Source organism: Geotrypetes seraphini, chromosome 3, assembly GCF_902459505.1.
Source record: "Geotrypetes seraphini chromosome 3, aGeoSer1.1, whole genome shotgun sequence".
Lineage (NCBI taxonomy): Eukaryota > Metazoa > Chordata > Amphibia > Gymnophiona > Dermophiidae > Geotrypetes > Geotrypetes seraphini.
Window position 1 is genome coordinate 21,907,212 of NC_047086.1, and position 492,624 is coordinate 22,399,835.

The 492,624-nt window shown below is 44.1% G+C and overlaps 3 protein-coding genes across 22 annotated transcripts; 2 read left to right on the top strand and 1 right to left on the bottom strand.

Annotated features, from left to right (window-relative positions):
* Positions 1 to 14,083: 14,083 nt before the first annotated feature.
* Positions 14,084 to 277,004, bottom strand: SNAP91 (synaptosome associated protein 91). Of its 16 annotated transcripts, none has more exons than XM_033937977.1 (29): positions 276,544 to 277,004; positions 275,533 to 275,670; positions 227,899 to 228,041; positions 211,218 to 211,293; positions 173,314 to 173,416; positions 158,188 to 158,281; positions 144,717 to 144,828; positions 142,835 to 142,941; positions 134,002 to 134,043; positions 128,265 to 128,335; positions 114,552 to 114,579; positions 109,308 to 109,417; positions 101,594 to 101,694; positions 98,568 to 98,582; positions 97,634 to 97,807; positions 81,868 to 81,948; positions 81,098 to 81,346; positions 80,786 to 80,863; positions 80,600 to 80,671; positions 78,326 to 78,409; positions 70,465 to 70,548; positions 53,746 to 53,877; positions 39,016 to 39,165; positions 37,551 to 37,581; positions 33,909 to 34,020; positions 26,914 to 26,994; positions 26,733 to 26,837; positions 20,479 to 20,574; positions 14,084 to 14,550 (listed from the first exon to the last, which is right to left on the bottom strand). In XM_033937977.1, the coding sequence occupies exons 2-28, from the start codon at positions 275,660 to 275,662 to the stop codon at positions 20,482 to 20,484; spliced, it is 2,658 nt and encodes an 885-aa protein (XP_033793868.1). In that variant the 5' UTR covers positions 275,663 to 275,670; positions 276,544 to 277,004; the 3' UTR covers positions 14,084 to 14,550; positions 20,479 to 20,481. The 16 variants fall into 16 exon arrangements, with proteins under 16 accessions (XP_033793868.1, XP_033793870.1, XP_033793866.1 ...); XM_033937979.1 differs by having other exon boundaries at positions 20,473 to 20,574; positions 39,016 to 39,150; positions 276,544 to 277,003; XM_033937975.1 differs by having other exon boundaries at positions 20,473 to 20,574; positions 276,544 to 277,003.
* A 131-nt stretch (positions 277,005 to 277,135) lies between these two features.
* Positions 277,136 to 348,854, top strand: RIPPLY2 (ripply transcriptional repressor 2). Of its 4 annotated transcripts, none has more exons than XM_033937996.1 (5): positions 277,136 to 277,225; positions 327,656 to 327,895; positions 341,145 to 341,220; positions 341,615 to 341,679; positions 348,078 to 348,854. In XM_033937996.1, the coding sequence occupies exons 2-5, from the start codon at positions 327,846 to 327,848 to the stop codon at positions 348,238 to 348,240; spliced, it is 354 nt and encodes a 117-aa protein (XP_033793887.1). In that variant the 5' UTR covers positions 277,136 to 277,225; positions 327,656 to 327,845; the 3' UTR covers positions 348,241 to 348,854. The 4 variants fall into 4 exon arrangements, with proteins under 4 accessions (XP_033793887.1, XP_033793886.1, XP_033793884.1 ...); XM_033937995.1 differs by lacking the exon at positions 277,136 to 277,225 and adding an exon at positions 277,322 to 277,440; XM_033937993.1 differs by lacking the exons at positions 277,136 to 277,225; positions 327,656 to 327,895 and adding exons at positions 322,542 to 322,605; positions 340,253 to 340,481.
* A 10,590-nt stretch (positions 348,855 to 359,444) lies between these two features.
* Positions 359,445 to 456,178, top strand: LOC117356395 (cytochrome b5 reductase 4). Of its 2 annotated transcripts, XM_033935546.1 has the most exons (16): positions 359,445 to 359,700; positions 362,038 to 362,191; positions 365,145 to 365,245; positions 370,009 to 370,096; positions 376,258 to 376,299; positions 387,692 to 387,743; positions 393,680 to 393,737; positions 402,321 to 402,414; positions 404,741 to 404,773; positions 409,198 to 409,320; positions 423,743 to 423,883; positions 428,793 to 428,945; positions 437,530 to 437,668; positions 444,590 to 444,676; positions 454,168 to 454,332; positions 455,263 to 456,178. In XM_033935546.1, exons 1-16 carry the CDS (start codon positions 359,626 to 359,628, stop codon positions 455,315 to 455,317), a joined length of 1,560 nt encoding a protein of 519 aa, XP_033791437.1. In that variant the 5' UTR covers positions 359,445 to 359,625; the 3' UTR covers positions 455,318 to 456,178. The 2 variants fall into 2 exon arrangements, with proteins under 2 accessions (XP_033791437.1, XP_033791438.1); XM_033935547.1 differs by lacking the exon at positions 376,258 to 376,299.
* Positions 456,179 to 492,624: the final 36,446 nt, after the last annotated feature.

Consider the following 492,624-nt stretch of genomic DNA (forward strand, 5'->3'; position numbering starts at 1 on the left):
ATTCTATTAGTATTATGAATTTACTTTCTTTTCTATAGGCTCTAAAATTATATTGAGATATAAGTTGATCTAATGAAAATTTTTGGGTTCTACTAAGTATTACCAGGTCTAAAATAATTTAACATATACAAGTAGTAGTATATTAGGAGAGAAAGGGGGGAGGGAAAATTAAAAAATTTGAATTTCATGTAGTATTTTATTGTATTGCTAAAGGGCTAATTGGTTTGCACTGTATATTGTTTAAGTATAATAGGATACATAAAGGGGAAAAATGCATGAATGGTTTGGTTTTTGGTATGAATGGGGAAAACAAGTATATTTCAACAATAAGTATTCTATTAGTATTAATGAATTTCTTATTCTTTTGACTATGCATTGATGTGGCAGGGGCAGAGGTATACTAATAAGTTGATAAATGATTTTAATTCCAAATTTAATTATATGATTGCATGGATCTGTCTGTATATTAATTTGTACTATGATTCAATTCTATTTATTTAATGTTTACATATTAAATGATATGATAATAGGTTAATATCAAGGTAGGAAATTGTTTCATGTATTAATAACTTTATTACAAAAGGGGTTACACATTTCTATAGTAAATTGTTTATTTGATTACCCATTGTTTAATAAGGTCATCAGAATACTTTAATAGTTAAACAAGGAAAATCATACTTAGGGGAATTCAATTTTGGGGACATTATAGAGTCTTTGGGAGAGAGGGGTAGTCACTAGCCATTATATGCGCACCCAAGTTTAAGAGATACTTTATGGTAGGGGTTTGGGTTGGGAGGGAGAAGGAGTTTACATGGGGACCCTGGATGTGGGGAAAACATTTACCTTATTCTATGTGTGAAGGGAAATCAGTAGAATATTTAGTAGCATTGTATAATCATTTACAATGGTTTTAAAAATATTTTATTTAAATGTCAATGGTCTCAACCATCCTATTAAAAGGAGAAAAATCCTTAACTTTTTAAAACAGCAGGAAGTGGACATAGATTTTATTCAAGAAATGCATTTATCTGCTAGCAAATCAACCAAGTTGGAAGGGAGGTGGGTCAAGCACAGTTTTTTTTCGCTCCTGCAGTGGGAAAGAAGGCTGGGTTTGCTATCCTAGTAAATAAAAAATGCTCAGCTGCATTTAGAGTAATATCAGCAGATCCCATGGGAAGATGGATTCGGGTGCACATGAGCTCAGGGAAATATATTCTGATGCTTTTTAATAGTTACGCCCCTAATTCAAATCAGGCTGAATTTTTTAAAACTCTTCAACAGTTGATTTTGTCACTGGTTTCTTCTAATTTAATAGTAGCTGGGGATTTTAATGCTGTTATGGATCCATTGTTGTACAAATAACCCAGTAAGCTGATAAAATCAATGGGTTTAGATAATTTAGTACAGTCCTGTGGCATGAAAGATATATGGCAAATCCTTCATTTTAATGCTCGGGAATTTTCTTTCTGCTCCCATGTACATAAATCATTCTCATGAATAATTATATTTTTGTTTCAGATCAATTAACTCAGCAAGTTACAAATGCCAGTATAGACCCAATTATTTTTATCAGATTACGCTGGAGTTTGGATTGAACAAGATGGTAGTAGACCTGTTTTGAGATTCAATAATACATTGCTTGCAGATTCAAACTTTCTTGAGGAATTTCAATTAAAAATGAATGAATATTTTCAACTTAATACCTCAGAGGAAATCTCTTTAGAAACATTGTGGGATGCTTTCAAAGCTACTATGAGAGGGCAAATCATTTCGTATTTGGCACACATTAGGAAACAACTTAAAATTGAATTTTCTACATTGTAACAAAATATTAAGGATTTGGAGTCACAATTGGCCTCGAAATGCGAACAAACTACTCTGCAGGGGGAAGGGATATATATTTATTATATCATTTGATGGAATTAAGTGCTGTTTATTTTTTACATTGTTTGATAATATGTTGCACTTGATGTTGATTTTTAAAAATGAATAAAGATATGGAAAAAGAAGAAAAGCCAGTGTGTATTTTCATCCTGTTTTGAATCCTATAACTGTACCCTATCTGTTTCCCACTTCAAGAGACTCTTCCCATACCCTTCTTGCTGCCCAGTGGGAGTGAAGTGCAGTGAAGAAAGAATGAAGATACCATCGGCGGATAAGAAATGAGTGCAATGGCTGCTGCAAAAGATACGGCCTCATGACTTAAACCCAACCACTTTTCTAATCCAGAGGTGAAAGTTTCTGGATTGGATAGTGCAATGCAGAACACAAGTGCCAGACTTCAACCTGTGAGCATGATCTGAAATATCTGGAGCAGCCAAGTCTGCACTCATCACAGCTCCCATAGTAGGGCATAGAAACAGTCTAGCTTGAACTGAAGAGTTTTAACTTATTTCTTTAGGTGAAGTAAACTCATGACAGGATGAAGCCATAAAGTATATTTAAATGTACAAAAGTATAAGAACAATGTTTATGTTAAAAATGAGAGGGTGGAATTGGGAGGGAGGGTGGGTGGGTGGGTGGGAGGAAAGGGATTTAATGTTTCATTTGTAGAATTGAAGTGCTTATATGGATTTTATTGTATTACATTTTATGCATTTTCTGTATCACATTATAAAACTAATATAAACAGTTGAAAGAGAAAAACCTTGGACTGCAAGAAACTTGGTGTGTAAGTGTTTAGCAAGGCAAGCAAAGCATTTCAATAAATTTTAACTTGATATACAAGCAATGTCTTGCAATACATTGTATAAACACATCACAACTGAGCCGATGGTTCTTCTCTCTCTGACGCTGCAAGAGTGCAGTGGCTGTTCTAAACAAGCAAAGTCTTGCAATACGAGTACATACAGTATGCACGCGTCCCACCATCACAACTGAGCTGATGGATTTTCTCTCTTCGACACTGTAGAAGTGTAGTGACTGTTCTAAATGAGCGAGATCTTGCAATACGAGTGCGTATAGTATTTTGTATTAAAGTTTTTGGGTTGTAGAACGAATCGTCTGAGTTTACATTATTTCTTATGGGGAAATTCACTTTGATATACGAGTACTTTGGATTACAAGCATGGTTCTGGAACAAATTATGCTCGCAAACCAAGGATTTGATATACTGCCAAGTACCTAGGGGGTTTACATAAAATGGAAACATTTGTACAAATGCTTCAAAGGTAATCATACAGGACATAGTAAAGTGTAAAAAAGACATAGTAAAGTGTAAAAATGGATATATAAGGGAGAATGGTAAAAGAGTACATCATTTAAATTTTGTTAGGGGGAAGGACAAACCTAAAGGGTAGATAGGGAAAAAGTCCGGGTAGAGGGTGCAGCAAGAGGCCTGCTGGCAGAGTTAATCATGGGCTGAAAACATACTTTAAATATTGAAAGCATCTTGAAACAGAAATGTTTTTAGGTCTGATCTGAATTTGGACAGTGTTCTTGTCTCAGATTTATAGGAAGGGAGTTCCACAGTAAGGGAGCAACTACAGAGAAAATGGTTTTACATGTAGTACCGTACACGATTTGGCGCATGGATAGGATTGCAAGGAGAGATTGCCAAGATGAATGGAGTGTCCTCAAGGCGGTATGAGTCAGAAATCTGACGATGAAAGCGGGCGAGTGAACGGATTGAACTTTAACTGCCAGGAATGATGTTTTAAAGGTGATCCTATGAGCCTCCAGAAGCCAGTGAGCATCTTTCAAAAGGGGTGTTACATGATCGTATTGCTTTGCTGATAAGACCTTTCTCAGAGTACATGGGAGCCACTGGCGAATCGTAGATCACCAAAACCTTTTTTCCTTATAGCAGAGTTGCGGGTGAGTGTCCACCTGCTCAGCCAAGCGTCCCTGACACAGTCTGCATTGTGTCTAAATCGGAAGGGGGTGTGTTGGGAGGCATGGTTTGGATGTTTTTCTGCAATAATCTAATATTTTAGAAAACATCCAGGTCACAATTTGTAAGTTTGGGGCTAGACCTGATTTAACAACGAATAAGTGCCAAAAAGGTGACCAATCTAACCAGATGACCACTGGAGGGATGAAGGCATGACCTTCCCAACTCCTCTGCTGGTCAATGACCCCCTTTACACCCCCAAAGATGTGAATGAAACAGTACATACCTGTTTGTATTATAGATTTAAGATGTTATAGCAAGCAGGTTCCTGGGGTAGCCTAGTGGGGGGTGTAGTCAACCATAGAGATGGGGACTCCAGCCCAAATCCCACTCTACCTACTACACTTATGGTGGGAATGTGAATCTTCCAAACCCCAAACAAATCTCACTGAAGGCTATCTGTCTCCCATCAAATCACCTATAAAATACTACTGCTCACCTTTAAAACAAGACAAACTGATTACACCTTATTCTTCTTCAAGAGCTCTACGATCTAACGGTCGGAACCTTTTAGTAATCCCCCTATTCGTAAAATTTTCTATGACTCTACATGCAGATCAGTGATCTCCATCATGACCCCAACATTATGGAACACTATGCCCCATGAACTTAGGCAAGAATCATCACTACCTCTATTCAAATCCAAACTAAAAACATTCTTAGTTCAGAATGCTTTTAAACACTCAAATAATGTAACCATTTATTTTTTTTCCTCAAAACATGACATCTACTAATTTTCAGTCCCACCCGCAATCCCGCCCTGGCCCGGCCTAGCCCCACCCCCAATTTCTTCCATTCATTTTTTAATGTACACACAATATCTTATTCATTCATAATGGTAACCATAAAATAAAAACACAAATCACACTGTATGCAGAGAAAATGTTAATCATCATTTATATTCGGGCTTTTTTTCAAAGTGGTCAAGACAGATGACTTTAAAATATGCAATGTCACCTCAGTAACAACTAAAGAAAAATAGACAAATATAGTGCAAAATATAGACAGCAGATATAAATTCTCAAAACTGATACATTTTGATCACTAAATTGAAAGTAAAATCATTTTTCTTACCTTTGTTGTCTGGTGAGTCTCTGGTTGCCCTTCCTTCTGACTGTGTATCCTTTCTTTCTCTCTCCATGCCACCCCTTATCTTTGGTTTTTTTTCTCTCCCTGTCCCCACAAGCCACAGCCACAGGCCAGGTGCGTGCAAACACTGTACAAGCCTTCCCCCCATCAATTCTGATGTCGGAGAGGAAGTTCCTGGCCAGCCAGGCAGCAATTGGCTGGCTCAGAAATTACTCTCTGATGTCAGAAATGACGTCGGGGTGGGGGGAAAGGTTGTGCAGTCGCTGTACGCACCTGACCTGGTCCTGCGTCGGCGTTGTTCCCGGATGATCGACTTGCGTTGCCTTTGTTTTGGGCACCCCTGCACTAGGGAAAATACTGCAGTGGCTTGCTTAAAAACGGGACATTTCAGTATCCCAAAGCTGTGCTTGGGGACAACAGGACAGGCTGCCTAAAAACAGGATGGTCCCATTCAAAACGGGACATATGGTCACGTTACCTATAAAGCAAAGCAAAGCAAAGACACCCTTAACCCTGTTGTACTCAACCTCGCCCATACCCTTTCTTGATTGTACATAGTGTAACTTTGCCTCCCGTCTCCCTCTTTCCTATTGGTTCATGTCTGTCAATTCCCCCTTTATGTAATAGAATATTTTTTAAAATTTTTACTATCACTTTATTAATTACTCTGTAAACTGTCTAGATTCTTGAGACAGACGGTATATCAAGAAATTAATAAACTTGGCATAAGGGCTACTGGTACTGTATATGGTTGGGTCCAGTAGGTTTTGGAGGGCTTACCATACACTATGAGGGGGTGTTGGAAAATTCTCAGCCCGACCAAGAAGAGCATGATGTGGATATGGTTCAATCGATGATCTAAAACAATGTCAAAACATGGAATTTCATTTCTGCAAATTGGCACTTAATGAAATAATTTAGAAGTTGGTTGGTTGAGCTAACTTTTCAGCACTCCATATAAGGGGGTTATGGCGAGATGTATACCTGGGCTTTCTTATGTGAAGTTTACTTCAGTTCCTCCTAAGGTGCCTCACTGGGATGTCCATGTGGTCACTCTCACCCAAGTTGAAACAAATCAGTCAATGGCTTAAAGACAACATGTTCGCATTAAACATATCAAAATCTTCAGCAATGTTTTTTCCATGGAAAGATAATCTAACATTTGCATCTCAAATACTCTTAGATAAAACTCCACTACAAATAGTAACAACTATAAAAATACTGGGAGGAATCCTAGATCAGAGACTTTCATATCACAACCAGATCAGCTCAGTGGTAAAGAACTGCTTCTATAAGTTACCACTAATCAGATCCTTAGCTAAAGTGTTAAAAGCAGAAGCCCTTAACATCTTAATTCACTCTTTAATTATCTCTAGGCTAGATTACTGTAACACATTGTATCAGGGCATAACACAGAAAGAATTGGGAAGATTACAAATTATACAAAACACAGCAATAAAAATGATCACCAATTCAAAAAAAATATGATCATGTGACACCACTTCTGAAAAAAGCACATTGACTACCACCCTCTTATAGAATCACTTGCAAAATTGCATTATTAACCTTTAAAATCCGGCTATCAAATGCACCATTATTCCTTGACCGTCTTCTTATACCGAATACTCCATTTAGGACACTCAGATCAACTGAACAGCATCTTTTGACTATCCCCTCCCTAAAAGTCATAGGCATAAGAACATAAAAGTGCCGCTGCTGGGTCAAACCAGTGGTCCATCATGCCCAATAGTCCGCTCACCCTGAGACTAGCCCTACCAGCGTACGTCCTTCTTCAGTAGGAACTTGTCTAACTTTGTCTTGAATCCCTGGAGGGTGTTTTCCCCTATGACTCCGGAAGAGCGTTCCAGTTTTCCACCACTCTCTGGGTGAAGAACTTCCTTACGTTTGTACGGAATCTATCCCCTTTCAACTTTAAAGAGTGTCCTCTCGTTCTCTCTACCTTGGAGAGTGTGAACAGTCTGTCTTTATCTACTAAGTCTATTCCCTTCAGTATTTTGAATGTTTCGATCATGTCCCCTCTCAGTCTCCTCTTTTCAAGGGAGAAGAGGCCCAGTTTCTCTAATCTCTCGCTGTACGGAAACTCCTCAAGCCCCTTAGTCGCTCTTCTCTGGACCCTTTCGAGTAGTACCGTGTCCTTCATGTATGGCGACCAGTGCTGTAAGCAGTACTCCAGGTGAGGGTGCACCATGGCCTGGTACAGCGGCATGATAACCTTCTCCGATCTGTTCATGATCTCCTTCTTTATCATCCTAGCATTCTGTTCGCCCTTTTCGCCACCGCCGCACATTGTGTAAATGGCTTCATCGTCTTGTCGATCATAACTCCCAAGTCTCTTTCCTGAGAGGTCTCTCCAAGTACCGCCCCGGCCATCCTGTACTCGTGCTTGAGATTTTTGTTACCGACATGCATCACTTTACACTTATCCACGTTGAACCTCATCTGCCATGTTGATGCCCATTCCTCGAGCCTGATTATGTCACGTTATAGATCATCGCAATCTCCCTGCGTCTTCACTACTCTAAATAACTTTGTGTCGTCCGCAAACTTAATCACCTCACTTTGCGTACCTATGTCCAGATCATTTATAAAGATGTTGAAGAGTACGGGTCCAAGCACCGAGTCCTGCGGCACCCCACTAGGAGATCTATTTTTTTCAGTTATAGCTCCTCAGCTCTGGAATAACTTACCAAATTTATTTGCATAGGGAAACCTTGTTAGAAAAATTCAAAGGCTTTTTAAAAAGTTTTCTGTATAAGCATGCATTTGAGGTATAGACGGAGGTATAGACAAGACAAACAGTCTACGTTTAAATTCTTATATTTTATATCTTAACATCCAATTTTAATCAGTCCTTATTTATAGGACTTAAATTTTTTTTCTTTTTATCTTTCACTTTTTGCCCCCCCAATGTGTTACCCATAAATGTTCTCTTTCTGATTTAACAATTGTAGTTCATCCCCCTTTCCTTTTGTATCTGTACTGAATTTTGTATGTATGTATTATTTTGTAATAAATTGCCATATAGGTTTTCCCCTATTTTAAATTTGTAATACTTTGAAATATTTGACATTGCGTACACATCAAATTTTAATAAAACATGAAACTTGTCACTCTGTTAAAAATGTTGACCCTCCAACATCACAATGGCTTAAAAACATAAGACTAGCCTTATTGGGTCAGACCAATGGTCCATCAAGCCCAGTAGCCCGTTCTCATGGTGGCCAATCCAGGTCACTAATACCTGGCCAAAACCCAAAAAGTAGCAATATTCCATGCTACCGATCCAGGGCAAGCAGTGGCTTCCCCCATGTCTTTCTCAAAAACAGACTATGGACTTTTCCTCCAGGAACTTGTCCAAACCTTTCTTAAAAACAGATACGCTATCCGTTCTTACCACATCCTCTGGCAATGCGTTCAAGAGCTTTAACTATTCTCTGAGTGAAAAAAATATTTCCTCCTATTGGTTTTAAAAGTATTGCCCTGTAACTTCATCGAGTGTCCCTTAGTTTTTGTAATCTTTGACGGAGTGAAAAATCGATCCACTTGTACCCGTTCTACTCCACTCAGAATTTTGTAGACTTCAATCCTATCTCCCCTCAGCCGTCTCTTTTCCAAGCTGAAGAGCCCTAACCGTTTTAGTCTTTCCTCATACGAGAGGAGTTCCATCCCCTTTACCATCATGGTCGCTCTTCTTTGAATATTTTCTAGTGCCGCAATACCTTTCTTGAGATAAGGAGACTAGAATTGAACGCAATACTCCAGGTGAGGTTACACCATGGAGCAATACAGAGGAATTATAACATTCTTAGTCTTGTTAACCCTCCCTTTTTTAATAATTCCTAGCATCCTGTTTGCTTTTTTGGTCGCTGCTGCACACTGGGTGGAAGGTTTCATCGTATTGTCTACAATGACACCCAGATCCTTTTCTTGGGCGCTAACACAGAAGGTGGACCCTAGCATCCAGTAACTGTGATTCAGGTTATTCTTCCCAATGTGAATCACTTTGCATTTGTCCACCCAGTCTTCCAATTTCCTAAGGTCCGCCTGCAATTTTTCACAATCCGCATGCGTTTTAACAACTTTGAACAGTTTAGTGTCATCTGCAAATTTAATCACCTCATGCGTCGTTCCAATTTCCAGAACATTTATAAATAAGTTAAATAGCACCGTTCCCAGTAGACCCCTGTGGCACTCCACTGTTTACTCTCCTCCATTGTTTTGTGAGTTGTTGTGTTTTTTTTGTTTTGATGTTTTATTTTTTTTATGATTAAAAAAGTTAAGACGCACATCTGAAAAATTGTCATTTCTGAAAAAACAAGGTAGATATTTTGCAGTTTTGAAAATGGGCACGTTTGGTACTGGATTTCTGTGTCTCTTCTGCAAAACATCTAAACTCGGATTTAGACATCATATCAAAAATGCCCCTTAGCTTTAAGGAAACAAGGTTGAGCAACAAGCCCTAGCATGTTAGTTAAAAAAATAAGGCAGGCAAATAAACTTAAAAAGAAGCTTGTTGTAAAGGCAAGAATACTATTAAAAGTTCCAGTACATTCAAAGCAAAGTGTCCATGATGTCAGTTGGACTGATGGACCAAAACAAAAGTAGTTCTCAGGAAAAATAAGGTAATAACTAGAGAATGACACAGGGACCAATTTATCACCAAATGAACTCAATTTCCCTGTCCCGTCCTCCTGAGTTTTGTCACTGTCGCTTTCCTATAAGTTCTGCCTTAACCACACAAGCCTTGAACACTTATGATTTTAAAGTGTTTGAGGCTTGTGCAGATGAGGATGGAGCTTAGGCATTGGTGGAATGAGGCCTGATGACATCACAATCTGAGCTCTAGAATGTTGCTACTTGTGATTTTAAAGTGTTTGAGGCTTGTGCAGATGAGGACGGAGCTTAGGCACTGGTGGAATGAGGCATTATGACATCACAATCTGAGCTCTAGAATGTTGCTACTTAGGATTTTAAAGTGTCCAAGGCTTGTGCAGATGAGATGGAGCTTGTGGGAATGGAGCAGGGACAGGAAAAGAACTTGTGGAGATGGGACGGGAAAATGAGTTCCCGCGGAGACAGGGAAAATTTTTTTCCCGTGTCATTCTCTAAGTAAGAACAAAAAAGTACACAATTACTTTGCCTCTATTTACAGACACGCGTGTTAGTTTCTGGTGTAGTTATGACACCTTCTTTGATGACAGAGATTCAGAACTGAAATACAGCACTATAAAAGTTAGAAGTAGACCAAATTAAGAAACAGACCTACAGAGAAGCTGCCAGGCTGGAGAAGTTCTACCTGAAGTCTGGCAGTTTCTATCCTACCTTGGAAGAGAGGAACCCTGGAAGAGAAACATCTCCTTGTGTGGCAGGAAGGGACCCTATAGCCAGGATCTGCCCTCCAGGGATATATTATCCTCTTGCACTAAGGATTCATCTCCAGGGATTTCTGTCCTAGAGGGAAGAGTTACAGTAGGATGGGCATTTTAGATGGCGAGTCAATCCAGGTGTCCACCACACGCTGAGTAAAGAAAAACTTCCTTGCATTCGTTTTGAATCTGTCCCCTTCCAACTTTTCCGAATGCCCTCTTGTTCTTTTATGTTTTGAAAGTTTGAAGAATCTGTCCCTCTCTACTCCCTTCATGATCTTGTAGGTCTCTATCATGTCTCCGCTTTTCCAGGGTGAAGAGCCCCAGTCTCTCCAATCTTTCAGTGTATGACAGGTTTTCCATGCCCTTAATCATTCGTGCCACTCTCCTCGAATGATTAAGGGCATGAAAAACCTGTCATACACTGAAAGATTGGAGGGACTGGAGCTCTTCACCCTGGAAAAGCGGAGACTCAGAGGAGACATGATAGAGACCTACAAGATCATGAAGGGCATAGAGAAAGTAGAGAGGGACAGATCCTTCAAACTTTCAAAACATAATAGAACAAGAGGGCATTTGGAAAAGTTGGAAGGAGACAGATTCAAAACGAATGCTTGGAAGTTCTTCTTTACCCAACGTGTGGTGGACACCTGGAATGCGCTTCCAGAGGACGTAATAGGACAGAGTATGGTACTGGATTTCAAGAAAGGATTGGACAATTTCCTGCTGGAAAAAGGGATAGAGAGGTATAGATAGAGGATTACTGCACAGGTCCTGGACCTGTTGGGCCGCCGCGTGAGCGGACTGCTGGGCACGATGGACCTCAGGTCTGACCCAGTGGAGGCATTGCTTATGTTCTTAAGTAGATAGCAGGGTGTGTGGTGGGCAGGAGGTTCATTTGGTCATTGCATGCTCAATGTGGAGGTGTGATGCAGTAATTGACCATGCAATTTAAAATCAATTAAAAAGTACAGTCAAATCTCGGTTTGCGAGTAACGCGGATTGCAAGTGTTTTGCAAGATGAGCAAAACACTCTCGCAACTCTTACCTCCCTCTCAGCTCCCAATTTAAGCCGTCCGCCGTCCCAATAACACGCGCATCACGTGTAAGCACACACAACGTTGATTACGCGTGCTTACACATGACGCATATGTTATTGGGACAGTGGCCGGCTTAATTTGGGAGCTGAGAGCCCAGCAGTGGGAGGGCAGCTGTACGGGGACCCTGAGGGAAGGAAGTCACCCTGCTGAAGGGGCTGTGACACTCAGTCATCATCCAGGCAGGTACCCACTCCTGGGCCACCATTGCAAACCTAGGTTGTGGAATGAATCGTCTGAGTTTACATTATGGCCTATGGGGAACTTTGCTTTGGTATACGAGTGCTTTGGATTACGAGTATGCTTCTGGAACGAATTATGCTCGTAAACCAAGGTACCACTGTAATTACACACACACACACATAAAAAAAAAGCGCTTCTACACAGCCTCCAGAACCGACGTCTGGGTCCTTGGAGGCTCGCGGTGCATAGTGACGCTGAAGCCTGAAGTGGGTGTGGTTAGGGGGTGGTGCCAGACTTTAGCGTCAATATGTGCCGCTCACCGTGATTCTGGCGGGACCCTAAATGACAAATGTAGGCCTGCGAAACCCTGGCCTACATTTCTGGCACCTAGGGTCCTGTCGAACCGCGATTCTAGACGCGGCGCGGTGTCTGTCGTTGATCGACATGCAGCAGGCACAGATTACAGAATCAGCCCCACTGTGTCTAAATAAGACAAACCGAGCAGTAGACCGGCAGTGACTGGAAAGCATATTTGTACAGTGTCATTTCTGTACAAGGATTTAACACCAAAGCAGACACCAACTGATTTTTTTTTTTTTTAAAGGAGGATTAATTTTAAACCCAAGTATACATAGGTTTCCAAACTACCGTATTTTCACGCATATAACCGTGTGCGTTATACGTGTGAGTGCGTTTTACAACTTTTTTTTTTTTCAATCCGATCGGCATCCCCCCTGCAAACCGGCATCTTCCCCCCCGCTCACGTCACCCCCCCTCCCTCGTGATCCTACATCCCCCCCAGCACCGCAAAACATCTCTTACCCGATTGGGCACCGGCACCAGCACCAATGCACAGGACGTGCCAGTGCCCGAAGATCCTCCCTCGTTGGTTTGGGCTGGGCTGTGCGGTAGAGATCCTCCTTCTTCCTGCGCCGGGCTGGACTAGGCTTTGAGCATTTGCGCATGCTCAAAGCCTTCTGGTCTCGCTCTCTCCGAGATAATCTCGGAGAGAGCGAGACCAGAAGGCTTTGAGCATTTGCGAGGATCTTCGGGCACTGGCACATCCTGTGCATTGGTGCTGGTGCCGGTGCCCAATCGGGTAAGAGATGTTTTGCGGTGCTGGGGGGGATGTAGGATCGCTGGGAGGGATGACGTGAGTGGGGGGGGGGAGGATGGCGGTTCGCAGGGGGGATGCCGGATCGGATTGAAAAAAAAAAGTTGTAAAACGCGGGTAAGCGAGCGGGGGGGAGGATGCCGGTTCGGAGTAGGCGGGAGGAGGTTTTAGCATGCGCGGTATACGCGTGTGCGCGCTATATTGAATTTTTTTTACATAAATTTGTGTTCCCCACGCGCTATACCCGTATGCGCGTTTTACATGGGTGCGCGGTATATGGGTTGAAAATACGGTAATTGAATAACTTCAGCACATGTTTTGATTACAATAATCAGCTCGATTCAGAAGAAAATTATATCGTGACTTTCCTAGATTAAGGAAAAAAAAAAGAAAGAGAGAGAGAGGTGGTTTATATTGATACTTATTTTGTTCAAGGTGTTTATTGCATCTCAAAGGGCACACATGCACTGGGATTATTTAACCGAAATAGAAAGGACAGTCATTTTTTTGTAATCAACTTTATATCATTTTGTTTCCCCACTTCAGTGTATGATGTCCCCACAGTAAATTCATATACAACCACTTTTATTGGTACCAGACATCCAGTAAATAGTTAATTTGAAAGACTTCATAGGTGAACATTTTTCCAACGCAATGTGCGCTTGCAAACAGCTGCCCGCTCCCCTGTAACACAGACCGACCATGACCTTCCTTTTTAATCATCAGTACCTTAAGCCATCACCACAAACAGTAGAAGGTAAACGGAAAAAAAATTCAAGTGCAGGAAGGGATGTTTGTTGGTTTCTATATGCAGACTGGTTACAAACAGTATAAAAGAATTCTGTTCACAGCTCATTGTGAGAAATGATAAACAGTGATCAACATGAAAAAGAAAACCTTAAATTCACCAAGATGAACCTAAAAACTAAAATAAAAAAAAACAACCCCCAAACAAAAAAAAAAAACACATGTAAAACGTTTTGAATATAAATACACCAAAGTGCTTTCAGAACAGTTTGAAATGCTTTACAATGATTGCACAATTATTTTCCTCAATTATACGAACAGAGACTAACATTCAGTGCATTTTAAGAGGAATGGAAAAATCTGCTAGTTCGGATGCAAAAACTGGAAAAAATACATTCTTATAAATATTACAGTGAGAAATATGGTATTCGTTCAGCTGTGATATCATTCTAGGTAAAGTTGCCTCCTTAGTACATTATAGAAGTTTGTTTTATATTACTTTAAATAATAAATATTTCTGAACATATAAAGTACCACAAAAATAAGACATTTTACACAATTGAAATCCTTGTGAATGGGATAGTCCACACACAAAAAGTTTTGCATGTTTTAGGTGTCCCCTTTACCACTGTCTCTGATATTTTTTTTTTATAACAGAAGGAACATATATTTGGGATTTTGTCAAAAAGTTATATATATTGAAACCTTCAATACACAGACACGTCGTTCCAATGGCTCACCAAACAACAGCTGCATAATCTGTCCTCTTGAGAGAGGCTCAGAAAAGCATCAGAAGGCATCAAAAACATACATCCAATGTTTAAACTGGAAAACACAGAAGTAACCCAAATACACACGAGTTTAGCTAGAATAGGGAAAACAGCTAAGGTGGTACACATTCCTAATGGTTCTTTTCACAGCTGTGCTACACATTTTCAGAAAGAGAAAGCACTGGGTTTGGTACTGGAGGCTCACTCTGAAACCGAGCGTCAGTCTGTTCTTTGTAGGCTCTTAATTCTCATACGTCTGTCCAAACGGCACCTGCAAAACAAAATCCCAGAACAATTAAGGCGGCGGCAAATACAACTCGGTTACCAATGACGCTAGGGGCCAGATTCAGGAAATGGTGTCCAAAGTCAAAACTACCAATCTATACAAGGGGTGGCCTAGTGGTTAGGACTAGAGAATAACATGGTGACAAAATTCATCACCGTTCCCGTCCCCGCGGAAAACCGTGGGAAATAATCCCATGTCATTTTCTAGTGTCTATTTCAACCTCGGTCCTTCTACACCAGCATTCTTCAAAGCAAAGCTGGTCCCATTCATACTCTGATTCTTATGTGAGCCAAGGATAATGAAGCCATTGTGACATCACTGATGTGATTGGCTCTTAGGCACTGGTGGAATGAGGCATTATGACATCACAATATCTGCTCTGGATACCAGAGACTGTCATTCTGTAGTGTCTGTTTCAACCTCAGTCCTTCTACACCAGCATTCTTCAGAGCAAAGCTTGCGGGTCAGTGGTTGTGGCCATTCATACTCTGATTCTTCCCTCTCTCCTTAAAGAATGACATGAAGATGGTTTCCCGCGGTTATCCGCGGGGACGGGAACGGTGATGAATTTTGTCACCGTGTCATTCTCTAGTTAGGACTGCTCTTTGTGACCCTGGGCAAGTCGCTTGACACTCCAGTGCCCCAAGCAAGTTAGTCAGATTGTGAACCCACTAAGACAGATAGGGAGAAATACTTGAGTACATGAATGTAAACAGCTTAGGTCAGTGGTTCTCAAACCTGTCCTGGGGGACCACCAGCCACTCTACAGACCCCCAACTCAATTGCAGAAAATTGATAAAGATATCCAAACGATGGGAAAGAAAAAGGGGTGGGGAGGTGTTACTGCTAGGTGATTTCAACCTGCCGGATGAGGATTGGAAAGTTCCATCTGTGGAATCGGAAAGATTGTGGATGCCTTTCAAGGGGCTCTGCTCAGACAAATGGTGACAGAACCAACAAGGGAAAAAGCAATACTGGATCTGGTGCTTACAAATGGGGAAAGTGTCTCTAATGTCCGAGAGGGTGTTCACTTGGGAAGAAGTGATCAAACAGTTTGGTTTGATTTAACAGTTAAAAGGGTGGGTGGCCACAAAAAACTCAAGGTCCTGGATTTCAAACATGGCAGACTTTAGTAGCATGGGGGAGTATCTGAAGAAAGAGCTGATAGGATGGGAGGACATAAGAGAAGTGGAAAAATAGTGGTCCAAGCCAAAAGGAGCAATAAAAATGGGTACTGACCTTTATGTGAGGAAAATAAATAAAAACAAGAGAAAAAGGAAACTGATATGGCTCTCCAAACTAGTGGTGGAGAAAATAAAGGCAAAAGTGTTGGCGTTCGTGAAATATAAAAAGACTCAGGAAGTGGAGTACAGAAAGGAATACTGGATGAAACTGAAAGAAGCTGAGCGAGAGATTCACCTGGCAAAAGTGCAAGCAGAAGAGAAAATGGCTAGACATATAAAAAAATTCAGGTATATTAGTGAAAGGAGAAAGACAAAAAATGGAACTGCGAGACTGAAAAAAAGCCATGAACCGCTATGTGGAGAGTAATGAGGTGAAAACACATGTGCTAAACAAATACTTCTGTTCTGTGTCAACGGAAGAAAATCCTGGAGAAGGACCACGATTGGCTGGCAAAGTTGCATGTGACAGCCAATGGGAAAAAGTGTTTATGAACAATTTGAAAAATTGAAGGTGGACAAAGCCTTGGGACCGGATAGGTTCCATCCCAGGATATTGAGGGAGCTCAGAGAGGTTCTGGCGGGTTCTCTTAAAGATTTATTCAATGAGGCTCTTGAATAAACGTGACGGGCTGATGTTAGGGGCCCAAAGTGGTGAGCTGGAATAGAAACTGGTTGACGGACAGCTGCCAGAGGGTGATGATTAATGGAATTCGATTGGAGGAGGGAAAGGTAAATATTGGAGTGCCTCAAGGATTGGTGCTAGGGTCGATTCTGTTCAATATGTTTGTAAGTTACACTGCCGAAGGTTTGCCTTTTTGTGGATGGACCGACAATTCACCAACCTGCTGACTTCAACCACAGACTACAAAACCTTCAAAAAAGAAACAAAAACCCTACTCTTCAAAAAATACATAAAACCAATATAACACAACCAATAATGTTCTGAATCCCGCCTACATTACCAACTACCCCTTAGCAAATTAGATAATGTTCAATCTATTCCTAAGTACTTCTTCATATCTCTTCAATATGTACTTCTTAAGATCATAGCAATTCTTATGTAATCCACCTTGAACCGCAAGGTAAAGGTGGAATAGAAATCATTAATGTAATGTAGGAGTGGAAAACATGAAAAAGGATCTGCAAAAGTTAGAAGAATGGTCTAATGTCTGGCAACAAAAATTCAATGCAAAGAAGTGCTTTGTTGATGCATTTGGGGAGTAAAAATCCAAAGGGGCAATATGTCCTGGGAGGTAAGAGGCTAATATATACAGAAGGGGAGAGGGACTTTGGGGTTATAGTGTCTGAGGACGTGAAGGTGACAAAACAGTGTGATACGGAGGCAGCTGTAGTCAGAAGGATGCCTAGCTGTGTAGAAAGAGTAACTAGCAGAAAAAGGGAGGTGTTGATATCCCTGTACAGGTTGTTGGTGAGGCCACACTTGGAGTATTGTTCAGTTTTGGAGGCCTTACCTGGCAAAGGATATAAGACGACTTGAAGCGATCCAGAGGAAGGTGATGAAAATGGTAAGAGGGGGGTCTCTGCCCAAAAAAAAAAACTACGAGAGTGGAAGGCCTGAATATATATACTCTGGAGGAAAGGAGGGACAGCGGAGATATGATACAGACGTTTAAATACATGAAAGGTATTATTATAGAACCAAATTTTTTCCAGAGACATTTCAAGTTTATTATAAATTTGATTAATCGCTTATTCAAAATTCTAAGCGATGTACAAATCAATAAAATTACAAATTTTTAGGGGGGAAACAAAACAAACGCTTAGAACTAACCTAACAAAACATAATGAAACAAAAGGAAAGGATGGGAAGAGAAATACAAGTTGTTGATAGTAAATAAGACACGTATGGGAAAAAAACAATAGGAAGGGAGAGAGCAATGTGAAGAAAAAATGGTAAAACTAGAGGGCATAACTTGAGGTTACAGGGAGGAAGACTTGGGAGCAATGTTAGGAAATGCTTCTTCACAGAGAGGGTGGTAGACGCCTGGAATGCCCGCCACTTCATTATTGGTGGGGATTTACACATCCTATTGTCATTGGCTCAACTTATAAATCTTATAATCAAAAATGTTTTATAGCTTCTATTCCAAAAGTTTTATTACTTATCTTTTCATGACCACTAGATATACTTTACAGGAACCTGAGCATCTACAGTATAGCTATTTCTTCAAAGAAAATGTCTGGTCACTTTCAACAGTTCCACTTGAGAAAACATCTCTTACCACTGCTAAAATTTAATGACCTACAATTTAGGTGTGGATTTAAAAAAACCCAAACAAACCTCTTTTCCTTTCTATATTGTGTATTATGAAACACAACAATTTAAAAGAAAACTATGTATGAATCAAGTGTCATTGTTCACATCTCTTTGACTACATTTAATAATGTCGGAAGTCCAAGAATGTTATTTCTGACAATGTTAAGTTGATCTCCTAATACCACCTAGAAATTATCTGATTTTTCTATAGGCTGAAAAGCTACGAGATACAGAACATGGACGGAAAGCATGTTTATTGTTTTGGAGTATGTCTCAAGATTTGTCTTGAGTCTACAAAATCTTTTCCAGAGAAAGGAAAATGGTAATGCCAGAAGCAATAATTTGAGGTTGAGGGATGGTAGACTCAAGAGTAATGTCAGGAAATTCTTCTTTATGGAGAGGGTGGTGGATGTCTTGAATGTGCTCCCGAGGGAGGTGGTGAGAGAGGAAAATGGTGGTAAGAGTTCAAAAAAAGCATTGGATGAACACAGAGGATCTCTAATCAGAAAATAATGGTATATATTGAAGAACCGAGGCCAGTACTGGGCAGACTTGCATGGTCTGTGTCCCGTATATGGCCATTCAGTTGAGGATGGGCTGGGGAGGGCTTTGACGTCTGGGATGGTTAAGATGGGCTGAAGTGAGCTCTGACGAGACTCCAGTAGATGGAACCTAAGCATTCTACTAGGCAGGGCTCTGGGTTTCTGACCTAGAAATATCTAAGAAAAAGGACAATTAAACTAAACTAAACTAAACCTTAAGTTTATATACCACATCATCTCCACGGAAGTAGAGCTCGGCACGGTTTACAAGAACTTAAAAATGAGAAAGGGTAGGAAAAGGTTTACATAAGTTTATAAATCGAGTGGAAAAGTAAGGGAAAAGAATTACATGTTAGAGAAGAGCCAGGTTTTTAGTTGCTTGCGGAATAAATGGAGGGAGCTCAGGTTCCGCAGCGGGATAGTAAGGTCATTCCAGAGACCTGTGATTTTGAAAAGAAGTGATTTTCCCAGTTTACCTGTGTGGAGAATACCATGTAGGGAGGGGAAGGATAGTTTTAATTTATGGGCGGTCCTGGTGGAGTCAGGGCCCGAGGAGTTGAAAGAAAGTGGGATTAGGGAAGGAAGGATGCCGTGAATAATCTTAAAAGCCAGGCAAGAGCATTTGAATTGGACAATTGATATTAAATAATTAGAGAGTGTACAGTTGGGCAGACTGGATGGACCATTCAGGGCTTTATCTGCTGTCATTTACAACCTCGCTCCTTTACAAAGCCACACTAGCATTTTTAGCACTGGCTGCAGCGGTAACAGCTCAGATGCTCATTCTTTGAGTGTTGGAGCTGTTACTGTGGCGGCTGACACTAAAAATGTTAGTGCGGAGGGGGAGAATATTTCACCAATGCTTATACAAAACTGGTGGTAGTTTATCTACACTTGAAGTACTTACATGTGTGTTTTTGAAGTTTTACATTAAGGCCACCAACTGGATCCAGATTCAGAGGACAGGGTTGTTTCAGTCCTGGTTTAATTCAGTGCATGCTGGGACTTGTAGGGTTTTTTTCTTGCAATGGGGAAATCAGAACTACAAGTTTCTGCATGCAGGATCAGGCCAACCCTGAAAACCAAGTAGGCAAATGATCTGCAAGATCCAGAACGCTGAAAGAAGGGAGCAGACCAGCGTGATAAAAGCTATAGAGAATGTATTCACCACAGGCAGATTAAAAATGTAACACTCTAAAAGTTTGCTGTGTGAACTGTATCCGGGATTGTAAAGGAAATTTGCTTCTACTACAGAATAGGTGAAAACTTGGGCATCGTACCTGCCGGGTTTCACACAGCCACAGACACGGCAAAACATGGCCGTAGTGGGCTTTTAGAGAGTGCTTTATTGCATTAGTATTTGTTGATCGCTAATATTGCCCAGGAGGAGTTCAATACGATTTACAATTTCGAAGAGGCTAGCCATGTTCAGGGTTCATGACACAGCTTGATTTGTCTTCATGTAGGCGTACGATTATGGAAGATGGTTTGGAGACTGGCTATATCTGGTGCTGTAGTCTTGATATTACAGGTTCTGGTATGGTGAATAAATTTTATATAGCTTTATCACGCTGGTCTGCTCCATTCTTCTGCTGTTTTGGGTCAACTTTGTCCTCTGAATCTAGATCCAGTGGGCAGAATTATAGTACATTATAAGCAGGTACACTTCAGGATGGATTATATCTGTGAACAAACATTCTCCATTGCACAGAAGATGTGCGTTTTGCTAGATATTTGCACTTTCCAGGTTAAAAAGGAAACAAAGCTACTAGTCAAATCCATGGCTGCAAATTCAACCAAGAACACAATCCGTTTTTATAGATTGCAAATTGTAGTTAAAGGTGGTATAGTAAGCCCTCAACAAATAAGTCAATCAGGCAAAAGTCACATAGATGACTGGTACCTTAACTGTTTACAAGAAATCCTTGATGTTAAGATCTGCTAATGGGTCCTTTGATGGTGGTTTCTTGGGACTCTGAGACACAGGAGAAGGGCTTGGAGAGAGCTAACAGAAGCAGCAGAAAAAGAAAGGAAAGTGATATACGAAGATTAGGTTGAGCTAAGTACATATGAACAGCATACAGTCAATGTGCAAAATACAAGAAGTATCATTTTTAACTGGGAAAATTTAAGGAACTACGTCCCAAGTGGGACCAAAACCACAGATCTAGAAGCTAAAGAACTTTACATCTGCCATTAAAAGAAGTTATCAACGTGGAAACCAGCAATAGTCATTTGAAAGTATGACTAAAATAAACAGATCCAAATGTATATAAATTGTATATAGTAAAACCAACCTAACAAATCATGTTCAGTAAACAAAGTAACAATTTAAAAGTAGAGATTCATATCCTAAGTGGTTTGTTCATTGTTACAAATTCAGGATACTTAACACCTGCAAGTGAAAACAGAAAACAACCTGTTGGCACACTTATTTTAATTATGGAATTATTACGGGAGTTGTTCGTTTAGTGGTTGTTGATTTGGGAAAGTACATTATAAAGCAAATATCTAGTGACTGATGGGAAAATTAACAAATTGTACCGGTCTCTCTCCGTATATGAGATTATATTTCAAGTGCCAGTTATTCCAGTTTTAATTTACAGTACCGTATATACTCGAATATAAGCTGGGATTTTGGGGCCAAAAAATTGGCACTGGGTGCAGTACTTGGCAGGGAGGGGGCTGGGTGAAGAACCTGCGGGGAGGGAGGGAAGGGGGCTGGGTGAAGTGCCTGGCAGGGGAGGGAGGGAGGGAAGGAAGGGGGCAGGGTGCAGAGCTTGACAGGTGAGGGAGGGGACGCTGGGTATAGATCCTGGCAGGGCACTTGAATATTAAGTCGCCAGACTTATATTCGAGTCAACCATTTTTCCTCCTTTTTTTTGGGGGGGGAATAGGGGTCTCGACTTATATTCAAGTATATACGGTATATCCTATACATCAAGTAAAACGCAATATTCAGTATAAACACAGTTGGTCAGCAAATTCAAAACTGGTATAAAGGTAGATATGATTAAGTTTGTTATTGTAAGTCCTGGTCTCGTGAGATCAAGAGAAACAAAAAGCTGAGTTGACAATGCAAGAACTCTCCTGCAATCCAGTAAGTGATGTGCAACATCATCCTTCTCTGCATGAGGACATGGGAAGAGCTCCTGGCTGTATAAATCTAACACCATCTTAAGTGGGAAGAGGATGGGTGCAAAGCGCTGCATTGTTTTGATGAAATAAGGTAAGAAGTCACTAATGCCTGGAGCTTAACCATCTCTGCTACAGTGAAGGCCCAATATTTGTAATTGCCTACCAGTCTGCTTGCAAGAGATCAGGAAGGCAGTACAAATGCCTCTATTCTCACTGTCTAGGACTTAAGCGCGATACTGTCTGACTCATGACTTAAGCTCTATACTGTGATTCATGATGCTCCTGATTTTGAATCCTTAATAATCTTATGTAAGCCACAACGATTCCAAGTAGACAATTGCGGAGCATAAGAAACAATATGGTATGGTATGATAGTCACAAAAATCCAATATTTCAGGCCATGTACTTAAGTTCACAGGTCTTTCTTCAACCGTAGGTAGCTTAAGGGTGAGCGTCAACTGAAAGGAGGAAGGAGTAGTATAGTGGTCAGAGCTGCAGCCTCGGAACCCTGAGGCTGTGGATTTAAATCCTGCACTGCTCCTTGTGACCATGGGCAAGTCACTCAATTCTCCATTGTCCCAGGTATGTCAGATAGATTGTGAACCTACCGGGACAGATAGGGAAAATGCTTGAGTACCTGATTACAAACCACTTGGATAACTTTGACAGGCAGTATATAACTACCTCAAATGCATAAATAGTCCTAGAGGGGCGCCACTGAGCTGAGAACCAAGATGGATGCATAAAGTTTTCTCTCCTCTCTACAGCTCCAGAAAATCGAGTTGAGCACCTTTTTCTGCTTAATCTTTTCTTGACAAAATTACAACATCTGCCTCTGAACATGTCAGGGAGCAAATCTACCAAAGCAGAACTCCCTGTTGCTGCTTCATCAGGCTCAAAACGCCAGAAGCATGATCCTCCTTCTCCTGAAGAATCAGTGGCTGGCAAGCACATGGCATCCTCATCAGATTTAATGCTGGAGGAACTTCGATCCCTTAAAGATCTCATCACAAAACATTATGAAGTAACCTGTGATCTCAAACAGGATTTACTTTCTCCAACAGCTTCTCTTCAAACCTGCCAGACCAGAATTGATGTGCTGGAAACCAGAGCTGATACAGCTGCACTTTCTGTGGCTCAATTCGAAGATCAAACCCAGCTAAAACTGAAACAGCTTGAGCAAGAAATTGAAGATCTCTCCAATAGAAGCCTAAGAAATAAATAGTCCTAGAAACCTAATCAAAAGGCTGCAGAGAAATCATATTCCTTTTTAGAAAACATTAAGTACCAACTGCACTGAAGTGAACCCTGAGCTGGCTTTGAGAACAGACTCATTTGCAGAAAGGATTTATGGAACATACTCTATTGGAAACCACACTGCTCTTGGAGCCTAAAAGTAGGAAGGACTTGAGATTTTCAGAAAATGCAAGTCCATTGTTACTTTGAACAGTTTTATTTGAAAACCAGGATTAAATATGTAGATACAGCAGCAAGGGAATTTAAATAGGTTTAAGCGATTGTTAAAAACGCCACCTTTTTTGCCAGATGAAGTACGGATGTTGAAGCTATGCCTTAAAGAGGAAGATGTGATGATGTCTGGTACGTAGTATTTATTGGAGAGGAATTTCCTTTTTATTAAGGTTTTCATGTAATTATTTGGTCTTAGAAGAATGAATCCTATGAATATTTGTGCATTTTATCTGTGTATGTTTTTTTTATTTTTTTGGGGGGGGTTGTAATCCGCTTTGTATAAGGCAGATTAAAAAACTATGAACTATAAATATGCCAAATTGAACATGTCATTCATATTGTCATGGACTGGGGGACAAGCAAATTCCAATTACAAAGACACCTCAGTATTAACAGTATAGTTTTTCCACTTAGGCCGTCTTTTACTAAGCCACAGTAGAGCTTTCCACCGCGGCCTGGAGCTCTGAATGTGCAGACGCTGCTCGACGCTCATAGGAATTCTATAAGCATTGAACATAAGAATAACCTTACTGGGTCAGACTAATTGATCGTTCTCATGGTGGCCAATCCAGGTCCCTAATACCTGGCCAAAACCTAAAGAGTAGCAACATTCCAGGCTACCGATCCAGGGCTTCCCCCGTGTCTTAATAACAGACTATGGACTTTCCCTCCAGGAATTTGTCCAAACCTTTCTTAAAACCAGCATTTACTATAACCTCTGGAACATTTAGGCCTCTGGGCTGTAGTAGAAACCTCTACTGTGGCTTAGTAAAAAGGGTGGGGGGAAGTTAAACTTTTATATGCAGTTTTGGGATGATCATTGACTACCTTTCTTCTTGCTTTCCTTTCATCGACTCAATTCTACCTTTTCTGTCCCTTCTAGAAAATGGAGGTCATTTCTGGCTTTAAAATTAAGTCTGTAAACCACTTTATGGTGGCAACATTGATAGGTAGTAGAGCAGGGGTAGGGAATTCCGGTCATCGAGAGCCGTATTCCAGTCGGGTTTTCAGGATTTCCCCAATGAATATGCATGAGATCTATTTGCATGCACTGTTTCAATGCATATTCATTGGGGAAATCCTGAAAACCCGACTGGAAAACGGCTCTCGAGGACCGGAGTTCCCTACCCCTGCAGTAGAGTAAATGACAGATTAAGGAAGATATGGAAATGATCTGCCAAACATCGGTGGTAAAAACTATATGAATTACAGTGGCTCTGGCAAGTTTTGTAACTATTTTTCCTTGGATGATCTGCGAAAGATTGAGCAAGCTTTTAAGCTATCTTGCTTGGATTAGTATAATATTCTCTATTTGGGATTACCTTACAAATCTTTCAACACTCTCTAAACATTTCAGAATTTTGCTGATAAATAGGATGGTATTTAAGTTGACAGTCACTCCTTTGTTGAGGCACTCAGATTTACATCCAATAAGAACCAGAGTTGAAGTTAAGGTATTGCTTCTGACCTTTAAAGTCTACAAAATCCTGAGTGGAGTAGAACGGGCACAAGTGGATTGATTTTTCGCTCCGTCAAAAATGACAAAGACTAGGGGACACTCGATGAAGTTACAGGGAAATACTTTTAAAACCAATAGGAGGAAATATTTTTTTCACTCAGAATTGTTAAGCTCTGGAACGCGTTGCCAGAGGATGTGGTAAGAGCGGATAGCGTAGCTGATTTTAAGAAAGGTTTGGACAAGTTCCTGGAGGAAAAGTCCATAGTCTGTTATTGAGAAAGACATGGGAAACCACTGCCTGCCCTGGATCGGTAGCATGGAATGTTGCTACTCCTTGGGTTTTGGCCAGGTACTAGGGACCTGGACTGGCCACCGTGAGAATGGGCTACTGGCTTGATGGACCATTGGTCTGACATAGTAAGGCTATTCTTATGTTCTAATTCTCATACTTAAATTCACGACTTTCTGTTTGATATTTTCATCTAAATAAGATTATGCTTCCACTGTCACCAAATTTAGGATTCACTCCTCTTTACTATGCTTCGATAAGAACAGAATTACAGGACATTTTGTAAGAGAAATTGGATTGTGTACTAGATTAATATAAGGCTGAAATTTTTGTAGAATTCTTCCCAGCCCAGGCAGCCATTGTGTTAAGGGTACTACAAGGAGCAGATCTCTTCCGTGGGCCACTAAGCTTTACTCCAAGGGGAGTGGGTGCCTGACTGAAGAAAACTTTGCAGTTTGGACAAGTTGTTTTTCCCTTTTGAAATGGTAGGCTTGGAACTGACAATTGTTTATGTTTTGAAGGCTGCAATGATATAACAGGTGATCCAAAACCTGAAGAAGCCTGTTTGAAAGTTTGTTTTGATTTTTGATCAATAAAGTATACCAGGAAATTGCACCTCTGTCACTGGACCTGGTTTTTTTTTTTAAATTATTCCAATACCAAGCTACCAATAGAACCTCACGTAACCGCTCGGCTGAGGTTTTGTTTGCACTGGGTAAAGCCATTTGCTGAGCCCGCGTGGACGCGCCCGGTCACACCATGCTCCATCCAAACTCTGTCCGTAGGCACAACTAATGTAAACGTGCAAACTGGCTTGCACCTATTTTTAAGTGTGACTTATGTACATAAAACAAGTGCATTTACATGTGAAAATGGTTTAAAAAATTACCCTCCAGCAATTCTTGGCAATGTGAGATGCAGTAGCAGGCATGAACTTATAACTATACTGGGTCAGACCAATGATGCATCTAGCTCAGTATTATGATTCCAACAATGGCCAATCCAGATCACATGTACCTGGCAGAATCTCATAGTTATGGACTTTTCCTCCAGTGCTCAAGCCTTTTAAAAAAAAAAAATTCAGACATGCTTATCACTTTAACTGTATCCTCCAGTGATGAGTTCCAGGGCTTAACTATTTCTTTGAATGAAAAAATATTTCCTTCTATTGTTTTAAAAGTATTTCCCTGTAACTTTGTTGAGGGTCTCCTAATCTTTGTACTTTTTGAAAAAGTAAACAATTGATTCACTTTTACACATTCTAAATCGCTGAGGATTTTGTAGACCTCAATCATATCTTCCCCCCACTCAGCATTCTGCATAATGATCTAAGAGTGGCATCTTCTATGAGCACTTCCGTCATAGGGTTAATCAAAGAACATGAAAAAATCCTAAAATGTGAATTCATTGCCAATGAATGTGGTGAAAGCAGTTAGCTTAACAGGGTTTAAGAAAGGTTTAAATAATTCCCTAAAACAAAAGTCCATAAGTGATTATTACGATGGCTTGGGGAAATCCACTGCTTATGCACAGAATATGCAGCATAAAATCTGTTTTACACCTTGGGATCTTGCCAGGTACTTGTGACCTGGGTTGGCCATTTTTAGAAACAGGTTGATGGACCTTCGGTCTGTCCCAGTAAGGGAAGCTTCTATGCAGTCTAAGTGATGGCCCAAAATGGCTGAAGATCTACACCATACCATTTCTGTGATAAAAAATGTACTACAAATAGCAGAAAAAGTATACCCTAATTTAAAATATATTGCTTGCAATATTTGTGAAGTTATTGAAGTGCATCAAAACTTACTGGTGCACCAGGTACAGGTGAAGCTCCAAATGGTGGCCTCATCACAGGCTGAGGATACATCATTGACTGAGCTGGCATCATAGACACACCTGTCCCAGTAGGAGGCTGAAGAATTCAAGAAAAACCATAAGAACAGAGTCACAGTAATTCAAGGAGCTCTTCAGTGGAGGATGTCACTCACCATTCCAAATCCTGAAACAGTCTGTGTACCAGGGGGTGTAGCTGCCATAGAGGGGCTACTTGCTGGAGGACCAGCCCCTGGCTATAATTAGAAAGAAAAAAAAGTTGAGAGTCATTTTATTTGAAATAAAATACTAAAAACATTGAGACTGAATTGGATGGCGCCAAGAAGTTAGGACATCACATTAGGTGCTGAAAATCAAGCTACGCAAATTTACAGGGGAACAGTCATTAACAGCAAATGCCCTTTGACCGCTGGTTCCCAAAATTGTGCTGGAGGGAAAGCCGCTTAAGACGCCGACGAGAGCAGAGCAGAGTCTGTGCTTGAGCTCCCATAGCGAGATAAATACAAAGTAATGTTTCACTAAGAAGAATTAGGAATTTTAAAACGACAAGGCAAACAGTTGTATACATTTTATTGATATAAGCTCTAACAGAATTGAGACTTGGGGCTCTCCTTTTACCAAGCTGCGCTAGCGGTTTTAGCGGGCGCTAGATGCTAATGCCTCCATCGAGCTGGCGTTAGTTTTTGGCGCGTAGCGCGCGCTAAAAACGCTAGCGCACCTTAGTAAAAGGAACCCTTGGTGTTTTGGAAAAAGTGGTTTCCTATACCAATAGAAGTTATCAGGTTTGGGTTTTTGCATTAAAAATTAGAAAGAATAATTGAAGACATTTCTATTAAAGCACAATAACATTTGGAGGGTTTTTGTTTTTAAACTTAGGATGATTACATTACATTAGAGATTTCTATTCTGCCATTACCTCGCGGTTCAAGGCGGATTACAAAAGAGTTATAAATGGTGGGTTACAATGGAAGATCATTGGTGAATTCAAGAGAAGTTGAGGAGAAGAACAGGTAGTTTCCGTGGGGCGGAAAGAAGGTGGGAGGAGGGAAGGTATTTGTGATGTTCTTCCCTGGTTTTTTGTTTTTTTTCCTTTTCCCCATTGTAACTTTACCCTCCTTTCCTATCTCTCATGTGAGTCACAATTTGATTTTATTGTAATTAGGTTAAAGTTTCTTTATTATATTATGTACATCGCCTAGAACTCTGAAATAGGCGATTCATCAAATGTGAAATAAAACTTGAAACTTAAGAGTGTTTCAGTGATTTCTTGAAGATGATCGTTTTTATTTCTTTTCTGAAGATCTTGTAGTCGGGGATGGTTATCAGTAGGTTGGAGATTTGGTTATCTAGTTTTGCTGCTTGTGTTGCTAGGAGACCGTCATACAGTTTTTTCCGTTTGACTTCTTTGATTGGAGGGTGTGTGAAAGGGGGGGGTGTTTTTCTATGTCTGGTTGATGTAGTTTGGTTGAGGCGGTGGTTGAGGTAGATTGGGCTGTCTCCGTTTAAAGATTTAAATAGCACGCAGTAGAATTTAAATACTGTATTTTCACGCATATAACGCGCGCGCTATACACGATTTTACAAACCGAGCATAACCATGCGCGTTATATGCGTGAGCGCGTTTTACAATTTGTTTTTTACATTGCTGGTTCCCCCCCCGACGTCCGATTCATCCCCCAGCCCCCCCCCCGCACCGTTTGCGGTGGAGAAGCAGCCTACCGTGGGTTCGCGATGCCAGTGAGCCCAGTGTTGCTTCCTCTGCCGCGGTCCCGCCCCTTCTCTGACATCAGAGAAGGGGCAGGACCGTGGCAGAGGAAGCAGCGCAGGGCTCACTGGCATCGCGAACCCACGGTAGGCTGCTTCTCCACCGCAAATGGTGCGGGGGGGGGGGCTGAATCGGACATCGGGGGTATGTGCGAGCGGTCCTTCGGGGTGGGGTGGCCAGCGGTCCTTTGGGGTGGGGCGGGCCTTCAAAGGGGGGACAAGACTTCGGGGGGGACAGGACTTCAAGGGCAGGGCAGTGAGAGGAGAGTTGGGGCGGCAAGCAGCATGCGCGGTATAAGCGTGTGCGCGCTATATGTAAATTTATTTTCAGAAATGTTGTTTTCCCGTGCGCTTTACCCGTGTGCGCGTTTTATACGGGTGCGCGTTATATGCGTGAAAATACGGTAGTATTCTTTCTTGAATTGGTAGCCAGTGTGAAACAGTTAAGCTTTTAGGCAACGGTTTGGGGCATATTCAGATCGGAGGTCTATTTTTACCATATTAACCCTTTCAGGACCAAGGGACATATTTGTCCCATAACTTTAAAATCCTATACATTTTGATTGGGATAGTCTACAGTTCTAAATTTGATATGTACGGATTCCATATGATACTGCCTTTATGTAAACAAACTGGTTCCGACATTCATTCATTAGCGTCGTTGCTAGATTGACGAGAAGATTCACTTGCCACACTGTCCATAAGCCAGAAGTGTGATTTTTTAAATAAAAATAATGATATTTCACAAAAAAAATCAATTTTTTGGCATCTGCAAGCCCTTTTTACCATAAAAATGTCGTCAAAACCACAAAAATTGGCCTACGATCCTTATGGTCCTGAAAGGGTTAAAAACATTCTATGAAATCAATACACTTGTATTTTGAGGAAGCTATCAAATTTTCTGCAGATCTATTGATGGATTTGATAACATATGTACATTATACCTCTGTTCCACCAAACTACAACCCCAAGAAAATGTGAAATAAATATGCATAAGCATACCGCACAATGTTATAAAAGGCCTTTTGTTAAACTTGTTTTACATGTGGGGGGAAAAAAAACTCCTTCTGTTGACTGTTTCAGGGCAGTGCTCTATTAAAAAAAAAAAAGAAAAGGAAAAAAGGATAGGCTGGAGTGAGCTTGGACGGCAACTTTACAGTCTAAGGCCCAGAAATATCAAAGAGACAAGTTAATCTGATCATGTATTTTTTTTAATGCATATAACTTGTGGGTAGATTGGATGGACCGTTCAGGTCTTTATCTGCCGTCATTTACTATGTTATGAGTGGACCACTGTGTAAAACTCGCACTGACAGATTCAACCGCATTTACCTTTATGAGGGAAGAGACGTCCTTGAGAAACACCTTGACTGAGGCCAAGGTTGCCTACTGAGATTATCCTGGCTAATTTGAATAGATGAATTTTACTCATAGTAGACTCTTTAAAATCCTGTAGTCCGAGGTTACATGGATCCCAACGGTTTCTTTAAAATTTCAACATCCCCTTCTGCTAGAAAACTGATAGGGACACTAGAAATCTGGTTATATTCTTGTGAGAGCACTCAAAACCCCATCTTAAGGTTTGGCTGAGGAACAGGATGGGGCTTCTGCTTCGTCAGCCAAGAGTGTGAACCTTGCTATAGAGAGCTGCACGGGAACGGGGACGACGGGAATCCCGCGGGACCCGCGGGTTCCCCCTTCGGGTCACGGGGATCCCGTGGGGACGCCCCTAGGGTTGTGGGGATCCCGTGGGGACGCCCCCTAGGGTCGCGGGGATCCCGTGGGGACGCCTCCGAGGGTCGCGGGGTTCCTGCGGGGCTGGATGTACTCAGTCGCGCGGCTCTTCTTCTCCCTACCTTCTCTGCTTGCAGCACAGAGCCGAACGGAAGTCTTCCCGACGTCAGCGCTGACGTCGGGAAGACTTCCGTTCGGCTCTGTGCTGCAGGCAGGGCAGGTAAGGAGAAGGAGAGTAGCCTCGCGGTTCGAGTGGCTACCAAGGGAGGGGGGCGGTCCGCCCCGCCCCGGTTGCAGCACAGCCGGCCAGGTCCCCTTACTTTTGTGGCACTTCCCCAACCGACCGATAACAGCCCGGGTCCGACAATCCTCCCTGCCCTGTAGCCGCGAATCTAAATTATCTTCTTACAGCAGCTGTAAGAAGGTAATTTAGATTTGCAGTTAAGGGCAGGGAGGTTTGTCGGACCGGGGCTGTTGTCGGTCGGTTGGGGAAGTGCCACAAAAGGGGACCTGGCCGGCTGTGCTGCACCCGGGGCGGTAGAGAAGGAGGGGGGAGAAGGACGCTGAAAGGCCATGGGGAAGACGGGAGGGGGGGAAGGACTCTGAAAGCACTTGAAGACAGAGGAGGGAGAAGGACGCTGAAAGCACATGGGGAATACAAAGGGGTGGAGAAGGACGCTGAAAGGCCATGGGAAGGGCAGGGGGGAAGGACTCTGAAAGCACTTGTGGAAGACAGAGGGGGGAGAAGGATGCTGAAAGCACATGGGGAAGACAAAGGGGTGGAGAAGGACGCTGAAAGGACATGGGGAAGACGGGGGGGAGGTGGAGAAGAACGCTGAAAGGCCATGGGGAAGACAGAGAGGGAGAAGGACGCTGAAAGGATATGGGGAAGCAGAGGGGGGAGAAGGACACTGAAAGCACATGTGGAAGACAGAGGGGGAGAAGGACGCTGACAGGACATGGGGAAGATGGGGGGAGAAGGACGCTGAAAGGAAATGGGGAAGAGAGAGTAGGGAGAAGACGCTGGCAGGGAAGAAGACAGATGCCAGACTATGGGGGGAGCGGAGAGAAGAAGATGGGTGCCAGACCAATTTGGAAGGGGGAAGAAAGGGAGAGGCACAGTAACAGAGCAAATGGCAGATGCAGAAGGAAGAGATACAGTGGATGGAAGGAATTGAATGAGAACATGAGGAAAGCAGAAACCAGGCAACAAAGGTAGGAAAAGAATTATATTTCTTTTTTTTAATTTTGCTTCAGGATAAAGTAGTATATTAGTTGTGTTGATAAAAATTTATAAACATTAGAGGCTCTGGTAGAAACCCGTTTGCAAAGTATGTATTCTTCCCAATTAATATTTTCAAATTAATAAAGTCTTTTTGCTTATTTGTAAATGGGTTTCTACCAGAGCCTTTAATTCAGTAGCATAATTAAATGAAATAACTATTTCTGAAGTTTATAGGGACGGGCGGGGACGGAGGGGATTCCTCGCGGGGACGGGTGGGGACGGAGGGATTCCTCACGGGGACGGGTGGGATTCCTCACGGGGACGGGTGGGACTTTGGCGGGGACGGGTGGGGACGGGTGGGATTTCTGTCCCCGCGCAACTCTCTACCTTGCTAAGTATGATGGGAGCAAAAAGGAAGGAAAATATTTCTGCTCTTTGGATTGATTATGTCTCCTTCGGCTGCTTCACACAAATCTAATAGAGAACAGTGGGCTAAATCTGGATTTGAAGAGTGACTCGAGTGTTTCATTGAAATCCTTTCTTGGGACAAATTAAGCAGCTTCTCTTATAGATTCTCACCACAGTAGGGTACAATGGCAAGCCTTCTCCCAAACACTGCGACTTGACATTTGAAGCCACAATAGACACGGTAGAGCTCTTGATGCCTTCTCAAAAGTATCTGATAGGCGACCTATTTCATTCCTTTTCCATCCCGTTCTCCCCAACAAGCTCAGAACGGGTTACAGATAACAGCTTACAATTTGCTAGACTTACTATACAATCTTTATTGCCTTCTTGATATTTACAAACTAACATACATTTCTTGTGTTTTAATCATATGGTAATAGACAGGGGATTAGGTGAAGGGGTAGGTTTTTATTGCTTTCCTAAAGTTCATGAGCCCTTCGAGGGATCTCATCTGTGGCGGTAGTTGATTCCAGTAGCTAGGAATATCATCTAGTGTTTTGTAGTTGAAGTGCATGACCTGGGGGTGTTTGGAGGCATCTCTCTTTCTGGGAGCAGAGTGGTCTGTTCGGTACATATGGAGGGAGTTTGGTTGTCATGTAGTCTGGTGCCATGTAGTGCAAGGATTTGTAAGCTAGCATCAAGCCCTTAAAGACACAGCATTTGGTTATGGGCAGCCAGTGGACTGGGCGTCGGGGATGTGGGCGTGAAGGTTCTTTAGGAGTCCAATCGATGCATTTTGTACACATTAGACACACTGTATGTTCTTTGTTGTGAGTCCATTGAATGGTGCATTGCAGTAGTTCATGCAGGAGGATGAAGGCATAGAGAAGTTGGGTGAAGTCAGAATTCGAGTAGTTTTTAAAAATTTTCCAGAGTTGTTGTATGTAGCAGAATGAAGAGAAGCCCACTTGAGAGATATGGTTGGAGAGCGATAGGTCAGAGTCGAGGAGTATCAAGCTGCATGCTTGGTCTTTAGCAGTTATGATGGTTGATTCCCAGATAAGAGAGGGGCAGAGGCAGCTGCAGTGTTCTTTGTGGATCCAAAGGAGTTCCATTTTGGAAGCAATCAGTTGCAGTTTGTTGACGGACGTCCTAGATTTTGAATTCTGAGATGCAGTTTTGTAGCGTCTCGATCTAGAGATCGCAGATTTCTTCCAGCGGTAGACATAGTTGGATATCACGGCAAAGGAGTGGATGTGGGCTATGTCTAGGACAGGTCCGATGTAGAGTCTGAATAGTAGAGGGGATAGTAGAGCCCCTTGGGGGGGGCACCATATTTGATTGGTTTTGATAGGGCTGTGTTGAGTAGTATGCTCTGGGATCTATTGCTCAGGAAGGAAAGTGAACCAACATAATACAGTATTTTGGATGCCAATTTCAGAGAGCCACACAATATAATCCCTTGTCTTGCAACTTCCTGCCTTAGTATGTGTATGTTTCTACAATCTCTGGGCTTCCTCTTCTATTGTAAGAACTTAACATATATTTCACAGGCTTTTTGGTGCAAACTCAGCAGCATTTCCATGGCTGTTTCTGGAGTGCTTCTATTCTGTCAATATTTGAGGATACAATCTCACAGATCGGACACAATACTCCACAGGAGATCTCACCAACGATTTCAAAGAAATCGCCATCTTCTTTCGATTTGTTCTATAACTCCCTATGCACCTAATGAACATATCAACCGTGCTAACATTCAGAAAATAGTATTTAGTTGATATGGTGCTGATGAAACATCTATTATCCAGTAGGTTCAAAAAAAGAAAATAAAGACACATGAATAACACCCCCCCACACACACACACACATCTAAGCAAAACATGAAATACACAGTATAAAACTTTTACAATGCAAATGATGTCCATCAAAGGCAAATAGAAAATGAGTCAGAAGCTTTCAAAACAAAAGAAAAATGTAAAATTAGTCAAAAGATATGAAACAATATCAAATGCTGCATACCATTTGCCCACTCGGTGGAACGCCAGAAGCCCATGTGGCTGGTGCAACCTTTGGCTGCCAGTTAGCACCTCCCGTTAATTTCTTTTCTCCAGCATTCCACTGCAGGTCTCCTCTACAGGAATACGGCAAAAACAAAATCTGGTTAAATATGACAACTAACAATACTTTATTATATTCATCCATAACATGTAGAGCCTCACTCCCTCAGCCATTCAGGTTTTCAGGATATCCACCATGAAATTTATTTATAATATTTATATACCCCTTATAGCCTAAGGACTCAAATATTTTTCCCTACCTGCCCTGGTGGGCTCACATTCTAACTAATGTACCTGGAGCTATGGGAGATTAAATTACTTGTCCAGGATGAAAAGGAGCAGCATGGAATTAGAACTCACAGCCTCAAGGTGCCGAGGCTGTAGCTCTAACCACTGCGCTCCCACACTCTCCACTACGCAAGAGACATCAGTAGAAGCAGCCACATTATCATGATTATGCATGAGATTCTAGCTATCCTGAAAATTGATTGGCTGGAGCTGGGAGTGTCAAAAACTGGACTGAGAACCTTTGCCCTAGTTCTATCAGTTTTTCTAACCAATTTAAGTAATTCAAAGGTTTTCTACTTCCTCAAATGCTATGCCTTTTATTTTATGGGGGAAGCCACTGCTTACACTGTATCAGTAGCATGAAATATTGCTACTCTTTGGGTTTTGGCCAGGTACTAGTGACCTGGATTGTCCACCGTGAAAATGGGCTACTGGGCTTGATGGACCATTGGTCTGACCTAGTACGGCTATTCTTATGTTCTTCCGTGAGCCAAGTATAGGACAATTAATCTATTGTAACATCACTGATGAGGTTGGCTCTTAGGCATTGGTGGAATGATGCATTATGACATCACAATCTCAGCTCTGGAATGTTGCTCTCATTGGAGTTCCGGAATCTTGCTATTCTTTGAGCTGCTGGAATGTTGTTCCTCTTTGGGTTTTGGCCAAATACTAGTGACCTGGATTGGCCATCGTGAGAAGGGCTACTGGGCTTGATGGACCATTGGTTTGACCCAGTAAGGCCATTCTTATGTTCTTATTGCCTTTGTCTAGAAAAGCAGTGCTTCTCTACCCTCTCCTAAAGGCATGCCTAGCCAATCAGCTATTCAGGATTACAATATAGAAACTGAAAACTAATGGTAAACAAAGACCATATGGCCTATCAAGAACAATACTTAGAATTTAAAGATTTACACAGCGATTGCAAAGGAAAGTTTGGTTTTGAAAACTACAAAGGATTCTCTGAAAAATGCTGACAGATGGTTGTTTTCAGATTCATAAATATTCCCACACCATAGTATGTTACCCTTTTGGAGATGAGTAAGAACTATTTCACTGAAGTTCTGCAGTTCTCTTTGGACTTACTGTTACCAGGTACCAAGGCCTACAATCTCGCGCCAAAAATCAGAGAAGTAACGTAACAAGAGAACTTCAGTCTGCTCATCAAGTATGCACACATCAGATGGCAATCTGCTCCCTCACACATATTTTGAGTCATATTTGACCACAACAATTCTCCTGGTCTCTTTGGTACTAGTGTCATCATCTTGGTCCCATTCTTTGTGACCAACTGTTTATTGTATCATCTGATGAAACCAAAGCAAACCAGTCAAGGTATAACAACTGTTGGTCCAGCTGCACATATTCTATATATACTGTACATAATTTTTTCTTCACAGATATCACCAATTTAGGCTTACATTTGGGAACCCTGAAGTTTTACCCCCCCCCTTTTAGTCCAGGAGGGAAGGGTCAAGATGGCTGTTGTAGTGGAAGATTCAATAGTTTTCCTTGTAGACAGCTGGGTGGCTGGTGGATGCGAGGATCGCTTGGTCACTTGTCTGCTTGGTGCAAAGGTGGTGAACCTCATGCATTACCTAGATAAGATTCTAGATAGTGGTTGGGAGGGGGGCTGCTGCCTTGGTATATGTGGGTACCAATGACAAGAAAATGTGGTAGGGAAGCCAAATTTAGGCTCTTAGATAGGAAGCTAAGATCTAGAACCTCCGGGGTAGGATTTTCCATGTACGGGACCCAAGAGACAGGCAGAACTCTGAAGTCACAATGCATGAATGAAGCAGTGGTGCAGGGAGGAGGGTTTTAGATTTGTGAGGAACAGGGCAACATTCTGGAGAATGGAGACCCTATTCCACAAAGAGGGACTCCATCTTAGCCAGGGTGGAACTAGGACGCTGGCATCAACATTTAAAAAGGAGAAGAGTACATGCTGCCCCGCCCCATTCTGCCGCCTCCCACCCCCCAATCCACGTTCATTCCTTCAAGAAAAGTAAGCTAAAGGAGATGCAAAAGAGAACCAGTAATTGAGATAGAAGGAACACGACGACAGTCGACGACCAGTGTGGTAGAAGAAAGTTTACTGAATAATAGTCATCTGACAAGCGCATTTTAGCAGTTGCCTTGCATATATTTGTCACTTGTATGGCTTTTTATTAGTTTTTAAAAAATCATAAATATTTGAGTAAATCACATTTTTATCTATTTTTACTATAACGTGGATTTTTTATATTTACAATTACTTGTATATTTATTTTTCTAAAGAAACTATACCTCTAACACCGGCAACGGCTGAAAATTGGTTGTGTCGGGTTACCACTATTCAACAATCTTCCTTCAAGAAGGATATACTGCATTTCCAGTTTCATAACATTTATGGTAGTTTTCCATCTAGTAGAATTCCAAAAGGATCAATGAAGTATAAGCTAGAGCAGTGGTCTCAAACTCAAACCCTTTGCAGGGCCGCATTCTGGATTTGTAGGTACTTGGAGGGCCGCAGAAAAATGAGTTAGGCCCAAATTCTGTAACCGGCGCCCAATGTTAAGACACCTATTTCGGAGGCGCCCATCTAAATCGATTAACAAGCTCAATTAAGCTTTTCAATCGGCAATAATTGAAATTTAGGCACCTATCAAGAAAGAGCGATTCTGTAACAAGGCGCCTCTAAAAATTTAGGTGGACTTCAAAAAAATTGGCGCTGTACACATTAGGCGTGGGCGTGGCTACATGCGAGGCGCCTTGTTGCAGAATGGCTGCTCTTAAGCGTGCTTGAGCGCTTAGCTAGGCGCCTAACTTTTAGTTGTGCCTAGAGCTGGCCTATTTCTTGGGCGCCTCCAAAATAGGTTCCGCTCAGCGTGATTCATTAAACAGCACCCAATTTTACTCTTTTGGGCACTTCTTATAGAATTTGCCCTTTAATGTCTTACTAAAGAAATAACAATTTTGGTAAAACTCTTCATAGTTTATAAATTTTTCTTTTTGGCTAAGTCTTAATAATAATATTGTCATTTATAGCTAAAGAGACATTTGATGAAGATACTGTTTTATTTTACTTTTGTGATTATGATAAACACACTGGGGCCTCAAAATAGGACCTGGCGGGCCGCATGTGGTCCCCGGGCCACAAGTTTGAGACCACTGAGCTAGAGTATAAAATGAACTCTCTCATTTCAGGAAACCTGGCTACTGAAGATACAATCTCATGTTGCAGTGTGTTTTTAAATGTCAATGTACACAGTAAAATAAATTCAATTGTTTCCTTGTATTTCCATTAAATGTTAAAAATATTTCCCTTGCTTACTTTTTTACTGTAGTACCAGATATTCCAAGACCTGGAGAATGAATAAACCAAGAAATTCAAGAATGAGTATTTCAAGTACTTCTGTTTAAACAAACAAAATTAATTTATTGTTATGTTAAGAATGAATCTTATGATTAAAGAATTATTTAGGACAATCTCTGGTTTTCCTCTGAATGCATTTCACTGCCAATAACTGAACAAATATTGTGTATTAAGACAGTCATGGGGGAAGCCACTGCTTGCCCTGGAACGATAGCATGGAATGATGCTACTACTTGTGACCTGGATTGTCTACCGTGAAGATAGGCTACTAGGCTAGATAGACTATTTTTCTGACCCAGTATTGCTATTCTTATGTTCTTACGTCAGCCAAGTATAGGACAATTAAGCCATTGTATCATCACTGATGAGGTTGGTTCTCTCTGGAATGTTGCTCTCATTGGGGTTCCGGAATCTTGCTATTCTTTGAGATGCTGGAATGTTGCTACTCTTTGGGTTTTGGCCAGATACTAGTGACCTGGATTGGCCACCATGAGAACGGGCTACTGGGCTTGATGGACCATTGGTCTGACCCAGTAAGGCTATTCTTAGGTTCTTACAAGAGGACAATTAAGCCATTGTATCATCACTGATAAGGTTGGCTCTGAGGCAATATGACATCATAATCTCAGCTCTAGATTCTTGCTATTCTTTGAGATGCTAGAATGTTGCTACTCTTTGGGTTTTGGCCAGGTACTGGTGACCTGGATTGGCCACTGGGAGAATGGGCTACTAGGTTAGATGGACCATTGGTCTGACCCAGTATGGCTATTCTTATATTTAACCAAACATCATGTCCTGCAAACTGTAGAGGACAGGCAAGTCTGAAGTAGACAACTAACATACCTTTAGGCCTCCCAGCATGCGCAGATGTGACGCAATGATGTTGCATGCATGCACGTGAGGTCTTCATATCACATCTGTGCATGCTCTAAGGCCCTCCAGATGCGGCCCTGAGCTCGAGGCTTTCCAAAACCTGGACAAATTGTCAGGTTTTGGAAATCTTTCCGGGCATCTGGACTGTCCTCTAAAAAAGAGGCAATGTCCAGGTTTCCTCACCCTAGTTCAAAAAGTCGCTATTGGGTGTCCTACTTTTGGGCTTTCTCTACTCTCACCCAAAATGCCCCTTTGCTATTTGGACAAAGTGTGAAACATCCAAATTGGGACTTTTGAAAATCAGAATTTGGACTTCAGCAGATGGATACTCTTCTAGGTATTTTAAGGCGTCCATCTGCTTTGAAAATGAGTGCCATAGTGTCCATCAAATAAGAAATTGGCAACTGTGGAAAGATCATTAGGAAAAAGAAGAAATGATTAAACCACCAAAGAATGATTAAATGGTTCCAAAATCTCCTCCTTAAAGGGTGATAAATAACTCCTGACATTACTTTTATTAGAATTAACAGCTCTTATAATCATTACTTACTGCCTACTAAATTTGCAAGAGAAGAATCAAGATCACTTCCAAGTCCTTTGCTTGCTGAAGGAGCAGCTGAGGATATTAGGGCCGAAGTAGGCCCGGACTGAGATGAGGGCATCATAGTTGGCATGAGAAGATCACCTAAACCATCAAACACTGAAAAAGTCCACATGGTTTAGAATTCTCTTTTGAAAATACTGTACTACCTAGACACAGTTTAAACCCAAATTCATTCAGCTTAATATAGACCTCAGTAGTGGTAAAGAAAGGAACAGGTTTTGGTCTTCTTACAAATATTAACCCTGTTTGCAATGCATCTGAACCTATATAAGTTATGAGTCATTACCATCAAACTTTGTTCATCAGAAGTTACATCAGTCCTTTGTAACCTAATCTGAATAGCAGACACAAATGCCTAATTATAAACTACTGCTCTCTAGGGTCAGATTGTTGATAATTTTGCTGGATGCTTCAGCTTAAAGACGCAAGCAATCCACATATCCTTTGACACTACTTCCTGTCCTTTGCCTTCTACACATCTGTAGAAGGGCTAGATTCACTAAGCCCATCGATCACTTTCCGACCACCTAGCAACCACTTTGCGACCTGATTTCCCTCCGACCCGATTCACTAACCTCTGTCCCGATCATCCTTCGATCCGTGCATGCAAATGTAGGCAGGCAGCGATTCACTAAAAAAAAAAAATAATGAGGGACACCGACTGGGCTGACTAATCCAAAAATAAGCTACTGCTGAGGACCAGTTGCACAGGTCCTTTCCGAATGCCCTGCCTTCTGCCGCCCTGCTCTCTGCCTGCCCCGATCTCCTGCTTGTGGTTTTACCCCGTGGGGTAAAACCACGGCTTGCGAAGTAAAAAAAAAAAAGTTTCAAGTGCGGTGAGCATGCGCAGACCTTCTACAGGCAAAGTAGATAGTCTGCGCATGCGTTGGGATCGCTGGAGAGCGATCCGGGCGGTTGGTTGGGGGCATGAGGGCGCTTCGTGAATCAGCCCCCCCAAGGCCATGGATCGGATCGGATCACTCACGGATCGGATCCATGGCCTTAGTGAATCTAGCCCTAAGTATTCCTTCATCTGTTATATCATTTCTCCCCCAGATTGCAACTTACTGCCCCAGTTTGAATCCTTCCTGCAGAGACAGAGATGCTGAACCTAATGTTTGCTAACGCAAAATCAAACTAAAGGCTAGAAGAGCCGAAGCCTGGTGGCCATTTTGGCAACCTACCAGAAACATTGACAGATAAACATAATGGCTACTAGTAACCTCGTGATTTTTGTTACGGTGCTGCTAACACCACGTTCAGCATAGCCAACAGGAAGCTAGTGGACTGGGGAGCTAGGGCTGACTGACGGCCAAGTGTTAAGGCACCTGGATGTACTTCCAGAAGACTCTACACCAATAGATTGAAGAAAAGAGTGGAAGGATGAATCCAAAGAAGGCCATCCAATGGTGCAGATTTTTATTGGCTTTGAAGCTGTCACTTTTTCAACATATTGTTAACAAATTATATATGTTTTGTTTTTGATCTCATTGCAAGTGTCTCTTAGTTTTTTTTTAATCTACCTCGTATATTTGTTTAATTAATATTTCTTAGGATTCCTTTTACGAAGCCGCGGTAGTGGCTTTAACGCCCGCGACGTTTCATCATGCGCTAGCCGAAAAACTACCACCTGCTCAAGAGGAGGCGGTAGCAGCTAGTGTTAAACCTCTACCGCGCCTTCGTAAAAGGAGCCATTAGTCTACCTCAGATTTTATGTATGTATATATGCGTATGTACAGTATATATATATATATATAATTTTAAACTTGTATTTTTTATATTTTTCTATGTTTATATAATTTGTTTATGATTATTTATTTTGGGCTCCTTTTACAAAGCCGCGTTAGGCTTTTTTTTTGTAATGAAAACACTCATAGAATTCCTATGAGCGTCGGAGCTAATACCACCACAGTCAGCAATAAAAAAGCCTAACATTTTATTTATTTATTTATTTATTTGGATTTTTATCCCGTCCTCCCAGTAGCTCAGAACGGTTTACAAATGAACATACACAGTGGGGAGTAACTAGACATATAAGTAGTACAACAGGTTTAGTGATTGGATTTATAGATTTTGGAGAGAATTAAATACAGGGAGAGTATAGCAGAAAGAGAGAAGGGGGAAATACAGTAGTTTAGTTTAAGGAAAGTTATATGCGTTTAGGTACAATTTGTTAGTGGAGAGAGTAAGAGAGGGTTATACTGGAGTTCGGGAAGGTGATAGGAGAGTGGAGGGGTGGGGCGTAAGGGGGGGAGAAGACAGAGGAGATCTTTAGTTGAAGAGGAGGGTCTTTACCGATTTACGGAATGTTAATAATGAGTTCTGTTGTCTAAGTTGAGGGGGGAGTTGGTTCCAGAAGTGTGGAATGAAGTGGCTGTAGGATCGTTTGTGGGCAGTTTCTGTGAGCAGGGATCTTCCGGGGGGGGGGGGGGGTGCATAGGCGTATCTCTGACTTTGAGCGGAGGGTGCAAGTGGGGTTGTAGATGGGAAGCTTGGATTTTATGTAGGAGGGGGTGGTGGAGTAGATTCTCTTGTGAGCAATTGCCAGGGCTTTGAAAGTACAGCGTTGGCTAATTGGGAGCCAGTGTTCAGCATGGAGTGCCGGGGAGATGGAATCATGACTTCATAAAAGGTGGGGGGAGGGGTTATTAATTAATTTGTAATTATTTATAGTGTTATTAGGACTCCTGACGCACTAAGTCTGATAAGTGCTGGCATTGTCATCTTGAAGCGGGGACTTTAGATCATTTGTTGTTCTATTGTCCTTATATATTAGAATTTTGGAAATCAATCTGGAATCAAATTAATTCCTTGTTAGAAAATCATGTGGCATTATCTTATGACAGTTTTATTTGGTGTTGAAATGAGAGCAAAGAAACAAATATCATCTAATAATAATAAATTATTGTTAATTTTAACTGGGATTGCCATTCAACAGATCACGTACAATTGGAGTGGTCTTAATGATTGTTTCTGGTGGAATTCTGTTTGTCATATATATAAAATGGAAAGGGCGTTGGCTGTCCAAAAAGGGAATTACAACAAATTTAAGGATGTGTGAAGGCCATTGATGGATTTTTGTGAAGATTAAAAATTATTCTTCCCTGAATTAAAAAGTTTAAGAAAATAAGGGGGGTGGGTGGGTATTTTTTGATTATAATAAAAGAATATATTTTTCATAATTATATAAGGAAGGGGGATATTATTATATTTTATAAGGGTTATTTATAAGATGTCAAGTGTATTTGAAAGTGAAATTGATGTTTGTATTTATTGTACTTGATTTAAGATATGAAATGAATAAAGTATTAAAAAAAAAACCAAAAATCCTCCTGACGCAGGCATATGTTTTTGCTGAAACATGGCTTTTTGCATCATGAACTTTTATCGACAAGACATTTCCGATTGCGCCATTGGAGATCTTCTTTGGATTCATCCCTCCACACACTTGCCCGATTTTTCAAATTACTAAAAACACTATTTTATTTAATATGTTTTATTATTTTGTCAATAGAACACCAAACCAAACCAAATGCAAGGGAGAAAAAGCAAGAACTACAAGGAGAAGATCTCCCCAACCCCCTGATAAAATTTTGATTTCTTTTTTTTTTTTTTTGGGGGGGGGGGTATATCATTCACTGGAACACATACAGTGTGCATAATACTGTCAGTAACAGAGATACTGGGGGAGACAGGCAGCTAGTAGAGTAAAAGAATACTTCCATGGTGTGTTCAAAAGTGTTCCTACTTTCCATTTTCTTATAGAGTGCTACTCAGAGGGGGCACAATATTCCTTCTAAGCTGTGCCAAACATCCTGTAGCTAAGCAAAATAAGAGTAGCTATAAACGACAAGCAAACTGGGCATCTAGCTAGGTACTTGGGACCTGGGTTGGCCACTGTTGGAAACAGGATACTGGGCTTGATGGACTTTCGGTCTGTCCCAGTACAGCAATTCTTATGCTCTTATTTGAGCCAAGTATAGGACAGTCAAACCACTGTGACATCACTGATGAGTTTGGCTCTTAGGCATTGGTGGAATGAGGCTTTATGACATCACAATCTCAGCTCTGGAATGTTGCTACTCTTTGGGTTTCTGCCAGGAACATGGGACCTGGGTTGGCCACTGTTGTAAACAGGATACTGGGCTTGATGGACCAATATGGCAATTCTTATGTTCTTGTGCAAGTCAAGTATAGGAAAATCAAGCCATTGTGACATCACTGATGAGGTTGACTCATAGGCATTGGTGGAATGAGGCTTTATGACATCACAATCTCAGCTCTGCAATGTTGCTACTCTTTGGATTTCTGTCAGGTATTTGGGACCTGGGTTGGCCACTGTTGGAAACAGGATTCTGGGCTTGATGGACCAATATGGCAATTCTTATGCTCTTAAGCAGAGATGTATGAAATTCTTTTCAATATCCTTGCAACTGTTTAATGGTGTGTGTGTATCTGTAAGATGTGCTCACAAGGTCATTTAACTGAAAATGTTTGCTCATGTCAACTCAGTCCTTAGAGGGATGGAAAGTAAACGTGTGTATGCCAGAACAAAAATCCAACGTGAAAGCCCACGTTAGCGCCGCTTCTTCTGCCTAAAGATGAGCTTCACAAAAATTGCGTGGGTAATACATTTTTGCAAAGCTCATTTGTAGGCGCACAAGAACAAGTGCCAATAGGTGCGGCCACTTTTTGGATTTTATTTGGACCGTACTCGCAAGCCATCGCGCTCACCACAAAACCTTGTGCGCATGCATTCGGCATAATCCTCCCAACATTTGCTGAAGGTTTCCACGCATAAAATTTGCATGCAATTAGCTTCTTGCATGCCGTCGTATTACGCTCGCGGTAGAAGCTGCGTGCCCAGACAGTCGGGCGTGGCTTCACCGTGAGCTTCTCCGGGTCAGGCCCTGATTTTATAAAGTCCGCCTAAAGTTAGGTGCTGAGAATCATATTCTACAAAACTTGGGCGCCCATTATAGAATCACACTCAGTGTCACCTACACGGGCCTATTTTCTGCTCAGCATCCTATCATTTAGGTGTCCCCAATTTACGCCAGGGTTCTCTAAGCTTATAGGCACCGATATCAGAGCCTGACGGCACATAATTCACAAAGAGGTGCCTAAGAAAAACACGTCCATGATCCGCCCCCTTAAACACACCCACTTTTACTGTAGCTAAGCTCTGAAACGCGTTGCTAGAGGATGTGGCAATGGCAGTTAATGCTGCTGGTTTAAAAAAAAAAAAAAAAATTTGGACAAGTTCCTGGAGGAAAAGTCCATACCCTGCTATTGAAACAGACATGGGGGAAGCCACAGATTGCCCTGGATCTGTGGCATGGAACGTTGCTACTATCTGGGTTTTTGCCAGGTACTTTCGACTTGGATTGGCCTCCATGAAGACGGGATCCTGGGCTAGATGGACCATTGGTCTGATCTTATGCTCTTACTTTTTATAGAATCAAGATTTTCGAGTTAGACACCTTTCAGTTTAGTCCTAAGACGGCCGATTGTGAGGTGTTGCGTGCCAATATTAGCACCGATTAAGCCTACTGCTTAATTAAAATAAGCACTTATATTGGTGTCTAACCTTAGGCGAACTTTATAGAATCAGGACCTCAGTGCTGAATTTATTTTGAATTCTATTTGGTTTCAAATGTTAATTGGTAGCTTCACATTCCTCAGCATGGTTTTGAAGCAAATCTTAATCTGGAAGTGGTTTACATTCAGGTACTCAAAGCATTTTTCCCTATCTGTCCTGGTGGGTTCATGCTCTAATGTACCTGGGGCAATAAGTGTCACAAGGGGCAGTGTGGAATTTGAACTCGCAACCCCAGGGTGCTGAGGATGTAGCTCTAAAAATCAAAATGTAGTAAAAGTGAGCCAAGTAAAGAACAATTGATCCATGGTGACATCACTGATGAGGTTGGCTCTTAGGCACTGGTGGAATGAGTCATTATGACATCACAATATCAGCTCTGGTTATCAGAAGCTGAAACTTTTCACACTATTTATTTATTCAATTTTCTATACTGTTCTCCCTGGGAAGCACAAAATGGTTTACCTGAGTTTATTTAGGTACTCAAGCATTTTTCCTAGTCTGTCCTGGTGGGCTCACACTCTATCTAATGTACCTGGGGCAAAGGGGGATTAAGTGACTTGCCCAGGGTCACAAGGAGCAGCATGGGATTTGAACCCACAACTTCAGGGTGCTGAAGTTATAGCTCTAACCACTATGCCACACACTTTACTAGATGGATTCTAAGTTTACAGATGCAGCCCTGGTAGAAAGCACAGTTACTTACCGTAACGGGTGTTATCCAGGGACAGCGGGCAGATATTCTCACATGTGGGTGATGTCATTTATGGAACCCGGTATGAACAGTATTAAAAGTGTACCGTCACTTTAAGTTTTAATAAACTTTGTGACTGCCTGCACCACGCATGCACGAGTGCCTTCCTGCCCAACATAGGCTCGTGGTATCTCAGTTCAGTAAGCAAGCTAAGAATCCAACCAGGGGAGGTGGGTAGGTTGTGAGAATATCTGCCTGCTGTCCCTGGATAACACCTGTTACGGTAAGTAACTGTGCTTTATCCCAGGACAAGCAGGCAGCATATTCTCACATGTGGGACTCCCTAGCTTACAACAATGGAATGGAGGGAGTTTTGGCCATTAACAGAATAAAATTGGAATACTGCTTGGCCAAAGTGACCATCTCGGCTGGAAAGGATTCCAGACAGTAGTAAGACGTTAACGTGTGAACTGAAGACCAAGTAGCTGTTTTACAGGTTTCATTGATGGGAATGGAATGCAAGAAACAACTAAAGCTGCCAGAGCTGGGTCCTTGTGCTGTTAAACGACTCCCGAGCTGCAGTCTAGCCTAAGCACAGTAGAAGGCAATACAGGGTGCCCACCATGTGGAACAAGTTCTCTTGGTTACAGACCAACCAAAAATGTAGGTATCAAAGAAGAGGAACCTTTGAGATGTTGGATGTGGCTTAGCCCATTGAAAGAGAAAAGCCCCGGCTCGTTTACAGGATAAAGTATGAAGAGCTGTTTTTCCAGGGAGAGAATGAGGTTTGGACACTCGACTTGACGAGTGATGAGGATTAAAATAATCACCAAAGTGAGATAGGCAAGATGCGTAGAAAACATTGGCTGGAGAGGAGGGTTTCATCAGTCTGATGAAAACAAAATGGTTTTTTAGGTGGTGAGATATGGAAAATCCAACCATACAAAGAGAAACCCACTCTTTAACACATAGATTGTGATATAAGGAGGAAAAGGATCTCAGCAACCAGTTTGGTGTTTGGTAAATAAACCTAAGCCAAGACTTATATGGTTCCACATCTCAATCATTGATCCTTGTAACCTCCTCCTTCCTATTCTTTGAGGGGCCCTCTCCATAGAATCACCAACTCTTCCCTTAAACATGGGATTTTGGCTAATGAATTTTGGAGATTGATGTCTATATCAGAGACTCTCTCTCATAGCTTCCGACATAGGAGATGCTCTAGATCAGTGTTTTTCAACCTTTTTACACCTATGGACCGGCAGAAATAAAATAATTATTCTGTGGACCGGCATTGGTCCGTGGATTGGCGGTTGAACACTGGGTTAAGTCATGGGCCAGACCCCGCCCATCTCTACCCAATCTCCACCCCAGACTCCGCCCCCATAATAGTACTAATTGCACCTTGCACCTCCCGTGCCTCATCTGGAAGCCTTCCCTCTGACTTTGCAACATCGGAGAGAAGGCTTCCGGTTCAGGCGCAGGATGCCTGTAGGAGCCATTGAATGCCACTTTGTGCACTGAATCAGTTAGGAAGAGGGAGCTGGCTCAAAGATAACGCCGCATCGATTGCACCGTGGACCAATGGTAGAAGAACACTTTTTTGGTCCTGATGCACGTGCTGGTCCTGTGGACCGGCAGGAAATTTCTATGGACCGGCACTGGTCCATGGACCGGTGGTTGAAGAACACTGCTCTAGATGACAACTGAAAAGCCTCCTCGTCTGCTCTTGGTACATACTCTCTGGTCTGTATAAGAGCTTGAATCATTTGCTGATATTCTGCAAGATACTCAGACAGAACATATTGCTCAAGCCGGCAAATTGGCCACTAGTTGTGTGAAATACAAAGATAAGTAAAAACTCAGTAAGAATCATGCTCGCCAGCATAGAGTCCAAAATGATTCGTAGTATGGCCCACAGCCCTTTAAGCAGTAAGGCAGAAAAACTTACACTGAAATATGTGTTAAGGCTGACTTCACTTAGCAATGATTGATAGTAAAGCTGTGATCTTATGAAATCCTGGAGAAGAACAGATTCCATAAATGGAATCCAGTTGTCTTGGAGCCACCATGATAAACGTCTTTTACAAGAAGTGTCTCTTTAACTTGAGGAGCTGTTTGGGAGGCTCAATATAGTCCAAAGCGTCCAAGAACTGAACACTAGGACAAGTGTTCACTTCCAACTAGATAAATAGGCCTTTGCTGAACTGTCTAACACATCTGGGAAATACAGATCCGTCTGGAGAAGATCTTCTTCTGGAAGGCTGAAGGTATGCCGGAAGACTCAGGCAGATAAAGCCAGTGCTGTAGATTGTGTAGGAGAGCAGAGACTTTGGGAAGTTTACGTCTCCGGTACCGAACCAATGAAGCTAATGACGAGGATCAATGCGCATCCCTTATAAGCTTGGAAATATGCCATCGATGCGATGATGTCATAGCAAAAAAGGAATGTAGATGCTTCGAGATAGTGGATCGATTACTGGATGGAATACTTCGATGTGATGATCTAAAAACCTCAATGTCTCAATGGGATAGACGATGCCTCTCAGAAGATCCATGAGAAGTAGTCTGATGCTTCGATGGAGAGTTGGCATCGGTACCTTGAGGCCTTGTGCTGCTAAGCTTAGGTTGGGAGTAGATGTAAGCACCCATATGCTGTGCCAATCCCCCTCCAGAAATTATGCAACTATACCGATGGCTCAATGAGGATGTACGTCGAAGTACACCAGTACTGTTGGCTCAACTGCCGGTACCATCAGTGCAGCAGGTTGTCTCAAAGCGGGTGACATTCAATAAGGATGCACACCGTGAAAGAGAGTCAACCTGCGAAGCTAGAGAACGGTGTTTGGTCTGCAATGCATCAAGAGATTCAATGCTGTAGAGACCCGAAACGCTTGCTGAGAAGGCACCAGCACCGATGGCTCAACTGCCTAGGTGCAGCAGGATACCTCGAAGTGGGTGGCCCTGATGAGGATGCACACCAAGAAGAGACAACCTTTGAAGCTGGAAAACGTTGGCATCGATGTTTAGTCTGCATTAAGAGACTCGATGCTGTTGAGACCTGTGATTCTTGCTGGGAAGTGAAGGACTTTGAGCTGGCTTCCCCAATGTTATTCATTCTTCCGATGTCAATGCAATTTGATGTTGACGGCTTCGAAGATTTGGCGATCCATGTTGAGCCAAAGAACTTGTACTGTTGAATGCGACGGGCCATGAGGGAGTGCTGTTGTAAGGTGGAACATCGAGCCAAAGACTCAGCTCGGTATTCAGGACCTAAACACAGAAGACACCGAGAATCGGTGAGAGAAAAAAGCCGCTGCACCTAAAGCAGTTCTCAAAAACAGTCAACGGTTTCAACAAAAAGGGAAAGAATTTGGTCAGCGAGAGAGATCCATTGAGGAAAAAATCCTAGGCCAAAGCCTGAATGAAGAAAAAGAGGAGAAAATATATTTGTTAAAAATTAATTTTCCATTTCATTTTTTTTAAAAGAAAGAATAAGAATGAAATAGAAAAAAAGACGTGAGAGCAGGAAGGCAATGCAGACTGAACGGAGTTCAGTCAAAAAAGTACTTCTTCACTCCACAGAAAACAAAGAACTGATGTATCGCGAGTCTACGTCGGGCGGGAAGGCACTCATGCATGCGCAGTGCAGGCAGTCGCAGTTTATTAAAACTTAAAGTGGCAGTACACTTTTAATACTGTCTGTACCGCGGCTCCGTGGATGACGTCACCCACAAGTGAACACATGCTGCCTGCTTTTTCCTGGGATAATTATTTATACCTTTAAGGCTCCAAGTTCTCATTCTCTGGACATCCACCGCTGTCGAAATTCTTCATGCACATATTAATTTTAACCCAAAATCATAGCCATAACTCTGAAATTTCTTACTCTCGATTGCAGAACTCACCAATTGTAAATGCGTAGAACGGCCCCAGCGTATAAAGCAGCCAAATGGAAGAGAACACAAACAGAATGAAAGCAATAATGAAAAGTTAAGCTCGGACAAGCAAACAAATAGGATCCTTTTATCATCATGCAGACTTAAGCACGCTTCCAGCATTAGAACATGTAACATCATACAACTTAATAGACTGTAAAATCAATTCTGCCCATTGGAATTGCAGCCAGATGGAACAGCCTGTCGTTTCATTACAAGGAGTACGGTATTCCACTTCTGCTCCTTTTTAAAATGAATGCCATTATTAGCAGTTTATAGTATGCATACTTATCACAGCTCATGCAAGCAGTAAAATCATGGCATGCAATATGGAAGAACTAGTAAACTATAAATTCTTCTAATGTGGATAAGGGATTAGCAGTAGTTATTACATTAAAATTCATTCTGAGACACTTGGCTCATCTGTTACAGTCAATTAATAAGCCAGTTGAGAGATTTCTTTTTCCTAAGGAATACTTGAGTAGCTGCTGTGTCTACTCCAAAGTGCTTCAGGAAAAAGGTCCAGCCAGTTCCTTAGCAAAGGGCGATAACACACTTTCAAATCTTAAACCAGCACTAATTACATTTTGTGATCTGCATCTTGTATAGCCAAGTTTCATATAAAGTGAACATTTTCTTACAGAGAAATAGAACAAAAGGCAATTGATTTTATTTTTACTTAAAAGTTATTGAGGTAGAAGAAACTGTTCTAAATTTGAATTATGCCTGAACCAACTGTGTTAATTTCTTCTACTTAAAAATTTTGCTTGCCATTCTCTTGATGTGGACGAGATTGATATTAATGTGATTGCCTTATTACTATTTTATTTCTATTTTTTTCCTGACCTAGAAAAACTATTGGTTTTAATAAGCAACAATATTTTCCTGTCTATACAGGTGACAAGGATCATGTTTTCATTTTCTCCAGCTCTGTGGCTATTAAAATTTAAACTATTCTTTTTTTGTCATCCCCTAGTAACCTAAGGGATATGGAAGGAGAAGGGAAGGGAATGGGGACTTGTAAACGGCCTTTTAGTGGCTTTGGCATTTCAAAGCTGACATTCAAAGTGGCGGGCACTGGAGGATTAAGTGACTTGCCCAGGGTCACAGGGAGCAGCACTGAGATTTGATCTGGGTGCAGAGGCAGCAGCTCTACCAGTGAACCACACCTTCAATCTGTCCCAGTATGGCAATTCTTATGTTCTTATGTGAGCCAAGTATAAGATAGTGAAACCATTGTGACCTCACGGATGACTTTGGCTCTTAAGCATTGGTGGAATGAGGCTTTATGACATCACAGTCTCAGCTCTGGAATGTTGCTACTCTTTGGGTTTATGCCAGGTATTTGTGACCTGAGTAGGCCACAGGATACTGGGCTTGATGAAAGGGAATGAGGACTTGCATACCACACTTTTGGTGCTTTGGCATTTCAAAGCTGACATTCAAAGTGGCGGGCACTGGAGGATTAAGTGACTTGCCCAGGGTCACAGGGAGCAGCACTGAGATTTGATCTGGGTGCAGAGGCAGCAGCTCTACCAGTGAACCACACCTTCAATCTGGCCCAGTACGGCAATTCTTATGTGAGCCAAGTACAGGACAATCAAACCATTGCGACATCACTGATGAGTTTGGCTCTTAGGCATTGGTGGAATGAGGCATTATGACATCACAATCTCAGCTCTGGAATGCTGCTACTCTTTAGGTTTCTGCCAGGTACTTGTGACCTGGGTTGGCCACTGTTGGAAACAGGACACTTGATGAAAGGGAATGGGGCTTGTATACTGCCTTTTTGTGGCTTTGGCATTCAAAGCTGTGGGCACTGGAAGATTAAGCGACTTGCCCAGGGTCACAAGAAACAGCACTGGGATTTGATCTCACAACCTCTGGGTGCAGAAGCAGCAGCTCTACCTTCCCACGTTATCTACAACAGTGGTTCTCAAACCTGTCCTGAAAGGCCACCAGTCAGTCAGGTCTTCAGGATTTCCCTAATGAATATGCATGATACAGATTTGCATGTGTAAACCCCTGCAGCGCCCCCTAGGATTCATTTTCACCTTGTCTCAGCAGCAACAGCAAATGGATATTGGTCACAGTATAAGTGGGAAGTTGAGCTCCCATGAGACAGAGCTTCTGTTTTCCTAATCTTGTTGCAGGTGTTATTAAAACAAGTTAGAAGGACCCAAATTGTAGTTTTGGATGAGAGATAATTTCAATAACTAGAATCCGTGAACCAGGCAGGAAAAAGCCCTTAGACAATATTTTCAATGAAACAAAAGCAACCATTTATTATACAAAATAAGTTTTAAAAATAAATTATTTCTGTTCCATTTAAAAGACTTTTAGTCAAGTAAAGTGCTTTGCATATTAGATGCGGGACTTTGAGGCTTGTAAGAGATACTTGTACCTATCCTGAGGCTCTAGACTGGGCTTGTCCAACCTTTTTCTAGATGCCTCAACTGGTTTAAAGGCTTCCTAAAAAAAAACGATCCTACCAAGTCATCAGCGAGCAAACCTACTCCCAAGCTTGGACCAACCCCTGTAGTGTCCCCCAAAGCTCCACTTTATCCCCCACCCTTTTCAACCTATACATGTCCTCCCTAGGCCAGGAACTATCCAAACTGAACCTTCAATCATACATCTACACTGATGACATCACAATTATCGTCCCCATCTCTACACTGTCAACTGAAACCATACACTTCCTCTCATCTATCAACCAAGTAGAACAATGGCCAACAAACTTCAAACTAAAGCTAAACTCGGAAAAGACCAAGATATTTATGGCCTCCCCAACAAACAAACAAACCAAATCTACTATCAACCTAAATGGAAGAAGCTTCCTAACTAACCCAACCATCAAAATCCTAGGAGTCACCCTAGATCAGCAACTGACACTAGAAGACCATACCAACATCCTAATTAAAAAATGCTTCCACTTACTATGGAAACAATGCACCCTAAAACCATACTTTGATTTCACATCATTCAGACTGCTGGTCCAGTCCCTGGTCCTAAGCTCATTGGACTACTGCAACATAACCTAACTAGGATCTCACAAAAAAACCATCAAGAAACTGAGACTTATCCAGAACAGTCGTTCTACTAATATTTGGCTTGAAAAAAATCCAACCACATCACCCCATACTACAGGAAACTTCACTGGCTACCTACTGCGGCCAGAATTATCTTCAAATTCGATTGCCTCTGCTTCAAAACTCTCTTTGGCATTGTACCCACCTACCTCCTGAAATATCTCACCCTACAGGTCAAACTCTGCTTTTCATGCAGAACACGACTGTTCACATTTCCTTTCCCCAAAAGATGCAAATTCAAAAGATTCCTCAACAGGACACTCTCCTTTCAAACAGAGATCTGGAACAACACCCTAAGTGACCTCATCCTGAACTCACTAACATACCATTCATTCAGAAAATCACTAAAAACCCACCTGTTCGACAGATTCATCTGACCCTTCAATTCTGCTCAACACCTACCATGCCTTACATCCCTTCCCCCCTTTTCTCCCAGTCACCTCTCTGTCTGTCTATCCCTCCCAAATCTAACTGATATAACTTTGCTGTTTTTACAGCTCCACTTGTGTGTGTATACTGTCTTGAACTGAAAAGGTATGACGGGATATAAATAAAGCTAATATTTATATTTTGTAATATTCAAAGGGTTAAAACACAAATGCATCCTGAAATCTTACCCCAAAAAAACAGGAAGGAGAAAAAAAAACAGATGAGCATAAAAATTCAAGCGTAGCAACTGATAATTGGTTTACTGGAAATAAGCCTGATCTAAAATATTGACTATAACAATCGGTTCTTCACAGGGCATTACTGCACTTAATTTTCAAATGGTAAATTAAACTATGTATGTTTATTTGGTGGTTCATATTACATCTACCACAATGTATCTCATTTCAATGTTTTTCGAAGGAAGTCAAATCTTTGTAGTTTTATTACTGTTTAAAGCAAAAACTACTGTTTAAAGCAGGAAGTTCCAAATCTGGAAGAACTGCAGCCAGTCGGTTTTCAGGATATAAAAAATGATTATGCACGAGACTGATTTGCATACACTGCCTCCTTGATATGCAAATCTATCTCATGCACATATATTTTATAAATATCCTTAAAACCTGTGTCCTGAGAACGTAACGTGTCGATTCCTTTTAGTACTGATTTGTTTTCTAGACCAGTGGTTCCCAACCTTGTCCTGGAGGACCCCCAGGCCAATCGGGTTTTCAGGCTAGCCCTAATGATTATGCATGAGAGAGATTTGCATGGAATGGAAGTGGCAGGCATACAAATATGCTCCATGAATATTTACTAGGGCTATCCTGAAAACCCGATTGGCCTGGTAGTCCTCCAGGACAGGGTTGGGAACCACTGCTCTAGAACACACCCATCTAGCTGCCCCTTATGTAAAAATTGTATCCTCACCTGATGGGTCAAATGAGCTACCACCTGCTGAAGGTGTTGATCCAAAAGCTGCTTCAAAGTTGGGCTGTATAAGGTTGTTCTGAGCTGGAGTAATTGGAGCAGGAGAGGGTGTCATGAAAGATCCTCCGAAGCCTTTAGAATGAGATGGATAAAAGGTGTTTGTATTTTTTTAAAAAAAATTATTTATTTATTCGAATTTCCAATTTTTACAAGCATAAATCTTGAACAGAAAATAAGTTTACAACTAAAATTAGGTATACAAAATACATACATGCAATAAGTAACATTATTTAAACCTCATTAAGAAGGAAATAGTTAAGAGACCTGAGGCAAGACATTGAAACCAACAGGGATCAAAAAGAAAACATCAAAGGAAATTTATAAGTAGCGGAATTATATGTTAAAACTTCATCAGTTTCTACCTGATTCACATTAGAAGGAGTAGAGATTGCCACGGGTACCAGAGGTTTTCTTGATTCCAAAATTTTTTTAAATGCTCAGGGTCGAAGAATGCAAAAGATTTCTCATTTACTTTGACAATGCATTTACATGGAAATTGCAAGAAAAAGGTTCCTTTGAGATTCAATACCAGAGGTTTAAGGGCCAAAAAGGCCTTTCTCGGTTGAGTGGACCTACAATATCAAAATGGAATTGCCCATAAATTTTACATCTTTAAACCTGAAATACATTTGGAGTATCCAATTCCTATCATATTCTAAAGCAAACGTAACAGTAACGGTAAATTTGCTCAAAACTGTTTCTGAGTTCTCCAAGAGATCCGTAACATCGAGACTGGTCTCCTGGTTCTTGATCTGAAATTGTTTTTTTCAGTGGTCTACCCATAGAAATACAGTAAGCTTTTGTTATCGGGGGCATAGATTCAGCAGGAATTTGTAAGACCTCTCTCAAAATATTTTTTAACATCTCAATTGGTTGAAGTAAGGTAGATTGAGGAAAATTCAAAAATCTTAAATTCAATCGCCTTTCATAATTCTCCAGTCTGGTGAATGTTCAGGCAGTGTTTGTATTTTTACTTCATTTTAAAAGCAGAGTGAAACGACCTGTAAAACTTAAAAACATTATCAAATTCACTTGTGCGAAACCAACCCACAGAAGTTTAGCTACAATTGTGACTTTGCTATTGCCATTACATATCAGCATTATATATGTTAAGGCGAGTACATTTTATATGGCATGGCTTTTCACGGCTAAACAAAAGAAACAAAAACGACCTGAACTAAAATGATGAAATATTTTGACGCAAGTTTAATTCAGTTTTGTTTTTAAACTCGACTCTAGGTCTCCGACTTGATGTGGATGTATTTTGGCAACAAAGCCTGTATCAGGAGGGGGGGGGGAGAGACACACACAACACCTTCTACATAGTCTTTATCGTGTTCTGCTGGCAGGAGGAGGAAGAGGACGATGGCAGGGGGGCTGCTGGCTTGTGTGGTAGACTATGGCACTGGAAGACTGTATAGTCCTAATGCAGGCTTTATAGAAGAAACATGGCCGTGTTGAGTCTAAGACCTACAGTCCAAGTTCTTTCAAAAAACTGGATTGATTTTAGTCTCAGATTCTTTGTTTATATTCTATTGTACTCCTTTTTGCTGCTTACTCACCTCTGAGGACTTCCTGCTCCTTTCCTCTTCAGAAAATATTTTTGACATTCACAAAAGAGGTCTTAAATAATCTGGGTTTCCTATCACTAAACTAAACCTTAGGCTTATATACTGCATCTTCTCTATAACAATAGAGCTCGGCACGGTTTACAAATCTTCAACACAGTGAAGGGAAGGGAGGCCAATCGTTCCCCTCACTGTACCGAGACTCCATCCTTGAAAAGCTCTCTTTGGCGGGAAGCCCCGCCCCCTTCTTCTCTTATAAACTATAAAATTATGCTGCTTTGTCACCATCCATCTTTCCTTATGTCTTATTACCCCACCCCCATTTCTAATTTTCCCCATAGGAATGCTTCTAAGTTTCTTAAATATTTTGATATTCATCTTTTGCTCATTTCTGTCTCAGGAAAGCAAAGATGCAAATGAAAGAAAAAGATAGCTGATACGGTAAAACGAGGAGGGACAAGACATTTTTTAGATACATTAGTGATAGGAAGAAGTGCAAAAATGGCTTTGTGAGAAATATGTAGAAACTGATAAAGAAAAGGCTGAATTGCTTAACAAATATTTTTGTTCTGTGTTCATGGCTGAAGCACCAGGAGCTAGACTGCAGAAGACAAATGTGAATAGGGATGGAGAAGTAATAGACCCTGATCGATTTTCAGAAGGTTGTGTTTATGAGGAGCTAGCTAAAATAAAGATAGACTAAGCGATGGGGCTGGATGGTGTACATCCAAGGGTGCTGAAGGAACTTAGGGAAGTTCTGGTAGCTCCGCTGACTGATTTTTTCAATGAGTCTCTAGAGTCGGGAGTGGTACCGGAGGACTGGAGAAGGGCAGATGAGGTCCCTCTCCACAAAAGTGGAAGTAAGGAAGAAGTAGGGACTTCTGTGGTAAGCAAATTAATGGAAATGCTTTTAAAACAGAGAATAGTCAAGTTTCTGGAATCCTGTGCATTACAGGACTGGAGGCAACATGGATTCACTAGAAATCTGATCAATTTCTTTCACTGGGTGACCAGAGAATTGGATAGAGGATGTTCGCTAGATGTGGTGTATTTAGATTTTAGCAAAGCCTTTGACAGTGTTCCACACAGACGTCTAATAAATAAACTGAGTGCCCTCGGGATGAATCCCAAAGTGACAGGCTGGGTCAGGAACCAGTTGAGTGGAAGGCGACAGAGGGTAGTGATCAATGAAGATTGCTCTGAGGAAAGGGATGTTACCAATGGTGTGCCTCAAGGTTCTGTCCTTGAGTTTGTTCTTTTTAAAATTTTTATAAACGATATTTCTGAAGGGTTGTCGGGTAATATTTGCCTCTTTGCGGATGATATCAAAATCTGCAATAGAGTTGCCACGCTGGATGGTATGAATAACATGAAGAAAGACCTGGCAGCTAAAATTTAATGCTAAGAAATGCAAGGTCATGCATTTGGGCTGCAAAAACCCAAGGGAACGGTACAGTTTAGGGGGTGAAGAACTTATGTGCATGACAGAAGAGCTGGACTTAGGTGTGATTGTATGTGATGATCTTAAGGTGGCCAAACAGGTCTTCTCCCGCCAGGTCCTACCCTCTGCCACATCGCCGCGAGATAGACATACCTCCTTCCAAATAGCAGAGTCAGCAGCATTTTAAACAGGCTGCTTCGCAGTTTTCTCCCACTGGGTCCTACCCTCTGACGCATCACTGAAGATGTCATCAGCGAAGAAGCACAGGGAAGGCTCCAGCGGGAGAAGGCTGTGAAGCAGTCTGTTTAGTGCTGCCAATGTTGATGTTTGGAGGGAGGTATGTCGGTCTCGCGATGAGAAGGTCGGCAGGGTTCTGCTGCGTGGGGGGATGGGAGGGAGAGAGAGACAGATAGAAAGATGCTGTGCAAAGGTCCTGCTGCATGGGGGGATGGGAGGGATATAAAGATGCTGCTCATGGGTGGGGGATGGGAGGGAGGGATAGAAAGATGCTGCTCAAGGGTTCTGCTTCACGGGGGGGATGGGAGGGATAGAAAGATACTATGCCGCAGAGGGAAGGAAAGATGCTGCACATGAGGGGGAGAGAAAGAAAAGAGGATTGGGGTGGAGAAGAAGAAGGGAGAGATGATCATTGTACATGAAAAAAATAAGACATCTGCCCCCCAAATAAGTCATAGTTTGTTTTTTAGACACAAAATTAATATAAGACACTGTCTTATTTTCAGGGAAACATGGTAGTTGGATCCTTCTTTCATTTTCTTAAGAAATCTTTTAGCTCTAATAGCTTTCTTCATCTCACTTGTTAACCATGCCGGCTGCTGTTTGGTTTTCCTTCCTCCATTTTTAATACATGGAATATATCTAGTCTGGGCTTCCAGGATGGTATTTTTGAACAACATCCACACCCAATGTAAATTTTTGACCTTTGCAGCTACTCTAAGTTTCTCTTTTACTATTCTCCTCGTGCTCCCCTCTGCCTGGCACGTCCCCTTTCTACCATCATAGCAAATCCCCTAGTCTTTGTACTTATTGAAAGAGCAAACAATCAAAAGCAAAATTTCCAGGTTTATTTCATACTTGATATATCTCCCATCGAGGAATGTCTATGTGGTATAAAAATTGACAACTAGAACAGAGAAAGAGAATATAGATGGGGACTGAACGAGGGGAGCAAAGGGTAAGAATGAAGAAATACAATAAATGATGAGAAAGAGGGGAACAGTTAGGGGAAGAACGGGGAACTGTTTTCCATCTATGCAGGTCTGACCCCCAGGTGTCCCTGGCATTCATGGGGGGTGGGTGGGTGCGGGGGCAGTCAAGATAAAAGGGACTAAGTAAAGGAAGGGAACTGGCTGCACGCAACATTGAACAGGAAGGTTTTTAATTTTGTTCTGAATTTATCCAATGAAGGTTCACATTGTAGGTAGGAGGGAAGTGTTGGAATGATTAGGAATAGAAAATGAAATAAAACAAAGATTACAATACTTCATGGTTCAACCTCATCTCGAATACTGTGTACAATTCTGGTCACCACATTTAAAAAAAAAACCCGATACATTGGAAGTTAGAAAAGGCACACAGAAGGGCAACCAAAATGATTAAGGGAATGGAACTCTTCTCATATAAGGAAAAGTTTAAGAGGTTAGGGCTCTTCAGCTTGACGAAAAGATGGCTGAGGAATGATATACACTTCTCCCTCGGTATTCGCGTGGCTTAGGCGTAGAACCAGACCGTGAAGTGTGAAAAATCGCGAATAACTTTCTGCCGGCTCTGACCCACCCCAGACCTTACCTGGTGGTCTCTGCCTCTGATCAGCTCCCTCCATGCATGTTGCGTGTTTGCAGGGGGCCAGTGCGGATGCTTCGGTCTCCTCTTTCCTCACTTCTGGGTCGGGCCTGGGGAGCGAAGAGGCAGCGGTGGGAGGATGCAGGTAAGAGGCGCTTGCCGGAGGGGGGTTGACAGCCAGGGTCATAGAACGCTGAGAGCGGAGATCATTCCTCTCTGAGGGCATACGACCTGGGCCAGGCAGCCTGTGTCGTGAAAGGCCAGGGAGCGGCTGGAGCCTTCTTGCGTGCATGTGGTTAGGTCTGTGTGGGCCCTGACCGCTCTCTCCAGGGTCCGGCTCCTTGGGGCTCTTCGTTTCTCTCACATCGCCACGAAGATGAACCGGTTTGTTATTGTGATGAGGCCCCCCTCGGCCTCCTATTGCCTCCCTCCTCGCCCCGATCCAAGTCCCAGGGGCGTTTCTTTTTTTTTTTTTTTTCAATTCTCGGAGGGGGGAGGGGGGCTGGGAAAAAAAATCACGAATAAGCAAAACCGCGAATGTTGGAACCGCAAATAGGAAGGGGGAAGTGTAAGTGCCACAGAAATTTGGGACAAATTTTTATCTTCAACTTCTATGAATAACAAAGACTCACCTGGGGGTCATCATAAATGTTGTTACTGTGTGCATTGCCCTTATTTATTAGAAACAACTATGATGAAAATTCTACACACCAATCCACCCTTTCAGCGGAGACCACACAGATTGCAACAGTTTTCAGGTTGTGTACTGTACATAAAGCCCATTGTTGAACAAACTTTCTGCAGGATTAAACGATGCATTGCTGAGCATCTAAGTAGCCTTGGGACATGGGGGCCCAATGGATTTGTAGCTAAGCACGAAGTGGGGGAAGTTCTGTACCTAAACACGCGTGCTGGGGGGCCCCCGTCTCAGTTCTCTTGCCCAGGGCTCACTTAGTCCCAGCTACACCATTGCTGTGGAAGTCAGGGTTTGTTACCTACAACGCATTCCGAAAATCTATCAAAACCACTCTGTTTGCTTTGGGTTGTAGGGGGACAAAGCGTAGGTCTGTTTAGGTGATGAATTTATCAATCTTCAGGCAATTCCTACCTCTCTCACTCCGAGAGAACGAGAGCCAGAAGGCCTTGAGCATGCGCAGATGCTCAAGGCCAAGCCCAGGCAAGAGGCGGGAGCTCGAATTCACACTTACAACAAGCAGAAGGGGTAAGGACCAAGTGCTTGGGAGGAAGGGCGGGCGGATGCCGCTTTCAGCACGGGGGTGCTTTGCGGTTCTCGCAGGGGTGGGCGTTCATGGGGGGGGGGAGGGTTGTGATACCGGTTCGGGGGGGGGTGCGATGCCGGTTAGAGCGGGGGGTTGGGGGGAGGTGCTCGTACACCAGAATATGCTTGGTTTGCGAGGCAAAAGTTTGCTGAGTGTTTTGCTCGTCTTGCAAAACACTCGCAAACCGAGGTTCCACTGTACTTCATTGCATGAACCTAACCCTATTTTCCCATAGGACCCACTTTCTGTGGTTTTGAGGCGCAACATGAACTGCTGAAACCTAACCTCTATTTTCCCATGAGACTCCTCGTTTTGTTATTTGTGATTTCGCGGTTTGCAAACATTTTCATGAACCATAATTCCACAAATAATGAGATTAACTGTACATGCATTTTACGCAATTGAATCACATTATTATGACCACCGCCTACCTCTGAGGTCAGGAACACAGCCAATGAATGAATGCACGTGCCATGAACAGACTTTGTGAGGTATATAAGGTGGGATGTCAGAAAGTTGCCTATATAGCATTCATGGCTGTCACGGGGAAAAAGTATAACTTATCAGACATTGAAAATGGGCAGTAGATTTTAGAAACGGTCGACTTTTCAAACTGTTCACAGGCTGCTGTGGTTAAAGTGTACAGTGAGTGGATGAATGGAACCTTTTTGATGGCTCGTGGTAACTGTGGTTCAGCACGAACTATAGATGCAGGAGGTGAACGTCAACTGGGCAGGTTGGTGCGGGTCAATCAGTACGCTACCGTGGAGCAACTCACCGTCCAAACGAACCAGGGAGCTTCCAGATGTCTGTCCAAAATGTCTGTGCAGGGAACCCCACTGCAAATGGGGTTCTGGAGCTGACAGCTGGTCTCACGAGGGTTCATCGCTAAATAATGTCTGCAATTTACACAAGAGTGCCCGCCATTGGACTGGCAGAGGATTGCCTTCTCCGATGAGTCACATTTTGAGCTCCATCAAATGGATGGATTTGGTGTGTCAGGTGTGAAACCGCCAAGAACACACTCAGAAACCACTGTTGGATGCACACAAGCATTTATGGTCTGGGGAATGTTTTCTTGGTATGGTCTGGATCCCTTAATACCTCTGGAAGGCCCCATTATTCCCATGCTGGCCCACCTATGCTGGCCGAACTTCACTGGTTGCCGGTTGTCTGGAGAATACAATTTAAGCTTCTAACCCTGGTATTCAAGTCTGTCCAAGATTGTTGCCCACGGTGATTGCTTCTCTGCTGCAGACTTATGTGCCTTCTCGTTCTTTGAGATCACAGACAGAGCTTTTTTTGGCTGTTCCCACGTTGCAAATCGATAACATATGGTCCAAGTAGCTGGATCTTCACTATGAAACTCAGTTCCAGATTCTATCTGTCTGACCTCTGATTTTTTGGCATTCTGTAAAAGTTTGAAAGCCTATTTTTTTCGACTTGCCTTTTCAAATTTGGTTATTTTGTAATCTTGGCTTTTTATTTTAAGGCATATGTGTAAGTTGTTTATTGTAAGCTGTTATTTTAATAATCTGCTATGTTTTGTTTTAATTATGTATGTATCGTTGTTATCCGCATAGATGGTTGATAAGCAGGCTACAAGTGTTTTAAATCAATCAACCAATATGGCTCTCTCTCCATCGTTGCCGATCAAGTACACCCGTACATATTGACGGTCTTCCCTAGGGCCGATGGGATCTTTTAACAGGACAATGCGTCATGTCATACCGCCAGAATTGTTTGCGAGTGATTCGCAGAGCACGACCAAGACTTCATAGAAACATAGAAATAGACGGCAGATAAGGGCCACGGCCCATCTAGTCTGCCCACCTCAATGACCCTCCCTACCTATCTCTGCGAATAGATCCCACATGTCTATCCCATTTGGCCTTAAAATCAGGCACGCTGCTGGCCTCAATGACCTGAAGTGGAAGACTATTCCAGCGATCAACCACCCTTAAAGTGAAGAAGAACTTCCTAGTGTCAACGTGCAGTTTCCCGTCCCTGATTTTCCACGGATGCCCCCTTGTTGCCGAGGGACCCTTGAAAAAGAAGATATCTTCTTCCACCTCGATGCGGCCCGTGAGATACTTGAATGTCTCGATCATGTCTCCCCTCTCTCTACGTTCCTTGAGTGAGTAGAGGTGTAACTTCCCTAGCTGCTCCTCATATGGGAGATCCTTGAGTCCTGAGACCATCCGGGTGGCCATTCTCTGGACCGACTCCAGTCTCAGCACATCCTTACTGTAATGCGGCCTCCAGAATAGCTACTTCTCTGGCCTCCGAATTCCCTAGACCTTAACCCAATCGAGAACATTTAGGACCACCTCAACTGACATGTTCAACAACCAGATCCACCACCATGCACCCATGAGTAACTGTCTGCATGGCTCCAGATACCTCTAGCAACCATCCAGCATCTTACTGAGTCACTCCCACGGCGTCTGGCTGCCATCCATTCTTCCAGAGGCGGTTATCCTGGAGATGGTCATAAAGCACAGTTACTTACCGTAACAGGTGTTATCCAGGGACAGCAGGCAGATATTCTTAACGCATGGGTGACGTCACCGACGGAGCCCTGGTACGGACCTTTTTAACTAGAAAGTTCTAGTTGGCCGCACCGCGCATGCGCGAGTGCCTTCCCGCCCGACGGAGGAGGGTGTGGTCCCCAGTTAAGATAAGCCAGCTAAGAAGCCAACCCGGGGAGGAGGGTGGGACGTAAGAATATCTGCCTGCTGTCCCTGGATAACACCTGTTACGGTAAGTAACTGTGCTTTATCCCAGGACAAGCAGGCAGCATATTCTTAACGCATGGGTGACCTCCAAGCTAACAGAGAGGGAGGAGGGATGGTTGGCCATTAGGAAAATAAATTTTGTAACACAGATTGGCCGAAGTGTCCATCCCGTCTGGAGAAGGCATCCAGACAGTAGTGAGTAGTGAACGTGTGAACTGAGGACGAAGTGGCAGCCTTGCAGATTTCCTCGATGGGCATGGAACGGAGGAAAGCCACAGAAGCAGCCATAGCTCTGACCCTGTGGGCCGTGACAGCACCTTCCAGTGAGAGACCGGCCCGAGTATAACAGAATGCAATACAGGCAGCAAGCCAGTTGGAAAGCGTCCGTTTAGAGACAGGACGACCTAGACGGTTAGGATCGAAGGTCAGAAAGAGCTGAGGGGACGAGCGGTGAGCCCTGGTACGGTCAAAGTAGTATGCAAGGGCACGCTTACAATCCAGCGTGTGCAACGCCTGTTCCCCAGGATGAGAATGGGGTTTAGGGAAAAAGACAGGCAACACAATGGACTGGTTGAGGTGAAAAGCCGAGACCACCTTGAGAAGGAATTTAGGATGGGTACGCAGAACCACCTTGTCATGGTGAAAAACAGTGAACGGTGGATCGGCGACCAGTGCATGCATCTCACTAACCCTCCTGGCAGAGGTGATGGCAATGAGGAAAAGCACCTTCCATGTTAGAAGTCTGAGCGAAGTTGTGGCAAGAGGCTCAAAAGGGGGTTTAATGAGGGCTGATAAAACCACATTCAGGTCCCAGATGACAGGAGGAGGCTTCAGAGGTGGTTTGACATTGAAGAGGCCTCTCATGAACCGGGAAACCAGTGGATGAGCCGTGAGAGGTTTTCCGAGGATAGGCTCATGAAACGCAGTGATGGCACTGAGGTGGACTCTGATTGAGGTAGACTTGAGGCCAGCATCGGACAGAGAGAGCAAATAGTCCAGTACAGTTTCCACCGCTAATGAGGTGGGATCGTGATGATGCAGGAGACACCAAGAGGAGAACCTGGTCCACTTCTGATGGTAACATTGGAGGGTGGCCGGTTTCCTGGAGGCATCCAAAATGCGACGGACAGGCTGAGACAGATTCTCTGGAGAGGTCAGCCCGAGAGAAACCAAGCTGTCAGGTGGAGCGAAGACAGATTGGGATGCAGTAGAGACTGACGTTGCTGCGTAAGTAGAGTAGGAAACACAGGAAGAGGAATGGGCTCCCTGGAGCTGAGCTGAAGCAGGAGGGAGAACCAGTGTTGGCGAGGCCACCGAGGAGCGATGAGAATCATGGTGGCCCTGTCCCTGCGGAGTTTGGATAACGTCCGCAACATCAGAGGCAGTGGAGGAAAGGCATAGAGGAACCGATCCGTCCAGTCGAGCAGGAATGCATCTGGGGTCAGACGATGAGGAGAGAAGAGTCTGGAACAGAACTGGGGCAGCTGATGGTTGTGAGGCGCTGCAAAGAGGTCCACCTGCGGAGTGCCCCAGCGAGCAAAGATGGAGTGGAGTGTTGAAGGGTCCAGAGTCCACTCGTGAGGTTGAAGGATGCGGCTGAGATTGTCGGCCAGGGAGTTCTGTTCGCCCTGGATATAGACAGCCTTGAGGAAGAGATTGCGGGCCGTGGCCCAGGTCCAGATGCTGAGAGCCTCCTGACAAAGAAGGCGAGATCCGGTGCCGCCTTGCTTGTTTATGTAGTACATGGCGACTTGATTGTCTGTGCACAGGAGAAGAACCTGAGGGCAGAGAAGGTGCTGGAAGGCCTTGAGAGCATAGAACATGGCTCTGAGTTCCAGGAAATTGATGTGATGTTGACGCTCCTGAGGGGTCCAGAGTCCCTGGGTGCGTAGATCTCCCAGGTGAGCTCCCCACGCATAGGGGGAGGCATCCGTGGTGATGATCATGGAGTGAGGGGGTAGATGAAAGAGTAGACCCCTGGAAAGATTTGAGGAGTTCAACCACCATTGAAGAGATTGCTGAAGAGACGATGTCACAGAGATGGGATGAGAAAGAAGATCCGTGGTCTGTGACCATTGGTTGGCAAGAGTCCATTGAGGTGTCCTGAGGTGGAGTTGCGCCAGAGGAAGCACATGGACCGTCGAGGCCATGTGGCCCAGGAGGACCATCATCTGTCGGGCAGGAATGGAGTGATGAAGGAGCACCTGACGACAGAGGTGAAGCAGGGTCCGTTGACGGTCGGAGGGGAGAAACGCCCTCATTAGTGTGGTGTAGAGAACTGCTCCAATGAACTGAAGTCGCTGTGTGGGAAGCAGATGCGACTTGGGGTAGTTGATCTCGAACCCCAGGAGATGGAGGAAAGAGATGGTGTGATGAGTGGCTTGTAGCACAAGTGGAGACGTAGGTGCTTTCACCAACCAATCATCCAAGTAGGGGAACACCTGGAGGTTGTGAGACCTGAGGAAGGCCGCCACCACAATAAGGCACTTGGTGAACACCCTGGGCGATGAAGCGAGGCCAAAAGGTAGCACTTTGTACTGATAGTGACGGTGCTGTATCTGAAACCGTAGGTAGCGACGTGAAGTCGGATTGATTGGGATGTGAGTGTAGGCCTCTTTGAAGTCCAGGGAACATAGCCAGTTCTGTTGAGAGAGAAGAGGGTAAAGCGTGGCAAGGGAGAGCATTCTGAACTTCTCCTTGACCAGACACTTGTTGAGGTCCCTGAGATCGAGGATGGGACGAAGGTCTCCTGTCTTCTTGGGAACCAGGAAGTAGCGGGAGTAGAATCCCTGACCCCTTTGGTCCGGAGGCACCTCTTCAATGGCATTGAGAAGAAGGAGGGACTGGACCTCCCTCAGGAGGAGGGGGTTTGGGAGGAGTGAGAAGCAGACTCTACGGGAGGATTGTCTGGTGGAAGAGTCTGGAAGTTGAGAGAGTAGTCGTGGCGAATGATGTTGAGGACCCATTGGTCTGATGTGATGACCTCCCAATGGCTGAGGAAGATTTGGAGGCGACCTCCGATAGGCTGAGGAAGAGGCAATGATGATGGGAGACTGGCTATGCCCTGGAGGAAAAAGTCAAAAGGGCTGAGATGGTTTTGACGGAGGGAGAGGCTTGGCAGGTTGGTGAGACTGTGAGCGAGCCTGAGATTGATGCTGTTGACGAGGTCGGCGAGGCTGCTGTTGAGGCGGGTTGAGAGGTCTGGCCGAGAACCTGCGCTGGTAGGAAGACTGCTGTCTGTAGGTGCGAGCAGGTGGAGTCTTCTTTTTAGGTTTAATCAGAGTGTCCCACCTGGTCTCATGTGCTGAGAGTTTCTGGGTTGTTGAGTCCAGGGACTCTCCGAAGAGTTCATCACCCAGACAAGGTGCGTTAGCCAGGCGGTCCTGGTGGTTAATGTCCAGGTCAGAGACTCTCAGCCATGCCAAACGTCGCATGGCCACCGCCATGGCAGATGCACGAGAGGTCAGCTCAAATGAGTCGTAGATGGAGCGAACCATGAATTTCCTGAGTTGGAGGAGGCTGGAAATATGTTGCTGGAAAAGAGGGACCTTACGTTCAGGAAGGTATTTCTGTAAGGAGGAGAGCTGTTGCACCAGATGCTTCATGTAGAAGGAGAAGTGGAAGGTGTAGTTGTTGGCTCTATTGGCTAACATGGTATTTTGGAAAAGGCGCTTACCAAATTTATCCATGGTTTTTCCCTCTCTGCCAGGAGGGGTGGAGGCATATACACTGAAACCCTGAGATTTTTTCAAAGTAGATTCCACCAGGAGGGACTCGTGGGGCAATTGAGGTTTATCAAACCCTGGGATTGGAATAACCCGGTACAAGCTATCCAATTTACGAGGGGCTCCAGGAACCGTGAGGGGAGCTTCCCAGTTTTTATAGAAAGTTTCCCGTAAGATGTCGTGGACGGGCAACTTCAGAAATTCTTTGGGAGGTTGCTCAAAGTCTAGGGCATCGAGGAAAGCCTGAGACTTTTTAGAGTCGGACTCTAAGGGAATGGAAAGAGCTGCTGACATCTCCCTAAGGAATTTGGAGAAAGAGGATTGCTCTGGTTTGGAGACGGTGTCGGTCATGGAGGGTTCTTCGTCGGTTGACGAAGCGTCCTCCTCGGTACCGTGAGGGGAGTCTTCCCACAAATCTGGATCCCTAACGTCGGGGTGCGTACGTTTGGACATCGGTGTGGAGGGCTCGACATGGCGGGTCTTTGAAAGAGATTTGCCTGAGCGCACCGAGGCGGTACCGGGTGAGGAAGACCGATGTCGTTCCTGGGACCAGACAGGGTCGGCAGCAGTGTTCCCGCTAAGCTGCGTTGGCCTGCGCTCACGCACAAAATATTACATCGCAGCGCACAAGTTTCTCTTCACAGCGCACACACGCGTCGCAAATTTCCCCACAATTGCCATGCTTCGGTTCCTCTTCTTCCTTCCTTCCTCCCCCCCCCCGCGGGACCCTGCGGCACCATCAACTCTTACTCCCTCTAATGTCGGCCCTGCAGCTCCAGACTTCCTCGCACCTTCTCCCCTCCCCCTTTGGATCGCTATTATTTTAAATGTTATAGCCGCGGAGCTGTATCCATCAGTGGAGATGTCTAACCTCGGCCTGCCCCGGAACTCTTACTGCAACAGTGACTTCCTGTTCCTGCCTAGACGGGCGGCTGCTGCAGTAAGAGTTCCGGGGCAGGCCGAGGTTAGACATCTCCACTGATGGATACAGCTCCGCGGCTATAACATTTAAAATAATAGCGATCCAAAGGGGGAGGGGAGAAGGTGCGAGGAAGTCTGGAGCTGCAGGGCCGACATTAGAGGGAGTAAGAGTTGATGGTGCCGCAGGGTCCCGCGGGGGGGGGGGGGGAGGAAGGAAGGAAGAAGAGGAACCGAAGCATGGCAATTGTGGGGAAGTGCAGAGCTGCAGGGAAGAGTGTTGCGGTACCCAGCGGGAGGGAGAAGGAAGATGAGGGAGGGAATTAAAGGAGATGCCAGGGCTTGGAGCGTAGGAGGAAGGTATGCCAGTCTAAGGGAAAAGGAAGGGGGAGATGTGAGAGCATGGAGGGGGAGCGAAAGATGGAAGAAAAGGAAAGGAGAGAGATGCCAGAGAATCAGGGAAGGGGAGATACCAGACTATGAGGAGAGGTGTGGGAGAGGGAAGGCGAGGAGAGAGATGCCAGACCAATGGGGTGAAAGGAGAGATGGAAGGGGGAGGCATACAGTTTCTGGAAGGGGCATAGAAGGAGAGAAGATGCCATATAGGGGAAGAGAGACGGCAGACAGTGGATGGAAGGAAGAGAGTTACAAGAAGATGAGGAAAGGAGAAACCACAGAAGACAAAGGTAGAAAAAAATTTCTATTTATTTATTGCTTTAGGAGACATGTGTCACTGTTTCTGTGAAGCATTGTATGCAGAGTCCAGCTTCTTGCTGGTTCAATTTAACCTTTGTCTATGTATTTTTATTTTATCCCCCCTTTTACAAAACTGTGAAGCGTTTTTAGCACCAGCCTTGGTGGTAGCAGCTCTGATGCTCATAATTTTATGAGCATCAGAGCTGTTACCTCCGTAGCTAAAATCCACACTACAGTTTTGTAAAAGAGGGAGGGGTTAGTTTGTGATTACATATTCCTTACTAGGCGAAGGTGTTTTCTGTGTTCTGTGTGTTTTCTGTTAGGATTGACGGTGTAGGATTGATCTGTGCTGGTCTGGCTTGTTTAGTTTTACAATGGGTGTATTGATGTACTGCTCACTGCAATATGTAAGATGCTGCCTTTTCCTAGGTACTCATGTGTGACGTGTGGTTTGTTACTAAAAATCATGTTTTTCTTACAGATGGGGGGGGTGCCAAAAAATGATGGGCCCCGGATGTTACATATGCTAGGTACGCCACTGTATGTAAAGATACCAGAAAGCTGGCGTAGCAAAAACTTCTAAGTTTTGAGTATTTAACCCTCCCACAATCTCACGGGCACTCGTTTCAAGTTTATTGAGATTTTGATTTAAACGCAATATCAAATATTTTCAATGCGTATAACAAAAATAAATTTGGGGAAATAAATAAAACCATTTGAACCAGTGTTCCCGCTAAGCTGCGCTGGCGCACAAAATATTACATCGCAGCGCACACGTTTCTCGTCACAGCGCACAATCGGAAGAGGCGTACGGCAGATGGCAGGGCGGCGAGAGGAGAATCGGGCGAGTTGGCTCATAACTTGCTGGCGCCCGATATTTTTGGCTCACGGTGAAAAAAGTTTGCTCACAACACCCGCCCGCTTAGAGGGAACACTGGTCGGCAGCATCACGGGTATGTACTGTAGGTGTTTCTGCCAAGAGCACCGGCATGTAAGTATTAATTGGTACCGAGGGGGTCGACACCGATGGGACAGTATGAGGCTTGGACCGGTCCCGTACCGGAAGGTGCGGTGCCAGCAACGCCGGCAACAGTTGTTGGAGCTGTTGTTGCAGCTGCTCCTGTAACTGTGTTTGGAGTATGGCCGCGATGCGGTCGTCCAGGGGAGGCACCGGTACCGCTTTTTTCTTCTTCGGTACCATAGGTGCCGCTCTACGCTCCGGCGATGAGGAGGCCAATGATGAGGCACTCACCGAGATTGGAGTGGAGCGTTTGCGGGGCCGGTGCGGTGCCGGGAGGGCCGGTGTCGCAACCATGGCAGGAGGGCGCTCAAGGGAAGTGGGAGGCTTCTTAGCCGGCTTACCTTGGCCCAACGACCCCGAGGAAGGGTCCGGTGGTGTTGATGTCGTCGGTGCCGACTTTTGTGGTGCCGTCGACTTCGCAGCCGGTTCCATGGCAGATCCGGTACCAAACAAAATATTTTGCTGGATCTGCCGATTTTTCAAAGTACGCTTTTTAAGCGTAGCACAGCGGGTGCAGGTGTCAGCCCGATGCTCTGGACCCAAGCACTGGAGGCACCAATTGTGTGGGTCGGTGAGGGAGATCGGGCGTGCACACCGCTGGCACTTCTTAAAACCCGGTTGAGGGGGCATGAATGGAAACACGGCCTCCGCAAAATCGAACCCGGAGGCCTGTATGGTGGCAACAGGCCCCGCCGGGGCCGGCCTGAAAAAATAAGGAAAACTCGACGAGTTTTTTTTTTTTTTGGTGAAAACAAAAATAAAGGGAAACCGATAAGAAAAAAGGAAAAAAAGTGAAAAAATACGCGAGCGGGAAGGCAAAAATTAGTTTTTCAACGGCCGTTGAAAACACATGCGTCTTCTTCGCTCCGCGGAAACGAAGAAACTGGGGACCACGCTCTCCTCCGTCGGGCGGGAAGGCACTCTAGCATGCGCGGTGCGGCCAACTAGAACTTTCTAGTTAAAAAGGTCCGTACCGGGGCTCCGTCGGTGACGTCACCCATGCGTTAAGAATATGCTGCCTGCTTGTCCTGGGATAATAATGTGACTCGACTATACAGGTTCTGATATGAAGATGTTTTCTAAGTTTCAAGAGATGAGCGCTGAAGTCAGAACAAATTAAACAAACAGAAAAACAGCAATGGTAAAGTGTGCATTTTGATTATGTAACAATTTTGTTACGGAAAGGGAACAGAACAGGGGAAACAAAACCACAAACTTAAATACACAACATAAGGAGTGGAATTGTCCTAATAAGACTGGTGAACACAAGCTATTGCCAAAATGTCCTTTAATTCATCCAATAGTTCAAATGGCTTTATTCATTGAGTCACTGGATGAATTAAAGAACATTTTGGCAATAGCTTGTGTTCACCAGTCTTATTAGGACAATTCCACTCCTTATGTTGTGTATTTTGTAGAAATTTGCTACAACATACAGATTTTAATAATGTTTGAAACACATATTTTACCAGCAAGTAGATCTGCAGAAGCTGATGAACTAGAAGCTGCTTGGGTTACAGGCTGTGGTTCTTGAACACAGCTCCCAAAAGCATCTACAGGGTTTTCCATAATGCAGCATTTAAGGTAAAGAAAAGACAATAAACACATGTACTTCAGCTAGATACAACAACCAACTTTAATCGCATGGTATCACAAGTCTGGCATCACAGGAGTTGGGCAAGCACAAACCAGACAACCGAGAGGCAGAAATGCTTTTGTTCATGTACCAGTCAAACCAAAAGTGGGATGGAAGTTTCTGGAACAAAAACATCTACAATTCTGAAACAGTGCAGCCTTTATTCAGGGACTTTACGAGTATTTCTCTAACATCTAAGGGGGGAAAATTCCACAGAAAAAAAACTGCCAGAGAAAATTTCTGCTGATCTTTCCATTTATCTTAATTAAGCTAAACACCTACTTGCCCTTTGTCTGCCTAGTTTTAATACCAAATACAGTATTTCATGCAGTGATATGGTGGAGGGAGCGGGTGGACTGGCCCGGGTGCAGTCTTGGTGGGGGCACCGGCACCTCTCCGCCTCTCATGCCATGCTTGCGCCCTCCCATATCTCTTTAAATCTTCACCAGCGCAACTTCTAAGGCCTGCTGTTCGGGCTGGCCTGGCTCCCCTCTGAAATCACTTCCGGTTCGTGGGGCCAGGAAGTGATGTCAGAGGGAAAGCCAATGCCGGCGCCAGCAGCAGCCGGAGAAGCTTCTTGTGCTGGTGAAGACTTAGAGAGGTACCGGGGGGGGGGAGGAGGGGAGGGGAGGAGGAAGAGAGGGCACAAGTATGGCGTTGGGGGAAGGGAAGGAGCGAGGGGGGATACCACCACCCCAGGAACCTCCAACCCTCACTATGCCACTGATTTCACCCACAATTTTCTGCAATTTCTGTAGAGAGGAACAACTGCTCCAAAATATTAGATTCAAGGCAGTCTTTTTTTAGTTTAATCTTTTGCCTGAACTTTATATCTGGTCCATAGAAAACCAGAATCTTTAAATCCCAATGTGTCACTTTCACAAAACATCTAATTAAATCATTAAACAGAAGAGACAAAGGGCTCCTTTTACTAAGGTGTGCTAGCGTTTTTAGCGCATGCACAAGATTAGCGAGCTAGCTGAAAAATTAACGCCTGCTTATAAGGAGGCGGTTGCGGCTAGCGCGCGCTCACCTTTGTAAAAGGAGCCCAAAGAGCTCGGTTCAATTCCATCTAATTTAAAGCCTGGCACTGACAAAAATGGTGGAAGAACAAGATCGTCTATCCCAAGGTTGATGCGGTTTACCCCACTTGTTCGTCCGTTGTTTAATTTTACGTGGGGGTTTCTGTTCCTTTTTTGGTTCTGCATTTGTTCTCTCACTGACAAAATGGCCCATTTTCAGTTCTGTGGAAGTACAGAAGGATGCCCTTACATTAAGGCCCTGTTAAATTTTGTTATTTTATAAACCAGGTTCACGGACTTAATTGGTTCTTAAAGAAACCCAGCTGGTGTCAGGCACAGTGGCGCAGACTTTGCAGGAGGCAAGTACTGGGTTTGGGCTCCATTCTTTCTCCTTTACTTTTCCATATTTTTCTTGACCCTCTTCTCACTCTAGCTCAGTCCATTGGCTTCACTATCTTTACTTATGCAGAAGACATCCAACTTCTTCACCTTGTTGATCCTTCCAATAATTGCAGAATACAAGAAATGAACACTAAACTTGAGAAAATCAGCGATTGGCTCCACATAAATAAACTTTGCCTCAACATCAATAAACCCTGCGGTATACTCTTCCCAATCAGGAACAATGAAATGATACATGGGCAAATCTCTATTAAATCTTGCACGGTAAAAATGGAATCAAAAATAAAATTACTCGGAGTTATTCTAGACAAAGATTTAACCTTCCATGACCAGATAAGCTCCATCGTAAAAAGCTGATTCCACAAACTTTGGCTCATTCGTTCTTTAACCTCAATTCTTGAAACTGATGCCATCACAACCCTTATTCACTCACTGGTCATTTCTCATTTAGATAACTGCAATTCCCTATATAATGGAATTACTCAAAAAGAATTACGTCATCTACAGCTCATTCAAAATACGGCAATCAAACTTATCTATAAGGTTGGAAAATATGATCATGTCACTCCTCTTCTGCGAGAAGCACATTGGCTACCCATAACCCACTGTATCACTTATAAAACTTTACTGCTAGTTTTCGAAAATCAAACTTTCGCGTCTCCCATCTTTTCTTGATAAACTCATCATCCTCTTTTGCTCTTCCTGACCAGAATTTATTGACTATACCTTCCATCAAAGAATTCTACTATATTAGAAATACTAATTTTTCCATTGTAACTCCAACTTTATGGAACGCCATGCCACCTGAACTCCACTTCGAAAACTCCCTCGACAAATTCAAAACTAAACTAAAACCGTTCTTATTCCAAGACGCATACCACAGCGTCTAAATCTTTCCTTTCCAACAGCATAGCAGTATATTACAAGAACTGCTTTTAAGAAATGATCCCCATTCCTGGTGTTCTGCTCCCCCCCTCTTCTCTTTAATTATTTGTTTTTTTATGATGTAATTACAGTGGTACCTCGGTTTACGAGTGCACCGGTTTGCGAGTGTTTTGCAAGACGAGCAAAACATTTGCAAAATCGGTGCCTCGGAAACCGAGCATGACTCGATTTACGAGCACCCCCCCCTGCGATCCGGCACCCCCTGTGCCTCGAACCGGCACCACCCCCTGCCACGATCCGACCCCCCCCCGCCACGATTGGGCACCCCCCCGAAACCATCTGACATCCCCCCCCGACACAATTGGGCACCCCCCCGCTGCTTCTTACCCTCATCTGGGCTCTTGAAGATCGGCCTACTCGTCTGCTGGGCCTTGAGCATCTGAGCATGCTCAAGGCCTGCGAGTTCACGTTCTGAACGTGAATGTGAACTCGCAGGCCTTGAGCATGCTCAGATGCTCAAGGCCCAGCAGACGAGTAGGCCGATCTTCAAGAGCCCAGATGAGGGTAAGAAGCGGCGGGGGGATGTCGGATCGTGGCGGGGGGGGGGGTGCTGGTTCGAGGCAGGGGGGGGGCCTGATCGCAGGGGGGGCCTTCGAGGGGAGCAATGCCGGTTCACAGGGGGGGGGGGGGAAGCATCAAAGCGAGTTTCCATTATTCCCTATGGGGAAACTCGCTTTGATAAACGAGCATTTTGGATTACGAGCATGCTCCTGGAACGGATTATGCTCGTAATCCAAGGTACCACTGTATTAACTTTCCCCCTTTTCCCCTCAAACTCATGTTTGTATTTATAACTTGCCTAATTAATGTTCACATTTCCTCCTCCTACCCCCTACAAAAAAAATTATTTTAACCTTTTTTAGCTTTGTAAACCGGCCAGGTGCACGTCGATGGTCGATACATTCAAATTTAATTAAACTTGAAACTTAAACTGACAAGTATGTGCACAGATTTATACAATGCCCCCCTTCTTGAAACTTCCTCTGCCGGTCCAAAGGTGGCATGATTTGTACTGCTTTTGTTTGTATTTATAAATGACATAGGCACCTATGTATCTTTAGGAAACACTTATGCAGGCAGCTTCCTGGCCTCAATCCAGGAATTATCCTTCAAATGTCATACGAGATCTACCATATGTTGCCTTGTTACTTTCTGTTATGGCAACAGGAAATGGCGAATTTTAAAACACTCTCTCAAACCAGTGACATCCTATATTCATAAGTAGTAAGTCATGTTTTTCAAAACGGCATTTTTCTCAAACGCATAGTAAACAAGGCCATTTTAATTAATGAATTCTTCTCGTGAGCTCAAAAATCTCCCACTCCCGACTAAATAATGCTTCTTACAAAAAGAACTCTCCCCCCCCCCCAAGAAATAGTATGGAAAGTTTGCACAAATTGCTGCCTAAGAAACATTAGCAAGTCCCATGCATCAGAGATATCTGGAAATGTTACAAGCACCATAAAATGGTAACAGTAGTTGACTATGGAAAGGAGGTGCTGGAATCTGTCCGTGGAAGTTTGTAAAAGCAGACGAGAAACACTGGCCTGGCAGTGGATATGGTCTGTGTCCCTGGCTAGAAGCAGGAAGGATGAACTTGATCAAACCTTCCATCTGCCAGTAGATTTACCGACAGGAAAAACATGAACAAAAACATATTTCTTAAGTACATACATATTTTTCCATGTCACTAAAAATAACAAATGACTCTGGGAAGTGTCTGCTACGCTTGGGATTCTGTTTCTAGTGGCAAAAACTCAAGTACCGCTTTATCACATCTCCATCACTGCGTTCAAGATTCTGATGCTCTGTATAAACCTCCCTGTGCCTCAGTCCTCCTCTGGCATTGCAGATGACTGTCAGCAGAGGCAAGAGGGTAAGGGTCTTGCATCTGATATACCACCTTCTCTGTGGTTCCCACATTTGGCAGGAGGAACATTTGGCAGCCGAGATGGCTTAACACTCATTAATGCGGGGCTTTTACTAAACCGCGGAAGAGCCTCTTACCGCAGGCCGACAAGGTAAATGCTCCACCGCTCATAGAAACTGAATGAGGATCAGAGCATTTACTCACCAGCCCGTTGTACATAAGCAGCTCTTCTGCGGTTTAATAAAAGGAGCCCTAAGTCTTTTTCATATATTACTTCCACGGCTGAGTTTTTAATTGTAGATCAGGCCCAGCTAGAGAGCAGAACCAGGTCAATATATTAAGCATATTTGGGCTGTCTCAGAGTCCACTTTCTTCCTATCGGTTTTGGGGTAGACAACATAAAACTGACCATTTGTAAATCGTCCTTGTAATGAGGAGAAGCAGGCCTGTCTCCCATGCGCCCTCAAGCATCTTTCCAAATGTTTTATAGAGGTTCTTTAGCTACAACCTAGCTCTAAAGATTTGTGATGCAGGCAAGACAGCTTGGGGGTGGACAAACAGGTCAACTGCAACTGAAGCTAAGGGGGGACAAGTCCAGGACAAATACCAGGAAGTTCTGCTTCACGCAACGAGTGGTGGACACCTGGAATGCTCTCCCAGAGGAGGTTATTGCGGAAATCCACCGTTCTAGATGCACATCTCCTTATGAGAGGCATAGAGGGATACGGGTGACTAAAATTACGCCAGGTGTACACCTGGCTGGGCCTCCGCGTGTGCGGATCGCCGGACTTGATGGACCAAAGTCTGATCCGGAGATGGCAGTTCTTATAATCACTTTGATATTCAAAACTATTTAAGTGGCCAAGAATGGCCTCTGGCCAGTTAAATAGCAAACTGGCAACTAATTTCAGCTATTCAGCAAGATACAGCCAGATATCTGCCGCTGAATATTCATGGTGAGCTGTTAACTGGCTACATCCCACAACCTAGCACCTCATAAGTAGCTGGGCCTATCTTTAGCCACTTAGGCCGATTCTATAAAGTCTGCCTAGTTAGACTTGAATCGGTGCCGACACTTGACACTCAATACCTTACAATCAGCTTTCATTGGACTTGGAAGTTAGGCGCCTAACTTGAAGAACCCAATGCTATAAAAAGTAAGTGGGAGTGGTTAAGGGCGGATCAAGGGCGTGGTTTCGAGTTAGGCGCCTCTTTGTCAATTAGGTGCTGTTGTGCTCTAATACTGGCACTTAACTTTAGGCGAAGAAAACCCGGGCATAAGTATGGCGCAACCTACGTGTTACGATGCCAAGCACCGTCTAAGCACGCTGAGGGAGACGCTATGCGTGATTCTATAATGGGCGCCTGAGTTTTATAGAATCAGTGCCAATATTGGCGGTCTTAACTTTAGGCAAACTTTATAGAATCGGGGACTAAGCACTTAACCAGTTAGAGCTGAATACTGGCATAGCTGGTTAAGTTGCTGCAGCCAGGAATAAAACTGGATTTTGTTGCCGCTTCGCACAGCGAGTGGTGAACGCCTGGAACTCTCTCCCGGAAGAGGTGATGGAGGAAACCACCATTCTAGGATTTAAAGGAAAAATCGGACGCAAGTCTTCTTGCAGGACACATTGAGGGATACGAGCGACTAAGGTATTCGCCGGGGTGCGCCTGGCTGAGCCTCCGCGTGTGCGGATCACCGGACTAGATGGACCCCAGGTCTCATCCGGTGCAGGCATTTCTTATATTCTTATGTTGCCGGAAACAGCCCGGCACTGAGTATCCAGGTTGAGCGCCAGTGTCAGGTGGCCAGTGCACTGCCTGGCAACAGCTGAATATGGGCCTCGACAAGTCCAGCTGGGTGTCAGGTCAAAAGCGCGCAGGGACAAAGGCGCGCCCAGACAATTGAGCGCAGCGCAGAGGTGCGCGCCGCTCTAAATTACTGTTTTTAGGGCTCCGACGGGGGAGCGTGGGGGAGGAACCCCCCCACTTTACTTAATAGACATCGCGCCGCGTTGTGGGGGGTTGTAACACCCCACATTTTACTGAAAACTTCACTTTTTCCCTGTTTTTAGGGAAAAAGTTCAGTTTACAGTAAAATGTGGAGGGTTACAACCCCCCAAACCCCCCATAACGCCGGCGCGATGTCTATTAAGTAAACTGGGGGGGTTCCCCAACAAAACCCCCCGTCGGAGCCCCTAAAAACTAATTTAGAGCGGCGCGGCGGCGCTCAATTGTCGGCGCACGCTTTTGTCTTTCGCGCCGTTGTCTATGAACTGTCAAACCCTAGTCTGTACATTTAATAAAAATGTTATTTTTATTTATTTTAAAAAGTTTCTATACCTTCTAATTCAGTGGTTCCCAAACCTGTCCTGGGGGGACCCCCAGCCAGTCAGGTTTTCAAGATATCCCTAATGAATATGCATGAGAGAGATTTGCATACCTGTCACTTCCATTATATGCAAATCTCTCTCATGCATATTCATTAGGGATATCTTGAAAACCTGACTGGCTGGGGGTCTCCCACGACAGGGTTTGGGAACCACTGGTCTAATTCCTAGGTGGTTTACAAAAATATGCACATACATAAAAGCTATAAACAGCACAAGAAAGGAAGAAACCATCTAAAATTTAAATGCACAGTAATTCCTCAAACAGGACAAATCGGACCCTATAAAAAAGCATGGACAAAACAATTGTGCTTTGAGGAACTTCCTAAAAGTTTCTCTAGCAGCGCATTTTCTCAACTGCCCTAATGTCACTCCAGCACGACAGAAGGTCACTGCACAAGTTTCGACATACAGTGGTACCTCGGAAACCGAACGCCCCAGAACTCGAACGACTTGGAATCCGAACGCCCTGCACATTGTATGTGTGCGTTTGGGCCCCAGAGTCTGAATGCTGCTTTGGAATATTTGTTACTATTTTACCTTAAAATCCAGTGTATTTACTGTTTTGTTTTTAATTCTTTATTCATTTTAAAAATCTTTCATCAAGTGTACAATAATCATAATAAACACAATGAATCAAAGCACTTGGATATCTTATCATTATAATCTAAGCATATAAATGTAACCCTCTCCCCACCCTCCCTCAAAGCCCTTCATTCATGTAAAGAAACCTATCTTTGTATCCCTTCCCCCCTCCTATTATTAGATGATGTCTGACTAATAGGAAAGTATATTTACTGTTAAAATTTGAGTTTGTGGGACCCAGGAACGGATTCATCCAGTTTCTATTATTTTCAATGGGAAAAATCGTCTTGGAACTCGAACGGGGTTCTGGAACGGATTAAGTTCGGATTCCAAGGCATCACTGTATTTTGGATTAACATTAGCCTTTAAGAACGTAGCAATCTTTTAGGCTGTGAACGAGTCATTTAAGAATCTGTACAATATGGGAGGAAGAGCATCGTCACGAAGACGGATTAAGCCAAACCTCTTAGAAATACCCACCACCAAACAGATCAAGCATGGCCGAGGGTTCCAATTTTGCTGGAGAAGCTGTGGGTATAGGAGATGGCGCCGTAAAGGCATCCACTGCGGCAGGCATGAAACAAGTAAAGTTAAAGATCAGTAAATCACTACACAAAGTCTTCAAATACCATCTCATTTGCTGTAAATTCTACTAACAGTCTCTCATAAAAAGCAAATACCCTACAAAAGAACTAGGACAAAAACAATACCACATTTTTTTTTTTTTTGCAAACATCAGCAGAAATGCTATTAGTTGGCTAAACACGCTCACAATGAATATATTCTCACAATTTAGGGTTTGTGCTTTCAATTAGAGAGCACACGGGACCTTGCTCCAAACTTCCATTCCTGGAGCTGACATGAAGTAATTCAGGGCTACCATGAACGGGGCAAGAGGTCAATTCAAGTTGTTTAATACATCAAAACGGTGTCAGGTCAAAAGCGCGCCGGGACAAAGGCGCGCCCAGACAATTGAGCGCAGCGCGTGCCACCGCGCCGCTCTAAATTACTGTTTTTAGCGCTCCGACGTGGGGGGGTGGGCGTGGGGGGGAACACCCCCCACTTTACTTAATAGACATCGCGCTGCATTGTGGGGGCGTTGTGGGGGGTTGTAACCCCCCACATTTTACTGAAAACTTCACTTTTTCCCTGTTTTTAGGGAAAAAGTTCAGTTTACAGCAAAATGTGGAGGATTACAACCCCCCAAACCCCCCATAACGCCAGCCTGATGTCTATTAAGTAAACTGGGGGGGGGTTCCCCAACAAAAAACCCCATCGGAGCCCCTAAAAACTGTAATTTAGAGCGGCACGCGTTGCGCTCAATTGTCGGCGTGCGCTTTTGTCTTTCGCGCCGTTGTCTACGAACCCATCAAAACTACCTTTAGCGTTTTTTGAGGTTGCTTAGTAGAGAATGGCACACAACAGAGAGGGATAAAACAGCACAGCATCAGGACGAACGCACAAAAGTTTATTATAAAAACAACTAGATGGCAGAAAATATTTAGTGTGGGATTCTGGCCCTTTGGGCTTATTAGAAAACGGAGCATTCATCAAAACAAGATATAGGTGATATTAACAGACTGATGCTTTGGTAGCAAGTTTTTGACTTGTTACAACCCCTTCATTCAGTCAGAGAAAAACAATGTGTTATATGCATCTTACAGTGGTTGGAGCGAAGCCTCAGCACACTGAAGTTATAAGTTCTAATCCTATGCTGCTCCTTGTGACCCTAGGTAAATCACTTAATCCCGCGTTGCCCCCAGGTACATTAGCTAGAATGTGAGCCCACTGGGACAGATGGGGAAAATGCTTGAGTACCTGAATAAATCCATGTAAACTGTTCTGAGCTCACTTCTGAGAATGGTATAGAAAACTGACAAGCTCCAGCCTCTGATAACCAGAACTGGTATTGTGACATCATAATGCCTCATTCCACCAGTAAGAGCCAACTTCACCAGTGATGTCAGAATAGCTTGATTGTCCTATACTTGGCTCACTTTTACTACATTTTGATTTCTAGAGCGGTGCAATGGTTAAAGCTACAGCCTCGGCACACTGAAGTAGTGGGTTCAAACCCACGCTGCTCCTTGTGAACCCTGGGCAAGTCACTTAATCCCCCCATTGCCCCAGATACATTAGATAGATTGTGAGCCCACCGGGACAGACAGGGAAACATGCTTGAGTACCTGAATAAATTAATGTAAATCTTTCTGAGCTCCCCTGGGAGAATGGTATAGAAAATTAAATAAATAAATAGTGTAGCAGGATTCAGCCTCTGCTAACCAGAGCTGGTATTGTGACATCATCATGCCTCATTCCACCAATAAGAGCCAACCTCATCAGTGATGTCACAATGGCTTCGTTGTCCTATACTTGGCTCACTTTCACTACATCTTGAATTCTAGAGTGGTGCAGTGGTTAAAGCTACAGCCTCAGCACCCTGGAGTTGTGGGTTCAAACCCACGCTGCTCCTTGTGACCCTGAGCAAGTCACTTAATCCCCCCATTGTCCCAGGTACATTAGATAGATTGTGAGCCCACCGGGACAGATAGGTAAAAATACTTGAGTACCTGAATGTAAACTACTTAGGCTATCGTATATAAATACTAACAATAAATAAATAATTGGATGAACATGGCAACTGTATTCTTAATTCAAACGCAATAGTAACATGTTAGAACAATCAGAAAAGAGCACATGATGGCCACCCGGGAGCTACAGAACGCACCATCATTCCCTGAAGCTAGAACTCACCAGACAAGAGATCAGCAGTTAGAGAAGCCTCAGGAACGGGGGAAGCCCCATGGGGTGGGGAGGAAAACGCATCTTCCAAAAGGAAAGGAAAGAAGAAAGCTAATAAGTTTCCAGTACGAGAAAAGTACATAAATAAAGAGACAAGCAAAAGCTCCCATTTAAATGCACACACGTCTGGTTCTTTACCTGTACCAAACAAGTCTATGCTAGGCGCAGCATCAGTCTTAACTGCCGCAGTGGCGTCAGAAACCGTTTCAAATAAATCTATGACCAAGAACACATGCGTCATTGCTCAGGTTATCAAAGGAACGCAGCTCTTTCGAAGCGCGCCATTTAGAAAACGGTCTTTACGCAAAGTTTCCAGTCCTGTGGCGTACGAGAAACTTTGCATGAAAGACGTTTCTAAATCGTGCAAACCACGATTCTCGTGCCTTGCGCCTGCCCATTTTTTTTTTTTTTTAAGGCCACCTAAATTGTAAAGTGAAAGAAAAGAATTACCACCAAAGATATCAAGAGGCGGCACAGCCGTGGCGGCGGTGGTAGCAGAAGCAGGAGTGGTAGCGGCAGCAGCGGCTGTAACAACCGTCGCAGGAGAAGGAGGTGGAGGAGAAGGAGTCGTTTCTAGTGCCGTAGGAGCAGCACTAGCTGGAGGGGTAACTGCCGGAACGCTGGCTTCCGTCGACTTCATGGCAAAAAGATCCAGTTCAGGAGCAGCCTCTGCGCTACCTTCAGATGGGGCAAAGGGGTCTTGTGAAAGGGAAAGTGAATAATAGACAAGATCAGTATGGAAGGAAATAAAGCCCAGCCATGGGTTACAAAGACCACACATCCAGTACAGACAGACTTTGGCTCCTCTTGGCCAACGCCTACCCTACTTGGCACAAAAACTACTGTAACGCTTAAATAAAGCGTTTGTGAACGAGAAATACAACACATTCATAATTATAATTGTGGTCTAATGCAAGGGTTTGGCTTTAGAAGCCTAAATCTTCAAACAAGATGATCTATTTCCTTTCAGCACAGTTTAATATTAGACGCAAGTACAACCCAAACAGAGCAAGCACCTTTGGCAAAAATGCAACATTATAAAGCAGTTATTCTTCTCAAAATGCTTTACCATTTCAACATGTGGCTTTAGAGATTCTTAACACTGCTGTATACAATATTTATATCCATGTAAAGGGTAATCGGAAGAGCACAGCACAATGCACCGTCATCCAAGCACTACAGCGTAACTCACAGACACTAGCTAAGGACATGCCACCCACCAGTTCCTGAACATGCATCAAGAGCGGCTGCTGCCCCCTCGGACGCTGCCGGGGCTTCACCAGGAGAAGCTGCAAAGGCATCTAGAGTACAATTTTTTTTTTTTTTTTAAATGAAAAGGATAAGAGATGAAAGAAATAGAGTAAAAGATCCATGTTAAATTATACAGGAAAAACTTGAGTTATACATCAAGAGTGACTGCATCTTTACGTAAAAATGGCCTTCCCGCTCCAACTGACACCCGAGGCGAGGCAGAAAACAACATACAGTTCACATAAATGACATCAAAACAAGCACATTAGCCACAGATCACAGTATAAGGCAGGAAAGGCCAAACTACCCACCAACGATCACCCAACCACATGTACAAAAAGCCTGTCAGATCAGAGCTAATATCAAGAAAAAAAACAAAACAGATTTCATATTCTTAAGAAAACAAGTAGTTTTGCTCTTGGTCAATCTTATTGGGTAGCTTGCTCCATGAGAACTGATCCACCAGAAAGGTGCTCCTAACGCAGGTCTTTGCTTTCTCATCATCTCATGTGTAGGCCAAGTGGGAAAACTCGCAAACAGCTGATGTTGAGTTATTTTTCAAGTTATCGGAATCCTTTCTGCTAAAATCTCAAAACTACAATCACTAATCATTCCTATAGTGCTGCTAGATGCATGCCGTGCTGTGCATTAAAACATTCAAGAGATGGTTCCTGCTCAGTAGAACTTACAATCTAATCAACAGGACAAGTAGTGTGTGTGTGTGTGTGTGGGGGGGGGGGGGGATGTAGGGAGTTTCTCAGGCATGGGTAATATACAAATGAGTGGGGGTTAGGAGTTAAAAGCAGCCTGAAAAAAAATGGGGATGGAGCTTGACGTACTGACTCGGACACTCTGTTCTGGGCATATGGTGCAGCAAGGGAGAAGGAACACGGTCTGGATTTTGCAGTAGAGGAGAAGGGAACAGATTAGAGACTTGCCCAATGAACGGAGTTCACAGGAGGAGTATAGGGAGAGAAGTGAGGAGAGATAATGAGGAGCAAAAGAGTTTAGATCTTTGGGGGGGGGGGGGGGGAAAGAGAAGGAGTTTAGCTCTTAAACTGTGATTTCTTTCTAAGGAAACACAGCTCAAATAATAGAACCCTTCGGACCTTTTTGCCAATAGTGTCCAAACTATAATCCAAATAGGAATTGGCTAACGCTCTTGTTCTCCTGGGGGAAATGTATGAGCCCTTCAGATTGCACCCGAGGGATTACTGGCTCAGGCAGTAACTCGTTGGTGACCAGCACCAGACCTAAGTCTAAATAAGAACTGCCTCATCCATCATGTTGTCCTATTTTGAGTATAATCAAAAAAGAATGTGTTCTTTAAATCACTAAGCAACAAAACAAAGAGAAAAGGGAGGTCCCAACCTAAACTGCAGTAAAAAACCAAGCGAGAGCAAACAAAACAAAACTGCAGATCTGTACAAGACGTAGGCAAAATTTATTGTGACAAAATAAATATATGTAAACTCTTTTACCAATCAAGGGACCCGACACGGTCCGTGTTTCGGACAAACCTTCGTCAGGGGTCCATGGTAAAAAAGGATAACAAAGAGAGTCACAAAAATTGGTCCCTTGATTGGTAAAAGGGTTTACATATATTTATTTTGTCACAATAAATTTTGCCTACGTCTTGTACAGATCTGCAGTTTTGTTTTGTTTGCTCTTCTTTAAATCACTTACAAACATTCGTTAATAAAACTGAAAAAACACTAAGACAAAAAATGAATTGTCTCGCAAAATGTGATAAAGTGAAAGTGCTAGAAGTCCTTAAAGTGCTGAAAATGCATCTTAAAAAAGCTTAAAGTGCAAAGACTGGATGAGGCAGTTCTTATTTAGACTTAGGTCTGGTGCTGGTCACCAACGAGTTACTGCCTGAGCCAATAATCCCTCGGGTGCAATCTGAAGGGCTCATACATTTCCCCCAGGAGAACAAGAGCGTTAGCCAATTCCTATGTGGATTATTCTTTCTAAGGAAGCCAGTGCATCAAGGCAAAGGGGAGCCAACATCCATTCGGGCATCCCATCTGCCATCTGTTGGATCTCTTGAGGTCAATATATTCAGCCTTATCAAGAAGCCCAACATCAGCACAGTTCAGATGCTCTATAGAGTCAAAAAAAGTTAAAACCGGAACTCACTGGCACAAACACATTTTCTGAACAGAACTTCACCCTCTACACCAGGGGTAGGGAACTCCGGTCCTCGAGAGCCGTAGTCCAGTCGGGGTTTCAGGATTTCCCCAATGAATATGCATTGAAAGCAGCGCATGCAAATAGATCTCATGCATATTCATTGGGGAAATCCTGAAAACCCGACTGGAATACGGTTCTCGAGGACTGGAGTTCCCTGGATTTTTTGGAACTTTTTTAGCATTAAATCTTGGACTTCAAAGTAGACCATTCCTCCTGCTATGCAGACTCAATTGCCCCATCCCGTCCCCGTGAGTTTTGTCACTGTCCCTGCCCTATTCCTGTAAGCTCTGCCGCGACCGCACAAACCTTACATAGAAACATAGAAAGTGACGGCAGAAAAAGGCCGAGGCCCATCGAGTCTGCCCACACCGCTGACCCACCCCCCCCCTATTTAATCACTCTCTGATGACCTTTCCCTCCTAGAGATCCGACATGAGTATCTCATCTGTTCTTAAAATCCGGCACGCTGCTGGCCTCGATCACCTGCACTGGGAGCTTGTTCCAGCTGTCAACCACTCTTTCGGTGAAGAAGTATTTCCTGGTGTCGCCATGAAACTTCCCGCCCTTTATTTTCAGCGGGTGTCCTCTTGTGGCGGAGGGTCCTTTAAGAAGGAAAATATCATCTTCTCCCTCGATACGACCAGTGACATACTTAAACGTCTCAATCATGTCTCCTCTCTCCCTGCGTTCTTCGAGAGAGTATAGCTGCAATTCGTTCAGTCTTTCTTCGTATGATAGATCTTTAAGCCCCGAGACCATCCTGGTGGCCATCCGCTGTACCGACTGTACAAACCTTGAACACTAATGTTTTTAAAGTGTTTGAGGCTTGGGTAGATGAGGATGGAGCTTGCAGGAATGGGGCAGGGACAGGATGGGAAAATGAGTTCCTGTGGAGATATTTTCTACTCCTGATAAAGTGTGCTTCTAGGATGCAGCTCGCAATGTTTAGCATCTTATACAGTATATTCTCAAATATAGGATGAGATTTTTGGGCCAAAAAAACTGGCCCAAAAGAGGGGGTCTCGTCCTATATTCAGGTCAGCACCTGACCCACTCCCCGACTTGATGCAGGCCTCTAACAGGCCGGGACAGGAGAGATCCCTCCTGTCTCGGCTGATACAAATCATTTTTTTTACCCCCCCCCTCCTCTCCGTGTACCTTTTCTGCTAACCCCCCCCCCCCCCGATACCTTTTTAGTTATCCCTGGTGGTCCGGCGGTGTACGGGCAGGACCGCACTCCTGCCCTGTAAACCTCCTTTGACTCGCCGATTGGGGCTCGGGGCGCACAGGCATGCAGGAGCAAGTTTCTTGAATTCCCATGCGGTTCTGTATCGCTAGCAGAATGGCTGCCACCAGTTCACGTGAGACTTGCAGGACCTGGCAGCAGCCATTCTGATAGCGGCACAGAGCCGCACGGGAGCTCAAGAAGCTCGCTCCTGTGTACCTGTGCGCCACGAGCCCCAATCGGCGATTCGAAGGAGGTGTGCAGGGCAGAAGCGCGGTCCTGCCCATACACCGCTGGACCACCAGGGATACCTAAAAAGGTACATGGCATGGCGGGGTAAAAAAATTATTTGCATCAGCCGGGTCAGGACAGGAGACGAGAGGGATCTCTCCTATCCCGGCCTACCACTAGACCAACAGAGGAAGAAGAGAAAGTGGGACAGGGTGGAGTGCAGAGCCTGGCAAGTAGTGTGGGGGTCTGGCTGCATAGCCTGGTATGGCAGGGAGGGAAGGAGGGGGGTGGATGCAGAGCCTGGTAGGGAAGGGGGCTGGGTGCAGAACTTGGCAGGGAGGTGGGCTGAGTGCAGAGCCTGGCAGGGGAGGGCGTGAGGGAGAAGACACTGGGTGCAGGGCATGGCACTTGAATATTAAGCCCTCGTCTTATATTCGAGTCAACTTTTTTTTTTTTTTTTTTTTTTCTTTTTTTTTTTTCCCCCCTCCTTTTGGGGGGAAATGGGGGTCTTTATTCGAGTATCTACAGTATTTACTTGGGATTTTAAAAAAAATCTTTCAAGATTTTAAAAATTATACGATTAGCTCAGAGGTTCAAAGAACAGGCCTCAAAGGCCATAAATCTTGAAGCAGGACTTCTGGGCACTGCGGTATGGGTTCCTATGCACAATGATTCCAGATTTTTGGATGCCCAAACAGTCCTCTCTCTTCTTCTTTTTCTCCCTGCCTTGCACGGACCTCCAAAGTCTGGGGGGAGAGCAGTGTCCGTGCCTGTCCACTGCTGCATGATCCTCAATTCAGAAGGTAAAACTGTCACAGATGGTGCCCATTAAAGACGACGGCTGAAGAACTAGAGCCTTCAGCCTACTGTAATGGGGTTCTTGGCGCAGAAGGGAAAGCTGCTCCAGGCGATGCCTTTCAAGAACCAGAACCTTCAGCCATCCTCCTCGACAAGCACTGCCTAGGACAGCTTGCCCTTTGTGCTGAGGATCTCATGCATAGCTGCCATCGTTTGCAGACACATTTTGGACTCAATTCTGTTATTAGCGCCAACTAAAAAGCACAGTTACTTACCTTAACAGGTGTTATCCAGGGACAGCAGGTAGATATTCTCACATGTGGGTGACGTCATCCACGAAGCCCCGACGTTGACAGCTTTTCAAGCAAACTTGAAAGAAGATTCAAGCTTGCTATGCTGCACCACTCATGTGCATGCCTTCCCGCTCCACTAGAGGGTGCATCCCCACCTCGTGGTCCTCAGTTCACATAGCCAGCAAAGAAGCCAACCTCAGGGAGGCGGGTGGGTTGCGAGAATATCTGCCTGCTGTCCCTGGATAACACCTGTTACGGTAAGTAACTGTGCTTTATCCCAGGACAAGCAGGCAGCATATTTTCACATGTGGGTGACCTCCAAGCCAACTAAAAAAAGGGATGGTGGGAGGATGGCAATTTAGGAAAACAGATTACGCAAAACCAACTGGCCAAACCGGCTGTTGCTCCTGACAAAGTATCCAGACAGTAGTGTGAGGTAAAGGTATGAACCGAAGATCAAGTGGCAGCCTTGCAGACCTCCTCGATAGGCGTAGACCTGAGGAAAGCGACAGAAGCCACCATCGCTTGGACCTTATGTCCCGTGACCCGACCCGACAGCACGAGACCAGCCTGAGCGCTGCAGAAGGAAATACAAGCCGCCAACCAATTGGACAAGGTGCGCTTGGAAACCGGGTGGCCTAACCGATTAGGATCAAAGGACAGAAACAACTGAGGAACCTTCCGATGAGACTGAGTGTGTTGATGATAGAAAGCCAACGCCCTCTTACAGTCAAGAGAATGCAGCGCCACCTCTCCAGGATGAGAATGGGGCTTGGGAAAAAAGACAGGAAGCACAATGGACTGATTGAGATGGAAATCAAACACTACCTTGGGCAAGAACTTGGGATGAGTGCGGAGAACCACCTTGTCATGATGGAATACAGTAAAAGGCAGATCCGCCACCAAAGCCTGCAGCTCACTAATCCTACAAGCAGAGGTGAGCGAAAGCAAAAAAACACCTTCCAAGTAAGAAATTTCAGGTGAGACTTATCTAAAGGCTCAAACGGAGGTTTCATTAGTTGAGCAAGAACCACATTGAGATCCCAAACCACAGGAGGAGGCTTGAGAGGAGGATGGACATTCAAAAGCCCTCTCATAAAGCGAGCAACCAAAGGCTGGTCGTACTAAGATGGACCCGAACAGAATTCGTCTTAAGGCCAGAACGAGACAAATGAAGCAAATACTCTAAAACCGAAGACAAAGAAGCAGACGAAGGTTCTAGAGAATGCGAAGCACACTAAGAAGCGAATCTAGTCCACTTCTGGGAATAACATTGCCGCGTAGAAGCCTTACGAGGCCTCCAACACATCCCGCACCGACTGGGACAACTGAACAGAAGGAATCAGGTGGAAAGGAACCAAGCCGTCAGATGCAGAGACTGCAGATTGGGTTGCAACAGTGAATCCCGACTCTGAGACAGCAGAGAAGGAAAAACAGGCAGAAGAAGAGGCTCCCTGACACTGAGCGTAAGAAGCAGGGAGAACCAGGGCTGCCGAGGCCACCGAGGGGCGATGAGGATCAGATCCGCATGAGTCGACCTGAGATGCACCAGCGTTCTCAAGATTAGAGGAAACGGCGGGAACGCATAAAGGAACTTCCCCTCCCAAGACAGGAGGAAAGCATCCGCCTCGAGACGATCCGGAGAGAATATCCGGGAACAGAAGCGAGGCAACTTGTGATTGAGGGGGGAGGCAAACAGATCTATCTGAGGAGTTCTTTAGCGCTCCAACACCTGACGCAACGTCTGAGAGTGAAGAGACCATTCATGCGCCGCAGTAGGCGACTCAGCTTGTCCGCTTGACAGTTGCGCTCCCCCTGAATGTAGACCGCGCGAAGAAATATATTGTGGCAGACTGCCCAACCCCAAAGACGAAGGGCCTCCTGGCAAAGAGACAGGGACCCCGTACCTACCTGCTTGTTGACGTAATACATCGCCATCTGATTGTCCGTACGTATGAGAACCACTTGGTCCCGGAGCAGATGACAAAAGGCCACCCCCACCAAGTAAATGGCCCGAAGTTCTAGCACATTGATGTGACAGCGGCGATCCTCCGCCGACCAAGGACCCTAGGTCCGAAGACTGTCGAGGTGAGCCCCCCACGCGTACTCCGAGGAGTCCATAGTCAGAACCTTGTGATGTGGAGGAGCGACAAAGAGCAAACCCCTGGAAAGATTTGAAGAGTCGGTCCACCAACGGAGCGAGCTCTTCAAAGAAGGAGTCATCGCAACGTGACAGGAAACCGGGTCCCAATCCTGTTGCCACTGGGATGCCAAGGTCCACTGAGGAACCCGAAGTTGCAACCTGGCAAACGGCGTGACATGGACGGTGGAGGCCATATGACCCAAGAGGACCATCATCTGCTTGGCCGAGACCCAGGACCGCAGGGAAACTTGTTCGCACTGTCGGACAAGAGCCTCCTGCCGAATTGGAGGCAGGAACAAGCGAAGCTGAACCGTGTTCAGCACGGCTCCGATGAATTGCAGGGACTGCGAGGGGCACAGCTGGGACTTGGGAAAGTTCACCTCGAACCCCAGACATTGAAGACAGGTAATAGTCTGTCGGGTCGCTGCAATAACCCCCTCCCTTGACGGCGCCTTGATTAACCAGTCGTCGAGATAAAGGAAGACCTGAAGGCCCCGGGACCGCAGGGCCGCCGCGACAACTACGAGACACTTCGTGAAGACTCGAGGGGACGAAGCCAGCCCAAAGGGGAGGACCCGGTATTGAAGGTGCAACTCCCCCACCTGAAAACACAGGAACCGGCGATAGGCGGGATGCACCGGAACATGGGTGTAAGCTTCCTTGAGGTCCAGGGAGCACAGCCAGTCCCTTTTGTCGAGCAGGAGGTACAGAATCGAGAGGGAGAGCATTCTGAACTTCTCCCAAACCAGATACCGGTTGAGACGACGAAGGTCCAAGATCGGATGAAGGTCCCCGGTCTTCTTGGGGACCAAGAAGTATCTGGAATAGAACCCCCGGCCCCGTTGACAAGGGGGAACAAGTTCCTATGCCCGAAGGCGCAGAAGGGCCCGGGCTTCCGATAACAGCAGGGCCAACTGTGCCCGGTTCGAAAGACACGCGCCTGGTGGAAGTTCAGGGAATAACCGTTGGCCACGACGTTGAGAACCCAATCGTCCGAGGTGATGGACTCCCAACTTGGGTAAAAAGCCCGGAGGCGGCCCCCGAAAGGAAGAGGGGCCTGTGGCAGCGTGGAGGGGGCCCGGCCCCAACTGCTCAGACCGTCAAAAAGACGGCGCAGGCTTAAATGCCGCCGGCGTCTGAAGCTTTTGCTGCGCTCAGGACTGCTAATGCGGACGTCGAGGAGGTGGTCTCGAAAAAGCTGGAGTCGACTTCTGCGGGTAACGCCTGGGCGGGGCCCGATAGGTCTTAGGAGGGGCTGGCTTCGCCTTAGGTCTTACCAGGGAAGCAAAGGACCTCTCGTGCTCAGAGAGGCGCTTCGTAGCCGCCTCGATGAAGTCATCGAAAAGCTCCAAGCCCACACAGGGAAGGTTGGCGAGGCGATCTGAAGGTTAGGATCCATATCCACGATCCTAAGCCACGCCAGCCGGCGCATGGCGACAGCGAAAGCGGAGACCCTAGAGGTGAGCTCAAAGGCGTCGTAGGTCGCATGAAAGAGGTAGAGACGCAGCTGAGAGAGGGACTCGATCAACTATCCAAACTCCCACCGGTGAGAATCCGGCAAAAACCCCTGGAAAGAGGGCAGGGATTTGATCAAACGCTTGAGATAAGATGTATAAGTAAAGGAGTAGTTCAGAACGCGATTGGCTATCATTGAGTTCTGGTACAGCCATCTCCCAAACTTATCAAGAGTTCTGCCCTCGCGTCCCGGGGGAACCGCAGCAGAAACCCGGGAAGGATGAGATTTTTTTAAGCGATGACTCCACCAGCAACGACTGGTGAGACAGCTGGGCCCGCTCAAACCCCGGCAAACACGGCACCATCCAGTACTAGATTCCATCTTAGACGGAACAGCAGTAACTGCAAACGGGGTCTCCAAGTTCCTAAGAAAAGCTTGACGGAGCACCGGGTTCAAGGGAAGCCTGAGGGATTCCCGGGGCGGAGAAGGCAAGTCCATCTCTGCCAGGAACTCCTTTGTATATTTGGAGTCTGACTTGAGGTCCAAATCCAGCGCCCGACCCATATCCAGCACAATCCTCGAGAAGGAAGAAGGGCAAGCACCGGCCCGGTCGACCGTAGGGGTAGGCGAATGTGAACGGCGGGCGGCCAAAAAAAGGGCGACGCCTCGCGAGAATAGCTGGGTTCACGGCCAACACCCTGCTCCGAACCCCAAGAGGCAGCGCTGAAGGAACGCGCCGGCGTCGAGGACCGACGGTGCCCCGAGGAACCCCGCGGGGAAGACCGATGGGTAGGCGGTACCGAAACACGTCGATGCCTCGGAGATGGGCCTCGAGAGCCCCGCAGAGAACCCTTCGACGGCAAGGCGGTCCGAACCCGGGCCTCCGACTGAGGCGACAGAAGCAACTGTGGATTGGAGAGCGACAAATCAGAAACCCGAAGGGCCTCGACGGTACGGGCCGTCGGGGAACGGCCCCACCTCGGGGGGGAATCCCGGGCACGCTTCAACAACCGACGGAGCGGGGACGAAGGACGCTTCGACCTCGGGCGGCCCAAGGGTGATGAACGGCCCGACGCCCCAGGCGAGGAATCGGAAGAAGAGAGCCGCCAGGACCGGCGCACCTTGCCCCAACGCCCTGCTCAGACTGATCCGAAGTCGAGGCAGGCTGCAAGTGGGCCAACGCCGAGGACAGCTCCGAGGAGATTAAGGCTCGGAGTATGTCCTGGAACACCGGAACCGCCATCATGGACGGCACATCCGAGGTCACATTGCATTCCACCTAGGGTGACCTCGACATAGAGTATTCCCTAGGAGTGGACACATGCACAGAAGGTTTAGAGGTCTTGCCCGGGGCCAAGAGCGGCACACCCTGCACCGCAGCGGTCCCCGCGGATGATTTCTTCACTGATGTGGAACCTGAGGAGAGAAGCGGGGACTTACCCGGGGCTGAAGACTTCGAGGTCGATGTCGAGGACTTCGAAGTCGAGGACAACCGAGGCGGGGCCGAGGCCGGGACCGAGGCCGACTCCACCACAAACAGGTCCGCCATGCGAGCCCGACAGCGGCGGAGAGCCCGGGATTGAAAAGTCGCGCACTGGGGGCACGAATCGGTAGGGTGATCAGCCCCCAAGCACAAAATGCACCACCGATGGGGGTCGGTGATCGACAGCCCCCGGATGCCGAAGCAAATCAAAAGAGTCTTCTTCTTTTTTAAAAAAAAAACAAAAGCCAAACAAACGCACGCACAGCAACTCCGAAAAAAATAACAAAGCTGCGGTGCTAGAAGGCACTTCACACGGAGAAACACAAGAACAGGGCTTCTGGCTCCGCGGAAACTTTAGAACTGAGGACCACGAGGTGGGGATGCGCCCTCTAGTGGAGCGGGAAGGCATGCACATGCGTGGTGCAACACAGCAAGCTTGAATCTTCTTTCAAGTTTGCTTGAAAAGCTGTCCGCATCGGGGCTCCATGGATGACGTCACCCACATGTGAGAATATGCTGCCTGCTTGTCCTGGGATAAACGACTATTCTTATGTTCTTCAATAGGTAAACACACATGATGAGAGAAGATGCTTTCTCTCTAAAGAAATAAGGTTTATACTCAAGAATTTAAACAAACAAAAAAATATCACAAAAGTACTGTCCTTTTCAAATATAAAATTAAATTCACAATCCATCCTGTGTTTACAAGCCTTTTGGCTTTACAAGAGAAGACTCCGGGTTCCAAGATGCACAATGGCTTTAGAACATTATATCTTCCTTCAAGTTATGAACAATAGAGCTGCAGTCCACTAAGTAGCTCACTAAGGCCTATGACCCCGACCCGATTCACTAACCTTCTTGGCGATCCTGTTTGCACCCGATCCAATCCGCACATGCAAATGAGGGAAATGGCATGCAAATCTAGCAAGGCAGCGATTCACCAACATTTTTCAGGCACACCGACTGGGCTGGCCTATCCGGAACCCAAGCGACTGGTGAGGACCAGTCGCTCACTCTTTTCCTGCTCTCTCCTGCGCTGAAATGCCAGCCCTGCAGCTCTCTGCTTGCCGCTTGACCATAGGATACGAGAAACTCCACTTGCATTTTTTTTAACAAGAGCAGCAGCAGAAACAACAAGGGAGTTAATAAGACGCGCTTAAAAAAACTCTACTCTCTGCCTTGCCGTTGTTACAAGCTCAGTCATGTACTTGTGAGTGAAACTTTCATTCTCAGCGCGCTTTGGGATAAGCAGCCTGAGAAAGGTATTCTGGGAAAGAGAAAGGATAAGTTGTTCTTCCTGGAAACAAAAATGTACTTCACAAATTAAAATGCATGGATTCAACTGCCTTTGCCTTGCTTTCCTGCCGCCCTGCCTGCCTCCTGTATTCAAGCAGCAAGCCTGCTGAGTCTGAGGGGGAAAATGCCACCCCGACTCTCCTGCTCTCTGCCGCCCTTCCCCGCGATGCAGCCCCGCTTTAAAACCACAGGCTCGCACTGCGGGGAAGGGCGGCAGAGAGCAGGAGAGTCGGGGGCGGGTTTCGTGTTCAGTTGCGTGGTCTGGCAGTCCCCCCCTCCCCCGTCTGCTTCTAGAGGCCTTGCTTGCCTGCCATTACTTCCCCAATCCTTCCCCCTTCTCCTGCTGGTGCAGGAGAGTGGCACATGCGGGATCGCAAGTACAGCATGCATCGGGAACGGTCTTCAGCAATCTGTGGGATTGCTTGTGGGCGTGTTTACGATTAGGTGATTTGCATTTAGTGAATGGGTCGGCCAGCAAGACTCGGAAACGGAGTGGAACAGGATCGGACAGGTAAAAGGGCTTTAGTGAATCTAGCCCTAAGTAGCTCCCATTATGTAGTTCAAGGCAAGAACGTAAGAACACTCCCCTGTTAAAGAAATGCACGCTGGCTACCAATTTCATACCGAATCATATACAAAATAACCATCCTTTCCTTCAAGTCCCGAAACACGAAAGAACCGGCCTTTATTCACAAACTTCTTATTCACAAAGATCTTCCTCTCAACATCTTCTTTATACACCCATCCTTGAAAATCATTAGCACACCTCGGGCCACTTCATTTGCAACTACTGCCCCCACAGTATGGAATTCCTTATCACTTCATATCAGGGTGGAAAAAAATTTAGATCAATTTAAGGGAAATCTAAAGTGTTTCCTTTTCCAAGATGCATATGACTGCTAAATAGACTTGGATACAGCCAGAATAATGTTTACTCCCTAGTTGCCTTATTGTGGTTTACCTTTCATGTATTCTTTACTTTTAATTTGTAATTCCCCCCACCCCACTTTCCTATTTAGTGGGTATTGATTTGTTTATTGTCTTCCCCTTTTTCAATACAAATTGCAAAACACTTAGAAGTCTTGATTTGCGTTTTATAAAAATTTTAATAAACTTGAACCGCCATTCTGGGTCAAGCCAATGGTCATAGTACCTAGCAAAAACCCAAATAGCAGCCGCATTCCATGTTACCAATCCCAGGACAAGCACTGGCTTCCTCCATCTGACTCAATAGCAGACTATGGACTTTTCCTTCAGGAACGTGTCCAACCCTTTTTTAAACCCGGCTACGCTAATCGCTGTTATCAAAGTCTTTGAGCAAAAAAGTATTTCCTTCTATTTGTTTTGAAAGTGTTTCCTTATAATTTCATTGGGTATCTTTTTGAAAGACTGAAAAATCAATTCTTGGGTATCTTAGCAGGCTAACGTCAGCGACAGCCTTCAAAATAGCATTCATAAGGGCCTTAAGTGCACTGAAATTACCAACCACTAGGATTCTCCTCTAAACTCCTCCAAAAAATGAATTTATGAAACAATATCAAAAAGAAAGCAGAAAAATTGAATATTAAGTTAATGGCAAAGATGGATGCAAGGCAGAAAGTGAAGACGGAGAGAAAAACAGTCAAAGGACAAGAAGGCCCTGGAAACATAGTTAAAAGCACAGAAAAATAAAGTCACCAGCTAACAAAGGTAGGGAAAATGATTTTATTTTCAATATAGTGATTGAAATGTGTCAGTTTTGAGAAAGGAATGTGAGGGCTGCAGAAAAAATAGTTTATGACAATTTTGCATAAGGTAAAACTCTTTATAGTTTATAAATCTTTCCTTTAACTGTTAAAGGAAAGATTTATAAACTATAAAGAGTTTTACCTCATGCAAAGTTGTCATTTCTTTAATAAGACATTAACTATTTTTTCTGCGGCCCTCCACGTACCTACAAATCCAAAATGTGGCCCCCACTAAGGGTTTGAGTTTGAGACCACTGTTCTAAGGAAATGCTGACATTGAAGAGTTATGTTTTCTGCCAGTCGCATGCATATTAAGAATAATTCCATAACAGGACAGCTGGTAGCGGCCTAGTCTATAAAGCAAACCAGGCGTCTAATTTCTTATACAGAATGGCCACTTAACCCTTTCAGGACCAAGGGACATATTTGTCCCGTAACTTTAAAATCCTATAAATTTTGATTGGGATAGTCTACAGTTCTAAATTTGATATGTACGGATTCCATATGATACTGCCTTTATGTAAACAAACTGGTTCCGACATTCATTCATTAGCGTCGTTGCTAGATTGACGAGAAGATTCACTTGCCACACTGTCCATAAGCCAGAAGTGTGATTTTTTAAATAAAAATAATGATATTTCACAAAAAAAATCAATTTTTTGGCATCTGCAAGCCCTTTTTACCATAAAAATGTCGTCAAAACCACAAAAATTGGCCTACGATCCTTATGGTCCTGAAAGGGTTAATCGGGTATATATGGAGAGGGACAGATTCTTCAAACTTTCAAAAACTACAAGAACGAATAAAAACGATTTAAACATAAAATTAGGAGGGGACAGATTCAGAACCAGTGCTAGGAAGTTCTTCTTCACCCAAAGGGTGGTGGACACCTGGAATGCGGGTGTGATAGGACAGAGTATGGTATTGGGTGTTCAAGAAGGGATTAGTCAATTTCCTGAAGGAAAAGGGGATAGAAGGGTATAGATAGAGGATTACTATACAGGTCCTGGACCTGATGGGCCACCGCGCGAGCGGACTGCTGGGCATGATGGACCTCTGGTCTGACACAGCAGAGGCACTGCTTATGTTCTTATATGCACCTAGAAGTCAGGCATCAATGCTAGCCCTAGAGCTGGTGCGACTGTTGACATCTCAATGCCAAAGATATGCACATAGTGGGAGACATGCAGCACCCAAATTAATAGCCTGATTCTTCCCTTTCCTCGTCTACCATGCATCTTCTTTGTGTCCCTATCTGTCCTGTCCAGCATCTCTTCTCTGTGTCCCTGTTCAACATCTGCTCTCTTAGTGCCCCTATCCACCCCATTCCCAGCATTACTCTGTCATGTCTCTATTCTTACTCCATGCTCAGCATCTCGTCTACTATGACTACGATTAATTATTTCTATAGCACTGCCAGACGTACACAGCGCTGTAAAGAGGCACAAAGAAGGAGACAGTCCCTGTTCGAAAGAGCTTACAATCTAGACAGACAAAAACAGGATGTCACAGATACAGTTAAGGGGAACGGTTAATCTGCTGGCTGGGTTGGAGGGCAGAGGGGAGAAGGCTGTATCAAAAAGGCGGGTTTTCAGTCTGCTTTTAAACAAGGCAAGGGAAGGAGCTTGGACAAACTCAGGTAATTTAATTCCAGGCACAGGGGGCAGCTAGATGAAAGGAACGAAGTCTGGAATTAGCAATGGAGGAGAAGGGTAAAGCTCAGAGCGACTTATCTGAGGAACGGAGTTCTCTGGGAGGTGTATGAGGAGAGAGAGAGAGAGAGAGAGAGAGATATTGAGGGGCAGCAGAATGAACACACTTGAGCGTAGCGAGGTTGTCTATGCCCTAATCCCTTCACCCTCTCTTTTTTCCCTCCCACACATTGGGTCTCTTTATTCCTCAACCCTGTCGGGAGTAAGCTGAGGGGGTCCGTTGGAGTACGTCATCTGTTTTTGAACAGACCCGGACCCTTTGACAACCTTATACCCTGCTTACCTACCATGCAGAAGAGAGTCCTGTGGCAGTTAAGTTTTCTATTTGTTTCTTTGTTTTGATTTTTGCTAAGAAGCTAATTTAAAGCAGTGGAAAGTTATATGCTATTGATGAATATTAGATTTTTACTCAAATAAGGAACAAATATATGTGGAGTTTTTCAAGACCGAGGATGTGTTTACATCTTTAAGTCTTTATTTGAAGTTGTTTTGTCCAGAGGATCAGTTTTTATTAGATCCTACGTGACACTGGGGTCTTTTCTCCACTTGCACGGTCTGTGTCTGTGTATGGCCGTTTGGTGGAGGATGGGCAGGGGAGGGCTTCAATGGCTGGGAGGGTGTAGATGGGCTGGAGTAAGTCTTAACAGAGATTTCGGCAGTTGGAGCCCAAGCAAAGTACCGGGTAGAGCTTTGGATTCTTGCCCAGAAATAGCTAAGAAGAAAAAATTTAAATTTAAAAAATGTAAATTGAATCAGGTTGGGCAGACTGGATGGACCATTCGGGTCTTTATCTGCCGTCATCTACTATGTTACTATGTTTTTCAAAGTAAATGAATGGTATTTCTTCTCATGTCTATGTTTTCCTAAATGCATTGCAATATCAAGTCTCTTTATTTCCCAACACCCCATCAGTGGTCGGGCAGGACACACAGCAACGACAACATGGGTCAAATAGTCAGGGGCAGGCTCTTTTGAATATGCCATGGAGCAGATTTGCATGCCTGGCACCTCCAATATATGCAGATCTCTCTCGTGCATATTCATTAGGGCTATCCTGAAACCCGACTGGCCTGGGGGTCCTCCAGGACAGGGTTGGGAACCACCGACATAAAGAATGTTAAGGAAAAAAATACATTATACAGAAGCGGGGGAAAAAAAAAAAATTCCCAACTAACCTCCAAAAAGATCCACATCACCCGTCAGTGCAGCAACTGTCGTGGTAGCTGAAGCTGCGGCAGAAGCTGTTGCAATTTCAGGAACTGCGGCGCTGCTTGGACTAGGCTCCGGCGCAAATGGATCGCAAAGCGGAATCTCAGATGGAACAGCAGAGGGCGGTGCAGACAGTGCGTCTAGACGTCCCCAAAGGACGATCAAGCAGCAGCCAAGGGGAAGCAGGATTTTGCACAATAGAAGTATAATACATGTAACATTAGGGAAACTGAAAATACTTCCAAAATTCTAACACATACACACACACAAAAAAAACATCATCGTTTGCTTAGCCATGAGGTGCTCTGTGCACAAATGCTTTTAATTTTATTCTATCGGTGCTTGCCAGAGTCAGTCATGTCACAAAAAAAGGCACTAGCAGCAAGGCCGTGGCATTTTTCAGTGCTCTAACAAGTTTGAAGCAGCGTTTAGCTTGGTTTGTGCGTTTTCTGGTTTATTGCACACCCGAAGACTCACAAGACTCCTGATGCAGGCCGGGTAGGCCGAAACATGTGCATGTCGAGTCACTGAGTCATTGTATGGATTTACGGAACTTTGGATGAATAAAGGCATTTGGATCTATCAGGCGAGTTGAAAGACACTTTTTTTGTGCACCATTCTGATCGGGACAATTCCACTTTGTCTTTGTGACAAAAAAAGGCACTTACAGTAGAGGAAGAATAAACAGGTTTTTTTTTCCCACTACTCTGATACCCCTGCCAACCAAAGGAATGGTACTGAGAATTAATTCAAAGGAGACCCTGCTTAAACCTTTGACTGCCCACAGCATGTGGGATGCCCAGGCAGACTGTTAAGATGCAAACGGGCAGTAGTCTGAACAAACAAACAAACAAAAAAAAGAGATTAAAATTAAGCAAAAAAATGCACAACGTTACTCACCCTCTCCCAACAGATCTGTAGCATCCATTAGGTTAGGCAAAGTGGAAAAAAAAAAGGATTACAGGCTTATGCACAATTTACACAAAGACCTGCTCTGTCAAATATTGTTAACTATAGGAATTTATTATTGCATTGTAGAAATCCAACTAGGACGCCAAAAAAAAGCACAGCACTGATGGACTTTACAGATCTCAACAGTTCTGAAATGTAGCTGATGGCTTTGATAGATTTGGTTTACTACTGAACGGTTGGCAAATACTGCGAGACTCATTCCACACAAAGGCAAAAAAAACTTTTATGATACTTGGCATGTGGGAAATGTTTGGTCTTCATTTTACAGATGTCAGCACCTGTAATACTGCTGCCACACCCCCTCAATTTTTTTTTCTTTTAAGCCAAGAGGTTAGGCGATATCATTTTCATATCTGAACCTGGCATAAAATATCCCCGGGAAGGGGGGGAGGGGAGGGAAATTAGTGCTAAACCAGTGACAGCTTAAAATCAGAAAATTCAGTTCAAATCTTATAACCTGGGTCGTACCTTGCAGCCTACAAACTCAAAAAATATATATTAAAAGTAAATGGGGATACTCAGTCACAGTCGGTGGCGTAATAAGGGGGGGGGATGGGGGGAGCGGAGTGCCAGCACCTCTCTACTACCTCCCCTCAACACCATGCAAGTGCCCTCCCTTCCCCGACCCCCGTACCTCTTTAAAACATTTGCCAGCACAAGCAACTACTCTAGCCTGTTGCTCGTACAGGCCTGGCTCCCTCTGAAATCACTTCCGGGTCATGGGGCCAGGAAGTGACGTCAGAGGGAAAGCCAGAGCGAGCAGCAGGAGGAGAAGAAGCTGCTCGTGCTGGAGAAGTTTTAGAGGTAGGGGAGTGGAAAGGGACAGTGCAAGTGTGGCGTGGGGGCGTGAAAAGAATGGAGGAGAGGAGGGTACAGGGGGGAGGTGTGGCACAGAGGGGAGGGCACCTTCCACCCTTGCTACGCCACTGGTCACAGTGGTCATTATGATTTAAATGCCAGCCACCATGACTATTCTATATTCTGACATTCATCACTTGATACCAGTCAGCTCTGACTATCCAAGCACAACTTGGCCAAAAGAACTTATCGAAGCACTGGCGATATTCAGATTGGTACCTAGGTAAGCTCTTGGTTAAACTCAGGACAACCCCCCTTGCTGTCTAACGTTATCCAAGTGGTTAATAATAATAATAATTATTATAATTTATTTCTTATATAACGCTATACCAGAAGTTCAAAGCGGTTTACAACAAAAGTACATACAATCAATTTAAAATACAAACTGAAGAGAAGTTTACAATCTTAAGTGTAATAAAGTCTAAAAAAATACATCTTTTAAAATCAAAAGTTAAGATAATCACATAGTTTAAATGAAACAGTGGTAATTAAAGAAGGGCCACTGATAAAATCGTAGTAAATTAAGGCTGTAGAAATTCAAATAAGTTATGGCCATAAACATGATTTAGGAATGAAACTTGTCAAACAGATGTGTCTTCAATTGTTTTCTGAAATCAGCATAAGAGGCAGCTTCAGCTATGAGTTTAGCAAACCATATATTCAGTTTGGCTGCCTGGAATGTTACAGTTCTATCAAGAAATTTCTTATATTGACATGATTTCAGGGAGGGACAGTTAAATAAAGTTTTTCTACGAGTGCTTGAGTTGGAACAGTTCAGGAGGAACTGGGAGGTGAGGTAGACGGGTAACTTCCCGAAGACTGGTTTATAACTAATACAGGCAAATTTAAAAAGAATTTTAGATTCCACAGACAAACCAGTGGAGTTTTTGGTAATATGTTCCCATTTTTTTAAACCAAAGATTAGATGAACTGTGGTATTCTGGATTAGTCTTAATCTTTTGAGAGTTTTTTTTATAAGCCCCCCAAGTAAATGATATTACAGTAATCCAAAATACTCAGTATAGATGTATGCACCAGTAAACGGAAAGATAATTCATCAAAAATTTTTTTGATGGTGCGAAGCTTCCATAAGATCAATATACATTTCTTAAACAGTAGGTCTGTGTGTTTTTCCAAAGTGAAGTGCTTGTCAAGAGTTGCACCTAATATTTTTATAGTAGATTCAATTTTATATTCTCATCCACACACATGAATCGAATTTTCTTTTATCACAACCAGGACGAAGGAAGTCATCATGCCGCTGTATCGTGCAATGGTGCGTCCACATCTGGAGTACTGTGTCCAGTACTGGTCGCCATACCTCAAGAAGGACATGGCAGTACTTGGGGGGGTCCAGAGAAGAGCAACTAAATTGATAAAAGGTATGGAAAACTTTTCATATGCTGACAGGTTGAAAATGCTGGGGCTGTTCTCCCTAGAGAAAAGGAGACTTAGAGGAGACATGATAGAAACCTTCAAAATCCTGAAGGGCATAGAGAAGGTAGACAGGGACAGATTCTTCAGACTGTGGGGAACCACAAGTACTAGGGGTCACTCGGAGAAATTGAAAGGGGACAGGTTTAGAACAAACGCTAGGAAGTTCTTTTTTACCCAGAGGGTGGTGGACACATGGAACGCGCTTCCGGAGGTTGTGATAGGCCAAAACACAGTACAGGGGTTCAAGGAAGGTTTGGATAGGTTCCTGAAGGATAAGGGGATTGAGGGGTACAGATAGAAGCAGAGGTAGGTTATATAAATGGTAAGGAACCACTTGACAGGTCGTAGACCTGATGGGCCGCCACGGGAGCGGACCGCTGGGCGCGATGGACCTCTGGTCTGACCCAGTGGAGGCAACTTCTTATGTTTTCATTGGGAGTTGCCAGAAAAAATATCACCTCTAATAGGGTAAGTGAAAACTCCACACAGGCTCCGGCCTATAAACAAAATGTCCTGGTATACAAGACGAAAGATGATATTCACTGAAAACCAAGAAAACATATTTCCCTGTTCTAAGATTTAATTGATAGAAAAAAAAAAAAAAAGAGACTGTAAAAACTATTTTAAATATGAGACAATTAAAGAAAAATATAGTTCACCTCCCCATGAGCTTGTTCCCGTAGAAGATGACGGAGCAGACTGTACGGAGGATGTGAAGTCTGGCTGAAGATCAAGAAGGTCATTGGATAGTCGGGTGGCACTGTAATAATAAAATGAAACATTATCTGGATGTGCATTTTTAATAAAGGAAACATGAACCCATAATTTTTTTTAGAATTGTATTATAAAAAACCATCATTAATTTTATGATTACGGTTATGAACTTCCAAACAGTATTTTACATACATATTACCACCTGTATCTGACATTTAATACTGCCACAGCTTTTGTGAAAATGTGTCCAATATGTATTTATGTTATTTTACTGATTAACATTTTTTTTTTTTTTAGGGGGGGGGGTTATTTCATTGTTTTTAGTTTTAGGTTTTTTTTTTTTTAAACAGTAATTATTTAAAAATTGTTTTTGATGCCCATTCACGATTTCGACACTCGCGATTTCATATATTTGCGATTTTTGGGGGGAAACCCCCCTCCCCATAGTTTAGCACGTTCCCACCTCTCTCTAGCCTTCCTCCCGGCATCCCAGCCTTACCTGGTGGTCTAGCGGGCTTTCGGCGCAGGAGCGATCTTCCTACGCTCCTGCCCTGTGTAGATCGAGAGACTACGGGAACTCAAGGCAGTCAATTCCTATTGGCGATCTGCACAGGGCAGGAGTGTAGGAAGATTGCTCCTGCCCCAAAAGCCTGCTAGACCACCAGGTAAGGCCAGGATGCTGGGGGGATGGCAGGAGGGAGGCGGAGGTGGGTCAGAGCCGGACAAGAAGATATTTGCGGTTTTTCTCAATTCGCGGTCCGGCTCTGCCCCTATCCCCCGCGAATACTGAGGGAGAAGTGTACTCTATTCTGTAGACATGATTATTATTACAGTACTCCCCCGAAATTCGCAGGGGTTCCGTTCCAGGAACCCCTGCAAATTTAAAAAAAAAAGAAATGCAGTTTCTCGCCTGTCAAAAGGCAGGGGAGGCAGGAGAGGGCACTGGAGCGCTGGCGGGTGAAGAAAATCACTTGTGGTCTGCTCCGACCGCCTCTTCCTGTAGTAAAATCGGGCTACACCAATCAGGAGCTACTTTGACATGCAGCTCCTAATTGGTGCAGCTAGACTTTACTACAGGAAGAGGCGGTCAGAGCAGACCGCAATGAGCGAGTCCGTGATTCGCGAACCATGAATTCGCGGGGGAACACTGTATTTTTTAAAAAAAAGAAACTATCAGCTAAAGGTAACAAATTAACCCACCCTTTCATGAAGCCACGTTAGCCTTTTTTTTTAACCACTGGCTGCGGCAGTAAAAGCTCCAATGCTCATAGAATAAAAAGTCCAGACTGAAACATAGAAACATGAAAAATAAAGGTAGATAAAGACTTTATGACCCATTTAGTCTGACTAACCATGCCATCTACTATCCCCTCCTCTCCCTTAGAGAGCCAACATAATTATCCCAAGCTTTCTTGGATTCAGATCAAGTTTAAGTTTCAAGTTTCAAGTTTAATATGTTTTTGATTAATCGCTTCATCTAAATTCGAAGCGATGTACAATATGATAAAATACAATGTAAAAACAGCTTCATAGAAGATAATACTAACAAGGTTATAAAACAAATTTGACGAAACTGGAGACAAGAGGAAAGTATGGGGAAAAAGTTACATTTTAAATAAAAAGAATAAACATAAAGGGAAAACACATAAGGGAGGGATAATGATAATAATTTTAAAAAGATAAAATTTAGTAGGAGAGTAAAATTGGAAAAGGGACTTGAAAGAAAACTTTATAAAATTCTCATGATTATTTAAAAAAACACTTAGAAGCATAGTTAGTTTAAGAATGCGTCATTAAATAGGAATGTTTTTAGTTTACATTTAAATTTTCCTAAATTAGATTCTTCCCTTATAAAGCTCGGTAGAGAATTCCATGTCTGGGGAGCAGTGACTGAAAAAATAAACTGACGACGCGTATTTATTATTTTTAGCGATGGGATCGTTAGAAGATGCTGTGCAGCTGATCTTAAAGTTCTATTAGCTGTATAAGGGATAAGCAGTTTGTGAATGAAAGCCGGAGTTTTATAGAGAAGGGATTTAAAGGTGAGCAAGCAGAGTTTATATATTATTCGATGACCCACCGGAAGCCAATGGGCTTCCTTAAGGAGCGGCGTTACGTGATCGAATTTTTTTGCTTTATAGATAAGTTTGATGGATGTATTTTGTATAATCTGTAAGCGTTTTATTTCCTTTTGTGCTATACCTTTGAACAGGGCATTACAGTAATCTATCTTTGAAATGACAAGTGAATGAATGAGGATATTTAGAGAGTTGGCATTAAGGAACTGTGATACAGAGCGGATTTGTCGAAGCCTGAAGAATGAGGACTTTATAACATTACTAATATGGTCATGGAAGGAGAGAGAGTGGTCGAAAGTAACTCCGAGTATTTTAATATTGTTTATCTCTTGTAAAGGATGACCCTTAATAGAAATTGGGAGGCTTAGTTTGGGGTTATCCTTCCAGGGAAAAAGTAGTACATTAGATTTTGAAATGTTCAATGCAAGTTTATTATTGTTTAACCAATTATGTATTTGTTCTAATTTTGTATTGATTACTGATATATCAGAAGGATTATTGGTATCAATGGGGTGCAGAAGTTGGATATCGTCGGCATAAGCGAAGACATTAAAGCCGATAGATTGACATAAAGTTAACAAAGGAGCAAGAAATATATTAAATAGAAGAGGAGAAAGTATAGAACCTTGTGGGACACCGTTTGAAGAGGGGAAAGTATTGGAAGTTGAATTATTGAAAAAAACAGATGAAGAACGATCAGAAAAGTAAGAGTGAAACCAAGATAGAACTTGGTCTGTGATACCAATTGACTGGAGCCTTGTTAGTAATAGCTCATGATCAATTGTGTCGAAAGCCGCCGAAAGATCCAAAGAAACTAAGAGAACTGATTGATGATGGTCTAGAAAGTAGTGAATAATGGTAGTCATGCCTATTAGTGAATGTTCTGTAGAATGATGTTGCCTAAAGCCAGTCTGATTGGGGTGAAGAATATTAGTTTTTTCGATAAAATCTGAAATCTGGTTAAACACCACCTTCTCAGTTAGTTTAGATAAAAATGGAATATTGGCTATCGGTCTGTAGTTCGACATATCTTCAGGACTAATTTTGTGATTTTTAATGATCGGATGAATAATTGAGTGTTTCCAAACCGTAGGAATGATACCTTTTTTTAGACTGTTACTAACCAGGGTAAGAATTGCTGGCCCGAAAGTCTTAAAGAATCGCTTAAGGAGGAAGGGAGGAATAGAATCAGTTTGGGAACCTTTTAAATTAATAGTTTTTAAAGTAGCTTCAATCTCTGCTAAAGTAGGAATATTAAATAAAGAACATTTTGAAGAAAATGAGCTAAGCTCCGTTAGTACTTGATCAGATTTAATTGATGAGTTTATAGTGAATGTGGATCTGATATTGTCAATTTTTTCGATGAAATAAGTAGCGAGTTCTTGAGAAGTGAGTTTAATTTCAGTATCTTGTTTTTTACGCTGATTAAAATGAGTAATTGAATTTAATATACGATAGAGAGTGGAGGAATTTGTGGCTTTCTGAATTAGTCCTGAGTAAAATTTTGTTTTTGCAAGATTTGCAAGATACACTTTTTATTGCCACGGCCTCTGCTGGGAGGCTGTTCCAAGCATTCACCAACCTTTCTATGAAAAAGTATTTTTTGGAGTTACTTTTAAATCTATCCTCTTTCAACTTCATCCTAGGACCCCCTTTCAATTGAGACTTTACCTCACACACATTTATGTCATATAGGTATTTAAACATCTCCATCATATCTCACTTCTCCTGTTTTTCCTCCAAAGTATACATATTGAGATCGTTAAGTCTGTCCCCATTTTAGTAGCCTTCCTCTGGACCAACTCCATCCTGTTTATATCTTTTTGAAAATATGGTTTCCAGATTCGTACACAATATTCTAAATGAGGTCTTATACAGAGGCATCAATACCTCTATTTTCTTTCAGGCCATTCCTCTCCCTATGCACCCAAGCATCCTTCATACTTTTGTCGTCACCTTTTCAACTTGTTTGGCCACCTTAAGATCATCACATACTATCAAACCCAAGTTCCGCTCTTCATGCCTGTACAAAGTTCTTCACCCCCTAAACGGTACCACTCTCTCAGGTTTCTTCAGCCCAAATGCATGGCCTTGCATTTCTTAACATTAAATCTTAGCTGTCAAGTTTCAGACCATTCTTCAAGTTTCACTAGGTCGTTCCTCATCTTATTTACACTATCAGGGGTGTCTAACCTATTACAGAGCTTGGTATCATCCGCAAAGAAGCAAATCTTACCAGACAGCCCTTCAGCAATATCGCTTACAAAAACAATAAAAAGAACAGGCCCCAAGAACCAAACCTTGAAGCATTTTCCTCAAAAGTGATCTCCACTGACCACTAACCTCTTGTCACCTTCCATTCAAACAGTTCCTGACCCAGTCTGGCAATTATCTTGTTCTACACTGCTTGGGTGAATTTCTGGGGCAGGTCACTTAAGGTATATAAATGAAGATTGCGAGCCTTCCTTCGGCAGGTGAATACTTACTAAGATAATTTTCTGAAAGAGAAGTCCATAGACTATTATTGAGATGGCTTGGGGAAATTCACTGTTTATTCCTAGGAAAAGCAACATAAAATCTGTTTTACTACTTGGGATCTAGGTAGGTACTTGGGACCTGGATTGGCCACTGTTGGAAACAGAATACTGGGCTTGGTGGACCATAATGGTCTGCCCCATTATGGCAATTATTATATCCTTAACTTTCAGCATGGAGATTGAGACCGAACATAAGAACATAAGCAATGCCTCTGCTGGGTCAGACCTGAGGTCCATCGTGCCCAGCAGTCCGCTCACGCGGCGGCCCAACAGGTCCAGAACCTGCGTAATAATCCTCTATCTATACCCCTCTATCCCCTTTTCCAACAGGAAATTGTCCAATCCTTTCTTAAACCCCAGTACCGTACTCTGCCCTATTACATCCTCTGGAAGCGCATTCCAGGTATCCACCACCCGCTGAGTAAAGAAAAGCTTCCTAGCATTTGTTTTGAATCTATCCCCTTCCAATTTTTCCGAATGCCCTCTTGTTCTTTTATGTTTTGAAAATTTGAAGAATCTATCTCTCTCTACTTTCTCTATGCCCTTCATGATCTTGTAGGTTTCTATCATGTCTCCTCTGAGTCTCCGCTTTTCCAGGGAGAAGAGCTCCAGCCTCTCCAATCTTTCATTGTATGAAAGGTTTTCCATGCCCTTAATCATTCGTGTCGCTCTCCTCTGGACCCTCTCAAGTATTACCGAAGATGAAGCAAGGTCTGGGAGGCCTCAAACGGTGTAACTCCTGATATTGTTGACCATGTCCATGACCTGATTTTGACAGATCGGCAAATATTGGCTAAAACAATGGCTGAGATACTACAGATACCCAGGGTATATAATCCACGAGCAGCTGGGAATGCAGAAACCGCCAGCCAAGTGGGCGCCCAAATGTTTGAATTCCAATGAGAAACCACAACGAGTGGACACTTCCAAGTTGATTTTGCAGCATTTTCAGCATGCTGGTGCCAACTTACGAGTTACTGCTGATGAAACATGGTTATGCCACTGTGATCCTGAGACAAAACCGTCAAAGCAATGGCGGCACTCAGATTCTCTAAAGCCAAGGAAATTCAAGACCCAAATGTAAGCAGGAAAGGTCATGACCACAGTGTTTTGGGATCAGGAAGGTGTTGTAATGACCATCTTCCAAGTGGCCAAACAGTTAATGAAGAATACTACTGTAACTTGCTGTGCGATTAAAGGAATTTCAAAAGAGACCCCCATCCCCCCCCCAAGGTGTATACAGTGACAATAAACCAAAAAGCCTCTGGATAAATGTTGCAAACTCTCAAGACCATTTAATGTGGAATGGGCCAATAGGCAACCATTACTACATAATAATTGTAATATGTAGTGTTAGCGAAGGTTCTCAGTTCCTAATATAGGTACACCGAAACTGATAAGCACTTTGAAGCAGCTTTTGAGCCATAAACCAGATGGGTACAGTTAGTGAGATCATCCCAGAACCTCTCACATCGTAATTATTATAAGTCCTAAATCAAAATGTGATCAAAATTAATTTATATCAAAACCACTGGTCTGAAAGTCAAAAATCAAAACTCAGCAAAATTTTCAAACACACCAGCTTTAAATTATTGTCCGATATTCACTACGAAAGATGTCAAAATATCAAAAATAACCACTACAATGTTGTCAATGTGAAAGTAAATCACCAAGCACTTAACTTATTAGATTCCCAGCAGAAAATCAATGACTGGTTCAACGCAGCTCCATTTAGAAAAATACCATTTCTTCTTGAGGAACCCAGTGCCACAGCAGGGGAATCTGCGTGTGTTGGAAATGGAGATTAAAGGAGGCATTGAAAGGAAAAAAGAGAGGGAAGCTTTGAAAAGGAGTTCTCTTTTTGCAAGACAATGCACCTGCTCACACGGCTGGCAAAACGATGGGATGTTTCGACACAATTGGGGTTTCAAACTCAAACCCTTTGCAGGGCCACAGAAAAAATAGTTAATGTCTTATTAAAGAAATGACAATTTTGCATGACATAAAACTCTTTGTAGTTTATAAATCTCTCCTTTTGGCTAAGTCTTAATAATAATATTGTCATTTATAGCTAAAGAGACATATGATCAAGAAACTGTTTTATTTTACTTTTGTGATTATGATAAACATCCCGAGGGCCTCAAAATAGTACCTGGCGGGCCGCAGGTTTGAGACCACTGAGTTAAGGGGAATGGTTAATCTGCTTTCTGGGTTGGAAAGCAGAGGGGAGAACAGGACAATCAAGCCATTGTGACATCACTGATGAGGTTGGCTCTTATTGGTGGAATGAGGCATTATGACATCACAATCTTGGCTCTGCTTCCCAAAGACAAACAGGATGTCATGGATACAGTTTAAGGCAGTGGTCTCCAACTCCAACCCTTTGCAGGGCCACATTTTTGATTTGCAGGTACTTGGAGGGCCTCAGAAAAAAAATAATTAATGTCTTAATAAAGAAATGATAATTTTATAGTTTATAATTTTTTCCTTTTGGCTAGGTCTTAATAATAATATTTTAATTTATTGCTAAAGAGACATATGATCAAGAAACTGTTTTATTTTACTTTTGTGATTATGATAAACATGCCGAGGGCCTCAAAATAGTACCTGGCGGGCCGCAGGTGGCCTCCAGGCTGTGAGTTTGAGACCAATGGCATAGACCATCCACCCTACTCTTGCTCCATCTATTTTCTGTTTTCAAACCTTAAAAGAGTTTGAAAGAGTGACAATTTAAGTGATTTGGCAGCGACTGCAGCGGCGGAGCACTATTTCAAGCAACCAGACATCAGAGTAGTTTTTGGAAGGGTTACAGAAATTTCAGACACCATGTGGGTTGGACTTAGGGGCGAATATGTGGAATCACTTGTACGTTTCATGGCTCCATGTCATTCTCGGTTGGGCTGAGAATTCTTCAGCTGCCCCTCCTATTAGTAATCAACCATTTCAAAATAAAACTTGAAACTCTGAAATTGCACTGATCACAGTAGCATAGTTTTACTGATAAAATACATGCATATTGTACTGTCTAAATGTTCCCGACTCACCTGATAGCACCCGTTGTACTTGAAGTAGCAAAAAGGTCAAGGGGTGGAGACGTGTCAACTGTTCTTGCCGGGGTTGTATTAGGAGACGTAACTGTTGTGGCTGGTGAAGCCTGAAGGGAACAAAACGGAAGCTGTATAATTTAAACTCACTATATTATGTCACCATTTCATGGATGCCTTTTTAAGTTGCATAAAATGGCTTGTACCAGTTTGGAAACTATAAATAGAATGAACAGCTGAACTACCGTATTTTCGCGGATATAACGCGCACCATTGTAAAACGCGCACAGGGGTATAGCGCGCAGAAATCACGATGATATGTACAAAAACTTTTCTATACCGCGCTCAGGCATATAACGCGCATGCTGCCCGACTCTCCGTTCACCCCCCCTGACTTTCCGTGCACTGTCCTCCCTTGAAGTCCTGTCCCCCCTTGAAGATCTGTCCCCATCCTGAAAGCCTGATGCCCCCCCCGACGTCCGATACATCCCCCCCCCCCGGCAGGACCACTCGCACCCTCACCCCGAAGGACCGCCGACTCCCCAACAATATCGGGCCAGGAGGGAGCCCAAACCCTCCTGGCCACGGCGACCCCCTAACCCCACCCCGCACTACATTACGGGCAGGAGGGATCCCAGGCCCTCCTGCCCTCGACGCAAACCCCCCTCCCTCCAACGACCGCCCCCCCCCAAGAACCTCCGACCGCCCCCCCAGCCGACCTGCGACCCCCCTGGCCGACCCCCACGACCCCCCCCGCCCCCCTTCCCCGTACCTTTGGAAGTTGGCCGGACAGACGGGAGCCAAACCCGCCTGTCCGGCAGGCAGCCAACGAAGGAATGAGGCCGGATTGGCCCATCCGTCCTAAAGCTCCGCCTACTGGTGGGGCCTAAGGCGCGTGGGCCAATCAGAATAGGCCCTGGAGCCTTAGGTCCCACCTGGGGGCGCGGCCTGAGACACATGGTCGGGTTTGGCCCATGTGCCTCAGGCCGCGCCCCCAGGTGGGACCTAAGGCTCCAGGGCCTATTCTGATTGGCCCACGCGCCTTAGGCCCCACCAGTAGGCGGAGCTTTAGGACGGATGGGCCAATCCGGCCTCATTCCTTCGTTGGCTGCCTGCCAGACAGGCGGGTTTGGCTCCCGTCTGTCCGGCCAACTTCCAAAGGTACGGGGAAGGGGGGGGGGGGGGTCGTGGGGGGCGGCCAGGGGGGTCGCGGGTCGGCTGGGGGGGAGGGGGGTTTGCGTCGAGGGCAGGAGGGCCTGGGATCCCTCCTGCCCGTAATGTAGTGCGGGGTGGGGTTAGGGGGTCGCCGTGGCCAGGAGGGTTTGGGCTCCCTTCTGGCCCAACTACACAAAGGTACGGGGAAGGCGGGTGGGGGTGTCGTGGGGGTCGGCCAGGGGGGTCGCGGGTCGGCTGGGGGACGGGCGGAGGTTCTTGGGGGGGGGCGGTCGTTGGGGGGAGGGGGTTTGCGTCGAGGGCAGGAGGGCCTGGGATCCCTCCTGCCCGTAATGTAGTGCGGGGTGGGGTTAGGGGGTCGCCGTGGCCAGGAGGGTTTGGGCTCCCTCCTGGCCCGATATTGTTGGGGAGTCGGCGGTCCTTCGGGGTGAGGGTGCGAGTGGTCCTGCCGGGGGGGGGGGGGGATGTATCGGACGTCGGGGAGTCGGCCGGGCAAGAGGGCTTGGGCTCCCTCTTGCTCCGATCGTGGATGCGGGTGCGGGTGGGAGCGCGTGCGAGCGGTCGTTCGGGGTGGGGGTGCGAGCGGTCCTGCTGGGGGGGTGAATCGGGCGTCGGGCGGGGTGGGAACTATGTTTTAAAACTTTTGTATACCGCGCTCAGGCATATAACGCGCGAGGGGTATGCGCAGTACGTAAAATCACGTATAACGCGCGCGTTATATCCGCGAAAATACGGTAGCTAAATTCTTCAGTACTGAAATGATCAAGGCAAGTGAATTTAAACAGACAACTATTTTTTAAATTACTCCCACTGGTTTTCTACACTGACAAAAAACTAATGAATCTGAAGATTTTTCAACATTAGCATTTAAGAAAATTACTTCTTGTATTTAATATAATGGTTCTAAAACTGTGGGTACACACTCCAACAGATCTGCATCCTCCCTCTGGGACTCCTTTGTCACCTATGCCACAGCAGTCAGCATGGGGCCTATTAACCAAGAAATGCTCAGAGGCCTAATCCCTTCCCCTCCTGTGTAGGATATAGTGGCGCTAAAAAAGGTTCAAAGAAGATCAACCAAGATGGTAAAGGGGATGGAACTCCTCTTGTAGGAGGAAAGACTAAAACGGTTAGGGCTCTTCAGCTTGGAAACGAGATGGCTGAGGGGAGATAGGATTGAAGTCTACACAATCCTGAGTGGAGTAGAACGGGTTCAAGTGGATCGATTTTTCACGCCGTCAAAAATGACAAAGACTAGGGGACACTCGATGAAGTTACAGGGAAATACTTTTAAAACCAATTGGAGGAAATTTTTTTCACTCAGAGAATAGTTAAGCTCTGAAACACGTTGCCAGAGGATGTGGTAAGAGCGGATAGCGTAGCTGGTTTTAAGAAAGGTTTGGAAGAGGATCTCTTTTTCCTTAAAGGACCCACGGCAACAAGAGGGCATCCGTTGAAAATCAGGGGTGGGAAATTTCATGGCGACACCAGAAAATATTTCTTCACCGAAAGGGTGGTTGACCGCCGGAATAATCTTCCACAACAGGTAATTGAGGCCAGCAGCGTGCCAGATTTTAAGAAAAGATGGGATTGGCATGTGGGATCTCTTCATGGAGGTAGTTAGGGGGTGGGCCATTAGTGTGGGCAGACTAGATGGGCCGTGGCCCTTTTCTGCCGTCATGTTCTATGTTTCTATGTTCCTGGAGGAAAAGTCCATAGTCTGTTATTGAGAAAGACATGGGAAAACCACTGCGTGCCCTGGATCGGTAGCATGGAATGTTGCTGCTCTTTGGGATTCTAGAATCTTGTTACTCTCTGGGATTCCGGAATCTTGCTATTCTTTGGGATTCTGTATGGAATGTTGCTACTCCTTGGGTTTTGGCCAGGTACTAGGGACCTGGATTGACCACCATGAGAACGGACTACTGGGCTTGATGGACCATTGGTCTTACTTAGTAAGGCTATTCTTATGTTATGTTCTTATGTAGAATGCCTGTTAGGATGGAAACCCAGGGAGGTTACTTGGATCTGTTAGCACACAATTAAACACAAGGCCCTGTGCTGACTGCTGATACCACTGGTAGCTTCGTGCTTTACATAAATGGGGTAACAAAAAGTGAGGCAGGGGAAAGGGAGATTTGCAATTTTGCTTTTATCTCCTTCCGAGGCCACATGAATTTAAGTGACAAAATGGGTCACATGGGGTAAAGGCTGGGCAATCACCGATTTAGGACAAAATAAACCATCAGGGCATGCAGTTATTATAAACTATTTAGAGGTCCTTCGATTGTACATTTCTCCTAAAAGGGCTCATCTTTCTGGATTTAGAGAATCAGCTGCCTGTCCGAGATGCCAGACGTCTGAGGCAGGTTTGGGACATATGTTTTGGACTTGGCTCTAGTGTTCGCTCCTTTTGGGATGTTATTTTTCTCTTTGGACCATCAATATACGTCCCTCTCCTTTGGTATTATTTGGAGCTGTTCCCCACTATTCCCCCCGTACACGGGGGACTGCAACTTTCCTTAAATGGACAATTCTTATTGCATTGAAATGCATCTTGCTCAAATGGCTGGATAGTGAGGCGCTAGATTACTCTCTTTGGCGGTGCCAGATGATTACTCTGCTGCTATGGGAGCGGCGAGATGTTTCTGACTTCTCCGCTCGCCCCGGACGCTCTTTTCAATACACTTGGGAACCTTTTTGGAATACTACGACGCCTTTGGCACGTAGCCACTTGCTTAATTGTTGATGCTTTTTCTACTGTTATCATTATTTTCTTTTATGTATACTGTTCTCTTTTTTTGTGGTACTACTCCTGTATATTAACTGTATTTCTTTGGAAGGAAGACCGAGGGAATGGGGGGGGAGGGGGTTTAGTTTGGGGTGTTGACTACCTGTATGTTGAAGTTATTGATATACCTTGAGCTTGTTTGCTGTTCTCTTTGCACTGTTTTGTGTTCCCATTTGAGCTCAATAAAATACATTTGAACATAAACTATCTAGACTTATCTGATACCGTGCAATGGTGCGACCGCATCTGGAGTACTGTGTCCAGTATTGGTCGCCGTACCTCAAGAAGGACATGGCGGTACTTGAGGGAGTCCAGAGAAGAGCAACTAAACTGATAAGAGGTATGGAAAACCTCTCATATACTGACAGACTGAAAAAGCTGGGGCTGTTCTCCCTGGAAAAGCGGAGACTTAGAGGAGACATGATAGAAACCTTCAAGATCCTGAAGGGTATAGAAAAGGTAGACAGGGACAGATTTTTCAGATTACGGGGAACCACAAGTACAAGGGGACACTTGGAGAAATTAAAAGGGGATAGATTTAGAACAAATGCCAGAAAGTTCTTTTTCACCCAGAGGATGGTGGACACATGGAACGCGCTTCCGGAGACTGTGATAGGCCGGAGCACGTTACAAGGCTTCAAAGAAGGTTTGGATAGGTTCCTAGAGGATAACGGAATTGAGGGGTACAGATAGGAGTAGCGGTAGGTTATAGGGATGGTCTGGGACCACTGCTCAGGCAATGGGCCTGATGGACCTCTGGTCTGCCTCAGCGGAGGCAACTTCTTATGTTCTTATGTTCTAAGCATATTACGCCTACTCTTGTTTTCACAGGTTACATTTCACAATGAACCCAAAACACCATCAGTGTTCTCGGTTTACCATTTTAAAGGTATTAGGTTTTTGGCCAGTACTCAAATTGCAGGTTTTTCATTATGAGTGAGAAAGAGAATTACATTAACTCAATATAAACTCATCACATACATACTTGTTCAACTGAATACGACGAACCACTTCTTTTTCTGAAGAAAAGCTCGCTTGGCCTTTGGCCCTGGGTTTGCCAGCGACTTCTTGGTTTCCTCGTTTACCCCAGCTTTTACCCAGTGGCTTCTTGGTGTCTAATCTACACCTGGTGCCACTGTGCTACTTCCTGGGCTGCTATTGAGGGTTCAAGGACCCCTTTGGTGGTGTGAACCCTAATATCACCATCGCTACCACCTAATATTTTCAGGGTCAGCCTGCATGCTAGGGCCACCAATACTGGCATATAAAAATAGAATTACCTTGCTCATTGGAGAAGGAGCCCCCGATCTGAAAAGTTAAGGCACAGACAGATTCAGTTGGTTAACATCTAAAATGCACATGAAAAATGGATTTCCACATGTGGGAAAAGGTGATGCTGTTCAGAATTACGTATCAAAAGTTGAATTTATTTAAAAAAAAAAATGAATTTCTTGATCAAACTTTAGCATTTCAAGCAGCTTCCCACGATAAAGAACTTCGATCGTTATTGCTTACAGCTTGTTCTTATAAACATTTTAGAACTCAGTTGAAAACCTATCTTTTCTTAAAATACTTGATCAAATAACTCTTCTTGTTCTTCATGATATCACTGAACTTATGGTTACTCGGTTAAGAAGCGCGATGTTATGTATAAAAACTGAAGCATGCTAACCACATTTAACGTACCACAAAAAAAAAAAAAAGTGTTTAAATCCACTAACGCCGCATTAGGCTTTTTTGTCGCTGGCCATGGCGGTATTAGCTTCCACGCTCATAGGAATTCTATGAGCGCTGGAGCTAATACTGGTGCAGTCGGCGATTTAAAAAAAAAAACTAACGTAGCTTCGCAAAAGGAATTGGGGGGGAGGTAAATATGGGGATCCAAGCAAGAACATAAATGTAGCGCATTTCCTAACAGAAAACCCAATTAAAACAGCCAAAAATGCTCATCCAGGAGACCACCAAGGATTCATAAAGGCATGCAGGAATAGGAAGGTAAAAAAAAAAAAAATGTCAGTCGGCTGGGACAGGAGGGATCCCTCCTGTCCCGGCCCACCGGGTCGTACGGCAGGCCCGGTGGAGCTCTGCAACAAGGCCGAGAGGGGGGAGGGTGGGTGCTGACATGAATACAAGATTAAACCCCCATTTTTGGGCCATTTTTTGGCCCAAATATCTCCTCTTATATTCGAGTATATATGGTAAATCGTCAAGAAAGCAGACATACAAAAAAAGGGTTTTATCATGGAAAGCTTTGTTATTTAAAGTAAAAATTGGAAAAATGAGTCCTAAATTCTATAGATAGCCAATGAAATAAGACAGGTATGTCAGGCGTGCACAGTTATATTCTGCACAAACTGAAAGGCCAAAGGCCAAGAAAAAGATCCTTACAATAATCAAACAGAAAAAAACAGAGGCCTGAATTTCTATTCAAAAATTGGCAGGACTCAAAAACTCACACAAGTGATATAACATCTTAAGTTAAAAAAAAAAAAATAATTTTTCTTTAAATAATAGTTTTAAGATGAGGCTTCGCTGGTAAGGCAGTACCTTAGATCAGTGGTTCCCAACCCTGTCCTGGAGGACCACCAGCCAGTCGGGTTTTTGGGATAACCCCAATGAATATGCATGAGAGAGACTTGCAAATAATGGGATGCGACAGGCATGCAAATTGGCTCCATGCATATTCATTAGGGTATCCTGAAAACCTGACTGGCTGGTGGTTCCCCAGGATAGGGTTGGGAACCATTGCCTTAGATCACCCCCAAAGAACGCATCTTAAATATTTTGGAAAGTGGCAATAAAGCACAGTTACTTACCGTAACAGGTGTTATCCAGGGACAGCAGGCATATATTCTCACATGTGGGTGACGTCATCTACGGAGCCCCGGCGCGGACAGCTTTTCAAGCAAACTTGATTGAAGTTTCAAGTTTGCACACTGCACCACGCATGTGCGTGCCTTCTCGCCCACTAGAGGGCGCATCCCACCTCGTGGTCCTCAGTTCCATAACTAGCAATGAAGCCATCCCCGGGGAGGCGGGCGGGTTGTGAGAATATATGCCTGCTGTCCCTGGATAACACCTGTTACGGTAAGTAACTGTGCTTTATCCCAGGACAAGCAGGCATGATATTCTCACATGTGGGTGACCTCCAAGCTAACCAAAAAAGGGCAGGTGGGAGGATGGCAATTTAGGAAAACAGATTTTGCAAAACTGACTGGCCAAACCGGCCGTCACTCCTGGATAAAGTGTCCAGGCAGTAATGAGAGGTGAATGTATGAACCGAAGACCAAGTGGCAGCCTTGCATATGTCCTCCATCGGAGTGGATCGGAGGAAGGCTATCGAAGCTGCCATCGCTCGGACCTTGTGCCCCGTGACTCGACCCGGGGGAGGAAGGCCAGCCTGAGCGTAGCAGAAGGAAATGCAAGCGGCCAACCAGTTAGACAGAGTGCGCTTGGAAACTGGATGTCCTAATCGATTGGGATCGAAGGACAAAAACAATTGAGGAACCTTCCGATGAGACCTGGTGCGTTGAAGATAGTATGCCAACGCCCTCTTACAGTCAAGCGTGTGAAGCGCCGTCTCGCCAGGATGGGAGTGGGGCTTCGGGAAGAACACAGGAAGGACAATGGACTGATTGAGGTGGAAGTCAGAAACAACTTTAGGTAAAAACTTAGGATGGGTGCGGAGAACCACCTTGTCGTGATGAAAGACAGTGAAAGGAGGGTCCGCAACCAAAGCTTGCAACTCCCCAATCCGCCTGGCGGAGGTGAGGGCAATTAGAAACACCGCTTTCCAAGTCATAAATTTCAAGAGGGACTTGTTGAGTGGCTCAAATGGGGGTTTCATCAGTTGAGCCAGAACCACATTCAAATTCCACACGACAGACGGGGGCTTAAGAGGGGGACAAACCCTGAGTAACCCTTTCATGAAGCGTGTCACCAAGGGATGGAGTGACAGCGGGCGTCCCTCCAGAGGTTGGTGGAAAGCAGAAATCGCACTGAGATGAACCCGCACCGAAGTGGTTTTCAAGCCGGAGCGCGACAAATGAAACAAATATTCTAGAACCGAGGATACCGGGACCGATACCGGATCCAGGTGGAAAGACGAGCACCAGGTGGAAAACCTGGTCCATTTCTGCGCATAGCAAAGCCTCGTCGAGATCTTGCGGGAGGCTTCCAACACCTCCTTCACCGATTGAGACAGGTCCGGAGGAGTCAGGGAACAAGAAACCAGGCTGTCAGGTGCAATGACTGCAGGTTGGGATGTAACATGGATCCTTGACTCTGAGACAGCAGAGAAGGAGAGACAGGCAGGGGGAGAGGCTCCCTGGCACTGAGCTGGAGCAGCAGGGAGAACCAGTGCTGACGCGGCCACCGAGGTGCTATGAGAATCATCGTGGCCGTGGACGATTTTAGGTGTACCAACGTTCGCATGATTAGAGGGAACGGAGGGAATGCATACAGGAACCTCCCTTCCCAGTCGAGTAGGAAGGCATCCGCTTCCAGACGGTCCTGCGAGTACATCCGAGAACAATATAGTGGTAGTTTGTGTGTCTCCAGAGAGGCAAACAGATCCACCTGTGGCGTTCCCCAGCGAGCGAAAACCTCGCGTAGAACTGCTGAGTGTAGAGTCCACTCGTGCGGTTGCAGAAGTCGACTCAGTTTGTCCGCCAGGCAATTCCGTTCTCCTTGGATGTAGACCGCCCGGAGGAAGATGTTCCGGGAGGCTGCCCACTCCCAGAGGCGAAGGGCTTCGGAGCAGAGGGGCCATGACCCCGTTCCTCCCTGCTTGTTCACATAATACATTGCCACCTGGTTGTCCGTGCGGACGAGGACCACCTGGTCCTGCAATATGTGAACGAAGGCTCGAAGTGCTAGGAAGATGGCTCGCAGCTCTAGCACGTTGATATGACACTGACGGTCTTCTGTCGACCACAGGCCCTGCGTGCGAAGGCCGTCGAGATGGGCTCCCCACGCGTACTCCGAGGAGTCCGTGGTCAGGACCTTGCGAAAAGGCGGGGTGCGAAACAATAGCCCCATGGACAGATTTGAAGAGTCTGTCCACCAACGCAGCGATCTCCGCAAGGGCGGCGTTACCGAAATGAGGCGAGACACCGGGTCGCACTCCTGACGCCACTGGGACGCGAGGGTCCACTGAGGGATCCTCAGATGTAGCCTCGCAAACGGCGTGACATGAACCGTCGAGGCCATATGGCCCAGCAGCATCATCATGCGCTTGGCCGACACCCTCGATAGTTGGGAGACCTGGCGGCTCATCCGTACCAAGGTTTCCAACCGCTGGTTCGGCAGGTAGGAGCGTAGGCGCACCGTGTCCAGCACCGCACCTATGAATTGAAGAGACTGCGACGGCCTCAACTGAGACTTTGGAAAGTTTATCTCGAACCCGAGAGTTTGCAGGAAGGCAATAGACTGTCGGGTCGCTGAGATAACCCCCTCCCTGGTCGGGGCTTTGATGAGCCAATCGTCCAGGTAAGGGAACACATGGAGTCCACGTGACCTGAGGGCTGCTGCAACCACCACCATGCACTTCGTGAATACTCGTGGGGACGCGGCCAGGCCGAAGGGCAGTACCCTGTACTGGAGGTGGAGGTCCCCCACCTGGAATCGTAAGAATCTTCGATAGGCGGGGTGCACCGGAACATGGGTGTATGCTTCCTTCAGGTCGAGGGAGCACAACCAGTCCCCTTCCCCCAAGAGGGGGTACAAAGCCGGGAGAGATAGCATTCGAAACTTCTCCCGGGCCAGGAATTTGTTGAGCTTCCTGAGGTCCAGTATGGGGCGCAGGTCCCCGGTCTTTTTTGGGACCAAAAAGTAGCGGGAGTAAAACCCCGTACCCCACTGGTCCTTGGGGACCGGCTCGACCGCCCGAAGCTTCAAGAGGGCTTTGGCTTCGGTTATAAGGGTCGGCAGCTGCGAGCGGTTGCAGGGGACTAAACTTGGTGGACTGTCCGGCGGCGAGGACACAAAGTTGAGCGAGTAGCCCTCGGAGACGATCCGGAGCACCCAAGCGTCTGAGGTAATCCCGGTCCATGCCTCCCGGAAGGACCGAAGACGGCCCCCGATAGGACGGGGTTCCTGTGAAAGTGCGGAGGGGAACCCGCCCCGTCCGCTCAGCCCGTCAAAAGGAGGGCGCGGGCTTAGAAGGGCCCTGCGCCTGGGCTTGGGTTTGTCCCCCTCTGCCTCGCTGAGACGGACGTCTCGGAGGCGGTCTGGAGAAAGCCGGGGTCGATTTCTGAGGGTATCGGCGCGGCGGTGGCCGAAAGGGTTTCTGCGGCGGGGGTCTAGGCTTGGGGCGGACCAGGGATGCTAGAGAGCGCTCCTGTTCCGACAAGCGTTTGGTCGCCGCATCCAATGACTCGTCGAATAACTCGGACCCCACACAAGGCAAGTCTGCCAGGCGTTCCTGCAGGTTTGGGTCCATGTCTAGGGTGCGAAGCCAGGCCAAGCGGCGCATGGCCACCGCGAGGGCCGACACCCTCGAAACCAGCTCAAAGGCGTCGTACACTGCGTGGAATAGGTACAACCGCAATTGAGACAGGTTGGACATAAATTTATCGAATCCTGCTCTTTGGGAGTCCGGTAACGAGTTTCGATATTGAGGAAGGTCCTTCACCATACCGCGCAAATAGGAGGAAAAGGTGAAGGCGTAATTTAGAACCCTGGTGGCCATCAGGGAATTTGAATAGAGGCGCCGGCCAAACTTGTCCAGGGTCCGCCCCTCCCTGCCTGGTGGGACCGCCGCAGAAACCCGTGCGGGTTGTGATTTTTTAAGGGCAGACTCCACCAGAAGAGACTGGTGTGAGAGCTGCGCCTTATCGAACCCTTTAGGGGGAATCGTCCTATATTTTGATTCCATTTTTGAAGGCACAGACGTGACTGTAAGAGGGTTTGACAAGTTCTGCAGCCAGGTTTGCAGAAGGACGCTGTTGAGAGGGAGTCTAGGCACCTCCCTAGGAAGATTGGGGAGGTCCTGTTCTTCCAAAAATTCTTTGGAATACCGAGAGCCTACCATCAGGTCAATCCCCAGGGCTTGGGCCATGTCCTGAACGAAGGATGAAAATGAGGACGGCCTAGCCTGGGGAGACGGGGTTCTCGACCGCCCCACCGAGGAGAGGGGGGAGGCCTCATGAGAATAATGAGGATCCCTAACCGATCCCGAATCCCAGGATCCCCTCTCGAGGGCCCTCGAGGGGGAAGGGGAAGTTATCCTCCTCGCAGAACCCTTGGGTGAGGACCCCGGGGTTCGTGGGACACTCTCCCGTTTCCTCGGCGAGGCGGCCCGGGAAGACTTCCCATGGGGTGAGCGGAGGAGCCTCGGGTTGTCGAGGCGCAACTCCGACACCGGCAGCGCCTCGCCCCCGAACGACGAGGAACGGTCGCGCCGAGGCGAGCCTCGGGGCCGCTTAGACTTCCTCGATCGACGCCCCGTCCGAGGTCGCGTCGAGGGCGAGGCGTGTCTGGAAGACCCGGAGGAAGAGGAGGAAAGACGGCGCACTCTGCGCAACTTTTCTTTGGGCCTTACACTCCGCTCAGGGGGTTCCCCCGAGGTCGAGGTCCGGGGCGGGGCCGAGACCGAGGTGACCGGGGCCCCAGTACCCGAGACCGAGGTCGCCGAGGCCGGGGCTCCCGAGGGAGCCGAGGCCGGGGCCTCCGAGACCGAAGGCGCCCAGGCCGAGGTCGAGGCCGCCGGAACTGCAGCACGCTGCAACACTTCCAGGGCTCCGGACAGCTCCGATGAGATCAGAGCTCGGAGTAGATCCTGGAAGGCCGGAATCCCCACGAAGGTGGGGAGTTCCGAGTCCGGGGCACACTCCCTGGAGGGCGACCTCGGTCTCGAGTATTCCCTCGGGGTGTGCGGAGTCGAGGTCCGATGCGGGGCCGGGGTCGACCCACCCGCTTTGGCCTGACTCGAGGATGGCTTCTTTGCTGAAGGGGATGGAACAGAGGACTTACCCGAAGCTTGCTTCACTGACGACGTCTTCGAGGAAGAGGGCCGAGGCGAGGCCGAGGCCCCCGAGGACGCCGAGGCCGAGGTCAAGGCCGGGGCCGAAGCCGAGGCCGACGTCGAGGCCTTAGGCGGCGCGTCGACGGCGAACAATTCGGCCATTCTTGCCTTACGGCGACGGAGGGCCCTGTTTTGGAAGGTAGCACAGCGATCACACGAGTCTGTCGGATGTTCGGGCCCAAGACAGACGATGCACCACCGGTGAGGGTCAGTGATGGAAAGCAACCTCTCACACCGGCTGCACTTTTTGAATCCCGTAACAGGACGGGACATCCACGAAGAAAAGAAGAAGGCCGGGAACGTACCGACGTCCCGCGGCCACGGCTTCCGGGAGCCCCCGGAGCCCGACGAAAAACGGAAGACTTTTTTTTTTTTTTTTTTTTTTTTTTTTTGAAAAGAAACGAAAGGAAAACAGCACCGCGAACTAATTAGAAGGGAAAAACAACTAAACGCGGCAGCTAGAAGGCAAAAACACTGGAGCTCAGATCCACAGGGCTTTCTTGCTCCGCGGAAAAATTTGAACTGAGGACCACGAGGTGGGATGCGCCCTCTAGTGGGCGAGAAGGCACGCACATGCGTGGTGCAGTGTGCAAACTTGAAACTTCAATCAAGTTTGCTTGAAAAGCTGTCCGCGCCGGGGCTCCGTAGATGACGTCACCCACATGTGAGAATATCATGCCTGCTTGTCCTGGGATAATGAGGTAAACAGACATCACGGTATGGAACATGCAGAAATTCACACTTTCAATATTCCTAATTACTTTAGTTCACCCTCTACTTGATTTAATAAATATGTTGAACGTATGCTTTGTTTTTAAGGTCTGATTTGCATGCGAGACATATACTCAACACTCACCCATCACTTTATTTCCCAAGCAGCATAAAAATAAAGTCAAAACACCATCAAATGAGGCAAGTTTCCAGCTAAGCAATACACTTTCGGCTCTCCCTATGGCTTTAGCTCACTCCTCATTTAGATCTTGCACTGCCCAGCAGAGCAGCATGGAGATTCTCACTGGTATAAAAACAATTGAAACTAAACTAGCAATTTTATTTATGGCGGTTACATCTAGTCCTACTAATTGTTTTGATTTAATAATCTTTCATTGTAAAGAAAACGGTGTCAGGTCAAAAGTGCGCCGGGACAAAGGCGCGCCCAGACAATTGAGTGCAGCGCAGAGGCGCGTGCCGCTCAAAATTACTGTTTTTAGGGCTCCGACGGAGAGGGGGGGCCTGGGGGGGAACCCCCCCACTTTACTTAATAGACATCGCGCCGCGTTGTGGGGGCGTTGTGGGGGGTTTGGGGGATTGTAACCCCCCACATTTTACTGAAAACTTCACTTTTTCCCTGTTTTTAGGGAAAAAGTTAAGTTTACAGTAAAATGTGGAGAGTTACAACCCCCCAAACACCCCATAACGCCGGCGCGATGTCTATTAAGTAAAGTGGGGGGGTTCCCCAACAAAACCCCCCCATCGGAGCCCCTAAAAACAGTAATTTTGAGCAGCGCGCGCCTCCGCGCTGCGCTCAATTGTCCGGGCGCGCCTTTGTCTTTCGTGCCATTGTCTATGAACCAAGAAAACAGACTGGAGTGCTGAAGCATCACAAACTCCATTTGTGTTTTATTAGCACATTTTTACTCCTCTCCCCATTAAAGCAAAGAACGTGGAGACAAACTGCAAAAGCTCTTAACCGCGGGCAAATCACTTCAGCCTTTTCTACCTCGCGCAGGCACTTGAATTTATTTTATTTGGATTTTGTGCATGTCATTTAATTGGTAGCGCAAGGTGAATTCGATTCAGGTACATTAGCATTGCCAAGGTCCCAGTAGGCTTACTGTGGTAGATTCAAGAGTAATGATAGGAAATTCTTCTTTACGGAGAGGGTGGTTGATGCGTGGTGGAAAAGAAAACGGTGATAGTTCAAAACAAGCGTGGGATGAACACAGAGGATCTCTAATCAGAAAATAACGGGTATACATGGAAGGAACTAAGGCCAGCACTGGGCAGGGTTGCACGTCCTGTGTCCCGTATATGGACATTCAGTTGGGGATGGGCTGGGGAGGGTTTCGATGGCTGGGATGGTTAAGATGGGCTGGAGTGAGCTTTGATGGAGACTCCACTAGATGGAACCTAAGCACACTACTAGGTAGAGCTCTGGGTTTCTGGCCCAGAAATATCTAAGAAAAAGGACCATTTAAACCAAATTAATTTATGGAGCATGTATGGTTGGGCAGACTGGATGGACCACTCGGGTCTTTATCTGCCGTCATCTACTATGTTTAAAGTTGCACCTTATGGAAGAAGGATGAAGTGATTTACACCCAAAGTCAAAAGAACCATCAACAGGGTTTGGAACCCTGACTTCCCTGGTTCCCAATCTGCAGTTCTGTTCCTCCACTATAAGCAGCTCCACTGTGTAGGGAAATGCTTATTGTATCTGAAATTTAAGTTCACTAGAGCATGTAACTAAACCCAAAGAAGGCATCTGAAAATAACCCAGGGAAATGAAAAATGACTTGCAGTTTGGTTTTTCAAATTTAAAGGGCCCTAACCTTCACCAATACAGCTCAACAATTCCACTGGATCTGCAGTTTAAATCTCTGACCAGTGCCCTCCAGTCAATCGCATCACTCAAAGAACTACTGGCTTCCGCAAGCAAGCCAGAAAAAACAAAATTCCTCCTGCTCGAAAAAGCCAAATCTCCTACCATCACAGAACTGATAATCAAAAATACCAAATACCCAATACAACCCGAACTAAAACTACTAGGAGTCACCATAGACAGATGTTGCACAATGCAGTCCCAAATCAACAAGACGACCCAGAAAGCTTTCCTAACCATGAGAAACCTACGCAAAATCAGAAAATTCTTCAACCAAACACAATTCAGACTAGTCGTACAATCCCTAGTCTTAGGTCTGCTGGACTATTGCAACTCCCTATATCTTCCTTGTTCAGCCATTATGATAAAGCAACTCCAGACCATACAAAACACCGCCCTCAGACTGATCTACTCACTTAGAAAATATGATCACATAACAACCGCCTTCTTAGACTCCCACTGGCTACCCATACAAGCACGAATTCAATTCAAATTCCTCTGCCTATTATACAAAGCAATACAAGGCTCTTCCCCATCCTACCTAAACAACCGCTTAAACCAGATCTCCACCACAAGACAAAGAAGAACCCCAAATCCTTTTGCCTTCCCTCCACTCAAAGGCACACAACGCAAGAAAATGTTTGACAACCTTCTGGCAACACAAGCAGCAAAACTCAACCATTCCATCTCCAACCTGCTGACAACATCGGACGACTTCAAAACATTCCGTAAAGAAATCAAAACCCTGCTTTTTAAAAAATTCATCCAAAAACCTTAAACCACTTCACCTACCTCCAGCTAAGTTCACCTACCTCCAGAAAATTCACCTACCTCGACTGAACTCATCTACCACCAGACAATCCTCCCCCAAGTATCACACCTAATCACCCTTCAAGTAAACAGACCATAAAAAGATTGTAATCTTGCCTACTCTAACTGTGTTCCATTTGCTAATATCACACTGCTAGGCACTGTCAGTTTTCTATCCAACCCATAAGATCCCCAAGAAAAAAAAAAAAAAAAAAAAAAATTTGTATCCTCACTGGAAAATGTCCAGTAAAATCCTCTGTAATGTGATCATCTCTGGAAATGTCCAGTCAAATCTTTTGTAATCCGCCTTGAACTGCAAGGTATAGGCGGAATAGAAATCCGTAATGTAATGTAATGTAATGTAATTGACCACCAGTGGGTTGAGGGTGGGGTCTTGGGGGGTGGGGGTGGTGGTGGTAGGGGGGGTATTTGGGTTGGGGAAGGGTGGGCAGGGTTCCTTTTGGGGTGTGGAATGGCTAGGTCCAGGCTATCAGAACACAGGCCTGGACTCTTCCTGTATTCATGGTTCTTTTCTTGGTTGTTTGATACTAGTTTTGTATTGGAAAATGTGATTTTTACTTCTTGCGTGTATTTTGTCTTTTGAATAAACAGTTTAACAAAAAAAATAAAAAAAAAGCAAGTCTGAATTTCTTGACCTGGTTTTAGAACAAGTAGTAATGTGTACCTAATCTCATCTCTCTAGGAGGGAATTCCACTAATGAGGCCTCAACTTTTCTAAGGATCGTCATTAGCCCTTTGTCCAATGAATGAAGGTGACATTTCGGAGCTCACCACATCCACAGCATTGTGAAAATGAGCATTTTGTTGGTGGCTGATTGAATTTTAATGTGAAGTGCTTTGAGCTCTCCTTTCATCCCTCCCACTATTATGGCTCCTGTATTCTGCACCATTTTTAAGCCCAGTCTGTAACAATGCGGCACAAAATTACAACAGCAAAATAGACAGTTGGGGGGGAGGGAAAGGGACTGAGACTTTTATACTGCTTTTTTGTAGGTTTATAACCACACTCAAAGCGGTTTACATACAGGTACTCTGAGCATTTTCCCTATCTGTCCTGCTGGGCACCCTTCTCTTCCACTGCCAACTCCAGACGTCAACCCTTCTTTCTTGCGGCGCCGTATGCCCGGAACAGGCTGCCTGAATCGATACGTCGTGCTCCGTCCCTGGCAAATCCAAACTAAAGGCCCACTTTTTTGAAACTGCTTTCAATTCTTTAACTCCCCTCACTGCCGTCAGATACCTAGACCCGCTATAATCTCCCCAACCCTGAAATGTCCTGTCTAAACTAGATTGTAAGCTCTTCTGAGCAGGGACTGTCTATTATATGTGAAAATATACAGCGCTGCGTACGCCTTTCAGCGCTATAGAAATAACAAATAGTATCTAACATACTTGGGGCCGTGGAGGATTAAGGGACTTGCCCAGGGTCAAAGGGAGCAGCGTAGGATTTGAATCCACAACCCTTAAGAGTGCTGAGGCTGCAGCTCTAATCACTAGGCCACACTCTCAACCTGAGCCACTGACCAAAATATCCCACTGACAAAAAAGAGGTTAAGCTGTAGAACAGTTTCACTTAACAAAGGGCATTTGAATAATCGAGACCTATTTCTCCATCCATATCCATACCTCAAAACTCTCTGCTGAATATGAGCATGGCAACTCTACACCTTAAACTGCTCGATCTAGACTTGGCTCCTATTTATCCATCCACAAATATTTCTAAACTGACCATTTCAAATCTATTGTACTTGAGCTTTGATGTCACTTCCTTTCAGGTGGTCCCTGTGGTTCAAAATATGATCTAAAGAACTACATCCCACTTGTCTCACCCCCAGTACTATCCTAGCGTAGTAAGAAGGGGGGGGCGGTCCACCTCAGGTGCCATGCTGGTGGGGGTACCGGGACCCCTCCTTCTCCACCCCCACTCCTGCAGGCGCGCGTCCCCCTTCCCTTCTCCCATATCTCTCACTGACATTGTTGTTTGCGGTGGTCAACAATGTGCTCCTGGTGACCCCGTCAGCTCTCTCGCTGATGTCACTTCCAGGTGTCACAATAGGAAGTGATGTCAGAGGGAGAGCCGACGGGGTTACGAGGAGCACGTCGCCGTAAGGTAAGGGGGAAGGGAAGGCGCACATGGTAGGTGGGAGTAGGGGGTGGAGACGAGGGCAGGAGAGGGGCGCCTCTCACCCTCGCTACGCCACTGTTCACCCCCCTCAAATGCTACATCCTAAAGTAATGGGACATCCACGTGGGATCCCTACGAGGGTCGAGTTAAGGAACTAGGTACTTAGCACTCGGACTTGGTTCATAGACAACGGCGCGAAAGACAAAAGTGTGCGCCGACAATTGAGCGCAGCGCGCGGCGCCACATCACTCTAAATTACAGTTTTTAGGGGCTCCGACGGGGGGTTTTGTTGGGGAACCCCCCCAGTTTACTTAATAGACATCGCGCCGGCGTTATGGGGGGTTTGGGGGGTTGTAACCCTCCACATTTTACTGTAAACTGAACTTTTTCCCTAAAAACAGGGAAAAAGTGAAGTTTTCAGTAAAATGTGAGGGGTTACAACCCCCCACAACGCGGCGCGATGTCTATTAAGTAAAGTGGGGGGGGGTTCCCCCCCACGCCCCCCGTCGGAGCGCTAAAAACAGTAATTTAGAGCGGCGCGGCGGCGCGCGCTGCGCTCAATTGTCTGGGCGCGCCTTTGTCCCGGCGCGCTTTTGACCCGACACCCTCAGACTTAATGGGGTGGGTCAGTAGAGTGGGCAGACTTGATGGGCTGTAGCCCTTTTCTGCCGTCATCTTTCTATGTTTCATGGCTGTTAATTGATCAGAATTTCCATTAAGTCAACTATCAAATTTATATCTCACATTATCTGCAAAATTTAAGTGGGTTATAATTTAACACACACAAAAAAAAATAAGTCATAGACAAAACAATCGTGATTCTTTTTTTCAACTATTGCAGGTAGTTGTTAGAAAAAGTGAATACTGTTTACCATTAGTAACTCTTCTGATTAAAAAATGACCAATTAATAAGATTCGCATATAGAAATAACATACTGCTGCTTTTCATTTCCCTTATGCATTCACGTTTTCATCTCGGCCTATTCCTCATTCAAGGACCAAGTACATCAGTTGTGCCTTAACGCAGTCTGTGCGTCCATCAAAGGCAACTGATGATACGCGTGTGGGACAAGCGGCAAAATAGGGACATACTCAAAACGTCACCATAAAACCATCTACACTTCCTTGAAGTTCAACGGTTTTCTATGTGCTTGCAAAACGATGTGCAAACCTGTTATGGCTGCAAGATACATAAGGAGCTAAGTTGTTATCTTATTTCTTCATTAGCATATCTTGGTAAAAACTGAATTTGTAGGCATTTAACTCGCTCTTAATATACAAACTAGCATGAGTACTACTAATAAAAAAAAAAAAAGGCCTGCAACAGCATTAATGCATTTTACAGTAATAACCCTAAAGACTACAGTTGCAAGAGCAATTTTTTGTTGTTTTTTTTAACAGATGCATACTTGTTTCCAGGCTTCTTTCCTTCCAGTGTGTTTAGATGTTGCTCCAGGGTCTCCATAAGACTACTTGGTGCCTACAGTATGAGAATAATCAGAGAAAGGATTACCCAGGCACCGTTGCCACACACTACGGATTACAGTAAACTCATTATGGACTAGAGAATGACACAGGGAAAAAATCTGTCCCCGTCACCGCCCCGTCACCGGCCCACCATCCTCTGCACCGCCCCGTCACCGCCGATCCCTTCACCGCCCCGTCACCGTCACCGCCATCCCTTTCACCGCCCCGTCACCGCCACTGCCATCTCATTCACCGCCCCGTCACCGTCCCCGCTGCATCCATATAAGCCTTTTTCCTTTCACTCCCTCCTTCCAATTTGAGCCGGGAACACTAGCGATCGCACGGTCCCCGCAGCCACTACCTGCCTGCCCGGTCGATCCTGGTGTTTGGCCGGCTCTCTCCCTTCTCCTCACCTTGGTTTGTGGGTTTTCTTTTTCGGCAACCTGCGCGCTTTCCCAGGGAGCCGCACACGCGCGGCTGCTCAGTGTTCGATCTTCTGCTCTGCTGCAACTTCCTGTTTCCGGTTGCGTCAGAGTAGAAGATCGAGGCTGAGCAGCGGCGGGTGTGCACGGCTCTCTGGTAGCGTGCGGGTCGCCAAGGAGGAGGATCTGCGGACTGGGGTGAGGAGAGGGGAGAGAGCTGGCTGGACACTGGAATCGATTGGGCGGGCAGGTGTGAGCTGCGGGGACCGCGCGATCCTTCATGCCTCACTGCGGGGGACAAGACCATTCACCGCCCCGCGGGCGGTGAATGGCCTTGTCCCCGTCGCCGCAGCGACTGCTAGTTTTCTTCCCCGTTTTCGGCGGGTGACCCGCGGCTAAAATGCGGTGGCCGCGGGTAAACCACCACCGTGTCATTCTCTATTATGGACCAACAGGTTAATACAGGAAAACACAGGAGAGTCAAATCCACAAGACACGATGCGGTGGATAAGTCCAAAGAAAGACTGGTGAACTCTAAATAGTCCACAACGTTCTTTATTCTTCAATTCAACACACATCGACTCGACATGCGCATGTTTCGGCCCAAATGGCCTGCTTCAGGAGTTGATACACGTCACAAAACTGCCACCTCTTGCGAACTGCATACGGCAATATTTAGAGTTCACCAGTCTTTCTTTGGACTTATTCACTCCATCGTGTCTGAGTCCAACAGGTTAATAACATGAAAAAAAATTCTCTCTCATTGATGAAAAAATTAAGGGCGATTAGGAAATATTTTGACTAGTCCATATTTCATCTGATAGTTCAAAACATTCTTACAATCACAGTTAGATTCTTCCAATGTCGTGTATGCTGAATGCTTAAAATTTCTTTTTTTCAAATTCTTTATTCATTTTTCATCTTACATCAAATACACAATATTACATCACTTGAATTTCTTTCTATTGTCATCGTAAATATATAAATTTATTCCCTCCCCACCCACCCTTCCCACAAAAATTTCAATCAAGAATATCATATAAATATTGTATTCTTATCTATTGATTAAACCTTTAATAGAACTTTATACCATCCTCCCAATCCCCTATGTATAAATATACTGTCAGTGGAAAATGATGTCTAATCATTACAATAATTTGTCAATGGCCCCCAAATGATACAGACAATATAGAACATTGCTGTAAGACTGATCTTTGATGCAACTCCATCAAATCTACCAGTTGGATACTTTCTTAACATCACTGGGTTCTGCTTAAGGTCTGAATACAATTAAGAATAGGTCAGACCAATGGTTCCATCTAGCCCAGTATCCTATCTTTGCGGAGGCCGATCCAAGTCACAAGCACCTGGCAAAAATCCAAATAGTAGCAGCATTCCATGCTACTGTCCCATGTCTGCCTACCGTGACTTTTCCTCCAGGAACTTGTCCAAACGTTTTTTTAAAACCAGCTACATTAACTGCTCTTACCATATCCTCTGGCAACGCGTTCCAGAGCTTAACTATTCTGTGAGTAAAACAATATTTCCTCCTATTGGTTTTAAAAGTAATACTCTGCAACTTCATATACCATATTTTCACGCATATAACGCACGCGTTATACACGATTTTACAAACCGTGCATAACCTTGCGCGTTATACGCGTGAGCGCGCTATATAAAATTTTTTTTACATAGTTCCCACCCCGCCCGACGCCCGATTCATCATCCGGAAGGACCGCTCGCACCCCCACCGCTCGCACTCCCACCCCGATGGACCGCTCGCACTCCCACACGAAGAACTGCTCGCACCCCCACAGCCTCCCCCCTCCCCCATGGAGAAGCTGTCTACCTTGTTTCCGGATGCCAGTGAGCCCAGCTGCTTCCCCTGCCGGCGGTCCTGCCCCTTCTCTGAGCCCTGCTGCGCTGCTTCCTCTGCCGGCGGTCCCGCCCTTTCTCTGACGTCAGAGAAAGGGCGGGACCGCCGGAAGAGGAAGCAGCGTAGCGCAGGGCTCAGAGTAGGGGCAGGACCGCCGGCAGAGGAAGCAGCTGGGCTCACTGGCATCTGGAAACAAGGTAGACAGCTTCTCCATGGGGGAGGGGGGAGGCTATGGGGGTGCGAGCGGTCCATCGGGGTGGGAGTGCGAGCGGTGGGGGTGCGAGCGGTCCTTCCGGATGATGAATCGGGCGTCGGGGGGGGGGGGGCATCAGGCTTTCAGGGTGGGGACAGGACTTCAAGGGGGAGAGGAGAGTCGGGGTGGCCGAAAGTAGAGTCGGGGTGGCCAGAGGAGTCGGGGCAGTGAATGGAAAGTCGGGGCGGGTGAAAGGAGAGTCGGGGCAGCGAACGGAGAGTCGGGGCAGCCAGAGGAGAGTCGGAGCAGTGAATGGAAAGTCGGGGCGGGTGAAAGAAGAGTCGGGGCAGCCAGAGGAGAGTCGGGGCAGTGAATGGAAAGTCGGGGCGGGTGAAAGAAGAGTCGGGGCAGCCAGAGGAGAGTCGGGGCGGCATGCGGTATATAAAAATTTCTTTACATAAAGTTGTGTTTCCCGCACGCTATCCCGTGTGCGCGTTTTACACGGGTGCGCGTTATCTACGTGAAAATACGGTAGTAGAGTACTGATTTTCCAATGAAAATGGGAGAAACAGGTTGTTGGATAATCAAAAAGTTGAATAATACAGTATAAGTGGATAAGGAGTAAAATAAAATTCTTCCTAACATGCATCACTTTGCATTTGTCCACATTAAATTTCATCTACCATTTAGACACCCAGTCTTCCAATTTCCTAAGGTCCATCTGCAATGTTTCACAATTTGCATGTATTTTAATAACTTTGAATAGTTTAGTTAAACAGGGCTGCCCAAGTCCGGTCCTCGAGATCTACAGGCAGGTCAGGTTTTCACGATATCCGCAATGAATATGCATGAGAGAGATTTGCCTGCACTGCCTTCTTCTTATGAAAATCTCTCTCATATGCATATTCATTGTGGATATCCTGAAAACCTGGCCTACCAGTAGATCTCGAGGACCGGACTTGGGCAGCCCTGGTTTAGTACCTTATTGAATGTATTTTGAAGGCGTTAACACTCTCCAATAAGTTTACCTCTAGAGGAGAGCATGCCATACTCTTGGCCTGCACATGAAAGACCTACTAAAATGTCAAAATAAACCTATGTGGTTATGCTTTAACTTTATCAGGAGGTGACCTCAGCCAAGGTCAGTGATAGCAATCCTAACTGCTAAAACGTTTCCCAAGGTCTCTGCCATGAGCAGAGGAGGAGGAGAGCAAGATAGTGTTTTTGCTCTACTGCTTCTGTGTACACTTCCCCCTCCCCATTCGCGGTTTCCCTACTCGCGATTTCACATAATCGCAATTTTTTTGGGGGGGGAAGAGGAACCCCCCCTCATATTTTTGTCTTCATCCCGGCCTTACCTGGCTGTGTCGTGCAGGATAGCTGGGTGAGCCATTTGGGCTTTGTGTTCCATTTTGTGCAGGCCTCGTTGTTCGGGACAGTCGCTCCGCTGTAGACACAGAGACATCGGCGGCACGGGGAACAAGGGAGCAATTGTTTTCTGGCCGTTTGAGTTCGGACATCAGGCGTGCGCCTGTCCGTGGTAGTGCGCAGGAGCTGAATTCCGGCCTGCGGGATAGTGTGCTTTTCCGGTTGGGAGTGCTGGTTTTCGGGGCAGGAGCGATCTTCCTACGCTCCTGCCCCGTGCAGATAGCCATTAGGAAATGGCTGTGGGGAGTTCCCGTAGTCTCGAGAGAGAGATCGCTCCTGCCCCAAAAACCAGCTAGACCACCAGGTAAGGCTGGGATGCCGGGGGAAGGCGGAAGAGAGGCAGGGATGGGTCAGAGCTGGATATTCGCGGTTTTTCACAATTCGCGGTCCGTCTCTGCCCGTATCCCCCGCGAATAAGGAGGGAGAAGTGTAATGCCATGTAATTTTGGAGACCAAGCACAAGTAATCCTATTTCTTTAATGAGTGGGAACGGCAGGATGGCTCCCTGCTCCCGAAACAGAAAACAATGTTATTACACTTCTCCCTCCTTATTCACGGGGGTTAGGGGCAGAGCCTACCCGCGAATAAGGAAAATTCTCGAATAACTTTTAGGCCGACTCTGACCCACCCCCGGCTCCCTCCTGCATCCCAGATGATGCCCGACAGCCATTCACTCAGCGGCGCTGGACCAGGCAGTTACGCGAGAAGTTCGCACCTGCCTTGTTCGCTGCTCTGCCTCTCGCTGCCACAGCCGTCCGGTGGGGGAAGTGCTGGGAGTCCAAAAAGGTTGCTGCCACAGCCGACCAGCAAGGGAAGTGCCGGGAATATAAAAAGGTATTGGGGTGGGGGGTGGGGAGTACAAATAGGTACGGGGGTTCTGCTGGGATTTTTAAAAAGTAAAAAATGTATGGGGGCCGCCCCTGCCTGCTTGCCACTAGCCCTGTCTTCCCTGCCCCTGCCTGCCAGCCAATAGACCTACTTGCCCTTTGCCCTGGTCCCTGCCTGCCCTGTCCCGGCCTACCACTAGACCACCAGAGGGGGACAGACAGGGTACAGAGCCTGGCAGGGAGGGGGGGACATGGTTCAGAGTTTGGCAAGGAGTGTGGGGTTGGATACAGAGCCTAGCAGGGAGAATTTGGTTCAGAATGGGGTTTTTTTTCTAGTTTTCCTCCTCTAAATTTAGGGTGCGTCTTATGGAGCGAAAAATATGGTATATTGTTTCTCTATTCTAGGTCACTTCTAGTAAAGTGAAGTGCACAAACGTGATGAACTTTTAGTGTTGGACTAATATATGTACTGTATCATATATTTTGTGTCTAATTCCCATTATTCAGAGGCATTAGACATAACCTCCGTGCATGAACCTAATAATCCACTTTCCAAGATGGCTGATCAGCATGTCATTTGAATAAACTGTTTGAGATTGCCATCTGTAACCTCTAGCCCTTGAAACAGTTTAACGAAACTGCAGCATCAGGCATTTGTGAAGCAAGAAGTGGATAACAGAAAGACATAAAATAGAGCCTCACACCCAGGAGCTATGCCTCGGACTCGCATAGGAGTGCCAGGACCAAAGTGATCATCACTTCCTGAAAGGACCATGCGGCTTTTATATCTGCTTTGAATACAGTACCAAGTCAGAAAGAAAATTTCCTTATTACCTTATTTAAAATGTCAGCAAAATTACTTTCATTGTAGTAAGTATACTGTTTCTTGTTATAACATATACACAGTTTAAAAGATGTTAAGTCTCTACTCACCTGAGTAAGATCAGGAATATCTCCTTTGTCTATTCCAACTTGCTGCCAAGGAAAAGACAAGTATTGTTATAACAGTTTTACTGTGAGCATGGCAATTATTCATTATGCATAAAAAGAGGAGATTAGGTTCTTATCTCAATAATATCTTTTCCAGTAGATAGGGATGGTATGCTAAACCATGGGTCTTGCATCTGCTCCCGCGAGTCCGTTTTTAAACTGGAACGTACGCAGGTGAGGCTGGACTCATTTAGAGCACCTGGGGGCCGCCGCGTGAGCGGACTGCTGGGCACGATGGACCACTGGTCTGACCCAGCAGCGACAATTCTTATGATCTTATGTACTGATCACTGTTTTCAGTATCTCCTCCTCCTTCCTGGTCTCTACTGCCCCCAGGTCAGTTAGTTTCAAAGCTGGCGACAGCCCTACAGGAGAGAACAAGAGTGGGGAGACCCCCCCAACAAGACTTTGATTTGTTCATAAATATAAACACATAGCTCAATATGTCATGCAGAGGAGGGAACTTTATTGACAAAAGCCATCAGAAACTGGAACTCTGGGGAAATCCCAAGGAACTATGTACAGGCAATATACATTGTCTTCCAATATATTATAGCTGCCAAAAGATCAGAAACGCAGCCTTCAAGAAGCCAGAGGTCCAGGCAGGTGCATTGATAATAATGGAATTGGGGAGGGGGGGGGGGGTCAATATACCATCCCTATCTACAGGAAAAAAAATATTAACCTAATCTCTTTTTCCAGTGCAATAGGGATGGTCTGCTGAAACATGGAACATACCTAAACAGTCTCAAAAACTCCGGGTGGGAGCGATAAGCCTACCTTCAGCCCCTCCTGACCTGTAACGTTCACCCTATAAAACTTGAAGAAAGTGAGAAGGGACAACCAAGTCGCTGCCCAGCAAATCTCATCTGGAAGAATTGTCCTGGCTTGAGCCCAGGAAGAGGCAATCCCTCTCGTCAAATGCGCTCAAAGCCAAAGGGATGTTGCTTACTGCAGACAAAATAGCAGGACAACATAGCTGACCAACCCTTCTTAGCCAAATTTGTCAAAACTAAGAGATGGTCCAAGAGATGAGTCATTCATGACCTCTAGGTAACACAAAATAGCTCTCCTGACACCCAGCACTTTCAGCACTTTGTCCTTCTTAGAACCTAAGGGCTGGAAAGCTGGAAGGCAAACTACCTGGTTGATGAAATTTAATGTGGACAAATGCAAAATAATGCACTTTGGGAAGAATAATCTGAATCACAGTTACTAGATGCTAGGGTCCACCTTGGGGATTAGCGCCCAAGAAAATGATCTGGGTATCATCGCAGAAAATACGATGAAACCTTCCTCCCAATGTGCGGTGGTGACAGCCAAAAAAGCAAACAGGATGCTAGGAATTATTTTAAAAAGGGATGGATAACAAGACTAAGAATGTTATAATGTCTCTATATCGCTCCATGGTGTGATCTCACCTGGAGTATTGTGTTGAATTCTGGTCTCCTTATCTCAAGAAAGATATAGTGGTGCTAGAAAAGGTTCAACCAAGATGGTAAAGGGGATGAACTTTTATTGTATGAGGAAAGACAAACAGTTAGGGCTCTTCAGCTTGGAAAAGAGACAGACTGAAGTCTACAAAATCCTGAGTGGAGTACACGGATACAAGTTGATCGATTTTTCACTCCATCAAAAATTACAAAGACTAGGGGACACTCACAGGGAAATACTTTTAAAACCAATAGGAGGAAATTTTTTTCACTCAGAGAATAGTTAAGCTCTGGAACGTATTGCCAGAGGTTGTGGTAATAGCGGATAGCGTAGCTGGCTTAAAGAAAGGTTTGAACAAATTCCTGGAGGAAAAGTCCATAGTCTGTTATTGAGAAAGACATGGGGGAAGCCACTGCTTGTCCTGTATCGGTAGCATGGAATATTGTTATTTCTTGGATTTTGGCCTGGATTGGCCATTGTGAGAATGGGCTACTGGGCTTGATGGACCATTGGTCTGATTGAGTAAGGCTTATAATATGAAATGCTTAGACCACATTTGGCAAGAAAGAGGTAATGGTCCTCAAGGAAACCCCGGACTCTGTGATATGCAGGTAAGGGTCCCTGGATAACAGGGCTTGCAGTTTGGAGACACCTCGCAGAAGTGATGGCAACTAGAAACACCATCTTGATAGTCAAGTTCATTAGGGTGGCATCCTGTAAGTGCTCAAACGGAGCCCTTGAAAGTCCTTCTAACATAATGTTCAGGTTCCAGGATGGACAGGGCTGCGAAATGAGGCTGCAGCCTTAGAGCTCCCTTAAAGTACCTGACAACATCTGGGTATGTAGAGAAAACATCTGGCATCCTGGGACCTGAAACAGGAAATCTCAGTCACTTGAACTTTCAGTGAGGAAACCACCAGCCCTGTATCCAGGCCTTCTTAAAGAAAGGACAAGACAGCAGATACCAAAGCCATAGCAGAATTCAGCTGCTCCTTGCAGTACCAACTTTGGAAGGAATCCCGTGCTTTGGCATATGTCATGAATGAGGCAGGCCTCTTGGCTTTTAAAAGAGCGCATACAACCAGATCAAAGTAACTTTCCCGGCTCAAAACTGAGCGCTCAAGAGCAATGCTATGGAATCAAGGTGCTACAGATCTTGCAGGAAGTTTGAACCTTGCGAGAGAAATCTCTGGAATGGCTGAAGTCTCAGAGGGCTGCCGATCTGAAGATGCACTAGGTCTTCGTACCAGGGGTGGCAAGGCCAGTCCGGTTCCACCAGGATAACCCATCTCTGATGCCTGGCCAGTCTTCTCAGAACTCTCTCTACTATGGGCCAGGGAGGGAACACACACAGGAGTTCACCCATCAGTCAAGACTGAACCAGCACATCGATCTCCAAGCTCATATCTGCGGCTGAAGAATCTCACCACTTTCATGTTGCTTGCCATCACCATGAGATTGAACGTGTAGGGCAGCCCCAATGGTTGATGTTGCTCTGAAACACCTGAGGCGAGAGGGACCACTCTCCTGGGTCGAGTCTGCCTGCTGAAGAAGTCTGCCCTCAGGTTTTGCATGCCGGCAATGTGAGTCTCAGTGATGGCCAGAAGATGAGTCTCTACCCAATGGAAGAGAGCCTTTGCCTCCTGCTGGAGGCCAAAACTCCTGGTGCCTCCTTGCCTGTTGATGTAAGCCACTGCTGTCACGCTGTCGGAAAACTGACCGCTTTGTTTGATAACTGGAACTGAAACCGAATCAGTACCAACCGGATTGCCCAGAGCTCCAATCTGTTGATGGACCAATGATGCGGCACTGGGTGATCCTCGCAGTGTGCTCCCCAGCCCAGGAGGCTGGCATCCATCGCCCACGTGGTTCAAGAGTCAATGCTTAGAGGCATCCCAGAGGACAGTGACTTTTTGAAGAAGTTTGAGAACTTAGAATTTTGAACTTAGAATTTAAATAGGGAAAAATCCAAGATGGCTGCCACCAGGATTTCCCACTGTAAAAATGGCTATCACTACACCGAAGGACCTCCAAAACCAGTGATTTTTTAATGTTTGGGGGTGGGGAAAACAAGGCTACAACAAGATATAACCTCAAAAAATGGTGACGTGTCAAAACCGTGAAGGACAACGGCACATCAACAATCCCACGCCAACATTTGAGTGCAGGACATTATGCGCCGCTGCTTCCACAGCTTTCAGGGCCTCCCTTTTGCGCTCTAAAGGGGGGTGTACGGGGGGACCCTCCCAATACACTGAAAACTCCCGAAGAGCGAAAACAGGAAGGAGAACCAGAGTATAACTGGAGGGAGTTCCCCCGCAAATGGAGCGCCAGGAGTTCTAAGTGTAGTCGGTGGTTTCCTTCCCCCACACACACACCCTCACAGCGTTAAACAGAAGCTGTGGAAGCGGTGGTGCGCATATGTCCTGCATTCAAATGTCAGCACAGGATTGTCGGTGCGCCGTTGACCTCCGCGCTTTTGACACCTTACCCAAAAAACACAATTTCAGACCCCCCCCAAACTGCCCCGTGGGCTGTGACAGCCCTGACAGAACAGACACTGGGAAGATGTGCTGCAGCCTGCCACAGCTCCTCTCAGTCTAGCTGGAATAAGGAGATGACTTCTGCCACCAGGAAAGCTGCCTCTTGTGACTCTTCAGCTGCCAGTTGGGCCACAGCCAGACTGAGCCTAAACCCCCCGAGACCAGGATCCAAATGCTGTGAAGAGGGGGGGGAGGAAAGCGCAGCCGACACTCTGAAAAAACGTAATTGGTGCTCACACGGCCTCCGTTGCACTCCTGATCAAGTCAAGGAGAGAGTAAACAGTAGGAGAAACCCCTGAGCTCCACAGTTCTAGCAGGCTGGCTGAGCAGGTCCCCCTCCCCCCCCCCCGGATCCACCTGTCAGCTGCAGACCGAAGTCTGCTCCTCTTACGCAGGCTAGGCAATCACTGGAGCTGAACAGGAACACAAAATCCCTTGAAAACCTGCAAAAAATACATGACAAACGAAAAAGACGACCGAGCAGGATTAACGTGATCAGCATCTCCTGCAACGGACTTGAGGGAGCGAATACAAGTCCCGTGGTTCAGCCTACCATGCCTGTTGCATTGGAATGGCAATTTTAAATAATGCCCATGCCCGATTTAAAGTCATGATCTTTGCTGCTCATCCTTTTTGTTTCTTTTTAACCATTTTCTTTATTTTATCATAGTCTCCCTTTTGAAAATTAAATGCCTCTACAGTAGATTTCTTTAGCAAAGCCACTCCAGATATAAACTCAAAATTGATCACGTTATGATCACAGCTTCCCAGCGGGCCCAAAACAGTTACCTCTTGTACTATCACACTGAACTCTCTTCTCGTTCATTATTGCCTCCCCCCCCCCATAAGCCCTGCCAGTGCCGTCAATGATGAATCTTCTGGCCTCCTCCAGCAGTACTGAAAAGTGAAACAAGCACAAGGTTTGCACACTTAAAAGAAATACCATATCCCTGCCCTCCCCAATAGAAGCTTCCTGCAACCCCTAAAAATTGAGAAATGTAGCAGGGTCTTTCATATACTCGTACAAATGGCTCAAAGACCCCGCAGTCCAGTAGTTCTATGACCTATGCCTTAAAATTGGCAGGGAGAGATGGAGATAAAGTATACCAGTATTTAATCATGAAAAAGCCGAACCTAATCAGAGTTCCAGGTTCAACTTTAGCCAATTTTGATGGGCAGAACGGTTGGACCCTGCCGACATTTACTTTCTATCTTGCTTTCAATGCATTGAGCGCACCTCCCAGGCAGGCACTCGGGAATCAGACCCCCACACCCCAGCCCTTCCACTCTTGGTATGCTACTGCCTGTCTATATTAAATTCAGTCTGCCAATTAGATGCTCAGCCCTACAAATGTCCATCTGAAACTCTTCGCTCTCGTCAGCATTAAAAGCTTTAAATAATTCAAATCATTTATAAGTTTCTTACAAAGAATCAGTCCCTGTACAAATCCCTGGGGCACTGAATTATGAAGGATTCCTATAATCATTTAGTGGGTTAACAAGAAAAACTATTCAATAATTTATTTCTTCGGCTCTATGAAATTAAACTTGCTAATGACCATTTTTGTTCCAAACTAGCTGGGAATAAAAAGGACTCTTTCCATTTATATATTTGTAGCAGCGCAAAAGGCAGATAGATTTTAAATAAAAAGCTTAGCTGTAAATCTGAATCAAATGCTAGAAGAGATTAAATGAAAACATACAAACATACAGACTACAAATTGTTCAGGAAAGAAATAAAAACCCTGCTATTCAAGAAATCCTTGAAGACAAACTAACACCACAAGATTCGTCCCAATTCTCTGAAGCAACCTGCTCTACTCTTCAATTCTGGCCTTTTGTAATCCGCCTTGAACTGCAAGGTAATGGCGGAATAAAAATCACTAATGTAATATATACCATGCAGAACTCTACCATAGGACCCATCAAGTGGGCCTATGGAAGGGGGCATGGTAGGGGCCTATGGTAGAGGGCATGTCGGGTGTGGCCACTAATGCCACACCCGACATGCCCTTCAAGCCTACTCTAACTAGGTCGCTAAGGCTCTTTTGAGATAGTGTGTACAAGATATTTTCATGACGGACATGTGGCTTGGGGAAAAAAATTCTAGAAAGAATCGATCGAGGAAGAAGTTAGGACGCATATACAAACCCATCCATGAGAAAGCAACAAGGCAAATCGATGCACCAAAGAATCCAATGTGGAACAAAACAATTGGCAATCTGGAAAAAATATCAGATTTATTCAAGATGCTCCCAGAAACAGTGATGACACATTTCGCCAAACAAGGCTGCTTCAGGGGCATTTAACTAGCTGGGATCAGAAACAAGATTCCACAAGGAATGAAAACCAATTGATGCAAAGGAACAGCTTACACCAAATGTGCAATAAGTCTCCTAAATCTCTGTTAGTTAAACTGATTTCCCTGTTTATTGGAGTCTTAGGTAAATCGAGTCGAGCCCCTACTATATAAATCTAAGGCTTAGATTAGAAAAGCCATCCTACTGTGGAAAACCTCTACTGGGCAGATCACTCATTAAGGTTTGGAGCCCTGTGTACCCAAGTGACCACCACAAAAATAATCTCTCTGTCTTGTACTTCAACTTACAGGAGTGCAGGAGCTCAAATACTACTTTTATCAGCTGGTCAGCATTATATGAAAGTGGTAAGATAGAGCAGAAGACTTTTACACCTAAGGACCGGCAGAAATAAAAGAATTATTTTGTGGACTGGCATCGGTCCGCAGACCGGCGGTTGAAGAACACTGGGCTAAGTCGTGGGCCAGACCCTGCCCATCTTTACCCAGTCTCCACCCCAGACCTTGCCCCCATAGTCCTAATTGTAACACTATTTTTTCCATTCATAAGAACATAAGAAGTTGACTCCGTTGGGTCACCAGAGGTCCATTGCGCCCAGCAGTCCGCTCCCGCCGCGGCCCATCAGGTACATTTTTCATATATACACATAATATAATCTTATTAACAACGCATTGATCGCACCGCAGACCGTCAGTTGAAGAACACATTTTTGGGCCTGATGCACATGCCGGCCCTGTGGACCGGCAGGAAATTTCTGTGGACCGGCACCGGTCCATGCACCGGTGGTTGAAGAACACTAGTCTATATCAGTGTTCTTCAACCTTTTGACACCTATGGACTGACGGAAATAAAATAATTATTTTGTGGACTGGCGGTTGAAGAACACTGGGCTAAGACGTGGGTCAGATCCCAAACATCTCATAAGAACATAAGAACATAAGAACTGCCTTCTCCGGATCAGACCTTCGGTCCATCAAGTCCGGCGATCCGCACACGCGGAGGCCCTGCCAGGTGTACACCTGGCTTAATTTATAGTCCACCATATCCTTATATGCCTCTCTTAAGGAGATATGCATCTAGTTTGCTCTTGAAGCCTAGGACGGTCGATTCCGCCATAATCTCCTCTGGGAGGGCATTCCAGGTGTCAACCACTCTCTGAGTGAAGCAGAACTTCCTGACATTAGTCCTGAACCTGTCCCCCCTTAGCTTCATTACATGTCCTCTAGTCCGTGTCAAATTGGACAATGTAAATAATCTTCTCTGCTCTATTTTGTCGATTCCTTTCAGTATTTTGAAGGTCTCGATCATATCCCCACGCAGTCTCCTTTTCTCAAGGGAGAACAATCCTAGTGTTATAAGTCTGTCCTCGTATTCCAGTTTCTCCATACCCTTCACCAGTTTTGTTGCTCGTCTCTGCATCTCCGTCCTCACCCCCATAATAGTCCTAATTGTAACACTATTTTTTCCATTCATTTTTCATATATACACACAATATAATCTTATTAACAACACATAATGGTTAACCACAAAATTAAACTACACAAAGCACACTGTATGCTTCTCAACATTCATTCCTACCAATAAAACAGATAACCCCATGCAAATAAGGGACCAAAAACTAAAAGTACTAATATATACAAAGGAAACCCTAAGATTCAAGACTCTGCATACAGTACAACCCCAGAGGAAAAGAAACAAATGCATTTCTTCCTGAACAGTGCAAAATACAGACAGCAGATGAAAATTCTCAAAATTGACAAATCAATCACTAAATTTAAAAGTAAAATCATTCCCCCTTACCTTTGTTGTCTCCCTCCCGCCATGCTGTGCCTTACCATTCTGGCCTGCTCCCGCCTGGCCGTTTTATGCCGCCCCCGTTGTTATCTTCAGGCCGGCTCCCGATTCCTCCTGACGCAGTGCACAAAGCCACGGGCAGCGGCTCCTCGCACACATCCCCTGCCTCATCTTGAAGCCTTCTGACATTGAGACGTCAGAGAGAAGGCTTCCATTTCTGGCACAGGACGCACATAGACATAGAAGTCGCTGCCCGCGGCTTTGTGCAGTGTGTCAGTGAGGAAGAGGGAGCCGGCCCGAAGATTATGCCGCATCGATCACACCGTGGATCGACGACTGAAGAACACTATCTCAGGTCCAATGCACATGCCGGCCCTGCAGACCAGCAGAAAATTTCTGCAGACCGGCGATCGATATGCATCGACTTATAGGGTGAACCCCAGAGCTGGTTTTATATCACACGTACCTGGATATTTAATGCAAGTACTCAAACATGGTCCGATATTGACTATCCTGGCATAATTTTGATCCTACTAGTTGAATATTACCCCCTTCCCGCACCCCCCACTAGTATATTTTCTGTGCTGATTTGCTTACATTAATACTCCAACAGAAAAAAATCCCAACAGTATTTTTCAATAAGCATAAAGAAGTTCCCCCCAAAAAGAAGTGTTAGAAACACCTTACCTCCGCAACTTTAAGAAATTCCGACACTCTGGTCATTCTAGTCAAAAATCGTTTGTAAATTTCTAGGGCATCCTTACACTGTCCTTTCTTCATTTCAAAAAATTTCTCTGTTTAAAAAAAAAAAAAGGTTGGGTTTTGTAAGTATTTTACTGGTTGATCAATAAGACTTACAACAAATTAAAATAGATTTTTCTTTTGTTTTAGAAGACAGAACAGAATAATCAAGGTGCCTGATTAATTGTAGTACAAGTTACTCATTTTGTACCATAACAGTCAATGAAGTACACTGAAGAAGAGATGAGGGCTCCAACTGGAATATCTGGGAATAGGCAGATGCCCAACAAGGGCAATGGGGTAAAGGAGGTAGCTTTTTATTTTGAGGAGGTATAGTTGAGGGGAAAAGGAAGGAGTGTGTGGAGGAAAAGTCAGGCAACGTCTTGGGTCAGGTGGTAGGCACCACTGGGCTAGGAGCAGGAAAAAGGAACCATTGCTGTTAGGTAGACTGAGGCTCGCATCCAGTCCCACAGTGGCAGACTCCCTGCCACAGTGTTTAAATACAAAATGAAGTGCAGCAGAGTGTGTAGACCAGGGGTCTCAAAGTCCCTCCTCGAGGGCCGCAATCCAGTCGGGTTTTTGGGATTTCCCCAATGAATATGCATTGAAAGCAGTGCATGTACATAGATCTCATGCGTATTCATGGGGAAATCCTGAAAACCCGACTGGATTGCGGCCCTCGAGGAGGGACTTTGAGACCCCTTGTGTAGACAGAGGTGAGGGCTTGTGAGAGGATATTCAGCAGGGTAAGGAGCAGGAGGAAGCCGACATCGCTCCTTAACCCACTGGACCTGTTGCACCCGCCAGAGCCACGAAGCGCACAAGTCCTGCCCATCAACCGGCAGACCCGATCTTCAGTCCTTAAAGGGCCGATGAGCAAGTGGGCCCTGCCGAAGGGCCCAACCAAAGGGCCCTTTTGTGTGGCTCTTCGTATGGGCCAAGAGGGTTGCGCCTAGAGCCCACCCTTGAACGGATCCAAATCCCTTCATCAAAGACCCTCTGAGTCCCAAACATAAGATACCTCCAGAACTGTAGCAAACCTCCAGCTCTAGCGCAAAGGCCGCCAACTGGAAGAGAGACCAACAGCCAGATCCAGTTCCAGGCAGGGGAAAAAGGAAGTCATCCTCTATCCATCCCTTCTTCTTAGGCATTTTTCTTTCTTTCTTTCTCTCTGCCCCGTGTCTTCCCTTCTCCCTTACTTTTACCTCCCCCATGTCCAGCAGTAGCCCTTCTCCGTTCCTTTTACCTCCCTCCTGTCCAGTAGTACCCCTTTTCCCTTACCTGCTCACTGTCCAGCATCTGCTAGGCCGGGCAGCCTCGGGGCTTTTGCTAGGCCGGCCCGCTTTGCATTATTGAAGTGGGCTGGCCTAGCAAATGCCCCGTGGCTGCTGCCAGTCCGGGGGTGAGAAGGAGAGGCGTCGTCAGTCGGGGCAGGAACATTGTTGGGGAAACTGCTGCACGTATCGCAAACCACCGAAGGTTCCTACTGCGCATGCGGCGATATGGATCAGGGATCACGGCCGCATGAAGTTTCAACTGCACATGCGTGCTAAGGGTTTTATTATAGCAGATACAGGAATGAAAACAGGGAACTAACTGCTAATAAATTAGGCAAGATTAAAAAAAAAAAAAAAATAGGCAAATGAAAACCAAACCTTGCTAAGTACAATATCTTGATTTAAAAACCCCAAAAACCTCCAGGAACTACAGAATGACATTTGAAATTACGATACATCTCTCCCTTTTCATAAAAAGATAAAGAATTGTTATTACTCTTTTCAACCTACACTTGTTTCAATTACATTTTTAAATAGATCTTATTACTTACCTAATAAGTTAATAATTCCATCATTGTAGCATGCAAACAGCTTGATTAGGTCTTTGAAAAGTAGCATAAAGGCAGCATTTATGACCCCGTTTGTCAGTTCATTTGGATGAACCTATAAGAGAAAAGCACACAGAAAAATTCCTCTTTGATTTTGTACAGTTTAAGAACCGCTGTTCAAAGGCAATTCAAATGAGAATAGACAGTATACGACAGCTGCATTCTAATGCAATAGTAATGATCATCTCACTGACAGTATCCAATTAATAATAACTTTTAATAATAATAATAACTTTATTTTTGTATACTGCTATACCACAAACAGTTCAAAGCGGTTTACAGGGGAAGAGACTGTACATATACAGCGAAGATACAGAGAGTAATTGTCAAGTGTAAAACTTAAAGATACACACTTGATTAACTCTCATATAAGCATCAAATTTAACATTTCATTACAAATTAAAATTCTAGAATATCTCAATAATAATAAAATGCTAGAGGCGCATGCGCTCTTGAAAATTTGTGAGCGGTGGCGCCGTGAGGTGTGCTTCTGTGCCAGTCCTCACGGCGCCTGCGCGTGACTGTGAATAACACCAGCGACTCCTCCCTTCCGCTCCTCTTCAAAGCGGCCTGCTGAGGTTCGCCAGCCGCTGTAGCGAACCTCGCAAGCTGCTCTCCACCTCCGTGCAGAAGAAGGAGTCGCCGTGTCACCTCCCGCCCTCACTTGCCGCTGCCGCCGCTGATCCTCCTCTTCAGAGCAGCCTGCGATCGTGGCTGGCTTTAAAGAACCTCGCAGGCCGCTCTCCAGCTTCAGTAGCACGCTCCCTCTGATGCACGGGATCGCGTCAGAGGGAACGTGCTACCGAGTTGGAGAGCAGCCTGCGAGGTTCGCTAAAGCCGGCCACCACGATCGCAGGTTGCTTTGGTGAAGAGGAGCAGGCCAGAAGACACCTAGATGTTGGGAGGGTAAGAAGGGAATCAATACCGGGAGCCAGGGGGAAAGGGAAAGGGGGCTGCTTTGGGAGGAGGGGTGTGCTGGGGGGAGACAGAAGGGGCCATGGAGAGATAGGGAGAGGGAAAGGGGGCTGCTTTGGGGGGAGGTGTGCTGGGGACAGACAGCTTTGCTCGGGGGGGGGGGGAGAGACAGAAGAGGGCCATGGAGAGACAGTTAGGGAAAGGGGCCTGCTTTGGGGGGGAGGTTTGTCCTAGGGGCAGACAGCTTTGCTCAAGGGGGGGGGGAGACAGAAGGATACAGAAAGTGGCCAAGGAGAGAGAGAGAGATAAAGAAACACAGACAGACAGACAGACACATCTATTCTAGCACCCGTTAATGTAACCGGCTTAAAGACTAGTTTTAAATATTATGAAAGAAATCTAACATTTATATCATCCTTATTGAATCTAATAGTCCCTCCCCCTCCCTCCCTATTCAATAAATCATAAAATTATCCTTACTGTGAAATTATTGAAATACTCATGTATTATATAACAACAACAAGTAAAACCCACCCTTTTCCCCCCTAATCAAATACCTTAACATGGGAAAAGTTAATCATTCATTACAAAAATCTGTTAACGGTCCCCAGATTTTCTGAAATTTACTAATATAACCTTTTTGCGTTGCTATTGTGAGCTCCATTTTGTATATATGACACACAGAATTCCACCAAAAGTTATAATTTAACCTGTCATATGTTTTCCAATTGTATGTTTTTTTGTTGTATTGCTATTCCAGTTAAAATAAACAAAAGCTTGTTATCTGACGAGATTTGACTTTTTGCTCTCATAGTTGTTCCAAATAAAATAGTATCATATGTCAAGGCTACCGGATTTTCTAACATCCTATTAATTTGAGGCCAAATTGATTTCCAAAATGATAAAATAAATGGACAATAGAATAAAAGATGATCTAATGTCCCAGCTTCAAGATGAGTTTATTTGCTACACTTGTTGTAACATACGAAAAGAATTAAAAAAAAAAAAATTGTCAAGTGTATTGGTAACCAGTTTTCAATGACAAGGAGGGACAGGAAAAGGAGGGGAGATGGTTCGAGTTTGGTAGTTTGGCCGGGAGGGAAGGGGTTCGAGAAATTTATCAAAGAATGAATCCAGAAAGAGCCCTAACACAACACAAAAATAGTCAGTGTCAGCAGCATTCAATTATGTGAGATTGCCCATATAAATTTTACATCTGTTTCTAGATATTTTCTAATAGCAATAGCTCCTCTCAATTTTTTCTAGTTTCAAATTTTTTATTGAAAATTTGGGGATGATAACAGACAGAAGAGATACAATCAACATGAAAAATGTCTGTACATAGGAGCTATGTTAAATAACAAGAAAATTAGCCTGTATATTTCAATAGTTCAAACTAGATCATACAAATGAGGCTAAATGTAGTATATAAAGAGGGAGTGAAAAGAAGAGAAAGAAAGAAAAGAGGATAATGAAAGAAAAGAGACAAGAAGTGGCAGGAGTGCTTGACTAGCTAGACTGCATGTAACGATCCAGGAATTTCCATGGTGAAAGAGGAGGAGAAGAGCCTATCGATAGTCTAGCAATACAGCGTTTTTCAAAAGCATAAGATTCATATTTATTATATAGCCATAATGAGTTCCACCAAAAGGTGTAGTCTAGCAAAGAGTACTCTCAATTTTTTAATAGAACATATGAATAGCCATACTGGGTTAGACCAATGGTCCATCTAACCCAGGGGTCTCAAAGTCCCTCCTTGAGGGCCGCAATCCAAGTCGGGTTTTCAGGATTTCCCCAATGAATATGCATGAGATCTATGTGCATGCACTGCTTTCAATGCCTATTCATTGGGGAAATCCTGAAAATCCGACTGGATTACGGTCCTCAAGGAGGGACTTTGAGATCCCTGATCTAACCAGTATCCCGTTTCCAACAGTGGCCAATCCAGGTCACAAGTAACTGACACATACTCGAAGAGTAGCAACGTTCCGCAATCTCAAAGAGTAGCCACATCCCATGCTCATTCTATACCATTCAGGATCTTATAGACCTCGATCATTTCCTGCCTCAGCTGTCCTTTTTTTCCAAGCTGCAGAACCCTCACCTCGTTAGTCTTTCCTCATTTTGGTCGCTCTTTGAACCTTTTCTAATTCCGCTAGATGTTTATTCGAAATGCTCGATATACTGCCCAGTCTTCTCAGATCAGGGCTATTTACAGTGTAAAATCCATCAAATTTAAATGAAAAGAAGTCCATTCCTTAAAAAAGGAAAAAAACAACCTACTACAAGCATAACAAAGAGATAAGTATCCGTGATAGCAAGAAAAAAAAAAAAAAGCATAAGTGGTCTATCACATGCAGACCAGAATTGAACACAGCACTCAAGCTGAGGTCTTTCATTGTTGTGATTCTAATCAGAAAAGTCTTTGAAACCTTTGCCTCTCTCAACATCTTATCACTTGTCAAAGTCCCTCCTCGAGGGCCGCAATCCAGTCGGGTTTTCAGGATTTCCCCAATGAATATGTATGAGATCTGTTACCATACAACGAAAGCAGTGCATGCAAATAGATCTCGTGCATATTCATTGGGGAAATCCTGAAAACCCGACTGGATTGCGGCCCTTGAGGAGGGACTTTGACACCCCTGCTATACACAGTGCAATGCCAACTATAATATGTGTCGGGTCTGTTGGGAAACAGTGATCATAACTTGATCACATTTGGATCGATATCTGGAGTGACATCTCTAAAGAAATCTACTGTAGCAACCTTTAATTTTCAAAAGGGCAAGTATAATAAAGTGAGGAAAATGGTTAAAAAGAAGCTAAAAGGATCAATGACAAAGGTTAGGACTTTAACCAGGCATGGACTTTTTTTAAAAATACCATCATGGAAGCCCAGACCAAATATTCCACATATTAACAAAAGTGGAAAGAGAAAACCGAGTCGGCATGGTTAAAAGGTAAAGTGAAAGAGGCTATCAGAACCAAAAGAACATCCTTCAAAGAATGGAAAAAGGATCCAAATGAAGAGAATAAGACATGACATTAAATACTGGCAAGTTATATGCAAAGCATTGATAAAAAAGGGTAAAAAAACCCAATATGAAGGGAAACTTGCCAAAGAGGCAAAAAACTCATAGTAACAACTTTTTCAGGTACATCGGAAGGAAAAAAACCTGTGAGGGAATCTGTGGGACCGTTGGATGATCAAAGAAAAAAAGGGGAGCTCAGGGAAGATATGGCCATAGCGGAGAAAGTAAACAAATTTTTTGCTTTGGTCTTTGTGGAAGACGATGTTAAGATCTACCTGAAACAGAAATGGTTTTCACGTATGACAATGTGGAGGAAGTGAAAAATCTCAGTGACCTTGGAGGACACATACTGTGTTTCCCCGAAAATAAAACACTGTCATATATTAATTTTGGGCCCAAAAAAGGCACCAGGTCTTATTTTCAGGGATGTCTTATTTTTTTCATCTAATGATCATCTAATTCCTTCCTCTCCTCCACCCCAATTCTTCCTATTTCCTTTCTCTCCCCCACTTGTGCAGCATCTTTCCTCGCCTCTCACCCATCCCCTTGTGCAGTGTCTTTTTATCAAGTTTCAAGTTTTATTAAAATTTTGATGCATCACAATCCCTCCCATCCCCCCGAGCAGCAGAACCTTTGCAGCTTGTATCCCTCCCATCCCTTGTGCAGCAGAACCCTTGCAGCTTTGTATCTCTTCTTCCTCCAGCCCCCACCCACCGACCCTTCCATCTCTCCTGCCAACCGCGAGACCGAAATACTGTACCTTGTAACAAATGGCAGCGTCACAACAATGTAGACAGGCTGCTTTGCGGCCTTCTCCTGCCCGGGCACGTGTGTCGCGTTGCTGATGACATCATCAGTGATGTGGCAGAGCAACGCCCTGGCAGGAAAAGGCCGTGAAGCAGCCTGTCTACGTTGTTGTGACGCTGCCATTTGTTACAAGGTACAGTATTTCGGTCTCGTGGTTGGCGGGAGAGATGGAAGGGTCGGCAGGGGGGGTGAGCGGGAAGCGCTGCTACCGGCAATTAGGGATTATATTAGGACCTACCCCGAAAATCATGCTAGCCAGTCTATTTAGTGTACCTAGGGCAATGAGGGGATTTAGTGACTTGCCCAGGGTCACAAGGCGCAGCATGGGATTTGAACCCACAACCTCAGGGTGCTAAGGCTGTAGCTCTAACCACTGCGCAGTGTAGTACTCAAATACAGTATTTTATCATAAAGAGATTGTTCTAGTTAATTCTGGTCAAAGTCACATTGATGTAAATGTTTATTTCTGTTCTTGGACATACAAAAGTACATGAGATTAAAAAAAATAAATTCTAAATAGCAACTGCAAAGCTAAAAAAAAACGTCACAAATTTTCTATTCTGGTGCACAGGTACCAGTGCAGAGACCCTCACACCACAGAATTTACACCACAACCTTTCATGTTAAATTGTGTCATTTGTCTTATAAAAGGCTTGTTGTCCCAATAATGAGCTTGTCACACTCCCACATACCTTGAAATACTTTCTAGAACACAGCTGGCATAATCACACTTGTTCACTATAATTAAGCTGTACATGTTATGTGCAAACAGACTGAACCAGACGGTGTTATTTCACAGACTTTCCTTCTAAAGAAGTTATTTTCGATTCTATATGTTTTATAACTAGTGCTGTTTTCTCTTGCTCTTATAATTTGGTCAAAATTATTCCCCCCCCAACAGTATATTTTGTTTCTGAAATAGACATACCTCATTCATTATGATTACTTAAAAAAAACACACACACACAGGGAGGTAAACTTTAAATGTTATATTGTGTGAGGGTGATTTTGGATATCACCTTAATGCTACCAATGGTAAACTGTTTTGTTTTGGGAGAATGGGAACAAGAAGAGGAGGAGTCCAACCTTGTCTGCAGTGAAAAAAACAATCAGGAACAAACAAACAAAAACTGCAGATATGTACAACGATGTAGGCAAATTTTATTGTGATAACCAAAATATATATTAAAACCTTTTTACCAAACAAGGGGCCCAACACGGTCTGTGTTTCGGACAACCTTCATCAGGGGTCCATGGTAAAAAAAGGGAAAAAATATGTCACAAAAAATGTTGGAAAATACAATAGAGACAAACAGATGATATATCACACCAAGAGTCACTCGATATAGTGAAAATCGCTTTTATTCTAGCGATGTTCCTGTTTTGGGAGAATGAAAGCTATTCGCTCATGACAATAAGCAAATAAGTTTGGCTCTTGTCCGTCACTTGTATTCCACTGGCAATTAAATTTGTTTCTTTCTTCTGCTGCTTATAATTGATGCTTTATGTCATATTTTATGCTTTATATCAGATCCTTGTAAACACAACAAAAAAACCAAATAAATTAAATGGTTATCTATTAATTAAATATATTTATACAACGTTTCAAGTTTCAAGTTTAATAGTTTTTTTGATTAATCGCTTAATCATACTTCTAAGTGATGAACAGTTTAAAATTCCATTTGGTGAGAAACAATACAATACAAAATTTTATATAAAGACATTAGGGATTGAAGTTTAACTTAATATACTCATAACACTAGGTAAAAAGGGATGTGAAATACAAATCAATATAGAAAAGTAGAAACAAAAAGGGAAAGGTACAAAAGGTAAACAAAATAAAAGATAAAATATTATAAGATAAAATTAGTTAGGCCTATGGATTATTAAAATTCGTTTTCAAAGGCATCTTTGAAGAGAAATGTTTTTAAATTACTTTTGAATTTTCCAAGTTCCTGTTCTTCCCTTAAATACATTGGAAGGGCGTTCCAAGTCTGTGGTGCGGTCACCGAGAAAATAAATTGCCGTCTTGTATTAATAACCTTCAGCGAAGGAATAGTTAGTAAATTCTGTTCATTAGATCTCAAAACTCTATTTGGAGAATATGGAATTAATAATTTGTATATAAATGCTGGGGTTTTATTACAAAGAGATTTGAAAGTCAATATGCAAAGTTTATATGTTATCCGATGGATAACTGGAAGCCAGGGCGCGTTTTTTAGAAGCGGTGTTATGTGGTCATTAAACAGGTCAAAAAAGGCAGTAGACTAGGTCCTGATTAATTATTTTATTACATTTTAAATAGAGAGACAAGCGTCAGGTAAATCTCCCCATAAAAGGGGGTTTTCAAGAGAAAGAAAACCAATCTTCTCTTACTCCTCATAACATCACCGGCTTTGTCCCAACCTCCCTACCAAATTAATTAATGTTTAATATTATAATCTACTTCCTATACTTACTACTTTTAATTACTATCCAACTTTATTTCATTTATTTCATTCTTCTTGCAATATAAAATTAATCAATTTAATACTTCATCATGGTAGGGGATTCTAAAAAGCCTACATACCAAATTGACACTCGAAACCCACCCACAAATGATCTGACACCTAATTTAAAGTGCTTTTATGCCATAAATATTTCCAATTCCTTGAATTCATTGTTGTTCCTTCAATATTTTGGGTATTCAATTCAGCAAAGCTTATTCTAAAGTACTTGTTTGAAATAATTCATTGAAAGTGCTCATGTGCTATAAATGCTATGTTCATAATTTGCTATAGTTCATAATTGAATCCATTTTAATTTCCTTTTATAGACTTCAATTCATAAAGCAGTTTACTACCGTTCAAAAAGGACTTAGCTCAACATTGCTCTTTTAAGAACCGCAGGCGTTGCTTTCTCATTTATCTGTCTTCCTTTTTGAAAATTAGTATGAACGGTGGTTCAAAGGCCCTAGATCCACAATATCCTCATCCCCCCTTCGCAGTCAATTATCTTCTCTTTCATTCCCTTCCCACTTTGTCCAGCATCTCCTCACTCTGTCCCTGTCCCTCCCCTGTTACAAAAAACAAACTGTGAGCCCATTAGGGGCAGAGAAGTACTTGAATATCACAATCTGCTTTTGTTGTACCACAGAAAAGTGGTATATCAGACTCATTACCCTCTACTCCACTGAGCCCAAGATTGCAGTAAAATAAAAACCCAAGCGCTTTACAGCTTGTGAGGGTTGGTTTATAGCATTGCACAAGGACTGCAGAGTCTCAACGTAAACTTCCCATTAAAGGGGCACCTGAAGAAGCCCATTGGGGCATGACTTGTGCACATGCCTAAACTACAAGGCCCTGTGCTACCTTACACAGACTAACAAGTGCCATGCTGGAGCTGGCCTGCCATCCCACAAACTCTTACTGCCCTAGAAAGAAGCCTAATCTGCCTAGCAGCAAGGCCTGGTATATCACCTTTTGTGCAACCAAGGCCTGACCCAAACTGTCATGGCTGCCTGCTGGTTTCCTGTATTTCTACGTTTTTGATTGATGGTTCCTACTTTCTTCTATTTATACTATTAAGGCAGGGGTGCCCAAATGGTCGATCGCGATCAACCAGTCGATCGCGTTGCCTTTGTGATCTTTTTCTCCCTGCTGCTTCCCTGAGCCAGACCTAGCGCGTACAAGCGTCAGACTCGCAAGACTTCATCTCCGACGTCAATTCTGACGTCGGAGAGGAAGTTCTTGGCCAGCCAATCGCTGCCTGGCTGGCCTGGAACTTCCTCCCCGACGTTAGAATTGACGTCAGAGGTGAAGTCTTGTGAATCTGGCGCTTGTATGCGCTAGGCCTGGCTCGGGGAAGCAGCAGGGAGAAATCGGCGTGGTGGCTTGGGGGTGGGGGTAGGGAAAGAATCGGAAAGTGGAGAAGTCGGTACGATGGCTTGGGGGGGCAGGGGGAAAGAGAAAGAAAGGCAGAAATAAAGAGGGGGGCCAGTGGGAGAGAGAAAGGCAGAAAGAAAGAGGGGGCAAAGGTAGAGAGAAAGAAAGGCAGAAATAAAGAGGGGGGGGCAGGGGGAGCAAGAAAGGCAGAAAGAAAGAGGGGCAGGGGTAGAGAGAAAAAAATGACATGCAGGCAGGGGTAGAGAGAAAGAAAGGCAGAAATAAAGAGGGGGGCAGGGGGAGAGAGAAAGAAAGGCAGAAAGAAATATTGGCTTTACAGAAGGAGGAAGTGCAACCATAGACTCATGAAATCACCAGACAAAAAGGTAGGATAAATGATTTTATTTCAATTTAGTGATCAAAATGTGTCAGTTTTAAGAATTTATATCTGCTGTCTATATTTTGCACTATGGCCCCCTTTTACTAAACCGCAATAGCAGTTTTCAGCGCAGGGAGCCTATGAGCGTCTAGAGCAGCGCTGGGCATTCGAAACCGGGATATCCTCGAGGTCCGGCATTGGAGACCTCGAACGAGGAGTCGGTGGTCTAGTCGAAGTTGGGGGTAGATCGAGGCTTAGTTGAAGAAGGTCTTTCTTTAGAAGAAGAACTATGCCTGGAAGGATGACTCGATGAAGGCCTCAATCGTCGATGAGAACTGTGCCTGGAAGCAGATCTCGAAGATCGAGGAGACTTCGCCTCGGAGATGGAAGCAGCCAATGGTATCAAAGAATGTATAGGACTGGAGGCTGTAAATCGAAGCTCCAAAGGCTTGGTGGAGGAACCTCTATGCACTCCCAAAGACTGCTCCTTGTATAGAGTGTGAGGATTCCTTCCGAGGCACTCGCAAAGATTCTGCTCCTTGCTGTACATGCTTGGATGCCAGACCAGACACTCGCAGAGCCTCTGCTCCCTGCAAAGAGTGTGTAAGCTCAGACTGAGGCAGGGGAAGCGGCTCAACCTCGCGGGAGTCTGCTGAATGCCCAGGCTGGATAAGAGGAAGAAGCTTCGGTCCCATATTAGTAAGGAACTGAATAAATTGCTTCTCCAATATTGTCTGGAAAGAAGCCAGCAAAGATGGATCCGCGTCTGAAACCGGACCACCTGCTTTGGCTGGAGGTTCCCTCGAGGTAGTGTGAGTGTGCTTCGACTTGGAAGTCTTAGGCACTTTAATCACTACCGCTGGAACTGTCTGCTGAGCTATCTGACCTGAGGAAACAGGGGAAGATACAGCAGATGTCGTCAAAGAAAGAGCCGCTGCAAACGAGATGGAAGCAGTAGAAGCAGGAGGAACCTCGGTAGGAGTCGAGGCCGAGGTCGCCTTTGAAGTCGAGGGATCAGAAGAAGAATCCATCTCAAAGAGCTTGTCCACCAAAATACAACGATGATTGAAGGCTCGAGGCTGAAGCATAGCACAGTGCAGGCACGACTTCGGATGATGTTTCGGCTCAAGGCACTCGAGGCAGCGACGGTGTGGGTCCGTAAGAGAAATCGCACGCTGGCACTTGCTACACTTCTTGAAGCCCGTGACAGGCCGGGACATAGAAGTAAAAATAGCCGCCGCAAGATCGAAGCCCTCGGGCTGCGGCCGAGCGGTCTGTCCTGGGAAACCGACGGAAGAGGAAAATTTTTTTTTTTAACTGAAATGAAAGAAATAAAATAAGAACAGCGATTAGCGAGAAAAAAAAATACAAACCGCAGTTCAGAGAAAGCACAAAGTAACGAAGTTAAACGCAGAGAGTCAAAGATGGATTTCTCGGCTCTGCGGAAAACTGAGAACTGAGGAGACGCGCCCTGCGCTGGGCGGGAAGGCACTTGCGCATGTGCGGTGCGGGCGACTCGAAACTTCAAGTTTCTTCAAGCAAGTCTGCTTGTGAGGCGTCTGCATCCGGGCTCCATCAAAGACATCACCCATATGTGAGAATAGGCTGCCTGCTTGTCCTGGGATAAAGGGGAGATACAATACCGACGTTTAAATACTTAAAAGGTATTAATATAGAAACAAATCTTTTTCAGAGAAAGGAAAATGGTAAAACTAGAGGACACGAATTGAGGTTGCAGGGTAGTAAACTTAGGAATAATAACAAAAAGAAAAGTGGCAAAGGAACTGTACACAACAACCAGAGATAATATACTAAAATCTATTAATAAAAATGAATTTGTATTGGAAAAAAGTCTGTATTGCGGACCCAAAACAGATAATGAATCTGTGTTGGATCAAGAATTTGGAACCCGTTATGGTCTGTGTTTCAGCTCTAAAGCCTGCTTCAGGGGTACAATAAAACATCCATTAGATGGCAATCTCATAACATCGGTGACCCAATGAAACATATCGTAGGAGAGCAAAACAGCATCTCTCCAACACAAGACCATGTACAACGTTATCAGTTTAGAGGTACGTAGCCATATGAACTCTTAAGTACCTCTAAACTGATAACGTTGTACATGGTCTTGTGTTGGAGAGATGTGTTCATTGGGTCACCAATGTTATGAGATTGCCATCTACTGGATGTTTTATTGTACCCCTGAGGTAGGCTTTGGAGCTGAAACACAGACCATAACAGGTTCCAAATTCTTGATCCAACACAGATTCATTATCTTCTTTTGGGTCCATAATGCAGACTTTTTTCCAATACAGATTTGTTTTTATTTGTATTAATACATTTTAGTATATTATCTCTGGTTGATGTGTACAGTTCCTTCCAGTTTTTGTTGTTTGCTTACCGTGGGGCATTTGTTTTCCTAGTTTTTTTTGTGTAGACTTAGAAGTAATGTCTGGAAATTCTTTTTCATGGAGAGGGTGGCTGATGCTGGAATGCACTGCTTAGGGGGGAAGGGGTGGAGACGAAATGGTGATGGAATTCAAAAAAGGCTTGGGATAAACACAGAGGATCTCTAATTAGAAAATAAATGGCATAAAAAACAAAACTTAAAATGATTGCATGTGTGTTTGATGTGTAGATGGCAACTCTGGCTGTGAAGAACCAACACCAGGTTTGCACGGACTATGTCCCCTATGTGGCAATTCGGTTTATGATGGGGCTGGAGAGAGCTTTGTTGGAAACTCCAGTAATATGGAATGTGGGGACTCTGTCAGGCAAACTTTTACAGTCCGTATCCTGCAAATGACAAGATGGTTGGGATATGCTGGAGTGGGCTTTGACAGCAACTCCAGTAGGTGTAACCTGAGGACAGTGCCAGGTGGACTTCTATGGTCTATGTCCCAGGAATGCCAAAGAAAAACAGTTTGACTATGAATTGATGAGTTGGGCAAACTGGATGGACCATTCTGCTGTCATTTTCTCTGTTACCATGTCTAAGGAAGAGTATTTCCATGTTCTGTAATTCTCTGTACTTTCCTAATCATTTCCTACTAGAAACATAGAAACATGATGGCAGATAAAGGCCAAATGGCCCATCCGCAGTAACAATTATCTCTTCCCTCTAAGAGATCCCACATTCCTATCCCAGGCTTTCTTGAATTCAGACACAGTCTATCTCCAACACTTCTTCCAGGAGTCTGTTCCACGCATCTACCACCCATTTTGTAAAAAAGTATTTCCTTCAATTATTCTGGAGCCCATCACCTCTTAACTTCATCCTATGCTCTCTCATTGCAGAGTTTCCATTCAAATGAAAGAGACTCAACTCATGCACATTTATATTACAGAGCGAACAAGAAAAGGACCTGGGTGTACTGATAGATAGGACCCTGAAACCGTCGGCACAATGCACGGCAGCGGCAAAGAAAGCAAATAGAATGTTAGGCATGATAAAGAAAGGAATCACGAGTAAATCGGAGAAAGTTATAATGCCGCTTTATAGAGCAATGGTCAGACACACTTGGAATACTGTGTCCAACATTGGTCTCCCAACCTAAAGCAGGATATAAAACTGCTGGAGAGGGTGCAGAGACGAGCAACGAAGCTAATAAAAGGTATGGAGAACTTGGAATACGAAGAATGACTTAAGAGACTGGGATTGTTCTCCCTTGAGAAGAGGAGACTGCGAGGGGATATGATCGAGACTCAAAATACTGAAAGAAATCGACAAAATAGAGTAGGAAAAAAAATTATTTACAATGTCCAATGTGACATGGACAAGAGGACATGGACTGAAGCTAAGGGGGGACAAGTTCAGGACAAATATCAAGAAGTTCTGCTTCATGCAATGAGTGGTGGACACTTGGAATGCTCTCCCTGAAGAGGTAATTGCAGAATCCACCGTTCTAGGATTTAAAAGCAAACTAGATGCACAACTCCTTACGAGAGGCATAGAGGGATATGGGTGACTAAAATTACACCAGGTGTACACCTGGCTGGGCCTCTGCGTGTGCGGATCACCAGACTTGATGGACCGAAGGACTGATCCAGAGATGGCAGTTCTTATAGATATTTAAACGTCTCTATCATATCTCCCCTCTCCTGCCTTTCCTCCAAAGTATACAGATTGAGATCTTTAAGTCTGTCCCCATACGCCTTATCATGAGGACCATGCACCATTTTAGTAGCCTTCCTCTGAATTGACTCCATTCTTTTTATATCTTTTTGAAAGTGCGGCCTCGAGAATTGTACACAATATTCTAAATGAGGTCTCACCAGTCTTATACAGGAGCATCAATACCTCCTTTTTCCTACTGGCCATACCTCTCCCTATGCACCCTAGCATCTTACAGTACTTGTACCTAAAACCTTTTGAATGAATTGGAATATGTTTTTAAAACCTTTTAAAAAATACTTACATCAAACTCAAGTAGTGCATCGATTTGTCCTTGTAATATTGGCATGCCCTTCAACAATTTTTCTGGTACCATTGTTCTCATTACACCATCAGCCCTGCAGCATAAGAAAAAACACAATTTACAAATGGAATGACAAAGTATCCATGAGGACTACGATAAGCTTGCCAACTGGATCCAGTTTTGTCCAAAACGGTTGATCTAGTCCTGTGTTTACCCCATTGCACGCAGAAGACTTAGCCTTGCTTTTCTTAGGAGAAATCAGAACCACATAGCCCAACAAGGAACAAGGTAAATCCAGGATTGATCAACACTAAGGTGAATCTGGATCCAGCTGGCCACCCTAATTCTAAATGCAATAAGCCACAGACTCCCAATATTGAGATTGGTTTGTAACCAAACAGTGATGGATTGTTGTTGTTTCCTGGCTCTCACCTTGTCTAGGTAGGTAGAACTGACGTTTCAGCCATTATGCTATGGCTTTCTTCAGGGTTTGCTGCGAGGTCTGCAGTTTGCCTTTATATAGAACAGGGAGTTGTGTTGGTCATAAATTTAAATTTTGGAGGGAAAGTTCCACATTTTTGACCAATGAACTTTCTCACCAAAAATTCAAATTCATGACCAACAGACCCTCTCTGTTCTCAATCAGGTCAGTGAACCCATTATATATAAGTGCAGACCTCACAGCATACCCTGAAGAAAGTCACCGCATGATGGTTGAAACGCTGGTTCTACCTACCCAGAAGCAGTGAGACCTGGAAAGCAGCAATAATCACGACGCCACTCGCAGAAGCCTAAGAGAAAAACAATGATAATTAAAATACTAGCAATATCAAATCCTTAAACAAATGTGGTATTAGTCCAAATAATCCTTGCTTACCTTAAGGCATACATTATCTGAACAGTAATATTTCTATGTTCTGGACAGATTTGTAAAATATGGCATATTTCTGAGCCAAAAAGGTTTTAAACATACAGTATAATTTGGAAAGCCATCTCATTAACGACTAAGATGTCAGATTATACATGCTACATTATTGTATTTCTTTATTTTAGTTGCATTGGAAGGATAACTCATCCTTTATGATTCATCTAAATACCATTTTACTTTACAGAAAATATGAAGATATTCTCCAGAAATATTTACTTACATATATGTTTACATGATGGAAATGAAAAACAGACAATTATTTAGAAAAATCTTCCTTACCTATATAAGAATATATTGTTATAGTATATCCTATAACTGCTCATGAATATTACGTTTATAAGTTTAATTATTAACTTTATTGATTATAACATTTAACAGCTGTACATTAACCACCTTTTTGGATGGTAATCATTCTATTCCTGGTTTCTATTTGAGCTTTATTTATAACATTTCTGTATCATATAAGCATGTTACCCTTTATACTGCTTTCTTTTTGTAACAAGAAAATTCTTCAATTAAAAAAAAAAGCCCACTAGCAATATAATTTGCTACCAACACAAAAAACACAATTGAAATGAATATAAAATCATGAAATAATGCCCCTGACCCACCCATGCCCCTCTAGAAGTCGTGCATGAGGGAACTAACATGATCAAATTTCTAAATAGTGCACTAGTGACTAAGAGCAACTGTGCATGCAACTGCTTCATGTGAATTAAGCCAATTATTACATTGTGCACACAGCTACATTTATTCTATACATTTTGCTCACAAACTTGCACACTAGGCATAAATTTGGGCGCACAACCCTAGAGGTATTAGGAAGAGGGGGCCGTGATTATAAAATTGTTACCTGTTTAGTTGATAAGCGAGATAAAAATGTTTTAAAATAAAATCTAATTACGAGAGCCTAAATAGCAGCTATATACTTAGACCGCAGAGATGGCTCGTACGTATTATGAAAATATTTTCTTTTGAACATCCGCTATAATAAAACCCTTAGCGCGCATGCGCACTTCAAACTCTGTGCCTCCGTGCATCCGTGTTTTACGCTACCGTGCCACCGCATGCGCTGGAGGCAAAAGAAGGAGAGTTTGGCGGTTTCCACGTGCGCAGTAGCATATATTCCAATTCAGGAAAGCACTGAAAACTCACCTTTTTTCCTCAACGCAATGACCCATTCTCATGTAGTCTCCTGCATGATACCTTTCAAGCAATTTCTTTGTAATATCTATGTCTCTGTAGCAATTCTAATATTGTGTAAGCCACAATTCCTAGCTGACATTTGTGAGATACAAGAGTTGATATGGTATGGTATAGAATATATACCAAAAATAAGGCAACTCTCTTCTACTGCAAACAAAATCAGCAGGACCCAATCAACCACTAAAACAATGGTGAAAAAAGACCTCAAAGTTTTACAGGGGAAATATCAAACGGCACGCAGCTGTATCAAAGTCACCCACTGTGATCATAGGTCTTTTACAAACTCCATTGAAAATAGATAATTCATATATTAGGTCCCCCAGTTAATTTGACAGTAGGAATATTATTCGTGCTGTGTTTCACACACCTAGCAAGTCAGCAAGAAAAAAAGCTTTACACACCCAGAAGGGCCGCCATGAAACTCCACTTGTTAGTCGACAAAAAAAAAAATTCACAGCTCATCCAAAAATAGCATTTGACTTATCTGTACTAGCTGACTTGCTGGTGAAAATCCCAACGTTGGGATTTCAACCATGTATTTTCACCAGCAAGTCAGCTAGTGCAAATTAACTGGGGGACCTAATATATGACTATAAAAAGTCCACAATCCATTTGGGGAAATCCATTGTTTACTCGTAGGAAAAGCAGCATAAAATCTGTTTTACTCTCTAGGATCTTGCCAGGTACTTGTGACCTTCAGTCTGTCCCCCACTATGACAACTTTTACGTTCTTATAGCTTTCAGTAGAACAATAATCGTAAATACAAAGCCAAAGAAACAGTATAGTTGGCTCAGCAAGAAGAAACCTCAAAAAATCTTGTGAAACACACTAAACAATCACCAAATTGGCTAAAACACAAGAGAAAATATCCAAACTGGATATGGAGGAGAAATACTTAAGGATCTCAAGCGCTCACAGCTAAAGGCCCGATATATATTACAAGCCAATAACCATAGGGTGAGCTATCATTGGTCCTGTATATTTTCCTATTTTCTCAATTATTATCAAAACATTATTTTTTTATTTTTTGTTTTAATTTTAAAATATAATTTTTTTAATATGTTGAATGTTATACAAAACTTGTTTTGCTTCATCTGAATACTTGCAAACCGTTTTTTAATTAATTAAAGTACTGGTTTTCATTTACTAAATAGTACTCTCCCATTCAGAAATACCGTATTTGCCGGCGTATAAGACGACTTTTTAGTACCTTAAAATCCTCCCCAAAGTTGGGGGTCGTCTTATACGCCGGGTACAGTTTACATGCCCTTACTTGCGGGGCTGGATGTACTCAGTCGCGCGGCTCTTCTTCTCCCTACCTTCTCTGCTTGCAGCACAGAGCCGAACGGAAGTCTTTCCGACGTCAGCGCTGACGTCGGAGGGGAGGGAGGGCTTAAACAAAGCTTAAACAAAGCCCTCCCTCCCTCCGACGTCAGCGCTGACGTCGGGAAGACTTCCGTTCGGCTCTGTGCTGCAGGCATGGCAGGTAAGGAGAAGGAGAGTAGCCTCGCGGTTCGAGTGGCTACCAAGAGAGAGGGGCGGCCGCCCCGCCCCGGTTGCAGCACAGCCGGCCAGGTTCCCTTACTTTTGTGGCACTTCCCCGACCGACCGATAACAGCCCGGGTCCGACAATCCTCCCTGCCCTGTAGCCGCGAATCTAAATACCTTCTTACAGCAGCTGTAAGAAGGTAATTTAGATTCGCGGTTAAGGGCAGGGAGGTTTGTCGGACCGGGGCTGTTGTCGGTTGGTCGGGGAAGTGCCACAAAAGTAAGGGAACCTGGCCGGCTGTGCTGCACCCGGGGCGGTAGAGAAGGTGTGCGGAAGAAGGGGTAGTCTTATACGGCGAGTATAACACAAAACTCTATATTTTAACTAAAAGTTGGGGGGTCGTCTTATACGCCCAGTCATCCTATACGCCGGCAAATACGGTATATAGATTATGAAGTACTTAGCTTCATGACATGACATATATATCGGGCCTTTAGCTGTGAGCGCTTGAGATCCTTAAGTATTTCTCCTCCATATCCAGTTTGGATATTTTCTCTTGTGTTTTAGCCAATTTGGTGATTGTTTAGTGTGTTTCAGCAAGAAGAAAGCCAATGCTCTCAAGTAGCCCATTCATAGCCCAGATACAAATCAAATAGAAAATCTATGGTGAGGCTTGAAAAAGCTCGATACTCTGCCAAGGAGTAGAAACTGCATCACCCTGCTGTGAAAAGCTGTTAGACAAATGACTCATGGTGTGAAATAGCTTTCCATATTGTATCGAGGAGTGTGAAGACTGTTTCAAGCCATCCTGGTTTCTTATTCTTAATTATTTTCTTTAAATATCTTGATAAATATTCCTTCCTGTTTAGAAGTATAAGTTATGGTTGTGTAGATCGGTGAACACTTCCACTCTAATGCTTTTTGAATTCTAATTTTAACACAGCAAATGTGAAAAAAATGTAAAGGGTGTGTGAAGACACGTGAAAGCCCTATATTTATACCATTTTCACTCCTTTCACCCCAAAATGGAGGTGGTGTTCCCCTAACAGCTTTAAGCAAAAATTCAAGATGAAGCCTACATTAAACATCAAACTGTGATAACAGGTGGTGGTTTGGAATCAGTTTAGTACTCTCCCCTCTGTTCCTCCTATCCTTTCTCTCCTTAAATAGGCTTGATTTTGATGTACCGTATTTTCACGTAGATAACGCGCACCCGTGTAAAACGCGCACACGGGTATAGCGCGCGGAAAACACAAATCTATGTACAGAAATTTTTATATACCGCGCACACCCGTATACCGCGCATGCTGCCCGACTCTCCCATCGCCGCCCGACTCTCCTTTTGCCCGCCCCGACTCTCCTCTGGCCTCCCCGACTCTCCTTTCGCCCGCCCCGACTCTCCTCTCCCCCTTGAAGTCCTGTCCCCACCCTGAAAACCTGATCCCCCCCACCGACGTCCGATTCACCCCAACGCAGGACCGCTCGCACCCCCACCCCGAAGGACCGCTCGCAAGCACTCCCGTCCTCTTGCCCCAGCCAACCGCGGCACCCCCGACACGATCGGGGCAAGAGGGAGCCCAAGCCCTCTTGCCCCGCCGACTCCCCGACAATATCGGGCCAGGAGGGAGCCCAAACCCTCCTGGCCACAGCGACCCCCTACCCCCACCCCGCACTACATTACGGGCAGGAGGGATCCCAGGCCCTCCTGCCCTCGACGCAAACCCCCCCTCCCCCCAACGACCGCCCCCCCCCAAGAACCTCCAACCGCCCCCCCAACCGACCCGCGACCCCCCTGGCCGACCCCCACGACACCCCACCCGCCTTCCCCGTACCTTTGTGTAGTTGGCCGGACAGACGGGAGCCAAACCCGCCTGTCCGGCAGGCAGCCAATGACGGAATGAGGCCGGATTGGCCCATCCGTCCCAAAGCTCCGCATACTGGTGGGGCCTAAGGCGCCTGGGCCAATCAGAATAGGCCCGGGAGCCTTAGGTCCCTCCTGGGGGCGGGGCCTGAGGTACATGGGCCCAACCCGACCATGTGCCCAAGGCCCCACCCCCAGGAGGGACCTAAGGCTCCCGGGCCTATTCTGATTGGCTCAGGTGCCTTAGGCCCCACCAGTAGGCGGAGCTTTGGGACGGATGGGCCAATCCGGCCTCATTCCGTCGTTGGCTGCCTGCCAGACAGGCGGGTTTGGCTCCCGTCTGTCTGGCCAACTACAGAAAGGTACGGGGAAGGGGGGTGGGGGGGTCGTGGGGGTCGGCCAGGGGGGTCGAGGGTCGGCTGGGGGGGCGGTCGGAGGTTCTTGGGGGAGGGCGGGCGTTGGGGGGAGGGGGTATGCGTCGAGGGCAGGAGGGCCTGGGATCCCTCCTGCCCGTAATGTAGTGCGGGGTGGGGGTAGGGGGTCGCCGTGGCCAGAAGGGTTTGGGCTCCAAGCCCTCTTGCCCCGATCGTGTCGGGGGAGGCAAGAGGGCTTGAGCTCCCTCTTGCCCCGATCGTGTCGGGGGTGCCGCGGTTGGCTGGGGCAAGAGGGCTTGAGCTCCCTCTTGCCCCGATCGTGTCAGGGGTGCCGCGGTTGGCTGGGGCAAGAGGTCGGGAGTGCGTGCGAGCGGTCCTTCAGGGTGGGGGTGCGGGTGGGAGTGCGTGCGAGCGGTCCTTCAGGGTGGGGATGCGGGTGCGGGTGGGAGCGCGTGCGAGCGGTCCTTCGGGGTGGGGGTGCGTGCGAGCGGTCCTTCGGGGTGGGGGTGCGAGCGGTCCTGCGGGGGGGTGGTGAATCGGACGTCGGGGGGGGGGAACTATGTAAAAAAAATTTTGTACAACGCACTCACGCGTATACCGCGCAAGATTATGCACGGTTTGTAAAAACACGTATAACGCGCGCGTTATATGCGTGAAAATACGGTAGTCATGGAAATATTGCATTGGTTTTGTCTAATTACTTTATTTGTATTGTTTTCAGAGTGTAAAGTTTTTAAATCATACTTACATTACCAAAAGCAGACCAATCTCTACCCAAGACCTAGTTTACCCTGCAAGGTTTAAGAGAAAAGGAAGACTGAGCCCTCAGGAATCAACCAGGCTCAAAATAATGGTTTTGCATGCTTTACCCCTTAGGAGTATCCCAACTGAAAGAATAGAAAAGGAGCTTCTGTGACTATGTCCAAACCACAGCTCTCTACAATTATAAGTTTGTTTTTACCCCAGTCTCCTACAGATGGCAGATAAAGGCCAAATGGCATCCAATCTGCCCATCCATTATCTCCATCTCTCTCTCTCTTTAAGAGATCCCACAAGCCAGTTCCACACCTTCTTGAACTCAGAGATAGTCTTCATCTCCACCACCTCTACCGGGAGCCTATTTCACGCATCTACCACTCTTTCTGTAAAAAAGTATTTCCTTAGATTACTCCTGAGCCTATAGAAAGATTAGGTTTTTATAATATTTCTTGTAGACGTGTCTAGTAGTCCTGAACGCTAGGGTTATGCATCTGAACCTACAAGTTGCTTGCAGAATGCTGTCAATAACATAAGAACATAAGAAGCGCCATCTCCGGATCAGACCTTCAGTCCATCAAGTCCGGCAATCCGTACACGCGGAGGCCCTCCCAGGTGTACACCTGGCATAATTTGTAGTCACCCATATCTTTCTATGCCTCTCATAAGGAGATGTGCATCTAGTTTGCTTTTATATCCTAGGACGGTCGATTCCGCAATAACCTCGTCAGGGAGAGCATTCCAGGTGTCCACCACTCTCTGCGTGAAGCAGAACTTCCTGATATTCATCTTGAATTTGTCTCCCCTCAGCTTCATTTCGTGTCCTCTTGTACGTGTCCAATTGGACAATGTAAATAGTTTTTTCTGCTTTATTTTGTCAATTTCTTTCAGTATTTTGAAGGTCTCGATCATATCCCCTCGCAGTCTCCTTTTCTCAATGGAGAACAATCCCAGTCTCGTAAGTCGATCTTCGTATTCCAGTTTCTCCATACCCATTACTAGCTTTGTTGCTCACCTCTGCACCCTCTCCACCAGTTTTATATCCTTCTTTAGGTTGGGGGACTAATGTTGGACGCAGTATTCCAAGTGGGGTCTGACCATTGCTCTATAAAGTGGCATTATGACCCTCTCTGATCTACTCGTGATTCCCCTCTTTATCATGCCCAACATCCTATTTGCTTTCTTTGCTGCCGCCGCACATTGTGCTGACGGCTTCAGGGTCCTACCAGTACACCCAGGTCCTTTTCTTGTTTGCTGTTACCCAAAGTTGCGCCTGACATTCTATACTCGTGTTCATTATTCTTACTGCCTAAATGCATTACTTTGCATTTCTCCACGTTGAACTTCATCTGCCATTGCTCTGCCCATTTCTCTAACTGATACAAGTCGCTCTGGAGTTTCTCGCTATCCTCCTGTGATCTGATTGCCCGGCATAGCTTTGTGTCGTCTGCAAACTTGATGATCTCACTGGATATTCCTTCTTCCAGGTCATTGATATAAATATTAAATAGGATCGGCCCAAGTACCGAGCTCTGGGGTACACCACTAGACACATCAACAAGAAAGAATCTAATCTTTCTTTCTAGTGCAGTGTGTCTAGCTAGTAGTCCTGAATGTTAGGTTTGTACTAAAGCAGTCCCCTGAGTCTATGGCGGGCCCATTGAGCCTGCCTTCAAAATGGAGTACCTAAAAGCAGCATCTTTCCTGGTGGCTAGTTCTACTCTATAGAACCTGGTAAAGGTATGAAGGGTAGACCATGTAAGTTCTCTACAGATTGCCCGAGGCAAAACCACCCAAATCCCCGCCCATAAGGTAAAAACTCTTCTGGTAAGTAGGTTTTCAATGTGACTGGCGGCTGTTTACCGCAACCCACATATGCAGAAGTAATGGCCATTTCACTCCATCTAGAAATCGAGGCCTTAGACAATGGCCTCTCTTTCTTAAGATGACTGGATCCGATATGCACAATGCATTGGCAACTTGGAGGTACCGGAGAAGCACTTGCTTGACATTCAGCATATGCAATGCTCCATCCTCTTTCTTAGACACCATAGGGTACAAAGCAGGTAAATGAACTTCCTGATTTACGTGGAAGGCAGAGACTACTTTCAGTAAGAAGGAAGGAACCATGCATAAGGAAAGAAAAGGAGGATCAATATTACCATCAATACCTTAACTCAGTGTTTCCCAACCCTGTCCTGGAGGACTAACAGCCAGTCAGGTTTTTGGGATAACCCTAATGAATATGCATGAGAGAGATTTGCATATAATGGAGGTGACAGGTATGCAAATCTGCTCCATGCATATTCATTAGGGCTATCCTGAAAACCTGACTGGCTGGTGGTCCTCCAGGACAGGGTTGGGAACCACTGCCTTAACTGTATCATCCACTTGATTCTAAAGTCATACCCCATGCAGGATAAGTTGTAACCCCATTCTACAAATTCTCATGCTATGCCCACTAAAATGCCTAGAAGTCACAAGATTGTGGCGGTATAGAAAAAATAAAGTTATATATATATATATATATATATTTTTTTTTTACAAAAATAGTTCAGTTCTAGAGTTCGTTACCAGAGGATATGGTAACAGCAGTTAGTGTAGCAGGGTTTAAAATAAGGTTTGGAGAGGAAAAGTCCATAAAGCCGCTGCTTGCCCCAGGATTGGTAGCATGGGATGTTACTGCTATTTGGGTTTCTGCCAGGTACTTGTGACTTGAATTGACTACTCTTGGTAACAGGAAACTGGGCTCGACAGACCTTTGGTCTGACCCAGTATGGCTGTTCTTATGCTCTTAACTGCTGACCAGTAGGTGCTCGTTGCCAATTAGCTAATTAGGTTACACACATAATTGATCCTTTAACAGAGCATGAAAATGCACATTTAACTTTAGGCACCATTTACAGAATTTGGGGAGATAATGTTTACATGGCATACAAATTCTAGATATTCAATAAATATACAGAATAAAGTTCTGAAAACCTTGGGTTACCATACATACGGATTTACCCGGCATGTCCCCAGACGGTTTTCTAAAACCTGGCAGTTAGTCTGCATTTTGGACATTTTTTTTATTTTAAGGTGGGCAGCAGGGGCACCCTTGGGTGGGAGCTGCATCAATTGCAGTCTCATCATGGGTACCTGTGGTCTGAGACAAGGGCTCCTTTTGTGAGCCACTGTAGGTTCATTTGGCGCTGGCAGGAAAGGTCCCGGCACTGCCTGAGCTTGAGGCCACATCTGGAGGGCGTCCACACAAGTGCGTGATATGATCATGTCCACACATGCTTGGGCCTTTCCTGCCACCTCCAACCAGTGCCAAACGAACCTACAACAGCTGGGAGCTCCTACCTCTGAACCATAAGAACATAAGAAGTTGCCTCCGCTGAGGCAGACCAGAGGTCCATCTTGCCCAGCGGTCTGCTCCCGCGGCGGCCCATCAGGCCTATTGCCTGAACAGTGGTCCCAGACTAATTTTTTTTACTTACCTCTAATCCTAACTCTAAACCTACCTCCACTCCTATCTGTACCCCTCAATCCCTTTGTCCTCCAGGTACCTATCCAAACCTTCTTTGAAGCCCTGTAGCGTGCTCCTGCTTATCACACTGGTGCCAGTGGCAGGGCTGTGATTGATAGCTCCCACCCATTGCCACCACAGAGGTATCATAATGGGGGGGAGGGGGAGACAAGGAAAGGGAGGAAAGGAGAGTAGACAAGGTTTATTTGGGAGCGGGGCGGGACCACATGTCTTTTTTACTTAAAAAATATGGTAACCCTTTGTTTTTCTTCTCTTGAAGCAGTAAGATCCCGAAACCTCTAGGTAGAGGAGGAATTAAGATGGCGGACGTCTAGCGGCTGGGTCCGATCGTCTAATTTTTTCTTCTAAAATTTCTACTTTGCAACGCTGCTCTGATCTCTGCACCGCTCTGTCCAGCGGGCGGGCGGGTAGAGTAGCGATTCCTTCTCTGGAGAGGAAGGGGGAGTAATGCTGGAGAAGGTAACGGGTGAAACTACACTCCAGGTTGGATGCAGGGATGGAAGAACGCTGAGGGTGAGGGTTTGGGAACCTCAGCTAAACACCCTGCGGTAACTCTGGAAACTCAATTGGAGGCCATAAGGAGAATAGATGAAAAGGTGGATAAAACCTCTTCTGATATGCAGGTACTGCTTAATAAAGTGGACTCTTTCTTTAAACGTTGAAAAGGTGAAACAGGAATGTTTGATAAAATTGAATCCGAGACTCTCTCTTTGAAAAACTCTATTGCTACAATTATTAGAGAACAATCTTAAACCTTAAGGATGATTGAAAATCATAATCATAGCCTGAATTTGAGAGTAATGAACTTTCCAAAAATTCCTACTATGCCGCCGATTGAGCTCTTTAAAAAATTTCTTATAGAAAATTTGAAGTTTCCGGCTGACCAGATACCACCAATAAATAAATTGTTCCACCAATAAATAAATTGTTCCACCAATAAATAAATTGTTCTATTTGCCTGCCTCAAGGAAAAATTTTGAGGCAAATGAATTACCTGCAATTGGATTACCTGTGTCCGATAGTTTATCTGTCGACACTGATTTATAGAACTTAACGGCAGTTTTGGAAAGCTCGTATTCTGATATTAAAGAGAGAGCTACACTGATTGTTAATTTTATATTTGAGCAAGATCTTAATTCTATAATGAGATTATTTTCAAAAGCTCCGTTTTACAATTTTGCGGTCAAAAAATTTGGTTATCATGATGTAACAAAATTAACCCAAGAAAGGCGAAAGCTATTTCTTGCAATGAGAGATGAGACAAAGAAATTGGGTACTACCTTTATGTTAACCTACCCCTGCAAGTGTATTTAATATAATAAAACCCTAAGCGCGCATGCGCACTGTTACCTGCGTGGTTCTGTTTTCCATGAGCTGTAGGGCCCCATAGGCAAGAGTGCGCATGCGCGCTTCTACTCCCTCCCTCCCTCACTGTAAGTTCGCCACCGTCGTTGCCCCCTCCCCCCCCCCCCCCGTGCACCCTTTCCTGGCGCACAAGAACCCCCCATTGACCCTCCCACCACGAGACACACAAACCTCCCGGCTCCAGCAGCGGCTGCATCACACTAAATACGCTGCTTCGTGGCCTTCCCATGCTCTGATTTCCTCTGCTGGCGTCTCTGATGATGTCATCAGAGACGCGGCAGAAGAAATCGGAGCATGGGAAGGCCGCGAAGCAGCGTCTTTAGTGTGATGCGGCCGCTGCTGGAGCCGGGAGGTTTGACGGTCGTCTCGCGGTGGGAGAGTCAGTGGGGTCAGCTGCACGGTGGCGATAGTGGCGGGGGGGAAAGGGTTTTGCTGCACAGGGGGATGGCTGGCAGGCAGGTTGGCTTTGGAGGGTGCGAGAGGGACAAAGTATGGAAGGCAGTGAGGGGGAGCAGGGAAGAGGTGCTGCTGGTGGAGGGGAGGGTTCTACTGCACAGGGGTATGGCAGGCAAGCTGACTTTGGAGGGTGGGGGTGGGACAAAGTCTGGAAGGCAGTGAGGGGGAGCAGGGAAGAGGTGCTGCTGGACCAGGGAAGCAGGGAAGAAGTGCTGCTGGGCCAGGGGAGCAGGGAAGAGGTGCTGCTAGGCCGGGGGAGCAAGGAAAAGGGGCATGGGAGCAGGGATGAGAGGTAGGGGGAGTACAGAAGAGGTGCTGCTGGACAGGGGGAACAGGGAAGAGGGACCAGGGGAGCAGGGAAGAGGTGCTGCTAGACCGGGGAAGCAGGGAAGAGGTGCTGCTAGACTGGGGGAGCAGGGAAGAGAGACAGGGGGAGCTCGGAAGAGGTGCTGCTGCACAGAGAAGTGGGTTGGGGGAGGGAAATGCTGCTGCACAGGAAAATGGAGGGGGAGGGTATGCTTCTGCTACTACTGCACAGGGAAGTGGAGGGAGAGGGAAATGCTGCTGGTGAGAAAAGGGGGCTGGGGCTGAAAGGGAAAAGATGGGAGAAGGGGGCTGGGGGGTAAAAATAGGTTTGGAGCTGGAGCGGGGGCTGAAAATAGGGGACATGTGAGGGAAGGAGGCTTTACTAGCACCTGTTAATGTAACGGGCTTAAACACTAGTTATTAAATATATGGGTTTGAAATATATTTTTTATGCGCCCGATCAGCTAAGATCCTTTTTGGACCTCAAGGGGTTTATCAGAGATGGAGTGTCTGGCTCAAATAATTAGTAAGAGGAGGAGGGGAGGGAAGGGGAGGGGGTTGACGTAGTTTCCTGTAACTTATCTCTTGGCAATTTTGATTCCTCCTTTCTTTCTGTTTGTGGTCTAAGAAAGAGCTATTTTCATAAGATTGTTATTACTTCTATGTTGCTATGAAGAAGTTAAGAGGTGGTAGGCTCCGGAGTAATTTAAAGAAATACATTTTTACAGAAAGGGTGGTAGATGCATGGAACAGTCTCCCAGAAGAGGTGGTGGAGACAGAGACTATGTCTGAATTCAAAAGGGCCTGGGATAGGCCCTTGGGATCTCTCGGAGAGAGAAATAGATAATGGTTACTACGGATGTGCAGACTAGATGGGCCATTTGGCCTTTATCTGTCATCATGTTCCTATGTTTCTACAACCATAAAGCTCTGTGTTCTCACAATCCAGGTGTAAAGAGCCTTAGCCAATAGGGAGAGGAGATGCAAATGTTAAGAGCCTTAGCCAATAGGGAGATGAGGAGATATGCTGCAGAAGGGTAGACTAGATGGGCCATCATGTTTCTACAACCATAAAGCTCTGTGACCTCACAATGCAGGTGTAAAGAGCCTTAGCCAATAGGGTGAGGAGATGCAAATGTTAAGAGCCTTAGCCAATAGGGAGATGAGGAGATATGCTGCAGAAGGGTAGACTAGATGGGCCATCATGTTTCTACAACCATAAAGCTCTGTGACCTCACAATGCAGGTGTAAAGAGCCTTAGCCAATAGGGTGAGGAGATGCAAATGTTAAGAGCCTTAGCCAATAGGGAGATGAGGAGATATGCTGCAGAAGGGTAGACTAGATGGGCCATCATGTTTCTACAACCATAAAGCTCTGTGACCTCACAATGCAGGTGTAAAGAGCCTTAGCCAATAGGGTGAGGAGATGCAAATGTTAAGAGCCTTAGCCAATAGGGAGATGAGGAGATATGCTGCAGAAGGGTAGAGTAGATGGGCCATCATGTTTCTACAACCATAAAGCTCTGTGACCTCACAATGCAGGTGTAAAGAGCCTTAGCCAATAGGGTGAGGAGATGCAAATGTTAAGAGCCTTAGCCAATAGGGAGATGAGGAGATATGCTGCAGAAGGGTAGACTAGATGGGCCATCATGTTTCTACAACCATAAAGCTCTGTGACCTCACAATGCAGGTGTAAAGAGCCTTAGCCAATAGGGTGAGGAGATGCAAATGTTAAGAGCCTTAGCCAATAGGGAGATGAGGAGATATGCTGCAGAAGGGTAGACATCAAAGAGCCTTAGCCAATAGGGAGATGAGGAGATAGTGGATGTTGCAGATGGGCAGACTAGATGGGCAAATGGCCTTTATCTGCCATCATGTTTCTGTTTCTTAGTTTGTACTTAGATTTATTTTCATGTTGGATTAAGGCTCTGTATTTCCTTAAACAAGTTGTTATACTTGTGAAAACGTTATAATTAATAAAAATATATAGCAACCCAATGAGAACCAAAATAATTTTTCCAGATTATTTTCAAGTTTCTGTTACAGAAGTCTCCTCATTAGAAGTGCTCTACTGTAATCCACGTGAAATGGGAAAATAGCCAGCAGTTTTACTGGTGCAGAAAAAAAAAAATCTAGCAGGAGAATAAAAGTATAAAGAGCATGCTTTGAAAACGTAGATCTTTAAAGTGTAGCACAAAGGACCGAGACTGTTCACCTTCAACAGCTCTCATTTGCCATTGATAGCACAAAAAAAACCCCAACTGGGTTTCAAGCAGACCTGGGGACTAGCGCCTTCCTATCTTCTACCACATTTCGTACTACACAACCCCACACGGTCAACCAGAAACTGCAACACATTTGCCTACCCAAGGATCACCGGTTGTAAATACAAATCCTTTTTGGACAGATCTTTCATGTTCCAAGCAAGCAAACAGCAGTTCTGGCTGGGTAACTACATCAATAGAGCCAGGCTGACTTACAGCGCTTTTCGGAGAGTAATCAAAACCATACTGTTTGACCGATTCATCTCCTAATCAGAAGCCTCACTAAATTTATATTTTTCTTCTGTCTATTCCTTGTGTAATATGTTGTACCTTCACCATTTGCTTTCTGTAATTCGCTGATTGTCCAGCCCTCTTCGACGTGAACCGCCTAGAAGTCATCTGACTATGGCGGCATAGAAGAATAAAGTTATTATTATTTTACAGCTTGGGAGACTCCTTCAGCTAGCAAACCTAACAACTATTTTGGCAGCATACAGAACAAATGTGTCTTACCAATATATGACATTTCCTGACAAAAAGAGTGGTCAATTCTTTTACTATGTAATTATAAACAAAGTGTACTTACCCCTTCTTTACTCTGGCAAAATCAAATGCCATTTGTCTGTATGAAAAAGCTTTTTCATTCAAGTACCTACTATATCTCCTTATAAATGTCGACATATCGTAGCCTAAAGGAACCAAGAAAAAAATCCACATATCCAAAAGTTGTTACATATCTAATACACAAATTTGGAAAATGACAGTAGATAAAGACCAAAATCAATGGAGGTGGGTAGCTATATTTTAATCTGACGAGTTCAATTTCTTGAAACCACTTCCAAGAACACGGAACAAGGAGAAAATTAATTACTGGAAAAGAAATGACACAGCACGATGAGCAGTAGTAGAAATACTGATGTATAAGATTTCCTACCAGTAAGAAAACCCAATTTTAGTTTTCATAAGAACATAAGCATTGCCCCTGCCGGGTCAGACCAGGGGGTCTATCGTGCCCGGCAGTCCGCTCCCGCAGTGGCCCCCCAGGTCCATGACCTGTAAGTGTTCCTAACCTAAAACGTTCATACCCTATTCGCTTAATTGTCATGTAAAGTAACCCTCTATCTGTACCCTGCAATCCCCTTCGATTCCAGGAAGTCATCCAGTCCCTTTTTGAACCCCAGTATTGTACTCTGTCCTATCACCTCACTTGGAAGCACGTTCCAGGTGTCCACCACCCTCTGAGTGAAGAAGAACTTCCTTGCATTCGTTTTGAATCCGTCTCCTCTCAGTTTTTCTGAATGGCCTCTTGTTTTGTTGTCCCCGCTAGTCTAAAGAATCTGTCCCTCTCCACCTTCTCTATGCCCTTCATGATTTTATAAGTCTCTATCATATCCCCTCTCAGTCTCCTCTTTTCCAGGGTAAAGAGTCCCAGCTTGTCCAACCTTTCGGCATATGAAAGTGCTGCATTTTTCCAATCTAATAACAATTTTCCTTGTTTTATGATCGTGGTAGTGGCTTCAAGAAAATGAATTTTGTCTGCAATAGGTCTACAGTTTATATCTAACACCATTATTCTTTGAAGAACCTTTAGTTATTTAAAATATATATATACTGATTCCAGATCCTGACTTACTAACTCTTCAAAAAAAAAAAAAAAGGTCTTGATTTATATTTGAGTCAGAGTCCACCCAGACATCCCTCCTGGACCTGTTGCAGGCCTTCTTCCCCCCCCCCCCCCCCCGGGCCTGCCATAAGCCCTGGTGGTCCAGTGGCGAACTGGACAGGAGGAATCCCTCCCGCCTCCTGTCCCAGCTGATTCTGAAACATCATACCTCCCTCCTGCTTCTCAAACCTCTAGAAAACCTACCTGGAAAGCCCCAGTGGTCCAGTAGTGAACCAGGACAGGAGCGATCTTCCTATGCTACTGCTTCGCGAAGAACTGCTATTTCAAATGGCTGCTGTGAATTCACAAGATTGCCGCAAGAACTCAAAGCAGACATTTTAGATAGCAGCTCTGGGTTTTCTAGAGGTGTGGGAGGCAGGAGGGAAGTGTGATGTTTTAAAATTGGCCAGGACAAGAGGCAGGATGGAGCTTTCCTGTCCCAGCTCACCACTGCACCACCAGTGCTTATGGCAGGCCTAGGACAGGCCTGCAAGGAATCAGGGGACAGGCTGCACTGCAGGGGAGGGAGGGGGACTGGGTGCAGAGCCTGGCAGGGCAGGGCAGGGCACTTGAAGGTTAACTCGAATATAAATAGAGAGTTTATATTTCTCTCCCCCCCCCCCCCCCCACTTCTTAGGAGAAAAAAAAATGGTTACCTTGGTTTATATATTGGATTGATTTATATTCGCATATGTATTACACTTCCTCCTCCTGATTCGCAGTTTTAGGACATGCAATTTTGATTATTTACAATTTCCTAAAACTGGAATCACCCCCACCTCCCTCCCTGGACCTTACCTGGTGGTCTAGCAGTCTTTCAGGGCAGGAGCAATCTCCCTATGCTCCTGCCCTGTGCAGATCACTCATCCAAAATGGCTGCCGTGAGTTCTCGTCGTAGTCTCGAGAGACTACGGGAACTCATGGCAGCCATTTTGGATGAGTGATCTGCACGGGGCAGGAGCGTAGGAAGATCGCTCCTGCCCCAAAAGACTGCTAGACCACCAGGTAAGGACCGGGATGCTGGGGGGAAGGCGGGAGGGAGGCAGGGGTGGGTCAGAGTCGGCCCAAAAGTTATTCGCAAATTTTCAATATTCGCGGGCCGGTTCTGCCCCTAACTCCCACAAATATTGAGGAGGGAGTGTATATGCAAAGTTTCAGCTTTCTGCCTCACCCATAAAACTATCCATCTCTAATCTAATCTAATTTCCATCTTGTATACAGGATCATTCCAGCAAGGACTCGGGCCGGTTAACAAAGTTTAAAAGAATATAATACAAAACAATAATGAAGGTAATAGAAAAATTTTCAATAAATTAGATCAGTCCTCAGTTAAGAATCTCTGAAAGAGATAAGTTTTCAGATATTTCCTAAAAAAAGTGATAGAAATAATGATGTTCTGATAATCGAGGGAAGATCGTTCCAAACTTTTACCAAGGAATAGGCTAAGGAATGTGAGAATTTACCTAGGGTTTTAATTCCTTTAACAGAAGGGAAAAGCAATTTAAATTTATGTGTATTCCTGGTAGTGTGAAACCGAAGAGAGTTAAATGATAGAGGTAATAAAGGCAAAAAAATTCCATGTAAAATTTTAAAAATTACATTGGCACATTTAAGGTTCATAGACAGCGGCGCGAAAGACAAAAGCGCGCGGCGACAATTGAGCGCAGCGCGGAGGCGTGCGCCGCACAAAATTACAGTTTTTAGGGGCTCCGACGAGGGGTTTTGTTGGGGAACCCCCCCAGTTTACTTAATAGACATCGCGCCGGCATTATGGGGGGTTTGTAACCCTCCACATTTTACTGTAAACTGAACTTTTTCCCTAAAAACAGGGAAAAAGTTAAGTTTTCAGTAAAATGTGGGGGGTTACAACCCCCCACAATGCGTCGCGATGTCTATTAAGTAAAGTGGGAGGGTTCCCCCCCATGCCCCCCCCGTTGGAGCCCTAAAAACAGTAATTTAGAGTGGCGCGCGCCTCCGCGCTGCGCTCAATTGCCTGGGCGCGCCTTTGTCACGGCGCGCTTTTGACCCGACACCTACATTTAAATTGAATTCGCCAGTAAATAGGAAGCCAATGAAGTAACCTCAACAATGGAGAAGCATGATCATATTTATGTCTTCCAAAAATTAATTTGGCCGCAGTGTTCTGAATACGTTGTAGCCTCTACAGATTAAATTTGGTTAATCCGATATACAGGGAATTTGCAATAATCCAGATGTGCCAAAATAATCGCTTGAACCAAAACCGCAAAATAATTTTGATGAAAAAAAAACCTCGAACTCTCCTCAACATCCGTAAACTAAAATAGCACTTTTTAGATAAATTGTTAATTTGATTATTTAAAGATAAAGAGGAATCTAAAATAAAACCAAGGATTCTAGATGAAAATTCAATTGTTAAGGAGTCTCCTGATTTCAATGCTATAACCTAAGGGACCAAACCATAGCAGTCTGGTTTAGAAGCATTCAATTTCATACGGACTAAGGAATCCCATTCTTGAAGTCTTCATGTACAGCAACCCATAAAGGTGATCATTGTTCAGATCTAATAGCCACCAAGGATACATCTCTCTTTCCTGGTTCTTTTGACACTGTTTTGGTCTCTTGGTAGGACCACTTATTACTGTTGCTTGCTGTTCTTGTGTTTCACTCTTCCAGATCATAAACTAACTTCAGATACAAGTACTTTTTCTTCTAAACATCTAGCAGCATTTTCACTTACTCCAGACAGTAACGATAAACGTACTGGCACTCGTATTGTCTAGTTGTCGTCCTCAGGTCGCTAAGACAGGTTGCGCACACAGCTTTTCTTGATATACAGTGTTCCCTCGGTCATTCGCTGATCACAGTCCCAATCATTTGCGGATTTTCCGACCGCGAATGACCAGGCAGGAAAGGGCAGCCGAAGCAGCAGGAGAGAGCAGCCGGAGCGCCGGCGAGTGAAGGAAATCGCTCGCGGTATCCTCCGACCGCCTCTTCCTGCACTAAAGTCGTGACTCACCAATCAGGAGCTGCGTGTCAAAGCAGCTCCTGATTGCTAAGACCCGACTTTAGTGCAGGAACAGGCGGTTGGAGCACACCGCAAGTGATTTCCTTCACTCGCTGGCGCTCCGGCTGCCCTCTCCTGCCGCTCCGGCTGCCCTCTCCTATCTCCCCTGCTAAAAACTGTATTTGCAGTTTTTCAGTATTCGCAGGGGTTCCAGGAACGGAACCCCCGTGAATATCGGGGGAGTACTGTATACCACTATTTAAGCAATTGAAAAGATCTCCGCATTTGGAATGTGCTTGGAGAAAGCATACGCGAGATACCACTTTTCTCAGTGAACGGCCACCAGGATGGTCTTGGGGCTCAAGGATCTCACGTATGAAGAAAGATTTAAAAAATTGGGGCTGTACTCACTTGAGGAAAGAAGAGAACAGGGAGATATGATTGAAACATATAAGTACATCACGGGACGCATCGAGTCAGAAGATGATATCTTCTGGCTCATGGGATCCTCGACCACCAGAGGGCATCCGCTGAAGATCAGGGGAGGAAAGTTTCATGGCGACTCCAGGAAGTACTTCTTCACCGAAAGAGTAGTGGATCATTGGAACAGACTCACACTCCAGGTGATAAAGGCCAGCAGCGTGACGGATTTTAAGAGAAAATGGGATACTCATGTGGGATCTTTAAGGGAGTAAATTCAGGGGAGGGGATACTTGGAATGGGCAGACTTGGTGGGCTATATATCCCTTTTCTGCTGCTTTTTTCTATGTTTCTATGTTTCTAAAGCATTGCAAACTCAATGATTTTCAAAAATCTACAGCATTTTACTTGTAAGACAATTTTTGCTCCTGGGCAGTAAGTGTAATTTCCTAATTGCTCATGCCTAAAAAGCATAGAAAATGTCTGTTATTTCCATAAAACTTTGCTTTTGTGACCAAGTTAGTCAAATTTTGCAATTTATCTATTTAAAACGTGAAAATTCAAAATGGCATCTTTTCATTCATATAAAGTCATAAAAAGCAAAATATGAATCACAATTAACATGTGTTTATACTGAAGTTACACAAAGATGACCACAGAAGATTTAGAAGAGTAGTTTTTCTTGAGATTTGTGATTATAATGTAAGTCACTTTCATGAATCAGTTCCCAGATGTAGTCTCCCATCATGTTCTCATTACAAGTTGTCCTTGGTAGTGGCATTCGAAGTCCAGTATATCCTGATGGAAGCACTCACCTTGCTCCTCCGAGTATGCTCACATGTTCTCAGTGAATGTCTCAAGATGCACATCAAGGACATGGACTTTCTCAGCCCATTTTACTGTAATTCTTCACCAAATTCTAAACCAACTCCACGTAGGTTTTTGGCCATCTCTATGCCCAAGAAACCCCGAACCACTGCGACAAAGCTGTTCCAAGTCACTTTCTATTTCCTAGTTAGCTTATTGGGAAATTCCTTGCACTCCAGGATCTTCTTTATCTGTGGTCCAAAGACAGCAGCTTTGACTTTTGCCTCAGATAGAGCTGACAAATTGTTTCATTAGGCTCAATTTGATGTGCTGTGATGACATCGGCACCTTCCAGGGGATTCACCAGTGGTTCCCATTTGATGTTGCTTCTCCCCAATGAGAATTCGGTCAGCTTTGGCCAGTCCCACCTATGGTAGTGCGCTTTTGTGTCCCTGCTATCTGAAAGGCAAAGATAACACAGAAACTTGGTAAAACCATCTTGGAGATTCATTAGGAATGCCACTATTTTGAAGTCTCTGATGACCTCCTAGCCAAACTCATCATACTTCAAGGCACCTAGTAAGGTCTTGATGCTGTTGTAATCCTCTTTGAAGTGCACTGAGCCAGTAGAAGAGATGGGTACTTGTTTTCGTTATGGAGCAGCTTGGCTTTGATGTTCTTGGATGAGCTGTCAGAGAAGAGATGTTACTCCTTTGGGCTACATGCAAGTCAAATTGCCTCAGACTAGTCACATTGTGGCAGAAGAAGAGCCCATCTTGAGGGATGAAGATGGAAAAAGCTTAGTGATGCTTCTTGACTTGCATACTTTTATCCAACAAGTTCCACTGCTTGAACCTAGATGTCAAGAACTCGGCATTGGACTTGTTGAGACCAAGATCTCTGATGAAGTCATTCAGGAGGGTTTCTTTCATCAGCTGAACCACCAATACTGTAAACTGGATCTACAACATCTCCCTCTCTCTCTCTCTCTCTGATTTGCTGCTTTCTTCTGAAGGCAGCTGCTTTTTCTCTGGGGGAGTAGGTATGGGGAGCATGGTGCAATGTGACAGCTGGGTGTTGAATAAAGGAATGTCTGGATAAGAGATTGTAGATGCATGCTTGCCAGCTTGATGTTTGGAAGGATTCACCATGCAGAAGTAGCAGCAGTTGCTTGAATGGTTAGCAGATTCCTGCCAAATTCTTGGGATAGCAAACTTCATGGCTCTTTTTCCCTCTTTACCGCCCTATAGAACAAAATGAAATCATGGTAATGAAAAAAAGAACATTTATTTCACCTATGACTAATATGTATGAGATTCTTGCAACATATTTTATATACGATATATTTTCAAAAAAAACATTGAAAATTTTAAAATTTTAAAATTTTTTAAAAAGTTAAACATTCTAAGAAATTTTATAGCAGAAAATTCTGCCATCCTAGTGAGAAACAAAATTGTCTTACCTTCCAGAGTTTTTTTTGGCAGTGCCCGCATGTGAAGTGAGGTGACTAAGGTTTGTCTTGATCCCCAACAAGAATGCTAAAATATGCCTTGTAGGTATCGCACACCTTAGCAGATGCTTCTATGGAGTACTTTTTCTCTCGTCTTGATAAATTGGTCACATATATAGCTAAATCCGTCTGCTGGATGTTTGCAGCCTCTGGATGTCTTCTAAAACAATGCAGGTATGTTATCACTTAAGCAGCTGGAACTGAACTGAGCTGGAAAGCTAAAGATCTCTACAGTTATACTGTACTAATCTAATCTAAACCTTAAGTTTATATACCGCATCATCTCCATGAGTATGGAGCTCGACACAGTTTACAAGAACTTAAAATAGTAGGTAGAGAGGAAGAAAAAAAAGGATTACATGTCGATAGAAGTTCTAGAAGTTTCTCTAAGGGGCCATTTTACTAAGGCCTACTGCAAAAATTAGTGTGGCAGGCACCTACCGCCAATTTTGGCATTCAGCAATTCAGAAATTACTATGGATCAAAAAAGTGCGGTTTGTAGACATGTCTGCCAAGAGGCGGGCTTTTCCGCCTGCACGCGTTGCGTTAACAGTGTGTCTGAAAAGCCCTTCCTACCTGCCTTTTTGCGAGCGGTAAAGGCTTCTGCTCTAATCTAGCAGTTAAGAAGCATGCCAATGCATTGTGAGGACGTAAGCCCACAACACACCCCTTCCTCTGCCCACAACCGTGGTAAAGCCTTGCCCCCGAATTGCCACAGTGAATATTTATTACAGCAGCGACAAGTGTGGTGCACCTGAATTATTTGCCACGCACCGATACCCTACCGTGCCTTACTTCCACATATAAGCTACAAAAATGAACAGAGACTTTCCGACTCTCTTAGATAGAGCCCCTTCCTGCATTCTGAAAGATTACTTGCTCTCCAGATTTTCTGGATTTCATAAATACAAGACTTGATTTAGGGATCTTTCCCCTTACAATGGAAACATTCACTCGTTCACCCATGCCCTAAGATATCTCTTGGCTCTGTTTCTTCTGATCTATAATAAATTAATCTATTTTAGAACAGAGAAAGTTTTCCAGCAGGTAAGTTCAAGTTATTAAAGTATATAAAAGCTGCCTCAACACTAATTTTCTCAAAAGCCACACTGGCGTGAAATCAGCTGTCATTTCGGAAGATACAGATAATCTTAGTTCCGCCTTTGATGACAGGGACCATGCCCTTCTTCAGCATTTATATGACACTGGTCTGCATAGAACTTCTCTGAATTGGTTTTGCAGCTATGTTTAAATTCATTTTTCTCAGGTGACTACAGACCACTGTTCCCCTCTATACTGAGCGGGTGTCCTCCAACTGCATTGCTGCCAGTAGGGGGCAGTGCTTCAATTGTGTATTCAACTGCTAGGAACAGTCAGGTTCCCTGATGTCCTACAGAGCTTGCTCATCCCTCACTGTTGAAAATGTGATAGTGAAACAGCATCACCCACTGGTACATAGAAACATAGAAGATGATGGCAGAAAAGGGCTACAGCCCATCAAGTCTGCCCACTCTGCTTACCCACCCCCTGTCTATGCCCTAATGACTCCTGCTCAACTTAGAGGGAACAGTGCTGCAGACACCCTTTCCCCGACTTTGTCTCTTTTTTGTGAGGAACCACAAGGCTATATCCTTGCTTCATTGCTATTCAATGTCTTCTTTGCACCTTTACCTACTCTCATTCGGATTTGGGCATTACATCCATACATACAGTACTCCCCCAAAATTTGCGGAGGTTACGTTCGCAGAGTGACCGTGAATGTTGAAAAACCATGAATATCAGAAGAGTACTGTAATCTGAACTCCCCCTCCCCCTCACTTGCTCCGGCCCGAGCTGCGCTGCTTACCTGGTCGCCTTAGTCGGCGGCAGCTCAGCTTCCCTGTTGCCGGTTCCTGCACATTCAACCTCCTACACCTGCACAATCCCGCACGGGAGGCGTGCACCAGGTTTCCACGTAGAGGCTGATGTCGGGAGTGATACGATCGCCATGTTGGTGGTGGGAGGAGGGAATTTGTAATTCTGCTTTCCCCTCTCACTGCATTGTGGGAGGGTGCACGGGAAGCGTGTTGCCAGGGAAAACAGATAGATTCTCCATTGGTCAGTCATTCACGTTATTTTCTGACCAGAAGAGGCGGTGAGAGAATACCGCAAATGACCAAGTCCACGAATCGCCGACCGTGAATTCGCGGGGATGTGCTGCACACATATACACACACACATATATGGACATGATTCTTGAGTGAAGGAGTAGCGTCATGGTTAGTGCAGCGAGCAGAGATCCTAGGGAACTGGGTTCCATTCTCACTGTAGTTCCTTGTGCCCTTGGGCAAGTCACCTAACCTCCATTGCCCTAGGTACAAAACCTCTTTATATTGTGAGGTCTAGATGAACTAAATGCTCTGATCGTTTACCGATGGTCGTTAATCCTTTTTGACTGGTTTAGCAAATGACCGAATTTGCCGACCCAATGTTCAAAACAGCTCACAACGTGTTTGTATATTCTCTGACTCTGGCATACAAATTACCTCATTACTATTAAAATGAGGTCATTAATGTTAAAAATTTGCCATCCAATTGATGACCTAACATTGCAAACCCATAAGCAACCTGTAATATAGACCCAAAAAACCTGACAGGTCTGCTATGTTTTTTCATTTTTATTCTATGGGCACAGATGTGTGTAACACATGCACAATATCTGGCCCATAAAAAAAATGCTGTGCCGCCTCCCCCTCCCCCTCCCCCTCCCAATGACTCATAACAAAAATAAGGCAGAAGTGATGCCCACTCTCTCCTTGAACTCTCCCCCACACCAAATGATCCCACCCCCTTGCCAGGATACCCTCTTCCCCCACTCCCCATCCTTTAAAAAAAAAAAAAAAAATATATATATATATATATATATATATATATATATATATCAGGAGGAGGGATGTCCACTCCCTCCTGCCTCAGGCCCCCCTCACATCTCTCCCCACATCCCCGAAACTCTGAAAGACGATGACACCCCTGGGAGGAGCCTTAGGCCCCTCCCTGTGCATCCTGGCAGCAGGGAAGAATGGGCATCCCTCCTGCCTCTATTTTTCTTCCAGGGGTCTTGGGGAGGGGGGGGGGGCAAGGGCTCGACTCAACTTTTTTTTAATGGGGCAGATATTGTGCATGTATAACACACTCACATCTGTGTTATATAAAAAAAAAAAAAGAAAGAAAAAGATCCCCAAACAGCTGAGTGGCAGGAGACCGCTTTGGGGTTTCCCCTGCCGCTCAGCTATTTGGGCTTCTCCAAACCAGCTCTGTGCATGTGCGAGAGCCAGTTTCTAAACAACTGATTGGATGGGATTAAGGCAGACCTCTCCAAAACTCATTTGCTTGGGAAGCCGTTTGAACATCTATCACCATTTTGAAAATAGCCCCCCCCCACAGCGACCCACACAGTCTTAACGACTGTTTCTAATGCATTTAGTTCAGAGTCCACAAGGGCAGGGCTGTGGAGCCAGGATACAAAACATTCCGACTCAGATGCTTTATTTACATGATCTCCACTTTGACTCCAACTCCTTTATTTACATATCTAAATAGGAGTTGGTAGGGGCAGGGGACAGGTGTCACTTTCACTAATATAAATATCATAAAATATATTACATTTTGTAATCAAAGATTGGATGGATGGATTATGCCGCCGAGTCGGCCACCAACATGCACTACTTATTTCTATAGCGTTACCAGACATATGCAGCACTGTACAGAGTCACGGAGGAGACAGTCCCTGCTCGAAGGAGCTTACATGCACAGTGAGGAATCCACCATGTGATGTTTCATGGCAGAAAACAGCAGTGGTTTGCCATTGCCTTCTTGTAATCAAAGAACCTGATACCAACATATATTCTAAAATTAGAATATATCCTGAAACAAATGGGTTAATCAATTTATTATCTGGGAAATAAGAAATTTAAGCATGACGTACAATTTAGCTCTATTAGCAGTCGGCACATTTTCACTAACTCCAGAGTCCAAAAACTGCTTCTGACTACTACTCCCGAACTCAGACTTCACAATTTTTCTTTACCCAACATGTGGTGGACATCTGGAACGTGCTTCCAGAGGACGTAATAGGGCAGAGTACGGTACTGGGGTTCAAGAAAGGATTGGACAATTTCCTGCTGGAAAAGGGGATATAGGGGTATAGATAGAGGATTACTGCACAGGTCCTGGACCTGTTGGGCCGCCGCGTGAGCGGACTGCTGGGCACGATGGATCCAGCGGAGGCATTGCTTATGTTCTTATGGGAGAGGAGGAGATAGTGGATGCTGTGGATGGACCATTTGGCCTTTATCTGCCATCATGTTTCTAGGTTACTAAAGTTCTGTGACATCACAATGCAGGTGCAAAGAGCCTTAGCCTATAGGAAGAGGAGATGCAAATGTTAAGAGCCTTAGCCAATGCGCTTCCAGAGAGCGTAATAGGGCAGAGTACGGTACTGGGGTTCAAGAAAGGATTGGACAATTTCCTGCTGGAAAAGGGGATAGAGGGGTATAGATAGAGGATTACTGCACAGGTCCTGGACCTGTTGGGCCGCCGCGTGAGCGGACTGCTGGGCACGATGGATCCAGCGGAGGCATTGCTTATGTTCTTATGGGAGAGGAGGAGATAGTGGATGCTGTGGATGGACCATTTGGCCTTTATCTGCCATCATGTTTCTATGTTACTAAAGTTCTGTGACATCACAATGCAGGTGCAAAGAGCCTTAGCCTATAGGAAGAGGAGATGCAAATGTTAAGAGCCTTAGCCAATGCGCTTCCAGAGAGCGTAATAGGGCAGAGTACGGTACTGGGGTTCAAGAAAGGATTGGACAATTTCCTGCTGGAAAAGGGGATAGAGGGGTATAGATAGAGGATTACTGCACAGGTCCTGGACCTGTTGGGCCGCCGCGTGAGCGGACTTCTGGGCACGATGGATCCAGCGGAGGCATTGCTTATGTTCTTATGGGAGAGGAGGAGATAGTGGATGCTGTGGATGGACCATTTGGCCTTTATCTGCCATCATGTTTCTATGTTACTAAAGTTCTGTGACATCACAATGCAGGTGCAAAGAGCCTTAGCCTATAGGAAGAGGAGATGCAAATGTTAAGAGCCTTAGCCAATGCGCTTCCAGAGAGCGTAATAGGGCAGAGTACGGTACTGGGGTTCAAGAAAGGATTGGACAATTTCCTGCTGGAAAAGGGGATAGAGGGGTATAGATAGAGGATTACTGCACAGGTCCTGGACCTGTTGGGCCGCCGCGTGAGCGGACTGCTGGGCACGATGGATCCAGCGGAGGCATTGCTTATGTTCTTATGGGAGAGGAGGAGATAGTGGATGCTGTGGATGGACCATTTGGCCTTTATCTGCCATCATGTTTCTATGTTACTAAAGTTCTGTGACATCACAATGCAGGTGCAAAGAGCCTTAGCCTATAGGAAGAGGAGATGCAAATGTTAAGAGCCTTAGCCAATGCGCTTCCAGAGAGCGTAATAGGGCAGAGTACGGTACTGGGGTTCAAGAAAGGATTGGACAATTTCCTGCTGGAAAAGGGGATAGAGGGGTATAGATAGAGGATTACTGCACAGGTCCTGACCCAGCGGAGGCATTGCTTATGTTCACAGCCATGCACTAGGGCAAAAGAAGTGCCTGCATACAATGTGTACAGCACTGTATATGTCTAGCAGAACTACAGAATTAGTAGTAGTAATATAATTGCCGGCCCCAACTATGCCCTAAGCTCCTCTGAATGTCCATCTCGGAGTTATGTCATTTGTGCACATAATTATAAAAGAGCACTTAAGCGCAATGCTGCCATTTATGCTTGTACGTGTACGCTTACCCGCGTGGTGGAAATATTGTAGGATTTCTTTTCTGACCTGATTTTGTTTTAATTTCCTATACCACCTGAAGTGCCTTTTTGCGGATGATACCAAGATTGTAACAGAGTGGACACCCCGTAGGGCATGGGAAAAATGAAAAAGGATCTGAAAAAGTTGGAAGAATGGTCTATTTATTTATTTGATTCGATTTCTATCCCGTCCTCCCAGGAGCTCAGAACGGGCTACAAGCCAACATTCACAAAAGTTATATTGGATAGTACATTTGGTGATACAATACAGTATTACACAATACAGTCATAAAGGGCATAGGGAATTTCTGGCAACTAGATTTCAATGCAAAGAACTGCAGACTGATGCATTTGGGGAGTAGAAATGTGAGGAGGATGTATGTACTGGAAGGCTGATATGCATGGACGGGGAAAGGAACCTTGAGGTGATAGTGTCTGAGGATCTGAAGGCAACAAAGCAGTGTGACAAGGTGATGGCTCTAGCCAGAAGGATGCTAGGCTTTATAGCAGGGGTGTCCAACCTGCGGCCCAAGGGCTGCATGCGGCCCCATGAAGTATTTTGTGTGGCCCCGGTCGAGAGTGATGCAGTGTTTTCCTCTGCTGCCCCCGGGTGTTTACCGTTTTGCCGGCTCCCTCCTCTGTCTTGCTGCAGCGTTTGCGTGGCCCCAGAAACATTTTTTTCGGCCAATGCAGCCCAGGGAAGCCAAAAGGTTGGACACCCCTGCTCTATAGGGTGAGATATAACCAGCAGAAGAAAGGAGGTGTTGATGCCCCTGTACAAGTCATTGGTGAGGCCCCATTGGAGTATTGTATTCAACTTTGGAGGCCGTATCTGGCCAATGATATACAAAGACTTGAAGCAGTCCAGAGGAAAGTGACAAAAATGGTAGGGGGTCTGCACCAAAAGAAGTATGAGAAGAGACTGGAGGACTTCAACATGTTTACTCTGGAGGGGCGGAAGGACAGGGGTGATATTTGACAGTCTGCTGGCGACACATGCAGCGAAACTGGACCACACTATCTCCAACCTTCTGATAACAACAAACGACTACAAATATTTTCTCAAAGAAATCAAAACCCACCTATTCAAAAAATTTATACAGATGGCTTAACCCCAACCGGACCCCCCTCAACGCAACTCCCCCCTCCTCCCCCCTTCACCAGTTCCCTTCTCTTTAGCCTCAAGCATGTCAACTGCTTCCCTAACGGTATATATACTGGATTTGTACTATTTTCTATTTGTACAGCATCTTGTAGCTCTTGAAATATACAGCTCCATTATTCTTGTAACTTCTCCTGGAAATGACCAGAATTCTCTCTGTAATTATCCTGGAAATGTCCAGTTGTCTCTTTTGTAATCCGTCCAGAACTGCAAGGTTGAGGCGGAATAGAAATCAGTAACGTAATGTAATGTAATGTAATATGTAATATGTAATATGTAATGTAATGTAATATGACACAGACATTGAAATATTTGAAAGGTACTAATATAGGACCAAATCTGTAACAGAGAAAGGAAATTTAACTAGAGGATATCATTTGAGGCTGAGGAGTGGTAGACTTAGGAGCAATGTTAGGATTTTTTTTTTTTTCATGGAGAGGGTGGTGGATGCCTGGAATGCCCTCCCGATGGACGAAATTCAAAAAAGAGTGCGAGATGAACACAGAGGATCTCTAACTAGAATATGAATGGGCAAACCTTCATGGTCTGGATCTCACAAAGGAGAAGTTTTGGATAGGCTGAAGTAAGCTTCAATGGCAACTCCAGTAGTTGGAACCCAAGGACAGTACCAGAGGAACTTCTAAAGTTTGTGGCCCAGAAAAACAAAGAAAAAAATCAAGAAATTGTAATGCATGTAGTTAGTTCTAGGGCAGACTGGATGGATTGTTCAGATCTTTATCTGCCATCATTTACAATGTTACTATTAATTGCACTTGATGCTTTTCAAATTCCGCTCAATAAGTCACTCGATTGCTTCTTGGATATCAAAGTTGACTGTAAATCAAAGTCAGAGGTTCTCTGGATTCCTAACCAGCAGTCTACACCTCTATTTTCTCCTTGTATAAATCACCCATCTCCTTCAAAAATAAACATATCCCCTTACTTCTTTGGGTATATTGTTAGATCCTACTTTGTCTTTTAAAACACATCTCTCTAAATTTACTCCAAAACAAATCATTTATGGTTTTAACAAAAGTCTGCTCAAGTCTGTTAAGATATTCATAATAGTAACATAGTAACATAGTAACATAGTAACATAGTAACATAGTAGATGACGGCAGATAAAGACCCGAATGGTCCATCCAGTCTGCCCAACCTGATTCAATTTAAATTTTTTTTTTTTTTTCCTTCTTAGCTATTTCTGGGCGAGAATCCAAAGCTCTACCCGGTACTGTGCCTGAGTTCCAACTGCCAAAATCTCCGTCAAGACCCACTCCAGCCCATCTACACCCTCCCAGCCATTGAAGCCCTTAATTAAATTAATATTAAAATCTCTTCACCAGGTCTTTGCTCTTGTGCTTTTAGATTACTACAATTCTCTTTGCAGGTATTCCACTTTATTCCATTAAATTTTACAACTTACACAAAACACAGCTTGCTTGTAATGCTTCTCAATCTGATCAGTTATTATTCCCTTACTGGTTACCAGTTAATGTCCAAATTCAAATTAACATCGTGAGGGAGTCTATAAGACGTTACCCACTCCCCCTGCGGAAGCTGGAGCCCATTTAATACAGGAAGGGGAAAGTGACACAGGAAGGAGAAGCCAGGGAGACAAAGACCAGGAAATATAAGAGGCAGGGTCAGAGCTAGGTTAGAAAGGTGTAAGGAAGAAGGCAGGGGTGATTCCTGTATGAGCCTTGACTACAAACCTCAGACACACTGCTTGCCTCAAGTATGCCAACCTTTTTCTTTGCTGATTTACCTACGAGTCTCATTCTAAAGTCTGGCAGGGACCAGCACTCCTTACCTGTCTCAAAAAGTACTGTTACGGACCGTGAGAACTGACGGCAGCCAATCAGAAAGCGGCGCAGGGCCAGGCAGGAGCTCGGAAAGCTCACGCCTGACCGCCGCTGCTCCTGTCTGGGAAATAGAAGACAGCTAGCAGGGAGGAATCACACTAGACCACCAGGATGTTTTTAACAAGGTACGACGGTGGCAGGTGTTTGCAGAAGGGGGCGGGATATTTTAAAAAGGTACAGCAGCGGGTGTTTGCGGGGGGAGTGAAAAAGATGCGGCGGCAGGTGTTTGCGGGGGGGGAAGTTTTAAAAAGGTTTGGCGGCAGGCATGTAGGGGGATATTTTAAATAGGGGCTTGCAGCGGTGGGGGGGTAAAAAAATTGTACCTGCGGGGGGAGGGGGGGTGTTTTAGAAAGGTACAGGGGGGATGATAAAAATACTGAGACAGCTGTCTAGGGAGGGAGAGAGGAATTTAAAAAGGTACCGGTGGGGGGGAGGGTTCTGGCTGGCTGGTTTGGGGCAGGCTGGCTTGGGGCTGCCTACCATTAGACGTGCCTACCACTAGACCACCAGAGGAGGGACAGGGTACAGGGCACTCATTTGGTTCAGAATTTTTTTTCTTGGTTTTTCTTCCTCTAGAGGTGGGTGCATCTTATGGAGCAAAAAATACGGTAATTCAGTATTTGCCTTTCCATGCTGCTTGATATCTCTAAGGGGTGATAAACTTTTCCAATTTAAGCTTTGCTAATTCTGCTACCCCTGCTGTTGGATGAAGCGGGAAACAAGATTGGAGGTGGTGAAGTTTTTCTGGCCTACGATGAACTAAGGTAGCTCTTTCTGTTTTGAAGAGCTCCTTCACTGGTTTTGAGGCCTCTTTCTCCACTACAGTCTGACCGTTGTCTGTTTTCTACCTCAGCAGGAGATAGTGTTTTGTATGTTATGTGATTATGATTATCTCTTCCAGTAATTTTGGTGGCACTGTTCGCTGATTGTTCCTATTTTCTCTGTTTGTACCATTTTCCTCTGCCACCTATTTTCTCTGATTGTACCATTGTACCATTTTCGCCGATTGTCCAGCCCTTCTTCGTTGTAAACCACCTCAAACTACTATGGCTTTGGCGGTATATAAGAAATAAAATTATTATTAATATTATTACACCCATCTTAGAAAAGAGTAACATCGTCATTACTGAATTTAATGCACCTAGCAAAAAAATAAATAAATAAATATGCTTGTGCAAAGAGAGGTCTTCAGCAGTTTTCTAAAGTGTACATTGCTGGACCTGCTTTATGGAACGCTTTGACAGGCACTCTGAGATTCTGTGGAAATTTTAAACAGTGTGTGTGGCGCAGTGGTTAGAGCTACAGCCTCAGCACCATGAGGCTGTGGGTTCAAATCCCATGCTGCTCCTTGTGACCCTGAGCAAGTCACTTAATCCCCAATTGCTCCAGGTACGTTTGATAGAGGTTGAGCCTGCTGGGACAGACAGGGAAAAATGCTTGAGTACCTGAATGTAAACCACTTAATATAAGTGGTAGGTATAGGTAAATAAATATTGTTTGTTACATCAAGGACAGCTGTGCTCGGAACTACAAGTTCCTATATTTTGTAGTTCTGTAATTGGTCCTTTATGAGCATGCATTTACTGCTCCTAGTGTCTTATGGGCTTTCCTTATTGACTAGATTAGAGAATGACACGGTGGTTGATACCCGCTGCAAGCCGCGGGTACCCCGCCGAAACGGGGAGCGAGAAAATAATAGTAGCCACGGGGACAGGGACAAGGCCATTCACCACCCTGTGGTGCTGTGAACGGTCTCCACAGTGAAGGGCACACGACGTGCGGTCAAGAATCGAAGTGTCTAGGAGTCCCCTCCCGCCCGATCACCGCATCCTGTCATTTCTCTCCCTCACCCTATGTGCCGAATTGTTCTTCTCCCAGCAGCACGCTTTCAATAAGTCGTGCGCGACTGCTTCAGCCGAATCCTCCTCCGACGCAACCAGAAACAGGAAGTTGCGTCAGAGGAGAAGATTCAACTGAAGCAGCCGCATGCGCGCATGTGACTTGTTGAAAGCGTGCTGCTGGGAGAAGAACAATTCGGCACATAAGGTGAAGGGAAGGAGGGAGGGAGATGGTGGGACGCGGCGATCGGGCAGGAGGGGGCTGCTGGACCGCGCGATCCTTTGTAAGGAAAATGAAATTTGAGTTTCAAGACTTGAAACTCAACTTTCTTTTTCCTTACAAAAGGTTTTTACTATTTCAGACCTCTTTTACAGAAATCAATACCGATATCCCTCAAAACCGCTTGCCGAACGCGTGCTATTGATCGCTGCACAGGGGAGAAGATGCATTTTCATTGAGCCCCACAGGTTCTAGGGCGGCAAAACATGAAGTAACATCTGCGCAGGAATCCAACCCTTGCACAAATGAGCCTTTCTATGGCGGAAGAAGAATTCAGGAAGACTAAATAGTATAAGGGGGGGGAAGGTGTTTTTAAATTTTCTTTCTCCAGGCATAAAACCAATTTTCTTGTAGAACTACCTGCATGGCCCTTTTTTCATGAGGCAGATCTTTGGTATTTCTTTTTTTTTTTTTGCAATTGTTTATTTATAACAAGAAAAAAAACAGCACAGCAAAACATCAGGAAAATCCAACAACAATACAGGCAGGCAATCTGCATAACATCAAAACCCCTGATGTCACCCCCCTCCCCCTCCCACCCCCACCCCCTTAGTGACAGCACCCTGCACCCCCCTAGAACCCAAGAACACCACCAGTAGGCACGATGGCACCCCAATGAGAGGAAAAGAAGAAAACAGAAAAGAAGGGGACAAATATCACAGAACCCCAATAAGACAAACCCCCAGAGAATCCATCCGGGCCGGAGCCAGTACCTCAGCTGACATCATAACTATCCACATCCAGACCCTCCATTGCCAGGTATCTCCCCCAAATATCGTGATATTGCTGCCATTTTCTAGTCAACAAGGCCGAGAGCCGATATTTCTCACACACCCAGCCCAATTTCTCTCGCACTAGAGCCAAAGTAGGTGGAGCGGTACTGCGCCAGTGTTGAGCCACAGTCAGCCTAGCCGCTGTAAAGGCCAATCGTACCAGTCTATCCTGGGTGTCATCTGCCCCTCCAGAGGGAAACCCCAACAAAGCCACCTCCGCCCTTTCCGTGAGGGGCACTTGAAGGAGAGCCCCCACATACTTAAACATCTGACTCCAGAAGTCTTGAATGGAGGGGCAACTCCACCACATATGAAAGAATGTTCCCCGCTGCCCACATCCCCTCCAACATAAGTCCGTGCCCGTAGCGGACATCTTACTCAGGATCACTGGGGTGAGATACCAGTGCACCAGCATTTTAAGCGCATTCTCCACCAACAAAGGGGCCACAGCTAAATGGTGTATCCTAGACGAAATAGTTTCCCACAGGGATGCCTCAAACACCTGCCCTAAGTCCCCTTCCCAAGCCAGTAAATACGGAGGCTTCCGGTCCCTATCCTGATGCACCCATTTATACAACAGCGAAATGCAACCTCTACGCACTGGGGACCCCAAAAGCTGCTCAAAGTCGGAACAGCTATAAGCTGCAGCATCATCCCTTTTAGCCTTCTGCAAATAACTTTTCACTTGTAGATACGGGAAGAGGTCCTTAGAATCAAGCTGATAGAGCTTTTGGAGCTCCGGAAAAGCACAAATGGACTCCCCCTCTAGAAATTGGCCAAAGTACTGCAACCCTTTCCTTGCCCACCGCACAAATATCCCCCCATCTCTGCCCGGTGCGAATTCAGAGGCATTGCACAATGGTAAATGATGCAACCCCTTACTTTGACCCAGGAGTTTGCTAGCCTCTCCCTTCCACACCCTCAACGTCCATTTAGTAAACGGATTAGAAATGGTCCCCAACTCCTGTGGCCCCAAGTCCCCCCACATAAGCGACCCAAGGGTTCGAGCCCCCCCCCCCGATCCACTCAAAACTCCCTGCTCTACCTGCACCCACAACTTCAAAGATGGCGCATGCCACTCCACTCCCGCTCGGAGCTGAGCCGCGCGGTAGTAATGCTCCAAATGGGGGATTCCCAGACCCCCTTCTGCTTTAAACTTGAACATGGCCCATTGAGCCACCCTGGGTCGTCTACCTCCCCACACGAAACGTAAAAGGTTCCGCTGCCATCGGAGAAAATACTGTCTAGGGACTTCTATAGGCAAAACCTGGAAAAAATATAAGAACTTAGGTAAGACCAACATCCTAATAACCTCCATGCGTCCCATCCAAGACACATATAATGAGGCCCACCGATCCATATCCCTAGCTAAGGATGCCACTAGAGGAATATAGTTAAGCTGGAATAGGGACGTCCAATCCACCCCCAACTGGATACCCAGATATCGTATAGGGCCCTTAACCCACCGAAAGGGCACCACCCTCTGAATACAGGATATATCCACTGCCGGGACCGATATATTAAGTATCTCCGTTTTAGTCATATTGGCCTTAAAGCCTGATAAAGCCCCATAGTCTGTCATAAGATCCTGAAGGGATCTAAGGGACTCCGCCGAGCCCTCCACAATTGCTAAAATATCGTCTGCAAATAAGGACAATTTATGCTCACCCCCTTGAACTCGTACGCCCTTCACCCCAGTGGATAGTCGGATCTTTTGCGCAAGAGGCTCAATCACCAAAGCAAAAAGCAAAGGCGAGAGCGGACAACCCTGTCTCGTGCCTTGCCTGAGCTCAAAAGGAGCAGAGTATACCCCATTAATTTTCACACACGCCAGAGGTCCGTTATACAAAGACAGAATCCAAGACATATATCTGGCCCCCAGACCTACATGGCGAAGAACTGCCTCCATAAATCGCCAATCCACGCGGTCAAATGCCTTCTCGGCATCCACCGCAACTGCTACCCAAGGACCTCCACTATGTCGGGCCTGCCAGATCAAGTTCAGAACTTTGCGGATTCCATCTGCCGCCTGCCTTCCCCCTATGAATCCCACCTGATCTGGGTGGATAAGTGTCAGCATGTGAGGTGATAAACGATCAGCCAGCACTCGAGCAAGAATTTTGGTATCAATACCCAACAGTGAGATAGGCCTGTAGCTCCCACACTGAGTGGCATCCTTCCCAGGCTTTGGTAAAATCGTGATCCCAGCCAGCCGCATATAAAAGGGCAATTGGGCTCCCTCTCTCAGATCATTATATAAACGCACCAACAATGGAGCCACCAAAGTAGACATCTTCTTATAAAACAACCCCGTGAACCCATCTAAGCCCGGTGATTTCCCCAGTCTCAATTGTCGAATCACATTATGTACCTCCTCCAACGTAATGTCCGCATCCAGCCCTTGCGCCTCACAGGCCGTGAGGGATGCCAAGCCCAAATCCTGAAGATAATTCCCAATCTCTTCCCCCGACCCCTGACTCTCTGGCGTATAAAGCTGCTGATAGAATTCACAAAATCGTGCATGAATAGCCCCCTCAGCTGTCAATGTTTGTCCCGAGCCATCCTTAATAGCCATGATATTAGACTGCGTCTGCTGCAGGCACAGACGATGAGCCAGCAATTTCCCCGCTCTATTACCAGATTCAAAGAACCTTAAACGAAGACGCTCAAGATTGAATTGAATCTCCTCATCCTCCAACTTCCCCAATTCCGCCCGAACTTCCCTTATCCGAAGTCCAAGGGGAGCTCCCCCCTGGCCCCTCTTATGTTGATCTACCAGTTGACGTAAAGTCTCTCTCAGACACCGTTCCTTCTGCAATTGAAGCCTCTTTTTATGAGCGGCCATAGAAATAAGCTCCCCCCGCAGTACGGCCTTCAAACTTTCCCATATCGTTATCGGAGAGTAGGAATCAACATTATTATGCTCCAAAAAATCCGCAATAACCTGCTCCACCTTGCGGACCAGCTGCGGATCTCTCAATAAACTATCATTCAATCTCCAGTATTGATCACCGACTCTCGAAGCACCTCATCGCACATCCATCCAAATGGGAGCATGATCTGACCAACCAATGTCCCCAATGGAGGACCCCAGCAATCTACCCCCCCACCCCTTATCCAGATACAACATATCAATTCTAGTATAAACCCCATGAACAGGGGAGTAGTACGTATAATCTTTATCTATGTAATGCTGAGATCTCCACCCATCTACAATATTGAGTACGTCAACAAAGTGTTTAAGGCGTTTCCTATCGGACTTAAGCCGGTCCCCTCCAACCCCCGTAGAGTCCCACCTGGGATCCATAACTAAATTAAAATCCCCTCCCACAAGCACCGACCCCTTCTTAACCTGCAGTACCTTGGCCAATACTTCATCGAAAAAAGAACCCTGTTTAGAATTCGGGGCATACAAATTCACCAGAGTGACTACTTCCCCATTTATCTGCCCCACCCATATCACCCATCGCCCCCTCTCATCCCTCCATTCCCGTTCAGGCACGATCTTAAGACGTTTAGCAAACAAAATGCCCACCCCTGCCTTTTTCCGTTCTTTCCTATTGGAGGCCCAGACCCTTCCCGGATATTCTCTATATTGTACCAGCTTCTCTCCAGGACGCACAAAATGAGTTTCCTGAATGAAGCTGATATCAATACGCAGCCTCTTCAACTCCTTCAACAAGAGCTGGCGTTTACGTGGCATATTGAGGCCCTTAACGTTAAAACTGCCCACTCTCAAAGAATCAGGTCCCATAACCCATAACCCCACTTCCCCCTCTCCCCACTCCAGACCCAAAAGCCCATGCTGTCACCTACCCATCCCCCTATCCCCACCCCCCACCAACCCCACCCCCCTCCCAACCCTACCCATCTCCACCTGCTCCTCAGCCCTCCCATGACTCCGGGTGACCCCACCCCAGCTCATGAACCCCTCATCCATTCCCCCTCCCCTCCCCAGCCCCCCAACAAGCATTCATCCCCAATCACTCTCCCCTAGGCATCCTCACACACTCACCCCCGTGAATAATAACCCCTCACATCCAGCCCCCCACACATTCCAAGCAACACATCTGCCCAGTCAAGGCATGGAAAGTCCCAACTGTCCAAGAGCAGCCAAGCAGGGTCCGCCATCGCTCACTCGCCAGTGCAATTGGAAGGTCCAGCTCCGCTTCTCCCATATGGTTCCTCCACCTCACGACCACCAGCACCCGGTTTTCGTGACCTGGCCCCACGCTCTCTCCAGCGAAATTTCTCGGACTGTTGGGCCCCTCGCCGGTCCGGCGTCAGAACCTCTCCAGTAAGGATCCCCTCCTTCCGCAACAATTTTCTAGCCTCCGCTACAGTGGTCACTTTCTTATGGGCACCGTTAATAGTGAGAAGGAGCCCAAAGGGGAACAGCCATCGGTATCTGAGACTGTTCTGCTTCAGGATCATCACAATCGGGCGAAACTCTCTCCTGCGTTGCAAAGTAATAGCAGAAAGGTCCTGAAACACCTCCACTTTATGCGTCTTCCACTCAAATGACCCCAGATCCCGGGCCTTGCGCACCATCCGCTCCTTGTCGGCATAATTGTGGAGACATGCAATAATGTCCCTTGGATAGTCATCTCGCTTGGGTCCCAGTGTGCGATGAGCCCGGTCCACTTTCAAGACCCCAATGGGTTCTTCACCGTCTTCAGCCAAAAAGAAGAGAGATTGATATATCTCCTGCACCACCTTCACCGCATCTGTATAATTCGCCGATTCAGGCACACCGCGGATGCGGACATTATTCCGGCGGGAGCAGTTTTCCAGATCCTCCACCCGGTTGTAACAGTCCTGCCAGTCCTTTTGGGCCACCTCAAATGCCCCACTCATGTTTTGTACCACCTCCTCCTGTTCCCCCATTGTCCTTTCAGTCTCCTCAACTCTCCCCATGAGGTCTGCTATGTCCCTCTTGATTTCTTTCACAGCGTCCCGGATTTTCCCTTTGACACCAGCAACCTCCTGTTTAATATCACAAACCCATTGCTGGAGGTCTGCCTTAGTCACTGCTGCGGAGGAGGAGTCCATGCGTCGCAGTCTCGGAGAGGCCCCCCTCTCCGACTCTTCATCGGACCTGCTCTCCCCGGACTCACGCTGGGACGCGCACGAGGCTCCGCGCGACTGACGCAGATCGCTTTTTTCTAGCGCCTTCTCGTGCGGTCTCCCCTCTTCGGATTTCTTTTTAGACGGCATATTATGGATCCGCTCAGCTTCACTCACTCTGCACACCGGGTGCCCAGCTCGCTACCACAGCGTGCCTGCTCCTGATTGGGGGAACGTTTACTCCGGGATCAGAGCTCCGGCTCTAACCCGCCATTCAAGGTGATGACGTCACCGGAAGTTGATCTTTGGTATTTCTGCAGCAAGATTTAGAAAATTCTGTAGCAATTCAATAGCACATTTGCGTATGTTTTTTTACATATTTTATGAGGGGTGGGAGGGAGTCCAGTAAGGTACCCTCTCCCATCTGGGAGATAGTAAGAGGTTTTTCCAATGGGGGTGCACCTATTTGGTACATTTCCTTACATGGGATCAGATGGTTTGCGGGGACGGGGATAGGGATGAGCTCACGGGGACGGGGACAAATTTTTCCCCCTCGTGTCATTCTCTAGTAAGGAGCCCGCCCAAGTACCTTTGGGGCTGATTCTAAGTGGTGCCTGCCCCATGTCAATCACAGACAGGCGCTGCTTACAGAATCGCAGAGGACTCTAGGCACCGGGAATGTAGGCCAGGGGAAGGTGTGGCTCACTGGCAGAGCTGCTGCCTCGGCACCCAGAGGTTGCGAGATCAAAATCTCAGTGCTGCTCTCTGTGACCCTGAGCAAGTCACAATCCTCCAATGCCCACCGCTTTGAAAGCCACAAAACGGCAGTATCCAAGTTCATCAAGCCCAGTATCCCGTTTCCAACACTGGCCGACTCACGTCACGAGTGCCTGGCAGGAATAGCAACATTCCAGAGCTGAGATTGTGATATCATAAAGCCTCATTCCACCAATGCTTAAGAGCTAAAGTCATCCGTGATGTAACAATGGCTTCACTGTTCTATACTCAGCTCACATAAGAATTGCTACACTGGGACAGACTGAAGGTGTGGCTCACTGGTAGAGCTGCTGCCTCGGCACCCAGAGGTTGTGAGATCAAAATCCCAGTGCTGTGTCTTGTGACCCTGAGCAAGTCACAATCCTCCAATGCCCACCGCTTTGAAAGCCACAAAAGGTGGTATACAAGTCCCCATTCCCCTTCCCGGCACCTAGGGTCCTTGTAGAATCGCAGCCAGCGGCGCCTAGTGATGCCAAAGTCCAGTGCCACCCCTAAATATGTCCGTTTCTGGGCTTTAGCGTCACTAGGCACCACTCCCGGAGGGTGCCTAATTTCTTTTTAAATCTGTTTTAATTAGCTTTTAATCGTGCCCTTTAAAACCAATTAAAAAACACACTTGTTAGGTGTTGGCAGGTGCGATCTAGGAGCCCAACTTTCAGCAGTGTTTCTGTGAATCTAGCCCTTCGTGTCTATAGGCATAGAATATTCCACTGATGTACATTAACATAAGAATAGCCTTATTGGGTCAGACCAATGGTCCGTCAAGCCCAGTAGCCCGTTCTCACGGTGGCCAATCCAGGTCACTAGTACCTGGCCAGAACCCAAAGAGTAGCAACATTCCAGCATCTCAAAGAACAAGAAGATTCCGGAACCCCAGTGAGAGCAACATTCCAGAGCTGAGATTGTGTTGTCATAATGCCTCATTCCACAGTGCCTCAGAGCCAACCTCATCAGCGATGTCACAATGGCTTAATTGTCCTATACTTGGCTCACATAAGAACATAAAAATAGCCTTACTGGGTCAAACCAGTGGTCCTGCACCTGAGCGTGGCGGGAACAAGACTTCTAGCAAACAACGTCAAGAGAGGAATAGAACAGGCTTTAAACTAAGAGAAAGGGGAAAGCCGACAGTCGACCTAGCGTCGATGATTCGGAAGAAGGTATCCCATGAAGATACTAAGGGGAAAAAAGGCAGGGAAGAAACAAGAGACAAATTACAGGAGTCAACTAACCCAGAAGAGGAGGTTAGAAAGATTGTAGCAAAAGAGAAGACACCAAAGACTGAAGCACAGGGAAAAGAAATGAAGACGACAAAATGCCAGGATCTAAACTGCATATATACTAATGCAAGGAGTTTAAGAAACAAAATGGGGGAGCTAGAAGCCATGGCCAATGCAGAGGACATAGACATCATTGGAATCTCTGAAACGTGGTGGAATGAGGAAAACAAATGGGATACAGCACTGCCGGGGTACAAGCTCTATCGCCGGGATAGGTCAGGTCAGAAAGGAGGAGGAATAGCCCTATACGTAAAAGAAAGCATACAATCGACAAGAATGGACACAGCGGAGATGATCAACAAACTGGAATCGCTATGGGTTAAAATACCGGGTAGGAAAGGGCATGAAATAAAGATGGGCCTATACTATCGTCCACCCGGGCAAACCGGAGATAGCGATAAAGAAATGGATGCCGAGATGAAGCGAGAATGCAAAAGTGGTTACACAGTTGTTATGGGAGACTTCAACTATCCTGGGATAGACTGGAGTCTTGGAAGCTCAAGATGCGCTAGGGAGACAGAATTCCTGGAGGCTATACAAGATTGCTTCATGGAGCAGCTTGTTAGAGAACCGACGAGAGGAAATGCCACTCTGGATTTAATCCTAAATGGACTAAGGGGACCTGCAAAGGAAGTGGAAGTAGTGGGACCGTTGGGAAACAGTGATCATAATATGATCAAGATCAAGGTTGAAGTAGGCATACCGAACGGAAAGAGAACCATAGCGACATCTTTCAACTTCAGGAAAGGAAACTATGAAGCAATGAGGGAAATGGTAAGGAAGAAACTTAGGAACACTTCCAAAAAATGGCAAACAGTAGAACATGCCTGGTCTTTTTTCAAAGACACAGTGAGCGAGGCACAAAATCTGCACATCCCCAGATTCAGAAAGGGGTGCAAAAAGGGTCGAACAAAACACCCAGTATGGATGACTAAAATAGTGAAGGAAGCGATAGGCAATAAGAAAAATTCATTCAGGGAATGGAAAAAGGACAAAACTGAAGGGAACCAGAAGGAGCACAGGAAGTATCAAAAAGAATGTCACCGTGTGGTTCGAAAAGCCAAAAGAGAGTATGAAGAGAGGCTAGCCAGGGAGGCACGAAATTTCAAACCGTTCTTCAGATATGTTAAAGGGAAACAGCCAGCTAGGGAGGAGGTAGGACCGCTGGACGAAGGAGACAGGAAGGGAGCGGTGAAGGAGGAGAAAGAAGTCGCAGAAAGACTCAACATGTTCTTCTCGTCTGTATTTACAAACGAAGACACAACCAACATACCGGAACCTGAACAAATATTCAATGGAAATCAAGCAGAAAAATTAACATCCATGGAAGTGAGCCTTGATGATGTACACAGGCAGATAGAAAAACTTAAAACTGACAAATCCCCGGGTCCGGACGGAATCCATCCCAGGGTTCTGAAGGAATTAAAGGAGGAGATAGCGGAACTACTGCAGCAAATTTGCAACCTATCCTTGAAAACAGGCATGATCCCAGAGGATTGGAAGATAGCCAATGTCACGCCCATCTTTAAAAAGGGATCAAGAGGTGACCCGGGAAACTACAGACCAGTGAGTTTGACCTCGGTTCCGGGGAAACTGACGGAAGCACTGATTAAAGAACACATCGATGAACATCTGGAAAGAAACGAACTTTTGAAAACAACCCAACATGGTTTCTGCAGGGGGAGATCGTGCCTAACGAACTTATTGCACTTCTTCGAAGGAATTAACAAACGGATGGACAGAGGAGACCCCATAGACATCATATACCTTGATTTCCAAAAAGCCTTTGACAAGGTGCCTCACGAACGTCTACTCCGGAAACTGAAGAACCATGGAGTGGACGGAGACGTACATAGATGGATCAGAAACTGGTTGGCGGGTAGGAAACAGAGGGTAGGGGTGAAGGGCCACTACTCGGACTGGATGGGGGTCACGAGTGGTGTTCCGCAGGGCTCAGTGCTCGGGCCGCTGCTATTTAATATATTCATAAATGATCTAGAAACAGGCACGAAGTGTGAGATAATAAAATTTGCGGACGATACAAAACTATTTAGTGGAGCTGGGACTAAAGAGGAATGCGAAGAATTGCAAAGGGACTTGAACAAATTGGGGGAATGGGCGGCGAGATGGCAGATGAAGTTCAACGTTGAGAAATGTAAAGTATTGCATGTTGGAAACAGAAACCCGAGGTACAACTATACGATGGGAGGGATATTATTGAATGAGAGCAACCAAGAAAGGGACTTGGGGGTAATGGTGGACATGACAATGAAGCCGACGGCACAGTGCGCAACAGCCGCTAAGAAAGCAAATAGAATGCTAGGCATAATCAAGAAGGGTATTACAACAAGGACAAAAGAAGTTATCCTGCCATTGTATCGGGCGATGGTGCGCCCGCATCTGGAATACTGCGTCCAATATTGGTCTCCGTACCTTAGGAAGGATATGGCGTTACTCGAGAGGGTTCAGAGGAGAGCGACACGCTTGATAAAAGGGATGGAAAACCTCTCATACGCTGAGAGATTGGAGAAACTGGGTCTCTTTTCCCTGGAGAAGAGGAGACTTAGAGGGGCTATGATAGAGACTTATAAGATCATGAAGGGCATAGAGAGAGTAGAGAAGGACAGATTCTTCAAACTTTCGAAAAATAAAAGAACAAGAGGACACTTGGAAAAGTTGAAAGGGGACAGATTTAAAACGAATGCTAGGAAGTTCTTCTTTACCCAACGGGTGGTAGACACCTGGAATGCGCTTCCAGAGGGAGTAATAGGGCAGAGTACAGTACAGGGGTTTAAGAAAGGATTGGACAATTTCCTGCTGGAAAAGGGGATAGAGGGGTATAGATAGAGGATTACTGCACAGGTCCTGGACCTGTTGGGCCGCCGCGTGAGCGGACTGCTGGGCATGATGGACCTCAGGTCTGACCCAGCAGAGGCATTGCTTATGTTCTTATGTTCTTATGTTCTTATGTCCATCAAGCCCAGTAGCCCGTTCTCACGGTGGCCAATCTAGGTCCCTAGTACCTGGCCAAAACCCAAAGAGTAGCAACATTCCAACATCTCAAAGAATAGCAAGATTCCGGAACCCCAATGAGAGCAACATTCCAGAGCTGAGATTGTGATGTCATAATGCCTCAGAGCCAACCTCAGCAGCGATCTTACAATGGCTTAATTGTCCTATACTTGGCTCACATAAGAATATAAGAATAGCCATATTGAGTCAGACCAATGGTCCATCCAACCCAATAGCCTGTCCTCACGGTGGCCAATGCAAGTCACTAGTACTTGTCAAAACCCCCAAAAGAGTAGCAACATTCCATGCCACCGATCCAAGGCTTCCCCCGTGTCTGTTTCAACAGCAGAATATAGCCTTTTCCTCCAGGAACTTGTTCAAACCCTTTTTAAAACCAGCTACATTAACCGCTCTTACCACATCCTCTGGCAATGCATTTCTCCTGTATCTTGCTGCTTTGAGCCTTTTCAAGTCCCTGCGATTTCATCTTTTTACCATACCTAAAGTACTGGTTCTACAATTTCACCAGCTAGCTTGTGGAGCTAAATTCCCCAGCTCCTCCTGACTGAGAGAAAGATAGATAAAGAACAGATTCTCATCTGCAGAAGCGATGACTTATTTCCAAAACATCTCAGTCGGTATTTTTTTTATTTTCCTTTGGATTTACTGCATTAAGGAATAATTGGATCAAGAGTTTTGAGTCTTTCCCTGGCGACGTTAATATGTCAAACATTATAATGAAACATTGTGAATATAGAAGAGGACCAGTCCCTCTCCTCATCCCATCCCACTGAGCCCTTACTGCTACTGTATATAATGTCTATGATTCTATTAAGTCTCTACAGCCTGGCAATTTAGGTATTTTAAACTAATTGTGGTTAAAAATACATCTATTTCAGATGAGTCACAAACTAACAGCTCATACGTAAAGAAAAAGATTCCTATCCTTCAAATAGCAACATATATACAAAAAAAACCAAAACCCTCAACACTTACACAGATGTAGGAGGAAAAAACATGTTTGAGGGGAATCTTGAAAGGGGTCTGATGCACAAAGCTTCAATAACAGAGTAAAAAAATACCATGGTGGGAGTGTTTTTTAAAAATTATTATTATCATCAGATGATGCTCAGCAGAAAAGCTGCTATTACTAATCAACATTTCTAAGCCACTACTAGACATAGGCAGAAGAGAGAGTCCCTGCTCAAAAGAGCTTACAGTCTAGTCAAGACAGACAAACTGGACAAGAAGGTGCATCTATACACAGTGCTCATGTGGGGGAATTACAGAAGGAGTGGCACGATTCCATGCGGAATCCCCAAGAGTGGCACGATTCCATGCGGAATCCCCAAGGAGTGGCAAGATTCCATGCGGAATCCCCAAGGAGTGGCAATATTCCATGCGGAATCCCCAAAGAGTGGCAATATTCCATGCGGAATCCCCAAAGAGTGGCAGGATTCCATGCGGAATCCCCAAAGAGTGGCAGGATTCCATGCGGAATCCCCAAAGAGTGGCAGGATTCCATGCGGAATCCCCAAAGAGTGGCAGGATTCCATGCGGAATCCCCAAAGAGTGGCAAGATTCCATGCGGAATCCCCAAAGAGTGGCAAGATTCCATTCGGAATCCCCAAAGAGTGGCAAGATTCCATTCGGAATCCCCAAAGAGTGGCAAAATTCCGTTCGGAATCCCCAAAGAGTGGCAAAATTCCGTTCGGAATCCCCAAAGAGTGGCAAGATTCCATGCAGAATCCCCAAAGAGTGGCAAGATTCCATTTGGAATCCCCAAAGAGTGGCAAGATTCCACGCAGAACCCCTAAAGAGTGGCATCCAGCCTGGCCCTGCGCTGCTTCCTCAATGCCTGCCGTCAGTTCTCGCGAGTCCCGGCAACTCAGCGAGGGAGCTATTTTAAAAGGGACGGGGGACTCCAGTAGCACCGCGGCTTATCTAATGGGGCGGCTTACCTAGGAATTTTAAAACGAGAATAGGCGTTTCCTGCGGCCTATACAAGGGGAAATACGGTACATGACAAAAAGGTCATCTACAACACTGAAGTTGCCAAAGCTTCACCTGTCGTTTGTATTTCGCAGAACACAAGTAGAAATTTGTCCATTTTCAGCCTTAGCTGCTACTACTATTGCCCAGAATAATACCTCAACAGCCATGTTGTACTTCTCTCTAGTTAGGCATCCTGAAACATAGCACAATGGTTTGTGCACAGAACTAGAATCCCCGAAATCACCGGTTCAAATCCTGCTCCGTCTGCCTTTAGTGCAGAAAAGTGCCCTAAATGGTTTCAGCCACAGGCTGGAAAACGGAGACCAGGGCTCGAATCCCACTGACACTCCTTGGGGCCTTAGGCAAGGCATACAACCTTTTCCAACATGTCTACCGGCAAATGAAAAGCTTGTACGATGTAGAATGAAAGTCAACGTAGCTTTCAGGTAGATATTTTTCCAGAAGTGCTTAATGCTTTGGCCATTTCCCTCTCAGAAACTATCAAGTCTAGTGCTTAAAATCCATGAACTACGAGTAAGAAACATTTGGACAATTTCCTGGAAGAAAAGTCCAGAGTCTGTTATTGAAACAGACCTTGAAGAAGCTACTGGATCAGTAGCACAGAATGTTGCTACTATTTGGGTACTAGAGACCTGGATTGGCCACCCTGAAAACAGGCTACTGAGCTAGATGGACCATTGGTCTGACCCAGTAAGGCTTTTCTTGTGTTCTTATTCAGTCCTGTGTATCAAAATGGCCAGAGTTGAATCTGGCACGCTGCAGAAGTTCCACTTTATTGCCCTCTCTCCCTGTCAATTCTGAGGCACAGAAGTTCAGTGCAAGCATTTACACCAGCTTCTGGCAGGCATAAATGCTCACACTTAAGGTGTCTTTTATTTATAGGGGAATTCCTTGATAAAGCCACACCTAAAGTCGTGCACAAAAAAAAAAAAAAAGGCACTTAAGCTAGTATTAGAGATCGTTCCACATGGAATTGCCCTTATAGAATTCACACTTAGGATGCATCACCCTGCCATCTAACTTTAAAGCCCTAAACAAATTCCCCCCTGTGCGCCTGAAGACCAGATTAAGTTCAAAGAGCGTGCACATACCAACAGTGTCAAATGAGTGAGCGGTCTCATTTGTATAATGTAATTGTACGTAGTCTCCCCAAATCAACTATTTCCTAAAAGAAATGTGATCTTTTATGGGGGGGGGGGGGTTGATTTTCTGGATTTCTCCTATTAACTGAGTCACTGCTTCTCTTTGGATACGAGTGCTAAAGAACGCTCGACTCTCCGGGATCCAGCTGGTTCACTCTGACATTAATTGGCTGCTGTTGGAGAAAAGGATACTAGGTACAATGGACCTTATGGTCTGACTCACTGTTACATCATATGTTCTTATCTAGATGTTTAAAAAAAGAAATCATACACAGCGTTGAAATGATAAAATTACTCCTATTAATTATTTCTATTGCGCTACCAGACGCATGCAGCGCTGCACAGAGTCACAAAGAAGAAGAAGAAAACAGTCCCTGCTCCAAAGAGCTTACAATCTAAACAGGCAAGACAGACAAACAAGATGTCATGGATACAGTTAAGGGGAACGGTTAATCAGCGGGCTGGGTTGGAGGGCAGAGGGGAGTACAGGACAATCAAGCCATTGTGACATCACTAATGAGATTGGCTCTTATTGGTGGAATGAGGCATTATGACATCACAAGCTCAGCTCTGCTTCCCAAAGACAAACAGGATGTCATGGATATAGTTAAGGGAAACAGTTAATCAGCGGGCTGGGTTGGAGGGCAGAGGAGTAGGGTTAAAGATTGAAAGCTATATCAAAAAGATTTTAAGCAAGGGAAGGGGGCTTCCCATTCCCAATAACTTGCTTAGATACAACATGAACTTAAATTTTTAAAACATGTGAATCACTTAATGCAGTCAGCGGGTTTGTTTGTTTTTTCTAGTTAAAAAGGGGTAGTCAAATGCTGGAGGAGTGTAAACTAGAGATGCAGGAGGACAGACATTTCACTCATCTCCAATGGAATCTAACCTGTACCCACCCAAACCAGCAGGATTTGAAGCTATTTACTTGCTCAAAGCTCCGTTTCCTCCTAACCCAACAACCTTCTGTGTGGGGTTTTGTTTTTGTTTTTTGGGGGGGTGGGGGTTTGAATGATATTCACTATTCAACCAATAAGTGTTTCAAGCCTCATTCTGGTCCTCCAACTGCCTCTTTCAGTGAATTCCAAGCCTCATTATGGAGTCACCACAGATTTGGACTACACTCTCGCGGAAATCCCATAGCAGCTTCTTCCATACCCGTGAAATCCTGCAGGTTCTGCAATCCTCGTTCCCGTGCAGGTTTGTAGTGTAAACTGGGCAATCACCCAATGCTCCCATATCCTCGTTAACATCCTCAACCATTGCAAGTCGGCTATAAAGTTTAATTTTAGTGTAATTCCTGTTTCTCATCCTCAAAAGGGTAAAAGGAACCAACAGCTCTATCTGCTGGGGCCTCCCTGTGCCAGTCATGACAAAGGCAAAGCACAAAGGGGAAAGTGGTTTTAAGAGGGGTTAACACTGATGGTTTTCTCTATCCTTTCCCCCCCCCCCCCCCCGGTGCTATAAAAGAAGCTTTATTGCTTGGGGTTAAGTTTCTAAATGAGGGCTTATGCCAAAGTCAGGAAAGTGGGTATTTTGAACCCCTCTCCCAACAAATTTTTTTAGAGGATGGTCTTTTCTTCCTTCAACCTTCCAAATTCACACTCGCCATGTGAATGTGTGTGTGAACCCTGTGTGTATGCCCATATTGTATAAAACAGAGGCATAAATCAGTTCTGTATGTAGGCATTCCCAGGGCATATCGTTTGAAGGTAGTACAGCCTCTCTGCAATACTCAAATGCAATTTTATAAAAGCCCTCTTCCATGGGTAAATCCTGTTTTAGATGCAGAAAATTATTTAAAAAAACAAAAAAAAAAAGGTACCTTTAGTTATCCAAGAGTACATAGACATCGTATATTTAGATTTCCAAAAAGCCTTTGACAAGGTACGCCATGAACGCCTACTTCTGAAACTGAAGTACCATGGGGTAGAAGGAGACGTACACAGATGGATCTGGAATTGGTTGGCAGGTAGGAAGCAGAGGGTAGGAGTGAAGGGCCACTACTCGGACTGGAGGGTCGGTGCTTGGACCGCTGCTGTTCAATGTATTTATAAATGATCTAGAAACAGGGACGAAGTGCGAAGTAATAAAATTCGCAGACGACACCTAACTATTTAATGGGGCTAGGACTAAAGAAGACTGCAAAGATTTACAAAGGGACCTGAACACGCTAGTGGAGTGGGCAACGAGATGGCAGATGAAGTTTAATGTAGAGAAATGTAAAGGCTTGCACGTAGGGAACAGAAACCCGAGATACAGCTACACGATGGGAGGGCTGTTACTGAGTGAAAGTACCCAAGAAAGGGACTTGGGGTAATAGTGGACAAGACCATGAAGCCGTCAGCACAGTGCGCAGCGGCCACTAAGAAAGCGAATAGAATGCTAGGTATAATCAAGAAGGGTATTACAACCAGAACAAAAGAAGTTATCCTGCCGTTGTATCGGGCGATAGTGCTCCCGCATCTGGAGTACTGCGTCCAATATTGGTCGCCGTACCTAAAGGAGGCTATGGCGATACTTGGAGAGGGTTCAGAAGAGAGCGACACGTTTAATAAAAGCTATGGAAAACCTTTCATACGCTGAAAGATTGGAGAAACTGGGGCTCTTTTCCCTGGAGAAGCGGAGACTTAGAGGGGATATGATTGAGACTTACAAAATCATGAAGGGTATAGAGAAAGTGGAGAGGGACAGATTCTTCAAGCTTTCAAAAACTACAAGAACGAGAGGGCATTCAGAAAAATTAAAAGGGACAGATTCAGAACCAATGCTAGGAAGTTCTTCTTCACCCAACGGGTGGTGGACACCTGGAATGCGCTTCCAGATGGCGTGATAGGACAGGGTACAATTTTGGAGTTCAAGAAGGGATTGGATAATTTCCTGAAGGAAAAGGGGATAGAAGGGTATAGATAGAGGGTTACTATACAGGTCCTGGAGCTGATGGGCCGCCACGTGAGCGGACTGCTGGGCATGATGGACCCCTGGTCTGACCCAGCAGAGGCACTGCTTATGTTCTTATGTACAGCGTTGCCATGTTCTGCTGGTGGGCTTTATTTTTACTGGACTCAGTAGACTGGGTATGATGCCCCAAAATTTCATGCCTACGATATAGATCTCTTATCTTAAGGGAAATGAAGGTTTAAATATCACAAGAAACTAACACTCAGCCATAAATAATTTTTTTTTTAACTTGTGCTATTCAAAACAGGCTCATGACAACAATTAATAAAAATAGGCAGTAAGTTATGCTCTAATAAACACAGCACTTTTATTTACTCCTTTAATCGCAAAGTCCCCATTTTTCTATAAATGCATATTTAAAATAACTTTTAGTCAATGTGCAAATTATCTTTGCAAGTAACTATATATAAATAAGGCTTATCTGGTAATCATTGATCCTTGAACACAGGGTACAGTACATACAATTCCACAAACCAAAATGCTGACGCAATCTCCTTTTGAGCCAAAGCTCTGCGTCAGGACATGGCTGGGTGCTGTTGCAAAACTTCAAAAGGATCACAAAAATACAGTACTTTTTTTAAATTCTTTTCTAGAAAAAAAAGAACTCTTTCAGAGAAAGCATACTTGCATTCTCCCCCAATTAATCTAGTGCAGCCAAAATTTATTGGCAGCATAACTTCAACCATGTCAGAGCAGCAGCAGACACTAGTACCCAAGGTCAAACCTCTGTCAAGGTTAAAGCTTCCAAGTGTACAAATTACAATGAGTGAGGATAGGAAATTTATTCAGAACCTGGGATTTGGAACTCATCTTTCATTGGAGAAGCTTTGCTTGGGTTTTAACAATCATTAGGAACACAACATAAAAATTCTTAAGAGGCCGAATTCACATTCTCTGGAGTGCCATGCATCTTCCACGTACAAGAGAACTGCACACCAATCAAACTGATTGATCAGTAGAATCTCAGTTATCCAGTAACCATGGGGATTGGTGGATGTCGGAAAACTGTTTTCTGGTTGCCTGAGAGTTACCGTACAAGGATCTAGATCTCAATTTTCTCCCTCCCTCCCACCCCAAAACAGCAGAAGCGGCAGCTGTCCTGAGCCACGAACCCCCACCTCCCTCCCTCTCTTTCCTTACCCAAAGCAGCAGCCAATCAGCAGGAGGCAGTGCTCAAAGCGGGCCCGGTCACAACCCTGGCAGGACCTTATCTCTGACATGTTGGAAGTGACGTGTCAGAGGAAACGCCCTGCCGGGGGTTAGCCATGAGCAGCCCGTTTTGAGTGCTGCTTCTTGCAGACTGGCTGCCGCTTTGGGTAGGGAGGTGGGGGGGGGGGTTCACGGCTCAGGACTGCTGCCGCTTGTTTCTTTGGAGCAGGAGAGAGGGTTCACAACTCAGGAATAACACCTTCTGCTGCTTTGGAGCTTGAGGGAGGGACGGGGTTTTGCGGCTCAAGACTGCTTCCGATTCGGCAAACTTTTTCCACACACCCCCCCCGGGCGATTTTTTTTGAAAGTTGGGTGAGTGTGCCAATTAACCGAGTACCGGTTAACTGAGATTCTACTGTAGTGGAAAAAAAATTATTTCTATAGCACTATTAGGTATAGGCAGCACTGTACCCTAAACAGAAAAGACAGTCGCAGTGCAGAACGGTGTCAGGTCAAAAGCGCGCCGGGACAAAGGCGCGCCCAAACAATTAAGCGCAGTGCGCACCGCTGCGCCACTCTAAATTACTGTTTTTAGTGCTCCGACGGGGGGGCGTGGGGGGGGAACCCCCCCCACTTTACTTAATAGACATCACGCCGTGTTGTGGGGGCGTTGTGGGGTGTGTGGGGGGTTGTAACCCCCCACATTTTACTGAAAACTTCACTTTTTCCCAGTTTTTAGGGAAAAAGTTCAGTTTACAGTAAAATCTGGAGGGTTACAACCCCCCAAACCCCCCATAACGCCGGCGCGATGTCTATTAAGTAAACTGGGGGGTTCCCCAACAAAACCCCCCATCGGAGCCCCTAAAAACTGTAATTTAGAGCGGTGCGGTGGCACGCACTGCGCTCAATTGTCGGCGCGCGCTTTTGTCTTTCGCGCCGTTGTCTATGAACCGTGCAGAACTTACAAAGGAAAACAAATAAAAGCTTAGGGAATTACTTGTGGTGGGAATTATTAAAAGAGACATAGGTACTGAATAAATGACTAGGAGTTGAAGCAGCCTCATAAAAGTGGGCTTTTAGACTAGATTTGGATACAGCCAGAGAAGCAGCTTGATGTGCTAACTCACACCCACACACTTTTTAAAATTTGATTCCATTCTCCCAGGGGAGCTCAGAATGGTTTACATTAATTTTTTTATTCAGGTACTGAGGCATTTCCCCCCCCCCCCCAATGGACCTGGGGCAATGGAGGGATTAAGTGACTTGCCCAGGGTCACAAGGAGCAGCGTGGGTTTGAACCCACAACCTCAAGGTGCTGAGGATGAAGCTTTAACCACTGCGCCACACTCTCCCCATGATGCAGTAAGGAACAGAGTTTGGAATTGGCGATGGAGGAGAAGGGTACACAAGAGATTTACCCAACAAATGGAATTTCCAGGAAGGGGAGCTGTGAGAGATACTGAGGAGCTGCAAAGTGAATGAATGCACTTGGCAAGTCAGTAAGAGGAGTTTGAGTGGCATGCAGAAATGGATAGGGAGCAAAATCTCTCACCTGTTTCAATGCAGGTGATGCATTTTGAATCTGAGAGAATTTCAGCTGGGACCATAAATGCATTTGGATTACTTACAGATTGCTGACTTTCTCACGCTCACATCACTTGTAGAGAAATAATCAGAACAAGATCAAGTGGTATTAACTATGCTTCTTGTTTGCTCTGTATGAAAATATTCCACTTTTCAAGTGCCGTAAGCAGTATTTATGAACTGAGTTATCTTAACCCCCCTCAAAAAAAAACAAAAACCCTCACTACCATTTTTGCACCTCATTACCAAAAGACAGATTAAGATACAGAATATGAATCATGAAGAGACAGGTCTTATGCATTCCAATACACTTCATAAAATAAGTCTTACCATGTGATCCACTTTTGTCCAAAAAATTACTGAGATTGAATAATGTGTTTCTTGATGCCAAATACTGAATAAATCTCTGAAAAATAAAGAGCACATGTATCAATTTATAAAATTTTAAGTATACTGTATAGTCAAATATAAACCCATCCAAATATAAATTGAGCTAACATTTTTCCCATAAAAAAGGGAGGAAAATCTTATAAGTAAAAAGTTTATATGCAGGCATTTTCCCTCCACACCCTCCTCTGCTGCCCCCTCCCCAAAGTCCAAAAGAGCACTCACTTCCTCCCTTCCCCTCAAACTGAGGCATCACCCCCCCCCCCCCCCCCCCCTAGACCTACCATATAGTCCTGGAGGTCTACAAGAGACTCACTCACTCCTGCCCATGCTGTCTCTCTCAGTCAAAATGGCTACCCTGACTTCAGAAAATTTGCTTTGCATTAAGACCTGATGCTGCTTATGTGGTGAGGTTTGAAATGGACAAAATCTCCTTTAATTCAGCTGATGTTATACTGCTTGAGAGTGGTGTATTTTAGAAATCTGGTGCTCTCATCTCCTGAAATGTTGACATGGGTTGGTTTGCATGTAAGGCTTGTCCCCTAAAGCAGACTAAATAGATGCCTGAATTGGAAGTAACCTTGTCGAGGTCTGCTCAGACTGCAGCCTTGTGCGCTCCACATGCCTAGGGATCTATGTCCATCATTTACTGTACCACCTCACCTAACAAAAGACCGAAGCAGTTAAAGACCAAAATCATGTTAAAAAAAAAAAAAAAAGAACATCAGCAAAATATATTAAAGCAACACACAAACCTACATTTAGTCTACAGAGAAACCCTGCATCATCCTATAAGAAATATCATTCATCAGAGTCTGCCAAAGGCTCAAAGTATGTTTTCAAAGGTGACTTAAAACGCCTGTACGGATATTCTCCCTAAAGGGCACAGGGAGAACATTCTAGAGCAGTGGTCTCAAACTTGCGGCCTCACCAGGTACTATTTTGAGGCCCTCAGCATGTTTATCATAATCACAAAAGTAAAATAAATCAGTTTCTTGATCATATGTCTCTTTAGCAATAAATTAAAATATTATTATTAAGACCTAGCCAAAAGGAAAAATTTATAAACTATAAAGAGTTTTACCTCATGCAAAATTGTCATTTCTTTATTAAGACATTGACTATTTTTTTTCTGAGGCCCTCCAAGTACCTACAAATCCAAAATGTGGCCCTGAAAAGGGTTTGAGTTTGAGACCACTGTTCTAAAGCTTGGGTCCTATAACAAAAAAAACCCCAACCAAGCACCTCATAGGCTCATAAACTGAGGAAGGACCAACTGGTGAGAATCCATGAAGAGAAGTTTACATCTGGGCCTACAGGGAATGATCAATGAAACAGATAAACTGTTATTGGGGGCGCCATCCTGTGTATCAAAGAATCAAACTGAATATAGTAATATGCCAGTAACCAAGGCTGTGGAGTCGGAGTCGAGGAGTTGGAGTCGGAGGAAATTTCGGGTACCTGGAGTCGGAGTCTGAAGTACAAAAAACTGAGGAGTCGGAGTCGGAACATTTATCTACCGACTCCACAGCCCTGCCAGTAACTAGTGGAGATTTTTGTAATAGGGCAGACCCACGATCAAATCTGCAAGCCCTACAATGAAATTGCACTGCAGTATTGTGGAGGATTTGAAATCTTTTCAATTGCGACTTCATCACCTTCACTTATGCCTTGTTACAATAATCTAGACAAGGAACAAGAAGTGCACGCAGCAACAAATGCATGTGACCAACATGTGACCATTAAACCAGAGCGTAAGACAAATATTTGAAAACGTAACGAAAGCTCAGCATCTGACACCCAGATAGTGAAAAGTCTACCAATTTTACCAGGCTAACAAAAAAAACACGCGCGGTACAGAAAAATGCTGCAAGAGTAAGACAAGGGAGCAGGACTCTGGTCTCTACTGCCAACTGAATCAATTTTGTCCTGGTGTCAGGAAGGCCCGTCTTATAGCGACCTGGAGGACCGACTTACGAGAGAGAGGGATGTGCTCATTTTAAGGATGTTGCCAATGCTGCCTGTAGGTGGCACCAACCCTCTATTACAGGAACAGTATTCAGTGTACTGAGCACCTATTTGACATAAGAGGACACTATTGTAGCTTCTATGGCATTGACTGACATTGCATCCTTCCAAGAAGCACAAGTTTGTCAAGAAGGTGCCTCTGCCATTGGTTCTGCTATGAAGACGCAGAGTAATAAGAAAAACATTTGATTTGCTGGTTATCTACCAATCACATTGTCTGCTTTTGGATCTTGTTTATTACATTACATCAGCAGGGAATCGAAAGGTACACTGGGGAGGCTGGAGGGAAATGAAAGTTTTTAAGAGTCGGCCGGGACCCCTCCTGTCCCAGCCCATCGCTGGACCACCAGCAGCAGAGGTCTGCAATAGACTCAAGAGAAGGGAGGGTGGACACTGACCCAAATATAAGCCAAGACTCCATTTTTGGGCCTTTTTTTGGCCCCCAAAATCTTGGCTTATACCAGGGGTCTCAAAGTCCCTCCTCGAGGGCCGCAATCCAGTCGGGTTTTCAGGATTTCCCCAATGAATATGCATGAGATCTATGTGCATGCACTGCTTTCAATGCATATTCATTAGGGAAATCCTGAAAACTTGACTGGATTGCAGCCTTCAAGGAGGGACTTTGAGATCCCTGGCTTATACTAAACTAAACCTTAGGCTTATATGCCGCATCTTCTCTATAACAGTAGAGCTCGGCACGGTTTACATGAAAATTAGAAAAGAGAATGGATACAGTATGGATTTGGACTAGTATGGAGCAGAGCGGAATTTACAACTTTGAAAATAGCCAAGTTTTCAGATGTTTTCGCTTATATGCGAGTATATACGGTATTATCTTAAACTAGTTTTTTAGCCCGTTACATTAACGGGTGCTAGAATAGATGTGTAGACTTAGGCATTTCTTTCTTTCTGTCGCTCTCCCTTCCCCCTGTCTGTCTTTCTTTTTGTCTCTCTCCCACTGTTTCAAGACAATAGTTTCTCTGCCTCTCCTATTTTTGGTAATAGAAGTTTTTGCAAAATATTTTTTTCTTCCCTTTTCACGTAGTGCTACTCCTTAGGACACTTCAGACGGTCAGTGCAGCAACAGAAAGAAAGACAGACAGGGGGAGAGAGAGAGACAGAAAGAAAGAAAGACAGACAGGGGGCCAGGGAAAGAGACAGAAAGAAAGACAGAGCCTCAAAATAGACCTGGTGGGCTGCGAGTTTGAGACCACTGATCTATAGCAACAGATGATCATAGTGCCCAAAAAGCACCTTATGCCTGGCCTTTTAAGTTTTCTGTGGGATATGATACATTATTGCTAATGTAATAAAAATAATTAAAAAAAACAATCGGATCCCTGAGTCCTTTGTAGCCTGAGCCAGAGCCAATGCACCAAGCCAGAAGAAATGGCATCCTTGAAAGGTCTCTGGCCTCGAGAGACCATCCCCCCCCCCCCCCCCCCACATTCGCGTTCCCGTTACCTGAGCCGCTGCTGGTCCCCTTTCAGCGAAAGCCATGCCATCCATCACCTCATGCAGCGTGAGCAGAGGAGGGTAAGGTCCCTCGCGGCGCTGGGGTGGGCGGGGCTGCGCTCGCACTGGCCACGGTGGTCAAAGGCTCGCGCTAGACAAGGCCGTTGCTCGGGGTGCCTGGAATTCCCGCGCGGAACGAAGAGCTTCAGGAGACGCTCGCTCAAGGGAAAACGTGGGTGAGTGGGAGGCGGCGCTACCCCACCCCCCCTTGAGGAGGTAAGCCCGGCCGTCCCCGCTACCAGGTGCCCGGCATGCTTCATAGTCGCTGCAGAGGTGGTTCCCTTCGCGGGGACGGGGCGAATGTTGACCAGAGCACGCAATGCGTCGACGGTGGCCTAACGTCACATCTGTCAAAAACCACGGGGCGGGCGCTGATACCCTTGGGCCGTCAAGTAGGCAGTGCTGTGGGGCCTGGGTGCAGCAGGGAAGGAGGCTCTTGCCTGGCCGGGGCCGGCCGAATCCCGGGCCTGCTCTCCTTCCCCTAAGTGTCGGCCCCTCATGCTGCGCCATCTAGTGCATGCGCATTCGTGCCACCATACCCCGACAGATCAGGGAACACATGGCGCGAGTGCGCATGCGCGCTTAGCGTTTTATTATTATAGATACTGTTACAATGACCTTACATTGAATTCTGGCTTCTATAGTTAGCCAATGTAATTTTATCAATAAATGTGCTGCCCATTCTTAACCTGACACAGAAAATATTCCACAAGCGATTGTACTCTGAATGATTTGAAGTTTAAGGGATATTTTAAACATCCTGCATGTATTATATTACAATAGTCAAGAATAGAAAACAGCAAAGTCTGACAATATGACGTGCTAGAGTTTCCAAAAATGTACAAATTCTGCTAAGTTCTCTCGTAAGTAATAAAGTTTTTTAAATTAACATATTTGTGAATGAAGTATTTAAAAAAAAAAAAAACCAACTTGTTCCAATACCTAGTTTCAAAACTAAATTTAGGGTTGCTTTGCATTAAAATATGTTCATTCCATATTTGGTGAGTTTACATAGTAAATGACAGCTGATAAAAACAAGAGTGGTCCATCTTAACCATCCCCAGCCCATCGTCAACTGAATGTTCATATACAGGACACAGGACGTGCAAGCCTGCCCAGTACTGGCCGTAGTTCCTTCAATGTATACCCATTATTTTCTGATTAGAGATCCCACGCTTGTTTGAACTCTTGTCACCGTTTTCTTCTCCACCACCTCTCTCGGAAGCGCATTCCACGCATCAACCACCCTCTCCGTAAAGAAGAATTTCCTAACATTACTCTTGAGTCCACCACCCCTCAACCTCTAATTATGTCCTCTGGTTTTACCATTTTCCTTTCTCTGGAATAGATTTTGTTCTACATTAATACATAAAAACATAAGAGTTGCCGTTGCTGGGTCAGAGCAGCAGTCCGCTCACGTGGCGGCCCTTAGGTCAAAGACCTGTGCTCTAAATGAATTCAGCCTCACCTGCGTATGTTCCAGTTTATCAGGAACTTATCCAACTTTGTCTTGAATCCCTGGAGGGTGTTTTCCCCTATACCAGCCTCCTTGAGAGCGTTCCAGATTTCTACCACTCTCTGGGTGAAGAAGAACTTCCTTATGTTTGTACGGAATCTATCCCCTTTCAACTTTAGAGAGTGTCCTCTTATTTTCTCTACCTTGGAGAGGGTGAACAGTCTGTCTTTATCTTCAGTATCTTAAATGTTTCGATCATGTCCCCTCTCAGTCTCCTCTTTTCAAGGGAGAAGAGGCCCAGTTTCTCTAATCTCTCACTGTACGACAACTCCTCCAACCCCTTAACCATTTTAAGTATTTGAACATCTGAATCTTATCTTTCCTGTCCCTTCTTTCCTCTAAGGTATACATATTCAGGGCTTCCAGTCTCTCCTCATACATCTTCTGGCGCAAACCTCCCACCATTTTCATCGCCTTCCTCTGGACTGCTTCAAGTCTTTTTATGTCCTTTGCCAGATACATTCTCCAAAATTGAACACAATACTCCAAGTGGGGCCTCACCATCAACCTGTACAGGGGGCATCAACATCTTCTTTTAAATACTGGTCACGCCTCTCTTTATACAGCCCAGCATCCTTCTGGCAACAGCTACTGCCTTGTCACATTGTTTCTTCACCTTTAGATCTTCGGGCACTATTACCCCAAGGTCCCTCTCCCCATCTGTGCATTTAAGCCTCTCGCCTCCCTAGAAACCTGGTCTAAAAAGATCTATCAATATTCAGCTTTAGCTGATTAGATATCCAATTTTCTACAAGATTGATGACCTCTAATTTTAAGTGAGGATTCTTCTACAGTCTGCCTTAAAGGCAATAAAACTGTCACGTCATCTGCATAACTCAGAGAATAGTTAAGCTCTCGAATGCGTTGCCAGAGGTTGTGGAAAGAGCAGCTAATGTAGCTGGTTTAAAAAAAAAAAAAAGGTTTGGAAAAGTTCCTGGAGGAAAAATCCATAGTCTGTTATTGAGACAGACATGGAGGAAGCTACCGCTTACTTTGGATCAGTTGCAAGGAATGATGCTACTTTTCGGGGGGTTTGCCAAGTACTAGTGACTTGGACTGGCCACTGTGCGGACGAGCTACTAGGACAGATGGATCACTGGTCTGACCCAGTAAGTCTGTTCTTATGTTCTCGAAACCCTTTGAGTGATAATATAGTGCTATGGACGTGTATTCTAGGCCTGAAGGGATCCCAAAGTTTTATTGGGGGGGAGGGGGGCACTCGAGGCATACGGGAATGTCAAGAGGGCAGCTCAGTAGTCCTGGAAAAACACAAATAAGGGCTTGACCATTGAAGCTGGCCAAAGCACACAGACTTTGTAACTTAGCTCAGAGATAACTGCAGTACAGTTGGCAACAGCATACAAAGCATAAAAAAGGTTAATGATAGAATGTGGACGGGGTAAAGGGCCGCAAACTGTTTGGACAGAGGTGAAGGGTCAAACTTTCCACTGCAGTTAAAGAGCAAAGAACAGAGAATGTTTTAGTGACAGACAGAAGAAAGCCAGATATAAGCAGCTGTTGTTCTAATTTCTTAATTCTATTGTTCCAGTAGGTCTTGTATGTTTTAATGTATGTTACTCTATTTTACTATTTTTATTATGTACAAACCGCTTAGAAGACTGATAGAAACATAGAATATGACAGCAGAAAAGGGCCACGGCCCATCAAGTCTGCCCATTCTAATGACCCTGCCCCCTAAGTTCTTCCTTGAAACGATCCCACATGCTTATCCCATTTTTTCTTAAAATCTAGCACGCTGCTGGCCTCAATTACCTGCAGAGGAAGATCAACCACCCTTTCGTTAAAAAAAATACTTCCTGGTGTCGCTATGAAATCTCCCACCCCTGACTTTCAACGGATGCCCTCTTGTCGCCGTAGGTCCTTTAAGGAAAAAGATATCTTCTTCCACCTCAATACGGCCCGTGACATATTTGAACGTCTCAATCATGTCTCCCCTCTCTCTGCGTTCCTCGAGCGAGTATAGCTGTAACTCACCTAGCCGTTCCTCATATGGGAAGATCCTCGAATCCTGAGACCATCCTGGTGGCTATTCGCTGAATGGACTCAATTCTCAGTACATCTTTTTGATAATGTGGCCTCCAGAATTGTACACAATATTCCAGATGAGGTCTCACCAAGGATCTGTTCAACAGCATTATAGGCGGTATATCAAGTTTTATTAAACTTGAAACTATTACTTCCTTAGCATTTCATTTTGATTTGTTAAATATTTAAGTAAAATTAAACAAAAAAAATTCAATAAGAAAAACATGCAAGTATACTGTACGTATTGATGACTAATACATAAATAAGTGAACATTGCACATATAAAATTTTAAACAAAAAGGCACCTTCACCCAATAGTACAGACCATCGAGAACATGTAATAAACGATGAATGAAACATTTTAAATTAGGATATATAAAAACATATCAAAATATAAAAATGTGTAAAAAATAGTAGTGGTGGCGACAATAAAAACAAGCCAAAGAAAAGGAGTATAAATGATAATTATTTAAAAAACAGACAAATATGCAGAAAAATGCTTTCATTAAAATGTAAAAAAGATTTTAAAAAATATAAAACTAGAAAAGAAAACTACCCAAATCAACTGGAAAGATCCGCTGGTACACACCACAGGTACTCTAGAAACGCAACAAAACAAATTCTCCAGAAAGCTTTTTATTAAAAATGAACCACACATAAAGGCTAAATGCTTGTATTACTTACTGTTCTGAAGTGAGATTGCAGCATTTCAGGCTCAACTAAAAGTTTGAGTGGGAAAAGAAAAAGCCCAATGACCCAAGAGGTATAAAGAGGAACCGTGGCATGTGCACATTAACCCGTCTTGAACTGCGCATGTCATGCATGCATAAGCGCACCAAATGTCAAAGAAGAAACAGAAAAAACAAATGAACTAGACATCGGGCTAATTGAGAAACAAAAACCCCGAGAAATATAGGCCAGATCATGAAAAGGAACAAATACCAACCTATACACATATAATTTGACAAAATAAATAAAATGAAAAAAAAAAACAAGTCTTTGTCACATCTTAAGAGGCGACAGGCATACCATGAAAACTTTCAAGAAGAATACCGAATTGTGGACGCCCACTAAGAGAGATCATAGTGCTATCTAAATTACACGTCTATACTCGAATTCAAAAACGCAGATAAGGGACAAAAAGGGGGGGGGGGGGGGGGGGGGAATTAAATAAATGAAAATGGAAAATGAGTCTACATGGTAAGTAGCTATGCAGGCAAATGTGTGACCTCCATTGGATGCATATTAAGTTTAAAAAAAAAAAAAAAAAATTCAGTCTTGTCAACAAAACTACATCTGTGCAACTTTACTGCGACTATATAGCCAAGAGGAATTTTCTTCATCATTGTAATACAGTAAAACCTTGGCTTGCAAGTAACTTGGTATGGAAGTGTTTTGCAAGACAAGCAAAACATTTTATTAAATTTTAACTTGATATACAAGCAATGTCTTGCAATATGAGTACATACAGTATACACGCGTCACATCATCCCAACTGAGCTGATGGTTCTTTCCTCTCGGACACTGCGGGAGTGTAGTGACTGTTCTAAACGAGCAAAGTCTTGCAATACAAGTACGCATAATATTTTGTATTAAAGTTTTTGGGTTGTGGAACGAATCGTCTTGAGTTTCCATTATTTCCTATGGGGAAATTCGCTTTGATATACGAGTGCTTTGGATTACAAGCATGCTTCCGGAACAAATTATGCTCGCAAACCAAGGTTTGACTGTATTTATAATGCAATGCTAAGAATGAAAATAACCCTCTCTCTTTCGGACTCTTTTGATCATAAGCTGCAATGTTTAGGTAACAGGTACGAAGGACAACAATCTGCGTGAAAAGTATCCTACAGAAAAGAGCTTAAATCTATATCTCCATTTACACCAGATAGTAACGCTAGAGTTCAGTGTAAAAACGGTTCTCTCTTCCTCTTGCGATAGAAGTAGAGCCATCTCGCTACCTTTCTTTCTCTTCTTTAGTATTCGGAAAATAAAAACCTGAGCTCTCCAGTTTCATGATCTGCTTCGTTCTGGTGCTCAACTAGAGGTGCACTCGTGACGTTTCTACTGATGAAAATCCAGTGTTCTACGATTCTAATTTTGATTAATCTGTTAGTCTTCCCAACATACATCAACTTGGCACAGGCATTGTTCGAGTGTTACGTAACATAGTAACATAGTAGATGACGGCAGATAAAGACCCGAATGGTCCATCCAGTCTGCCCAACCTGATCCAATTTAAATTTTTTTTCTTCTTAGCTATTTCTGGGCAAGAATCCTAAGCTTTACCCGGTACTGTGCTTGGGTTCCAACTGCCGAAATCTCCGTTAAGACTTACTCCAGCCCATCTACACCCTCCCAGCCATTGAAGCCCTCCCCAGCCCATCCTCCACCAAACGGCCATACACAGACACAGACCGTGCAAGTCTGCCCAGTAACTGGCCTTAGTTCAATCTTTAATATTATTTTCTGATTCTAAATCTTCTGTGTTCATCCCACGCTTCTTTGAACTCAGTCACAGTTTTACTCTCCACCACCTCTCTCGGGAGCGCATTCCAGGCATCCACCACCCTCTCCGTAAAGTAGAATTTCCTAACATTGCCCCTGAATCTACCACCCCGTGTTCTGCAATCTGAGTGATGTCACAGAGGATATTCTTTTTGCGTTTAAAATCTGATGTGTGCAATGTTTTATTCACTAGTTTATTTGTATGTTAGTTCTCAATACATATACTTGTGTGTTTATCTATAGACTGATGAAGACACCTTTTGGGTGTTGAAACACTGACTGTGTTGAAGTTAATGGACTTGATCATGACAAGTGGATTGTATGCGACTGGTTGAGATTTGCAAATAAACGTTTGTACTATCCATCCCGTGTGGAAACATCTTCTCATCTCTACTTTGCCTCTTGTGTTGCTACTTACAATGTAGGGAACATTATAACCGTTTCCTTTCGACTTTCTTATAAACTATGGCCTGTAATGGCGAATACCTACGTTAACAGTGTGAACTATGGATGTGGAACAGCTTTGGTCTCTCTTTGGATACTATATTGGGAGGGGAGGGGTTCTTTTACATGACTGGTGTGTTCATGTCGCATTTGAATCCTGTTACTTGTGGAGTTTTGATAATTTGGGTTATACTGATGGCATCACTAAAGCATCAGAGAACTAAGCCATCCTTTCCAGTGTCTTCCTTTTGCTTAAAATAACTAAATGTCCCATAATCTACTTACATCAAAGTCTGAAGGCTCAATGCAATTACTTAAGTCACATACATTGAAAGGATCTTTCATTAGATGAACTGTTAAATTTGTTTAATGCCTGCGTAATACTGAATGTAGCATCTGAGGTCTAATACTTATTGACTGCTCCTTTTATGTACTGTGGGAATTTTCTTTTTAAGCCGCAAAAGCTCATTTCGCTCAACAAACACACATAGCGAAGCACAGATACAACACTTAAGCCATGTGAAGTCCAGACGTCCAGCCATAATTAGCCTTTAAGGCCAACTGACTCCATTAAAATTGTCATAAAATGAAATTCTATCCCCCCCTTACTCTTCTCTTCTATATATAAGTTCATGTAAACCTTTTTTTTCCTTCTCTTCCTATATTTTAAGTTCTTGTAAACCGTGCCGAGCTCCACATCCGTGGAGATGATGCGGTATTTAAACTTAAGGTTTAGTTTAGTTATTAAAAACCACTATGCAAACCAATAATGCTGTTAACTCAAGCACCCCAAATAATAATAATAATAACAACTTTATTCTTGTATACCGCCATACCCAAGGAGTTCTAGGCGGTTCACAGCAATTTATCAAAGTTATAAACATATCAGAGATTACAAATAGTGCACAAACAATAATGAACAATTGACAAAGAAAGATGTCGTTAAGGTTAGCAGTAGGAGGGAAGTATAGGTTGTTGAGGGTAGTGGGAAGGGATATTACAGTAAGAAGGAGAAAGAGGGGATTTCAGTGCATTGAAGAGGGGGGGGGGAGTAGTGAGGGACGGGGTATCAGGGGTTGTGTCCGTGGAATAGGTGAGTTTTGAGTAGCTTTCTGAAGTCTAGGTAGGTGGGGGCCTCGAGCACCATTTGGGCTAGTCATGGGTTCAGTTTAGCCGCTTGAAAGGCAAATGTTTTGTCAAAGAACCTTTTGAGGTAACATAGTTTTAGTGAGAGGAAGGCGAACAGATGAATTCTGCGGGAGTTCTTAGTGTTGCAATTCAGGTTGAAGTGTGGGTTGAGGTAGGTTGGGAATAAACCTACCTCACTGAAATGGCACACTGAAATGGCTAAAAATGAAACCAAGATTCTCAACTGTCCAAAGTGACAAAAAAAAGTGTTCCATTGGTAACAGGAAGGGAACTCGGGAGCAGATGCACAGAACTCTGCAAATCAGTATAAACACCAGCTTACAGAGCGTTTTTTACGTTACCAGGTGTTGCGCCATACAAACAGCATGCAAATTATTTGCACACCGTTTGTGTTAAGCATCAGCTGTAAAAGGGGAAGAAACATGACTAGCATCTTCGCACAAGAGTCGAGTAGTAGACACAGCTCTTGTGTGCAGGCCCAATGCACACCGAGCTCCAAACGAGAGGCAAAACCAAAAACCTACTGCTGAAGTTTCTTTGCTACTGTTGAGTTCGGGAGTTTTTTTTAGGGGGAGGAATATTTTTTCAGTTCCATGGTGATTTCAGACACAGCTGTTAGGCGCAGGACACACAAGGACACACATGGCCACTCTCAACATGCTTTAAAATTCATGCAAAATGTTTAAAATGCAAGTAACAAGCTCCTACTGTCAAGCTACCAACAGCTCCAATCTGCCAGAAAAGTTTGCATGCTAAAACGTAGGCATTCCTCACTGTTCATTACACAGAGTGCTAAACAATTCCAACTCGTGGTTCAACCACGAAAAAACAATTTCAAACAATACAAAACACAGCCCTAAGACTTATCTACTCATTGAAAAAATATGACCACATCACAGAGGCATACCACGACTCTCACTGGCTCCCAATACAAGCCAGAGTACACTTCAAATTCCACTGCCTTCTATTCAAAGCTATAAACGGAGACGGCCTTACCTACTGGAACAATTGACTAACTCAATCCACATCAACCAGGCACAGGAGAACCCACACAATATTCACATACCCGCCCACCAAAAATGTCAAACGAAGAAAAATGTATGACAACCTACTGGCCACCAGAGCAATGAAACTGGACCAACAACTCACCAATCTGCTGACTTTGACCACAGACTACAAAACCTTCAAAAAAAGAAACAAAAACCCTACTCTTCAAAAAATACATAAAACCAATATAACACAACAAAACTAGTTCCGAACTCCTCCTGCAATACCAACTACTCCTTAGCAAATTAGAAAATCAAATTATTCCTTAAGTACTTCTTAATATCATAACTATTCTTATGTAATCATCCTTGAACCGCAAGGTAAAAGCAGAATAGTAAGGTAATTTTAATACTAATGAGCCCCTCGATGGCCGTTACCCCGATTGGTAAAAGCCACTAAGGATCCTTTTGTGCACTGCAGACTGAACTTACAAGCTAGACTGACTACAACCAGTCTTACTTGCAGTGGTATGCTTTTGAACATCTGCCCCTCAAATTCGGCACAAAGGCTTCTTCTCAGAATGTGTGTCACAAGATCATATGAGAAGCAAACTCTGCATCAAAACCAAAGTAAGTATATTTCTGCATCTTGATGGCCACGAATTTGGACTTGGAGGTTAAAATGTACAGCGTCGGCATCTATGAGACAAACTTGGTTTTTCTTGTTGAATAGGATTTTTTGGACCCCAATTCATTTGCAAAAGTAAGCCAGTTCTAAATCTAATAGATGCTGGCACTGTCATATTGATATAGGGACTTTGGATCATTTGCTGTATTATTGTCCATTGATACTTAATTTTTGGAAGTCAAAATGGGGCCAAATTAATGTTGTACTTGGGTCATCGATACCACTAACTTATGAAGCTATAATTTGTGGTACTTTATTACATATTAAACCTTCGTTCGATCATTATAAAAGCCGATTTTTCTTAATAATGACGGGAGTAGCCATTCAAATGATAACACGCTATTGGAAATGTTATGATCAACTTAATTATACTTTCTGGTGGGCAAACCTATGTTCTAGTTATAAATATGAAAGAATGAATGCTGAAATTTTAGGTTATAGTAATGTATTTAACATGGTATGGAGCCCATTGGCATCATTTATCGAGTCACAATAGATGTCGCGTACCTTTTCTTTTTATCTGACCTCCTTAAACATCCAGGGTGGGAGGGAGGGTGGTGGGAAATGTATTATTGTTTGTTATTCCTATTTTATTTATTGTATGGAAATTATAAATGTTTATCTACTTTTATTAGTTAAGGGGGGAGGGGGGAGAAAATGAGTGTTTTTTGACTTATTTGCATATTTAAAGTGCGTTTCTTGATTTGTTTATGTTTACATTCATTGTATTGCACTATTTATATTTTAAAATTAATAAAGATTTACAAACCCCCCCCTCACAAAAAAAACCAAGGAAAGTACAAGACCAGACCTTCAATCTGAAAATTATACTATAAACAACCATGTAAAGTGGAACCCGATACCAGACCCGACTTGGACTGTGTTTCGGCTACATAACCTGCATCAGGCGTCCTTGAAAGAATCCACTTAACAGATAGCCAAAATGTAGTTAGGTATAAAACGGAGCTTGTATGGTTCTTATTAAAGTAAAAATTTCAGCTTGTATATAAACCTTTACTCCTTCATACTCAATAAGAAATTCCAAATCTTTTTAAATTTTCTCATATTGCCACACTTAGGGCCTCTTGTATCAAACTGCGCTAGCAGTTTTTAGCCAGAGAGCCGCTCTTAATGGCCTGTGCTGCTCCCGACGCTCATAGGAACTCTATGAGTGTCGGGAGCAGCATGGGCCATTCAGCGTGGCTCACCACGCTACAAACTTCTAGCACAGTTTGATAGAAGAGCCCCTTAACCCTTTCAGGACCAAGGGACATATTTGTCCCATAACTTTAAAATCCTATAAATTTTGATTGGGATAGTCTACAGTTCTAAATTTGATATGTACGGATTCCATATGATACTGCCTTTATGTAAACAAACTGGTTCCGACATTCATTCATTAGCGTCGTTGCCAGATTGACGAGAAGATTCACTTGCCACACTGTCCATAAGCCAGAAGTTTGATTTTTTTTAAAAAAAATAATGATATTTCACAAAAAAAATCAATTTTTTGGCATCTGCAAGCCCTTTTTACCATAAAAATGTCGTCAAAACCACAAAAATTGGCCTACGATCCTTATGGTCCTGAAAGGGTTAATTGCATAAATTTTCTCATATTTGCTATACAAACAAACCGTCTTCCACCATATGTTATATTCCAATTTAGAGAAGTCTTTCCAATTAGATAAAATTGTTTTGATTGCAATCACTATTAAATTCTTAAGTAACTGGATTTTATATGTATTTATTGAAGATTGAAGACCATATTCTCCCAAAATAATTCTTCATCGATAAGATCACTACCTTGAGATGCTCCTTCCTACCTACAGTCCCCTACAACTCCCTGGTGCCCACCGACTCCAATTCTACCTTAACGACCTCCAACCCCATCCCAGTCGACAGATCCTGGTCCACCTTTGAGCACGTATCCGAATCCCTAGTCCTCAAACTCTGCCTCAAACTGAAATCCTGCAACTGCTCCTTAGACCCATTCCCCTCCTACCTATATGAGAAAATTCCCGTGCAGGCCATCTTATCTATTACCGAACTCATAAATTCCTCCTTACACTCGGGCCTTTTCTCCCCAGAAATAGGTCATATTGCCCTGACCCCTCTACTGAAAAAATCTGACCTAGACCCCTCCACACCATCCAGCTATCGCCCAATAGCAAATATCCCTCTATTAACTAAGATGCTAGAGTCCATCATAGCCACCCAACTCGCAACATATTTAGAGAGATTCTCTATTCTCCTACCTTACCAATATGGCTTTCGTCCCAATTTCAGCACCGAATCCCTACTGACCTCCTTAATTTTAAAGGTCCCAACTACTCCACTCTCGAAATAAGTTTGCCGTCCTCCTACAATTTGACCTTTCCACTGCTTTTGACGTTGTTCACCATGACATCCTAGTCTACCAACTCTCTGAGATAGGCATCAACTCCACAGTCCTAGACTGATTCTCAAAATTCCTACGTTCTCGTTCTTACACTGTCAACATGAATGGCACCTCATCCGCCCCCTGGAAACCAACTTGTGGAGTCCCGCAAGACTCACCTCTATCTCCTATTCTTTTCAACATCTATATGTCCTCCCTTAAAATCCTCCATCTATCCCCCCTAGAAACAATTTACACTTATGCTGACGACATCCTAGTCCTCCTCAAGACAAACCCAAACCTTACCAACCTCTCGGAGAACATATCCTCCTGTATAACGAACCTTCAGTCGTGGGCCCATACTGTCAAAATGAAACTGAACGAGTCCAAAACTAAACTACTTTGGCTCGGCCCAAAACTAGACCAACTTCCCACCTCCATCCCTCTGTCCTCTGGCTCCACTCTGCAGCTGGAGTTCTCAAGCAATGTTTTGGGCATTATCATTGACTCTACTTTGTCTTTCAACGACCACATCAATTCCTTGGCAAAAAAATGCTTTTTCAGCCTCCACATGCTGAGGAAAGTAAGATCCTGTTTCCATCAAAATCACTTTACCGTCCTCGTCCAATCCATCATCCTGTCCAGATTGGACCATTGCAACTCAATCTACCTAAGCCTTACCAAGAAAAACCTTCATAGACTTCAGCGGATCCAGAATGCCGCGGCTAAGCTTATCTTCGCAAAAAGTAAATTCAACCATGTCTCACCACTCTTGTCCAAGCTTCACTGGCTTCCGATTAATGCCAGGATCCACTTTAAATGCGCCTGTCTAACTTTCAAAATCCTTCACGGCATCCTCCTCCCTATATCCCACTTTCCTGGAACTCCTCAAACCGTTTTCATCTCCACCACCTCTCTTGGCATCCATCACCCTACCGTAAAGAAGAAGTTCCTTACAATGCTCTTGAGTCTCCCACCCCTCAACCTCAAATTATGTCCTGGTTTTACCATTTTCCTTTCTCTGGAAAAGATTTAGTTCTACATTAATACCTTTCAAGATTGTCAAAACACAAATCACCGCCAAGTCTCCCTCGGGTTTCTAAAGCTCAAGTACATGACTGCATTTTTTAGCATTAAATTGAGAACATATAAGCTCTCGTATATTCTATTCGTACATCAGATCCCCTCCCACTTTTACAAAGCCACAGTAGCGATGATGACGCGGTAAATGAACTTGAACTCATTCAATTCCTGTGGGCTTCGGTGCATTTACTATGGCAGCTTCACTATAAGGGCCCTAAATGAGTTACAACATCATAAGTCACAAGGAGTTTTGGTTTATTTAAAAAGAAATGCTGTGAACTTACTTCATTGCCATGGACCATTAGATGATGTGTTGTAACTAAGGCTTTAAAGACAACCACCCAACTACTATTCGTTGCACGTTCAAAGAGTGTATCAGCCATCTGAGGAATATTCACATTCGTTTCATTGGTAGCCTGGATCAAATCTGAAATAGAAAAAGTTACCTTGGAATAAATGGTATGCTTTTAATTAGATCACTTGTTAAGACTCCGATTTGCTGAAAGTTCTGATTTATATTTAAATGTGTTTATTAGAACAAAGTGCACAACAGAACAGCAACAGCCAAATACAACTTTTTTCTTAGTATAAGAGCGCCAGAAACAAACCCCCTACCCCACCTCTATCCCCCACCCTTCTCCCATAACCCTCCCCTACCAACCCAACCCAAGAGAGGTACAAAATACAAGGAAACAGAAAATGAATCACGTGTTCAAGAGACGACTTCTCGCAAGTGGGGTGAGGTCTCTCCAAAAAGGCTCCCAAATCAAAAGGAAGCGGTCTCTCGCACCAGATTCAAGATCCACAAATTGTCTGCATTCCAGAGAGGCTTTGAAAGTTCCGAATTAAATAGTCTCTAACGGCTATGTGTACAATATTTAATTTAATTCTTATATACCGCTAAGGATACTCGTATCTTCTCTGGGTGAAAGTCCCATTTACCACAGGGCAGGGGGAGAAAAAGCTGCCAAAGTTGGTTAGCATACTAATCACCACCAGCCAGGATCTTGCTGAAACCTTCTATTCCAGAGTTACATAAGTACTACCATACTGGAACAGACCAAAGGTCCATCAAGTCCAATATCCTGTTTCCAACAGTGGCAATATCACAAAAGAACAAAACAGATTTCATGTTGCTTATCAAAGGAATAAAGCAGTGAATTTTCCCAAGTCCACCTTGATAATAAATCAGTTTAGGGACTTGTTTTAGGAGCTTTCCAATGACAATTCTAATTAAAACTTACATTCTGCTGCAAACCAAACACTGATAGCTAACAATTTCTTTTTTTAGTTCAAAATTTTTTTATCGAGTTTAGTAGATGAAGTACAATAGATGTTAACAAGGCAAGAAACATGCATGCCGTACCAGCACAATAAAAGCAACCATAAAAAACACACTAACAAAATGTTAAAACAAAAATACTTAAAAATTTTCTGAAAGAAACACTTTCAAAGCAATTTCCTAAATTTTTAGATAACATAACTCAGATCTAATTAACCCAAGAAAAGTGCATTCCAGCATTTAGCAGCCCAATATGTAAATGTAGCAACATGACATTTCAAATTTCACTTTTTTTTTTTTATTTATAATTTTGAATACATTACGATATCCAATAATTCAAAAGAAAAAAGGAGAATTACATAAAAAAATACATAATCAAATCATATATACATAATTCCTTTTAAGCCCACATTAATGGGGAGTATATCTTGCTATTTCTAACAGAATAATCTAAGGCAAGGCAGATATTGGGTTGTATCAATAGAAGTTTCGTCAGCCAAAAGCCTGAAGTCATAATGCCGTTGTACAGGACCATGGTGAGACCTCATCTGGAGTACTGTGTGCAATTCTGGAGGCCACATTACAGTAAAGATGTGCGCAGAATTGAATCGGTTCAGCGGATGGCCACCAGGATGATCTTGGGGCTCAAGGGTCTCTCGTACGAAGAGAGACTGAACAAACTGCAGCTCTACACTCTCGAGGAACGTAGGGAGAGGGGAGACATGATCGAAACATTTAAGTACCTCACGGGACGTGTCGAAGTGGAAGATGATATTTTCTTTCTCAAGGGACCCTCGGCCACAAGAGAGCACCCGCTCAAACTCAGGGGCGGAAAATTTCATGGCGACACCAGAAAGTATTTCTTCACAGAGAGAGTGGTTGATCATTGGAACAAGCTTCCAGTGCAGGTGATCGAGGCAGACAGCGTGCCAGACTCTAAGAATAAATGGGATACCCATGTGGGATCCTTACGAGGGTCAAGATAAGGAAATTGGGTCATTAGAGCATAGACAGGGGGTGGGTAAGCAGAGTGGGCAGACTTGATGGGCTGTAGCCCTTTTCTGCTGTCATCTTCTATGTTTCTATGTAATACATATCTTAACACTAAACACTGCACTCATATATCATATCAAATCCACAATATAACATTATATAATCCCAACACTCACAAGCACCCTAGTAAGACAAACTTTTCCCAATATTTAAAATAATTCGCAATTCACATTAGTTCTAAAGTTCTTTAATTATCTCAATTAGCAGCAATATGTGTGGTCCATACTCAATGCTGATGTGCATTCATTGCCATTTGCACAAGATCCTGGAAATCTTTTCCTATTTTAGCTGTTTTTACCAACATCGTTTCCTTATGAATAAATCAGGGTTGAAAATATCAAACAAAAAGAAGCCAGAAAAAGCTTTAAATACCACACAAAACTGGCTTCAATGAAAACTAGTCTATAAAGTGCGATCCAAGTGGCTGCATAAAAAAGCTCAGAGATATGAAACTCTGAAGGGAAGGCTGCTAAACCTCCCTGAAAAAGAGTTCACCTTCCAGTCATTGCAACTTCATAAGTCAATGGTCACACTTTAAGACTGAGAATAATTGTCTAAAAAAGAAGGTTAACATTCTTAAAATGCTTCAACATGTAAGAGATCATATCTTCTCTTTCTTATCAAAGAACTGCCACCACTAGATTCACTTAGCTTTGAGTACAACTTGAGGGGTCCCAACGCGGCCCCGTTTCAATCTCTGCTTCAGGAGACCCGATGCCAAATACAGTGGTGCCTCACACAACGAACTTAATTCGTTCCAGGAGCAAGTTTGTTATGCGAAAAGTTCGTTATGTGAAACGCGTTAAGCGCAGTGACTAACGACTGCCTGCAGTGCCTGCGCGGAAGGATGCAATACATCGGCAGCGATCGTGGAAGCTCGGGCGACTTCGTTGTGTGAAACGAAGTTCGTTGTATGAATCATGACATGAAGTTCGTTGTGTGCAGCGTTCGTTGTGTGCAGCGTTCGCTGTGCGAGGCGTTCTTTATGCGAGGCACCACTGTATTCTAAAACTTTGAATATGGTGGAATTCTACAGTTCATGGTATTCAATCATATCGCTGCTTAGGTGTTTCTAAACTCCGCGATGTCAAGTCACGTCTGTAATCAAAAAGATTTGCCAAGTTACAAGTGAGTCACGCATCTTGCTCACACTGTAACTGCGATGTTATACGACTTATTAGGCAAAAGGAATTAACAAGAAGGCACATAAACGCCATACATACCGCTGCTGGATCTGGATGTCAATTTTGAAGAAGGTATTTCTGAAAAGTTCCAGCCGCCAGAAAGACGCTGTCAGCTGGTATTTAAAGGTTTTTACCAACATCGGCAGCAGATGTGTATTTTTGCTACCTCCTCCTTTCTCTCTTTCTTTGTAAATCTTGTTTCCCGCTGGGTATATCTCTCAAGTGTTAAGGTATCGCGACTGAGCTCTTCACTACAGAAGAGCCTCACAACTAGGGAGTCCTCATAGTCCTCCAAGGACAGCTCTGCTCCACTCAGGGAGGCATCCTCCCCGAGGAAACCACTTGTTTCCCAACCTTTTGAAGTCCAAAACACACAATTTCTAAAGCAGTAAGAGACAGACAAGAGGTAAAACCAAAACACAAAAATCAGAGGAGGAAAAAAGAAAAAGAAAAAAAAGCTAGACATCCATGGACAGCTGAAACTGGATACATCTGTTCTTTGTTTAAATGTAATGTAATGTAATTTATTTCTTATATACCGCTACATCCGTTAGGTTTTAAGCGGTTTACAGAAAATATACATTAAGATTAGAAATAAGAAAGGTACTTGAAAAATTCCCTTACTGTCCCGAAGGCTCACAATCTAACTAAAGTACCTGGAGGGTAATAGAGAAGTGAAAAGTAGAGTTAGAGGAAAAATAAAAATAAAATAAACATTGATCTAAATACTTTGGAAGGTAGAAGAGAGGAGAGAAAGAAATAGAAGCAGAAGGGGGAGCCGTTGAACAGTAGAATTCTGGAGAAATTTAAATGATAGAAATAGAACAAAACAAAGACAAAAGGCAAAACAATAGATAAGATTAAAGATAAATCATAAGCTGGAAAGAAAAATAAAATGAAACTTTGTCTTCAATCCACGGTTTCAGCGTCAGTGATGAAGTGGAGCAAATGTGCTCCATACCATACTGCTAGCATCTGCTATTAGCTGATATCCAGTTCTTTTTCTCTATAAACCAAGCAGTGTGGTCACAGGAGAGAACACAATGCAAAAGGAAAGAAAAGCAGCTTAGGAAGCCCTGAAACATCCGGAGACTGGAAGTGCAGTTAAGTTTAATCACTTAATATATTGCCTTTAATAGAAGAGCAAAGCTGTTTACAGTCAAAACCAAATAAAATAAGACAAAAAAGGAGGACATGACTATCAGAAACAGAAAATAATTTGGAGAAGAGCAGAGAGAGATGGCAAAAGCCATAAACAGACATTATCTTGACGTCTCACCCAAAGACCTGAATTACAACTAAGTTTTTAGTTCAATATATAAAATAGCTTGCATTGGTTTTTTTATTTCTTCTGGGATGAGTTCCAAAGCAATAGCATCTAATAGCTGAAAAACGTTTGTCAAGTGAAGTCTAGATTTTTATTTGGCAACAGAACGAACAAGTAATTTTAAGTAAAAGAGGGCGAGAACACCCTGAAAAGCTAAGGAATGAGACGGTCCAAGATATGGTAATATGTCCACACCTTAAAACCCAATTCTATAAATCACAGGAAGCAAAGAATGACCCAGGAACAAATTTTTCCCCGTCCCCGCAGGACCTCAATTTCCCTGTCCCGTCCCCATGGGTTTTGTCGTTGTCCCTGCCCCATTCCTGTAAGCTCTGCCTTGACCGCACAAGCCTTGAGCACTTACAATTTTAAAGTGTTTGAGGCTTGTGCAGATGAGGATGGAGCTTAGGCATTGGTGGAGACATTATGACATCTCAATCTGAGCTCTAGAATGTTGCTACTTAACATTTTAAAGTGTTTGAGGCTTGTGCAGATGAGGATGGAGCTTAGGCATTGGTGGAGACATTATGACATCTCAATCTGAGCTCTAGAATGTTGCTACTTAACATTTTAAAGTGTTTGAGGCTTGTGCAGATGAGGATGGAGCTTAGGCATTGGTGGAGACATTATGACATCTCAATCTGAGCTCTAGAATGTTGCTACTTAACATTTTAAAGTGTTTGAGGCTTGTGCAGATGAGGATGGAGCTTAGGCATTGGTGGAGACATTATGACATCTCAATCTGAGCTCTAGAATGTTGCTACTTAACATTTTAAAGTGTTTGAGGCTTGTGCAGATGAGGATGGAGCTTAGGCATTGGTGGAGACATTATGACATCTCAATCTGAGCTCTAGAATGTTGCTACTTAACATTTTAAAGTGTTTGAGGCTTGTGCAGATGAGGATGGAGCTTAGGCATTGGTGGAGACATTATGACATCTCAATCTGAGCTCTAGAATGTTGCTACTTAACATTTTAAAGTGTTTGAGGCTTGTGCAGATGAGGATGGAGCTTAGGCATTGGTGGAGACATTATGACATCTCAATCTGAGCTCTAGAATGTTGCTACTTAACATTTTAAAGTGTTTGAGGCTTGTGCAGATGAGGATGGAGCTTAGGCATTGGTGGAGACATTATGACATCTCAATCTGAGCTCTAGAATGTTGCTACTTAACATTTTAAAGTGTTTGAGGCTTGTGCAGATGAGGATGGAGCTTAGGCATTGGTGGAGACATTATGACATCTCAATCTGAGCTCTAGAATGTTGCTACTTAACATTTTAAAGTGTTTGAGGCTTGTGCAGATGAGGATGGAGCTTAGGCATTGGTGGAGACATTATGACATCACAATCTGAGCTCTAGAATGTTGCTACTTAACATTTTAAAGTGTTTGAGGCTTGTGCAGATGAGGATGGAGCTTAGGCATTGGTGGAGACATTATGACATCACAATCTGAGCTCTAGAATGTTGCTACTTAACATTTTAAAGTGTTTGAGGCTTGTGCAGATGAGGATGGAGCTTAGGCATTGGTGGAGACATTATGACATCACAATCTGAGCTCTAGAATGTTGCTACTTAACATTTTAAAGTGTTTGAGGCTTGTGCAGATGAGGATGGAGCTTAGGCATTGGTGGAGACATTATGACATCACAATCTGAGCTCTAGAATGTTGCTACTTAACATTTTAAAGTGTTTGAGGCTTGTGCAGATGAGGATGGAGCTTAGGCATTGGTGGAGACATTATGGCATCACAATCTGAGCTCTAGAATGTTGCTACTTGTGATTTTAAGGTGTTTGAGGCTTGTGCAGATGAGGATGGAGCTTAGGCATTGGTGGAGACATTATGACATCACAATCTGTGCTCTAGAATGTTGCTACTTGTGATTTTAAGGTGTTTGAGGCTTGTGCAGATGAGGATGGAGCGTAGGCATTGGTGGAGACATTATGACATCACAATCTGAGCTCTAGAATGTTGCTACTTGTGATTTTAAGGTGTTTGAGGCTTGTGCAGATGAGGACGGAGCTTAGGCATTGGTGGAATGAGGCATTATGACATCACAATCTGAGCTCTAGAATATTGCTACTTGTGATTTTAAGGTGTTTGAGGCTTGTGCAGATGAGGACGGAGCTTAGGCATTGGTGGAACGAGGCATTATGACATCACAATCTGAGCTCTAGAATGTTGCTCTAGAATGTTGCTACTAGAACTAGAAACAGAAATAGTTAATGCAGACCTAGACGTAGTAGCAATATCCGAAACATGGTTCACAGACTCTCATGTGTGGGATATAACTATACCAGGATACAACCTGCTTCGACAAGACAGAGAGGGTAAGTTAGGAGGAGGGGTAGCACTTTATATCAAAGAGAACATCAAGACAACCAGGATCACGGATGTCAAGTATACTGGGGAATCCATCTGGGTAAACCTGGCCAGAGGCGGAGAAAAATGCCTGTACCTTGGTGTGGTATACAGACCTCCAAGACAATCGGAGGACAAGGATGCAGAATTAATTGAAGACATTGAGAATATCACCTTACGGGGGGACGTTGTTCTGTTAGGAGACTTCAACATGCCTGATGTAGACTGGAACACATTCTCAGCGACAACTTGTGATAGCAGGAGGGTATTAACGTTCAAACAAATGGTACTAGAACCCAGGCCATCCTGGACCTGGTACTTACAAACGGGGAAAGCGTCTCGGGGGTCTCGGTGGGAGTAACGCTAGCCACCAGTGACCATAACATGGTATGGTTTAACCTTAAGAAAGGCTTCCCTAGGTCACAAACAAAAACAAGGGTACTCAATTTCCGGGGCACCGACTTCGCAAGCATGGGAGATTTCGTCCATCAGACGCTCCAGGTTCAAGAAGTAACTGATAATGTGGAAGCTATGTGGTCAACCTTGAAATCGACCCTTCATGAGGCAACTAAACACTACATAAAATCGGTAACCAAACAGCAAAGAAAAAAGAAACCCCAATGGTTCACTGATGAGGTCTCGTACCTTGTCAAAGAGAAGAAAAGAGCATTTCTCTCATACAAACGCACGGGGGAAAAAGAAGCAAACATTGAATACAGGACAAAGTCTGCAGCGGTCAAAACAGCAGTCAGGGAGGCCAAACTTCAAATGGAAGAAACTCTAGCGAAGAACATTAAGAAAGGGGACAAATCCTTCTTCAGATACATTAGCGACAGGAAAAAGAACGCAAACGGGATAGTACGCCTTAGAACGCCAGAAGGGAACTATGTGGAAACAGATTCCGATAAGGCCAAACTACTGAATGATTACTTCTATTCAGTCTTTACATGCGAGGCACCAGGGCAAGGGCCACGTCTGGAAGCAAAGCAAAGCATGGAAGACCCATTTCAGAATTTTGAGTTCACACCAGCTGATGTTTACAGAGAACTGTCAAGACTCAAGGTGAACAAAGCCATGGGACCGGACAATTTGCACCCAAGAGTGCTCAGAGAGCTATGCGATGTTCTGGCAAAACCGTTAGCCATGCTCTTCAATCTCTCCCTAAGTACGGGGAGAGTCCCCCTGGACTGGAAAACAGCCAACGTTGTTCCTCTGCACAAAAAGGGTTGCAGAGCAGAGGCTGCGAATTACAGGCCAGTGAGTCTCACATCAATAGTGTGTAAACTCATGGAAACTTTACTTAAAGGTAAATTGGACACGATATTGGATGAGGGAAATCTGAGGGATCCCTGTCAACATGGATTCACTAGGGGCAGGTCATGCCAATCCAATCTTATCAGCTTCTTTGACTGGGTGACAGGAAAGTTAGACTCGGGAGAGTCTCTGGACGTAGTGTACTTGGATTTCAGTAAAGCTTTTGACAGTGTCCCGTACCGCAGACTATTAAACAAGATGAAATCGATGGGGTTAGGTGAGAAACTAACTGCATGGGTCAATGATTGGCTGAGTGGAAGACTTCAGAGGGTGGTGGTCAACGGCACCCTCTCTGAGACATCGAAGGTGACTAGCGGAGTGCCGCAAGGATCAGTCCTGGGACCATCCCTTTTCAACATATTCATAAGGGACTTGACCCGGGGGCTTCAGGGTAAAGTAGCACTGTTCGCCGACGACGCCAAACTGTGTAATATAGTAAGTCTCAAGGATAGTATGACGCAGGATCTGATCATGTTGGAAAACTGGTCCTCAACATGGCAGCTGGGTTTCAACGCTAAGAAGTGTAAGGTCATGCATCTCGGCAGCAGAAATCCATGCAGAACATACACCTTGAATGGAGAAGTACTAGCTAGGACTTCAGAAGAACGGGACTTGGGAGTAATCATCAGTGTAGACATGAAGGCTGCCAAACAAGTAGAGAAGGCCTCATCCAAAGGCAAGGCAAATGATGGGATATATCAAGAGAAGCTTCGTCAGCCGCAAGCCTGAAGTCATAATGCCACTTTACAGAACCATGGTGAGACCTCATCTGGAGTACTGTGTGCAATTTTGGAGGCCACATTACCGTAAAGATGTGCTTCGAGCCGAGTCGGTCCAGCGGATGGCCACTAGAATGGTCTCCAGACTCAAGGGTCTCTCATACGAAGAAAGACTGGGCAAATTGCAGCTCTATACTCTAGAGGAGCACAGGGAAAGGGGTGACATGATTGAGACATTTAAATACGTCACAGGTCGTGTCGAGGTGGAAAACGACATATTCGTTCCCAAGGGACCCTCGGTCACAAGGGGGCACCTGCTTAAACTCAGAGGAGGGAAATTTAGGAAGTACTTCTTCACAGAAAGGGTGGTGGATCACTGGAACAAACTTCCGGTGCAGGTGATCAAGGCCACCAGCGTGCTCGACTTTAAGAATAAATGGGACATCCACGTGGGATCCCTACGAGGGTCGAGCTAAGGAACTAAGTCATCAGCACTCAGACTTAATGGGGTGGGTCAGTAGAGTGGGCAGACTTGATGGGCTGTAGCCCTTTTCTGCCGTCATCTTTCTATGTTTCTATGTGATTTTAAGGTGTTTGAGGCTTGTGCAGATGAGGACGGAGCTTAGGCAGTGGTGGAATGAGGCATTATGACATCACAATCTGAGCTCTAGAATGGGAAAAGAACTCGCCAGGATGGGAAAATGAGTTCCTGCGGGGACAGAGAAAAATTTGTCCTCTTGTCATTCTCTAATAGGAAGCCAAAAGTAGATGTTATGCTTTACCTGAAAAAGGTCATTTGTGTTCTGATATACCAGTTCAGACAAGTGAGATATACCAGAGTAATCCCTAGGAAGGGTGGGTCGTATTACATATGGTTCTTAGAGCTGCACTTCAAGTTCACCTGGTGCTTGCCAGAAAAGCTATAATCTATAAAGGGTGCAAAAATGTGGCAACAACTTCACATGGCTGTTCTACAAACTTCTTCCAGAAAGAGTAATCTGAGATCTACCCAGGAAGCCTGCATACTCAAATGTCCCTTAAGCTCTTAAGATGCCATACAGCCTTGAACCTTTTAGGCAATAACTGATCCACCTACTAAACTGAACCTTTGGATGCTGTTTTAGTCTTACCTGAACTTCTAAACAGCCTATGGAAGGAAAAAGCAGCTTTCAGGTTTTTATGAAAACACCCTTCTAAGGTCCAAGCAAAGCATCACCTTATCTGCTGCAAATTGTTTATGGTATAAACGTTCAAAAAATTATTTTGAAGGGGGTTAAATGATAATAAATGTGGGTATAAACAATAAAAAAATATATACAGTAAAACCTTGGTTTGCGAGCATAATTTGTTCCTAAAGCATGCTTGTAATCCAAAGAACTCGTATATCAAAGCAAATTTTCCCATAGGAAATAAGGAAAAATTATGTTCTTACCTGTTAATTTTCTTTCCTTTAGTCACAGCAGATGAATCCAGAGACTAGTGGGATTAGGTTCATCAACCAGCAGGTGGAGATAGAGAGAACTGAGTTGTCCTCAGCCTTATTGGATGCACAGCCTCCTGGCCAACCAGTATAGGTCATCTCAGAGCATCCAAAACGAAACTCACACTTAAGAAACTCCTTCCCAGACATATGAAACACGCAAAACCAATACTCAAACAACCGAAAAAGCAACTCCAGCATAAAAAACATATCCAAACAACATGCAATAGCAACGAAGACTGAAACAGGGTGGGGCTCTGGATTCATCTGCTGTGACTAAAGGAAAAAAAATTAACAGGTAAGAACATAATTTTTCCTTCCTTGTCATCAACAGCAGATGAATCTAGTGACTAGTGGGATGTAGCAAAGCAGTCCTAACGTACGGAGGGAAACAAACACCACTGCATCAATGCCAACGTACCGACGGCCATGACAAAAGATGCTCCACACCCAGACCACCACTTTGTATATACAGAGAACAACCAAGATATGTTGAAAATTGCCCCTTCCAATGTACACTATGCAGCAAAAGGCCAAGCCAATGTGAAATGACAGAGTGAATGAACTCTACAAGCAGACAGGGGCTAATCACAGAATACATTAGAGCACTATGCTGTGGAAACCCCAGCTGCCGTGCCCCATTACGAATAGAACGAGTGCAGAGCACCAAACCGGCGTGACTATCAAAGCTAAAAGTAAACAAAGCTATAGGCCCTGATAATCTACTTCAGGAATTGAGAGACGTCCTGGCAGAACCGTTAGCTGAGCTTTTCAATCTTTCCCTACGCAAGGGAAAAGTCCCCTTGGACTGGAAAACTGCCAACATTATTCCGCTCCACAAAAAGGGATGCAGGTCAGAGGCTGAAAATTACAGACCAGTGAGCCTCACATCAATAGTGTGTAAACTCATGGAAACATTGATAAAAAAACAGATTGGACGCAATTCTGGATGACGAAAAATTAAGGGACCCCACACCAGCATGGCTTTACGAAGGGAAGATCTTGTCAATCCAATCTGATAAGCTTCTTTGACTGGGTAACAAAGAAACTGGATGGGGGAAAGTCCCTGGACATCATGTATTTGGACTTCAGTAAGGCCTTTGATAGTGTCCCACACCGTAGGTTATTGAACAAGATGAATGCAATGGGCCTAGGAGTAACACTGATTACATGGGTAGAAGACTGGCTTAGCGGTAGCCTTCAAAGGGTAATGGTAAACGGTATCCTTCAAAAACATTGGAAGTGACCAGTGGAGTACCATAGGGCTTGGTCTTGGGCCCGATACTATTTAATATCTTTATAAGGGATCTGCCTCAGGGACTTCATGGCAAAATTACATTATTTGCCAATGACGCTAAACTATGTAACGTTGTGGGCAACGCAGCAGAACCAGGCAGTGCAACCATGCCCGACACTATGACGCAGGACCTGCTTTTACTGGAACAATGGTCCAGTACTTGGCAAATGAATTTTAATGCCAAAAAATGTAAGGTGATGCACCTTGGTAGCAGAAATCCATGCAGAACATACACCCTGAATGGTGAAAACCTAACAAGAACTGTAGCAAAACGGGACTTAGGAGTAATCATCCGAAAAGACATGAAAGCTGCTAATTAGGTGGAGAAAGCTTCAGCAAAGGCTAGACAAATGCTGGGTTGCATCAGGAGTTTTATTAGCCAAAAACCTGAAGTTATACTGCTGTTGTACAGATCCATGGTGAGACCTCACCTGGAGTACTGTGTTCAGTATTGGAGGCCACATTATCAAAAGGATGTGAAGAGAATGGAGTCTTACAAAAAAATTAAATATAAGTTACTATCAGGGGGGATTCTCCACCCCTCTCTTCCAACTGGCAACCAAAGCCAGAGCTTTTATATAAGAATGTGTAAGTAATCTGTCTTGCTTCAGTGTTTTAAATAGTTGTACTGATGTTATAGGGTTCACTGTAGCATTTACAGTCCAATAATAATAATTGGCAGGAATGAGATGTTCAGATTTATTTTGCAAAAGAAGGAAGCAAAATCATTTCTGTGGTGTTATACTGCATGCAGTATCTGGCTTCTTGGAGTTTAGTTATTCTGTATATTTATATTTTCACTTTATGGTAATTTATTTTTTGGTAAGGAGCCATGTTCTGCTGCATCTAGTCCATACCTAAATTGGGTTTTGATAGAATATAGGATATGCCTCAATCAAGTTGGCATTTTGATCTGTGTGATTTTTTTTTCTGGTCACTTCTTGATGTCATGTTTGAGACCAGAACAGGCTGCCAGCAATTGTACCAATTTGTCTTTTGCGGAGGGAGATACCAGAGGAAGCTTCCTTTGTTCTAGGAGGTAGCTATAGGAAGCTGTCAAAGCAGACAGAGTTTAGTGATGAGGGAGAGCTGTAAAAGATTTGAGAGAGTTAAATTGAGAGAGGGAAAGGACTTAATTCACTCCGAGTTTTACATGAGCTGGAACATAAAATGTACAGTAAAAGCCATATACAATACAAATCCATTGATCTCATGTTCAGTTACTAACCCAATTCAATATAACATCTTCTAAACGCCAGCCCTTTAAAAGACTTCTTAAACCTTTCATAACAATAACTTTGACAACATTCTAAAGGCAATTCATTCCACAATTTTAGGCCCTTGTACTTCAAAAGAACCTTTATAAGTAGGGTTGTAGTTTAACCATGCTTGCTATTTCCAGGAGTCCCTGTAAAACAGACTTAAGATTCCTAGTTGGTTTGTATAGCTTCAACAGGTCTCAAATATGCCAGGGCCTTTGACCGTAAGGCATTAAATCCCAGATATAGTACACTTCACCCTTTAATGCCCGTTATCCTTGGATAGAGGCATCAGGGCACTAACTGAAGTTAGGTCGGGCAAAGGTATGTGCTGCTATGAACACAAGAATTGCCATACTGGGACAGATCAAAAGAACCATCAAGCCCAGGACCATGTTTCCAACAGAAGACAACTCAATGGAATATGGTTGCTGTTTTCATCAAAACCAACAGTCCCACATGCACCATGATTGGGTCATGAAAGGAATTTGGGGTCAAGAGTGATGCAATCTCCCCCCACCAAGGCCAATATGGGATCAACCTCGTAGCAGATAGGACAATAGAAGCTGGTGGCAGAGTTCAGCTACTGGCTCTCTCAGGCTTTGCCACAGCTTCTGTAGGCTGGTATGAGCAACCTCCCACCTTGCCAAGATCTCTAGACCTGCCTACCACCTTAACAACTTTTCCCCTAACAATACTTAAGGCAATAAAGCTGGATAGCCAACTGAAACACTATATATTTTTTTGCTGCAGGGGCACACACCTCTGCTGCTGTCAAGGGCTCCACTAGCAACAAACCTCACCAAAGATCTATAGTCTGTGGCTAGAGCTCAGGGCTGTGGATAAAGAATTTTTTTAGCTTGACTGGAGTGAAGACGGATGCAAACCCCAAGAACAATACCAGCCAAATGACTCAACACCTGCACAACCCTGGCAATAAGAGTATAATACCATGGAAAGTCAGAACTCAAGAACCTGCTGAGGTAGAGAAATTCTAGAGGAGTTCATGTTGCGTTAAAATTGGTTTCATTATGAGGAACGCTACTTGAGAAGTTCTTTTTGAAAATGTGTGATCGTACAAAGCTGCTGTTTTAAATTCGGACCCTTAGAGAATGCAAATCTAGGTTGATCTTGGAAAATAGAGTGGTATTGCATAATGCTCCAGTGTTTTTTAATAATTATGCTTTTAACATCAAACGCATTATTAAAAAAACATTGGAGCATTATGCAATACCACTCTATTTTCCAAGATCAACCTAGATTTGCATTCTTTAAGGGTCCCAATTTAAAACAGCAGCTTGTACGATCACAATTTATACCTCCAGGGCCATCTATTCAACATACTGGGCACTTACCATGTGGACATTGTAAATATTGCCAACATAGTGCAACACTTTCTCAACTTTCACTTCCGGATTGGATTAAAAAGAAAGCTACATTCATATCTTCCAACTGTGAAGGAGTTGTATACATTGTCCAATGCCCCTGCCTGCTACATTATATTGGGCAAACAACCCGCAGTATTAAGTTTAGGATCGCAGAACATCTGAGCAAGATCCGTACCAATAAATATGAGACCCCCCCCTAGTATAGCGTTGGGTGGACAATCAGCATACCATTGAAGATCTCCGTTTTTCAGTTGTTAAGGTGCCCAAATTACCAAGAGGTGGCAATCTTTCGCGCATTTTATCGATCCTCAAACTACATACCTTACACCCTAGGGGTTTAAATAGCGAAACAGAATGGCAAGCATTTTTGTAATCCGTTTGTAGCCTCCTGATTTTTGTAATTTTCCAATTTTTTTGTAGTTCTCTGATTTTCTGACAGTCTGATCAGGCTCAGCTGACATGCACGCTGTCCCGCTTCAGCGGGATGACGTCAGCACACTCCATTTTAAATCCAAGTCGGCGTTCTTAGCCGTTACACGAAAGTAAGCAGCAAGGAAAATCTGTCTTCAACCACATATATGGCAAGTACCCTCAACCTGTGTTGCATTTAGTTTAGTTAAGTAATCGATTTGCACTGAAGAGTATTACAGAATTATGAATGAGTGATATTTACACTTATTTTTATTTTTTTTTTAACCAACAGAATACCTTATCACTGCTCCAATTGCAGTGTTATCATGTCTTTGGCATTTGAAACGTTTCACCTTCAATTTGGGTTCCTTAAAAAAGACATTCGAAACATGGCCCATCGGGACCTGTTAAAATCCCTGAAAGCTAAGTGGAACTTTTCTTTTCCTTCTTTGCCATTGAAAATAAATTTTTACCTTTTGAATAATACTTTTTATAACATTTTTTCAATAATCACTATACACAATGGTGGTGGGTTTGACTATAGGAGCCTCGGCTCTTGGTCAAATTACACAATTCTGAGTGTATATAAATTCACCTTATAAGCCTGTGCTTTAAATTATTTATAAAAACTTGTTTTTTAGGAGTCTTATTTAGCAATGTTGTGTCATTTTGACTTCCTAGCCCTTCACTATTTAATAAATAAGCTCGCCTACTATATTGTTGTGACAGGGGCTCTTCGTTGCACATATACCAAAGATGTTTTTTTATGGACTACAAACGAATTTTCACAATATGTTTCACTATTGTACTGAAATAAGTTATACTTATAGAATGTACAGCGATTAGAACTGAACGTTAAAACAGAATTATAGAAGTGCATGATTCCTTGGAATCTAAACATTTAACGTGGAAGGAAGGTATGTTTTTATGCCAATGATCGAATGAAGGCGTATTAGACATTAATAGTTAACCTCGATAATTTCTGAGGTTTTTCCTCCTTCAAGGGCTGTTCTTTATCTGCCATCTGTTTGGACATGTTTGTTAGAAGGTAATGAATAAGCTTTAAAAATATTTTCTATGATCATATTTGCACAGTGACTATTGCAAAACTTTTTATTGGTCAAAAGCACAATCAAAAACCACCAAACAAAAGAATATAGCAGAAACCAAATTTTCAAAACCATAAAACCCTCCCCCCATCCCCTACCCCCCCAAAAAAAGAGAATATAAAGAAACTAGCTCTTTAAGCCCGTTACATTAACGGGTGCTAGAGACACTTCCTCCCTTTCCCCTTCCCCTTGCACGGTCTCCCTCGTGATCAGGACGGGGTGGAGGGGGCTGCCATCCGGGGCCGGCGGAGAGGAGCTAGGCGGCTGGAAGAGTAGCAGTAGTCGCTGCCGATCGCAGCCTCCGTCCTACCTGGATTTCCTTTTTTATCTGCATCGGGAAGGTGGAGAGCGGCCTGTGAGGTTCGCTACAGCGGCTGGCGAACCTCAGCAGGCTGCTTTGAAGAGCAGCGGCAGCGGGAGGGAGAGTCTCTGGAACACGCGCCTCCAGGTAGCGCAGGCGCCGTGAGGTGTGACACAGAAGCACACCTCACGCCACCAGGAATCACGATTTTTGAAAAGCGCATGCGCGCTTAGCCTTTTATTATTATGGATAAAAGGCATGGAGCAGCAGAAGAGCACATGGCACAAACAATACAAGAAAATAACTACTCAAGTCAAATTTTCAATACATGGCTACGAGCATACCCAGTTAAAGAGGCCCAGAAAGGCTCCCAAGTAAGTTGTAATTGATGACCCTTCACAGAGTCCATCTCAGAAATGTCACAACGTTCCATCTTCAATTGATAAATCATCAAGGATCGCCATTGTGCCAAAGTAGGAGGATGTGCATCCAGCCAATGAACTAAAATAGCTTTCTTTCCAAACAATAAGGCACGCTTCAAAAAAGTACGTAGGCCTCTCGGAACAGGATGAGCCAAGGCTGAAGTAGTGAAAAGCATCTTTGGATGAGGCAAACGACGAGTGTTCCAAAGCTGAGTAACGTGATGATGAAGAATCTTCCAGAACCGCAAAACAACAGGACAAGAATAAAACATATGCCCCAAAGTTGCATTCATTCCCCCACATTTAGGGCAACAAGAATCCGGACGAAGAGCAGCACGATATGCTCTAGCAGGAGAAATATAAACCCGCATAAGCAGTTTATATTGCAATTCAATTAAAGGAATGGAAACTCAGAAATGCTTAAAAGACTTCAAAGTGCCCCTAAGCAATTCTGCAGAAATAGAGGTCCCCAAGTCAACAGACCAACGCTCACTCAAAGAAACAAAATCAAAACCATGGGCCTCTTCCAACAAAAATTTATGGTGTAATCGCAAAGGAATCATAGATTGTACCTCCAAACAATAAGCTTCCTTCAAGGAATCAAAAAAGCCTTAGTTAAAGTTACAGATGGTAAGGTGCGTACTTAATGTTGCAACTGCAAATAAGGGAAAATATCATTAGGCATAAGCCCATACTTCTGAACCAAAGTTTGGTATGAATGCATCTGTCCTTCTGAGGTAAGTATAGGTGTAAGTAAACTAAACCTTTGTCTGACCAAGAATCAAACAGGGACGTCTCCATCCCAGGACAAAATTGTGGATTTCCCTTGATCGTCAATAACGGAGAGCTAACTGAAAAGTTTCAAACATGCACAAGTCCATTGCCAAGCCTTACGAACCTAAAAATAAACAGGATAAGTAGACAACACAAATTGCAAACACTGATCTGGAGCATGCAAAATCATACTGACAGTATAAGGAGCAAGAAATTCCAACTCCACAGAAGTATAAGAAAAATAAGAGGTCCCGCGGTACTAATCATTTAAATGTCACAATTGACAGGCCAATAGCAAAATTATGAATATTAAGCAATTCCAATCTTCCCTTATCCCGAGGCATAGTAAGAGTCGCATATGAAATACGAGCACGTTTCCCCCCCAACCCCCCCACAAAAATCGCTGTTTACACTACTATGATCCTAAGACAAAATAATAGTCCATGCAATGACAGCACTCAGGTTCTCCATGGCCAAAGAAATTCAAGACCCAAGTGTCAACAGGTCACTGTGTTTTGGAATCAAGTAGGTATTGTAGTGACTGACTATCTTCCAAGGGGCCAAACAGTTGATTTAGAATAATACTGTAAACTTGCTGTGCCAATTAAAGGAGGCATTGAAAGAAAAGAGGAGAGGGAAGCTGTGGAAAAGAGTTCTCTTTTTGCAGGACAATGCACATGCTCACATGGCTTGCAAAACGATGGATGTTTAGACGCAGTTGGGGTTTCAGTGCATAGAACAACTACCCTACTCACCAGATCTTGCTCTATCTGACTATTTTTTGTTTTCAAACCTTAAAGAGCTTGAAAGGACTACCGTTTTTGAGTGATTCAGAGGTGGTTGCAGCATGATGAGACAAGTGTGTTGAACTTAGGAGTGAATATGTAGAATAACTTGTAAGTTTCATAGCTCTACATTATTCCCTTCTTAGATGGGCTGATAACTTTTCAGCACCCCTTTGTAATCTAAGTAAGAAAATATGAGGGCTTGGATAAGGGTTTTGGTAATGTGCTCAGAAAGGAGAGCCACTGTGTATATAGTCACTGTGCAAATCTCCGACTCCGTAGGGCTATTCATGTTCCATCAACAGTAAGTTGTCATCCCAAAAGGTTGGCACCAGCTTTCCTAAAATGCTGCAGAATCAACACAAGTGCCCACTCGACATTGTTTCTCGTCAGCATTCAAGCATTTGAGCACCCACTTAGTTGATAGATTCTGCATACCAAGCTGCTCTTGGATTAAACACTCAATATGTTCCCTGGATATCTGTAGTCTCTCAGCCATTGTTTTAGTCAATATTTGCAGATCTGCCAAAATAAGGTTATGGTCAACAATGTCAAGACTTGACACTGTTTGAGACCTCCCATATTTTGACTAAAACAAGATCCAATGATCTCCACAGACAAATCCAAGAAGAAACAAAAAACAATGTGGAGAAATGATGTTCCTGAGATGGACTTTATTAATATTAAAATAATATTAAAACTTGGCAAACCACATAAAAACCTCTAGGACCCATACTTTGATGCATCTTTGGTCTCCAAATTTCCACACTGAAAGTTTGCACACCACCTCTTTACTGTGGAGTATGATGGGCATTGGTCAATGTTTGCATCATGCATTCAAGGATTTCTTTTGGAGTTTTCTTCTGCAGGAATAGGAACATCATGACACTTTGTTGACATGGATCAATCAATAATCTAAAACAATGTCAAAAGATAGCATTATGATTCTGAAAACTGGCTCTTTGCAAAATAAAATAACACTTCCCTCTCTTGTCAAGTTACTTCAACAGCTCCCCATCCATTTTGGATACAGTTCAAACTCCTCTTACTGACTTACAAGTGCATTCACTCTGCAGCCCCTTGATATCTCTCCTTCTCCCCCCCCCCGTGTTCGCCGTTCATTGGGCAAGTCCCTCCTATCCATACCCTTCTTTCCACTGCCAACTCCAGACTCACTTCTGTATTGCTGCATTATATGCATGGAGCACATTGTCTGAGTCATTCCATCAGGCTCCATTCAAATCCAAGCTAAAAGCCTACTTTTTTGAAGCTGCTTTAAACTCCTAACTCCCACTCACTGTACGATACTCCCCAACCCCTATCTGTTCCATTTGTTCTGTTTATCTGTCCTAATTAGACTATAAGTTCTTCTGAGCAGGGACCGTCTATTACATGTTAAATTTACAACGCAGCACATGCCTTTCAGGAGTTATGTATATGAGCTCTTTTCCTCAGGTAAATGCCGTGAGGAAGATTTGTGGTTCATTGAGAGGGAGGGGAGGCAGGACTTTTACAACTAATGAAGATTAAGGTGGTAGGCACTTTTAGTATACCCCAAATCAGGCTACACAGTAAGGCTGCTGTGCCTGAACTTAGCACAATACCAAAACCTGCCCATGATGCACAAATACCAGAATCACATTGCCTTATTTTATGAATTTGGATCTTAAGGTACTGGCTACAGTTCTAATAGGTTAGACCAGGGGTGGACAACCTGCGGCCCCGTGAAGTATTTTGTGCGGCCCCGGTCGAGGGCGATGCAGTGTTGTCCCCTGGTGTTTACTGTCTTGCCGGCTCCATCCTCTGTCTTGCTGCAGCGTTTGCGCGGCCCCAGAAACATTTTTTCTGGCAAGGCGGCCCAGGGAAGCCAAAAGGTTGGACACCCCTGGGTTAGACCCTCATAGTGCCTAATGTCAGAATGGAGAAAAATGGTAAAAAGTGTAAGTGTACAAATGAACGTGTAGATGTCACAACAAGGACAGGAGAGTGTGCATATAAATAATCCAGGAGCCAAAGTAAAGCGTAGCAAGCTGGCCATAATTGACTGTAGAATTTATTGCTTTGGAATAGGGTGTACAATCTGTAAACTCACAACTCAGTAAAGCTAAATTCCGTATATCATTTTCCTTAAACACAAAATCAGGGAAAACCTACTTTTCATATGAATAAGAAATGCTTATCAGATGACTTTGGCTAGTTATACAGTGACCTACCAATTATTGGTGCATATTATCAGTGAAAGTACACTAGGCATATTTTATAACGTAGCATCTAAGTGCTATAGCGATAACCGCAGGGGGTGTATATATGAGCCGACCAAGTGTGCTTCATGGACACGTCTAGAAAAGTAATAAAAAACACACCTCTTCACCTAACTCCCCTGCCTAAGGCCAACAGATTACAAAGAAATATTATCGATTATGTGTCACATTAGGATAACAACTTATAATGATAAATCTTACACTGTAACTATGTCAAATTTATCCTGTAAACTGCATATTACATGTATTAGATCCCTAGTGTGTATCAAGTTAGGATAAATCCAGTGCAAATCGTAACCTGTTAACTGTATATTATGTAAGTTTAACCTGTTCCGAACTATTTGGGGAAAACAGGATAGAAAACAAATTAAATAATTACTGTGTAACTGTGATAATCTTGTATGTACAATTATGGCCTGTGTGTGTGTGTGGAGGGGGGTTGCTGAGGGTGAAATGGAACACAATTTGATCCTGGGTCAGTGGATCTCATGCATGAATACAGGATGTCCAGGGCGGTACTTGGAGAGATCTCCCAGGAAAGGGACTTGGGAGTTCTGATCGACAAGTCGATGAAGCCGTCCACACAATGTAAAGCGGCAGCAAAAAGGGCAAACAGAATGCTAGGAATGATAAAGAAGGGGATCACGAACAGATCAGAGAAGGTTATCATGCTGCTGTACTGGGCTATGGTGCGCCCTCACCTGGAGTACTGCGTCCAGCACTGGTCGCCGTACATGAAGAAGGACACGGTACTACTCGAAAGGGTCCAGAGAAGAGCGACTAAAATGGTTAAGGGGTTGGAGGAGTTGTCATACAGCGAAAGATTAGAGAAACTGGGCCTCTTCTCTCTCGAGCAGAGGAGATTGAGAGGGGACATGATCGAAAAATTCAAGGTACTGAAGGGGATAGACTTAGTAGATAAGGACAGGTTGTTCACCCTCTCCAAGGTAGAATGAGAGGGCACTCTCTAAAGGTGAAAGGGGATAGATTCCGTACAAACATAATGAAGTTCTTCTTCACCTAGAGAGTGGTAGAAAGCTGGAACGCTCTTCCAGAGGCTGTTATAGGGGGAAACACCCTCCAGGGATTCAAGTTAGACAAGTTCCTGCTGAACAAGAACGGGCGCTGGTAGGGCTAGTCTCAGTTAGGGTGCTGGTCTTAGACCAGAGGGCCGCTGCGTGAGCATGATGGACCACTGGTCTGACTCAGCAGTGGCAATTCTTATGTTCTTATGATCTCTGTACCTGCTTTGATCTCCTATAAGATCCTCGATCTAAGCCATTTCACAAGGCCAAATCCTAATGCTTTCAGGCACTTTTTTAATGATTTATCAGTAAAAGCATTCTGCTAGAGTGCCCTATTCATTCACAATTTTTTTTTTTTTTAAACATTCACTCCCGGGGTGAGATACTTTTTTGTGTGTGTGTAATACTGGAGCAGACTGTAACTTACCATTTACATAAAAGTTACCCTACTCAAAACTACAATAAAATCACTTTTTCCACTTCAGCACCACAGACAGCTCCCACTGCAGTATTGCTTTCACCCTATCTTCTCAGCTGGGATTTGTTTTAAAATGTGTCTCTATGGAGCCAGCCATATCCAATCCTGATTCAACTGCATTCCCTGCTCCCTCCCCTTTTCCAGCAGGCCAATCTCCAATCAGTGCTGGCCTCTGCAGCCCCACAGTCATTATAGCAGAAGCTTTTTCAGTGCCCCTCTGCTCTCTGCTGCATTTGCTGCTTTTCCTCCACAAGCACTCAATTGCAGTCCAGCCCAATCTAGACAAGGCATGTTTTGTTTTAATTTACATGTTTTGGGGTTTTTTTTTTTAAAGTATTTCTTTACAATCCTTCAGTATAGTCTCCCTGCTTTGCAATGACCGAGGTCCAATGTCCAGAAAGCTTCAATATTCCATCCAAGACACCGTAGTCTTGGGGGGGAGGGGGGGGGATTTTCTTTCTTTGTTTTCCCTGAAAGTATATAGTATGATATGGCGTAAATAAGAATATATTTTTTAACCCACTACACCAGGGGTAGGGAACTCCAGACCTCGAGAGCCGTAGTCCAGTCGGGTTTTCAGGATTTCCCCCAATGAATATGCATTGAAAGCAGTGCATGCAAATAGCACTCATGCATATTCACTGGGGAAATCCTGAAAACCTGACTGGAATACGGCTCTCGAGGACCAGAGTTCCCTACCCCTGGTGTAGTGGGTCAAAAAATATATACTTATTTACGCCATATCATACTATATACTTACAGGGAAAATGAAGAAGGAAAATCCCCCCCAATTGAAATTACTGCAGGTTTTAACAATAGAAATTGGCATCTTCAGGACTGGGTCTCTTTACACACATCTGGAAAAATCTGAATTTTCTTACCAAGGAACTCTATTCCTATTCTTAAAGTACAATTTCATCAACCAATTTTTATTTAACCTAAGTGCTATAGTCACCAAGAGAATTGCAGATTTAGCCTGATCTGTTACTGAGGTCTCCAATAATGTTGTTACATCTAATTGTTGACCTTGATCAACTTCTTTGCAAATAATATACTTGAGTACATGGAGGAATCAACTCCTCAGAAACACCTAGAATCTGAACTACATACCCTTTCAACATTTCTCGAGGCGTAATGGAGAAAACACGAGGAAAATTCAAAAAGCGTAAATTATTTAGACAGACATTTTCTAACATTTCTAGTTTCCTCTTTAAGCTCATAGCGTCTTTTATCAAGGTATCTTGTACTTGTTTTATACCAATTACTTCCTTCTGTGTTTTATCAACATCCACTTTGGCTAAAGTCAAATTTCGTTTAAGTTCTTTAATTTCTTGGTGTTGTTCATTCAATTTCTTTTCAACATGTTTTATCTGTGGTGATAAGAGTTCCCCAGTTTGATAACCAGGTCCCAAAGACTATCCATTGTCACTTCGGGAGGTTTTACCAGCAAAAAAAGCACTTTCCTGATTTATATTGGTAAGCTCACATCCTAGACTTTCATCTTGTTGCTGCCATTGCTCCTCTTGTCCTTGATGTGTTCCGGCTGCATGTGTAGAATGTATCCTGGGACTTAGCCGTGCTCAGGCAGATCTTCTGCCTATCTCCCAAATAGCCTCGCAGTCCGGGGACACTACCTCTTGGGACCCTCTCCCTCGCCTTGGTGAGCTGGCACTCTGCAGCTGCAGTGGAGTATCTCTTAACTTCTGGACTTAGAGTAACTTCCGGCCCAAAGACATTAGTCGCGGCTCCACTCGGCGTCACTGCGTCTAGCAGGCTGCCGCCCAAAGGAATCGGCTCCCGTTGAAGGAGGCTTAGAAATTGTTCCAAAGTCACAGATGGGGGGGGTTTACAGGGCGCTGTGAGGCTCCTGCAGCGCTTCTTCCCCCTCCTCTTTGGCATCTTGAAGGTAAGAATTGGCGATAAAAACTGCCAAAGCTGGAGTAGTAAGTTGTATCTCATAGCAAGTTACCCAGCGTGTCCTCCTAACGATCAGCTAGTCGTGGCCATCTTGCCATCTTGGGTTCCTTCCCTTTCAAGGCGTTTCAAGGTCAGAAAACTAGTTAGCTGAGATGGATCAAAGAATACATATTTGTTTGAATCATATTTCACTCTGCATTTACACAGAAACCTAAGGAAAAATACTACCTCCAATCAAAGTTACTCCAGGTTTCAACATCAGGAATTGGCGTCTTCGTTTCTGAGTCTCTTTAGACACATCAGGAAAAATCTGTATTTTCAAGCCGAGAAATTCTTTGTCTATTTTTAAAGAACAGTTTCATAATCCAATTTTTATCTGGCAGTAATGCCACAGTTATCAAAAGAGTTGCAGGTTTAGCCAATTCTTTATGAGGTCTCCAGAATTGCAGTAATATCCAATTGCGATTCATGTTGAATTTGATCCTTTACCTGTTGGTCTGGCTCTTTATAGGCAAATAATATACTGGGTAAAAGGAAGTATAGATTATTCAGGAATATTAAGAATTTCAATAAAATATTTCTTCAACATATCCCTGGGTGTTACAGAGAGAACTTCAGGAAAGCACAGTTACTTACCGTAACAGGTGTTATCCAGGGACAGCAGGCAGCATATTTTTAACGCATGGGTGACCTCCAAGCTAACAGAGAGGGAGGAGGGATGGTTGGCCATTAGGAAAATAAATTGTGTAATACAGATTGGCCGAAGTGCCCATCCCGTCTGGAGAAGGTATCCAGACAGTAGTGAGTAGTGAAAGTGTGAACTGAGGACCAAGTGGCAGCCTTGCAGATTTCCTCAATGGGCGTGGAACGGAGGAAAGCCACAGAAGCAGCCATAGCTCTGACCCTGTGGGCCGTGACAGCACCTTCCAGTGAGAGACCGGCCCGAGCATAACAGAACGCAATGCAGGCAGCAAGCCAGTTGGAAAGCGTCCGTTTGGAGACAGGACGACCTAGACGGTTAGGGTCGAAGGACAAAAGGAGCTGAGGAGATGAGCGGTGAGCCCTGGTACGGTCAAGGTAGTAAGCAAGGGCACACTTACAGTCCAGCGTGTGCAACGCCTGTTCCCCAGGATGAGAATGGGGCTTAGGGAAAAAGACAGGCAACACAATGGACTGGTTGAGGTGAAATTCCGAGACCACCTTGGGAAGGAATTTAGGATGGGTACGCAGAACCACCTTGTCATGGTGAAAAACAGTGAAAGGTGGGTCGGCCACCAGTGCATGCAGCTCACTAACCCTCCTGGCAGAGGTGATGGCAATGAGGAAAAGCACCTTCCATGTAAGAAATTTGAGCGAAGTTGTGGCAAGAGGCTCAAACGGAGGTTTCATGAGCGCTGATAAAACCACATTCAGGTCCCAGACGACTGGAGGAGGCTTCAGAGGTGGTTTGACATTGAAGAGGCCTCTCATAAAACGGGAAACCAGGGGATGAGCCGTGAGAGATTTTCCGAGGATAGACTCATGGAACGCAGTGATGGCACTGAGGTGGACTCTGATTGAGGTCGACTTGAGGCCAGCGTCAGAGAGAGAGCAAATAGTCCAGTACAGGTTCCACCGCCAATGAGGTGGGATCGTGATGATGAAGCAGACACCAAGAGGAGAACCGGGTCCACTTCTGCTGGTAACATTGGAGGGTGGCCGGTTTCCTGGAGGCATCCAGAATACGACGGACAGGCTGAGATATATTCTCTGGGGAGGTCAGCCCGAGAGAAACCAAGCTGTCAGGTGGAGCGAGGACAGATTGGGATGTAGTAGAGACTGATGCTGCTGTGTAAGTAGAGTAGGAAACACAGGAAGAGGAATGGGCTCCCTGGAACTGAGCTGGAGTAGGAGGGAGAACCAGTGTTGACGAGGCCACCGAGGGGCTATGAGAATCATGGTGGCTCTGTCTCTGCGGAGTTTGAATAACGTCTGCAACATCAGAGGCAGTGGAGGAAAGGCATAGAGGAACCGATCCGTCCAGTCGAGCAGGAATGCATCCGGGGCCAGACGATGAGGAGAGAAGAGTCTGGAACAGAACTGGGGCAGCTGATGGTTGTGAGGAGCTGCAAAGAGGTCCACCTGAGGAGTGCCCCAGCGAGCAAAGATGGAGCGGAGTGTGGGAGGATCCAGAGTCCACTTGTGAGGTTGAAGGATGCGGCTGAGATTGTCTGCCAGGGAGTTCTGTTCGCCCTGGATATAGACAGCCTTGAGGAAAAGACTGTGGGCCGTGGCCCAGGTCCAGATGCGGATGGCCTCCTGACAGAGGAGGGGAGATCCGGTGCCGTCTTGCTTGTTTATGTAGTACATGGCGACTTGGTTGTCTGTGCACAGGAGAAGAACCTGAGGGTAGAGAAGGTGCTGGAAGGCCTTGAGAGCATAGAACATGGCCCTGAGTTCCAGGAAATTGATGTGATGTTGACGCTCCTGAGGGGTCCAGAGTCCCTGAGTGCGGAGTTCTGCCAGGTGAGCTCCCCATGCATAGGGGGAGGCATCTGAGGTTATGATCATGGAGTGAGGGGGAAGATGAAAGAGTAGACCCCTGGAAAGATTGGATGAGTTCAACCACCATTGAAGAGATTGCTGAAGAGACTATGTCACAGAGATGGGATGAGAAAGAGGATCCGTGGTCTGTGACCATTGGTTGGCTAGAGTCCATTGAGGTGTTCTGAGGTGGAGTCGCGCCAGAGGAAGCACATGGACCGTCGAGGCCATGTGGCCCAGGAGGACCATCATCTGCCGAGCTGGAATGGAATGATGAAGGAGCACTTGACGGCAGAGGTGGAGAAGGGTCCGTTGGTGGTCGGAGGGGAGAAACGCCCTCATGAGAGTGGTGTCGAGAACGGCTCCAATGAACTGAAGTCGCTGTGTGGGAAGTAGATGCGACTTGGGGTAGTTGATCTCGAACCCCAGGAGATGGAGGAAGGAGATGGTGTACTGAGTGGCTTGAAGCACAAGTGGAGACGTAGGTGCTTTTACCAACCAATCGTCCAAGTAGGGGAACACCTGGAGGTTGTGAGACCTGAGAAAGGCCGCCACTACAATAAGGCACTTGGTGAACACCCTGGGCGATGATGCTAGGCCAAAAGGTAGCACTTTGTACTGATAGTGGCGGTGCTGAATCTGAAATCGGAGGTAGCGACGGGAATTCAGATGGATTGGAATGTGAGTGTAGGCCTCTTTGAGGTCCAGGGAACATAGCCAGTCATGTTGAGAGAGAAGAGGATAAAGCGTGGCCAGGGAGAGCATTCTGAACTTTTCCTTGACCAGACACTTGTTGAGGTCCCGGAGATCGAGAATGGGATGAAGGTCTCCTGTCTTCTTGGGAACCAGGAAGTAGCGGGAGTAGAATCCCTGACCCCTTTGGTCTGTGGGAACTTCTTCGATGGCATTGAGAAGAAGGAGGGATTGGACCTCCCTTAGGAGGAGAAGGGACTGGGAGGAGTGAGACGCACACTCTATTGGAGGGTTGTCTGGTGGAAGAGTCTGGAAGTTGAGAGAGTAGCCGTGGCGGATGATGTTGAGGACCCACAGGTCTGAGGTGATGACCTCCCAACGGTTGAGGAAGAGTTGGAGACGTCCTCCGATTGGCTGAGGAAGAGGTAATGATGGTGGAATACTGGCTATGCCCTGGAGAAAAGAGTCAAAAGGGCTGAGATGGTTTTGACGGAGGAAGAGGCTTGGCAGGTTGGCGAGATTGAGAGCGAGCCTGAGTGTGTTGTTGTTGACGAGGTCTGCGAGGCTGCTGTTGGGGCGGGTTGAGAGGCCTGGCCGAGAACCTGTGCTGGTAAGAGGATTGTGGTCTATAAGGACGAGCAGGTGGATCCTTCTTTTTAGGTTTTACCAAAGTGTCCCATCTGGTCTCATGTGCTGAGAGCTTCTGGGTGGTCGAATCCAGGGACTCCCCAAAAAGTTCATCCCCAAGACAGGGTGCGTTAGCTAGGCGGTCTTGGTGGTTGATGTCAAGATCAGATACCCTCAACCAGGCCAGACGCCACATGGCAACAGCTATGGCAGACGCTCGGGAGGTCAGCTCAAATGAATCATAAATAGAGCGCACCATGAATTTCCGCAGTTGAAGGAGGCTGGAAATTTGTTGTTGAAAGAGTGGAACTTTGCGTTCAGGGATGCATTTTTGTAGGGCGGATAATTGTTGCACAAGATGTTTCATATAAAATGAGAAGTGAAATGTATAATTATTCGCCCTGTTGGCTAGCATTGCATTTTGATAAAGGCGTTTGCCAAACTTATCCATCATTTTGCCTTCTCTGCCAGGAGGGGTGGAGGCATAAACACTGGAGCCCTGAGTTTTCTTTAAAGTAGACTCAATGAGGAGAGACTCATGGGGCAATTGAGGTTTGTCAAAACCCGGAATTGGGATGACCCTGTATAGGCTGTCAAGTTTACGAGGAGCTCCGGGGAGAGTGAGTGGATTTTCCCAATTTTTATAAAAAGTTTCCCGCAGTATGTCATGGACGGGTAACTTGAGGAACTCTTTGGGAGGTTGTTCAAAGTCTAAGGCATCCAGAAAGGCCTGGGACTTTTTGGAGTCGGACTCTAAAGGAATAGAAAGAGCCGCCGACATTTCCCTGAGGAATTTGGTGAAAGAGGATTGCTCAGGCTTGGAAGCGGCATCGGTCACTGAGGGTCCCTCGTCTGTGGACGATGCGTCCTCCTCGGTACCGGGAGGGGATTCTTCCCATAAGTCCGGGTCCCTGATGTCAGTGTGCGCACGCCGAGATGTCGGGGTGGAAGGCTCGGTGTGGCGGGTCTTAGAAAGAGACTTGCCAGAGCGCATTGAGACGGTACCGGGAGAGGAAGACCGGTGCTGATCCCGGTCCCGGCCTGAAAAATAAAGAAAAAACAAAGTTTTGTTTTTTTTAACTATTTAGAACGGAAAAAGAAACTCGAAGGGAAAAAGAGAAAAAACAAGAAAATAACGCGAGCGGGAAGGCAAAAAGGAAGTTTTCAACGGCCGTTGAAACCACATGCGTCTTCTTCGCTCCAATGAAACGAAGAAACTGGGGACCACGCACTCCTCCGTCGGGCGGGAAGGCACTCGCGCATGCGCGGTGCGGCCAACTAGAACTTTCTAGTGAAAAATGTCCGTACCGGGGCTCCGTCGGTGACGTCACCCATGCGTTAAGAATATGCTGCCTGCTTGTCCTGGGATAAAGTTCAGACACAAGTTATTAGCATGATAGTTATTTTCAATCATCTCCAGTTTTCTCCTTAAGTTTGTATTATCTTTTATCATGACATCTTGAACTTGTTTTACCCTGTAACATCTTTTTCCATTTTTTTCTACGTTAACTTTTACAGAGGTCAGCTCTTGTTTAAACTCTTAATTCTTGTTTCTGTTCATGTACTTTCTTCTCTTATTTCTTTAATCTGTGGGTTTAAAGAATTTACCAGCTTAATGACCAAGTCCCAAAGAGAGTCCAAAGTTACTTTTTCAATTTTCATGCTTAGTTCTGAAAAGCTCACCTTCCAAATTCTCTTCTTGTTGGCCTTGTTTCTCTTGCCCCAAAGTTATTCCGGCCATAGGGTCCATCTTAGGACTCAAAGAATCCATTGAGGAATCCAATGCCAAGCTCCCAGATGATATAGCTTCCCGGTGAGGGAGTGTTACCTCTTCGGACACGCTCCTTTCCCTTGGTGAGCTGGCAGGTCTCTGACAATGGGGCTCAGTGTGGCATCTAGGCAAGAAACTTCCATTACGGCATCACTCTGTGCCATCATGTCCAGCGGGCGATTCCCCTATGCTGTAGACTCCCGCTGAAGATGATTCAAAAATTGCTCAATCGTCGCAAAAGGAGGATTTTCCAGACACCGCAAAGCCAGCGGTGCTTCTGCCCCTTCTCTTTAGCATTACAAAGGCAAATAGTACAAAACAGGTAACAGGTGAGTAACCCAGAGTGTCCTTCCAGCCTTCAGATACTCGCAGCCATCTTGCTACCTCTTTATTTTATGCCATGCTCCATTTTATCCATAAGACAGAATCCTGGGTTACAATAATCAATCTGGCTGCAGAGTGGTATAGAAATATGGACATTCTGGATTTTCCACAGGGAGAGTTGTCTGTTATCTGGCAGCGGAACCCAGACAAGATAGAGAGAGCAATGTTCAGTAGCTCATCCAGGTTTCAGTTGCTACCAGATGGTGTGGTTCAGTGTAGGAACTGTGACAAAGAATGCAGAGTGTTTTAGCTAATTTTGACACATGTATTGGTGGAATAGCTAGTTGGTGAGTCGAGGATGAACAGAGTGAACGAGATGATCTGTAAGGAACAATAAGATTTCCTAGGTACTGAGGGCGACTGAAGTGAAGAGACTTGAAAGTAAGGATGGGGTTTTTATGATGTATATTTGATGGGTAACCAATGATGCTCCTTGAGTAGAGATGTTGCACGGTCATAACAATGGGCAGATGTAAGCAACCTAATTGCGATATTTTGAATTAATAGTAATCTTTTTAGAGAATATGTTGGAAGGCTTGTGTAGACAACATTGCAGTAATCTATTTTGGGTGTAACTAGTGCATATAGAAGACAGACGTAACTCGGTGTATCAATATAGGAGCAAATAACTATGTATTTGATACCATGAAAAAAAAAAAATCCCAAAGATCGAACTACAGACGATATCTGGTGCTGGAAAGTTAGAGCTGTATCAATGCGAACTCTTAGGTACTTCACGGTATTCACCAACTTAACAAGTAGGTGTACAAGTGTGACTGGTATCCTGTGATATTTTGATTGGACCCCCCACTGGGTATTTGAGGACTGGAGGTTAACTAGTAGGTTGGGCGTTTGGTTTTTTTGTTGTATAAGGCATCTTTTGATTTTCCTTTTTTTCTTCTCACTGATGTACTCTTCTGTGTAAGTGCATGCTTGGCTTGTTAAAATTTTAAATTTATACTATTATAAGATAATATTGGGCACTTAGTTTTCCTAGAATTAAAGTACTACTTCTTTCCTCAATGCGGAAAAAAAAAAAAAAAATTCAGGCTATGCAGACAGCTACTAAAAATAAAAGCAGAATAGGGATGGGTATGTTCCTCCCCCCCCCCCTCCGTTTTTAGCAAAGGAATCATCTATGTTGAGTGTGCAGCTTGGAAGTAGATTTACTGGCATTTCTTTTCTCACCTTGTATAAATAGATTCACCACCTATAAAAAGGAGTGGACCTCTGAGATACAGCAACCAGAATGGAACGCAATACTCAAGATGGGATCACGCCATGAAAGTGAGAAGTTCTTTGATTTATTCTCTATTCATTCCTTATATAATTCCTAACACTGTTTGCTTTTTTGACTACTGCCACACACACTGTTAATGCTTAAGAAAGGCTTTCATTTTTAACCAAGGCACATCATTCATTAATCCTCCTCCTGCAGTGAAATGGCTTTTACGAAATCCCTGTTGCATAAAAGAGAAGCAGAACTTGACTATGATCATATTGGCTCTTTGCAGCCTTTAAGATATCTTTCAAGACGGTATGCATTATGTCTAAGACAATATTTCTGGTTCCCTCCCTAATCACTGATCATACCATATTAATCCTCACGGTTTCTAAGATCTATGGACTCCCACCGGCCGGTTCTTCCATATTCAAAACAGGTCCATTACAGGTCCATTGAGCACCCCCAATATTGGGAAAGGGAATGGGGACTTGTATACCGCCTTTTTGTGGCTTTGGTATTCAAAGCGGTGGGCACTGGAGGATTAAATGGCAAGCTCAGTACTGGGATTTGATCTCACAACCTCCGGGTGCAGAGGCAGCAGCTCAACCAGTGAGCCACACTCCATTGCTTTGATCAGGGAGTATTCATTTTGAATGCCAAGAAATATGACCACGTTACGCCATTACTGATCGACTCCCACTGGCTCCCTATCAGCCATCGCATTTTCTTTAAGGTCATGCTGTTAATATTTAAAACCTTAACCTTTAATGAACCTCAGTTTATAGCTAGAATGTTAATACCCCATAACACTATACGACCACTCAGATCATCCTTCCAAAATCTCCTATTGATCCCCTCTCTGAAAATAGTGGGCACGAGAAGATCTGATGTGTTCTCCATAATGGGCCCCCAATGGTGGAACTCATTACCACAATATATTAAAAATGAAAAAGATCTCACCTCCTTTAAAAAAAATCCTTAAAATCTCATCTTTTTAAAGATGCTTTTAACATTTAAATTTTAGATTTGTTAAATGTTTTCAGCTTTTTAACTTTCCCGTTCCCCCATTGTTCTCTTCCTTTTTTGTCTATTTCTTCTAAAAAGAGTTGTAACTTTCCCCTCCTTTCCTCCCAATTCAAGTTTGTCTTGTGTTCAAGAATTTTGTCATTTGGTTTGTCTTTTTTGTAATTTAACTTTTTTTTTTTTTTTTAATACAATTTTGTACATCGCTTAGCAAACCGAATAAGCGATTCATCAAATACTAATAAACTTGAACTTAAATTGAAAAGCTAGGGCCTATGAATATACCCACCATTCAGCTTTTTTCCTTTCTAGCCCCTAAACTGGGGAATGATCTCCCACCAACACATACATTCATGGTGAACAACTTTAAGATGGTGAAAGTCATTTTTTCACTATTGCATACAGTGGGGTGCTGAGATCTTGGTGGGGCACCAGATATTCATATGTAGTGTAAACTTTATTCTTGGTGAGTTGCGAGTGTGGCTTTCCCTACTACAACTGAAATTCTTTTCTTTCATATTATTTGTCTTTTGTTTCATTTTTGGTTTGCACACTGCAGTGATCTGCACATCAGTCCAGGAGCACAGTGGGACACACACAAAATTACAGACAATATATAGAGACACCCTAAAACATAAAATTTCACGTTACATAGACCAAATCCATAAAATCAACATAACTACACCATTGCTCATCTTTTCCAAACCAAGCATCGATAATCTAGCTACAGCATAATTCTAAAAGCAATACAAAATTCAATTTGCATACTTCATAAGGCAAAACAGGCGACGTTTCAACAACTTTTTTAAATTCACCCATCCTTCCCTGTTGCCTAATATAAGATGGAAGTTTATTCCACTCTTCCAGTGCCGCACAGGAGAAAACCCCTGCTCTATCTGCAAACTGACCTCTCTTCTCGTCGGTATTACCAAACAGGTTAAAAAAGCAACAGTGAACACTTGAAGGATGCTTGAGTGCATAGGAAAAAGAATGGCCGGCAAGAAAACAGTGATGACAATGCCTCTGTATACCATGTGCAGCATCTTTCCTCGCCTCTCACCCATCCCCTTGTGCGGCAGCTCCTGAGGCCTCCAAAAACAGCAGCAGCACTCTGAATGGGATGCTTCGCAGCCTTCCCCACCAGGGCCGAGCCTTCCCTCTGCATCTTTCTATCACTCCCTCCCATCCCTCTGCGCAGCAGAACCCCGCCGACCCTCTCACTGTGAACCTGACATACCTCCACTCCAAAAGAATCCAAAACAGCAGCGGCGGCAGCACTCTGAACGGGCTGCTTCGCTGTCTTCCCTGCTGGGGCCTTCCCTCAATCATCAGTGGCCCAGCAGAGGGAAAGCCCCGGCAGGGAAGACAGCGAAGCAGCCCGTTCAGAGCGCTGCGGCTGCCGCTGTTTTAGATTCTTTTGGAGTGGAGGTATGTCAGGCTCATGGTGGGTCAGTGGGGTTCCGCTGCACAGGGATGTGATTGGTAAAGCAACACAAGGGCTTTCAAGTACAAGGACCCCATCTCCCGAAGCACCCAAAAGGCCAAAACACAATTTAAAAACACGCGATTCAGTCAGCAATCAATGTAACACGATACCATAATTTCCAGAAGGTACCGTATTTTTCAAACTATAAGATGCACCTAATCATAAGATGCACCCTAGATTTAGAGGAGGAAAACACATTCTGAACCAAATTGTAAACCCAGCCTCCCTCACTCCCTGCCAGGCTTTGCACCCAACCCCCACTCAGGCTCTGCACCGTCTCGCTGCCCTGAAATATAACCTGTGCCCCCCCCCCTAGTGGTCTAGTGGTAGGTGGGACAGGAGGGATCCGTCCCAGCCGACTAACAATGTTTTCCTCGTCCACCCCCCTTCCTGGTACCTTTTTAAAACACCCCCACCCGCCCTTTTAAAACACTCCCCCTATGCCTGCCCTTCCTTTTAAAAACACCCCCGCCCCACAGTACCTTTTTTTTGAAATGCAAGATATCAGAGATGTTTATTTCCAAAAGCTAACATTTAAATTAATAAATGCAAAATAAAATACTTTTTTCTACCTTTGTTGTTTGAACATGTTTTTTGGGTGGTAATTTCGTTTGACTCCATGCATCTCTTTTCCGTTTTTATCTGTTTCTTCTGTCTGTGCAGGGTCTCCTGTCCCTCCGACATTTCTTCTATTTCCAGGTCCACCATCCTTGTTCCTTCTGCACCCCTATTTGCCCTACCCAGCATCTTCCTTCTCTGTCCCTGTCCCTATCCTACCTCCATGTCCCCATCTGCCCCTATTCCAGCATTATCCCTCAGTGTCCTAATCTCCTCCATTTTCCAGCATTGCCTCTATGTTCCACTGTTCCTACCCTCTCCCTGTCTACCATTGACAGTCTGCATCCCTGACCTTGCGATCCCTCCTCACCCAGCATCTCTCTTCTATGTTCTTATCTCTCCCCATGTTCAGCTTCTCTCCTGTCTCTTCCCTTCTTCCAAAGATCCCCTCCCCCACCCCATCTCACCTCACCTCTAGGCCACATATCTAACCGGCCTGCTCCCCACCCCCATGATGCTGCATCTTTTCCCCTTTTTCCCTCCTCCGATGCAGTCCCTTTCTTTCCTCTCCACCTGCTCTTCCCCATCCCCGTGTTCCTCCTTACTACTCCGGCAGCAGCGATTGCATTTAATCTTCAATGCAGTACCTTTTTAAACACCCCTTAAGCCTGGTGATCCAGCGGTCTATGAGCCGGCAGGAGTGTGCTTTCTGCGCTGCTGCCTGGGCCCGTAACCTCTTCTCGTGAGAACTGCACCAGCCATTCAGAAAAAAGCACGGGCCTAGGCAGCAGCGCAGAAAGCACACTCCTGCCGGCTCATAGACCGCTGGACCACCAGGCTTAAGGGACGTTTAAAAAAGCTACTGCGGGGGTGTTTTAAAAGGAAAGGCATGCAGGTGGGCAGAGACGTTTTAAAAGGAAAGAAGGGCGGGCGATGTTTTAAAAAGGTACAGGGGAGAGGAGTCATCTTCGCTGCATAAGATGCACTGACATTTCCACCCACTTTTGGGTGAAAATAAAGTGCATCTTATGGAGCGAAAAATACGGTAATCAAACATGGTGCCACATTCTGAACACAAAACAAAACATATTTACTGTATATACTCGAATATAAACAGAGTTAACCTTTTTCCCCCCAAAAAAGAAGGAAAAAAGTTGACTCAAATATAAACTGAGATTAGAAATTATGTGAGTGTCGTAAATAATGACTAATTTTTCAGTTGGGGTTGTTTCGAGTCCAAAAAAGCTGAAGAAAAGCTGACAAATATCTTCCTACTTGGGGTCACGACACCAATCTCTTCCACAATAACTGATCTCTAGAGCTGTTAATCAATAGATTTTACTCAATCTGTAGCATTTCTAATCATTGTAAACCGCATAGAACTTCACGGTCCTGCGGTATATAAACTGTTATTATTATTAATGGATGTGGGGATGATGTGCCAGAATCTGGGTATAAACTGTGAATAAGAGCGTAATTCTAATGATATTGTATCCATCTCTTGCCTGTGCGATAAATTTTATGTCCTCAAGATCAGGATCCAATTTAAAACGGAGAAAAACTACAGAACCTTTGATAAAACATTGTATTGATTTAAACCATTCATTTCAAGATTTAAAATGTTTTGCCACTGATCAAAAACCAGTCTCTGTAAGAGGAGATAGGAAGAAAAAGTTACTTCAGCGTGAAGCAAGATGGATACATAGACCAGCAAACCTTTGGGTTAAATATGTTTCTTTAATAGTTTATGATTTTCTTTTCTTCAGTGAAAGTTTAAGAAGATTTCAATCCATTAATATTGCGAAGAGATTTGTGCGCATGCGTTCTACACAGATTAGAAAGCAGATCGAGAGCGCCTGCGATTCACAGCATTGTTTAAAGAGCAATGCGCAAGAGAAAAGATCTTATTTAAAACACCTGCGTGGCAATCAAACTGTCCGCCTAAACTCATTGATGCCATGTTTGTAACAGCTCTTATGCATATTCTTAAAAACTGGAAATCACCCTCACTACTCGACTACACCTTTTGGTGGAATTCTCTGAGCATGTATCACAAATTTGAATCTTATGCATATGAGAAAAACATGATCTCTCGACTCTCCACGAACATGGTGCAGAAAAAATCACCTTGGTCATTCTTAGATTCATATGTTCATTCTACTCCATAGACACTTCTGCCTCTCTTTCTACTTATCTATCTCTTGCTTTCTCTTTGTCCCTCCCTCTATCTCCCTTTCTCTTATTCACTCTCCTCGCTTTTCTGCTTTTCATATATCTTCTACTAGCAGTTGCACATACCTTGAATTTTTTTATTAATCTGGTTATATGTTAATGACTATAGACTTGGTCTTATTTTATGTCACTGGTTCTTAGTCAGATTTTGTGTGTTTACACTGCTTTCTGTATATTTCTTGAAATATTCAATAAAAATCACTGAACAAAAAAAAAAAAAAAAACCACCTGCATGGCGTCTTAAGTTGACTGGCGCCGCTTTACAAACAGAGCAATGAGCCAGACGTAAGCTGTGTTCTGTATTTGAGCAGCATGTGTTGATTTAAATTATTTTGTCATTGGGATAAGGCTGCACATTAAGATAAGTGTTGCTGAATACATATACTCTAAATAAGAATTGACAAATACAGTCAAAGCTCGGTTTGTGAGTGTTTTGCAAGACGAGCAAACATTCTCGCAAAACGTCTCTCGCAAACCGAGTGTTGATTCGATTTGCGAGCACCCCCCCCCCCCACCGATAACCAGCATCGCTCCCCCCCGCTCGCAAAGGCCCCCCCGCCCAAACAACTTAAACTTACCCCCCCTCCCCCGTCTGGCACCGACACGCAGCCCACAGGCGTGCCAGTGCTGCTAGAAGATCTTCCTGCATCTGCGCATGCTCAAGGACTTCTAATTCTCCCTCTCACCAAGATTCTCATTCTGTGGGCTGTGTGCCGGTGCCAGACGGGGGGAGGGGGGGGTAAGTTTAAGTTGTTCGGGCAGGGGGTGCCGGTTCGCGCGGAGGGTGTCTTTGCGAGTGGGTGGGGGGGGAGGGAGCAGCGCCTCGGTGGGGGGGGGGAACATATCAAAGCGAGTTTCCATTATTTCCTATGGGGAAACTTGCTTTGATATACGAGTACAGTGGTACCTTGGATTACGAGCATAATCCGTTCCAGGAGTATGCTCGTAATCCAAAATGCTCGTATATCAAAGCAAGTTTCCCCATAGGAAGTAAGGGAAACTTGCTTTGATATGTTCCCACCCCCCACCTTCCCCCCCCCGAGGCCAGCAGCGCTGCTCCCCCCCTCACGAGAACCGGCATTGCTCCTCCTGAAGGCCCCCCCCCCCCAAACCGGCCCCCCCCCCCCCCGCCATCGGGCACCCCCCCCCCCGCTGCGACCTGAGATCCCCCAACCCACCCGAACCCTCTTCTTACTTCCAGTGTAGCCTCCGCATCGGCACCGACACCAGCATGTCCTGTGCGTTGGTGCCGGTGTCCGAAAATCTGCTTCCTGTGCCGAGCCTTGAGCATGCGCGCAAGCTCGGTTTACGAGGCACCAAGTTTGCGAATGTTTTGCTCGTCATGCTTCTGGAACGAATTATGCTCGTAAACCAAGGTTCCACTGTACTAAGTTTATTGGCACCAGGGACTAAATTTTGAGTTTAACACACTGCAAACTGCACATTAAAAAAAAAAAAAAAAGGAGGTTTTCAAAAGTCTATGATAGAAATCTGTAACTGATAAGTCTCAGATTATTTTATTTTACTACAATTTCTGAGATCTTTGATCCTAATTGATATTTGCTGCATAATACAAAGGTTTTGGACATTGACAGGTTGTGCATTGTGTTTCTTATTCCATTATTGACGAATTCAGAAGTAGCACCCCCAATCATTTTCAAACGCTGGTTCCTATGAATTTTGCTATAAGCACCACATGAGTTACCAAGTTTCAAAAAGGCCAGAAAAAAAGCACATAGAGAGCCGGGCTAACATAAGAATTGCCGCTGCTGGGTCAAACCAATGGTCCATCCTGCCCAGTAATATTCTCACGCGGAGGCCCCAAGATCAAGGCCAGTGCTCCAAATGATTCCAGTCTCACCAGTTTAGCTTGAACTTGTCCAACTTTGTCTTGAATCCCTGGAGGGTGTTTTCCCCTATAACAACCTCCGGGAGATTGTTCCAGTTTTCCACCACTCTCTGGGTGAAGAAGAACTTCCTTACGTTTGTACGGAATCTCTCCCCTTTCAACTTCAGAGAGTGCCCTCTCGTTCTCCCTACCTTGGAGAGGGTGAACAACCTGTCTTTCTCTACTAAGTCTATTCCCTTCAGTATTTTGAATGTTTCGATCATGTCCCCTCGCAGTCTCCTCTTTTCAAGGGAGAAGAGGCCCAGTTTCTCTAATCTCTCACTGTACGGCAACTCCTCCAGCCCCTTCACCATTTTAGTCGCTCTTCTCTGGACCCTTTCGAGTAGTACCGTATCCTTCTTCATGCATGGTGACCAGTGCTGGATGCAGTACTCCAGGTGAGGGCACCCCAGGGCCTTAGGTTGGACAAGCCTGAGACAGAGGATGCTGTGGATGGGCAGACTGGATGGGCCATTTGGCCTTTTATCTGCCATCATGTTTCTATAACCATAAAGTTCTATGACATCACAATGCAGGTGTAAAGAGCCTTAGCCAATAGGGAGAGAAGATAGTGGATGCTGTGGATGGGCCATTTGGCCTTTTATCTGCCATCATGTTTCTATAACCATAAAGTTCTATGACATCACAATGCAGGTGTAAAGAGCCTTAGCCAATAGGGAGAGAAGATAGTGGATGCTGTGGATGGGCCATTTGGCCTTTATCTGCCATCATGTTACTATGTTTTGAACTTAAAGTAGTTGCTCTCAGATGTTAAAAACCCATGTAATGCCTGGGGACAGAGCAAGTGGCAGCAAAGAGACAAGCTCCTATCACTGTGCAACAAGGAAAACAAGAAAAAGAAGTTTATGTGGGCTCAAGAGCCGGGCTGACCCCTGTCCCAACACCTAGGTTACAAATTCTAGTTTTCTACCATTCTTCCTGTTCAGATTTTTTCATTTTTCTCCAGCTACAAGCGCACACAAAGATTTTTAGAAAGCAAAATGCTTCTCCTTCAAGTCTCAACCCGAACCAAGATCAATTGCAAAACAATTCCCTTACCCTTGTCCCTTTCTTTCTTTCCTATCAAGATATTGTAGTTCCTCCCCTGCTCCCATTACTTTATTATCCAAATGTAATTTATGTCTAATTTTATTATGTATACATGTATATTATTATCTAATGTAATCTTCTATTTGTGAGTCACGTAAACCTATTATGATAACATTTCCCTGCTTTTTATATAACTTCTCTTTCTCCCCAAATTATTGTACACCGCTCAGATTTATGAGTGGTATATCAAAACCTAAATAAACTTGACACTTACGCTCATAAAACTTTCAACCAAAATGTTTAAGATTAATATTGTACATAATATCAAGGATTTGAAACAGGTCCGTTACATTGTAGCAGCTTTTACCTGTGAAAAATTGATTTTTAAAATGTCTTTGCCAGGAAATGGGGTGAACTGAAGCTCAGGAAAGAATTTATTAATACTACTAATAAATCTAAAATAAGTTATAAAAACATAAGACTAGCCTTACTGGGTCTGACCAATGGTCCATCTAGCCCATAGTTTCTTAACACATGGTATATGTACTCTAAGGGCGTACGCGAGACGCTTGTTGGGGGTACGTGGCACTTTGCGGGTCTCCTGCCCCCCCCCCAATCCTCCTGAGTCTCCGCTGGGGATCCCAAGCCCTCTTTCTTGCCCGCCAGCTTCTACCAAAGCCACTGCCGGGGATTCTTTGACCTCCTTCCTGAAGCCGACCCAGAAGGCTTCCCTCTGATGTCAGAGTTGAAGTCGGAGGGAAGCCTTCCGGGTCAGCGGAGGATCCCAGTTACTTCCTTCCAGGTGGGCTGCTCCTTCCTGCCTTCAGCGGCACTTGTTGCAGGGATGCGTGGCTCTTGCAAGCAGCTGACCCAGAAGCCTTCTGTCCGATGTCAGCTCTGATGTTGGACAGAAGGCTTGTGTGTTAGCCACATGCAGCCTGTAAGAGCCGCTGCCCGCGTTTCTGCAACAAAGTGTCTTTAAAAGCAGGAAGGTGCAGTACAGCCAGACTGCCATGAAGGAAGCAAGTGCGGCCCTGGAGTGAGCAGGGACATGGGAGGGGCACGATTTGGGGACAAAGGCTGGAAGGGGGGCACAAACTGGGAACACAGTAGGGAGGGGGTACTACCTTGTAACATATGAGAGAGAGATCTAAGGAATAGACAGATGAGAGAGGGAGAAATGTTGGATGCACCCTGGATCTCTCTTTTCCCCACTCCCTTTGCAGCAAAGGAGGTAATGAGAGAAAGACAGATGAACAGTGAGAGATGTTGCCTATAGGGGTGGAGGAGAAAGGAAGAAAAGCTAGACTCATGTAGGGACAGAGAGAGAGAGAGAGAGATGTTAGTTGGGGAAGGGAATGAGGTCTGGAGGAAAGGAAGCATGCAGGCAGAAAGAAATATTGGATGCACAGTCAGAAGGAAGTGCAACCAGAGATTCATGAAATCACCAGACAACAAAGGTAGGAAAAATGATTTTATTTTCAATTTAGGGATCAAAATGTGTCAGTTTTGAGAATTTATATCTGCTGTCTATATTTGCACTATATTTGTCTATTTTTCTATAGTTGTTACTGAGGTGACATCACATATTTTAAAGTCACCTGCCTTGACCTCTTAAAAAAAAAAAACCACAAATATAAATTATAGCTAACATTTTCTCTGCGTACAGTGTGCTTTTTTTGTTTTTATTATTTTGTGGTTACCATTATGTATTAATAAGGTTATATTGTGTGTACATAGAAAATGAATGGAAGAAATTACATTACAATTAGTACTATTCTTATGAGGGTGGTGTCAAGGGCGGAGCTTGGGCAGGGGGATTTGGTTGATATTTGTTAGGCTTAGGGGGTACTTGGTGTGAAGAAGTTAAGAAACTCTGATTTAACCCAGTATCATGCTTCGAACCAGGGACAATCCAGTCACAAGTACCTGGCAGAAACTCAAATATTAACAACATTCTGAAACTCCAGAAAGTATCAAGATTTTAGGCAGAATCTCAAAGAGTAACAAAATCCCATGCTACCCATCCCAGAGCAAGCAGTGGCTTCCATGAACTTATTACATTCAAAATTCTTTAATATTAAGCTAATTTATGCTAGTTTTAGTTGCTGCTAACAGCCTTACAGTGTGGCGATTAAGTACCAACTTATTTTAAGGGTCTACTAAGGGGTCCTTTTACTAAGGCGTGCTAGCCGTTTTAGCACATGCTAAATGCTAACGCATCCATTATAGTTTATGGACGCGTTAGCGGTTAGCACACCTTAGTAAAAGGGGGCCTAAGTTTCCAAGTTTTATTTAAAATTTGATAAATGCTTTAATAATAAATTCAAAGCGATGCACATTAATAAAATAATCAGATAGAGATGTACAATTGACAAACAATGGAAGATCTTGCCTGATGAACTTGCTGCACTTCTTCGAGGGAGTAAATAGGCAGATAGACAAGGGTGACCCGGTCGACATTGTATATCTGGATTTTCAGAAGGCGTTTGACAAGGTCCCGCATGAACGACTACTTCAAAAAAATTGTGAGCCATGGAATCGTGGGTGAAATACTCGCGTGAATTAAAAACTGGCTGGCGGAGAGTGGGGGTAAACTGACAATACTCGGACTGGAAAAGCATCACGAGTGGAGTGCCGCTGGGTTCGGTGCTTGGACCCGTGCTCTTCAACATATTTATAAATGACCTGGAAATTGGTACAAGCGAGGTGATTAAATTTGCAGACGATACGAAGTTATTCAGACTACTGAAGACACAGAAGAATTGCGACGACCTGCAACGTGACAAACACACTCAAGAAATGGGCCGCGACATGGCAAATGAGGTTTCACCTGGATAAGTGTAAGGTGATGCATTACGGTAACAAAAATCTTATACACGAATACAGGATGTCCTGTGCAGTACTCAGAGAGACCCCCTAGGAACGAGACTTGGAAGTAATGGTCGACAAGTCAATGAAGCTGTCTGCACAATGTGCAGCGGTGGCGAAAAGGGTGAACAGAATGCTAGGAATGATTAAGAAGGGGGGGGGTCACAAACAGATCAGAGAAGGTTATCATGCCGCTGTACCGGTCCTTGATACGCCCCTACCTGGAATACTGCATCCAGCACTGGTCGCTGTACATGAAGAAGGACACGGTACTACTCAAAAGGGTCCAGAGAAGAGCGACTAAAATGGTTAAGGGGCTGGAGGAGTTGCAGTGCAATGAGAGATTAGAGAAACTGGTCCTCTTCTCCCTTGAAAAGAAGAGACTGAGAGGGGACATGATCGAAACATTCAAGATAATAAGGGAATAGACTTAGTAAATAAAGATAGGTTGTTCACCCTCTCCAAGGTAGAGAGAACGAGAGAGTACTCTCTAAAGTTAAAATGGGATAGATTCCGTACAAATGTAAGGAAGTTCTTCACCTTGAGAGTGGAAGAAAACTGGAACGCTCTTCCGGAGGCTGTTATAGGGGAAAACACCCTCCAGGGATACAAGACAAAGTTAGAAGTTCCTGCTGAACCAGAATGTACGCAGGTAAGGCTAGTCTCAGTTAGGGCGCTGGTCTTTGACCTAAGGGCTGCTGCGGGAGCAGACTGCTGGGCACAATGGACCACTGGTCTGACCCAGCAGCGGCAATTCTTCTGTTATCACAAACTAGAAGGAGGGCTAAAGGGTGAACTACAATTTTATAAGAAAAAGGACAATTAAGGGAAAAACATTAAGGGATGGGGTTGCTGGTAGCTAGAAATGCTTATTCTCGAGTGTCACAGCATTGTAGTTATAAAGGAGCAGAATACTACTACTCGAAAGGGTCCAGACAAGAGCAACTAAGATGGTTAAGGGGTTGGAGGAGCGAAAGATTAGAGAAACTGGGCCTCTTCTCCCTCGAACAGAGGAGATTGAGAGGGGACATGATCGAAACATTCAAGGTACTGAAGGGAATAGACTTAGTAGATAAGGACAGGTTGTTCACCTTCTCCAAGGCAGGGAGAATGAGAGGGCACTCTTTAAAGTTGAAAGGGGATAGATTCCGTACAATCGTAAGGAAGTTCTTCTTCATCCAGAGAGTGGTGGAAACCTGGAAGACTCTCCCGGAGGCTGTCATAGGGGAAAACACCCTTCAGGGATTCAAGGCAAAGTTAGTCAAGTTCCCACTGAACAAGGACGTACACTGGTAGGGCTAGTCTCAGTTAGGGCGGTGGTCTTTGACCAAAAGGGTCACCGCATGAGCGGAGTGCTGGGCATGATGGACCACTGGTCTGACCCAGCAGCAGCAACTCTTATGTTCTTACGATTTGGGTTAAACTAATTTCCAAAAGCATCAGCGAAAAGGAAACTTTTTAATCTTTCTAGAAAAAGAATACACTAGTCACGGTCTTCCAGCTTGCAGAAAGATGACAGAGGGAATACACTAGAAATGTATAAGTTGAATCTGTCACATACAACAAGAGTGTTTGACACTCCATTACACTAATGGTCAGCACATTGAAAAACAGGGTTGTTTTTTTCCTTCTTTACGCAGAACATAATTAAGCTGTGAAATGTCAGAAAGTCATCAAGTTGACCAACATAATGGAATATAAAAGATGACTAGATTTGAGTCCCTGGTTGGGCAGATTTAGGAGAGTTATTTTCATCACTGGAAAATAAAACTATGGGACATAAATTTTGCATTGCAAATACTTTTGGGGATTGGACAAGTAAACAGATCTCTCCGTGTCCCCGTGGGATCTCAATACCCCTGCCCATCACTGCAAGCCTGAAACATTTATGATGTTAAAGTATTTGAGACTTGTGCAGATGAGGACAGAGTTTGCAGGAATGGGGCAGGGACAGAGCTCGTGGGGGACAAATTTGTCCCCCATGTCATTCTCTAACCAAACCATTTGGAGGCACTAGCACGGGTACAGGGAAGAACTAATATAGCTCTTCAAAAATTCACAGTATTCAGGCCAACATCCAGACATGCAAAGTATTTGGCTAGGATTAATACACACTGCATCAGTAATGAAAGATTCATAAGATTCCAAACACGCAGTATAATGTTTTGAAATCTGCATTAATATTCCTCACTTAAAGACATCATGACCTCTGTCAGCGCATACCAAGTAACAGTCAATGCCAGATAGCCTCAAAAAGATATAACCAAGATAAAGATCAGTCAGCTTTCACTATGGTGGGATTTACAAAAGCTGAACTGGCAAGAAGTGCAAGCTAACTGCCAAGCCGCCCATAGGAACAGAACAGGTGGCTAGCTTTGTAAAAAGCCCATGTTTTGTGCTCTAATAACTGTGCAGAAGTGAGGCACAAACTGTAAAATGAGGAAGAAACTAGAAACAATGTTCTTAATATCTATAACCAATGCCTTTAGTCCCTTGGCAAAAGAAGGGTTTACCCTATTGCACAAGATTTAGGGCTTTATAGATTAACCACTGTATTTTGTGGCAGTGAACACATTTTCAGGAGATCCCTCAAAAATGTCTTTTTACACACGACGTTTAAATTGTGCAGTTCACGGCCATTTCACCTCAGTACACAGATGAAATATTAATGGCTATTGTATTACCCCGTGGTGCAGATTACCAAAGAAGAATGCCACAATATAAAAAAAAAAAAAAAAAAGCCACCAAAAAAATTTCATATTCACACACAGAGGTGTTATATTATAAGAGCACCTGATGGAGGGAGGGAAGGAAAGGTGGTTGTGTGCTGTTGAGCCCCTCTTTGCCCTCAGACCCTCTCCTAACTGCTCCCTCCTGTCTCAGACCACTGGGGGGAGGTGCCTGTCTTCAGCTGCAGGGATGGAAGGAGGGAAGAAGAAAGAAGGGGCCCTGGCAAGCCAGTTATCAAAAGCCAACCATAGCCTGGGACCCCTACATGATATGAATAATGACCAGACAACAAAAGGTAAGAAAAATAATTTTATTTTCTGTTTTGTGATTACAATATGTCAGATTTTAAATGTGTCTTGAGGGAGGCTGCCGCTGCGGCTTTGCACAGAGGGGCACCATTTTCGTGGGAGCCGGCCTTCGGAGAGGCATGGGACGCGGGGACGGATTGCGGAGGGGCTGCCGCTGCGAAGGGCTTTGGAGGGGGAGCCAGCCAGACCGCGAGTGTGGGGACATTGTAAGCGCGGATTGGTCAAGGAGCCGCCGCTGCCGAGGCTTTGAAATTGCTCTCCCACCGTCACTCCCTCCCGCCCCATCTCTGCCTCTGCCCCTGCCCAGGTTCAAAAGCAGGAGACATCTAGCACCCGTTAATCTAACGGGCTTAAACACTAGTATTATAATAATGCTTTCAGAAGTAGAGCACAACTTATTGTTTAGACAGCAGAACCACCCCTATATAAGAGAAGCAATTTCAGTATGAGGAGAGACTGGAGGCCCTGAATATGTATACCCTAGAGCAGTGATTCCCAACCCTGTCCTGGAGGACCACCAGGCCAGTCTGGTTTTCAGGATAACCCTAATGAATATGCATGGAGCAGATTTGCATGCCTGGCACCTCCATTATATGCTGATCTCTCTCATGCATATTCATTAGGGCTATCCTGAAAACCCGATTGGTCTGGTGGTCCTCCAGGACAGGGTTGGGAACCACTGCCCTAGAGCAGTGGTCTCAGACTCGCAGCCCGGTGCTATTTTGAGGCCCTCAGCATGTTTATCATAATCACAAAAGTAAAATAAAACAGTTTCTTGATCATATGTCTCTTTAGCTATAAATGACAATATTATTATTAAGACTTAGCCAAAAGGAAAGATTTATAAACTATAAAGAGTTTTACCTCATGCAGAATTGTCATTTTTCTACAAACACATTAACTATTTATTCTGAGGCCCTCTCGAGTATCTACAAATCCAAAATGTGGCCCTGGAAAGGGTTTGAGTTTGAGACCACTGCCCTAGAGGAAAGGAGAGACAGGGGAGATATGATTCAGACGTTCAAATACTTGAAGGGTATTAACGTAGAACAAAATCTTTTCCAGAGAAAGGAAAATGGTAAAACCAGAGGACATAATTTGAGGTTGAGGGGTGGTAGATTCAGGAGCAATGTTAGGAAATTCTACTTTACAGAGAGGGTGGTGGATGCCTGGAATGTGCTTCCGAGAGAGGTGGTGGAGAGGAAAACGGTGACTGAGTTCAAATGGGATGAACACAGAGAATCTAGAATCAGAAAATAATATTAAATATTGAACTAAGGCCAGTACTGGGCAGACTTGCACGGTCTGTGTCTGTGTATGGCCGTTTGGTGGAGGATGGGCAGGGGAGGGCTTCAATGGCTGGGAGGGTGTAGATGGGCTGGAGTAAGTCTTAACAGAGATTTCGGCAGTTGGAACCCAAGCACAGTACCGGGAAAAGCTTTGGATTCTCGCCCAGAAATAGCTAAGAGGAAAAAATTTAAATTGAATCAGATTGGGCAGACTGGATGGACCATTCGGGTCTTTATCTGCCGTCATCTACTATGTTACTAAGTAAGATTTATTTTGGCAAGCCACACACACACAAAAAAACAGAAGTTTGCTCACAATATATTAGAAAGGGTTTTCACATGGAAATTCGAAAATGGGATCATATTGGGGGAAGGGAAGGGACTTTTTTGTGGTTACAGTCAAAAGCGGTTTAGATATTATATGCTTCCGCTGAACAAGAACATAAGAACTGCCATCTCCGGATCAGACCCATGGTCCATCTAGTCCGGCGATCCGCACACGCGGAGGCCCTATCCAGTATATACCTGATGTAGTTTTAGTCACCCATAACCCTCTATGCCTCTCGTAAGGAGATGCGCATCTAATTTGCCTTTGAATCCTAACACAGTGGATTCATTAATAGCCTCCTTTGGGAGAGCATTCCAGGCGTCCACCACTCGCTGTGTGAAGCAGAACTTCCTGACATTTGTCCTGGACTTGTCCCCCCTTAGCTTCAAACCATGTCCTCTTGTCCGTGACACGTTGGACATTGTAAATAATTTATTTTCCTTCTCTATTTTATCGATGCCTTTCAGTATTTTGAACGTCTCGATCATGTCCCCTCGCAGCCTCCTCTTCTCATTCATCTTAAAATTCAAGAACCCATTGGACTATAAAGGCGACACCGTTAGGCGCCTCGCTTGAGCCCTCGCTAAGCCATTCGCCGCTCTCGGGGGCCCCAGGGCTCAGCGGCACGCGCCCGCCCCCCCCCCCCCTCGGGCGCTGAAACAGCGCGAGCCAGGTGGGCGGAGCTTGGCACCAGCAGAGCGGCGCGCAAAGGGGGGGGGGACGGGGAGCGCTGCCGATTTTAACCCTCCCCCCCTAAAAAAAAAAAAAAAGCCAAGAAGCTGCTTACAGTCCAGGTGCTTCTTCTTGGGTCCCATCACCTCGTGCGTGGTGGCCTTACAGACCGCTCTGGCCACTGCCGAGCCCGTAACGCTGTACTGTGCGGCGGCGATGCGATCTGTCAGCGTCTGACCCGACATCTTCTCTCCTGAGCACAAAAAAAAAAAAAAAAAAAAAGCAGCAGCTGTTTTACATAGACGCGCAAGTTATACACATAGACGTCTTAGTTTCTTAACCAGGGCGAACCATTTGCAACGTGGAACCGGGACCTCGGTCGTGCATCAAGCTCTGCGGGGGGGCTTTTAGATCCCTAGGTCAAATGCATATGGGAAGGAGGGGGGGGGGTTGGAGACTGAACCGCTTCTCCCATGGGAGGGCCACACAAACCAAACTCCGTCTGTGCCTCCTGGAGGGCCGCAATCCAGTCGGGGTTTTCAGGATTTCCCCAATGAATATGCACGAGATCCATGCGCGCGCACTGCTTTCAATGCCTATTCATTGGGGAAAATCCTGAAAACCCCGAATGCTGTATGGGGCAAAAAAACAAACCAAAAAAAAATGACATCGGTCGGGCATTGATCCCTGTAGCCCACCGCATTCCGCCGCTTATGCATGCAATGGGCTCTCGGCTCCTGCAAAAGAGATTAAGGGAGTTGCACGCCTCCCCTTCCCCACCCGTCAGAGAGAAGGACGCTGCAAAAGAGAGAAGGCCTCCCCCCCCCCCCTCCCTCCCCTTCCGTACCGCACTGCCAGGTGACCCCTGGGAAGAGAAGGAAACTGGAGCGGGCAATGAATGAGAAGGAGCTTTGGACGAGGATCTGCGTCTTCCGTTACACAGACGCCCTTCTCTCTCGCCTTTAGGGTTTCTTTCATCGATCATATTTGCGGGACAAAACGGTGCATCTCTCGCCCGCTCAGCAAAGCCTCGCCTCGCCCCCCCCCCCCCATTAAAACACAGATCAGTGCAGCATCCCTAGCCTCAACCCTCCCCCCCCCCCAAGCCGTGAATCATCCAACTCACCTGGCACCTCTCCCCAAACACAATGCGAAAAGTGCAAATTTTTTTTTTTTTTTTTTTCCAATTTAAGAGCTAAATAATTCCAAGGATCCGGGCGATTTCCTGCACCCTTGTCGGCCTTCCCCCACCCCCCTCCCGGGGGTCTGCGATATTGCGCCGATCTGCCCTCGCCCAGGCGCGCGCGCCGCCCTGCCCTCTCTCCCCGGAGCCCCAGAATGAGGGGGTGGGTGGGAGCGACCGACGGAGGGGAGACCTTTTCGGGCCCCTGGTCGTCCAGCTGCCGCTGCGGCGGTGATGGCAGGAAATCCGAGGGAGGGAGGGGGGGGGACGCCGGCTGTGAATGGAGGGGGCGCACGTGATACGATTAGGGAAGGACGCGGGGAATCTGCAAGAGAAGGAGGTGGGGGCAGAAGCTGGGTCGGTCACCCCCCTCCTCCCCCGCAGGATAATCGTTTATCCCACTCCCCCCCCCCCTCTCCGCCAGGTTTGTGGTTTCTCCGAGTCAGGTGACTTCCCCCCTCCCTCAGGTTTGCTCGCTATCAGTTATCTCCGCTATCTTCTCCTCCATCCCCTCCCCCTCCCCAGCCCTTGCCGCACTCTTAAAGGCGAAGGACGTAATTCCCTTCGCGAGGTGCGCGCTGGGGGCGGGAGTCTGCCGTAAAAGGCTTTGGCGGTCGTTAGAAAGGTGAGCCGCCGAGGTGCTGATTGGCTGGGGAAGGCGTTCTAGCGTGCTCTTAAGCGCTCGCGCCTTCGTGGGTGTTTTTTTTTTTTTTTTTATTAGAAACTGGGCGCGGCCCTAACTGTTAAATGGGGGTCGAAGGGCGAAAGGAACTACGGAGTGAATATATTTTGTAAAGGTTTGGCAATCTGCCTGCAGGATATCTCATTCACTCTTTACAAGTGAGCAGATCTTTTATGTTTTTATGGGTTTTTTTGTTTTAATTAATATAAGATTGTAATTCCTGAACTTGGGAAATCACATTGAACTCCTGTCCGGGATTCATAATAGTGGTCAACTGTGAGGCTTAAATGTTCTGCTTGTAGCTCTTCTCCTCCCCCCCCCCCTCCAAGAAAAAAACCCATCACCCCTGTAGAGCTTTGCATTTGATTTACTCCTACTATTATACTTTGTAGTATTCATTTGGGCTCTGTTTAATGTGTTTCATGCATTTGTTCTGTTAAATTTGCATACACTTAGGTTCAAACAATTTTTATTGATGCAAACAATAGTGCAAGCAAAACAATTGAACACAAAACGTTCATAGTACAAACATAGATGCATCCTATTCAACACAATTTCAAGTATGTACAGGAGATAGTAACAGCAACAATCTCCCCTCCCCCCCCCCCCCCCCCACAAATCGACTCATGGCAAGCGAGGCCAGAGTCGGCAGAATGGCCCTCTGAAGGCCTGGACTCTGATGAGCCCCAAAAAAGCCACGCCACCTCCTTCCCCCAACTCATCCCCAATACATAAACCTGTGACTAAGTGCTAGAACCGTATGAACCCCCTCCCCCCCTTAAGCCACCATAGCTCACCATTGCTCTCTCACCCCAGCAAGCTGAGCGCCCAGATCAGGACACCCATCGTAAAATCTCACTTCGTCCCGTTGGATGTAAAGACTGCAGATAGCTCCCAGACATTTAAGAACACCATCTTCCGCTTCCTAGACCCTCCCGCATCCCTCGCCTCCCAGGTAGCCAACAATTTGCATACATTTAAATCTGTAAGTTAATCAGAGGCTTAAACTTCATATGATATGTTAATCAAGTTTTCTATTCTGCCTTTACCTATGCAGGTCAAGATCTGATAACATTACAAGAGGTTGGGTCAGTTACATAGGAAATTACAATGGACAGTTTGACACAGATACTAATACAGTTAGGTCATAGTTACAAGTACAAATAGGCAAATCATTGGCTCTTCGTTTTGTCCCAGGAATTGCATTAGACACTTTAGAAATGGGCTTATACAATTACCATTTCAGTTACTTCAGGGTTGGCTCCCTGTCCTGGTGAAGAAATGTTTTCAAAAGTTTTCTGAAGCTGAGATAGTGGTTGCAAGATCGTAGCGTAAGTGGTAGTTGGTTCCCGCATTTTGCTAATTGATATTGGATGGATAAGGTAACTTGCCTGGTAGACTTTATATTGTTGCATGCTGATAATTTTAAGTGGAATATCTGTTGGAGGCACCCTGGAGTAGGATGGCCAACTCTTAGGTAGTCGGGAGCATGCCCTCTCAGGATCTTAAAGGCAGTGATGCCTAATTCAAAACTTGATCCTTACAGTTATGGGCAGCCAATGTAGTTTCATATACAGTATAATCTCATTATAACAGACTTCAAGGGACCTGGAAAAACAGTCCGTTATAACCAGAGTCTGTTATACCCAGAGTTGCATTTTGTAAAAACTTTATTTAGGTCAAATTGAAATAACGTACAATCAATGAACAACAGTCACTGCACAAGCATATCAGCAACATCAATAACAAAACTCAGCAAAACATTGGTATGATACAAAATGATTGCAAAACCAGAACACTAAAAGATGTTCTAATCTAAAGCATTATGTCGTACTGTACTGGAAAGATAAATAATCTGTCATTTTCTTCTGGGCTGCATTTTGACACTATATTACTGTCACGCCATGCGCCTTGTAGGCGGAGCCTTCATGTCCGTTATAACTAAACTACAGCTAAAAGCGGCTCTGGAGACCAAATTGGTTGTCCGTTGTATCCAAAAGTATGTTATATGCAAGTCCGCTATATGCGATGATTTTCTGTATGTTTATAAAGGTGCACGGCCGGGACCAGCGGACCTTGTCCGCTATAGGCGAGGTTCCGTTATAAGCGAGTCTGTTATAACGAGATTATACTGTTGTAGGGTTTAGGTGTTCTGATTTCCATAGTTCATGTGCGAGTCTTATTTCTGCATTTTGAACTAGTTGTAGTAGTAGACCGATAGCAAAGTTTTAGCACAAAGAACTAGCGTTATATTATAGTAACCTAGACGAGATAGGATTGGTGATTGCACTAAAATTCGGAAAGCCTCTGTTTCAAAGTATTTCCTGATGGATCTCGACTTTCTCATCACAAGGAAATACAGTCAAACTCGGTTTGCAAGTAACGCGGTTTACAAGACAAGCAAAACACTCATGCAAATGTTAACTTGCAAAACGAGCATTGACTCGCTATATGAGTGTGTCCCGAAGTAAACCATCTCGCATCCCCCTCTCCATACCTTGCAATGCACGCACAGCCTGGGGCAGAGCTGCCCCCTGCGTGTGACTGCAGATTTTCCTGTTGCTTTCTAATTTCTGCTTCTCTTCCGCACTGCAGACAGTTTTGCCTTTACAGAGGTGTCCAACCCGCAGCCCCGTGAGGTATTTTGTGCGGCCCCACTCAAGGGCGATGTGATGTTTTCCTCTATCGCCCTTGGGTGTTTACCTTCTTGCCAGCTCCCTCCTCCATCATGCTGCATTTGCTCAAAGCCGCGGGCAGCGGCTCCTATGTGCCTCCTGCAGCTGACCCAGAAGTGTTTCCCTCTGACATTGCAACGTCAGAGAGAAGGCTTCCAAATCAGCCACGGGAGGAGCATAGGAGCCGCTGACTGCGGCTTTGAGCGAACACTGCAGCAAGACGGAGGAGGGAGCGGCAAGAAGGTAAACACTCACGGCACAGAAGAGAGGAAAGGAGAAGGACATGTTGGGACTTGAGAGAGAGGCGCTGCCCGCGGCTTTCAGCAAAAAAAAAAAAAAAATAACTGTAGCAGTGAGGAGGGAACCAGCCTGAAGGTAAACATCCGCGGCACAGAAGGGAGGGAGGGAGAAGGGCGTGTTGGGACTTGAGAGGGAGGGAGCACAAACTTAGGAAAAATAATGGAAGGAGGGATGGGCATGAACTTAGAACACAGAATGAAGGGAAAGAGGGAGGGAAGATGGAAGAATGGAGGGAGTGAGGGAAAGAGATGCTGAGGTGAGAGAGAGAATAGAAAGGGAGAATTGGGTGTCTGAGAGAGGGAAAGAGATGGTGCACATGGGGAGATGAAGAAAGAGGAGAACTGTTGGACAGATAGAAGAGGGATGGAGACAGAGAGATTCTTCTGCATTACCACTTCAACCTGGTGGGCCGCCGCGTGACCCAGCAGAGGCACTGCTTATGTTCTTATGTTATATCCTACGGGGAACTTTGCTTTGGATTACGAGCATGCTTCTGGAACGAATTATGCTCGTAAAACAAGGTACCACTGTATTGTTTTTTATTATTGGTGGTATGGTTGTATGGATAGGTGGTTATCAATTTCTACTGCTAAGATTCGGGATGGTAGTTCTAACGGAAAGTCTGTTTCATCTACTGTAATCCTTGGAGTGTAGTGTGGATCAGTTGAGGGCCCCAGCCAAAGGAATAAAACTAGTAATCTTGAGGGTTACATAACCTTTCAAAGGAACACAAAAGCAGTTTATAAAAATAAAAACAGTAGAGATGGGGGAAAATGCTAAAAAAAGACCCTATAAATAACTTATATATTCATACAAGTTGAATGAAAAAAATAAACTCAGTCACCAAAAATCATTCATCTAAAAAAAAAAAAGCCAGTGAAAGGACACAATGTAGTAACATCTTGGACGCTCAGAAGGGAGGGGGGAAGGAGCATGTGGTGGGGGGGGGGGTGAGGCGCCACCTCTCTGGGCGCCTCTCTCCCTTGCTATGCCACTGTCTGCAAGGTGGCTTACTTGTTACCCAACACTAGTATTTTAGTACCTAATTCTAATTGACAAATTAACTAAATGAACTGTGCTAAGGAAACTGAAGATTCAATTAGGACAGTTGTACTAAGCTGAATTAGGTGGTAATGCACACCTAATGCACCTTAATATGGGATAGTGTGAGATGCTCTCAGGTGCCCTGTAATAATTGTCAAATGTGTGTGAGCTAACTACACAGTAAAAATGCCTATGTGATATACCATAGCGTTTTTTTGCTACTTCAGCTTGTCTGCAGTGTTCTTTTCTCATATGTTTAAAAACAATAGACTGTTTTCAGTCCAATTCTTTATATGACCCCTGAGGAAGGCGTGTTTGCCGAAACACAGATCGTGTAGGCTCCAGTTGGATCTTTATCACTGTATTTTTTATCATTGTACTTTTTAAATTGAATTTTCATGCTTTTATATGTCAGTGTATAATAAATTATCTCCAGAACATCTGTATCCACAGGTTTTTGGTTTTGTTTTCATCGGTGGATTGTTTGCACTGTGGATCATTGGCTCTCCCCATTTTTCTTTGTTGTGCATGCCTATAATTCCTCATTATCAAAAATGTGTATTGAATAAGATGTCAACCATATTACCAAATGCTCATGTATCAGAATTTTATGTAACTAGTCATACCTCGCATGCCCATCTTTATCACCTCATTGCCTGTAATTATGATCAACTGTAACCATGATCAATTGTAATTTCTTGTTAATTTTGTTCCAATACCTTCTTTACTTGTAAAGATAGTTTATTGTAATTTCTTATTAAGTTTTGTTTAATTGATGTGAACCGCCTAGAACTCCCTGGGTATTGCGGTATACAAAAATAAAGTTATTATTATTATTATTATTATTATTACCTATGTTAGTGTTGTATAACTTTTCTTATTGTTTACTACTATAAAATAATAAAAATATTGAACAAAAAAAAAATAAAAATATATATATATATATATTTTGAGGGAGCGTGTCAGCGGGCAGAGAGTGGGCATTTTTGTGCACACAAATACCAAGTTAGCACTTAGACCCTTAGGGATGTAAGAGTTGCACTGGTGCCAAATTTAAGTTGAAAATCCTTTAAATATGTTTTTTATGATCCATCCCAGTTGACAGGATTTTTGTCTCTAAAACGCCTTGATAAAGAAGTTGTATCAACCTTTAAATGATTAGATTAACTCTCCACCCATTACAGGCTACTGTTTTGATCTAAATATATTAGTTCTTTATGTTTAATCACTTAACTTGATTCTTGGATCAGATTAATTGAGGACTTGAGAATAATAGAAAATTGTCTATTGTTTCTTTTTACTTTGAATCGGTGTAATTCTGATTTGAACTATGTTTAAATTTATATATTTCTATCAATCTTTCTGTTCATGATGATTATGCTTGGAATTGTTTTTTCTGAAAATTAAAGAATTAAAGAAAATTACATTTGAAAAAAAGCATTTAAAAGGAAAAACGTAGGCACCTGCGTTGTGCCTATGGAAGCGCTTTAGGATGCCTAATGCCACTATAGGCGTGGCAAGCACCAGAAGTGGCATTAGGCATCATAAAGTATCTCTGTAGGCATGATTCATGTACAAGGTTGGCACCAGAAATGTAGGCTTTGAAAACCCTGGCCTACATTTCTGGCACCTACCTTTTCTGGAGCTGCAACTCTATAAACGGCGCATTTGCATGATTCACAAACAATCAGCGGCCACTGACAGTGGTGCTGTTTATAAAACCCTGGCCTTACAGCCTACAAAATGAGTGGCAGTATGTGTACACACTGTAAGAACATAACAATTGCCGTACTGGGACAGATCCAAAGGTCCATCAAGCCCAGTATCCTGTTTCCAACAGGTCACAAGTACCAGGCAGAAACCCAAAGAATAATAATATTCCAGAGCTGAGATTGTGATGTCATAATGCCTCATTCCACCAATGCCTAAGAGCCCAACCTCATCAGTGATGTCAAAATGGTTTGATTATCATATACTTGGTTCACATAAGAATATAAGAGTTGCCTTAATGGGACAGACTGAAGCGCCATAAAGCCCAATATCCTGTTTTCAACAGTAGCCAACAGAAGTCCCAAGTACTTAGCTAGATCCCAAGTAGTAAAACAGATTTTATGTTGCTTATCCTAGGAATAAGCAGTGGATTTCTCCAAGTCAACTCAATGGTCTATGGACTTCTTTTTAGGAAATTATCCAAACCATTTTTAAACCCTGCTAAGTTATCTGATTTCACCACATTCTCTGGCAACAAATTCCAGAATTTAATTACACATTGAGTGAAGAAATATTTTCTCTGGTTTGTTTTAAATGTACTACTTAGTAGTGTGATCACATGCCACTTAGTCCTAGTATTTTTTTAAAAGAGTAAACAAATGATTCACATCTACACTTTCCACTCCACCCAGTGTTTTATAGACCTCTGTCATATCACCTCTGAGCTGTCTTTTCTCCAGCTGAAGAGCTGTAGCCACTTTAGCCTTTCCTCATAGAGAAGTCCCATCCCTTTTATTATTTTTGTCACCCTTCTCTGTACCTTTTCTAATTCTGATATATCTTTTTTTTAGATTAGACAACCAGAATTGTGCACCTGCACCATTTAAGGGCATTATAACATTTTCATCTTTGTTTTCCTTTCCTGATAATTCCTAACATTCTGTTTGCTTTCTTAGCAGCTGCTGTACGTTGAGCTGACGGTTTGAACTTATCCTCAACAATGACACCTAGATCCTTTTCCTGGGCAGAACCTAGCATCACATATGGTTCCCCTTTCCCACATGCATCATTTTGTACTTGCTCACATTAAACATATGCCATTTTGTTGCCCAATCTCCCAGTCTTACAAGGTCCACTTGCAATTTTTCTACAATCCTCTTGCAATTTATCAACTTTGTGTCATCAACAGGGCAGGATTAATTTGTCAAGGGCCCCTAGGCACACAAGTACATTGGGCCCCCTGCTCCACCCCATCCCACCATGTGCTCAGGTGGAAACAGGAAGCTGCGTCAGAGGGAAGCTTTGGGCAAGCAGCACTGCTTGCACAATTACAGTTCCCGATGCCTTTCTTACCCGTGTTGCTTGCTTGTCTTACTTTCCGTCGATGGGGGGGAGGGGCTCGCGCCTTGCCAATTGGGGTGGGGCCCACGTTGCCGATCGATGCTGGAGGGGCCTATCGCCATTTGGAAAAAACAATGTTGATGCCCTCCTTCATCGGGCCCCCCTGACCATTTCGGCCCTAGGCATGTGCCTACTTGGCCTACTGGTTAATCCTGCCCTGGTCATCAACCAAATTTAATCATCTCACTAGTTATTTCCACCTCTCTAGATCATTAATAAATATGTTAAAAAGCAGCGGTCCCAGTACAGACCCCTGGGGAACCCCACTATTTACCCTTCTCCATTGAGAATATTGACCATTTAAACATACTCTCTGTTTTCTGTCTTTCAACCAGTTCTTAATCCATAGTAGGGCATTCAAACACATTGGGACAGTAATGTTTTACTTTTTCAATCTTCATAAAACATACACACACACATGCAAGTCCCCTAAAGAGAGAACCATTCAGCACCAAGGACAGCTCCCTGCTGCTGTTCTTAGTTCCATCTTTTTCCAACATAACTTCCCAGGCTATTTTAGTTTAGAATCATCTTCTGATCTGAGATAATTCACCAGCACATCCAGACAAATAATTCCTCCCTCCTCTGCCCAGTATGCACCATATCACATTACATTAAATTTATTAATTTCTATTCCACCTTAACCTTGCAGTTCTACGATAAAAGATAGACTGGTAATTTCCGGGAAAACACAATATTACACATAACATAAAAACAATATTAAGTTGATCACATCCTAACATATTTCCTGAATAACAGTGAGAGTTTAAAGAAACTGGGCCTCTTCTCCCTTGAAAAGAGGAGACTGAGAGGGGACATGATCGAAACATTCCAAGATAATGAAGGAAATTAACTTAGTAGATAAAGACAGATTGTTCACCCTCTCCAAGGTAGAGAGAATGAGAGGGCATTTTCTAAAGTTAAAAGGGGATAGATTTTGTACAAATGTAAGGAAGTTCTTCACCCAGAGAGTGGTGGAAAACTGGAACGCTCTTCTGGAGGCTGTTATAGGGGAAAACACCCTCCAAAGATTCAAAACTAAGTTAGACAAGTTCCTGCTGAACCAGAACATACGCAGGTAAGGCTAGTCTCAGGGCAAAGGTCTGACCTAAGGGCCACCACGTGAGCAGACTGCTGGGCATGATGGACCACTGGTCTGACCAGCAGCGGCTGTTCTTATGTTCAGGTAAGCTGGAGCAGAGCCATACAAGAGTTTAAATAACCTTGTCATGATCCTATGTTAGTTGTACTTGTAACCACCTCTCATGAATTTAGATTTTTCAGAAAGCTTTTGAAAAGTTCCTCACGAGAGGCTCTTGAGAAAATTGAAATGTCATGGGATAGGTGGCAAAGTTCAGTTGTGGATTAGGAATTGGTTATCGGATAGAAAACAGAGGGTAGGGTTAAATGGTCATTTTTCTCAATGGACTAAACTAAACTAAACTTTAGGTTTGTATACCGCGCCATCTCTGCAAGTGTAGAGCTCGGCACGGTTTACAGAGTTAGGATAGACAGGAACTCCAATGAAGGGTTAAAGGAAAGGAGCTAAGAAGATAGAGAGGGACAAGGGTACTAGAGAGCGGGAAGTGTTAGATTTTTGAAAAGAGCCAGGTTTTATCCCAGGACAAGCAGGCAGCATATTCTTGACTGATGGGTGACGGCACCGACGGAGCCCCGGTACGGACAATTTTAGAGTGATTGCACTCTAAGAACTTGGAAAGTTCTAGCAGGCCGCACCGCGCACGCGCGAGTTCCTTCCCACCCGACGGAGGCGCGCGGTCCCCAGTTTCTTAGTTTCCGCGGAGCTAAGAAGACGCACGTTTCAACGGCTGTTGAAAACTTTTTTCTATTTTCGCCTTCCCGCTCGCGTAAACTCGTTGGGAAATATTGTTTCCCTCATTTTATTTTATTTTCTTTGTTTAAAAAAAAAACAAAAACTTAATTCGTTTTTCTTTCATTTTTTCGGTTTCGCCCCAGCGGGGCCTGTTGCCACCATCGAGGCCTCGGCCTTCGATTTGGCTGAAGCCGTTTTTACATTCATGCCCCCTCAACCCGGGTTTAAGAAGTGCCAGCGGTGCGCTCAACCAATTTCACTCACAGACCCGCACAACTGGTGTCTACAGTGTCTTGGTCCTGACCATCGAGCGTCTACTTGCACCCGCTGTGCCACTCTTAAAAAGAGAACTTTAAAAAATCGACAAATCCAACAGCGATTATTGTTTGGTACCGAGATGTCGGATTCGGCGGCACCGGTCCCCACTTCGACCCCGATGCAGTTGGCACCTGCCTCGTCGACACCGCGCCGGCGTCGCACCCTTCAGGTAAGCCGGCTAAAAAGCCTTCCCCGCTGGAGCGCCCTCCGGTCTCAGTGGCAGCGAGCCCAATCCTGCCGACCTCGAGGCACCCGCGGAAGCGCTCCGCTCCGATTGAGGTAAGCCCCTCGACATCGGGTTCCTCTTCGGAGTGTAGAGCGGCACCCAAGGTACCGCAGAAGAAAAAAGCGGTACCGGTGCCTTCACTGGACGAGCGCATTGCCGCCGTCCTGCAAGTACAGCTTAAAGAACAACTACAGCAGCTGTTACCTGCCCTTCTGACACCGAGCCTTCCAGTTCCGGTCCGGTCTGAGCCTCCGGTACCGACAGTGGAGCAGCCTCCTTTGTCTGCATCCACCTTGTCGGTACCAATGCATACCACTTCCTCGGTATCTATGCCAGTCTTAGCGCCGGAACTGAGATCCTTACACCAGGCTGTTCAAACATCGGCGCCAACACAGCCTATAACATCTCCCGGTACCGTTTCACAGAGGTCTGGGAAGTCGATGCATAAAACTCGACACCTAGAACCCTCCACACCGGAATCCCGGGACCGCAGTTTTCAAGTGCGGGACCCTGATCTGTGGGGCGATTCGGAGGACCCTCTTCTCTCAGAGGGAGAGTGTTCATCAGGAGAAGAGGATCCTTCTGTTTTGGATCCATCCTCTAAACCTGATGCAACTTTTTACCTCTTTTCTCAAAGAGATGTGTGAATCTCTCTCTATTCCCTTGGAGGCTGAATCCAAAAAATCCAAGGCATTTCTTGATGCTCTGGATTTTGACCAGCCTCCAAGGGAATTTCTCAAACTGCCTCTCCATGACATATTAAGAGAGACATTTTACAAAAATCTAGAGACACCCTTGACCATCCCAGGAGCTCCCCGCAAACTGGACTCCTTATATAAGGTCATACCTATTCCAGGCTTTGACAAGCCGCAACTCCCCCATGAGTCTTTACTGGTGGAATCTACTTTAAAGAAATCCACGGGGGCTAGTGTATATGCTTCTGTCCCTCCTGGCAGAGAAGGTAAGGCCATGGATAAGTTTGGCAAGAGGTTGTATCAAAATGCGATGCTAGCAAATAGATCAGGGAACTATGCTTTCCATTTTTCTTTTTACCTTAAGCATCTCATTCAGACTTTGTCATCTTTTGAGAAATATCTCCCTGACCGTAAAAAATCTGCCTTTCGCCAAACTTCTTCATCGCTCTTACAACTGCGCAAGTTCATGGTCAGATCAATCTATGACACCTTTGAGCTGACCTCTAGGGCCACGGCTATGTCGGTAGCTATGCGGCGACTGGCCTGGCTCAGAGTTTCAGAACTCGATGTCAATCATCAAGATCGACTGGCCAATGCACCTTGTTTGGGGGATGAGCTGTTTGGAGAATCCATGGACTCCACTACTCAGACACTCTCAGCTCATGAGACTCGATGGGACACTCTCCTTAAGACAAAGAAGAAGACCCCACCTACTAGGCCTTTTCGCCAACAATCGGCCTATCAACGTAGATTTGTGGCTCGTCCTTTACCTCAGACACAGCAACAACCCAGGCATCAGAGGCAACAACAGAGGCAAGCTGCTCGACCAGCACAGCAGCAACAGCAGGTGAAACCTCCCCCTTCACAGAAATCAACTCAACCCTTTTGACTTGGTTCTCCAGGACATAGCCAGTCTCCCTCCTTCTGCCCATCTTCAGCAGCCCATAGGAGGACACCTTACTCATTTCATAAGCCGTTGGGAAATCATCACCTCGGATCAGTGGGTCCTCAACATCATCCGCCACGGCTACTCTCTCAATTTCCAGACTCTTCCTGCCCAAAGTCTGCCAAGAGAGTCTGCTTTGAACACTCCTCAGTCTTCCCTCCTTCTTCAAGAGGTTCAATCCCTCCTTCTTCTGAACGCCATAGAGGAAGTTCCTGTAGATCAAAAGGGGCAGGGATTTTACTCCCGTTACTTTCTAGTCCCCAAAAAAACAGGAGATCTCAGACCCATTTTAGATCTTCGCGATCTCAACAAATGCTTGGTAAAAGAGAAATTCAAGATGCTTTCTCTGGCTACTCTTTATCCTCTTCTCAATCAAGGCGACTGGCTATGTTCCCTAGATCTCAAAGAAGCATACACTCACATACCGGTCAATCTGGCCTCCAGACAGTACCTCCGCTTCATGATCAACCGTTGTCATTACCAATACAAGGTGCTACCCTTCGGTCTTGCCTCCTCTCCAAGAGTGTTCACCAAATGTCTGATTGTGGTGGCCGCCTTTCTCCGTTCCCACCTCCTTCAGGTGTTTCCTTACCTGGACGATTGGTTGATAAAGGCCAATACTTCTCACATAGTACTCCAGGCCACCAACCAGACCATCATGTTTCTACAACTTCTGGGGTTCGAGATCAATCTACCCAAATCTCATATTATCCCCACTCAGAGACTTCAATTCATTGGAGCGGTGCTGGACACAGTCCTCATGAGAGCATTTCTGCCGTCCAACCGTCTTCACACTCTCCAATCTCTGTGTCAGCAGGTGCTTCATCAACGCTCCATCTCTGCCAAGCAAATGATGATACTCTTGGGTCACATGGCCTCCACAGTTCATGTCACACCCTTCGCACGTCTCCACCTACGCACTCCTCAATGGACCCTAGCGACCCAGTGGTCCCAAGCGACGGATTCTTGCTCACGACACATATCTGTGACATCCTCTCTTCGTCAGTCTCTACAATGGTGGTTGTTATCCTCAAATCTCTCCAGAGGTCTTTTGTTCCATCTACTTCCTCATCAACTTGTCATCACCACCGACGCCTCCCTTTATGCCTGGGGAGCTCATTTGAACGAATTCCAAACTCAAGGACTTTGGACAGCCCAGGAAATGAAACATCACATCAACTTCCTGGAACTCAGAGCGATGTTTTATGCCCTCAAGGCCTTCCAGCATCTTCTCTTTCCTCAGGTCCTTCTACTGTGCACAGACAATCAAGTTGCAATGTACTACATCAACAAACAGGGTGGGACGGGCTCTCGCCTCTTGTGCCAGGAAGCCCAGAAGACTTGGGCTTGGGCCACAGATCACCACCTATTCCTGAAAGCTATCTACATTCAGGGAGAACAGAATTCCTTAGCGGACAAGCTCAGCAGAATTCTCCAGCCTCACGAGTGGACACTCGATCCTTTCACTCTGCAGTCCATCTTCGCTCAGTGGGGCACTCCTCAGATAGACCTCTTTGCAGCTCCTCACAATCATCAGCTGCCCCACTTCTGCTCCAGACTCTCCTCTCCTCACCGTCTGGCAGCGGATGCATTTCTCCTGAATTGGTCCAATCTCTTCCTGTATGCTTTCCCTCCTCTGCCTCTCATGCTCCGGACCTTGTTCAAGCTCCAGAGGGAACAGGCCACCATGATTCTGATTGTGCCACGGTGGCCCAGGCAACATTGGTTCTCCCTTCTACTTCAACTCAGTTCCAGGGAACCTATTCTACTTCCACAATTTCCTTCTCTGCTTACACAAAGTCAGGAGACCCTTCTGCATCCCAACCTCCAGTCTCTGCACCTGACAGCCTGGTATCTCTCGGGCTGACTTCGAATGATACTCTTTTGTCTCAGCCCGTTCGTTCTGTTCTGGATGCCTCCAGGAAACCTGCCACTCTGCAATGTTACCATCAGAAGTGGACACGGTTTTCTTCCTGGTGTCTTCTTCATCATCATAATCCTACGTCCCTTGCTGTGGAGACCGTGTTGGATTACCTTCTTTCTTTGTCTGATTCTGGTCTCAAGTCTACTTCCATCAGAGTCCACCTCAGTGCTATTGCTGCTTTTCATGAGCCAGTCCATGGGAAACTCCTTTCAGCTCATCCCTTGGTTTCCAGATTCATGCGAGGGCTTTTCAATGTGAAACCACCTCTTAAACCACCTCCTGTGATCTGGGATCTTAACGTGGTTCTTTCAGCTTTAATGAAGCCTCCGTTTGAACCTTTGGCCACGGCTTCTTTAAAATTTCTCACTTGGAAGGTTCTCTTCCTGATTGCTCTCACCTCTGTCAGGAGGGTCAGTGAGCTCCATGCACTAGTAGCAGACCCACCTTTTACTGTCTTTAATCATGACAAGGTGGTTCTGCGTACTCATCCAAAGTTTCTCCCTAAGGTTGTCTCTGAATTCCATCTCAACCAATCCATTGTTCTGCCTGTCTTCTTTCCGAAACCTCACTCTCACTCTGGAGAACAGGCTCTGCATACTTTGGACTGTAAGCGGGCTTTAGCTTACTATTTAGACCGTACTAAGCCCCACAGATCATTCCCTCAACTCTTTCTGTCCTTTGATCCGAATAAATTGGGACATCCTGTTTCTAAACGTACGCTGTCTAATTGGCTCGCAGCGTGCATTTCTTTATGTTATGCTCAGACCGGACTGACTCTGGAAGGTTCTGTCACAGCCCATAGAGTTCGAGCCATGGCAGCATCTGTGGCTTTCCTCCATTCCACACCTATAGAGGAAATCTGCAAGGCTGCTACTTGGTCCTCAGTTCATACTTTTACATTTCACTATTGTCTGGACGCATTCTCCAGACGGGATGGTCACTTCGGCCAATCTGTTTTGCAAAATTTGTTTTCCTAATGGCCAACCTTCCCACCATCCCTCTTTTAGTTAGCTTGGAGGTCACCCATCAGTCAAGAATATGCTGCCTGCTTGTCCTGGGATAAAGCACAGTTACTTACCGTAACAGGTGTTATCCAGGGACAGCAGGCAGATATTCTTGCGTCCCACCCACCTCCCCGGGTTGGCTTCATAGCTGGCTTATCCTAACTGGGGACCGCGCGCCTCCGTCGGGCGGGAAGGCACTCGCGCGTGCGCGGTGCGGCCTGCTAGAACTTTCCAAGTTCTTAGAGTGCAATCACTCTAAAATTGTCCGTACCGGGGCTCCGTCGGTGCCGTCGCCCATCAGTCAAGAATATCTGCCTGCTGTCCCTGGATAACACCTGTTACGGTAAGTAACTGTGCTTTCAGGTGTTTGCGGAAGAGTTGAACTTGGAGGCTTGGTGATGGCTGCCTAGCAGTTGAGCTCCCAATTATTAGACTTAAAGGTTTCATTAGTGGCCAGATCGGGAGCCCTTTCCAGCAGGGTACCTAACATCATCTACACCCCTTCCTCGTTCCAGCAGGGGAGAGAACTACATGAGGAGCAGCACTGACAATGTTCGGTACCAACTGCCAGTTTCACTAGTGGCCAGATCAGGAGCCCTTTACAGCAGGGCACCTAGCATCATCTACTCCCCTCCCCTGTTCCAGCAGGGGAGAGAACTACAGGTGGAGCAGCGCTGACGGTGCTCGGTACCAACTGCCAGTTTCACTAGTGGCCAGATCGGGAGCCCTTTACAGCAGGGCACCTAGCATCATCTACTCCCCTCCCCTGTTCCAGCAGGGGAGAGAACTACAGGTGGAGCAGCGCTGACGGTGCTCGGCACCAACTGCCAGTTTCACTAGTGGCCAGATCAGGAGCACTTTCCAGCAGGGCACCTAGCATCATCTACTCCCCTCCCCTGTTCCAGCAGGGGAGAGAACTACAGGTGGAGCAGCGCTGACGGTGCTCGGCACCAACTGCCAGTTTCACTAGTGGCCAGATAGGGAGCACTTTCCAGCAGGGCACCTAGCATCATCTACTCCCCTCCCCTGTTCCAGCAGGGGAGAGAACTACAGGTGGAGCAGCGCTGACGGTGCTCAGCACCAACTGCCAGTTTCACTAGTGGCCAGATCGGGAGCCCTTTCCAGCAGGGCACCTAGCATCATCTACTCCCCTCCCCTGTTCCAGCAGGGGAGAGAACTACAAAAAGAGCAGCGCTAACGGTGCTTGGCACCAACTGCCAGTTTCAATAGTGGCCAAATCGGGAGCCCGTTCCAGCAGTTCACCTAGCATCATCTACACCCCTCCCCGTTCCAGCAGGGGAGAGAATTACAAGAAGAGCATCGCTGACGGTGCTCGGCACCAACTGCCAGTTTCTCTAGTGGCCAGATCGGGAGCCCTTTCTAGCAGGGCACATAGCATCATCTACACCCCTCCCCCGTTCCAGCAGGGGAGAGAACTATAAGAGGAGCAGCGCTGACGGTGCTCGGCACCAACTGCCAGTTTCACTAGTGGCCAGATCCAGAGCCCGTTCCAGCAGTGCACCTAGCATCATCTACACCCCTCCCCCGTTCCAGCAGGGGAGAGATCTACAGGAGGAGCAGCACTGACGATGCTCGACACCAACCGCCAGTTTCACTAGTGGCCAGATCGGGAGCCCTTTCTAGCAGGGCACCTAGCATCATCTTCACCCCCCTCCCCTCCTCCCGTTCCAGCAGGGGAGAGCTGCAGTCTGACGCTCAAACCAACGTGGCTCCTTTCTGACTAACTCACTGCCCTCCCCCTCTTTGGCTTATCGAGATCCATTGGGGGCCAAATTTTATTATTGTCTATACTCTTGTTTTAGCTCCATATTTTTTATTATTGTCCATGCTCTTGTTTTAGATGCCTAAGTTTATTACTGTCTATGCTTTTGTTCAGTGCCAAACTGTATTACTGCCAAAGGTTTCGCCTTTTCTTCCCTACTCTTGGCTATGCACTCAGCCAGCCTAATTAAGTCCCCTGCCCCTTCCTTAGCTAACACTAATCCCCCCCTGCTGCATACTCTCACATACCAACCATCTGGCCCTAATCCTGCCATGAATCCTTTCTTCTGGTTCCTTCTCCTATTCTGCTCACCTCTCTATTCTTCCCTCTGTCTGATACCCCCCTCCCTCAACCTACTCGACCCACCAAACACCAATAATATTTGCCCTGGCCTCAGAATCCCCACGCTGATACACACCAGAATTCCCCCTTTCAAGAAAAACCCCCGAAAAGCCAACCTAAACTCACTAAAGCCCCTGCCCCCAGCCAATCTTCCCAATGCTGTCTCTAACTCTCTCACCCCAGTCCCGACTCTTTATTGTAATGCCAGATCAACATGCAATAAGACCCAAATTTTGAAGGACCTTCTAGACGAGTTCGACCCTGGATTCCTGTGCATCACGGAATCATGGTTCGCCAAAGATGATCTTTTTACACAAAATGAACTCCTCCCCCATGGTTATCAAGGCCTCTTCTCCCCCAGATCCAACCGAAAAGGAAGTGGACTGGCATTGCTCTACAAATCTTTCTTTGACTTCCAGCTCCTCGAGAAGGGCACTCACGCCGCTCTAGAATATATGCTTGCCTCTGTCAATGATGAACTCCTCACTCACCCATTGGGCATCTTGTTACTATACCGCCCACCTACCCCTTGGAACAACTCCTCCAATCTGAGGCTATAACAAACGCCTTTCTTTTCAAAGACTACTGATTGTTGGCGATATTAATCTCCACTTTGATGACACCAATAGCAAGGACACGATCGAATTTAACAACTTCGTTACCTCTCTAGGTTTCCCCTCACCTACCTCTTCTCCAACCCACGAAAAAGGACATACATTAGACTTCACCACTTTCCTTGACCTTACTGCCTTCAAAACTTCAATTGATGACACCCATTGGGAACAAGTCCCTTGGTCTGACCACTTCCTAGGGGCTACTTGTCTCCCCATTTTCATGTCACACCTTGAATCCCCATCCCATTCCTCCCATTCAATAACCTTCCGCAAGAAAATTTCGAGTAATCTTTTCTGGTCCAAATTTCTCAACCAACTCTCCTCCAATCCTAAGCCTACAGACTCTGAATCCTACTGGTGCAACTGGATCTCCCTCTCCGAATCCATCTATCACTCCCTCGCTCCAATATCCACAAAAACCATCTCCTACCCCCGAAAGGCTCCTTGGTATCTACTGCTCCATAGAGAGCTGAAACAGAAATGTCGCACTTTGGAGCGCAAATGGAAAAAATCTAAATCCCCCTCAGATAGACAGACCTGGAGGGTCAATATTAAACGTTACAATTCATTACTAAAAAAAGCCAGGAAGAACTTCTTCGGAGATAAAATCTCCAGATCCAACAACCAGATCAGTGCGTTGTTTAACATTTGGCGCTCCTTAACTACAAAAAAGGACCCATCCTTGTTCCCCTCGTCGCTATCAGCAGATGCCCTTGCAAAATTCTTCAATGAAAAGGTTACCACCCTAAGATGCTCCTTCCCGCCTACAGTCTCCTACAACTCCCTAATCTCTACTGACCTCAACCCTTCCCTACCTGTCTCCAATCCCATTCTAGCCGACAGATCCTGGACCGTTTTTGAGCTTGTTTCCGAATTGCAAGTCTCCAAACTCTGCCTCAAACTAAAATCTTGCAAGTGTACCTTGGACCCTTTCCCCTCCTACCTATTCGAGAATATCTCTACACAGGACATCGCTTCCCTCACCAAACTTATAAACGCTGCTCTAACATCGGGCCTTTTCTCCTCCGAAATGGGACATATCGCACTAACCCCTCTACTGAAAAAGACCGACCTTGATCCCTCTATTCCCTCCAATTACCGTCCAATAGCAAACATCCCTCTCTTAACCAAGATGTTAGAATCCATCATATCCACTCAACTCTCATCCTACCTAGAAAGATTCTCTATTCTCCTACCCTACCAATTCGGCTTCAGACCCAACTTCAGCACCGAATCCCTATTAGCCTCACTAATCTCTAAGGTACAACAACTTCATTCTCGCAACAAATTCGCTGTACTTCTACAATTCGACCTCTCCGCAGCTTACGACGTCGTCCATCATGATATCTTAATCTTCCAACTCTCTGAAATAGGCATAAGTTCCACAGTCCTAGACTGGTTCTCGAAATTCCTACGCTTACACTCCTACACCGTTAACATAAACGGTACCTCATCCCCTCCCTGGAAGCCAATATGTGGAGTCCCGCAAGGCTCACCCCTCTCTCCTATCCTTTTCAATATTTACATGTCCTCTCTGAAACTTCTTCACCTATCCCCCCTGGAAACTCTCTACACCTATGCTGACGATATCCTCATCCTCCTCGAGACCGACTCGAACCTCACTAATCTCGCTGAGAACATATCCGCATGTATAATGAACCTCCATTCCTGGGCACATTCTGTACAAATGAAATTGAATGAGTCCAAAGCAAAATTACTTTGGCTCGGCCCAATATTAGATCATTTACCCACCTCCATCCCATTATATTCCAGCTCCACTCTTCAGCTTGAGTTTTCAAGCAAAGTCCTTGGCATCATCATAGACTCCTCTCTCTCCTTCAACGACCACCTCAACTTCTTGGTAAAAAAATGCTTCTTTAGTCTTCCTATGCTGAGGAAAGTGAGATCGTACTTTCATCATTCTCATTTCATTGTCCTTGTTCAATCCACCATCCTCTCCAGACTGGATTATTGCAACTCCATCTATTTAAGCCTAACTAAAAAAAAACTGCATAGACTTCAGCTAATCCAGAACGCCCCGGCCAAGCTTATTTTCGCAAAAGGCAAGTTCGACCACGTTTCCCCACTCCTGTCCAAACTTCACTGGCTCCCAGTTCACTCCAGAGTCCTCTTTAAATGTGCCTGTTTAGCCTTCAAGATCCTACATGGCATCATCCCTCCCGTTATCCCACTCTTCTGGAATTCCTCTAACCCTAATTCCACTAGATCCTCCCAAAAACTGAAACTATCATTCCCCTCTACAAAAGGTATATCCCGCGTAGGAAAACTAGGAACATCCCTCCCCTTTAGAACCACAGAACTCTGGAATAACCTCACATCCCCGCTCAGAGTTTCAAATTCCCTCCAATCCTTCCGCAAACACCTGAAAACTTGGCTCTTTTCAAAAATCAAACACTTCCCGCTTTTTGGTTCCCTGTCCCTCTTTATCTTCCTAGCTCCTTTCCTATAACCCTTCATTGTAGCTCCTTTTCAAGCTAACCCTGTAAACCGTGCCGAGCTCTACCCTTGTGGAGATGGCGTGGTATACAAACCTAAGGTTTAGTTTAGTTTAGTCTAGTTGGAGGAGAGTAAACAGTGGAGTGCCACAGGGGTCTGTACTGGGACCGGTGCTATTTAACTTATTTATAAATGATCTGGAAATTGGAACGGCGAGTGAGTTAATTAAATTTGCAGATGACACTAAACTGTTCAGAGTTGTTAAAACACATATAGATTGTGAAAAATTGCAGTTAGATCTTAGGAAATTGGAAGACTGGGCGTCTAAATGGCAGATGAAATTTAATGTGGACAAATGCAAAGTGATGCACATTGAGAAGAATAACCTGAATCACAGTTACCGGATAGTTACTGGATGCTAGGGTCCACCATGGGGTTAGGGCCCAAGAAAAGGATCTGGGTATCATAGACAATAAGATGAAACCTTCCGCCCAATGTGCGGTGGCCAAAAAAGCAAACAGGATGCTAAGATTATTTAAAAAGGGATGGTAAACAAGACTACAAATGTTTTAATGTCTCTGTATTGCTCCATGATTCAACCTCATCTGGAGTATTGCAATCAATTCTGGTCCCCTTATTTCAAAAAAGATATAGTAGTGCTAGAAAAGGTTCAAAGAAGAGCGACCAAGATGGTAAAGGGGATGGAACTCCTCGTATTAGGAAAGACTAAAACGGTTAGGGTTCTTCAGTTTGGAAAAAAGACGGCTGAGGGGAGATATGATTGAAGTCTACAAAATCCTGAGTGGAGTAGAACGGGTACAAGTGGATCGATATATTTTTTTTTTTTCTCTTTCCATGTCCACTATCATTCCTTCTACTTCCCTATCTGTCCTGGCTAGTATTCCCTTTCTGTATCCCTGTTCCTATGTTTTTTTTTATTCAAAGAAGCTTTCAATTTTTCTTAATCCTTAGTCATGCCTCATAATGACTTTTTTTTTTTTTTAGAACCGCACTTCTATTCCCGAACCATATTGTTTTTCCCTTATGTTTCTTCTGTCCTATAATTAATTGTATTTCTTCCCCCCCTTACCTCTCGGACCATGTTAGTTATGTCTTGAGTTAATGTTTATGAATTATTTTTAATTATTTTAATTCCCTGTTTTATTTTTAATAATTCTATGTACATCACTTAGGATTTGGATAGGCGATTGATCAAATGTTAATAAAAACTTGAAACTTGAAACTTATCCCTCGCTTATGTTCAGAACCTCCCCTCTTTGTTCTCATCCCTCTCCCTGTGTCATGCATTACCCTCTGACTCCCTGTCCCTCCTTGAGTCCCCCTCTCCTCCCTTTCCCCTGCACCCCAATCCCAGGGCCAGCATTTCTCTTCTGCTCCTCTTCCAATTGTCTCTGTACTCCTTTCCAACTCTGGGAGCAGGTCTCTCCCATTCTTTCCCCTCCATTCCCTTCCTCCTTCTGCTCATACCCCTGGCAAGGTCCCCAACTTCGAGGGAGGGAGGAAGGTGGAAGATGCCTGGAAAAACTGGGATGGCAAAGCCACCCCCATACCTCTTTAAATCTTCGCTAGTGCTAGAAGCTGGCGTTGGCTTTCCCTTTGACATCACTTCCTGGCCTCATGACCTGGAAGTGATTTCAAAGGGAGCCAGGCCGGCACAAATAGAAGGCCAGAATAGTTGCTTGCACTGGTGAAGATTTAAAAAGGTATGGGGCAGGGAAAGGAGGGCGTGAGTGTTGCATGGGGGGTGGAGATGTACTGGTGTCCCCACTGAGACAGCGCCTGGGGTGGTCTGCCCACCCCCTCCCCCTCCCTTACTACGCCACTGCCTGAAAACGACACAGGAAATTATATGAAATGAAAATTATCTGGCTGTACACCTCGAATAGCTTTTGCAGCTTACAGTGCTAGACACATTTTCTTTCCAGAGAACTGCAGCATAGGGGTATATCTACCAAAGGGTTTAAAGCAGGGGTGTCAAAGTCCCTCCTCGAGGGCCGCAATCCAGTCGGGTTTTCAGGATTTCCCCAAAGAATATGCATGAGATCTATTAGCATACAATGAAAGCAGTGCATGCAAATAGATCTCGTTCATATTCATTAGGGAAATCCTGAAAACCCGACTGGATTGCGGCCCTCGAGGAGAGACTTGCACCCCTGGTCTAAAGCCTTAATGCATGCTTAGAGCACGTGAAAATGCTTACCTCAAAGCATGTTAAAGCATTTTGTAGTAACTCATTTTGTTCATGCTTAGGAAGGGAATTCTTTAAATGATATTCAAACATTGGTACTGTGCTAACAAACACTATTATTTTATTCACAATGGATTAACCATTATAAACTGTTTAGTATTATTACTAATCCATTGAAATTAAAGTGTTACAAAACCCACCCTAGATTACCTCATCTATCTTAACCTCTATTTCTATATTAGGTGGAATAGTGGCTTCACACTTTAGAGCGACTACACACATCGAGGAGTATTAATTTTCACTTCTGGTGCTCTTAGTTTTAATAATTGGCTTCCAATCACTATCCACCGTTTTTAACCCTCTCGCCCTTGTTGTTGTTTTTTTTTTATATTTTTTAAATTATTTTTCACTTTTCTTTTTGTTTGTGTTCATCTAAAAGTTTTAAATACCTAATCTTTCCTATTCTTTCTTTAAAATATCCTTATCCAACAATTTTTTTTTTTTCTAAAAGGGTCAGTATAAAGAGTTCCTCTCAATTTTTCAACTGATCAGTGTCGAGTGCTATTCTGTATAAGGACATAGGTAGCAGAACACTTTTTTTATGAGGGAGCCTAAAGGCTTCACCTAGCCCCAGCAGGATCCTGCAGCATGACTTCTCTCTCTCTCTCTCTCTTGCTCTCTCTCTCTCTCTCTCTCTCTAGCTCTCTCTCTCTCTCTCGCTCTCTCTTTCTCTCTCTCACACTCCCGACTCCCCCCACCTACTTTCCCCGGTAGCTGTGAGTCTTAATTCTGCAGCGATGCTGCACAGCGGCTGTAGGAAGATTTTAAAATGACAGCAACCAGGAGGAGGTGAGTGGAGGAATAGGGCCATAACGGACCGCCAATTTTGGGAGAGGCCATGGCCCCTGTGGCCACCCCTGTTCCGACGCCTATGGTAAAGGGTGTTTGCCCTTTACAGGATGACATCTAGTGCCAAATCCCTTACCCAGGTTTGGGCGCCAGATTATACCTGGTGTAAATCCCAGCGCCCAAGTTAGGGACAGGGACCCATTATTCCGTAACTCTGTGCCCACCATTTTTGGAACCTTGTGACCCTCCTATGCCACTCCATGGCCGCGCTCCTTTTGGGGTTGTGCTCTGAGGATTTAGGCGCTCAGCATTATAGGATAGTGCAGAGCCAGGTGAACATGTAAATCCTAATTGGTGCCAATTAACATCAGTAATTGGTTGTTAGCATCCAATGAGTGATGGTTATCGGGTGGTTATCCAATCAATTTGCACACACATCTCAGGGGCGCCCAAATCTGGGTGCCATATATAGAATCTGGGGATAAGCATGCAGTATATATATTTTTTATCTTTATATTCTGGTAGGGACAGAGAATGGGCATGGATGTGCTAACCAGCTAGTGCATTCTGATTACTGCGCATTAACTGGTTAGTGTGTTCATAATAATATATGGCTTGAATCCCCAATATATGAGCAATTCAGTATGTAGATCAGGCCTGCACAACTCAAAAATGATCTGGGGCCAAAATGAAGTCGGAAAATGTAGCAAGGGCCGCAGGTAGTGGCCATGGCTCGAGGCACCTGGAAGTGCACAGATGTTGCTGTGATGACATCACATGCATGCATAACATCATCACGTTGACATCCACGCATGCGCAGAGGCCTTCCAGATGGGCCCTGAGACACCAGTAGTCGGTGCCAGCAGGGAAGGGGGGGAGAGAAGGAGAGGTACTGGCGGCGGCTGATTGCCTACAGCAGTGTTTCGCAACTACTTCAAGCTAAGTACTCCAACCACAGACCTCCCAAGCTCCGCCCTAAACCCACCCAAACTGTGCCCCAGATCTGCCCCCTTTGCTAATTGTAATGCAATTTTTTCCTTTAATTTTTCATATACACACAATGCACACAGCAGATATAAATTCTCAAAACTGGCACATTTCGATCACTAAATTGAAAATAAAATCATTTTTCCTACCTTTGTTGTCTGATGATTTAATTAGTTTCTGGTTGCACTTCCTTCTGACTGGGGATCCAACATTTCTTTCACAATCCAGCCCCATCCACTTTGGGTCCAGGTCTCTCTCTCTTTTCCCTGTTACCCTCCCCAGATCCAGTGTCAGTTCTCCATTGTACCTTTGTTCCAGGTTTCCCTTTCTCTCCCTCCTCTGTTATGATCTTGCATCTCTCTGTTCTTCCACAGGGTCTCTCCCCCTCTGTCTGCACTTCCCATAGTCCAGCATCTGCCTCATGTCTTTCCCCTTTGGTCCAGGCCTCTCTCTCTCTCTTTCTTCTGCTTACACACTGTGGCCACCAGCTTAACCCCGAACAGGGCTTTGTTGCAATTCTGATGGCTACACTAAACAGCACCCAAGCGTGTGACCCGGCCTGGAGTCACCCTGCAGGATCGGATTTTCAAAAGTGGAAAACACCACCAATAAAGTTCCAACACAGGGACAGTTTATATCAATAGTTCTCTTTACTTAATCCTTCCAAACAGGTAAGTAATACTTTCATCGATTCAACATTCCAGACAGAAGTCCAGTAAAGAAAAGAAAAAAACACCACATTGTCAAAAATGGCAGAGTAATTGAAGCAGGGCTAATTAACCCCAACTTTCCTATTCTCACTGCTTCTTAAGTCTCTCCTAGTGTTGAAACCTGGGCGCAGTAGAGAGCTCACTCTGACTGCTACCCAGCAGCCCTTCTCTTTACTCAAAAACAGATACAGTTCAGCTTTCAAGTTTTACTTGGATTCCAGTCCATAACAAAAAAATAAGAAAGCCTCTGGCAATTAATAATTAAGATTGCCAGGCAGAAGAGAGAGTAGTAGGTTTTGCAAAAATTACAGTCTTTCAAACAGACTTTCACATTCCCTCCCAGGTGGAAGCAAAACCTCTCCCTCAAATACTCTCTCTAAACTTTCACAGCAAAAATCAGCATTCAAAAACCAAAAGAACAGCACACAAACAGTTTCCAAAACTCACTCACTGTTTGTGGCTCAGAGTCCAGTTCACCTGCATTGGTTCAGGTAGGTTAGCATTCTCACCAGCACAAGACTCTTGAAAGTCCATAAGTTCCTCAGATTGAGTCAAACCCTCTGGTTGTGCAACCTCATCCAGCTCCATAGGTTGGGGCTCCCTGTCCCTGCTTGGCTCGTCAGGGTCCCTAGGGAGGCAAAGCCTAAATTTCCTCCCTAACCGGCTTCTTTCCCTGTTGTCAGGGGCAGGCTTATATACTCTGGGGAAACGCCCTGTTGTATCAGCCCTGGCAGTATTCCAAGGGCCTCTTGGGCTCCCCCGGTGGTCTATGAAGTTATTTAATTCAGATCCAATCTGTTCATTACCCATTCCTACCCGGGATTTTGGTTTCACCTCTTTTCCCTTTACCTTGACTGGGACCTGCGCTGGAAGAATTCCTGGCTGGTCACATACCCCCACCCTTAAATGGTGCTTATCCCTATAAGCCTGGGGCTGTGTCGTATTTTCCGGAATGCGAGATAGGGTATCAACATTAGTGTTTAAATGCCCGGGCCGATGGACTACCACGAATCTAAAGGTCTGTAACGCTAAGTACCACCTTGTAAGACGGGCGTTATTATTTCTCATGGTCCCTAGCCACTTCAATGCGGCATGATCGGTGACCAAGGTAAATTGTCGCTCCCCTAGATAATGGTCTAAAGTTTGCATGGCCCACTTCGCTGCTAAACACTCCAATTCAACTACCGCATAATTCTTCTCATTTGGGTGTAACTTCCTACTCAAGTACAGAATTGGGTGCTCTATTCCTTGGTTTTCCTGGCTGAGTATGGCTCCTAAACCGCAGCCAGAGGCATCCGTCTGAAGGATTAAAGGCTTGTTGTAGTCAATGGCCGCAAGGACCGGTCGACTACACAAGCTATCCTTCAGATCATGGAAAGCCTCCACACTGTCGACCCCCCATTGCAGAGTATCGGGGACATCTTTTTTCAACATATTTGTAAGCGGAGTAGCTCTGGTGGCAAAATTGGGAATGAACCTTCTATAATATCCCATTAAACCTAGAAACCCCCGCATTTGTTTCTTAGTGTTAGGTTGGGGATATTCTTGGATGCACTTCACCTTATCGACTAGGGGTTTGATCTGGCCTCTACCCACTGTGTACCCTAAATATTTTACCTCCCTCTGACCCAGGAAACACTTTTTGGGGTTTACAGTAAACCCTGCCTTCCTTAGTGACTCTAATACCGCAGCAACATGTTCAAGATGCTGTGGCCATGCGGAGGAATATATTACAATATCATCAAGATACGCCTCCGCGTAGGCATGATGCCCCCGCAGGACCTCGTTCACTGCCCTCTGACAAGTAGCAGCTGCCCCATGCAGTCCAAACGGCATACGGGTAAACTGATACAATCCATAGGGAGTGCTAAAGGCCGTTTTAGGTTTAGCCCTATCGGTCAAGGGGATTTGCCAATATCCCTTGGTCAAGTCAATGGTAGTCAGATATTGAGCCTGGCCTAAACGATCCAACAACTCATCCACACGAGGCATTGGGAAGGCGTCAAATTGTGATACTTCGTTTACTTGACGAAAATCTATACAGAAACGAGGGGTCCCATCAGCCTTTGGCACGATAACTATGGGGCTACTCCAGGGGCTCTGCGAGGGCTCAATGACCCCTAGCTCTAACATTTCTTGTACTAACTCGTTAACCAGCCTCTTTTTCTCCTCCGACAGGCGATAGGGGTGGACTCTGACGACCTTGCCCGGAATGGTTATAATGTCATGAGTTATTCCCCGGGTGCGCCCTGGAATGGAAGAGAAGACATCAGAGAATCGGTTAATGAGGGTCTGTACCTGTTGAGTTTGTGTAGTAGACAATTCCACCCCTATGTTTACCTTTTCTGGCTGTCCCAAGTCCGCTATTTGGGGACCTAACTCATCCTCTTGGTACCTCTGGGCCACTAGAGCTAAGGTCTCTCTATCTCTCCAAGGTTTTAACAAATTCACATGATAGGTTTGTATGTGTTCTTTCTCGTCCTTAACTCTATAATTTACAGGGCCTAATTTTTCCACAATCGTGGACGGTCCTTTCCAATGTGCCAAAAATTTATGAGGATCCGAGGGCACTAAAATCAAGACCCTGTCTCCCACATAAAACTGACGATCCTTGGCTTTCCTATCATAATATACTTTTTGTTTCCTTTGAGCCCACTCAAGATTTTCTTTCCCCACTTTAGCAGCATTAGCCAGATTCTGCTTCAGTCGGGACAGATAAGAGATCACATTCATGTCTGTTTCCTCCGGGGGGTCCCAACCCTCTTTTACCACATCAAGTAGACCCCTGGGAGCTCGCCCATATAGCATCTCAAAAGGACTAACTCCCAAGGAGTCCTGCACTTTTTCCCGGGCAGCGAACAAAGCAAATGGGATAAAGAAGTCCCAATCCCTGATGTTGTTTTCTAATCCTTTTTTTAGCAAATGTTTCAGAGACTGGTTGAACCGTTCGACCATTCCATTGGCCTGGGGGTGATAAGCCGATGTCCTAATATGCCTAACCCCAAGGTCTTTCCAAAACCCTTCCATCTCCTTAGATAGGAAGTTACTTCCCCGGTCAGATAATACCTCCCTCGGGAAGCCTATGGTGCAAAATAACCCCATTAGTTCTCGCATCAACACCTTAGATGATGTTTTCCGTAGGGGAAAAGCCCATGGAAACCGGGTGGCAATGTCCATTACAACAAAGATGAAATTGTATCCCCTAGGAGTCCTCTCTAGTGGCCCTATAATATCCATAGCGAGCCTCATGAGAGGTTCCTCCACTACCGGGATAGGAATAAGAGGGGCACGCTCTGGTTTACTTAAGGTCAACCTCTGACAGGTGGGGCAGGACCTACAAAACTCTTCTATCTCCTTCCCCCAACCTGGCCAGAAGAACCTGCGTTGTACCTGTATCTGGGTAGCCTGAACCCCTTTATGACCGGCTAATGAGGAATCATGGGCGGTTTGTAGGATGGCTCTCCTGAACCCCTTTGGGACCACCAACTGTTGCCTCTTCTCCCCTGAGCCCTTGGCACCCTCATCTTCCCTATAGAGGAGTCCTCTTATAACACGCAAACCGGTACGACCGGATTGTCGTCCGGTAGCCTGATGCCATAATTCCTGTAAGGAAGGGTCGGTTTTTTGTTCACTTCCAAAAGTGGGAAAGGTATTAATAATTTCTTGCGGGAGGCTAGGAAACTCCTTCCTCTGTTCAGTCTGCCTAAGCCCTTGTGCTCTCTGCTGCTGTAGTCTCCTTTTCTGTGCCCTGGAGGCTCTTGCCTGCTTCTGAGTAGGCCTTTCCACCACTCCTTCCTGGAAAGGGAATATATCTCCCAGCTCTGCCCCAGGAACTGCCGTGGGTAAACCCTGAGACCGCGTATTTACAAACCCCTGTTTGATACTCAGGTACTCATTCAACCCAGGCCAGTCCTGACCCAAAATCAAGTCATACGGGGCCCCCGGGACTAAAGCAGCTACTACTTGGTACACTCTATCCTGGTGCAAAACAGTAGTTGGCCTAAGTGGGTAATGCACACTATCACCGTGTATGCACTTGATTCCTACCTTCCCAGCACTAGAGGAACCTTTCTCCCCAGGGAATACCTTCTTCCAGAACTCTACAGACATCATTGACTGATCGGCCCCCGTGTCAATCAGTGCTACCGTATCTTGTCCCCCTACGGAGACTGTCGTAGTGCATGCGGTCTTTAGACCTTGTCTAGGAATACTTATTTCAGTTCCCTTAGCATTGCACTTGATTCCTCTGCTGGACAAGTTTACCACCTCACAAGAACTCTGCATATGTCCTGTCTGCCCACAACTATAACATTTGCTAGCACCTTTCCTAGTGGGAGGCCTACATACAGGGGTAGATGGCCCTTTGCATGGGAATTTCCTATTCCCCTTTTTGCTTGAATTCCCAGGGCTCTGCCTAGGTGTGTGTTCCTGCACTCGGCTCGGGCTTCCTCTTAAGAATTCGCTAGCATCAAAAAAGGCTTCCCCAATTCCCGGGATTGACCCTAGCGTCTCAGAACCAAGTGAATTATCGGGAGCCTTCATGAGCGCCGATTCACCCCTATTAAAATATGACAGTGTGTTAAGGCCTACCGGAGCTGGATCGGTCTCCCTAGGTAAGGTTGGATGAGCAGGAAGTGCTGTAGGCCGCTGTAGTAGCTGAGCAAAGGTTTTCGTTTGCTCTTGCATGACCATCCTTAACTGACTATATTGCAGCAACATGGCGTCCTGGCGAGCTTGCCAACGCGCCTCGTTGGTTCTCAAAATGCCTTCAAGTTCCTCGGTCTGTCTCTGGTCCTCCTCGGCCAGCACCGCCAGAAACTGCGCTTGTTCCATAATCCGGACCTGAAAGGAAAACAAAAAGAAAAGGAACCCAAGTGTGGCCGCTTGGTAACCGTGTTCCTCCCCTTTACCAGACCCCCCAGCCTAGGTACTCTTACCGATAGCACTGGTGAGTCTGCGCCTTTGGTGTTTAGGCCTCCTTGGCCTCCAGTCGTTCTCCGCACGGCTTGCCCCTCTGGACTTCGGGTCCCGAACGGGAACTGTGTCTGGCACTCCGATCCACCGGAACTGGGTCTGGGTCGTCCTGGCTCTGGAACCTTGGTCCGACTCTCTCTCCCTCCGCACTCGAACTCCAACTGTTTCCTCACAGCTCTCCTCCAAAGGATATGCTGTAACCTTATCCGCACTTCCGGCTGAAGACTCCTCCTCCAGGCGGATATCAGGAAACTTCAGATAAAGCACTTTGAAAAGATATATTTCTTAAACAAATAATTAGTCCATAGTTCACTTGATCCGATAAAAAAAAAAACCAGAAAGCCAAGTATGCCTTCTCCAGCACAAGTCCAAAAAAAACCACAATGAAAAGGCAAAAGGAAAAACGTTTTTTTTTTTGTTTTTGTTTTTTTCAAATGCAGTTCCAACAAGTGTCCTGCAGGAGGTGCAATATCCCACCACTGCCACCAATTATGTGGCCACCAGCTTAACCCCGAACAGGGCTTTGTTGCAATTCTGATGGCTACACTAAACAGCACCCAAGCGTGTGACCCGGCCTGGAGTCACCCTGCAGGATCGGATTTTCAAAAGTGGAAAACACCACCAATAAAGTTCCAACACAGGGACAGTTTATATCAATAGTTCTCTTTACTTAATCCTTCCAAACAGGTAAGTAATACTTTCATCGATTCAACATTCCAGACAGAAGTCCAGTAAAGAAAAGAAAAAAACACCACATTGTCAAAAATGGCAGAGTAATTGAAGCAGGGCTAATTAACCCCAACTTTCCTATTCTCACTGCTTCTTAAGTCTCTCCTAGTGTTGAAACCTGGGCGCAGTAGAGAGCTCACTCTGACTGCTACCCAGCAGCCCTTCTCTTTACTCAAAAACAGATACAGTTCAGCTTTCAAGTTTTACTTGGATTCCAGTCCATAACAAAAAAATAAGAAAGCCTCTGGCAATTAATAATTAAGATTGCCAGGCAGAAGAGAGAGTAGTAGGTTTTGCAAAAATTACAGTCTTTCAAACAGACTTTCACATTCCCTCCCAGGTGGAAGCAAAACCTCTCCCTCAAATACTCTCTCTAAACTTTCACAGCAAAAATCAGCATTCAAAAACCAAAAGAACAGCACACAAACAGTTTCCAAAACTCACTCACTGTTTGTGGCTCAGAGTCCAGTTCACCTGCATTGGTTCAGGTAGGTTAGCATTCTCACCAGCACAAGACTCTTGAAAGTCCATAAGTTCCTCAGATTGAGTCAAACCCTCTGGTTGTGCAACCTCATCCAGCTCCATAGGTTGGGGCTCCCTGTCCCTGCTTGGCTCGTCAGGGTCCCTAGGGAGGCAAAGCCTAAATTTCCTCCCTAACCGGCTTCTTTCCCTGTTGTCAGGGGCAGGCTTATATACTCTGGGGAAACGCCCTGTTGTATCAGCCCTGGCAGTATTCCAAGGGCCTCTTGGGCTCCCCCGGTGGTCTATGAAGTTATTTAATTCAGATCCAATCTGTTCATTACCCATTCCTACCCGGGATTTTGGTTTCACCTCTTTTCCCTTTACCTTGACTGGGACCTGCGCTGGAAGAATTCCTGGCTGGTCACAACACACACCTATGTCCAGCATTTGTTCTCCTTTCTTCCATATCTCTCTCTCTCAACATCTGCCTCTTCTCTTCTGCCTCCCCTTTGTTTCAGGTCTTTCTGGCCTTTTACAAAATTGCAGTTTCTAGCGTGGGGAGCCATCAGGGCCTGGCATCTCTTCATCTTTCTTCCATTCTCTCCAGTCTCCCCGTCCACGTCCCAACTTCTCTCCCTCATTCTCAAATGCTCCATCTCCGTGTCCTACCTGCGTTTCTGAAGTTTCCAACACCTAAAACTTTGCTTCTACAACGTCCCGCTCCCTCTGCCGCAACTTCTTTCCAAAACAGGAAGTTGCGGCAGAGGGAGCAAAATGTAGCTTCGGGGCTGGTTCCTGTCAGTGGGAAAAGCTGCTGGCGCAGGTAGCTGAACCCCCACGGGCAGGAGAGCGGAGTGAGAGCTGTATCGGGCGTAGGCCACAGTGAGAGCCATTTTGGGCAGCATGCAGGCCATAGGAATAGAATGGGCATCTTTAGCGTGTATTAACACAATTAGAGCACACTAGTGCAGTAATGCTCTTTGATGAATTCCCCCTTAGGTGCTATTCTATACATGAGTGCATAAGTGTGTTTTCCCATGGATCTGCTATTTCTGCCTTGTTTTGACACCTTGCATACATTAAACGCTTTTCTGCACCAAAATCTCAGTGCAGAAGTAGCTAACATTAGGCATTATGAACAGAATCTGGGGCAAAAAGGGGGAAAGTCAGCTGATTTAAAACTCTTTGATTAATCAGCGCAGGCGTCTGAGAGATTAGTAGCACACAGATTTGCATATATTGACGACAATTATATGTAAAAGTCCTGTTGGTATGCTAGTTTATTGACAAAGAGGACTATTTCCATTGTGGTCTGTTCAGTATTGTACAGAATAAAATTTTGTTAAACCCCACCCCCTTTTTACAAAACCTTAACATGATTTTTAGCGCTGGCTGCGGCGGTGACAGCTCCGATGCTCGTAGGAATTCTATGAACGTCAGAGCTGTTACCACCACAGCTGGCGCTAAAAACCTTGTAAAAGGGGGGTGGGGGGTTAAATAAATAATATAAATTACTTAAATTTCATTGCAGTGAACCTTATTTCATTCTTTTCCAGCACATTTTGTTTTAGCTTTAAAGATGACTTATGCTAATTATAACATTGATTCTTGTAAAACTGCTGCATTTTAGTCATTTGTTGAGATCCTATTAGAATGCAGTACACGACAGAAAAAAAGCTTCCACAGTAAAGCAATGCATTTAACTGCAGGACAAATGATGCTCAACCACAGGAGGGTCTGCAAGCCCTGATGTTAGAGGCAGACCTGGATATGGTTCAGTGACTCCCATGGATGGGGTGCAAACATACCGGGATATAATCTTTTTAGGAAGGACAGAGATGGTCAAAAAGATGGAGGAGTAGCTCTCTATGTAAAGATCAATATCCAAGCGACTGATATGCAGGGGACCTGGGGAGAGGAAGAAGCGATATGGATCGCTCTGAAAAGAGAAGATGAAACATCTATCTACGTGGGTGTAGTCTACAGACCTCCGACCCAATCGCAGCAAATTGTTTAAGATCTGATTGCAAATATCCAAAAGTTCAGAAAGAAAGAGGAGGTGCTGCTGTTGGGTGACTCCAATCTGCTGAATGCAGACAGTAAAGTTCCATCTGCGGAATCGGAAAGAAGAAGGGAAATTCAAGAAGCTCTGCTCAGACAAATGGTGATGGAGTTAAAAAATGATACTAGATCTGTTCTTCACAGATGGGGAGAGTATCTCTAATGTTCGAGTGGATGCCCACCTAGGAAATAGCGATCATCAAATGGTTTGGTTTGATATAACAGCTAAAGTGGAGGGTGGCCACACAAAACTCAAAATCCTAGATTTCAAACATACGGACTTTAGTAAAATGGGAACGTACCTGAAGAAAGAGCTGTTAGGACGACAGACATAAGGAAAGTGGAAAAACAGTGGTCTAAGAGAAAAGGAGCAATAAAAATGGCTACTGACTTTTATGTGAAGAAAATAGAGAAAAACAAGAGAAAAAGGAAACTGATATGGTTCTCTAACTAGTGGCTGAGAAAATAAAGGAAAAGAGTTGGCATTCATGAAATATTTAAAAGAAAGGACTACCAGGTGAACCTGGAAGAAGCCAAGAGAGAGATACATCAAGTTTCAAGTTTATTTAAAATTTCATATACCACCCACTCAGCCTTCTAGGCGGGGTACACTGTTTTAAAAAACATATATGAGATAACAATACATCATTTAAAACAATAATCTATATATATAAAATCGGAGGTATGTATGTGTGTATGTATGTGTGTATGTGCCGTGATCACGCAAAAACGGCTTGACCGATTTGAACGAAACTTGGTATGCAGATCCCTCACTACCTGGGATGATATGTTCTGGGGGTCTTGCGGCCCACCTGCACACGTGGGCGGAGCTACAAACAGAAAATCAGATTTCACCCATTCATGTCAATGGAAAAAAAGTAAAAAGCTGCCATTCTCACAGTAATTCAAAAACGGCTTGACCGATTTGAACGAAACTTGGTATGCAGATTCCTCACTACCTGGGGTGATATGTTCTGGGGGTCTTGCGGCCCACCTGCACATGTGGGCGGAGCTACAAACAGAAAATCAGATTTCACCCATTCATGTCAATGGAAAAAATGTACAAAGCTGCCATTCTCACTGTAATTCAAAAACGGCTTGACCGATTTGAACGAAACTTGGTATGCAGATCCCTCACTACCTGGGGTGATATGTTCTGGGGGTCTCTCGGCCCACAACTCTATGTTGCTTGCTCAAGGGTGGGTTCACCCAACAATTTATATGTTCTTGCTCCTGGAGGTGAAACTAAAAATGTTGTTTATAATCACGTTTTGCGTTAGTTGTATTGTATTCATTTTGTCAAATATTTCACATTATAATTTGAATATTGTACTTTTTATTAAGCTGTAAAAAAATTATTTCATTCACCACTATAAAGTATCTTTATTTGAATCCATTTACAGTGTTATTGCTATAATTAAATACCCGTGCAACGCCGGGGCATCAGCTAGTAGTCATTAAAAACAAAAACAAACAGTAACAACAAGGGAAACAGGATGGAACTACAATTTTCAAGTAAAAAGAGAAAACATATAGGGAAAAAACAAAAGGAGGGATGTCAAAAGGTAAAATAAAACTATGTAGCCCTGAAAAGGACATTTAGGTCTCGAAAGCATCAAGAAAAAGAAATGTTTTTAATTTCGTCTTAAAATGATGAGTTGATTCTTCCCATAAGTAGGCCGGAATATTATTCCAAAGAGAGGGTGCACTGACAGAGAAAATGGTAGACCTCATTGTGTTGATAAACTTCAAAGACGGGATAGATAAAAGATTTTTAGAAGATGATCTTAAGGTCTTTGAAGAACTATAGGGAATTAAAATATTATTAATAAATTTGGGTTGACTATTTTGTCTAGTTATAAAGGTTAGTAAAAGAATTTTGTATGTGATTCTATGTACTTCTAGCAACCCATGAGCTTTATAAAGGAGGGGAGTGACATGGTCTAACTTCTTTGCAAAAGTATAAGCAGAAGAACAAATGGCTGGAAATGTAAAAAAGGAAGACAAAATATTTTTTTTAGATATATTAGTGAAAGGAAGAAGATGAAAAATGGAATTGCGAGACTAAAAGATGATATGTGGAGAGTGATCAGAAAAAAGCAAACATGTTAAACAAATACTTCTGTTCTGTGTTCATGGAAGAAGATTGTCTGGCATAATTACATACACGAGTGGAATAGATACCGTGCCATTCACAGAAGAAAGTGTTTATAAACAACTTGAAAAATTGAAGGTGGACAAAGCAATGTGACTGGACGGGATCCATCCCAGGAAACTGAGGAAGCTCAGAGATTCTGGTGGATCCTATTACAGATTTCTTCAACAATTCCTTAGCGATGGGAGTGGTTCCTGGGGATTGGAGAAGAGCAGATGTGGTCCCTATTCACAAAAGTGGTCGAAGAGATGAAGCAGGAAATTATAGGCCGGTAAGCCTCATTTCGGTTACTGGAAAAATAATGGAAGCGTTGCTGAAAGAAAGGATAGTGAAATTCCTAGAATCTAATGGGTTACAGGATCTGAGGCAACATGGTTTTACTAAATGTAAACCATGCCAAACGAATCTGATTGAATTTTTTGATTGGGTGACCAGAGAATTGGATCAAGGACATATGCTAGATGTAATGTACTTAGATTTCAGCAGTTCCTCATAGGAGGCTCTTGAACGAACTTGATGGGCTGAAGTTAGGGCCCAAAGTGGTGAACTGGATTAGAAACTGGTTGACGGACAGATGCCAGAGGGTGGTGGCTAATGGAATTCACTCGGAGGAAGGAAAGGTGAGAGTGGAGTTCTTCAAGTATCGGTGCTGGGGCTGATCCTGTTCAATATGTTTGTGAGTGACATTGCTGAAGGGTTTGAAGGAAAGGTTTGCCTCTTTGTGGATGATATCAAGATTTATAACAGAATAGACACTAAGGAGGAAGTGGAAAACATGAAAAAGGATCTGCAAAAGTTAGAGGAATGGTCTAATATCTGGCAACTAAAATTCAATGCAGAGTAATGCATATGGGGATTAGAAATTGGAAGGAGCCGAATGTGCTGGGAGGTGAAAGGCTGATATGCATAGATGGGGAGATAGTGTCCAAAGATCTAAAGGTAAAGAAACAATGTGACAAGGTAGTGGCTGATGCCAGAAGAATGCTAGGCTTTATAGAGAGAGGCATAACCAGAAGAAAGAAGGTGTTGGTGTCCCTGTACAGGTCATTAGTGAGACTCCACTTGGAGTATTGTGTTCAATTTTGGAGAACCAAATCTGGCAAAGGACATAAGAAGATTTGAAGCAATTCAGAGAAAGGTGCCAAAAATGGTAGGAGGTTTGCACCAAAAGACGTATGAGGAGAGCCTGGAAGCCCTGAATATGTATACCCTAGAGCAGGGGTAGGCAATTCCGGACCTAAACTTAGTTATACTGCATGTATAACCGAAAGTTTAAAAACACTGCCTAGACGGAATTTGGACGTTGTGACTTAGACCATGTAAAACCAGGTCTAAGTCACAAGAAGGTATCCAAAGTGACCATATAACCACTGCAGGGACATAGTACAGACCCGTACACACTCCCCCAGTGATCAATGATCCCCCCTGGCATATAATTCATAATAAAAACTGCCTTCAGAACATCAACGCCTGGCATAGGAAAGCCTAGTAGAGCTGCACAGAGGTGGCTTAAGTGGTCTGAGGGGTGGGCTAGTGAACCATGGAGAGGAGGACCCAGGCCCATAAGCCACTCTAACCACTGCATGCATGGTGAAACATGTGCACCCCCCAAAAACCCTTATGTACTGCCATACAAATGGCACCTGCAGCCTTAAGGACTATTGGGGTGGTAGACAGGTGGGTCTAGTAGGTTCTGGGGGTGTTTTGGGGGGCTCACCATGACCTTATAAGGTGAGATGTGCATATGGTACCCTTTTTTGTGAAGTTCACAGCAATGCCCTGTAAGGTACCCCGCTACTCTGGTGCAATGTTTGGGTGTCCAGTCCATCACTTTGATGACCCCGCCTATGTCCAAAAGGTCTTTTTCTAGGTGTTTTTGACTCGGATGAATTTTTGGACGAAAATGGGGTATAAAGATAGACGACTTAGCAGTCTGGACGATCAGACAGCTGGACGTACAGTTAGACGATTTTTGAAAAAAATAATAATTTGGACGTATTTTTCGAAAATGGACTTTTTCCATGTCCAACTTTGGGCGACTAGCAACTTAGGCCCAAAATAGACTTAGACGTATCTTTTGATCATGCCCCTCTAAGTGGTTTTGCAGTTCAGGTACTCAAGCATTTTCCCCTATCTGTCCCGGTGGGCTAACACTCTACCTAATGTACCTGGGGCGATGGCGGATTAAATGACTTGCCCAGGGTCAAAAGGAGCAGCATAGGATTTGAACTCACAAACTCAGGGTGCTGAGGCTGTATTTCTAACTACTCTGCTACACACTCCCTGCCATGCACTGCTTTCTCTTGTGGATTGATGCATTCATTCGTAGAACTGCTATGGATTTTAATTTTAAAAACTGCTTATGCAATCAGTACTGCCCACAAAAGTGGCTTTGACTATTGGACAAATTATTCCCCCATTCCCAGTGGGCTTACAATCCAAGGTCCCTTTTACTAAACACACTAAGTTCTGGGTTTGAAATGTTTTACCATAGGACTTTCCTGCATGTTAAGCCCAGATTTTCCACAGCAGTATTTAGGGTTTTCAAATAATTATTGTGCACATCCCATGCTAATTGTTTCATTAACATGCAGAACTTAAAAAAAACATGCCCCCCCATCTTTTATGAAGCTGTGTTAGGCTTTTTTATCACGGACCGTGGCAATAAAAACTCTGATGCTCATAGAATTCCTATGAGCGTCGGAACGAATACTGCCACGGCCGGCAGTGAAAAAAAGTCTAAAGCGGCTTCATAAAAAGGGGCCTTAATACAGGAGCTCTTACCCTTCCCATTTAGGAGGTGCTAAGTGCTCCTGTGTTAAGTCCATGTTACCAAGGTAATCAGTGTCTTATCCAGGGGGCTCACCCAGTGAACATGGTCAGTGGAGCTGGCGAGGATCCCAAAGTACTGCCAGCTGGAGAATCCTCTCTAGAGCCCCCCCAAACTATCTCATACCTGTAGCACTCAGCAGCACATTTCCAGCCATCGACACTGATGGCCCACCCCTCCCCACATGCTTAGGCCATTCCACAGGAGGATGTTAGCATCGGCACCTGAAGTGTGCCACTGACTGCCCTGGGTTTGAGACAGTTTGGGGGGGGGGGATAGGGGAGAGGACTCCAGCTGGCGGTGCTTCAGGATCCCCACCAGCCCAGGGATATTTTTTTTTTTTTTTTACTATCTTGGGGTGGGAGAGGGGTGTAGTGGGCAGAGAGGAAATGTGAGGGCTGTGCCCACCCAGTTCATCTCCATGCCAACCTAATAACTGAGCTGTGGGTGCATTACTGCAGTTAACATGTTCTGATCAGCATGCACTATCAGGATAACCCATTCCCTGCTTATCTTATGCCTTCTCCCCAAAAAGTTTTAAGAAAAAACAATAAAACAAGGAGAAAAGGGTGGTCCCAACCTAAACTGCAGTAGAAAACCAACCGAAAGCAAACAAAACAAAACTGCAGATCTGCAGGTAAATTTTGCCTACGTCTTGTACAGATCTGCAGTTTTGTTTTGTTTGCTTAAGAAAAAACAATAACATGTGATTAGCACATGTTAATAAGCAAATTACCATAAAATGTTTTAATGTGTTTTGAAGTAAGTCTTTTGGTGCATTAACCGTGCATGGGGGCTTAACATCCTTTACTAAAAGGATCCCTCTGTATGTACCTGAGTCAAGAACAGGCAAATGGTTTCCCAAGGTCACAGGAAGCAATAGTGGGATTCAAACCATGTCTTTCATTTTTTTTTCTTTATCCTGCTGCCAATAGCACGAGGCTACTATCTGCTTGGTTTGCTGATAAATTGGTGTCATATGTTTGTCTGTTTTATGTAGGGTATTGTTATTTTAGTTTTTAAAATTTGCTTTGAGATACTTTTAGAAAGCAGTTAAATATTAAATGAAATAAAATGACCTTTATACGAAGCCTATTCCTATTACATTTTTAACATTCTCATTCCCTCTAGTGGTTGTTAAGGCACATTACATCTAATTTTTAATCTTGTTTAAGGCACTGCAGTAAATCAGTATTCCATTTTCTTGGTTACATATTTGGTAAGTGACATTTAAACTCAAACTGCTCAATAGTCGGTGGCACTTATCCAGACAGCAGGTGCTGACCGGGGTCATACCTGGATTTTCTGTGACATTATCCAGCTAATGCTGTTGAAAATCTCTGCATACCAAAATGTGGGGATAGTCTGGGGACAGAGCAATATTTAGTGCTGGAATCTGGATAACTTAGAACGGCTGATAATTATGGTCTTCCTGCTGTATCAAGATCTTCAGCCCTAAAATCAGGATAGCATTGGATATTGGGGACACAAGAATGGATATTGGGGACACAAGAAAAGGAGAGACAGTCATCAATTGCAAAGAATGTGCACATAAGAAGCAGCATAAGAATAGCTTTACTGGGTCAGACCACTGGTCCATCAATCCCAGTAGCCCACTCTCACAGTGGCCAATCCAGGTCTGTAGTACCTGACCAAAACTCAAGGAGATAGATTCCGTACAAACGTAAGGAAGTTCTTTTTCACCCAGAGAGTGGTAGAAAACTGGAACGCTCTTCCGGAGTCTGTTATAGGGGAAAACTCCCTCCAGGGATTCAAGACAAAGCTGGACAAGTTCCTTCTAAACTGGAACGTACGCAGGTGAGGCTGGACTCATTTAGAGCACTGGTCTTTGATCTGGAGGCTGCCGCGTGAGCGGACTGCTGGGCACAATGGACCACTGGTCTGACTCGGCAGCGACAAGTCTTATGTTCTTACTAGTCTTTAAGCCCGTTACATTAACGGGTGCTAGAATATGTGTGTCTGTCTTTCTTTTTCTCTCCTTGGCCACTTTCTGTCTCTCTCTTTCCTCAGCTGTCCACCACCACCCCTTCCCTGTTCCCCCTGTGCAGCAGGAGCCCTTCTCCCTTCTTTTTAAGTCTCCTCCTGTCCAGCAGCACCCATTCATTCTCCCCCCTGTCCAGCAGTATATCTTCTCCCTTCCTTTTACCTGCCCCCCCTGTCTAGCAGCACCTCTTCCCTGCTTCCCCTATCCAGCAGTAGGCCTCCCTTCCTGTTACCTCCCCCCCCCTGTCCAGCACCATCTCTTCCCTGCTCCTCCTGTACTGCAGCACCCCTTACCTGCTCCCCCTGTCTTGTGATCTCCAGCCATCGTGCCAGCTCCTGCAGGGAGTCTCGTTCCTGCCCTGTCCCCACCGGCTGTGCGAGCCTGCTCCGCCCCATCACGACCTGCCGGGAGTATTTGAATTCGACCCGACGCTTCCTGTTAAGGGAACCACTCCTCACCGGACTCAGCGGCGAACTCCAGCCATCAGGCCGGCTCCTGCAGGGAGTCTCGTTCCTGCCCTGTCTCCGCCAGCCGTGCGAGCCTGCTCTGCCCCCTTCCGACCTGCCGGGAACTTTTGAATTCAACCCGACGCTTCCTGTTGAGGGAACCTCTCATTGCCGGACACAGCGGTGGGAGGGTTGGATGGGAGGGTCAACAGGGGTTCGGGTGCACCGGGGGGGGGGGGATGGGACGACAAACTGCATAAAATGCCATTGCTGGAGAGCAGGGAGTGCTGCGTTTTAACATTTCTCTGCCACGCGTGGGGCCGTAGTAAGCGCACATGGGCACTCTTGCCGGCCACAGACCTATGGATCATGGAAGCACGCCGATAAGAGTGCGCATGCGCCGCTTAGGGTTTTATTATAAGAGATGAGTAGCAACATTCCATGCTACCGATCCAGGGCAAGCAGTGACTTCCCCCATGTCTTTCTCAATAACAGATAATGGACTTTTCCTCCAGGAAATTGTCCACACCCTTCTTAAAACTAGCTAAGCTATCTACTCTTACCACAATCTCAGGCAATGTGTTCCAAAGTAGAGAATGATACGGGGGAAAAATTTGTCCCTGTCCCCGTCCCGTCCTTGTGAGCTCGGTCCCCCTTCTCTGCCTTGTCCCTGCGAGCTCGGTCCCCATCTCCATCCTGTTCCTGCAAACCATCTGATCCTATCTACACAAGCCTCAAATAGTTTCATACTGAACTTATTTTATTAAAGTATAAAAAGAAACAATATTCTGTACAATTGTCATTTTATAAATCAAGAGTTCTAGCTGCCAAACTAGAGGAAGAGATCTTCCGCTGTCAGGGCTTTGTTTATAAATGCTTATCAACACAGCTACAATACTATTTTATCTTAAAGCAAAAAAGAAAAGAATGGGGTTGGGCCCATGAGCCTAAGGCCACGCCCACAGGAGGGGCCTAAGGCTCCCGGGCCTATTGTGGTTGGCCCAGGTGCCTTAGGCCTCACCTGTGGGCGGGGTTTCAGATGCCTGGGCCAATCTGGCCCCATTCTGCAGCCGGCTGGCCTGCCGGATGGGCGGGCTTGGCACCTGTCTGTCCAGCCAACATTTACCAGGTATGGGGGGGGGGTCAGCTGGGGTCACAGGTCGGTAGGGGGGCCGATCGGGGGCTTGGGGGGGTTGTGTCGAGGGCAGGAGGGCCTGGGATCCCTCCTGCCCGTATTGTAGTGGGGGGTAGGGAGTCCGCCTGGTGTAGGGGGTGGGGGGGGTGAGAGGCCAGGAGGGCTTGGGCTCCCTCCTGGCCCAAACGTAATGGGGGGGTGCCGACGATCGCCAGGGCAAGAGGACTTGGGCTCCTTCTTGCCTCGAACGTAGTCGGGCAGTCGGGGTGCTGCGGGGCAAGAGGGCTTGGGCTCCCTCTTGCCCCGATATTGTCAGGGGGAGGGGGTGATGTATTGCGGCAGGAGAGATTGGCCATCTCCCCTGCCACGATGCGATCACTCCTCTACCCGAACTGCCACAACCCGCAGCAGGAGAGATTGGGGATCTCTCCTGCCGCGGGTCACGGCAGTTCGGGTAGAGTGGTGATCGCATCGCAGTAGGGGAGATGAGGCATCTTTCCTGCCGCGATGGTTGCGATGGGTGGGTGGGTAGATTGCCGGGCCACTGAACTGATCGCACCAGCCGCCATCAGCTCAGCGGCCCCTTTTTTTTGGCACTTAGACCTGTTTTGACTTCGTCTAAGTCAAAAAGGTATAAGTGCCGACTAGGCAACCTGCCTAAGGTTTTGGTTATACCTGCTGCACGCCTAGGTGTAGGTCGGCCCACCGCCCGCCCTTTCCCCTCCTCTAAACACGCCTCTTTCTCTCTGTGCGTTTAGTGGCAGGGGAAAGGCCTAAGCTGGTTTTAGATACGTCTAAAAACCAGCTTTGGTTATGGGTACTTGAACAATCAGGCTTTTTGATCATCCAAGTAGCCATTTAGGACACTTTTTAGACTATTTTTTTTTTTTTTTTTTTTTTTAATTATGAACCCCACAGTGTATACGTACAAATAATTACTAGTACAAAAGGAAAGGAGGGTGAACTACAATCTTTAAAGAAAACAGAGATACATTTAGGGAAAAAAACAACTGGAAGGTAATAGAAATTAATCTTGAAAGCATGGCTAAACATGGAAAGCGTGGAAAAGAGGTAAAGGAGATTACGACCTATACGTACAGTCTGATTAAAATTAAGTATTAGAGCATACGCTTTAATGATAGACGATTTATGCGCTCTATGTCTCAAATGCGTCCCTATACAAGTAACTTTTTAAAAAGCTTTTGAATTTTTCTAGTGAGGATTCACCATATACATAAATTGGTAAGTTGTTCCAGATCTGGGGTGCTATAACCGAAAAGATAGTAGATCTCCTAGTACCTATTACTTTTAAAGAAGGGATAGTCAGCAGATGTTGTTCTGTTGATCTAAGTGTCCTGACTGGAAAATATGGTATTAGAAGACGATCCAGAAATATTGGTGCGTTAATTTATTGGATTTTAAAGGTTATCAGTGCGATTTTATAAATTATTCTATGCGAGATTGGTAGCCAGTGTGCTTTTTGTAACAGAGGTGTGACATGATCATATTTTTTTGAATGAGTAATAATTTTTATTGCTGTATTTTGTATGATTTGTAGTCTTCTTATTTCTTTCTGGATTATACCATGATACAATGTATTGCAGTAATCAAGCCTAGAAATGACCAAAGAATGAATGAGAATGTTAAGAGCTTCTGGTTTTAAGGATCTGATAAGACGTAACTTATAGAAACAGCTTTTAACCACTGAACTAATCTGATCATGCAAGGAGAGTTCTTGATCTAATAACACTCCTAGTATTTTCGTTGTTGTTACTATTTGGAGTGGGGAGTTTGAATAAGGAAGTATAATACCTCTAAATCCACAGTCACCAAAATATCACTCACATTTACATCACAGATATTATGGATGTGTTTCCAAAAATGGGTGGCATCCTTTATATAGGATCTAGTGTTGCTAACCAATGACTTCAAAAAATGATCCACAAATTTTGATGGAGGTTCCAGATGTTAACCCTCCTCCAGGCCATCCCACTGTGTCTTTATGGGGTACAGTCCTGGAACCTCCATTGAAATTCCCACCATTTAAGTACTGCCAAAGATTCATAGCTTGTTTACCAACCCCTCTGCCAAACTGATTGTGGTAGCAATTGGGTCACTGCTGGAACTCCTCTCTATCTTTGTGGATAAATTGGGCATACTTTTTACCACCAAATCAAGGGCACTGCCATGGGTGCTACCATGAGACCTGAAAAAGTCACTGCAGTGTTATCACACAAAATTCCAAACTTTACTCATTCACAATTCTTATTCTTAGAACTCTGCTCCGAGACATGAAGGCTGATTACTCCGCCTCACCACCCAATCATCGCAGTGTCTAGAAATTGAATTGGCTCTGAAGATGTACATGGGTGGTGAGGCGGAGTAATCAGCCTTCATGTCTCTGAGCAGAGTTCTAAGAATAAGAATTGTGAATGAGTAAAGTTTGGAATTTTGTGTGATAACACTGCAGTGACTTTTTCAGGTCTCATTGATATCCCTTTAGTCACTCCACAAATATCTATGGTATTTGAGTTATTTACCCCTGATATATTTTTGTGACTTATGGGTGCTACCATGGCACCATCAGTTGCAAATTTATATGCTGCTGCCTTTGAGAAGAGATTTTCAAGAGACTACTTTTCATCATAGTATTATTTTGTGGAGAAGGTATATCGATGATGTCCTTTTGATTTGGAAAGGAACCAAAGCAGAATTTGAAAACTTCTTTTCATTTTTTTTCTTTCTTTATCATTTTCAAAGTTAACAACATCAAAAATCAATCTTGTACAGAAAACAAAGTTTTAGCTTACAGCAAATAGAAAGGAATGCTATATCTAAAAAAAAAAAAAAGAAAAGATAAGCTACTCCTTCTCAGGTCCACATTATAATTGAGATCCTTGATTACCTAAGCGAAGAAAACCAATGTTTCTAAGGGAACCAAGTTCAACATCTGATATCAGAAATAATTCTAAGAGTTCAATTTCACACCCCTTCGAGGCGCTTCATGGACAAAAATGTGGCTAAAGGTACAGGATCAAAGAATATATATTTCAAGGATTTGGTTTTAACTACATATTTACATGGATATCTTAAGTGGAAACTCCCTCCTATAAGCAAAACTCCTGGTTTTAACATTAGGCACTGCCTCCTTCGCTTTTGAGTTTCAAGTGAGACATGTGGAAAAACTTGAATTTTGGAACCTAAAAACTCTTTGTTCCTATTTTGGAAGAACAATCTTCATTGAAAAACTTATTTCCTAGTCTCAATTATTATTATTATTATGATTTTTTAATCTTTATTGATTTTCCAAACAACAACAGTGCAAAACACAAATATATATACATATAATAATACCAAGAAAAGCACATTCATCTTACAGACATACATGAGCAATCATTTTAACCCTCCCACCCACCCAATAATTAACAGGAAAACACAAAGCCATAGAATCTTTCAATAACCTTTCCCAATTTGAAATAATAGTGCATTTTCCCCCTCCACCCGCCCACCTTGGAAGTCTCAATTATTTTGATACCAACCTTCATTTTCAGATGTCATCAGATGTGAGGTGCATTCCAATTTTAGATATATACTTTTTGAAAATGGGACTTTTCATAGTGACGAAATCCACCTGATGTGAATAAATATTTGGATTTCATGAGTTGCCACAATCGTACACTCAAAGAGAATGTATCCTAGTGTCAATTCTTGAGGAGTAGGAAATTGTGCTTTGAAGATACTTTCTTCGAGAGACAATCAAGGGATATTATAAGATGTTTTCATGAAAGAGGATAATCCCATGAAGACTATCACAACAGCCGTTGCAAAGCTACCATTGCAAAGAGGGAAGAGCTGTTGATACCAAGGAATCGACTTCAGTCTTTAATAAGGGAAGAAAAACAATTAGATAAATTTAAAACTGCTCTTAAAACATTTCTCTTTAATGATGCTTTTTAGCATTAAGTTCAGAAACGGTTGAAATTATTTAATAACAGGGATATTCAGATAGGTTCTTTGAATACCAGAAACTAGCCTTATAAGGCTAACCCCCCCCCCAAAAAAAAAACAAAAAACTTCCCCCCTTAGTGTGTTTACCTTGAATGTTTCTTTGCTTTTAAAAATGGTAGTTCTTCCCTTTCTTTCCTTTTGTTTCTTGTAAGTCAGAATCAATATTAGTATTGTTTGTTTTCTTTGTAAATTACTATTTTAATATTTTTAATGTAAATCGCTTAGAAACTATATAAGCGTTTAATCAAATTTTTAATAAAACTTGGAAACTTGGAAGAAACAATTTAATGAGATTTTATGCACCTTACTTTTCACATGCCTGTCGGCAGACATCATAAAGGTTTTAGTGCAATCTATTGAATATTTCAAGGACCAGGACATCACGGTGACTCAAAGAAAGGAAGAAATTTGAAGGGATTGCTAGTTCATTCATCACTTCCAATGAATACCATCACAACCACGCACAGACCTGCTGATCACTATAAATGTGGTACTTATTTATTTTTCTATACCATTCTCCCAGGGGAGTTCAGAACGGTTTACATTAATTTATTCAAGTACTCAAGCATTTTTTCCCTGTCTGTCCTGGTGGGCTCACAATCTAATGTACCTGGGACAATGAGGGGGGGGGGGATTATGTGACTTGCCCAGGGTCACAAAGAGCAGTGTGGGTTTGAACCCACAACTTCAGGGGGCTGCGCCACGCTCTCTCCCTGAAAGCAGAAAGTAGGTGGGACCCAGCAGAGAGGAATGCCTGATGCCAGCAGAGCAGCGAGTTGTAAAGGCTGCCGACAGTGAAGCAGAGGCACCCATCGGGGGGGGGGGTAGGAGGGGGTAGAGAAATGCTGCACCATGCACCTGTTTGAAAGGAAGGAGGGGTAAGGAATAAAGCTGTCCAATTTGGAATGGGGGGGGGGGAGAAGGAATGGAAGGAGAGGGAAGAAGAGAGTGATGCCAGACCATGGGGAAGGGAGGGAAAGGAAGGAGAGGAGATGCCAGAGCATGGTGAGAGAGGGAAAGGTTAGGGTTGCAGTGTAGAGGGCCCAACTTGGATGTCTGGAGTCCTACCTCAACTTGTTATGCAAAATGGGGCTTTACACCATGCAAAATGAACTGCAGTGACCAGAGTCAGGCAAGGCTTCCCACTGAGGTCTAAGTAAACAAGTTAAGCCCCAATTTCAGAGACAAGTTTCAGAGTGCCAACTCAGACACCACTGTTTTGACCTCTTCATGCAAATGGCTCCGAGTTGTGTTAATCACACCTCTTTCCTGAGAAAGTCCTGGGACTCTTTCTGCGCTGTCCCTTAGGAAAGTACAGAATTTGTAGCGGTTAAACCTTTGCTGATACTTTTCTGAAATGCTTTTTCTCAATCGCTGCAGTTTTGTAGCATAGATTCCTTTGGGGTTTATTTGTGAGGCTTACTCGTAATCTTTCCATCTGTCAGCATAAGAATAGGACTGGGTACAGAAATGACTAGAATGCATTTTGGCGCTTGAAGCTGGGCACTTAGATTGGCATGCCTAGCCCATCTAGGTGCTTAACTCACTCCCCCCTCCTCTTTTTACTAAGCTGCAGTAGGGGTTTCTACTGTGGCCTAGAGCTGCTCTGATGCTCATAGAATTCCTATGAGTGTCGGAGCATTTAGTGTCCCGGGCCATGGTAGAAACCTCTACCGTGGCTTAGTATAAGAGGGCCTTAATTATTTAATAGGCTTAATTGGCACTGAGAGCAAGCTTAATTGGCTTGAAAATTAGCTTATATTAAAATTAATTGGATCGTAGGCGGCTATCGCAGTAGGCGCCTATTGATTTCAGGTAGGTGCTTAGCCCAAGGTGCCTACCAGAAAGTGAGCATGGCTAAGGGCAGATCATAGAAACATAGAAGATGACGGCAGAAAAGGGCTACAGCCCATCAAGTCTGCCCACTCTGCTTACCCACCCCCTGCCTATGCCCTAATGACCCAATTTCCTTATCTTGACCCTCGTAGGGATCCCACATGGGTATCCCATTTATTCTTAAAGTCTGGCACGCTGTCTGCCTCGATCACCTGCACTGGAAGCTTGTTCCAATGACCAACCACTCTCTCTGTGAAGAAATACTTTCTGGTGTCGTCATTAAATTTTCCGCCCCTGAGTTTGAGCGGGTGCCCTCTTGTGGCCGAGGGTCCCTTGAGAAAGAAAATATCATCTTCCACTTCGACACGTCCCGTGAGATACTTAAATGTTTCGATCATGTCTCCCCTCTCCCTACGTTCCTCGAGAGTGTAGAGCTGCAATTTGTTCAGTCTCTCTTCGTACGAGAGACCCTTGAGCCCCGAGATCATCCTGGTGGCCGTCCGTTGAACCGATTCAATTCTGCGCACATCTTTATTGTAATGTGGCCTCCAGAATTGCACACAGTACTCCAGATGAGGTCTCACCATGGCCTTGTACAACGGCATTATGACTTCAGGCTTTCGGCTGACGAAACTTCTATTGATACAACCCAATATCTGCCTTGCCTTAGATGAAGCCTTCTCCACTTGATTGGCAGTTTTCATGTCTGCACTGATGATTACTCCTAAATCTCGTTCTGCTGAAGTCCTAGTTAAAGTTTCTCCGTTCAAGAAGTACGTCCTGCATGGATTTCCGCTTCCGAGGTGCATGACCTTACATTTCTTAGCATTGAAGCCTAGCTGCCAGGTTGAGGACCAACTTTCCAATGTAAGAAGGTCCTGCGCCATATAATTCTGTAAACTGCATTCACTTACTATATTACATAGTTTGGTGTCATCGGCGAATAGTGTTATTTTACCTTGAAGCCCTTGAGTCAGATCCCCTATGAATATGTTGAAAAGGAGTGGACCCAGGACCGAGCCCTGCGGCACTCCACTGGTCACCTCCGATGTTTTAGAGAGGGTACCATTAACCACCACCCTCTGAAGTCTGCCACTCAGCCAATCACTGACCCATGCAGTTAGTGTCTCTCCTAACCCCATCGATTCCATCTTGCAAGTGTTTTCTGTAGTTGCCTAAAATGGACAGGTGCCAGTATTTAGGCCAAGAAAATCCTTTTTTTTAATAGGGGGGGGGGGTGCCCAAGTTCATTTTAGGTGCCGCCAGAAGCCATTCTATAAATGGTGCCTACTTAAGATTGATAAGCGCTATGTGCCACGTTCCTTGGCGCCTAATTGTTAGGCGCTTTTTATAGAATCTGGCCCATGTCGGTATCAGCTTGCCCCTTGATGTCACTTCCGGGACCTGCGCCTAGGAAGTGACATCAGAGAGAGCGCCAATGTGGGCAGCAACCTCGCACTGGGGAAGTAAAAAAGGTACGGGGGGAAGGCAAGGGGCGTGCAGCACAGGGAGGAGTGGGTGGCGGACAGGAGGCAGGGTGCCACGCCCTTAGGAAGACCGCGCCCTCTCCCTCACCACATCCCCATTACTATGCCACTGCATAGGGCCATAATCTACGAGTATAGTGCCTATAAAATCAGCGCAGACTAGAATAGCACTTTGATTCTACAAGGTGTGCATGCATACTGTTTCCCCCCAAAATAAGACCTAACCAGAAAATAAGCCCTAGCATGATTTTTTTCAAGATACTCGTAATATAAGCCTTACCCCAAAAATAAGCCCAGTTAAGATCGATCCCCGAATGTTCGCCCAATTCTTCCTGTCATGACGGCGAACCCTCACGACACAGTGCACTCCCTCCTGCTGCTGGCCCCTGAACCCCACCAAACACTCCCCAACTCCACCCTGACATTAAAAAAATAAGACATCCCCTGTGTCTTTTGGAGCAAAAATGAATATAAGACCCGGTCTTATTTTGGGGGGAAAACGGGTAGTAATATAGATAAAGACCTGAGCTATCCATCCAGTCTGCCCAACAGTTACACATACCTTTTATAGAATCGTGCTTTAGCTCCTGTGAGTGACATACGAGGCGCACCCATTAGGTAAGCTAAAATGCCTGCACCTAAGTTGTGCGCAGGTCGGGTGTATTCTATAACAGTGCCCTTGGCCATGCCCCCTTTTCAAATTCACACACTGCAACTGCTGCATATTTTTTATAGAATCACAATGTGTTGTGTGCAGCTCTCCTCTGTCCCTCCCCCACCGTACACATGCCTTCCCTTTCCCTTGTTCCTCTAACTCATAAGAACATAAGAATAGCCTTACTGGGTTAGACCAATGGTCCATCAAGCCAAGTAGCCCATTCTCAAGGTGGCCAATGCAGGTCCCTAGTACCTGGCCAAAACCCAAGGAGTAGCAAAATTCCAGCATCTCAAAGAATAGCAAGATTTCGGAACCCCAATGAGAGCAACATTCCAGAGCTGAGATTGTGATGTCATAATGTCTCAGAGCCAACCTCAGCAGTGATGTTACAATGGCTTAATTGTCCTATACTTGGCTCATGTAAGAACATAAGAATAGCCTAATTGGGTCAGACCAATGGTTCATCAAGCCCAGTAGCCTGTCCTCACGGTGGTCAATCCAGGTCCCTAGTACCTGGTCAAAACCCAAAAGAGTAGCTTTGCCAGCATGAGCAGCAGCTCCAACCTGCTGCTTGCATTTGCCTCAGCTCTCCCTCTGAAGTCACTTCCTGGTCATGGGACCACAAAGTGACATCCGAGGGAGAGCCAGTGCCGGTGTGGGCAGCAGGTTGGAGATGCTGCTCATGCTAGTGAAGTTGAACAGGTACAGGGGAAGGGGTGTGGCAGGGGAAGGAAGAGGGCGGGAGGAAGTGCCACAACCCCAAGCACCTCCCACCCTTGCTATGCCACCAGTATTAATTACCACCAGTTAGGCCAATTAATTAATGAAATTGTGTCCAATGTACAGAATTTGGGGTGGAGGGGGGTGTTCAATAATTCTTATCTACAATGCCCAGAAAGCTTTCCCACATTCAGTAATGGGTAAGGACACTGTACACAATAAACCACGGGGTAGAAAATCGCAGTTGGTAAGTTCTTTATTTGTGATCTGGAAAAGGAAACTGAGAGATGAAAAATACTTGCAGCTCGGACCAAGTGGAAGCAACACCTAAATGTGAGAATACAGTTGTATGGGGGTGGGGAAGAGGTTGTTAAGAGGGATGGGGATGGGTTGGGTTTTTTTTGTTGTTGTTAAAAATCATTGCACTAAAAATTTAAGTAAAACCTAACAAATAAACATTTTAATCTCATGATTCTATAAAAAGCATGGCGTGATGCGGGGTGAAGTTGGGAAGTGTATTGGTGCAAGCTTTCTTGTGTTGTACATCTTGCATTTTGAAGTTTTACTTATTACAAAATTTAATAAAATATATTTTGAAAAAAAAAGCATGGCGTGGCATTGATAACCTTCTGATAAGTTATCCAATGCCTGACGGCCAAGCTGGCTCCCAGATATTTCTCACATCCATTAAAATAAAACTAGACAACACGTTTCTAAAAAAAAAAGTAATGCCGATCCACAAGACCTGGGCATTTATCCTGTGCGCTTGATGAAATAGAAACCAGCATATTGTTTGTTAAACTGTGCATATATGAACCCTGCACTTTCTTTCACCTCAGATTTTTTCATTTGGAGGATAAAGCCTGCTGAATGCTTTCCAACGGGGCTTTCACATGTCAAGGTGTGATTAGCACATACGTGTCACATTTCTCCCTGATCCATCTGTGAGTGCATTCCTTGGCTCCAGCACGCTCCAATCTGCTCAGCCCACAGTGGAAGTTTCACTCTTGTTTGTATAATGGCAAACACATGGACAAAAAGCCGTGGGAAGAAAATGACCCAGGACACTTCTGCTTTGGGTCAGTGTATTAAGTATTGCAAAGAAAGACCTAATATTGCACTATACAGAAGCAACTAAAATGCCTTTTTATTTTATAATGAAATGCATCGTTAGTGCTCTTTATGTAAAAATAATTCTTCAAAAATTCTCCTGCTTTTCTCGGGTCAAAATTGTCATCCGTATGCTTCTGTTAAAGCTTTGGAGACTATTTGTTAGAGCGGTGGATGAGAACCAAGGGAAGTCTCGCTGAAATCCCTTTGACCTTCAGCAAGTCACTTAACCCTCCTTTAACTCGGGTACAAGCTTAGGTGCTCTTATACTAAATTGCATTAACCCCCTCCCCCACCTTGTACAAAACCGTAGCACAGTTTTTAGGGCTGACTGTGGCATAGAATTCCTATGATCATCGGAGCCGTTACTACTGTGGCTATGGTTTTGTAAAGGAGGGGGAAGGGTTAACGTGTATTTAATGCAGGAAAAAAGCTTGGGCCAAAATGCAGTAGTGTTTTTATTTATTCAGGGGAGCTCAGAATAATTTACATTAATTTTTTAATGTAAATATTTTTTTATTGATTTTATAACCAAACTTTTACAAGTGCAACAAATATTATGACAATTACAATTAACAGCACTTAGAACTTATACTGAAATCACATCGAAATTACCCTCCCCTTAACCCTAACCCTCCCACCCACCTCTAGATGTGCATAAAGAGCAATAAACTCAATAGGAATTGATATATTTTTATATCATTTATTCAAAATTACATTAATTTATTCAGCTCACAATCTACCTAATGTACCTGGAGTAATGGGGGGATTAAGTGACTTGCCCAGGATCACAAGGAGCAGCATGGGTTTGAACCCACAACTGCAGGCTGCTGAGGTTGTAGCTTTAACCACAGCACCACTCTTGAAATCAAAATGTAGCAAAAGTGAGTCAAGTATAGGGCATTCAAGCCATTGTGACATCACTGATGAGGTTGGCTCTCACACATTGGTGGAATGAGGTACTATGATGTCACAATACCAGCTCTGGTTATCAGAGGCTGGAACCTTTCACACTATTTATTTATTCAATTTTCTATATTATTTTTCCAAGGGAGCACAGAATAATTTACATGAATTTATTCAGGTACTCAAGCATTTTTCCCTGTCTGTCCTGGAGGGCTCACACACTGTCTAATGTACCTGTTGCAATAATTTGCCTATCAACATGTAGGATTTATTTTTTATGTGCCCAGTGGCAGTGGTAGCCCTATTTTTGAGCCATGTTACAAATTAGCTTAGTGCATAGGAAAGTCCTAAATTAAAATGCACTAAGGCCCAGATTCTCTATAGGGCGCCGATATCTGTGGCTGCCAATCGCATGTAATGTAATGTAATTTATTTCTTATATATCGCTAAACTCCGTTAGGATTCTAAGCGGTTTACAGAAAAATAGACAATAGGGTGCATTAAAATTATAAGTAAAATAGGTACTTAGAAATTCCCTTACTGTCCCGAAGGCTCACAATCTAACTAAAGTCCCTGGAAAAATGACAATTAGTAGAGTAATGAAGAAATAAAATAGAGAATAGATGAGAAAAATAAGAAAATAAACATACTAATAAGATTACAATGATCTAAAGGACTTTGAAAGGTTGAAAAAAGAGGAGAGATAAGAATAGATGCAGAGGGAGAACCGTTGAAGCAATAGAATTCTGGGGAAATTTAAATGAAATTTGAATGATAAAATAAAACAAAATAAGTGGTAAAACAATAAGTGAGATTAAAAAAAAATATCATAAACTAAAAAGAAGTGAAAATAAAATCAAAACAGTCAAAACTGAAGTCCAGCTTGAACAGGCCCCCGAGCCAACCGTTGATCCGATGGCCGGACTGCAGTCCTCCTCCGTCGGCTCTCCCCTGCTGGAATGGGGGAGGAGCGAAGACAGTGTCGGGTGCCCTGCTGGAACGGGCCCCCGAGCCCACCGTTGGTCCGATGGCCGGACTGCAGCCCTCCTCCGTTGGCTCTCCCCTGCTGGCATGGGGGAGGAGCGAAGACAGTGTCGGGTGCCCCGCTGGAACGGGCCCCCGAGCCGACCGATGGCCGTTCTGCAGCCCTCCTCCGTCGGCTCTCCCCTGCTGGAATGGGGGAGGAGCGAAGACAGTGTTGGGTGCCCCGCTGGAACGGGCCCCCGAGCCCACCGTTGGTCCGATGGCCGGACTGCAGCCCTCCTCCGTTGGCTCTCCCCTGCTGGCATGGGGGAGGAGCGAAGACAGTGTCGGGTGCCCCGCTGGAACGGGCCCCCGAGCCGACCGATGGCCGTTCTGCAGCCCTCCTCCGTCGGCTCTCCCCTGCTGGAATGGGGGAGGAGCGAAGACAGTGTCGGGTGCCCCGCTGGAACGGGCCCCCGAGCCCACCGTTGGTCCGATGGCCGGACTGCAGCCCTCCTCCGTTGGCTCTCCCCTGCTGGCATGGGGGAGGAGCGAAGACAGTGTCGGGTGCCCCGCTGGAACGGGCCCCCGAGCCGACCGATGGCCGTTCTGCAGCCCTCCTCCATCGGCTCTCCCCTGCTGGAATGGGGGAGGAGCGAAGACAGTGTCGGGTGCCCCGCTGGAACGGGCCCCCGAGCCGACCGTTGGTCCGATGGCCGGACTGCAGCCCTCCTCCGTCGGCTCTCCCCTGCTGGAATGGGGGAGGAGCGAAGACAGTGTCGGGTGCCCCGCTGGAACGGGCCCCCAAGCCGACCGTTGGTCCAATGGCCGGACTGCAGCCCTCCTCTGTCGGCTCTCCCCTGCTGGAATGGTGTTAGATGGTGTTACAGGGTTTGGTTTTGGTCTTTTACTTTTCTCATCTGTAGCAAATACAGTATCCAATGTAAGTTGTTTTCTTGAAGCCATCTGAAATCATTTTAGTTAAACTGAAGGGATTAAATAGTTATAAAATCTTTAGTGAGAATGTCCAGGGAGAGGAGTTCTGCAATCAAACTGCCATTTACATGTCAGTTACACGATGGTGTCCTACAGAGAATCGTGCGCTGGAAACTTAGCCCAAGGTTTTCCAGGCCCACATTTATGGCACCAATCTATGCCATGAATCACGCCTACGTAGGTGCTTTGTGGCGCCTAACGCCACTTCTGGTGGTAAGCGGCGTAAAGCGCCTATGTAGGTGCGATTCTGGTGCCTTCGATTTAGGTGCTGGTAGGCACTTTAATTTTAACTTTTGTTGCTGTTTTAAACAGCATTTCTCAATTAACTAAGACGCCGGTAGGGCACAGTGTGGAGAGAGAATGGCGCAGTAGTTAAAGCCATAGCCTCAGCACCCTGGGGTTGTGAGTTCAAACCCACGCTGCTCCTTGTGACCCTGGGCAAGTCACTTAATTCCCCTCATTGCCCCAGATACATTAGATAGATTGTGAGCCCACCAGGACAAACAAGGAAAAATACTTGAGTACCTGAATAAACTCATGTAAACTGTTCTGAGCTCCCCTGGGAGAATAGTATAGAAAATTGAATAAATAAATAGTGTGACAAGCTTCAGCCTCTGATAACCAGAGCTGGTATTGTGACATCATAATGCCTTATTCCACCAATGCCTAAGAACCAACCTCATCAGTGATGTCACAATAGCTGGATATTGGGGAGTCCCTGGACATCGTGTACCTGGACTTTAGCATAGCATTCGATAGCGTACCACACCGCAGGTTACTGAGCAAGATGAGTTCTATAGGATTAGGTGACACATTGACGAAATGGGTTGGGAGCTGGCTTGGAGGTAGGCTCCAAAGGGTGGTGGTGAACGGCACCCCCTCCGAAATGACGGAGGTGATTAGTGGAATACCACAGGGCTCAGTCTTGGGCCCAATCCTATTCAACATCTTTATAAGAGACTTGGCAGAAGGGCTTCGAGGTAAAATAACATTATTCGCCGATGACGCCAAACTGAGTAATGTAGTGGGCAAATGCACAACAGACGAAGATTCAGTGCCCGACAACATGATGCACGACCTACTCCTACTGGAGCGATGGTCTAGGACATGGCAACTCAACTTCAATGCCAAAAAATGCAAAGTTATGCACCTGGGCAGCCAGAATCCATGCAAGTCTTATACCCTTAATGGCGAGATCCTAGCAAAAACGGTAGCAGAACGAGACTTGGGGGTAATCGTCAGTGAGGACATGAAGTCTGCCAATCAAGTGGAGCAGGCTTCGTCCAAGGCAAGACAAATCATGGGCTGCATACGAAGGGGTTTCGTCAGTCGTAAGGCGGAAGTCATTATGCCATTGTATAGATCCATGGTGAGGCCCCACCTGGAATACTGTGTGCAATTCTGGAGGCCGCATTATCGCAAGGATGTGCTGAGACTGGAGTCGGTGCAAAGAATGGCCACCCGGATGGTCTCGGGACTCAAGGATCTACCATACGAAAAACGGCTTGACAAATTACAGCTATACTCGCTCGAGGAGCGCAGAGAGAGGGGGGACATGATCGAGACGTTCAAGTATCTTACGGGCCGCATCGAGGCGGAGGAAGATATCTTCTGTTTCAAGGGTCCCACGACAACAAGAGGGCATCCGTTGAAAATCAGGGGCGGGAAACTACGAGGTGACACCAGGAAATTCTTTTTCACTGAAAGAGTGGTTGATCGCTGGAATAGTCTTCCACTACAGGTGATTGAGGCCAGCAGCGTGCCTGATTTTAAGGCCAAATGGGATCGGCACATGGGATCTATTCACAGTGCAAAGGTAAGGGAAGGGACATTAAGGTGGGCAGACTAGATGGGCCGTGGGCCCTTATCTGCCGTCTATTTCTATGTTTCTATGATTGTTCTATATTTGGCTCACCTTTAATACACTTCAATTTCTAGAGTGGTGCAGTGGTTAAAGCTACAGCCTCAGCACCCTGGGGTTGTGGGTTCAAACTGCTCCTTGTGAGCCTGGGCAAGTCACTTAATCCCCTCATTGCCCCAAATACATTAGATAGATTGTGAGCCCACCAGGACAAACAAGGAAAAATGCTTGAGAACCTGAATAAACTCATGTAAGCTATTATGAGCCCTGAATAAATAAATAAATACCCCCCCTATGCCTTTATCTTAAACTCTGGAATTTGTTGCCACAGAATGTGGTAAAAGAAGTTAGCTTAGCAGGGTTTAAACAAGATTTCAATTATTTTGTAAAAAAAAATAAAAAAATCCATAAACCATTATTAAAATGACTTGGGAAAATGTACTGTTTATTTCTAGGATAAGCAGCATAAAATCTATTTTACTCTTTTGGGATCTTGCCAGGTACTTGTGAATGGACTGGCCACTGTTGGAAACAGGATAGTGGGCTTGATGGACCTTTGGTCTGTCCTGGTACGGCAATTCTTATGTCATCCAAGTAAAGGATAATGAAGCCATTATGACATCACTGATGAGTTTGGCTCTTAGGCATTCGTGGAATAAGGCATTATGACATCACAATATCAGCTCTGGAATGTTACTGCTCTTTGGGTGTCTGTCAGATACTTGTGACCTGGGTTGGCCACTGTTGAAAAGAGGATACTGGGCTTGATGGACCTTTGGTCTGTATTCAATTTTCTATACTGTTCTTCCAAGGGAGTTCAAAATGGTTTACATGAATTTATTCAGGTACTCAAGCATGTTTCCCTGTCTGTCCCGGTGGGCTCACAATCTATCTAATGTACCTGGGGCAATTGGGGGGATTAAGTGACTTGCCCAGGGTCACAAGGAGCAGTGAGGGATTTGAACCCACAACCTCAGGGTGCTGAGGCTGTAGCTTTAACTACTGCACCACAAGGAACAGTCTACCCCTTTTTTTTTTTTTATTCCTTCTATTGCTGTGGAACCTTTGGGCTTTTTTTGTGGTTGTTTCAGCACCATTTACTGAGTCTGGCCTGAGCGTATCCCGTGGTATGCATGGTAACACTTACCGCAGCTTGGTAAAAGTGTCCCCAGGGCAATTACAATAATCGACTCAATAATAAGTTCAATAAATCAATTGAGAGTAAGCACTGGAATGAAGGTTATAGGATGAAGCTGAAAGGAGACGGAAAGTAAAAAAAAATAAAAATTCTTTACAGAAAAGGTAGTGGATGCCTGGGAACGGCATCTCAGTGGAGGGGGTAGAAATGAGGACTGGATTTGGATTCAAGAATGCATGGGTCAAGTGTAGAGGATCTCTAAGGCAGAGAAAGGGATTGCAGAAATTAGCAGTGTGGTTGGTTAGATTGGACAGACCCAATGGGCTTTATCTGCTGTCATTTTTCTTTGTCCCAAAACACTGAGCTGGCCCTAGCCCTGGACCTTTTGCCCAACAGCACTGATGTCCCTATTCATCTTCCTTCCGCTGCTCTGCTCTCCTCTCACTGTGGTCTCCTCTAGCTCATGTCGAAAGATCTGGCTATCTGCTGGTTCAATCCAGTGACCAAAACAGAACAGCATTGATGCTACTGGGAAGACGCTGGGCTGCCACAAGTGTTTGCTGTTGTCCGCTAGTGACAAATGTCTTTGCTTCTGACCAAGTCTGCACTAAGGCTAACAGCCTCGGAGACTGTAGTGTGACTCCAGTAGTCTATGAATATTCATTCAGCATACATGCCACTGCTGGAACATCTGTCAGTCATTATCTCCTCCTCATGCCTTCAACGCCTTGCTGTTTGTCTTCACTCTGCATGAGGGCAGCCAGTCGCACTCTCGCCCCAAGTATTTTTTTTTTTTTTTTTAATTCCAAGTACACGTGTGGAACAATCCCAGACCACAAAGCAGAAGTGACCAAGAATATTACACGTTATTTGTACAGCTGTGTATCAGTTAAATAACTTGGCCACATTAACCTGAAATTATGCCTTAACTGATCACTCTGCTTGATCAATTCAGTGGTTCCCAAAAATATTGCAGATGTGCGTCTGTGCGATAGGGACGAATCAAGACCGTTCTGTTTCTCACAAAAATAAATACAGGTCCTCTTTTTATTTTAATGAGATATCAATTGGGAGCAGGTAGTCACTATTTAAAATGATGGTGCAAACAATGCTTCAACGGTCATTGTAGCCTGTGTCAAGTTTTCCGCAGAAAATTATAAAATCGCTTCTTCATTTATGGTGTTTATGAAGGGCCACTGAAAAGTTCTCAGCTCAACCAACAAAGTTGGGGAAGTCTTCATCAAGGGCTATACACTTAGTTCAATGATTCTCTGACTTTTGCTTCCATATTTTTCTAATGGAATAAAAAAAGTGGAAAGAAAAAATATTTTCTCCTATTGGTTTTAAAAGTATGTCCCTGCAATTTCATCAAGTGTCCCCTACTCTTAGTGATTTTTGACGGAGTAAAAAATCAATCCACTTGTACCCGTTCTGCTCCACTCAGGATTTTGTAGACTTCAATCATATCTCCCCTTAGCCTTCTCTTTTCCAAGCTGAAGAGCCCTAACCGTTTTAGTCTTTCCTCGTATGAAAGAAGTTCCATTCCCTTTATCATCTTGGTCGTTCTTCTTTGAACCTTTCCTAGTGCCACTATATCTTTCTTGAGATAAGGAGACCAGAATTGAACGCAATATTCCAGGTGAGGTCGCACCATGGAGCGATACAGAGGCATTATAGAAACATGACGGCAGATTTAAAAGCCAAATGGCCCATCTAGTCTGCCCATCCAAAGTAACTATTATCTCTTTTTCTCTCTGAGAGATCCCATGTGCCTATCCCAGGCCCTCTTGAATTTAGACACAGTCTCTGTTTCAACCACCTCTTTCGGGAGACTGTTCCACGCATCTACCACCCTTTCTGTAAAAAAGTAATTCCTTAGACTACTCCGAAGCCTGTCACCTCTTAACTTCGTCCTATGCCCACTCATTGCAGAGTTTCCTTTCAAATGAAAGAGACTCAACTCATGCGCATTTACTTTACGCAGGTATTGAAATGTCTGTATCATATCTCCCCTCTCCCACCTTTCCTCCAAAGTATACAGATTGAGATCTTTAAGTCTGTCCCCATACACCTTATGATGAAGATCATGCACCATTTTAGTAGCCTTCCTCTGGACCAACTCCATCCTTTTTATATCTTTTAGAAGGTGCGGCCTCCAGAATTGTACACAATATTCTAAATGAGGTCTCACCACAGTCTTATACAGGGGCATCAATACCTCCTTTTTCCTACTGGCCATACCTCTCTCTGTGCAATCTAGCATCCTTTTAGCTTTCGCCGTCACCTTTTCAACCTGTTTAGCCCCTTCAGCAATATCATTTTATAAAAATGTTAAAAAGAACAGGCCCAAGAACAGAACCTTGAGACACACCACTGATAACATTCCTTTACTCAGAACGATCTCCATTGATCACTATCATCTATTGCATTCCACTCAACCAGTTCTTGACCCAGCCTGTCACTTTAGGACCCATTCCGAGAGTACTCAGTTTATTTATTAGACATCTGTGTGGTACACTGTTAAAGGCTTTGCTAAAACTGAAATACACCACATCTAGCGCACTCCCTCTACCCAATTCTCTGGTCACCCAGTCAAAGAAATTGATCAGATTTGTCTGACAAGACCTACCTCTAGTGAATCCATGTTGCATCTGTTGCCTCCAGTCCTGTAATCCACAGGATTCCAGAAACTTGACCATTCTCTGTTTTAAAAGTGTTTCCATTAATTTGCTTACCACAGAAGTCAAACTTACTGGCCTGTAATTCCCTACTTCTTCCTTACTTCCACTTTTGTGGAGAGGGACCACATCCGCCCTTCTCCAGTCCTCCGGTACCACTCCCGACTCTAGAGACTCAGTGAAAAGGTCAGTCAGCGGAGCTACCAGAACTTCCCTAAGTTCCTTCAGCACCCACGGATATACTCCATACGGCCCCCATCGCTTTGTCTACCTTTATTTCAGCTAGCTCCTCACAAACACAACCCTCTGAAAATCGATCAGGGTCTATTACTCCTCCATCCCTATTCACATTTGTCTTTTGCGGTCCTGCTCTCAGCACTTCAGCCGTGAACACAGAACAGAAATATTTTTATCAGCTTCTACATATTCCTCCCCTTCACCTTTGAGTCTCACAATGCCACTTTATACTTCTTCCTATCACTAATATATCTAAAAATTGTCTTGTCTCCTCATCTTACCGTGTCAGCTATTTTTTCTTCCATTTGCATCTTTGCTTTCCTGACTATATGACCAGCCTCTCTTAACTTTTCCAGATATTTTTGCCTGTCTTCCTCTTTCTGAGATCTTTTGTAGTTTATGAAAGCTAACCTCTTATTCCTTACTTTCTTAGCTACTACTTTTGAGAACCAAAGTGCAGTGGCATACCAAGGGGGGGCGCCGTCCACCCCAGGTGCATGCTTCAAGGAGGTGCACAGCCGGCCGGGTCTGGAAGCTCCCACGCTGCTGAAAATGGCACCTCAAAGCGGCTGCTGACTCTGCTCTGAAATATGAGTCGGAAGCCACGCTGAAGTGCAGCAAGGTCCCGCGATGACTACTTCTGCTGCCTCTGCTCCAGAAGAGGTAAGTGACGTCAGGGGGAGAGGGGGTGGACCAGCAGCCGCAGTCATCGCGGGATCTTGCCGCAAATCCCTGCGTCTGCCGGCCCAGCCCCTTTCCGACATCACTTACCTCTTCCTGAGCAGAGGCAGCAGAAGTAGTCATCGCGGGACCTTGTTGATTTGGATGGAAAGGAGCATAGCAGGGTGGTGGAAGGAGAAAAAGGGGGTCAGGGTGGTATGGAAGGGTGGTGAAGGGTGAGAAAGGGGGTCAGGGTGGTATGGAAGGGTGGTGAAGGGTGAGAAAGGGGGTCAGGGTGGTATGGAAGCGTGGTGGAGGATGAGAAAGGGGGTCAGGGTGGTATGGAAGGGTGGTGAAGAGAGAGAAATGGGGTCAAGATGGTAAGGAAGGGTGTGGAGGGTGAGAAAGGGGGTCGGTGGTATGGAAGGGTGGTGAAGGGAGTGAAATGGGGTCAGGATGGTAAGAAAGGGTGTGGAGGGTGAGAAAGGGGGGTCAGGGTGGTATGGAAGCATGGTGAAGGGTGAGAAAGGGGGTCAAGGTGGTATGGAAGCGTGGTGAAGGGTGAGAAAGGGGGCAGATGCTGATGGAAGTGGGGGGAAGGGAGAGGAGGGAGTGAAATACCAGACCATGTGGGAGAGGGAAGGAGAGGAGAGAAATGCCAGACCACTGAAGGAGGGAAAGGAAGAAGATGGATGCCAGACCAATGGGGGTGAAGGGAGAGATGGAAGGGGGAGGCATAAAGCTTCTGGAAGGGGAATAGGAGAGAAGATGCCATATAGAAGGGGCAGAGAGAGGGTAGACAGTGGATGAAAGGAAGAGAGTGACAAGAAGATGAGGAAAGCACAAACCAGAGAAGACAAGATAGAAAAAAAAATTTGATTTATTTTTTGCTTTAGGTGAGATGCATCGCTGTTTTTGTGATATTGCATTGTATACAGAGTCCAGCTTCTTGGTGCTTCAGTTTAACCTTTGTCTACGTATTTTTATTCTATCTCCCCATTTACAAAACTGTAGAGCGTTTTTTAGCATTGGCTGTTACCACCATGGCTAAAAACCACACTACAGTTTTGTAAAAGGGGGAGGGGTTAGTTTGTGATTACATTCTAGGCGAAGGTGTTTTCTGTGTTCGAAAATACATGGTTTTCTGTTAGGATTGACTGTGTAGGATTGATCTATACTAGTCTGGCTTGTTTAGTTTTACAATGAGTTTATTGTTGTAGTGCTCACTGCAGTATGTAAGATGCTGCCTTTTCCTAGGTACACTCTTGTGTGACGTGTGGATTGTTACTAAAAATCATGTTTTTCATACAGATGGGGGGGTGTCAAAAAATGATGGGCCCCAGGTGTCACCTGTGCTAGGTACGCCATTGCCAAAGTGGCCTTCTTTTCCTCTTACTTTTACTTACTTTCCTCACATAAGCACAGATTATTGAGACACAGCCAACATGAATTTAGTCAAAGGAAATATTGCCTTACCAATCTACTGCATTTCTTTGAAGGAGTGAATGAACATGTGGATAAAGGTAAACCGGTTGATATTGTGTATATTTGGATATTCAAAAGGCATTTGACAAAGTTCCTCATGAAAGACTGCTGAGGAAACTGAAAGTCATGGGATAGGAGCTAATGTTGTATTATGGATTAAGAACTGGTTGAAAGACAGAAAACAGAGAGTGGGTTTAAATGGCCAATATTCTCAATGGAGAATGGCAAATAGTGGGGTGCCCCAGGAGTCGATGCTGGGACTGCTGCTTTTTAACATATTTATCAATGATCTATAGAGGGGAATAACTAGTGGGATTAAATTTGCTGATGCCTCAGTTGATCAAAAAGGATTGTGAAAAATTGCAAGAGGACCTTGTGAGACTGGGTATCAAAATGGCAGAGGATGTTTAATGTGAGCAAGTGCAAAGTGATACATGTGGGAAGGAGGAACGTAAACTAGACCTAAGTGATGCAGGATTCCACGTTAGAAGTTACTGCCCAGGAAAAGGATCTAATCTAATCTAAACCTTAAGTTTATATACCGCATCATCTCCATGAGAATGGAGCTCGACACGGTTTACAAGAACTTAAAATAGTGGGTAGAGAAGAAGAAAAAGGATTACATGAACTTATGTGTAGAAGGGGGGAGAGAAAGGGGGGGAAGGATAGAGCTACAATTTGCTGAAAAGCCAGGTTTTCAGTTGTTTGCGGAATAACTGAAGGGAGCTCAGGTTCCGCAGCGGGGTGGTGAGGTCGTTCCAAAGACCTGTGATTTTGAAGAGAAGGGATTTTCCCAGTTTGCCTGCATAGTGGATGCCGCGTGGAGAGGGGAAGGCTAGTTTAAGCCTTTGGGCAGTTCTGGAGGAGTTGAAAGACAGTGGGATAAGAGGAGGCAGGATTCCGTGAATGATCTTGAAAGCCAGGCAGGAACATTTGAACTGGATTCTGGAGATTATTGGGAGCCAGTGAAGTTGTCATTTTTTGAGGATACATTGAAAGGTACAGAGGAGGGTCACGAAAATGATAAAAGTGATGGGACATCCCTATGAAGAAAGGCTAAAGCTGCTCGGGCTCTTCCGCTTGGAGAAGAGATGGTTCAGTGGAGTGGAAAGGGTAGATGTGAATCACTTGTTCACTTTAAGTACAAGTAGTAGATTTAAGCCTCTTCTCTTATTCAGTGAAAGAAAGTAAAGACCAGGTTAGACAGTTTGTGAGGCCACCAGGCCAGACAGGAAAAAATGCTTGAGGAAGTGGACAAATGACTGGAAACAGCAGCTCTCCCCCCTCCCCCACCCTCTGTGCTCAGCCCTCGCCCGTCACGTCTCCGCCTGGACCATTTGGGCCCGGGCCGCGCCGGCACACTCGCCTCTTGTTTACTCGCCTCACCTCTCTGTTTATGCAGCAGCCAAACGGCGGCCGGGCGGGGGCTATAAGAGCCGCCTTGGGCCAACTGGGCCCGCAGAGAGCTCGGAGCACTCGAGGCCGCAGCACCGCTCCCTGGATCTCGCCCGACCCATGGCCCCCCGACGCTCGCCCGGGCTCCAGTGCCCTTGCTGCCGCCACCGCAGGGCGCCCCCTATCGGGGAAGCGGAGAACTGCCCTCGCCGCGCCCCCGCTGGCCCGAGAGAGCGGTACGTGCGAGGAAGATACAGGCTAACACGTGGAGGGGGTGGGGATCGTTTAAAATGGAGCAGAGGCAGCTGACCGACACCGAACCGGGCTGGGGGCCGGATCTGAGACAGAAGATCCATCAGGATCCGCCTTTTACCAAGCCTCCCCCCCCTAGCTAGAAGGATTTCAGGATTACCACTATGAAACGGAAAGCCTAACTGGCTAGGGATAAGAGGTTTGAGAAGCACTGCTAAAACAAATGCCCCCTCCAGGGCTATCAAGGTATCCCCTTGAGAGACATGGCATGCAAATCTTTCTCATGCCTATTCATAAGGGGTATCCTGAAGAACTGACCTGTTGCTTGCCCTTGAGGACTTTGGTCAGCAGCAGGAGTGCTGACTCAGCACCAAGAGTGCTGACTCAGCACCTGTGCTTTTGCCTGATTCCTTCTGGGATGTCAATTAGAGAAGTGGACAAAACCCACTGCCCTTCTCTGGATACTCTGGTAGCAGTTTTGCTTCTTGGACTTAAATGATATTCTTTAATTGAAAATTTGCTGAGGGGGGGGGGACCCCCCACATAGGAGCCAGAGTTAGCTGGGTGTGGTTTGGTTTTTTTTTAATGTTTATTTTCTTTCCTTGGGTTCTTTCCCTAACCTTCTTCTATTTGGGATTTGATTGTAGGTCCAGAGGGTTGTGGCGACCGTGGTTAATCACCAGAAAAGAAAGAGAAAAATCTGAATTCTGTTGTCAGAATTCGGTAAGTATTACTTTTTCACTGATGGGACTGGCTTTGTAATACATACGAGAGGTTGGGGGGGGGGGTGCTGAAAAGTTCTCAGCCCAGCCAACCAACTTCCTAAATTCTGAGCATTATTTTGCTACTGTAGCTGAAGAGTGTTATCTGATTTCATTAAGTGCCAATCTGCAGAAAACAAATTCTATGGGGGGAGGGGGGGGTTACATTGTTTCAGATCACTGATTGAACCATATCCACCTCACTGGCTTCTTGGTTGGGCTGAGAACTTTTCAGCACCCCCTCATTAAACAAAAGAGAATCAATAGAGATCCAGCCAAAACATTTACTTTTGAAAGGTCAATTCTTTGTGCACCTTAAGGTTGTTGAACACTGTCTCATTTTTCTTTCTTTTCAGGCATATGGCGTTTACCGTATTTGTGCCACTGGAGGAAAGCTTCCACTTTATCAACACCCAGTGAGGTATGTAACCCATTGCAGCTTGCTTTTCCCTACAGATAACCCAGATTCATAAGTGAGAATTCATGCAACATGCAGAAAGAGGTGTGGATAGGTAGAACAAAAGTTATGGCAAGTAACTCTTCCCCCACCTCCATTTTATTAATTTTCATTCAGCTAATGCAAATAGCATCTTGCCCTGAAGAAATCCATAGGAATAAAATGGGGCTTCTTAGCATTTAGCACACCCTAGTAAAAGGAGCCCTAAGTTTGAACATCACAGCCAGTGGTGTAGTAAGGGGAAGCCCACCCCGGGCACCGTCTTGCTGAGGGCACAGCATTCCTCCTCCTCTCTGCCCCCCACCCCACGCTCTTCTCCTTGCCACATGTGTGCACCCCTTGCCTACCCCGTATCTTTTTTTTTTTTTTTTTACATCCCCGGCGCAAGGTTGCTGCTCGCGTCATCGCTCTCTCTTTGATGTCACTTCCGGGACCCAAGCCAAGGAAGTGATGTCAAAGGCTGAGCCGACACCGACGTGGGCATCATTGAAACGAAAGTGTCAAGAAAAGTGTGGAATAACTCGTAAGTTTCATGATTCCACATCATTCTCTTCTTGGTTGGGCTGAGACCTTTTCAGCAGTCCCTCCTATTGTGATGTCATAATGCTTCATTCCACCAATGCCTAACAACCTCATCAGTGATGTCACAACGGCTTGGTTTCCCTATACTTGTTCCCATTTACAAGGTGCATTTGCCTCATTGAAACAAAAAGTGTCAAGAGAAGTGTGGAATAACTTGTAAGTTTCCTGGCTCCACATCATTCTCTGAGACCTTTTCAGCGGCCCCTCATATGAAGCAAGAACTTGTCTCGGCATTCCTGCTTCTTCAGTCTGTTCATCAGTCCCATATTTTCTGTATAGTATGGCATTAAAAATGCATTGTTTTACTGTGAAAAATTCTTAACATTTTCCATGTACTCCATAATTCTATAAAAAGTACTAAAAATTGTATGCACAGTATTCTATAACCATGCACCTAAATCCTGGGAAATCTCCTGCCCATACTTCTCCCATGGCCACCCCTCTTTGGAGCTGTGTACAAGATAAGTTAGCCGCACAATTTATAGGATAGGATGTAGAGCAGATCCACGCATAGCTACTAATGACTTTCGATTAACGCATGTTAACTGCAATAATTTATTGTTATTGCCTAATTAGCCAATTAATTTACACCCATAATTGCTCGTCCAACTCTGAGCAACCTACAAGGGGGTGCTGAAAAGTTTTCAGCCCAACCTAGAAGAGAATGACATGGATATGATTCAATCAGTGACCTGAAACAATGTTAAAAAAAAAACATAGAAGTTGGTTTCTGCAGATTGGCACTTAATGAAATCAGATAACATAATAATAATAATTATTTTTTTTTTAATTCTTTATTCATTTTAAAACTTTCATCAAGTGTACAAAAATTGCAACTCAATAATATAGATTTAAACACTTGTACATCTTATCATTATATCTTATAATTGGAAATATAACCCTCCTTCTCCCCTCCTGAAATCCCTCTAGTAATTTTTATTTTTCATATAATAGAAACCCTCTCCCCTCCCCACCCTTATCTTACATATTAAATATAGAAATAGAAATATTAGAAAAATGGCATCAATCGTGACAAAAGGACATTAATGGTTCCCAAATTTTAATAAAGTTTTTATAATTTCCATTTTGCACCGCTATTGATCTTTCCAAAAAGGAGCCCTAAGATCTGCTTCACAACATAATAATAATAATAGATTTTCTTGTCTACCGCCCAACCAGTAGTTCTGGGCGGTTCACAACAGGAAAATACTAAGACATTTCAGCACATGGTACAGTTTCATAGAACGCACTATCTACGTACAATCTAAAATGATATAATAAAAGTAATACAATTGTTAAAAACATTCAAGTGCAATATTAAAAATTATTAAAAAATTAAAACATATACTCATTATGTCACATGTTCAAAATGGAAAGATCGATAGCTATACAAAATGGGAATTATAAAACCTTTATTAAAATATGGGGGGCCATTGACATCTTTCTGTGATGATTAAACACCAATTATTCTATTATAATGAAATATACACCACGAATATTAGGGAGAGGGAAGGGTTATTATTGTATTGTGTATGTTAATAGTAAGGGTGGGGAGGGAGTGGGATGTTGGGTTTTATATATATAAAGTTGTTGTTATTCTGGATAGATTTGCAAGTGATGTTTTCAAAAGAATGTATGAATTTACTTTGTTCACTTGTTGAAAGTTTAAAAATTAATAAAGAATTAAAAAAAAAAAATTAAAACAAAAAATTAAAACATACTATGACAATAAGAATAGAAACAAAAGACCTCATTTAAATATATCAAAATTAATATTCTTATTTGTCAAATAAATAGGTCATCGGACTTAGCCAGGAGTTCATAACACTCTTTTCAGCTACAGTGGCAAAACAATGCTTAGAATTGAGGACATTAGTTGTTGGGCTGAGAACTTTTCATATACAGAATTCCCATGAATATGGACAATGACTTATTTTTTAGTAAAACAATTCTACCCCTCCCCCACTTGCTTTTTATGAAGTCATCGTTAGGCTTTTTTTATTGCCAGTTGCAGTGATAAAAACTCCAGCGCTCATAGAATTCCTATGAACGTCGAAGCTAACGCGGCTTCATAAAAGGATCCCTTTTCCTTTTTAATGCTTTTGCCCTCTGTGATCTCTATCTTTAACTTCATGTCCTCCTTCTTCACTGTGAATGTCTTTTTGTAACCCGTTCTGAGCTGTTGGGAGGACAGGATAGAAATCTAAATAAATAAATTGTTAATGCCAAGCTATACGGAAAAAAAATTGACTAATAAACAGGCCGAAGAAGCCTCCTTGAGGGCCGCAATCCAGTCGGCTTTTCAGGATTTCCCCAATGAATATGCGGTACGGGCAAAGGGAAGCGGCAGTGTGTAGGGGCGGGGGGAGGGACATCACCGCCCCGGGCGCCTCTTACTCTCGCTACACCACTGCTCAGCAGGCCTGTTGTTCAGCCGGTGCCACCGGGGTTAAACCTGGAAACTCAATGCCGAGTCATGCACCAGCATTGGATTTCTGGGTTTTCAGAGCCGGCCGATGCTCACTCTGAAGCACCGCATAAAGGGGTCCTTTTATTAAGGCATGCTAACCGATTTAGTGCGTGCTAAATGCTGAGGCACCCAGAGAATATTTAGCGCATGCTAAATTGATTATTGTGCCTTAATAAAAGGACCCCAAAGACAGGACTGACTTTTAAAAATGGTATTGTTATTAATAATGAATTACATTGCAAGTTAAATTGCACAAGAAACACGGAACTGGTAGGCTCCAGAAGTTCAAATAAAAATAAATGCGCTGACATTTGTCAACATTTGCTTATTTCTGATCTGAAGAAGGGGTTACGTTTGAAAGCTAATCATAACAAAACAGCGCAAGAGGTTTATCGAGCTGGCCGGCACGCCAATTGCTCTGCGCTGCCCTGAGGGTCATAGAGTTCCTATGAGCGTTGAGCAGCGTAGAGCATTCAACGCGCCGGCTGGCACTAAAACCTACTTGCGCTGTTTTGTAAAAAAGGGGGGGGGGGGAATGCATTAACTCCCTTTTACAAAGAATGCGCTAGTAGCTGCCGTGTGGCAAAAGCCCCAAAGCCCTTTAGATCACTACGGGCTTTGGGGCAGTTACTAAGGTGGCTAGTGTGGGTTTGCAAAAGGGAGGTAGCTTAGTCCAATAAAAAAGGCATTACTTTATTTCCTTGATGTTTTTGTTTTTATTAATTCAATTTTCTATACCATTCTCCCAGGAGAGCTTAGAACGGTTTACATGAATTTATTCAGGTACTTGAACATTTTTCCCTGTCTGTCCCGGTGGGCTCACAATCTATCTAATGTACCTGGGGCAATGGGGGGGGGGGGTTAAGTGAATTGCCCAGGTTTATTTCTACATATTACCTACCTAAAAATGTAAAATTGAAGAAACTACACAAGGCACAAGCTCTTCCTCAGACCACTATAAAGAGGAATGTAATGTAGTTTAAAAAAGAGGAGACCCAAGGAACGGAAAGAATCAATTAAGTAAAGGCCTAGATCAGTGTATCACAAACTGTGTGCTGCCTGGAATTCACCAACTCGTAGGAAGATTCCATATAGAAACATAGAAAGATGACGGCAGATAAGGGCTACAGCCCATCAAGTCTGCCCACACCATTGACCCTCCCTATTAAGTCTAATGACCCCCTTAAGTATAATTGTAATTATACTGCCACTCTACTGACCCGCTCTTTCAAGTCTATACCCTAGTGACCCTATCCCTTGGCATGACCCTCGTAGGGATCCCACATAGATATCCCATTTATTCTTGAAGTCTGAGATGCTGCGTGCCTCGATCACCTGCACTGGAAGCTTGTTCCAATGCTCAATCACTCTCTCCGTGAAGAAGTACTTCCTGGCGTCTCCATGAAACTTCCCTCCCCTGAGCTTGAGCGGATGACCCCTTGTGGTCGAGGGTCCCTTCAGAAGAAAGATATCATCTTCCACCTCGACCCGTCCCGTGATGTACTTAAAAGTCTCAATCATGTCTCCCCTCTCCCTACGCTCTTCGAGAGTGTAGAGCTGCAATTTGCTCAGTCTTTCTTTGTACGGGAGACCCTTTAGCCCCGAGACCATCCTGGTGGCCATCCGCTGAACCGATTCAACTCTGAGCACATCCTTACGGTAATGTGGCCTCCAAAATTGCACACAGTATTCCAGATGAGGTCTCACCATGGCTCTGTACAATGGCATCATGACTTCAGGCTTCCTGTTGACGAAGCTTCTCTTGATAGAGAATGACACAGTGACAAAATTCATCACCGTTCCCGTCCCCGTGGATAACCGCAGGAAATAATCCCATGTCATTTTCTAGTGTCTATTTCAACCTCGGTCCTTCTACACCAGCATTCTTCAAAGCAAAGCTTGTGGGTCAGTGGTTGTGGCCATTCATACTCTTGATTCTTCCCTCTCTCCATAAAGAATGACATGAAGATGGTTTCCCGCGGTTATCCGTGGGGACGGGAACGGTGATGAATTTTGTCACCGTGTCAACTTACCCCAAAGGATAAGCAGTGGCTTTCCCCAGTCTATCTTAACAGTTTATGGATTCCATCTCCTGGAATTTGAACAAATATTTTAAAAACATGGCTACGTTAACTGCTTTTACTACATCCTATGTGCTGAGCTGTGGCATAGCCATGGGGAGGCCCACCCATGTTGCACTCAGGCCCGCCCAAAATTTCATCTCCTTTAGTGTGGTTGATGGAGATTCCCAAGCTCCGCAAGCAAAAGACCTCTCCACCAAAAGAATGAACATATTGGGCAGCTGCCGGCACTGTCCTGGAGCCACAGGCTAAACCCTCCCTCATGCATGCTCAATTTTCTCACTCGTGTGAAACTTAGCATACGTGCATGGAAGCTGGTGGCTGCAGGACAATGTCGGCAGCCGTCCAACATGTAAACTCTTTGGCAGGGAGGTTTTCAGCTGAAGGAGCTTAGGGATCCTCACACATGTATGTAATTTTCCTTGCGCTCATGGAGCAGAAATTATTTTGCTTTAGTTGGGGGAGGGGGTGTGGAGATGAAACTTTTGGCCTACCCACTTTGCTCTCGAGCCCACCCTAAATCATCTGCCTGGCTACGCTATTGGTGCTGAGTGAAAAAATATTTCTTCTCCCATAGCATTTGTTTCAAATATATTCCTGTATATCTTCATGGTGTTTCCCCCTAGTCTTCGTACCCTTTCAGTGTTCAAACAACTGATTCAAAGCTGCTTGAAAATACAACTAAGAGGTTAAATGAAGAATTCAATACTATGCCACACTTTGTGTTTCACACTATATTAAAAACGGAATCTTCTGCTTCTCCCCTTTCCCCCATGAGGTGAATCTCCCCTATGATGTGAATCTTCTGCTTCTCCTCTCTCCGCCATAATGTGGAGACTTTAATCATTCCCACGGTTGATACATAGTAGCCAGATTCACGGTCTGTGATTGCAGGTCCATCAATGCAATAACTAGACTAGGTACATGGGGGAGAACTTGATAGTTGCAAATGAAGGGTCATGGCACCAGGATCCTGCCCGTTTCTGATGGAGCAGGAGGCCTAAGAAAGTAGAAGCAAACTGCAAAATCAATGCCTTCCTCTTCCCCATAATATATTTATAAATCATCTTGTATATAAATTGTTGACGGAGAGGTATAGATTACCCCATATGAAATCTGTTTGGTTCATCAGTACATTACCTATGTTTGTAAGAATAAGACCTTGTGTTGATCATGCATGTATATATTAAAAAAAATTAATGAATGAAATGTCCCATGTTTATTTTCAGGTTATTCTGGCCTAAATCAAAGTGCTATGACTATTTATATCGAGAAGCAGAAGTTCTTCTGAAAAATTTTCCTGTTCAAGCCACCATTTCCTTCTATGAAGACTCAGATTCAGACAGCGATGACAGTGACCTTGAGCATGATTCTGGAATTGAATCAGACTGACTTTTACAAAGTTATATTTGTTCTATGTATTAGCAGCATCACTGCAATCGCCAAATAGTAGCCGTGCCTAGGAAGCCCCCTCACTGCAGCTGCGAGAAGGAGTTGAAGCTGTATGATGGTAAGAATGTTTGAATGTCTCGATTATAAGCGCTGACATTCAGGCAAGTCAAAGAAGCAGTGCCTCCTAGCTAATCTATTCAGAAACTGAGCAAATGCATTTGAACATTCTTCTTTCCTGAGACTCTGAAAAAGAAACATCTTTTTTTTGGAAAGGGGATCGTCACTTAAGAGAGACAATTACTTAAACACAGAAATATGGAATACTTAATTTTATGTAAGGTTTGCCCCTCTTAGCTGACAAATATGAATTTTATCAGTATAATATTCTAGACTGTCTATGTTGTTCCAAGGCATAATCACAATCTTTAAGATATAAAACAAGCTTTGTTTATAATACAGAATTTGACTGACTCTAGACCTTACATGCAACACATTTATACCATGTAATAAAAGAACATGCGATTGGTTGACTGCTATCTTAATGTAAAAATGTATCATAGTGTTTGTAAGACAAAATAATTTATTTATAAGTTATTAAAGATTATTTGTTTTAACTTGTAATTGTCAGTGTATGTTTTTAGATAAAGGAGTTGTCCTAAAACAGAGATAAAGTTGATTAGGGTCCAAACAGAGAACAGTCCCTTCCCATCAGCCAATGGGATGCACGACCACCAGGAAGATTTCTTCTCTTATTTGTTTTGTTTCTTCTCTAAATGCACAGGAGAATCCTCCAAGTTCAGACACAAACTCCTCCAAGCCCCAACTCAACTGAATCCAGGTTGCTTGGGCTCTCTCACACACTTTGCACAGTAGTGCTGCCTGATTCAGAGAAAAAAATTTTTTTAATTCAATTCAGCCTATCGATTCTCCCTCCTATTACCCGTGCGTCAGTTTTCCGTCCCTCCCAGTCCCCTGTGTAGCATGTTTCAATGGACCTCCCTCGCCCCACTAAGATCTGATATACCATCGGGTCTCCTAATGCAGCAGCAGTGGCAGTGGCCGGCTTGCAGTTACAAGCTCTGAATAGGCTTATTTGCGGCCTGCCCTGCCAGGGCTTCCCTCTGCTGTGATATCAGTGACGTGGCAGAGGGAATGCCCCAGTGGGGTAGGTCACAAAAAAGCCTGTTCAGAGCTTGCATCTACTACTGCTACTGCTTTAGGAGGCCCTGGAGATATGTCAGACTTCACTGGGGGAGGGCTCTTCACTGAATCAGTCCAATTTTTTCAGTGAATCAATTCGAATTGGTGAATCGGGCAGCACTAATGCACAGGTGACACACAGGGACCGATCAAGACCTGCCCAAAAGGGTATTGTCAGACACAGAAGAATAGTGAATAGGTTTCTTGTAGATGAATCCACTGGTCAGACAGCACATATTGCCAACATGATAAAAGCACAAGACACAGTTCATAATGTTGCCTGCAAAGCTCTCTCCTACACATCTTCACACAGCATGATGGGCCCAGTGCTGGTTAATGACCTTGGTGGTGAACACACACATCTTGTATTCAAGTCCATAATGCTTCTGGAGAGAAAAGATGGTTTATGGCAGGGGTGTCAAAGTAGTGCATGCAAATAGATCTCATGCATATTCATTGGGGAAATCCTGAAAACCCGACTGGATTGCGGCCCTCGAAGAGGGACTTTGACACCCATGGTTTATGGCCTGAGTTAGGCCTCAAGCCTCCAAAAGGTAAAGGAGGGACAGAACACTAGTCTACTTAATTCCAATCTCTTTCTGCCAATTTTGGAGCACACACTGCAGAAATCGGACTGGCTGCTGTTTTATTTCCCAACTACTAGAGTCACCATTGAAGTTCACGCCACTCTTGATCCTGATCTCTCTCTGCCATTTACAGGACCCGGATCATAGAAGTCTGCTTGACTTGGGTCTTACTTCTCAATCTCTGAACTTACTATTAAAGCTCACTCTAGCTGTGAAGTCATTTAAGTTGTGCTTTAATTGGATTCCAATTTTTTTTCTATATATTGATCCTCTGTGTTTACTGCATATGGGCGAGCTAAGACCATTTGTTAGCACAGCTTAGTAAAATGATCTCAAAGTGAATGCAAACAAAATTTTCATGTTCTGATTAGACATAAATGTTACTATGTCAAATCTCTAACACACCTGGAAAGAACAAAACTAAAATAAAATCAGCACTTATTTTCAAACATATTATTTTCTCTGAAATATTATTTATCTAGAAGTTATATTTGGATATTATTCTCAACAGTTACGGCCTCTTTTACAAAGCCGCGCAGCAACAGCCCCGAAGCCCTTTAAATCTCTATGGATTTCGGGTCCGTTAGCGCAGCTTTGTAGTCCCTCTTTTACTAAACCGCGGTAGAAGTTTCTACTGTGATCCGGAGTGCTAAATGCTCTGATGCTCATGAGCGTCAGAGCATTTAGCATTCCGGGTCGTGGTGGAAACCTCTACCGTGGCTTAGTAAAATGGGGGGGGGGGGGGTGTTACCATTTATTACTTAATTGTAGAGCTGTACCAAATACCATATTTTATCATTCAGCTGAATACAAATAACAATTAGAAATAATAAAAGAAGCAATGTGAAATCAGAGATCAAGGGTTTATTTCAATAGTATTTAGCACAGTAGAGCCTTGGCTTATTCATATCACTATTCAGTTGAATATGAATACTGGATTTGCAGTACTATGTAGGACAAAATTGAATACAAATATTCAGCACAGCCAGTGGCATAGTAAGGGGAGTGCAGATCGCCTCAGGTGCTATCTTCCTTTCTGCTCCCCTCCCCCCTTCACTTGAAATGTTTGCTGGGATGAACAGCTTGCGCTGGCCTCGGCTCCCATCTGATGTCAGTTTCTGGTCGGCGGACCAGTACATGATGTCAGAAAGAAGTCAAGGTTGCCGTGAGCAGGTTAACGATATAGCTCACACTGGGAAACACTTCAACAGGTACAGGGGGTGGGGGGGCTAGAGTGGTAAGGAAAAGTAGGGGGCTCATGGCATGGCAATGCCACTGCCCCAGGCATCTCCTTCCCTCACTATGCCACTGGGTACAGCCCTACTTAATTATAATATCTACGTCATTTATCTCTCCTCCCTTCCTTCAAAAGAACCCTTGGGTACAGTTGTTACAGTCCTATACTAAGAGATTTTTGCAATGAATGATTTTAATTTTTTTTTTCCCATAATAAGATAATGGTTAAAGAAGGGAGGGAGGGAAGGGGTAAGGAATTTATTCTCTTTATTATACATTATAAAAAATATATCATAATGAATAGTCCTATGAGAAATTAATGTGATAAAGGGAGAGAAAAGGGTTCATAATTAAATAATAATTGATAAAATCATTACAATATATATGTTATATAAATTCATAAGAAAAATAATATAAAATATGGTTTATATAAAATACATTATAGAGATATCAAGTGTATTGTTAAGATAAATGTATGGAAAATTTATAACACTTGTTGATATGTGAAAAATCAATTAAAAAAAAAAAAAAAAGAGATTTTATTCTCCCCTTGTATATGAGTAACATTTTAAGGCAATTTAGCATGCCGAGAGGTAAACAGAAATGTAGCAAGATTGTATTATTCAGATCCAAATCAATGCATTGTTTACATAAATATAATAGCATCAAATACACTTTTTATTGATTTTAGGAGTTAATATTTTAACCTTGATTAAGGCATATCAAACACCCATTGAAATGTAAACGATCTCAAATAAATAGGGAGAAAACATTTACCAGACGTTGGCCAAGTTGACCCTGGCTCTTGACAGAGTCGCTTCATTGGCTCCCCGTCCATTTCCAAATACAGTTTAAACTCCTCTTGCTGACTTACAAGTGCATTTGCTCTGAAGCCCCCCCTCCCCACCGTTATCTCACCCTATGTTCCCTCCCCCCCTCCGTGATCTCCACTCATCAGGCAAGTCCCTCTTATCTGTACCCTTCTCTTTCACTGCCAATTCCAGACTCCGTTCCTTCTTTCTTGTGGCACAGTATGCCTGAACAGGCTGCTTGAATCAATATATTGTGCTCTGTCCCTAGCCAAATCCAAGCTAAAAGCCCACTTTTTTTAATCTGAGACTGAGAGGGGACATAATAGAAATATTCAAGATACTGAAGACTTATTAGATAAAGACAGGTTGTTCACCCTCTCCAAGGCAGGGAGAACGAGAGGGCACTCTCTAAAGTTAAAAGGGGATAGATTCCGTACAAATGTAAGGAAGTTCTTCTTCACCCAGAGAGTGGTAGAAAACTGGAACGTTCTGCTGGAGGCTGTTATAGGGGAAAACACCCTCCAGGGATTTAAGACAAAGTTAGACAAGTTCCTGCTGAACTGGAACGTACGCAAGTAAGGCTAGTCTGTTAATGTAGGGTCATGAAATGGTTAACTGTTGTTTAAAATATTGCTCTGGCCTACATAGCTGAAAACAGTGTACAATCTATTGACTTCATCTGCCTAAAATGTATGTCCCTGCCTTACCACATTGTAAGCTAAATAGATAAGAGTTTGAGCCATGATGTACCCTGCCCTTCTGTACATTTAACTGTAAGAGTTAGATAAGTGTCCTGCACAAAATGTGCCAATTTAAGGGCCAGTCTGGACCCACACACTGATACTTCAAACGCAAGCACAGCGGGTACCCTCTTATTCATTCCTCAACACTTGGCCCTCACCATTGTCAAAAGATGCTATGATCTGGCACTCTGGAGAACCAGCTATGAAAATGACTCTCAAGAGACATTTCTTTATCAAGCACCTTGACCAGCTAGTCCGGAATATGGTCGGTTCTAGACTAAATTCCCCAATCGGATGACTGCCACCTCTTGGACACCAACCCATTGGAACATATCCAATGCAGGTTCTGTCTGTAGACTTCACCCACATGCCCACCTCTCATTCCTTCAGCCACCTCCTAGTCTTCACAGATACCCTGACTAGATGGGTTGAAGCCTTCCCTACTCGTACTGAATGCGCCAGGGAAATAACCAAACACTTCCTAAATGACATAATTCTGTGCTTTGGTCTCCCTGATTCTATAGGCAGTGACAACGATCCTGCTTTCATTGCTGATGTTGTCTAACAAACTGCTCAGGCCCTCCAAATTGAATGGACATTATATGCTGCTTACCACCCCCAGAGCTGAAAGGACACTTCTCAGGAAAAAATTGAAGAAACTAATCTGCCCTGGCCTGTCCTGTTGCCTCTTGTTCTTTTCAGATCAGGTGTACCTTGTCAAAACTCACTGGATTGTCCCCGTTTCAGCTCATATTTGGCCGCCCACCGCCCATTATGAATCCAGACCCTGGTTCCTTTGCTACTCTGGGATCAGATATCCTCCAGAGTCAGGTCCAGTCTTTAGCTAAAGCCCTTTAAGAGCTCCACCAATGGGTCCTGGAAAGGGCCCCACTACCGATAGCTACACAAGTCCATGGGTATGTCCCTGGAAATACAGTATGGCTAAAACTTGGAAGTCAGACCCCCCTGAAACCTAGGTGGATAGGTCCTTTTACTGTCCTAATTTCTTCTCTTACAGTTGTCAAGGTGTCCGGACACGAAACTTGGTTCCACTACAACACGGATCTTCAGCTGAAGCTTTCTAAGACCTCAAAGGTTCTGAATATTTACCACTGTACTTAGCAGGTGTTCTGAATATAATTCTTTATAAGTATTTGAGTTTAATTGACTACCTGTGGTTCACCACTGCTTTTAGCAAGTGTCTTGAGTATAACTGTTTGAAGTTTTCTAAGTTGTGCCTGAAAGAAAAATGAGCTTTCTATGTTAGTATATATATATATATATATATATATGACATTTGTGTTGCTCTCACTGCCTTATGTTTCTTTTTCTGTAGTTCTTTCCTATTGTACTTAATAAGGGCCCCTAGCCCCTTTGCCTGATGTTTGTTTGCATGATGGAATTAAGTACAGAAAGTGTCAAACATCTGAGGGTATTTTCTGTTTCCAACCTACTGGTGATGAAGTTTAAAAGTGGGCGGAAATCTGCATTGATAATATTGAGGGTCCACTTATCAACTAGACTCTTATTGTAGACCCCACTCGCCCGGTGTCTTTGTATTGTGATACATGTATGTTATTTGATGTTTCTCAAGGTCATGGTACTACCCCTAATACAGTTTTATGTGGCTCCCTAGATTGACAGCGTTATTATAACAAATGTGCTAAGTATATATGTCTGTATAACCTGATGCCTTTAAGAACTGCCCCTATGAGGAAGCCTTCACTAATGATGGAGCCTGTCCTTTATAGGACAGTGTCTCGTGGGCCACCTACAAGAACCCTCATAAATACTCAGCCAATACCCCCTCTGCCTCCCTTACTTTAGGTCCTAGCTCCGGCCCCTTGTGTACTACAGGCTATTGTAATCCCATGGTTTTCACTATCACTGACCCATATAACTGGAATGCCAATGTCCAAGTTTATTAAAAAGTTTGTTATACCGCTTATATAAATTTCTAGGCGGTGTACAATAATAGTAAAATATGGGAAATCGTTAAAAGTTACACCAAACAAAAGACCACTGAAGACAAAAAAAAAGTAAACTCCATACAAAAGGGGAAAAGGGAAGAACTACAATATTTAAAATAAGATAAAGTACATTTAAAAAGGAAAAAACAATAGGAAGGGAAAGACTGACGATTGTTTAGTCCTAAAAAGGACAGTTTTATTCAAAAGCATCCTTAAACAAAAAAGTTTTAAGTTTAGCTTTAAATTGTTTAATAGAAGGTTCCGTCCGCAAATAGGAGGGCAATGAGTTCCAAAGGGTAGGAGCAGTAACAGCAAAATTATTGGATCTCAAAGTGTTGATCGATTTGAGTGATGGGACAACTAAAAGATTCTGCGATGTGGAACGAAGAGATCTTGTTGGGTGATAAGGAGTAAGAAGTTGGTCGATAAATGCTGGTTGATTGAATGATTTGGTAGTAAAAGTTAATAGCAAGATTTTATAGTTAATTCGATGTTCAACCGGTAACCAGTGAGCATCGATCAGAAGAGGTGAAACATGGTCATATTTTCTAGCACCATAAATAATTTTAATAGCAGTGTTTTGTATTATCTGTAAGCGTCATATTTCCTTTCTGGTGATACCCTTATAGAGGGAGTTACAGTAATCTATACAGGCGATAACTAAAGAATGGATTAGTGTATTTAAGGAGGAAAGATCTAAGAGTTTTGAAAGAGAGCGAATCATTCTGAGGTGGTAGAAACATTTCTGAACCACCGTACTGATGTGATCGTGAAAAGAAAATTTAGAGTCAAAAGTTACTCCTAAGAGTTTCAGAGTGGGAACCATGTTAATTGGAAAAGATTCGAATTTCAAAGGGGCCTGGAGAGTTAGCTCTTCTTTAAGAGGGAAAATCATTAGTTTGGATTTATCAATGTTAAGTGATAACATATTTGCATCAAGCCAAGATTTGATTTTCTCAAGTTTTTGATTGATTGAGGCAACTTCCCCAATATTATTCAAATCAATCGGATGAACTAACTGTACATCATCAGCATAAGCGAAAGTGGTGAAGCCTATGGATTGGCCCACCGTCAGAAGAGGAGACAGAAAGATATTGAAAAGAAGAGGGGACAGGATAGATCCTTGAGGAATCCCATATCCAGTGGAAGAAGGTTCAGAGGAAGAGTTGTTAAAGATAACCTTAGATGATCTGTGCGAAAAGTAAGAGGTAAACCATTCCAAAGCAAGTCCTGTTATACCTATTTCACGGAGCCTGGAAAGTAATAAACTGTGATCGATAGTGTCGAAGGCAGAAGAGAGGTCTAGTGAGATAAGCAAGATTGATTGACGATGGTCTAAGTAATAAAGTATTTTAGCAGTTAACCTCAACAAGGAGAGTTCTGTGGAATGTTGGGAGCGAAAACCAGTTTGGTTGGGATGTAGTACTTTAGTTTTTTTCAATAAAATCTGAAAGCTGATGAAACACAATTTTTTCAGTAAGCTTGGCCATAAATGGAACATTGGCTATTGGGCGATAGTTGGACAATTCCTGAGTACTGGATTTGTGATCCTTAACAGTTGGGAAGATGATTGTTTGTTTCCAAGCTTTAGGTATATGGCCTGAAGATAAGCTAGAATTAACCAAGTCTTTAATGTATGGACCGAAAAAGGAGTAGAAACGTTTCAGAAGAAAAGGAGGAATAACTTCAAAAGTAGTTCCTTTTATATTAAGAGAGTTGAGGTATGTTTGAATTTTCTGTAAGTTTGGAAGAACAAAGCTAGAAAATTTTGAGAAGGGTAAATTAGAATTTGCTGAGTCAGTAAAATCAGAGACATAGCTAGAGTTTGATGATTGAGAAAAATTTTCCCGTATTCTTTTTACTTTGTCGGTAAAGTATGATGCAAGAGTTTGTGCCGACAATGATTGTGGAGTTTTGTCTATTTCCTTTTTCTTTGTTGTTAAAGATTTAACTATAGCAAAGAGTGCAGAAGGATTTTTTGCTTTGTTAATTAATTTAGAATAGTATTCTTTTTTTGCTTTATTGATTTCGGTCTTATAATAAGCTGCATGATCCTTGAACTTATCAAGATTGAAGGAAGTTTTATTTCACCTCCATTTGCGTTCAAGGGAGTGCAGTTGTTTTTTAATATGAGTCAGACTAGGGGAAAACCAAGGATTTTTTAAAGTACGTGGGTAACGTGTAAATATAGTTATAGGAGCAAGAGAGTCTAGAAGCTTGGTTGTGGCTAAGTTCCATGTCCAAGTCCAGAAGGCCAGAGATCGCATGGCATTGTATATTGATGGTAAAAGGTGAGACCAAGGTACTGTTGTATATGTCCGTATTGTATCCGGCTCATGTGCTCCTGTCCATCACTCTTTGGTGTTTCCACAGTTTTATGAAAGTAGATGCTGATATCTTGTAATCACTAGAAATCTGTTTATACAGTTTGTTGAAACTATAGGTCAGACTTTTAATGTTAGCAATTGTTTTGTATGAGGAGGGACTGGTATGGGAGAACAGTGGCTATGGGAGGCAAAGCAGCTGGACATGTTAAACCTGACTTCACAGACCCTCACAAATTTACATCAGGTCCACAACCTTCACGATGGGCCTTGCGAACCTCCATTGTTGCTTCCCACTGTCTTCAGCGCTCTTCAGACACTGCTTAATGGAACTTCCTATGAATGATGGTCAGCTCCTGATAGTTGATATTGGCTCTGTGATCTGTTTGCCTACTCTTGATTGCCTGCTAACTAGACTGGTACATGTGTACTTTGCATGATCCGCCCCAGCTTCTTCCTGTTACCGCTGGCCGATGGTGAACACCTGGGAGCCCCTGTATTCAACACCAGGGGTCGCCAAAGTGGTCTACTTCCACCAATTCCCTTAAAATAGGTGAATGGGGTGATGACTGTCCTGCAGAATGGATCATGGCTGTTTACGGACCTGCCACATGGGCCGAGGATGACACCTGGGGCTATCGGACCCCAATCTATATGCTGAACTGCATTATTCGTCTACAAGCTGTACTCTAACTGATAACTAATGAGACCACCCGAGCTATGAGTACCATTGGCAGAGCAAATGCTAAAATGCACACTGCTATTTCTCAGAACAGCCTAGCTCTCTAGACAGAAGGTGGTGTCTGTGGTAAATTCAACCTTTCCAACTGCTGTCTTGAACTTGAGTAAAGTGATTGAGGACTTTGTGGATCGTATCACCAAGCTGGCTCATGTTCCTGTCCAGACCTGGCGTGACCTTACTGCAGACTGGATCTCTGGTACCTTCAGCTCCTGGTTGCCCTCTGGTTCAGCACTGAAGACCATCTTGCAGGTTGCTGCCCTGTCTTCTCTGCTCCTTTGCTGCCTGCCCTGTATGGTCCCCATAGCAATAAAGCTGCTCCACTGAACTATGGACTCTGCTGTCAACCATTCCACTGCTGCATTGGCCCTTGCCCTCTCCCAGTATGGTCCCTTATCCACTGGGGACCCCGACTTTCTTGACCCCTAACTTTATTTTGTCAGGCTTGGCTCCTTAGGTACGCCAGCCTGAAAGGGGGGAATGTAGGGTCATGAAATGGTTAACTGTTGTTTAAAATATTGACCTCATCTGCCTAAAATGTATGTCCCTACCTTACCACATTGTAAGCTAAATAGATAAGAGTTTGAGCCATGATGTACCCAGCCCTTCTGTACATTTAACTGTAAGAGTTAGATAAGTGTCCTGCTAGTAACCTGCTAGTGTGAGCTTAGAACCAATGAGTGTTAAGAAAAGTAACACGTGAAAAGCTTTTTCTAGAATTCAGTTGTATAGCCAGAAAAATGAATAAATATCTCTGTAACTTCCTGGTTTTGGCACTTCTGAGCCAACTTGGAGCTCAGGGGTCCAGCATGCATTCTGTAATAAATCTCTTGTATTTTCTTCACGCCTCTGACTTTGTGTGTCCAAGTGACCTTTCATTAGGGCAATGGTCTTTGACCTAAGGGCCACTGCTGGGCAGGCTGGACCACTGGTTTGACCCAGCAGTGGCAATTCTTATGTTCTTAACTCCCACTCACTGCTGTCAGATACTTATACCCACTATCAATTCCTCTACCATAATCTCCCGAACCCTGAAATAATAATAATAATAATATCAACTTTTATTTTTCTATACCGTCATAATCTTGCGACTTCTAGGTGGTTCACAAAGAAGAAGAGCTGTACAATCAGCGAATTACAGTAGATGAATACAAGATGGTTGAAAGGAAAATTATACATAGGTTGAATTATAAGAAATTAACTATTTTACATTTTACATTGAAAATAGTCGGACACCAGTGAATATCAGGATACAATTATGAAGAGGGAATTTTAGCAGACAGGGAATGTGGATAAATTAGATTGTAAGCTCTTCTGAGCAGGGACTGTCTATTGTGTGTTAGAATGTACAGCGCTGCGTACGCCTTCCAGTACTGTAGAAATAATAAATAGTAATAGCATTAAAGCAAAACTCGGGCGCCCATAAGTGTCACAACTGTTCAACTTCATCCTTACAGACAACCAAAAGCTTTGCTCATCTGCAGCTCCTGTAACTTCATGCAAAAAGCCTCTTCCTGATCTCTCGAAACCGCAGCGCACCTACTCTTCCGGGCTCCCTCTTCCGGGAGATCGGTTATAGGCCGGATTCCCTCCACGTGACATTTTTGCTCTTCCTCGGATTGGTGGCGGTGCTAGCGGCGGGGCGGGGCCTCGTAATTTTCCGGGGCTTGTTGCCGAGGTGAGGGCTGTGGGCTCGCGCGGCTGCCCCACGGCTTTGCGTCCTCGTGCGGGGGCAGCGCGTCGGTTGAGGCCGGCGTTTCCCGCCCGATTTGACATGCTGAACGTGCCCGCTCCGGCCTTCCCGGCGCCCGGCTCCCAGCAGAGGGCGGCCGAGGCAGGGAGGAAGAAGGTGAGCTGGGAGGGGGAGGGGAAAGGGAGAGGGGGAGGGAGAGGGAGAGGGGGAGGGGGAGGAAGAGGGGGAGGGGGAGGGGGAGGGAGAGGGGGAGGGGGAGGGGGAGGGAGAGGGGGAGGGGGAGGGGTGCTGCTGCTGCTGCTGCTGAAGAGTTCTCATTCCAAACAACTTCCTAAATCCTGAGCCTTATTTTGCCATTGCAGCTGAAAAGAATGTGATTTTATTTTTTCAAAGTATCAATGTACAGAATCCTAATGCTATGCTTTTTGACATTGTTTCCAGTGGCATAGTCAGGGTGACTGGCGGCCGGGGCAGTGGTGCCCCTTCCCCATACCTTTTTAACTTCAGCGTGATCAGCGAATAACTTACTGCCTCCATTGGGTTCGGCGCTCTCTCTGATTTTGTTTCCTCCTGGAAGTGATGTCAAAGAAAGTGCTGAAGCCGATGTTGCTGCTCGCGCCGAAGTTAAAAAGGTACAGGGAAGGGGGGGGGGGGAGAGTAGGAGGGATGCCGGCGCCCTGAGGAAGGCTGCGCCTAGGGCTGGGGTTACCAGATTTTCCACCTGGGAAATCTAGACCTGCCACAGACCCGCCCAGTCCCACCCATCCCTGCCCAATCTGTCACGCCACTCCCCCCCCCCCCCCCGCTGCCTGCTCTCACCGGGCAGGACATCTGCGCATGCGTGGATACGACGTGCGTGATGTCATTGCGTCGTATCTGCATATGCATGGATGCCCTCCTGCCCGAAGGAAAGCTTTTCAAAACCCAGACATGTCCTCAAAAGGAGGACAGATCCGGGGAAATCCGGACGTCTGGTAACTCTACCCAGGGCGGACCGCCCCCATTATATCCCCCTTACTATGCCACTGATTGTTCAATGAAGAGTGTAGAGTTTTCAAGTGTGGAACTCGGAGCCGTCATCAAGTTCCTATTCTTGCAGAAAAAAAACTCCAAAGGAAAACCATGAATGTATGATGCAAAACATTGAGTGACAAATGGCCATCATATTTCGCAGTGAAGATGTGATGTTGCAAACTTTCAGCATGGAGATTTTGAGACCGAAGATAAAGCAAGATCTTGGAGGCCTCAAATGGTGTCAACTCCTGAAATTATTGACCATGTCCATGACTTGATTTTGACAGATCAGTGAATATTGGCTAAAACAATTGCTGAGACACTACAGATATCCAGGGAATGTATTGGGTGTTTACCGTATATACTCAAATATAAACTGGGGGTTTTGGGCCCAAAAATGGGGGTCCTGGTTTATATTTTGCCCAGCGCCACTCTCCCATACTTATTGCAGGCCTCTGCTAGGCCGTCGGACTCTGCACCCTGTCCCCCCTCTATGCCCTGTCTTTCGTACTTCCTCTGTTACAGGAATCCCTGGTGGTCCAGAGGTGTAGCAGGCAGGAGCAAGCTTTCCGCGTTCTTGCCCCGCTGCTAACCTGGTTGGTGGCTGCTGCTAATTCCGGCTTAAGCCGCTGAGCAGTACTGAGCAGAAGCGCGCTTGGTGCTGAGCGGCTTCCTGAATGGCTCCTGTGAATTTCATTCAGGAAGCCGCTCAGCACCAAAGTGCGCTTCTGCTTGGTACTGCTCAATGGCTTAAGCTGGAACTTGCGGTAGCGACCAACCGGGTTAGTAGCGGGGCAGGAGTGTGTAAAGCTCGCTCCTTCCTGCTATACCTCTGGACTACCAGGGATTCCAGTAGCAGACGAGGTATGATGGACAGGACAGAGAGGAGGACAGGGTGGAGAGCCAGGGAGGGAAGAGGGCTGTGTGCAGTGCATGGCAGGGGAGGGAGCTGGTGCAGCTCAGGGCAGGGCACTTGAATATTAATCCACCTGACATATTCGAGTCAACCATTTTTCCTCCTTTTTGGGGGGAAAAATGGAGATCTCGATTTATTTTCGGATCGACTTATGTTCGAGTGAAAGAGTTCTAAAAGGGGAATATTTATAAGAAGCAGATTACCTTGGTCTCTCCTGAAGTTTGCAACGTTATGCTCAATAGATTTCACTAATTTTAGTGATGCTTTGTATACATTGGCTTTCCAAAGCACCTGAACCCCAAGTGGATTGGAAGTTGGTAATCCAGAGCGTGGTAGAAATAGTATATTGCAGAGACTAATATGGCTTCATAAAAGGGGGGGGGGGAGTTAAAGAAATATCCTATTTCTGGATGTTCATGTTTGGTGACTTAAATTAATGGGTGCTGATTCAGAGACCTCAGGTTTTCCTTGCAGTTAGCATCTTTAATTCTTTGCAAATATTAGATATGTGAAGTTTAGTTTTAGCTCTAGAGTTAACTGTCTTTTTAATATTGCATTTATAGATACCTCTAAAACCTGGAAGGAGTCTTATGGACTGGATTCGCTTAACCAAGAGTGGAAAAGACTTAACAGGCCTTCAAGGGAGATTGATTGAGGTGACTGAAGAAGAGCTTGCAAGACACAATACGAAAGAGGATTGTTGGATATGTATAAGAGGTAAACGGAGCAAAGATTTGCACAAGCTTAATATATATATATATATCTCCACAAATAGTACCAAAACTATTAGACACAAAGTTGTCAAATTGCAAGAAGATTGTAAAAGTTGCAAGAGGACCTTGCAAAACTGGAAGACTGGACATCAAAATGGCAGATGGAAGTTTAATGTGAGCAAGTGAAAAGTGATGCAAGAGGGAAAGAGGAACTCGTGTGATAGCTATGTGATGCAAGGGTCTACATTAAGGGTTGCCGCCCAGTGTGAAGCAGCAGCAGCTAAGAAAACAAATAGAATGTTAGGAGAGTGTGGCACGGTGCTTAAAGCTACAGCCACAGCATCCTGAGGCTGTGGGTTCAAACCCACGCTGCTCACTGTGTCCCTGGGTAAGCTATTTAATCCCCCCATTGCCCCAGGTACATTGTGAGCACACCTGGGCAACAGGGAAAAATGCTAGAGTACCTGAATAAATTCATATAAATAATTCTGAGCTCCCCTGGGAGAACAGTATAGAAAACTGAATAAATAAATAGTATGAAAAGTTTCAGCCTCTGATAACCAGAGCTGGTATTGTGACATCATAATGCTTCATTCCACCAATTCCTAAGAGTCAGCCTTATCAGTGATGTCACTTGCTGCATTTTGATTTCTAGAGTGACGCAGTAGTTAAAGCTATAGCACCCTGAGGTTGTGGGTTCAAACCCACACTGCTCCTTGTGACCCTGGGCAAGTCACTTAATCCCTCCATTGCCCCAAACACATTAGATAGATTGTGAGCCTGCAGGGACAGACCATTCTCTGCTACCCTGGGAGAACGGTATAGAAAACGAAATGAACAATGGCCAATCAGGGACTTCCTTAGGCTCCTACCTAAGAAAGTCACTGATTGGCTCAGGCGCCTCGGGCTCCTCCCAAGGGAGGAGCTTGAGATGCCTGAGCCAATCAGGGCCTTCTTAGGCCCTTCCCCGTGCATCACATGATGCACCGGGGCAGGGCCTAAGGCCTGCATTTCTTTGGAGGAGGCTGGAGCAGGAGGCACCCCTCCTCCCAACATAAAGGTTTGGGGAGGGGGAGGGAGTGGGCATACCTCCTGCCAGGTTTTTTTGGGGGTGGGGGGAGGTATTTGTCAGCAGGAGGGAGTGGGCATCCCTCCTGCCTTTTTCTTCGCAGGAAGGAGTGGTTATCCCTCATGCTGTTTTTTTTTTACGGTCACTGCATTTATCGGAGGAGAGCTGCATTTGTCGAGGGACGTTGTGGGAAGGTCGTGGGCAGCAGTGTGGGTTTTTTTTGTTTTTGCATTTCATTTAATGTGCAGAAATTTTGCTTGTGTAATACACACAAAATATCTGTGCCATTAAAAAAAAATGAGAAAAAAAACACCCTGCAGACCTTTCGGTGACACAGGTCTGCAGCAGTCGGGTTTTAGGATAGTGAAACCTGATTCAAAATAACCAAACATATGTTAGTGAATCAGTTTCTTGGCTATTTTGCATGGGGTTTTACTAATTTGCAAGGCTGGATTGGGAAATGGGCGATTGAGGGGGAAAACTCACAGTGGGCAGTTTTGTGAATTGGGTTGGAGAACAGCAATCATCTTTAAACCTGTTCAGAAAGTTCCAGGACAATTCAAATTGCGTGCCAAAGGGACATTGTTTTGAGATGCGCTAGGCGATGTTGAATAATGAAACCTCATGAGTCACCTCCTATTTTCTGTTTGTTGATATTTTTCATCTCTGAGCTACAGCAGTTTTTGTGAAATTGTGTTTTCATGATTTGTCTATTTTTCACATGCGACCTCAGTGTGAAGTTCTGTTTTAAATTGGGTAAGACCGCTTCAGAAATGTCATGCGTCATGGAAGGTGTTTTGAATGCGTCCAAATTTGTGAATTTTGCCCCAAAACACGATGACGGTTCTTCCCCAGCCACCTTACTTGTCTGACTTGGCCCATGCTGACTTCTTGTTTCCTAAACTTAAATCCACACTGAAAGGAAAGCGATTCGACACCATTGAAGACAAAGCAAAATTCGACACGGCAACTTTTTAGCGATTTCTGAAGATGTATTTAAGGACCATTTCCAGAAGTGGAAATGACATTGGAAAAAGTGTATACGTAGGGAAGGGGACCCAATGGAATAAGCTGTAAGATTGTTAATAAATTTTTATAAAATCAGTCCTGGAACTTTTCAAACAGACCTCTGCATATATATAATTTTTGCTTTTATCCTTTATTTCATTTTCTTCTCACCCATTGTCTTCCTGTTATTTTTTTCTTACTTCTGTTGGGTTATACCTGTCCTGTTGGTTCTGTGGGGGAGGGGAGGGTCAGAAGATCATGTGGTGGAGCATTTTGACAGCATTTACCTTTACAGAGTTTAGGCTTTAGGTTGAGCCTGTAGTTATGATTCAGATGAGTCCTAGGGGCTCCTTTTACGAAGCCGCGGTAGCAGTTTAATGTGCGTAATAGCACACGCTAGCCGCTACCGCCTCCTCATGAGCAGGCGATAGTTTTTCAGCTAGCACGGGGGTTAGCGCGTGATGAAAAGTCCTGTGCGATAAAGTCGCTACCGCGGCTTCGTAAAAGGAGCCTCTAGGACTCATCTGAATCATAAAGTTTCATAAAAGGAGCCCTAGTGTGTGGTTATTTTTTGCTTGAAACATTTAGTAAATAATGTTTAAAAATCTCATTAAACAGATACTTTTTGTGCTGGAAGTCATTATAAAGTGTTCAGATTTGAGGGGGGGATTTTTTATAAATATGAATATAGTTACTGGGCCTCATCTCAGGAATTATCAGTCTATAATATAAATAGAAGTGGTGTTTTATATCTAAAAATCTTAGTAGTTTTTCATGACTTTAAGAAAACTGTAATGTGTTGTAAATGGCTTGTATTTTTATTTTTGTATTTTTTCATTAGAAAACTTGAAAATTAATCATTAATCTTTTTTGTATACAGGGCTTGTGTTTAATGTTACTCCATACATGGAGTATCATCCTGGTGGGGAAGAGGAACTGATGAGGGCAGCAGGAGCAGATGGTACTGATCTTTTTGATCAGGTAAGGCAGTGAATCGCAAACTACTGGCTGTATATAGGACATGCCTCTCACTCTAACCTTTATCAAAATTCCAAAGTGTAGAAAACCAAAATCTGTGTATATATGTGTGTGGGTTTTCTGCACCTTCCTCAAAGAAGTAAGCTGTGCATACATTTTTTTGGAGTTTTTATTTGGTGATTTATGGGATAAAAAGGGGTCAAGTATCTTTAATATTCAGGATCATGTAGCTTTTTATGTGAACTGGAGAATTAAGGTCCATCTAAATTTAGGATCTCACATTTCTACTAAAAGCTGATGAAGGTAAGTTGCCTATCTATTTCATTTTATATATTTTGACATAATTACATTACATTAGGGATTTCTATTCCGCCATTACCTTGCGATTCAAGGCGGATTACAAAAGAGTTAGAGGGTGTTTTACAAAAAGATTTCTGGTCCTTTTTGGGGGAAAAAAAAAGAGTAGAGCAGGTTGATTTGGGGGTTCGGGGGGGGGTAGAGGGATGAAAGAAGGAAGCTTGAGAGGTTAGGACTTTTTCAGGGATTTTTTGAAAAGTATAGTCTTTATTTCTTCTCTGAAAGTTTTGTGATCTGGGATCGTTATCAGAAGATTGGCGATTTGGTTGTCTATTTTTGCTGCTTGAGTGGCTAGGAGGCCATCATATAGTTTTTTCTGTTTAACTCTGTTAATCATACAACATAATGAGAAACGACTAAAGGAATCTTTTTACAGCATCTGTTGAGTGCATAAGGTAACATTTCTGGCCATTTATGACAAATTGAGTTGTCTAGGACACTTCTTAGATGCTGACCACTCTTCTAAGAATCTTTTCTTAATAGTGGAAAAAAAGTCTGTTCAGAGCCAGAGGAGGTAAGGCTCAACCCTTTTCAACTATTGCCACCCCTTGTACTTAGTGGAAGCGGAAATAAGGAGGCAGTGAGATCTGAAGATGCTAGTGGTAAGGGAGCCAGAAAGTACTGGGGAAGCTCCCTGTGGGAGCAGGTGGAGTTCCCAAGGGTGCATCAGCATATGGTTGGATGAGCAGAGAGTTCAGAGGCATTTGGGACTAATTCCTGGTTGCTCAAGGTCTTGGAGCTTCAGTTGCTTTAACTGTGCTGCGGCTTCTGTCTTGTCTGTGATAAGCAAGTCTCTAAAGCATTTTTGTGCATTTCAGGATGTGCTGGTGGCTGTGCTTCTGTAGCTGATGGGGTCTTTGCACTGATGGCAATGGCAGCCATTTTTTTTGGGCCAGTGTACAAATTTTCTATAGGGCAGATTTCCTGGAGCTGCATTAGAACTGCTGTTCTAGTGTCAGGGTAGGTTGCCAGAAGCCTCTTTGAAGGGCGCCTTCCTAGTCTGGCAAAAATGGAGGGGAGAGGGGAAGAGAAGCAAGCTTGTTCCTATCTTAAAGAACCTGGAGCTTCCTTCTGATTCTTCTTCTGGGCATGGTAGGGTGGACTCCCACCCCCAGTCTTGGGACTTGGAGGGTTAGCCTAAGGCCTTACAGCAGCAGGCTGGGACCTGGCAAGCTCAGATCATCATTATATTGTCTTTTGTGGCAGAGGGCGGTGCACTGTACCTTCCAAGGCTTTAGGTACAGACTTAAAGGGTAGACCTTCCAGGGACAGGTTGATTTTGCTATTCAGAGTAATTATTTGGTTTGGAATATTTCTGACCTCAGTTACTGATCAGATTTCATCTCTGTGGGGGAGGCGGGAATGGAGGAAAGAGAGAGGGCGCTGGCCACATGGGGGAGGGGGGAATGGAGGGAAGAGAGAGGGCACTGGCCTCATGGGGGAGGGGAGAATAAAGGAAAGAGAGAGGGCGTTGGCCACATAGGGGAGGTGGAAATGGAGGAAAGAGAGAAGGCGCTGGCCACATGAGGGAGGGGGAAATTAAGGAAAGAGAGAGAGCGCTGGCCACATGGGGGGCACCATTCATCAGAAGGTGCAAGGGGAGGTCCACCGATGGATCAAAAACTGGCTGGCGGACAGGAAACAGAGGGTTGGAATAAAGGGCCATTACTCAGACTGGCAATGGGTCACGAGCGGAGTTTTGCAGGGGTCGTTGCTGGGACCGCTCCTGTTCAATATATTTATTAACGACCTGGAGGCAGGAACAAAATGTGAGGTTATTAAATTTGCGGATGACACCAAACTATACAGCAGGGTTGAAAACACGGAGGACTGCAAAAATCTCCAAAAAGATCTGACAGCGCTGGAAGAGTGGGCCAAAAAGTGGCAAATGAGCTTCAACATAGGGAAATGCAAGGTCATGCATGTAGGGAAAAAGAACCCGATGTTCACTTACAAAATGGGGGGGATCACCGCTAGGGGTGAGTAACCTTGAAAGAGACCTGGGAGTGATGGTAGACACATCATTGAAGGCGTCGGCGCAGTGCGCCACAGCCTCAAGGAAGGCAAACAAAATGTTGGGCATCATTAAGAAGGGTATCACGACCAGGACGAAGGAAGTCATCCTGCCACTGTATCGTGCTATGGTGCGCCCGCACCTGGAGTACTGTGTCCAGTACTGGTCGCCGTACCTCAAGAAGGACATGCCGGTACTCGAGAGAGTACAGAGAAGAGCAACTAAGCTAATAAAGGGTATGGAGGACCTCTCATATACTGACAGACTGAAAAATCTGGTGCTTTTCTCCCTGGAAAAGCGGAGACTTAGAGGAGACATGATAGAAACCTTCAAGATCATGAAGGGCATAGAAAGAGTAGATAGGGACAGATTTTTCAAATTATGGGGACCTACAAGTACAAGAGGGCACTCGGAGAAATTGAAAGGGGAGAGGTTTAGAACAAACGCCAGGAAGTTCTTTTTCACCCAGATGGTGGTGGATACATGGAACGCGCTACCAGAGGATGTGATAAGCAGGAGCACGCTACAGGGCTTCAAAGAAGGTTTGGGTAGGTACTTAGAGGACAAAGGGATTGAGGGGTACAGATAGGAGTAGAGGTAGGTTATAGGGATAGGATTAGAGGATTAGAGGCAGTTACAAAATTAGTCAGGGACACTGTTCAGGCAATTAGGCCTGATGGGCCGCCGCGGGAGCGGACCGCTGGGCAAGATGGACCTCTGGTCTGCCTCAGCGGAGGCAACTTCTTATGTTCTTTATGGTGCAAAATAAATTAGCAATCATAAAATGAGGTACAAATCTCTGATTGCTATTGGAGCTCCATGGCTGCTCAGTGCCATCTACTGGATCAGGTCTGGAAGGATATCAAGGCAAGACTGATTATCAATCGTATATATTTTATGTTTTAATAGATGATTGTGTTCAATAAATTCACTTTTATCCCAGGTTGATGTGTACAGTCCTTTCCCCCCACTTTTTCTTCTTTGTTATATTTATCATGGGGTGTTTGCCTTGTTTTTTGGATTGCCTTAATATGACTAACATATACCACTGCCCCCTCCTTTTCTTCCTGCCCTGACTTTCCTGAACAGATTTTAGCCCAGTATAACTATATCCCAGCCATGGTTCTCCATGAACCATGTTTCTGTGAGCGTCACTAAATCCAGTTCAGCCTCTTCTGTCACAGCCTCTAGAGCCAGAACCTTGTTTCCTGTGCTTTCCAGACATTGTCCCCTTTTCCCATCCGTGTAAAGGTATTTAGTGATTCATTTACCTGAGGGCTTATACTGATCTGGGGGCAGATAAACTGTGAGCTCGCCAGGACAGATGGGGAATAATGCTCAAGTATCCGATTGCAAACCGCTTGTCTGAGAGGTATATCAAATCCTATTCCCTTCCCCTTAAAGCCCTCTTTAGAAGGTTAGCCAGTCTGCTGCCAGTCAGATTAGTAAAGCTATTAATTTTTTTAATACCTAGAGTGGTACAGTAACAGATCAATTGTGATGTCATGGCATTTTTATTGGCTTTATTTTGGCCCACATTTTTGCACATTAGGTAAATATGATGATTAATTTACAGGGTGGCCACAAAAACACTCCTTGATTTTAAATGGTTACAAAACCAAAATTTATTGCAATATTCTTTCACCTTTGAGGCTACAGTTTCATCAACTCGTATGGTTTCATATGGTATCTTTTGATTGCATACACTCGATGTGCGCCCAACCTGTTGTTACTCGGCAAACATTGATGCGATAATCGAGCTCAGACCAGACTCTCTGAAGCATATCCGGCGTGATCGCATTTATAGCTTCAGTGATGTGTTCCTGCAGATCATCCATAGTTGTGGGTAGTGGAGGTATGTACACTCTGTGACTTTTTCCTTTGAGGGTACGTGAAAGACAAAAAGTAATATCCAGTGACCTTGGGGGCCACTTGAGAAACACCTGGTCATTTTGTCGCGTTGCATTGTCTGAAGGTTGTAACTTCTTCACCAATTGCAGCTTATAAGAATGAAAGTGCAAGCAATTGTGTAAGATCTTGCTAACCATGCTTTTTGGGACTTTTATTTGCTGTCATCTTATTTATAAACATATTCCAATAAATTTTGATTTTGTAACCATTTAAAATCAAGGAGTGTTTTTGTAGGCACCCTGTATTAAAAATACAACTCTGATGGCGAGCATTATTAGCACTCAGGGTTTGTGTTTTATGTACAGATAGTCAAACTTTCATGGTAGTGGCCATTATTGTGGAATATTATGTTTTCAAAAGGTAAGAAATTCTCTCTCTGGCAGACTTGTGATTACAGTTTAGTGAGCTTAATGGGATATCAAGTTCACCAAATAAAGCATGATATTTTGATGTTTATATAAGTCATCTGTTTCATCCTTAACAGGTTCATCGTTGGGTCAATTACGAATCCATGTTGAAAGAATGTCTTATTGGAAGGATGGCTGTCAAGCTTGCTACTATTATTAATAAAGGTATTTAATTTCAATGTCAAAATGTTTAAGGGCATTTATGGAAAAAAAACTACTGTATTTTGTTCTTTTGTTAATGATGAAGAATGTAGGACTAGGTTATAAAGTCAAATCAAACAACAGATTAAATGAATTTTTTGCTTCAGTCTGTACTGAGGAGGATGAAAGGGAACTAACTACCTTTGCCAGAAATGGGCCATGATATAGAGAAACTGAAAGCTCTCAATGAATTTGGAAGATGTGATAAGCCAAATCGACAAGCTGATGAGCAGCAAATCAGCTGGGCCAGATGGTAAACCCTCCAGTAAACTGAAAAAGCTCAAATAGAAATTGCAGATCTACTATTGATAATCGGTAATCCTGTCATTTAAGATCATCCAGGGTACTTGATGATTGGTAGGGAGTTAATGTAATGCCAATTTTGAAAAAGGGTTCAAGGGGTAATCGAGAAATTACAGACCAGTAAGTCTGACATTAGGGCTGGGCAAAATAGTAGAAACAATTTTAAAGAATAAAACTATTGAACAAAATTACTGGACTGGTTTAATGGGACAGGCTCAACATGGATTCAGCTAGAAGTCTTTCCTCATCAATTTGCTTCACTTTTTGAAGACATGAATAAACTTGGATAAAGGTGAACAAGTTGTAGTGTGTCTAGATTTTCAGAAAGCTTTTACAAATTCCCTTACAAGAGACTCCTGAGAAAATTAAAAAGCCATGGGATAAGAGACAGTGCTCTGTTCTGGATAAGGAACTGGTTAATGGATAGAAAATGGAGGGTAGGGTTAAAAGGCCAATTCTCTCAATGGAGGACAGTAGTAGAGTGCTGCAAGGATCTGTACTAGGCCTGTGCTTTTTAACATACTTATAAATGATCTGGAAATAGAAATGATTAGTGAGATGGCACAAAACTAGTCTAGGTTGTTAAATAATATGCGCTCCAGAGGGTGGGGTGGTAAAGAGGAAAACAGTGACAGAGTTCAAAAAAGCGTGAGATGAACACAGAAGATCTCGAATCAAAAAATAATAGTAAATATTGAAGAACTAAGGCCAGTACTGGGCAGACTTGCACGGTCTGTGTCTGTATATGGCCTTTGGTTGAGGATGGGCTGGGGAGGGCTTTGATGGCTGGGATGGTTTAGGTGGGCTGGAGTGAGCTTTGACGGGAGACTTCAGTAGATGGAACAGGCAGAGCTTTGGGTTCTGGCCCAGAAAGAGCTAAGAAGAAGGAAAATTTAAATTAAATTAGTAATTTAAAAAGAGGGTAAGGTTGGGTCTTTATCTGCCGTCATCTACTATGTTACTATTTTTTTTTGCTATGTTTAGATTGCATGAAATGCAGGAGGACCTTAAAAGACTGGAAGGCTGGGCATCCATGAGGCAGAAGAAATTTTAATATGACAAATGCAAATGATGCATACTGGAAAGAACTCAAATTATAGCTTCATGATGCTAGAATCCACATTAGCCATAAAGAAAAGGATTTAGATCTTGTCATGGACAATATGTTCAGATCTTCTGCATGCTTATGCTCGGTTGATACTACAAGGCCATGTAACAACCTGCAACGACTAAGCTATTGTTGCCTTCATAGCTCATTTTCAAAGAAATCTGCGAAGCTATTCCTTGGTCCTCAATCCATATGTTTACCTATCACTACCATTTAGAAGAGACGATTGATTTGGGCAATCTATTCTCTACTTAAAGACAACTTTTTCTCCAACCCTCTGGCGTTTTGCCAGGCTCTTGTATATTCAATACTTAACCTCTGTCAAAAACATGATCTTGGCAGCTTGGCTGTCCCATATGTGAGAATATTATGCCTGTTTGTCCTCAGAGAAAGTAAAAGATACTTATCTGTAGAAAGTGCTTTCTGAAGACAGCAGGCGCATATTCTCACAACCTGCCTATCTCCCCTAGTGGCTTCTTAGCTTTGTTTCTGAACCTGTACTGGAAAAGTGCAATGCAGAAATTTAAGATTAGATTTAATTAGACTGTAGGTCCTGCAAGCCAACATTAGGTGGGAATGCACCAGCGTACATACAGTATGGGCACTGCCTAAAGATTTAAAGTGACAATGCACTTGGTAGTGTCCGTACTGGGTTCCACAGATGATGTCATCCATGTATGAGAATATTTGCCTGTTGTCCTTGGAGAACACCTGCTACGGATAAGTATCTTTACTAAATGTTGCCATTCCTTTCGGTGCCTGAGCAGTGATTGGCTTGTGCACTGAAAGGAAATATGACATCTAAATTTAAATACAAAATGCCTGCAGCTTTTTTAATGTATTAGCTCTTCTCATGTCCAAGTAGAGAATGACAGGGGGACAAATTTTTCCCCATCTCCACGGGAATTCATTTTCCCATCTCTTCCCGGCAAGTTCTTTTCCTGTCCTATTCCTGCAAGCTCCATTCTCATCTGCACAAGCCTCAAGCACTTTAAAAAACATAAGTGTTTGAGGCTAGTGTGGTTAAGGCACAGCTTATAGGAATGGGGAAATTGAATTCCTGTGGGGATGGGGAAAAAATTGTCCCTGTGTCATTCTCTAGTCTCGATCCCTGGTGTCTAGCAGCACTCACTTGTCCCTGATTTGACCAACCCCCTTCTGTCTTGAGTCCCGACCAAGACCCCTGTTATCTAGTGGTAACCCTTCCTCCCTCCCTTTCACCCAACAATCCACCCTGACTTAACTAACTAAAAAAAAGCCTCCTTGATCTCTCCTTTAGGTCTGGTGCCTTGAATAAGGCAGGAGTGAAGCCCACTCACTCTTTTCTGTGGTTGCCACTATCTTCAAAATGGTGCCTTATGCTGCAAGGTGCATTATGGGATGAGCTGGGTGGGGACAATTTGCCATATAATGGAAAAATTCTTTATATGGCAAATTAATGAACCAGTTGGAGAAGGGCTGGTTATGTTGGGGGCGTTGGTAGGTAGGGGACCTTGGCCAGTATGGTCAGGTTGGAGAGAGAGAGAGGGAGGGTGCTGTTAAAACATTCCTCTCAACTAACACTTCTTTGCTGCTGTGCAGCTAGCAAAAAGTTTCCTTTCAAAATATGCAGGTAAAACTTTTTTTTCTTTCTGCATGGCTCTGTCATATTTCCTTAGTTAAGACAGCAGCTGATCATATGATGCAATGCAATGTGAATGTATCCCTATTTGTATGCCTCGAAACTTTGTTAATGTCTCGCTGTAACCCGTTCTGGGCTCCTGGGGAGGACAGGCTAAAAAATGATCTAAATTAAAAAAAAAAAAGTGTTTGTTTTATGGGTAAACCATTCTGTTACTTCTGAAACCTCAATAATTGAGCCTTGTCTTGAAAAAGCAACTTCTTGCTTTGTTTGATCTGATGATCACCATTTATCTTTGGGTAAACTGGAAAGGTAGGATTGCCGCATTGTTGCAACTGTGTCTTGGCTGTGGGTTTTGAAAAAAACACAGTACTGAAACACTGTCGGTGTTTGCTGGCTTTATGGGCTGAGAGTTAATTGAGTCTGCAATGCTGATTATACTTTTGGTAGCATCTTTTTTTTTTTTAACATTAGGGACATAATAATGTGGGTTGCTGTTAAATCATGTTATTTCACCCCTAACTTGTGCTATTTTTAGAACAGGTTTCATTTTATGAGGCAAGACCTAGGCCTGCCTTTACAAAGCCACGCTAGCGTTTTTAGCGCCAGCTGCAGCGGTAAAAACCCCGTCACTCATAGGAATTCTATGAGCGTTGGAGTTCTTACTGCTGCAGCTGGCACTAAAAACGCTAGCGTGGCTTTGTAAAGGAGAGGGCTAGTTACTAATAACTGGGGTTATTGGTAAAATAACATATCTTAATGGAAGCCCACTTTGATAACACCTCCCCTCCCCCTTATTAATCATGGATTTTGCACATTTTGGGCTGGTCCTTGCAGTAGTGCAAAAGCTGACCTCTCTTCTGTAAGAACAGACAAGAATGTTAGATGAGAGTTCCTTCTATTGGATTCATAGTTGCAACTTTTGTTTCTTATTTTATTTATGCAATGCAAAATATTTCCTTGCAGTTCGTTAGGTTTAAAAAAAAAGTGATGGTTGACTCCATTACTGAGGAGATTACACATGAATTGGCTCCTGCTTCTCTTATATCTATATTGTGTTTTCATTCAAGTAGTAAAGGCCTTCGTTCTAAAAATCAGCTAAAGCAAGGCTATCCTTCTTCTGTGGTAGGTGTAAAATAAGGGTATCAAATTTGGCCCTAGATTTGGCCCGCTGTTCCTTCCCTCCCGGCTTCCCGGTCTCGCCTGCAGAGGATCACCAGTCGGCTGTAGTAATCCTAGCAGGCTGCCGTAGCCTCCACAGTATGTTACCTCTGCTGCAATCCCGCCCCTGACATAAAAGGAGAGGCATGACCGTGGCAGAGGTAACATGCTGCGGAGGCTGACGGCAGCCTGTTAGGATCGCTACAGCACCGGCGATCTTCTATAGGTTGCCTTAATTAGCTGAAGTGAGACCGGGAGGCCAGGGGGGAAGCCAGAGGATGCTACAAAGAAGGGGGGAACATGCAGGCTTTCGGTGGGAGGGGGGGCCTGGTGTAAAAGTACATGGAGGGAGGGAGGGAAGGGGGGTTCAGAGAGACATGCATATGACGGACTGAGGGGGTAGCTCACCTTGTTTTGAACCGCCTAGAACTTTTTCGATATGGCGGTATATAAGAATAAAATTATTATTATTATTATAATGGGTCTAAAAACAGAGGAGAGGGAGAGAGATGGTGGACAATGGGATTTAGGGAGGGAAGGAACAGAAAGGGAGAGAAGTTGGACACAAGGGATGGTGTGGGGGGTAAGAAATACTGGATAGGAGGGTAGTTGGGAAGAGAAAGGGAGAGATGGTGGACCCTGAGATGGTGGGGAAGGAGGGAGAGATGTTGGATGAAAGGGTGGTTGAGAAAAGGAGAGATGGTAGATCTGAGGATGGTGGGGTCCATTGCTGCAGCTGCGGGGATGGAGATGAAAAAAAGGAAAGATGCCAGATCTCTGGTGGAGGGAAGGGAAACAGAAAGGGACGACACAGATGGAAGATGAATGGTTAACATGGAGAAAGAAGAAAATGACAAATGGGAAGGAGACCCTGGCAAGCGAGTTATCAGAAGACAACCAGAGCCTGGGACCAACATGATTTGAATAATGACCAGACAACAAAAGGTAGAAAAAAATAATTTTATTTTCTGTTTTGTCATTACAATATGTCAGATTTGAAATGTGTATCCTACCAGAGCTGGTGTTAGACAGCAAGCAGGAACTAGGACCTAAAAGAGAGAGGAAAAGTCTTTTTTATTTATTTTGTTTACATCACAGAGCCAGTGCGGGATTGGAGAGTTTGTAACTACTTCTACTAAGACTAAGAAGTCCTTTTATTAAGGTGCACATTTAGCACACGCTAAATCGGTTAGCGTACCTTAATAAAAGGACCCCTTAATAAAAGGGGAGAGTGTGGCGCAGTGGTTAAAGCTACAGCCTCAGCACCCTGAGGTTGTGGGTTCAATCCCACGCTGCTCCTTGTGACACTGGGCAATTCACTTAATCCCCTCCATTGCCCCAGGTACATTAGATAGATTGTGAGCCCACCGGGACAGACAGGGAAAAATGCTTGAGTACCTGAATAAATGCATGTAAACCGTTCTGAGCTCCCCTGGGAGAACGGTATAGAAAATTGAATTAATAAATACGTAAATAAATATCTTAATAAAAACTTTGGCCTGCGACTTAGCCTATATTTTAGATTTCGGCCTCTTATGTGATTTAGTTTGATACCCCTGGTGTAAAACAAAGAAGGGTTTTTGCTCAATTACTGTCTTTTTCCAGGCGGCAAAAATCTGGAATGTCTTTCTGTCTTCAGTCAGATCGGAATTGAACGGTGATATGTTTTGGAAAAAAGTAAAATCTTATCTGTTAGCCACTTGATGGGGCTGATGTTTATGTCAACTAATTGTTTAATTACTTTAGGAATCTTTCGTTTGTTTTAATTATTACTTATCTTCCCAACATTATTTTGTTGGTCAGTGAACTGTGAAATAGATGCAGACTATAAATGTATTTGTAATTTGCATCTTTATGAGCATTTTAACTGCCCAGAGCTTAATTTTATATACGTAACTTTCTCATTTAAACTTTGTTTTTCTGTTCTTGCAGATACTAGTGTTAGAATAAAAATGGAAAAGGATGTTATGAATGGTAAGTCAATGAGTGAAATCTACTGTTGAACTAAATTACATGTTAACCCCTGCCTACTCCTTCCACAAGTACTATATTCTATAGGCAGCATATAGAGGTGCCTAGAGCAGAGATCTAGCTATTTCCCACCAGGGAGTCTTGTAAAATGCTGCACAAGACCTGCCATTCAAATATGGGGCGAAACATATTGTTCTCCAGATTTATATTTAGTAAACATCTCACTAAATAAATAAACAGAAATCCAGGATGTGTAAAATTTTTAGGCCATAGCTTTATTAAAAACACTAGTGTTTAAGCCCGTTACATTAACGAGTGCTAGAATATATGTCTGTCTGTCTTTCTTTCTGTGTCTCTCCCTGCCCCTGTCTCTTTCTTTCTATCTCTCTTCCTCCCGCTGCTGTCTGTCTCTCTCCCTGGCCCCCTTTGTCTGTCTGTCTGTCTTTCTGTCTGTCTGTCTGTCTGTCTCTCTCCCTGCCCGCTGTCTTTCTGTGTGTCTGTCTTTCGTTCTCGTGCGCTGCCTGCCTGTCTTTCTGTCTCACCCCCCCCCAAAGCAAACCAAGATTGCTCCCTGGCCCCCTTTCCCTCTCCCCCCCTTCCCTATGCAGCAGGATAGCAGCATTTCTCTTCCTCACAGCCACCGCCGCGGCTCCTCTCAAGATCTGCGCCTGTGTCGGAAGCCTTCTCTCTGACGTGACGTCAGGGAGGCTTCCGACGCAGGTGCAGCTCATGAGAGGAGCCGCGGCGGTGGCAATGGACTTAAGAATACCTTCAGTAAGGGAGCTGGCCAGACCGCAGACTGCCGCCAGACCTGGGGGACCTGTGTTAGACGGAGTGAAGGTGGTTGGGGGTAGTCGCCTTCATGGTTAAGGTGTCTCCGCATGCACAGTAGAAGGATCCAGCTTACCACCGCTGGCTCCTTCTACTGCGCATGTCTGATGCGGTGGCACACATGAAGGAGTCAGGGATCACGGCGTTGTAAGTGTGCATGCGCACTTAGGGTTTTATTATAGAGGATAACTCAACAGTTTGACTCTGAACTCCATATCAACAGGTCTTTAGTCTCTTCTTCACACCATATCTTTCCAGCTAGGTAGTTGCAACTTCAGCTATAGAATGATCTGCTTTGTTGTTAATAACCCAACTTTCTTTTTTTGTTTTGGTTTTCACAAATTAATAACCCCCCCCCCAAAAAAAAAATCAACTGGATGTCTCCTAAAAGAAATAAATCAACTCTAAATAAACATTTAACTGAAGGCAAAAGCCTCAGAGCCTTGATTGAGCATAAAATTGTTCTTCAAAAGTTAGAAGAGGTCTGCAAAGGTTTATTTATTTATTTAGTTTGATAGCCCAGAACGGATTATAAGGCTACGTTCACAGAAGTTTTCAGGATCAATAATATAACATGCTACAGGTTCAATAATGAGCTACAGAAAATTGAGATGGTTTTCGATGATGCATGCTATGGGGAAACTAAGAACACACATGCTTTAGTGAATCTACATGCTACAGGATCAATAACGATCTAAAATTCAATGCAAAGAGGTACAGAGTGATACATTTGTAGAGTAGAAATCCGAGAAAACTAAGTGTCAGGAGGTGACAGGCTAATATGGAGGATCTCAGGGTAATGAAACAGTATGTCAAGGCGGTGGCTGTAGCCAGCAGGATGCTAGGCTGCGTAGAAGGGCATAATCGGCAGAAGAAAGAAGGTGCCCCTGTCCAAGTCATTGGTGAAGCCCCACTTGGAGTATTGTGTTTAGTTTTTGAGGCCATATCTGGCTAAGGATGTAAAAAGATGTGAAGCAGGTCAGAGGAAGGCGATGAATGGTATGGGAGTTGTGCCAAAAAATGTATAAGAAGAGACCTGAAGACCTGAATATGTATACTCTGGAGATGAGAAGGGACATTTAAATAATAATAATAATTTTATTTTTATATACCGCCTAACCAGCAATTCATAGTGGTTTACACAATAGGTACTCAGCATACAATATAATAATAACATCATACATAATAAAGTTCTAAGTAACTAATACAAGCATTAAAACTAATGAATATGGAAAACACAATATAAACTAAAATAAGTATAGATTAAAAGTGCATTATAACTACATGATAATATAAAATATAGGAACAAATCTTTTTCAGAGAAGGAAAATGGTAAAACTAAAGGACATGAATTGAGGCTGCAGGGTGGTAGACTTAAGAGTAATGTTAGGAAACTCTTTTTTTCATGGAGAGGATGGTTGATCTCTGAGGGAGGTGGTGGAGATGAAAATGATGGGGGTAGGGGGAAATTCACTACTTATTGCTAGGATAAGCAGTATAAAATATGTTTTACTTTTTGGGATCTTGCAAGGCACTTGTGACCTCGATTGGCCACAGTTTACTACTACTACTATTAATTATTTCTATAGCGTTACCAGATGCACGCAGCGCTGTACAGAGTCACAAAGAACAAGAAAACAGTCCCTGTTTGAAAGAGCTTACAATCTAAACAGGCAAGATAGACAAACAGGATGTCATGGATACAGTTAAGGGAACAGTTAATTAGCTGGCTGGGTTGGAGGGCAGAGGGGAGTACAGGACAATGAAGCCATTGTGACATCACTGAGGAGGTTGGCTCTTATGGGTGGAATGAGGCATTATGACATCACAAGCTCAGCTCTGCTTCCCAAAGACAGAAACTCTTCACACTACTACTATGAATTATTTCTATAGTGCTACCAGACATATGCAGCTTTGTACAGAGTCACAAAAAAGACAGCCCCTGCTCCAAAGAGCTTACAATTGAAACAGACAAACAGGATGTCATGGATACAGTTAAGAGGAACAGTTAATCAGTGGGCTGGGTTGGAGGGCAGAGCAGTAGGGTTAAGGATTGAAATCTATATCAAAAAGGTGGGTTTTCAGTCTGCTTTTAAACAAGGGAAGGGGCTTGACGAACAAACAGGTAATTTATTCCAGGCATAGGGGGTAGCTAGATGAAAGGAACAAAGTCTGGAACTGGCAGTGGAGGAGAAGGTTAATGTTAAGAGTGACTTAACTGAGGAACAGAGTTCTCTAGGAGGTGTATAAGGAGAGAGAAACAGGATACTGGGCTTCATAGACCTCCCAGTATGGCAGCTCATATATAAAGCATGGGATGAACACAGAGGATCTCTAATTAGAAAATGAATGGTAAAACAAAGCTTAAATGGTTGCTTGTGTGTTTAATGTGTCAAATGGATTTTAGATGGTGATTCTGGCTGTGAAGAACTAAGGCTGGTACTGGGCAGACTTACACAGTCTGTGTCCCTTATATGGCAGTTCGGTTTAGGATGGGTTGAGGATGGATTTGATGGAAACCACATTAATTTAGAATACGAGGACAGTGCTGGAAAGACTTTTTTTTACAATCTGTATCCCGCATATGTTAAGATGGTTTGGATAGGTTGGAGTGAGCTTTGATGGCAACTCCAGTTGGAAACTAAGGACAGTACCAGGTGGACTTCTATGCTCTATGTACCAGAAGTGTCAAAGAAAGACAATTTAATCATTAATTAATATTGTGTATGACTGTTGAGCAGACTAGAGGGATCATTTACTGCTGCTGCTGCTGCTGCTGCTGCTGCTACAACTACTATTTATCATTTCTAAAAAGCTGAAAGACTTTACTTTGCTGTACATGTGTATTTAACATGTAATAGACAGTCAGAAGAGCTTACAACTTAATTTAGACAAACAAATAGCCCTGGAGAGGGCTTCAATGGCTGGGAGAGTGTAGATGGGCTGGAATAGGTTTTGACGGAGATTTGGGCAGTTGGAACCCAAGCACAGTACCGGGTAGAGCTTTGGATTCTTGCCCAGAAATAGCTAAGAAGAAAAAATTAAAAAAATTTAAATTGAAACAGGTTGGTTAGACTGGATGGACCATTCGGGTCTTTATCTGCCGTCATCTACTATGTTACTATGTTACTGTGTTACATGTAGGAGTTGGGGAGTTTCTCACAGGGAAAATGGTAAGACAGGCATAGTATTTTATGGCGAGTGGGAGTTAGGAATTAAAAGTAGTCTTGAAAAAGTGAACTTTTTGCCTGTCTTTGAATACTGCTAGAGATGGAGCCCAGTAGACTGTTCTCACGGTGACCAATCCAGGTCTCTAGTACCTTGCCAAAACCCAAGGAGTAGCAATATTCCATGCTACCGATTCAGGGCAAGCAGAGGCTTCCTCCATGTCTTAATAACAGACTATGGACTTTTACTCCAGGAATTTGTCCAAACCTTTCTTAAAACCAGTTATGCTATCCGCTTTTAATACAACCTCTGGCAACGCGTTCCAGAGTTTAACTATTCTCTGAGTGAAAAAAATATTTCCTCCTATTGGTTTTAAAAGCATTTCCCTGAAGTTTCATCAAGTGTCGCCTAGTCTTTGTAATTTTTGAAGGAGTGAAAAATCAATCTACTTGTACCTGTTCTACTCCACTCAGGATTTTGTAGACTTCAATCATATCTCCCCTCAGCCTTCTCTTTTCCAGGCTGAAGAGCCCTAACCTTTTTAGTCTTTCCTTTTACAAGAAGACTTCTATCCCCTTTATCATCTTGGTTGCTCTTCTTTGAACCTTTTCTAGTGCCTGCCCCCCCCCCTGCTGAAGCCGACCCTACCACCCAACACGCTCCATTCCCACCCCCTGCTGCCACAGCAGCAACAGTGATGGGCCAGGTGTGTGCAGCGACTGCACGCGGCCAACCCACAAGCCTTCTGACGTCAGAATGAAGATTCCAGGACAGCCAGGCAGCGATTGGCTGGCCCAGAACCTTCTCTCTGACATCAAAATTAGCATCGGGGGTGGGGGGGGAGAGGCTTGTGGACTGGCTGTGTTCTGTCACTGCACACGCCTGGCCCATCCCTATTGCTGCTGTGGTGGTGGGGGTGGGAATGGAGCGTGTCAGGTGGCAGGGTTGGCTTTGGGGATGGGGCAGGGAGGAATCAGTGGCAATGGCTTCCTCATGGGGGAGGGGGGAGGGCAGGCAGAGAGAGATCCCAGGCGGTGGCCAGCCCATGTACCCCCTGGGGTACACGTACCACAAGTTGAGAAACACTGATTTAGATGAGTGGCTGATATGAGCAAAGCATTTTTAGGAGAACGAGATTGATCTTCTATTCTAAGTCCTGCAATAACTCCAGTACCTGTGCTGTGGCAATTTAACTAAAAACAACCTTTTTCTAAGATAAGAATTTATATATTTGGGAACCAAGTTCGACACTCATCTGGGGAGAGAGCAATGATGTTACAGAGCTAGATTCACAGCCTCCTTTCTCTTTCTCAGATAATTGCTCGTCATTACTTGCAAGTTTTAGGTTCTTTGGCAGCAACTTTGGCGTTAATTTCACAGGCCAGACTGCCCATAAGACTTCTGTAGAGATCCCCTCTCTCTCATTGGTCTCCCCAGTATCAAGAGCTGAACATGAAAGTGTTAGTTGCAGATGAACAACCTATTCAAAGGAAAGAACTTGGATACTCCAGACTGGGTTTTAGTAACAGTGGATGCAAGTCTGACTAACTGTGTGCTCACTGCCTAGGCAATTGGGCACAAGGTCAGTGGCTATCATGGTGGCCTAGTGGTTGTTTAATAATCTGGAGGTACGGGCAATTCATATGGCACTATTGGATTTTCTTCCTTGGTTTATCACAAGGCAGTAAGCATCTTCTTGGACAAAGCTATGGCGGTAACATATGTCACACAACAGACAGGGAGGAACAAAAAGCCTTCAGGTAGTGGTAGATGTTTCCCTGTTTTAATGGTCTGGGTGAAAGCACATCTTCTAGACATCTCGTCAACTCGTAGTTGGGATTCAGAACATCCAGCAGGTTCTTGCCTGAAGTAATCTCTTAGATCTTGTCAAGTGGAGCCTCTCAAATGAGGCCTTTGCAGTTGTTGTTCAGACTTAGGATCTATGATCATGGATCTGATAACAGCCCAGAATGTGAAAGTTCCTCTTTTCAGCCAGCAAAAAGAGAACAATCAGTAGGATCAGATGCCTTAGTTCAGCCTTGGCCTCAGTCAGGCTTGTTTTATGTTTTTCCACCTTAGTATCTGATAGGCAGGGTAGTGCAAAGGATAGAGACTTTTGAGCCTGATGTTGTTAATTGCTCCAGATTGGTTGAGAAGACCTTGATTTGAAGATCTGATCAGAGTCAAGGTAGGTTGTCCTTTTGATCCTGAGGTTTCAGGAACGGCTGGTGCAAGGTCTGATCATCATGGAGGACCCAGATCACATTAAGACAGAAGGCTTGGCTTTTGAAAGGGCTTGTTGAGAAGAGGGTACTCGGAGTTGTGGATATGCTGTTGCACTCTTAAGACTATCACGTTATTGTGTGATGGCTTAGCATGCATCAGACAATTGCCCAATTAACTCTGTGCCTTTTAACCAGAACACAAGTATGCATCAGATGGCTAATTGCAAATTTTTTTTATGAGCGTGGAAATTACAAGTAGTCCAAAGGAAGTGATAAAAATCCATCTGAATGGCTATTATTGTTTTTCGATGAGAAATGAGACCACACTGAACTGGAAATGTGATCATCAATATAACAGTAGTTTAATGACATCTATAAAACAGATATCGGAAGTTCACTGAAAGCTGAATTGCAAGCTAGACCAGAGACTGACACCCATTCTGGAAGACTTAAGAGTCTTTCGCTGTTACCATTTGGCTTCCTGAAGAAATTTTGAAACGTGGCACTTCGAGGCCAAATAACTACATACAAAAGATAAGTGCTTTTTCAATAATACAATCTTTCAAGTCATGCACATATAAAAGTGTGTTAAGGTGGAAGTTATGCTATGATTGGGTGGTGAGGTTTTTTGGGGACTTTCTGTCCCCTTTTTCCTCCATGTCTCTGAGCACAATCTATCCACTGATTAAAGTATAAGGATTATGGAGTTCCAAGAGGACTTTTAAGAAGTTACAGCAATTACACTAGCATGTTTTTTGTTTATTATCTATAAAACTATAGCACAACTGATAAACTAATTTAAAAAAACTGAGGTCATAACAATCTTCCAGATTGTGCCTCTGAGGAGCTTAAGTTAAATTACAAAGAATGATTGATGATGGTTGCTTAAGTAGGGTTTTCCCTTGGTACATGAACAGTACAGCTGTGGTATCCTTTGGTGAAGAAGTGCTCATGCCTGCACCTTTGAAAACATCAATAGCATGTAAAATTCAGCATTCGCGAAAGCATGCAGATGGATATGAGCCTGAAACAAACTTCTACTGTAGACTTGCAGATATCTGAGCAATATCAAACTGCTATTCAATCGGGCAAAACTGCGTTTCCTTCTCCACCGCAACAATGGCAACACAGATGCAGATGAGGCAAATTCTAAACTAGTACGTGCAACCGATTCCATGCTGCTTCTGTTAAGTGTCAAAGTTTGGATGTGTGATGGGACACAAAGCAGTTCCAATAATACTCTTGATAGCCTTTTGGTATTTAGCTTGTTTGCAGAACAGATCTTTATCCATGTGTTTACCCCATTTTGCCTGATAACTCTGTCTATATACTGTCCACTGTTTGCAATTCTGAAAACGGTTTCAAAATCTTGTGCCAGAAACATGCATAATGGATTTTAAGTCGGCGTCAAAGGCAGTACGCAGGAATTCCCAAATTTCAATGTTCAGGGTTGATTTTTCCATTTGACCTGGTCTTTTTGGAAACATGTTCAAAGCAAAGGATTGATGGTTGCCAGCCACACAGTGAAATCATTGTTTTCTGGCTTTTCTACTAGCTCACGAGGTACCTGAAGCATTTGATGATCATCAGGATGAAGCTGAACCATTGAATCTCAGGATATCAGATCTGCAAGATTATTTTGAAGATACTTACATAAGCCAAAGAAATCATAGAGACATTCACAGATAGCCATCTTTCCTATCAAATATATGGAGTGCATGGAAGAACAGAATGCATACCAAGAATATATACGGTGCTTGGCACCAGGCGTTCCCAATACGGATCAATTTATCATCCATCTTCAAATTTTTTGTGGCTTTTCAACATGAAGAAGGACTTCAATACGTGATATATACAAGAAGGTCTGGAGGACAATCATATGTTCAAGAAATAAAAAGTATGAATTCTGAAATTAATTCAAGATTACTTGGTTAACCATACTGATTGATTTTTAATAAATAGTCAGTTCTTTCAAATCTTTTGTTAAATGCTGAATTGTTGTAGTTAGTCAAATGGCACACAAGTACAAAATGCAATTTGAAGCATGGTTTAAAAAAAATTATTATTATTAAGTGTTGCACACTTAATTTATGATAGTTTAAATGTTGGACAATCCTAGGAATCTTTACTACTTTGGTGTATACCTAACGCGTCCATTTATTTTTTTCATCAAAATGGGACAGCTATTAATTTTCAGTCCCGCCCCTAATCCTGCCCTAGCCCCACCCCAATTTCTTCAATTCATTTTTCATGTGCACACAATATCTTATTAATTCATAATGGTAACCATAAAATAACCCTCCCCCACAAAGCACACTGTACACAGATAAAATGTTAATTATCATTTATGTTCAGGTTTTTTTCAAAGAATGTCAAGGGAGATGACTTTAAAATATGCAATGTCACCTCAGTAACTATAGAAAAATAGTCAAATATAGTGCAAAATATAGACAGCAGATATAAATTCTTAAAATGGACACATTTTTATCACTAAATTGAAAATAAATAATTTTTCCTACCTTTGTTGTCTGGTGATTTCATGAGTCTCTGGTTGTACTTCCTTCTGACTGTGCATCCAATATTTCTTTCTTTCGCATCCAACATTTCTTTCACAATCCAGCCCCATCCCCATCAATTCTGACATCGGAGAGAAGGTCCAAGCCAGCCAATCGTTGCCTAGCTGGTCCGGAACTTCTTCTCTGACGTCAAAATTGATGTTGGGGAGAAGGCTTGTGGGCCGGCGCCTGGCCTTTCCCTTCCTGCAGTTGCGGCGGCGGCAGGCAGGGAAGTAGGGAGAAAGCCTAGGCTCTGCGATTGCCTGCCCCATTGTCCCCACGCACAGCTTCGGGACGCTGTCTCTGAAAACGGGACATTTCGGTGTCCCAAAGCTGTGTATGGGGACAACGAGACAGGGGATCTAAAAATGGAACGGTCCCATTCAAAACGGGATGTATGATCACATTATGTATACCAGATTATAGTGGGTGTTTGAGAATTGGTTTCACTATAGAAAGATACTTCCTCCTTTGATCCTCAATGGATTAGAAAAGGGTTTAGCTCTTGAATCCTTGAAGGTGCAGTTGGCTACCCTGTCCTGCTTCAGAAGTCTGATAAAAGGAATACCCTCGTGTTCTAATCTGGACATTGTTTCCTTAGAGCAGTTAAAACTTATAAATCCTTCTCATTGGGTGCTTGTCTCTCCTTTGGATTTGAATTTGGTGCTTTCTGTCTTGGTTCAGGCTCCCTTTGAACTTCTAGGCTCTTCTATCCTGATGGTTGTTTCTCTCAAGACACTATTTTTGGTGTCTCTTTTCAGCAAACAGGATTTTGAAATATTAGCCTATAATGTGTTGAGTCTTTCTTGGTTGTCTCTAGTGAAAAGGTCATTCTTAGTCTAGTTCCCTCCTTTTCATTGAAAGGATGTTTCTTGTTTTCATTTCAACCAGTCTGTGGAGGAGAGTGTGGCACAATGGTTAGAGCTACAGCCTCAGCACCCTGAGGTTGTGGGTTCAAACCCCGCACCACTTCCTGTGATCCTGGGCAAGTCACTTAATCCTCCACTGCCCCAGGTAGATTAGATAGACTGTGAGCCCACCAGGACAAATAAGGAAAATGCTTGAAGTACCTGTATGTAAACCACTTTGAGTGTGGTTGTAAAGCTACAAAAAGGCGGTATACAAGTCCCAATCCCTTCTCCCTGTTTTTCAGGATGCGAAACATGACAAGGACTCAAGATGTCTTCATTGTTTAGATCTAGGTCATGTGCTGCGAGTATACCTCAATCATTGCTCAAGAGATGAGAAAGTCTGTTTGTTCTCTTTGGGGGAGCTTGTAAAGGTGAAACTCTCTCCAAAGCAACCATAGCTTATTAGATTAAATAGATGATTACATCTGCGTACATTTTGAAAGGCTGTCCAATTCCAGATGTTTAAAGGTTCTCTTCTAGAAGTTGGTCTTCATCTTGGGCAAAACATTCCGATTCCATCTATTGAGATGTGTAAAGCAGCAACTTGGGCATGCTTTCATTCTTTCATGAAACATTAGTGTCTGGATGTTCAAATTAGAAAAGATGTAGCCTTTGGAGCCAGTTTTGGTGACTGGGCTGTCATTATCCAACCCTATTTAGTTACTGCTGGACTAGTCTGGTGGCTTGGTAAGTAAAGACCTGTTAAATTTTTTTTCCTCGAGTCCCTCCAGGCCTGTCCAGAACCTTCCCTGGTTGTGTGTAAATACTCTTATTCTTTGCTTTTGTATCAGAAAAGTCTAGTAGACTCTTGCTTAGGTTGTATTCCAGCTGTTTAGCATGTTGAATAGCATTTTTAATAAGTTGTGAATAAATGCATTCATTTGTAAATTTCTTTATTGTTCCTTATTTGTTGATAATTTTTTTAGTTCTTTGAGAATGATTTTGTGATAAGTTGTTTTTGCTTTGTTACGAAAAAATACTGGCTAATCAGGGGTGCTGCACAGGATTTTAAATTGATGACATCAAAGCTCATACTTAGTCTCCACCTGCTGGCAGAGACATAACTCAAGTGTCTGGACTGGTTTAGTGGGACTCAAGGAAAGAAAATAAGCAGGTAAAACCTACGGTAATTTATTCATGTTTCCAAAATCTTCCTAAACTGTGCTCAGCACTCTCCTCCTTAAAATCTGTGCTTGCTGTGGGAATACACATGTAATTAGCAGCTTTTTTAAATTGTTATTTACAGGTATATTTCCATTTAAAGAGGTCTTTTACTAAGGTACACTGATGGATTTAGCGTGTGCTAAACTGTTTGCAGCCTATTGAATACCTAAAGGTTGCATACTCTTAAATCCACACTAATCTGTTACTGCATGCTAAATCCATTAGTACAGTGGTTACCAACCCTGTCCTGGAGGACCACCAGGCCAATCAGGTTTTCAGGATAGCCCTAATGAATATGCATGGAGCAGATTTGCATGCCTGTCACTTCTATTATATGCAAATCTCTCTCATACATATTCATTTAGGGCTAGCCTGAACACCTGATTGGTCTGGTGGTCCTCCAGGACAGGGTTGGGAACCACTGCATTAGTGTATCTTAGTTAAAGATCCCTAAGTTTGCAATATTGTGAAGATAGAAATAAATATCTTCTCTTTTACTCAGTGGGTTTGTTTTTTTTGTTGTTTTTTTTTTTACATCTAGGTGTGCTTCCTAAGACAACATCGCAGTCATTTGCCAAAGATCTTTGCCCAAGGTGAGTAACTGAGTTTAATGATGCTTCATTTACTTTCTGTTTAAGCTTTTGAGACTGCAGAGGTTCTGAAGAAGCATCAAATGAAAAAGCTAGTATCATTAGTTATTATCAGTATGATTTAACTTCGGTAGTTATTGAAAGGGCAATATGAAAGGCTGTTTTATGTGGCTAAAATGGTGCTTTACCTGGAAAGTGGGCTTTTATGAAATTGCCCACTCGGGGTCTGATGCAGAAATCTTCTGCTCAGAGTTACCACAAGGTGCATACGCATGTTAAAGGATGCAGGATGCAGAAAGGGTTCAGCACAGGAGTTAACGTATATTTGTGGGACAGTGGTTACACTACAGCCTCAGCACCCTGAGGTTGTGGGTTCAAATCCCATGCTGCTCTTTATGATCCTGGGCAAGTTGCTTAATCCCTGATTACTAAGTGAAAAACTACAAATCCACAAACTTAGGGGGACAAAATAATCAACTCTCACATGAACCCCTGTATAATTTACAAACCTTTCTGTCAAAAGGCTTCGGCTGAGCTGATTGATTTTGAAAAGAGGATTAACGGCTATGCCTATTCAGAAGTAATGCGATAGTGGCACTACAAGATAAGTACAAAAGCCTATGATTTAAACGTTGTTGTAAGCTTGCACATTGAACGATTGCACAATCATAGAAGCACACTATTGGAACCTTTGAGTTTTTACAGAGCTCTTTAATGGAAGGACATTTGAATAGTCTACAGCAGGAGTAATTGTCGTGCCTGTATGTATAAAATCAGACAACAATAGTTGTATCTGTTAAAGTATAAGCAAATTGGCTCATAATTGAAGGTGTTTGGGTAGGAGGAGGTTTTTTATGCCATTGAGGTATCTATCTCCATGTTTAATGCCTGTCCGCATGCTAATATGTCGGCAGGCTAGAGTCTGAGGCTTTTTCCTCCTTCTTTAAAACAAACCCAGTAAATTGGGAGCCGAATGTGTTAAGAGCAATCCTTTTGACAGAAAGGTTTGTAAATTGTACAGGGGTACATTAGATAAGAGTGTGAGCCTACCACGACAGACAGGGAAAAATGCTTGAGTACCTGAATATAAACCACTTAGGCTATAAGTGGTATATAAATACTAAAGATTAAATTTAAAAATAAAAAAAAGTTAAAATACATGATAATAAGGCCATTAAATATTCTACAACAATGCACTGAAGTAAATTGATGATTTTACAGCAACATGTGCAGATTATAAGAAGTTTACCACCAGGTTCATGGAAGCATAGAAAGATTAGTTAAGAGGATTTTGTGCCAGATTTTGGAATTCACTGCCATTTTTTTTTCTTTTTCTGCCATAGCAAATACCTACCCATATAACATAAGAATAGCCATATTGGTCAGACCAAAGGTCCATATAGTCCAGTATCCTGTTTCTAACAGTGGCCAATCCAGGTGACACATACCTGGCAGAAACCCAGATAGTAGCGACATTCCATGCTACCGATTCCAGAAGTATTAGCTTTCCCACTTGTCTGCCATATTTTACCACAGTTTAGTAACTTCCTCCTCGGTGTAAAAGATGACTGACTGATGACGTGTGGTATAGTGATACTGATACAAGAATGCAGTTGTGATAAAAGAGAGAAAATCTTAATCAAAAAAAAGGAAAAATGTTAATCTGTGGTATTATGAGTTTAATTTATTTCATATTTCGCTATTAGAATCAAAACAGATTTCAGCAGAGCTGAGGTACTGTAATAGCTGTGCGTGAAGGTAGCAGAAGCCCCAACTTGCACATGTCAGAAGAAAACAGAGTCATAACAAAGGACTGTGGAGGGTTGATGTTCCTGATATAGACTTTATTATGATTCAACTTGATAATCCACAAAAAGACATATAGGATCCAATTCACTAGAAATGTGGGACCCAACATGGTCCGTGTTTCAACAAAGTTGTCTTCTTCAGGGGTCCCTATGGTCCATAAAGAAAAGCTCATGGAATGATCTACTGATCCTAATGAACAGAGTACCAGCACATAAGGAGCCACAGTAGGATTTGAATTAGACTCTCCTGGTTCTCAGCCTGCTACTCTAACCATTAGGCTACTCCTACACTCCCTGATGGAACTGGCTAATTTGGCAGCTCTGAGAATCTAACTTTGTAACACATGCCACTGTCCCTAACAGTGAGCTAGGACCTTTCACCATATACAAATATTCAAATTGTGGTATCATCTCAGGAACAGCTAAAGTCTCCTTCCACTGGCAGATACTTTGTGACAATAGGTACCCATTAAAGCTTATCAAACCACAACAGACGCAAGTCCCAGGACAACTGCAACAGCACAACCTAATGAAAAGAATGCACTATGGAAGTTTTATACTGGACCCTTGATTACCAATACAAATGCAACTGGGAAACTAGAACAGGCTAGCTATCATCCCTTGATAGCAATTACATGTTAGCAGTGCACTTTTCTAGCAAAAAAAGTTGTTGAGTCCTAGCGACTTGATGAATTGAGGATCTAAAAAGAAATCAGTTTTGTGCTAATTTGGAAAGGTCCTCCAGCATCATTCCCATGGTTGTTTTCAACATGTCCAGCCATCTGATTGCAGGTCCCTCTTTTCCCCTGGTTCCTTCGATCTTCCCAAACACGATGTCCTTCTCCAGTGATCTCTTTCTTCTGATGGTGTGACCAAAATAAGACAGTTGTAACTTCATCATTTGGGCTTCGAGTGACATAGCCGGTTTGATCTCTTCCATAATCGATTTGTTAGTTCTTCTGGCAGTCCACGGCATGCATAAAATCCTTCTCCAACACCAAAGCTCAAATAAGTCAAGGGGCACAAGAGGGAAGGAAATGCAAGAAAGTAACAGGCCGCAAACTCAAGTGTATGTACACGAACGCAAGGAGCCTGAGGAATAAGATGGGGGAATTGGAAGCTATGGCACAAAAAGATAACCTTGACATCATTGGTATCACAGAAACATGGTGGAACGAGGAAAACATCTGGGACACTGTGCTACCGGGATACAAGCTATACTGCAGAGACAGAGTAGATCAAAAAGGTGAGGGTATCAAAGAGGGAATTGAAATTACTAGAGAGAACATGCCAAAATTCCTGGAACAAATGGAACGGAAACGAAGATCGGCATGTACTACCAACCCCCAGGGCAGTCCGAAGAAACTGATGGAGAAATGATGGACAAGATTAAACGCAACTGCAAAGGAGGCAACGCGCAGTTATCATGGGTGACTTCAATTATCCAGGGATAGACTGGAACCTAGGCAGCTGCAGTAGGAAGACCAAGTTCCTGGATGCTGTAGGCCAGGCGTGCCCACACTTTTTGGATTTGCGAGCTACTTTTAAAATGACCAAGTCAAAATGATCTACCAACAATAAAATTTTTTAAAAAACACAAAGCACACTGAAAAGCAGAAAAAATGTTAATTATCATTCAAATTCCGGGTTTTTTAAAAGAGGTCAAGACAGATGACTCTGTGCAATGTCACCTCAGTAACAACCATACAAAAATAGACAAATGTACCCCCTCCCTTTTTACTAAACCGCGATAGCAGTTTTAAGCACAGAGAGCTGCGCTGAATGCCCCGTGCTGCTCTCGATGCTCATAGGCTCCCTGCGCTAAAAACCGCTATTGCGGTTTAGTAAAAGGGAGCCATAGTGCAAAATATAGACAGCAGATATAAATTCTCAAAACGGACACATTTTGATCACTAAATTGAAAATAAAATCATTTTTCCTACCTTTGTTGTCTGGTGATTTCATGAGTCTCTGGTTTCACTTTCTTCTTCAGACTGTGCATCCAATATTTCTTCCCTTCTTTCACCCTCTTATATGCTTCCTCTCCTCCAGACCTCATTCTCTCCCCCAACTTTTTCTTTCTTTTTCCCTGCCTCCCTTTCTTTCTCTCTCTCTCCATGCCCCCTTTCTTTCTGTCTCCCTGTTCCCCCTTTCTGTTTTCCTTCTTTCTTTGTCTCCCTGCCCCCCCATCTTTCTGTCTCCCTGCCTGCCCCATTTCTTTCTTTCTCCCTGCCCTCTCCCAAGCCACTAGGTTTGCCGCCGCCGCCGCCATTGGGCGACAGGCCCCCAAGCCACTAGGTTTTCCACCGCTGCTTCCATCGGGGAACAGGCCACCATCGCCCCAAGCTCTCCCTGCAGAAGTGTCGCGCTGACCAGCATTCTGCTCCCTGATGTCAATTCTGATGTCGGAGAGGAAGTTCCAGGCCAGCCAGGCAGCAATTGGCTGGCCCAGAACTTCCTCTCCGACGTCAGATTGACGTCGGGGAGAGGAATGCTGGTTGGTCCAACTGTTCTGCAGGGAGAGCTTGGGGCGGTGGTGGGGGACGTCGGGGAGAGGAAAGCTGATCGGCCCAGTAGATCGGGATGGCAACAAAAGTCTATCACAGAGCCTGGGATGGGCTCCGCGATCGACTCGCGTTGCCTTCCTGATCTACTGGTCGATTGTAATCAACGTATTGGGCACCCCTGCTGTAGGCGATTGCTTCTTGTCAAGGAAAATACGAGAGGAAATGCAATTCTGGACTTAATTCTAAATGGACTACAAGGACCAGCGCAAGGTGTAGAAGTAGAAGGGATGCTGGGAAGCAGTGATCACAATATGATCCACTTCAACCTGGACACAGGGGCAAAACATCGATCCAGAACGACGGCCATGGCACTGAACTTCCAAAAAGGGAATTATGAAGGGATGAGACTCATGGTGGGGAAGAAGATTAAGAAGAGGATAAGCACTGTAAAAACGCTAGAGTAAGCATGGTTCCTTTTTAAGGACACAGTCACTGAGGCGCAAAATCTATATATACCGCGTATTAACAAGGGATCCAAGAGGAAAAAGAACAAGGAACTGGCATGGCTCACTGTAGCAGTGAAGGAAGCGATCAGAGACAAGAAGACTTAATTTAAGGAATGGAAAAGGTAAAAAACGGACGAAAACTAGAAAAAGCACAAACACCATCAAAGCAGGTACCATAAGGTGGTAAGAGGGGCCAAAAGAGACTACGAGGAAAAAATAGCCAAAGAGGTAAAAAACTTCAAGTCGTTCTTTCGATATATTAAGGGGAAACGACCCGCAAAAGAAGCGGTGGGGCTGTTGGATGACCATGGAATAAAGGGAGTGCTAAAGGAGGACAAAGCCATCACCGACAAACTGAACACATTTTTTGCATCTGTATTTACTGAAGAGGATATACACAACATACCAGAAGCTATACACAGGAAACAGATGGGAAACTGACAGGGTTGACAGTCAGTCTAGAAGAGGTATGCAGGCAGATTGATAGGCTAAAGAGCGATAAATCCCTGGGACCGGATGGCATTCATCTTAGGGTCTTGAAGGAGCTGAAAGGGACTATAGCTTAACTTCTTCAACTAATAGCCAACCTGTCGATCAAATCGGGAAAGATTCCGGAAGACTGGAATGTAGCAAATGTTACGCTGATCTTCAAAAAGGGGTTGAGGGGAGATCCGGGAAAGTATAGACCGGTGAGTCTGACCTCGGTACCGAGAAAGATGGTAGAAACGCTGTTAAAGGACCGCATCATTGATCACCTAGATCAGTGGTTCCCAAACCTGTCCTGGGGGACCCCCAGCCAGTCAGGTTTTCAAGATATCCCTAATGAATATGCATGAGAGAGATTTGCATATAATGGAAGTGACAGGTATGCAAATCTCTCTCATGCATATTAATTAGGGATATCTTGAAAACCTGACTGGCTGGGGTCTCCCAGGACAGGTTTGGGAACCACTGACTGGCAAGGGGGTACTCTAGGACCTAGTTGAGAAACACTGCACTACACCACTTCTTCCTCTGCAGTTTTTTCTGTAAAAGCTTTTATATTGAAGATATTTATGCTTTAAGAGCATATAATAAATCTCCTTCTCAAGCTTTTTGTCTGTTCTACTGTTTTATAGGTATGATTGGTTCCAAAATGACCTCTCTATCACTGTTGCCATATACAGTAAACAAAAGGTAATTGTCTTGCTATGTGAAAGCTTTTGATTTTTTTTCATGTACAGATATTTCAAGGCAAAAATGTTGTCATATGAATATGAGGGGATGCTGAAAAGTTCTCAGTTCAACCAAGAAGAGAATGACATGGAGCCATGAAACTTACAAGTTGTTCCGCATATTCATCCCTAAGTTCAACGCACTTGGCACATTGTCTGAAGTTTCTATAAAAGCAAAGAGAAAGTGGGGAAGGGACACAAAACATCAGCCTTAAGAACAATCAATTTATTAGAAATGTACAAAACATACCATATTTTTCCGCTCCATAAGATGCACCTGACCATAAGACGCACCCTATATTTAGAGGAGGAAAATGAGAAAAAAAACATTGTGAACCAAATTCTCCCTGCCAGGCTCTGCACCCAAATCCACACTCCTTGCCAGGCTCTGTACCCTGCCCCGCCTCCCTGCCGGGCTCTGTACCCTGTCTCCCTCTCTGGTGGTCTAGTGGTAGGCCAGGACAGGGCACAGGGCAGGCAGGCAAGCCTAGTGATAGGCAGGCCCCATACCCTCCCACATGCCCCCCATACCTTAAATCATCCCCCCCCCCCGCGTACCCCCAGTACCTTTATAAATCATCCCCCCGTACCTTTAATCATACCCCCTTGTAGCTTTTTAATCATACCCCCCTTGTAGCTTTCTAATCATTTGCCCCCCTTTGTACCTTAAAAAAAAAATACCTTTTTTAATTCTTCCCTCCCTGGCTCTGCATTATTTTCTGGCAGCAGGCACGCGAGTCAGGAGGCTGGAGGTCAGGCACGAGCTTTCCGCGTTCCCGTCTGGCACCTTAGAAAGGCCCCCTGCCTCTAGACGCACATAGAGAAAAGAGGTGTGTTTAGAGGAGGGGAAATGGCGGGCAGTGGGCGGGAGGTGGGCCGACCTACACCTAGGCGTAGAACAGCTATAACCAAAACAGTTACAGGTTGCCTAGTCGGCACTTAGACCTTTTTGACTTAGACGTAGTCAAACCAGGTCTAAGTGCCGAAAAAGGGGCCACTGAGCTGATGGCTGCTGGCGCGATCAGTTCAGCGGCCCGGCAACCGACCTACCGCAACTATCGCGGCAGGAGATATGCCTCATCTCCCCTACCGCGATGCCATCACTCCTCTTCCCGAACTGCCGTGACCCGCGGCAGGAGAGATGCCCTATCTCTCCTGCCGCGGATTGCGGCAGTTCCGGTAGAGGAGTGATGGCATCGCAGTAGGGGAGATGAGGCATCTCTCCTGCCGCGATGTATCACCCCCCCTCCCACACACATACAACATCGGGGCAAGAGGGAGCCCAAGCCCTCTTGCCCCGCGGCAGCCGCGACCCCCCCCCCCCCGACGACATCGGGGCAAGAGGAAGCCCAAGCCCTCTTGCCCCGCCGACTCCCCGCCAATATCGGGGCAAGAGGGAGCCCAAGCCCTCTTGCCCCAAGGCGATCGTACCATCCCCCCGCCGAGAACGAGCAGGCCAGGAGGGAGCCTAAGCCCTCCTGGCCCCGGCGATCACCCTTCCCCACTCGATCAGGCCAGGAGGGAGCCCAAGCCCTCCTGGCCCAGGCGACCCCTACCCCCACCCCCCACTACATTACGGGCAGGAGGGATCCCAGGCCCTCCTGCCCTCGACGAACCCCCCTCTCCCCAACGTCCGCCCCCCCCAGAACCCCCGATCGGCCCCCCCCAGCCGACCTGCGACCCCCCGGCTGACCCCAGGACCCCCCCACTCCCACCCCCCTTCCCCGTACTTCTTTAACGTTGGCCGGACAGACAGGTGTGAAACCCGTCCGGCCAGCAGGCAGCCCACAGCAGAATGGGGCCGGATTGGCCCAGCCGTCCCAAAGTCCCGCCTACAGGTGCCTGGAACAATCAGAATAGGCCCGGGAGCCTTTGGCCCCTCCTGTGGGCGTGGCCTTAGGCACATGGCCCAACCCGTAGTGAGGGGTGGGGGTAGGGGGTTGCCTGGGCCAGGACGGCTTGGGCTCCCTCCTGGCCCGATCGAGTGGGGGGGGTCGCTGGGGCCAGGAGGGCTTGGGCTCCCTCCTGGCCTGCTCGTTCTCGGCAGGGGGGGGAGGGGCACGATACCCTTGGGGTAAGAGGGCTTGGGCTCCCTCTTGCCCCGATATCGGCGGGGAGTCGGCGGGACAAGAGGGCTTGGGCTCCCTCTTGCCCCGATATCGGCGGGGAGTCGGGAAGTCAGCGGGGCAAGAGGGCTTGGGCTCTCTCTTGCCCCGATGTTGTCGGGGGGGGGAGGGGGGTTTGGCGGTTTGACATGGCAGGAGGGCTTGGGCACCCTCCTGCCTGGATCGTTGTGGGGGGGGGATTCTGTAACCGGTGGTGTTTTTGACAGACACCGGTTACAGAATCCAGCTTTTAGGCGATGGACTGGCTCCTCCTTCGCCTAAAAGCCCTTCTGTTGGATGTTTGGGGCTTAGGCGTTTTTTTGTTTCATTATGGCTAAAAAGTGTAGACATCGTATGGGTGTACTTTTAGACATAGTGGTGATTGGGCGTTTAGGCAGAGGAAGGCCATAATCAAAACAAGGATGTTTGTTTTGGTTATGGACACTTTCCCTGCTTCTGGGTTGAACGTTTAAGGACAGGCCAAAAGGGGACTTAGACGCTTTTTTTGATTATGCCCCTCCACCTCTTTAATACTCTGACCGAATCGTTACCTAAGATCTCTTAAGCCCTATCTCTTTAATACTCTGACCGAATCGTTACCTAAGATCTCTTAAGCCCTATCTCTTTAATACTCTGACCGAATCGTTACCTAAGATCTCTTAAGCCCTATCTCTTTAATACTCTGACCGAATCGTTACCTAAGATCTCTTAAGCCCTATCTCTTTAATACTCTGACCGAATCGTTACCTAAGATCTCTTAAGCCCTATCTCTTTAATACTCTGACCGAATCGTTACCTAAGATCTCTTAAGCCCTATCTCTTTAATACTCTGACCGAATCGTTACCTAAGATCTCTTAAGCCCTATCTCTTTAATACTCTGACCGAATCGTTACCTAAGATCTCTTAAGCCCTATCTCTTTAATACTCTGACCGAATCGTTACCTAAGATCTCTTAAGCCCTATCTCTTTAATACTCTGACCGAATCGTTACCTAAGATCTCTTAAGCCCTATCTCTTTAATACTCTGACCGAATCGTTACCTAAGATCTCTTAAGCCCTATCTCTTTAATACTCTGACCGAATCGTTACCTAAGATCTCTTAAGCCCTATCTCTTTAATACTCTGACCGAATCGTTACCTAAGATCTCTTAAGCCCTATCTCTTTAATACTCTAACCGAATCGTTACCTAAGATCTCTTAAGCCCTATCTCTTTAATACTCTAACCGAATCGTTACCTAAGATCTCTTAAGCCTTACCTCTGTATTCTGCTCTCTTGTATTTTAATGACTTTACATTGTGCCTATACTCGCTAACTGTTCAGCTCTTCTTTATTGTAAACTGCCTCAAACTACTATGGCTTTGGCGGTATATAAGAATAAAATTATTATTATTATCATCGTACACAAAGACAAATTAGTTATCTCAAAATTATTGCCAATCCTTACCCAGACAGGGGTTATTCTACTCAAATGGAATTCAGCTTCTTTTTAAGCAAAACAAGTTAGACATGTCTTTGGACCATAAGTAGGAAAAATCTATTAGGCATGCTTAACAGACAGTTCAACAAGCAATTTTAACATTTATCCCTCTTTTTCTATTACAGAAAGTTAAACTGTGGAGTTTTTACCTTCCCCCCCCTCCACCAAACTTCTTTTAGATTAGAACATTGCACCTTACTCAACACACACTTTATGAACAGCTTTACCATTTGTCCCTGTCTTTGCATAAGGGTGGCTCTTCTCCTCGAACAAATACTGTTTCAGCACTCTGCACCTCTGTAGTCTTTAACGCCTATATTGCGCGTAAGTAGAGAATGACACGGTGACAGAATTCATCACCGTTCCTGCAGATAACCGTGGGAAACCATCCCGTGTCACTCTTTAGTGTCTTTCTCAACCTCAGTCCTTCTACACCAGCATTCTTCAATGCAGGGCTTGGGGGTCACTGGTTGTAGCCATTCATACTCTGATTCTTACATGAGCCAAGTATAGTATAATGAAGCCACTGTTAATTTTTTTTTCTTTTTTAAATTTATTTATATACCACTTATATCCTAAGTGGTTTACATTCAGGTACTTTATCACATTTCCCTATCTGTCCCGGTGGGCTCAAACTCTATCTAGTGTACCTGAGGCAATGAGGGGATTAAGTGACTCGTCCAGGGTCACAAGGAGCAGCGAGAGATTTGAACCCACAACCTCAGGGTGCTAAGGCTGTAGCTCTAACCACTGCACCACTGATGAGGTTGGCTCATAGGCATTGGTGAAATGAGGCTTTATGACATCACAATCTCAGCTCTGGAATGTTGCTACTCTTCGGGTTGCTGCCAGGTACTTTGACCTGGGTTGGCCACTATTAGAAATAGGATGATGGACCTTCGGTCTGTCCCAGTATGGCAACGCTTATGATCTTATGTTCTAACCATTCTTTAGTGTCTCTCTCAACCTCAGTCCTTCTACACCAGCATTCTTCAATGCAAGGCTTGAGGGTCAGTGGCTCTGCCCATTCATACTCTGATTCTTATGTGAGCCAAGTATAGGATAATGAAGCCATTGTGACATAGGCATTGGTGGAATGAGGCTTTATGACATCACAATCTCAGCTCTGGAATGTTGCTACTCTTTGGGTTTCTGGCAGGTACTTCTGACCTAAATTGGCCACTATTGGATACAGGATACTGGGCTTGATGGATCTTCTGTCTGTCCCAGTATGGCAATGATTATGGTCTTATGTTCTAACCATTGGGTGTCATTCTTTAGTGTCTCTCAACCTCAGTCCTTCTACAGCAGCATTCTTTAATGCAAGGCTTGAGGGTCAGTGGCTGTGCCCGTTCATACTCTGATTCTTCCCTCTCTCCTTAAAGAATGACACAGGGATGGTTTCCCGCAGTTATCCACAGTGATGAATTCTGTCACCGTGTCATTCTCTACGCATAAGGATTTAAACTTACCTGGCTATTTCTAGGACCTTCTCAAGACTAATCTAAGGAAAGGGTTTCTTTATGGAAAGGGAACAGCTTCTCGGTGGAAGTGGTGGAAATGAAGACACTGTATCTGAATTAAAGAAAGCATGAGACAAGCACAGAAGACTTTTTTTTAAAGTAGAGGGAGGGATAGTGGATGTTAAGGATGGACAGGCCATATGTTCTTTATCTGCCATCAGTTACTCTGTTTTTATTGTACTAGTTTAATATGTCTTTGACAAGCTTTTGAGAGCTATCCTCTTCATAAGGCAGTCACACTTGGTTTCAGTAATACAATTTTAAACTGCGTTGTTTCTTCATTGACCCGATGAAGAGAAGATAGTTCCTAAAGCCTTATCAAAGATACCTTTTCATTGGAGTAACTTCATTTTATTATTTATTAGGCTTTATTTACTGCCTTTTTGTGGTGCAGTGGTTAGAGCTACAGCCTCAGCACCCTGAAGTTGTAGGTTCAAAACCCCGCACTGACCTTGGGCAAATCACTTAATCCTCCACTGCCCCAGATACTTTAGATAGACTGTGAGCCCGGGGGATAGATAAGGAAAATGCTTGAGTACCCGATTTGTAATCGATTCTGAACTTCTTTGGGAGGACGGGCTAAAAAATGGAATGAATGAATAAATAAATAAAATTGAGGTGCTGTACAGAAAGGATACCTTATATACTTGAATATAAATAGAAATATTTTGGCTAAAAGAGTCATAAAAAATTAAGGGCCTATTCTATCAAACTGCGTTAGCCACACTGAATGGCCCGCACTGCTCCCGACACTCATAGAGTTCCTATGAGCGTTGGGAGCAGTGCGGGCCATTCAGCGCAGCTCTCCGTGCTAAAAACTGCTAGCGCAGTTTGATAGAAGAGGCCCTAAATCTCAGTTTATATTCACGTATATATCTCAGATATAAGCAATGGACAATTACAGCAGTAAAAATATTCAATTTACAGTACAAAGTATGCTTCATTATAATATCAACACAGTATGCAATAAAACATTTTAATAGACAACATAAGATAATAATAATAATAACTTTATTCTTCTATACCACCACAATCTTGTGACTTCTAGGTGGCTTACAATCAAGAGAGCTGGATATTCAGCGAGTTACAATGTGCAGATAGTCAGAGGAAATACAGAGTGCAGAAACATTAAGGAAACAAAATTATAGATATACAATTTGCTGAGCGAGAGTATACGGTATACAGATTGGAAGAAATTTTCAAGTGGGCCTGTTAGGAGAAGGCTGTGCAATTCAAAAAATACAGCGAAAATTACGATATGATAACAGTAACAGTTTATATATATCACAGAACCATAAAGTTCTAGGCGGACTTAAGAGGGGAGAGAGGAAAAGGGTAAGAGGTCAGGAGGACCGTTATTAAGGAGAGAGAGAAGAGCAGGTCAGTTGTTTAGATATTTCAGGAACAGGTGTGTTTTTAGGCACTTCCTAAATTCCTCTTAGGTAGTGGGCGAAAGCAGTTGATCTAGGTCTTTACCCCATAAGGCTGCTTGGTGTGAGAGAAGGTGATCATGGTGTTTTTTCCGTTTGCAACCTCTAATTGGAGGGGAAACGAAGTTTGAATGTGTGCTTCTCTTACGTTTGTTGGTGGAAAAGGAGAAAAGGTCCGTTATGTATTTGGGGGCTAGTACTTTGAAGCAGAGGCAGGCAAATTTAAACTTTACACGTGCTTCCGTTGGCAGCCAGTGCAATTGCCGGTAATAAGGTGTCACGTGATCGAATTTCTTCAGCCCGAAGATAAGTCTGACCGCAGCATTTTGCATTATTTGAAGACGTCGCATATTCTTTTGGGGGATTGCTAAATAGGCTATGTTGCAATAGTCAAGTTGACTTAGTATGAGGGATTGCACTAGGATTCTGAATGCTGACGTATCGAAATAAGATGTAAGCAAAGATGGAGCATATAGGTAAGAGAGTAACGAGTAAGAAAATAAGGGGACTAATTTAAAGAAAGTTGCACATGAGGTCAGAATGATGCATGAGAATGACCTTAGCTAGGGTAAGAGTAGTATCTGCAGCCTGTTAACATATCGTCTGCAGCTTAATGGTTGGCCTTTATTTCCACATCCGCTATAATAAAACCCTTAGCGTGCATGCGCACTTCAATCTCCATGTTCCGTGCTACCGAGCGCACAGTAGAATAGAACTCTGCCTATGGCGGTTTCACCATTGCCCTCCCTCGGCGACGCTGTGAGGCTGGATCCAGTGACAACCGGGCCTACCAAGGGGGGGGGTAGAGGGCGGATCTCCTCGGGTGGAAGCATGAGGGGGGGGGTTGCAATCCCAGGGCAGGCAGGAAGTTTAATCGTGGCTTTGCAGTGATCCCTCGGGGGCTCCTGACAATGCTGAAGATGAGGCAGCAGACCGGGAAGAGCAGAAGAGGGTCCAGGGTACGAGTCAGAAGACAGCAGGAATGTGAGCGGACCCCCAGCTAGATAGGCAGGTAGGAGAGAGAGAGAGTACATAGATGGGTGGGCCACCACCACCTCGGCAAACGAGGGCTAAAGGAGCCCTCCCTGCCCTGCCCCGCCCCGCCCCACCCCAGAGAAAGTGAAAGTGCAGAGGAGTGCAGAAGTGTGCGCTGGGGCTCAGTTCAGCTCGTCATGGCCCAGCAATTTGCGCGCTTCCTGTGGAGCAGCATCAGGCGGCGAAACAGCACCAAGGGTGAGCGAACGGGGTCCGGAGGGGAGACGGGACGCATTTGCCCATTGTGTAGCTGAGCAGGTGTGTGCGGGCAGCTGGCCACAGCTGGATTGAGGAAAGGGTAAGGGATCCCTTAGCTGGCACAGGTGGAAGGCAGCTTCAGTGAGGGTCTGGGCAGGGAGAGAGACAGAAGGAAAGAAAGAAAGATAGACAGTGAGAGGGAGAGAGAAAGAAAGACAGCGGGAGAGAGACAGAAAGAAAGGAAAAAAGAGATGGCACAGGGAGAGAGAGAGAGAAAAAAAAATAGACGGGGCAGGGAGAGAGACAGAAAGAAAGAAAAAAAGATAGACGGGGGCAGGGAGAGAGAAAGAAAGATAGATGGGGCAGGGAGACAAAGAAAGAAAAAAAGATAGACGGGGCAGGGAGAGAGAAAGAAAAAAGGGGCAGGGAGAGAAACAAAGAAAGAAAAAAAAGATAGACGGGCAGGGAGACAGAGGGAAATAAAGAAAGATAGATAGTGGGAAGGAGAGAGAAAGAAAGGCAGACAGACATCTATTCTAGCACCCGTTAATGTAACGGGCTTAAACACTAGTTTTCAAATAAAGGTCAATAAGAAAGCATGTTTATTTTTTTAACCTCACTGTAGGAAATTGTCACCCTGTCCTAAGAATAATCTTGTATATGCCTCCTTTTCTCATGAACTTTGATTTTTTTTTTTTCATTTTTAAGTGTGCATCTGAGTTGTGCAAATTGCAGGTAATAATTAATGGAAATATTTGGTTTTCTTTATATAAGGATATTGCATCAGAGCTGGTAACAGTTGACTATGAAGATGGTATCCTGCGAGCAGAGATTATTATAAAGGATTATTCATATCTTATATATCTTGGTAAGACTTTGATTAATTAAAACTTACTACACGTGCTTTTGCAGGTAAAATATTTTACTGTTGGAATAATAACTGACTAATAATAACTTTATTTTTTCTATACCGCCATAATCTTGCGACTTCTAGGCGATTCACAGTGAAGAGAGCTGTACAATCAGCGAATTACAGTGTACAAATAGAGCAGATGTCACTGAGCAGTCAGTGATTATAGTGTATAATTTCGCAAGAAAAAGATATTAGTGGGTTACAGTATAATCTTAACATGTTACATTAAAAGGGGCTGGATGGCCAGCGAATTACAGAATACAAATGGTGAAGAAGACACTGAATAGAGAGTGAAAACAGAATACCGTTAGTGAAGATGCGTAGTATCAACATGAAGAGTAATAGCTTTAAAAAAGGGGGGGCGTTTTCTGACTAGGAATTAAATCTATTGAACAGAGCGGTCTTGATTTCTTTCCGAAAGGCGCCGTAGGTTAACCTGGCTCTGTCAATGAAGTTGCCTAGCCAGGTTTGCTGTTTACCAGCTTGAAATTTGAAAGTTCTATCCAGAAAAGTTCTATATTTGCAACCTGTGATATTCGGTTACACAAAGAGGTTGCGATTTCTGGTTGACACGGCAGAGCAAATCAGGGCAGTAGAAGGCCGAGCAGGGTGTGTAGAGTGCTGCAGACGCTGCTGGAGTCGCAGGTTTGTCGGGATTATGGGAAGAGTGGGGGGGAGGGGTGGAAAGGGACTAAGGGAGCCGGCCAGACCGCAGGAAGGGAAAATGGAGATAGAGGAAACGCTGCTGCTGCACAGGGAAATAGTGTGGGGGGAGGGAAATGGAGTGGGAGGGAATGCTGCTGTGGCTGCTGCACAGGGAAGTGGGGAGAGGGAAATGCTGCTGCATAGGAGGCAGGGAGAGAGACAGACAGATAGATAGAAAGAAAGACAGACAGTGGGAGGAAGGGAGACAGAAAGAAAAGAAGAAATACACAGGGGCAGGGAGAGACAAAGAAAGACAGACAGACAAAGGGGGCCAGGGAGAGAGACAGACAGAAAGAAAGATAGCGGGAGGGAGAGAGAGACAGAAATAAGGAAAGACAGACAGACATATATTCTAGCGCCCGTTAATGTAACGGGCTAAAATACTAGTCATATATAACATTATAGCAAGCAGGTACAGGAAAGATGTAACAGCTAACAACCTCCCCCCTCCCCCACTAATCTACTCTGGACAAGCGAGGCCAGAGAAGACGGAAAGGTTGTTCTGAATTTTTAAAAACAAAACAAGCACACGCAGGCACATCTTTGTGTGATTGCACTTCTTTGGCAATAACTAAACCAGTGTATCGCAAACTGTGTGCCTCATGAGATTCCAGGTATGCCACTAGACACCAGTGAGGAGGAGAGGCGCCAGCTGACTGGCTACAGGCGAGAGGCACATCGGCACATCCACTAGGCAGTCGGCCGGCGTGCCTCCTCTCCACGTCTTTTTCAGCACCCCCCACACAGGGCCTCCGATGTGCAACATGTCATTCAATGCTGATCAGGCCAATTATGTTGGCCTATATACTTTAGGCCAACTTTAGGGACTATATACAGATTTTGGGAATGTGTGCTGCCTCTACTTTTACACGCTTTGCATGTAGGCATGTTGGAGGATTTGTGTGGAAAAGAGGCAAAATTGTGATGTGTACAGGTTGAAAACACACACACACACACTTTAAAGGGCACATAGGCACCTAGGTGGACCTTGCCATGTTATCCTCTTATTTATGGAATAAAATTCTGTCTGAGCCTATGCCTATGAGCCAACCTCATCAGTGGCGCAGTGGTTAGAGCTTCAGCCTTAGCACCCTGAGGTTGTGGGTTCAAATCTCTCGCTGCTCCTTGTGACCCTGGGCGAGTCACTTAATCCCCTCATTGCCGCAGCTACACTAGATAGAGTGTGAGCCCACTGGGACAAATAGGGAAATGTGATAAATTACCTGAATGTAAACCACTTAGGATATAAATGGTATATAAATAAATTTTAAAAAGAAAAAAATTAACAACGGCTTCAAAATGTTTGCCGTTATGGTGTGTCCCCCATCTTTGTGTCATTCTCTAATTCCAGTGAATGTTTAAATAGTGAAGAGGAAAATTAAAATTGTGTAAAACGTTCAGGTAGTTTTGAAGACAAGCTCTATGATACCGTAGTCCGGTGGAGGCCAATTGTGATTGAGCTGGTGCCTAGAGGAGCATCCCCTTTGCAAAAAGTTAATTCTTTGCTTTTGTATGCTAAGTAGCAAATAATGAAAATAAAGTCAATGCAGTAATCCCAGTTCTGTGTTGTTTTTAGAGTTGAGCCATGCTGTTAAAGAAGAGATTGCTGGTAAGTAAACTTTGGAGATCTTCCATTTTTATTTAATGCTTTGCAAATCTTTTTTAAAAAGTGTTAGCTAATGATAAAGATGTTTTACAGTTTATTTAAAATTTGATAAAAACGCGCTTAAATTTTCTAAGCGCTGAACATAATAAAAAAAATGGTGTTCAAAGTATTCAGAAAAATATAGAAAAATACCTACCTGACACTTAATTGATACAAAAATACATACGCTACACACAATGGACAACGACTTACAGGAACAAAAGGAATAGAGGGGAAGAACTACAATGGTATAAAGAAAAGTTCACATTGAAGGAGAGGACGAAGAGAAGGGAAGGGGAACTGACTAGATAAAAATTTTAGCGAAATAACTGACCAGTTAATTTAGACATGCTGAGGAAAGTAGATTTAGGTTTCAAATGCGTCCTTAAAGAGGAAAGTTTTCAGGGAACTCTTAAATTTTCCTAGTATGGGTTCATCCTTGAGATGATTTGGAAGCAAATTCCAAAGCTGGGGTGCGGTGATTGAAAAAAATCTCGTTAAGCCTTGTACTGATGATTTTTAATGAAGGAACTGAAAGGAGATTCTGAGCATTCAAACATAATGCTTTCTAGTGGTGGAATAGGGAATTAACAAATGACAATCTATGGAAAAACTATGATCATCTGAATTTCCCTTTCTGGTGGGCTAATCTGTGCTCCAGCTAGGAATATGAGAAAAGGAATGCAGAAAGTCTAGGGCACAATATTCTTTTTAAATTGGTTTGGGGGTCCGTCGGCATCGTATGTTACTTCTCTATAGCAGATCTCTGATTATAAGTGAGGTTTTGTTTACTTTCATACACATCCAAAATAGGATGGGAGGGGGGAATATTTCTCTCCTAATCTGACCCTAGAGTAGTTACACTTGGGGTGGGAGGAAGGGTGGGAAGATATTATTAATATGAAGAGGGTAAGGTTACTGGGCAAATAAATGTCGCTATGTTTTATTATATAATCATTGAGTGAGGGTGGGTGGGTGGTAGAAAATGAGTAGTTATATATATTGCACTTTTGAAGTATGGAAAATCAATAAAGAATTATTAAAAAAAAAAACCAAATGACTATCTGTGCAAGACAACAGAGCCAGTAAAAGGTAGGTTGAGAAATCTGAAAATATGTCTTTGGCGTGACGTGGTAGCCTAAAGGTTAATGCAGCCTCCTGAGAATCTGGAGAACTAGTTTTAAGTAAAAACATAGAAAAGCCATACTTGTGAACTGGGTTGGACACTATTGGAAACAGGATACTGGGCTTGATGGCCCTTTGGTCTGTCCCAGTATTGCAATGCATATGTTCTTATATCCTTCTTGTAGGAACCTATGAATGCTGATTCTGGGCTGCTTTTGTAATTTTTGATTCTCAGTCCATCTTCATCCACGCTTTAGCTCAGACAGCGCAATGTGATTTTTCTATTTTATTTTTCCAAAATGGAAGGATACCTTCATGGGCATCTGTTTCACTCAGATGAAGAGGTGGTAAGGACAGTGAGCAACTGGTTGAAGAGGCAAGATTGTATTATGATGGTTTTCTTTTTTTTTTTTTTTAAGAATTTCTTTATTCATTTTTTCATATTAGAACAAGTGTATCAGAAAAATTTATATGATCTTATAAATACACACTTGATTTACCTTCATGAACACTTTAAGTACAACATATCATATTTATATTCATATTTTATAATGTTTTAAATAATATGTAATTCATTTAATATGTATGACCAATATAAATAAAATAACCCCCCCCTCCCAATCCCTCCCTACCTATTTCAGAAAATCTAACCTAATCCTTTAAAATTTATTAATTAATTCATACATATTGTGAGATAAATAAAATAATACCCACCCACCTCCCCATTTAACAAATAACTTATTATGGGAAAATGTTATTAATCATTACAAAAATCTGCTAATGGCCTCCAAATCTTCTGAAATTTACCAAAGTAACCTTTCTGTGTCGCTATTGTGCGCTCCATTTTATATATATGGCAAACCGAATTCCACCAAAAGTTATAACTTAATCTGTCATAATTTTCCAGTTACATGTTATTTGTTGAATTGCTATGATGGTTTTCAAAAACTTGTCTGTCGTTGACATATATGTGTGACGAATGGTGATGACTATATGGTAAAGTAAATACATGTAATAAAAGAGCAAGTTTCAAGCATGCTGTTAAAGATTCATTCTCATATAAACAAAATTTATGGAGGTGGAGGCATTAATTTTCATTTTACCCTCCTATTATGAAACTTGCCTATACAGTGGTACCTCGGTTTACGAGTGCACCGGTTTGCGAGTGTTTTGCAAGACGAGCAAAACATTTGCAAAATCGGTGCCTCGGAAACCGAGCATGGCTCGATTTACGAGCACCCCCCCCCCCCCCCCGTAATCCGGCACCCCCACCACCACGATCCGACCCCCCCGACACGATTGGGCACCCCCCCCCCCGCCACTTCTTACCCTCATCTGGGCACTCTTGAAAATCGGCCGCCTCCTCTGCTGGGCCTTGAGCACTGGTTGTCGGGTAGACTGCAGAGAGTCGGAGTGAAGGGCCAATATTCTGACTGGCGGGGAGTCACAAGCGGTGTGCCACAGGGATCGGTGCTGGGGCCGTTACTCTTCAACATATTTATCAATGACCTGGAAAAGGAGGCAAAGTGCGAGGTTATAAAATTTGCAGACGATACCAAACTGTGCGGCAGAGTTAGGTCCAGGGAGGAGTGTGAGGACCTGCAAAGGGACCTGGACAAGCTGGAAGACTGGGCAAACAAATGGCAAATGCGCTTTAACGTGGAAAAATGCAAGGTCATGCATATAGGGAAAAAGAACCCGTTGTTCAACTACAAATTGGGGGGGGGCATTGTTGGGAGACAGCAGACTTGAGAGAGACTTGGGTGTGCTGGTGGATGCATCACTGAAGCCATCTGCACAGTGCGCAGCAGCCTCGAAAAAAGCCAACAGGATGCTGGGCATCATAAAGAGGGGCATAACAACCAGGACGCGGGAAGTCATCATGCCATTGTATCGAGCGATGGTGCGTCCACATCTGGAATACTGCGTTCAGTATTGGTCGCCGCACCTCAAGAAGGACATGGCGGTACTTGAGAGAGTCCAAAGGAGAGCAACGAAACTGGTAAAAGGGCTGGAACACTGCCCATACGCCGAGAGGTTGGATAGGCTGGGGCTCTTCTCTCTGGAAAAAAGGAGGCTCAGGGGAGATATGATAGAGACCTTCAAGATCATGAGGGGCATAGAGAGGGTGGATAGGGACAGATTCTTCAGACTGAAGGGGACAACAAGTACGAGGGGGCATTCGGAGAAACTGAAGGGAGATAGGTTCAAAACAAATGCAAGGAAGTTTTTTTTTCACCCAAAGGGTCATGGACACTTGGAATGCGCTACCGGAGGAAATGATCAGGCAGAGTACGGTACAGGGATTCAAACAGGGATTGGACGGATTCCTGAGGGATAAAGGGATTGTGGGATACTGAGGGAGGAGCTGGGATGTAACACAAGTATAGAAAGCTAACCAGATAATAAGTATAGAAACCCAACCAGGTCGTGCATGTGCAAGACCGGAGGGTTAGGACTTCGATGGGAAGATAGGACTTCAATGAGAAACCAAGGTGGCAAGGGAGCCCCTTCTGGTGATTCAGACAGGTCGTGACCTGTTTGGGCCGCTGCGGGAGCGGACTGCCGGGCAGGATGGACCTATGGTCTGACCCGGCAGAGGCACTGCTTATGTTCTTATGTTCTTAAGGCTTGCGAGTTCACGTTCAGAACGTGAACTCGCAGGCCTTGAGCATGCTCAGATGCTCAAGGCCCAGCAGAGGAGGAAGCCGATTTTCAGGAGTGCCCAGATGAGGATAAGAAGCGGCGGGGGGGTGCCCAATTGTGTCGGGGGGGATGTCGGATCGTGTCGGGGGGGTGCCCAATCATGTCAGGGGAGGTCGGATCATGGCGGGGGGGGTGCCCAATCGTGTCGGGGAGGGGGGCGGATCGTGGCAGGGGGTGCCAGTTCGAGGCAAGGGGAGTGCCGGATCGCAGGAGGGGGAGCCTTCGATGGGAGCAATGCCGGTTCTCGGGAGGGGGGGGGGGGGAACGCATCAAAGCGAGTTTCCATTATTTCCTATGGGGAAACTCGCTGTGATAAACGAGCATTTTGGATTACGAGCATTCTCCTGGAACGGATTATGCTCGTAATCCAAGGTACCACTGTATTTTGCCTTTCTAGATGGTTTTTGCAAAATTGGGTTTCACGTTTCTTAAAATATTCTCTTCTTTAAAAAATGTGTCAATCATGTATATTTTCTGTCAGGATAATAAAATCACAATAAATTGAACTGTATGTCCATGACCTTTATTTGTGAATGACGGCATTTGTTACTTTTCAGTACATGTGTCTGGAACAGTGGGAAAAGTGGAGATAGTCATGAAGAAAAAAGATAATTTGGTTTGGAAGAAGCTGGGACAATCGTTGGATAACCATAATTCCTTTATCAAAAGGACAGAAAGAGGTACTTTCCAACCTGTCTCCTTTTTTATTAATTTTTTGATGTATTGTTCCTAAAAAATATATATAAAGAAAATGCCAAATAAGAACAAACAACCAATAAATAAATTAACTAGCTAAATAAAATTAAAGAAATGAGGAAAAATGTTCTGCTTTGGAGGAAACCTCTAATCCAGCTGAGAGTCCAAATATCCCTGTTGAATAAAAGGAATAGATCCAGGCAAAAATAAACAATGAACTCTGTTATTCCACCCCCCCTCCCCCCGCCAAAATGTTTTTCTGCAATTCTAGATTTTGCATGGTAGACTTACTGATAAGTAAATCTAAACTTTAGATTAAAGGCATGATATTCAGCTGGTGGTGACCAGTATTTTGATGACTTCTGCCAGTGTTAAACCCACATCTGGACACTGGTTCTGAATTTCCAGGTATGCGGAGCTGGCTAATGCATAGCCGGTTAAGTGCAATATTCAGCATTTAACCGACTATGTGGCACTACATAAAAATAGGACTGACATTTATGTGGTCCTATTTCTGTGGTTATCCTGGCTGACTCTGCTCCTGAGATAACCAGTTTTCAGTTAGGCGTAACCAATTATTTTCAATGCCACTAATAGGTTAAGTATCGCTGAAAATTAGCAGTTAGCCTTGAATATGTGATTTAACCAGCCAGAAGCTGTTTCTGTCCAGTCAGATTGTTTGTTTTTAATATTGATCAGCGAATATAGCACAAATGTTTCTCTAGGTAATCAGATATTTATAGGAAAATGTTAAGAAAAAAAGGAAGTCCTCACAACTACTACTTTAAAAGACATCTCAACTGAATATTATATTATATTATAATATTATATAGGAGTTTTGTGAATGCATAGATTATGGTCGGGTTGGGAGGGATTGGGTTAAAATTATAATGTTTTAATGCTGAAGATGATAAAGTTACAAGTGTTGTATTCAATTTTAACTGTTATTTATTGTTACACTTGTTATTTGATGCAAAATGAATAAAGATTTGTAAAAAAAAAAAGACATCTCAACTGTATTATCAGAATGACTAAAGCTGTATGGGGAGCTTAGGCTCAGTTGTATAAATTTTCAGAAGAAGCTTCCGTGTAAATTTTGGAACCTGAAAGGAAAATTTCAGATGTAGAAGTATGTCTTACTAAAACAGAAGCTCCAAGAGTGATTATTTAGAAGTAAAAGATCATTTAGCTATCCATATTTAGTTAGAGCAGTGTATCGCAGACTGTGTACCAGCGAGATTCCCAGTGTGCCGTGAGATGATGGCGAGGAGGAGAGGCACTGGCTGACTGCCTACAAGACGTACCTCTCATGGCAAGAGGCACATCCTGTAGGCAATCGACCAGCGACTCTCCTCCTCCAGCACCCCCCCCCCCAACTGGTGGGACATATGCAGACTTCAACGTGATTACATCACACATTTCCAGATGCCCTCCAGCCGCGGCTCTGAAGAGTTTGCGAGACACTTGAGTTGGAGGCTATTGAAAATGTGTCAAGGGCTCAGAATTTGCAGGTCTGAATTTTTCTGCCACACCAAGATGTACCTGATTTACCTAGCCCCATGTTGTACTTAAGAAATATATATTGCAGTTTCTCCAGGCAGAATCACTGAATTTGGTTAGTAGTTATTTACCTAAAGAAGCTAGAACGGTTGGTCCCAAATTAATTCAATGTTAGAAAATCATGTTGCCCTATCCTATGATACTATTTTATTTGGAACGTCTATGAGATTCAAGAGTCAAATTTCAGCAAATAACAATAAACTTTTGTTGATACTAACGGGGGTTGCCATTCAACATATTACTGGAAATTGGAAGGACTATACTAAACTTAATTATACCTTTTGGTGGAATTCAGTTTGTCATATTTATAAAATGGAGCGAGTGCTTGCTATACAGCAAGGAAATTATAATAGTTTCAAAAAGATTTGGGGGCCATTGATTGCATATTCTAATGATTAGACACCTTGGACACCTTTTTATTACATAGGACTATATTTAATGTGGGGATGGGGAGGTTTGTTATGTGATTTCATGGGTTTATTCCTGATGAATGGGATGGGTGGGGGAGGGGTCTTTTTTATATGCATTTGACAATAATTGTTAGAATGTCAAGTGATTTGTACGAATTATCTGATTGAATTTTGTACACTTGTTGCAAGAGTTAAAACTGAATAAAGAATTAAAAAAAAAAGTATAAAAAAGAGGGCCCTAGATTCTAAAGCCTTTCCCGATAGTTTGGATTTTCTCAATTTTTTTTTAGTCCCTTGTGGATGTGATTTGTTAAAAGACCCTTTGATTTATCACCATTGTTAAGAGCTACATTGATTACAATTTCCCAGTCTGAACAATCAAAATTGGCTCTATTAGTCTTACTTTCTAAGAAACAAGTACCTTTTAATCAAAATTGGCTCTATTAGTCTTACTTTCTAAGAAACAAGTACCTTTTAAGAAGCTGAGATTGGTCCAAAATACCGCCATCCGCCTTATCTTTGGCCTGAAGAAATGGGAACACATATCCCCTTTCTACCACAAGTTGCAATGGCTGCCATTTGACTCCAGAGTCCTATTTAAGTTCTCTTGCATCTGCTACAAAACCGTATCTGGTATGTCACCAGACTATCTTTACCCCCACTTCAACCTGAACTATAATAATAAGAGCTCCCGCAGAATAACTATGTTCGCTTTTCCCTCACTGAAATCGTGTCATCTTAAAAGATTCCTCGAATGAACCTTCTCTTTTCAAGCGGCCAAACTAAATTCATGGCTCGCCCAAATTATACTTGACGCCTCTTCATACCTCCACTTTAGAAAAAAGCTCAAAACTCTACTTTTCAATGGACCAAATCCTTAATGCTCACCACTTCCGCCTTAACGTTCCCCTTCTCCACATTAGAAAACAGATCAAAATCTCCTTAACCCTCCCCTCCCCCTCCTCAACGCTTCCCACCTCTTCCTTTACTTTTTCCCCACCCTTCCAAGATTGTTGCTCCCCCCCTCATCTAATATGCTTTGTTCTCCCTTCTCATAAACCCAATTGTATTCTCTTCAGTATATACTGTATATGCTGTGTATTAGCCCTCTCTCACCTAAATTGTCAATGTAAACTAGTCTTGACCTTTCAATTGCCTTGCTATGTTCTTCTTTTTTCAATCACACTATATGTAATTCATCTATTTGTTGTGAACCGCCTAGAACTCCCTGGATATGGCGGTATAAAAAAAAATAAATTATTATTATTATTATTATTTTTGTGAACATGCTTTTTGTTTTTTTTTTTATTTTGTTTGAACAGTTGAAAATTAATATTCAGAAGAGTTATCTATTTAACTTCAGGCGTTAACTGGATACATGGTTGTTTTTTAATTCCTAGGCTTCTTAACTTCTTTCATTTTTGTACCAGATATTTTGTTTAGTTAAGGTAAGGCTGTAGCTAAAAGAGAATTGGTTAACTCTGGTTAAAAAAAATGGATGGTATAAATCAATAGGGTAGTGGGATATGAACAATTATCCCCAAAATCTCACATTGAGCAGGCCCACTAATGAGTTCGCAACAAGCCACTGATAGAAGAGGGCCAAAGGGTAAGAAATGCCTCGATTTTAAATGGGAGCCAAACAGAAAAATCAATAGATCTTTCCAAACTTCCCTCTCCAATCATTGCCATAAAAACCTCCCTCTGGTCATTTTTCTCTTTAAAAAAAAAATATTAAAGTGTATTTTAATCAAAGTATAATTTAACCATGATTTAGAGTTCTTTAACTGCATGATACATTACCTCACTGAGGTAAGGAAAATGTGCTTATATGAATCTATAGACTTGCAATGACCACCCACATTCTCTAGCAGCAGGAGAGGAACTAAGCTATCTACATTTTGAACTCGTACCTAAAAATACTGAAGAAAACCACAAGACACACAACAGCACTGGCAAACCTTTGCTCTACACACAGAATCCAAACCAATGCCGTACCCCTCACCTTTCACATAAATACGTGGAGGGGCATAATCGAAAGGGACATCTAAGTCCGTTTACGTCCAACTCGCAAGTCGTCCAAAGTAAAAAAAATAGCTTAAGACACATTTTTGAAAAATACGTCCAACTTTTTTTTTGTTTCGAAAATCGTCTAATTATACGTCCTGCCGATCTGATCGTCCAAGCCGCTAAATCGTCCATCTTTATACCACATTTTCGTCCAACTTTTTGTCCAAGTCAAAAACGCCTAGAACAAGCCCTGTTGGACGTGGGAGGGGTCTGCAAAGTGATGGATTGAACACCCAGACATGCCACCTAAATAGTGGGGTACCTTACTTCACTACTGTGAACTTCACAAAAAGGGTGCCATGTCTTCTCCTCCCTACAACTCCCTTATAGGTTACGGTGAGCCCCCTAAACCACCTCCAGAATCCCCTAGACCCACATATCTACCACCCCAATAGCCCTTATGGCTGCAGGAGCCACTTATATGCCAGTAAAAAAAGGGTTTTGGGGGTGTATAGGGGAGTGCACATGTTTAAGTATCAATGCAGTGATTACAGGAGCTTATTGGCATGGGTCCTCCTTTCTATGGGTCCCTAACCCACCCCCAAGACAACTTAAGCTGCCTCTGTGCTGGATGACTAGGCTTTCCTATGCCAGGCGGCCAGGTGATGATGGTCTGGAGGCTGAATTTTAAAGATGTGATTAATATTTTTATGGGGGGGGGTCGGTGATCACTCCTGCCCTCGACACTCCTCCCGAAACGCCCCATTTAGCTTTGGTTGTTCAGCGGCACTATGAAGGCCTAGGTCGTTTAGAAATATGTCCAAAACCTGTTTTTAGTACCGGCACTTGGACGTTTTTGAGAAATGTTCGTCCAAGTGCCGACTTAGACTGGTTTTGGACGTATTTCTCTTTCGATTATGAGCCCCATATCCCCTTTCTCACGCCCAGGATCTGTTCCCCAGGAAACGATTTCCCGCTTGTTGGCATTTATTTCAGAGAGCAACATCTCAAGTTCTGAATTCTGCATTCCTCCTGATCATCATCACCATCACCCGGCTCAGTGACTGTTTCTGCTACTACTACTATTAATTATTTCTATAGCGCTACCAGACGTACGCAGCGCTGTACAGAGTCACAAAGAAGAAGAAAGCTGGCAAAAGAATGATCAATTTTTATTATCATCATCGTGAGAGAGAGAAATAGCAATCCAGTTAAACCGAGGGATCATGCCCATTCCTTCAAAAGTGTTTTAAGACTCCACCTCATACTGTTTTCCTACCCAGCAGCCAGGGCTCGAGAAGTGCTTCTCTTCCTGCCCATCAAATTCAGCCCACAGGCACTGTTTCCCTCTCTCCTTCTCTCTCAGCAAGAGTGGCCTAATGTGGCCAGCTGCAACCTCTGAGCCATGCTGGTTCAGCCCGTCCTCTCACCACTGCCATGTCTCCTCCCGATCCCCATGGTGGAACTCATGAGGCAGCGTAAAGTTGCACGCTACTGGTTCCCAGAAGCCCAGCAAGTGGTACAGTCGCCCCAGAGCTGAAATAACTGGAAATTGCATGGTAGGGCACTAACCTCAGAGCGGCTGTGCCATGGAGACTGGAGCGGACGCCTTTCTTAGCAGTAACAGAAGGAGCAAGGCTTGCCTAACCTATGGGCCAGTGACTTCATGGCCCAGGCATTTGGCACCCTGGACCAGAGCCTCACCTGGTCCATAGGTTAAGCCGGCCCTCCTTTTTTATACCTGACAGAATACAAAGTAAAGTGGTATTTTTAATAATTATCAATAAAAACATATCATCTGCGTAAGAAAAACAATTAACCTCCAAGATGCCTTTGAAGTATAGACCTAGATTCTGATTTCAGTTTAATTGTACTCCCTTTTGTTTTCTTCCTTCCCTGACCATTTTTGTATTTTTTTGAAATAATGTAACCCCTGCTGTCTTCCTATTGTATCTTCTGTAGTTTCCCTCATTATTTTAAATGGTCCATGTTAGCCTCCCTATTACATAGAAGCATAGTAAATGACGGCAGATAAAGACCTGAATGGTCCATCCAGTCTGCCTATAAGTTATACCTATGATTAAATTAACTTCTCTCTTCTGTGATATTTCTGGGCCATAGACTGTAAAGTCTGGTATTGTCCTAGGTTCCAAATGCTGAAGTTGCTGTCCAAGCTCATTCCAACCATCCCATTGTTTGCAGAATATCTACCGTAAAGTCTGGCCAGTAACGTCCCCATGTTCCAAGTTAGTGGAGTTCCCATTGATGCCCACCCCAGCCCATTCTATCCAATACTAGCCTTAGTTCTTTAATTTACATCCTTTGTTTTCTAATTAGAGATCCTCTATTTATCCCACGCTTTTTTGAATTCCATCACCGTTTTTCTCTTCACCATTTCCCTCAGGAGGGCATTCCAGGCATCTACAACCCTCTCTGTGAAGAAGAATTTCCTACCATTGCTCCTAAGTCTTCCTCCCTGTAGCCTAAAATTATGCCCTCTAGTTTTACCATTTTTTCTTCTCTGGAAAAGATTTGGTTCTATATAAATACTTTTCAAGTATTTAAATGTCTGTATCATATCTGCCCTGTCCCTCCTCTCCTCCAGAGTATACATATTTAGGTCTTCCAGTCTCATCTCATTCTTCTTTTTGCTTAAATCCATTACCATTTTCGTCACCTTCCTCTGGACCGCTTCAAGTCTTTTTATATTCTTCGCCAGATACGGCCTCCAAAACTGAACACAATATTCCAAGTGCGGCCTCACCAATTATAAATATATTTTTTAGCTATGTTTTATGTAAACCGCTTAGAATGTACTTTAAGCGGTATATCAAACCGAAATAAACTTGAAATCAAAACACAATGAAATCATATACATGCTGAAGATAAGGGAGGACCTTGGGGAACATCACAGGGTGATTTCCAGTGTGCTGAGAAGCTATTTGCCATTTTGACTCTAAAATCTATTGGTCAATTTAACACTCTACCAGTAATACCCACAGAGCTTCGTTTTAAATAATATGTCCTGGTCCACTGTATCAAATGCCGCTGTGGTGTCAGACTGCAAAGGAAGATCAGTTTTATTCCAAGCAAACAGCATTTTGACCTCTGAAATGATGGCTAACAAAACAGATTCTGTTGAATGACAGGGTCTAAACCTAAACTGTAACGGATGCAAATAATGGTTATATTTAGTTAAAAAATCTGACAATAGTTCAGCGATATATGCTTCCAGAAATTTAGATGAATTTGGATCTAGCACTTGTTGGTTTTTTTTTTTTTTCTAATTCTTTATTCATTTTTAATAAACTTACAATAAGTGTAACAGCATTTATAGCATTTTAAACTCAAATACAACGCTTAATATTCCGTTAAAACTCTATATCAGAATTTATCCCCCCTCCCCCCTAATCAGTTACATTCTTTAAATTCAAGAAAACCTATCATAAACCCCATTCCTATATACTTTATTTAATGTTCAAATCAAAAAAACCCTTCTTCCCCCCCATCCTGGCTGTGCATTTTTAAGGAGAAAAGCAATATTCAATCATTACAATATTTTGTTAATGGCTCCTGAATTTCCTAAAATTGCCCTTCTATACAGCTATTGTCCTTTCCATTTTATAAGTAAGTGTATCTTGTTGGTTTGGATCTAACTTTTGGCAGTGGAACGATTGGGGGTGGATGGAAACATGTTCAGTGGGAAAAATTTAAAGCAATCCTGGAATATTCTATCCACTGAAGCACAGAGTAGTTTACGAAATATGCAGTTTATCCTGTGATCTCTATTAGACTTACACTTCTCCCTCTGTTTCCGCGGTTTCTGTATCTGCGGATTCACTTATTCGTGATTTTTTGGCTGCTGACTCAGCCCCCCCTCCAAATTACATCATAAAGTTCCTACCCAGAAACAGCGCATCATCTCCTCCGCCAGCCGCTCTTGCCTTTCACAGCACAGAACTGAAGAAGACAGCGCAGGAAACGCAAGTGCCGAGCGCTTTGAAAACGGACGCGTCCTTCACGCAGACTCCCGCCCCCTCTGGTTGCAACACGGAGCAGAAGCAGAGCCTGCACGAAGCCCGACCAGCAAGATCGACAGAGAGAGAGAGCTGCTCACACACTCCTAGGTACTTTCAGCTCTAGTTATTCGCGGTTTCAGTTACAAAAACGCTGGCTGTTACAAAAAAAAGCGAATAACATAGAAAAAGTTATTTGCGGTTTTTTTTCATATTCGCAGCCATGGTCAGCCCGTATCCCGCGTGAATACGGAGGGAGAAGTGTACACATTTTCCTATGTCTTTATATAGTTGGGTAGGGTGGTGTGGGAGGGAGGGGATATTGTAATGGTTAATTTTGAAGAAGAGGCATTTTTGCTGCATGTAAGAGCAATGCACAAAAGGGAGAAAAAAAATCCAACGTAGTCTGCAGTAAACAACAGCAACTAGAAAACAACGAACAGACTGCAGATAATGTACAAGATGCAGGCGTTGTTTATTAGTAAATGCTGTAACATATACAACCTTATAGCCAACCAAGGGACCCGACACGGTCCGTGTTTCGGATAACACGCCTTCTTCAGGGGTCCTAATGAATTTAAGCATAAATACTTAAGATAATGTGTAAATATAAAAAGGTGAAACAAGCAAATGGTAATATGACAAAGGTGATAGTGTCATACAAGAACATATGAAAGAGAAATAAAGTGAAAATGTGCAAATAATATCGGGTGTCTCTAAGTGTGATTGAAATATATAGTGATATAGTGCAAAAGGATGCAAATTGTGCAAATAATATCGGGTGTCTCTAAGTGTGATTGAAATATATAATCATATAGTGCAAAAGGATGCAAATATTTTTAATGACTAGAATATCACTGAATGAAAAACTAGAAATAAAGTGACACGTGTCAAATGAAAAACAATTAGTATCAACAAATATAAGAAAAGAAAAGGGAACCAGAAGTGGTGGTGAAACGAGAAATGGAGCAGACCAACAGTAAAAATAATCCAAATCTTAATAGCCGGAAGTGATACTGCATAATGGGAAAGGGGCAGTAAGTGTGTGAATAGGAAACCAGCATATAGGTAACAAAAAACTGAAAAAAACATACCATGGTGGTTAAGGTATAAAGCAAACTGCATAAAAGATAACAAACTGATGAAAATAAAAATGATAAAGCATGGAGTCAATAAAAGCATTGATCCTAAAACATTAAGAACACTTACTGCCCCTTTCCCATTATGCAGTATCACTTCCGGCTATTAAGATTTGGATTATTTTTACTGTTGGTCTGCTCCATTTCTTGTTTCACCACCACTTCTGGTTCCCTTTTCTTTTCTTATATTTGTTGATACTAATTGTTTTTCATTTGACACGTGTCACTTTATTTCTAGTTTTTCATTCAGTGATATTCTAGTCATTAAAAATATTTGCATCCTTTTGCACTATATGATTATATATTTCAATCACACTTAGAGACACCCGATATTATTTGCACAATTTGCATCCTTTGCACTATATCACTATATATTTCAATCACACTTAGAGACACCCGATATTATTTGAACATTTTCACTTTATTTCTCTTTAATATGTTCTTGTATGACACTATCACCTTTGTCATATTACCATTTGCTTGCTTCACCTTTTTATGTTTACACATTATCTTAAGTATTTATGCTTAAATTCATTAGGACCCCTGAGGAAGGCGTGTTATCCGAAACACGGACCGTGTCGGGTCCCTTGGTTGACTATAAGGTTGTATATGTTACTGCATGTAAGAGCAAACCATGCACAAGGTTTGGTAGTTGAACTGTATTGTGTAGGGGTGTTTCCTTATTTGCACCTGAAGGTTAGGCCTCTCTGACATCATCAAGCCTGAACCATTGTCTGCAAGAAATCTTTCCAGCATGAACTTTGCAAGAAGAGAAAGAAGAGCACATCTTTGCTGTTTCTGCCTGATGCATTCTGGGTATGTACCAGAATGGTATTCTAGTCAAGGACATCCATCTATGCCTTCATGCTTAGACTGTGTGATTCCTGGGGGAGTTATACTCCTATGCTGTGCTTATCTTTGAGTTATACTCCTATGCTGTGCTTATCTTTCGAACAGCACCTGTGTCTCCCAGCCTCTATGAGACTTTACACAGAAAGGCTATTCATCTATGATCTGTTTCTGGATTGGTCCAAGGAAGTCATCTGACGAGGTCCAAGTAAAAAGTTGCTAATTATAATTAGTCTGTGTCGGGATGTGAGTGAACTCACATATTACCACAGGTATTCTCCACGCATCTATTTCTTAATAATTAAGACCTGAACAGTTACCTTGTGTGACTCTCTGCCTGAGAGAGAGTGAATTGGACTCTAAAAGATCTGAATTCTATCACTTCAAGGAAACTTGGCTGCTAATAAATTATAGCTGTACCAGTGGCTGACGAACACGTGTGCCTGTAACCAAAGGATTTTCTATGTTTACTAAGCTGAAAAGAAACTATTTCGATTTCACCTAATTTTCGGCGGAGGCCTAATCAGATGGTGAGTATAAGGAACTTATTATCTTATCAGCTGGGGTTAGATAAGTGCATCCGATTGTGATATAGGATAAGGTTTGGAAAGCTACCTTGGTGATAAATGTAATCAATTGTTGCTAATCAGGGATTATTATTATTATTATAAGGAATTGTTTAGTGTAATGTAATGTAATTTATTTCTTATATACCGCTACATCCGTTAGGTTCTAAGCGGTTTACAGAAAATATACATTAAGATTAGAAATAAGAAAGGTACTTGAAAAATTCCCTTACTGTCCCGAAGGCTCACAATCTAACTAAAGTACCTGGAGGGTAATAGAGAAGTGAAAAGTAGAGTTAGAGGAAAAATAAAAATAAAATAAATATTTTAACAAGACAGCATTGATCTAAATACTTTGGAAGGTAGAAGAGAGGAGAGAAAGGAATAGAAGCAGAAGGGGGAGCCGTTGAACAGTTGAATTTGCCTAGGTCTCCTCCCCTGCGATGTTCTCCCATCCATGCATTCCCTCCCAGACACACTGCCCGTGCCCCAGCCGCTCCAAGGAGGCTGCCCCAGATGAGGCCCACGGTGAATGCAGGATTCTCTCCTCTGCGGGAAAGCCGCCCGGAGCCGACAGTCGATCTTCTTAGCGGATTGCATGGGGGGAAGAGTTCACACTCTTGGTAGGATCGGGTCTGTGTGCTCTCGGTGGTTGTGGCTGGTCTCGTTGCTGCTTAGGTGTAAAAGCAGTTGATCTCCACTGCTGCTGATATTTAAAAGCAGGCAGATTGATCTCTCCAATGGACTGCAGGGGGAGGAGTTCACACTCCTGGCAGGATCGGGTCTGTGGGCTCTTGGTGGTTGCGGTAGGTCTCGCTGCTGCTTGTATGTAAAAGCAGTTGTTTTTCTACTGCTGCTGATATTTAAAGCAGGTAGATTGATCTCTTAAACGGGATATAGGGGGAGGAGCTCACATGCCTGGTTGGATCGGGGCAAGGGCTCCTATTATAAGCTGCTTAGGTGTAAAAGCAGTTGATCTCCTACTTCTGATAATATTTAAAAGCAAGCATATTGATTTTTCCAACGGAATGCTGGGGGAAAAGCTTACTTGTTTGGCTGGATCAGGGCAAAGGGCTCTCGGTAGTGGTGGCTGGTCCTGTTGCTGCTTAGGTGTAAAAAACAGTTGATCTTCCTAGTGGACTGCAGGGGGAGGTGGAGCTCACACTCTTAGCTGGATCGGGTCTGTGTGCTCTTGGTAGTTGCGTATAGTTCCGCTGCTGCTGAGGTGTAAAAGCAGTTGATTTCCCACTGTTGCTGATATTTAAAAGCAGGTAGATTGATCTCTCCAATGGACTGCAGAGGGAGGAGCTCACATGCCTGGCTGGATCGGGGCAAAGGGCTCTTGGTAGTGGTGGCTGGTCCTGCTGCTGCTTAGGTGTAAAAGCAGTTGATTTTCCTAGCGAACTGCAGGGAGGGTGGAGCTCATATTTTTGCAGGACCGGGACTGTGGTGTGTGTAAGAATTAGTTTTACTTAGTTATCTAACAAGTGTATTGTGATAATTATGTACTGAGTTTCATATATGTAAATCAGATATTTTGTGAACAATATTTAGATATTGCTGCTGGCTTGTGAATTATATTTTTCTATTTTCATAATAAAAGTATTTCTCATTAGCCTGGGTCTTGTGTCGTGTAAATAGACAAGAAAGCTGAACCTGACAGAGTTTATGGTTTTCCCTAGACAAAACTAACAGGCACTTAACTTGTTTGTGTAACTGATTAGTCTATCGTAAATCTTGCTACAATTGTATAATGTATTTAGTTCAATAAAAAAGAACTTTTGAATAAACGGGACACACCATTAAACGAACAACAGATTGAAAACAAACTGTAGATGATGCTTTTTTTTCACACAAGGTATAATTAAGCTGTGAAATTTATTGCTAAAGGATATGGCCAAGGTGATGTTCAAATGTATTTTATTTATTTATTTAAAAATTTGTTACTCGCTCCATCCTATAGTTCTGTGCAAGTTACAGTAATACATTCATAATTAAATAAAATTAGGTTTAGAGAAGTTCCTAGAAGAAAATAATTAAGGAGGTACACCTTGGAGAGCCAATGCTTATCCCTAGAAATGAGCTGAGACATGGATCTCCTTTTAAAAAAAAAAAAAAAAATCATTATTCATTTTTTAATCTTTCAACAAGTGTACAAAAATCATATCAACAATTAACACATCACTTGAAAATCATAACATCATTCTCTTTACATAAATAAGAATCCCTCCCCCCCTTCCCTCCCATTCTGATATCACATCTGTCACATAACTCTCCAAAACCATCCCACCCTTATTCTAAAATAAAATAATGTATCTTCCACAGGAAAAAGAGAAATGGCATTTAATCATGACAAAACAATGTTAATGGCTCCCAAATTTGAATAAATTTTCGATAGTTTCCATTTTGTTCTGCTATTGATCTTTCCATTTTATACAGATGACATAACGAACTCCACCAAATATTAAAACGAAGTCTGCTATGGTCTTTCCAATTATTAGTAATATGTTGAATGGCAACTCCCGTCATGATCAATAAAAGTTTATTGTTACACGACGATATCTGACTCTTTTTTCTCATAGACATGCCAAATATCACAGTATCATAAGATAACGCTACATGATTTTCCAATAGACAATTTATTTGATCCCAGATTGATTTCCAAAAGGCCAAAATATAGGGACAGTAAAACAAAAGATGATCCAAAGTCCCTACCTCAAGATTACAATGCCAACATCTATTAGACAAAGAACTATTCAACTTTTGTAATCTAACAGGGGTCCAAAAAAGCTCTATGAAGAAGAAAAAACCATGTTTGTCTCATAGATGCCGACATCGTACATCTTATTCTCCAGAACCAAATTTGTGGCCATTGAGATGCAGAAATCTGATGCTTAATCTCAATGCTCCAAATATCCCTAAGACCATTTTTAGTTGGTTTTTTTTTTTAACCAAATCATTAATAACTTTATACCCACTGTGCGACCTGGTGACCCAGAAAGTCCGCTTGGAAGCATAAAAACTTCAAACTGTATTGAGGAATAATATTTAGAGAAGTTCCTGGAATTCTATCTGTTTGGATTGGAGATACTTTGCCCTCCTTTTGGGCTTGGAGGAATCGTTTGCATGCTCTGCTGCTGCTGGAACGGAAAGATGTGTCTTATAGCTTGCGAAGAAAGCGACAATTTCTTCGGATCTGGGATTCTTACCTTTTTTCGCTATCACCACGGGCTCGAAATGACATTCTGAATTCCTTGTAATTCTCTCTGAGACCCGGGCTTGTTTTCATCTTTGACGGGGCGCCAGGTATACATCTCTTCCCCCCCTTTCTCTCCTTTTTTTTTTTTTTTCTATCTCTTCTTCAGTGTTGGAGTTCACTCTTCGTCTTTGGCAGTGGGTTATCTGAGTCCAAGCCTACTGCACTACAGTTATTTCTTGCTTCAGTCTAGGGGGTTTGGGGTGGGGGTGGTTTGGGTGGGGATTGTTGGATCTGATATTCTGTATCTGATTGTTCTCTTCTGTTAGTTTATCCTCTGTTATTTGAAAATAAAAATTGATTCAACATAGAGAAGTTCCTGGAAGAAAATAATTAAGGAGGTACACCTTGGAGAGCCAATGCTTATCCCTAGAAATGAGCTATGAGACATGGATCTCCTTTTGGGGCCTGCTGGCTATTTGTGATCTGGACTGGCCGCTGTCAGTGGCGGTGAACCTTGCTCCGATTCAGTATGACTTTGTACGTTTTTAAAACTAGACTGCAAGCCTCTGCTATGTTACAGGTAAAGTCCAGAAGTGAATTTAATTGTTTTTAATAGTCAGTTGAATAATGATGAAATTCTTTGTTTTCTTTTCTCAGAAGTGTTTTATAGGAAATGCAGGCTGGTTTCCAAATCATACGTGACCTATAACACCAAACTCTTCTGCCTAATGCTGCCACGTAATACTCATATCATGGTGCCTGTTGGACAACATGTTTACCTCAAACACACTATTGCAGGTAGAATAGCAATTAATCTTTTTTTTTTAATTTTAAGAAACAACTGTTGCTTGCTTTTTAATACTCTATTAAAAAAGATATTGCAGCTTTGAAATACAGTGGTACCTCTGAATCCGAACGCCCCAGAACTCGAACGATTTGGAATCCAAACTTTTTTTTTTTCCCTTCATTTTTGCCCCGGAATCCGAACTGCAAGCAGTGCTCAGCCCAAAGCTTCCCCTCTGATGCAGCTTCCTGTTTCCGCCTGGGAGGGAAGCTTTGGGCTGAACACCATTTGCAGCTACCGTTGCCGATCTTGCTGTCTTGCCGCTGGGGATCCCGATCTTGTTGCCTCTGCTGCTGGGGGTCCCGATCTTGCTGTTTCTGCCAGGTAAGCCCGATCTTGCAGAATTTGTGGGACCAAGGAACGGATTAATCCAGTTTCTATTCTTTTCAATGGGGAAAATTGTCTTGGAACTTGAACATTTTGGAACTCGATCGGGGTTCCGGAATGGATTAAGTTCGATATTTAAATTTCTTTATTCAGTTTTGCATATTACAACAGGTGTATCAGAAAATTTCATATAATCTTATAAATACACACTTGATTTTCTTCATGAACACTTTAAGTACAATATATCATATTTATATTCATATTTTATAATGATTTAAATATTATGTAATACATTTAATATATATGACAAATGTAAATAAAATAGAAAACCCCCCAATCCCTCCCTACCTATTTCAGAAAATCTAACCTAATACATCAAAATGTATTAATTAATTCATACATATTATGAATGGAAAAATCTTAATAATTATCATAGCCTAGAATTCTTGTACTTTCAGGTGGTTTCTACTGGTCACCAGGCCGCAATGTGGTACAAATTAATATTTGGATTTGTAAATAAAAAGCCAAAACATGGTCTTAGAGACATTTGGAGCATTGAGATTAAGCATCAAATTAATGCATCTCAATGGCCACGACTTCGGAATGGATTAAGTTTGGATTCCAAGGTACCACTGTATCTTTCTTTGGTGTTTGAAGTTATACATTGGTTTACAGATGTATTTACTCCTCTCTCATTGCTATTCCATGTTTCTTAAGCCTTTCTGTAAGTTTCTTGCTGTCTGCAATTTCATTCCCTCATTTGCTATTATTTTTTTTATTTTTGCTCTTCTAATATCTTACCTTCCTGTCTACATATTCTTTGTTTTTTTCTGCCCTTATTAATTTGTGTAAGGGGGGGAATGATGTGGTGGCCCTGTTAGTCCGCACCTATAGTATTGAATTAATTGTATTACCGTATTTTCACGCATATAACGCACGCGTTATACACGATTTTACAAACCGTGCATAACCATGCGCGTTATACGCGTGAGCGCGTTTTACAACTTTTTTTTTACATAGTTCCCCCCCCCGACGTCCGATTCACCCCGCAGGACCGCTTGCACCCCCACCCCGAAGGACCGCTCGCACCCCCACCCCGAAGGACCGCTCGCACTCGCATCCCGAAGGACCGCTCGCACCCCCACAGCCTCCCCACCCCCTCCATCATGGAGAAGCTCCTACCGTCGTCCTGCTGCTTCCTCTGCCGGCGGTCCCGGCCCTTCTGTGAGCCCTGCGTCTGCTGCTTCCTCTTCCGGCGGTCCCGGCCCTTCTGTGAGCCCTGCGTCTGCTGCTTCCTCTTCCGGCGGTCCCGGCCCTTCTGTGAGCCCTGCGCCTGCGCTGCTTCCTCTTCCGGCGGACCCGCCCTTTCTCTGACGTCAGAGAAAGGGCGGGACCGCTGGAAGAGGAAGCAGCGCAGGCGCAGGGCTCACAGAAAGGCCAGGACCGCCGGAAGAGGAAGCAGCAGACGCAGGACTCACAGAAGGGCCGGGACCGCCGGCAGAGGAAGCAGCAGGACAACGGTAGGGGCTTCTCCATGATGGGGGTGGGGAGGCTGTGGGGGTGCGAGCGGTCCTGCGGGGGGGGGTGTGAATCGGACGTCGGGGAGGGCATCAGGCTTTCAGGGTGGGGACAGGACTTCAAGGGGGAGAGGAGAGTCGGGGCGAGCGAAAGGAGAGTTGGGGTGGCCAGAGGAGAGTCGGGGCGGGCGAAAGGAGAGTCGGGCGGCGACGGGAGAGTCGGAGCGGCATGCGCGGTATACGGGTGTGCGCGGTATATAAAAATTTCTTTACATAAATTTGTGTTCCCCGCATGCTATACCCGTGTGCGCGTTTTACACGGATGCGCGGTATATGAGTGAAAATACGGTATCTTTTCCCTCTTCGTTCTCTGCAAATCGGTAAATGTATGTAACCATTTCTTTCATAGGTGGTATAGTTAGATTGTGAGCCTGTCGGGACAGAGAGGGAAATTCAAAGTACCTGATTAGATTTCTGGTCATTAATTAAGTCAATTTAATTGTTTTGAAAACTGCCTTGAATCCTTTGGGAGATTTAGCAGTATATAAGACACCACATTAATCCCCCTCCCCCCTTTTACAAAACTGTAGTGTGGTTTATAGCTCCAGCTGCGGCAGTAACAGCTCCGATGCTCATAGAATTCCTATGAGTGTCGGAGCTGTTACTGCTGCAGCCAGTGCTAAAAACTCTAGTGCGATTTTGTAAATGGGGGGGAGGGGGAGGTAAATTAAGCAGAACAATCTAAATGCCGAACCACCCATAGGAATAGAATGGTATTTAACTTGCGCTGCTTAGCAAAAGAGGGGGGTAAGTCTTCCAGGGAAGTGGCCACAGGAAGGATGGGCATCCCTCCTGCTGGGAGATTTCTCGGAGAGGGGGGGGAAGGGGGTCGGTCAGTGGTTCCGAAAGGATGGAGTGGGCATCCCTCCTGCTGGGAGATTTCTCGGGGGAGGGGGTCGGTCAGTGGTTCCGAAAGGATGGAGTGGGCATCCCTCCTGCTGGGAGATTTCTCGGGGGGGGGGGGGAGGGGGTCGGTCAGTGGTTCCAAAAGGATGGAGTGGGCATCCCTACTGCTGGGAGATTTCTCGGGGGAGGGGGGGAGGGGGGTCGGTCAGTGGTTCCAAAAGGATGGAGTGGGCATCCCTCCTGCTGGGAGATTTCTCGGGGGAGAGGGGGTTGGCCAGTGGTTCCGAAAGGATGGAGTGGGCATCCCTCCTGCTGGGAGATTTCTCGGAGAGGGGGGGGGAAGGGGGTCGGTCAGTGGTTCCGAAAGGATGGAGTGGGTATCCCTCCTGCTGGGAGATTTCTCGGAGAGGGGGGGGGGAAGGGGGTCGGTCAGTGGTTCCGAAAGGATGGAGTGGGCATCCCTCCTGCTGGGAGATTTCTCGGGGGAGGGGGGGAGGGGGTCGGTCAGTGGTTCCAAAAGGATGGAGGGGGCATCCCTCCTGCTGGGAGATTTCTCGGGGGAGAGGGGGTTGGCCAGTGGTTCCGAAAGGATGGAGTGGGCATCCCTCCTGCTGGGAGATTTCTCGGGGGAGGGGGGGTCGGTCAGTGGTTCTGAAAGGATGGAGTGGGCATCCCTCCTGCTGGGAGATTTCTCGGGGGAGGGGGTCGGTCAGTGGTTCCGAAAGGATGGAGTGGGCATCCCTCCTGCTGGGAGATTTCTCGGGGGAGGGGGGGTCGGTCAGTGGTTCTGAAAGGATGGAGTGGGCATCCCTCCTGCTGGGAGATTTCTCGGGGGAGAGGGGGTTGGCCAGTGGTTCCGAAAGGATGGAGTGGGCATCCCTCCTGCTGGGAGATTTCTCGGAGAGGGGGGGGGAAGGGGGTCGGTCAGTGGTTCCGAAAGGATGGAGTGGGTATCCCTCCTGCTGGGAGATTTCTCGGAGAGGGGGGGGGAAGGGGGTCGGTCAGTGGTTCCGAAAGGATGGAGTGGGCATCCCTCCTGCTGGGAGATTTCTCGGGGGAGGGGGGGGGGGGGTCGGTCAGTGGTTCCAAAAGGATGGAGTGGGCATCCCTCCTGCTGGGAGATTTCTCGGGGGAGAGGGGGTTGGCCAGTGGTTCCGAAAGGATGGAGTGGGCATCCCTCCTGCTGGGAGATTTCTCGGGGGAGGGGGTCGGGCAGTGGTTCCGAAAGGATGGAGTGGGCATCCCTCCTGCTGGGAGATTTCTCGGGGGAGGGGGGGTCGGTCAGTGGTTCTGAAAGGATGGAGTGGGCATCCCTCCTGCTGGGAGATTTCTCGGGGGAGGGGGTCGGTCAGTGGTTCCGAAAGGATGGAGTGGGCATCCCTCCTGCTGGGAGATTTCTCGGGGGAGGGGGGGTCGGTCAGTGGTTCTGAAAGGATGGAGTGGGCATCCCTCCTCCTGGGAGATTTCTCGGGGGAGAGGGGGTAGGTCAGTGGTTCCGAAAGGATGGAGTGGGCATCCCTCCTGCTGGGAGATTTCTCGGGGGAGGGGGGTCAGTCAGTGGTTCTGAAAGGATGGAGTGGGCATCCCTCCTGCTGGGAGATTTCTCGGGGGAAGGGGGGTCGGTCAGTGGTTCCGAAAGGATGGAGTGGGCATCCCTCCTGCCGTGCGACTTTGCGGGAAGGGGGCTTTCCCTGCCACAGCTGCTCAGCTGATTGCAGAGGGGGGATTTCCTTGCCCCGTTCAGCTCAGTGTCTACGTCTATTTGAAATGTAGGCCAGCATATGAACAGATTTTTAAGCATTCATTTCCAATGATGGAGTTGAAAAGATCAGAAAAGGATTCTCTGATCTAGATGAGTGCAAAATAATATAAGGGATTTTTTTCACTTACCAGTAAACAGATTTTCCACTTTCATATTCATCCTTTTTAACAATCACTGAATCATATTCAGATGGTTGGGCAACTCAGTAAATGGGCCCATCTACAGGGAAAGTTGACTTTTACTCCTTGCAGTTCTGCTGATAGAAAAGACAGTAACCATTAATTGTATATCAAACGCATTTTAATTGGAGATTTCATTTGTAGAGTGAATTTACAATTTGTATTGTTGTAGGCACAGACGTAGCGAAGCCATATACACCTGTATCTCAAGCTTTGCAATTGGATTCCAAAGAACTTATACTTAATGAGAGTAAATATATATACTTGATGATTAAAATCTATCCAAATGGAGCATTCACACAGGAAATAGACAAACTTCAAATAGGTAAGCAGTTTTATATTTTTGTAACTTTTTAAATAGGTTCTGCTGAGTCTGAAACTGTTCAGTGTAGCTTAATGGTACTCTCCCTTCAGTGTAGTTTAATGAGCCATGGCTGGGATTCCTTATATAGCTGGTTAAATTGGGACCCCCCCCCCCCCCCAATAACGGAGAGCCATTGATTTTTATTTATTATTTTTTTTTTTTACAACTTTTCTGATTCACTACATTACAATATGGAAAGAGGCCAGGTGTAAATTAGCACTATGTATCTGTAACCAGCTCTGCCGCAGTGTTTTAAGAAAGAAACCTTAATGCAATTGTCTAAAAATTGTTTTAAAAAAGTGGATTAACACTTTTCATTAATACATGTATGTGTGTAACATAATACCTACCCAGAACAGAAGCAATAGACCAAACCATTGCAGAATGTTGGTATTCAAAATTTATTCACTACAAGCAATATTAAAAGCATAAAAACTTGAAGCCCGAAATGACTATGTCTCCCTGTTAAAGGCTGTGTCACTGCAGACAAAGGCTGTGAATTCATAGAAAGCCACTTTCAATCAGATCGATGTCACATTGTAATTACAAAGTTCTGAATGGAAAATATCTTATATCCAAAAAAATACCAATAGGTAAAGTTACTGTGGATATGATAATCTCTGTTTTGAGTGCTTCTGGATTTTGTTCTATCCTGAAGCTAACTGGGCTGATGTGAAAAACAATATGGGAATAAGACATATTTAAAGTACAGTCAAACCTTGGTTTGTGAGTGTTTTGCAAGACGAGCAAAACACTCAAGCAAATCGTGCCTCGCAAACCAAGCATTGAAATGATTTGCAAGCCCCCCCCCCCACCGGCATCGCCTCCCTCCGCCCGTGAACACCCCCTCCCTCAAGAACCGGCATTGCCCCCCATGCGAACCGGCAGAGAGAGCAGGAGCCAGAAGGCCTTGAGCATTTGCAGATGCTCAAGGCCCAGCCCAGGTAAGAGGCAGGATTTTCAGGCACTGGCAACGGCACGTCCTATGGGTTGGTGCTGCATGCCGGTGCCAGATCAGGGTAAGGGCTTGTGTTTGTGTGGGTGGGGGATTCTGGTTTGTGGGGGGGGGGCATTCGCGAGCAGGGATGGGCGATGCTGGTTCACGGAGGGGGGGGCATTCGGAGGCAGGGGGTGGCGATGCCGGTTCTTGGAGGGAAGGGTGGAAGTGTGCCATTGGCCTTGGGGATGGGGGAGTGAGGTGGAGCAGCGTCAGTGGCCTCAGAATGGGGGAAACAAATCAAGCGAGTTTCCTTTATTTCCTATGGAGAAACTTGATTTGATATACGAGCACTTTGGTTTACAAGCATGCTTCTGGAACGAATTATGCTCGTAAACCAAGGTTCCACTGTATTACCTAAGAAAATCATTTTGATACTGCCTATTATCGATCATATAAGAAAATCTTTTAAAGCACAATAATTCAAATTTAAATAACACAACAAAGAAAGAAAAATAACTAGGGTCTTTTAGACCAGTGATGATGTTCATAGCCACATTGAAGTGTTTTTGCTTTCTAGCACTTTAAGACACTTGGGCCTAGATCAGGGGTCTCAAAGTCCCATGCATGAGATCTATGTGCATGCACTGCTTTCAATGCCTATTCATTGGGGAAATTCTGAAAACCCGTCTGGATTGCAGCCCTTAAGGAGGGACTTTGAGATCCCTGGCCTAGATTCACTAAACTCACCGATCTGGATCGTTGTTGGGCAATTCTTGGCCGAGTTTTGCCGAGTGACCGATTCACTACAGATTTTGTATGCAAATGATCTGATCGGACGCATGCCTAGGATCGCTGTAGAGCAGGACTGCTCAAGTCCGATCCTCAAGATCTACTGGCAGGCCAGGTTTTCTGGATATTCGCAATGAATATGCATGAGAGAGATTTGCCTGCACTGTCTTCTTGGTATGCAAATCTCTTTCATAGAAACATAGAAGATGATGGCAGAAAAGGGCTACAGCCCATCAAGTCTGCCCACTCTGCTTACCCACCCCCTGTCTATGCCCTAATGACCCAATTTCCTTATCTTGACCCTCATAGGGATCCCACATGGGTATCCCATTTATTCTTAAAGTCTGGCATGCTGTCTGCCTCGATCACCTGCACTGGAAGCTTGTTCCAATGATCAACCACTCTCTCTGTGAAGAAATACTTTCTGGTGTCGCCATGAAATTTTCCGCCCCTGAGTTTGAGCGGGTGCCCTCTTGTGGCCGAGGGTCCCTTGAGAAAGAAAATATGATCTTCCACTTTGACACATCCCGTGAGGTACTTAAATGTTTCGATCATGTCTCCCCTCTCCCTACGTTCCTCGAGAGTGTAGAGCTGCAATTTGTTCAGTCTCTCTTCGTACGAGAGACCCTTGAGCCCTGAGATCATCCTGGTGGCCATCCGCTGAACCGATTCAATTCTGTGGACATCTTTACTGTAATGTGGCCTCCAGAATTGCACACAGTACTCCAGATGAGGTCTCACCATGGCCCTGTACAACGGCATTATGACTTCAGGCTTTCGGCTGACGAAACTTCTATTGATACAACCAATATCTGCCTTGCCTTAGATGAAGCCTTCTCCACTTGATTGGCAGTTTTCATGTCTGCACTAATGATTACTCCTAAATCTCGTTCTGCTGAAGTCCTAGTTAAAGTTTCTCCGTTCAAGAAGTACGTCTTGCATGGATTTCCGCTTCAGAGGTGCATGACCTTACATTTGTTAGCATTGAAGCCTAGCTGCCAGGTTGAGGACCAACTTTCCAATGTAAGCAGGTCATGCGCCATATAATTCTGTAAACTGCATTCACTTACTATATTACATAGTTTGGCGTCATCGGCGAATAGTGTTATTTTACCTTGAAGCCCTTGACTCAGATCCCCTATGAATATGTTGAAAAGGAGTGGACCCAGGACCGAGCCCTGCGACACTCCACTGGTCACCTCCAATGTTTTAGAGAGGGTACCATTAACCACCACCCTCTGAAGTCTGCCACTCAGCCAATCATTGACCCATGCAGTTAGTGTCTCTCCTAACCCCATCGATTCCATCTTGCTTAGCAGCCTGCGGTGTGGGACACTGTCAAAAGCTTTACTGAAGTCCAGGTACATGACGTCCAAAGACTCTCCCAAGTCCAACTTTCTTGTTACCCAGTCAAAGAAGCTGATGAGATTGGATTGGCAGGACCTACCCTTGGTGAATCCATGCTGACTGGGATCCCGAAGATTCCCTTCATTCAAGATTGTGTCCAATTTGCTTTTAATTAGTGTTTCCATGAGTTTGCACACTATTGATGTGAGACTCACCGGTCTATAATTCGCAGCCTCTGCCCTGCAACCCTTTTTATGCAGAGGAACGACATTAGCTAATTTCCAGTCCAGGGGAACTTTCCCCTTACTTAGGGAGAGATTGAATAGCTCAGCCAACGGTTTCGCCAGGACATCGCTCAATTCTCTGAGCAGTCTTGGGTGCAAATTGTCTGGACCCATGTCTTTGTCCACCTTGAGTCTTGCCAGTTCACTGTAAACTTCACCTGGTGTGAACTCAAAATTCTGAAACGGGTCTTCTGTGCTTTGTGTTGCCTTCAACTGCGAACCGTGTCCCGGTGCCTCACAGGTGAAGACTGAGCATGTTCATTGCGGATATCCAGAAATCCTGGCCTGCCAGTAGATATCGAGGACCGGACTTGGGCAGCCCTGCTGTAGAGTGATCGAGACACACACACAGATTGTCCTTATTGATTGTAGATGCAATTTGTGCATGCCCTTGCTCTTCGCACAAGCGAGCTCAAAATAAAGAGGGAGGGGTGGCTACAGTTTACTTGCTGGCCCTACAAGTGGACCATTTAAAAAGGAATAAGAACATATAAGAACCTAAGTGTTGCCTCTGCCGGGTCAGACCAGGGGTCCATCGTGCCCGGCAGTCCGCTCCTGCGGCGGCCCCCCAGGTCCATGACCTGAAAGTGTTCCCTACCTAACCTAAAATATCCATACCCTATTCGCTCAATGTACGGTAAACCTCTATCTGTACCCTGTTATCCCCTTTGCTTCCAGGAAGTCATCCAGTCCCTTTTTGAACCCCAGAATTGTACTCTGTCTTATTACCTCTCCGGGAAGCGCGTTCCAGGTGTCCACCACCCTCTGAGTGAAGAAGAACCGCCTTGCATTCGTTATGAATCTGTCTCCTCTCAGTTTTTCTGAATGACCTCTTGTTTTAGTTGTCCCTGCTAGTCTAAAGAATCTGTCCCTCTCCACCTTCTCTATGCCTTTCATGATTTTATAAGTTTCTATCATGTCCCCTCTCAGTCTCCGCTTCTCCAGGGTAAAGAGCCCCAGCCTGTCTAACCGTTCGGCATATGAAAGGTTTTCCATACCCTTTATCATCCTCGTTGCCCTCCTCTGGACCCTTTCGAGTATTGCCATGTCCTTCTTGAGGTATGGCGACCAGTATTGGACGCAGTATTCCAGATGTGGGCGCACCATTGCTCGATACAGTGGCAGGATAACTTCTTTTGTTCTGGTAGTGATACCTTTTTTGATAATGCCCAACATTCTGTTCGCTTTTTTTGAGGCCGCTGCACATTGTGCCGCCGGCTTCATTGTGATATCTACCAATACCCCCAGATCTTTTTCTTGGCTGCCTTCCCCGAGTACCCTCCCTCCCATCGTATAGCTGTACATGGAGTTCCCCTTCCCTATGTGCAAGACCTTACATTTCTCCACATTGAAGCTCATCTTCCATTTTTTTGCCCACTCACTCAGTTTGTTCAGGTCGTTTTGCAATTCTTTGCATTCTTCAACAGTTCTGGCCCTGCTGGAGAGTTTTGTGTCATCCGCTAGATTATGGAACAGAACACGCTTTAAAACCGCGGGTTAAAACCATGGGCTTGCACTGCGCTTTTTGCAGAATATATAAAAAGGGAGTTAGTATGCATATGCATAGTAGTTTTACAGTTTTATTTTGATGGTTGTTTTATATGGGGTTGCAAACTCAATACTGGGATTTCAGGGTGGCAGAGAGCTGGAGAGTCGGCAAGGACAGTGAAGCGACTGGTCCTCAGCAGCCGCTTCATTTCGGATCGGCAAACCCAATCGGTGTTTCTTCTTCTGCTCAGTGAATCGATGGCTTCCTACTTATGCATGAAAACAACAATGAAGGAGACCAGATGGTGCTCAATCCCTTTTATTATTATAACACAGACTCGACACAAATCGTGTGTTGGCCAAGGAGGGCCTACCTCAGGAGTCTTGGTGTTGAATGATAAAATCAAAGATGCATTTTAATTTGGTACAATAAATCCTGCCTGCATCTTGTACATTGCCTGCAGTTTCTGTTGGTTTTTCCGTTTTGGTGATTTTTTACTGCAGCTTCAGTTGGATTTTTCTGTTGTTGCTCTTTGTCCATCCAAATGTCCAACACCAGAATAATGGCTTTCAACCATTGCAGCAAACGCCGCAATCGTTGACAGCCATTATTCTGGTGTTTTTATTGCAAATACTTGAACATTTGGATGGACATATCGAGGATAAGATTACTTCAGAAATTTTTGTATGTATACCGGTTTACTTTCTAGCATACATAAGGTGCTTTATTGAGTATTACCTTATTCTTAAATATTGTATAAAGAATAGTGTCATAGGCTAATTTTTTGTATTTAGCATAATACCTAGCAATATCATTATCCTCTAAGGCAGTGTTTCTCAACTTCTTCAAGCCAAGTACCCCCTAAGTCTAATAAATATCAACGGGGTACCTCCGCCCAAGCTCCACCCCAGACCCGCCCAAGCTGTGCCCCTGACCCCACCCCCATAATAATAGTACTAATTGTAATGCGCTTCCATCCATTTTTCATATACACACAATATAATCTTAATACATAATGGTAACCATAAAATTAAAAAAACACAAAGCACACTGTACGCAGAAAAAATGTTAATTATCATTTATATTCGGGGGGGTTCAAAGAGGTCAAGGCAGATGACTTTAAAATGTGCAATGTCACTTAAATAACAACTATAGAAAAATAGACAAATATAGTGCAAAATATAGACAGCAGATATAAATTCTCGAAACTGACACATTTCGATCACTAAATTGAAAATAAAATCATTTTTCCTCCTTTGCTGTCTAGTTATTTCATGAGTCTCTGGTTGCACTTCCTTCTGACTGTGCATCCAATATTTCTTACTTTCTGCCTCCTGCATGCTTCCTCTCCTCCAGTCCTCATTCCATTCCCCAACCAACATCTCTCTCTGTCTCTCCATGAGTCCAACTTTTCTTCCTCTCTCCTCCACCCCTTTAGCAACATGTCTCCTCTCTCTCTCTGTCCATCTGTCTTGATAGATCCCGGCATTTCTCCCACCCCCTCTACCGCCAAATCCAATATTTCTCCCTCCTTTCCAGCAGTCCAACATCTCTTTCTCTCTGACTCCTGCACTCTTCCTCTCCTCCAGTCCTCATTCTCTCCCCCAACCAACATCTCTCTCTCCCTCCATGAGTTACTCTGTCCTCTTCCCCTGAGTGACATTTCTCTTTCTCTCCTTCTCACCCTCCCCATCCATCTCTCTCACACTACCTCGCTCTCTCCATGAGTCCAACACTTTCTGCCTCCTGCACGCGTCCTCTCCTCCGGACCTCCATCCCTTCCCCAACCAACATCTTTTTCTGTCCCTCCATGAGTCCAACTTTTCTTCCTCTCTCCTCCACCCCTATTGGCAACAAGTCTCTCTCGCTCTCTCTCTCCTCTCTCTCTCTCTTTCTCTTGTCACATCCAACGTTTCTCCCCCTATCACCACTGCCCATCAGCCCCATTTCCATTTCTCCTTCTATCAACCCTCTCCAGCACTATATCCAACATTTCTCCTTTTTTCTTCACTCCCCCATGCATCTCTGTCTCCTCTCTCTATGACCAATTTTCCTTTCTTCCTTTCCCCAATCCCGCCTTCCTGCCTGCCCGTACCCTCCCCCGAAGCCGACCCAGTTCTTGTTCGAGCCGCATTTGCTCCTTTGGCCTTAAACAACATTCCTTCCAAGGACGGCGCAGGCAGCAAGTCGCATGCTGTATGTGGCTGACCCACAAGCCTTCCCTCTGACGTCAACGAGAAGGTTTCCAGGTCAGTTACTTAACGTGCAGCGTGGAAATCGCTGCCTGCGCTGTCCTTGCAAGGGAGTATATTTTGGAAGGGTTACAGAAACTTCACACATGATATGCCAGATGTGTTGAAATTAGAAGTGAATATGTGGAATAACTTGTAAGTTTCATGGCTTCACGTTGTCCCCTTCTTGGTTGGGCTGAGAATTTTTCAGCACCGCTTCTTATGTAATAGACGGGACTTTGTTTTATTTTTTAATATAAGGCTAGAGTTTAGTCTAGTTCCAGTCATATATAAAAGTAAATATTTGTGTGGCAGAATATTATAGTATCTAACACTTGCCATGAATAAACAATAGCAAAACTACTTAAATTCATTCTGCCTTTAAGCAGTCTTTCACAAGGACATGTAAAAAGAGGTATAAAATAATTAGGTATCTGGGCAAGTCACGTAACCTTCCATTGCCCCAGATAAAATATGTCTTACTACTTGGGGTCTATCTAGGTACTTGGGAGCTGGGTTGGCCACTGTTGGAAACAGGATACTGGACTTGATGGACATTCAGTCTGTCCCAGTATGGCAATTAAGTACCTATATACAGTATAATATGTAAATTGCTTACCGTGAAGTTCTATGCGGTTTACAAAAGACTAAGCAAAGGTACAAATTGATTGACTTTAAGAGGGGTGGAAGAAAGAAAATTAATAGGACAGGAAATCCATTGTTGAGGAGAAAGTGATCAATAGGACAAGTTGATCGCTATTGAGGGGAGAGAGATGAGTGGATCAGTTGTCTAGATGCTTTAGGAACAGGTGTGTTTTTAGATATTTCCTAAATTCCTCATAAGTAGTGGGCGAAAGCAATTGTTCTAGGTCTTGACCCCACGATGCTGCCTGGTGTGAGAGAAGGTGTTCATGGTGTTTTTTCAGTTTACAACCTCTCACTGGGGGGGGGGGGGGGAACGAAGTTGGAATGTGAGCTTCTCACCACAGAAAGGCAGTATATCAAATCCTATCCTTTTTCTTGAACTTTTATTCATTGCCGTAGAGTTTCTATCCTTTGGAATGTTATATTTACTCTGGTAGCATCTTTTCATATACAGTACTCCCCCGATATTCGGTTTTTAGCAGGGGAGACAGGAGAGGAGAGCCGGAGAGGCAGGAGAGGGCAGCCAGTCGGGCCTTACCAATCAGGAGCTGCGTGTCAAAGCAGCTCCTGATTGGTGAGGTCCGACTTTAGTACAGGAAGAGGCAGTTGGAACATACCGCGAGTGATTTCCTTCACTCATAGGCGCTCTGGCTGCCCTCTCCTGCCCGGTCATTTGCGGTCAGAAAATACCGCGAATGACCGGGACCGCAAATTCGCGGGGGAGCACTGTATTCTATTATTTTTTGCTCCTTAGATAAAAAAGTACTTATTCTTGTTTGTATTCAGATTCTGTGAGATGTGTTTGATTTGTTTTCTATAGGAGATAACCTGTTGGTGAGCAGTCCTCAAGGCAACTTTAGAAAGTCTCTACTTCATACAGTAGAAGATCTGTTTTTAGTGGCAGCAGGCACAGGCTTTACCCCAATGGTTAAACTACTGGCAGATATTTGCAGTTTCAGGTATGTGTTCTAATTTTAAAGATAAATGGAACAGAATATTGCTTTTTATTGTGGTATGTACATTCTTTTTTTAATAAATAAAGATTAGAACTAGTTTATGGTATCATCCAAAAAGATTTTTAAAAAACAATTGCAGAAAATGAATCTGCCCAGTCGTCTTTCCTGTCAAGTACCAATTGACTTTGATTTTTGATCTTTCGTATCACCAAAGTAGTACAAGTGCCCTATTCTTTTTTGACATTTATTACCACTATTAGGATTTACCATTGTGAACAAGTGCTTCCTTATCTTGTTCCTGAATCTTATCTATCTATTTTTAAAATTTATATACCGTCTATATCTGGACGGTTTCCATATTTATTTAATTATTTATTCAGTTTTCTATACCGTTCTCCCAGGGGAGCTCAGAACGGTTTACATGAATTTATTCAGGTACTCAAGCATGTTTCTCTGTCTGTCCCGGTGGGCTCGCACTCTATCTAATGTACCTGGGGCAATGGGGGGATTAAGGGACTTGCCCAGGGTCACAAGGAGCAGCGTGAGTTTGCACCCACATCCTCAGGATGCTGAGGCTGTAGCTTTAACCAATGCGCCACACTCTCCCCCAAAAGGTCAGCAGGAATCTCGAATGCCTTTCTGGGAGACTTGGGAAAGAAGTACCCAATACAGAGGCTTGCCATGGGGTCTCGGTACAACAACCTGTTAAATTTGCCTTCTCAGAGTGAAGCAGACCAGAAGTTATATGACCATAGTAATGTGCATGAGCACACAGATTCTGTGGAAGCATGAAAGTACCATGGCCATATCCTAATACCTGGAAGGCGGAAAAGAGCCATAATTGCTGGCAGGTCCCAAATGAAAACAAGTTCCCCAGATCATATTACACTCTACCATGGAAGAACGCAGCTTCATATAAGCATGAGATCACAGGAACCATGCCCAATAATGCCGCAATTTGTCCCTGTGTCATTCTCTACTTGGAACATCACAGCCCCATTGCTACAACATCTGATGTGCTTAAAGGCGGCTCCCAGATTTTCAGCTGTGTTAGCTGGGGCTGAGATGGGAGCATGCCCACATGAGGTAGATCAGATGGCTCCGCCTAATGCAGAAGTTTCCTGATGAAAGCAGATAATGCTGTCCATTCACTGCACCCTTCACAGAAGCTAAATGTGGGCTTGGGCAGGGTTTTCCCCCCCCCAGAGTTTCGGTTCCTCTTCCTCAAAAAGGAGCCTGGGTTACAGATGAAATTGCCAGAGGTTGTGGTAAGAGCAGATAGCGTAGCTGGTTTTAAGAAAGGTTTGGACAATTTCCTGGAGAAAAAGTCCATAATCAGTTATTAAGAAAGATATGGGGGAAACCACTGCTTGCCCTGGATTGGTAACATGGAATGTTGCTACTCTTTGGGTTTTGGCCAGGTACTAGTGACCTGGATTGGCCACCCTGAGGACTCAGTAAGGCTGTTCTTATGTGAAGGGGAAGAGAGTCCTGGAAGAGCTTTGGGAGACTGATGAAATTTGAAGCCTCTCTCTTGATATTTTTATCTCAAATCACTGAATTCTCAAAACAAACTGACTAGACAGAGCTTCCCTCTACCCTACCTCCTCAGGCCTACTTTAAACCCTTGTGGTCTAGTAGTCTAATTTGGGCAAGAGTGATCTTCAGGTGCTCCTGCTATTGCTTTATCTACCATCAAAATGGCTGACAATATTTTCAGTGACAGTCTTGCATGATGGCAGCTGCTATGAAATTGGAGCAGCATAGGCAGTGAATCACTTCTGTCCATGCCAGCTACAATCTCAAAACTGGTGCCACAACCTTCAACAGCAGTTACAACAGCTATTTTGACAGTGGCAACAGCAAGGGTAGGAGTGACCGCGGATGGCTTCTGCCCCATTAGGCCACTAGACCACCAGGGCTACAATGGTAGGCCCGAGAAAGGTCCTACGGGTGATTTTGTTTGGGGAGGATTTTTGATTTTTAGCTAGAAATGCACTGACATTTTAGCTGAAACCAAAATATGGCCAAATTGGAATTTCAGGCTGGTTTTGGTGCTGAAACCAAAATTTGGTTGGCCTCTAGTATATTCATGTTTAGCTTTGGAACTTGCCAGAGGATGTATTAAAAACAATGATCATACTTGGGTTTAAAAAAGGTTTGGACAAGATCCTGGCGGGAAAAAAAAATTCAAAATTTGCTATTAAGGTAAGCATGTGAAAAGCCACTACTTATCCCTAGGGGTTGGTAGCATGGAATCGTGGTACTCTTTGGGATTCTGCCAAGTACTTGTGATCTGGATTGCCCACTGTTGGAAGCAGGATAACTGGGCAAGATGGACCTTTCAGTCTGTCCCATTTCTCTATCAAAAGCTTTGCTGAAATTCAAGATGACTAATCACTCAGTCAAAGAAATCACTGATATTAGTTTAGCGGGACTTGTTTCTAGTAAGCCTTGTTACTTTGGACTTGTAGATAGCTCACCATCCTTTCCTTCAATAGTGTCTCTTGCCTTTTCCAAGGCTTACCAGCCTGTAATTTCTCACCTCCTGCTTTGTTACCACTTTTGAAGGAAGCTCCATAGCTGCCTTTCTCCAGACCTGTGGAACCTCTCTCCCCAAAGATTATTAAGAATATTCTTTATCAGAGCTGCCAGAATCTCTCTTGAGCTCCCTTTGTATCCTGCAATGGTTTTGTAGTATCCCACCCTGTTGTACTTTTCCACTGTTGAATGAGGGTTTGACTGTGAATGCTCCACAGCTGACTACTGTTTCATACTAGGTGATTTTGAGTTTATTACATTTTTATTTCCCGTTCTCTTCTACTCTGATAGCATTGTATTTATGTATTTAGAAAGGACAAACTGGAACACCTCCATTACTAACACCCTAGACTTCCTTGCCCCTCAACACACTCGCAAAATAAAACAAATTAAAACCTACTCCTGACTTACAGAAAACTGGAAAACAATTGTACCAAAGGCTAGAAAGACAATGGCAGAAGAGCAAATCACCCGACCACAAAACGTTGTAGAGGACGGCAATAAACAAGTATAAATGTAACATCTCAGAGGCTAAGAAAAACTACTATACCAATGAAATAGAAAACAAAAAATATTAGACAGCAAAAAGTTATTTCACCTTGTATGGAGTTTAATGACAGCTCCCCCTCCCCCAAACAGGACCCCACAGGTCAACACAGCCAACCAACTGCCCAATACCTTGCTGACTTCTTTCTCTATAAGATCAAAGCAGTTCAAAAAGAATTTGCCAAAATGACCATCGCCCAAAAACTAACACAATACACGAATGAAAATCCTGTGGAATCCTTCAATGCTGACCAAATATGGAACTCCTTTACCGCATTATCGACCTCTGAGACAAAAAAGACTACTAAACAAGCTTTCCACTCGCTGCAGCTCCCTGGACAACTGTCCCTCCTACCTTCTCTCTTCTGCACCTGAAGTATTCATCACATGGATTACCAAGTTCATAAACTGCATTCTATACCAAGGCCAGCTTCCAGAAGAAATAGGAAAAATATACTCAAGCCAATATCTAAATCACCGAATGCAGATCTCTCTACCCCCTCAAACTACAGACCCATTGCTGGCATACCCATATTCATCAAACTCCTAGAAACCCATGTAAGCAAACAACTTGCAACATATATACAACAACACTCCAGCATACACTCCTTCCAATTCAGATTCCGGCTACAGCACAGAACTTCTCCTAAACCTGACCACAAAAATCAAACAGTTATTAAGCATAGGCCGACTAGCAGTTCTTCGCCAATTCAGCATCTCCACTGCCTTCAACTCAGTAGATCACCACCTCCTCCTCTCTGAAATAGAAGTGACAGATACCGCTCTAAATTGGTTTAAGGATTTTCTCATAAAAAGAGAGTACCTTGTCAAGAAAGATGACACCTTTTCCAACAACTGGAAGGCCTTCTACGGAGGAGTACCCCAGGACTCTCCACTCCACTATTTTATTTAATCTATTTGTGAGCTCACTTGATGATATTAAATTCAACGATGAGTGCATACTGTCATAAGCAGATGACATCCTTCTCCTCATCCCAACAACTAGCAACCAATCTGATACAGCCCAAAAAATCTCAGACAACATAGATAAAATACAAACATGGGCATCAAACTAAAACTAAATTCATCAAAAACCAAAATTCTTTGCTTTCATATCCCACAACACACAGCTCTGACAAACTCTCCAAGAAGGTTGCAGTAGACAAATCCTTCAAAGTTCTAGGCTGCATCTTAGACTCCATGCTATTAATGGAACTGCAAATCTCCAATCTCTGGAGGAAAAACTTCTTCACTATGAGACAACTGAGACTTATCAGACTATACTTCCATTAACAACACTTTGCCCTGCTCATGCAGATGCTAATCCTTTTTTTTTTTCCAATTCTTTATTCGTTTTCAATCTTACATCAAGTGCATAAACAATAAAACAATACAATTAAACACATCACTTGACAATCTTTCTGATTTATCTTACAATACATAAAATTACCACCCTCCCCTCCCATCATTCCTCTATTATTTCCCCAATAAGAAAAATATAAAATATACCTCCCCCTCCCCCCCAAACATTAGACGGTGTATATTACAATAGAAAATGGTGTTTACTCATTACAATAAGAAGTTAATGGCTCCCAAATTTTATTAAATTTCTTATAGCTTCCTTGTTGTATAGCTATTGCTCTTTCCATTTTATATATGACATAATGAGTTCCACCAGAAATTATAATTGTCTACTGTAATTTTTCCAATTACTTGTGATATGCTGAATGGCGACTCCTGTCATTATCAATAAAAGTTTATTGTTATGTGATATTTGGCTCTTTTTCCTCATAGACATACCAAATAGTACTGTATCATAAGATAATTCCACATGCTTTTCCAATAAACAATTTACTTGATCCCAAATTGAGTTCCAAAAGGCTAAGATAAAGGGACAATAAAACAAAAGATAATCTAAAGTCCCTACTTCAAGATTACAGTGCAACATCTATTAGACTTTGAACTATTTAACTTTTGTAGTCTAACTGGGGTCCAAAATACTCTATGCAGAAGAAAAAACCAAGTTTGTCTCATAGATGCAGACACTGTACATCTCATCCTCCAAGACCAAATTTGTGGCCATTGAGATGCTGAAATTTGATGCTTAATCTCAATGCTCCAAATATCTCTAAGACTGGTCGCCGTACCTTGGCGATTCTCGAGAGGGTCCAGAGAAGAGCGACAAAAATGATAAAGGGCATGGAAAACCTCTCATATGCTGAGAGGCTGGAGAAGCTGGGGCTCTTTTCCCTGGAAAAGCGGAGACTTAGAGGGGATATGATTGAAACTCATAAGATCATGAAGGGTATAGTGAAGGTAGAGAGGGACAGGTTCTTCAGACTAGCAGGGGCAACAAAAACTAGAGGGCACTCAAAAAAATTGAAGGGAGATAGGTTCAGAACAAATGCTAGGAAGTTCTTCTTCACGCAGAGGGTGGTGAACGCCTGGAATACGCTTCCAGAGGAGGTGGTAGAGCAGAGTGCGACTTTGGGGTTCAAAAGGGGATTGGACGAGTTCATGAAGGAAAAGGGGATCCAGGGGTACAATTAAAGGGTCACTATACAGTACAGAAGGCTGTAAAGTAATAGAGTAGTAGAGTAATAGATCACTACAGGTCATTGACCTGGGGGGCCACCGCGGGAGCGGACTGCTGGGCGTGAAGGACTTATGGTCTGACTCAGCAGAGGCAATGCTTATGTGCTTATGTACCATTTTTGGTTTCTTTTTAACATATTCACTTATAATTTTATACCACTATCTCCTTTGCTCTTTGATATTGTTGCAGATGCTAATCCTGACTCAGCTAGATTACTGCAACTTCATCTACATATGGGTATCAACATCACCCTTATCTACATACTGCAGCTCAAACAAAACACAACAATAAGACTCATATTCAGACTGAAAAAATATGACTCAATTTCTAACTGCCTCAAACAACTTCACTGGCTACCCATCTCATCTTGAATAAAATTCAAAACATCCTGCATTATGCGCCACATACTCAATGGAGCTTTTCTGCACCACTAATTCACCTATTCACTTCAACATGGTCTGCTTCAGCCAGAAATCTTGACAGGATACAGTTGAACCTCCCCACAACAAAAAACCTCAAGTATAAACGCATATTCCACGCAATGTTCACATTCTCTGGTGTGAAAGCTTGGAACAACCTCCCATTAACCATCAGATCTGAATCCAAGTATGCAACAATGAATCTAAAGACGCAGATCTGAATCTAATTTCACAAGAAACTAAAGACCTTTCTTTTCTACTCCATAAACTCTACTGGCAACTAAGCCCAAAACCCATCAGTACCTAACAGACTTAAACACAACAGACTCCCGGGGAAATAGGCACACTAAATCACTCTTCATCCCATTACTACCATGGAACCAAGGACTCAGCTAACCACTAGTTAATGACTGTAACAGACTCTATCTACCTCATGACATCTTTCATCGAACCATATTAGCTCTTGAATATATTTCTCCCCTAAACGTTCATTAATTGTACCTCCCACAGCTCTGCTGAATTGTACCAAACTACCTCATTAATTGCATGGTGCGACTATCTCTACATCAAAGAATCCCAAAGATCTTGATGTATCTCTAGTGCATCCTTGTACTGTAATGTATATCTAAGTTTCCTTGCACTGTACTAAACTGTTCTGCATAAAGTGTACTGTAAGTTGCCTTGGACCTCTGTAGGCATAAATCCCAGATTAGATTAAATTAAAACAGTATTTTTTTCAGTCCTAATGCTGCTATTGTGGGAGCAAATACTAAATAATTTTTTTCTCTCTTGGGTAACCTCTGTCTTTGTTTTTATGTTAAGGACAATAAAATTGATGTTCTTTAATAGAACAGAAGATGATATCCTCTGGAAAGAACAGTTGGAACAGTTGGCCTTTACAAATAAAAGGTACCAAAATTTTTAAGTTTATATAAATATCTATGTAGTTCTATGTTATTTGATATCATCTTGTAGAAAAATAGAAGAAAGCTTTACAGTTCTAAACTTTCACATTGACTAGAACAGAAGAAAGCAATCTTTATTTATTTAATTTTCTATACCGTTCTCCCAGGAGAGCTCAGAACAGTTTACATGAATGTATTCAGGTACTCAAGCATTTTTCTCTGTCTGTCCTACAATCTATCTAATGTACCTGGGGCAATGGGGGGATTAAGTGACTTGCCCAGGGTCACAAGGAGCAGCTTGGGTTTGAACCCACAACTCCAGGGTGCTGAGGCTGTAGCTTTAACCACTTGACCCCACACTCTCCCCCTCTATTATAGAACTTTTTTTAACCTTCTAATGTTCAGTCTTGCTATGGAAAATTGTTACACCTGAGATTTGATATACTGCAATAGAAAGTACTAGCAAAACTTTAAATACATCAGTTGAGTTTTGTTCTCTAGTCTTGAACCTGAGCTGCTCTGTGCTGTCACAATACCAGAGATGATTGAGTTGAATGTAGCATTGTAGTTGGATTTACTTTTAATCGTGTGACTTGTGCAATAATTCTCTTGGTTATTTTTGACATTTCAGTTGCTTGTATTGATTTTGGGTAGGCTATGCACAAGTGTAACCAATTACAGTAGACTCTCAGTTAACTGGCACCCATGGGGCTTGATAGATGCTGGATAAATGTTGTTTCTGGTTGCTTGAGAGTTATTATTAAAAATAGGTCTAATCCTATATACCAGGGGTGCCCAACGCGTCGATCGCGATCGACCAGTAGCTCAGGAAGGCAACTCGAGTCGATCGCACTCGTGTTGCCGTCCTGATCTACGGGCCGATCAGCCTTCAGTGTTCTCCCTAGGGCCTTTTAGCTGGGCGGTCCGCCCAGCTGTCATCTGCCGCTGCTGAACATTAAAAAAAAAACCAAAAAAACCGGCTTGGAGATTTCAGCCCCTAGCGAACTTATGCTCCGGGCTCTAACGTGTGCGTGCAGGCTTCTCTTCTCTTCCCTCCGAAACCGGAAGTTATGTCCGGGGAGGGGGGGGGAGAAGGGAAGCCTGCACGCACATGTTGAGAGCCCTGAAGCAAGCGTTCGCTACGGGCTAAGGCGGGAGACATGTTAGTGAAGCATTTCCTCTTCTTGCTGCCGGGTCCTGCCTACTTTCTGTTTCCGCGAAGGCAGGACCCGGCAGCATTTCCCCCAACAGTTCCTCGCGATGCTGGTCGGCCGAAGCAGGGAGAGGTTGGGGCGGCGTCGGCTTTTGGGCGTGTTATTGGCGTCGGCTTTCGGGCCTGTTATTGGTGGCGGTTTGGGTCCTGGTCCCCGATGGCAGTTTGGGTCCCCGATGGCAGTGGCTTGGGGGAGGACAGGGAGAAAGAAAGAAAGAAAAAGGGCAGGCAGGGAGACAGAAGGAAAGAAGAGAAACAGAAAAAAAGGAAAGGGAGGCAGAGAGAAAGAAAGGGCAGGGAGAGAGGAAGGAAAAGTTGGGGGAGGGAATGAGGTGTGGAGGAGAGGAAGCATACAGGCTGAAAGAAGGGAAGAAAGACTGGATGCACAGTCAGAAGAAGAAAGTGCAACCAGAGACTCATGAAATCACCAGACAAGGTAGGAAAAATGATTTTATTTTAAATTTAGTGATCGAAATGTGTCTCAATTTATATCTGCTGTCTATATTTTACACTAAGGTCCCCTTTTACTAAACCGCAATAGAGGTTTTTAGCGCAGGGAGCCTATGAGCGTCGAGAGCAGCGCTGGGCATTCAGCGCAGCTCCCTGCGCTCTAAAAACTGCTATCGTGGTTTAGTAAAAAGGGAGGGGGGTATATTTGTCTATTTTTGTATGGTTGTTACTGAGGTGATAGTGCATAGAGTCATCTGCTTTGACCTCTTTGAAAAACCCTGGAATAGGAATGATAATTAACATTTTCTATGCGTACAGTGTGCGTTGTGTTTTTTTTAAATTTTATTGTTGGTAGATCATTTTGACTTGGTCATTTTAAAAGTAGCTCGCAAGCCCAAAAAGTGTGGGCACCCCTGCTATATACCATACTATGCCATACCTTAAACTGTTTCAGACAAACTACTGGACATGTGGTAGGTAATGCATGGGTGTACTCGGGTGTGGCGTGCCAACTTAAGCTTAAATTTATTTTATTTTCATTTTTATTTAAAGTATTACATTATTTCTTAGATTTTTTTTTTTTTTGCTGGTTGCTTGAGAGTTCTGGTTAACAGAGAGTCTATTGTATTGTTGTAATGTAATACACTTCTCCCTCGTTATTCGCGGGGGATAGGGGCAGAGCCAGACCACAAATGGCGAAAAACCACGAATATCCGGCTCTGACCCACCCCCACCTCCTTTCCGCCTTTTCCTGGCATCCCGGCCTTACCTGGTGGTCTAGCTGGTTTTTGGGGCAGGAGTGATCTTCCTACACTCCTGCCCCGTGCAGATAGGCATTAAGAAATGGCTGTGAGGAGTTCCCGTAGTCTCTCGATAGACCACCAGGTAAGGCCGGGATGCCGGGGGGAAGACAAAAATATGGGTTTTTTTCCCTCCTCCCCCCCCAAAAAAAAATCGCGATTATGTGAAATCGCGAGTAGGGAAACCACGAATGGGAAGGGGGAAGTGTAGTCTTAGTTTAAAATATTAATACACTCCTCCCTCCGTATTTTCGGGGATCAGGGGGCAGAGCCAGCCGCAAATACTGAAAATTTGTGAATAACTTTTGGGCCGCCCCCCTCCTGGGTCCCAGTGAGAATCAAACTCACAACCTCAGTGTACTGAAGCGGGTGCTCTAACTACCAGACCCCACTCCTCCACTTTGGAAGCCTTAAGCTTTTTCCAAAAGAAGTCGTAATAGCCAAATCCTTGTTTTTCTCTTTTTACCCTCCTTTTACTACCAAGGCCATATAACGAAATAACATTAAGCTACCTTCAATCCCACCACTTATCAATAACTACATTGATGTCTTAGGCCACGTTAAGTAGAATGAGGGGGGGGTGCCTGCAACCATTCTGACCCTGCACGATGACGCACAACGTTCCCTTCCACACTATCAGATCTGTGCACGCCTGCTTGAGGGCTGACAGAAAATGGCGAGTTTGTGTAAAAGCCAGCAATGTTCCATCAAGAGGCGCGGCTTTCGGCAGGTGGTGGCACAAGCTCATTCACAAACTATAGGCCAGATTGTAATGTTCATTGGTCACGCAAGGCGGGAGGGGAGAGGTGATTCTGGTTTTAGGAAATCGCAAATAACCAAAATTGCGAATCCTAAAACCACGAATCAGGAGAGGGAAGTGTACTGTATACACTTGACTATAAACCAAGATTTTTTTGGACAGAAAAAAGTATCAAATCTTGGTTTATATTTAGGCCTACCCTCCCTCTCCTGTGATCCAGCATTCCTGCCATTCTCTCCTTTCCCTGAGGTATGGCGACCAGTGCAGTACTGCGTCCAGCACTGGTTGCCATACATGAAGAAGGACACAGTACTACTCGAAAGGGTCCAGAGAAGAGTGCCTAAAATGGTTAAGGGGCTGGAGGAGTTGCCGTACAGTGAGAGATAGGAGAAACTGGGCCTCTTCTCCCTTGAAAAGAGGAGACTGAGAGGGGACATGATCGAAGCCTACCTTACAACCTTGACTGTCCAGTGGTTACTGGGGCAGGAGTGATCCTTCTGTGCTCCCTCCCATGCGTACTGAATGGGTGGTAAGGGAGGAAAGCTGCTGCACATGGGGGAAGAGAGGAAGAATTGTTGGGGTGGAAGAGAAGATGGGATAGAGAGATGAAACAGGTAGAAAGGGGTAAGAGAGAAATCCTTCATATGGTGGAGGGGAGGGAGACATGCATGGAGAAGAGAGGGAGAAATGTTGGACAGAGGGTGGAGGGCAGGGAAAGATAGTACATAGGAAGAGAGAAAGAAAGGTTGCACATGATAACGGAGGGAAAGAAGGGAAAGATGCTGCATGGAGGAGAATAGAGAGGTTTGATCCAGGGCACAAGGCAGAGAGAGAGAGAGAGATACGGTAGACATTGGGAAATAAACAAATGTTGGAAATAGCAGTTGAAGGTAGAAAAAAATAATTTTATTTTCTATTTTGTGATTACAATGTGCTAGATTTGAAATGTGTATCTTGCCAGAGCTGCTGTTAGACAGCGAACATGAGCTAGGACCTAACAGGGAGAGGATTGGAGAGGGCAAAGGGGGGGATGGTGGAAAGTCTACAAATAGCCCTTTATAAAACCGTAGCGTGGTTTTTAGCGTCGGACACGGCAATAAGAGCTCATAGAATTCCTATGAGTGTTGGAGCTGTTACCACCATGGCTGGCGCTAAAATCTGTGTTACGGATTTGTAAAATGGGAGGTAAACCTGCCAGGACGTTTGAAAAAAGCACTAGCAGCTGCCCTGGTGGTGGCTTCTCTCTCCAGTGGCAGCTCTTGCAGAGCACGCCTGGACTTCTGTATTGGGATTAATTTATCTTGATATTTTAATTTGTTCCTTTTTGAGTCCTGAGGTTTTTTTTGTTAAGCTTATGTTATTTTGAAAACTAAAGCAGGAATTTGCAGCCAAATAAAAATTAAATAGCTGAAGGTGCATTTGGAGGAAAAATTATTTTTTCCGTCTCTTATGATTAGTGCTTATGTTTGTTGCATTGAGATAAACAGTTCTCTTAACGGTATGAAAATATCAATAATGCTAGAATATAAACATTTTATAGGTGTTCTAAAACAGAGCTTTTGGTAAATTTCATTGTTTACCCTGAGGTGCAGTGGTTAAAGCTACAGCCTCAGCACCATGCGGTTGTGGGTTCAAACCCACACTGCTCCTTGTGACCCTGGGCAAGTCACTTAATCCCCCCATTGCCCTAGGTACATTAGATAGATTGTGAGCCCACCAGGACAGACAGGGAAAAATGCTTGAGTACCTGAATAAATTCATGTAAACCATTCTCCTTTGGGAGAACAGTATAGAAAACTAACTAAATAAATCCCTTAACAATTTTAAACAGCAGGTGGCAGCATAACAGTTAAACATTCTAAAGTCACCTATGTGTGCTGTGACTAGGAAAATGCTGTGTGTGGGAAGAGGGAGGTGAGACTGTATTTGTTTGGACTATGTTCAGAAGCTGTGGCTAGTTTGCGGGGACTGACTGAGTGTTCAGGTGTACAAACAGTTAATCGCTTGAGCAGAATGAAGCTGCTGACCTCATACTAAAGGTGAAGTGTGTTACTTATTGGTGGAAGGGCACTGCTACTATAAAGATGCAGAAGGCTTCAATGGTTGGCTGTCAACTATTCTGAAAGGCTTAGGGAGCTGGTGCCACCTGAGTAGGAACCTTAAAGGGCTTATGCTGTGTTGCTATGCAGCATGGGAGCTCAAAAGAGCAAAGCCATTGAAGTGAACAAGGCAGCAGGGAAGCTCTTCCTGTTCTGAGAGGGCCATTGAAGAGGCCTTTGCTAATAATTGTAGACAGAGGCTCTCATCTACCTTACTATCTATCCTGGTTCTCCAAGATCTCGCTCTGGTTCTGTGGTCTCTGAAGTCTGCTCTGCCCACTAACTCCCAGCCACTCCCCCTGGAGCTCTGATTCTCATTTTAAAAAAAGGTGCTTACAAGTCTATAGCTCACTTCCTTCCTGTTGGTTTTTTTTTTGTGGGGACATTGCTGCCTGGATGTCTCACTGCCACGTAAACCTGACTGAATATGGCTAAGACCAAGCTTCTTATCTTTCCACCTAATCCCACGCCCACCTCCCGGTTCTCTATTTCTGGGGGCAACACACTCATCTTTCCTGTCTTGCCTACTCACAACCTCGGGGTCATCTTTGACTCCTCTCTCTCTCTTTCTCCGCTCAGATCCAACAAACTACTAAAGCCTGTCGCTTCTTCCTATATAATGCTACCAAAATCCAACCTCTCCTCTCAGAGCATACTACCAAAATCTTTATCCACATTCTCATCACCCTTCGCTTAGATTACTGCAACTTGCTTCTCTCAGGTCTTCTGCTCAACCATCTCTCTCCTCTTCAGTCTGTCCAAAATTCTGTTGCACAACTTATATTCCGCAAGAGCTGCCATGTTCACATTACCTCTCTCCTCAAATCACTTAATTGGCTCCCCATCCATTTCTGAATACAGTTCAAACTCCTCTTACTGACCTAGAAGTGCATTAATGCGTCAGTCCTTCAATATCTCCTCACTTATCTCCCCACTATGCTCCCTCCTGTGAACTCTGTTCATTAGGTAAGTCCCTCCTATCTGTACCCTTCTCCCCCCACTGCCAGCTCCAGACTCTGTCCCTTCTATCTTGCTGCACCGTATGCCTGGAACAGACTGCCTGAGTCATTACATCAAGCTCCATCTTTAGCAGTATTCAAATCCAAACTAAAAGCTCAATTTTTTGAATCTGCGATTACCCTCAAAATGGCTGCTATGACCCCTTGTGGCAATTTCATGAGATTGTCTCTAGAGATCATGGCAGCCATTTTGAGAGCAGAGCCAGCATGAGCAAGAGCGACTGAGGATTACTCCTACCCTGACTACACTATTAGAATACCAGAGAGTTGTAAGATAGGCCTGAGAAGGAGCTTCTACAGGTGGGCAACTCCTGTTCAGAGGGTAGGGGGAAGGAGGGAGCTAAAAAGGAGAAAGTTCAAATTTTTGGCTTCCACTAAAAACATACACTCAATTTTGGCTGAAATTGAAGTCATGATTATATCCTTTTGGTCAAGACTGAAACCAGACAGGAAAAACGGATTTGAGAGTCAGTTTTGGCACCGTAACTGAAACTGAAATTTAGTCGGCCTCTAACCATTTTTTTGCAGTTGGTCTATGGCTTCAGATCTTTCGCCTCATTGTCATGCAAAAGACCTAAGCGTAGTTTCTTCTGAAGACCTTTATCTATCTGTAGAGCACAATATCAGAATTGAGTTTTTTCCACTTGCCTACTGCTACTTTCCATTGTGTTGGGATATCTTTCCTCCTTTCCTGTATTTAGGAAAGCTCTATCCATCTTCTATTTCTGTACTCTTCTGTCAGTTTATTGAGACCTGTTGTAAGAACTCTTAACCATTTTTTTCTCCAGGTTAAGCTGAGTTCTCTTTCTACTCGCAACTTGATTAGTTTCTCTGTAATATTCCCAGCCTTCATAATCTTTGGGATAGGTTTTATTTGTCAAGGGCCGGTGAAGATCTTTTCCCTTTCTAGTGCAGTGATTGACATTATTACTGCACGGAGGTCTGAGGCTCTCCCCTCATTCAGATGTGATGTGCATGAAACTTTCAATGAAATTGTGGCATAAGTAAATCATATAAGTGAGAAAGTTATAGGAGTTGAACTGCTTTGCTGTATCCCATAGGTTCGGACACATCTGATACGGACAGTAAGGAAAGAGAAATTGGCTTGCCTGATGATAATTTTCTTTTCTTTAGTCTCATCAGACCAGTCCAGAAACCCTCCCTAGTTGAATATTATTGCACTTGCTTCTGTTCTGTTATTTCACAGTTTGAAGTGTTTCTATCTTGTAATTCCTCAAACGTGTCGGATTCTGAGGCAGCTCCTGATCTATTTTGAGAACTGTGTGTCAGTACAATGGTAGTGTGTTGGAAAAGGCAATGAACGAATACAGTATTTGACTGGAAGTGTGAAAATGAGCACCATTGTTTGAGGGGTAAATCGCACAGAATTGTTTTGTTTTTCTGTCTCCATCCACTGCTTGTCAAATATAACCCATTGGTTCGGAACAAATCTGGTAGGACTATAGGAAAGGAAATTATCAGGTAAGAAATAATTTCTCCATTCTCCCCACTTATTGGGGGTAATTGAAATAAAGTGTAAGTTTATAAAATGTCATGGTAGTAGTAGAGTTGTTTTTTTGGTTTGGGTTTTTTTTAACGGGTGATGGAAATATAGCCAGATTGTATTGTGGTTTGGAACACCTGGCTTTTTTTTTTTTTTTGCTGAGTTTTTTTTTTTTTTTGCTCCAGTATTTTTTTGTAATGTTTTAATTTGTGGTGTCCATGCATTCATGTCATCCTTATGTTTGGAGCATTATTACGTTGCCAAATATGTCGTTCTAATTTCTGTAAGCGTTTCACTGCCTTTTTATCCTAGCCATAAATGAATGTTGTACTCTTTTCAGTCTCTGTCCATGTGCAGCATTTCCTCTCTCTCCGGGTTATGGATTTCATGTATAACCAAAGCATTTTACATTTATTACATATAGGTACTTTCTCTGTTCCTGGGTCAGTGAAGGGTTAAGTGACTTACCCAGGGTTACAGGGAGCTGGGAAATGAACCCAGGTTCTCAACCCACTGCACTAAACCATTAGGGTACTCTTTCAGTCTTTTTCTCTTCTTCTCCATCCATATCCAGCATCTCCCCTCTCATTTCCACTCCATGTTCACAATCCCCCTGCCTCTTCCCTTCCTTTTTGTACATCATTCCCTTTCCTCCCTGTCCAGCATCTCTTCCTCATGCATTTATATATTAGAATGAGTTTAAGTGGAAATCTAGCTGATACCTTTCCTGACATTTCTGAGAGTTGAGAATTGGGAGTGGACAGCCATCATTTTTGAACTAGAGTTAATGAAATACACTATTACTGTATATACTTGAATATAAGTCGATCCGAATATGTCGAAACCCACCCCCCCAAAAGGAAGAAAAAAAATAAAAAAAATGGTTGACTCGAATATAAGTCGGGTGGATATTCAAGTGCCCTGCCCTGCCAGGCTCTGCACCCAGCCCCCTCCCTGCCAGGCTCTGCACCCAGCCCCCTCCTTGCCAGGCACTACACCCAGCCCCCTTCCCTCCCTCTCCTGTCAAGCACTGCACCCTGTCCCCCCTCATTGCCCTGTCCTCATACCTCCTCTGCTGAACGCTGGCAGTCCAGAGGTGCAGCGGGGCAGGAGAGAGCTTTCCGCGCTCCTGCTCCACTGCTAACTCGGTCGGTGGTGGCTGCCGCAAGATCAGGTTTCTTCTGCCGCTGAGCGGCACCAAGCAGGAGCGCTCTTTGATACTGCTGCTCAGCGCTGAGCAGCTTCTTGACTGGCTCCCTTGAATTCTAGCTACCACCTTCTGATAAATCTAATCCCTTTGTATGCTATTAATGTTTTGTATTTATGTGCTGTTCTTTTTGTAATTATATAATATACAATCTTAAATATTTGGCACATTATGAGCCAACCTATGGCCTTCTTAGAAGAGGGCAAGCTATAAAAGAAAAAAATGTAGCGTAGTGTAATTCAATTTGCCTTTTTATTAAAATCTACCATTCAGCCTATTTCTTGCCCCTTTACTTTTGCTTTTTTTGTCAGGAAACCATTTCCTATTTATTTCTAACACTGATAGAACCGATTACTAACCAAAGGTTTCTGTTTTTTATTTTCATTTAGCTCATGCCTTCTCTCAGGTAACTCAAAGTGAGTTTTTGTTTTTTCTCTCTTCAGGTTTGAAGTTCAGTTTATTCTGTCGGAGCCAAGAGATGATTGGACGGGGAAGCGGGGAAATATTTCATTACATCATCTTTCCGAATTTCTTAAAAGAAGTCATGAAGACTCGAGGATGCTCGTTTGCATTTGTGGGCCAACCGCTTTCACTGGGCAAGGAATAAGGTAGCTTTCAAACAAGTTTGGCAAAAGTTTCAAAATTACACGTTTATTTATATGACTGGATCCTTTTGGGTTGATCGTGGAGTTCCGTGGAGTTCTAGTGTCTTTTCATTATGTCAATAGAAAAATGAGTACAATATAATGTTCTCTAATCTAATCTTCCATTTGTGAGTCGCTCATACCTATACAGGTTCAAGGCGACAGATCAATGAGGAAGGGAAAAGGAAGGAGGGGAAGAGAACGTGGAGAGATAAGAGGAGGGACTTAGACATAAGTAATGCTATATAGATAGTTCTCAAAAAGGTGAGTCTTCAGGTTTTCTCTGAATCTAGTGTAGTTTGTCTCTTTCCTGATAGCACTGTATATGCTGGAAATATGACTCTTTTTGACCTACATTACTTAAAATAGGAAAGCATTATATCGGTAATGAAATAGGGGACATCAGATTTAATTTGAACATAAGTGGCGGCAGTGGGCAGCTAGCAGACATAGGCTCTGAACAGGCTTGTTCGCAGCCTGTTCTGCCAGAGCTTCTCTCTGCCGCATCATCACTGATGCAGCAGAAGGAAGCCCCGGCGGGGCAGGCCGCGATCAAACCTGTTCAGAGCCTACGTCTACTAGCCGTCCACTGCTGCTGCTGCTTTAGGAGGCCCTGGAGATATGCCAGGCCTCGGGGGGGGGGGAGGGGGGACTGGGAAGTGCTGCATAGGGAGATAGGAGGGAGAAGAGAATTGAATCAATTCAATAGGCTGAATCAAATCAAAAAATTTTTCCCTGAATCAGGCAGCATTACTAGGAGCTCACCATCTATACAGCCAGGATCAGATTTTTATGTTGTTTTGATTACTAATCTTTATATTGATCAAAGTTGCACTTCTCTTTTCTCAAGAAAGAACATAGTATAGATTGATTTTTTTTTTTCCCCCCTCCCAGGTTTCTGAAGGATCTTGGTTATTCCGAAGAGGAGATTTATGTCTTTACAGAATAGAAACCAACACGGAAATATCCAAGAGAGATTATCCGTCTGAAGTCATCTGCAAGTTTAAACTTGAACATCAGTGAAACCTGTATGTTATACTATGTTCCACCAATTTCTCAGTTTTGATAGGAAAATAATTGGATATATGGCTTATAAATTAGGAACATAAGAACTGTCATACTGGGACAGACCGAAGGTCCATCAAGCCCAGAATGCTGACATCTCAAGCTCTTGTACTCTGTGTCAATTAGCTGTAATGGAATAATTTCACTCTAGAGTATGAAAAAAATTTTGTTTCTTTTCATGTCTTCAGCAAGACAAACAAAGCATTTATGTCTCCTGTGGTATATCATATAACTATGTAAAAGGGTTGAAGCTGAGAGAATCTCTGAACTTTCTTTGAGAAATGCTATGCGAAAATTCTTTGGTTCAGTTTCGTATTCCAGTCCCAGATCAGCTAGGGATGCTGCAGAGGCAGTGTTCTCAGTCCTTGTGAAGGAGGGAAGTCGGTCATTGCAAGCCTATCGTTGCAGAGTTCTGGAAGGAGCTTTTGCCACATACTTAGGCAACAAATTCCAGAGTTTAATTACATATTGAGTGAAGAAATATTTTCACTGATAACATGGACCTACTGAAGCTTGAGGAATGGTCTTGAATTTAACAGCTAAGATTTAATGCAAGGTCATGCATTTGGGCAGCAAAAACCAGAGGGAACGGTACAGTCTACGGAGATAGGAACTTTTATGCTCAAAAGAAGAGTGGAACTTGGGTGTGATAGCATGTGATGATCTTAAGGTGGCGAAAAGGTGACCGTGAAAGCTAGAAGGATACTTGGGTGCACAGGGAGAAGAATGGCCAGTAGGAAAAAGGAGGTATTGATGCCTCTGTCTAAGACTCTAGTGAGTCCTCATTTAGAATATTGTGTACAATTCTGGAGGCCGCACCTTCAAAAAGATATAAATAGGATGACGTCAGTCCAAAGGAAGGCAACTAAAATGGTCAGTGGTCTTCGTCATAAGACGTATGGGGACAGACTTAGATATCAATATGTATACTTTGGAGGAAAGGTGGGATAAATGTGTATGAGGCGAGTCTCATTTGAAAGGAAACTGAAATGAGGGGCATAGGATGAAGGTCAAAGGAGATAGATTCAGAAGTAACTTCAGAAAACACTTTTTCATGGAAAGGGTGATGAAGACAGAACATGCATCTGAATTCAAGAAGGCTTGGATCCCAAGGAGAGGAAGGAATAGTAGATGTCATGGTTAGATAGGCTATATGGTCTTTATATGCCTTCATTTTTTTGTATTTTTCTATGTTTCATTGCGTGTCCCTGGTCCTATTTTCGGAAAGAGTAAAACAGGCGATTCACATCTACCTGTTCCATTCCATTCCGTATTTTATAGACCTCTATCATATATTCTTTCAGCTATCTGTTCTCCAAGCTGAAGAGCCCTAGCCTTTATAGCCTTTCCATCCCCTTTATTATTTTCATTACCCTTCTTTGTATCATTTCTAATTCTGCTATGGGCAACGTACAATTAATAGCTTAACCTGGGATGCATGAAATTGGATTATAAGAGATCAGTGATGATTTTGGTGAGTTATGGGGCTGAGACCTTCCCTGTGTGAAATGGGTCACCAACTAAGGACTCTTTTTTTTTTCTGGAAAAGCAGCTTAAAGTATATATGCAAAACAAGTTTCACTATGAATGCATTTTGAAAAATAAGGTTTTGGGCTAATTTTGACAAGTTCTGATATCCTTTTTTTTTTTTTTTTTGAGATGCAGCGACCAAACGTGCTGCAGAGGCAGTGTTCCTAGTTCTCTTTGCTTTCTTAGCTACTGCTGCTACACACTGAGCAGAGAGTTTCAATGTATCGCCAACAGCAGCTAGATTATTTTCCTAGGGGTCACTCCTAATGTGGAACTTTACATGATGAAACTAAAGTCTGGGTTCCTCTTTCCTATGTGCATCACTTTGCATTTGCTCACATTAAATGTCATCTAGCCTCTAGTCCAGAAGCACCTCTACAGCGACCAAACTATATAAAAAAGGGGGAAATATTCTCAGGTAGTGGTGAATGGAGCTAATAGCACCAGAACTGAATTCTGGTTCCAGCGAGCTGGAAGATACAAAGGATCAAAAACAAAAATTGCTGGGTGAAAAATAGATTTATTTAAGCCATTTGCAACAAACTTATTGAAGATCATTTGTAATAATAATAATAACTTTATTTTTATATACTGCGTTACCACAAATAGTTCAGACTGCATACAAACAGCGATATTACAGAAGGCAATTCAGAGATACATCAACAAGGATATGAAATTATACACATTTATCAAATAGATAAGTTTTAACAGTTTCTAAAAGTTTGGTAAGAAAATGCATTTAAGATAAATTCACTTAGGCATTTATTCTATTTGCCAGGTTGAAATGATAATGTTTTATCTACCGGTAGGAACCTCTTGTAGATACAACCCTTCAGAGATGGAAAGGAGAACAGGTGGGCACTACGTGTACTACTGGTAATACCAGCAAAATCAAAATGATGGACCCTATTTCTGTGGAATTGCAAGATAAATTCTTAGGTCAAGAGTTATGGAAGAATCACGTAATGGTCAGAGCATTGGACTGTATTCCAGGAGATGTCCTTGACCATGAATTCCGCACTCGCTTTCTCTCTGCCTCAAGGGCCTTGTTGAAAGTGAATCCTTTGTCTTAAGCTCTCTCCAGTTAACAAATATATATCTAGGTGCTCATTGTCAAAACACATACATTACATTACATTGCATTACTGATTTCTATTCCGCCTCAACCTTGCAGTTCTGGGCGGATTACAAAAGAGACATCTGGACATTTCCAAGATGATTACAAAGAGACTTTTGGACTTTTTCAGAAGAGTTACAAGAAGAAGAACATTTCCAGAGGAGTTACAAGAAGAATGGTGTAGTATAGTTTAGGAAATGGGATATGGCAAGGAGGATTGGGCTATTCCAGTGGATATACAATTCAGGATGCTGTACAGATAGGATATAGTGCAGTTTCAGTATATATGCAATTAGGGAAGCAGTTGACAAGCTTGGGCTTTGAGAGGAAGGGTAACTGGTGAAGAAGGGAGGATGGGGGAGTCACACTGAGGGGAATAGACTTTGTAGGTCTGTGTGCTTTCAAAATAAACCTCTTTGTATCATGTGGAGGGCCATATTCTATATGATGTCTAAATCCGATTTGTAATACATTTTTTTATTATAAGAATATCAAAATACAGTGTGAATTATGACAAAACACAAAAACAGAAGCATTAACAGTACACACCAGAAAAAGAGCCATGGGGTATCCAACAATGCTTACTCTCCAGTATATGACTTAAAGACACAAAATAACCCCTTTTTCCCACAAAAAGAAACACCATCCTCCCTCCCACCTCCCTACCTCTGAACAACCCAAATAAAAATACTCCCCCCCCCTTTCTAAAGGCCTGAGATGAAAACAGAGCAGTCCTGGTTTACCCCAGTTAAGAGAAGGCAGGGAACCCCCCAAGGCCACTCCCTCACACATCCTCTGGAGCTACTATCTCCTGCCAGGAGATGTATTTAGTAAATCCGATTTTGGACATTTGGCGGAAAATGTTCAAAAATCCAGCAGTGAACATGACCATTTTCAAAACAGGAAAACATCGTTTTGTTTTGAAAATGGCCATTTCTTAGATGTTTTGGTGCTCGGTGCACTTATCTTTTTGAACCATTTTGGGGGGAAAACCCCCATCCAAAAGAAAAATGCACACAAGCAAGCCACTGGAATCTAGGAGGGGGACAGCAATCTTAGTAGACTGGCCACATACACATCCCAGCAGAGCAGTGGGGCACCTTAGGGAACACTGCAGTAAACATCACATAAAAAGTCCCAGGTACATATCTCACCCTAACCCCCTTATACTCGTACAAACCACCTAAAATCTATTGTACACCACACCAATAGCCCTTATACCTGCTGGTGTCACCTATATGTAGATACAGTAAGTTTTGGAGGGCCAACATTCCACTACAAGTGTACTAGTTAGAGTGGGATGTGGGCCTGGGTCTTCATCTGTATACTCCACTTCACCAGGAACCTGCTTGCAGCTCTAATAGGACTGGCCACATCATCTGAAGCTGTCATTCAGGCTTTGAGGATTGAAATGGTTTGATGACTAGAGAATGACACGGTGACAAAATTCATCACCGTTCCCGTCCCCGCGGATAACCGCGGGAAATAATCCCATGTCATTTTCTAGTGTCTATTTCAACCTCAGTCCTTCTACACCAGCATTCTTCAAAGCAAAGCTTGCGGGTCAGTGGTTGTGGCCATTCATACTCTGATTCTTCCCTCTCTCCTTAAAGAATGACATGAAGATGGTTTACCGCGGTTATCCACGGGGACGGGAACGGTGATGAATTTTGTTACTGTGTCATTCTCTATTGGTGACCACTGAGAAGTAAAGTGGAGTCATGCCTTAATTCCTCCAATGGTCATCTGATCAGTTTGGGTAGCCTTTTGGTACTTATTCATTATGGAAACAGCCAATTTTTGCCCTGGAAGTTTTCTACGATGTTCCATTATTGCAGAAAAACATCCAACTCATAAGCCCTCTTGAGATTTAGACTCACTGTAGATGAACAGCATAGAAAACAGTCTATAAAATGGGTTTCAGAAATAACAGTAGGGATGTTTTGGTGGGAAAAAAGTCCATCTGCTCCTTTATGACACTTCTTGGATGTTTTTCTGTTTTGAAAATTAGCCCCATACCGTTGTCAAAATTATACTATCTAAATAATGAAGAATCAAGTTCATATGCAAGGTGAATATATTAGTATAATTTTTTTATAACGATATTAAAATATTACATTTTACAGTAAATAATGAAGCAAAACAAGAAGTTAACAATCCAGCTATTGTAAGGTATTCAGATACATATGCATATCACTCTATTTTAATAGGAAGTCTAAAAGTTTTATTTTTAGTCTACAAATAAAACCATTGCTGAGGTGCTTGACCAAAATGTCCATTTCATGTTAAAACTATGTGTGAGAGAGTTTAAAGGTGTTTTCATGTGCCTCAGTACCAGAGATAACAAATATACAAAATTCTGTCACCTAATAAAACAATCTACATGCAGAGAATAACAAAGAAAGTAGCTGTCTTTAAACCACAAGAGAGAAACAAGAGGTATTGCTGCAAATGAGAAAAACCTACATGTGATGCAAAGAATCTTCGAAGATTTTGTTTCCATGAGGTTTGAAAGTATCTGGAGCAAACTTTTGTGTTTCTTATTTGACTAATATTTTTCATATTGAGGTTTGAAAGTATTTGGAGCAAACTTTTGTGTTTCTTATTTGACTAATATTTTTCATATTGAAGCTGTTTACTATAAGCTCTCTTGACAGAGGTTTGTGTGCATTTGTATTAAATACTTATTTGCTGAAAGACTATTAACTAGTATTATGTATGCCAGTGATTCTTCTCCATCTAGTATTGATTGTGTACATTAGGACAGTGTCTTGCAAACTTCTGGAAGCCATGGCATACTAAACCCTGTGCTGCGGCTGGAAGAAAAGTCCATAGTCTGTTATAGAGAAAGACATGGGGGAAGCCACTGCTGGCCTTGGATCGGTAGCATGGAATGTTGCTACTCCTTGGGTTTTGGCCAGATACTAGGGACCTGGATTGGCCACCGTGAGAAAGGGCTACTGGGCTTGATGGACCACTGGTATAACCCAGTATGGCTATTCTTATGTTCTTACGTGAGCCAAGTATAGGACAATCAAACCATTCCAACATACTGATGAGGTTGGCTCTGAGGCATTATCCCAGGACAAGCAGGCATGATATTCTCACATGTGGGTGACGTCATCTACGGAGCCCCGATGCGGAAGCATTTTCAAGCAAACTTGATTGAAGATTTAAGTTTGCTCTGCTGCTCCACGCATGCGTGCCTTCCTGCTCCACTAGGGGGTGCATCCCCTCGTGGTCTCCAGTTCAAAATTTTCCGCGAGCCTAGAAGACGTGTTTTTCAGGCTCTGCCCCAACTGCCTTCTAGCACCGCGATTTTTTCTTGTTTTTTCACGATTAAGTCGCTGTGCGCGAATTCCTTACCTTTTTACCTGATTCCTGCTTCGTTTTCAACGACCCGGAGGCTTCCGGGTCCCCGTGGCCGCGTGGCTAATCGAGCCGCGGCTACTTTCGATTTAATGTCCCGGCCTTTGACCGGCTTTAAAAAGTGCACCCGGTGCGAGCGGCTTCTTTCTCTCACAGACCCGCATCGCCGGTGCATCCTTTGTCTGGGGGCGACTCATCCAACCGACTCCTGCCCCCAGTGCGCTATTTTCCAAAACCGGGCCCTCCGCCGAAGAAAAGCCCGCATGGCGGATCTCTTCACCCCGGACCAACCCTCCACTTCGGCCTCGAGGTCGGCCCTGGCCTCGGCCCCGGCCTTGACCTCGGCCCCGGAAACCTCGGCATCGCCTCGAGACTCGACCCCGAAGTCCTCGGGACAACAGAAAGCCTCGGCTCCGGGTAAGTCCCCTCTTCCCTCTTCAGGTTCTGTAACAGCGAAGAAACCAGCCTCGGGGACAACGGCGACGCATGGCGGAAGCCCCATGCTTACAGCCCCGTCTAAGCCCTCCAAGCCTTCGGGCCGTGCCTCCACCACACGGGAATACTCTGATACGAGGTCGCCCCCGGTGGAGCGCACAGAGGCAGGGGACATGCCTTCGATGCTGTCCGTGCCCGTCTTCCAGGACCTACTCCGAGCGATGATCACGTCGGAGCTGTCCGCTGCAATGGCCCAGTTTCAATCGGCCTCGACCTCGAATGTGCCAGACCAACCTGAGCCTCACACCGAACAACCTCGAGGAAAGGTGCGCAATCCTCGCCGCATCCCATCCTCCTCGCCGAGACGCCCGAGACGTTCCCCCTCTGCGGACCGCCGAGGGGCAAAACGTCGGGCTAGAACGACAGAAACCTCGAACCGCCGTACCTCCAAGAAGGCCCGAGGTTCACCAACCCTACGAGGCCGTTCTCCCAGACCTCGTACAGGACCACTAAGGGTGGCTGAGTTATCACTCTCCAACCCGCGTATCCTCCGAACTCCCCCTCGGACGCATTCTCCGAGGGAGTCCGGATCGAGGTCACCAATCCGACATCGATCGGTACCCCTAACCCCGGCATCGTCTCCGAGGGGCTCCTCGAGACGCCGAAGATCGACAACCCCGGAACACTCTCACAGTGCTTCCCCAACCTCGGAGCATGGATCAGAGCATGAACCTCGATACTCGAGGGAAGCCTCCTTATCCTTCTCCACCCGACGAAGGTCTCGTTCCCTGACCCCGCACGGGGCTCCGGGGACATCTCGCCCATCCTTCACTCGCTTTGTCCAAGACATGGGCCACGCATTGGACTTAGACCTCCAGTCCGACTCCAGATACTCTAAGGAGTACCTGGCGGAGCTGGATATGCCATCACTGCCCAGAGAGTCCCTTCGCTTACCACCTAACCCGGTACTCCAACAGGCCTTCTTCAGGAACCTGGAGACCCCCTACATGGTCACGGCCGTACCCTCCAAAATGGAGGCCAAGTACCGCACAGTACCTTATCCGGGATTCGAGCAACCACAGCTCTCCCACCAATCGCTGCTAGTGGAATCCTCCTTGAAAAAGGCTCACCCGTCCCGGGTCTCAGCAGCGGTACCCCCAGGCCGGGAAGGCCGAACCCTGGACAAGTTCGGCAGGAGACTATACCAAAACGCAATGATGGCCTCTAGGGTGCAAAGCTACACTTTCACCTTCACATCATACCTCAAACACCTCATTGGACTATTGAGAGCCTTTGAGACTGACCTACCGGCATCCCGGCAGGAAACGTTCGGCCTGCTTTTAGAGTCCCTCTCCAACCTGCGCCTTCATCTATTCCACGCGGCCTACGATGGCTTCGAACTCTCCTCCAGAGAAGCAGCCTTCGCTATCGCCATGCGCCGACTAGCTTGGCTGCGCCTGGTCGACATGGACCCCAACTTACAGGACCGGTTAGCTAACCTCCCCTGCGTGGGAAAGGAATTGTTCGATGACACTATCGAGGCGGCGACAAAACGCCTCTCCGAACATGAACGCTCATTTGCCTCCCTTGTCCGGCAAAAGCCCAAACCGCCAGCGCCCAGGCCATACAGGGCCCCTCCGCGCCGCTACCCACAAAAGTCCACCCCTGCTTTCTCGCGGCCCCCACCCAGACGTCCGCAAGCCCATCACAGGGCCATGCCCAAGTCCCAACCGCCCGCGACCACCAAACCATCCCCGTCCTTTTGACGGGACACGCGGAAGGGGGCGGGCCCCCTCCGCCATAGTCCCAGGCCGCCTTCCCATCGGAGGTCGACTCAAAGCCTTTTACCCTCGCTGGGAACAACTCACGACGGACGCATGGGTCCTTGGCGTGATCTCATCAGGGTACTCTCTCAACTTTCGGGCCATTCCCCCGGACAACCCCCCAAGGAATTGCCCTCCCAACAGGACTCAGCTACCTCTACTCCTCTCCGAAGCTCGAGACCTGCTTCGCCTGAGAGCAGTGGAGAAGGTCCCCCCCGACCAACGGGGGAAGGGCTTCTACTCCCGTTACTTTCTGGTACCGAAAAAAACGGGAGACCTACGCCCAATACTAGACTTGAGACGCCTCAACAAATTCCTGGTACGGGAAAAGTTTCGGATGCTCTCACTACCAACACTCTACCCCCTGATCGACGAGGGCGACTGGCTCTGCTCCCTCGATCTCAAGGAGGCGTACACACATGTCCCAGTGCACCCCGCTCACCGCAAGTTTTTGCGTTTCCAAGTAGGGGACTGGCACCTACAATACCGAGTCCTCCCCTTCGGACTAGCATCATCACCTCGAGTCTTCACCAAGTGCCTCGTGGTGGTAGCAGCAACCTTACGCTCCCAGGGCCTCCAGGTATTCCCCTACCTGGACGACTGGCTAATCAAAGCCCCGTCCAAAGAAGGGGCTATCTCAGCGACCCAACAGACTATTACCTATCTACAAAGTCTGGGTTCGAAATAAACTTCCCAAAATCTCAACTACGCCCCTCACAATCCCTACAGTTCATCGGGGCCACGCTGGACACGGTTCGCCTCCGTTCCTTCCTCCCCCCTCCGCGCCTGGAGGCGTTAGTAAGTCTGAGCCGAAGGATCTCTCGGCTGACCTCAGTATCAGCCCGACAGATGATGACCCTCCTGGGCCACATGGCCTCCACCGTCCATGTCACACCCTTCGCCCGCCTCCATCTGAGAATCCCTCAATGGACCCTGGCGTCTCAATGGCGTCAAGACCGGGACCCGATCGACCGCTCCGTGACAGTGACTCCTTCATTGCAACGATCGCTCCGCTGGTGGGCCGACTCTTCAAATCTTTCCAAAGGTTTGCTCTTCCTCACCCCACCCCACAGCAAGGTACTCACCACGGACTCGTCGGAGTACGCTTGGGGAGCCCATCTGGACGGCCTGCGCACCCAAGGAATGTGGTCAGCACAAGACCGCCGTTGCCACATCAACGTGCTAGAACTTCGGGCCATCTACCTCGCAGCAGTAGCCTTCCAACATCTGCTCCGCGACCGAGTGGTTCTCATCCGAACCGACAATCAAGTAGCGATGTACTACGTAAACAAACAAGGGGGCACAGGATCTTGGCCCCTTTGCCGGGAAGCCCTGCGCCTCTGGAAATGGGCAATCTCCAACAACACCTTCCTTCGGGCGGTGTACATACAAGGAGAACAAAACTGCCTGGCGGACAGACTCAGCCGCCTCCTCCAGCCACACGAGTGGTCACTACACTCTCAGGCCCTACGAGGAGTGTTCGAACGGTGGGGGACGCCTCAAATAGACCTGTTCGCGTCCCCTCACAATCACAAGCTGCCTCTCTTCTGCTCCCGGATATACTCCCCGGACCGGCTCGAGGCCGACGCCTTCCTCCTCGATTGGGAGGGAAGGTTCCTGTACGCGTTCCCGCCGTTCCCTCTGATACTGCGGACGCTTGTCCACCTGAAAACAGTACAAGCCACCCTGATCCTGATTGCCCCTCGCTGGCCACGCCAGCCGTGGTTTTCCCTTCTACTTCAACTCAGTGTCAGAGATCCACTGCCTCTGCCTCTGTTTCCCTCTCTACTGTCACAGGGTCAGGGTTCACTGTTACATCCCAATCTTCAATCTCTTCATCTGAATGCTTGGTTTCTCTCCCCCTGACTGCTCTCCCCGTGTCTCAATCAGTCAAGGAGATATTGGAGGCCTCTAGAAAAACCTCGACGAGAACCTGCTACTCCCAAAAGTGGACCAGATTCTCAACCTGGTGCTCCTCCCACAGCCAGGACCCGTGTCGGTCCCCGTCCCCCTGGTCCTTGACTATCTACTTCAACTATCTCATTCCGGCCTAAAGACCAACTCCATTCGAGTACACCTCAGTGCGATTGCGGCCTTTCATCAGCCCCTGGAAGGGAAAGCCCTCTCGCTCCATCCCTTAGTCACTCGCTTCATGAAGGGCCTGCTGAACGTCCACCCCCCTCTCAAACCTCCCCCGGTGGTTTGGGACCTTAACGTGGTTCTGGCTCAACTAATGAAACCTCCATTTGAGCCCCTAGACAAATGCCATCCAAAATTCCTCACTTGGAAGGTAATTTTCCTACTTGCACTCACGTCCGCACGGCGGGTTAGTGAGCTACAAGCTCTGGTAGCGGACCCACCCTTCACGGTATTCCATCACGACAAGGTGGTACTCCGCACCCATCCAAAGTTCCTACCTAAAGTAGTGTCTGATTTCCATCTCAATCAGTCCATTGTCTTACCTGTGTTTTTCCCCAAGCCCCACTCTCACCCCGGAGAAGTGGCGCTCCACACTCTTGACTGCAAAAGAGCGTTGGCCTTTTACCTCCAACGCACTCAGCCACACCGGAAAGTCCCACAACTGTTTTTGTCCTTCGACCCAAACCGGTTAGGTCACCCAGTTTCCAAACGCACCTTGTCCAACTGGTTGGCCGATTGCATCTCCTTTTGCTACGCTCAGGCTGGTCTCGCGCTGCATGGTCGAGTAACGGGACACAAAGTCCGAGCGATGGCAGCCTCCGTAGCCTTCCTCAGGTCAACACCTATTGAGGAAATCTGCAAGGCTGCCACATGGTCTTCGGTTCATACCTTCACCTCCCACTACTGTCTGGACTCCCTGTCCAGAAGCGATGGCCGGTTCGGCCAATCGGTGTTGCGAAATCTATTTGCTTAAATTGCCAACTTCCCTCCATCCCTCTTCAGTAAGCTTGGAGGTCACCCACATGTGAGAATATCATGCCTGCTTGTCCTGGGATAAAGCACAGTTACTTACCGTAACAGGTGTTATCCAGGGACAGCAGGCATATATTCTCACAACCCACCCACCTCCCCGAGGTTGGCTTCTTGGCTAGTTAAGTGAACTGGAGACCACGAGGGGATGCACCCCCTAGTGGAGCAGGAAGGCACGCATGCGTGGAGCAGCAGAGCAAACTTAAATCTTCAATCAAGTTTGCTTGAAAATGCTTCCGCATCGGGGCTCCGTAGATGACGTCACCCACATGTGAGAATATATGCCTGCTGTCCCTGGATAACACCTGTTACGGTAAGTAACTGTGCTTTATGACATCACAGTCTCAGTCCTGGAATGTTGCTCTTTATTGGGGTTCCGGAATCTTGCTATTCTTTGAGATGCTGGAATGTTGCTAGTCTTTGGGTTTTGGCCAGGTACTAGTGACCTGGATTGGCCACCATGAGAACGGGCTACTGGGCTTTATGGACCATTGGTTTGACCCAGTAAGGCTATTCTTATGTTCTTACGTGAGCCAAGTATAGGAAAATTAAGCCATTGTAACATCACTGATGAAGTTGGCTCTGAGGCACTGTGGAATGAGACATTATGACATCACAATCTTAGTCCTGGAATGTTGTTCTTTACTGGGGTTCCGGAATCTTGCTATTCTTTGAGATGCAAGAATGTTGCTAGTCTTTGGGTTTTGGCCAGGTACTAGTCTCCTAGATTGGCCACCGTGAGAATGGGCTACTGGGCTTGATGGACTTTTGGACTGACTCAGTAAGGCTACTCATATGACATCTGGAAATGCAAGGACGTCAACACAATGATGTCTTGTGCATGTGTGATGTCATCACATCGCCGTTCACGTAGGCACAAAGGCCCTCCAGGCAAGGGCCCTGAGCCGCATATGGGTGGGAGCTGCAAGAGGGGGGAAAAATACTTGAGTATCGGAATAAATTCATATAAACCGTTCTGAGCTCTCCTGGGAGAACGGTATAGAAAACTGAATGAATACATAAAGAGGCGGCAAGGTGCTGGAGCCAGAAGACTGCCTACAGAACATTCCTCTCCTCTCTTCCTTGCCGGCGCTCGCAGCACACCCAGAGTCTCGCGTGCCATGGCACACAGTTTGCGATACACTGCATTAGGAGAAGAAATTAATTGTGTACGTTCTGTATATGCAATACAGTCAGACTAAAATATTGCACTGTGAACTCAGGTATGGTGAATGTTCTCTTTATTTGCATGTAAATATGGCAAAATATGTTTTGAATAACAAATCTTTCTAAAGTATGAAAATAACGATATTTGTACTTGTGATTGCAAGTTAAAACAATAAACATTTTATTAAATGCCTCAAGTAACATCTTTGCGTGGCGTTTACACGTGGCAATGGTTTGGCGCATAACCTATAGACTCTTCAAAACTGCGCAATCCGTTTATTATGCAAAGTCAATAGATTCACACGTCTCCCCTCAAAAGAAAATCATTGGCTTCCCATTGAGGAAAGAATTGTTTAAGATCCTTTTTCTCACATTTAAACATCCTACAGTACTGTTTACAGGAGTATTCACTGTTTGCTGATTCCATATTCTCGCTCCTGTAATCTCCACTTGTTAAGATGATCACTGATTGGTTTTACCTCCTCCTTGATACGCACAGCTTGAAGAGAAGGGAGAAGTGGAGGGCAGATAGAGAAAAAATGTTGCACATGGTAATAGAAACCTGATGTCAGATAAGTGCTAAATGGCCCATCCAGTCTACCTATCCGCAGTAACTATTATCTCTTCCATCCCACGCTTTCTTGAATTCAGACACAGTCTCTGTCTCTACCATATATTCTGGGAGACTATTCCACACATTTACCACCCTTTCCGTGAAAAAAGTATTTCCTTAGATTACTCCTGAGCCTATCACCTCTTAACTTCATCCTAGGCCCTCTAATTCCAGAGCTTCCTTTCAAATGAAAGAGATTTACCACATGCACATTTATGCCATCCCTGTGCACCATTTCCTTCCTCTTTGTCCCCTACCCCTCCATCCCTGTGCACCATCTCTTCCCTCTCTTCCCTTCCCCTCCATCCCTGTGCACCATCTCCTCCCTCTTTCTCCTCTTCCCCTCCATCCTTGTGCACCATTTCCTTCCTCTCTCTCCTCCCCTTCTCCTCCAACCCTATGCACCATCTCTTCCTTCTCTCCCCCTTTCCCTTCATCCCTGTGCACCATATCCTCCCTCTCTCTCTCCCTCCTGTGGTCTGACATCTCTATTCCTCCTTCCCCCTCTCTCTTTTCCTCTCATGTGGTCTGATTTTTCTGTATTCCTCTCCCCCTCTTCTATGGTCTGGCATTTTTCTCCTTTCCCATGGTCTAGCATCTCTCTCTCTTTCCCTTCCCCTGGTCTGCATTTCCTCTCACCCTCATCCCTCCCCACTTTCACTTCCACCCCTGGGCTAACTTAAAATAGCCCCGCAGTCCAGGCCTCTCTTCCCCTTCTGTCCATCTCCCTTCCTCTCACCTTCCCAGTCTTCTTTCAAAATTGAAATCTTTTTCAGAGGGACCCCAGTGTGGCAGCCATTCTCACAGGATGCCAGCGCTGTCCCAAAGCTTGCTCTCTGCCACGATCCACCTAGGTGGAAACAGGAAGAGGGAGGCAAATTGTGGCAGAGGGCAAGTGTTGGGGCAGCGACAGCAGCCTGTGAGAATGGTTGCAGCACTGGGGCCTCTCTGCAAAAAAGTTTCATTTTGAAAGACCAGGAAGGGAGCGAGATGGACAGAAGGAGAAGAGATGGCCCTGGTCACGTGAGGTCCCAAAACTATTGGGGGTGCTCAGGGACCCACAGAGCTAGTGCCTATGCCCTTGTGCAGCCTACTCAGTCTGTCCTGGCTGAAGGAGAGCATCAGTAAGTCGTTGTGGAACTTTCTCTGAGCTTGGATCCATGGGTACTCCTTGACAAATCCAAAACTCCACCTCACTCCGTTAGAGAAGGAGATATAAGGCTGAATACCAATTTAAAACAGCCACCTCCAATATATTGCACATTGAAAATTTAGGTAAACAGTCCTCTTCAAATCCAATCAGAAATAAGACAAACCAAATATATAAGATAATTCATTTATTTATTTCTTCCATACAGCAGAGATACAAGCATATCACCGACGGGACCCATTTTGCCCAAGCAGGGCTTTTTCAAGGGTTCACAGTGGGCACTCTTTCTCCAGCGTCCTCACTTCTCTAAAGTTAGATCTGCCGGGAGTCCAAGCCTCTCTTTCCCTTCTGTCCATCTCCCTTATGTAAGGTTTGTTAGTGGCCCCCACAATATATGGTTGGTGGGGTCACTTGAGAGGCGCCCTTACAAACCCAGGTCCCAGGTTCAGTTCCCTCACTGAAGATTCATCAGGAAGTAGAATCAAAAAGGCACAGCCAGAGGTGATTGCATAAAGAATATATTATAGAAATAGGCTTACAGAAAAGCAATATTTATAAGCATTACAATTAATGAGAGAGCAACGCAGTTTCCCTGCCTTACAGAGTTCAGAGGAAAAGAGAGACATAGAAGCTTGAAGTTCCAGGGAAAGGCAGAGAGAGAGAAAAGGGGGATAGGGTGATGGTCCAAGCTTCGTGTTCCATAGATAAAGAGAAGGATAGACAGAGAAAGAGAGAGCTCAAGAGAGGACCAGAGTACCAAGAGCAAAGAGAGGGGGGTGATGCTGCGAGGGGGCTTTTATAGTTTGGAATCCTATTCTGAATATAGAAAACTATTGAGCTTCAATAGAAGTTAAATCTCCCCCCCCCCCTCCTTCGTAGACAGGAGAAAAATAGGCTGTAGTCATATATGTATTTCCAGTCTGTCTCTGACAATAGTTTCTGATTAACTTTAGTTATCTGTGCACCTGGACAATTGTCCTAAGCACCCTCTTAATCAGACATTAACACCTTTTAGCTAATCATGATTTAATCAGGGCTACTTAAAACAGTCTCCCTGCCTTTAGGGTCTATCTGCATTCACATTCCAGAGTCAGATTGATATAATTTCCCATAGGCCTTCGCTGACATTAGTAATGCCAACTGAAAATGCTGAATGCTAGCAATAGCTATGCTGACACCTTCCTCTCACCTTCCCAGTCTTCTTTCAAAATTGAAATCTTTTTCAGAGGGACCCTAGTGTGGCAGCCATTCTCACAGGATGCCAGCGCTGCCCCAAAGCTTGCTCTCTGCCACGATCCACCTAGGTGGAAACAGGAAGTTGCATCAGAGGGAGGCAGATTGTGGCAGAGGGCAAGTGTTGGGGCAGCGACGGCAGCCTGTGAGAATGGTTGCAGCACTGGGGCCTCTCTGCAAAAAAGTTTCATTTTGAAAGACCAGGAAGGGAGCGAGATGGACAGAAGGAGAAGAGATGGCCCTGGTCAAGTGAGGTCCCAAAACTATTGGGGGTGCTCAGGGACCCACAGAGCTAGTGCTTATGCCCTTGTGCAGCCTGCTCAGTCTGTCCTGGCTGAAGGAGAGCATCAGTAAGCCGTTGTGGAACTTTCTCTGAGCTTGGATCCATGGGTACTCCCCCACAGCCATGAGCCCAGAGGCTCACTGATCTCCCAAATGATGCTTGGATTGAGTACGGTGAACGAGGTCCGCAAGATGTGGTGGGGCGTGGAAAACTCAAATGCAGAGCATCAAACTGCTGTGTCCAAAATGCTTTCATTGCTATGGGGCCCTAGTGTGGGTGCTGGACCCTGTTGCAGCAGCAAATGAGACCACAGTGGAGGTCAGTGTGGAAGGTACTTAGATTTTTAATGTGCAATTGCCCTTACTGACCTTCTTGCCTGTGACACCTTTCACTACAATATTTTTAATCTATTTGGAAAGGTGAGATTGATCTGGAAAAATATTTTTGCTCTAGGTTATTCTTTGGTATAGGAAATGTGCCAGTTTAAGAATAATTAGAAAAAGCTGTCTCAAGAATTTGTTTCAATAAAAACTGAGATGGCTAAATCTGATCATTCAATTGAATCCCTTCAGGCATCACAGTCTGTTTATATTATAGATCTTTCCTCTTTGTGGTTAAAGGTGAAAGACTTGGACAATGTGTCTTGTCCATTTAATCTGAGAGTATTGAATTTTCCTAAGTCACTTGCCTATTTCCCCTCATGAGATGTTTAAAATATATCTCTTGAAGTTGCTTATGGTGCCCAAGGATACATAGAAACATGATGGCAGATAAAGGCTAAATGGCAAATCCAGTCTGCCCATCCACAGCATCCACTATCTCCTCCTCTCCCTATTGGCTAAGGCTCTTTACACCTACATTGTGAGGTCATAGTGCATTATTGTTATGTTAAGGCTCTTTATACCTGCATTGTGGTGTCATAGAACTTTCTGATTAGAAATATGATGGCCGATAAAGGCTAAATGGCTCATCCTGTCCACACATCCACTATCTCCTCCTCTCCCTATTGGCTAAGGCTCTTTACACCTACATTGTGAGGTCATAGAACATTATTGTTATGTTAAGTCTCTTTATACCTGCATTGTGATGTCATAGAACTTTCTGATTAGAAACATGATGGAAGATAAAGGATAAATGGGCCATCCAGTCTGCCCATCTGCAGGAACCATTATCTCTTCCTCTCTCTATTAGATCATATGTGCCTATCCCATGCCTTCTTGAATTCAGACACAGTCTCTGTCTCCATCATTTTTTGTGTAACAGAATTTATTTGCCAAAGGCTAGACAGTGGTTTTGGCTGCAAAAAGGTTTAGAAATGTATGTTTTGGAATTGACTTTATTTTTAAATAGTTTCAGCTCCATTGGTTACACTGATGGCCATCTTGTCTTTATTTCAAGATACTTTAGACTTTTCTTTAGATAACATAAGTTTATTTTGAACTGTAAAATTTGCATTTTTTTCCTGACTTTTAAAAGGAAACCCAGAAGAGAAGGAAGCAATTTGAGTTGCTGTATCCTGGGATTCTCCAGCTTGAGGGGGGGGGGGGGATCTTTCTTAAGCTTCATAGTAGAATAGTTATTTATAATTCAGTTAAATACATTTTCTTTGACCCATCCCACTTACATGGCTACCTTTTTGACTTCTAAATGGCTTCCATCATTAAAGATTATAAATACAAGAAGACGAACAGAAATTTTTTGGGTTACAGCGTCCCAAATATGGAATTATTTACCAACCCATTTGAGAGAAGAAACTACCCTGGAGAGATTTAAAGCCAGCCTTAAGAGCTTTTTGTATATTGACGCTTTTGACTAATAAAGCATTGAATTCTGACAGACTAATTCACTCTGCAAACTCTGTCCTGCCACTTCCAAACTCAATGGTATCTTAGGCAGCGTTAATCCCTGTCTTAACGTTTTAGCCCTTCTATGTTCTTTTCTTGAAAATTGTGATTCTACCCTTCCATTCTCCCTCTCAAGTCTGTCCGTTCTCTATATTTATTGTCTGAATGTAACTATATGTATATTTTTTTTATTGTCAATCGCTTAGAAATTTTATACAGTATAAGCGTTTTATCGAATTTTTAATAAAACTTGGAACTCTCATGAAATTGGTCCACAATGTGAATTATACTCAAGCTTAATGGGCTAGCTTTGCAATTTTTATTTTATTTTATTTTTTTTAAATATATTACTTCACTTTAATCTCCTTGTTCTACTGTGTATCTTGGGATCTGTTCATACTGAAGACTGGTAGTCAATGCCATTTAAACATAGTTTTGTATACTATTTCTCTATAGCATTACTTGACTGTGTTTTTTCTGTACAAATGTTTCTTCCTTTAGTATATATCTTTGAAATTAAAAAAATAAAATCATACAGTTTTGGAAATCTCAGAAGCCTCTAAACCACCTTTAAATAACATTTATTTTCTATCAATTTCCGAGAGGGGAGTGATTGAGACTATCTCTGCACTGTAAAATGAGAAAGGCACAAACACTGACTAGGTAAATGGAACATCAGGTCATGCTAGGGACAGGGCAGGATTAATTCGTCGAGGGCCCCTAAGCACCCAAGTACACTGGGCCCCCCAGCCCCGCCCCACCCCACCATACGCCCAGGCGGAAACAGGAAGCTGCGTCAGAGGGAAGCTTTGGGCAAGCAGCACCGCTTGCACAATTACAGTTCCCGTTGCCTTTCTTACCCGTGTTGCTTGCTTGTCTTACTTTCCGTCGATGGGAGGGGGCGCACTGCCGATCGGGGGGGCACACATTGCCGATCGATGCTGGAAAGGGCCCATCGCCGTTTGGAAAAAATAATGTTGATGCCCTCCTTCATCGGGCCCCCCTGACCATTTCGGGCCCTAGGCACGTGCCTACTTGGCCTATTGCTTAATCCTGCCCTGGCTAGGGGGGTGAACTTCCTTGATGAAATCAAGGACTGCTTTATGGAGCATCTGGTTTCAGGAACCAAGAGGAGAAGCAATTCTGGATCTAGTCTTTAGTGGAGTGCATGATTTGGTGCAGGAGGGAATGGTGCTAGGGCCACTTGATAACAGTGATCAGATTTGATATAATCTCTGGAGTAAGTATACCCAGGAAATACAATACAATAGCATTTAACTTAAAAAAAAAGGAGACTATGATAACATGAGGAGAATGTTAAAAAATAAACTTAGAGGAGCAGCTGCAAAGGTCAAAAATTTACATCAGGCATGGAGGTTATTAAAAAAATACCAACCCTGGAGAGTCTTAAGGCGATTCATCGCGGTCAGTTCATCCTATCCAATTAAGATCCATACCACTCCTTTTGGATTCCCAAGATTCTTTTCTAAAAGAGAGCGGTCACTGAGTAATTAAATCTTTCTTCACTCAATGAATCAATCAAAATCAATTGTGCGTATGTAAATGCCCGATCCATCAGAGACAAAGCTCAAATCATTAAGAATTGGATAATTGATCAGTATCTGGCCTGTGTATTCCTTTCTGAAACATGGCTCCTTTCTGGTGAAGATCCTATTATTAATGATTTACTTCTCCTTCACTACAAAATCATTCCTCTCTGTCGAAAGGAAAGAAGAGGGGGAGGAATTGCTATCATATTACACCAGAGTTTTAATTTCACAGTACAAGATTCACTGATAAAACACAGCTTAGAAATAATTTCTTGCACTCTTAATCGATCAGATCTATTAGATTCCTTAAATTGTATATTGTTTAATCAGCCTCCTGGATCTGGGATCCAGGCTAAACAGCATTTCTATGAATTTATTTTTAACAATTCACTTACCGCCCCACACTGCCTGCTGCTAGGCGATATTAATCTCCACTTGGAAATAGAATCCAACCAAGATGTGGCAGATCTTACTACTTTTTTAAACTTCCTTAGATTTCTCTATTTTACAACCCTTACAATCTCATAATGGTGGTCACCTTCTCGACTTGATATCCTCAACCATTAAATCTGACTTTTCATCTAAAATTGAGCTCCAGGGAGGGAGATGATCTCAAATTCCTTGGTCAGACCACTATATTTAATCGGGCTTCCTGCGGCGCACGCCTTGATTCACTGCACTACCTGCACCTGCCTGCCTTGTCACGAATTTGTTATTGCTTCTAATTCTGTTGCTAAACTTTGATTTATATAGTTGTTGTGTTATTTTCTTTTTAGCTTACTGTTGCGCCGTACCCTCCCACTCCAGGTCAGCTGATGCCCTACTTAATCGGGCTTCCTGCGGCGTGCGCCGAAGGAGCGCGCATAAGGAGCAGGTTTTGCTCCTTAGTGCGCTCCTTCGTGCGCAAACTGAGGGCGCCGCTAGTAGCAAGAACACAGCCCTAGCTTATGCACTCTTTATTATCAACAAACCAAACTTTTAATTGCTTTTATCCTTTGTTTTCTTATAGGGTTTTTATCTCCATTTACTAATATTGATACCGTTTGTAATATGTCCTTGACATTATCTAATAACAATATTCCAACCATTTGGGGGCATCGCCCTCCTAAATATAGATCATTAATACAACAACAGCCCTGTCTTTTAGAAGTTTCTACTTCTTCCTCCCTCAAAGAACCCCCGAAAAATAACAGCTTAAAATTCGGTCTCATTAATGCCAGATCTATTAAGAGTAAGCATCATCTCTTAAAAGACGCTATTACCGCCCAAGGATTACATATACTTTTCATTATAGAAACCTGGCTCTCTGATGGCGAGGAGGCCTATCTTTCATACTGTTGCCCACCGAATTATGATTATATTTTTAACCATCGCCCAAACCGTAAAGGCAGTGGTCTTGCTGCTATATTCCAATCTAACCTAATTAATCTCAATGACCAATCTAATGGAAATTCCTCTATCGAATACCTTGATCTCAAACTTAATTCAAATATTAACCTCAATTTTTTGTTGTTATACGTTCCTCCACCAGTAGGTCAAAACAAAATAACTTTACTTCAAGATCTTATCTTTGATTTCTGCTCAGCATCATTACTCTCTCTAGTCTTAGGAGATTTTAACATCCATTTTGACAATGCTTCAGATAGCAATAATCAAGATACATTAAATATGCTTCATTCGGTAAATTTGTTTCCAACAATAGTAGGTCCAACTCATTCAGCAAATCATACTTTGGATATGATTTTTTCTCCCAAATCTCAGTATATTAAATGCTCAATTCCATTAGTCAACTCTGTACCCTGGTCTGACCACTACTTTATTTCTGCTACCTTATCTTTTTCTATCTTAATAACTCACCAAAAGCAAAATGAACCCAATCTAATCCCATACCGTGATCTTGCAAGTTTAGAAGATGCTGACATATCACCTTTTTTTGACGTATCTACTATCGACAATATGCCTACCTCAATTGATGATCATCTTTCACACTGGAACTCTTCTCTTTATTTACTTTTAGATACTAAAGCACCAATAATTTTCAAATCTTTATCGATACGAAAATTATCCAACCCATGGTATACGGCTGAACTACATCTGTTGAAAAAACAACTCCGAGCATTAGAAAGAAAATGGCGTCATTCTAAGTCCCAATTAAATCTTCTAAATTTTAAAGAAAAAGCAGCCATATACAAAACAAAAATTAATCAGGCAAAGAAAAAATTTTATACAGAAAAAATTTATAAAGCAAAAAATTCCGCTACCCTATTTAACATTTTAAAATCTATCACATCTCATAACTCAAAAAATAGTACAAATCAGATATCTCTCTTGAAAGCACAAGATATTGCAGATGCATTCAACCAAAAAATCAATAACATTCGAGGTACATTCCTCTCTAACACAACTAATAGTTCTTCAAGTAAACATCCTGGAGACCATATTCCAATAGCTAAATGCTCAAATTTCAAACTTCCTACTCTCAATGATATCAAAACACTTTTTTCTCAAATAAATTTAAAAAGTTCTGGGTCTGAAATTCTTCACCCAGTCTACTTAAAAAATTTTTTTCATCTCTTTGGTCCTTTCATCCATACCATTATTCTAAAAAGTCTACAAACTGCTTCAGTTCCTGCTCTCTGGAAAAGTGCTACTATCATTCCTTTGCTTAAAGATCATAAATCCAGTAAAAACGACCCTTTAACTTACCGTCCAATTACAAATATCCCTTTTTTAGCCAAAATGACTGAAAAATTGATATTTAATCAGGTTTCCGATTTCATTGAATCAACTAACGTTATGCATCCTAATCAGACAGGCTTCCGCAAATATCATAATACGGAACATTCCCTGATCGGCCTAACGAATAACATTCATTATTTCCTGGATCATCATAAATCTGTCGCCTTTTTTTCCCTAGACATTTCTGCAGCATTTGACACAATTGACCATGATCTCCTTCTCAATCGGTTAGAATCAATTGGTTTCTGTGATCAAGTTCTTAACTGGTTCACATCATATCTCACTAATCGAACTTCATGTGTTAAATTTAATAAAGAATATTCCGATGCATACACAACGACCTTTGGAATTCCTCAAGGATCTATTTTATCTCCCCTTTTATTTAATATTTATCTTGCACCATTATTGAATCTGTGTCAGTCTGTTGGCTTTACTGCTTTTTCATACGCAGATGACATTCAATTAACTCACCCATTTAATCCTGAAAATCAGGAAGACATTAAATCTTTAAATATAAAACTCGAACTAGTTCAAAATTGGCTTAATAATAATAAATTAGCACTTAATATAACTAAAACAAAAGCTATGATTTTTAATTGGAAAAGAGACATCGGATTAAATTCGCCTTTCCTTCTTAACAACACGCCAATTGAAATTGTTCCCAAATTAAAAATCTTAGGAGTTGTAATCGGTGAAAAATTAGAATTTAAAGACCATATCAACAATATAGTTAAAGTCTGTTTCTATAAATTACGCTTAATCCGATCTATATCCAAATTTCTTGAACCCAAATCTCGCAATATATTAATTCATTCATTAGTAATAGCAAAATTAGACTATTGTAATTCTTTGTTGCTCAATATCACTCAAAAAGAAAAACGACGATTGCAAATTATTCAAAACACTGCTATTAAATTAATCTATGATGCCAGGAAATTCGACCATGTAACTCCATTTTTCATTGACGCTCATTGGCTCCCTATTACCCATCGTATACAGTTTAAGGTCTTACTACTTATATTTAAAACCTTGATATTCAATGAACCTCAGTGCATATCAAAAATGCTAATTCCCCATAGTTCCGTACGTGCACTTAGATCATCTTCCCAAAATCTATTAGTTGTTCCCTCTTTAAAAATAATAGGTACACCGAAGATCAGACATGTTCTCCGTAGTTGGTCCCCAATGGTGGAACTCATTGCCCCAATACATAAAAATTGAAAAAGACATATCCTCCTTTAAAAAATCCCTTAAAACATTTCTTTTTAAAGATGCTTTTAATATCTAAATTTTTTCTTTATTTTACGAATTTCGCTTTTAAGAACCTCCATGTTCCTTGATGATTTTTCCCTTAACTGTTTTTCTTAATATAACAGATATAACTTTTACCCTTCTTCCCTTCCAATTGTTGTCTGTCTCGTCTGATTTCTAATGTTTACGTATATTGTATGTATTTTAAATTTATTTTATCATTATGTACATCGCTTTGTATAAAGATATAGCGATTCATCAAATATTTAATAAACCTTGAAACCTTGTATATTTACTAAATCTTTTTAGAATGGCCCCAAGCAATTAAACTTAAATTCACTACAGCAAAAACAAGACATTTTAGTCAGAAAATCTCCTAACCCAATTGAATTCTGGAAAAGCACCGTCTCATTCTCAGACGGCTATGTTTTTGATTTTCCACTCAACTGGAAAAATAATTGTAATACAATTTTAGATGAAATTGCTCCCAAACATGCCATAAAAAGGTGACTAGATGATTCTAAAAAATGGTATGATACTGAACTGCTTGGGATGAAACGTTCAGTATGACGCCGTGAGAAAAAATGGTTGAAATCAAAATTAGCTGAGGATAAAGTAGAATGGAGACATGAAGTCAGAATTTATAAATTAATGTTAAGGGATAAACAAAAAAATTATTATTCAGCTAAAGTAGGAGTTATAAGTACTAATGCAAAAAAAATATTTCAATTAATCAACAATGCATTTAATGTGACTAAAAAGATGCAATCTTCTTGGTTACCCCTTCCATCTTCTGATGATCTAGCTAATTTTTTCAGTTTAAAGGTATTACCTCTGAGATCTTCCTGTCCACCTTGCTCATTGAATATGGAATTTTATCTTAACCCAAAAGGAGAAGAGGTCAATGCAAATTTGTGTTGGTCCACATTCGACAAGCCAGAATGGCATGATTTTTCCAAACTATTTTAAAGATATACGCAATCATACTGCTGGCTTGATTCTTGTCCCCTGGATTTGATGGCTGTTGCTCCTCTAAATTTTAAATTGAAGTTATTTGAATGGATCACTGACTCCTTAGATGTAGGAAAATTCCCATCAGAGGATGGCAACATAATCAACACTCCAATAATTAAAACCACTAAAGAATCCATTTCATCGCCATCCAATTATAGACCAATAGCATCGATCCCCTTCTTTGTAAAAATCATGAAAGATCTGGCCCATATTCAATTGATTAAGTACTTTGAGCAACACTCATTACTTCACGACTCACAATCGGGATTTAGATCCCATTTTAGCACTGAAACAGTAATAGCTGCATTGTTGGACTACCTAAATAGATTATTAAGCAAGGGCAGTAGTGGACTGGTACTCCAATTCGATCTTAGTAGTGCCTTCGACCTTGTAGACCACACCAATCTATTCATTTGCTTGGATGCTCTGGGTCTTCAAGGAAATGTTTATTCATGTTTACCTTTCATCGCTAGGTTCGTGTTTGAGCAATCTGGATATAGGATTGTTCAGTTACGCTGATGACATCACAATTGTCATACCCTTTAACTCAGTTCTGTCTCAGATTACTACCAAAATTGAGACTGTAATGAAACGGATGAACTCTTGGATGCAGCAATTCAAACTTAAACTCTTTTCTGACAAAGTTTTTCGTGGCATCATCCACAGTAAAATTTTCCATGAGCCCTCCATTAACATAAATTCAACATCGCACATAATCCATCCAACGATCAAAATATTAGGAGTTGTTTTAGATCAGCATCTCGCTATGAAAACTCAAATATTTTACCTTATGGAAGCTACGAACATTAGACCTTACTTTGAATTTGCTGCCTCCAGACTACTGGTTCAATCATTATTATTGAGTCTTCTTGACTATTGCAATATTGTCTATTTGACAATCACCAAGAAAGAACTAGCGAGACTAGTATTAATACAGAATACAGCGGTTAGACTGATCTATGGTTTGAAGAAATATGACCATATCACATTGTTTTCTTGTGAGCTGCACTGGCTGCTTATAGAGGCTCGGGTATTGTTTAAGCTGGGTTGTTTTTGTTATTTGGCTTTATATGGTACAGCCCTGGTCTACTTGGTTAATAGACTTTCTTTAGCTTCATACAAGCATAGAAGAAAGACCCATGCCCTGTTTTAACTTCCCTTCCGTACAAGGTTGCAAAAGCAAGAAATTTCTTAATCGTACTTTAGCGTTTCAGGCTAAAGTTGATGAAGCCATCTGCGCAATGTGCGGCGGCGGCGAAAAGGGTGAACAGAATGCTGGGAATGATTAAGAAGGGAGTCATGAATAGATCGGAGAAGATTATCATACTGCTGTACCGGGCCATGATACGCCCTCACCTGGAATACTGTGTCCAGCACTGGTCGCCGTACATGAAGGACATAGTACTACTCGAAAGGGTCCAGAGAAGAGCGACTAAAATGGTTAAGGGGCTGGAAGAGTTGCTGTACAGTGAGAGATTAGAGAAACTGGGCCTCTTCTCCCTTGAAAAGAGGAGACTGAGAGGGGACATGATCGAAACATTCAAGATAATGAAGGGAATAGACTTAGTAGATAAAGACAGGTTGTTCACCCTTTCCAAGGTAGGAAGAACGAGAGGGCACTCTCTAAAATTGAAAGGGGGTAGATTCCGTACGAACATAAGGAAGTTCTTTTTCACCCAGAGAGTGGTAGAAAACTGGAACGCTCTTCCGGAGTCTGTCACAGGGGAAAACACCTTCCAGGGATTCAAGACAAAGTTAGACAAGTTCATGCTGAACCAGAACATACGGAGGTAAGGCTAGTCTCAGTTAGGGCACTAGTCTTTGACCTAAGGGCTGCCGCAACGGCAATTCTTATGTTAACACTGCTGCTCACAGCATACTGTATATACTCGAATCTAAACCAGAATTTTTGGGCCAAAAAATTGGCCCAAAAATGGGGGTCTTGGTTTATATTCGGGTCAATGCTCCCTCCCAGAATTTTTTAAGGCTGACGCCACCAGGCTCTGCCCCCTCCTCCTCCCTGTCCTATCTTCATACCTCTGCTGATCTGGTAGAGGTGCAGCGGGTCCTCTGCCAATCGCTGGTGCAGATGCAGTGGCAAGGAGCAAGCTTTCCAAACTCCTGCCCCGCTGCTAACCAGCTGCATGATCCAATTTCGCTATCTGAGCTGCATGAGCAGCAGTGTGAATTGGCGCTGTTTCTCGGCGCTGAGTGGCTTCCTTACTGGCTTCCGCAAATTCTTGCACCTCCATGAGCGATCGGTAGAGGACCCGCTGCACCTCCACCAGATCGGCAGAGGTATGAAGATAGGGCAGGGAGGGGGGAGAGAGGGCAGAGTCTGACAGGGGAAGGAAGGAAGGGTGCAGAGCCTGACAGGGGAGGGGAAGATGGAAGGGTGCTGGGTGCAGAGCCTGACAGGGGAGGGGAGGAAGGAAAGGGTGCTGGGTGCAGTGCCTGACAGGGAAGGGATGGAGGGAAGGGGGCTGGGTGTAAAGCTTGGCAGGAAGAGAGCTGGGTGCAGAGCCTGACAGGGCAGGACACTTGAATATTAAGCCACCTGACTTATATTAGAGTCAACCATTTTTCCTCCTTTTTGGGGGGGAAAAGGGGGGTCTCAACTTATATTTGAGTATATATAGTACTCCTATAAATACATTTTAGAACGTTGCTAAAAATTTATCTTTTTTCCAAGCATTTGATTAACTAACTTATTCTATTCCCTGGATTATGTTTACTGTTATAATCTTTTGTAAACCACATTGAACTTATGGTTACGTGGTCAACAAGCACAATGTTATGTTATGTTATGGTGGCCATTTCAGTGTGATAAACTGGATGCGATTAATCCGATTCAGCATTTGGGGGTTGATTCCCCTCCCCCTAAATTACCCTGTGCAATCAGATTATCAAACCTATGTTGACATTTTAGACTCCAGTTTTCCCCAGGACTTGTATGTTTCAGGCATACGGCGCCGCAAGAAAGAAGGGACGGAGTCTGGAGTTGGCAGTGGAAGACGAGGGTACAGATAAGAAGGGCTTCTCTTCCACTGCTAACTCCTTTCTTGCGGTGCCGTATGCCTGAAACAGGCTGCTGGAATCAATATGTCGTGCTCCTTCCCTGGCAACGTTCAAATCCAAGCTAAAAGCCCACTTTTTTGAATCTGTTTTCAACTCCTAACTCCCACTCACTGCTGTCAGATACCTAGACCCACTGTATCATTTCCTCTACCATAATCTCCCCAACCCTGAAATGTCCTGTCTAAATTAGATTGTAATCTCTTCTTAGCAGGGACCGTCTATTGTATGTTAAAATGTACAGCGCTTTAGAAATAATAAATAGTAGTAGGAGTAGTAGAGAGGAGTCTGAAAGACAAAGTAGCCAGAGGGCCCAGTAGAACCTGGAGTCCAGGTGGGACTTAGGCTTGATGACCAGCGGTGTGACTGGTGAAGAATCCAAGCCCTAGGTGGACTCAAGAGACCAGGGAGTAGGGAACTGGCAGTGGCAACTGGAAGAGCTGTAGTTGAGCTGGGTGGAGATCCAAGGATGATGGAGAAAGGACTGATGGCTGATCAGCAGAGGGACCGGCAGAGAAACCGGTAATTGCACTGGAAAGGCCATCAGAGGACCCCAGGGAGGCAGCCAGAGAAGACCTAGAGACCATTGGCTGAAGGTCTGGGAGCAACCGGCAGAGGGGACCGGTTGGGACGGTGGTGGCCGGTAATGGCACCGGGAGGGCCATTGAGAGTCAGGGAGAACCTAGAGGAAGCTCCAGAGGGCCAGTGAAGAATGAGGAGTCCAGGGAGGACCTCAGGATGACCAGGAGGTATCGGGAAGGCCCTAGTCAGATGTTTTAAGAGTCTGCTGGAATAACAGTTTAACCCTGTTATGTTTGTGTTGATAGAAAACCTGGAGACTGGAAGACCAGAGAGTACCTGGGAGTGTGGATATGTGACGGGTAATACTGCTCAGCCCGGTCACATGATCACATATACCTTCTGAAGAACTGACTCTACAGGTTCGATATTGGCATGACTCTGGGGGATCTTTTCCAGATAAGCCCCGCCACTAATGGAAAAAGTGGATGCGCCGAAAGTTAAGCCCCGCCACACCTTTTGCCAGCACACGCAACCTTAACCAGTGAAGTTCTCAGCACAACGGCCCCACAACGCGGCGCGATGTGTATAAAGTAAAGTGGGGGGGTTCCCCCCCACGCCCTCCCCATCGGAGCACCCAAAAAAGATTATAAAAAAGAGGATATGAAACTTAACATTATAAAAAAATAGGATAAACTGTCGACCATTTTTTTAAGGGCTCCAACGGGGGGGGAGGGGGAACCCCCACTTTACTTTCTACAGATCGCGCCTCTTTTTTATAATTTTTTTTGGGTGGCGGGGGTTAACTTTTTGGCGGGGCTTATCTGGAAAAGATCCACTCTGGGCTTCTGCTTTCAAGACTGAATCTTCTGCCAGTTCAAGTATCAGCCATAATCTGGGTCTGTTCAAGCTGTGCCTTTATTGCTTCGTGTGCTTGACATAATTACTTGATTTCAAACCCTATAATAACTGCCATTTTCTCTTTCAATACAACATGCACTTTACCACAGACTAATGCACACAAAATAAATGTCTGTGTTCAGAGGCTTATAAGTGCATCGTGAAGCAGACTGCTGTCTTATTTCTAATAGCCAAGGAAGATGGTACAGAGGAACAATTTATGAAATCCTGAAAAAAGGGGCCTATGAATGCTTTCAAATCTCGCATTTGAAAATGGAAAACAGCCGTGATTCTTTTCTGAACAGCTGCATCATTTTTGTGCATTGCCGCGTTAACTGGTCTCTTTTTAAGCCGTGGAGAGTGTGGCGCAGTGGTTAAAGCTACAGCCTCAGCACCCTGGCGTTGTGGGTTCAAACCCACGCTGCACCTTGTGACCCTGGACAAGTCACTTAATCCCCCCATTGCCCCAGGTACATTAGAGAGATTGTGAAACCCACCAGGACAGACCGGGAAAAATACTTAAATACCTGAATAAATTCATATAAAACCATTCTGAGCTCCCCTGGCAGAACGGTATAGAAAATTGAATGAATAAATAAATAAATATTTCTTAAGATGACAATGATATTAGAACAGATAAACATGGCACCACACTATAGTAAACCTAGCCGACTGGCGGACCTACTGAAGAGGGCTTTAAGCTTGAATCATTGGCTCAGGTGATCAGAGCCCCCAAGTGAGTATAAACCATCAGGTAAGTGATTCCTAAATATTCCCAGCTTATATAATGAAGCAAGGAGATGTGGACATTTTTAAAAGACTATTAAAATGGTATTTGTTCTGTAATATGAAGTATTCGCTAGTGGAATAATGGACATTAGAAACACAGAAACATGACGGCGGATAAAGGCCAAATGGCCCATCCAGTCTGCCCATCCACAGTAACCATTATCTCTTTCTCTCTCTGAGAGATCCCACGTGCCTATCCCAGGCCCTCTTGAATTCAGACACAGTGTCTGTCTCCACCACCTCTTCCGGGAGACTGTTCCACACATCTACCATCCTTTCTGTAAAAAAGTATTTCATCAGATTACTCCAGAGCCTGTCATCTCTTAACTTCATCCTCTCATTCCAGAGCTTCCTTTCAAATGAAAGAGACTCGACTCATGCGCATTTACATTACGTAGGTACTTAAGCATCTCTATCATATCTCCCCTCTCCCACCTTTCCTCCAAAGTATACAGATTGAGATCTTTAAGTCTGTCCCTATACGCCTTATGATGAAGACCATACACCATTTTAGTAGCCTTCCTCTAGACCGACTCCATCCTTTTTATATCTTTTTGAAGGTTCAGCCTCCAGAATTGTACACAATATTCTAAATGAGGTCTCACCAGAGTCTTATAAAGGGGCATCAATATCTCCTTTTTCCTACTGGCCATACCTCTCCCTACGCACCCTAGCATCTTTCTAGCTTTCACCGTCACCTTGAGAGATGTATTTCTTTTTGATTGATTTTATATGGGTGTTTGTTACGTATATTACTCAACCTGCCAGAAATCCTTTTTTTGTTGCTACAAATATCACGGCCATCACCAAAGCAGCCCTGTTGTGGTTTAGAGATCAGTATTTCGTTTTATTAGCAGAATAGTCAGACACGCCACCACCAGCCATATCTTCCATATCAATGGCAGTGTGAATCATTGTCGGCATGCAATCATCATCCGATCTGCCTTTTGTAATTCTTGCTAGATATAAATAATTTAATGATTTTAAAATATTTTTTGTGTATATCATATTTTAAAGAAGTGCAAAGAGAAAAGAAAAGAGTTTTTGGCTTGTACTTTTTAATAAGTGTCTCGTCTTAATGTCGGGAAGGGACTGGCCAACATGTTTCGCCCTCCGGCTTTTTCAAGATCAGCCCCCTATAGATTCAAAGCCAAGGATCTCCCATATGAGGAACGGCTGAAAAAATTGCACCTATATTCACTTGAGGAACGCAGAGAGAGGGGAGACATGATCGAGACGTTCAAGTATTTCACGGGCCGTATCGAGGTAGAAGAGGATATCTTCTTCTTCAAAGGCCCCACGGCAACAAGAGGGCAACCGTGGAAAATCAGGGGCGGGAAACTACATGGTGACACCAGGAAATACTTCTTCACCGAAAGGGTGGTTGATCGCTGGAATAATCTTCCACTGCAGGTGGTCGAGGCCAGCAGTGTGCCTGATTTTAAGACAAAATGGGATCGTCACGTGGGATCTCTTCACAGAGAAAGGTAGGGGAGAGTTATTGGGGTGGGCAGACTTGATGGGCCGTGGCCCTTATCTGCCGTCTATTTCTATGTTTCTATGTAACCAGCGAGAAAAAAAATGTTCATTCTAAATATCTTCAATCAAAGTTTAAAAGAGTATAAGAAGTCACCTTACCTCTATAGAACACTGCGTACCATCCCGACTCATAGATCTGTAGAATCAAAGATGGCCGCGGCGTCTACCTGCTAGTTTTAAAAAACTTTCAAATACGATATACACAAAAAATATTTAAAAATCACTAAATTATTTATATCTAGCAAGAATTACAAAAGGCAGATCGGATGATGATTGCATGCCGACAATGATTCACACTGCCATTGATATAGAAGATATGGCTGGTGGTGGCGTGCTTGACTAATCTGCTTTGGTGATGTTATGTCTATTATGCTTTTGGTGTACTTAAGCATCATGGTGCAGGGCTTTTGCATTTAGTCTTTTTGACTGGGTCTACAGTATTTACACACTATCCTACGTAATGAGAGGACATAGGATGAAGTTAAGAGGTGACAGGCTCAGAAGTAATCTTTTTTTTTTTTTTTTTAACTTTATTTAGTTTTTAATGCCAACAAAAAGTGCAATACAATTTATATACAAATAATGATAATCAACCAAGCACTTATAATCAATCAGTATCTATACAAAAGATAAAAATTATTTCCCCCATCCATCATTACCATCAGGAATAATACCAAAACAAAAGATATACCCCCCTCCCGCTCCCACCCCCCTGGATATGTGGGTGAAAAACAACAGAAGATAAAGATAAAGGACAACTATAGCAAATCTACAAAAGATGTCAATGGACCCCAAACTAATTTGAATATCTTCTTATGCCCTAGCATTCATTTTCTCATATTTATAAGTTAAACAGGAGTAATCTAAGGAAATGCGTTTTTGCAGCAAGGGTGGTAGATGCATGGAACAGTCTCCCGGAAGAGGTGCTGGAGACAAGAGTCTGTGTCTGAATTCAAGAAAACAAAAGACTCCGTGGAGGATTGATGTTCAAGATGTAGGCTTTATTTAAAAGTTTTGATTAATAATCCATAAAAGAATCTAGGACTCAAAATGCTGGGAACGAGGACCCGACACGGTCCGTGTTTCGACAATATAGTCTTCCTCAGGGGTCCCTATTGGTGTTATGGTAAGACCTCATGGATTAAGAAATGGTTCTATAAACAATTTCAGAGTAACCTCTGCACTGGTGAGAAATTCGTAGTAGCGGGAGAGAGAGAGAGAGAAAAGGCCTTTATCTGCCATCATGTTTCTATGTTAATTCTAGCAAATAATCTGTGATGTTCAGGATCACAGTTAACCATTCTAACTTAGTTTACTATATGTCTGGAAAGCAGTATATACTAATATTCGAAGTATAGAAAACAAGGTTCTGGATTTAGAGCCATGTATGCCAAACTGTTTGCCACGACATAGTAGTGTGTAGTTGTGAGATTCCGGGTGTGCCACAAGAGACATGTTGTGTAGGCGAGTCAGCAGGCACCGGTGCCTCTCTTTCTTGCAGGAGCTTCTGCTCTCCACACTTCCCCACCAACATAATCATTTTAGGGTTAACAAGCTCAGGACTCCATCTGGAGAGCCTCTGTGCATGCATGGAGGTCGATGTCATGAGGTCACATGTGTACATGCCATCATTGCGTCGATGTGTGGTGGCGGCCAAAAAAGCAAACAAGATGCTAGGAATGATTAAAAAAGGGATGTTTAACAAGACTAAGAATGTTATAATGCCCCTGTATCACTCCATGGTGCGACCTCATCTAGAGTATTGCGTTCAATTCTGGTCTCCATATCTCAAGAAAGATATAGCAGCACTAGAAAAGGTTCAAAGAAGAGCGACCAAGATGGTCAAGGGGATGGAATTCCTCTCGTAGGAGGAAAGACTAAACGGTTAGGGTTCTTCAGCTTGGAAAAGAGATGGCTGAGGGGAGATACGACTGAAGTCTACAAAATCCTGAGTGGAATAGAATGGTACAAATGGATTGATTTTTCATTCCGTCAAAAATTACAAAGACATGGGGACACTCGATGAAGTTACAGGGAAATACTTTTAAAACCAACAGAAGGAATTTTCACTCAGAGAATAGTTAAGCTCTGGAACACGTTGCCAGAGGTTGTGGTAAGAGCAGATAGCGTAGCTGGTTTTAAGAAAGGTTTGGACAAGTTCCTGGAGGAAAAGTCCATATTCTATTATTGAGAAAGACATGGGTCAAGCCACTGCTTGCACAGGATCAATAGCATGGAATGTTGGTCCACTTTAGTTTTTGGCCAGGTACTAGTGACCTGGATTGACTACCATGAGAACGGGCTGCTGGGCTTGATGGACCTTTGGCTTGACCCAGTAAGGCTATTCTTATGCTCTTACATGTGCCAAGTATAGGACAATCAAGCCATTGTAACATCACTGATGAGGTTGGCTCTGAGGCACTGTGGAATGAGGCATTATGACATCACAATCTCAGCTCTGGAATGTTGCTCTCACTGGGGTTCCGGAATCTTGCTATTCTTTGAGATTCTGGAATGTTGCTACTCTAGGTTTTGGCCAGGTACCAGTGGAATTTTAGTAGTGCTGAGCACATTAATACTGGAGGAGAAATGTCTACTAAACAGTATGAGTTTATATCTTTGTTGTAAAGTTTTCTAAAACAATCCCAATTTGGGTTTTTAAAAGGTGTCCATGATAAATCAGAATAGCAGGCATCCTTTAAAGATGTTACTTCTAGGGAATCTATATGTAATGTAATGTAATGTAATTTATTTCTTATATACCGCTACATCCGTTAGGTTCTAAGCGGTTTACAGAAAATATACATTAAGATTAGAAATAAGAAAGGTACTTGAAAAATTCCCTTACTGTCCCGAAGGCTCACAATCTAACTAAAGTACCTGGAGGGTAATAGAGAAGTGAAAAGTAGAGTTAGAGGAAATATAAAAATAAAATAAACATTTTAACAAGACAGCATTGATCTGAACACTTTGGAAGGTAGAATACACTGACAAGTATCATTTTACCTAACATCCTGTCCAAAATCTTGAAGCCATGTTAATCTTTATACTGTGTTCACTGTCTAGTGGCCTGGATGTTTGTGAACTGTGTTATATAGATCTAAGCTCTCCTGGAATAAGAGAGTTGCCAAGTGCCTATGGAAAATTGCCTGACCAAAATGTCTGGTTACAACTTCCAAGGATATTTTATGTTCTTTTTTTATGTTCTCAGCTTGGATGGCCTTTGAATGGGAATATAACCAATTTCTTTAGAGGTTGTAAAATACTGTATTTCTTCTAATATTATTCTTGCAGGCATTTTCATCTCACTTGGCTGGAGAACTTGGTTTCTACAATTTGGCAATTTATATAATCAATATTGTGCAACTTTTATCATCATCGTCATAAGAACATAAGAACATAAGCAGTGCCTCCGCCGGGTCAGACCCTAGGTCCATCCTGCCCGGCAGTCCGCTCCCGCGGCGGCCCAAACAGGTCACGACCTGTCTGAATCACCAGAAGGGGTTCCATTGCCACCTTGGTTTCTCATTTAAGTCCTATCTTCCCATCGTAGTCCTAACCCTCCGATCTTGCACATGCACGACCTGTTGGCTAAATGAGGTCTCACCAAAGTCTTATACAGGGGCATCAATACCTCCTTTTTCCTACTGGCCATACCTCTTCCTATGCAACTTAGCATCCTTCTAGCTTTCACCATCGCCTTTTCAACCTGTTTGGCCACCTTATCACATACAATCACACCCAAGTCCCGCTCTTCTCTTGTGCATTTAAGTTATTCTCCCCCTAAACTGTACTGTTCCCTCGGGTTTTTGCAGCCCAAATGCATGACCTTGCATTTCTTAGCATTAAATTTTAGCTGCCAAATTTCAAACCATTCTTCAAGCTTCGCTAGGTTTTTCTTCATGTTTTTCACACCATCCGGGGTGTCCACTGTATTGCAGATTTTGGTATCATTTGCAAAGAGGTAAATCTTAGCTGACAGCCCTTCAGCAATATAGCTTTAAAAAATGTTAGAATGAACAGGCCCAAGAACAGAACCTTGAGGCACATCACTGGTAACATCCCTTTCTTCAGAGCAATCTCTATTGACCACTACCCTCTGTCTTCCACTCAACCAGTTTCTGACCCAGCCTGTGGCTTTAATATGATCTTTAATACATAACGCTACTCCCCCTCTTTTTCTTCCTACCCTGGCTTTGCTGAACAGATTATAGCCTGGTATAACTACATCCCAGTCATGGGTCTCCATGGACCACATCTCTGTGATCACCATTATATCCACTTCATCTTCTTCCATCATAGCTTCTAGATCCAGAATCTCGTTTCCCATACTTCGAGCATTAGTATATACTGCTTTCCAGACATTGTCCCCTTTCCTATCAGTGATTTTCTTACCTGAGGGTTTATACTTACCCGGGGGCTTTGATCATCCTGCCCCATCAATTCTAGTTTAAATCCTTCCTCAGTAGATTAGGAAGCCTGCCACCGAAGAAACTTCTTCCCTTGATAGATGTATACCATCCCTACTCAGCAGCCCTTGGGAAATCATCCCATGGTCCAGGAAGCCAAAACGCTCTTGACGACACCATCCACGTAGCCACAAGTGGACAGGTCTTCCAGCCACACCACAGGAGCACAAACAGAGCAGCAAGATGATGGATAAGCAGCACAGGAAAGCAAACGATCACACAAAAACAATGCTATAGCCAAAAGTACTTAGCTCAGTCTTGGCACGCTTTAATACTGTTCTGCTCTCCCTTAGATAATGATGATCTTCCTTCTATAATCCGCTCAGAGAAGCCCTTTCTGTCACCCTTTATGTAGACATTAATCCTATCCCTTGTTGTAGACTGTTTAGACTACTGTAATGCTCTTTTTATGGTCTGTCTCGATCCACTCTCAAATGCCTTCAACTTAATTTTGTCAATGGATAATCTCTGGTTTCTCTTCAAATCAAATAATTTTGTCAATGGGCGGTATATCAAGTAAAAAAAATATACCTGAAACTCGAAAAGGTCCAAAGCATTTAGACTACTCCAGAGTGTTCTACAATATGATAATCAATATGTATTGCCTCTACAACTTTTCAAACATAGACTTTCTGTCTCAGCTCGTTCGAAGCTTACAATCCTCACCTTACAATATATAGGCCTCATTCCCTCTTCCCCTGGCTTTCTATAACTTACTAATTTCATATTCTTCCCCCCCCCTCCCCCCACACACACACTCGACTCCTCCTAACTGGTTCTTTTATACCTTCCCTACCCCCCCTAATTTCCACCTTGATACTTCTCATTACTCTTCATTCTTTTACCATGGTCTCCAGCTTTGCTATTTCCTCCCACTAGAAACCAAACTGGAAACCTAATGTGACTCCCTCCCCCCAGGAGGAGGTGGTAGGATTCTCCTGGGGGTCACTATGGTGAAGGGAGCTGGTGAAATACCTTACATGGGTGGAGTGATGAAGACTGGCACTGTTGTGAATGTTGTGATACTATGATTGACAGCGTTTATGAATAGGGTTTGGATGGGAGAATGGCATCTGCATTGCTGAGCCGGGAGTTTTCAGAAGTATGGTTTTCTATGCGGTCTTGTTACAGAAGCCTCATTCTAGGTTTTAGACCGCTCTTAATCTGAACAGGGGTTTTATGCAAGGGGCTCCAGCTTTTATCCCAGGTTTTGGCCTGAGGAGCTGGGGATTCCTAAGGGATATGCACGACTTCCTCCACCGCTGCTTCCTGTAACTCACTCAATGGCTCAAAGTGCATATTCAAAATCAAGGGATCATGATGGCTTATAATCTAATCATACCACATTAAAAATGTAACCAATAATACTGCAATTCAATGTAAACGACTGGGTGATATTCAAAAGAAAAATGTTCCTAAAGATCAATAATGCACAAACTCTAATATAGGAACAATAAAGCTACTTTAAATGCCTTTTAACTTTGAGTGGTGCTCAGAATCCAAGATGGAATGTAAGAACTATTATTGGGTGATCAATAATACTGCTGCACAATGTTCCAAAATACTTTTTTTTTTTTTACAACCACCTCAATGTTTTCCTTCGATCTTCACCTCTGGGCAGCCAGCAGTCTCCGTATTCTTGCTTAACATCACAAATATCCAGGAAGCAAAAGCTCAGGTATGGCAGTAATTGCATTCGGAGTTACTATAGGAACCAAAACCACATCTAATTTCTTTTCTGAAAGCTTTCTAAGGGCAGCAACCCCAGACGGTGCCCTTCACAGAGCCGCTCCGCTATGAGTAACATCTCCTGGAACCAGATTCAAATATTCT

Bases quoted from the DNA above. Each gene is read 5' to 3' on its own strand.
- SNAP91 (XM_033937977.1), bottom strand. From the start codon at position 275,662: ATGTCGGGTCAGACGCTGACAGATCGCATCGCCGCCGCACAGTACAGC. The intron at 211,294-227,898 runs GTAAGTTCACAG...TTTATTTTTCAG, and splicing joins TAATGGTCCATGGCAATGAA to AGATTTATTCAGTATTTGGC. The intron at 173,417-211,217 runs GTAAGACTTATT...TGGTTCCTTTAG, and splicing joins GGACAAAAGTGGATCACATG to GCTACGATATGTCGACATTT.
- RIPPLY2 (XM_033937993.1), top strand. From the start codon at position 322,557: ATGAATACCATCACAACCACGCACAGACCTGCTGATCACTATAAATGT. The intron at 322,606-340,252 runs GTACTTATTTAT...CTGTTTATGCAG, and splicing joins TGCTGATCACTATAAATGTG to CAGCCAAACGGCGGCCGGGC. The intron at 341,680-348,077 runs GTATGTAACCCA...GTTTATTTTCAG, and splicing joins CTTTATCAACACCCAGTGAG to GTTATTCTGGCCTAAATCAA.
- LOC117356395 (XM_033935546.1), top strand. From the start codon at position 359,626: ATGCTGAACGTGCCCGCTCCGGCCTTCCCGGCGCCCGGCTCCCAGCAG. The intron at 393,738-402,320 runs GTAATTGTCTTG...TCTTTATATAAG, and splicing joins CCATATACAGTAAACAAAAG to GATATTGCATCAGAGCTGGT. The intron at 428,946-437,529 runs GTAAGCAGTTTT...TGTTTTCTATAG, and splicing joins AATAGACAAACTTCAAATAG to GAGATAACCTGTTGGTGAGC.